This window comes from Sus scrofa, chromosome 14 (genome assembly GCF_054392235.1).
Source record: "Sus scrofa isolate SSC_HxYL_T2T_F1_AM1 chromosome 14, Sscrofa_HxYL_maternal_Yorkshire_Landrace_v2.0, whole genome shotgun sequence".
Lineage (NCBI taxonomy): Eukaryota > Metazoa > Chordata > Mammalia > Artiodactyla > Suidae > Sus > Sus scrofa.
Window position 1 is genome coordinate 71806331 of NC_139396.1, and position 512688 is coordinate 72319018.

At 51.6% G+C, this 512688-nt stretch overlaps 23 protein-coding genes, 5 long non-coding RNA genes and 2 pseudogenes across 146 annotated transcripts; 14 read left to right on the forward strand and 16 right to left on the reverse strand.

Moving 5' to 3' along the window:
* The first annotated feature begins 12854 nt into the window (after positions 1–12854).
* CRKL (CRK like proto-oncogene, adaptor protein) lies at positions 12855–42571 on the forward strand. The gene is made up of 3 exons (XM_003132994.5): positions 12855–13621; positions 24984–25449; positions 39307–42571. Exons 1-3 carry the CDS (start codon positions 13311–13313, stop codon positions 39439–39441), a joined length of 912 nt encoding a protein of 303 aa, XP_003133042.1. The 5' UTR covers positions 12855–13310; the 3' UTR covers positions 39442–42571.
* A 3571-nt stretch (positions 42572–46142) lies between these two features.
* AIFM3 (apoptosis inducing factor mitochondria associated 3) lies at positions 46143–60495 on the forward strand. 23 transcript variants are annotated; one of them, XM_084994004.1, is made up of 22 exons: positions 46516–46612; positions 48273–48334; positions 48775–48939; positions 52738–52948; positions 53118–53227; positions 53441–53550; positions 53647–53691; positions 53937–54033; positions 54109–54221; positions 54462–54548; positions 54923–55014; positions 55093–55223; positions 55310–55425; positions 55514–55585; positions 55666–55729; positions 56272–56348; positions 56438–56570; positions 57998–58138; positions 58346–58421; positions 58902–59006; positions 59644–59664; positions 59837–60025. In XM_084994004.1, exons 3-22 carry the CDS (start codon positions 48909–48911, stop codon positions 59874–59876), a joined length of 1872 nt encoding a protein of 623 aa, XP_084850130.1. In that variant the 5' UTR covers positions 46516–46612; positions 48273–48334; positions 48775–48908; the 3' UTR covers positions 59877–60025. The 23 variants fall into 23 exon arrangements, 22 of the variants coding, with proteins under 22 accessions (XP_084850127.1, XP_084850130.1, XP_084850132.1 ...); XM_084994006.1 differs by having other exon boundaries at positions 56453–56570; positions 57998–58096; XM_084994010.1 differs by lacking the exon at positions 59644–59664 and having other exon boundaries at positions 48792–48939; positions 58902–59001; positions 59837–60483.
* A 531-nt stretch (positions 60496–61026) lies between these two features.
* On the forward strand, positions 61027–74311 carry LZTR1 (leucine zipper like post translational regulator 1). Of its 9 annotated transcripts, none has more exons than XR_014826067.1 (22): positions 61027–61252; positions 61686–61748; positions 62839–62936; positions 63655–63711; positions 65476–65555; positions 65944–66052; positions 66611–66694; positions 67414–67471; positions 67753–67892; positions 68341–68542; positions 68932–69087; positions 69472–69582; positions 69778–69870; positions 69952–70047; positions 70169–70334; positions 70416–70585; positions 70685–70841; positions 71579–71688; positions 71768–71917; positions 72375–72480; positions 72566–72646; positions 72907–74311. XR_014826067.1 is itself a non-coding variant. In XM_084993994.1 (22 exons), the coding sequence occupies exons 4-22, from the start codon at positions 63662–63664 to the stop codon at positions 73021–73023; spliced, it is 2253 nt and encodes a 750-aa protein (XP_084850120.1). In that variant the 5' UTR covers positions 61027–61252; positions 61686–61748; positions 62839–62936; positions 63655–63661; the 3' UTR covers positions 73024–74311. The 9 variants fall into 9 exon arrangements, 4 of the variants coding, with proteins under 4 accessions (XP_084850120.1, XP_084850122.1, XP_003133045.3 ...); XM_084993994.1 differs by having other exon boundaries at positions 71562–71688; XR_014826064.1 differs by lacking the exon at positions 62839–62936.
* Positions 74312–75328: 1017 nt separating this feature from the next.
* THAP7 (THAP domain containing 7) lies at positions 75329–77504 on the reverse strand. Its single transcript, XM_003132998.5, has 5 exons — positions 77474–77504; positions 77222–77301; positions 76745–76900; positions 76184–76324; positions 75329–76009 (listed from the first exon to the last, which is right to left on the reverse strand). Exons 2-5 carry the CDS (start codon positions 77299–77301, stop codon positions 75445–75447), a joined length of 942 nt encoding a protein of 313 aa, XP_003133046.3. The 5' UTR covers positions 77474–77504; the 3' UTR covers positions 75329–75444.
* Positions 77505–77566: 62 nt separating this feature from the next.
* On the forward strand, positions 77567–117472 carry P2RX6 (purinergic receptor P2X 6). 18 transcript variants are annotated; one of them, XM_084994054.1, is made up of 13 exons: positions 79722–79891; positions 102075–102187; positions 102931–103007; positions 108645–108795; positions 110254–110325; positions 112204–112378; positions 112574–112667; positions 112751–112831; positions 112913–113054; positions 113142–113254; positions 115466–115559; positions 115630–115695; positions 115817–117472. In XM_084994054.1, the coding sequence occupies exons 1-13, from the start codon at positions 79867–79869 to the stop codon at positions 116063–116065; spliced, it is 1452 nt and encodes a 483-aa protein (XP_084850180.1). In that variant the 5' UTR covers positions 79722–79866; the 3' UTR covers positions 116066–117472. The 18 variants fall into 18 exon arrangements, with proteins under 18 accessions (XP_084850186.1, XP_020929701.1, XP_020929704.1 ...); XM_084994059.1 differs by lacking the exons at positions 79722–79891; positions 108645–108795 and adding an exon at positions 98328–98446 and having other exon boundaries at positions 102931–103089; positions 112303–112378; positions 115817–115894; positions 115982–117472; XM_084994060.1 differs by lacking the exons at positions 102075–102187; positions 108645–108795 and having other exon boundaries at positions 77567–79891; positions 102931–103089; positions 112303–112378; positions 115817–115894; positions 115982–117472.
* Positions 78028–84202, reverse strand: LOC100510930 (tubulin alpha-3 chain). The gene is made up of 5 exons (XM_003133000.6): positions 84117–84202; positions 82659–82881; positions 81721–81869; positions 80779–81459; positions 78028–78404 (listed from the first exon to the last, which is right to left on the reverse strand). The coding sequence occupies exons 1-5, from the start codon at positions 84117–84119 to the stop codon at positions 78108–78110; spliced, it is 1353 nt and encodes a 450-aa protein (XP_003133048.1). The 5' UTR covers positions 84120–84202; the 3' UTR covers positions 78028–78107.
* On the reverse strand, positions 85589–107049 carry LRRC74B (leucine rich repeat containing 74B). 2 transcript variants are annotated; one of them, XM_013983197.3, is made up of 9 exons: positions 106870–107049; positions 106166–106308; positions 105625–105757; positions 104627–104833; positions 101918–102027; positions 100911–101026; positions 99875–99953; positions 98332–98427; positions 85589–87373 (listed from the first exon to the last, which is right to left on the reverse strand). In XM_013983197.3, exons 1-9 carry the CDS (start codon positions 107000–107002, stop codon positions 87236–87238), a joined length of 1155 nt encoding a protein of 384 aa, XP_013838651.3. In that variant the 5' UTR covers positions 107003–107049; the 3' UTR covers positions 85589–87235. The 2 variants fall into 2 exon arrangements, with proteins under 2 accessions (XP_013838651.3, XP_084850194.1); XM_084994068.1 differs by lacking the exon at positions 85589–87373 and having other exon boundaries at positions 98188–98427.
* Positions 117473–117555: 83 nt separating the features above from the next.
* Positions 117556–145014, forward strand: LOC100155138 (tubulin alpha-3 chain). Of its 4 annotated transcripts, XR_014826094.1 has the most exons (7): positions 130598–130662; positions 136853–137075; positions 137865–138013; positions 138275–138955; positions 140902–141065; positions 141808–141915; positions 143082–145014. XR_014826094.1 is itself a non-coding variant. In XM_084994063.1 (6 exons), exons 2-6 carry the CDS (start codon positions 124866–124868, stop codon positions 141196–141198), a joined length of 1413 nt encoding a protein of 470 aa, XP_084850189.1. In that variant the 5' UTR covers positions 117556–120346; positions 124713–124865; the 3' UTR covers positions 141199–141282. The 4 variants fall into 4 exon arrangements, 3 of the variants coding, with proteins under 3 accessions (XP_084850189.1, XP_013836898.1, XP_020929069.1); XM_084994063.1 differs by lacking the exons at positions 130598–130662; positions 141808–141915; positions 143082–145014 and adding exons at positions 117556–120346; positions 124713–124928 and having other exon boundaries at positions 140902–141282; XM_013981444.3 differs by lacking the exons at positions 141808–141915; positions 143082–145014 and having other exon boundaries at positions 140902–141282.
* On the reverse strand, positions 117811–121327 carry SLC7A4 (solute carrier family 7 member 4). Of its 2 annotated transcripts, none has more exons than XM_084993016.1 (5): positions 121201–121327; positions 119674–120676; positions 118643–119283; positions 118362–118470; positions 117811–118254 (listed from the first exon to the last, which is right to left on the reverse strand). In XM_084993016.1, exons 2-5 carry the CDS (start codon positions 120635–120637, stop codon positions 118061–118063), a joined length of 1908 nt encoding a protein of 635 aa, XP_084849142.1. In that variant the 5' UTR covers positions 120638–120676; positions 121201–121327; the 3' UTR covers positions 117811–118060.
* LOC100153925 (mitotic-spindle organizing protein 2B) lies at positions 142266–148508 on the reverse strand. Of its 3 annotated transcripts, none has more exons than XM_005654102.4 (4): positions 148000–148508; positions 147759–147907; positions 146814–146993; positions 142266–142492 (listed from the first exon to the last, which is right to left on the reverse strand). In XM_005654102.4, exons 1-4 carry the CDS (start codon positions 148161–148163, stop codon positions 142338–142340), a joined length of 648 nt encoding a protein of 215 aa, XP_005654159.1. In that variant the 5' UTR covers positions 148164–148508; the 3' UTR covers positions 142266–142337. The 3 variants fall into 3 exon arrangements, with proteins under 3 accessions (XP_005654159.1, XP_001929635.1, XP_013836907.1); XM_013981453.3 differs by lacking the exon at positions 142266–142492 and adding an exon at positions 143254–143391; XM_001929600.3 differs by lacking the exon at positions 146814–146993.
* Positions 148509–148627: 119 nt separating this feature from the next.
* Positions 148628–172861, forward strand: SMPD4 (sphingomyelin phosphodiesterase 4). Of its 27 annotated transcripts, none has more exons than XR_014826070.1 (21): positions 148628–148703; positions 152342–152425; positions 153737–153823; positions 154683–154828; positions 154961–155036; positions 155542–155650; positions 155740–155792; positions 156227–156378; positions 161710–161872; positions 164576–164647; positions 166992–167123; positions 168777–168922; positions 169328–169418; positions 169693–169793; positions 170125–170288; positions 170460–170665; positions 171145–171378; positions 171502–171633; positions 171707–171835; positions 171925–172324; positions 172626–172861. XR_014826070.1 is itself a non-coding variant. In XM_084994020.1 (20 exons), the coding sequence occupies exons 1-20, from the start codon at positions 148629–148631 to the stop codon at positions 172252–172254; spliced, it is 2682 nt and encodes an 893-aa protein (XP_084850146.1). In that variant the 5' UTR covers position 148628; the 3' UTR covers positions 172255–172861. The 27 variants fall into 27 exon arrangements, 15 of the variants coding, with proteins under 15 accessions (XP_084850146.1, XP_013836884.1, XP_084850147.1 ...); XR_014826071.1 differs by having other exon boundaries at positions 161710–161842; XR_014826080.1 differs by having other exon boundaries at positions 161710–161842; positions 166992–167078; positions 169693–169886.
* LOC106505566 (uncharacterized) lies at positions 163724–170837 on the reverse strand. 2 transcript variants are annotated; one of them, XR_002338718.2, is made up of 7 exons: positions 169668–170837; positions 169291–169473; positions 168392–168545; positions 167721–167796; positions 166612–166782; positions 164206–165734; positions 163724–163774 (listed from the first exon to the last, which is right to left on the reverse strand). It is a non-coding gene; the product is annotated as an uncharacterized LOC106505566 (long non-coding RNA). The 2 variants fall into 2 exon arrangements; XR_014826098.1 differs by lacking the exons at positions 163724–163774; positions 164206–165734; positions 166612–166782 and having other exon boundaries at positions 167335–167796; positions 169668–170580.
* Positions 172862–174042: 1181 nt separating the features above from the next.
* On the reverse strand, positions 174043–181358 carry LOC106505569 (uncharacterized). Of its 3 annotated transcripts, XR_014826099.1 has the most exons (5): positions 180939–181358; positions 176261–176525; positions 174851–174904; positions 174551–174720; positions 174043–174436 (listed from the first exon to the last, which is right to left on the reverse strand). It is a non-coding gene; the product is annotated as an uncharacterized LOC106505569 (long non-coding RNA). The 3 variants fall into 3 exon arrangements; XR_014826101.1 differs by lacking the exons at positions 174043–174436; positions 180939–181358 and adding an exon at positions 179232–179559; XR_014826100.1 differs by lacking the exons at positions 174043–174436; positions 176261–176525.
* On the forward strand, positions 181030–186414 carry CCDC74B (coiled-coil domain containing 74B). 2 transcript variants are annotated; one of them, XM_084994079.1, is made up of 8 exons: positions 181030–181288; positions 182490–182534; positions 183463–183522; positions 184304–184430; positions 185438–185624; positions 185703–185779; positions 185859–185930; positions 186025–186414. In XM_084994079.1, exons 1-8 carry the CDS (start codon positions 181030–181032, stop codon positions 186161–186163), a joined length of 966 nt encoding a protein of 321 aa, XP_084850205.1. In that variant the 3' UTR covers positions 186164–186414. The 2 variants fall into 2 exon arrangements, with proteins under 2 accessions (XP_084850205.1, XP_084850204.1); XM_084994078.1 differs by having other exon boundaries at positions 185438–185779.
* Positions 186415–186975: 561 nt separating this feature from the next.
* On the reverse strand, positions 186976–243237 carry MED15 (mediator complex subunit 15). 12 transcript variants are annotated; one of them, XM_084994047.1, is made up of 18 exons: positions 241615–242613; positions 233803–233985; positions 224506–224593; positions 208292–208343; positions 206946–206975; positions 205426–205638; positions 200668–200882; positions 199508–199834; positions 198279–198398; positions 191260–191396; positions 191041–191168; positions 190795–190929; positions 190649–190712; positions 189651–189717; positions 189013–189173; positions 188758–188924; positions 188369–188467; positions 186976–187873 (listed from the first exon to the last, which is right to left on the reverse strand). In XM_084994047.1, exons 3-18 carry the CDS (start codon positions 224581–224583, stop codon positions 187737–187739), a joined length of 2130 nt encoding a protein of 709 aa, XP_084850173.1. In that variant the 5' UTR covers positions 224584–224593; positions 233803–233985; positions 241615–242613; the 3' UTR covers positions 186976–187736. The 12 variants fall into 12 exon arrangements, 11 of the variants coding, with proteins under 11 accessions (XP_084850173.1, XP_084850172.1, XP_020929071.1 ...); XM_084994046.1 differs by lacking the exon at positions 241615–242613 and adding an exon at positions 234749–234828; XM_021073412.2 differs by lacking the exons at positions 233803–233985; positions 241615–242613 and adding an exon at positions 243102–243237.
* A 3253-nt stretch (positions 243238–246490) lies between these two features.
* Positions 246491–257815, reverse strand: LOC106505550 (uncharacterized). 3 transcript variants are annotated; one of them, XR_014826107.1, is made up of 4 exons: positions 257765–257815; positions 257381–257507; positions 257037–257107; positions 246491–247609 (listed from the first exon to the last, which is right to left on the reverse strand). It is a non-coding gene; the product is annotated as an uncharacterized LOC106505550 (long non-coding RNA). The 3 variants fall into 3 exon arrangements; XR_002338430.2 differs by having other exon boundaries at positions 257625–257815; XR_001300081.3 differs by having other exon boundaries at positions 257617–257815.
* Positions 257816–257922: 107 nt separating this feature from the next.
* On the forward strand, positions 257923–294003 carry KLHL22 (kelch like family member 22). 6 transcript variants are annotated; one of them, XM_021072689.2, is made up of 8 exons: positions 257923–257977; positions 258244–258623; positions 260769–261034; positions 268356–268521; positions 278772–279490; positions 284060–284252; positions 291661–291894; positions 293105–294003. In XM_021072689.2, exons 3-8 carry the CDS (start codon positions 260808–260810, stop codon positions 293468–293470), a joined length of 1905 nt encoding a protein of 634 aa, XP_020928348.2. In that variant the 5' UTR covers positions 257923–257977; positions 258244–258623; positions 260769–260807; the 3' UTR covers positions 293471–294003. The 6 variants fall into 6 exon arrangements, 4 of the variants coding, with proteins under 4 accessions (XP_020928348.2, XP_020928349.2, XP_020928351.2 ...); XM_021072690.2 differs by having other exon boundaries at positions 258244–258576; XM_021072692.2 differs by lacking the exon at positions 258244–258623 and having other exon boundaries at positions 257923–258243.
* Positions 291177–296746, reverse strand: LOC146396678 (uncharacterized). The gene is made up of 3 exons (XR_014826108.1): positions 296437–296746; positions 294413–294604; positions 291177–294255 (listed from the first exon to the last, which is right to left on the reverse strand). It is a non-coding gene; the product is annotated as an uncharacterized LOC146396678 (long non-coding RNA).
* Positions 296747–297027: 281 nt separating this feature from the next.
* Positions 297028–308449, forward strand: SCARF2 (scavenger receptor class F member 2). Of its 2 annotated transcripts, none has more exons than XM_021072793.2 (11): positions 297028–297361; positions 302051–302109; positions 302209–302310; positions 302498–303017; positions 303121–303339; positions 303476–303604; positions 304135–304238; positions 304311–304428; positions 304696–304811; positions 305859–306011; positions 306768–308449. In XM_021072793.2, exons 1-11 carry the CDS (start codon positions 297066–297068, stop codon positions 307679–307681), a joined length of 2730 nt encoding a protein of 909 aa, XP_020928452.2. In that variant the 5' UTR covers positions 297028–297065; the 3' UTR covers positions 307682–308449. The 2 variants fall into 2 exon arrangements, with proteins under 2 accessions (XP_020928452.2, XP_084850214.1); XM_084994088.1 differs by lacking the exon at positions 302498–303017 and adding an exon at positions 299177–299256 and having other exon boundaries at positions 297128–297361.
* A 12016-nt stretch (positions 308450–320465) lies between these two features.
* Positions 320466–327261, forward strand: LOC146396679 (uncharacterized). The gene is made up of 2 exons (XR_014826113.1): positions 320466–321763; positions 322263–327261. It is a non-coding gene; the product is annotated as an uncharacterized LOC146396679 (long non-coding RNA).
* Positions 324524–364472, reverse strand: ZNF74 (zinc finger protein 74). Of its 3 annotated transcripts, XM_084994089.1 has the most exons (7): positions 363029–364472; positions 362649–362720; positions 353069–353187; positions 352664–352749; positions 328225–328351; positions 327781–327876; positions 324524–327280 (listed from the first exon to the last, which is right to left on the reverse strand). In XM_084994089.1, exons 3-7 carry the CDS (start codon positions 353100–353102, stop codon positions 325704–325706), a joined length of 1920 nt encoding a protein of 639 aa, XP_084850215.1. In that variant the 5' UTR covers positions 353103–353187; positions 362649–362720; positions 363029–364472; the 3' UTR covers positions 324524–325703. The 3 variants fall into 3 exon arrangements, with proteins under 3 accessions (XP_084850215.1, XP_020929331.1, XP_084850216.1); XM_021073672.2 differs by having other exon boundaries at positions 362649–364472; XM_084994090.1 differs by lacking the exons at positions 362649–362720; positions 363029–364472 and adding an exon at positions 360577–360686.
* On the forward strand, positions 356461–361073 carry LOC146396680 (protein FAM246A-like). The gene has a single exon (XM_084994093.1). It carries the CDS (start codon positions 360244–360246, stop codon positions 360925–360927), a length of 684 nt encoding a protein of 227 aa, XP_084850219.1. The 5' UTR covers positions 356461–360243; the 3' UTR covers positions 360928–361073.
* On the reverse strand, positions 362117–364416 carry LOC146396681 (carbonic anhydrase 15-like; annotated as a pseudogene).
* A 1023-nt stretch (positions 364473–365495) lies between the features above and the next one.
* On the reverse strand, positions 365496–419813 carry DGCR2 (DiGeorge syndrome critical region gene 2). Of its 4 annotated transcripts, none has more exons than XM_001929599.8 (10): positions 419566–419813; positions 395527–395649; positions 384580–384705; positions 382903–383113; positions 381046–381122; positions 379526–379702; positions 374262–374465; positions 370035–370187; positions 369275–369511; positions 365496–367997 (listed from the first exon to the last, which is right to left on the reverse strand). In XM_001929599.8, exons 1-10 carry the CDS (start codon positions 419642–419644, stop codon positions 367741–367743), a joined length of 1644 nt encoding a protein of 547 aa, XP_001929634.4. In that variant the 5' UTR covers positions 419645–419813; the 3' UTR covers positions 365496–367740. The 4 variants fall into 4 exon arrangements, with proteins under 4 accessions (XP_001929634.4, XP_013836963.1, XP_084850217.1 ...); XM_013981509.3 differs by having other exon boundaries at positions 365496–369130; XM_084994091.1 differs by having other exon boundaries at positions 382903–383120; positions 384578–384705.
* Positions 419814–422121: 2308 nt separating this feature from the next.
* On the forward strand, positions 422122–423216 carry TSSK1 (testis specific serine kinase 1). Its single transcript, NM_001287415.1, has one exon. It carries the CDS (start codon positions 422122–422124, stop codon positions 423214–423216), a length of 1095 nt encoding a protein of 364 aa, NP_001274344.1.
* A 4038-nt stretch (positions 423217–427254) lies between these two features.
* On the forward strand, positions 427255–428331 carry TSSK2 (testis specific serine kinase 2). Its single transcript, NM_001287413.1, is given in 1 exon segment — positions 427255–428331. A coding segment is annotated over 1 exon segment (1077 nt).
* Positions 428332–429363: 1032 nt separating this feature from the next.
* Positions 429364–440195, reverse strand: ESS2 (ess-2 splicing factor homolog). Of its 3 annotated transcripts, none has more exons than XR_014826111.1 (10): positions 440053–440195; positions 438212–438380; positions 438019–438120; positions 435916–436085; positions 435708–435825; positions 435428–435561; positions 434607–434709; positions 431949–433713; positions 430347–431376; positions 429364–429903 (listed from the first exon to the last, which is right to left on the reverse strand). XR_014826111.1 is itself a non-coding variant. In XM_005654113.4 (10 exons), exons 1-10 carry the CDS (start codon positions 440185–440187, stop codon positions 429624–429626), a joined length of 1437 nt encoding a protein of 478 aa, XP_005654170.1. In that variant the 5' UTR covers positions 440188–440195; the 3' UTR covers positions 429364–429623. The 3 variants fall into 3 exon arrangements, 1 of the variants encoding a protein (XP_005654170.1); XR_014826112.1 differs by having other exon boundaries at positions 430347–430462; positions 433604–433713; positions 434114–434709; XM_005654113.4 differs by having other exon boundaries at positions 430347–430462; positions 433604–433713.
* A 360-nt stretch (positions 440196–440555) lies between these two features.
* On the reverse strand, positions 440556–444635 carry GSC2 (goosecoid homeobox 2). Its single transcript, XM_001927426.6, has 3 exons — positions 444176–444635; positions 443822–444075; positions 440556–443337 (listed from the first exon to the last, which is right to left on the reverse strand). Exons 1-3 carry the CDS (start codon positions 444429–444431, stop codon positions 443233–443235), a joined length of 615 nt encoding a protein of 204 aa, XP_001927461.5. The 5' UTR covers positions 444432–444635; the 3' UTR covers positions 440556–443232.
* Positions 444636–458864: 14229 nt separating this feature from the next.
* On the reverse strand, positions 458865–504901 carry SLC25A1 (solute carrier family 25 member 1). Of its 9 annotated transcripts, XM_084992753.1 has the most exons (14): positions 504827–504901; positions 487022–487232; positions 483873–484095; positions 482785–482931; positions 466388–466534; positions 464934–465096; positions 461202–461309; positions 461027–461126; positions 460802–460940; positions 460334–460418; positions 460086–460190; positions 459878–459993; positions 459726–459799; positions 458865–459494 (listed from the first exon to the last, which is right to left on the reverse strand). In XM_084992753.1, exons 9-14 carry the CDS (start codon positions 460907–460909, stop codon positions 459380–459382), a joined length of 603 nt encoding a protein of 200 aa, XP_084848879.1. In that variant the 5' UTR covers positions 460910–460940; positions 461027–461126; positions 461202–461309; positions 464934–465096; positions 466388–466534; positions 482785–482931; positions 483873–484095; positions 487022–487232; positions 504827–504901; the 3' UTR covers positions 458865–459379.
* Positions 466145–467112, forward strand: LOC146396682 (beta-1,4-galactosyltransferase 4 pseudogene; annotated as a pseudogene).
* Positions 504902–512688: the final 7787 nt, after the last annotated feature.

Sequence of the window (512688 nt, forward strand, 5' to 3'; positions counted from 1 at the left end):
ACTGAAGATTGTCCTTACATGAGTGAAAAGATGCTCAGCCTCACTCCTAGTAAGAAATACGCAAAATGAAAATCCTCTGAACATTTTGTTCACCTCTCAGGGTGCCAGAATCTGAAAGCTGGACATAATTTTACCAATATCTGCTTCTCCTCTGCTGAGAATGTGGAAAGGATGCGTTCCTACTCTTTCTTTTAGGCTTGTCACATGACCCATCCTGGTCCATGAAGTGTAAGCAGAATGAACATGCTTCCTCTGGGCTGATGTGTGTAACAGCTAGGACTGTTCCATTAAAGATGCTCTCTACCTCTGCTCCCCAATTCAAGTGCTGAGGAGCAGGTCAAGTACACTGCCTGGTGTAGCCTCAGGACAGTGGTGCTCCCACCTGCCTGAAGTGCTGAGTGATGCACAGAGGAACGTTGCCCTGTCTGTGACTAAGTCGGGAGGAAACCCTGGTGTTAAGCCACTGCTGTACACGCCCAGCATCTGACACACACTGTGGATGAGGGTGTGGGGAAACGGGCATTTTCCTCCCCTACTGCTGAAGTACCAAGTGGTACAAGCTTTATGGAAACAAGTGGACCGTATCTGTGGATGCATGCTTGTCTGTTAATCTGCAGTCCCAGTTCTGGGAATTCACTCTCATGCACTGAATGTTTGTGCTCCCACCCCCCAAAACATGCATATCTTGAAACCAACACCCCAGTGTGATGGTGTTAGGAGGTGGAGCCCTTGGGAGGTGATGAGGTTGTGAGGGTGGAGCCCATGAGTGGATTTAGTGTCTTTTTTTTTTGTTTGTTTTTTTTTTAGGGCCTCACTTGCAGCATATGGAAGTTCCCAGGCTAGGGGTCAAATCAGAGCTGCAGCTACCTGCCTACACCACAGCCACAGCGACTCTGCGTCTTTAACCTACACCACAGCTCACAGCAATGCCAGATCCTTAACCCACTGAGTGAGGCCAGGGATTGAACCCGAAACCTCATGGATATTAGTTGGGTTCCTTACCACTGAGTCACAACGGGACTCCCGGATTTAGTGCTCTTATCAGAGAGTCCCCAAGAGCTCCCTGGCCCCTTCCACCGTGTGAGGACCCAGGAACCAGGAAGGGGCTCTCATCTAACACTGAATCTGCCAGTACCTTGAGCCTGGACTTCTCAGCCTCCAGAACTTGGAGAAATAAATGTGTTTACAAGCCACCCAGTCTATGGTAGTTTGTTATTATGGCCCAAATTAAGACAATTGTATACATGTGAAATTACACCCATACGAAATTACATACTGCTGCATTGTAACAAGAGTTTGGAAATCATTTGAATATCTGTCTAAGGAGACTAGTTAAATAAACTATGGTATGCCTTCACAGTGGAATAACATGCAAATATAAAAACAAATGACAGGAGTTCCCGTCGTGGCGCAGTGGTTAACGAATCCGACTAGGAACCATGAGGTTGCGGGTTTGGTCCCTGCCCTTGCTCAGTGGGTTAAGGATCCGGCGTTGCCGTGAGCTGTGGTGTAGGTTGCAGACGTGGCTCGGATCCCTCGTTGCTGTGGCTCTGGCGTAGGCCGGTGGCTACAGCTCCGATTCAACCCCTAGCCTGGGAACCTCCACATGCCGCGGGAGCGGCCCAAAGAAATAGCAAAAAGACAAAAACAAACAAACAAACAAACAAACAAAACCACAAATGACAGATACGCTCTCTACATACTGATAAGGAAATACTTCCAGGATATAAAATGGGATTTCTTTTAAAAGCCAGAAAAGTGGGAGTTCCCATTGTGGCTCAGTGGGTTACGAAACCGACTAGTATCCATAAGGACGGAGGTTCAATCCCTGGTCTCACTCAGTGGGTTAAGGATCTGGCACTGCCATGAGCTGTGGTATAGGAGGCAGATGCAGCTTGGATCCTGAGTTGCTGTGTCTGTGGTATAGGCAGAAGCTGCAGTTCTAATTCGACCCCTAGCCTGGGAACTTCCATATGCTGCAGGTGCAGCCCTGAAAGAACACACACACACACACACACAAAAGAAACTCTTGTCTGTGGAATTCCCGCTGTGGTGCAGCAGATTAAGGATCTGGCATTGTCACTGCAGTGGCTTGGGTCTCTGCTGTGGCACAGATTCCACCCCTGGCCCCAGGAACTTCCGTATGCCATGGGTGTGGCCAAAAATAAATAAATAAAAATAAATAAAAGTGGTAAAACATAAGGGCCTCCAAGATAGATGGGTTGGGAGCAAAACTTTTCAATGAATATCATTTGTATCATTTTTGCATCTGAACTATATTAATGTGTTACATGTTTTTTTAAATATAGTGCTCAGTTCTCCCCATGTCAATTAGATGATTCTCCTGAGATGAAGCCTAGGTGGTATTTTTTTATGCTGCCCAGGTAATCAAGTGTCCAGCAAGAATTAAGAATTGCTGATGTAAACCAGCTATAATGGAAAAAATAAAAATCATTGTTAAAAAAAAGAATTGCTTGTTTTGTTTTAAATTTTTAGGGTTGCATCCATGGCATATGGAGGTTCCCAGGAAGCTGGGGGTCAAATCGGAGCTTCAGCTGCCAGTCTGCAGCACAGCCACAGCACTGCCAGATCCAAGCCATGTCTGCAACCTACACCACAGCTCACAGCAATGCTGGGTCCTTAACCCACTGAACAGGGCCAGGGATCTAACCTATATCCTCATGGATACTAGCTAGGTTCGTTACTGCTGAACAGCAAAAATGGGAACTTTTTGTTGTTTTTTTTTAACCACCACACCCATGGCAAATGGAAGTTCCTGGGCCAGGGGTTGAGTTGGAGCTGTAGTTGCCAGCCACAGCCACACAACACTGGATCTAAGCCACATCTATGACCTACGCTGCAGCTCACAGCAATACTGGGTCCTTAACCCACTGAGCAAGGCCAGGGATTGAACTTGAGTCTTCATGGACACTATGTTGGGTTCTTTTTTTTTTTTTTTTTTTTTGTCTTTTGTCTTTTTTTTTGTTGTTGTTGTTGTTGTTGCTATTTCTTAGGCCGCTCCCTCGGCATATGGAGGTTCCCAGGCTAGGGGTTGAATCGGAGCTGTAGCCACTGGCCTACGCCAGAGCCACAGCAACACGGGATCCGAGCAGCGTCTGCGACCTACACCACAGCTCACGGCAACGCCCGATCGTTAACCCACTGAGCAAGGGCAGGGATCGAACCTGCAACCTCATGGTTCCTAGTCGGATTCATTAACCACTGCGCCACAACGGGAACTCCTATGTTGGGTTCTTAATCCAATGAGCCACAATGGGAACTCCAAGAATCACTACTTTTTTTGCTTCAGTCTCAGATGAAAAAGAGATTAAAGGAGTAGTTCTGTTTTGTCCGTGTGGGTAATGTTTGACCTGTGCTCCGTGTTCTAAAACCTACCTCTAATGGCTCAAATCACCCTTGTGGGTGGAAAACTGTAGCTGGATGAGAGAGCTCCCATCTGGGTTAAGTGTTGATGGTGCTATGGATGTACCTATGGATCCAGCTGTCTGAGGCTGAATACTGTGAAACAGAGGACTGGCCAGATGTTGAAATGGAGTAAGAAGCAAACCAATACTGAACTTATTTACACAGGTATGTGGCTGTAATCAGAGATCTTTTTCAGGGAAGAGAATGTCTATTAGAAGTTGTGAGGAAGTTCCTGTCATGCCTCAGCAGTTAATGAACTAGTATCCATGAGGATGAGGGTTTGATATCTGGTCTTGCTCAGTGGGTTAAGGATCCAGCATTGCTGTGAGCTGTGGCATAGGTCACAGACGCAGCTCAGGTCCAGCGTTGCTGTGGATGTGGTGTAGGTTGGCAGCTATAGCTCCGATTTGACCCTTAGCCTGGGAACCTCTATATGCTGAGAGTGCGGCTCTAAAAAGACACACACACACTCACCCACACACACACACACACAAAAGAAAAAGAAGAAGAAGAAGTTGTGGGAGTTCACACCATGGCAAAATGGGTTAAAAATCTAATTGCAGTGGCTCAGATCGCTGCAGAGATGCAGGTTTAATCCATGGCCTGATGCAGTGGGTTAAAGGATCCTGAGTTGCTACAGCTGTGGTGTAGGTCACAGCTGTGGTTCAGATTCAGTCCCTGGCCCAGGAACATCCATATGTCACGTGGCCATAAAAAAACAAAGAAAGAAATTGTGGTAGTGACCTTACAAAATCCTGGGTCACGCCGGACACAGGACAAAAGTCATACATTCGATATGGAAAAATTTTGGTCTAAAGATGATAAATCCATGGGCCAAATCCAGCCTACTGACTGTTTTTGTGTGCCTGTGAGCAAAGAATGGTTTCGCATCTTCCCACAGTTGGGGGAAAAAGTCAAAAGAAGGCTATCTCATGCCACATGAAAATGATGTGAAATTCCGGAGTTCCCGTCGTGGCGCAGTGGTTAACGAATCTGACTAGGAGTCATGAGATTGCAGGTTCGATCCCTGCCCTTGCTCAGTGGGTCAAGGTTCCGGCGTTGCTGTGAGCTGTGGTGTAGGTCGCAGATGCGGCTCGGATCCTGCGTTGCTGTGGCTCTGGCGTAGGCTGGCAGCTACAGCTCCGATTCCACCCCTAGCCCGGGAACCTCCATATGCCTCAGGAGTGGCCCAAGAAATGGCAAAAAGACAAAAAAAAAAAAAAGATGTGAAATTCCAATTTCAGGGCCCGTAAGTAAAATATTAGTGGATAAAACTACACTCACACCCACTGGAATAAAGCCACATGTGTGTGGCTGCTTTCCAAGTGCAGTGGCGGAGCTGAGCTGAGTAACCGAGGCCATGCCAGCTGCTCTCACCTGCAGTAAGAGTCACTGTTATCACTGTACCATAGCATTGTGGGCTTTTATTGCCAGTGCACATGCATTGTCAAAAGAAGAAAATCAGACTTTGCATATCACAGTTTTAAAACAAAGTGGAGTGTAGATTATTTTTTTATTGATTTAGATTGCAAAACCTTGGGGTTTTTGGTTTTTTTGCCTTTTTGCAATGCCCACAGCATGCATGAGTTCCTGCGGCAGGGATTGAACCTGAGCCACAGCAGTGACATAAGCCACAGCAGTGAAAATGCCAGATCCTTAATGTGTTGTGCCACTGGGGAACTCCAACATTGGGTTTATGATGCAGTGACACGCTACCTATGCCAAAAAAATAATAATAATTCCTTGCAGAAGTTCCTGTTATGGCTCAGCGGAAACAAACCCAACTAGTATCCATGAGGATTCCTGGCCTCACTCAATAGGTTAAGGATCTGGCATTGCCTTGAGCTGTGGTGTAGGTCAAAGATGCAGCTTGGATCCTACATTACTGTGGCTATGGCGTAGATGACCCCTAGCCTGGGAACTTTCATACACAGCATCCGAGGCCCTAAAAAGACCAAAGAAACAAAACAAAACAAAACAAAACAAAAAATGTATATCACCTTAGACTAAGTAGCTATCACAGTATTCCCAACTCATAGGAAGCCGACAGAAAAAAAAATTAGAGGAGTTCCCGTCGTGGCACAGCAGAAATGAATCTGACTAGTGACCATGAGGTTGCAGGTTCGATCCCTGGCCTCGTTCAGTGGGTTAAGGATCTGACGTTGCTGTGAGCTGTGGTATAGGTCTCAGACTTGGCTCAGATCTGGCGTTGCTGTGGCTGTGGCATAGGCTAGCAGCTACAGCTCCAATTCAACCCCTAGCCTGGGAACCTCCATGTGCTGCGGGTGCGGCCCTAAAAAGACCAAAAAAAAAAAAAAAAAGAAAAAAAAGAAAGAAAAGAAAATTTCAGATGGAATATCTCATCAGAATTTCTTCACAAAAAATTAAAAATGAAAATGAGGTGGATAAGCAATGAAGTCCTGCTGTATAGCAAAAGGAATTATAGCTAATCACTTGTGATGGAATATGATGGACGATAATGTGAAAAAAGGAGTGTGTGTGTGTGTGTGTGTGTGTGTGTACATGGAGTTCCCACTGTGGCACAACGGGAACAGCGGCCTCTTGAGAGTGCTGGGTCGCAGGTTCAATCCCTGACCCGGCACAGCAGAGGGTTAAAAGGATCTGGCATGGCCGCAGCTGTGGCTTATGTTGTGACTGTGGCTCAGATCTGATCCCTGGCCTGGGAACTCTGTAAGCTGCAGGGCAGCCAAAAGTGAAAAACAAAAAAGGATGTTTATATGTATAACTGGGTCGCCTTGCTGTATAGCAGAAATTGTCAGAACACTGTAAATCAAGTATAATGAAAAAAAATTTTTTTAATGAAAATGAGGTGGCCACCAGCATAGGAGTCCAAGTGGCTGATCTGTAGCCACACAGAGAAAGCCACTTCCTGATGCCAAATTAATTAAATTGTCTTTGATTTTAGCTGCCGAAGAAATGTGTCCAGATAAAATAAACTTCTTTAGACTCTTAGTCCTTCAGTGAGAACAGTTGCTCAAAGAGTTGAGGACACTGGGAGTACTAGCAATAGTCAATTAAGAAACAGGACGTATTATTATTATTTTTCGGCTGTGCCTGCCGCATATGGAAGTTCCTGGGTCAGGGACTGAACCCATATCACAGTAGTGACCACACCGGATCCTTAACCCGGTACACCACAAGAGAACTCCAGGTCTGTGAATTGTTGTTAGAAATAGAAGCTGAATAGCCCGACTTGCCCCAGCACATAGCATTTTGATGGCTTAGCAGTGGGAAACATTTCAATTTTTACCATTAGCAAAAGCTAATTTCCAAGGCCATTTGTTATTTAGTAACAGTGATTTAAAATGGTGCTCTGGGGAGTTCCCGTTATGGCTCAGTGGAAACAAATCTGACTAATATCCATGAGGATGCAGGTTCAATCCCTGGCCTTGCTGAGTGGGTTAAGGATCCGGCGTTGCCATGAGCTGTGGTGTAGTTTGCAGATGCGGCTCGGATCTGGTGTTGCTGTGACTGTGGTGTGGCCTGGCAGCTGCAGCTCCAATTTGACCCCTGGCCTGGGAACTTCCATATGCTGCAGGTTTGGCCCTAAAAAGTAAAATTAATTAATTAATTAATTAATCATAAGTAATGTTAAGCTGCTTTGTACACTTCCTGTGCTGTTAAAACAAGAAGTAAGACCTCATTCCCACACAAATTTGCAGCAGATATATTTTCTGAACTCCAACTACAGTTCCAGTAGAATTTTTCAGATCTTGATGCCAAGTGCAATGGAAATTTCCATATTTCAAAACCTATTTAATTGGACAGTTGAGGAGTTTCCACCCAAATCTTCAATTGAAGATGATTAATCTGCCATGTAACAATAGGCAAATCTCTGGAGAAGAATCTGTTAGGATTCTATACATGCCATCCCACAATGAATGTGCTCAAATAAAACCATGCTAGGAATTCCCTGGTTGCTCAGTGGGTTAAGGATCCAGTGTTGTCACTGCTGTGGCTTGGGTTGCTGCTGTGACACGGGTTTGATCCCTGGTCCAGGAACTTCTGCATGCCAGAAGCATGGCTAAGAACAAAATAAAACAAAACCATGCTCCTGAACTGAGAGTGGTATTACCAGTACCATCTGGGTGAGAAACATTTTCAAAAATGAAATATATAAAGTCTTATTACAGCTCAGGATTGACAGTCAATATTTGACGATAGGGACACTAATTTTGAAAGCAAATTAAGCAAAATATTATCCTAAACCAGAGAATTCCATTATTCTTACTACTATACTTGGATTATAAGACAGTTATATTCCATTACTATGATATTTTGACCTTTTTTTTTTTAAGGGCCACACCCGTGGCATATGGAAGTTCCCAGGCTAGGGGTCAAATTGGAGCTGTAGCTGCCAGCCTACACCACAGCTATAGCAACTAGGGATCTCAGCCTCATCTGTGACCTATACTACAGCTCATGGCAATGCTGGATCATTAACCAACAGAGCAATGCCTGGGATCGAACCTGCATCTTCATGGATACTATTTGGGTTCATAACCCACTAAGCCACAGCGGAAAATTTTTTCATTTTCCAAAAAATTATAGGAAAAATGTTTTCTCTTGTTAGATAAGCATTTACATAATATTTCTTTTTCCCTCTTGTCCTGCAAACCCTAAAATATTTACTAACTGGACTTTACAGAAAAATTTGGTGACCTCTGGTCTAAAGGGTTGCACTAAAGTGACTTCTCTGAGATGATGTGAGAGGCAACCAATATCCCCTGAGTGAAGGATCAACAGGCTCAGAATTTCCCTAAAAGAACTCCAGGATGTTCTGAAATCCAAGAGAAACAAGAAAATTTGCCTTTCAGCTCAAGTGACAAGAAAGTGGACACTTTATACAAGAAGTGGCAGAGCAATTAAAACTGCATTGGAGGAGTTCCTGTTGTGGCCCAGTAGGTTACAAACCGGACTAGTATCCAAGGATATGGGTTTGATCCCTGGCCTTGTTCAATGGGTTAAGGATCCAGTGTTGCTATGAGCTATGGTGTAGGCTGGCAGCTGCAGCTTCAATTTGACCCCTAGCCCTGAAAGCAAATAAATAAATAGATAGATAGATAGGTAAATAAATAAATAAATAAATGAAACACTGGAATAAAGTTGGCCAGTGTTTTCTGTACTGGTCAGTAGAGGTTCTGGATACAGCAGCCCCGCCTCACTCAGAGATGTCAGCCTATGAAAGGAGTGATTAGTTAAGTCTATATTTTATTTTTAAATTTTTTATTATTTTTGCTTTTTTAGGGCCACACCTGTGACATATGGAAGTTTCCAGTCTAGGGATTGAATTGGAACTGCAGCTGCCGGCCTAGACCACAGCCATAGCAACAAAGGATCTGAGCTGTGTCTGTGACCTACTTCACAGCTCATGACAACGTCGAATACTTAACCCACTGAGGCCAGGGATCGAACCCCCATCCTAATGGATACTAGTCAGATTTATTACTGCTGAGCCACAACAGGAAATCCAGTAAGCTGATACTTTAAATAGTTTGGCATGAAGAATTATAATAGGGATATGAACATTAAAAAAATCTTTTTTTGGCCATGCCTGCAACATTCAGAAGTTCCCAGGCTGGGAATCAAATCCTCGCTACAGCTGTAACCAGAGTCACAGCAGTGACAACACTGGATCCTTAACCACTATGCCACCAGGGAACTACAAGTTCTTTAGTTAAGTATAAGATGATTCAGGGGTTTCCCCTGTGGCACAGTGAGTTAAGGACTTGGCATTGTCACCTCAGTGGCTTAGGTTGCTTCTGTGGCATAGGTTCAATCCCTGACCCAGGAATTTCCACATGTTCATAGGCGTGGCCAAAAAAAATTGTATTTATTAAAAACAGGAAACAATTATGCACTCTCCGTACCTTTTACAAAATAAGTTTTCAGTTTTCTCTGACTTCTTCCCATCTCTATTCACCTATATTCAAACTATTTATTAAGTATATATTATGCGCTAAGCACTGGGAATATAAAAATGATACTACAAGAGTTCCTATTGTGGCTCAGCAGGTTAGGAACCCGACTAGTATTCATGAGGATGCAGGTTTGATCCCTGGCCTCACAGTGGGTTAAGGATCTGGTGTTGCTCTAAACTGCCATGTAGGCCAGCTCTGATTCAACCCCTAGCCTGGGGATCTCCATGTGCACACAGCTGAGGCCCTAAAAAGAAAAAGAAAAGAAAAAAATAATACTATAGGAGTTCCCTGGTGGCTCAGCTGGTTAAGGACCCAGCATTGTCACTTCTGTGGCAGGGGTTCAATCCCTGGCCCAGGAACTTCCACATGCCATGGGTGCAAACAAACAAACAAACAAACAAACAAAACAACAAAAAAACCCCACATGCTATCACAGCCTCCAAGATGCTCAGATTAGGAAGGGAGATACAGTCATAAACAATTACAATAGAATGTGATAAGAATTTAGGCTGTGACCACAGTGTTTGTATAGTAGTCATAGGGTGTGGTTAGTTTTTGTTCTACTTTTAGAATAAACGTATTTCGGACTCAGCAATAGAGGGGTGACCTCTGAAGCCTTCATGATGATTAGCCTACGAAAGGAAGCTGTAGAGAAGCTGACTGAGATTCTACACTTAGAGGCTGGAGACCAAGTGCTGTAGAAAGAAACAGGAACCTTGGAGTTCCCGTCGTGGCGCAGTGGTTAACAAATCCGACTAGGAACCATGAGGTTGCGGGTTCGATCCCTGCCCTTGCTCAGTGGGTTAAGGATCCGGCGTTGCCGTGAGTTGTGGTGTAAGTTGCAGACGCGGCTCGGATCCCGCGTTGCTGTGGCTCTGGTGTAGGCCGGTGGCTACGGCTCCGATTAGACCCCTAGCCTGGGAATCTCCACATGCCGCGGGAGCAGCCCAAGAAATAGCAACAACAACAACAAAAGACAAAAAGAAAAAAAAAAAAAAAAAAAAAAAGAAAGAAACAGGGAAAATATACTGGAGGAGGAGTTCCCACTGTGGTACAAAAGGATCAACACAGGTTCAATCCCCGGCCTAGCACAGTGGGTTAAAGGATTGCAGCTGCAGGAGTTCCTGTCGTGGCGCAGTGGTTAACGAATCCGACTAGGAACCATGAGGTTGCGGGTTCGGTCCCTGCCCTTGCTCAGTGGGTTAAGGATCTGGCGTTGCCACGAGCTGTGGTGTAGGTTGCAGACGCGACTCGGATCCTGCGTTGCTGTGGCTCTGGCGTAGGCCGGTGGCTACAGCTCCGATTCAACCCCTAGCCTGGGAACCTCCATGTGCCGTGGGAGCGGCCCAAGAAATAGCTAAAAAGACAAAAAATAAAAAAATAAAAAGTAAAAAAAAAAGGATTGCAGCTGCAGTGTAGGTCACTCTGTGGCGCTGTCTGATCCCTAGCCTGAGAATTCCATATGCCATGGGGCTGCCAAAAAAAAAAAAAAAAAAAAAAAAAAAAAGAGAGAGATGTATTTGGAAGAAATTATGTTAGTGTTCCAAAAGCTAAAAACAAACCAAACCAAACAGGAGTCTCTCTAGAAAGAATTTCTTTGGCCACACCCAGGGCTTGCAAAAGTTCCCAGGCCAGGGATTAAACCCAAGCCACCGCAGTGACAACAGGTGCTTAACTTGCTGAGCCACCAGAGAACTCCAGACAGAGATTTTCAGTATAAACACATAGGGCCAGAAGACCAAGGAATGTGATGGCTTCAGTGGACATAAGTGATGATGTCCAAAGGCCAGTTTCCGGCAAAGGAGTGGATGACAATGAGGTAAAATCTGTCAGTGAAAAGTAGCTAGAAAATAAGATGGAGACTTTTCTCCCCACCTTCACCTGCCTATTGAGAGATCCACACACCTTTAGGTTTATGGAGGAAGCCTAGGGAGAGGCTAAGTAATAAAACCAAAAACTTGCATAGGCTCCCTGGTGGCCTAGTGGGTTAAGGATCTGGCATTGTGGTGGAGGTTCAATCTCCTACCCAGGAACTTCTGCATATAGCAGGTGCAGCAAAAAAAAAAAAAAAAAAAAAAAAAAAAAAAAAAAGAATAAGAAAACATGTTATTCTGCTTTCTGCTTAATATGTGCAGGGGACTACTCCAAGCACTTTAATGTGTTATTAGCTCGTTTAACAATATATGAGGCTTGGAGTTCTTGTTGTGGCACAGTGGAAACGAATCCAACTAGTAACCAGTGAGGTTGTGGGTTTGATCCCTGGTCTCTGGCATTGCAGAGAGCTGTGGTGTAGGTAGCAGACATGGCTCGAATCCTGCATTGCTATGGCTGTAGCATAGGCTGGCAACTGTAGCTCCTATTCAACTCCTAGCCTGGGAACCTCCATATGCAGCCCTAAAAAGCAATAACAATAATAATAATAATAAATATGGCATGATGGTACCGACAGTGATCATTCTGAAATCAGAGAAACGATAAATAACTATGTTGTGTACCAGGAACTAATACAGTGTTGTATGTAAATTTCCAGGCAAGGGATTGAATCCCAGCCACAGTTGTGGCTGGATCCTTTAACTCATTGCCCCAGCTGGGGCTGGAACCCGCACCACTGCAGAGATCCAAGCCGCTGCAGTAGGATTCTTTAACCCACTGCGCAACTGCAGGAACTCCATTAATTTTTTTTCTATTTCTTTAATTCTGCACCTATATGTACGTTCAATAAACTTACTGTGACAATCATTTCAGTATGTAAATCAAAACATTATTCTTTGCATCTTAAACTTGTACGTGCTGTGTGCCGATTATAGCTCAATAAAACTGGAAGAAAATAAATATACTAGAAATGGAAATATATATATTTCCATATATATTTATAAATGTTTGACATGGAGCGATTCAGTCCAAGCCGAGCACACAGGAGAGCACCGGGACCTGAAAACCTGCTGAGTCACGAAGGCAGCGGACCAAGGCGCTGCCCGAGTTCACCCGGGAGCGGACACCACCCAGCCCCTACGGCGTGGGATGGGTTCACCCCGGCGCGAACGGCCCCGTGGGCCGGAGCACAGGGCTCTAGGTACAGGTTCGGACACGCCTTCCCCTCCTTCCAGCCCGGGGAATGCTCCCCGCAGCCATTCATTCCACCCGCGAGGTCGGCGCTGCGCTAGCCCCGCGGGGAAGGCGGTGGACCGAACCCCATCCAGGGCATGTGGCAGCAGCCCGAGGGGCGGCGGCTCCGCGACCCCTCCACTCAGCAGAAGCCCGCCCGCTTCGCTTTGTTCCCAGAGCGGGTCTCAGAGACGCCGCTCGTGCGCCGCCCCAGCCGCTTCCCGGCAGCTCCCCAGGCTGTCCAAGAAGAGTGCCCGGCGCGCGGGAACGCGCACGGGCGCCGCGCGCCCCGCCCGTATGCCTGCGCTCCCGATTGGCCGCTCCGCCTGACGTCACGGGGAGGGCCCCGGCGACCGCCGGGGGTTGGCCCTGCGCGTGCGCAGACCGGGAGCGCAGATCGGAGGGGGAGGTGGCCGGCCGCTTCTCCCGCGTCCGCCATTTTGTTGCTGTGGCTCTTGGGAGCGGGCTGGGTGAAGTGGCCCTGGCGGCGCGGCGCTGCGCTCCTGAGGGTCCTGTACTTGGCGTAGCCGCGGGTTAGGTGCGGAGCTTCGGGGGCGGAGGCCGGTGCGCGCCGGGTCAGGAGTGACCGGAGGCTCCCCAGGAGGCCTCCTCTGCCTTCGGCTTCGCCGCCGCGACCCGGGCTGGGCCCGCGCCTCCAAGCCGCTCCGTTGGTGAGGCGGCCGCGGGGCAGGCGGGCGGCGCGGAGGATGCTGCGGGCCCGCGGCCGGGAGGAAGGCCCGCGCTCGGCCCCGTAGGAGCGGGGAGCCAGAGGCCCGGCCGCCGCCGACTCGGGCGGAACGTCCAGCGCAGGCAGAACAGCCGCCCGTCCGCCGCACCATGTCCTCCGCCAGGTTCGACTCCTCAGACCGCTCGGCCTGGTATATGGGGCCCGTGTCTCGCCAGGAGGCGCAGACCCGGCTCCAGGGCCAGCGCCACGGAATGTTTCTGGTCCGCGATTCGTCCACCTGCCCCGGCGACTACGTGCTGTCGGTATCCGAGAACTCGCGGGTGTCCCACTACATCATCAACTCGCTGCCCAACCGCCGCTTCAAGATCGGGGACCAGGAGTTCGACCACCTGCCGGCCCTGCTGGAGTTCTACAAGATCCACTACCTGGACACCACCACCCTCATCGAGCCAGCGCCCAGGTACGCGGGCGGGGCGTGGTGTGGGTGGGCCCAGATCCCCGCCTTCTGAACCGCGTTGTTCTCCATAAGGCATTCCGAGCGGAAGGTAGTGTCAGCGTCTGGGTCGCTGCGGATAAGGGGGTGCATTTGAAATGTATTGAACTGTGGGTGCATCGTTAAAAATGGGCGCTTTTTGCGTCGTCTAAGTTTCATGGTAAAGCAGGATTTTGTTGTTTCTGAAACATTTTTTGGGACACAGACTGAAGATAGACTTGGCGCCACCCGGCCCCCCCACAAGCGCGCGCCCGCGCGCGCACACACACCCACAAGTTGCACACCTTTCAAGGTCTTGTCTCTGAACTCCAGGTGAGGAACTCCTGGACTGCAGCCTTTGGAACACCACACGACAGATGAAAATGATTTACCATTTAGAAACAGTATCTTTAACTGAAATATTAACTGAAATATCAGAACTGTATCCTGGTGTTAATTTGAAATAAGCCTGGCACCTATTTTATAATACGTTAGTTAACAAAGATTTTGAAAGAGGGTGCATTGGCTTCAACGAGGACTTTTTTTTTTTTAATTAACAGCTTTTCCCCAAGTTGGACCATTAATAAACTAGAAATACATTTGGTTAAATCTCCAAGGAGGAATAAGGCTAAAATATTACTAAGGGAAATTTTTGAATGACACTCACCGTAATTATCTCCTAGTTGAATTTCAGTTGTACTTTTTTTTTTTTTTTTTTTTTTTTTTTGCCTCTTCTGTGGCGTATGTAAGTTACCTGGGCCAGGGATTGAACCAGAGCCACAGCAGTAAGCAGAGCAGCTGCAGTGACATTGCCAGACAGTGCCATAAGAGGACTCCCAGGTGTACTTTTTGTATTAGGTTTAATGATTAAGTATCTATTTTAAACTTAACCCAGAGTAACACTGAGCATCAGGTATCCTCTTTTTATATGATTGCTTGCCTTAGTGTTTTGTTAGAAGTTTCTTTTAAGTTATGCCAAATTTGGACTAAAGATATTGCTAGAATTTTAAAAGTAAAAAGTATTTCATTGCCTGGTTTGTTTCTTAAATATTTATTTGACAAGGACAAGGGACTTCCCGATGCAGCACACTGGTCACAGATCTGACTAGTATCCATGAGGATGTGGGTTCATCCTTGCTCAGTGGGTGGGGGATCTGGTGTTACCGTGAACTGTGGTGTAGGTCGAAGACAAGGCTCAGATCCCGCTTTTCTGTGGAATAGGTTGGCAGCTGAAGCTCCAATTCAACCCCTAGCCCAGTATTTTCCATATGCCATGGGTGTGGCCCTAAAAAGCTAGAGAGAAAAAAAAAAAAAAACAAAGCGCTAATAGATTTTTAATGATGAGCTCTTTCTGACTTTATAGACTTGCTGACAAGATATTACTCTGAGCTTTAAACATTAAAAGCTGTTATAATTAATTAATGAGTACACACTGAATGCCTTAAGTGTTGTTTCTGTGGGATGGAGATAGAGAAGAAACAGAGCCTTGATGATATAATGACTGTAAGATTAACTGCTTAACTAAATGGGCTTTAAAAACTGGGAGAAAGTGATTATAAATCAGATACTGTATAACAAAGACCTAGATAGACACCAAGAGTCTCATTGGTGAAACCTCCAGGTCTCCAGTTGACTCTGGAGTCAACTTTTAGCCCAGTGTAATTCCAGGATCAGGGTTGGAGATCATCTTAGAACTCACTGTAAGGAGATTTTTAAATACGTTTAAGTAGGAGTTCCCACTGTGGCACAGTGGGTTAAAAGATCCAGCATTACCGAAGCTATGGCTTAGGTCATAGCTGTGGCTCAGTTTCAGTCCCTGCCCCAGGCACTTCATATGCCTTGAGTGCAGCCATTAAATAAATACGTTTAAGTAAATTACTTTCCTACTTTGTGAAGGTGGATTGTATCATTAATTTTAGTCATTTATTAAGCCCTGCTGTGTGCGAGGCATTGTGCTTGAGGTGACAGACACCATAATACAGCTGCTTTAAAAAGCATGAGTGGGGAGTTCCTGTCATGGCTCAGTGGTTAACCTGACTAATATCCATGAGGATGCAGGTTCGATCTCTGGCCTCACTCAGTGGGTTAAGGATCCAGTGTTGCCATGAGCTGTGGTGTAGGTCGCAGACATGGCTCAGACCTGATGTTGCTGTGGCTCTGGCATAGGCTGGCAGCTGTCCCTCCAATTGGACCCCTAGCCTAGAAACCTCTGTATGCCTCGGATGCATCCCTAAAAGACAAAAGATAAAAAAATTGAAAAAATAAAAAGCATGAGTGGCTGGCTCCACCCCCTTCCAGACCGAGAAAAATGAATGTGCCCCAGTGGCTTCGCACTTCCCACAGAAACAACCCCCAGATCTCGTTGTAACTTTCTGTGTGTGATGCCTGTCCTTACCTGTTCTCATCTTCCTCTGGTGCAGCCCCACTAGGCCACTCACTCCTTCGCTGCAGGCCATCCCTACACACCTGCTGTCACCTTCACTCAGGCTGGGGGCTCATCCCTGAGTGCTTCTCTTTACTCCTCGCCCCCTGAAATCCTCCTTGCAGTTCCAGGACCTTTCCCTGACTCCCTTCCCCCAGCATTGCTTGTTTCTTCTTTGTGCTCTCTGCCCTGGGCATTATGCTGTAATTTAGTTTTTCTTTTCCCTTGTATATCTGAGGGCTATCACAATGCTGGTTGAAATTAGCTCCTGACTGGGTTTACTTTGTTAGACTAAATCTGGATTGCCTTTCCCCAGCCTGAAATTCACAGATTTGCTTAGGTATGTTACCTACCACAGAGAATAGAGGCTGGGCAAGCCTTGATGCCATTTCACGCTCCAAACAGGATAAATTAAGTGGTCTAACTATTTAGGCATCAAAACTGAACTCTTAAGAGCTCCCTGGGGCTCAGCAGGTTAAGGATCTGGCCTTGTCACTGCTGTGATGCAGGTTCAATCCCTGACCCTTGAGTTTCCTCATGCCACAGGATATACATATATACGTATACATATATGTATATAAAGGAAAAGAGAGGAAAAAAAAAAAAACAACTGAGCTCTTGGAGCCAGGGTTTCATGCCACTTATCTAATAGTTCTTTTTTAGGGTTTGTTTTGTTTAGTGAAAGATCCCAACCGTATAACTTCCTCAGAATTTAAGAACTGGGGCTTGTTTTGTTCTAGTTTGTTTTTAATTTAAATGTTCCTTTTAATTAAATTTTATTTATGTATTTATTTTTTGGTCGCCCCGAGGCACATGGAGCTCCTGGGCCAGGGAACAGCTCTGAGCCGGAGCTGCAGCAACATCAGATCCTTAACCCACTGTGCCAGGCTGGGGCTCAAACCTGCATCCCAGTACTGGAGAGACGCTACTGATCCCCTTGTGCCACTGCAAGAACTCCATTAACTTTGAATATTTTATTTTATTTTGTCTTTTTGCCATTTCTTGGTCTGCTCCCACAGCATATGGAGGTTCCCAGGCTAGGGGCCAAATCGGAGCTGTAGCTGCCGGCCACAGCCACAGCCACACCAGATCTGAGCCATGTCTGCGACGTACACCACAGCTCATGGCAATGCCAGATCCTTAACCCATGGAGCGAGGCCAGGGATTGAACCCACAACCTCATGGTCACTAGTCAGACCCATCTCCGCTGTGCCATGGTGGGAACTCCAACTTTGAATGTTTTATTATTTATTTATTTATTTTGAATGTGAAGATGCAAAATAATGAAAATTTTATTTCCTTCCCAAATTAATATATACGTCCATTGAAATTTCTTTTTTTCTTAATGAATTTTATTACATTTATAGGTATACAACAATCATCACAACCAAATTTTATAGCGTTTCCATCCCAAACCCTCTGTGTATCCCCCCCAACTTTGAATATTTTAATTTAAATATTATAAGAAAATTGTATCCCAGTGATAGGTACTGGGAAAGATGGGTGACAAGCATGCTTTCTGCATCATGAACTTTAGCTTTTAGTGGAGGAGACAGAATAGAGAAATAGATAAAATACTTAAAAGATTTGTAAATGCTCTGAAGGAAATAAACCTAGACTGAGAGAGTATAGTAGAAGGGACTTAGCTGAGGTGGTGTGGTCAAGTCAGAGGAAGCATGAAACTGCAATAGGGTAGAGAAGCTAGCTTAGGCTAAGGAGGGGGAGTTTTCAAAGGCAGAGGTCTGGAAGGAGGGTCTGGAGATAGGATGGTAAGTAAGGAAACTGGATTTTGTTGAAAGTGCCAGGGGTGCCATGGAAGGAGTTTGAAGCAAGGGGATTGACTGGGGGCACTTCCACAGTCCAGGTCAAAATGTTGATGACTGATGACCCAGGTTGTTGGTAGTAGAGACCTTACATGAGGCTAAGGTTGGAGATAAGTTGATGATGGGAGGGGGATGGTAGGGAAGAGAAAGGAAGAGATAGATGATTTGGTATATTTGTAGCTCTTTGTCTGCTAGATTTATATTAATTGCCTTTTGAGTTTGTGGTATTCATTCCTATCTTAGATTTTAGGGCTGCACTCCCAGCATGTGGTAATTCCCAGGCCAGGGGTGAATTGGAGCTGTAGCTGCTGGCCTACACCACAGCCACACCAGGTCGAAGCCAAGTTATGTATGTCGGACATACACCATAGCTCATGGTAACGCCGGATCCTTAACCCACTGAGTGAGGCCAGAGATTGAACTCATATCCTTATGGATACTAGTTGGGTTCCTTACCACTGAGCCACAATGGGAACTCCCCATCTTAGATTTTAAATTTAACCCCAAAGATATGTCAGTGGCGTTTGATTTTTGAATGGACTGTAAAGGATTCTCTTCACATGGGTGTAATTTTTATATAAAAAACTGTTTGAGGGAATTCCCTGTGCAGCAGGTTAAGAATCCAATGTTGTACTGCCCAGGTCACTGCTGTGGCTTGGGTTCAGTCCCTGGCCAGGGCACTTCCACATGCTGTGGGTATGGCCAAAAAAAAAAAAAAAAAAAAACCACACATTTTAAAGATTGTATATTACGTTGTAGTTAGTAGTCAGATAAGCATTACTGTTTTTTTGTTTTTGTTTTAATAGAGGCTCTTCCCGGTTTAACAGCAGGATGTTTCAGGTAGCTATATGAGGAGAAAAATCATGAGAAATAAAAATTGGGAAACCAAGGAAAATTAACCCTTGGAGAAAAGCTTGCTTTTTATTCAGCAGACATTACACATTGCTGGTACTGAGGATATGGAACTAAGGTTGAGTCAACAGTCCCTGTCATGCTCTTGAGGTGCTTCCTGGTTACTGAGACTTTTGTAAAGTCCATGCCATCTGATACAGTCGAGTAGCTATGGGAAGACCCTAATGTGAGCACCCAGTCCAGAAGAGTCCCCTCACTCCTGTGAAGCAGGGACCAGAGGTTCCACCAGCAGCATGGCCATGCCTCTTCCCATCACCCCTGTCTAAATATTTAAGGAAACTTGGGTTTGGTCTTTTGTAATTAGGAGTAGGGGAGAAGGATTAACACTAATTTTGATTAGCATAGCATTCAGCACTGTGGATAAATCTTCTGAGTTTCTTCTTCAGCAATTTAAATCCCCTGAGTTCAATTTAGATAGGTGTGGAAGCTGGCCCAGTTGAGAATTGTGTTCCCATGGCATGTAAAGTACTGGTAGCCATTTGACTTGTGACTTTTCTCTTGTTTAAGACTCCAATTCAGAGAATTTTGTATTTAGGAAAGAATTTTCGGAGTTCCTGTCCTGGCTCAGTGGTTAACGAATCCGACTAGGAACCATGAGGTTGCAGGTTTGATCCTTGGCCTTGTTCAGTGGGTTAAGGATCCCGCGTTGCCATGGGCTGTGGTGTAGGTTGCAGACTCGGCTCAGATCCTGAATTGCTGTGGCTCTGGCGTAGGCCGGCAGCTACAGCTCTGATTCGACCCCTAGCCTGGGAACCTCCACATGCCACCGGAGTGGCCCAAGAAATGACAAAAAGACAAAAAAAAATTTTTTTTTCCTCTTGATCTGAACAGTTGGACATGGTTATTTCTAAGGTTCTTTCAGCTAAAATATTGGTTCTTTCTGGTAAGTAAAAGGAGGCAGTGCTTATTAGTGGGAGTTCAGATTATCCTAGAGTCATAACAAGTAAGGTGGGGCCACCAGGCATGTGGCAGCTAGTCTGGAAGGATGGCTAAGAGTGTGAGTTGAGCGATGGTGAGGTAAAGAGACTTGGACAGCAAGCCAGGTGGCACACAAGTTTTCCTTGTCTGCGTAAGCGGGATTTAGGGAATTTACTGAAGCTTTTGTGTTTTCAGAAGAAAGCACAAGGATAGAAACAAGAATGGGGAAAGCTTCCTTGTGTCTTTGGCATTTTAGTTTTAGCAGGAACTTGAATATGTTGAGGTCTACTCCATTCCAAAGCCCAAGACTAGACCCAAGTCATATAATGCGAGTAAACCATGGTCCTAGCCCTTGAGGAGCTCAGTATATTGAACTAGTTAAAACAGAATAGCATAGGAGTTTAAAAGCAGGGATGATAACCAAAGGGTCAGGCAGGGCTTGAAAGAGAAGGTGCTCTTTGAACTGATTCTTGAAGGATGAGAACAAGTTTATGAGTGGTGGCAATGCCTGTTGGGAGAGGCACAGGTGTGCTTGATGTGGGTGATAGGCGGCCCTCTGGCAAAGAAGAAGGATGATAGATGGGTAAAGGGCCACCTTTGCTCTCTGAGTGGGTGCCCTCTACAGGTTTTGTTTTGGTTTTTTGTGATGCCCCATTGCATATGGAGTTCCAGGGCCAGGGACCTACGCTTCATCTATGGCAACACTGGATCCTTTTAACCCACGGAGCTGGGCTGGGGATCAAACCTGCATCCTGGTGCTGCAGAGACACTGCCAATCCTGTTGTGCCACAGCAGAAACTCATACACTTTTTTAAGAAAAGAATTGTAATGGTCGTTTTCACTTGATAGAAACTGCTCTAGGAATTCCTGTCGTGGCTCAGTGGTTAACGAATCTGACTAGGAACCATGAAGTTGTGGGTTCCATCCCTGGCCTTGCTCAGTGGGTTAAGGATCCGGCGTTGCTGTGGCTGTGGCATAGGCCAGTGGCTACAGCTCTGATTAGACCCCTAGCCTGGGAACTTCCATGTGCTGCAGGAGAGGCCCTAGAAAAGGCAAAAAAACCAACAAAACAAAACAACTGCTCTGGTGTGGGGCTGGGTAGGGAGAGTCTAGAGTGTGAGGTTAGTTAAGGTCTGTTACTGGAGAAGCTAGGCTAAGATCAGTGTGCTGGGAATGTTAAGTGGAAAGTGACCACCTTGGAGTTCCCGTCGTGGCGCAGTGGTTAACGAATCCGACTAGGAACCATGAGGAACCATGAGGTTGCGGGTTCGGTCCCTGCCCTTGCTCAGTGGGTTAACGATCCGGCGTTGCCGTGAGCTGTGGTGTAGGTTGCAGATGCGGCTCGGATCCCTCGTTGCTGTGGCTCTGGCATAGGCTGGCAGCTACAGCTCCGATTCGACCCCTAGCCTGGGAAACTCCATATGCCTTGGGAGCGGCCCAAGAAATAGCAAAAAGACAAAAAAAAAAAAAAAAAAGAAAGTGACCACCTTCACTGGGCACTTGCCTGCAGGTCAGGGGAGAGGTGTGGCTTCAGGGACTTTTAAGTGGTGCTTCTGATGGAAAGGTGAGATGAAGGAGATGATTACTTTCAACAGGGAAGTTGGGGGGTGTCAACAATCTGATTGGGTTTGTTATTAAGAGAGTTGAGGTCTAAATATCCAGATTGGGGTCTAAGCCATGCCTCAGATGTAAATGCAAAGCTCTCCACTCCCCATTGTCTCAGAATCATGTATTCATCAAATTACATGTTAGTTCCTGCAGAGATGAGAGCAGGATGATGCCAGGTCAGACATACTTAACCTTTTGATTAGACTCCACTGCCCGAAGAAAACTGGGACAATTCATTTTTTTCTCAGGCATTCTGCAGTTTGTTCCTGGATCGGGGCTTGTGACTAGCACCCTAGCACACACAGCTTCCTAGGCCTCTAGTCTTTACTGATGTAGATAGAACCAGAACATGAAAACCAGTCTTCCGAAAACTCGTTCAGCTTTAAAGGGGGCTAGTCTGGCTTTTTGTGCATCACCCCCTTGCCCATCCTAACCCTGAGCAAACTCACCCCTTCCTGAGTGTTCCTGTCATGACATGATTCACACTTTGCTGTCCTTTGCCTGACAAGCTCTGTCACAACTAAGTTGTTGTCTTTTGAGAGAAGGAATTTGGTTTTAATTCATTGTTTGTTCCCCAAGTTCTTAGTACAAATAAGCCAGTGGATACCTGGGTAAATAGATTTCATTAGTGTTAATCCCCACTGAAGTGGTACTAGTGTTTCATGATCTGTGTTGTAGAGCTAACTGCTTTTAACTTTTAGTTATATAAACAGTAAAATAACCCTTGCCAGAGTCTGAGAAGGAACCTGTTGTGCTCTTAGTACATTATCTGAGATTTGTGTAATGTGACCCAAATTTTTCACAGAATCTTTGCAGCCCTTGGAGTGGGAACATGGGTACACTTTCTAGGGTATGGGGAAGAGGTGCTAACTATGGTGAATGGTTCACACATGGCGTTAATTCTCATATACCCACAAGACTCAGGGATTATCCCCTAGGCTGATCTGCTGAGAGGCTAGGAGAGGACTCTAGAGCCAGACTGCCTGGGTGCAAACTAGAGCCCTGCTTGGCTTCACATCTGGGGAGTGGAAAGCATTTTACCTCCCAGGACAGCTGGGACAAGTCAGTAATTTAACTGATGGAGCCTGGCTGATGTAGGCATAAGTGTCAGCTCTTTTTTTTTTTTTTTTTTTTTTTACCGCTGCTGCTCCCATCTGTACTAGATGTGCTGACATTGGGCATTTTCCTCTTAGTTGTCAGGTGGTTAATAGGTAAGGTCTTTCAGGTTTTAAATCAAGCTCCTCATCACCAAGGTATTCTGACTACTGTGTAGCTAGTCATTTACACTAAAAAGATGTACATTTTGCCAAATTACAAAGACTGCCTTTTGGAGAGGGTAGTATGGCAATATGTCCCAAGGGCAGTGAAAACATTCCTGTTCTTTAATCTGGGAATCTCAGGTTTACAAAAATAAAGTACAGGGGAAACGTGCTCAAAAGAGTGCTTGACAGTGATGATTAAATAATAGGGAGGAAGAAAACCATCCAGAAACACAGGGATGCTGCATTTGAGGCAGGCTCACGCAGTGAAGCAAGAACAGTGACTTGGGGAAACAGAAAAACTGCCCCAGGTACAGGAAGCTAGAAAGTGGCTGGACAAGAGGGAAGGAGAACTGGAGGAACTGTTTTCTCTTTTGTTTTGTATTTTGTTTTGCTGAATGTTTTAACATGGTGACACTTTTTAAAAAGGAAACTTTTTTTTTCTTTAATAAAATGCTTTAAGGTAGGAGATAACGTTAATACGAAGTAACTTTGGAGTTCCCATCCTGGCGCAGCGGAAATGAATCTGACTAGCATCCTTGAGGATGCAGGTTCGATTCCCTGGTCTTGGGTGAGTTAAGGAACCGGCTTGCTGTGAGCTGTGATGTAGGTTGCAGATGTAGCTCGGATCTGGCGTTCCTGTGGCTGTGGTATAGGCTGGCAGCTGCAGCTCCAATTTGACCCCTAGCCAGGGAACCTCCATATGCCATGAGTGCAACCCTAAAAAGACAATAAATATATACATTTTTTTATATAGAGAGAGTAACTTTTTAGGTCATTTACTGTGTGGAGGAAAGAAAGAGAATGGGTATGATCTGATGGAATATAAACCACTGTGGTCGGTGGTTAATCAGGCAAATGACCTACCCCAGCATTCTCTTCCAGGCTGTTCTAGAACTGGGCTCTGATGAGGTTCTGCTGCAGGCATCGCCCCCCAAAGAGGTGAAGCCTAGGGTTGTTACTCTAATGCAGATTTTGTGCTCCAAAGAAGTTTTGGTCGGGGATGCTGATGGCAAAATAGTTTTCTCCAAAACTTCACTATTTGGAGTTCCTGCTGTGACGCAGTGGGTTCAGCAGTGTCTTGAGAGCACTGGGATGCAGGATTGACCCCTGGCCCAGCATCTCCATATGCTGTGGGGCAGCCAAAGCAGGGGAAAAAAAAAAGACTTGGAAGTTCTCGTCTTGGCACAGCAGAAAAGAATCTGACTAGGAACTATGAGGTTGTGAGTTCGATTCCTGGCCTTGCTCAGTGGGCTGAGGATCTGGTGTTGCTGTGAGCTGTGGTGTGGGTGGCAGACACGGCTCATATCTGATGTTGCTGTGGCTGTGGTGTAGGCCAGCAGCTGTAGCTCCGATTGGACCCCTAGCTTGGGAACCTCCATATGCCTTGGGTGCAGGCCCTGAAAAAAAAGGGGGGGGACTTTATGTATTCGTAGCTTTTCAGAATATTTTTTAGGTGTTGGGGTGTTGTTTTTGTAACTGACGCTGGGCATTCGTTCCACATCGGCAAGGGTAACTCACAGTGGGTCTCAGCAAGGATTGTGGTGCTTGGGAAGACCTCTCACCTAAGAGCTTTTCATTGAAAACCTGTTTTCATTTTGAGGCTCAGCTGATGATTCCTGTACAAGACGCAATATGGATTATTATTTTTTTTTGTTTAATTATAATGCAGATATATACTCCCTTTTCTGGTCGTTGTATTTTGAGTGTCACGGAGGCCTTCGTCATCTTCTCTCTGAGTGTTCAGGGAAGTGTGCAGGATGCACACCATAGATTAGGACTAGGAGGAAGAGTGTGGTAGTTGTGACAGGGGCCTACGGAAGGTAGCAGCTGAACTCACTGCAAATTTAAAAGTAAATTCTAAAAAAATAAAAGTAAATTTGGACCAGGTGTTTGTATGTGTATACAGAAGGTTCGTATAAAACAGTGTTATTGTGAGGGTGGAGGGTATACTATGCACCTGATGTGATTTTATTTTAAAATTTAAAAAAAATTTTATTTTTAATTTTTGTCTTTTTAAGGCCACACCCGTGGCATATGGAGGTTCCCAGGCTAGGGGTCCAATTGGAGCTGCAGCCGACAGCCTGCGCCATAGCTCATCACAACACTGGATCCTTAACCCACTGAAGCAAGACCAGGGATTGAACCCTTGTCCTCATGGGTACTAGTCAGGTTCATTAACCACTGAGCCATGACAGGAACTCCCTGATGTGATTTTAAAAGGCATTTTCAGGATACTAATTTCTGCATTACAAACTACAGAAAATCAGAGTGTGGCAGAACCTGGCTAATTTCTGAGGATGTGGAGGGGAATATAGTTCATTACAGAGTTAAATGGTTTGTTAAAAGTCTGACAAGCACTGGCATGGAAGGTTTTTCTCTTAGAGCACTTTTCTTTCTCTCTGAAGGTATCCAAGCCCACCAGTGGGCTCTGTGTCCGCACCCAACCTGCCCACAGCGGAAGAAAATCTGGAATATGTACGGACTCTCTATGATTTTCCTGGGAATGATGCCGAAGACCTGCCCTTTAAAAAGGGTGAGATCTTGGTGATAATAGAGAAGCCAGAAGAACAGTGGTGGAGTGCCCGGAACAAGGAGGGCCGGGTCGGGATGATCCCTGTCCCTTACGTGGAGAAGCTCGTGAGGTCCTCACCACTTGGAAAGCATGGGAATAGGAATTCCAACAGTTACGGAATCCCAGAACCTGCTCACGCGTACGCTCAGCCTCAGACCACAGCTCCTCTGCCTGCCGTTCCCAGTACTCCTGGGGTGACGGTCAACCCTCTGCCATCCACGCAGAATGGACCTGTCTTTGCAAAAGCAATCCAGAAAAGAGTGCCCTGTGCGTATGACAAGACCGCCTTGGCATTAGAGGTAAAATCTACTAAGGGTGGTTTTTGGGTCCTTTGACACTCAGTTTTCGTTTTCATTTTAATTTTGTTTCTGCAAAATCATGACTACTCATTTAAGGTTAAATTCATGGCGATAGGAGAATTGGGTGATTTTTGAGGACCCACTCGGTTCTTCCTCCTTCCCTAGCCCTTGTTTCTTCCAAGTCAGCCACCCTGCTGTTTTCTGCTCCCAGACCCTCAGGTTCAGTCTCAGAGTAGTTGGGTTTTTTTCCAATAAGGAAAAGTAATGATTAAGAAAGACCCATGACCTAAGGGAGGAAATCAACATACAGATTGACACATGGCCATGTGTACATTTCCATATTTTTAACATTCTGATCAGTTAAGGAGAAACATGAATGTCATCAAATTCCTCTTCACTTAGGCAAAGGATTTTTTTTTTTTTTTTTTTTTTTTTTTTTTTTTGCCTTTTCTAGGGCTGTTTCCATGGCATGTGGAGGTTCCCAGGCTAGGTGTCAAATCAGAGCTGTAGCCACCAGCCTACACCACAGCTACAGCAACACCAGATCCAAGCCGCGTCTGCGACGTACACCATAGCTCACAGCAACGCTGGATCCTTAACCCACTGAGCAAGGCCAGGGATCGAACCCGCAACCTCATGGTTCCTAGTCAGATTTGTTAATCACTGTGCCACGACGGGAACTCCGGCAAAGGATAATTTTTAAATGTCTCAGACCTTATTTGAGATTTTGTAAATCACATAGCATGAAATAGAACTTGAACATTTTAATCACCAAATCATGTTCTTCTAACTAACAGGAGTTGCCTTTTACGAAGCGGGGTCAGGGGAGGGTTGGCTCTCGCAGGGCTTAGTATGTCACTGTGGCTTGCCTAAACACAAGTCCTGAAGCCAGTGTTGATGAACTTCCGGGAAAGGGATATTAATTGCAGAAGGTAAAGTTTTGGTAAGACATCTGATAAGCCCCACAGTGACCCTGTATGAGCACAAGCCCCATGGTGGGCCTGGAGACAGAGGATCTGAAAAAAAGAATAGATTTTTTTTTTCTTTTTAGGGCTGAACTGCTGCATATGGAAGTTCCTGGACTAGGGGTTGAAGGTTGAATTGGAGTTGCAGCTACCTGCCAGTGCCATAGCCACAGCAATGTGGAATCTAAGCCACAGCTCACTGCAGTGCCGGATCCGTAACCCACTGAGTGAGACCAGGGATCAAGATACCTGCTTCTTCCTGGATACTCATTGGGTTCATTGCCACTGATCCACAACAGGAACTCCTGAAAAATAGATTTTTAAAATTCATATTTTTAGAGGAATACTCCCATATATTTCTTCTGTTATTTTTGCTGATGTATAAAATACATAAAGCAAGGCGGGCCCTAAATATTATTGTGTTAGAATATGGGATTGGTGTCACAATTCCTAGTTCTTTCATTCATGATAACTTATGAAAATATTTTGTGAACCACACAATGCAATGCAGATATCATTATTACAGGATGACAGTTGTATGCTCTTCCTTAGTAGCACACATAGCCTCTATGCTGGAGAGACTGATGTTTTGTTATCACCTCTCCTCTGTGCTCACCCTGAGGACAGGGCACAGAGAGGTGGGGGCAGCTTGGTCCCAGCAGAAGGGTGACGTGACGGGGCTGCCCTCAGACGAAAAGTTAGCTGTAATTTTCTTTTTTTTCTTTTCTTTTTTGTCTTTTGTCCTTTTAGGGCTGCACCAGTGGCAAATGGAGGTTCCCAGGCTAGGGGTCTAATCAGAGCTATAGCCGCCAGCCTACGCCACAGCCATAGCAGTGCCAGATCTGAGCCATGTCTGCGACGTACACCACAGCTCATGGCAGCGCTGGATCCTTAACCCACTGAGTGAGGCCAGGGATCGAACCTGCAACCTCATGGTTCCTAGTTGGATTCGTTTCCGCTGAGCCACGATGGGAACTCCAATTTTTTGTCACTGGATCCCCAGGGTTTTTTTGGACCAAGAGTTATATCCAAGTGACCTACACCTGCAGGCTTGTTTCAGAGCCTCTGATTACTTCTCCTATTCGTGTTGGCTTGGAGGAAAGAGCGTTGAGGCCTGTGGCAGGAGCCAGGTCTGGGGAGGCCCTTCCCAGTGGAAGGACAGTAAAGGAACCAGGGCAGTCTCCCTTGGCAGATGGAGGCCATCTGGCTTTCTTATCCCCACGCAGACCTGCTCCTGCATGGCTGCCCACCAGAGCACCCCAGAGTAACTTGGGATGCTCTGGGCTCTAAATACCTTCCAGTTTGCTGAGTGGTTTCAGCCTTTGGGGGCATTTCCAAGTCTGTAGTCTCTTCATGGGTGAGTTGGTGTGACTCCCTGACTCTTGGGGTCCAGGCTCCCAGTCCAAATTCCAGACCTGGAGTTCCCATCATGGCTGGGAACCTGACAAATATCCATGAGGACGAACCTGACAAGTATCCATGAGGACACGGGTTCGATTCCTGGCCTTGCTTGGTGGGTTAACCATCTGGCGTTGCTGTGAGCTGTGGTATAGGTCACAGATGTGGCTCAGATCCAGTGTTGGCTGTGGCTGTGGCATAGGCCAGCAGCTATAGCTCCAAATTCCCACCCCTAGCCGGGAACTTCCATATGCTGAGGGTGTGGCCCTAAAAAAAAGAATTCCAAGTCCCATAAAGGAAGTCAAGAAGTAGATGTTTACCTGAGCCAGGGTTTAAAGCCTCACTCCCCTTAGGATGCCTGCCTGTCCACCTGTGTTAGAAACTCACATTGCCTGTTTACTCCTTGACGTGTGTGCACAGGGGGTTGTAGAAGGGATCACTTAGTGCCTGTGGGTAGGTACTAGGTGGGTGCCTTAGGGGGACAGAAGCCTGGTTAATCGAGTCTATTTTGAGATAACCCATATACTTGGCCATTACACAGCTCTTCTAGTCTCGGCCCTAGAAATAGGTCTCCCCACTTGAGCCTCCTCATGACATCAGCCCAGCCATGCAAGCCTCATGAAAGGCCTGCTTTAGGTGATTGGCCAAGAGGGTGTGGGTGGACCCAAGAAATATACCTTTACCAAATTCCACTTAATGATATTTCTGATTTTATGTGTTTAAGTGAGACTTTTGACTATGCCGTAAGTATTTCTGTGAATTATGTTCTAAAACTGGTGCCTGTCTGATCCTATTAAAAACAACTCTCTTGAGACACTTGCAATTAGGTTACCAGGAAAAGTATTAAAATTGAAGAGATAAGTAGGACAAAATGTGCTGATAATCAGTGAGGCTTCATTACTCCCCATGAGACAGTGTTACAGAGACGGGTGGTCCAGGTGAACTTGATTGTCAGAATTAGTTCAGACCTTTTTTCTTTTTGGTCTTTTAGGCCCACACCCGTGACATATGTTAGTTCCTGGGCTAGGGGTCAAATTGGAACTACAGCTGCTGGCCTTCGTCACAACAACATAGGATCCAAGCCACATCTGCCACCTACACTATAGCTCATGGCAAGCCGGATCCTTAACCCACCAAGTGGAGCCAGGGATCAGACCTGCGTCCTCATGGATATTAGTCAAATTCGTTGCCACTGAGCCACAGCAGGAACTCCCAGTTCAGAATCTTCCCCCCCCCCCCCCCGCCAGGAATCTTGGTTTTTGAAAGAACATTCCTGCATTTTTAATTTTTTTTTTTTTTTTTGCATTTTTAATTTTTTTTTTTTGCTTTTCAGGGCCATACCTGAAGCATAGGGAAGTTCCCAGGCTAGGGGTCTAATTGGAGCTACAGCTGCCAGCCCATGCTACAGCCACAGCAATGCCAGATCCGAGCGGAGACTGCAACCAACACCCACAGCTCACAGCAATGCCAGATCCTTAACCCACAGAGCGAGGCCAAGGGTGGAACCCACAACCTCATGGTTCCTAGTCAGACTTGTTTCTGCTGCACCATGGCAGGAATTCCTCAAGAGATATTTTATTATTTTTGTCTTTTTGCCATTTTTAGGGCCGCTCCCATGGCATATGGAGGTTCCCAGGCTAGGGGTCTAATCGGAGCCGTAGCTGCTGGCCTACGCCAGAGCCACAGCAACGCAGGATCCGAGCCTCGTCTGCAACCTACTCTACAGCTCACTTGTCAGTTGGATTTGTTAACCGCTGAGCCACAATGGGAACTCCTCAAGAGATATTTTAAAATCAGTCTTTGGGAGTTCCTGTTGTGGCGTAGTGGAAATGAATCCTACTAGGAACCATGAGGTTGCACGTTTGATCCCTGGCCTTGCTCAGTGGGTTAAGGATCTGGCGTTGCTGTGAGTTGTGGTGTAGGTTGCAGACAAGGCTCATATCCCACGTTGCTGTGGCTGTGGCACAGGCCGGCAGCTATAGCCCCGATTTGACCCCTAGCCTGGGAACCTCCATGTGCTTCAGATGCAGCCCTAAAAAGCAAAAAATGATAAATAAAATTAGTCTTTGATTAGACACTCTGCTCTCTTGCTCACCTTTTTTCCAGAAGTGAATTGATTCTTGGGGTTTGGTTTGAAAGGGAACCCTCAGTGCTTGTGCAAGGTGAATTAGGGCAGGGTGTCCCCTCCCCATTCCTGGCACGCAGCAGAACTCTCCTGTGCCCTGGTGGAGTGGAGCTGGAAGGGCTCCTGGGAAGCAGGTCACATCTTAGGAGAACATTCTCAGGTGGAGGGTTGTGGGGGGTTTCAACCTTCCCAAAGGTAGATTGGCAGAAGAGAATGGTGCAGGAGTGCTGGTGTCATTACCGAACACCATGTGCTCCAGATGTGTCCTTTGACACAGTGGAGATCACAGGCCTGCATTCAGATCCCAGCTGTTTCTGGTGTGATCTTGGGCACATTTCTTAAATTCTCTGAGTCTGAAAGGCAGCCTGGCTCTGCAAGTTGATGTACATCTCTTCATTATTTATCTGTTCGTGTAACCAACCTGTGAGTGGTGCCGTGTAGGGTCCTGCCACCAAGGAGCTCCCCACCTGGTGCAAGATTAGAGGCAGAAACCAGCAGTGTGGTGAGTGATCTGATAACACAGAATCAGCTGGAGTGTGGGTAGGTGCTGATCTGGGAAGGCTACCTGCAGGAGGGGTCACCCTTGAAAGGAGTTTTGAAGGATAAATAAAAAGGGAAGAGCTTGCGTGAACAGGACTGCACTCCATGCCGCTGCAGGCTGGTGGGAGTGCTAGATCTGTTGGGCAGAGGGCAAGAGCATGGGAAGTGAGCCATTACCATGTCACCAAAGGGCTCAGCTGAGGGGATTAACACTTTTCTTTCACCAAGGCTTGCCAGAGATGCCCACAAACTGGCACTCACCTTCTTAAGGACTCTCATCAGGGCTCCTGAGCCCCTCCTTCACCCTCTGTGCTTGACCTTGTGTCACTTGTCCTTAATGGCATATAGTATTAGGAATTCTGTACCTAAGGTAACATTTTTTTCTTCTAGCATATCATATTCTCATTGGGTTGTGAATTAGAGATTACTCTTAAAGGGGTTTTGTTCCTCTTTCTTAATATGTAAATTGGGTGAGAATACCATGAAATCCTGGCCCTAGTGTGGTTCAGACAAGGTCTGTCCTAGCCTTGTCGCTGTGCTGACCTCAGGGTTCTGTATATGGTAATGGCTGTTGTGTAAGAACTGTCAGTGAGGGGCTTCACAGTGTTTTAGTCCTCACAGCTGCCCCATTTTACTCACTTAGAACTTGAGTCTTCTGTAATTTATTGACAGCCTCACAGTTGGCATGTGGCAGAGCTGGGACTCAGCCCACAGTCTGTCTTTCAATAGCTTTATTGAGATATAAATCACATATCATGCAATTTACCCACTTAAAGTGTACAACTCAGTGGTTTTTGGCATGTTATTCATTTTTTAAATTGTGATGAAACATGTATAAGAAATTTTTCAGTGTACAATTCAGTGGCATTAATTGCATTCACGGTGTTGTGCAACCATCACCACTATTTCTAAAACTTTTTCATCACCCCAAATAGAAACTAACCATTAAGTAGGAACTCCCCACTGCCCCTCCTCTGAGGCCCTGGTGACTTCTAGTCTTCTTTTCTACCTGGGTACATTTGCTTGTTCAAGACACCTCATGTAAATGGAACCACACAGCATTTGTCCTTTGGATTGGGCTTAGCATGATCCTTCAAGGTTCATCTTTGTTGTAATGTGTACCTTCGTTCTTTTTATGGCCAAGTAAAATTCTTTTTTATGGATATACCACACTTTGTTTATCCATTCTTTGCGGGAGCAAGGGGGGCGGACTGTGCCTGCAGCATATAAAAATTCCTGGGCCAGGAATCAAACCCAAGCCACAGAAGTGACAATGACAGAGTTCCCATTGTGGCTCAGCAGTAATAAATCCGACTAGTATCCTTGAGAACACAGGTTCAATCCCTGGCCCTGCTCAGTGGGTTAAGGATCTGATGTTCCTGTGGCTATGGTGTAGACTGGCAGCTGTAGCTCTGATTCAACCCCTAGTCTGGGAACTTCCATATGCTGTAAGTATAGCCCTAAAAAGACAAAAAAAAAAAAAAAAAAAAGAAAGAAAGAAAAAGTGGCAATGCCAGATCCTTAACTTGCTGTACCACAAGGGAACTCCTGGAATTGCATTCTTAATTGCTCTTTACTGGAGTAGAGAAACACAGCTGCTATTGTGTGTTGATCTTATACCCGTAACTTCTGTTGTGTTTGATTAGCTCTAATAACTTTCTTCTGGAATCTTCCTATCTATAGGATCATGTCGTCTGCAAATGGAGATGATTTTACTTCTTCCTTTCCATTGCCCATATTCTCTTGCATCACAGGATTCCTTCAACCCCTGACTCATCCTAAAATAAAATCCCTTTATTCTCATAAGAAAAAAAATTTTTTTTTCTGCCTTTTTACCATTTCTTGAGCCGCTCCTGCGGCATATGGAGGTTCCCAGGCTGGGGTCGAATTGGAGCTGTAGCCGCTGGCCTACACCAGAGCCACAGCAACTCGGGATCCGAGCCACATCTGCAACCTACACCACAGCTCATGGTAACGCCAGATCCTTAACCCACTGGAGCAAGGCCAGGGATCGAACCTGAAACCTCATGGTTCCTAGTCAGATTTGTTAACCACTGCACCACGACGGGAACTCACTTTTTTTATTATTATTACTATTTTTAGAAATGTTAATCAGTAAATGGCCCTCTTGAACTAACTTCTGCCTGAAGGACAATGGAAATTTTAAAGAAAAGACAGGTCTTCAGAAATAAAACTAATGAGTAGCACCTAGTCATAAGTCAGGGTGTGTGAGACCACCTGCTTGCAACTCAGAGTGTGTGGACAGGGAGGGGTGATTCAGGTGCAGTGCACCAAGCACACATGAGTGGTGTAAAACGAGACAGAGGGCCTGGGTAGCTCCACGAGCTGGCTGCTCATTCTGTCTGGGTCCTTCCAGGGCCTGGTACTGAATACTTGGCATGTTTTAAATGAGTGAACAAGTGAAAGCCGTAGATGGCAGGGTGAAAACTGCCTGATAGGGTTTTGCTTTGTTTTATATCTTTTTTTTTTTTTCAATTTTTTGCTTTTTAGGGCTGCACCCGCGGCATATGGAGGTTCCCAGGCTATGGGTCTAATCGGAGCTACAGCTGCCAGCCTATGCCACAGCCACAGCAACTCCAGATCCAAACCTGTATGCGACCTACACCACAGCTCGCGGCAACGCCGGATCCTGGACCCACTGAGCAAGGCTGCGTATTAGACCTGAATCCTTATGGATACTAGTCGGATTCGTTTCCACTGCACCACAACGGGAACTCCCTGTTTTATATCTTTCTTTGAGCTATGGACCCCTTTGATAAACTGGTGAAAGCTGTAGAATCTCTCTCCAGAGAAACAGCATACATTAATGCATTTACGTTCAATCCTGCGTATGCTTTCAGGATGTTCTTGAGACCATATGTCACTCATGTTGGGACTTGTGATTCCTCTGAGACTTGTTTTCGCTTCTAATCTTAGTTTACATGCCCTGGGAGAGTGCAGTCTCAGAACAACAGTTTTGAGAGGAGAGACAGCTGCTGTGGCCGCCAGTGCCTGAGCCCTCCCAGGCCTGGGCTGCTCTTTGAATCAGGTGCCAGGAGACACGCAGTAGAGTTTCCAGGGCTGCTGTTCAGTCAGGGCGGGTGGGGCTCCAGGAGGCCATCTCCAGCCTCAGGAAATGTCCCCATCCGTTTAAGTCTTCCTTCTCCTGTCACCCCCATTGCACACAGGAGGCCTGGGCATGCCTGGCCTGAGCATTGAGTGCCCCCTGCTGTAATGGAGCTTCTTGTCACAGTGAGGGTTATCGTAAAGGCCAGTTAGTAGAGAACAGTGTATAAGGGATGTGGTCTCAGGTACTGGTTGGGTCACCTGCATCTTCCAGGGTTTGGGGAGTTCTTGAACCAGGTTAATATCCAGCAACTTTCAGACTGACCTGCCTTCCGGAGTGAGCGCTGCTTTGGGCTCAGACCTTGAGGGGCCCTGTACTAGCCACAGAGAGGAGCAGCACAGTGACTTTGAAGCCATCAGCTGGCTATTGGAAGGGCCCGAGCCCAGGTGCTCTTCAGCACAGCAGGGTAAGGAGCCAGTCTGCACCTGGGCCTGTCACCGTGGGCGGCAGGCAGTGTGCTGGAACCAAGGTGTCCTCTGTGGAAAGGGCCCTGGCTCTGAGGGGTAACGGACTATGTTTCAATGTGTGAGAACTCCTGCAAGGCCCAAGGGAGACATTAGTGGTCAGGTGAGCTGTCAGAAGTTTTCTGAGTGGTACCTGATCACTCTGCTGCTTAGGGTCCCTTGGTCCATGTAGTTGTCCTCACCCCTGTGCTCTGCAGCACTGAACCAGTACTGCTTCTCTGCCACTAACTGCTCTTTGCATCGTTTTTTGATCTCTTTGAACTGATTAGGTAGGTTCATGCAGTGAGTATCCTGTAAAGATCCTCAGAGTCAGGGGTTAATTGGTAGGCATGAGGGTTGAATGTTCTGGCAGTGTCCAGCATTGACCTGCCTTCTGCAACCTCCCTTTGTCTTCCTCAGCTGCCTCCCCCAGTTTCCAGGCCTGTCCCTCACCTCCTTTCTCTCTAATATGACAGCTTTCCCATCCCCTTGACTTAACTGACAGGGTGAAAACCCACTTTAGTATAGTACTTCTCTATGCTGGTTCCAGTTCTTCCTGGAATTCGGCCAGCGTGCGGTGAGCAGCGGGGTGGGGGCATGATTCCAGGGATGGAAGGTGGGTTCTTTTCAGTTATCCCCATTCCAATAACAGCCACCATTGTTTTCCCCCTCATCTTTTTAGGGCCGCACCCGTGGCATATGGAGGTTCCCAGGCTAGGGATTCAGTCAGAGCTGTAGCTGCCAGCCTACACCATAGCCACAGCAACGCGGGATCTGAGCTGTGTCTGCGACTTATATCACAGCTCACGGCAACTCCGGGTCCTCAACCCACTGAGCGAGGCCAGGGATCGAACCTGCATCTTCGTGGATGCTAGTCAGATTCAGGAACTCCAACAGCCACCATTTACATATGGGTGTGCTGGTTAACAATCCCATTCAGTTTAATTATTGCAAGAATTACTTCCTTTAATTATTGCAAGAATCTTTCAAAGTCAAAGGAAACTGAGACTTGGGCAACTTGAGTAGTTTGTCACAGTTATGTAGCCACTAAAAGTGGCAGAACCAGGACTCTTGTCAGCCCTTCCCCACTCCAAAGGTCATAGCATGAATCACCACAGGCCCCACCTTAACACCTGCTTTAAGCAGACAGGCGAGATTGCTCACATCCTGTGGTTGCAGGTCTTGGATCTTAGTTTTAGGTGTGTCCTGTGCACACAGTGGCTGCCGCCTGGAGGCCCTTTCTGCACATTGTGGGCATATGCAATTTGATGGGTGCTTCTGAGGGGGCAGGGGTTGTCCTGTGGTCGTCAAGGTTGCTTGTGTGTCTTCAACTGTGAAAGACGAGCAGAGGCCCAAAGTTTCTTAGGATCAGCTTGGCAATTCTGGGCAATAGCCTGGAGCGTGATTTTTAGCATTATAAGTTGTGAAGTTATGTAATCACATTTCCAGCACTGCATGTCCTTGGGTCTCATGTAGAGTCTGGATCTGGGGATGAGTCTGGCAAATTTGAACAATTGAAAGGAAGCCGGTGGGACTGTGGGCATGGGCAGAGAGGCATGAAGTGAGGGCAGAGATGAGAGGAGTCAGGAGCTGACGGGGCAGAGTCTTGGAGACAGGCTTTTGGATGTTGCTCTTGTGCAGGGAAATGGTGTTAGGGGGTCAGAAACAGTAGTGACCCAATTCTGTGTATATATTTAAAAGTGTTGTCCTCTGCTGTCCTTAGGCCCTCATGCCTGTCACTTCTCTTCTGAGAACCTTGCTGTTCTGCTTGGCCATCTGTCTCCAGCATTTGCAGGATGGCAGCCTTAGGTTTTTTCTCTCCTTTCCTTGATTCTGCAGACTTCCTGGAAAGTAGTTTGCGAGAGACCTGTGACATGGAACACAGCCGGCTCCCTCCTTCAGAGAGTGCTGCTGGGGGTGAGGGGGCAGGAGGAGCAGGAAAGTAGCCTCCTTGGGCCTGTCTGTCAGAGCTTAGGGCACCACAAGGCACCTGCCTTTGCTGTCCACAAACCTGGCAGGTGATTTTACAGAACATCACAAAAAGAAGGTGGGGCAGCAGAGGGAGGGGAAGTCTCCTGCTTCGGGTGCCGTGGAGCATCAGTGGTCAAGGACTGGCCCTGGCCCTTGGCCTGGGCCGGGGAATTCCTTGGTGAAATGGTGGGAGCAGTAGCCAGTGTGGTAGGTAGGGGTCAGGCTGTGGGAGAGGAGGGTGTTGGGAGTTGGGCTGATTGGGCTGCGGAGGCGGGAAGGTGGCCAGGCTGGTTGAGGCTGGGGGCCCAGAGGTGGGGTTGTCAGCAGGAGGTCAGAGCTTGTTCCTGGCCTCCAGGACATGGGAGAGGGCTGCCAAGGACCAGGTTTTTAGGAAGGTGAGACTTTTCTTCTACATTTCTCAACTATCAGCTAAGTCTACCTCAGATTACAAACTTGAGGCAAGATGTACACTCTTTGTGCATTTAAAGTCCAATTGAAGATAGAAAAGGCATAGATAAAAGACCTATACTTTGAGAAATTCCCAAAGTATCTTTTTTAGGTACTGATCTTAGTCCACATGAGTGGGGCAAACCAAAACCTCAGTCTTGGGGAGAAGCCACTGGTCCTGACACCTGCCAACAGCTCCTATCAGCTGCAGACAGCCATAGCTTTGTTTCCTTTTTGTCACAGCTATTCTTTTTAAATATCTTGTCATTGTGGGATCTGCCTCTGAGTGCAGGCCTACCTACATGCTGCTTGGGTGACCACGGACCATCACCCCTTTTACTGAAGGGTCCAGCTGGATTGTCACTAGCTTGTCTGGCCCCTCCCCCTAGTTCATAGAAACTTCCTATAGGCAGGCACCCACACATGCTCTTACTTGTCCTTGCCTTTTCTTGTATGTGTGTATGTATGTCTTTGTTTTTGCTTTTTATGGCCACACCTGGCATATGGAAGTTCCCAGGCTAGGGGTCGAGTCAGCTACAGCTGCCAGCCTACACCACAGCCATAGCAGCAGGGGATCTGAGCTGCATCTGTGACCTACACCATAGCTCATGGCAACGCCAGATCCCCGACCCACTGAACCAAGGCCAGGGATCGAACCCCCATCTTCATGGATTCTAGTTGGATTCATTTCTGATGCGCCACATCAGGAACTCTTTTTTTTTAAAACGGAATTTATACTATACTGTGTTCTAAGTATGGAGCTTCAGGGGATAGAGTTCTTTTTTCCATTGTCATCTTGTCACATACTCCCGAATAGCCCAGTTTCCACAAGGTGAAAGGTTCCATCTGGTGACAGCGCTGCTTTCTGCACAGAAGCAGTGACTTTCTCAGTGGGTTGGGGGTTGGAGGGGCGGTTACAAGACACTTGGTATTTATTGGTTCCATGAGCTAGTAGTGATGAGATGAGCAGGTACAGGGTGGGGAGGAGAGTGGGGAGTTCGAGATAGGACATCAGGGGCAGAGGGTGGCTCGGTGGGGAGCAGGGCAGTCGAGTGGTGCTCGGTGCAGATGGGCCAGGCCACTCTGGCACCGTTCAGGGTGGCAGGGACAACGGTGGCCAGGATGAGTGCTGTCTGGCCTTGTACCCCTGCTCTCTGGCCGACCAGCCCGTGATCTTGGAGAGGGCTCCAGCCTGCCTTACAGGCAACAGGTGTGTTGAGAATTGGGAGTGAAAGCGAGTCTGAAAGGGCCCTGCAGGCAGATTCCTGACTCACAGTATCCACTGACTGGACACCAGGCCCACACTGCAGCTGGAGCGCATTTCCTCTCCATCCTCTTGGGGTATCTCCCCAGCCTGAGCCCTTTCCATGTGCTCAGGTCAGGACGAACTTGCCAATGTACAACTCAGTGGACATTGCTTCTGCTACCGTGTGGAGCCGTACATTCATCTAAGCCATGTGTCTCCTGCCCTCCTCCCCCACAAGGAGCTGTTCACTGGTGCTTTCTTACAAATGGACCACAAGCTGTGTTAGAGTCTAGAGTTCAGTTCTCTGTTGAGCTCTTCCTCACCTTAGATACCTTGTGTTTATTTAAACAAGATGGCTAGATTTTGGCACTTCTTCTTGAGCCCTATATTTGAAATCATTCAAACGAATGCTTCAAAGATAGCCTCCCTCCTCTGGATCCGCCTCGGAAAGCATCCTCCTTTTCCTCAGCGTGCAGTGGCTCAGCAGTCCACCTGGAAAGGCCGGTGTGGCTCCCCCGGGGCCCAGCTTCTCAGTGAAGGCACGTCCACAGGCCCACTGGACCTGGTGGACTTGTCGGGCTGCTCTGGCAGCTCTGGGGTTCTTGGTCACATCAGGCCAGCAGTCAGCTTGCTAGCCCAGTAGCTTTGGCAGGAGATGCGTCTTTCCAAATGAAACCGTGCATGGAACCCCAGTGTATGTAAGATGAGATTTACAGGACTAACTTAGGGAGGCAATTGGGATGGGGACTGTGACAGTGGGCAGAAAGCATTACAAAAAGTGCAGCTGGTAGCTGCAGTCTTGGTCAACCCCAGCAGCTAGCTCCTTTCTGAAGGCTCTTTGTTGCAAGTGGTGAGGGGTATCTTTTACCCTTGACCTTGCACTTTTGGGTGAGCCTTCAGTCAGACACATGAGACAGAGTTTCATTCGAAGGAAAGTGTACGTGAACAGCAGTGAGCAGGGCAGCTTAGGATAATGTGGGAGCACACTTGACTGTGCTTTGGGTTAAAACTTTAATAAAACAATTAAAAAATTCGAGTCCCAGCAGGACATTCGTTGGACCTTTAAAGTACTTCCTTAGATCTCTGGGGTCTCCACAGACAATTTGAAAACCACACTCGTCAGAGTTGCTATGGCCACTTGAGGAGCAGAGACCCCCTGCCTGGTGCCTGTCCTCTAACAGTAGGTGGAATTCCTTCCCCTGGGACTGCCACAGCTGGGTCCACACTGCTGGGTAGGGAGGCAGCAGGCCAGATGTGGTGTTGGTGGCAGCAGTCCCTTCCCATGTAAATTAGGGGGAGATGGGTCTTTTCTTTAGTGCACTTTTTGTGTGCGTTGAACTGTTCTTGGAGAGTCATGGGCTCATTCTGTCCCATTGGAGCTAGTAGCCGGGAGAGCAAAGACCGAGCTCTGCCTCAGAGCGCATCCTGGGCTGAGAAGCACCCTGGGCTTATTGGTAGTTCCTGGTGTCTTCGGTATGGCCTGATTTCAGGTTTAAGCACTGAGAAGAATGAGTGGGTCCTAAGAACAAATGGAACAGTGTGTGTGATTTAGTTTTTGGAGAAAATGCTGACTTTGTCTTTTCTCCCCCTTGCAGGTCGGTGACATTGTCAAAGTCACACGGATGAACATAAACGGCCAGTGGGAAGGTGAGGTGAATGGGCGCAAAGGGCTCTTCCCCTTCACACACGTCAAAATCATCGACCCCCAGAACCCTGATGAGAATGAGTGACGCCACCGCCCCAGCCTGCTGCTTTGTTGTCCTGCTTTCCTTGGAGGTGGGAAAGTGTCCTCGCGGCAGGCCACGCACTGCCATCATCCAGCTTCTGCAGCGGGTAGCCTCACACACATTGGAATGCTCACGGTGGCTGCCCAGCATTTGTATCATAGTCGTGTTGTCAGTAGACGATTCTAGAGTTCTTTGGATCTGAACTGGAAACACTGGTGGAGGCACACAAGTGAGAGAGGGGGGTGAGGACAGGGCTTCCTTCTGGCTAGTGCCCTGCCTGTCCCTGGGGCTGACCACCCGTCCTGCACGAGCTCAAGCCTGTGGCCAGCATTGCCCCCTGTGAGCCATGGCACAGGGCCCAGTCGCCAGCATGGTTTTCCTTGAAGAGCGGAGGAAGTGGACCTTACAGGAGAGAGAATTCTGCCCTAAACTCCCCACATGTGGCTTGGCTTTTCTTTTTTTCCCTTTGCTCTTTGGTTTGGTTTTGGAAGACTTAATTAATCAGACTGTGTGTCCTGAACAGGTTTTTAAGTAGCAGGTTAGATTTTTGTGATGATACAAGGGATGACACGTGCCTGAGCTTCTAAACTGAAGCCGCAGTATGAGGAAGATAACTCTGAAGAGGCGCCTTCATTGTCTCGGTTGCCGGTAGTATCTTGTGCTGCCAGATAGCAAACCAAACAGCAGCCGCAGCACTGCAGGCTGTGTGCACAGCCTCTTGCATGACATTGTCCTCAAAGGCATCAGAGTTGGGGGTGGTTCACCTTGTTTGCCAGTGACAGGAGGACACCTGGCTGGCTTTCTGTCCAGCCTTCCAGCGCATGTACCCCTTTGAAGTATAGGACCCTAATTTCTCTAAAAAGTCATTGAATTTGTTAATGGATCTTACAGTTCCACTCAGTGCCCTGATTGCAGTTCACTCTCCTGCCCAGCGCAGTTCACCAGGCTGACCAAGAAAGATAGTGCTGCTAATGCTGGTCCCAGCCCTCCTGTGTCCAAGATGTTGTCAAGCAAAGAAAATGCAGGCCCTAGACATTAATTGATATATTTGACATCTTATGGTTGAGACATCAGATGCATCAGTACTCACTTGCCAGTCTGATGTTAAGGTTTACCTGTTGGTTAAGGAGACCTTTTCAGACAAGCCAGCTGGTCCAAGTGTGTGGCCGTTCGTGGACTGGAATTCTGGAAACTTGGTGCTGTTGGCTCTGCCTGCCCTTCTGGGCACTGGTCAGGACAGGCCTCAGCCTGGAGTGAACACAGTGGAGCTGGGGTGGGGTAGCCACTGATTGTGGCTATAGCCATGGCCCTGGCTCCCGGGGGCCTCCAGTTTTTAGGTTAGAGCAGTTACTCTGGTGATAGGACCAACAGGGTAAGCGTTTCTCACTCTCTTGAATCAAGTGTTCCATCAGGGAGGTAACCATCATATTGAAGGATCTTGAGAGTGTTCAGATATCACGGTCCATTTTGTGGGCTGTTGCTGATTAGTGAGAACTGTGGCTGCCTCCTGCCTAGAAGGTGCATGTCCATTGTGGCTGCCTTCCATTCTGAGTCCAGCCAGCCCAGCCCCACGACAGGTGGCACATGGGTGGCAGGGTCCCTGTGCTCTGCCTGAAAGTGACCAGGTCTGAATACAGAATGTGGACTGTGTGCCTTGTTCAAAGAGGGCACACACCCTAAGGCCACACACTAGATTTCGCTGAGATGCTGGGCAGCTGTTAGTGACAGTAGTTGGCTCAAGTGTAAGAAGTATATGGCCATATTGGAAGCAAGGTTTCCTTTCAGCCAGAGTCCGAGCCCCCACAGACCTGGGTCTACTCGGTATTTCAGCCGCTGCACATTCTCCAGGGCTGCCAGGAGGTTCGGAGCCTGAGATGAGGCGAGCCCTGGGTTCTGAACTCTTGGCTGTGTGCCAGAAGTAGGACCCTTTCCACTTAGCACCTGAGTAGTTTTTTCATAAAGCAGGGGAATTTTTTTTTTTTTTTTCCCCACACTAAATAGACAAAAATACAGCACCCTGCCTTGGCTTTGGGCCTGGGCCCCTAGGGTCTGGAAGACTGCTTCAGAGGGGACTGGAATCTTCCAGAGCTCTGCCCTCCCTCCTGGTGGGCTTCTTTCCTCTCTAGGATTGTTCATTGTGGCTACTGCTCTGTTCCCCTGTGTGTCAGTGAAGAAAATACAAGGATGTTAAATTAACTCTCTTGGGAAAAGAACAAAACATGGATGAAAGAGTATTGACAGTTTGACTAAAAACTTATCCTGAGAAGGATCTCCAGCACAGGAGTCATCCTTATCACCTCTACCCAGCGTGGTGCCACGTGATGACAGGTAACGGAGAAAAGAAGGCATTGGCTGTCACTTGACAACTTGTCACCCACATGGGACACTTCCTATGCTCTGTCCTGGAGCCCAGGCAGCTGGCACTGTGTTGACTTCTCCCCCAGCTGTGTGCAGGCCAGGCGGATTCGGGCCACCGCCATGGCTCATGTAGTGTTTGCCCAGAGGAACATTTTATTTTTGAAAAGGGATGATGTGTTTTTGTGCCAGGTGTTTATAATTTAATCCTTTAATAATATTATGTTCATTAACCTCTTAAAAATGAGTGAATCCTTGATTGTTTTAACACCTCACCCAAGACACCACTGAGCTCTCCCTCAGCTTCCAGCCTCTGGGACCAGAGGTCTGCGTCCCTGTAACTGCTGTCGGGTCCCTGAGCTGGGCATGCGTTCTAACCAAGTAAAAGGACAGTCTTCTGAGACAGGGCAGTGGTCTCTGCAGGAGGAACAGTGGCCTTGCTTCTCAACGGTCTTCACTGTGTGTTTTAAAACGACAACAACACAAAACTCTCTTGACCTGTAACTTAAAGATCATAAACTTCAGGCAATAATATTTTCTGTGTAAGCTTTTAAAATTATTTTTGGGGATCATAGCTTGTTTTATTTTGTGCTATAAAATTAACAGTATTAAATGACTTATATTCTTAGAATACATGGAGTGTCTTTCTTAACAGATCAGTGCCTTTTTATTTTTGTATTCCATTTTACGTTATTGGTCCCAGCATCAGACCCTTGTTTCCATGGCCTGTTTGTACATTGTCTCAATAAAACTTGCATCAGCCGGTGGTGGCAGCGGCTCTCGTGTTTCAGTGTCTCCTCAGTCCTGCCCAGAGGTGCTTGACCCATGCCGGCGCTCCACAGCTGAGCACCTGGTAGACCTAGGGAGAGGGGAGGGGCCGGCTTAGGGCTGTGTGTGTCCCCCTGTGTGATGTGGAGTCTGGGAGGAGGAGCAGCCTTGTCCCAGTTCAGGGCTCAGGGACACCCATCTGGCTTTCATAAATCCTCCTGTCTGTGGTCCTCCAGCTGCACTGCCGGACCTTCAGGTGTGCAGCTCATCACCCTGCCACCCCATAGCCAGAGCTGCTCCCACACCTGTTTTGTCCTCATGTTTCCACAAAGCGGCACCCACCAGAGTTTGTGTCTCGCCGTGCTGCCAATGCCCACCCAGCACTGGCTTTCAGGACTCTACAGAATTGAGAGGTGGAAATACCAAAGAAACCAGGCCGTAGAGGCACCTTTGAAGAGAGCTTTCAGCTTGGAAAGGGATTTGGTCAGCAACATGGGCTGGGCTTCCTTGGGGGCAGGAAGCCTGGGAAGTGGGGCTACCTCCCTGCTGGACCTGCGGTCCTGACAGCCTCAGGGTGAGCTTGTGGAGGTGAAGGCCTATGTGGCAAGGGCCTGCGGAGATTAGGACAGTGCCTCCATAGACACCTTGTTTATGGCCAAATGATATCCACTGTGGCCAAGGCAGCCAATCGTCAAGGGGTGTGGGTGCTGTTGCCAATGGGTTTTTTTTGTTTTTTAATGGCCGCACCCTTGGCATATGAAAGTTCCCAGGCTAGGGGGTCAAATAGCAGCTGCAGCTGCCAGCCTACATCACAGCTCACTGTTGCTAGTGTTTTGATGATAGAAAATCCTCAGGTCTAAGGAAGGGTTGCAGGGGTAGGGCCACCTTCTTTCTCTTGGGCTGACTCTGGCTCAGTCCTTGCCCCAGGGGCCTCCTGGCCCCCCTGGTCTTTTTTTTTTCCTACAGACAAGTGGTGAAAACCCCTAACCTGCTCCTTCCTTGCCTGTGACGTGCCTCCATGTCAGGCCACCACCTGGAGCCCAGCACTCAGCCCACACTGGACTGGCATATTTTGAGTCCCCAGAAGTGGCTGTCTCACCTCCTGCCTAGATGCCTTTTTTTTTTTTTTTTTTTTTTGTCTTTTCTAGGGCACACCTGCAGCATATGGAGGTTCCCAGGCTAGGGGTCTCATTGGAGCTGTAGCCACTGGCCTATGCCAGAGCCACAGCAACAAGGGATCCGAGCTGCGTCTGTGACCTACACCACAACTCAGGGCAATGCCGGATCCTTAACCCATTGAGCAAGTCCAGGGATCAAACCCGCAACACCATGACGGGAACTCCTAGATACCTTTCTGATGAGCTTCTATGGGTCTGACTGTTCTCAGCTCCTGTCACTCCCCTGACCCTCCCTCCATGGGGACTGGAATCAGAACTGGTCACCCGTGAGCCTGGGAACTGGACAGGACTCAGGGCAAACCAGCAACGAGGGTGGGGGTGGGGAGAGGCTGGGTTGAATAGGTATCGGGAAGCTGGCTTCACAGAGTCAGAGCCCCAGAGAATCCAGAGTGTGCTGGGGACACAGCAGTCAGGCTGTGTAGACCACCTGGGATGCAGGGCAGCTGAGCTACCATAACCAGAGCAACCCAGCAAGTCTGGGATGAGACAGCGAGTAGGGAGGGGTGGGGCTTAGCCCAGGTTTGCCAACCTCAGGACCAATTCCAACCTCTGCCTCTGTAAGAATAAATCACAGGGTGGCTGAGGGCTCAATTCCCACCCATCCTGCCCTCATCCCAGCATTCCTGGGGACTAGCTAGACAAATTGAGGTCTCCCCATCTTGATATCCACAGGGAAAAGACCACTCTGCCCGCAGATGGCGAAGTTCAGAAGGGCCCTGCAGACCTTCAGGCTGGCCTCCAGGGGGTGCCAACCCCAATGTCATACACTGCTGATCTCATTTTCTGACCTAAAAGACTGTCCTGCGTAGGTGGGCTTGGAGACCCTCTACTGTGAGCAGTGGGGAAACAGGGTGGGATATGTAAGAACAGACAGGCTTGCATAGTAGGGGGAGAGCCCTGGATCATCCCCTCACCTTCCTCTCATGCCTTGGCCTTTGGGGTGTCTGGGGCTCCATTTCCCTCTTTGCTACTCCCCCATTGGGTATAGTAGAGATCACCTTGCCAGAATCAGCCTCAGGCTGCCCAAAGCTCAGAGGTACCCTAAGCCTCCCCATGTTGGATTCCCAGGTTCATTCGCACTACCCCTGAGCCTAGGGCCTACCTTCAGTTTCAGCTCTTTGTCTAGAGGATCTCATCATTTCTGCCGCACCAGGGGGCAGCCAGAGTCCGCCCTCAGGGCAGAGGCTGCCACAGAGGGTTCCCCCTTTGTCAGGGCATCTCCCCTGGTCATTGGCCTCTTTACAGACCCCACTCTGACCTGGTCCTCTCAGTGTCATCTCTGGCATCCCAAGCTCGCAGCCCCCACCCCACATCCTGAGTGCCCTTGGTGTCCCCCTGGCTCACCTGTCATGGTGTCTTGGAGGCAGCCTGAGCTAGAGGGCATTGCAGTCACCCCCAGATTCTTGGGGAACCCAGGGAAGAAGGGGTTCACTGACTCACAAAGGTCACAGATTAGGACTGAAACTGCATTGGAGACCCTGCAGCCTTGGCCAGCTGGCCAGCCAGGACCTACATCTCTGCCCTGCCTCTCAGTAGCAGTGTGGCTTTGCAGAGTCTCTAACTTCTCTGAACCTCAGTTTCCACATCTGTGAAATGAAGATGGTACTGAGAACCTTCCTCCTTGGCTGTTGTGAAGATCAGAGGAAGAAGTGCAAGCTAAGCCACAGCCATGGTTATTTATGGGGCACACTGCATTCCTGACTAGGGGGCTGTTGGAGGTGGGTAGGGCTGCAAGGTCAGCACACGTGTGGAGCAGGGACAGGCTCTTTGGAGGCCAAGGCCACCAGGCTCAAGCAACACCATCTGCCCAGTGACAGCAGGACTCCTGTGACCGTGGCAACAATCTTGCTATGGAAACCTAACATGGCCTCAGAGGGATGGATTGAGCAGAGCTGCCTGTCCCTCCAGGCCTCGCCCCACACCCACCTGCAGCGTGTGACCCACGTAGACCCTGTTCCTGCCCCTGGTGTGATTCAGCCTCCCTGAGATTCCCCTTCTGTAAAATGAGGGCAGTTGTACTTGCCCCCTGGGCTGCCACGGAGGCTGGTCAGCCTGGCACAGGGGACTGTTGCTACTGTCCTTGTCGTCCTTACCTAAGGGGAGCAAGGCCCAGAAAGGGGGAGATGGCAAAGCTAACAAAGGAGCAATGATGACAGGACAACAGTTGGTGGCCCCATGTGCTTAGTGCTGGATGAACCACCATGTCCTGGAACACTTGCTTCTTTCATCTCCCACATGGTCACTGAAACCCGGTTTGCTGGAGAGACAAACCCTACCTGAGTTCAGCGCAGAGATCTGGACAGCATAAGGAAACCTGAGGGGCCAGGAGCCAAGCAGCAGGGCTGAGACAGTCTTGGAAGGCTGCTGGAAGAGTTTCTTGGAGGAGGGGACACAACTCCCAATGCACCATTGTAATTTATGAATATAACGTTCTCCTGGTATAATGACAAGTGGGAAAGAGAAAATGTAACCAAATATAAAGTAGAACGTTCTGCGTGTGGACAGAGCAGAGGGGAGGACAGCTGGCCAGGGTGTCTTGGGCCGTCAGGAGCTGTTTGGTTTTTCTTTCTTGGGGAGGTTTCTGCGGGTGATTCAACTTGCCCCACACCGCCCGCAGACGTTCTGAGAATTGGGAAAGAAAGAAAAGGAAAAAGACTGGAGCTCGGCCCAGCATGGCACCCCTTGGGGTCGCGAAGATGCCGGCGACCCAGACCCGTCCGGGCGCCTGCGGCCTTCCCCCGCCCCCGCCCCGCCCAGCGTCCCGCCCGGGCGCCCCATTTGCACCGGTCGCCGGGCCGCAGTGTCGCCGCAGCGCCGGCCCCGCCCCGCCGCGGCCCCAGCGGCTCCGGAGCGGACGCCCGCGCCGAGCGCAGGTGAGCCCGCGGGTCCGCCCGGGCCGGCACCCGCCCCGCCCCGCGCCCCGGGCTGGCCCGTGGGGGACTGGGGGGCGGCCGCCCGGAGGGGAAGGGCGGCCCGGGCGCCCCCTTCCTTCTCCCCTCCCCCGCCGTGCCGCCCGCTCGCCGCGGGGCCCTACTGTGTGCCAGTCGCCTTCCTGGGCTGCCCGGCGGGTCCGGGAACCTGGCCGGAGCGGGAAGATGGCTGGCAAGGGCTTCGGGGAGCAGGGCTACGCGCAAAGGCGGGAGACTTGCCCTGAGCCCCGAGGGGTAGGAGGGAAGGGCCGCAGCCCTCAGGACGCCGGGAGCCACTGAGGGCGGGAGCGGCAGGAAGGAACCCCTCAGGGTGCGCCTGAGAAGGGCCCAGGGATCCCCGGAGAAGAGCAAGTCCGGGGCTGAGAGGGGAGCAGTTTTGCCCCACCGGCACCGCTGGGCCCTGGGACTGGTCCAGGGACAAGACGCCGGCTCCTGGTAGGTAGTTAGCACTGTTATAGCTTTTTGGCTTTGGGTAGTGTGTGGACAAGGGACAGCACTCCAGAAACTTGGGGTACCCTCTCCTGGTGCCCCTGGCCAGGACCTTTGCCTTGAGTAGGGACATCTGGAGGTAGGAGGCTCCATGCCAGCCTGGCACTCAGTAGGCCTGGAGGTTTAGTCCCTCAGTAGGCCCAAGACCCTGGAGGGAAGACACCTGGTCCCCAGGAAAGGGAGGGAGCCGCATGCACAGGCACCTGGTGGCAAATTGAAGTCCCACTTTTTCTGGAATCTGTGGCCCAACAGTGAGGCCTGAGGCCAGGCACGAAGGTGGCAGGCAGGGCAGAGGCAAAGGGACAGCCAGGATCTGGGGAGGGGCACCCTCATGCCAGGGAGGAGCAGGTGGGGCAGGTGGTGGCTCAGTTTTACAGACCTGCCTTGGGGGAAGGAGCATGGGTGCGCCCAGGTGGCCTTCAGTTGACACTGCCTCCTCACCTGTGATGGCCCTCCAGGGCAGGTGACACCAGGGGCCAGGCAATAGACAAGCCTTCTCCAGCCTTTCCTCCCTCTTGGCTCCCTGCTCTCAGACACCCACCCAGGCCCTTGAAGAAATCTGGAGAAGACCAGGTGGGCCTCAGCCTGCCGAGGTCATGTAAACAAGGCAGCTACGCCTTTGTCCTGGGCCTTCCAAAGTCCAGTGTGGAAGCTGCATCTTCCAGAAGGCCCACCCTGTGGCCTTGAGAGGTCCTTGGCTGCGGGGCTTCCTTTGTTGACAGGGTGGCCTCTTCCCCAGCCCCATGGCTTGAGGGAACAAACTAAGATGGGAGGGGTTGGAAGGCCACCTGGATGCCCCTACCTGCTGCTTGACCTTGGCAAGCCCTTGGCCCCTCGGTTTCCTGGGCATGACCTCAACACCAGGGGCATTTGTGAAGAGCAGAGGAGTAGGGTAGAAGCCAGGGCTGTGTGCCAGGCCTCCTTTTCCCCCAAGCCCATCAGGCCCCGGGCTGGCTGCCCACTTCTGTTCACATGGAGCTGGGTTTCCCTGGGGACCAGTGGCAGGGCCCAGCCCCGCCCCCAGCCCCTCCTGGCCACAGCTCACACTGGGAGGAGGGGTGGAGGCTGAGCTGCCTGGTCTCCTGGACCCCTGCCCCCTTGCCCTGCCTTCCAGGGCCGGGCAGCTTGGTCTACCGTGGGGCTGGGAACGAGAAGCAGTGGCTGTCCTTGGAGGAGGTGGGTATCAGGGCTGACAGCCAGGGTGGGGCCAGGGCCAGGGAGAACTAAATGTCACCCCTATGGAGGAGGAACCTACAGGATCCCTAGGATCAAGAAGGCTCTGGTCTGCCAAACTGACCCAGGCTGGACCCCAGGCATGTGGCCTCCCTGGAGAGGGGAGAGTCCTAGAGTGCCTAGACCACAGGCTTTTAGAGGGCAGCAGAGGTGGGCAGATTTCCTGGACCTAAAGGGCAGCTGAGGTTGGAGCAGAGGGGCCCAGGCAAAGGGGGAAGGGAGGGAGGGTGCTGAGCTTAGGGGGCCTGGAAGCGGGGTTTCCTCTGGGACCCGGCTCCCCTACACACCAGGGTCCCAGCTCCTAGGCAGGCCTCTTTCAGAAGTCCCCCACTCTCTTTCTGTGCCTCTGCCCTCAGGCCTCATCAAAGCCCTCCTCCCCATAGATGCTGTCTCCCCGCAGGTCCTCGAAGCAGCTCCGACCTCTCTAAGGGCCTCAGAAGGTCCTGCCCCCTGGGGCACCCTAGGCCTCCCACGGCCCACCACCTCTGCACCTGCCACTACCCACAGGCCACTCGCCATGGGCGGCTGCTTCTCCAAGCCCAAGCCAGGTACCTCCTTTCTTCTTCCTCCTCCCCCTCCTGCCACCGTCCTCCTCTCCCTCCCCCTCTGTCTCCAAAGTAGGTCAGGCTGGGCAGGCAGCAGCTCCCTCCGAATGTTAACACTAAGGGCAGGCGTGGGGTGAGGGGGCAGTCACTGAAGCCCTCTTTCTCTGGGGCTTAGGGTGCTGGTGGTGGAAATAACAGCAAAATCTTTCTCAGAAAGGGGAGACGTGTTCCTCCTGCTGCTGAGTGGGGGCAGAAGATGCTGTCTCCCTCAGGGTGGGGGAGGGTGGCTCTGGGGACACTGTGAGCCCCTGTGTGACCAGAGCATGTATTACCCCTCTGAGCCTTCCTCCCCCTCAAAAGAAGCCTGAGTTCTCAAAATTGCCGTGAGGTGGAGGGGGGGATATGTCCTGGCCCTTTTCACCTCTCCTGCCCACCTGTGTGACCTTGGGCTGCCTCCTTAGCCTCTCTGGACACTCCCCCACCCAGAAAGGAACACCCCACACTGCCGAGCACCAGGGTGCTGGGGAGGGGTAGGTCTGCTCTCCATGGAGACCCTTCTCTACCAGGTTCTCCCTCCAGCCCCCACTTTCCCTCTTCCCTCCTCACAACACCCTGGAGGGCACAGGTGAGCGAGCGTGTCATGGGTGAAGAAAGTGAGGCTGCAAGAGGCCTCCCTAGTGCCCGGTCAGTGCCCTGCCACCCACCCAGGCTCCATTGCCTTGGAACCAATGAGCCTTTTCTCCTTTTCCTGGGTCTGAGGGAGAACTCTGGGGCAAGAGAAGCCCCTTGATGGCCTGCCAGGCGGGGAACCCACCTGCACCTGCCCTCCCCTGACTCCTGTGCTGCGGACATGCAGCCCTTGGACAAAGATGTCCACTGGCTTGACCTCGACTCTCTCCTATCCGATATGGACAGGAGGATGCTGGCTGTCTCCACAGCAGGCTCCTGTAGGACCACTGAGCTGGCAGAAGGCCCTCGGCAGAAGACACCACCTATAGCTTCCTTTAAAAGACCCTATAGGGCTGGCCTGCCTCAGATCCCCAGCACCAGAACCCTGGTACAGGGGCTGGTCACTCATACCATGCCAGGGACAAGGCTAAGAACTTGGGCTCTTGAGCCCAAATCCAGCCTGACTGTTCCTGACACTGGTCTTGGGCAGGTGACATCACCTCTCTGAGCCTTTGTGTTCTCATGTGTGAAATGGGTCTAATAATTGTGCTCCTGTGCAGGCTGTACTGCTTACCGTGGAGCCTGGCACATGGGAGGCACCTGCAGCAGGTTATGATCCCCTAGGGGGTCAGGCTCCCTGTGGGCCGTAGCAGGAGGGTAGGTTTGGGGTGAGATGCGGGGAGTTAAGGCCGTGAGAGTTGAGTGGGGATCAGTAGGGGCCACAGGGACCCCGTGTTCCTCACAAGAAGTATCCCAGGCCCATCCTTCCTGAGCTCAGAACTAGGAGGAAGTGCAGGTCTCTTGGCCACCTGTCACCTGCCCTTTATTAGGTTACAATAAGGGCCACCTAAAGGTTTTCCCTTTTTTTTTTTTTTTTTTTTTGCTTTTTGGGGCCACACCCTTGGCATATGAAAGTTCCCAGGCTAGGGGTTGAATTGGAGTGACAGCTGCCAGCCTATGTCACAGCCACAGCAAGGCGGGGTCTGAGCTGCGTCTGTGACCTACGCCACAGCTCATGGCAATGCCAGATCCCTAACCCACTGAGCGAAGGGAGGGATCAAACCCGCATCCTCATGGATACTAGTAGGATTTGTTCCCGCTGTGCCACAGCAGGAACTCCCCTAAAGGTTTTCCCTCTTTGCCATGGCTGCCAGGAGGCTCAGAGCTATTTATAATGAAGGCACCTGTCAAAAAGGGTTACAGCATCCGCCTTTCCACCAGGGCTCCTGACTTTTTTTTTTTTTTTTTGTCTTTTTAGGGCCGCACCTGTGACATGTGGAGGTTGCCAGGCTAGAGGCCCAAATCAGAGTTGCAGCTTCCGGCCTACGCCAGAGCCACAGCAACACGGGATCCGAGCCGAGTCTGCAACCTACACCACAGCTCACGGCAACACTGGATCCTCAACCCACTGAGTGGGGCCAGGGATCGAACCCATGTCCTCATGGATGCTAGTCAGGTTCATTAACTGCTGAGCCACAATGGGAACTCCCTAGGACTCCTGACTTAATGTCTTCCCGTTAGACTACATCAGTGAGTGCCTTGGGGCCTTCTGGAAAGAGGTAGAGGATGAGAGCAGCCAGGCTTGGCTCTCATCTGGGCCCCTGCCAAGCTGTTCCTGTGAGTGCTCTCCCTACAGCTCACATAGCTGGTGTCAGCTGAGTCCAAAGTGTTTTTCTTTTCAATTCTTCTGAAAATATTCTAACACCGTTACATAAAGTATGGGAAATGAAGGAAAAAACCCATCCCACCCCTAACCTCCCCACCTGATACAACAGCTTCTATGTGCTATGCTCAGGGGCCTTCCTGCCCAGCTGGAATCACAGGGCTACCTTCACCCCTGTCCCCTGCCAGGTCTGAGCTTGGGGCAGGGGGGCTGGGACAGGAGGGTGAGGGGCCAGGCCAGGGTGGGAAATTAGCAAGTATGAGATGAGGACATGCCAGAGCTGGGCAGTCAGAGGAGGTGACTGTTTAGGTAGACAGTTGGGGAAGGGTGGGACAGCAGCCTGGGCCAGGGATGGGCACAGGCTAAGGCCTGAGTTCTTTGTTTCTGGAGGGTCAGATCTGAGGGGGAGGAGCCTGGAGGCTCAGGGGCCTGGGGAGCTGGGAGGGCTCCCGCTGCCCAGGCACTGGCCCACGCTGTGCCAAGGGCCTCAGCTTCCACCCCTCAGCCCGGGAGGCCGGATTATCACTGCTAAAAATTCTGTTTATTGTTCTCTTCTAATTAGAAAAATACCCCAGGCACATTGTAGGGAATTTGGAAAATGCAGAGAAGTACAAAGAAGAAAATGACAATCTCACTAACTCCCCCCGCCCCCACCCCCACCCCAGAGTAGGCCCCACTGGAGGGGGGAATGGGGCTCTATGCCTTCTGCTTTCACCACCCTCGTGGGGATCACCCCTGAGGCCCCTGCCCATGTGCCCATGGACATACTGAGACCCAGCCTTGGCAGACAATGAAGAATTCCCAAACTGGTGAGAGCTGCTTTTTTTTTTCCCGCACCCACAGCATATGGAATTCCCAGGCCTGGAATGGAATCCGAGCCGAAATTGAGACTTATGCCACAACCGCAGCAACACCAGATTCTTAACCCACTGTACCACAGCAGGAACTCCTGAGAGCACCTACTTTAAAAAGTGGAAATTATGTTGCATATGCTTTTTTTTTTTTTTAATTTTGAAAGAATTTCAAATCTATGGAACCCTTGGTTCCCCATTATCTGGATTCACAGGCTGTGAAACTGGCTACATCCAGTGCTGGATGCTCTGTCAGACCCTAAGCCTACCCCTGAGCCTTCAGGGACCAGGCAGTCCTGGATGGGGGCTGGCCCTTGGGGGTCAGTAAGGCTCGGGCATGTCCACGTAGGTGCACGGAGAAGGGGCAGTTTCAGGCTTGAATGAACTTCGTTCCTGCCCCCTCACTAATTTTTGTTAGTGAAAGAAACATGCATAAATAAATTCAAGATGACCCAGTGCCACCACCCCCGCCACCCCTACCCTGCCTCTTGATGGTGGGGTTTCTGGGGGGCTCATGACCTGGAGAGGACCCAAACTCAGAGCCTGAGGGGTAGGTGGGGCTAGGAGCTCACTGCCACCACCATCACCACCCACCCCACCCTACCCCCATGCCCGCAGTGGAGCTCAAGATTGAGGTGGTGCTGCCTGAGAAGGACCGCAAAGAAGAGCTGTCTGCCAGTGGGAAAGGAAGCCCCCGGGCCTACCAGGGCAATGGCACAGCCCGCCACTTCCACGCCGAGGAGCGCCTGCCTGCCCCACACCCCTATCCTGGCGCTCAGGACTTCATGGAGGCTGCCGTCTGCCACGTCAAGGACCTGGAGAATGGCCAGTGGGTGCTGGGTGGGCCTGGGAGAGGGTGGGAGGGCGGCAGGCAGGCCTGGAGGGCCTGGGCTACCACCTTTGTGGCCCCTCCTGGGCTGGGGAATGAGCCTCAGAAGGCTAGGCCCAAGGAAGAATTAGTGCCTGGAGCCCTGACCCTGAGGGTAGCCCCTCCTCAGGATGCGGGAAGTGGAGCTGGGATGGGGAAAAGTGCTGCTGGTGAAGGACAATGGGGAGTTCCATGCTCTGGGACACAAGTGTCCCCACTACGGTGCGCCCCTGGTGAAAGGTAAGCCATCAGGTGTACATGGGGCTGGCTGGGACCTCCTCCAATGGGGCTGTGCCATCACAAGGCATGCTTGGCCCCTGCTCCCTGGCATCTCAGGCCCTTGTCTATTAGTGGGGTCTCCTGAGCTGCGGGGAAGAGCCAGCGGTGCTAGGACACAGGGGTCCTTGGAGAGGGGCTACTGCTGGTGGCCCAGCCTAGCACTGCCCCTCCCAGGAGTGCTATCCCGCGGTCGGGTGCGCTGCCCCTGGCATGGCGCTTGCTTCAACATCAGCACCGGAGACTTAGAAGACTTCCCTGGCCTGGACAGTCTGCACAAGTTCCAGGTGCGGCTGGGTGTGCAGTGGGGTGGGAGTCTGTGGGTGCTGGGCCAGGGACCAGAGCACCCCAAAGCCTGGTCCTGAGCCGTGCAGTCCTTGCAGGTGAAGATTGAGAAGGAGAAGGTGTACGTTCGGGCCAGCAAGCAGGTGAGGGGCTAGCTTGGGACTCAGGTCAAAGGGGGTGACCAGGAAAGCCTCTGGGCCATGGAATAGCATGTGCACAGGCTCTGTGGTAGGAGGGAGCCTGGTGAGGGTGGCTGGGGAGCAGTGTGAGGACTCCTTGTGGGAGAGGAGGCAGCACTGGAGCAGCAGGACTTGGCCCCCTGGGATGGGCATGGGGGGATGGCAGTGACCACAGCTCCCAGCTGCCCCCACTCTCTGGCCACCCCCAGGCCTTGCAGCTACAGCGAAGGACCAAGGTGATGGCCACATGCATCTCTCCAAGTGCTGGCCATAGTGGCAGCACCAACGTGCTCATCGTGGGAGCAGGTTGATGGTAGGGTTGGGAGGGGCAGGGTGGGCTGGGGAAAAGGCAGCTTCTGACCCAAAAATCCCTCCATGCAGGGGCTGCTGGCTTGGTATGTGCGGAGACACTGAGGCAGGAGGGCTTCTCGGACAGGATCGTCCTGTGCACGCTGGACCGGCACCTCCCCTACGACCGGCCCAAGCTCAGCAAGGTTGGGTGGCATGAATGGGGCTGGGCAGGCCCGGACCCATGTCCTTCTGGGCACAGTTAGGTCCATTGGGACCCTTGCTTGCCACCCCTTGGGAGTCTGGTCAGCTGCCCTCATTATTCTTGCCAGGTGCTCCTGTGGTGTCCCTGTGTGACCCTGGCTGTCCCACTCCCTCCAGTCCCTGGTCCTAGGTTGTAAAATGGGATAATGCCCACTTGGTCCCAACTCAGGTGTCTTTTGCAGTCACTGGACACACAGCCTGAGCAGCTGGCCTTGAGGCCCAAGGAGTTCTTCCGAGCGCATGGCATTGAGGTGCTCACAGAGGCCCAGGTGCGGACAAGGCAAGGGAATGGGGCTGGGCCAGGCTTCAGGAACCGGGCAGGGTATGAGGCCCCTGGACGTGCGGGTGTGTTTGCCCTCCTGGCCCTGCCACTCAGGCCCCAGGATGCTCCAGGCCTGGAAGGGTCCTGGGCACACACAGAGCCCCAGTGTGCAGGGATGGGGACTTCTGTCCAGGGTTGGTCCTTGGGAGCTTGACGAGGGGAAAGTGGAGCTTAACGGTGGAGGAGCTGCCAGGTGAAGAAGGTTCAGGCATGTGGCGGAGCTGCTCAGATGCCTGGCCTGCTCTGGGCCTGGTGCAGGGCCTGGAGGAGGGGCTGGGCACAGGTCTAGGCCCCGGCCGCACTCTGCCCGGCGGGTCACAGGTGGTCACCGTGGACGTGAGGAACAAGAAGGCCGTGTTCAAGGACGGCTTCAAGCTGGAGTATAGCAAGCTGCTGCTGGCGCCCGGGAGCAGGTGGGAGGGTCCCCCCAGGGGCTGGGAGTTGGGGGCTCAGGGTGCCAGAAGACCCTTACCTACTCCTGCCCATCTCAGCCCAAAGACCCTGAGCTGCAAAGGCAAAGAGGTGGAGAACGTGTTCACCATCAGGACGCCCGAGGACGCCAACCGCGTGGTGAGGCTGGCCCGGGGCCGCAACGCTGTGGTCGTGGGAGCCGGCTTCCTGGGTGAGCAGCTGGGGATGGTGGGGCCCGGGCCGGGGTGGCACTGGCCCAGGGAGGTGCAGGGTGCCAGCCCACCTCCACCCCCCCAGGGATGGAGGTGGCCGCCTACCTGACAGAGAAGGCGCACTCGGTGTCTGTGGTGGAGCTGGAAGAGACGCCCTTCCGGAGGCTCCTGGGGGAGCGCGTGGGCCGCGCCCTAATGAAAGTGAGCCTGCCCGGGGAAACCACCACTTGGTGCCCAGCCCTGCCCCCTGCCAGGCTCTCACCTGCCCACCCGTCCACCGGCCCCACAGATGTTTGAGAACAACCGGGTCAAATTCTACATGCAGACAGAGGTGTTGGAACTGCGGGCCCAGGAGGGAAAGGTGGGTCCTGCTCCCCACCCTGCCACCTTGTGTCCCCCTCTCTTGTGCCCGGGAGCCACTCAGCCGCCCATTCTCTGCAGCTTAAGGAGGTCGTGCTGAAGAGCAGCAAGGTTGTACGGGCTGATGTCTGCGTGGTGGGCATTGGTGAGTGGGGGCAGGTGGGCCACCTCCCTCGCACACTCAGGAATGACCTTGGACCAGTCCTTTCCTCTCCCCAGGCTGCTTTCACTTCTGTAAATTGGGGACCCAAACTGTTCCCGCTTCGCAGGGTTGCGGGGGATGATGGTATGAGCTGTTCCTGGGCCTGGCATGGAGGACACTCCTGGTGACCACTTCTTGGCCTGCCCTGTGTGGGCTGTAGGACAGACAAATCCCCAGCTGGTCCCCGCTCCACTTGAAATGCCATCTGGGGAGAGACTAAGCTGGGAGGTGGCAGTGGGGCTGGGGAGGCGTGGCATGCTGATACCCCCCAGGGGCTTCATGGAGCACTTCTCAGAGGAGGCGAAGCACGAGGCCTGATGGGAGGCTCTGAGGTCCAAGGGGCAGGGGGAAGGGGACCTGAAGGTACAGGGTGGGCAGTCACTGGGTGGTCAGCGATTGTGGGAGTGAAGAGCGTGGGTGATGGAGAGTAATGAGGCAGGAGGGGGAAGGGAAGGGGGTGGAAACCGTGGCCCCTGTCCTGCCAGGAGCTGTGCCTGCCACGGGCTTCCTGAGGCAGAGTGGCATCGGTCTGGATTCCCGAGGCTTCATCCCCGTCAACAAGGTGGGGCTGGGGGTGGGCAGGTGGGCAAGGTGTTGGTGGCGGGTAGCAGGAGGTCCAAGTCTGGGTGCCCTACCCACCACCAGCCTCAGGCCCTCTCCCCACAGATGATGCAGACCAACGTCCCGGGCGTGTTTGCAGCTGGTGATGCTGTCACCTTCCCCCTGGCCTGGAGGAACAATCGGAAAGTGAACATACCACACTGGCAGATGGCTCATGCCCAGGGTACGGCCAGCCCCAAGGCCAGGTCAGAGTCAGGGGGCTGTCCCAGATGGCCTCCCCCGGCCACCCCTCAGTTGCTGGTCTTGGGTCCTGGTCACTGGGTCGGCCATTCAAGGCTCTGTGGTGACCTGACTGGCCAGACTCATCCATGTGATCAAGGTGGTTCAGAGTCAGCCCACTGGACACCCTGCTCTGCCAGCCTCTCCTTTCCATCTGTCCTCAGAGAAACACTTTTGCACAATCCCTGACAACCTGTGTAGCCCCCAGAGAGAGAGAAAAGACCTTAGTAGGCCAGGGCCAGCTCCCCACTCTGCCTCCACTGGGCCACTTGACTGGCTCTGTGGACCCGGCTGCCCTGTACAGGCCTTGGGAGGTGGTCATATGGGCCTGGAGACCTGGGCTCAGGGTACCTATTGTGCTCACTGAGGAACACCTTTCCCCCTCACCTTGGGCAGTCACTGTGCACACCTGGTCTGGGCCCTTCAGTTGCTGGTGCAGCCAGCTAGGTGCATCAGAGGGAGGGCCACCACTCCTGTACCCACTTTCCTCTGCCTTTACGTCACCCCAGTATCTGTGCCCAAACCCACTCTTGGTATCAATTTTCATTCAGGTCCAAGGAAAGGTCTAAAGTTGGTGCTAGGTTTTAAGGAAACCAAAGCCACTCATTAGCTAAGTATAATTAAGATTTAGCTGGGAAGGGAGTTCCTGTTGTGGCTCAGCAGTAATGACTAGTATCTATGAGGATGCAGTTTTGATCCCTGGCCTAGCTCAGTGGATTAAGGATCCGGTGTTGCTGTGAGCTTTAGGTCACAGAAGGGGCTTGTATCCCACGTTGCTGTGGCTGTGGTGTAGGCTGGCAGCTGCAGCTCTGATTTGACCCCTAGCCTGGGAACTTATGTATGCTGCAGGTGTGGCCCTAAAAAATAAAATAAAATAAAATAAAATAAAAGACAAGGTTTAACTGGGTGGGTCCAGAGGATCAGAACAGACATCCAATTACAGGGGCCTGGCAGGGCATCATCCCAACTGGGATGCTGTTCTGTTCTGGGCCCTGAGGGAGGCAGTCATCTCTGCTTCCCTGAACCCTTGTGCTTTATTCTTCCGCCTCTCTCCTCAACCTGACCTGTTAGTTGTCTGTCACAGGGGACATGGCCCCAGGAAGCCCCCGCCTTCTATTCCCAGCGCAGGCACATCATTCCAGTTCTTCTTCAGAGCAGCAATCTCAGTGGCCACCTTGGGCGGGGGTCCCCTCCTGCGCCCATCATCTGCAACCGGGGGTGGGCAGTGGTTTAAGTAGTGATGTGTCTTTATCTCTTGGGAGGTGAGGAGTATTCTCACCTGTCAGCCCCCACCCCCACCCCCGCGAGAGCGGGGACAGGCAGTGGAGGGGTAAGGGCTGGGGTCGGGGCTCTCACCACTGGGACCCACAGGGCGCGTGGCAGCCCAGAACATGCTGGCACAAGAGGCGGAGATCAGCACGGTGCCCTACCTGTGGACCGCTATGTTTGGCAAGAGCCTGCGCTATGCAGGTAACAAGGGGCCTCCGACACTGGCACTGGCGGGAGACCCAGGTGTGGTGGAGTGCGGAGGCGGGGCTTGGATGTTAGGGCGGGGCGAGGAACACCCAGGGGCGGGGGCGTGACTGCCGCAGGTAGATGCGGTCTTGGCCAGGGCCCTCTAAAAAGACCAAGGGGGCGGAGCCTGAGGGGCCAGGGCTGAGTTAGAAGGGCACTGGGCGAGGACTCCGTGAAGACCTGTTCCCTCTGCCCGGCTTGCAGGGTATGGAGAAGGCTTCGACGACGTCGTCATCCAGGGGGACCTGCATGAGCTGAAGTTCGTGGCTTTTTACACCAAGTGAGAGCAATGGGGTAGAGCAGGGGCAGGAAGCATCAGATATTCAGTCAGGAAGAAGGCTCAGTCCCAGAGAAGCTGTGTTCTAGAGGACAGGGCTTCCCTGCACGGTGGGCCAAGTGGCAAAGGGTGGCAGCCAGGCAGGAGACAGCCAGGAAAGGGGAGGTCGTGGGGCCACAGAAAGTCCAGCTGCCCGGCACTGAGGTGGACACTTCACACTCTTTGATATGAGTGTGACACCCCCATTTTACACCAAGGAAAGTGACATTGGTCCCAGCCCTGAGCCCCACTGGGCAGGAAGGCTGGAGCTTCCGCAGGGTCCTGTGGAGCAGAAGCCGTGCTAGGCCAAGGGGGTGCTGGGTGCCCAGGACATTCCTGCCGCCCTGAGTGAGAGCCTCGCTGGGCCTCAGGTGGACTCAGGTCTCCAAGGACAGGGGCTGCCACTGGGCTGTCCTCAGGCTTGGCTACTACCTCTCCCTGCAGAGGCGACGAAGTGATCTCCGTGGCCAGCATGAACTACGATCCCATCGTGTCTAAGGTGGCTGAGGTGCTGGCCTCTGGCCGCAGCATCCGGAAACGGGAGGTGGAGTGAGTGTGGGCTCTGGGGATCTTGGGGAAAGGGGAAAAAGTCCCCTGAGGTGCTGGCTCAAGCTCCCTCCACAGCCCTCGAGGGTCCTCCCCCTCTCCACTTGGCCACCTCAGTCTCAATCAGTCTCAGGCTCCCAGAACGATGGCCTGGTGTGGGGCAAGGCTTATGGTTTGGGAGTGGGCTGGTTATTTGTGCTCTTGGGGGATAGAAGGGAAAGAGGCCGTGTCCAAGGGCAAAGCCAGTGCTGTGTGGATGGGTCAAGACTCACTGCTTGGGCAGTCACTGGGGCCGGGACACCCCATTGAACATGGCTGAACTCAATTATAGGGCAGCAGGATGTGGCTTGTGTTGCTTCTGGGGCACCCTGCACAGAGGTGGGGGATGGTTGTTCAGGGTCTGTCCAGTGAGCCACTGGACACCAGTCATTACTCTCATCTGGGCATGGTGCCAATGGGAGTCACCCTGTGGACTCCACCCGCCTATAGAGAACCCCCAGGACTGAGGAAGCCCTGGAGGCCATGAGATGGGGTCAGGGGAGGAGGCTCAGGCTGGAAACATGGAGAACCAAGTGGGGACATGGTGAATGACATGATGTCTCCCCAGCCTTCTCTGTCTTTCCCTCTTGCCTTCGCAAAGACTGTTTCTGCTGCACAGCAAGTACGTACATCCCCTCTTCCCTCTGAGCCTTCCCCACCTGCCCAAGTACACACCCCTGCTGGGTGCCAGGGCCTTGCACAGCCCTCTTCTGTCTTCAAGGTCCAGCTGCTCACGGTGCCCCGTGGGGAGCCTGCTCCCTCCTGCTCTCACTCCTCCTCCCTCATTCCTGCAGGACCGGCGACATGTCCTGGCTCACAGGGAAAGGATCCTGAACTTGCATGCAGCGGACTCGGGCAGGCATGCTGGGGTCCCAGGGACAGAGGCCAAGCCAGGGGGGCAAGTGCCAACCTCCAGTTCCCCAGGATCCTCCAGGGCAGAACCTGAGCCCTCCCAGTGTTTGGCTTCAGCTGCCTGGTTCCCCTCCAGAGAGGCCCCAGTGGCCTCCAGGAGAAGCTCACCACCCAAGGCATCCAGTGGCATTGATAGGCCTGCCCTCCTATCCCTCTACTGGGACTGGTTCCCTGTAGGACCCTGTGACATGTTAGACAGTATCTTAACATTAAAACACACACATTTGCAGATCTGTGTGACTTCCACTGTAATTGGGCAAACTCCCCCAAGGGAGAAAGCAGATGATGGGGAGACAGGCATGACCAGAGACCACAGAACACCCAGTGTTTCACCAAGGAATTTTGGCCCAGAGGAGATAGCAACTGATTCTGCCCCATGTCTTGGATCTGGATTTTGAAGAAATGGCACTCCAAGCAGAGGGAAAGCACATGCATAAAGCCCGAGACAGGGAATGCTTCTTCAGAGGACAGTGGGAACTCGCGCTTAGCAGTTGGGGGTGTTTGCCCATTAAGGTTCGAGCAATGAGTCCGGAGACGGACCCAGCCTGAGCTTCCTGAATGCCCATTTCGTAGGTGAAGCAGCTGAAGCTCTGCCAGAGTAGGACCGAGAATCCAGAGCCTCTGTGCACGCAGTCTCCCAGCCAAAAAGAACGCCATGGGGAGATGCGGGGGCCGGGCCAGGGACAGAGCAAGAAGGGGATGGTGGGGCGGCCCGCGGAGGCCACTGCGAGCCCGGAACCCTCCGTCCGGGATCCCGGGCGCGGCGGACGATCGAAACCGAGCCATGCGCACAGGGCATGCTGGGAGCCGCGCCGGGGAAGTGCGGGCCGGGAGGGGTTGTGGCCAGGGCGCCGCGCTCGCTGGAGGGGGAACCGCACGCCCGACCTCCGCGGGAAGCTCTTCCCGGAAGTCTATGCGCTCGCCGCACAATCCGGCCTGCCAAGCCACTGGGTCGGTGAGGCTCTCCCGGAAAAGCGGGCGGCCGGCAGTGCGGCGACGTCGGCCCAAGGCTCGCCGGGAAATGTAGTCTCTCGAAGCAGCCCGGGGCGGTGGCCTCACGTCCAGCGGACCCGGTGGCCCATCGGGCGTGGACCCGGCATGGCTGGGCCCGGTGGCTCGGGGGCCCCGATCGGGGCCGGGGCCCTGGCCGGTGGAGCTCGGTCCAAAGTGGCCCCGAGTGTGGACTTTGACCACAGCTGCTCGGACAGTGTCGAGTACCTGACGCTCAACTTCGGGCCCTTTGAGACAGTGCATCGTTGGCGGCGCCTCCCGCCCTGCGACGAGTTCGTGGGGGCCCGGTAGGCGGGGCGCGGGGGTCCTGGGGGGTGTCTGAGGAGGTCCCAGGCAGGCCCCTGGGCCAGGCTGGGCTGTGGTTTCCTGGGGCGAGACCTGGTGTGTGTTGGGTGAGGTGGGTCCAGGTCCGTGTCCAGGGCAAGGGAGGGGCTCCCGAGGGAGTCTCCGAGTGGGGTGGCCCAGGGCAGAGTATTAGAGTTACATTGTGTCTGTGGGTCTCCAGATGGGGTTCCAGGTGCTCTGCAGTGGGTTGGGAGTGTCAGGAGTCCCCACATGCAGAGTCCTTTAGAATACTGCTGGAATATTGGGGTCTCCATCGATCTTGGCAGTTGAGAGGTGTCATCTGAATTCTTTGGCAGCCCCAGTGCCGAGTCTCATTCTTTGGGTGACCCCTCAGGAGGGTCCTGGCCTCACCACCACCTCCCTCTCTCTTTCCAGGCGCAGCAAACACACAGTGGTGGCCTATAAAGATGCCATCTATGTATTTGGTGGAGACAACGGGTGAGTGAATCTGGATTGGGGAGGGAGAAGCAGGGTAGCTCGCACTGGGCCTCTGCAGCTTCACTGCTGTCTTTCCAGATGTTAGCTAAGCCCTTAGCATCCCAATCCATGCGGTTCCTCAGCACAGCCTCTGTGTGGTAGCACACACCCAGTACACAGATATGTCCCTCTCGCTCTCAGTGAGTGGACATCAGCTTGAAAGAAACACCTTACCTGTAACTTCTCTCTGGGCCACGAGCTCACATGGCAGTTGAGGTTTGGAGGATACAGATTTGTTTATTCCTGCCATTTTCACTTTTGTAAGGGTTTCTCCATGTTGCTGTAAATTCTGGAAATAACTTTCCTGGAAGTATATCTCAGCCCATGAACAGTTCCCAGCAGTAACAAACCCAGTTAGTATCCATGAGGTTGCAGGTTCGATCCCTGGCCTTGTGCAGTGGGTTAAGGATCCGGCATTGCTGGAGTTCCTGTCATGGCTCAGTGGTTAACAAATCTGACTAAGAACCATGAGGTTGCGCGTTCAATCCCTGGCCTACTCAGTGGGCTAAGGATCCAGCGTTGCTGTGAGCTGTGGTGTAGGTCGCAGATGCGGCTCAGATCCCGCGTTGCTGTGGCTGTGGCTGTGGCTGGCGGTTGCAGCTCTGATTAGACTCCCTAGCCTGGGAACCTCTATATGCCAGGGGAGTGGCCCTAGAAAAGGCAAAAAGCCAAAAAAAAGGATCCGGCATTGTTGTGAGCTGTGGTGTAGGTCACAGATGGTGCTCGGATTCCACATTGGTGTGGCTGTGGTGTAGGCCGGCGGCTACAGCTCCGATTCGACCCCTAGCCTGGGAACCTCCATATGCCGCGGGAGCGGCCCAAGAAATAGCAACAACAACAACAAAAAAGACAAAAAAACAAAAAAACAAAACAAAAAAAAGAAACAGGATACAAATTTGTCTCATTCTAATGCAACTTTGTAAAGACTGACTAGGTACAAAGAAAGATGACCTGATACAGCTGGAGGGGATGCAGATCGGAGAGGAAAGGGGGGCTAAATCACAGCCCCACTGCCTGGCTCTGGTCTCACACAGGCCCTTTGACCTTCCAGGCCATTTCTTGGAGGTGAGGTGGCCCGGTGGGTAGGTGTGCTGGGCTCTTGGGTCCACGCCCTGCTTCCCTCTTACTGATAAGGGCTCGGTCTAACAGGTGGGTCTTGTTAAGTGTAATGCTGGCTTGTGGATTGCTCTCTGCTTTATTGTATCTTTAACACAGCTATTCCCTTAGCCTTGCAGTAAAGAGGAGGCAGGGAGCTAGAGAGAAGGGAAGGGGCTCCCTGACATGTGAGCAAGCCTTTGCATTGTGTGGCACTGTTGGCACAGCCTTGGAGAAGGGGCTCTGAGGCATAAGAGTGGGAGTATGGGGGGATTCTGGAGCTGGGGAGAGGCATATGGTACCAGGGATCGTGCGTGGTCCTGACCCTAGGGCAGCTGGTCCCGCCCACATGGCAGCCCAGGGTGCCACACCAGCTGGGGAGCTTCCCCTGGGGTCACCTCTTTGGGCATCAGCGTTGCTTGGCCCTGGCTGAGTCCCTCAAAGAGCTGCCTCCTCTGGAGTTCCCGTTGTGGCACAGTGGTTAACGAATTCAACTAGGAACCATGAGGTTGTGGGTTCGATCCCTGGCCTTGCTCAGTGGGTTAGGGATCCGGCGTTGCCGTGAGCTGTGGTGTAGGTCGCAGATGCGGCTTGGATCCCATGTTGCTGTGGCTGTGGCGTAGGCTGGCGGCTACAGCTCCGATTAGACCCCTAGCCTGGGACCCTCCATATGCCACAGGAGCAGCCCTAGAAAAGGCAAAAAAAAAAAAAAAAAGTTGTCTTCTCCTGCGGGCTGCTGAGTCCATGTCCTGGGTCCCTTGCTGTCTTGTAGGAAGACAATGCTCAATGACCTTCTTCGCTTCGACGTGAAGGACTGCTCCTGGTGCAGGTGGGTACCCCGGCACCCAGCCCTGCTCTTCTCCAGACTTCAGAGCACCGTGCGGGGGTCTGGCTGCCAGCCAAGTCCCCTTGGTGGAAAACAAGAGGAACTTCAAGGAGATGACCGAGGCCCAGCCCATGCATGGGACACCCCGCCCAGAACGCCTGAGTGATTCCTCATCGCTTGGCTCTCTTTTCCAGTCCCCAGCTGAGACTGGTTGTTCTGAATCCTGATACCTAAAGGGATATATCTGACCCAGGAGATTCTGCCTCAGGAGAGCCTTCAGTCACCAGCCCCATCTCCCAGGGGCCACGGGTTGGCAGGTCCTTCCAGGGTGGAGTCTGCAGCTGCAGGGTGCATGCTGCCCAGGGGCTGGCAGTGGCAGCTCCCAGCCTGGTGGGGCCCATCCTCTGCCAGGAGAGCTCGCTTCCCTCCCCAGCTGTGTAGCCTTGGGCAAGATACCTCCCCTCTCTGAACACCACACATTAGTGCCCGCCTGTTCCAGTCCAGCCCCCTCCTGACAGAGGAGGATCCCAGGATTAGGAGATGCCAGGCTTCCTCCTGAGCTGTGCCTTCTACTTGTGCAGGAGCCCCTTGGCCCCAGGTGCTACAGCAGCTCTGGGGCAGCCCTCTGGGGTGGTGTCTCACTGTCCCCCATTGTCAGAGGAGGATGTCTGGGTCCAAGACCCACAGCTGCCGAACCTGGAGGTGGCATGACCACCCCTCTCCCCACCTAATGCCCATCTTCTGCCCAGACACCCAGGTGGCCCTGGGATTGCCGTGGAAGATGATGTGTTGTTTCTCTCATGCTTAATTTTAAAATATGGCCAAGAATTACAGATTAACTTAAAGACTCTCAAGACTTTATAAATCTTTGTTGACAACTGGTTAACTAGGAGTTCCCATTGTGGTACAGCAGAAATGAATCTGACTAGCATCCATGAGGATACGGGTTCAATCCCTGGCCTCGTTCAGTGGGTTGGGGATCCAGTGTTGTCATGAGCTGTGGTATAGGTTGCAGACGTGACTTGGATCCAGCGTAGCTGTGGCTGTGGTGTAGGCTGGCAGCTGTAGCTCCAATTGGACCCCTAGCCTGGGAACTTCCCTAAAATACATTTTTTAAAAAATTGCCTAACTATAAAACTCTGAAAAAGAGCAGGCCTGGGAAAGCAGTAATAAATGGGTGTTTAATTTGATCAATAAAACCTGTGGGTCACCTGTGCTGCAGAATACAGTGCAGCTGTGGGAATTTGGGTGTTGATGAGACCTCGTCGCATTCTACTGTTAGGTTGACAAAGCAGGTTCCAAAATATCTATCACATGATTCCATTAAAATTACTGTGATGCATAAAAATGTGTGGGAAAAGTGTGGGCCAGAGCCTTCAAGATGTGGATGGTGGTTTCTGGCAAAGGGCTTATATGTAAATTTTAGTGCTATTTTTTTTTTCTTATTAGCAATGTTTTAAGTTTCTATAATGAGATAGACATTACCTTCAAAGTACAAAAGAAGGACTTCCAGCTATGGTTCAGTGGGTTAAGAACCTGACTGCAGTGGCTCAGGTCAGGTAGCTGCTGCGGAGGCATGGGTGTGACCTAGCCCGGTGCAGTGGGTTAAAGAATTTTGTGTTTCTGCAGCTGCAGCTCAGATTCGAACCTTGGCTCGGGAACTTCCATATGCCATGGGTGCGGCTATTAAAAAAAAAAAAGGAAAAAGAAGTTTAGGGGTGATGGAGCCTGTCCCGTACTGACACCCACTGCCCCTTGTCCCCCCAGGGCCTTCACCACCGGGACACCCCCTGCCCCCCGCTACCACCACTCGGCCGTGGTCTACGGCAGCAGCATGTTCGTCTTTGGTGAGTGGCCCCCCTCCTGGCCCACACTGCCTTCCCATCAAGACTTGGTCATGTGCTGGTCTTGGCCAGCCTCTTCACACCCCAGCATTTCCCTCGTCCTCTGAACTCCTGTGCTGCATCAGGGCCTTTCCCTAACCATCCTGATCTCCTGAGGGTGGAACTGTCTGCTTCTGTGGCCTGGCTGGTGGCTGCCCCCAGAACACACACCCGGGGCAAGGCTCCAGGGGTTCTGGTCATCTCTCCCCAGAGCCTGAGCAGGGGTGGGCTTCTCAGGGTTGGAGGGGTTCCCAGGGTACATTTTAACTGAGGCCAGATCCTGCCACAATCTCCTGGGTTTTAAGATGAAATTGCTGCCTTTGGGTGTGACAGCCTGTCACTGTCTTTACAGGGGGCTACACTGGGGACATTTATTCCAATTCTAACCTGAAGAATAAAAATGACCTCTTTGAATACAAGTTTGCAACAGGCCAGTGGACGGAGTGGAAGATTGAAGGACGGTGAGAGATTTTGCTGAGACCTTTGGGGCTGTGCAGGTGGGCGCTGGGTCCTGGGGCTGAGGGCCTGGATTGGCCTCTGCAGATGGAGACCCGAGGCCTGGGGCGCATAGCGACCAGAGCTGGCAGTTGGTGTGGACTCCCAACCCCTCTTGTCTTCACCTCCCCAGCTCTTAGATTCCCTCCTCCCAGAGTACAGGGACCTGACCTACTGCTGTTGGGTGCTTCTCTGGCCCTATTTTCCCTGTGCACCCTTGACACTGGGTGGGAGCTGGGAGGGGCTCTGTGCCCTTGGGTATATGACTCCTCTCCCAGCTGCCCTGGCCTCAAGAGCACAGCCTTTGCTGCTGTACTTTATTCCCAGTAGTCCAGCCAGAGTCCCCTCCCTTATCCCCAGGGGCCCATCTGGTGTCCCCAGAGCCCATGTTAGCAGATGTGGACATGGCAGCCCTGGGGCCTGGTGGGACTCATGGGGCTCTGGCCCCAGCCCTGTCCTTATGGGGCCATAAAGCTCTGGTCTACACGGGATGGCCTCACTGCTCACTCCCTTCTCATACCCAGGCTGCCAGTTGCTAGGTCTGCCCATGGTGCCACAGTGTACAGTGACAAGCTGTGGATCTTTGCCGGCTATGACGGCAACGCCAGGTAGGTGGCAGTCCGGAAGTGCACTGAGGCACAGAGTGGAGGGGGCACTTGAGCTGGGGGTTTCTCAGAAGGGTGGATGTGCAGACAAGTTGTGGTGGGGGGGACAGGAAGTTAGGCAGGATGAAGGCCACGGGGTAGGGCTCCCACCGGACCCTCACAGAGACCAGAAGTTCTGGCACTGGAGGTCCCTGGGTGGCTTAGGGGGTGGTGCCTCCTCTCCCCATCTGTAGTTGGCCGAGGATGGGCCACCTCCAAATCCCTGGGTGCCTTCAGAGCCAGGGGTCTGGGTGGTGGCCCCTTGAATGTCTGGGGAGAGAAGACTTCAGCCTGCAGTAAGCAGTGACCCTGAGGGCCCAGGCCCATCCCCATGGAGGCAACAGAGGGCTCCTGCCTGTGTCATAGGCCTTTTCCTCGTTGGAGAAAAATTGGCTGTGCTGCATTTTTCTGATTACAAAAATAGCACAAGCTTGCTCCCCAGAGCTTCAGCAGCCACTCTGCCGCCCTCCACGTTGTAAATGAAGCCACTTATTCCATATGTGCTACCCAGGGGCCTGGGCTGCGGGAATTTGGTGCAGCCCCCAGCCCGTGGCTTCTCCATGGCCCCCTGGTCAGCATCCCCAGTGGTGCTTTGTCCTCTTGGCGCCATCCTCCTGGCTGGGCCCAGGCCCACCCTGCCTGCCAGCCCAGCTGTGGGGTCCTGACCCTCTGTCCTAATGCAGGTTGAATGATATGTGGACCATCGGCCTCCAAGACCGGGAGCTCACGTGCTGGGAGGAGGTGAGGGTGAGGGGCGGGGCTGCTTTGTTCCCACAGTGACTACAGACTCGTGCTAATGTGGTTTGGGGATGAGCCACCCTTCCTTGAACACAGGTGGGTGTGGGGGTGGGGGGTGGCACATGCCATCAGTGTCCTACCAGGTGGTCTCTCCAAGCGCCCCGGCCTCTCTGCTATTCAAAGCTGGGCCGTTTCAGGCAGGGCTGAGTTGATCGGTCCGTGAAGCCTCATTCACAGACATTTATGGAATAAAAGTAGCAGTTGCTGAGCGGCCTCCCCCACAGGTGGCCCAGAGCGGCGAGATCCCACCCTCCTGCTGCAACTTCCCTGCAGCTGTGTGCCGCGACAGGATGTTTGTCTTCTCGGGGCAGAGTGGGGCCAAGATAACCAACAACCTCTTCCAGTTTGAGTTCAAGGACAAGACGTGAGTGCCTTGGTGGCAGCCCTGGCCAGTATCCCACACCAGTGCCTGGAGCTGCCCCCTTGAGCAGGGCTGTCACAGGCCCTTGTGCAGCCTGGGCTGCAGGCCCCCTGGGCCCCTCAGGGGCAGTAGAGCCAGGCATCCAGGGGCCTGGGCAGCCTTGCCTTTGTCCCACTGTGAGGACAGATAGGCCCTGCTTCCAGCATTTGTGTCTCTGGTCAGATGCCAGCCCCTGGCCCTGCTACTGCTGCCTGCCCTGGCTGGGGGTGAGGACAGGACCCACAGTGGGCTGCATGGAGCCAGGCAGAACTGGTGCCAGAGTGAAATGGGGTGAGGGTCACAGGGTAGTTGTGCACGGGCCCACAGTGGGGTCAGACCTGGGTGGAGGCTGTGGGGAGCAGGAGCCCCCACCCCATCCATGGTTCATGTGTGGTGTGGACACCCATCACAGGTGGACCCGCATCCCCACCGAGCACCTGCTCCGGGGCTCCCCGCCACCGCCGCAGCGGCGCTATGGGCACACCATGGTGGCCTTTGACCGCCACCTCTACGTGTTCGGGGGCGCAGCTGACAACACGCTCCCCAATGAGCTGCACTGCTATGACGTGGATTTCCAGACCTGGGAGGTCATCCAGCCCAGCTCAGACAGTGAGGTGGGTGCTGCCAGTCTACAGGTGGGTAGGGCCAGTGTCTAAGCCAGCGGAAGCCAGGCTGGGACTCCCGCCCTGGCCCGACCCCACCTGCATCCTCCTGGCACATGTCCTTCTGGCCCACTCTCCATCTTGCTGCCCACAGCTAACACGCCACTGCCTGGTGTGTGTGTGCCATGCTTGGGAGGTCCTCCTGGGATGCACACCTGGACCACAGCCAGCTCCCATCCCAGCTGTGCTGGGAGTGCCCTCATCCCATGGCTCCTCCCCCACCCTGTCCACACAGCACACGTCCCCACCTTGGGCATGTACAGCACGGGGGACAGCAGTGGTCTTTGGCCACCTGCCTGGCCCTGGTTCAGCGGCCATGCGCCCACGTGCCTCCCCACCAGGTCGGTGGGGCTGAGACGCCAGAGCGAGCATCTGCATCTGAGGAGGCACCTGCCCTGGGCTCTGAGGAGCGGGGTGCCTGCAAGAAGTCCCGGGATGTGTTTGGCCTGGACTTTGGCAGCACCACCGCCAGGCAGCCAACCCTGCCAGCCTCAGAGGTGAGAGCCGGCGCTCCTGTCACTACTCCTTACTCCCTGAAGCTTGTCCTATGATGTGGAGGGCAAGGCTTAGGGGTCACACAGAATGTTGAGGTGAGGCCAGGAGCCCACACCTCACTGGCCGGGTGACATGGGGGCAGCACGTGACATCCAGCACCTGCTGTCCACCCTGGGAGTCCACAGAACCTGTCCTGCCTGCTGGCCCACACAGGCCCTACTTCTCCCACTGTGGCTGTCCCTGGGGTCCGGACCTCTGGCCCCTTCTTCCAGGCCACTGGTACTGACCTTGCTCTCAGCCCGGCCAATGCTAGGCCTCAGATAGCACCCCTGTTGGAGACGCCACCCTGCCCTGTCCCCTCCTGCCTACCTGTCCTATTCCCCCAGCTGCCCAGCGGAAGGCTCTTCCATGCAGCTGCTGTGATCTCGGACGCCATGTACATCTTTGGGGGCACCGTGGACAACAACATCCGCAGTGGGGAGATGTACCGGTTCCAGGTGGGGCCCGACCGGGTGGGGCTTTTCTGGTGGGACTGCTGCCTCTCAAGAGTCTGGCTGCCTGGATGGAGGGCTTGAGGCAGAAGGCAGTTTGAGGAACCTGAGTGCAGGGTGGGGCTCCCAGGATCCAGTGGGGGGCTGAGCTGAGCTGGGGGGAGGGCAGAGCTGGCCAGCAGCGGGGGTCTCTGCCTGCAGTTCTCCTGTTACCCCAAGTGCACGCTGCACGAGGACTACGGGCGGCTGTGGGAGAGCCGCCAGTTCTGCGACGTGGAGTTTGTGCTGGGCGAGGTGGGTGCCATTCTGTGCCTGCTGACAGCCCTGCCCCCAGGGTGAGGGTCCCTCGCCCTTCACCAGGGTATCTTTCTGCAGAAGGAAGAATGCGTGCAGGGCCACGTGGCCATTGTCACAGCGCGTAGCCGCTGGCTCCGCAGGAAAATTGTGCAGGCACGGGAGTGGCTGACCCAGGTAAGGGCTACTGACTCCTCCCTGCCCACCCTTGCTCCCTTCCCTGCCCCCTCCCTGTCCCTTTCCTGCCTGGGCAGCGGCTCCCAGGGGTATCTCTGAGCACCCCTTCCTCTCCCTGCAGAAGCTGGAGGAGGAGGCGGCACTGGTGCCCAGGGAGAGCCCCGCTGGGGCTGCCGGTGGGGCCCGGCCACCGCTGCTGCGCGTGGCCATCCGTGAGGCCGAGGCCCAGCCTTTTGAGGTGCTCATGCAGTTTCTCTACACCGACAAGATCAAGTACCCGCGGAAAGGTTGGCTGCGCTGGGGGTGGTGCAGGAACAGGACTGGGGTGGCCTGGGTGTCACTGAGGCTCAGGGGGCTCTTGGGCGCAGGCCATGTGGAGGATGTGCTGCTCATCATGGACGTGTACAAGCTGGCACTGAGTTTCCAGCTGCGCCGCCTGGAGCAGCTGTGCCGCCAGTACATCGAGGCCTCCGTGGACCTGCAGAACGTGCTGGTTGTGTGTGAGAGCGCCGCCCGGCTACAGCTGGGGCAGCTCAAGGTGCGGGGTTGTGGGGAGCCCACCCTGCCCTGCCCCACCCCACGCAACCATGCTGCCCTGGGCAAGGCCTGACCCCACACCCGGTGCCTGTCTGTCCAGGAGCACTGCCTGAACTTCGTGGTGAAGGAGTCCCACTTCAACCAGGTGATCATGATGAAGGAGTTTGAGCACCTCTCGTCCCCTCTGATCGTGGAGATCGTGCGGCGGAAACAGCAGCCGCCTCCCCGTGCCCCCTCAGACCAGCCTGTGGACATTGGTAGGAAACTCACCCTGTCCCTGTCCCTGTCCCTGGGGCCTGGGGCCCGACCACAGGCAGCCCAGGTTCAGGCATGGTGGTGGGCTGAGTGCTGAGGTGGCAACCCCTGGGCCCACTTGGGAGAGTGGGTGGGTGGGGGGAACATGGGCCCTCTCCAGCGAGTGCTGCCCTGAACACAATGCCAGGTCCAAGGGTCTGCAGTGAGCAACGAGCTGAGGGTCCCATGATTAGTTGCTCAGCTTCTCTTCTAGGTGTGCCCACATCTGGGGCGGCCTGGTGAGGGGTGAGCGCAGCCTCAGATGCTTGGCACCTCCCTATCCTGTCCCCGCCCAGCTCGGGAAGGGGCCTCAGAGACTCCTTCAACCCCTGGCCTGGGCCTGTGCTGCCCCTGGCTACTGGCTCCAGGTGACACAGGGAGAGTGCCCGGGGCGTGCCAAGCTAAGGGCTCCAGTGCAGGGTGAGGGGAGGGCCCCGTGAGCTGAGTCTGGAAGAAGGTTGGACTCTGGGGCGGGGGGTGGCCAGGCCTAGGAGTGTGTTTGGGGCTGAGGAGAATAGGGCCTGGTGGGGCCTCTGCCTGGGGGAGGTTGTTTGGAGGGTCATCATGGGCAGATGTGCAGGAGGAGGTGCCCTGGGGTCCCCAGCCCTGAATCAGGCCACCCTCTGGCTCAGGGATGGCTGGGGGTTGGGGGGTGCCTGCTCAGGGTCCCTCCACACCCCCAGGCACATCTCTGATCCAGGACATGAAAGCATACCTGGAGGGTGCGGGCGCAGAGTTCTGTGACATCACACTCCTGCTGGACGGGCACCCACGGCCAGCCCACAAGGCCATCCTGGCTGCCCGTTCCAGGTGGGTAGGGTGTGGTGGGCAGGTGGGTGGGCTGGCAAGGTGCCAGTGCCTTGCTGAGGGCAGGGCCCATTATCTGCAGCTACTTCGAGGCCATGTTCCGGTCCTTCATGCCTGAGGACGGCCAGGTGAACATCTCCATCGGGGAGATGGTACCCAGCAGGCAGGCCTTCGAGTCTATGCTGCGCTACATCTACTATGGTGAAGTCAACATGCCGCCTGAGGACTCGCTGCATCCTTGCCTTGGAGCTCCCAGGCATTCCTGGCACGGCTCCGTGTCCTGGGTTCTCTGGAGCAATCCTCCATGGGCACAGGGGGGTGTGCACCCGGGAGGGGCAGGTGGGCTCAGAGGAGGGGTCAGTCACGGCTCTGTGTGGAGTGACTCCTGGCCATGTCACTTCTGTGGGGGTCTGAACATGGGGGTGAAGGTGCCCTTTAGGGTTCTGTGAGGCATGCACATGGGTCCTTTTCTCGGAGAGGAACCTCAGTTTTCTCTGGATCTTGATCAGGGCCTTGGAATTGGAGTGTTTCAGAGGCTGTGGAGAGAGCAGGGCAGTGTCCCTGCAGGATGGAGCCCTGGATGTGTGCCCCTGACCCCGTCTGAGCAGGCAGGAGTTGGCGGCTGTGGCTCAGGGAGTCTGTCCTGGGGGAGGGCACCTTTGGCTGGCAGCTCCTTAACCAGCCCCCAGCTACCTGTTTGCAGCACCCTACTACTACGGCTTCTACAACAACCGGCTGCAGGCGTACTGCAAGCAGAACCTGGAAATGAATGTAACGGTGCAGAACGTGCTACAGGTAGACCATCTGGCAGGGACCTCCTGCATTTGCAAGGATGGGGGGTTGAGGGGTGGGCAACGTCTCAGGGAACCTGCCGTTTCAGATCCTAGAGGCAGCGGACAAGACGCAGGCACTTGACATGAAGCGGCATTGCCTCCACATCATCGTGCACCAGTTCACCAAGGTCAGGGCCCTCCCACCTGTGCCGCCCACCCATCTCCAGGACACGCTCCCCTCGGCATGGCTGTGGCCAGGTGGGAGGGAGCCTCATGCCACGGCGGGCCCTGGGGAATCACCAGACAGAACTGCCCATCCAATGGCCATTCCACCCCATCCTCGGAGCCAGCCCGAGCTCTGCATTGGTCAAGCCCCTAGAAGACTCCATAGCCCCCCAGCCCTGGCAAGATTCCACCTCCATCCTCTGGTCTTTGGTTGCCTCCACAGGTCTCCAAGCTGCCCTCGCTGCGCACGTTGAGCCAGCAGCTGCTGCTAGACATCATCGACTCTCTGGCCTCCCACATCTCTGACAAGCAGTGTGCAGAGCTGGGCGCTGACATATGAGGGCCCCACAGTGCAACCCTGCCCTGCCTCACTGTAGACTGTGCTGGCCACGCTCAGGCCTGTGGCAGAGGGGCCAGGTGCCCAGGGCCTCCAAAGGGAGTTGAGGGGACATGGAGGGCACCAAGTGCCCCACTTCACGGCTGAGGACAGAGGTCCCACAGGAAGCAGACAGAGAAGCAGCACCTTGGCTGGCACCCTCTCTTGGTGGGGGGGGGGGAGGCAGAGGTCCTGGGCTGGGCCCAGTGGGGAAGACAAACCTGCCAGGGAGCTGGCTTTGGGCCCTACTGTCGGCAGGTACTTGTGCATCCAGCCACTGGGCCCTGTTGCCAATACCCTTTTAATGTGGGGGCCATACTGCACCCCTGACCCTTGGGGTTGCTGTAAGGCCCTTCCTGCCACCCAGAACTTGTGCCTGGGCAGCACTAATGGCAGGGAGTCTGACTGTAGATGAATTATGGGCCTGAAGGGCCCCAAGGCTAGCCCCCGGCCTGCAAGGTCAGGCACTCTGGACAGGCCGCACAGATAAGGGCTCTGGGGTCCCACCTGCCTGAGTGTGCAGCATGGCTCTAGGCATGCCAGGGTGAAGTCAGAGGAGGTGCCCCCAGGTCCCTGCCTGTCCCTCACTAAGTCTTTATTGTCACAGGCTCGCTTCCATTAAAACCACAGCAGTGCTACTGACACATTACACCTTGCCGCGCAGTCCCCACTGGTGGGCTCTAGGCCTAGGTCCTCCTGGAGCTGCAGCCTGATGGTCTGGGATCAGCCTGCCAGCAGCTCCCCACCCTCACTGAGGTGCTCCAGTCTCCTAGGGGTGGGAGGGATGGGCGGAGCGCAGGCCAGCCTCTGGCCTCTCCCCACCCCCCACCCAAGAGGCCTGGGGCCCACAGCCAGCTCTCCTGGCTCCTCTGCTCCTGAGCTGGGAAACTAAGGATAGGCAGAGTCCTTCCTTGTCCCAATGGAAGGTGAAGTCCACTCCAGTGGAGAAGGTACGATTCTGTCTCCCCTCTGGGAGTAAGAACCCTTCTGTCCTGGCTGCCAGGAAGCCACTTCAGGGAAAATGGTCAGCGCCTTAGTTTCCTGCCTTTGGCTGTGCCTCATCTTATTGGGGCACCTGCCATACCTCAGGCCTTGAGGAGCCCCAGGTGCCAGATGCAGGTGGACATTCTAGGGCAAGGGGAGTTACCTGCAGGCCACCAGCACGCTAGGAGACGCCTCGAGACCTGCCTGTGATCCTGCTCTGCATCTGCCTCTCCCGGGCATGAAGTGAATAAATGAAATTGGACTCTGAGGGCCCCAGGCAGCAAATTTCACATCCCTGCAGGCCCATTTCCAGGACTTAAAAGGATTCAGCTATGCTCTTGGGACCTTTGTGGCTGAGGCCCAGCAGGGAGATGTCATGTGCCAAGTTAAGTCCTCACACTCTGAGCTGATGGTTACAGGAGCCAAGAGGCCTTCCATGGTCCAGTTGGACTGAAGGAAGATGACAGGTTGAGCCAGGACTGGCCCACGTGCATGGCCCTTTGGTCTCCATGCCTCATCCCATATCTTCAGGGACCAGAAAGGTGGTTGTGGGGCCCTCCCTGCTTGCCAGGCACAGCAGCCTGAGATCAGTAATCTTGTCCATTTTGCAGATGAAGCAGGCCTGTGCTGAGTGGGGGCTGAGCAGCAGCTGGGGCACAGACACTCTGCCATGTTTGACTGCCAAGGACATTGGGTCTGGGGATGGAAGTCTGTTGTTTTCTTGAAAACGAAGTAAATCTGGCCTGGATTTTATGACTGTTTCCAAAAAGGCCAGCTGGGTAAATCAAGGCTTAGTGTCAAGTGAAGGTTGCCCAGCATTGCCCCCGACCTCTATGCACACCACCCTGTCCCTCAGAGAATGTTGTAGAACAAGGAGCTGCTTGGGGAGGGGTTGCCAAGAACTGGGCTCTGCTCTCCACAGCCAAGAGCTTGGCCTCCAGGGTCTGAGCCCTCCAGGCTACAGCCAGTCTGGGGGGAAGCAGACCTCAGGGGAGGGAGGGGGCCCCACCCCCAGCAGAGGCAGAGAACAGGGCTTCTTTCTAGAATCCACTTTTTTTTTTTTTTTTAAGGGACATACTGTGTCAAATGGAAGTTCCCAGGGATTGGAGCTGTAGCTGGGGCCTATGCCATAGCCATGGCACCACTAGATCCGAGCTGCATCTGCTATCTTCAGTGCAGCTTGTGGCAACACTGGATCCTTAACCCACTGAGTAAGACCAGGAATCAAACCCACATCCTCACAGATATTAGTCACGTTCTTAACCTACTGAGGCACAATGGGAACTCCTAGAAACCGCTTTATTATGGCATCTGGCAGGTCAGACACAGCTCAAGTCAGGTCCCTCTCTAGGCAGATCCTGAAGGAGGAAGAGGCAGGAACCCTGATGGGCAGCTCCTCACTCAGGCCATGCTGCTGCTTAGCTGCATGGCAAAGTCGTGCACATGCTCCTTCAGAGTCTGGCGGGCATCTGCCTGTGCCCGCTTCTCCCGTGCCCGCTCCTGCTGCAGCTTGGTCAGCCGTAGCCTCAGCCGTTGCTCCCGCCGCTTGCAGGCCTGCAGTTGGCGCTGGGCCTTGTCCAGGGCATCAAGGGCAGCCTCAGCCCGCCGCTTCCAGAGCAGGGCACTGCCCACCTGGTAGCTGTGCTCATTCTGGATGTAGGCTCCAGCAGGAGGAGGGAGGCGCAACATGTAGGCTGAGGGTGACACAGGCCGAGGCTCCAGAGGGGACGGCTGCCGCTCGGGCTCCCGCTCGGGGGAGGGCTGGGTGCTGCAGCCTGCTTCATCAGCCTGGGCACCCAGGGGCCCCAGGAGGTCTGAGAACGGGCTGCTGAGGCCAGGCTCCAGCCTCCCAGTAGGGGAAGCAGACAGAGCAGCAGGTGCGGAGGCCTCTTCCACAGGAAAGCAGGTGACATCAGCAGGTGGAGGTGGAGAAAACGGAGTCGTGGGCCCTCGGCCCTCAGAGCAGCTACAGGGAGACAGAGCAAGGGACAGGCCAGGCTCAGGGCTCAGTGACCTCATTTCACCAGCCCACCTAACCCCCATCCCTGAACCATAGGCTCAGAGCCCTGTCCAGCAAGGCTCCATCCGAAAGCCCAGTCCCTCAGACGTGAAGTGGGACATCCCCCAGCGCAGCGCTTACCGCTTCCTGCATCGCCGAAGCCGGCTGACATCAGGGGGGCCGGGTGGGTAACTGTGCCCCTTGGTCTTGGCTGTTCGGCGCAACTTGGAGAAAGACTCAAATATTGTGGGGACTGCTCCCTCCTTCAGCCTGTGGTACCCACTGTAGGGGAAAGCAGTCTGAAGTAGAGAAGAGGGCCTGCACCCCAGGCTGACCTGCAGGGTGCGGAGCCTGCAGCCCCCCAGCCCCTGAACAGGATCCTGGGCTAGCACTGGGGCAGGTGGGAGGCACACTGCAAACAGCTAGTTTGGGGGATGCCAAGTTAAGAGGTACCCCATCTCCTCCATGAGAGCCTCCTGAGAATTAAGGTGACTGGAAAGGCCCCACCAGAACTGGGCTGACCCCCTGAAAGGAGCGGCTATGTTTGTGCCTTTGCTGGCGTGCCTGGGCTCCAGGAGCACCCTCTGGCACAGTGATACCCGGGGTGTGTGTGTCTCTAACTGCTTCCGTCCGGAGAGGAAATTGAGATTCTGAGCTGGGAAGAACCAGGGCGGCCTGCCCTGGTGTCAGCAGGAGGCTCACCTGATTCCCACCAGTTCAAAGCAGTTCTCCTCGAAGTGTTTGGAGCAGAAGTAGATGTACTCGGATGCTGGGTCCCACAAGCCCTGGCCGCTGGGGTCCAGCCGCTGGCAGTTGGCCAGCCACAAGCCTCGCCTCGGGTTGTCCTTCTTGGGAAGCCTGTAGGGCAACAAGCCTGTCAGAGCTGGGCCGCCGGCGACACACCGGATGGGAAGGGCCGGCCTGACTCATGCTGCCCCCGGACCCTGTGGGCACACAGACTAGGAAGCTGAGGCCTCAAAACGTAAAGCGACTGGCTCTGCACCAGGGTGCCTCTGACAGCAGCTAGTTCCCTCTCCACCGCAGCTCCGCCCACCATCAGCCTCTAACTCAAGCCTCGCCGGACCCGCCGAAGCGCGTGCGCAGTGAAGGCTCCTCAGGTGGGCAGGACAGACTAATGAACACGTGACCCTTTCGGCGCCAGCGCGCACGCGCGCTGACCTGTGGAAGGAGATGCCGCGGTTGCGCGTCTCTCGCGTGTCCCGCGTGCAGCAGCCGGCGGCGGAGCAGTGACGCGGCATCTGGAGAAGAGGCAGGAACTCGGTTGCGGGCTGCTATCTGGGCCCGGACAAGCCTCGCGCCCCTAGCCGCCACCCTGCTCCAGGCGGCCCCGTCCTGGCGCGTCCACACCGGCCCGATCTCGTCAGAGGCCCTTCCCAACCCGCTCTCCCGTCTCCCGTCAGCGGCACTTACGGTCTCGCCATTGCTGCGCCGCCGAAGTCTCGCGAGATGTGGCTCGCGGCGGAAGTCGGTACCATAGAGACCCGGAAGCGCGCGGCGCTCGCTGAGGGGCGGAGCGGGCCCCGGAAGTGGTCGGCCTGCGGGGCGCCGCGCGCAGGACCGAAACGACTCTGACAAGAACGGGCTGGTCGTGCGATGCGGAGCCCTGGCTGGGCGGGCACGCATGCCTCTGATGAGAGGTGCCCCTTGTGGACGGGAGGGAGGCTCTGGGGCAGCTCCTCCAGAGGACGGGGCGAGGAGGGTGAACGCTGTGGTCCCGCGACTGTGACCCGGACCGCTTCCGGTCCCGGAGGAAGGGCGCGAAGGATCCGGAGTGTTTAAACTTAAAACATTTTCCCCGATTTCCCCACTGGCCTTATACTCTTATTCTGGAAGTAATACAGCAACTGAGGTGCCTCATTTTTTCTCTTTGGGAGGAAACATGATTTTTCCCTAGGAATTCGCTCGGAAAAGGCAAGTATCTGGTCGGGGAACTTGGCCGAAGAGCAACACAGGAGCAGACGACACTCAATACAGAAACTTTAATAGGTAAACACATCTGGAACGTTACAGAGCAGGGTGAAGGGGGGCCGCCTCGCCCTCCCGCTCAGTACTCCTCCCCCTCCTCGGCCTCCGCTTCCACCGAGTCCACGCCCACCTCTTCGTAATCTTTCTCCAGAGCCGCCAGGTCCTCCCGGGCCTCCGAGAACTCGCCCTCCTCCATGCCTTCCCCCACGTACCAGTGCACGAAGGCACGCTTGGCGTACATGAGGTCGAACTTGTGGTCCAGGCGGGCCCAGGCCTCGGCGATGGCCGTGGTGTTGCTCAGCATGCACACGGCCCGCTGCACCTTGGCCAGGTCTCCCCCTGGGACCACCGTGGGGGGCTGGTAGTTGATGCCCACCTGCCAGAGAAGGGGAACAGATGGAGACGTTTATACTGTGGCGTGAAAAATGGTACCTTGTTTTTTAAAACAAGGCCCCATGGGAATTGGTACTTTCTTTTTTGGCAGTATCTGACAACATTTAATATTCTTTGACCCAATACTGTCACGTTTTGGATTTACCCACATAAGAGCAAAAGCTACATGTATAGAGATTTTTATGTATTTAGTTTAGGGTACTGTTTGAAATGGCAAAACTGGTAACATGTCCTTCCTGGGGAACAAGTTATCACACATCTCTACAGTAAAACACGGTACCATGATGAAAAGGAATGAAGAACCTGCCCTGGCCTGTAAATATGTCCAAGGTGTATTGTATACTTGGTAGAAAGCAGAGCAAGTTGAATTCTACCTGAGTGTTTATACTTCAAAATACTTACAGAGTAACAACCAAAGCTGGGAGATACCATGCTGGAGGACAAACAACTGGTAGAGTGCGGACAGATGGCTGGCCCTGACCTAAGGAGCAGCTGGCAGCCAGCACCAGCTTGACGCAGCTCTTCTCCAGAGGAACTGGGAGCAGGGGGCATGTACAGGGGGTTCTGATCTGATCAAGGGGTGCCCCCTACCCCCCAGCTCTAAGACCAGGCTGGCCAGCCCTTCCAAACAGGATGGCTGCCACCTTGCTTTTCCCTTTGGCTACCTGTGTGCGATGAGTCAAGTCTGTCACCTACATGAAAAGAGTGTATTTTCTTTGCCTGTGTTGCTGGCCTCTTGCTGTCAAGATCACTACCAAGAAGCATGATGTGAATACGCACAGAGTATCTCTTGAAGGACAAAGCTCTGAAAGGGAAGAGGACTTCAGCTTTTCACCAGCTTTTTGGACCATTTTAATATTTTGCACCATACTTGCCTTTTTATAATGAAATAACTTAAACACAGAAAAGACTCCTTGGAAATAGTATACCCCTGAAAAAATGGTGAAGTCACAGACTAACAAAAAGGACTGGAAGCCATGAGAGTTCAACACAGTCCATCTGGGGCAGAACCATCTTCTAAGATTCAGAAGCTTCTATGGGAGTTTCTGTTGTGGCGCAGCAAAAACAAATCTGACTAGGAATCTTGAAGTTGCGGGTTTGATCCCTGAACTCGCTTCAGTGGGTCAAGGATCCAGCACTGCCATGAGCTGTGGTGTAGGTCACAGACACAGCTCAGATCCCATGTTGCTGTGGCTCTGGCACAGGCCAGCAGCTATAGCTCCGAGTTGACCCCTAGCCTGGAAACCTCCATATGCCATGGGTGTGGCCCTCAAAAGAAAAAAGAAAAAAAAAAGAAAAAAGAAGGAGCTTCTATGGACAAAGCTGTGACCTGTACCTTTCCACAGACCAATCTTCGCCTGGCTCAGGAATTCAGCCAGTGAGGAGGGGAATCGGTACAGGACACTACACCTCACCATGGTGCTGCCCAGCTGAAACCTCTATGGATGTCCTTGCCTTCCAGAGATCATGGTGAGTGGAGGATTTCAACCCCCACGTATAACTCTAAGGTCTGCAAACCTGTTACAAAAGGTTTAATGAACATTTCCAGGTCAGTGAAATTTGTTAGAGATTTTACCCTTTTCTGTGAGTCACTCTGTCAGTCTTCAATCAGTTGTGAACAAGGACTTTTATCAAAAACCAGGGCACAAAGTAAACCACTGCAGGCATGGTGAGAGGCTTTTAGCCTGGTAATCACAATAGATCTAAAGTGGGACCTTCTGTTATTTGACTTCCAAACACAGGTTCATTGTGACGCTAAATACAGCTGAGTTGCCACCTAAAATGACCGTGCTTCTGGGTGTGAGGCAGTGTTCCCAGGCTGGTTTGGAGAAACAGCAGTGAACCATCCTTTGCCCACACAGTATACACTGGTTAAGGAATTTAAAATTGTTTATAGAAAAATAAGTGTCAACTAATATGTAGTGACAACCAGTGACTGAAGTCATGTAAAAATCTAAAAACCATGATTTCTAACCCTCAAAATGATGAGCACAGACCATGACAAGCTTCTTGAGGAAGCAATGGAGAAATGTGGACAGACAGGCCTGCAGCCAGAGGTCTCTGAAAGTTCCCTGTGTTATTCCTTGTCCCCGAGGCTGTCAGATACTAAAAGCTGTCTCAGTCTCTATAATGTCAAGTATTTTAGTCTATTACCCCATGGGTAGTACAGGGTGGTTGTAAGAAGTACGGGTATATACAGTACTTGGGGAAGATTGAAGCACCTAGCAGATTATAAAAATTGTTTCTCCCTGCAGTGTAACTGCCCTGGAACAGGGGGCCATCTGCAAGGGGGCAGCACTCCATCCCAGGGTCTGCCCCCGGGGTTAAAGGTGAACGTTCGCTGCTGCCCAGCCTACCTTGAACCCAGTCGGGCACCAGTCCACAAACTGGATGGTGCGCTTGGTCTTGATGGTGGCGATGGCCGCGTTGACGTCTTTGGGGACCACGTCTCCCCTGTACAGCATGCAGCAGGCCATGTACTTGCCGTGGCGAGGGTCACACTTGACCATCTGGTTGGCCGGCTCGAAGCAGGCGTTGGTGATCTCGGCCACAGACAGCTGCTCGTGGTAGGCCTTCTCGGCCGAGATGACCGGGGCGTAGGTGGCCAGGGGGAAGTGGATGCGGGGGTAGGGGACCAGGTTGGTCTGGAACTCCGTCAGGTCCACGTTGAGGGCCCCGTCGAAGCGCAGGGAGGCTGTGATGGAGGACACGATCTGCCCGATCAGACGATTGAGGTTGGTGTAGGTGGGCCGCTCGATGTCCAGGTTGCGCCGACAGATGTCGTAGATGGCCTCGTTGTCCACCATGAAGGCGCAGTCCGAGTGCTCCAGGGTCGTGTGCGTGGTCAGGATGGAGTTGTAGGGCTCCACCACGGCCGTGGAGACCTGGGGGGCCGGGTAAATGGCGAACTCCAGCTTGGACTTCTTGCCGTAGTCCACCGAGAGCCGCTCCATGAGCAGAGATGCGAAGCCCGAGCCGGTGCCGCCCCCAAAGCTGTGGAAGATGAGGAAGCCCTGCAGCCCCGTGCACAGGTCCGCCTGCGGGAGAGCAGAGGCCGTGGGTCCACACCCGCCCAGGCCACGGCCAGGCGCCCTCCTTGCCCCCGCAAGCTGACTCGGGTTCACGGTGTCCACAGGGAGCACAAGTCACCCTTAGAGGTCAGACGCAGGGACGTGCCCCAGCCACACTGCGAAGGAAGGGCCTGGCGGGCCTCGTGGTGCTGCCAAGAGACGGGGAGGGAAAACATCCCAGGCAGGCCTGCCCTCCCGTCCGGGAAGCCTTGCCAGGGCCCTTCCTACCAGTTTGCGGATCCGATCCAGCACCAGGTCGACAATCTCCTTGCCGATGGTGTAGTGGCCTCTGGCGTAATTGTTGGCTGCGTCTTCCTTCCCGGTGATCAGCTGCTCCGGGTGGAAGAGCTGCCTGTAGGTCCCCGTGCGCACTTCATCTGCAAAGGACATGCGGGCCACGCTCTTGAGGGTGACTGCAGACTCACCAGGACAGACAGGCCAGGCCCGTCCAGTTCTCTCGGGCACGGCCGCTCCTTGGAGCCCGACAGCATCTCCCAGGGAGGCCTCCATGTGATCCGCATGCCTCATCTGCCGTTTACGGCCCCGGGAAGGTAGAGCCTGACTGGACCCCAAAGGAGGGACACGCTCTCCCGCCCACACACAGGCGGTTCTGCACATGCCATGCTCCGTCCAGGGCATCGCTGAAAGGTCCCTGACACACGAGACAAGGCTGTGGCTTCTGCCAGCCGTGGAGATTCTGTCATCCCCCCGGGTGGCCAGGAAAGCTGCTCTCTCTTTGCAGCTCCCCTTGGGAACTACCTTGGGCTTCTACTCTCAGCAACCTAGCCAAGGTGCTCTACTCACCTTTCTAAGTCCGAGACTCAGGCCAAACTCTCCTGCACCAGCCCAGAGCACACAGAGCAGGGGGGGCCTGCACAACCACCTGTAGGCGGGGTGCACATGACCCCCTGACCGCCCGGGGTGGGGTGGTGTCTTGGGCAGCCTGTCTTACAGCTGGCAAAGCAGCTTTTTTCTGTATAGATTTCCCTAAATTAGGAACCTGAGCCCCACATTTCAAGCACTGACCTTTCAGTTGCTCGGCCAACGTGGCCCCGGGCAAGCACACATGCGTCCGTCCTCTCCACAGAGGGACCCAAAGGAGCTTACATGGGCTCTCGAGGCTCTCCCATCCCCCAGCAGAGCCGCCCAGTGGGCCGAGCACCTACCAACCACGGTGGGCTCCAGGTCCACAAACACGGCTCTGGGCACGTGCTTGCCGGCCCCAGTCTCACTGAAGAACGTGTTGAACGAGTCGTCCCCACCGCCGATGGTTTTGTCACTGGGCATCTGACCATCGGGCTGAATTCCATGTTCAAGGCAGTACAGCTCCCAGCAGGCATTGCCGATCTGAACCCCTGCCTGCCCCACGTGGATAGAGATGCACTCGCGCTGGGGACCAGAACATATGTGTGAGGCCCCCGTCTGTGGGGCTGTTGTCACTTCTGGCATGCAGAACATAAGTTAATCCTTTGATGTGCTTCAGAGTGTCTAGGGCTTTCTTAAGCCTTATTTTTCAGGCAGCTTATGTGACCCTGTGAAAACCGCTTGCTCTTAAGCACCCTAGATGACAGTGACTAGAGTTAGCCCCAGAACCTAAGTGTTTGCTACTATGCAATAACTAGGTTATTTTAAAACTTGGAAGCCATCCCAGTCTAAATTTTAGCTTACAGTTCTAAGAACCTGAGGTCCTGTTTTCTATTATATAAACACCAAATCTCAGCATCAGAGGGCCACATAATATATCAATCATCCCACATCAAGACAAAAAGAAGCATTCCATTCCAGAATGACCTCTGGTGAGCAGAACTTGGTCCTCCAGAGGAGGGACCCATCAGCATCCTGGGCAGCCCCCCGCCTTTTTTTGTCTTTTTGCCATTTCTTGGGCCGCTCCTGCGGCATATGGAGGTTCCCAGGCTAGGGGTCGAATCGGAGCTGTAGCCATCGGCCTACACTACAGCCACAGCAACACGGGATCCGAGCCGTGTCTGCAACCTACACCACAGCTCACGGCAACGCCGGATCCTTAACCTACTGAGCAAGGACAGGGACCGAACCAGCAACCTCATGGTTCCTAGTCGGATTCGTTAACCACTGCGCCAGGACGGGAACTCCTGGGCAGCCCTTTTGAAAGCAGGCTGTTTGTTCTGCCTTACTCCAATACAATTCGCCATTCACTTTGCTAGGTCCCATAGCGCTGGAGCAATCTGTGATCGGAGACCATGCCCTGTTCTCTCCATTTACAAACCGCGGCTGGGAGCAACGCGCGGGCAGCAAGGCCTCGGCCAGGGACGCGCCCGGTAGACTGCATTTCCCTTCTGCCTAGTTACTTGAAGCTTAATCAAGATTGAGCCCCATTCTCACAACCTTGGTGTCTGACCAGGTTCCTTGCGCTCCAACCCGCAGCCCTCCGCTTCCCCCCAGCCCTGGGCCAGATGCCAGCTGCCTTGGCCGGCATCCGTTCCGGGGCTGAGTTGGAGTTTCGCCGTTCCTCCATCTCAGCCTCGGCTCCTACCCAGGCGATACAGAGGCCCACAGGCGGCTCCTCGGCCGGCCTTGGAGGCTTTGTCCCAGCCGTGGGGGACGCACCTCTCCGCCCAGCCAGCCGGCCTTCCCCCAGGCCATACCATGGTGAGCTCCGCCGAGGGTCCGACCGCAACCGCCGCTGCCGCAGTCCAACTGCCCCTGCTCCGCGCGCTCACTTGCAAGACTCACAGTCACCGGCCACAATGCCCATTGGCTCGCTGCTTCGCAGGGTGGGCCGGGCCCCAGTATCCCTCTTCTGATTGGTGGATGCGTGACTCGTGGAGTGTGGCTCATCCTGATTGGATGTTAGTTTGGCGGGAAGGCTGCGGGGTCGCGCGGTTGCGAGATCCCGCGCGATCTCAGCTTTCCGGTCAGAGTCTTGGAGGTGTGAGCCACACCATCCCTTTGGTCTCCCGGCGCCCTATGGGCTGCAGGAGCCCTCCCCTCATCCACATGCCGCGCCTGGCCCTTGGCTATTTGCGGTTCCCTGGCCTCCACTTCCCAGAAGTTTGTGCAGGGTCTTCTGGGGACGGCGGGGAGGAGGGTCCTGCCAGTCCAGGGCGGGCCTCCGATGGGGAGGGGACAGCAAGCTCATGGACCAGAATCCTCGGGCCTCCGTCAACCGGAGTTACCTCTTCTGTGCAATATAGTCGTTTTGGCCATTACAGCTTCTCGTAGGAGTTTAGAGGGGACTGTTGTGATTTTAAGTACGATTTATTTTTACGATTGTAAAACTAACAGTGAAAAGAGCAAAATGCAGAAGAAAAGGGAGGAAGTAAACCATAAAGCTGCAACCTAGAGATAAACAGTATTAACATGAGGGGGTATACATTTTTTCCCACACAATTTGGGCCGAACAATCCAATTTTTTTTTTTTTGTCTTTTTTCTTTTTTTGCCATTTCTTGGGCTGCTCCTGCGGCATATGGAGGTTCCCAGGCTAGGGGTCCAATCGGAGCCGTAGCCACCGACCTACGCCAGAGCCAGAGCAACGCAGAATCCGAGCCGCATCTGCGACGTACACCACAGCTCACGGCAGCGCTGGATCCTTAACCCACTGAGCAAAGCCAGGGATCGAACCCGCAACCTCATGGTTCCTAGTCGGATTCGTTAACCACTGCACCACAACGGGAACTCCCCAATTTTTTAAAACAGCTTTCTTGAGCTACAATTCACGTATCATAGAAATCGCCCATTTAAAGGGATGTACAATTCAGTGGATGTTTTGTATATTCTGAGTTGTGCAACCACCACCACAATCAGTTTTAGAACTTTTATCCTTCAAAGAAACTCATACTGTTTATCTGTCAATTCCCAGTCCTTCCCATCTCCCAGCCCTAGGGCAGCCTCTCATACACTTTCTGTCTCCATATTTGCCTACTCCAGACATTTCAGAGGAATGGAGTGGTCTTTTAGGGTTTACTTCTTTCACTTTGCATAACATTTCCAAGGTTCATCCTTGTCCTTGCATGTGTCAGTACTTCATTCCTTTAGCCAACTTTATGAGACACAATTCACAAACCATACAATTCCCCTATTTATTTAAATTTTAAAAAAGTCTTATAATACTTCTCATTTGTTATTTATTTATTTATTTATTTATTTATTTATCTGTGTCTGTGGCATGTGGAAGCTCCAGGTCCAAGGATCAAACCTGGGCCACAGCAGTGACCTGTGCTGCAGCATTGACGTTGCTGGATCCTTAACACCCTGAGCCACCAGGCAACTCCAAAAAATTCCCCTATTTAAAGTATCTAATTCACATACATTTACCAGATTAATGGAGTTGTGCAAACATTACCATAACCATTTTTTTTTTGTCTTTTGTCTTTTTTGTTGTTGTTGTTGCTATTTCTTGGGCCGCTCCCGCGGCATATGGAGGTTCCCAGGCTAGGGGTTGAATCGGAGCTGTAGCCACCGGCCTACGCCAGAGGCACAGCAACGCAGGATCCGAGCCGCGTCTGCAACCTACACCACAGCTCATGGCAACACCGGATCGTTAACCCACTGAGCAAGGGCAGGGACCGAACCCGCAACCTCATGGTTCCTAGTCGGATTCGTTAACCACTGCGCCACGACGGGAACTCCCATTTTTTTTTTTTTTTTTTGGTCTTTTTTAGGTCTGCACCTGCAGCATATGGAGGTTCCCAGGCTAAGGTCAAATCAGAGCTGTAGCTGCCAGCCTACACCACAGCTCATGGCAATGCCAGATCCTTAGCCCCCAGAGTGAGTCCAGGGATCAATCAAACCTTTGTCCTCATGGATACTGGTGAGATTTGTTTCTACTGAGCCCTAATGGGAATGCTACCATAACCAATTTTAGAACATTTGCATCACCCCAGATTTCATCTCTTTTTATTGCCAAATAATATTCCATTGTATGGGTATACTACATTTTATTTACTCATCAGTTGGTGGGTATTTACGTTTTATGGATATTATGACTAATGCCATTATGAACATCTGTGTTCAAGTTTTTGGAGTGGACATGTTTTCATTTCTCTAGAAGTGGAATTTCTGGGTCATATGGTCAGCTCCATATGGTTTAACTTTTTGCGGAACTGCCAGACAAACGATGTGATTTTTTTTTTTTTTTTGGTCTTTTTGCCTTTTCTAGGGCCGCTCCCGCGGCATATGGTGGTTCCCAGGCTAGGGGTCCAATCAGAGCTGTAGATGCCGGCCTACACCACAGCCACAGCAACTCGGGATCTGAGCCGCATCTGCAACCTACACCACAACTCACGGCAACGCCAGATCCTTAACCCACTGAGCAAGGCCAGGGATCGTACCCGTGACTTCATGGTTCCTAGTCGGATTCATTAATCACTGAGCCACGACGGGAACTCCTAGGCAGGCAGTTTTAAGTTCTCAGTGCTTGATAATAAATTGCCTTCTGAAAAGGCTGTGTCAGTTTGCATTATTCATAGTGGTGTTTGGGAATGCCGGTTGCACATCACCTGATATTTTAATCATGTGCCAGATCTTGGGCATCTTGGCCCAATGCCCAGCTCATTGTGTAGTCTATAGTACAAGTTTCTCTTACATGAATGAGTGAGAGCAAAGGAAGGTCCTGAGTAGTACAAATGTTTGAGTCACCATGAAGGCCGCCTCTGTGGGACTTACCACCTGGTTGCCATGGGGACTCCATGCAGACTCAAGTGTTAAAAAGCATCAGGAAGTTGATGTGGCTGATGGGAGAGGTGAGGAAACCACACTCCACAATCATTTAGATGGTCTGAAGATGGGCAGCAGTTCTCTTCTGTACTCCACTCTGTGGGCAGCCGTCTTTATGCAAAGCCTTGGAAGAATCAGCTTCAGTGAACCGGCAAGGTCATCAAACTCTCTGTTCACCTGGATATCCTGAGGAGAAACCCATTACAAGGTGGTATGGTATTGCTTTCTGAGAACTTGGGTGTTTTACATACACAAGATCACAGAAGCTTGTTAGAAGACACACACACACACACACACACACACACACACAAAGGAAGCTCCTTAGGGTGGCTTCTCCCCTGTGCAAGACAATGTGATTACAACCCAAACAGAGATAGGAAAGTGGTCAAAGAGGGGCGTTTAGGGGTCTGCTCTGGTTCTTGGTCTGGAGGTCTGGTTATATACCATTGTGTGCTGTTTGTAAAATCCACCCCTAATCTGTGTGCATCTTTCAGCATACATGTAGTTCCTCAATAAAAAGTGAGAACAAAGGTTTGGCAGGAGAGAAAGAGCATTGAATCTTTCCCTGCCAGAGTTCTTGCCGTTGGGTCTGGAACCTCATCCCACCTTCATGGTGATCCCACTTCACACAAAGGCAAGCCTGAGCCCTTTGGAAGGGCTGCACATGAATGATAAGGATTCTAAAGCATTTCCCTTAAAGCCAAGGATAAAATTTGGCAACCCATGGAGTTTCCTGGTGGCACAGTGGGTTGAGGATCTGGCATTGTCACTGCTGTGGCACTGGTTTTATCCCTGACCCCAGAACTTCTGTATGCCACTGGCATAGCCAAGAAAAAAAATCTGGCTACCAGGAGTTCCTGTCGTGGCACAGTGTTTAACGCATCCGACTAGGAACCATGAGGTTGCAGGTTCCGTCCCTGGCCTTGCTCAGTGGGTTAAGGATCTGGCGTTGCTGTGAGCTGTGGTGTAGGTTGCAGATGCGGCTCAGATCCTGTGTTGATTCAACCCCTAGCCTGGGAACCGCCATTGCCGCGGGAGCGGCGGCCCTAGAAAAGGCAAAAAGACCAAAAAAAAAAAAAAAAAAATCTGGCTACCGATACTAGCCTAATGGTAGCACTAGAGAACAGAAACTTAGAACACGGCACACACACCAGTGTTTATCTCTAATATGGAACCCATAATCCCATGTTGGTGGACTCAGGACTGTGTCCCAGGACTGTCTCATTCCAAATATTATGATATTTCTATTATAATAAAAGTATTTGTTATTTGTAGACTTATTATTTTATTTTGGCTTTTTAGGGCCATAACTGCAGTAAATGGAAGTTCCCAGGCTAGGGATCGAATTGGAGCTACAACTGCCAGCCTATGCCACAGCCACAACAATGCCAAATCCGAGCTACATCTTCAACCTACACCACAGCTCATGGCAATTCCAGATCCTTAACCAACTGAGCAAGGCCAGGGATCGAACCTGTGTCCTCATGGATGCTATTCAGATTCATTTCCACTGAGCCACGACAGGAACTCCTATTTGTAGGCTTAGTAATGATAGCCATTCTGACCGGTGTGAGGTGATACCTCATTGTAGTTTTTTTAAATTTACTTTTTACTTTTTTGCTTCTTTTTTTTTTTTTTTTTGCTTCTTCTTTTTTTTTTTTTGCTATTTCTTTGGGCCGCTCTGGCGGCATATGGAGGTTCCCAGGCTAGGGGTCTAATCGGTGCTGTAGTCTCCAGCCTACGCCAGAGCCACAGCAATGCAGGATCCGAGCCTCGTCTGCAACCTACACCACAGCTCACGGCAACGCCGGATCATTAACCCACTGAACAAGGGCAGGGACCGAACCCGCAACCTCATGGTTCCTAGTCGGATTCGTTAACCTCTGCGTCACGACGGGAACTCCACTTTTTTGCTTTTTAAGGCCACACCCAAGGCATATGGAGATTCCCAGGCTAGGGATCGAATCGGAGCTACAGCTGCCAGCCTACACCACAGCCACAACAACACCAGATCCGAGTCTTGTCTGCGACTTACAGCACAGCTCATGGGGACACTGGATCCTTAACCCAATGAGCGAGGCCGGGTATTGAACCTGTGTCCTCATGGATGCTAATCAGATTCGTTTCCACTGCGCCATGACAGGAACTCTTCATTGTACTTTTGATTTGCTTTTTTCTAATACTTAGTGACGTTGAGCGTTTTTACATGTGTCTATTGGCCATCCACATGTTTTCTTCAAAGAAATGTCTGTTTAGGTCTTCTGCCTATTTTTCCATTGGGTTGGGTTTTTTGCTGTTGTTGAGTTGTATGAGTTGTTTGTATATTTTAGAGATGAAGCCCTTGTCGGTTGCATCTTTTGCAAATATTTTCTCCCTTTTGGTAGGCTGTCTTTTCATTTTGTTTATGGTATCCTTTGCTCTGCAAAAGCTTGTAGTTTTGATTAGGTCCCATTTGTTGATTTTTGATTTCTATTGCATTGGTGGAATTTTGGTCCTAGATTATTGTTTGTAGGGAGTTTTAAAATTACATATTCAATTTCATTTCTAGCAATTGGTCTGTTCAAAAGATCTATTTATTCTTGATTCACAGTTTTTTCCTTTGTTTGTGTGGCATATGGAGGTTCCCAGGCCAGGGGTCCAATTGGAGCTATAGCTGCCGGCCACAGTCACAGCAATGCAGGATCCAAGCCATGTCTGCGACCTACACCACAATTCACAGCAACGCCAGTGGGTGAGGCCGGGGATTGAACCCTCGTCCTCATGGATATCAGTCAGATTTGTTTCTGCTGCACCATAATGGGAACTCCTCTTGATTCAGTTTTGATAGGCTCTATGTTTCTAGAAAGTTTGGCATTTCTTCTAGGTTGTCACATTTTTTGGCATATAATTGTTCATAGTATTCTCTTGTAGTTTTATGTATTTCAGCAGTATCAGTTGAGATTTCTCCTTTTTTCATTTCTTATTTTGTTTATTTGAGTTCTCTCTATCTTTTTCTTGGTGAGTCTGGGTCAGAGGTTTGTGAATTTTTTTGTTTACCTTTTCGAAGAACCAGTTGCTAGGGGTCAAATCGGAGCTGCAGCTGCCAAACCTACACCACAGTTCATGGCAATGCAAGATCCTTAACCCACTGATCGAAGCCAGGGATTGAACCCTCATACTCATGAATACTGGTTAGGTTCGTAACCTACTGAGCCAAAACGGGAACTCCCCTTTTTCCCATTTTTTAGTTGGTAGTTTAGGTTGTTATTTGAGATTTTTCTTGTTTTTCTGAGGAAGGCCTGTATCTTCATGAACTTCCTTCTAAGAACTGCTTTTGTGGCATCCTATAGATCTTGTATGGCTGTGTTTTCATTGTCGTTTTTCTCAAGGTGTTTTTTAATTTCCCTTTTGATATCCTTGTTGACCCATTGGTTTTTTTTTAGTAGCATGTTTAGTCTCCATGTAGTCAGTTTTTTCTCATTTTTTTCCCCTGTGATTGATTTATAGTTTCATGCCATTGTGGTCAGAGAAGATGTTTGAAATAATTTTTTTTTTTTGTCTTTTTGCCTTTTCTAGGGCCGCACCCGTGGTATATGGAGGTTCCCAGGCTAGGGGTCTAATTGGAGCTGTTGCTGCCAGCCTATGCCAAAGCTACAGCAACGCAGGATCCAAGCCACATCTTTGACCTACACCACAGCTCATGGTAACGCCACATCTTTAACCCACTGAGCGAGGCCAGGGATCGAACCCGCATCCTCGTGGTTCCTAGTTGGACCTGTCTCTGCTGCTCCATGATATGGGAACTCCAATTGATCCTTTTATCATTAAGTAGTGTCCTTTATCATTCTTTTTTTTTTTTTTTTTGTCTTTTTACTATTTCTGGGGCCACTCCCACGGCATATGGAGGTTCCCAGGCTAGGGGTCCAATCGGAGCTGTAGCCAGCGGCCTACGCCAGAGCCACAGCAACGCAGGATCCGAGCCGTGTCTACAACCTACACCACAGCTCACGGCAACGCCGAATCGTTAACCCACTGAGCAAGGGCAGGGACCGAACCCGCGACCTCATGGTTCCTAGTCGGATTCGTTAACCACTGCGCCACGACGGGAACTCCCTTTATCATTCTTAATGGCCTTGTTTTAAGTCTGGTTTGTCTGATGTATTTCGACCCCCCCTTTTCCTATCATTTCCTTTCACATGAAATATCTTTTTCCACCCCCTCACTTTCTTTTCTTTCTTTTTTCTTTTTCTTTTTCTTTTGTCTTTTTAGGCCTGCACCCACAGCTAGGGGCTGAGTTGGAGCTGTAGCTGCCAGCCTACACCACAGCCATAGCAATGCCAGATCTGAGCCACATCTGTGACCTACACAACAGCTCATGGTAACACCAGATCCTTAATCCACTAAGCCAGCCCAGGGATCGAACCTACATCCTCATGGATACTTGTCAGGTTCATTACCGCTGAGCCATGACAGGAACTCCCCCTCACTTTCAATTTATGTGTGTCCTTTGCCTTAAAGTGAGTCTCTTGTAGGTAGCACATTGTAGTGTCTTGATTTTTTTAATCCAATCTGCCAATCTATGTCTTTTTTTTTTTTTTGTATTTTCTTTTCTTTTCATTTTCTTTCTTTTTCTTTTCTTTTTTCTTTTTGTCTTTTTAGGGCTGCACTGCAGCATATGGAATTTCCCAGACTAGGGATCGAATTGGAGCTGTAGCTGCTGGCCCACGCCATGTCAGATCCATGCTTCGTCTGCCACCTACACCACAGCTCACAGCAATGCTAGATCCTTAACCTACTGAGCAGGGCCAGAGATTGAATTTGCATCCTCATGGATGCTGGTCAGATTTGTTTCCACTGAGACACAATGGGAACTCATTTTTTTGGTATTTTCTGATGAGTTTCATTAACCATTGCACCAAGTTGGGAACTCCTGTTTGTAGACTTTTTGATGATTGGCCATTCTGGCTGGTATAAGGTGATACCTCATAGCGGTTTTGATTTGCATTTCTATAATAATGAGTGATGTTGAACATCTTTTCACATATTTTTTGGCCATCCATATGTCTTCTTTGGAGAATTGTCTGTTTAGATCTTCTGCCCATTTTTTGATGGGGTTGTTTGTTTTTTTGATATTGAGCGGTAGGAGGTGTTTATAAATTTTGGAGATTAATCCCTTGTCAGTCGATTCATTTGCAAATATTTTCTCCCATTCTGTGGGTTATCTTTTCATTTTGTTTAGGGTTTCCTTTGATGTGCAGAAAATTTTAAGTTTAATTAAGTCCTATTTGTTTATTTTTGCTTTTACTGTCATTACTCTAAGAGGTGGATCTGAGATGTTGCTGTCGTTTATGTCAGAGAATGGCCTATGTTTTTCGCTAAGAGTTTTATAGTGTCTGGTCTTATAGCTAGGTCTTTAATTCATTTGAGTTTATTTTTGTGTATGGTGTTAGGAAGTGTTCTAATTTCATTCTTTTCTTTGTAATTATTAATAAATGTGTATTTATTACCCTTTTAAACCTTGTTTTCCAGTTGATTCCATGTTTCTCCTTGTTCTTTTTCTTTTTTGTGGTTTGATGATTTCCTTTTTACTTTATGCTTGTGTCCTCTTCTTAATCATTTTTGTGAACCTATTGTTCATTTTTGATTTGCGGTTCCCCTGTTTTCAAGTATGTTAACCCCTACCTATATCTGCTCGCTTTAGACTGATAGTCATGGAGGCTCAAACACATTCTAAAAGAGTCTAGATTTTCTTTTTTTTTTTTTTTTTTTTTTTGCTATTTCTTTGGGCCGCTCCCGAGGCATATGGAGGTTCCCAGGCTAGGGGTTGAATCGGAGCTGTAGCCACTGGCCTACGCCAGAGCCACAGCAACGCTGGATCCGAGCCGCGTCTGCAACCTACACCACAGCTCACGGCAACGCAGGATCGTTAACCCACTGAGCAAGGGCAGGGACCGAACCCGCAACCTCATGGTTCCTAGTCGGATACGTTAACCACTGCGCCACGACGGGAACTCCGAGTCTAGATTTTCTTACTCTCCTTCCTCATATTTTATGATTTTGATGTTCTTTTTTTATATCTTTATGTTTATCTTTTTGTTGTTCCTTGTGATTATCATTGCTTTCACAAACAGGATTTTTTTTTCCTTTGATCTATACACTGGTTTATTTAAGTGATTGCTTTCCAACTGTGATTTTTCTCCATTCTGTGTCTCCTTACTTCTTTCCTATTTAGAGGAAACCTTTCAATATTTCTTCTAGAATAAGTTTAGCATTCTGTATTCTTTTAGTTTTTTGTTTGTCTGAGAAATTCTTTACTTCTGCTATACATTTTCTTGTCTTTTTAGGGCCGCACCTGCGGCAAATGGAGGTTCCCGGGCTGGGAGTGGAATTGGAGCTATAGCTTCTGGCTTACACCACAGCCAAAGCAATGCCAGATCCGTGCATTGTCTGCGACCTACCCGACAGCTCATGGCTACTTCTATTTTAAATGATAATCTTGCTGGGTAGAGTATTCTAAGTTGCAAATTTTTCCCTTTTAGAATTTTGAATATATCTTGCCACCCTCTTCTGGACTGTAGTGTTTCTGTAGAGAAATCAGCTGATAGTCTTACAGGGGTTCCCTTGCAATTAAGTCTTTATTTTTTCTCTTGCCACTTTTAGAATCCTCTCCTTATTTAAATTTTGCCATTTTTATTATAATATGTCTTGGTGTAGGTCTCTTTGGGTTCACCTTGTTTGGGGCTCTCTGTGCTTCCAGTATCTGGGTATCTATTTCCTTTTTTAGATTTGGGAAGTTTTCAGCCATAATTTTGTCTTCTTCTTCCTCTTCCTCTTCTTCTTCTTTTTTTTTTTTTTTGTATTTTTAGGGCCACACCTGTGGCATATGAAGGTTCCCAGGCTAGGGGTGGAAATGGAGTTATAGCTGCTAGCCTAGGCCACGGCCACAGCAACACCAGATCCAAGCCACATCTGTGACCTAAATACAGCTCATGGCAATGTCGGGTCCTTAACCTACTGAGCGAGGCCAGGGATCAAACCTGAAACCTCATGGCTCCTAGTCAGATTTGTTTCTGCTGCACCACAATGGGAACTCCCCATAATTTCTTCAAATACATTTTCAATCCTCTTTTCCTTTTTTTCTTTCTTTCCAGCAACTATGGCATATGGAAGTTCCCAGAGTAGAGGTTGAATTAGAGCTGCAGCTGCTAGCCTATGCCACTGCCACAGCCATAGCAATGCCAGATCTGAGTCCACATCCTTTAATCCACTGGGCAAGGCCAGGGATCAAAGCCCACGTCCTCATGGATACTAGTTGGGTTCTTAACCCAATGAGCCACAATGGGAACTCCCTCTTTTCTTTTTTCTTCTCCTTCTGGAATCCCTCTTATGTGTAGATTGGCATGCTTTATATTATCCCATAGATCTCTTATATTGCTTTCATTTTTTTTTTCCATTTGGTTTTCTGTCTGCTGTCCTTATTGAGTGGTTTTCCATTCTTCTATCTGCCAAGTCACTTTTCGATTCCTCTGCATTATTCATTTTGCTGTTCAATGTCTTTAGCTCAGCTTGCTTGCTTGCTTTCTTTCTTTCTTTCTTTCTTTCTTTCTTTCTTTCTTTCTTTCTTTCTTTCTTTCTTTCTTTCTCTTTCTTTCTTTCGTCTCTTTTGTCTTTTTAGGGCCGCACCCACAGCATATGGAGGTCCCCAGGCTAGGGGTCTAATTGGAGCTGTAACTGCCAGCCTATGCCAAGCTGCAGCAATGCCAGATCAGAGACGAGTCTGCGACTTACACTCCAGCTCAATGGCAACGCCTAATCCTTAACCCACTAAGTGAGGCCAGGGATTGAACCCTTAGCCTCATGGTTCCTGGTTGGATTTGTTTCTGCTGCACCATGATGGGAACTCCTTTAGCTCAGCTTTCATCTTTGCAAATGAATTTTCTAATTTTTCTTGGCTCCTACTTACAGTTTCTAGTTCCTATTTAAAGTAATCTGTGTTACTGTTGATAGCTGTTCTTAATTCCTTCAGGATTTTCATTACCTCCTTTTAGAACTTCATGTCTGTTAGACTGCAGATGTATGTTTCATTGTTTGCTCCTTCTTTTAACTGGGAATGGTTCCTGTGCTTCTTCATTTTGCTTATATTTTTCTTACTCTGCAAGTTTAGGGAAGACAATCATCTACTGTAGTTTTTGGAGGGCTATTTATTTGTGGGAGGATCCCTGGGTAGCTTACTGTTTTTTTTCGGCATGAGGGCTGCTTTTTGGTTTGGATGTTTGCTGCCTCTTTCCTCAGTGTGTGCAGGCTATTATCCCCTTGTTAGGGGGTGTGCAGGTGCATGGTCTGCCCATGCTTCCAGGGAGGTTGGGGCAATGGGCCATGCCTGCAGGCTGCTTCTGGTTGTAGGGCCCTCAGCAGTGGCACTGACCCCCAGGGAGGTGGGGGCCCATGGGAGTGGCAGTGGTAGGGCGGTGGGGTATCTGCATTCCCAGGAAGGTGGGGGCAGTGGGAGGCACTAGGTTGTAGGACCCTCTGTGGCAGTGACCCCTGGGGTGACTGGGTCCTCAGATGGTGCCTGGTCATGGGACCCTCAGTGGTGGCAGGCCACACCCACCTCTGGAGTCCATGATGTATGCAGAGGTTTGCACCTGCCCCTATAGTCCATGCAAGAGGCACCCTGCCACCTGAGAGCCTTGTGCTTAGAGAAGGAAATTCCTATGGTGGTCCTGTCCCCACTCCTCTCGCCCTCCCCAACAATGGTGGCTTGCTTCTTCTGCTGGACCAGAACTCTCACACTCCATTGGCTGTGACGCACTGCTCCCTAGCCCCCTCAGGTTGTCTCCACATAGCCAACCCTAGTTCTCTCCCTGGAACTGACCTCAGGAGCCCGAGTCTCAGTGCCCAACACCTGCCCAAGTATCTCAGGCTATGGTGTTCTGGGTGGTGGTACCAATGGTTTGTGCAGCTCTCTCTCTGATTTGCCCTCCTCAGTCTGGCTGCTGTGCTTTTCTCTGAGGTTTTGAGGTTCTTCTGTCCCAGCTGATCTCACCATCAGTTAGGTGGCCTCCCAAGGTATGGATTCCTTTCCTCTTTCACGGCTCCCTCTCAGGAATGCTTGCCCCATCCTGATTCCTTTTTTCTCTTCTCTTTTTCCCTTTTGTTCTATCCAGTTATGTGGAGGTTTTCTTGCCTTTTTTGGAGGTCTGAGGTCTTCTGCCCTTGTTTAGTAGATGTTCTGTGTGAATCATTCTACAAGTATTTTTTTTAAAATGTGTTTGTGGGAGAAGTGGAGCTCCAAATCTTACTCTTCTGTCATTTTGACCCCACCTTCCCCATTGCATTTTTTTTTTTTTTTAGCATGATAGAATCCGGCACTGGAGTTCCTGTTGTGTCTCAGTGATAATGAACCCAACTAGTATCCATGAGGATGTGGGTTTGATCCCTGGCCCTGCTCGGTGGATTAAGTATCCAGTGAGCTTTGGTGTAGGTCACAGATGCAGCTCAGATCCCACGTTGCTGTGGTTGTGGTGTAGACCAGCAGGTGCAGCTTCAATTTGACCCCTAGCTTGGGAACTTCCATATGCCACAGGTGTGGGCCTAAAAAGAAAAACAAAACAAAACAAAACAAAACCCCAGCACTGACAGGAATTCTCAGAGCAGAGGGAACACAGTCAAGGCAAGCTGGTCTCTGGTCTCTGGCTCTGGAGTTGTAGAGACTAGGAGGTAGCTGTCTGACATCAGTTGTCCCAACCTGGGAGGACTGGAGCTGTGAAAACATCTTTAGAAAGGCTCTGATTCAAGCCTGAGTTGAAGTAAATGAGAGGTAGAATAAGCGTGATTTGTGACTAGCCTCTTTATAATTCATATTTGGGGATTCTTGATGTTTAAGTGCCTTAGAAAAAAGTGACTTTTTCCTTTGTTAAAAAGGCAAGAGGGAGTTCCCGTCGTGGCACGGTGGTTAACAAATCTGACTAGGAACCATGAGGTTGCAGGTTCTATCCCTGGCCTTGCTCAGTGGGTTAAGGATCCGGCGTTGCCGTGAGCTGTGGTGTAGGTCACACACGTGGCTCGGATCCTGTGTTACTGTGGCTCTGGTGTAGGCTGGCGGCTACAGCTCCAGCCTGGGAACCTCCATATGCGTGACAGCGGCCCAAGAAATGGCAAAAAGACAAAAAAAAAAAAAAAAAAGGCAAGAAGGAGTTCCTGTCATGGTTCAATGGAAATGAATCTGACTAGTATCCATGAGGACACAGTTTCAATGGGTTAAGGATCCGATGTTGCTGTGAGCTGTGGCGTAGGTCTAAGACATGACTCAGATCTGGCATTGCTGTGGCTGTGGCGTAGGCTGGCAGCCATAGCTCTGATCCGCACCCCTAGCCTGGGAAGCTCCATATACAGCAGGTGCGGCACTAAAAAGACAAAAGAAAAAAAAAAGGCAAGGAGTTCCCACTGTTGTGCAATGGGATTGGTGACATCTCTGCAGCACTAGGACTCAGGTTTGATCCCTGGCCTGGAACAGTGGGTTAAATGATCTGGCATTGCTCTAGGTTGCAACTGCGGCTTGGATCTGATCCTTGGCCAGGGAACCCCATATGACATGGGGTCAAAAAAAAAAAAGAGGCAAAATTGTAGTTCCTTGATGGCTTAACAGGTTAAGGGTCCAGCATTGTCATTACAGTGGCTTTCATCACTGCTGTGGCAGAGGTTCCATCCCTGGCCCAGGAACTTTCACATATCACAGTTGCGGCCAAAAGAAAAAAAAGGCAAAATCGAATGAAAAGGGGTTTTAATCTGGGCAGCCACCCACCACACAATCCTTCCTTCAGTGCGACCCACCTGCAGGGAGCACTGGCCAGGCAGGGAGGGGCTACCTTGCATCTGTAAGCAGCAAGCCCCGTGCTCCCTGAGCCTCCTAATTCCCCTCAGCCAATGAGGAGCCCAGGCAGGGGTCCAAGATGAGACCCCAAGACACCCCACACAGGGTTGGGAGGAGAGTCAGAGGGGCCTCCTGACCCAACCTACTTTCAGCCCCAGGTGGAACTGGGACTTGGCCACACTGCGAGTCTGTGCCCATGTGACTCTAATCCCCACTCTTCCTCTAAAGTGGAGCACGTGGTGCCTCCCAGGACTGCACGGGTATCAGGGTAAGGTTTATGAGAAGCTCTTACAGAGAAATCCAGCAGTTCTGCGGCAGACAATGGGTTGGCCCGGACAGACTTCAGAAGAGCAGAGCAGCCCTCACTTCGCATGGGATTCCTGGATACCTAAGAAACACACGCCCAGGTGAGAAGAGCTAAACCCAGGAGGCGGGGGAACATGAGAAAGGGAAGGAGGTCGGGATCCCTCTTTGTCCCTGTGGCTTGGGTGTCTGCTCTCAGCTCAAAAGGTGCCCCCTGGGACACGCCACCTGGGTGAAGCTGTGGGGCCAGGGAAGGGAAGAGGAGGTTGTCACTGGCTGAGTCCCCACCCTGCCCCCACTTTGTGCTGGGAGCCGAGGATACAGACACAGCAGACACACTCTGCCCTCAGAGTTCACTGAGCAGGAGAGGAAAGTGAAGCAAAATGCAATGTGTGGAGGGCCATGGGACCGTGCGCACCACCCCTCCCTGGGCAGCAGAGGGTGGCAGGGGATAAAACACCCCAGCTGAGCTTTACAGGAGCTGGGCGTTTCAGCTAGAAAGGAGGGGTGAGAGGTTGCAGGGTGTGGTGGGGGGATTGTGAGCAGCTTGGCCCAGAGTAAGGAGCTTCAAGGTGGGAAGAGATGGGGCTGGCAGAGCCCAAAGCCCATGTGCTGGAAATGACAAGCTCAGCCCGGATTCATCAGGCTTAAAATGGGCACATTTCTGATTTAGAAAGAGCAACTGGTGGCAGGTGGGAAGGAAGGGCCAGAAATGGGGAAGGAGCAGGCAGGGGACCCCACCACCACCAGCACCCTGGGGGAGGCGAGATGAATGGGGGAGAAGGTGGAAGGAGAAGGAGGGGCCAGCACTGGGCCCAGCTTCTGACTCATTAGGAAGGAGCCCCCCACCTAGAGGCGACCCTTTGGGAGGGTAATGTGTCAGGTTTGCTCCCAGAATCCAAGGTACCTGTTTCCTCTGGGGGACCATCCAGCAGGTGCCTGAAATGGGAACCCAGAGCAGAAGAGAGATGTCTGGGGTCTTGAGGGCTACAGGAGAGGAGTGAGCCTCAGGCTGGGAGAGGGTGCTGCTGGGGGCTCCTGTGCCAGCAGAGGGCCAGGCTGGGCTGGTGGCACATCCTCTGAACAGGGGCCTTTGTGGGCCTGCTCTACCCTCTCTTCTCTGTCTTCTGCTTTCACGGGTAAGCTGCTCCCTCCCACTGGCAACCTCCCGGAAATAGCACATCTGGTCTGCCCCTGGGTTCCAGCAAGGCCAGAGGAAGAGCAGGGGGAGGGTCAAGGGAAGCCAGGTGGCCCTGACCATCTTCAGCCAAACATGACTCCAGTGGGCTGGGGAGGAGGGGGAGTTGGGAGGGAAGGAATCTGAAAGAGTTCAGGGGTCAGGCCAGAGATGGGTGAGTGGATGACAAGAGAAAACGTGGTCACAGCAGAAAGCCGGAACCCCTTCCCCCATCTGGGCTCTGGAACCCATGTACCCCCTGCCTCTGGGTGAAGAGATGTGGCAGGGAAGCAGCCTGTGTGGACAGGCACAGGCAGGTGTGTGCCAGGGCCTCCCCCATCAGACCAGCACTCACAACAAGAATCCTCAGTGTCCGGTTGACCTGCAGACCCTGGCCCAGGCTCAGAGCTCCCAATGCAGAAATGCGGTTGTTGCTGCAACAGAAAGGCGTGTGCATTGTGCTACCTTGTAAGCAACTGTGCAGAGCCACATTGCCCCAGGGCCCAGCTGGAGCTGCTGGTGCATCCTCCAGGTTGAACCTCTCAGCCCAGCTTCTATGCACACTCCAGAGATCCTGGGCAGGTCACTGTACATAAGGTGGGTAATTACTCTATATTAAAGGAGGCCCAAGTGTTCAGGGAGCTCACCCAGCAAACATGCCTAGAGCATTGTCACTCACCCCCCTCCCCAGTGGAGACCAGCTGCTGCTCCCTGGCCCTCAGAGCTCAGCAGGTGCTGCCACTCATTCTGCTCCAGCCATGAAAGCCTCTGTTCCCTCCCCACCACCTCCCCCGACTCCTGGTGGGCCCAAACTCCAGACCCCAGCACAGCTTTCAGCTCCTTTGTCACCAGAACCAGCCCCACGTCCCTCCAACCTCTCAGACTCCAGCCTAGCATCTCTTGTGGCCTCCTCTGGGCACAGCTTCTCTCATAAGGAGGAAAAGTGGGCAGGATGGAGCAGATGATCTTGCCAATGGCAGGCCGGTGCAGCTCACTCAGGCAACCCCAGCATGAGGCACAGCCTCTGCAACCTATGACCTGTATGGCCTCTGCCTTTCCTTCCCTCTGGGCTTGCAGCCCTGACCCTGGTTAACCTCAGAGGCCTGGAACTTGCCTGGGCCTGGAGGAGCAGCCTACCCATGGCAGGCCCCCAGCAGTCCTGCACTGAACAGAGCAAACCACTCTTTCTGAAAGGGAGGAAAGCTCACGTGGAGCACCCACCCCTGCACTGGATGGATGTGAGTGAGGACAGAGCTGGGCACTCTCAGACAGTGGCTGAAGCCCCACTGTAAGTGTGTGTGGAAGGTTGGGCTCTCAGTGGGAACAGGAGCAAGATGAGTGTGGATCCCTGGGTGGCCATGGCTGGGGCACTGGGCTCCTTGTGCTCTCACCTAAGATTGAGCTCCTCCAACACGTTATTGGTCTTGAGAGCCTCCCCCACTGCAGAGGCTCCAGGATCTCCACAGCCATTGTATGAGATGTCCAGGACCCTCAAGAAGATGCTGGCCTGGGATGCAAAGGAGCAAAAAGCGGGCCCAAGCCTCTGAGCCCAGGAGGCCTGAGGAGCAAAGAGCATGGGCAGAGAGCAGAGGAGGGAGCCCTGGGGCTTGGCCGGTGGTGATGGGCAGAGCTGCAAGACCTGGGACAGCAAGGGGAGGGTGTGGACGTGAATGTGCCTCAGGACTGGCTGTTGGCCATGGGCAGAGACACCATGATCAAGATCTTTCCCCAGGTGGGGACCTCTCCAGGACCAGGACTGAGGCACAGAGCAGACCAGGTGAAGAGCTGTTGGATGAAACCTACCTGGGGGTTGTGCTAGGGAGGAGGGTGGGAGCTCGGGGGTGCCCCAGGGAGACAGAGCCTGACCTGTCTATGGGGCAGGACCCCAGTCAGCCCTGTCAAGAGGGCCAGGCAGCAGCTGAGGTTCCTGGAGGAGGATCCCGCAGAGGCAGCCAGCACAGGGGGCACCACAGGTGCCTGTGCCTGTGCCACCCACTGTCAAGGCCTACAAACCACAAGACCCAAGGGAGCAGGCAGGTGTCTGAGAGTGTGCTGGGGTCCCAGTGTCCAAGGCTGTCATCTCAGGGAAGCATCTGCACATGCCCAGCGGCAAGTATGCATCACTGGACAGCACGCTGTCCTCACCGGCCAAGAGTTTGTGACATCTGGGAAGGTGTGCAACATCAAATGTGGACCCTTCACAGAGTGACATGAGGGGGGCACGGGGAGAGCAAACATCGTTGTCATCAAACAGATCTAGGAATGTTAGTTAGCTACAGAGACATTCTTTATGCTCTGCTGAAAAGATCCAAGGCTCATTTCTGAAGAGCTGTAAAGATGGGCATCTGGCACCTGGGAGATGTGCCCCCAAAGGAGAGGCCATGGACGGGGGCCGTACCTCCAGTCCCCTGGCAAAGGCCACGGCTCCTGAGCCTCGCAGGTGATTCCAGCTCATGTTAAGCTCCGTGAGTCCTGCATTTTCTGCCAGGGCTGGTCCAAGTGTTTCCCCTTCAGAAACACCAAGACAGACTTTCTTACTGTGTTTATTCCTTCAGAAAATGATACCAATGCCCACTGTGGGCCAAGGTCTCTGCTGCGCATGGGGGTCAGAGAGTTGAACCCAAAGTGGCCTGCCCTTCCCTCAAGGAATTCACCTTTAATGGAGAAGGTATAAATATAAATTAATGGGATGCGAGCTATCATAGACCACAAACACTCTGTGAGAACAGAGTGGGGGCTCACCTCGCCTGGGGGGGTCAGGAAAGCGAACAGAATTTTGAAGACTAAGGAAACATTGCATACGTGTGCAGGCACCATGGGGAGCATCCCCAGGAAGAAATCAGTGAAAGGAAATGGGAAGGAGGAGATGCTTTTCAGAAGAGAAATGTTGTGGTGGGGGATGCTTGTGCTATAGTCTGCATAAGAAGTGACAAGGCCAGTCCAGCTGTGGTGGAGAGGGGCAGTGGTACACAAAAGGAAAGCAGGGCTGTGTGGGTAAGAACCCTGAGAGACATTGAAATGTAAAATGACAGAAGTCCACCCACCACCAGGCTCTCCATTCAGCTCCCAGTCCTCAGCCTTCTGCTGCCCCCCTGCTTACCCCCTTCTTCCCCTGGAGAATAGCTCTTCACTCCATCCTTCCGTGCTGGTGTCTCCTACCAGCCCTGGAGTCCTTCCCAGCTCTGAATCTGACCCCTGTCCATGGTGCATGCATCTGCACAGGCTGCTTTGGCAAAGTGCACAGCAGAGCACTGGGCCCCCAGTTCAGGAGAGCGGTGTTAGCACCTTGGAGAGCTCCCCGCAGGGCACTGAGGACTCCCAGCTGCCTCCTGAGCACAGGGCTCCCACCCTCTTATCCAGCACTGGGTCCAACACCCTCAGTTCTCAGACATGTTCATTCCTCTTCCCTAGACACTTCCAGGACTGGGAGAGGAGGTCAGCAGACCCCCACCTCAAAGAGAAGCCCCTTCTTTACTGAACAGCTGGAGGTGAGTGGGTTCTACACCCATGCATCTGCCTCTTGTGATTCCAGTGCTTGGTTCTTCATGACCCATGCAGCCACCCCATAAGGTAAGTGCTACCCTTGCCTTTGGTCAGGTGGGGAGACTGAGACCCAAGTTCCTTCACCCCTAAAGGAGTCAGGCCCACCCACAGATCCCCACTTAGGGAGATAAAATGGCCCACTGAGCCTGCCCTTTTCCAGGCCAAACTTCATCCCTACTGTGCTGCCTTCACAGGGCCTTGCCTTCTAGCTTTTTCCTCCTCCATGCCTCTCTGGGGCTGCCCTCTGACCATGCAGGCCGAGAGGGACGCCTGTACTGAGTTTGTTCAAAGTCTGAAATGATCTTGTCTTTTTTTTTTTTTTTGTCTTTTGTCTTTTTGTTGTTGTTGTTGTTGCTATTTCTTGGGCCGCTCCCGCGGCATATGGAGGTTCCCAGGCTAGGGGTTGAATCGGAGCCGTAGCCACCGGCCTACGCCAGAGCCACAGCAACGCGGGATCCAAGCCGCATCTGCAACCTACACCACAGCTCACGGCAACGCCGGATCCTTAACCCACTGAGCAAGGGCAGGGACCGAACCTGCAACCTCATGGTTCCTAGTCGGATTCGTTAACCACTGCGCCACGACGGGAACTCCTGAAATGATCTTGTCTTTTAATTTCACTGACTTCCCACGACAATCTTCTTCGAAGGCAGACTGACTCTCTGGCAGTTAAGCTCTAGGGCTGATTCTCAGAAGCCAAGGCTGTTGCCACCCCCATTCACTCTAAGCAACCAGAGCAGTGATTCCTGAATTTTTGGGACCAGACGAACCTCCTGGGGCACCTGTTAAAATGTAGGTGAACAGGCATCTCCCCCAAGAGGATTCAGAGGTTCAGCAAGTTCAGGGCTGCAAAATCTATATTCCTAACCTAGGGTCTCAGGTGATTCTTACAATGGATTGGGATGGATGAGGGGCAGGTAGACCTCCATGTTCCTGGCAAAGTAGAGCCTGTGCAAAGGCTCTGGGGCATGAGAAAAAGGGGGTGAGATCACAGCATCCCACTGACATCTTCAACAGCACCTGGAATAAAATCTTCATGGCTTTTGCCATGGTTTGCAGTCCTGTGGCCCCATTGCTTCTCCATCCCACAAACTGGCCCCCCTCTTCTAGCCTGGTCATACTGGAGTCTGTCTGGGAAATAGTTCCTCAGCTTGAAATACTTCTCCCTCTGGTCTTGCCATGGCTGGTTGCTTCCCCCCTGCACATTTCAACTTAAATGTCACCTCCTCACAGGGGGGTTCCCATTCTTTTCCAGAATCATGCCCTGTTTGTTTCTTTTGTGGCACTAATAATTATGGAGAATTATCTGGTTACCGTGTGCTCTCTGAGGTCAGGGACTTTGTTTAGTTCGTCGCTAGATTCCAAGTGGGTGTCCAGCACCCAGCACACATGGTGGTGGGCAGTGAGATGCCTGTGGAATCGATTGAATTCCATGGGTGGGGGCAGGGATCAGCAACCAGAACACAGATGCTCTGAGTAGGCCTGCCTACCTCTGCCCTCCCCTGCCACAGAAAGATGTACATGAGTACCATTATGGTGGCCCTGGCCACTGGCCAGATGTTACCTGCTTGGTCATTCAGCTGGTTATAGCTCAGGTCCAGGGATTTCAGGCCTGTGTTGGCCAGTAGGAGTTCAGCCAGGTACTGGGCCGCTTGTTCCTCCAGACCATTCCCTGCCAGCTGAACCCGCTGAATGGCTGGGTTCATAACCAGGGCGGCACAGACAGCCTGGGCTCCCACTGCTCCCAGCTGGTTCTCCGACAGGTCCACATCTGGGGGCCAACACCACTGCTCAGTGAGCGGGATCCAAAGCCAGGCACCATCCTTCCCCATCCCCCAAACTTTCCAGGCCTGACAGCAGAAGGGGCTTTGCAGTCAGACTGTCCTAGGGTGGCATGATGACTCTGCCCCCCATCAACTGGATCCCCCTAGGCCACAGGCCATTTCCCAGACCCCAAGGCCCCACCTCATATGTCCATGTGCTTCATCAGGGCCTAAAACCACCTACTTTTGTGGTGCTTTGGAGGTTGTCTGTGACATGGATGTAACCACCCCAGTTATGACTCATGCCTGGGAGCCACATAACCCACCCACAGAAGCCCCCACTGCTGCATTCCCATGGCAGTGCATGGAGCTCTTACAGAAGCAGACACTCTGATGAGCATATGTTCCCCACATTCCCAAGGTCAAAGTGGCCTTATTGGGCCCATTTCACAAATTGGAAACTGAGGCTCAGTGAAGGTGAGCTTCCTGCCCAGGGAAATCCTGCTCTTTGGTGACAGAGGCGGGATTTGCATCCAGCCTTGAGAGACTCCCCTCAGCCCTCCCTCATTGCCCACTGCCTGGCCCCTACCCCTCTGTGCTGGACTCTTCCACCTGCATTCAGGACTGGGAGGCTACCATATGTAGGGTTCCTGGCCAGCAGAAAAGGGGACTGAATAGGTCAGCACTGGCTGTGCCACAGAGGGTCTGACTCCACCACACCCTCTCTACCCTGTTATGAGGTCCCCTCCCCCAGCAACACAGCAGGCTCCTGCCCACCTGTCCCACGCTCAGCACCTACCACTGATGCTGCTGTTTTTGCTCAGAGCATCTGCCAGGGCCTCCGCGCCAGCCCCACAGAGTCCATTGTCCCGAAGGTCCAGCCGCTTGATGTAGGGATTGGACATCAGTGAGGAAGCCAGAGCCCGGGCCCCCTGGGACAGAGAGGGGCCTGAGGGGCCTGGCCCTTCCCAGGGCTTAAGGCCCCAGACACAGCTAGCCACACCCTGGCTCTGTCTCTGGGCTCAGACCACTCAATGTCCTCCAGCTGAAAGGCCCATCCCTTCCCACATGCCCGGGAACACCTGCTTCTCCTTCTAGGCTCCACTCAAACCTCAGCTCCTGGAGCCTTCCCTGACTCCCCAGCAGGCTCCCAGCCCTTGTACCAAACTCTGTCACAGCCCTGATCCCTCCTGTCACCCACTGTGGGGGATGGGATGTGCCTGGCACAGAGCAAGGCCACAGAGTGTTCGGGTTGGGCTCAGAAAGGGACCACTCACATGGCTACTGCCCCCCAGGTCCTCGCCCTCCAAACCTGGCCCCTGGGGTCCCTCCAGGGGTACCTGGGGACCCAGACCACGGTGCCGCAGGTTGAGCTCTGGGGCGCTCCCTTGGCGCAGGAAGCAGGAGGCAGGCACGACATTGTGGGCCTGGCAAGACCTCAGGTAGAGGGTATCCTTAACCAGTTCTCCAAGCTTATGGGTGCCTGATGGGAGACAAGGGATGAAGGTGGAACCCTCCTCAGCCTCTGTCACTACCCAGCCTCTGTTTTCCTCTAGAGGCATTTCTTCCTGTGCTAGTAGGGATTCTTGCTCACATATACAAGTGATGACATCGAGGCTCCGAGAAGGCAATTCCTTTCCCCCAAATCACACAGCTGGTAGTAGCTAATCCTGGCTCTACTCTGCTTGCCTCCACCGAAGTGCATGATGTGTCTTCTCTTGCACTGCAGACCGCACATGCTTTATGAACAGTTTATGGGGGAGGAAAACTACAGCAATTTACGTTTTCTACACATCCATGAGTTTAGTTTTTCCTGAGGGTTGAGGAAACCTAGCCCTGATCCCATTTCAGGGTGGGACAGCCCTTTTTACACTCTCTGGTAGGATTTTTGCCTCTGAACCCATCGTTGTGGAAGTGTGTTGTGATGGTAGAACTCCTGATGTGGCCAGGAGTATTGCACAGAGGGCACAAGGCTGGAGCCGCTGCTGGCTGGACGGGGTTTCCCGCCCACTTCGGCCCCAGCCTGATCCCCACCCATAGGCACCTTCTGTCTCCAGGTCAGAGTCCGAATCCACGTCTGAACACTTGGCCTCCAGGACTTCTGCAGGATGCCCAGTGGCCGCCGCCCCTTCCTCCAGCTCTTCCTTCTCCCCAGGACCCTCGCAGGGATCCCTCATGGTTACACCCACTCTGCAGCGGCAGCCGCTGAGAGCAGGAGTGTGCCGCACTGCCGCCCGGGCGCGGCTTATAAATGTCGCTGACCCTCCGCGCACTGACCAATCAATGCGGCGCGTGGCGAACAGGCACCATGGCAGCCAATGGAAACGCCTCCCCGGCGGCAGTCGCCCGGGCAACCCTGAGTTGTTGGTTGCGTTGACCTTGACCCACTCGCAGGCAGGACCGATTGGCGCACGCGCGCCACGGGCTTTTCTCCCCGCCACTCCAGGCGGCTCCAGCATCGCCCTTTTCCCACTCCGGAGCCTGGGGGTGGGGCGGCTCCGCTGCGGCGTCGCTCAGGAGGCCTTGCAGAGCCGGCCACCTGCTCTCTGGAGCTGGAGTCAAACCCCCACTCTGTGGGTCCCAGCTCTCATGCTCTAGCGTCGCGTATGTTGGTCCCTCCACCAAGAACATACCTTCCCCACGCTGCCTGTTGGTCTTAAGAGCTGCAAGTGTCAGCTCAGAGGGCGCTTCTTAAAGCTTTCTTTGTCCTCTCCTCTGCGCTCGGGCTGGTCCCTTGCTGTCCTCTCATAGTACTCATCCCACTTGTCATCACCCCAAGGAGGTGAGGTCAGCGGGCAAAGGACAGCGACTGCTCCTTCCTGCCAGCGAAGGGCCAGGCAGAGGGAGTCTGCTGCTGATGGGAGTCCCAGGGCAGCCGGGGGTTGGGCCTGAGAGGTGAAGGCTGAATCCTGCCCTGAGTGGAAGTGTCCCTTTAATAGCTACTGGCCTGGACCAGCTTGGCGCCTGCTTTACCTCCTGTTCAGCTGTGGCTGCAGCTGCTGTGCTGACTCATGCACCCCAGCTGCCAGCAGGAGCTGGGAGCATGGGCTCGCCGGGGGCCACGGTAGGCTGGGGGCTTCTGGATTACAAAACGGAGAAGTACGTGATGACCCGGAACTGGCGGGTGGGCGCTCTGCAGAGGCTGCTGCAGCTGGGGGTCATGGTCTACGTGGTGGGGTAAGAGAACGGCTCCTGGGCATGTTGGCTGGAGGGACCATGGCTGCTCCTGCTGGGCTGAGGGTTGGGGGCTTGACTCTGAGGCTGGGCTGTGGTAGTGGAGCAGGGTGGGTTGGGACCAAGTAGGATGGGAACAGAAGGAAGGCTGTCTGTCTGTCTAGAGGCAAGTGGAGTACGAGAGAAGGTCAGGTGCTCAGGTACCCACTGGCATCCTTTTCTTGCCTGGTTCCCAGCCCCATGCTGGGCTCAGGCAGAGACCAGGAGCCCCCAGGCTGGGCAGGAGGTGGCCCCAGACATTGTGAAAGATGGAGCACTAAGGCCCTGGTAGAGACACCAGTTCCACCTGGTTGGGGGCATCTTTAAGGAGGGAGCTGGGTTTAGCTGGGGCAAGGGGAGGGTTTTAACTGGTAAAGGAGGAGGTGGTGGGCATCTCCAAGCCCATGGGTGCCTGATGAGAGACATCCACAAGGGCACCGACTCTCCTATGCATGGCTGGGGCTCCTGGCCTGTGTGGGGTGACTGGTGTGGGAGATGGAGAGGAGGTGGGGCCCCAAATGCTGGGCTGGGAGCCTGGGGTGTATGAGGAGGGAAGCCAAGTAGGTGGGAACCTGATCTGCCCTGTGCCCATCATGCCCTCACCAGGTGGGCCCTCCTCGCCAAGAAAGGCTACCAGGAGCAGGATCTGGACCCCCAGATTTCTGTCATCACCAAACTTAAAGGGGTTTCTGTGACCCAGATCAAGGAACTGGGGAACCGACTGTGGGATGTGGCTGATTTCGTGAAGCCACCACAGGTGGGTGGCTTGATGCTGCTTCCAGGTGCCGACACCCCTGACACCACCCTGGCAGTGAGTGGGCCCAAGAGAGGCAGGTGATGCTGAGAAGGGGTTGCTGGCACCGTCATAGGGCTGGGCTCGGGAAGGGCCTTACAGAGAAGTGGGGTCTGCCTGGGGCTTTCAGAATCTGTAAGACCTGTGTTCCGACTGAACGAGGGGATGGGCTGGAAGCCAAGTCTGCATCTGGAAATGAGTGGAGTGTCTAGGAGCTCAAGGCTTGAGCTTGGGGGGTGGTGGGAGGGGAGCAGGGAGGCCAGGGCCTAGAGTGTCTCTAACCTGGACCCCCACAGCCAGGCACTCCTCCTCTTCCCCCTCCACTCTGACTGTCCAAGGCCTTGGTTCCTCCTCTGTCCTGTTGGTGCCCAGATCATACCCTGCTGACCACCTGCCCCAGGCACAGCTGCCTCCTGGGTGCATACCCCCAATGTCCAAAGAGAAATTGTCTCCCTCTCCCAGTGTGGCCTCTTGTCATCCAATGCTGTCTACCAGTGCTAAAGCTGGACCCGTTCCACGTCTTCCTATCCCTCCCGCCTATTCATTTCCTCTCCTAACAGTTTTCTATTTGCTGCTGCCTGCACCATAGCAGGATGGGGCTATGGTCTTTTGGAGGGTCCCTGTACAGCAGCCAAGCTGAGCCCACCAGCCCTTGCCTTCCAACCTTGGAAGGCTCCCTTCCCATGGACATGGCCACCAAGCCCCTCCAGATCCTGACCATGGCCACCCCTGCTGCCTCTGCCCAGCCCTTGGCTCCCCTTCGTGGGTGTGCATCCCCCAAACCCAAACCCACTGAGCTCTCAGGTGCAGCACATGGGCGCCAGCCATCCTGTGCCCAGACAGAGCTCACCTCCTGCTCCCTGGCCCCTGGTCATGCATGCAGTGAGGATTCACCCCTCACTGGCCTGGATCTTTAGTGCCTGGCTCTTAGAAAATTCTGGATGAGCAAATAAGAATGAACATGAGAGGAGTTCCTGGGTGGCTCAGCAGATTAAGAACCCAACATAGTCTCCATGAGGATGCCAGTTCCATCCCTGGTCTCACTCATTGGGTTAAGGACCCTGTGTTGCTGTGGCCGCGGTGTAGGCCGGCAGCTCCAGCTCCAGCTTGACCCTTCCAAGAACTTCCATATGCCACAGGTGCAGCCATAAAAGAAAAAAATTAAGGACCTTCCAAAATTCTCTCCTCCATAAAAGAAATGAAAACAAGAGTAAACATGAGAGGCAGACATGGCATCAGGAATGACCAGAAGTCCAGCCAACCTCCCATCTCTGCCCGCTTTGCCTCACTGCAGGCATTTTCCTGGGGATCAGGGCTGATGATTTGATGGAGCCAGGGTTCCTTCCCTCAGAAACTGCCAGCTTCTGCCTCTCCTGATGGGTGAGGGGAGCAGAGACCAACCTTGAATCACTTGCCTTCTAGGGAGAGAACGTGTTCTTCTTGGTGACCAATTTTCTTGTGACTCCAGAGCAAGTTCAGGGCAGATGCCCAGAGGTAAGGCTGCCCCAGGGCTTCCCAGCAGGTCCCTAGTTCCTCCCCCAACCTTGGGTCACCAGCCATATCCCCCCTCCTCCTTCCCACGTGACTGAGGGTTCATCAGTCATGGATACAGTAAGTGCTGCTGTACCTCAGACACAGGGAGGAAAACTTTTCCTGATCATTTCATTTAGTCTTCACAAATACCCTGTGATCCCATTAAGGAGGAATTACTGTGATCCCATTTAAGATGAGGAGACAGAGGCTCAGCAAGGCAGAGTCACATGCCCAAGGCCTCCCAGAGTGTGAGTGACAGGACTCTGGACCTTTGAGCAGTCTTCTTCCAGAGTCTTCCTCTCTGGTCCCCTATGACGTGTCCAGGGCTCTTCCCATCCTGATCTGAACCTCCGGGCATTCTGTAGGTTGTCAGTATAACACCCAGAACTGGGCACAATGCTCAGGTAGGTTCTAATAGCAAGAGGCGAGCTGGAAGATCACCTCCCCTTTTCTATGCACAGCCTCTATTAATGTGTCCTGAGGCAGCTTCCATTTTGTGGGCAAATAGCACTCTCCTGGGTTCAGAGTTGCTTATGATCTCTGGGTATGTTTCACTATAACATTGGTCAAGCCAGAGTCCCCCACCATATTCTTGTCTATTTCCAAAATAGACCAAAAATTCAGATCCTCCCCCTGATATCACACCTTTTCGCCTTGCTTGGGGATGTCCTGGGGCTCCAGTTGCTGTCACAGAGCCTGATGACTCTTCTTTCCAGTGGATTTTTCCCCATTTTTTATTGTGATAAAATACATGTACCATGAAATTTACCATCTTAACCATTTTTTTTTTTTTTGTCTTTTGCCATTTGTTGGGCCGCTCCTGCGGCATATGGAGGTTCCCAGGCTAGGGGTCTAATCGGAGCTGTTGACACCAGCCTACGCCAGAGCCACAGCAGCGTGGGATCCGAGCCGCGTCTGCGACCTACACCACAGCTCACGGCAACGCCGGAACCTTGACCCACTGAGCAAGGGCAGGGATCGAACCCGCAACCTCATGGTTCCTAGTCGGATTCGTTAACCACTGCGCCACGATGGGAACTCCCATCTTAACCATTTTTAAGTGTACAGTTTCCCAGCCATCAGTTTTGTTTCAACAATTAGGACCTGAGGCATGACCTTGGAAGCCTACCTCCATGGTGACATCTTTATTTAATTGCTAACTGGGCTGGAGAGTAACTGTGTGGTCACCTGTCCCTAAGTCCTGGTCATTGGTCCCACCACAGTTTCTAGGGCAGTCACCATGGCCCTGGTCAGCCCCCTCCTCAACGGAGATGAAGCACATGCACGTGGCAAACACATGCGATGTCCTTTCCTTTCTAAGTACTCAGAAGACATCTATTTATTGTTCTGTCTGTGGCCTGTCCTTAAATTTTGCTGGGACCATGGTTCTGTATTTTCTGGAATCCAAGTGATTCCTCTTTGCTCCATGTCCCCGCTTCTGGCTCTTCCCACGAAATTGCTGGGGCTAGGAAGTAATTCATCAGCTCTGACAGCCTTACTTCCTGAGACCAGCCAGAGCTCCCACCAGCTCCTGTAGGTCCTGGCTGTGTGGTCCCTCCCAGCATACATTCCTTGTGGTGTCACCACCTTCAGAAAACACTGCGGAGCCTCCCCAGGCTACACACCTCCACCCTGCATATGCCAAGGAGTTTTTGAACAGGTGGCCCGGCATGGTGGCAGGTCCTGAGACACCTGCAACAGGGGCCAAGGCTGCAGCTGGAGCCCCAGGGCACAGTTGGGGAAATTTAGATGTTAGATTCATCCTGCCAATGTTTAATTTCTTGACTGTTCGCCCCCTCCAGCCAGGGCTGCTCAGCCCCTTTTATTTGCACCCTCCAGCTTTCCCATGTGACCCTGAACTCAGCGACCCCTGCAGGGCAAGGGCAGGTAGTGAGGCATCTCCCCAGGGCCCTGGCGAATCTGCTCTCTCACCCCCAGCACCCCTCCATCCCGCTGGCTAACTGCTGGGCTGATGAGGACTGTCCTGAAGGGGAGACTGGCACGCACAGCCACGGTAACTGGCCCTGCCTTGCAGCATCACCACTGCAAGGGGGCTCCGGGCCTGGTGGGCTTCTGGGTGGCATGCTTCGCTGGTGCAGGCCTGGTGGTGCCTCTGCATCTTTCCTTTCTGTCAATCCCTCCCCAGTGTGCTCCCCCCACCCCTGCCCAGGGAGATTTGAGGGCCTGGGGTTTGTTTTGTGTTCTCAAGGTATCAAAACGGGCCAGTGTGTGGTGTTCAACGGGACCCACAGGACCTGTGAGATCTGGGGCTGGTGCCCTGTGGAGAGTGGTGCTGTACCCCTGTAAGTCTCTCCCACCCCCAGGAAGGGCCCCAGGACCACAGAATCTGTCCCTCACCCCCAACACCCCCCCCCGCCCCCCACAGGAAGCCCCTGCTGGTCCAGGCCGAGAACTTCACGCTGTTCATCAAAAACACCGTCACCTTCAGCAAGTTTAACTTCTCCAAGTAAGGTGTGGGAGGGTGTTCTGGCTGGCAGAAGAGACTCCTTGTCCCCTGACTGGCCTGACCCTTACCTGCCCCTCTCAGATCCAATGCCTTGGAGACGCAGGACCCCCTCTACTTCAAGCAGTGTCGCTACGACCCACGCTCCAGCCCCTCCTGCCCTGTGTTCCGCATCGGGGACCTCATAGCCACGGCTGGAGGGGTCTTTGAGGATCTGGCACTGCTGGTGGGTCCATGGAGGGGCAGGGTTCTGGGAGGGCTGGGAGAATGTCCTGGGCTGTGAGCCAGTGCAGCAGCGCTATGCTTTGTGCAGGGCGGTGCTGTGGTTGTCTACATCCGATGGGATTGCGACCTGGACACAGCCAGGGGCTCCGAATGCCTGCCCAGCTACTCCTTCCAGCTGCAGGAGCGGAGCTACAACTTCAGGTGCGGCCCCACTGCCCACCTGCCCCTCTGCAGGTCCTCCTTCACCTGTGTTCCTGTGGTGGCCAGGACAGACCACTCCTCCAGAATTCTGGATGCTCGCTGGGTGTGGGAGGGGTCCTGGGGCAGGAGGGGGTGTCCTCAGCTCCAAGACCCCCAGCAAGGCTTGGTCTAGCCCCCCTCCTCAGCCCTTCCCCCTCCACTCTGCACCCCCTGTGACTGTTGGATCCCAGCCCCTCCCCCCCAGCCCTTCCCCCTACCCTAGAGGGGGCTTTCTTTTTTACTTTTCCCATAAGATTTTATCAAAAACTTTCAACATCCTATAGAAAAGTTCAAAGGTTTGTACCATGAATACTTCATCCAGGTTCACCAGACTTTTTGTTTTTACCATTTTGCCACATTGGCTTTCTCTCTCCACTCTAGAGTGAGCTGGATAGATTTAGATAGATTTCATTTTTTTTTTTCTTTTTCTTTTTTTTGTCTTTTTGCCTTTTCTAGGGCGCTCCTGTGGCATATGGAGGTTCCCAGGCTAGGGGTTGAATCGAAGCTGTAGCTGCTGGCCTACGCCAGACCCACAGCAACTCGGGATCCGAGCCACGTCTGTGACCTACACCACAGCTCACGGCAACGCCAGATCCTTAACCCACTGAGCGAGGCCAGGGATCGAACCTGCGTCCTCATGGATCTTAGTCGAGTTCCTTAACTGCTGAGCCATGACAGGAACTCTTTTTTTTTTTTTTTTTAGATTTAGATAGATTTCAAACCGAACCTTTGAAAGTAAGTGGACATCCAGTGCACACTCAGCCTTCTCAAGGCTGTCCTGAGAATGAGGGCCTTTCCCAAGTGACCAATGTCCTGTTGTCACATTCAAGAAATTTAACACTGGCAGAATTAATCTAATATTTAAATTTCCCCAACTGTGCCAATAATAGTACTAAATCTTTTTATGTTTAAATCCAGGATGTACTGAAGGATCTCACAATGCATTTGTTATCATGTTTTCGAGTCTCCCAAGCAGACCTCCTGCCCTGCAGGATCCTATCCTTCTGCCACCTCCTGTAACCTCGTAACATGGTATATGTGTGTACACACACACACACACACACACACACACACACACACTTGCATGTGTGTGCTCACACAGCCACCAGACCTGGAGATGATGCCCTTGACATTGCTTCCTGGACCTCACCTGCCCTTTGCAACTATGTGGGGCTGCACCACCCCACTCTGCTCCCCTCACCTTTGTCTATTTGTTTTTTGGTTTTTTTAGACAGGGTCATCTGTTCCATATTTTAGATTCCACAAATAAGTGATATAATATGGTATTTGTCTTTTTCTTTCTGGCTTACTTCATTTAGTATGAGTCTCTAGTTCCATCCATGCTGCTACAAGTGGCATTAATTTATCTTTTTTTTTTTTTGTCTTTTGTCTTTTTAGGGCTGCACCCTAAGCATATAGAGGTTCCCAGGCTAGGGATCCAATTGGAGCTGAAGTGGCTGGCCTATGCCACAGACAGGCAGCAACATGAGATCCGAGGCATGTCTGTGACCTACACCACAGCTCTTGGCAATGCTGGATCCTTAACCCACTGAGCAAGGCCAGGGATTGAACCTGCATCTTCATGGATGCTAGTCGGGTTTGCTAACCACTGAGCCATGACAGAAACTCCCTTATTTGTCTTTTTTATGGCTGAGTAATATTCCATTGTATTTATGTACCACGTCTTCTTAATCCATTCATCTGTCAATGGACATTCAGGTTACTTCCATGTCTTGGTTATTGTGAATAGTGCTACAATGAACATAGGGGTGCATGTATCTTTTTCAGTGAAAAGTTTTGGCTACATGCCCAGCCCTCACCTTTGTCTAAAATTCCTTCCTGATCCCTAGAAAACCAGTCTGAGAGATTCCCCTGCAGACCGCCTCCCCAGTTCCTAGGGGAGAATGAATTCCCCCCAGACCCTTACAACCCTGGGCCTGCCCCCACTCCCTCTTCCCACTACCCATCCCCTCAGCAGGCAGGGAGCTCCTGAGAGGTGCTTTCCAGCTTGATTTTTCTCTGTAGCCTCAGCAACTGCACAGTGCTGCCACTCAGGACTCGGGTGGGGCTGGGGCTCATGGAGTCAGTGGATGAGTGAGATGGGGGCATGGGAAGGCAAACCCAGCCTGGGATCCAGCAGAACAGGACATCAGACTTTCTCCTGCCCCCTAGGACTGCCACTCACTGGTGGGAGGCCTCAGGCGTGGAGGCCCGGAGTCTGCTCAAGCTCTATGGGATCCGTTTCGACATCCTGGTCACTGGGCGGGTAGGTGGGCAGGGGCAGGTGGGGCTGGGGAGTGACAGTCAGGGCTGCAAGGCTTACCCACATCTCTCAGGCAGGGAAATTCGGGCTCATCCCCACAGCCATCACTCTGGGCACAGGAGCAGCTTGGCTGGGCGTGGTGAGTGGCTTCAGCAAGTGGGACCCAGGCCCACCCCAGGCACAGCCACACCCCAGAGGGGAGGTGGGGAAGTGGAGGGGGCAGGTGGCGGCCCGGCCACAGGTCCACCCTGCTCTCACAGATCACATTCCTCTGTGACCTGCTGCTCTTGTACGTGGATGGACAAGCTCATTTCTACTGGAGGACCAAGTACGAGGAGGTAACTGTGGGTCTGTCCAGCCTTGGGGCTCTGCTCTGCTTGTGGAGGATGTCAGCTAGAGCCCTGACCTGCTGTCTTCACCTGCAGGCAAAGGCTCCAAAGGTGACTGCCAGCCCTGAGCCATCAGAGCCAGCCTCTGCACCCCGGTGCCCAGCTGCCCGGGAGCCTTAGAGGGGCCAGCACCTGTCCCTGCAGCCACAGCTGATAGTTGTAGCTGGTCACTGAGGCTGTGGCTGGGGCCCCACTTACTGGCCCCCACTCACCAGCCCTCTCCTGAGGCCTCTTCTCTGTGGTGGGGGTGAGGGCTGGAAGGGAGGGGCCTCACCTTGGGGACTTCCCAGATGCAGCCCCAGCAGGACCAGGGCGGGGGTGGGAGGAGGATTCCACCATTCAGCTCCCAGGCAGACAGTCTGTCCCCTGACACTGGCCTCAGTGGGTGCTGCCTGGGGAGAGCAGAGCCCTGTAGTGGGACGTGGCTCCAGCTGCGCCTGTCTGGGGAACTCTCTTCCAGCTCTGTCACCAGGGCTCCTAGCAGCATCCCACTCATGCATGACCAGCACAGACCCTCCCACTGTCTAAGGAGCCTCCAGCCCTCCCCTCTTGGTGACACCCCCACTGCAGGAGAACCCCCACCTGCCCAGCCTGGCTCAGCCGCGCTGGTCCAGGGTCTGTGCAGCTGGAGTCTAAGGCAGGACAGAAAGAAGTCTGACTGGAAGGCTGTTTCCACTGCTCTGGTGCTGGGCTGCCCTGAGCCCTCACCCAGTTTGGGGATTGGGTGGGGGCCTTGTGGAATGTGGAGGAGGGCAGTTGGGGCCCCATGCAATGGCACAGCACTTGCTCGGTTTGTGAGCACCATCCCCTCCCTGGTGGCAGCCCTTTGGCCCTGGAGGGTTGGGAGCCAAGGGTGGAGGAGCTGAGTCAGTGGTCCTTGGTCCTTGGGGCCCTTCTGTGTGCTGCCTTGGTGACACCCAGCCCAACCTCCTGGAACCTGTGGGGGTGGGGAGGGTGTACATCTGGAATTCACTGTTGCCCAAGGTCACACATAAGAACCAGCCTGAGGCAACGGCACCTCAGGTGGAGCCCAGTGGCCAGATGGAATGCCCCAAACACATCACAGAGGCTCCCAGCAGACTGGCCTGGCTCTGGAATCCTCACGGGGTCTGAGCCTTGCATGCTGGAGAACTCACCATGCCTGGGGGGCCGCCATCAGCAGGGGGGACAGGCTGCAGGAGTCAGACACTGTCTTGGCCCCAGGCCACTAGCAGGGACTTGGGAATGCCCACTCAGGGGGTGAGGGGATGCTTTCTCATGGGCCCTGGCCTATTGCCAGTGCAGTGACGTGGACCAGCTGGGGAGGGCCAGGGCTGGGGCTCAGGCTGGGCTACCATCTGCAGCCATCTGGCACTTGGAGCCTCAGCAAAGCCTTGGTTCGCCGCTGCCTGTCAATCTCCAGTGCAGTGGCCTTGGAGAAGCAGGCCAGGGTGAGAGAGCCTTTACCAGGATGGGGTCACGTGGACGGGGCACAGAGGAAACTGATGTGTGGCTCCAGAGTTGGGGAGTAAAGCCTTGTCAAAGCCAGCAGCTTCCTGTGTGGTCCTTAAGGGCAGTGATGAGAGCTGGAAATGTCTGTGGTGGGGACAGCACCGCATAGGGTGACCCGTGGGGCAGAACAAGGTGGGCCTGGGGACCCTCAAGGACTGGGTAGGCCAGAAGTTACCTTTAGCAGGCCTAGGCTCTTGCACACGCCTCCCCACATGTGTACCATCTGGAGACTTTACGCAAAGCCCCTGAAGGTGGGACAAAGATGTACCGGGCCTGGCACCTCCCCGCTGCAGAACCCCTGCACCTTGCTGTGCAGTGGGGACAACTGCGTGCTTCCCAGTGCCACAAAGACAATGGATACAATGCAGGCCGCATGGCTGGCTGGGCAGTTATTATTGTATATTCCTGGGGCTGGAGCCTCATCTACCCCCCAACTCCACCCCACCTGCCCAGGCTGCTGGAGTGGGTCATGAACTGGAAGGCACCGGGCAAAGAGTCTACCACACCAGTGCTGGTCACGCCCACTGCAGCCCCAAGGACCCCCTGGTGTGAGCAGACCTGAACCAGAGCTGGCCTGGATAGAAGGCGGGCCTCCCAAGGTGGAGGGCAGGCCCCCAGCAGTCCTCATGGACTGGAGGGCTGCTCCAAGTGGCCAGACTCCTGGGCTGGTGCCTGGCTGGGGGGCTGCACAGCCTGCACTGTCTCCTCCAGTGAGCTGCCGCTGGGGAAGACCACATAGCGTGTGATGGTCAGCCCTGGCAGCTCCCGCTGGTTCTCCTTGCTGTGCCGCATGCCGTACCCGAAATACACTGTGAGTCCTGTGGATGTGGTGCCAGGTGAGCGGCAGGTGACAGCGCTGCTCACCCCCCACCCCCCACCCCAACTCTCCTCCTGTGGCCCGGGGCACCCAGCTGGCCCCACTCACCGATCACCAGCCAGATGAAGAAGCGCAACCAGGTCAGGATGCTCAGCTTCAGCATGAGGCAGATGTTGAGGAAGATGCTCACTGCTGGAATCAGTGGCACCATGGGTATCTGAGAGGCAAGGGCAGGGCGGGGCTGGGCCACAGGGAAGGGCTGCATGCCATGCCCAGGGCCCACTCATGAGGCAGTCAGAGGGGGACATGTGTGTCGCCTCCCCTGCTGTGGGAGCAGAGGAAGTGGGGAGGAGGGGGCTGGTGGGCTGATGGCATTGGCAGGGAGGTACCTGGAAGATGTCCTGCTGGCGTTGCTGCTGGTAGGCCCCCAGGACAATAAGACTGAGCAGAAACATGCCGCCGCTGAGCAGGAGCAGCAGGACAGAGCCCCAGTGAGGGAGCTTCAGGACTGAGTTCCCGATGGTCAGTGTGCAGGCCAGGATGGCGCCCGAGACCACCAGGACCCCGATTGCCCAAGCCACGGCTGTCCCAGGGCAGCACCTATCCAGGCAGCCCAGGTAGGGCCTCAGGGCTGGCCGCAGCTGCCCAGGCTCAGAGGCTGGGCCCTGCTCAGTGCCCACCAGCTCTATGTGGTCTGAGAAGGAGTTGTACTCCTTGGCCGCAGGGACAGAGCTTTCTGGGCTGGTGGAACTGGATGCAGGGGCCTTCTGGAAGCGGAGCACGATGACGCTGATGGCCACGAAAGTGTAGGCCAGCAGGGTGCCAATGGACAGGAACTGGACCAGTGCTTCGAGGTCCAGCAGCAGTGCCACAAAAGCTGTGAGGGCCCCGAACACCATGATGCCCACTACAGGCACCTGTGTCCTGGGGTGCACGTAGGCAAACGCCTGGAAGAAGAGCCCATCTGTAGCCATGGCGTAGATGATGCGTGGCAGGGAAAAGAGGATACCAAGCAGGACCGTGTTCATGGCTGTGGTAGAGGAGGGGGACTGGTCAGCACAGCAGACAGGCCCCAGGGGCCACTGCTGTGGGGCATGAGTTCGTCTGGGTTCTCAGGTGAGCCTAGTGACTATGGGGTGCAGGACTGTCACTCCCCCAACCAGGAATGGGACACCTCAGTTTAGGTCAGAGGCCACTGGGGATCTGGTGAGGGCTGAGTCCCTCTCCAGAAAAGAAACTGGAGGCACAGGCCCAGAAGCAACATTCCACATCCAGTGGGGGGGCAGGGGGAGTAGGTCCCTCCCAGCAGGCCTGGGTGGAGTCTAACGATTAGCATCTTCCTGGGCCCATTATACAACCAGTAAAACTGAGGCCTAAGTGGAGATGTGTTTCCTGGGAGGCCAGGGCAGGGCTCACTTACAGCAGATGGAACCAATCGCCACGATGTAGCCAGCCCAGCCATAGCCCCGCTCGTAAAAGGCGTCGGCAAGTGCCGAGTCAGGGGCCAGGTGGTGCCAGGGCACCATGAGAGTGACCACAGTGGAGACCAGGATGTAGGCACTGGCTGCCAGGCCCAGCGAGACGGTGATGGCCACAGGCACGGCTCGCTTCGGGTTCCGAGCCTCCTCGCTGGAGGCAGCGATGACATCGAAGCCCACAAAGGCATAGAAGCAGGTTGCGGTGCCGGCCAAGATGCCAGAGAAGCCAAAGGGTGCAAAGCCACCCTCCTGCTTGCCCCAGTTTTGCGGGCGGGCCAGGATGAACCCCAGGATGATGGTGAAGAGGATGACGGTCATGTTGATGGCAGATAAGGTGTGGTTGAGCCAGGAGGAGACGCGGGCTCCACAGGAGACAAAGATGGAGACCAAGAGCAGGATGCCAGCAGCCAAGAAGTCTGGATACCCGGCCAGGAAGGGCACCTGCCAGACGCCCACGTGGACCTCGGTGAAGTTGCGGATGCGGTGGTTGAACATGGCATCCAGGTAGCCACTCCAGGCACGGGCCACCGCAGCGCCACCAATGAGATACTCAAGCACCAAGTCCCAGCCGATGAGGAAGGCCCACAGCTCACCCATGGACACATAGGTGAACAGGTAGGCCGAGCCTGTGCGGGGCACGCGGGCCCCAAATTCTGCGTAGCACAGGGCCGCCATCAGGGAAACCACGGCAGCCACACCAAAGGACACGATCACAGCAGGGCCGCTTATCTCCTTGGCCACAGTGCCGGTGAGCACATAGAGGCCTGAGCCCACCATGGCCCCCACTCCCAGCATGGTCAGGTCCAGCGTGGACAGGCAGCGCTGCAGCAACGTCTCCATGGTGGCCTCCTCCAGCGGCTTCCGCCGTTTCAGCTTCTGACAGAAGCGTGCCAGCCTTGAGGCCATTGTGGCAGCTGAGAGGAGCACCAAGCCAGCTGCTAGCACCTACCAGGGCCAGAAGGGAGTGAACCAGCCTTTAGTCCTCCCTCTGACCCCACCCTGGGGGCCTGGGCCCTTAATGCTGGCCTGCCAGAGGGATGGGCTGGGCCAGGGGTGGTCAGGAGATTACAGAGGTTGGGTCTGCCTCCAGGGCAGGTCAGGGAGCCTGGTGGAGTGGAATCCAGGTGTGCTTAGGGGGAGGTTCCAGGGAACATGTCTGGGAACAAGTGCTCTGGGTGGGATCCCAGAGCAAGGTGGAAACACAAGGCTTCCCGGGAGCCAGGCCAGGCCTCCAGAACCCGGAACAGGAGCGGAGCTGCTGCCCTGGGTGTAGCCCAGGCAGCCACCTGGAATCACTCCTCCCGATCACCCCTCCCCCTAACCGCCGGCTGGAGTAACAGCGCGCTGGCCTCCAGTGAGGGCGCTCCGGCCAGGCCCTGGAACCCCAGGCTCAGCGCTGAGCTTCAGCCGGCCCTTGCCCCACGCCACCGCCGCCCCTTAGCACCCCCTGCCCCTCGAGCCTGTTTTACCTCACCTTGTCCCCAGGTACCACCTCTGGGGCCTGAGTCTGTTTCCGCAGGACTCCGACCCACCTGCTGTGGCTGCTGAGCAGCTCTGAGCGCTGAGACCGCCCCGCCTGGCCTGCCGGTGCAGACTGCGCCAGAGCCCGCCCCCGCCCGCGGGGGGCCAGACCCAGCGCAGGCCCCACCTCGCAGTCACAAACACCCAGGCAGCTCACTCCCTCTTAGCTCTAGGTTAACTCTAGGTTCTCAGGATGACCTAGCCCTGGTTTGGTTCACAGATGAGGATGCCCAAGGCTCCAGGGCAGGCTCTGAAGCCAGGGCAGGTTAAAATCCTGGTCTGGGAGGGCAGCCGCTGGGGATCTGGTGCCTCAGAACCCCTCCTTGATCCCCCATCCCCATGCGTGTACTCCATCTAGCTGGGTACCATCCAGGCACCCCCAACTCTAGGGGTGTGGGGGCTGCAGGAGTCAGGCAGGTCTTGCTAAACTGAGTGGCCCTGGGCAACCCTTAACTCCCCTACCCAGTGGGATGGCAGGAAGCCACTTCGCATTGGTGAGGGAGTGCTGGGCTTTCAGGAATGTCCTGTGAATTGGCAGAATGCATGCTGGCTGTTCTGAGCCTCTAGCTACAGACAATGTCCCCAAAGAAGGAAGCAGTCTCTTGGGGACAAGCCACAGCCCTCCAGCTCAGGGCACCCTGAGGGCCCCTCAGACGCCAACACTGGGGAGCACCTGTGTCAGGCTGGGAGGACTTGGGGGACCCCCCTCAGACCCCTGCTGCTGGATATCAGTGAGAGGTATGGTACTGAGCTCCTGCTCTGTGCCAGTCCCCATGCCACAGGCAGCCCATATCTCCTTCCATGACCAGGTCTGTTCATTCCTGGGACTGAGAGGTCTTTGTCCTCTTCCCACTTCTTTGAAAGTGCAAAGGTGGATGTGACAGGGTAGTCCCAGTGGAATGATGACAATCCATCTAAGTGAAGCAAAACCAAAACAGATATCCTCGTCCTCCAGAACTTTGTACATGTTTCCAGGTTGATGTGTGGTTTGTGGATTAGGATTTTATTTTATATTTTATTTTTATTTTTTGCTTTTTTTAGAACCAAACCTGTGGCATATGGAAGTTCCTGGGCTAGGGGTTGAATCAGAGCTGTAGCTGCTGGCCTATGCCACAGCTCACGGCAATGCTGGATTCTTAACCCACTGAGCAAGGCCAGGGATCGAACCCGCATCCTCATAGATATTAGTTGGGTTTGTAACCTGCTGAACCACACTGAGAATGCCCAGATAAGGATTTTTTTTTTTTTCCTTTTTAGGCTCACACCTGTGGCATACGGAAGTTCCCAGGCCAGGGGTCAATTCGGAGCTATAGCTATGGGCCTACGCCACAGCCACAGCAACACGGGATCCAAGTTGGATCTGTGATCTACACCTAGCTCATGGAAATGCTGGATCCCTAACCCACTGAGCAAGACCAGCAATCGAACCCGTGTCCTCACGGATACCAGTCAGATTCGTTACAATAGGAACTCCCTGGATTAGGATTTTAAAGTCACCTGCAGCCTGTCTGGTTTAGTGGGCTCCCCAGCAAGTTGGTGCCACCAGGAACACTCTGCCTTAGCCAGCTCCTTGCACCCTTCTGCTATTTGGCTGATGATGTCTTGAGGAGCTTCTTAGATGGGCTCCCACTTCCTGCAGGAAAGCCATCTCTCCTTACCTTGTTCCATGTGGCCCAGACATAACTAACTGATCCCATGTTCCTTGTTCTGAGATGCCTTCAGAAAATCTAGGGAAATGCATTTCAAACCATGAGGGTTGTGCAATTTTATAGCAGGAGGTCCCAAGAGGCCTGACAGATGACCTCATGAGAGCTGGCGTGCAGTGTTTCTGGGCCCTGACTTTTTTTTTTTTTTTTTTGTCTTTTTATGGCTGCACCCTCGGCATATGGAGATTTCCAGGCTAGGGGTCTAATCAGAGCTACAGCTGCCAGCCACAGGCACAGCCACAGCCATGCCAGATCCGAGCCATGTCTGTGACCTACACCACAGCTCACAGGAACGCCGGATCCCTAACCCACTGAGTGAGGCCAGGGATGGAACCTGAAACCTCATGGTTCCTAGTGGGATTCATTTCCGCTGCACAAAGATGGGAACTCCAAGGGCCCGGACTTTTTAATCTATTCAGAGAAGCACTCTCAACACAGCCATTAATACCCAATGGAAGAGTTCCCTGCTGGCTCAGCAGATTAAGGGTCTACTGTTTTCACTGCTGTAGCTTGGGGCACTGTATGGTAGGTTGGATCCTTGGCCCTAGGAACTTCCACGGGCATGGCTAAAAAACAAATAAAACAAACCAAAAACTCAATGGATATTTGAGGCCAAGCATGATTGATGCATTGAACTGTAAATTCCCAGGGGTAGGGCTGGGCTGAGTGCTGGCTCCCTCCTGCATAAGGAGCACCATGAAGACTCAGTGAAGATAAAAGCACCAAAAAATAAAAGAAGAAGAGGAAACACTTCTGGGAGTTCCTACTGCGGCACAGCAGAAACAAATCCAACTAGTATACATGAGGATTCTGGTTCGATCCCTGGCCTCACTCAGTGGGTTGAGGATCTGGCGTTGCTGAGTTGGGGTGTAGTTCGCAGATGTGGCTCAGATCCCACATTGCTGTGGCTGTGGCGAAGGCCAGCAGCTGCAGCTCTGATTTGACCCCTAGCCTGGGAACTTCCATATGCCATGAGCCCTAAAAAGCAAAAAAAAAAAGAGAGAGAGAGAGAGGAGAGAGAGACCACTTTCCAACGTCATTCTACAAGGTATTACCCTGACAGCAAACCCAACAAAGACATCACAGGAAAAGAAAACTACAGATCAATATCCTTTGTGAATATAGACACAAAATTGATCAACCAAATATTAGCAAATCAAATCCTTCTTTCTTTCATATTTCTTTTCTGTATGTGCAGCAGTTTATCCATTCATCTACTGAAGGACCCTTTAGTTACTTCCAAGTATTAGTGAGTATGAATAAAACATCCATGGCATAATAAAAAAAAAGAGAGAGAGAGAAAAAAGAAATAAGGCCAACACAGCATTTCCTTATACCTTTTTGTATTACAACTATAAATGTAATAAAAGTCATGGAGTAATAAAAATAAATAAATAAATAAATAAATAAATAAAATAAAACATCCATGTGCAGTTTTTTGTGTGGACATAAGTTTTTGGCTCTGTTGGGTAAATACCAAGGAATGTGATTGCTGAATCGTATGGTGAGAGTATGTTTAGTTTTGTAAAAAATCACTAAGCTGTCTTCCAAAGGGGTTGTACTGTTCTGTACTCTCATCAGCACTGAATGAGAGTTCCTGTTGCTCCCTGTCCTCCACCAGCATTTGGTGTTGTCAGCATATTGGACTTCTGCCTTGCTAATAGCTGTGTTGTGGTATCTCACTGTTATTTTTTATTCACAATTCCCTAATAACATACCATGTTCAGCATTTTTTTTTTTTTCTGTCTTTTTAGGGCTGCATTCATGGCGTATGGAGTCAAATCAGAGCTTTAGCTGCTGGCCTTCTCCACAGCAACAGCAATGCAGGATCCTTAACCCACTGAGCGAGGCCAGGGAATCAAACCTGAGTCCTCATGGATGCTAGTCAGATTCATTTCCTCTGAGCCATGATGGGGACGCCTGTTGAGCATCTTTTGATATTCTTATTTGCTATCTGTATATCTTCTTTGGTGAGTTATCTGTTCAGATCTTTTGCCTATTTTTAATTGGGTTGTTGGTTTTCTTACTGTTAAGTCGTAAGGTTTGTTTGTATACTTGGGGGAACAGTTCTTTATCAGATGTGTCTTTTGGAGGTATTTTCTCCAAGTGGCTTGTCTTCTCATTCTCCCGATGGCCAATCAATTTTTGACAAGGGTGCCAAAACAACTCAATGGGGGGAAAATGGTCTTTTCAACAAACTGCTGGAACAACTGGATATCCTCATGCAAATAAATAAGTGAAGTTGGACCCCAACCTCACACCACATACAAAAAATTAACTCAAGATGGATCCAAGACCTACATGTCAGAGCTGAAACTGTAAAAACACTGCTGTGATTTTGTTTAATTAACATTTGTAGAGGAAGCCCTAAGGGGGCTGGATGGATGAGGCTTTGTTCAACAAAAGACCATGAGGAAAATGAAACTGACAAGCTTGTTCCTCACAGGTCCTGGAGGAAGTACTCAGCACACCGTGAGGGCCACACCAAGAGGCTCAGTGCAGGCAGAGCCTGGCAAAGCCTCGGGGACATGGCTTTAATAGGGTCTGTGCATAGAATTTTGGAGGGTGTCTGGGCCGAGTTTGAATTGGTCAATTCAAACAAAAAAGAGCAGGGTTCTGGCAAGCTTTCATGAAGGTCCCCTGGGATGTGGGGAGGAATGCTTATCACAAAGGAAGTTGAAGAACTCATATCAGAAACATACATTTACCTGCGAGTCTGCAGACTCTTATCTTGGGTAATTCAAGACCCCTGAAGCTGCCTGACCATACAAAATGGGTGCAGACACAACAATATTATCAAGTATTTTAGCTAAACTTTCCAAAAACCCTCAAAAAAAATATAGAAGTGGAGTTCTCTTGTGGTGCAGTGGGTTAAGGATCTGGCATGTCACTGTGGGGGCTCTGGTCACTCATGAGGTGTGGGTTTGATCCCTGGCCAGGGAACTTCCACCTGCGGTGGGTGCAGCCAAAAAACAAACAAATAAATAAATAAAAATGTAGGGGTAATTCTTCAAGGCTGTGGACAAGGCAGTGATTTTGTAGGAAGATAGGGTAGGAAAGCCCTGAAGGAAGAGAACCAGACATAACTTTCTCAACAAAACCAGACTAACTGGAACCAAAGGAATGATGTGTTGACTTTTGCTGAACCGCGTGACTTCAATTAACTAGAGCCTGGACTTTGTCAACCCTTTCCCCAATTCTATGCTGAATTCTCCTTGCTCAAGACCCTCTATAAACATGCATGCACCCTTAGCTCTAGTCTTCTTCAGTTTTGCTGTTGAGGAGACACTGATTTGGGAAAGATCCTAGTGTTCTCCTTACCTACTGCAAGTAACAAATCCTTCCTTCTCCTGCTCTTTGACTTGATTTTGTCATTTGGTTAGATACCCACCAAGAAATGAACCCAGTTTATGGGTTTCACAAATATGACAACAGAAGTTGAAGCAACTTAAGAAAAATATGGATGAATTGGACTTCATCAAAATTAAAAACTTTTGGGAGTTCCTGTCGTGGCGCAGTGGTTAACGAATCCGACTAGGAACCATGAGGTTGCGGGTTCGATCCCTGCCCTTGCTCAGTGGGTTAACGATCCGGCGTTGCCGTGAGCTGTGGTGTAGGTTGCAGACGTGGCTCGGATCCTGCTTTGCTGTGGCTCTGGCATAGGCCGGTGGCTACAGCTCCGATTGGACCCCTGGCCTGGGAACCTCCATATGCCGCAGGAGCGGCCCAAAGAAATAGCAAAAAAAAATTAAAACTTTTGGAGTTCCCATCCTGACTAGTATCCAGGATGACGCAGGTTTAGTCCCTGGCCTCGCTTAGTATGTTAAGGATCTGGCATTGCTATGACTGTGGTGTAGGCTGGCAGCTATAGTTCCCATTCGACCCCTAGGCTGGGAACCTCCATATGCTGTGGGTGCAGCCCCTAAAAAGACAAAAAAAAAATTTAAAAAACTTTTGTGCTTCAAAGGATACCATCAAGAAAACGAAAAGAGGGGCGCTCCCGCTGGTCCTCAGTGGGTTAAGAAACCAACATGGTCTCTGTGAGGACGTGGGTTCTATCCCTGGTCATGCTCAGTGGGTTAAGGATCCGACTTGCCACAAGCTGCAGTGTGGGTGGCAGACTCGGCTCATATCTGATGTTGCTGTGGCTGTGGTGTAGGCCAGCAGCTGCAGCTCTGATTCGACCCCTAGCCTGGGAACTTCCATATGCTTCAGGTGGGGACATAAAAAGAGAAAAAAAAATGAAAAGATGAGTTCTTGCTGTGGTGATGTGGGTTAAAAATCCAACTTCAATGTCTCAGGTTGCTGTGGAGGCACGGATTCGAAATACAGACCGGTGGAGAGAGTTAAAGGATACAGCACTGGCTCAGATTCAATTCCTGGCCTGGGGAACTTTCATATGCTGCGGGTGTGGCCATAAAAAAGAAAGAAAAAAAAGATAATAATCCATAGAATGGGAAAAATTTTGCAAATCGTATCTTTGATAAAGGAGATTGTATCGAGAACATATAAAGAACACTCACAATTCAACAACAAAAAGATAAACAGCCCAATTTAAAAATGCACAAAAGATCTGAATAGACATTTCTTCAGAGAAGATATACAAATACCTAATAAGCACATGGAAAGTTTCTTCAAATCATTAGTTGTTAGGGAAATGCAAACAAAACCACAGTGCAATGCATCCCCTTGGATGGCTATAGTTAAAAAGTCAGAAAATAACAAGTGTTTAAGATAATGTGGAGTAATTGGAACCCTCATACACTGCTGGTGGGAATGTAAATTGGTGCAGCTGCTTTAGAAAGCATTGGGCAATTCCTTAAAATGTTAAACATGAAGTTACTGTATGATCCAGCCATTCTGCTCCTAGAAATGAAAAGGTGCAGCCATACAAAACTTTCAAGTAAATTTTTACAGCAGCATTACTCATAATGGGTGGGGGCTGGCAAGTGACTGCTAACATGTACAGAGTTTCTTTCTGGGGTGATTAAAATGTTCTGAAATTAGGCAGCGGGGATGGCTGCACAAGTCTGCAAATATATAAAAAACATGGAACTGTACATTTTAAGCTGGTGAGGTATGTGAATAAAGTTGTTATACAAATAAAAGATAAAGCAACAATTGTTTGCAAGAACTCCAGGGACAGGAAGGGCTGAGTGGTCAGAGGGAGATGAAGCCTAGTAAATAGGAACAGAATAAGAAGTTGGGAGACCACTGTTTCCCCCAAAACTGGCCCCTCTGCATTGCTTGACTCAGGTGAAGGCATTACTGTCCTGACTCTTTGAGTCACAGAGACTACATGCCACACGTGACCAAGATGTCCCTGTGTCCTTCTGCCTCCTGGAGCTCCCCTTTCTGTTAGCATCCAAATGACATTGTTCAAATAGCTCATTTATCAGGTAGCCCAGGCCCTCTGCAGCTTCTGGGAGCTTTTTGTGGGGAAAGGGTTGCGGCAAAAGAAATCTTACATTTCCCCCAAGTCATTGCTATATTTACTCCACTTTTGTCTGTCTCCTGCAGTTTCTGTCCTCTTGTCCACTTACTGGATACCCCTTTCTCCTAATCTGCTATTCTCCTGGGGCCAAATTTAGCTCAAACTCCACCATTCAAAGTCCACCAACATGTTCCCCCATATTACTTCTCCAAAATTATTGCCATTACTCTTTACCATGAACAGGTTTCCCTGCTCTTCGTTCTTATTGTCCCCTGTTCCTGGTATGGCAGTCACATTGATCCCCATCTGCTCCAGCTCATACCAGGGGTGCATTCTCCCCATCTCCTGTCAGCCTCTCTGCCCAAGGCTGGCCCTGCTTCCTGGCACCCATCATGTTGGACTTCCCTGGGAAATGGAGGGCTTCTGGTTTTCCCTAGCTAGCTGCCTGACCCTTCCAACCCCCAGACCACACTCTCAGAAGTCTGCTAGAACAAGGAAGGAGGGTAGATGAAGTTAGTCTCACTGAATCTACGGTGGTGATGCAGGGGTGGGGTGGGGGGGTGTTGCTCAAGCCCAGGGCATTCAATCTGTCACTGTGAACATTACCCTATGACTCTATTGGCCTAGCAGGGGTAGGCAGATATGAACTTTACATCTGCATTGTAAAATGTGTTTGCAGGAGTTCCCACTGTGGCTTAGCTGTAACAAATCTGAGTAGTATCCATGAGGAATCGGGTATGAACCCAGGCCTCGCTCATTGGGTTAAGGCTTCAGCATTGCTGTGAGCTGTGGTGTAGTGGGGCAGCTACAGATCCGATTGGACCCCTAGCCTGGGAACTTCCATATGCTGTAGGCCTGGTTCTAAAAATACAGAAAAAAAACCAAAAATAAATAAATAAATAAATAAAAAGTGTTTGGAGTTCCTGTTGTGATGCAGCAGGATCTGGATGGGCATTTCTCCAGCCCCAGGACACATGTTCCATCCCCAGCTGTCACAGTGGATTAAAAAGTTGCCACAGCTGCTGTTTGGATTTAGTCTCTGGGCTGGGAATTTCCGTATGCCGTAGGTGGTGCCATAAAAATGTATTTATATGAATATATAATTTATTTTTATTTATATTCTCTTTAACTCGTTTTTGGTCCTGCTTAGAAGAGCCAAGAAGGGGCTCATCTCCTCTATGAGGTAAAGAGACTCTTCCATGGACCAGCAGGAGGGATAGGGGATTTTGGGAGGGTGGGAAACCGAGGTTATCGGTCCCCCTTCCAGGAACCTTGTAAAAGTGGCCAAGGTCTGTGAGTAGGCATGTAATTCTCTGGCTTCCTGCAGAGACCACCTTCAGGATCTCCTGTACCATCCTCCCCCTAAATGGCCGAGCCAACCTGCCTCTACTTCTACCCACTCTGGAAAGCCTAGCCCCCTGATCTGGCTGTGGCCAGCTACCCTCTTCACGGACTTTCAAACCTCCTTGTTGTCCCCATGCCCTCCAGCATTGCTGCTTGGAAACCTCGCGATACCTTTTTTTTTTTTGGTCTTTGTTTAGGGCCGCACCCGCGGCATATGGACTTTCCCACAGCAACGCAGGATCTGAGCCGACTCTGCGACCTACACCAAAGCTCAGGGAAACTCCGGATCCTTAACCCACCCAGCGAGTTCAGGGATCCAACCCGTGTCCTCAAGGATACTAGTCGGGTTCCTTAACCACTGACCACCACAGGCCCTCGCGATACTTTTGAGACCTGCGCAGAAGCCCCTCCTGCTGAGGGGGAACTACCCAGCCCCAGCTTCTCAGCACATCCTTCCGGGAGCCACTCATGTGGTCTGCCGTCACGTGCTCTCGCGGGAGTCCGGGATACTGACATTTGCACCAGTAACAGGTTGCTAACTGAATAGCCCTTCCATGCCCTGTCACTTCCCACACCCTGTGCAGCTCCACAGCGAGATGGCCGTTTTACAAATGAATTATGGGGCCTCCCTCTCCTGCCCCGCCCTCCGGCATCTCGGCAGGCATTAGTCCGCAGTTTCCCGCCAACACAGCCACTTCCCGCCCAAAGTGTTGACCAATCAAAAGGGAGTTCACTGGTCAAGGAAATGGCCAATCGTCATTGTGGTCTTGGCTTTCGGCCTGCCCCCAAAGCTGTTGGAGCCAATGGCAGTTGCGCAGTCAGTACCCAATCAGGATGTGGCATATGGTACTGTGGCTCCGCAGTTGGGAGCTCGGCGTCGGAGTGAGAGGAGTTGAGTGTGGTGCGGCCTCATAGTGACCACTATGGTACTGGGCAGTGGGACCTTGGGGGTCGGGCTTGGACCGGCAGAGGGCCCTGGAGGGATGGAGGGGCCCGGGAGTGGGCCCTGGAGGGACGGAGGGATCTGGAGGGGCCTGGGGAACTGGCGGAGAGGCCTGGGCCCAGTTAGCAGGGTAGTGTTCAGAACGTTTGAGTCTGGGGCAGGCACCAGGTTTGCTCCACAGGTGCAGTAAGTAGCCCCTACCTTCACCCCTCCAGACTCTCGCTCACTCTCTCTCTTTTTTTTTTTTTTTTTTTTTTTTTTTGTGGCCACATCTGCGGCATATGGAAGTTCCTGGCCAGGGATCTTAGCAGAGCTGCAGCTGGGCTTACGCCACAGACTCTTTCTTCTTGGGGCAACCCAAGGGTTGCACTCGAGCATTCTCATTTGAACTCACAAGGGCACTTAGAGAAATAACCCTTGAAATAGGAATATTAGCTGATGATCTGTGCTGAAAAGTCTTGCTTTCTCCGTTAAATAAGATTGTGCTTTTTTTTTTTTTTTAGGTTGTTTGGTTTTTTTGAGGTAAAACCATGCAAACAGGAATAGATATACATGCGTCCCCCTTTTGTTGCACCTTGCTTTTTTATTGTGCAAACAGACCAGTTACCTGTGTCCCAGTGAGCAAAGACCTGTGTCCTTGTTTACCACCATGTAGTATTCCACATGTGCTCAGCCTGTTCTGAATTGCTGGACATGAGGATGTTTTACAGTCTTTTACACGTGGAGTTGCAATGAGGAATCTATTCCTGCACCATGTGTTACTGGTTGGTGTATGTGTGTATGGAATGCCAGAAGTGAATGGCTCTGATTTGGTAGATAGTGTCAGATTCCCTTCCATCAGCAACACATACATAAGTTCATTCTAAACGTCCTCAGTTCATAAGTATCTAGTTAGTTGTTGAATTAATTATATTTACACACCATGGAACTCAGCCAACACATCTGTCATTGCACACACCTAAAACCAGTGGTGGAGGGTCGTGTTGTGGCTCAGCAGTAGCCAGCCCAACTAGGATCCAGGAGGATGCAGGTTCCATCCCTGGCCTCGCTCAGTGGGTTAAGGATCTAGCATTGCCCATGAGCTGTGGTGTAGGTCTCAGCCTCGGCTTGGATCCCACACTGCTGTGGCTGTGGTCTAGGCCGGCACCTGTGGCTCCAATTCAACGCCTAGCCTGGGAATTTCCATATGCCGCAGGTGCAGCCCGGAAAAGCAAAAACAACAACAAAAAACCCCACTGGTGCCTGAATCAGCCCTATGTGAACAGAGGCTGGAATGACCCCTGGCAGGGCTTTACCTGACCCAGGTCATGTCTCTTATTCACAGTTAACTGAGGCTGATGTCATCCCAGCCCTGTGTCCTCTTCTGATCACTGTGGTAACTTCCAAACTCTGAAAAGTTAGTAACTATAAAATAACTCACACTAACCCCTGCATTCTCCCTTTGCAAAAAATTGGTTTTGAAGCTTCTCTTATTGGTCATTGCACAGCATGAAATCAAGCTGCTCAAAAAATTGGGGGTGGGGGAGTTTCCATTGTGGTGCAGTGGAAACTAATCCGACTAGTATACATGAAGACTTAGGTTTGATCCCTGGCCTCGCTCAGCTGGTTAAGGGTCTGGCGTTGCTCTGAGCTGTAGTGTAGGTCGCAGAGGCGGCTCAGATCCTGAGTTGCTGTGGTTGTGGTTGTGGCTGTGGCGTAGGCCAGCAGCTGCAACTCTAGTTCCACCTCTAGCCTGGGAACTTCCATGTGCAGCTGGTACCGTCCTAGAAAGCAAAAAAAAAAAAAAAAAAAAAAAAAAACATTTGGTAGAGTTGAATTATTCCATGTATAAAGGAAAGGTATCTTCTACTACCAGATGGGTAAAATGAAGCTTCAGGATTAGAAGAAATTTGTACACAAGAAACTTGTACACTTGCTTATTTTTTTAGGAGCTGTTATTTTAGCAAAGGCTTTGTCTTAAATAAGAAAAATACCATGGTTAGTACTTTTAGAAGAGCTGTTTAGCCATTGTTTGTTGGTATGGCAGGGTCTTCTCAAGTTCACAGGACTTAGTTTAATGAACTAAATTAGGAAATGTCTACTGATGAGTTGGTATGAATATAACAAGTCCAGAAGCTGAGTAGAATTTCTAGACTTCCAGGCCATCACTCTTCAGAGCTAGGAGATTAGCTGGGATGTAATCATGATTATATCATGTGGAAATAATACCCTTGCTTAAAATTATCTATCTCATGATGTTGCCATTTTGATGGCCTATATTATCTTCATTCAGGTTATTGCTCTTTTTTTTTTTTTTCTTTTCTGTTTTGGCAGTCCTGTGGCAGTATATGGGGTTCCTGGGCCAGGAATTAGATCTGAGCCACAGTTACACCTGTGACCTATGCCACATCTGTGGCAACGCCAGATCCTTTAACCTATTGTGCCAGGCCAGGTCTCAGCGCTCCAGAGATGTTACAGATTCTGTTGCGCAACAGTGGAAACTCTGGATTTTGAAATTTTTGAGCAAATCTTTGTGCCTGATTTCGTGAGAGATACTGGTCTGTAGTTTCCTTATAGTAAACATCTTTGGTTTTGGTATCAGGGTAACACTGGCCTCAGGAAATGAGTTGGGAAGTGTTCCCTGTTCTATTTTTCAGAAGAGTTTGTAGGGGAGGAAAAGTTTTCTTCTACTTCTCTAGGTTTTTTTGGTTGGTCTAATAATCAGATTGGCAGAAAACAGAGTAACAAGAACAGAACAAATTTAACTTTGTATATATAGAAGGGGGTTCTTTGTTTGGGGTTTTGTTTTTTTTTTGTTTTTTTTGTTTGTTTGTTTTGGTTTTGTCTTTTTAGGGCCAAAACCGTGGCACATGGAGGTTCCCAGGCTATGGGTTGAACTGGAGCTGGAGCTGCCAGCCTACACCATAGCCACAGCAACACAGGATCCGAGCTGCATCTTCGACCTACATCACAGCTTACAGCGATGCCAGATCCTTAACCCACTGAGCAAGGCCAGGGATTGAACCTGTGTCTTCATGGATGCTAGTCAGATTTGTTTCTGCTGAGCCACAATGGGAACTTCAAACATGGAAGTTCTCTAGGTATAGGACTAAGAAGTGACCAAAGCAGGCTGTTTATATATCTTTTTAGACAAATAATCAGTTATTTATGGGGATTTGACAAAAGAAGAGGGCTTTTGCTTGGGGTAGCAAATTAATGAAAAAGTAACAAAGTTTGTTTATGCAGCTTTCTCAGCCTTAAATTCCCTACCTCCAGGGATCACCATGCCTTCTCTCCTCTCTTCCCCTCCAGCACAGGGAGGATGCCTCCCCACAGGAGCTTTGTTTCCTGCTTTCAGGGGAGCAAAGGAGGGTCAGAGTGTTTTTCTGGTACCAGCTGATTCTCAAATAACTTAATTCAGAGTAATCAATGTGCCACCCTAGTGTATTTTGGGGTGGCTTGCCCTGAGCGCCATCGTTTTATAGGTCATTGACTTTAGACTCTTACCTGTGTGTGTGTGTGTGTGTGTGTGTGTTCCCATCTGAATACTATATTTTAGTTGTATCTCACAAATTTGGTATGTCATGTTTTCATTTTTATTCTACTCAAAATACTTTCTAATTTCCCTTGTTATTAGTTTCCAAATAGCTGGGAATTTTTCAGTGGTCTTTGTGTTAATGATTTGTAATTTAATTTCAACTTTCAGAAAACACATTTTGTGTTATTTGAATTTTTTTCCTTTTTTTTTTTTTTTGGTCTTTTGTGTTTTTAGGGCCGCACCCATGGCCTATGGAAGTTCCCAGACTAGGGGTCCAATCGGAGCTGTAGCTGCCGGCCTACACCACAGCCACAGCCATAGCCACAGCCACAGCAACACCAGATCTGAGCCATGTCTGCAACCTACACCACAGCTCATGGCAACGCTGGATCCTTAACCCACTGAGTGAGGCCAGGAATTGAACCCATGTGCTCATGGATACTAGTCGGGTTTGTTAACCACTGAGCCCTGATTGGAAGTCCGTTATTTGAATTTTTAATTAAAATCTTTATTAGCATGGGTTTGCAGTTAGTTGAATTTTCGAAAATAAATTGTAAAGTTTTATTACAAATAAAAATGAGGTTCTTAAAAACTCAACTTGCCCTGATATGAAACAATTTAAAAACGTTTAAATATGTATTGAGAAGACCCAGGCTTTTTTTTTTTTTTTTTTTTGGTCTTTTGCCTTTATCTAGGTCCGCTCCCAAGGCATATGGTGATTCCCAGGCTAGGGGTCGAATTGGAGCTGTGGCCTCCAGCCTACGCCAGAGCCACAGCAATGCAGGATCCGAGCCACGTCTGCGACCTACACCACAGCTCATGGCAACGCTGGATCCTTAACCCACTGAGCAAGGCCAGGGATTGAACCTGCAACCTCATGGTTCCCAGTCGGATTTGTTAACCACTGAGCCACGACAGGAACTCTGAAAAGACCCAGGCTTTTTAAAAAAACAAGTTGGAGTTCCCATCGTTGTGCAGCGGAAATGAATCCAACTAGGAACCATGAGGCTGCAGTTTTGATCCTTGGCCTTGCTCAGTGGGTTAAGGATCCAGCGTTGCCATGCGCTCTGGTGTAGGTCGCAGACACAGCTTGGATCCAGCCTTGCTGTGCCTCTGATGTGGGCTGGCGTCTACAGCTCCAATTTGACCCCTAGCCTGAGAACCTCCATATGCCTGGGTGCAGCCCTAAAAAGACAAAAAAAAAAAAAAACAAAAAAAACCAAACCAACCAAAAAACAGGTTTTTCATTACTAAAAAAGATATGTCTTTAAGTAAATATAATAAAACCCCATCTTTCATAGGTAATACAGATGGTTCTAGTGATCCAGTCAAGCACTTAAGGTCTTCAGCTTCTACTTTTTGTTCATTTGTTCTTCTTTTTTTTTTTTTTAATGGCCGCACTCTCACAATTTGGAATTTCCCCAGGCCAGGGATTATATCTGTCTTTTGTCTTTTTGTCTTTTGTTGTTGCTATTTCTTGGGCCGCTCCCGCGGCATATGGAGGTTCCCAGGCTAGGGGTTGAATTGGCGCTGTAGCCACCAGCCTACGCCAGAGCCACAGCAACGCGGGATCCAAGCCGCATCTGCAACCTACACCACAGCTCACGGCAACGCCGGATCGTTAACCCACTGAGCAAGGGCAGGGACCGAACCCGCAACCTCATGGTTCCTAGTCGGATTCGTTAACCACTGCGCCACGACGGGAACTCCCAGGGATTATATCTGAACTGCAGCTGTGACAATGCCGATCCTTTAACTCACTGTGCCAGGCCGGAGATCGAACCTGCACCTCCACAACAACCTGAGCCACTGCAGTCATGTTCTTAACCCACTGTGCCACAGTAGGAACTCCAGTATTCCTTCATTTTTGTTGAATGACTAAACTGGATGGTGGTAGAGACGGTTGGCCGGCATTTTCTCTGCCCACCCTGCTCAGTCTCAGGAGTGGAGGAATTTCCAGCTGGTGTATCAGCTGTTTTTGCCTTGGCCATCTTAGGGTTTGGGGTTTTCTTGGCATCTCTATCTGTAATGAAGTTGAGGTAGGTGCTTCCATTAGGTTTCACCTTGATTTCCTTATTTTCATGGTGAAGAGGCCCCAGTGGAATTGAGGTCTATAACCCAATACCAGTTCTGTCTTGCTGGTCTGCCTTATTCTCCACACCCTGGTTGTTGGCCCCTCCATCACCTCTTCTGCTCAGGAGAGGAAACCAATCCAACTAGGAACCATGAGGTTGCAGGTTTGATCCCTGGCCTTGCTCAGTGGGTTAAGGATCTGGCATTGCCGTGAGCTGTGGTGTAGGTCACAGACATGGCTTGGTTCTGGCATTGCTGTGGCTCTGGCGTAGGCTGGCAGCTACAGCTCTGATTAGACCCCTAGGCTGGGATATCCATATGGCACAGGTGTGGCCCTAAAAAGACACACAAAAAAATAAATTACCTATTTTGTTTTATTTTTATTCTTTATAAAAAAAGGTTTTTTTGGCCACACCCGTGGCATGCAGAAGTTTACGGGCCAGGGATGAAACTCCTGCCAAAGCAGTGACAACACTGCATCCTTCACCTGCCGATCCAATAGGGAACTCCAAGATAGTGGGTCTTATTTGCAGTGACAACTGCCATGCAGACAGGGGCCTCACACATATGTTCTGGTCCCCAGCGCGAGTGCATCTCTATCCACGTGGGGCAGGCAGGGGTTCAGATCGGCAATGCCTGCTGGGAGCTGTACTGCCTTGAACATGGAATTCAGCCCGATGGTCAGATGCCCAGTGACAAAACCATCGGCGGTGGGGACGACTCGTTCAACACGTTCTTCAGTGAGACTGGGGCCGGCAAGCACGTGCCCAGAGCTGTGTTTGTGGACCTGGAGCCCACCGTGGTTGGTAGGTGCTCGGCCCACTGGGCGGCTCTGCTGGGGGATGGGAGAGCCTCGAGAGCCCATGTAAGCTCCTTTGGGTCCCTCTGTGGAGAGGACGGACGCATGTGTGCTTGCCCGGGGCCACGTTGGCCGAGCAACTGAAAGGTCAGTGCTTGAAATGTGGGGCTCAGGTTCCTAATTTAGGGAAATCTATACAGAAAAAAGCTGCTTTGCCAGCTGTAAGACAGGCTGCCCAAGACACCACCCCACCCCGGGCGGTCAGGGGGTCATGTGCACCCCGCCTACAGGTGGTTGTGCAGGCCCCCCCTGCTCTGTGTGCTCTGGGCTGGTGCAGGAGAGTTTGGCCTGAGTCTCGGACTTAGAAAGGTGAGTAGAGCACCTTGGCTAGGTTGCTGAGAGTAGAAGCCCAAGGTAGTTCCCAAGGGGAGCTGCAAAGAGAGAGCAGCTTTCCTGGCCACCCGGGGGGATGACAGAATCTCCACGGCTGGCAGAAGCCACAGCCTTGTCTCGTGTGTCAGGGACCTTTCAGCGATGCCCTGGACGGAGCATGGCATGTGCAGAACCGCCTGTGTGTGGGCGGGAGAGCGTGTCCCTCCTTTGGGGTCCAGTCAGGCTCTACCTTCCCGGGGCCGTAAACGGCAGATGAGGCATGCGGATCACATGGAGGCCTCCCTGGGAGATGCTGTCGGGCTCCAAGGAGCGGCCGTGCCCGAGAGAACTGGACGGGCCTGGCCTGTCTGTCCTGGTGAGTCTGCAGTCACCCTCAAGAGCGTGGCCCGCATGTCCTTTGCAGATGAAGTGCGCACGGGGACCTACAGGCAGCTCTTCCACCCGGAGCAGCTGATCACCGGGAAGGAAGACGCAGCCAACAATTACGCCAGAGGCCACTACACCATCGGCAAGGAGATTGTCGACCTGGTGCTGGATCGGATCCGCAAACTGGTAGGAAGGGCCCTGGCAAGGCTTCCCGGACGGGAGGGCAGGCCTGCCTGGGATGTTTTCCCTCCCCGTCTCTTGGCAGCACCACGAGGCCCGCCAGGCCCTTCCTTCGCAGTGTGGCTGGGGCACGTCCCTGCGTCTGACCTCTAAGGGTGACTTGTGCTCCCTGTGGACACCGTGAACCCGAGTCAGCTTGCGGGGGCAAGGAGGGCGCCTGGCCGTGGCCTGGGCGGGTGTGGACCCACGGCCTCTGCTCTCCCGCAGGCGGACCTGTGCACGGGGCTGCAGGGCTTCCTCATCTTCCACAGCTTTGGGGGCGGCACCGGCTCGGGCTTCGCATCTCTGCTCATGGAGCGGCTCTCGGTGGACTACGGCAAGAAGTCCAAGCTGGAGTTCGCCATTTACCCGGCCCCCCAGGTCTCCACGGCCGTGGTGGAGCCCTACAACTCCATCCTGACCACGCACACGACCCTGGAGCACTCGGACTGCGCCTTCATGGTGGACAACGAGGCCATCTACGACATCTGTCGGCGCAACCTGGACATCGAGCGGCCCACCTACACCAACCTCAATCGTCTGATCGGGCAGATCGTGTCCTCCATCACAGCCTCCCTGCGCTTCGACGGGGCCCTCAACGTGGACCTGACGGAGTTCCAGACCAACCTGGTCCCCTACCCCCGCATCCACTTCCCCCTGGCCACCTACGCCCCGGTCATCTCGGCCGAGAAGGCCTACCACGAGCAGCTGTCTGTGGCCGAGATCACCAACGCCTGCTTCGAGCCGGCCAACCAGATGGTCAAGTGTGACCCTCGCCACGGCAAGTACATGGCCTGCTGCATGCTGTACAGGGGAGACGTGGTCCCCAAAGACGTCAACGCGGCCATCGCCACCATCAAGACCAAGCGCACCATCCAGTTTGTGGACTGGTGCCCGACTGGGTTCAAGGTAGGCTGGGCAGCAGCGAACGTTCACCTTTAACCCCGGGGGCAGACCCTGGGATGGAGTGCTGCCCCCTTGCAGATGGCCCCCTGTTCCGAGTCAGCCGGGCTCTGTCAGGGCCCACTAGCCATTGGAACAATTCATTCACTGGTGTCTCTGCAACTCCCTGAGTCATCCCAGGATGTATCTGTGGAGTGTACTGTTTACAGAAATTATCCGGAATAGTGTTTGGGTGGTAGCAGCATTGTGGAAATCTAGGTTGACTGAGATACAACACATCCAGACCTCCTGTTGTGGCACGTAGGAAATAAATCTGACTAGTATCCATGAGGATGTGGGTTTGATCCCTGGCCTCACTAAGTGGGTTAAGGATCCGGTGTTGCCATGAGCTGTGGTGTAGGTTGCAGATGCATCTTGGATCCTGCATGGCTGTGGCTGTGGCGTAGGCTGGCAGCTGTAGCTCCGATTCGACCCCTAACCTCGGAATTTCCATGTGCTGGTGTGGCCCTAAAAAGCCAAAAAAAAAAAAGAAGAAAGAGGAGTTCCAGTCATAGTGAGACAGAAGCAAGTCCGACTAGGAACCATGACGTCATGGGTTTGATCCCTGGCCTCAGTCAGTAGCCTAAGGATCCGTTGTCTTGAGCTGTGGTGTTAGTGGCAGGCTTGGCTCAGATACTGCATTGTTGTGTGGAGCTTCTGAGTTGCAGAACTGTCCTGAATCTCTGTGGCAAAGTAGCAGCCTTGAGGCACTGTGGCCATGTGGCCTGGGTTGGCCGCGGATGCAGCTTGCTGCAGCCTTCCATGGGTGCAGGAAAGAGCCTTGCTCCCATCCTTGATTCCTAAACCCACTCAGCTTTTTCCCTCTGGGACCAGAGCTGTGCTTCCCTGAGCCTCACTATTCTTGTGTCTGCTGGCTCTCACCCTCTCTGTGGTGCTGGGTTCCCAACTCAGACTTTCTACTCCAGGGGTCAGCATAGCTGGCAGACTAGTCACCAACTTTTTTTTTTCTTTTTGGTCTTTTTGCCTTTTCTAGGGCCGCTCCCACGGCATATGGACATTCCCAGGCTCAGGGTCTAATCGGAGCTGTAGCCGCTAGCCTACGCCAGAGCCACAGCAATGCCGGATCCGAGCCACATCTGCAACCACGATTGAGCCACGATGGGAATTCCCCAGTCACCAACTCTTGTGAATGAAGTTTCATGTGACATAGCTGTCCTTGTTCACTGGTACACTGTCACACTGGCACATTGCTCTTGTGCTACAAAGACACAGTTGAGTAGCTGTGACAGGCTCCATGGCCCAGCAGCCAAGAATGTACCATCTTGCCCTTGCAGACAAAGTTTGTTGACCCTGAATATTCTGCCCAAACCTCTGGTTTGTGATCCCTTACCGCTGCTTGGATTGCCTGCCCCTTTGTCCTCGGGCAGGAACCACCTCTGCCCCCACATACAGCATGCATGTGGGCCATGTCCTGTGGTAGTGGTGGCAATGTCTGGGACCTCTGGTAGTGTACCTGTCACTGCTACGCAGTTTGGTGGGAAAGCAGGGGATGTGACCCTGCCTCATGACTCCACAGTTGTGTCCTCTGAACCTGCCTGGTGGGAAAAGGCTTCAGCCACAGATATTAATTCCCATCTTGTCAAAGCCTCTGGAGAAAATAATGCGTGAAGAATCCCAAGCAGTGTCCCTTCTCAGAGAGAAGACAGTCCTTTCACCTGGGCACCTATCACATGTCAGTTCCTGGCACACAGCCCCTTTGCCACCTTGGGGTTGAACCAGGTAGCAGGCTCTAGGGCTCCTTTTCCCTGCTTTCCTTGTCTGGAAACTGGCACTAAGCAGAGTGCAGGGTGCACCCAGCCTCCCCCAGGTTGCCAGCAAGCATCTTTGTGCCTTGTTTCCATGAACTCAGCCATTTCTGTGTTTGATGAAAGCTTTCTTCCCCTCTCCGGCAGGTAGGCATCAACTACCAGCCCCCCACGGTGGTCCCAGGGGGAGACCTGGCCAAGGTGCAGCGGGCCGTGTGCATGCTGAGCAACACCACGGCCATCGCCGAGGCCTGGGCCCGCCTGGACCACAAGTTCGACCTCATGTATGCCAAGCGTGCCTTCGTGCACTGGTACGTGGGGGAAGGCATGGAAGAGGGCGAGTTCTCGGAGGCCAGGGAGGACCTGGCGGCTCTGGAGAAAGATTACGAAGAGGTGGGCGTGGACTCGGTAGAAGCAGAGGCTGAGGAGGGGGAGGAGTACTGAGTGGGAAGGCAAGGTGTGGCCCCCCCTTTCACCCTGCGCTGTAACGTTCCAGATGTGTTTACCTATTAAAGTTTCTGAATTAAACCTCTGTCTCGTGCTCAGCTGGAATGCACTCTGCCCACAGAGGCAGGGAAGATCCCTGCCGGGCTGCATGGACAGCTGTCTAGCTACATAGGTGGTGTTGCTGTGTGGCTGGGCCCATGCTTATGTGAGGAGCTGGTGCTTCTGTGACATGACTGGGGAAGGAGTCAGTGTTTCCAATTCAAGTTTGTGGTTTTTTTGTTTTTTTTTGTTTTTTGTCTTTTGTCTTTTTTTAGGGCTGTACCTGTGGCATATGGAGGTTCCCAGGCTAGGGGTTGAATCAGAGCCTAGTCCAGAGCCACAGCAACGCCAGATCCGAGCCGCATCTGCGACCTACACCACAACTCATGGCAACGCCAGATCCTTAACCCACTGAGTGAGGCCAGGATCGAACCCGCAACCTCATGGTTCCTAGTCGGACTCGTTTCCGCTGCACCATGACAGGAACTCCTCAAGTTTTAAAAATATAAAGTTTGACAAATTCTAGAAAAAGAGTTAGGCTTTTCAATTGAATTTGATGTTTTTCAGACTTCTCTATTGATGGAACATGTGGACTACAGCATAAAAGCTTATTGCTGGAATTTGAAAAAGCTGAGGTTTATGGAAGGGGGGTGTCCACAAAACCTGTAAAACCAGGTAAAATGTGTCAGGTCAGGTCATTTGGAGGGGGGGTTAATGGATTCTCGTGGCATACACATCCCATGGAAGGTGAAAAGCTCTCGGTTACGCCCACTCCATGCTCAAACCCTTGTGGTACTGACAGCCCTGGGAGGCCTCAACACGCTAGGCCTTTGCTTCATCCAGAGACCTGGTAGTACAGACATTTTCTCTCAGGCCCAAAAATGAGGTCCAGGAGGTGGTGGTACAGGTTGAGGTCACTTGGTTCGTTCAGCTGGGGTATAACAAGGACCTGATTCTAAACCTAAATTCTCAATCTTTGTGCCTTAATGTATTCAAAAGGTGACAGAAGATGCCTCTAATGGACCTGCAGTTTTTCAGTAAGTTTATTCCAACGGGAGGAAACAAGAGGCAGGCTGTATACATAGGGAGCCTCCCACTCAGGTGCTCCGTGTGGGGCTCTTCCCTGGCCCGCCCCCCTTGGGCAGCCTGGTGGCACTGGGCTGGCGGGGCATCCTCTGGCTGGATCCTTCCCGGCCGCTGCGTTCTGCCAGCGCTGGGCCACCGCCCAGAGCACTGCTCCCTCTGTTTCTCCCTGAGCAAACAGAGCACAGGTGTTAGCAACAGGGGCAGAGGCCAGCCTCACAGCATGTAATGTCTGGGGCACAGGAGCAGCGGTCATGTCTAGTGTGTCTTTTTTTCCCCCCTCTTTTTAGGGGTGCACCTGTGGCATATGGAAGTTCCCAGGCTAGGGGTCGAATTGGAGGTGCCACAGCAATGCAGGATCTGAGCAGTGTCTGTGACCTACACCACAGCTCATGGCAATGCTGGATCCTTAACCCACTGAGTAAGGCCAGGGATCAAACCCACATCCTCATGGATACTAGTCAGGTTCGTAACCCACTGAGCCACAACGGGAACTCCACATCTGTTATATTCCTAGCCCAGAGGCTAGAGCTGAACATGGCCTGGTAGAGGGCAAGAGGCCCGAGGGCAGCCTGGGCTGGCAGCCGGACTGCAGGAAGCCCTGGGTCTCAACCCCAACTGCCCTCCCAGGCCCTTCCTCCTCCTGGTTGTCCCCATCTGACCCCTTCAGATTGATGACACCAGAAGCAGGTTAGTCAAGCTTTTGGATTTGGATCTGGCATGCCCTTCCTCATCCATTTTCCTCCCTCTCCCCTCAGTACCCTGCAGGTATTCAGTGTTTCACCCGGTCCCGTGATCAGGCTTCTGTGGAGGTTCAGCTGCGGGGGACACTCCCTGAAGCACGTGGCAGTCACATGCAGGTGGAGCAGGGCTGCTCCTGCATCGGAAACTTGCCCTCCTCAGTCTGTCTGGTGTAGACAGCTGGGAAGATCTGCAGCCGTGCCTGGGTGATGGTATCGGTGAGATGGAGAGGATCCAGGGGGACAAATGTGCCTGGGCCACAGACCCTCCCCACTCAGGCCCAGTTCTGACCAGGGCGCGTGTCCTTGCTGGTTCTTGTCATGTAGCCTGCGGTGGGGAATGGCGAGTTCTTAGAGCAAAGACCTGCATTTGAGACTCAAGGCCATGCTCTCTAATTTCAACAACTAGAGAAATGCTGGCCTTTCTCAAGACCCCTTTTGGCACATTATTCCTTGGAGAGCAGGGGGTCAGAACCCCCACAGCCTGGAGCTCCCCAGCCTTGTGATTCAAAGATATGGCAGGAATGGGTTTGCTTCAGAGGCAAGAGGGAGCAGCCAGTAGTGGGAGCTGGGTGAGCCGGGCTGAATCTGCCTGCCAGTGCTTCCTGAATAAGCATGGAGAGAACCACCAGCCACATCTCCTTTGGCACAGGTGCCCCTGCTCTGGTCCCCACCAATGTCACCTGACTGCACAGGACCCACCTCGCCGCAGTCTTCCATCACATGAGTGCCCTCCCTAGGCCACCCCTACTCCCCCAGGCTGGGCAGGGTGAGTCAGGCCCTGCATGCCTAGGGGCCCCTGAGCATAGCTTTTAGGAGCTAGTCACACTGGCCCCAGCTCCTTCCTGACAGGGTTATTAGGGGTCATGTGGCATGGAAGGAAGGTTGAGACTGTGCCAAGGTGACCACAGGCTGGGGTGGTAAGCAGTAGGGATCTGCTCCCAGTGATGCCCTCTTAAGGGTCAAAGACTGACAAAGGTCACTGAATTTTTTTTTTTTTTTCCTTTTTAGGACCACACCACAGCATATGGAAGCTCCCAGGCTAGGGGTCAAATCAGAGCTACAGCTGCTGGCCTGTGCCACAGTACACTGACGCAGGACCCAAGCCATGTCTGTGACCTACACCACAGCTCACAACAACTCCAGATTCTTGAGCCACTGAGCAGGACCAGGGATCGAACCCACATCCTCATGGATACTATCCAGGTTCATTTCCACTGCATCATAACAGGAATTCAAGGTTATTGAATGTTAAAAATAGTCTGGCTTGCTCTTCTACCTCTAAAATCAGCTGTGGCCACTTGGTGTTGGACGACCCCCTAATGAAGCAAAACCGCCAAATGCACCAGCCCATGGCCACCTATGACTCAGGGGCCTCCTGAAGCTGGGGGGCCACCCAGACCCAGTGGGACCTACTCTGCCATTTACCTTTGGAATGGCCCCCTGGCCCCCAACTCATGCCATCTGCAAGCTCTGCCACAGAGCTGAGCAGGAAGAACTATTCAAAGCCCCAGAGCACTCTCTCCTGAGGGGTGGGTGTGCCACCTCCTGGAGCCACAGGCCAGCCAGCTGCCAAGGCCAAATATCACGGAAGGCACATTGTGTGCAGAAGGGCAGGGAGACAGGTGGGTGAGGACTGAGGGAAAGAAAATACCACAGCCCCACTGTCTGCAAGGCCAGCTGGAAGGGTCTGGTGGCCAGGCGGGTGGGTGGATAGCACACAGCAGGAGCTCAATCAGCACTTCTAAAACATGTACACACATAGACTGATGCACAGTGTTGACTGCAAACATGTACTTTAACCCTTCACTTAGCCCAAGCTTCTGGGGAGGTGACCCCAAGTAGATGTGCCCTGTGATCCTGCCAGGCACACAGCCCCAGAAATGGGCTGCAAGCCACTTGTGGCTCCTTAACTTTCTAGGAGCCACATTAAAAAGAAAGAAACAGAAAATTAACTTCAATACTTTAATTTACTCGAAAGACCCCAATACATCATTGCAGCCTGTAATCAGCAAGAAAATTATCCATGAGGTGTCTGTTCCCATCTGGTGCCAATGCCTGCCAGTGCTGGCATGTGGTGTGCACACCATACTCCACCTTCCCCTTTCTGGGGCACTTTTTTTTTTTTTTTTTTTTTTTTTTTTTTTTAGCTGCACACACAACACGTGGAAATTCCTGGGCCAGAGAACCAGGGACCAAACCCAGGTTGCTGCAGTGACCACGCTGGATCCGTAACCCACTAAACTACAAGAGAACTGCAGGTCTTTTTAAAATGTGTGGTTTCCCTCAACTTCAACAAAAAACACATAACTGAAGCTAACTTCACTCAGAGACTGTGTCCTCTCTGAGATAAGCATCACCCCACTGTACTCGGAGCAGAAACAACCTCTCTGTGCTGGACAGCCAGGCCCCTAAGTGGGTTCCAGCCTTTGATCTGGAGCAACCTCACCCTAATTTTGTGGGAGGCCCAAGGCCAACTGGCCTGAACATTCCCATTCCACCCCTCAGCAGCCTAGGCCACCAAGGTGCCCCCCAGTCAATCAGTACTCACTCTGACAAGGTTCCTTACTTTTTCCACCCCAGATCCTGCCATTACCCAGGGGACCAGAGGTCTGTGTGGACAATGACCTGCAGCCCCAGAGAGCTCTAGCTCATGGCTGGCCTCTGCCTCTTCCTGCACAGCCCTTCACCTGCCCTCTATCCCCACTGGGCACCTCCCCAGGGGCTCTGTGTCCTCATACTTGGGTGGGTGGCTGCCCAGACCAGCAGGACCCAAAGCCAGAGCCCTCAAGTAGAAACAACTCTGTGGGGCCCAGCGCCCCATGCCTCTCCTGACCCTGGCCTGGGGCTTTGCCACCTCCAAGCCCTCTGTGGTGCTCCCAGCCCTGCACCCAACACACCTGCTGCCCAAACCCTCCTCCCTCTCCCTCCCACCAGGCCCCAGCTCAGGCCCTGCCCCCACCCTGCTTAGCCCTTGCTGCACTAGCTAAGCCAGTGCTGTCCTCCACAATTGGATGGGCTGCACTGTCCTCTGCCTTTGCCACTGTCTGTCTGGCCATCTCCCTCACTGGACCAAGAGCCAGTCCACCTTGCAGCCCCACTATGCCCTCAGCACTGAGTGGGCCTGGTACCCTGTCACTAAGCCAAGGAGCAGCAATAGAAGTTCTCTGCCCTGGTCTTTCCCTCCCTCTGCAAACTCGCCTTTAGTCCACCTGCCTCTCGGCTCCTCCTCTGCTCCCCTGGCCCAAGCTCCAAGCATACCTGGAACAGCAAGGTGGGTGATATGGGGAGGGGCACCCATGGGATCTCACACCCTCATAGACAGCTGGCTCTGGGCCCCCAGCCTCACCGTGCCTGGAGGGCACCCCCAGCTCAGGAACCAGGGAGAAGAAGGGACCCATGGTCTGACCTCCCAGGCAGCAAGTCCAGGGGGTGACAGTATCTAAGAATGCAGGTGTCCCTCTCACCTCAGGCTTTACTCTCCACAGCGCGAACTGTCCCTTCCCCGACCCTCAGGTGTCCTCCCCTGGGGCCAGGGCACCTCCGCAGAGCACACAAGTCATACCGGTAGTTAGCCTCTGGGAAGAGGGAGGTTGGGCCCATCACTGCTGTCACTAAGCTGCATGGTGGGATGGCCAGCCAGGTCCTGCTCTTGCAGCTCAATGCTGCTCTAGCTTTCTGGGGGCCATGGTAGTTTCCGTGGAAACAGGAGAGAGCACCAACCCCCAGAGATAAACTAATAAACGCAACCTTCAAAAGGAGAGAACAGGCAGCAAGAGAACCGGAGGGAACCGGGGGGCCCTGGAGAGAGAGGCGAGTGCGAGGCAGCTGGGCCGTGGAGCAGAATCGGAGAGGCCGCAGTCTGCCGGGCCGAGGAAAAGGAGGGCCTTGCAGGGGGGGTACAGTTCTTGGCAGAGAGAAAGGAGGCCTCTGGAGGTCGGAGAGAGACACAAAGAGAGCAGACAGTGTACATCAGTGAGGAGGCCTGCACTCCAGCACTCAAGGCCTCTCAGAATGGGGGCACAGTGCCTGGGGCCCTGGCGCTCCCACCCACAGGGCCTGACTGCCCCTCCACCCAATATCAGCCCCTTCTCAGGGTGTTTCTGGCCAAGGTTCTGCTGCCTTTCAGAGGGTTTCTAAAAATTGGGAGCAGAAGTGACAAGCAAGGAGAGTAAGAGCTCCACCACGTCACCCTGGTCACCAGCACTTGCTCATTTCTCAGCCATGACGGTCCAGACTGAGGTCCATCTGCAGCCCCAAGGATGGAAGCTTAGCTGTTGGGACTCCTGGGCAGGACTTGGGCCGGGTAGGGTGCAGACAAGGGGGCGCAGGAAGGTCTCTTCAGTTGAGGCGACAAGTGCCACGAGAACAGGAACCAAAGCCACTTTGTTTCCATGTTCATGGGATGAAGACAGGAATGCAGAGGTGGCAAGACGCCAGTGTACACAAGTCCCAGAGGAGGCCTGGTCTGCTTTGGCCACCCATCCTGCATCTACCTGATCTGGATGTGCATCCTCGAAGGTGGTAGCAAAGTTGAAGCTGGGGACAGGAGCCCAAAGGGCCAGCCCTTGGAGCAGTCCCGGGACAAAAGCAACAGAAAAGCCTGGCTACTCAGGGCTAAGCAAGCCCCGATGTGCCAGGCACTGCCCACCTCCCGCTCCCGCCCTACACCCGCCGCCCAGGCCCAGCTCTGACCTCGGGTCTCAGGCACGCTGGTCGTGGGCAGGGGCACGGCCACGGGGTCTTGGGGCTCGCTCGCCAGCCGCTGCCCAGCGCACATGGACTTCAGCATCTGGAATACGGCGAGGGGCGCCACGTTCAGCTTTAGCAGGTCCACCAGGATCCTAGAGAGAACAGACCCGGCGCGCGGTGAGCCTTCCTCGCCCGGGCCGTCAGTCCCCCGGAACCCCGAAACCCGACTCCGCCGCGCGCTCACTTGAACACTTCGGGGTCCATGGCGCCGCCCGCAGCCTGAGCCAGCTCGAACAGCTCCGTCTCCTCGGCGCTCAGCACCTTCTTCCGCCGCAGCGCCAGCTTCTGTAGGGCCGCTTCCAGCCCTGGTGGCGCCCCCGGCCCGGGCCCCGCGCCTGGCGCCGCCATCTGCTTGCGGCTGGGTCCCCCACCCGGTACAGCCCCGCCGCGCCCCCTACCGGCCCGCCGCGCCCTCCTCTCCCAGCAGCTCCCCTGCCATCCGGCGCTCAGATCCGGGCCCGGGCGGCGCCGGGCGTTGGAAGGAGACCCGCTCTTCGGCGACTGGTCTTCTCTACGCTCTCACGGCGGTGACGGCATCCAGAGTATCTCACGCTGGCATACCGTGGGCGATCAATAAATGCCCGTTGGACCCAGAGTGTACTGTTTCGCGCCGGGTCCGGTAGGAGGCGCGCCTCTAGGCAGTAACGCACAGGCCTTACGTGCACGCGCGCTCTTTTCCTAGGTGGGCGCCCCCTTGCGGTCCCATAAACCCACGGGACTACACTTTGCGCACGCGCCTTTTAAAGAAGCAGCCCAAAGAGAAAGCGGCGCTTTTCCCGTTTGTAAAGGGGAGGTGACGCCACGCGCAGCTTGATGACGACATTTCGGCGCCGGTTCGCCGAATGGCGGCCTCCATCCCTAAAGCGAGCGACCCTGTGGGTCTCTCAGGTGAGTGGCGGGAGTCGCGCGTGGTCTATCCCAATTACCTGGCGGCCACCTAGACCCTCTGCCCGAGCCGTCTCCGTTCCTACGCGAGCCCCGGGCCTCGGGCTGGGCCGGCCGGGAGCCGGGGCCCAGCTGCGCCTTCCCGCGCGCCCCGACCTTGTGGGCGCTCGGTTAACGTTCGCTGAACGAAGTGGAGCGGGGAGAGCCTGCGGCTCAGCGAGCGGTGTGGAGAGAGCAGGGGTGGATCCCGGCTCTATCTTTCCTCCCCGTGTGGACTGGCTTTGCGGAGACTTGGGTTCCTTGTCTGTGACATGAGGGCCCAGATGCTCCCTTGTCATGAGCAGCAGATGGGAGCACGCCTTTCTTCCAGCGCGCGGGCAGAGGGAGGCCCTGGCAAGACTGGCGCTACTGGCGCTGCGGGTCCCAGGAGGAACCCTGAAACCAGGTCGGGATCCTCTCTTGAAGGCAGCGAGGGCGGAGGTGGCGGGGGCGAAGTTCAGGCTTGGTGCACGGCGCAGAGGGACGCAGCAGCGAGAACCGGGGCGGAGAGACGCTCCTCTCTCCCCGAAACACCCTGATTGGGCGCCTAGGACTCATTCCTTCAGCCGCTGCCTCTGCAGACTGTGAGCAAGGAGCTAATTTCACCTTATCATCTCCAAACCTCTGCCCTTTGCAAACAGTTCAGGGTTTTATTCTGCTTTGGTCATTTTGGAATAGTGCACAATGTTCTCTTGACCACTTGGTTCAGGGCTTAAGCATTTTGTCTTCCTTGAAACGGAAACTGATAGCTAGTTTAATTAAGAGTTGAACAGACTCGGTGTTACCGAACTCAGGTTGGGCTGCTCACACTGCTGGAAAGCCAAAAGTGTTGGTAGAAAGGAAAGATTGCCTTAATCAGAAGGCTGGCACCCGGGGAGAAGACCAGCTGGTGTCCCAGGACCAATTCTTTAAGATTCTTGACAGGGGGAGTTCCGTCGTGGCGCAGGGGTTAACGAATCCGACTAGGAACCATGAGGTTGCAGGTTCGGTCCCTGCCCTTGCTCAGTGGGTTAATGATCTGGCGTTGCCGTGAGCTGTGGTGTAGGTTGCAGACGCGGCTCGGATCCCGCGTTGCTGTGGCTCTGGCGTAGGCCAGTGGCTGTGGCTCCGATTCGACCCCTAGCCTGGGAACCTCCATATGCCACGGGAGCGGCCCAAAGAAATAGCAAAAAGACAAAAAAAAAAAAAAAAAAAAAAAAAAAAAAGCTTCTTGACAGTTGTTAAGAGGAAAAAAGGAGTTCCTGTTGTGGCTTAGTGGGTTAAGAACCCAACGTAGTGTCAGTGACGATGCAAATTTGATTCCCGGCCTCACTCAGTGGGTTAAGGATCCAGCATTGCTTCAGGGTGCGGTGTAGGTTGCAAGTTCAACTCAGGTACCCTGTTGCTGTGGGTGTGGTATAGGCCAACGGCCGCAGCTCCAATTCAGCCCCTAGCCTGGCCTTAAAAAGAGAAGAAAAAAAAGGAGAGAAACATATCAATGAATTATCGATGCAGGAGGTGGTTAGGCTCTGCTAATTTTCCATTGCAAGCATACTGACTGAGACTGGCTGACTTCTCATGACCTCTCTTCTGATGTTATTCTGCCTGTGTGGTGTGCCTGCAGAATTGTTAAGGGGAAAGCTGGGGGTAGAGAGCTAGTCATTTTTTAACTACCTATTTCTTCATTCCTACTTCTTTCAGTCTTGGGGGAAACTCCAGTTAGGCAAGGCATTGTGTGCATTCTGTAAAGCATAAGTTAAATGTTGCCTTGTGACTTTATTTCTGTATGGTTTGAGGGGAACAGAAAGGGACAAACAGGAAAGAGACAAAGGAGCTGCTTACAATTCCCCACCATCAGACATCATTCCACTTCTACGAGATCAGGGGTGAAGGTCTGTCTTCTGTAACTTCTTCCTGCTGACGTAGAGTGCCATGCTCTCTGAATGGTGCCATGGGTGTCAGCATGGGTCTGTAGCCTCTCTTTGCAGACAGTTTTAGTTGCCTGCTTATATATACGGGCAGAGCAAGCTACAATTGTTATTATTCTTTTGGCTGTACCTGTGGCATACAGAACTTCCCCAGCCAGGGATGGAAACGTGCGCCATTGCAGCAATAATGCCAGATGCTTAACCCGCTGGGCCACCAGGGAACTCCAGCTACAGTTATTTTGATGCCTACAAAAATGCAGATTATTTTGAGCAATAATGCCAATCCATTCTCTTGAGGCCAGTTCTTGGAATTGTGCTGGCCATAGATGGAGCAGCTTCTGACATGGTTGCAGTCTGGTCATCATGCAGTTAGCTTTTTTTTCCTCTGGTGACAGTTACAGTATCTGTAAAACAACTCTGGCATGTGCATCAGACCCTGAGTCTGTGACTCTCTTGTCCTGATCACTAGCTGCTCAAGCCTTCTCGTTTGTGACTCAGGGAGGCTTGGGAATCTTCAGCTTTTCTACAAACAGCTTTGTACTTGGGAGGGGGGAAGGGTCTCCTCTGCCTCGTGGGGAGTGTTCATGCTGCCAAGTGGAAGACATGCACGTCTCCACTCAGCCTCTCAGCTGCCACCCAGCCTCCATTCATGTACACTGCCAGTTACCACCGAAGTACCCTTCTTCAGAGCATGGACAGAACTGTACCAGGAAGGCTATCAGCAGCCCATCACTGGGACTCACAGGTCCCTTCTCTGCTCTGTCCAGGGCTGGACATTTGCAGTTTCTGACCTGGGGGCCAAGAGAGGTAGGATTCTGGAGAGCTACCTGATTTTCTGATTGCCCATTCACTGTCTCCGTTGTGAAGTTTGCTTTTCCTCTCTCTTCCTTCTCAGACAGCACAGGTCACACAGAGGTGTATCCACCCGTCTCTATGAGAGATTTGTGAGGAGGTCTGTGGCTTTGAATCTGTCTCTGCCAGGTACCAGCTGGCAGAAGGCAAGTGACTCCCCTCCTCTGTGCCTCCATTTCCTCATCTGTGCTGACCTTGTAGGTTGTTGTGAAGATGTTATTTTCTTTCTTTCCTTTTTTTAAATTTATGGCTGTACCTGTGGCTTATGGAAGTTCCCAGGCCAGGGCTTGAATCTGAGCCACAGCTGTGCCAATGCCTTCTCTGTGGTCTCTCAGGAAGAATCTGCTCTCAAGCTTAATCAGGTTGCTGGCAGGACCCAGTTCTTTGCAGCTATAAAGTTGCGATGCCCGTTTCCTTGCTGGCTTTTAGTCAAGGCTGCCCTGTGTCTTATGCTTCTCAGACTTGAGCCTTGAATCATATCTGCAAAATCCCTTCACAGCAGTAGCTCAAAGAGTGTTTGAATAACCAGGGACAGGAATCTTGGAGGACAGACTGTCTTTAGGAATCTGCCTGCCACTAAGGATTAAATGAGCAGCGTACGTATGGCGAGCCCTCAGGCCCAGGCCTGGTACATGGCAAGTGCTGTATAAGCCTTACCAGGGATCCACACCACACATTGGAGCCAGCCACTGTGTGCTGTGTGTGAACAGCACGTCTGTAAAATGTAGGACTTGGCAGTGCATATGGTTCGAGTTGTACAGATGTCCTCCTGCCCGTGTGAAGCAAGGTGTTGTGTCGCTCTGTCACGTGGCAGATGCTGAGATTATCTTTTTCTCTCCACAGTGGTTTTCTAAGACGGCTGCTTTTGAGTCTCCCCGGGTGGCTGCCATGGCGTCCCCTCACATGCAGCAGCCCAGCTTCCTGCTGGTGAGTGTCAGCTGCCCTCTGGAACACCAGCATGATGGCAGGGACTGGAGAGCTCTTGCTGCTGATTTGAGCTCTCCGCAGGTGGTTTTGCGAGGGCACGATGGAAATAACACTGGACTCGGGTTAGAATCCTCAGCTTGAGTCTGCCTTCTGCTGCTGCAGGCCCTTGGGATTTTGCTCAGCCACTGAGCCCTGGTTTTCTCATCTATGAAATGAGTTGATTGAAATGCCGCTTCCTGATCCCGAGGGGTGTGGGGAGGAGCGGGTTAGGGGGATCTATGTCTTCCTGTCTCGTAAATCCCCATGCAAAAGCCAAGTGTCCTGACCGCCTGACCCTTGTTGGTGAAAACACTGCTCTGCTGGGGGCAACCCAGCCTGCCCTTGAGCATTAAACTTGCTGAGAGGGTAAGTGTGAGGCACATACTGTGATGAAAGTTTCCAGCTTCACTTCCCAGAAGACATTGTTTGTAAACATTTTTCCTTGGTGGCCCCTCTAGAGCCAGCGCACCCGTCCCCTCCAACTGAGGTGCCACAGACCCCACCCTTGTTTGGAGGTGGGCAGGGCCTTAGGGGTTCTTGGGCAAAGCCCTCTTGTTTAGAAATCTGGCCTCTCCTCCTGATCTTCATATATTTGCACAGAGGCATCTTTTCTTTGTGTAGTCAGGATACACACATGCTTTCCCTTCGCCCCTGACTTGGGGCGGATTTCCTTATTTCTTGTCCTGAATGTTTTCTGACCTCTGTGTTACCTTCATGATCCATGTCGGCATATGGCCAGAGTGCCTTGTTTCTTAAGGTGATGGTTAAAGGACATCTTGGATCCAAAGGCCGGTGACAACAAAGGACCCCTCTCTGTTGGGCACTTTTACTCTCAATACCAGTGGTGTAAATCCTGTATCGTCTTGGGACACTTCTAATTCATGTGTGCACTTCACATTCATGTGAGCGCTCCATGACCTGTGAGGGGTCCTCCCAGCAGGGGGTTGACCCCACAGCCAAACCCCTGCTTGTGGACTGGGTGGTGCTTGATTTTGCTATGACGTGCGGTTCTCTGAGGTCACGGGGTTGCCTGACAGGGTGCTGGGAGCCAGCCTGGTAAGTACTGGTCTAGAGAGCGCAGATCCTGGCCTTGCCGAGGAGCGTCCTAAAGGCCACAGACATGCGTGACCTGGATTGTGACCTCTGGGCAGACAGGCCAGTGGGCGCCGACTCCCACGCATCACTTGGATTTCTGTTCTGACTGAGCCAGGGTATCAGCAAAAACTGTAAGGCAGATATGCTCACGGGTTTTTGGTTTCTCCTGTCTGCTAGGCTAGCCTGAAAGCTGACTCCATGAATAAGCCCTTTGCACAGCGGTGCCAGGACTTGGTCAAGGTCATTGAGGATTTTCCAGCAAAGGTACAGCTCTCCCGGCGTCTCCTGGGGTGTGTCTCATACACTCCTTAGAAAACATTATCACATTCCTGCTTCCCACCTCTGAGCACTGCCCCAAGAAGCCCTGACCCCATGTTGCGACTCATGTTTGTGACGCATTTAAACATGTGAACACGTAGTTAGAGCAGGCTTTCTCCACCATGGATGCTTCTCTCCTCTGTGGGACACTTGGCATTGTCTGGAGGTATTTTTTAGCTGTCACAGGTCAGGGGTAGGGGGGTTGTGCTGCCAGCACCCATCCCTGTGCACAGCATGGCCCCCACAATGGAGCCGTGTCCAGCCCAGAATGTCAGCAGTGCCAAGGTTGTGGAGTCCTGATGTAAGTATTGAAAATGTCTTTTTACTTCACACCCAGAATTGGCACGTGGTCTGTACAGGTAAGTCCAGGAGGCCGAGCAGATAAGACCAGGGCTTGTGCTGAGAAAGAGCGGACAGTGCCACCTTTTAAATAACACCCTCTTCAGAGCAGATGTTTTCTAGCATTTAAAAAAAAAAAAACAAAAAAACTTTATTATGATGGAGGATAATGTGAGAAAAAGAATAAAATATATATATGTGTGTATGACTGGGTCACTTTGCTGTACAGTAGAAATTGACAAAACACTATAAATCACCTATAATGGAGAAAATTAAAATCATTTTTTAAAAAAAGGAACTTTAATCACAGGCTGGCTTATGTAATGGGCGCGGACATGAAGCAGCCACTTAAACGCAGCAAGGAGACCCACAGCTGCTCCTGTGGGTGCCGCAGGGCCAGCAAGGAGGTGGGGGGTGGTCACGGGCCCTCAGAGAGCTGCCCACAGCCTCACCCATGCTGTTGCAGGAGCTGCACACCATCTTCCCATGGCTGGTAGAGAGCATTTTTGGCAGCTTGGACGGTGTCCTGGCCGGGTGGAACCTCCGCAGTTTGCAGGGCCGAGTGAGCCCCGTGGAGTACAGCGTTGCCATGGAGTTCCTAGATCCTGGGGGGTAGGTTTGTCACTGGAGAGCCCTGGACGGCCCTGCATGACAGCCTTATTTCAGTCACTATTTCTCGAAGTTAAGGAACAAAGGCAAGATGGTTTGTGGTTCATTTGTCTTGTTTTTGTCATTTGTGTTCAGTGGCCCAATGATGAAGCTGGTTTATAAACTTCAAGCTGAAGACTATAAGTTTGATTTTCCTGTCTCCTACCTGCCTGTAAGTGAGCCACTGTGCAGCAGCTCTGATGATGGTGGGTGGGCAGGGGCTCGAGGGGCTGTGATTGGGCTGGAGTGCCACCGTGTCTGTCCAGGACCCAAGAGGCAGCACAGAATGGCGTGCTGATGGTTTGTTTCAAAACTCATTCACACTCTGTCAGTGGGAAGGCCTGGTTGGCTCCTGGTTGAGTGGCAGGGCCTTGGGATGGGTTGCTTGAGTCTCCAGTCCTGCAGGGGCTAATTATGGAATGGCTTGCTCCATGGGGTGAGAAGCCAAGGAGATGGGACCTGTCTGGTGCCTGGCTGGGCTCAGAGACCTGCTGCTGCAGGTCTGTGGGGATGAAGGGACAGATTCTGCGGGAAGCCCTTTTGCTAAAGCGCCTCACAGAGGAAGGCACTGGTCCCATGGGTGGGGTCCATGTGCCGGTCACTCGGCAGCCTTCCCAAGGGCTGTCCCGCATGTGGGGCGCCATGTGAGCTGCCCACTAGCCCCTCCATTTCCTCAGGGTCCTGTGAAGGCATCCATCCAGGAGCGTGTGCTCCCCGACAGTCCTCTGTACCACAACAAGGTCCAGCTCCCTGCTCCCGGGGGCCTTGGTCTGCACCTGGCTCTCAGTATCCTTTGTGAGCCCCATGGGTGGGGGCGCTGGGTGGGTGGGTGGGGGCTGACAGCCCTGCCGTTTGCCCCCTGACCCAGCCCTCAGATCCGTTCGAGTATTACATGTTCTTCTTTGCCTTGAGCCTCATCACTCAGAAGGTACAGAAGGGGCCTCTGGGCGGGGCTTGCTTCCTCTAAGGCCCCTGCAGGGAGGGCTGGGCTTCTGCTTCCCTCTTCCTCTGTGCTTCCCCCTCCCTCCCTGCCTCCTCTCTCCAGTCCCCCTCCTTCCGGCCTTGCCCTTCAGGCCATCCTCACTTAGCAAGGACAATGGGCTGGGGACAGACTGATGTGTGATGTGGGGTGAGCTGGCCCCCTGAGTGGCATTGGGGCAGCTTCCTGCAGGAGGTGCGGCAGGGTAGGGTGCACAGGGCCTGGGGGACTGAGTGGTAGACCTGGCACTACCCTGGGTGTGTGGGCCAGCCTTGGGGACATAGCTCGCCCTTCCGCACACCAGGAGCTAAGCCTTGTGGTAGCTGGGTCAGTGGCCGGGGAGGTGCCCACAGCCACACATTAACAGGAGTTTTGTCCTTCAGCCGCTCCCCGGGGCCCTTCACATCCGCACTTCGGACTGCGCCTACTTCATCCTGGTGGACAGGTACCTGTCGTGGTTCCTGCCCACAGAAGGCAGTGTGCTCCCCCCACTCTCCTCCAGTCCGGGGGGGCCCAGCCCCTCACCAGCTCCCAGGTAAGGCTCCCTGGCTGCCTGGGCCAGTGCCTGGTCAGAGGGCATTGCTCATGGGGAAAATGGTGCCAGTCTTTGTCCAGAGCTCTCTGACTTTTCCTGAGCTTCCCCTGCCCCAGCTGCCCTGGCCAGGCTGGAGGGCAGGGTAAGGAGGATGTCTGAGTGTTGGTTTTCGAGGGCCATCCCTGAATTGGGCGGGTCTTGTGGCCACAGTGACAGCCTGGCTCTGGCTCGGGAACGGGCTGCTTCCCCACAGGCGGCACCCAGGCCCGAGCAGGGTGCGAGGGACTCAAAGCTGAGAGCCATTTGGTGGCGCTGGGCTGATGGTCCTAGAGAGAAGGGTCTTGTGGGCAGCCCACGGAAGGGTTAGCCCATGGCCGACTTAGACTGTAGGGCCCTGTAGGCTCCAGGACCTGCCTTTGCTGAGCAGAGGCCTGGGTCGAGGAGCTGCTTGTGCTGGTCAGAGTAGCAGGGAGCTGTCCTAGGGTGAATTCTGGGCCGACTCTCCCTGGGAGACCCTGTTGCCCCCAAAATGTGCCCCTCTGGCCCAACCTCACTCACCCACCTTCTTCCCTGGGAGTGCTGGCTCTTTGCTGCAGAGGCTAATACTGCCCCACCCCACCCACCCCCGAAAATTGTTAGCCTGAGCCCTGCCATTGCCCCAAACTCATGTGGACAGATGCCCTCAAGGAGAAGGGATTGAGGGGACAGGGCAGGGGGCTGCAGCTGACAGGGAGGACTCTAGGTGGGCCAATTCATTCCTTCTCAGAGGCAGACTTCAGCTGCCAGGTGGTTTTCTGGGCCAATTTGGCTTAACTTGTTTTTGTTTGTTTGTTCTTTGTCTTTTTTAGGGCCAAACCCGCAGCATATGGAGGTTCCCAGGCTAGGGGTCAAAATCAGAGCTATAGCCGCTGGCCTGCATCACAATGCCACCAGATCTGAGCCTCATCTGTGACCTACACCACAGCTCACGGCACTGCCAGATCTTTAACCCACTGAGCAAGGTGAGGGATCAAACCCGCAACCTCATGGTTCCTAGTTGGATTCGCTAACCACTGCGCCACGACGGGAACTCCCCATTTTTTTTTTAATAAATTTTTTTTTGGTTAATGGTTGATTTGCAAAGTTGTATTAGTTCCAGTTGTACCATGAAGTAAATCAGTTGTATGTATACAGATATCTATTCCTTTTCAGATTCTCCTCCCATATAGGTTATTACGCAGTATTGAGTAGGTTACCCTGTGCTATACTATGGGCCCTTATTACTTATCTATTTTACATAACATAGTGTGTATTTGTCAATCCCAACCTCCTAATTTACCCCCCCCACGTTTCTGTTTGATAACCATAAATTTGCTTTCAAAATCATTGAGTCTGTTTCTGTTTTGTAAATTGTTTTGTTTTGTTTTGTTTCTTTAAATGGTTGCACTGTGGGAGTTCCCCTTGTGGCTTAGTGGAAACGAATCTGACTGGTATCCATGAACTGTGGTGTAGGTCACAGATGCAGCTCGGATCTGGTGTTGCTATAGCATTGCTGTGGTGTAGGCTGGTTCCCTGGCCTGGGAACCTCCACATGCCATGAGTACAGCCCTAGAAAGACCAAAAGATGAGGGGCGGGGGGCGTACTGCACTTATGGCACGTGGTGTTCCGGACCAGGGATCAAATCTGAGCGACAGCTGCAGCAACACCACATCCTTTAACCCCAATGAACTGGGCCAGGAATGTAATCCAAGCCACTGCAGTGGGGTTCTTAATCCCCTGTGCCACAGTGGGAATTCCCAGAGTATTTTCTTTCTTTCTTTTTTTTTTCTAACTCAATGAATTTTACTACATTTATAATTGTCCAACCATCATCACAACCCAATTTTATAGCATTTCCATCACAAACCCCTGGCCCATCCTCCCACCTCACCAAACTGTTTCCTTTGCAAACTATAAGTTTTTTCAAAGTCTGTGAGTCAGTATCTCTTCTGCAAAGAAGTTCACTGAGTCCTTTTTTTACATTCCACATACATAAGTGATACCATATGATGTTGGCATCTCACTGTCTAACTTCACTTAGCATGGTAATTTCTAGGTCCATCCATGTTGCTGCAAATGCCATTATTTCTTTCCTTTTAATGGCTGAGTAATATTCCATTGTGTATATGTACCACACCTTCTTTATCCACTCCTTTGTCGATGGATATTTAGGTTGTTTCCATGCCTTGGCTATTGTATATAGTGCTGTAATGAATATTGGAGTACATGTATTTTTTCGAGTCATGGTTTGCTCTGGATAGATGCCCAGGAGTGGGATTGCTGGATCAAATGGTAATTCTGGTTTTTATTTTCTGAGGAATCTCCATACTGTTTTCCACAGTGGTTGCACCAACTTACATTCCCGCCAAGAGCGTAAAAGTGTTCCCTTTTCTCCACACTCTCTCCAGCATTTATTGTTTGTAGACCTTTTTTTTTTTTTTTTTTTTTTTTGTCTTTTGTCTTTTTAGGGCCACACCTGCGGCATATGGAGGTTCCCAGGCTAGGGATCTAATCAGACCTGTTGCTACTGTCCTACTCCAGAGCCACAGCTAGACCAGATCTGAACCACGTCTGCAGCTTACACCTCATGGCAACGCTGGATCCTTAACCCACTGAGCAAGCCCAGGGATTAAACCTACAACCTCACGGTTCCTAGTTGGATTCATTTCCACTGCGCCCCAGCAGGACTCCCTGTTTGTAGACTTTTTGATGATGGCCATTCTGACCAGTGTAAGGTGATACCTCATAGTAGTTTTGGTTTGCATCTCTAATAATCAGTGATGTTGAAAATCTTTTCATGTGTTTTTGACCATCTCTGTGTCTTCTTTGGAGAATTATATGTTTAGATCTTCTGCCAATTTTTTGATGGGGTTGTCTGTTTTTTTGGTATTGAGCTGCAAGAGGTGTTTATAAATTTTGGAAATTAATCCTTTGTCAGTCACCTCATTTGAAAATATTTTCTCCCATTCTGTGGGTTGTCTTTTCATTTTGTTTAGGGTTTCCTTTGCTGTGCAGAAACTTTTAAGTTTAATTAGGTCCCATTTGCTTATTTTCGTTTTTTTATTGTCATTAACTCTAGGAGGTGGATTAGGGAAGATTTATTGCTGTGTTTTATTCTGGAGAGTGTTTGACCTATGTTTTCCTCTAAGAGTTTTATAGTATCTGGTCTTATATTTAGGTCTTTAACCCATTTTTAGGTTTTTTTGTGTGTGTAAGGTGTTAGGAAGTGTTCTAATTTCACTCTTTAACATGTAGCTGTCCACTTTTCCCAGCACCACTTTTTTTTTTTCTTTTTTTCTTTTTTTTTTGCCATTTCTTGGGCTGCTTCCTCGGCATATGGAGGTTCCTAGGCTAGGGGTCGAATCGGAGCTATAGCCGCTGGCCTATACCAGAGCCACAGCAACGCAGGATGCGAGCCACGTCTGCGACCTACACCACAGCTCACAGCAACGCCAGATCCTTAACCCACTAAGTACCTCGTGGATACCAGTCAAATTCATTTCCTCTGTGCCACAGTGGGAACTCTCCAAACAAACTTTAAAATATTTTATTCTAGTTCTGTGAAAAATGTCCTTGGTAACTTGAAAGGGATTGCATTGAATCTATAGATTGCCTTGCGTAGTGTAGCCATTTTGACAGTATTGATTCTTCCAGTCCAATAGCATGGTCTGTCTTTCCATCTGTTTGTGTCATCTTTGATTTCTTTCATTAGCATCTTATAGTTTTCAGAGTACAGGTCTTTTGTCTCTTTAAGTAGATTTATTCCCAAATATTTTATTCTCTTTGAAATGATGGTAAGTGTTATAATCTCTCTTTCTGACCTTTCATTATTAGTATATAGACATGCAGTTGATTTCTGCGTATTAATTTTGTATCCTGTGACTTTGCCAAATTCATTGATGACCTCTAACAGTTTTCTGGTAGCATCTTTAGGATTTTCTAGGTATAGTATCATGTCATCTGCAAACAGTGGTAGTTTTACTTCTTCCTTTACAATTTGGATTCCTTTTTTTTTTTTTTTGCTATTTCTTTGGGCCGCTCCTGCGGCATATGGAGGTTCCCAGGCTAGGGGTCGAATCGGAGCTGTAGCTGCCAGCCTACGCCAGAGCCACAGCAACGCAGGATCCGAGCCACATCTGCAACCTACACCACAGCTCACGGCAACGCCGGATCGTTAACCCACTGAGCAAGGGCAGGGACCGAACCCGCAACCTCATGGTTCCTAGTCGGATTCGTTAACCACTGCGCCACGACGGGAACTCCCAATTTGGATTCCTTTTATTTCTTTTTCTTCTCTGATTGCGGTGGCTAGGACTTCCAAAACTATGTTGAATAGTAGTGGGGAGAGCAGACATCCTCGTCTTGTTCCTGGTCTCAGGAGAAATTCTTTCAGCTTTCCACCATTGAGAATGATGTTAGCTGTGGGTTTGCCATATATAGCCTTTATTATGTCTAGGTAGGTTACTTCTAAGCCCACTTTCTGGAGGATTTTTATCAGAAATGGGTGTTAGACTTGGTCAGAAGCTTTTTCTGTCTCTATTAAGAGGATCATATGGTTTTTATTCTTCAGTTTGTTAATGTAGTGTATCACACTGATTGATTTGCAGATATTGAAGAATCCTTGTATCCCTGGGATAAACCCCTCTTGATCATGATGTACAATCTTATAATATATTGTTGAATTCAGTTTGCTAGTATTTTGTTGAGGATTTTTGCATCTATCTTCATCAGTGATGTTGGCCTATAATTTTCCTTTTTTGTGGTACCTTTGTCTGGTTTTGGTATCATGGCAATAGCCTCATAGAATGAGTTTGGGAGTATTTCTTCTACAGTTTTTTGGAATAGTCCCACAATGTTTTCTGAAAGTACATGCATCTCCATAGCCACAGCTGTTCTGTGTAAATCAGTTGCTGCCAGGCCAGCATCTCCCCAGACCCCACTTGGGTTTCACCAGCTCCCCTACTTGGGTTTGTAACATATCCAGGATCCATGCAAGGCCCCTCCCCACAGGCACTCATCTGCTGCCCTTCAGTCGGGAACGGCCATAGCCCAGGTGTGGGCAGAGTACACCAGACCTGGTCTCTCAGGTGTTTCCCCAGGATCAGGCACAGGTTGGGCAGCATTGTTGTTGGGGGCACCCATGAGCCTTGTTACTGCCAACTTTTGTTCTTCACACATAGCAGCACCGGCTTGGGGGGTCCCAGGTGGCTCCTCAGGTTGCCTCATCCCTGCTGTCTGAGTTTGAGGTCCAGCCTGCCCCTAGTTATGCCCTTGGGAACCCCTGACGGAGACCTGTTGCTGTGTCTCCTCAGGACTCCAGCCATGCCTTTTGCATCCTACGGCCTGCACCACACCAGCCTCCTGAAGCGACATGTCTCCCATCAGACATCCGTGAATGCCGACCCTGCCTCCCACGAGATCTGGAGGTCAGAGACGCTGCTCCAGGTGAGGGCCTCTTCTCTGCTTCTGTTCCAGGTAAACTGCCCAGCGCCTCCCACCCCAAGCTGAGGCCTCAGGACTGCCCCTGGGTCTGGGCAGCTCTCAGTTGCTAGTGTCTTTTCTGCTGTGACGTTTAGAGGAGACGAGGAGGAGTTTGCCCATCTGTATGTCACTGGCCATGTTTCCACCACAGGACCCTGTGTCCATAGAGTTATTTTTCTCACAGTGACACCATCACTGGCCAGCCTTTCAGTTTCCAGGAGCTCCCATAGACTTCTGCCCACCCCACTCTGCCTCTGACCACGCCCCTAGTGCTGGCGAGGCTTCCTGTGTCATTGTCAGATGGTAAACACTGCTGCAGCAGTGGTTTTAGGACACTGAATGGAGGGGCCTCGCCTTGTTGGCAGGCCCTTGTCCCTTCTGTGCCAGGGGCCCCCATGGAGGTGGCAGCCTCTGGTGTGCCTGATGCAGCCCCCAGGCCTGCCTGTCTCTTCTGAGCCCACCTTGGAGAGATTCTGCTGGTTTTGACTGGATTCTGGGGCTGAGTGGGTAACCACAGCATAGCTTGTAGAAAGGCTGGAGTGTGGATAAGACGGGATTCTGATGATTTTTTTTTTTTTTTTTTTTGAACTGTAAAACATACTTAACATAAAACCTAAGTCTTAACCATTTTAAAGCATACGGTTCAGTAGTGTTAAGCATATTTGTATCCTTGTCATGGGCTCCCAGAACTTTTCTGGCACCTAAGACTGAAACTATACTTGTCAAACAGCATCACGCTCTCCTACCAGCCCCTGGCAACCACTGTTCTCCTTTGTTCTCCCAATCTGAATCTAATTCCTCCTCTAGGTGACTCTTAAGTGGAACCACACAGTACTTCTCACTTAGCATAGTGTCTTCAAGGCTTCTCCACATTATAGCAGGTGTGAGAATTTCCTCCCTTTGTAAAGCTGTCCTCCTGTGTGTGTGACCACGTTTTGTTTATCTCTTCATCTGATGGACCCTTGGGTGCCTCCACCCTGGCAATTATGAGTAACCACAGTGAACATGGGGGTGCAGGCATCTCTTTAAGGCCCTGCTTTCCATTTAGAAGTGGGATTGATTGCTGAGCCATAAGTGATACTGTTTAATTTCCTGGGTAACTGCTGTGCTGATGTTCACAGCAGCTGTACCATTTTTCACCCCACCAGCAGCGTACAAGAGTTCCAGTTGTCCACATCCTGGGAACTCTTGTTATGTTCTGGTTCTTTGACTGAAGCCAACACTAATCATTGTGATTGGGACTTCCTCTGCCCCCTGGATGTGGTGTTGAGCAGCGTTTCACATCCTCATTGGCCATGTGTGTATCTTCGCTTTTTTTTTTTTTTTTTTTTTTTTTTTTGCCCTTTTTATTTTTTGTTTTTTTTTTCCCAGCCTCCCTTGCAGCTGAGAAAGTTCCTGGGCCGGGAATTGAATCCCAGCCACAGCTGCAGCAACACCGGATCCTTAACCCACTGCCCAGTGTCACAGCAGGAACTCTTTGCCCTTAATTTTTTTATAGTCTTTTTAGGGTCACACTGGTGGCATATGGAGGTTCCCAGGCCAGGGATCAAATCAGAGCTATAGCCACAGCCACATCAACACCAGATCCAAGCCGTATCTGTGACCTACATCACAGCTCACAGCAACAGCAGATCTTTAACCCACTGAGCAAGGCCAGGGATTGAACCTGCATCCTCATGGATACTAGTCAGATTCATTTTTCCTGAGCCATGACAGGAACTCCCCTTTGCGCCCCCCCCCCCACCTTTTTTTCTGTCTTTCTAAGGCCATACTCACAGCATATGGAGGTTCCCAGGCTAGGGGTCCAATCGGAGCTGTAGCCACTGGCCTACACCACAGCCCAGCAACGCACGTTCTGAGCCATGACTGCGACCTGCAGCACAGCTCACAGCAATGCTGGATCCTTAACCCACTGAGCAAGGCCAGAGATCGAACCCACATCCTCATGGATGTGAGTCAGGTTTGTTAACCACTGAGCCATAATGGGAACTTCCCCTTTGCCCATTTTTGATTTGAGATGTTTTCTTGTACAGTTCTAGGTGTTCTTTATATATTTTGGATGTTAATTACTCATCAGATATGTGATTTGCAAATATTTTCCACCCATTTTGTGGGCTTTTTTTACTATGTATATAGTGTCTTTTGATGCACAAGTCTTTAATTTTCATGAAGTCCAACTTGCTTCCTTTCTCGTTCCTTTCTAAAAGATCAGGCGTTCCCATTATGGCTCAGCTCAACAGGCTAAGGACCCAACATAGTGTCCATGAGGACGTGGGTTTGAGCCCTGGCCTCACTCAGTGGGTTAAGGATCCAGCATTGCTGCAAGCTGCGGTGTAGTCACAGATTCGGCTTGGATGTGGTGTTGCTGTGGCTGCACCTGCAGCTCTGATTCGACCCCTAGTCTGGGGATTTCCTTATGCCACAGGTGCAGCCTTTGAAAAACAAACAAAACGTTGTTACCACGTCCAGTGTCATGAATCATTCATCCGTTTTTAAGAGTTGTATGATTTTAGCACTTGTATTTAGGTCTTTGGTCCATTTTGAGTTGTTTCTTGTTTATGGTGTAGGTAAGTGTGTTCATTTGTGTGTGGTGTCTGGTTTTCCGGGCAGCATTTGCTGAAAAGACTACGCTTCCCTTGCTGAATGGTCCTGATGGCCTTGTCAGAAGTCTTCTGACCAGCGAATGCTCTTTTATAGGTTTTCGTTGAAATGTGGCTTCATCATTATTCTTTGGAGATGTACCAAAAAATGCAGTCCCCTCATGCCAAGGTATGTTGCCACAGCCTTTTCTTCCCACGTCCTGCTTTGGCCCTGGTGGGTCTGGCCAGCCTGCTGCTTGTCCTTGCTGTTGGTTAGCTTCAGGGGCTGGCTGGTGGGAAAGCCTCCTGGCATCTCGCTCCCTCTGATGCTGACTGGCACCTGTGCTGGGCTCTGTGCTGGGCTTGCACCCCGACGGCTGGAGGCCTGCGTTTGAGGGCCATCCCAGGCTACTGGCAAAGCTCCTTCCTGGCAGCTGGGGTCATGGTGCTGGTGCTCTGGGCCCTGGGAGCCACAGATGCCTCTGGGCGTCACATCTGAACCTGTTCCCGCCACCATCACAGCACTTCCAGCTGCCCTAGACCCGCAGGCCCCACCCACATTGGTGGCTTCGGCCCTCGTGGTGATGGGTGGGGTCTGGCACCCTCCTGCATGTGCCTGTCTCCCCTTCCTCACTTCTTTTTCCCTTGCCTGCCAGGTGGCTCACTTGTGCAGAGGTGTAGAGTCCCTGGCACCCTCTGGGTTTCAGCTCACTGGGCAGGGCAGTTCTGTCCCATTAGTGAGAGGCAGGCAATGTATCAGGTTGCTCCTTAGACTTAGCTTTTGCCACTTCCAGACAGAGTCCTTAAGGGTTTGCTTTGGAATGAGAATCTGTGGGTGAAACTGAGACAGTGGCCTGTAACCTTCCCTCTGTGCCACCAGTCCTGCAGCCCTGGCACTCAGCTCTACACAGGGACTGGGCACAGCCCCCACTGCTGTTCCTAAACTGAGAGGCGCCCACACAGGAGGGACTCCCTCCTGCGCACAGCTTGCAGAGGGGGACTCACTGCATGTTCCCGCCATGCTCAGCAGCCGGAGCTGGCCACCTGAGTGGCTTGGTCTCGCAGAGGCCACTTCGGTCTCGAGCAGTAGCTCTGCCAGCCAGAGATTGACTGTCACCTGGAGGGGGCTCTGAGTCGGCCCAGACAGGGCCTTCCCCTCCTCTCCACAGTCGCATCCTCTGGGCCAGGCTGCAGGAAGGCGAGAACTGCCTCAGGTGACTGGAGTGGGAACTGAGAGGGCCCCACCAGGCACCCAGAGACGTTCTGTCCTTTTCCTCCTGTTGAGGCAGAAAAACCAAACCTGAGAAAGCAGGTGTGTGGGAAGCTAGGAAAAGCGGCTACTGCCGTGTCTCCAGGCTGGCCGTGTACCACATAAAAGCCTTTGCTGGCCCTGCATAGCCCTGGGGCCACTCGGTGTAGCCGAGGCTGGGCTGCGTCCAGATGCACCCTTGCTCCAGGGGCCTCGGCTCACTGCACCCTGAGCAGGGCTCCTTGAGGAGCCAGTGGGCAGGAAGCACAGCCACAGCCCTGTGCCCCCTCAGGCCAGGGCTGGGACCCAATGGGGGACTGTGGGCACCCTGATTCCTCACTGAGCAAACAGCTGAGCCAGGAGGAAGGCAAGAAGGGCCACCTCCTGGCCGTGCCCCTTCCTGCCCCAGCCCCGGGCATGTCTCTGGCTATGCCTGTCTCCCACACAAAGCATGGAGCTTGGGCGGGAATGCATGCCAAGTCGGCTCTGGCTGTGCTTGCCCCAGGGCGTGGGGCATGGGGGCAGGTGGAGAGCTGTCTCAGTTGACCTCCCTGGCGTCCCAGCCTCAGGGTTCCAGCCACCTCTGGGTGTGCAGGGCCGGGGGCAGACGCTTGAGGGTTCTGGGGCAGGTGAGAGGCTCTGTATTGAGAGGGGGTTGGTCCTGGTGAGGCTGAAGCTGGTCTTCCCAGAACTAAGGCCAGTGAGCGCTGGCACCACCTTTAACCATTTCCAGGACACCGGGCCTGTGGCCTGAGCCTGGCTCGCCCGGTGCTGCCTTTGGGAAGCAGCTCCCGTGCAGAGAACCTTCCAGGATGGGACACCAACTGTGTCTTCTACACCTACGGTCAAGCACATCTTATCTTGATAAAGTCCTTGGGACCAAGGGAAGCACGGTAGATACATACCGTTCTCTCCTGGACAGAGAGGCCACGTCTGGAGCTGGCTTCTCTAAAGTTTCTTTTCTGAGCCTGCTGACCAGCACTGCAGGCTGCAGACACCTGCTGACCTCAGGAAGCTGGAGGGGCCTCCCAGGTGACCTTGAGAGTCTGTCCTCCCTCCCTCGGCAAGCAGAGGACCTGCAGGTTGCAGAGGAGCTGAGAGGGTGGTCGGCGTCTCACTGGCCTGAGGCTGCTGGGCTGGGTTGTTGGGATTGGCACTGACTCGCTTTCGTTTTTGTTTTGTTTTTTCCTCCTCACTCCTGGGCTCCTCACTTGCTTCTTTCTCTCCCTCTCCCACCCCCCACCCCCACCCCCACCCCGCCGGTTTCTCTGCTGTTGTCTCTCAGCTGGAGGTTCTGCACTACCGGCTCAGTGTCTGCAGCGCCCTCCACAGCCCTGCCCAACCCAGCCTCCAGGCCCTCCACGCCCACCAAGTACTGGCCGCTCTCTCTTGTTCCCTTCACCCCTGCCCCCGTGGTGTAAGCCACGGAGCTCACGTCCGCACAGTGGTAAAGCGGGGGGCCGGCGGGCGTGATGAAGAGCCAGGCCCTGCAGCCTGGGCCCGGGTTCGGGGTATGCAGCCGCATGTCTGGGAATGAGGCAGGGGCCCCTGCTGGCTGTGGGGTCACTGAGCCTGCCTGACCAGGCCCCGTGCCCGCCAGGGTGTCACAAGTTCCGGGGTGTTGTAGGGTCTTCTTCGCTCTGGTTCCTGGGGCCGGGATAGTGTGGCCTTTGACGTACAGGCCTTGGGAACTCATGGAGGACACGCTGGGCCCGGGGCTCATGGGTGGGGCACCAGCCTAGCCCGGGCATAAGGTAGAGGGGCTGGGAGGAGCTGGGGCCTGGCCTTATGCAAGCCCAGCCCCTTGTGGACTCGTGGGTGGTGACCCCACGGCAATTGCACTGTACTTAGGCAGACGTGACCAGCGACAGATTTCAGGTCAGGGAGATGGAGTCTGGGGCCACAGAGGTCATGAAGTTCAATGCTTGCTGGCAGGACCTCTGGGAGGTCTGGGCACAGACGTGTGCCTGGAGCCGAGCTCTGTCCACATCACCCAGGGGTCGGGGGTACATACCACTGAACTTGAATTTGAGCACAGATGAGAAATCATGCTCCATGCCTGCCTGGTTCCTGCGCAGAAGCAGAGCCTCCTTGGGAGGAAAGAGAACATTCCAGAGGGGCTGGCCTGGCGGGCGGAGTGTGGAATTGGGTGCTGCTCCAGCCTGTGTTGGGGAGGGCCTCACCCAGCTGAGAGCGGGGTCCCTGCCTTCACCTCGGCAGTGGGCAGCCAGGCACAGTAAGAGTGTCCTGGGGTAGGGTGAGTGACCAGAGGCTCCTGTGGGCATTTGGCTCAGATGAGGGAGGAGCAGAGGAACAGCAGTTCGATTTGACAGCCATAGAGTGAAGAGTCAGGGGAGCTCCTGTGTGGCTGCCAGCCAGGTGGCAGGGTGCCCAGCCTCCAACATGGAGCATGGGGTAGGGGGTGTGGCTCCCAGAGGGGAGTCACAGGCTGGTGCCCATGATGCCCTGAGTTTTCTCAGTACTATTGAAACACTGCCCCTCATCTTCCCCCAAACACTACAGGCTTGTTGCACAAGGACCTAAAAATAGACACAAGCAGAAGTTACCTCCCACCGTAGTTCCTTCCAGGCATGGCCATAGTGGGGGGTGTTGCCAGGGAGACCCAAGTGGACAGTGCCCTGGGCAGCCAGGGGCTGTTCAGCGCCTGGCTTCCTGTGTGCTCACCCTGGGTGAGGCTGCCAAGAGCCCTTCCCGTGCGTCCCCTGTGCCATCACTGGGCGGCCAACACAAGGCTTCCTGGACTTTATGAATCTATGTGGAGTTTGCAGAATCCAGGGTGTTCTGTCTCAGTGGTTTGGCAGTGGGCGGGGGAATTCACCTGGGAAGAGGAGCGGAGCCAGGAGCGGTCTGCACACCACGGTGGGATGCAGGCCTTGACCCACCCCGATTCTGGTCCCTGTGGACCCAGACGGGCAGCCATGGCTCCCAGAGGTGCCACAAAGGGTTGAGGTTTGCAAGGAAGCACTCACTGTCCCTGGTGCTGCATGCACGGGGCTGGGGGGGGAGGTCCCAGCCAAGGTGCCTGGTGCTAATGTGCCCTCACCCCCAGGAATCCTTCATGCCCAGCGAGGAGCATGTGCTGGCTGTGCGGCTGCTGCTGAAGCACCTGCACGCCTTCTCCAACAGCCTGAGGCCTGAGCAGGCCTCACCCTCCGCCCACTCCCACGCCGCCAGCCCCCTGGAGGAGTTCAAGCGGTGGGTGCCAGTGGTGGGTGGCGGGTGCCTTGACACTCCTGGGTTTGTCGCTTCACCCCACCCTGGCCTCAGAGGTACCTGGGGCCACCCGGTTGTTTCTCAGGCTGGCTAGGGAGAGACCCCATCTTGCTGCCCCTCCGTCCCCAGTGGCTCACCCTCACCCCAACCCCCAGGCAGGTGAAGGGCCAGTGCTGACTCGGACTCTCAGGCTGGCAAAGTGGGTGACACGGGCATGAGCCAGGCTGAGGTACACACAGGAGCTATTCTGGATCAGCCATACATGCTGTGTGTCCTTGGGACATTCCCTAACTTCTCTGAATCTTGGGGCTAAGAACAGGAGGCCTGGCCCCCAGGGGACAGATGGCTACCTGGGCTCCCCTGTGAGGTGACTCCCTCTCCCTGCAGGGCCGCTGTCCCAAGGTTTGTCCAGCAGAAGCTCTACCTCTTCCTGCAGCACTGCTTTGGCCACTGGCCCCTGGATGCGTCATTCAGAGCTGTGAGCATCACCCCATCACCTTGGCCTCTGGATGCCTTGGTGAGGGAGGGAGGTCCTGGGGGCGGACAAGCAAGAGGAGACCTTGATGGCCCCCATGCTGTGCTGCCTCTTTGAAGGTTCTGCCGGTCCTGACCTTGACCCCAGCTGTCCACACAGGGCGGGTTCCCAGCCTCATGGGGCTGGGGGGTGGGGGCAGAGGGGAGAAGCATACCAGGTGATTGGACCCGCCTCCCCCCAGCCCCTGCTCACCAGCCCTTGGGCTTCCATCCTCCAGGTCCTAGAGATGTGGCTGAGCTACCTGCAGCCCTGGAGGTACGCACCTGAGAAGCAGGCCCTGAGCAGTGACAGCCAGGCCCGTGGCGTGTCGGAGAGATGGTGAGGACAGGAGGACAGCCCCCAGGTCCTGCAGCCTCCCTGTGCCACAGCCTCCCCTTCTCACCCTGCTGTGTCTCTTCAGCCTCAGAAACAGTGGGTGCCTTCATCCTGTTCCTTTGCACATCTTGTCACACAGAGTGGCCCACAGCCCTGCATCTCAGTTCCATCCCTCCCCTCCTTGATGGCCCTCCCGCAGCGCCCCCCCCCCTCAGGGTCCCTGTCCTGACTTCTCCTGATAACCCCTGTCCCTCAGCCATTTGTGATGCCTGCACTAGGTGGCGGCCAGGGTGGAGCTGGGACAGCAGGGCCCTGATGCCGGCCCTGTCCACAGGGCACCCTTTGTGCAGGAGAACCTGCTCATCTATACCAAGCTCTTCCTGGGCTTCCTGAGCCGAGCACTGCGCACTGACCTGGTCAGCCCTAAGAACGCACTCATGGTGTTCCGTGTGGCCAAGGTCTTCGCGCAGCCCAACCTGGCGGAGATGATCCAGCGAGGTGAGGCCCTGTCGGTCCCTGGCTCCCTGTCATGTGCTCCACGTAGCAGCTGTGGGGTAGGGCTCTGTTTTCCAAGGCAAGTGGCCTTCCTGCAGACCAGGGGCCCAGAGCTTAGGAGCTGGGTCACGGTCACCCTGGGAGTTGAAGCCAGCCTCAGGCCCTGCCTTCCAGGCGAGCAGCTGTTCCTGGAACCAGAGCTCGTCATCCCTCACCGCCAGCACCGGCTCTTCACGGCACCCACGTTCACTGGCAGCTTCCTGTCGTCGTGGCCACCGGCCGTCACCGACGCCTCCTTCAAGGTGAAGAGCCACGTGTACAGCCTGGAGGGCCAGGACTGCAAGTACACCCCTATGTTCGGGCCCGAGGTCCGGGCACTGGTGAGTGCATTGGGGCCGAGGGGGCACAGGTGTTGCCACACGCGGTTCTCGTCTTCTTCAGGGAAGGCTAATCTCGTCTCATAAAAGTAGAGGTAGCATCTGTTAGAAACTGCATCTCAGTCCTCAAAACTCACTCTGGGGAGTTCCCGTCGTGGCTCAGCAGAAATAGTATCTGTGGGGATGCAGGTTCAGTCCCTGGCCTCAATCAGTGGGTTAAGGATCCAGCATTGACGTGAGCTGTGGTGTAGATTGCAGATGTGGCTCAGATCTGTGGTGTTGCTGTGACTGTGGTGTAGGCCAGTGGCTACAGCTCTGATTTGACCCCTGGAAACAACCTTGTGCAGCAACTGTGGCCCTAAAAAGAACCCCCCGCCAAAACAAACAAAAAACTTACCCTGGGGAAGCTGTAGGTGGCTCTGCCGGGGCTGCCCCAGGACTGTTGGTGGCAGGGTACAGCTGACCTGGCCGCCCACCCGCAGGTCCTGCGCCTGGCCCAGCTCATCACACAGGCCAAGCAGACGGCCAAGTCGCTCTCTGACCAGTACGGGGAGAGCACGGCTGGCCGTCCCTTTCTGTCATGGTTGGGCTTCTACCCCACGGACACCAACGGCTCTTACCCTGGCAATGACCTGGACGAGATGGGGCAGGACAGTGTCCGTAAGACAGATGAGTACCTCGAGAAGGCGCTGGAGTACCTGTGCCAGGTGTTCCGGGTATGCCTGGCCCCCAGCCCTGCCACCTCCCGCTGGGCCTGGGGTGGGGTCCCCTGCTGCCCGAAGCTGTAGGGAGAAAACCTCCCTCCCTGGGCAGCTGACCTAGGCGGTCTCTCCCCACAGCTCAGCGAGGCCCAGCTCGCGCAGCTCACACTTGCCTTGGGGACAGCACAGGATGAGAACGGGAAGAAGCAGCTCCCAGACTGCGTCGTGGGTGAGGACGGACTCATCCTCACGCCCCTGGGCCGGTACCAGGTGAGGCCCACATCCCAGCTGGGCTCTCGGGCGGGGCCCAGGCCCCCCAGGCCTCACCTCCTGCTGCTTCTAGATCATCAATGGACTGCGCCGCTTTGACATTGAGTACCAGGGGGACTCGGAGCTGCAGCCCATCCGGAGCTATGAGATTGCCAGCCTGGTCCGCCTGCTCTTCAGGCTGTCCTCGGCCATCAACCACAGGGTGGGTGAGGTGGGGAGGGAGGAGGGAGGGGGTTGGAAGGCCCCCACCCTCACCCCAAGCGCCCTGAGAGCGGCCTGTCTGTGCTCTAGTTCGCAGGCCAGATGGCAGCCCTGTGCTCAAGGGCTGACTTCCTCGGCAGCTTCTGTCGCTACCACCTCCTGGAGCCCGGGCTATCTGGCAGGCGCCTGCTGAGCCCCGTGGGCCGGGGGCGTGCGGCCAACCGAGCACGGGGCCCCCGCCTCAGCCTGCGCTTCCTGGGCAGCTACCGGACTCTGCTGACCCTGCTGCTGGCTTTCTTCGTGGCCTCCCTGTTCTGCGTGGGGCCCCTGCTCTGTGCCCTGCTCCTCGTGCTGGGCTATGTCCTCTATGCCGTGGCCATGACGCTGCTGACTGAACGGGGCAAACTGCACCAGCTCTGACCATAGGCCAGCCACGCTTCCAGGGGATGCTGAACTGCAGCCTTGGAACCATCTGGAAGAAGCCTGAAAGGCATGGGCCATCCAGGCTGGGCAGGTTGAGGGCAGTGGGCCTCCCCACACAGCCAGAGGCCCTGCAGGGAGAGCCCTTTCTTTTAATGGGTTGTTTAATGGGTGGAGGTTGGGCGTCAGGCGTACCTGGAGGGCCTTTGGCCTCTATCCACAGTCCTTGAAGTGGACAGTGTGACTCCAGGATGGGTGCCCGGCCTCTAGGGGAGGACTCAGGTCCTAAAAGAGAGTCCTGAGAAAATAGGGGAGGGTTCCCCAATGCCTGATTTTAAAAGAAGGGCCAATTCTTCACGTTCTCCCAGCAGTTCCCAACTGGGCCACACACCTGCTTTTGAGAAGAGGCCTCCAGGAGTACAGAGGCTTGGTGGTCAGGGTCCTGCCTGCAGCTCCCCTCCGTCCCCCAGGCCACTGAAGTCAGCAGGGCCACCACCTCCTTGGTCCCGAAGGCCCTCATGCCCCACGGGCTGCCAGCTTGTGGTCTACAGCCAAAGGTGGTCACAAGCATTGTTTGTATCTTCAATAAAATCAAGTACTCAAGGGAGTTCCCGTTGTGGCTCAGTGGGTAACAAATCCAACTAGGAACCATGAGGTTGCAGGTTCGATCCCTGGCCTTACTCAGTGCATTAAGGATCCGGCGTTGCCGTGAGCTGTGGTGTAGGTCACAGACGCGGCTCAGATCTGGCATGGCTGTGGCATAGATCAGCAGCTACAGCTCCGATTGGACCCCTGGCCTGGGAACCTCCATATGCCGTGGGTGTGACCCTTAAAAAAACCAAAAAAAATAAATAAATCAAGAACTCAAAAACAGTAATTTTTTGGTAACATTTAAATGTTCCAAGTTCACGAAGATTATAGGTTCTCTGTCCCAAATGCCCACAGCACTTCACAGCCTTTCATTCTACAGATGACGCACCAGCAAGAACATTTGACCCCAGACTTTTAAAAGCCTTTGCTTTTAACTTCTCAAATTATAAATGTTGAGTTTTGTTGTGTGTGTGTTTCGTTTTTGTTTTTCTTCTTTGGCTGCACCAGCAGCATATGGAAATTACCAGGCCAGCTGTGGCAACTTGGATCCTTAACCCATTGCACCACAGTGGGAACTCTTGGGCTTTGTGTTTTGATGTAAATTCAGAATAATGGCATTGAGGCCTGTGACCAAAAACCAAACCAAACCAAACCTGCAAGCAACCAGGGATCTGAATACACTGGTTCCTGGTCCTGAGTTGTGTCATGCCCAAGCTCTGCCCTGGGGGGCCCACACCCCCAGGGGCTTCAGAGATGGCCGCTAGGCACCCAGCGTCGCTTGCCCAGGGACCCCTTCCCAGTGGGTATAAACAGGGAAAAAGGCCATGATGAGGAAGACAACTCTGGCTGCCTTGACCAGGTGGGTCAGACTCAACATGAAAAGCGGGAACCCTGGGCCATGCCGTGCATTCTTCACTCACTAGCCCCACACAGGCATCTCACCAGGAGCACCCAGCCTTTTAATTAAATTTCATGGACATAGGGGTTTCTACAGGTTCACATAGATTCCTGGCTTTTGTTACCAGATTGTGAGATAACAGTCTGGGGCCAGATAGTGGCACCGTTTCCCATGGTGCCCCTAGCAGCGCCCCTCAGACGCCACCTGCCTGCAAGGGTTGGGTACCCCCACCTCCAGGGCTCCTCTCATCCTCCACACCCCACCCTCCACCCGGTTCTCTGGTGTTCTTTTATCTTCACCTGAAAATGTTAACACCGTCAAAAGCAAAGGGAGTTCCCATCATGGCTCAGCAGTGAAACGAATCCGACTAGGAACCATGAGGTTGCAGGTTTGATCCCAGACCTTGCTCAGCAGCTTAAAGATCCGGTGTTGCCATAAGCTGTGGTGTAGGTCGCAGACACGGCTCAGATCCTGCATTGCTGTGGCTGTGGTGTAGGCTGGCAGCTGTAGCTCCAATTTGAGCCCTAGCCTGGGAACCTCCGTATGTTGCAAGGGCGGACCCCAGAAAAAAGCAAAAACAAAAGGCCCACACATCTGTTAACTGAAAACAGTCACCTACTGTGTGCCACCCTCAGCTGTGCTGGTGACAGGAAGCCTCGTGGTGCAGATTCCAGAAAAAGGACGCAGCAGGCACTAAGGTCAAGGAGTGAACAGGGTCTGACGGTCAGGCCTTGGGGGCTGTGTTACCCAGGGTGCTCGGTGGCTGGCACCAGAGAGTGGGAGCAGAGAGGGCAACAGGGACCTTACCTTCACAAGTTAGTTCAAGTGCTGTGGCTGCAGAGTTGAGAAAAGGCTGGGGACAGAGCAGAGGCAGAATCGTCATCAGGCTGTACGCTGCGATGAGAAGAACGCTTCATTCCAGAGCGAAGCTGCCAACCCAAGGCCAGGGCTGGGGGATTTATGGGATGAAGCTGAGGCTGGAGAGGGCGGGGAAAGGAGACTAGAAATAAGAAACCGCTGAGGCAGCCCGCCCGCCCCAGGGTCTGAGCATGGGTGATCCCATGACTGGTTTGTAATCACAACTGGCACCCAGGTTTCTGCTCTCACCTGTTCCTCTCTGGTCCCCTTCTGTCCTAGCTCCACCTGTTGGATCATATTTGCCTAAATCAATAAGGAATAGTGAAGGTCAGGTGCCCTGAGCCATGGCTTTGTGGTAAATATCATGTCAGCTGTTGTGAGTTATCTCCCAGGGCAGGGTGGCCTTAACAGACTGTAGACATAGACCCCCAGCCTCAGGGATTAACCCTGGCTCCTCTGTTCTGCCCCTTTATAAACCACTAAGTCGGAATCCCCTGCTGCCCTAGCAATCAAGGATTCAGCATTGCCACTGCTGTGGTGCAGGTTTGATCCCTGGCCTGAGAACTTCCACACGCTGTGGACATGGCCAAAAAAATTAAACCTACTAAGTCTGAAACCATGTGGGAGTCGGTCCAACGCTTGCCACTGACTCCTTTGCCTGGCGCCCTGCAAATAACACCCTTACTTTGCCACGAACCCCACTGTTGGGTTTGGCTTTCTGCCCGTGGGCACCCAAGCCTGCCCTGTGCTCAGTTGTCCCAAACACTCCATCAGCTCAGCTTGAACAGAACACAGCTGATGCCAAGTTCCTGAAGGCACAGCTCAGGCAAAAGTGATTGTTTGCTACGTACCCAACACAGGTTTTTAGAGAAACAAAACGAGCGTGGCAGGTGAAGGCAGTTTACAGGCTAGTGGACCGACCTGATGCCCACCCTCGGTTACACCTCAGGATGATGCCTGGCAGCTGCGGGGACAGGGCAGGGGCCTGGGACACATCTGAGAGAAAGGTTGTGGCCCGGCTCCCAGAGGTCAGGCAGGAGTTGGGGGTTCTCCTCACTGCTTCCTCTCCCCTTCCAGGAGCCTCAGGGTAGCTTACGCCAAAGGCCCACCCCCTCAGCTCCCACACACACCGACTTTTACCCATCGGGCCACTACCCCAAAGGCTGCCAAAGGGCCAAACCCTCTCTCGGAACACCTGGCCCCCTGCCTGCTGGAAGGGCCTCCCAGCCCTGAGCCCACACTTGGATGCACTTTCTTTCAAGACCACTTTACCATGTGGAGTTGAGTAACATCCAAGCACCTGTGTCCTGCAGAATGTCCTCAGGAAAGCCCTGCACTTGTACATCTTAAATTTTTTCCAAAGAGACTCACGTTCTGGGCCCCTGATCCCATGGGAGACACCAGCTCCCCTGGCCCGGAACGGACTTCCTCCGCCCTCCCCTTCCAGGGGCTGAGGCCTCTGAAGGGTTTTCAGTGGGTCTCTGAGGGTCTGTGCCCTCTTCCTTCCTCCCAGAGCACCTCCACTCCAAACCCACTCTGTCCCCGCCCCTAGGGAGCCCCACCCTTGCTGCACCCCACATCTCAGGCTGGACTAAGGGCCCCACTCTGTACTCACTTCCCTGTCCACAAATAAATACAAAGAGGCAATTTGTCACTCACATGGTGCTTGGCACTTCAAGATGCTGAATGAATAAAAGCCAGTGATTCTCGGGCATTCCCTTCGTAGCACAGTGGAAACGAATCTGACTAAAACCATGAGGATGTAAGTTCCATCCCTGGCCTTGTTCAGTGGGTCAGGGATCCAGCTTTGCTGTGAGCTGTGGTGCAGTTTGCAGACATGGCTCGGATCCCATGTTGCTATGGTTGTGTCATAGGCCAGTGGCTACAGCTCTGACTCGACCCCTAAGCTGGGAACCTCCATATGCTGTGAAAGAAAAAAAAAAAAAGCCAGTGATTCTCCGATGGGCATGTCTGCTCCTTGAGGACAAAAATTATACTTTCTCTTTCCAGCACTGAGAAAGCACGCAGTAGCTGCCCAATAAAAACTTCGTTAAACAAATAACTTATTATACCTATTATATCCACATCCAGCCCCTCACATCTAAGAAATCAAAATAGGAACTACTTGGATAAATCAATTTTTTTTTGGTCTTTTTGCTATTTCTTGGGCCGCTCCCACGGCATATGGAGGTTCCCAGGCTAGGGGTCGGAGATGTAGCTGCCAGCCTATGCCAGAGCCACAGCAACTCGGGACCCAAGCCACGTCTGTGACCTACACCACACCTCACAGCAACACCGGATCCTTAACCCACTGAGCAAGGGCAGGGATCGAACCCGCAACCTCATCGTTAACCACTGCACCATGACGGGAACTCCTGGATAAATCAATTTGACATGAGAAGAAAAGGGTTGGAATAAGGAAAATGGCTCTTCAGTGGAACACTGAGCAAAAATCACTAGGAAAGATCATGGTCACTTCATTGATGCGACCCATCCAACATTCAGATCACAGACCAAGGTAGAGTGAAAACTTAAATTGTTAGGAGAAAACACAGCAGTAAATCTTTATAATCGTGCAGTACTCAATGGTTTTTTCAGATGTGACACACGAAGGGCAAGTGACAAAAGGAAAATTCTGAGAAATGAAAATATACACAACAATACATGTTTTTCCATTAGATCACTTTCTTTTAAAACCCTTACTTTTCTGCATATTGATTTCCCTGTTCAGTAAATTGGAAATGTAACCAGACTTGCCTTGATGAATTTATTTCAAGGATGAAATGAGATATGAAGTGAGATCAGGGAGTTTGGTCCTGTCTCAGCAGTAACAAACCCGACTAGTATCCATGAGGATGCGGGTTCAATCCCTGGCCTTGCTCAGTAGGTTAAGGATCCGGCGTCACCGTGGTGTAGACTGGCAGCTACAGCTCTGATTTGACCCCTAGCCTGGAAACTTCCACACGCCATAGGTATGGCCCTAAAAAGACCAAAAAAAAAAAAAAAAAGAAAGAAAAAAGAAAAGAAAAGAGGGAGTTCCCGTTGTGGCGCAGTGGTTAACGAATCCGACTAGGAACCATGAGGTTGTGGGTTCGGTCCCTGACCTTGCTCAGTGGGTTAACGATCCGGCGTTGCCGTGAGCTGTGGTGTAGGTTGCAGACGTGGCTCTGGCGTAGGCCGGTGGCTACAGCTCCGATTCAACCCCTAGCCTGGGAAACTCCATATGCCGCGGGAGCGGCCCAAGAAATAGCAACAACAACAACAACAACAAAAAAGACCAAAAAAAAAAAAAAAAAAAAAAAAAAGAAAAGAAAAGAAAGAAAATGAGATCATTCATTCAAAGGAAGTCTAGGCTCTTATACAAAGGAGTGAATACAAAGGAGTGGAAGAGAAGAAAGCTGCCTCCATGTTGCGACCCTCAGATGTGGCCAAAAAGATAGTGATCATTTCCCATTTGATGTTTTAAAATTTAAATGAGCAGGTAATTCCAGCTATAAAAATAGACCCCCCCCCAGGAAGTTCCCTGGTGGCTCAGAGGGTTAAGGATCTGGCATTGTCACTGTTGTGGCTTGGGCTGCAGCTGTGGCGCAGGTTTGATCCCTGGCCCAGGAACTTTCACAAACTTAGGGTGTAGCCAAAAAAAAAAAAAAAAAAAAAAAAGTGCTGCTATGAACATAGGTGTGCTTGTATCTTTTATAGTTTTCTCCAGATATATATGCTCAGGATAGTGCAGGTATCATGGCAACTCTATTTTTAGTTTAAGGAACCTCCATACCGTTCTCTATAGTGGCTGCACAAATTTACATCCCCACTAACAGTGTAGGAGGGTCCCCTTTTCTCCACATCTTCCCCAGAATTTTTTTTTTTTCTTTTTAGGGCCGCACCCATGGCATATGGAGGTTCCCAGGCTAGGGGTCCAATCAGAGCTACAGCTGCCAGTGTACACCTCAGTCACAGCAACTTGGGATCCAAGCCGTGTGGTGACCTATACCACAGCTAATGGCAACGCCGGATCCTAACCCACTGAGTGAGGCCAGGGATCGAACCTGCAACCTCGTGGTTCCTAGTCAGATTTGTTTCCACTGCGCCATGACGGGAACTCCTATTTGTTTTTATTTCCATTGGTATTTTTGACTGTACCTGCAGCATGCAGAAGCTCCCAGGCCAGGGATTGAACCCAGGCCACAGTAGCATCCAAGCCACGGCAGTGACAAGGCTGGATCCTTAACCCACTGAGACACAAGGGACGCCAGAGCAAAGGTATTTTGATTTGTCCTTAGTCTTAGTGAAAATCCCTTATTTCTGAAACACATTCTTTATTCCCAAGCTATGGCCCTTTTGAGGTTTAAGTGGAAAACTAAGGCATTTACAAGCTTCTCTGTCAGTTTCTGAACTTGCTCCTGCCTGGAGTAGGCAGCAACTATCTCAGCCATTTAGGCCTCCAGCTGTTCATCTTGCCCTGGGGTCTTTGGAATCTGACCCACACACACATTTCATAAAGCACGAGGCTTCTACAATTACTGGAACTGGAAATTCTTTTGATTTTTTTTTTTTTTTGCTTTTTAGCACCACACCAGCAGCATATGGAAGATCCCAGGTTAGGGGCTGAACTGGAGCCGAAGCTACCCACCTGCACCACAGCCACAGCTTCGAGGGCTCCGAGCCATGTATGTGACCTACACCACAGCTCATGACAACACTGGATCCCCAACACAATGAGAGAGGCCAGCAGTCAAACCTGCAACCTCATAGTTGGATTTGTTTCTGTTGCACCACAACGGGAACTCCTACCTTTTGATTTTTGAATCAAAATCGTATCACCTAAAACAGTACTATCCTGTAATTGCATCATCTATTGAAAAAGTGAACTATTAAAACACAACCATCAAGGAGTTCCTGTCGTGGCTCATTGGAAATGAATCTGACTAGCATCCATGAGAACGCAGGTTCGATCTCTGGCCTCGCTCAGTGAGTGGGTTAAGGATCCAGCGTTGCTGTAAGCTGTGTTGTAGGTTGCAGATGTGACTGGGATCCCCCGTTACTATGGCTGTGGTGTAGGTCAGAAGCTACAGATCCGACTGGACCCCTAGCCTGGGAACCTCCATATGCCGTGGGTGTGGCCCTAAAAAGACAAAAAAAACCAAAACCAAAAACAAAAAAACCCAAAAAACAAAAACACAACCATTGAACAAAACTAAATATTAAGAGCTACTGTGATTGCAGATGATTCTCCTGGTTTGAAGTCAGAGGATGCCAATTTGCACCAACATGGATGGAACTAGAGACTCTCATACAAAGTGAAGTCAGAAAGAGAAGGACAAATATCATATGATATCACTTATATCTGGAATCTAACATACGGCACAAATGAACATTTCCACAGAAAAGAAAAAACCTATGGACATGGAGAATAATAGCCTTGTAGTTGCTAAGAGGAAGGGGTAGGGAGTGGGAGGACTGGGAATTTGGGGTTAGTAGATGCAAACTCTTACATTTGTGATGGATAAGCAATGACATCCTGCTATAACTACATCTGATCACTTGTGATGGAACATGATGGAGGATAATGTGAAAAAAAGAATGCATATGGATGTATATAGCAGGGTTACTTTGCTGTGCAGTGGAAACTGACAGAACATTGTAAATCAACTGTAAAAAATAAAAATAAAAAAATAAAAATCAGAGAATGCCACAATTCCCTTGTGACAAAGCGAGTTAAGAATCCCACGTCGTGGAGTTCCCGTCGTGGCGCAGTGGTTAACGAATCCGACTAGGAACCATGAGGTTGCGAGTTCGGTCCCTGCCCTTGCTCAGTGGGTTAAGGATCCGGCGTTGCCTTGAGCTGTGGTGTAGATCGCAGACGCGGCTCGGATCCCGCGTTGTTGTGGCTCTGGCGTAGGCCGGTGGCTACAGCTCCGATTCGACCCCTAGCCTGGGAACCTCCATATGCCGCGGGAGCGGCCCAAGAAATAGCAAAAAAAAACCCCAAAAACCAAAAAACAAACAACAACAACAAAAAGAAATCCCACGTTGTCACTGCAGCGGCTCAGATCACTGCTGAGGCGTGGGTTCGATCACTGGCCCGGGGAACTTCCACATGCCCCCAGCCTGGCCAAAAAAGTGTCAGAGAATGCCAATCATTTAAGTCAGGTGTTTGTACCCACTCAGGCCCCGCCCCACGAGCTCCGCTCCCGCCGCACGCCCAGTCTGGGGTACCCAAGCCCCGCCTCTCGTTCGCCCCGCTTCACCTCAACCCCGCCCTCAGATGCCCTTCCCCTCCCCCACCTCAGCCCGGCCCGGGCCCAGGCTCCGCCCCGCCGCGCGCGGGCCCCCCTACCCGAGGGCGCGCCCGTCTCCATGGCGACGCGGCTCCAGGCCCTGGCAGCGGGGCCACCGAGTGGGCCTGCAGCCGCGGCGGAGGCGGCAGCATGAACACTGCGAGATTGGCGGCCGGGCAGCGGTCCCCCAGCTCCGGGATTCCGGGCTCCAGGGGCTCGTCACGCTCGCGTCCACGCCTGCCCGCAGTATCCCCTCATCCCGGGCAGCACGGCGCGCAGCTCGGGCTCAGCGAGGCGCAGAAGCGGGTGCTGGACCTGGAGAAGAGCCTGCAGTTCCTGCAGCAGCAGCACTCGGAGACACTGATCAAGCTCCACGAGGAGATCGAGCACCTGAAGCGGGAGAACAAGGGTGAGTCCGGGCTGTCAGCATCGAGAAAGCTCACGCAGCTGAGGGGCAGCGCAGAGCCTCAGGCTCCACCCAGCCAGGCGGGACTTAGCTCCCCGCCCCTGGCCCGCACCCGAGTAGTCCACCCTACTGGCGGGGGCGGGTCTGGCCACGCCCTCCCCCACGGCAACGCGGCCCGCCTTGTTTTAAAGAGTTTCCAGTGGGTTAAGGATCCGGCGTTGCCCTGAGCTGTGGGTGTGGGTCGCAGACGAGGCTGGGATCCGGCGTTGCTGTGACTGTGGTGTAGGCCGGCAGCTGTAGCTCCGATTCGACCCCTGGCCTGGGAACCTCCGTATGTCGCGGGTAGGGTCCTAAAAAGCAAAAAAAAAAAAAAAAAAGTTTCCCAGAAGTGAAACATACCCCCAAACTACGCGTATACCGCTCAATGAGTTTTCGAGAACTAAGGATTCCCTGACTCCTGGGGCCCACGCGACTCACACCCTTGGGGGCGCCTCACCACATGAGCCAGGAGGCCTTCCGCAATGAGGCCCAGCTGCTCCTCCCGCACCTGCAGGCCTGCCTCCTCAGCATGCCCCTCCCTTCTGCTGCTTTTCCTCTGATTGCCAGGACCACCACCAAATCTCCATTAGATCAGAACTCTCCCCTCCCTGTCTTGAGTCTCACCCCTGTCCCTCTGATGCCCAGGCTGGATGCTGCCAGCCCCTGTCCAGGACATCACTTGATGGCTGCCCACCTGCTCGTCCATTGCCAGGGGCTCCTGGAGGGCGTCCTCATCCTGGCCAGCCCCTGTCCCTCCAGAGCACAGGTGCCACCTGGCAGAGGGTTTCCTGTAGATGTCATGGATGGACAGATGGGCTGGGGGGAGCTCTCACACACAGGCTACAGCTCAGGGAACAGCTAGAGCCATTTCTGACCCTAGGGTGCCAAGACAAAGGTTTGGTCCATGGGGCAGGGTCTCTCAGCTGCTCGGTGGGAAGGAGTGGGCAGGGGATGCCAAGCTTCTTCTCTCAAAGTGGCCGTGGCTTCCAAAATGAGGAGTTCCCTGGTGGCACAGCAGTTTAATGGTCTGGCATTGTCACTGCTGTGGTTCTGGTCACTGCTGTTGCATGGGTTCGATCCCTGCCCCAGGAACTTCTGCATGCCATGGGTGGTGAGGCTAAAAGAAAAGAAGAAAATGACAAGGAGAGCCTGTGCTTGCTTTCAGATCTCCACTACAAGCTAATCATGAATCAGAAGCCTCAGAAGAAAGGTAGGACTGAGGCCCACAGGTGCCTGATGGGAAGTCACTGCCCCCCAGATGGCTTGTGTCCACACGAGCTATCCCAGTGGGGAGGGTCCTAGGCAGACAGACCACCGCTCCCAGCCCTGGTGATGTTGTGCACCCAAGCAAGGCAGGTGCCACTCTTGGAGAGCTCAAAGTCTGAGGTCTGGATGACATCAGGGGCAGTAGGGAGAGCAGCTGGGGGTGGGAGGCAGCCCAGGACTCCTTCCCCTGCTCCGCCCTCACCGCCCTGGTGGGTTCTTGCCCTTGGACTGCTGCTATGGCTGTCCCAGGATTCCTGGGGAACACCAGGCAGTCCAGCCCAGCCCTAGTCCGGTGCCTCTAGTCCCTCCGCCCTGGGGCAGGAAGCTCTGGGCACACTCCTTCTGGGCTCCCCTGTCATCTCTGCAGCCACCACAGGGGCGCATCTTCATCTGCGGCCCACTCACCTTACCTGTCTCCAAGCCTAGCCCAGGGATACCCAGGTCAAGTCTTGGGCTCCCCTTCCCCTTACTTTGGGACAAGGGTAGGTGGTCAGAGTGGTGAGTGGCGCCAGCCTGGAAACCCTGGGCTGGGGTGTGTCCGGAACTCTCTTCCTGGGAGGTACACAGAGGATGGGGTGGAGGTGGCGCTGATAGGGGCATGGAACCAGGCCCATAAGTGGTGCCAGCTCTTAGTACCAGGGGTCCCTGATGGGACATCAGGAGAGGTGTTCCCATTCAGGGGCTGCCACTTTTTCCGTCCCCAGCCCCATGGCCTCTGCTCCTGCCAGCACTAGCTGGGTCTGGGGCTACCTCACCTGAGAGTGGGGTGGGCCTGACCCCTTGTCCATGGAGGATGTGCAGAAGCACTGGGGAAGCTGGGATGGGAGCCTGGCTGCTGCCACCTTGGGCTGACCTCTGTGTGTTCCCCCCAGGCAGCATCTCCAGTTCCAGCTTTCAGTCCAACAAGTCCATCTCGAACACCACAGTGACAGGTAAGTGCACCAGCACCTCTGAGCTCAGGGTCAGGGCAGAGCAGGTGTCCCGGGCCCGAAATGGCAAGTGGATACTGACAAAGGAGGTGAAATCCCACAGTGGCCTGCTGTTGGGCAGAACTCGGGGGAGGGCCCTGCCATGCCCTTTGGACCTGGGGGTGAAGTGGGGACTGAGAGGGACCAAGGGGGGGCCGCAGGTGCCCTGTGAGCTGAAACCTCCAGGAGAGAGCTGGGGCTGGGCGCAGCCTGGCTGCCCAGACACTGCTGTCAATGTGGGGGAGCCCCGAGTGGCTGTCCTTCCTGCTCACTGCACCCCCAGGGCAGGCAGGACGTGGCGGGGCTGGCCCTGCCTGCAGAGCCTGCATTGGGGCATCTCTGTAGGTGAGCGGGGTCTCTGAAGCTGGAGGAAGTAGGACCCAGGCAGTGAGGGGCCTGGTCCTGGGAAAGCAGACCTGTGCAGGCCTTTCCTTCAGCTTCATTTTTCCTGAAATGGGCTTCAGAGCCAGTGAAGGCCGGCCATCCTGCCCTGGCCTTTACCGAGGCCTGCAAGACCACCCAGTAGGAGTGGTCTCTGCTTCTGCCACTCAGGGAGATGGCCTCCAGCACTGTGGCCACCTCAGAACATTCAGCCCATAGGCTTTACTCCCAACCTCTCACCTATGCCTCCAGCGGCCCTTGGAGAGGCTGTCACCACCTCCCCTGACAAGGAGGAAACTGAGGCAAGGCTAGGGCCTTAGCCAACTACCACCCAGTGACCAGTGCTGTCTGGTCTGGCCCACAGCCAGCTCCCCAGGAAAGGCCAGGCTCCAGCCCAGCTCCTCAAAGAAGCAAGACTTGAAAGCTGACGTCCCCCTGAAGTCGGATCTGGAGGAGGAGCTGTCAGCCACAGCCCCTCAGGGACTGGCCAGGTAAGGCTCCTGCATTCCATGGGGCAGGGCTGTGTTCAGCAGGTTCACGCCCTGGCACTGGCCAAAGCCCTACCCTTCTAAACAGGCAGGACCCCGGCGTGAAGCAAGCCCATGCAAGCAGACTGACCCCGGGCTCACCCACCTGGTGGGCACTGCCTTCCCTCCCTGGGGTCCCGCAGGGGCCCTGTGCTGATCTGAGCCTACAAGAGGGGCTGGTCAAAGCCCTGAAACCGTTTTCTCAAAGAACAGAAACTAGGAGTTCCCGTCGTGGCTCAGTGGTTAACCAATCTGACTAAGAACCATGAGGTTGCTGGGTTCGATCCCTGGCCTCGCTCAGTGGGTTAAGGATCCAGCATTGCCGTGAGCTGTGGTGTAGGTCGCAGATGCGGCTTGGAACCCATGTTACTGTGGCTGTGGCGTAGGCTGGCGGCTACAGCTCCGATTCGACCCCTAGCCTGGGAACCTCCATATGCCGCGGGAGCGGCCCTAGAAAAGGCAAAAAGACAAAAACAAACAAAAAAACAACTCAACAAAAAACAGAAACTAGTAAGTATCTCGGCCAAATTAGCTTGTTTTTCACCAAGAGAACCCTGCGAGTGGCCCTGGGCCAGGGAAGGCGCAGGGCGGACCAGAGCAGGACCAATCCCTGCGACTCCCTGGGGAGCAGCACTGAGCCTGGACTCTGCAGGGACCCTGTTGTCCTGGGCAGCGCAACCATCGGCCAGGGTCCTGCTTCTCCGTTGTCCTTAGACCCCCCCCACCCCCAGCCCCCAGACCTGGGGTCGACAGAGGGTAGCCAGGCAGCTCGAACCATGTCTGACTTGTCAGTGTACCCTGAGAGAGGAGAAAGGTTGGCCCAGGTCACAGTGGACCCAGAGACCCCCACTTGGTGCATGGAGCACCCTGATCAGCAGAAGGGAGCCAGGCCTCCAGGGGGCTCTTCCTTACACAGGAAGTGCCCTGAGAAGTGGCAGGCCACCCCCAGGCTGCTGTCACTACTGTTTCAGAGATGAAGAAGTGAAGTCCTATCCCATGGCTGGCTTGGCGGCAGGCAGCCAGCAGAGGGGCAGGCTGGTGCCAGGAGCCCTGGCAGCAATGAGCCTGCCCCCGCACCTGCGCAAGCCCACTACACTCCAGCAGTGCGAGGTGGTCATCCGCCAGCTCTGGAACGCCAACCTCCTGCAGGCCCAAGAGGTGAGGCCGGGCCACGGGGCACCCCGGGACCTCTGCAGCCCTGCCCACCCCCCCCCCCCGCTTCTCCCTGCCTTTCAGCTGCAGCACCTCAAGTCCCTGCTGGAAGGGAGCCAGAGGCCCAAGGCTGCCCCCGAGACTGGGCTGAGTTCTCCTAAGTAAGTGTCCTCACGTGGCCCTTACGGTCACAGGTAGGCCTGCCTGTCTGCAGCTCACAGCTGACTCTTCCTTCACCAGGGACCAGGAGGCCCCACATCCAGGGGCCATGCATCTCCCCAAGGTCCCCACCAAGGGCGTCTCTAAGAAATGGTGAGTACCACTGGCACCTGAGGGCGGGCAGCTTCTGAGCCCAGGGCCCTCAGGGCTGGCGGGGGCACCTCGGTGACACTCCCTCTGCCCATAGCCTGATCCTGAGCCCGGTAGCTGTGGCGGAGCGCGCCGTCCTGCCTGCACTCAGGCAGAGCCTCAAGAGCAACTTGGCCGAGCGGCAGAAGCGGCTGCAGGTGGTGCAGAGCAGGCGGGTGCACCGCCCTGTGCTCTGAGAGCTGGTGCCTGGCCTTGCGGCTGGTTTGCAGCCAGGCCCATGACCACCAACCCTCTAGATCGCACTGCAATGAACTCTAGTATGTTTAATTCAAGCTAACTTCCAGGTAAACCAAACCCATGTCAGATAAAGTACTTGGTGTCAGAGCTGAGAAATTATTTTCTTGCTCAGTATTTTGCTGCCTTGACACACACATGCCATGACCGAGTCTGACCCTAACCTGTGCAAATAAAGCTCATCTTTCCCAGTCCTGAGTCTCAACCCTCACTGGCCACCAGGCTGGCTGCCCTGTGCCGCTTGCTCTGCTCCCTGCAACCAGAGGGGCTTGCCCTGTGGCCATGCTGTTTGTCTAGGGCCTGGCAGTCACTGGAAAAAAGCACAGTCAGTACGCCCTTCCCGGAGTGCAGGGGGCAGCCTTCTAGGCACACGGGCAAGACACTGTCTTATGTCCACTGACAAACACCACTAGTCAGCGGCCCCACTCGGTCTGCCTCCTTCCAGAAAGGGCCAGGGTCAAGGCCAAGGGAGAACAGTTCTCTCCAGGACCCTGGGGCCCCACCCTGTGATGGCCTCAGGCCACCTCCTCAATTGCCAGAACACCAGCCTCACTGTGACCCTTGCCTGGCAGGACAGTCCTCCCAGCTCCATAGGCCATGTCCACAGTGCTGATCGCTGCCTCCTCCCACTCTGGGGCACAGGGAACTGGGGAACGAGCCAGGATGGGGCCTGGCTCAGTCTTGATGGTGCCCCTCACTGGACAGAGGGCCCTTGACTTGCAGAGTGGGGGGACACAGTGACAAATTCATGACAAACACAGGAATAATAAATTTATTATAAGAACCACAGAAGACACAGTAATGCACATACAAAAGGGGGGACCTCTCACTGCCAGAGGGCCGGCTGGTGACACCCTGTCAGGAGTCCGTAAGGCGCTGGGTCCCGAGGACGACGTTCTGACCCAAGCATGGGCCCAAGCGCCTAACCAGTGGGCACGAGGCCAGGAACAGGATCTGCCCTGACACCCCTGCTCCCCAGGCACCCCCACGGTGGAGCAGGTCCCCAGGGCCAGAAGGAGAATGCCATGAGGTATGAGGCCCGGCCAAAGGCAGTGGATTCGCTGCCCACACCCCCAGGCCAGAGAGCTTCCCTGTGGCGTGCCCCACATGCCAGCGGTCCCCAAACTGATTGGAGAATTCTGCGTGTTTTAAGGGTGTCCTACCTTCTGCACGGTCCCCTACAGAAACAGTAAGTTTCCTGGCACATACACGAGAGGCTCAAACAAGACCGTGAGTCCCCACGGCTACTGAGGGAGGACGTGGCCCTGCAGAAGCTGTGGGGACAGCAGGTTGGCTGGGGAGTGTCCTGCTCCTGAGGAAGCAGCTGCCCATCCCGGTCCTACCCAAGTGTGGGAAATATTTGGCAGGTCCCCAAGGCAGAAGATAAAAGCAGGAAAGCTAACCTAAGCCCAGGCTCTCTAAGGAAGCCAGTATCTAGAAATGTCCGACACAGAGCCCAAGAAGGCTCCTGGCCACCCCGTGGTCCCTAGAGGGTGGGCAGAACAGCCAGGGTGGTTAGGCGGCTGAGAGGCAGGCCTGGTGGATGCTCTGGGCCCAGGTGTTGAGCAGGGCTGTGACCGAGTGCTTGTCCGGGAGCTGCAGCAGCCGGGAGGTCATGCATCTGTGCACTGACTGCAGGAAAGGGTTGGCATCTGCAGCAGAGCAGGGCCATGAGTGCGGCTGGCTCGGTCAGGACCCTGCCCTGCCCCCACCCAGCCCCGGGGACTGAAGGTACCATCTCCCACTTCCCCCAACACCAAGGTGGACACCAGCTCTCCTCCCATCCCCCTGCCTGTCCAGAAGTGGAACAGGAATGGTTTCCCAGGGATGGCCTTGGGGTCTGCTCCTTGTCCTCTACATGCCAGCTCTGGGCCTTGGGCTTGGGGACACTTCACCCACGTGGGTTCCTGTGAGGCTAAGCTCCCATCTATGCCTCAGGTCGGCCCCACAGAGGCCCACAGGGGCTGCTGGGGCTACTCACCCCGCACCCACTCAACACGGCTGCCCTGATCCAGAGGACAACAGGAGAGGGGCCAGAGACCCTTATCTCCACCACTGAGGAGCGGGAGGAGGGCTCAGCAGGGCAGGGCACATGGAGGAAAGCCTTGGTGCCCGCCTGCCCCGGGCTGGCCTCTCGGCTAACCCACCGTACTGCCACTGCCGGTCGATCCATAGTGGGCTCTGGGCGGGGTAGTCGGCGGGCACGCTGAGCTCCAGTGGTGGCACGCTGGGGAGGTCCTTGTCATCTGCAACACATGAGGCCGTGCCTGTGACCCAGCCCGCCTCACCTCACAGCCCTGCTCCCAGCAGTGCCCTTCAGGCCCCAGAGGCCCTGGGAAGGCTGGTTGCAGAGTCTCCCCAGACCCTCAGGTGATAGAGCCACAGCTGGATGGGATGGAGTGAGGGGGCCTCCCGGACACAAGGCGGGAGGTGAGTGTGTGCAGGGCCTGACCCAGCCATCAGAGCAGCCCCAGGCTCTGTGTGAGCAGGGGTCCCCGGGCAGCGGCCTGCCCTCTGCGCCAACCCCCACACTCACCCAGCTTGCATATCAGGTGGACAGTGCCATTGTTACTGCAGTGAGAAGGGTCCAAGTTCACCAGGAACTTAGGATCTAGCCGTGCCACTTCGCCCTGGAGCACATTGGGGATGCTCTGCCGTTCATCCTCCTCAAACCTGCGCTTCCGGGCACACACCACCGGGGCCCTAGAGGGGACAGCATGCTGACCACCCTGGCCAGGCCAAGGCCCAGGACCCACCGCCCGCTGTGAGCTGAGCCCCGAGCAGTACACACGTGATGGGTGGCCCGTGGATGGCCGTCATGGCCGGCACAAACGTGCGGTACAGGGAATGGTTGAAGACAGGCGAGCGGATGTTGGCCAGGACAGCGTCCAGGAGCGGCTGGCACAGATACTGCTGCTTGGTTGGTGGCACCGGGGGCGGAGGGGGTGTGGGCTGGGACAGGACAAAGGGGTCAGGAGCCCACTCTCGGAGAGGCTCTCCAAACTCCAAGGCCCTCATCTTCACTCAAAAAAGACTTCATGGCATTATCGCCACAACTGCACCCACTGCAGACCAGGACACAGAGCCAGAGCCGGACACTCTCCCTGCTGCAGCCTCTGCCTTCCCCGAGCACTACCCCAAGGCTAGTCTTGTGCATGGAGCCCTCAACTTTGGGTGGAGAAAGCACCCACAGGGCCACAGCCAGGGCTGACTTCTCCCAGTTCCTGCCCAGTCGCACTGCAGAGCCAGCCTGGAAGGGGACTTCGAGGCAAGGTTTCCAGGCTGAGAGAACGGCCTCCTGTGCACCTCAATATTGGACGCCCATCCCCCACCCCCACCCTAGGTCCCAGCTCATGGTTCCAGGTCCCTGTGAGGTAAGCCTAACCCCTCGCAGAGACACCTGCAGCCAGGCCACAGCACCCCGCTCACCACCGCCATGTCGTTCTTGAGTTTCTCCAGGGCGATCTCACACTTCTGCAGCGTTTTCAGGGGGCACCTATGGGGCAGAGTAGGTGGCTGGCCCTCTGTGCTGGAGGGCAGGGAGCTGGCAGCTCTCATGTTCTCATCCCAACCACTGACTGACTGGCCTCTGGACAGAGCGAGCCCCAGGACCCTGACCACTAGAACCCTGTCCAGGAACCCAGCCAGTCCACCTGCTGTCCCCAGACCCAAAGTCTAAGGCAAGGTGGCCCTGCTCCCAGGAGCTACTGGTCCTGGTTGGAAGAACAAGGCACAGATATGATGGGTCAAGGAAAAGGACAGAGGCTAGGCCCTGCCTCCTGTTCCTATGACCCCAATGAGGGCCTGAAGAGCTGTCCACCTCCAACAGGCCCACTATTCTGCCCGGAGAAGCAGAACAGGGGAGACGTTCCAGAAAGGGAGGCCAGCCTGAGCCAAGGCCTGGGGAGAGGGCAGTGATCTGGGGGCTGGTCCACATGTAGGCTGAGCTCTGGCGCTCAGCAACCCTGCAGCTGGTGGGCAAGGGTAGGGACCTGAGGGCACTTCCACCGCCTTTCGAGTGCTTCTCAACATGCTGGCCCGGTTCACTTTCACAGCAAGCACACTCGAGCTGTAGTTGCCCACTGTGCAGCTGGGGTAACTGAGATGCAGCCACTTGCACAAGGCCACTGGCAAGTCAGCAGCAGGGGTACAGGACAGACTGAGGCCCATCAATGAAGTGGCTCAAGGAGGCATGGCTGGAAGGGCCACAGGGCGGGGAGAGGGCCTGGCAGTGGCCCGGAAGTGCGCAGAGGCTGGGTGTTGCTAAAGGTAAGGACTGGGGTATGGAGCCCTAGGGCCCCTTCTCTAAACTCCATGTCATCACTAAATGCCTGTTCTAGGTTGGGCCAGATGACTACCTGGGGACCCTTCTGTGAGTGGTAGACACAGCACTGCCCTTCTCCCAGGAGCCTGGGAGTAAAGCTCACCGCTTGGAGGGGTCTGTCAGGATGTCCAGAAGGCTCTTCATCTTACTCAGATCCTTTTTCCTGTCTGGGGCAGAAGGGGGAGCTCAGGTACGGGCCTGGGTATCCATGGCCCTGCCCACTGCCCACACCCTCCGCCTGTTGCCCACCTTCGTTCTTGTCGATCTTGTTGATCATGCGGCGCAGCGGCTCAATATACTTGGACAGCTGCTTCAGCTTGTCCAGGTACTGCTGCTCCTCAGCCTGGCTGGAGCCTGCAGGGCTCATGACGGAGCTGGGGTTCACTGTGGGACACGGTCGGTTAGTGCAGCCCCAGCCCACAGAGGGTCGGCTTTCAGCCACCAGTACCTCACCTTGCAGGGCCCCAGGCTCTGCCCATCCCAGGCCCGACTTACCGGGGGTGTTCAGAGGTCCTGGGGAGGGGACGCTGAAGTTCTGCGGGGTGCGTGCCGTCACTGGACTCTGGGAAGGCTGCGGTGAGGGGCTGGGCAGGAAGCTACTGGGGGACGGGGTGGGGCCGGAGCTACAGTAAAGCAGAGGAAGCGTGCCCGTGAGCCAGGGCACTGGCGGGCCGGCAGGGGAGCCAGGCAGGGAAGGGCACTGGCCGGGCCTACCTGACATTGGAGTTGGGCTGCGAGCTGGGCGGGCCGGGCTGCGGGGACGGCTGGGGCGGAGGGGGCATCGACTGGGGGGTCTGCACCTGCTGGCTCGGCGATGGCGAGGACAGCATGGTGAGGCTGCTCTGGCTGACCTGGAAGGGGGAGGGGCTCAGCCTGCTCACCTGCCCTGCCCCCTCGGCCCCAGCTCCCACCCTTGTTCTCTGACCGCCCCCCCACCCCCCAATGGGTGCCCACACACACAGGGACCGGGGGCTGGTGGCTTGACTCCTGGCAGGGGCTTCTGGGCTGGGACAGGATATCTCAGGTCCCTGTGTCCAGAGGGTGGGGGCCCATGGAAGGGAAGGCCAGCGAGGACTCTGCTCTGTCCTCCAAGCCTCCATGAGACCCCAGCTCCGAGGGCACTGAGGAAAAGCCCAGTTACGGGGCAGTGAGGACACCGCATCTTTTTCTGTCTCACCTGGGCCTGCCTGATGGGAGCAGGGCCGCCCCTGAGCTGTCTGGCCAGCACAACTGCCCTGGGGCTCCGTGGTCTGGCAGCTGAGCAGCGCCCTGTGGGACTAGCACCCCTGCTGGGAGGCGAACAGCTGATCCCTTCTCTGCATGGCCAGCTTACTCTACTCCCTGCAGTCCTCGTGAGGGAGCACAACGGGTCCAGAGGTTTCACTCGAACGTTGCAGGGTAGGAAGGGCCAGGTCGACTGGGTGCCAAGCGGCCTCCAGGTGTCTGGGCACTGAGTTGCTGGGGGCAGCACAGCCCATGCACTGGAGAACACGCTCCAGGACGCACCCAGCACCAACAGACTGCCAGGACCAGGAGAGCGAACATGTCATCTCAGTAAAGTCTACGCAGAGGGCAGCAAAGACCCTGGGGCCCCCTTGGGGGGAACCTCACCAAGCCCTGCTCCTCAATGCCCCCTGGGAGTCCCTGCCATCACCTCCTTTTCCTTGATCTGTACCTGCTGCTTTCTGCTCTCTGGCCCTGGGGCTGCCTCGTCCTCCTCCTGCCCATGGGTTGAACCCCTCACCAGGCCGGGCCCTCTGCCCCAGCAAGGCTCTTCAGCCTCTGCTGGAGCAGCCATCCCTCCTAGAAGGTATTTGGCTCTTGTCTGCAGCCTAAAGGGTACTTCTCTGAAAGGCACCTGAACTGGCACGAGGCTGCATCAGCAGGAAGGCGGTTTCACAGCTCACTTCCTGCAAGTGTCCAGGCTGTGCCAGGGCTCAGCCCATGGGAGACAGGGTGCGCTGTGCCCGCACCCTCTGCTTTCTGTCTGTGAAGCCACTGACCACACGTAGCTGCCCCTGGTGCAGTGAAAGGCGGCCTGCCTGGGCCCCAGCTCAGGGCTCCGGCCTCCTCTCTGTTCTAGGGCTCTGCCTCTCTGGCCTCCTGGGCCACAGCTCTCAAGGCTGTTATGGGCAAGCCCCTGGCCCTGAACATCCAATCCAGGTCTCTTGGCATCTGACAACTCTTCTGAAAAACACACAATTCCAGGGGGTGGCAAACACAGGCCCTTTCCAGGTCTCCCAAGGTCTGAGTCCACAGACATACCTGGGACCGGACGCAGCCACCTAGAGGCCATGCCCACAAAGACCTGGCCTCGTGAGACCATGCCTTTCATTACTAACAGCCATCTGGAGGAGAAGCTGCACTGCATCAGAGACTCGGCAGTCTGTCCCACTGCCTGTGACAGTCCCAGGACACGAAAGCTGAGTTCCCAGGGGAGGAATCTTCTGAGGGCCAGCAGGTGCCCCACCTCATTTGTGTATAGGACAGGAAGAAGGAACTCAGAGGGAAGGGACTTGCTCAAGGTCTTGTGCCAGGAAAGGCAGGACGGCCTGGGTTCTGCTTGGAGCAGGACTGGAAGGCAGGCAGATGCATAGAACATGTGACCAGGGGCAGGAGGGGCCATGGGGCAGGGCTGCTGGCAGTAGGGCTGATCTGGGATCTTTGTGCCACAAAGAAACCTCAGGGGAGGCTGGCAGCACTACACGCTCTGGCCTCCAGGAATACCTGTACATTGAAGAACTACCCCGTGTTTCTGGATCCTGTGCACTGACCTGTCCCCAGGAGGCACTCTCCAGAGTAAAGCAGAACGTGGGTCCCGCCAAGGCATAGCCTGCTTACAGCGCTACCAAGGGAGTGTGGGGATGGGGACTCAACGTCACCCTGGACTCCTGTGCTGAGCCCAGCACAGAATCTTGTTTGGTCACGGTTGCTGGGGCCCTGAAGCGTCCCCAGCACAGCACAAAGATGCAGCCAAAGAACACACTCTAGGGCTGGTGGCCAGAGAAGAGGGCGAGACAGACCAGAGAGCCCAGTCTCACAAAAGGTCGATTAAGTAGAGCCAGCTTTCTAACCTGACTGTCCCCTTGGACTCAATTTGTGGCTACAAGAAAAGAACAAAGCCAGTCAGGCGAGGTGGGTGCTGAAGCAGGTCCCCTGAGGGCTGTGTGCAGGGGCTGGGGGCAGACTGCAGCCACTGGACCCATCAAGGTCCGCGGGTGCCAGTGGGTGAGCACTTGAGTGGGACACCTGTTGGTATTACACACTCACAATGTTGGCAATTTTATTGTTTATATAAAAATCAGCTTCATGTGCTGAAGCCAAAGCCATTCCCAACACCCACCAACTGAAGCTGTAAACCCAGCCCAATGGACATGGAGCCAGAGGCAAGAGAAGGACAAACAAGCAGCTGGAGGCTACAAAGCAGAGGCTCCAAAGGGCCAGTGGCAAGGAGCCGGGCACTCAGTGTACAAGGGCCCTGAGCCCCCAGCAGCTTGTGGGAGCTGCGCCTGGGCTATCCCCTCCTACACCCCCTCCCCTGCTCCTGCTCTTCTGGGGAACTCCCACTCAGCTTTTCCACCAGCAGATTCCAAACCCTTTCCTCCCCCCATAACTGACACCCACTAAAGGAAAGTCAACTGCAAAGAAGCAAGCCCTAGCCTGTGACAAATGGTGTCAACAGGGCCTCAGATGTGAGCCATCGGGAGGGCAGGGCTATTGCCTACTGGGGTTTATAGGTGCATTACCCTTGCAACAGACACTGGATTTCAAAGTTGTGGAAAATCTGAGGTTTCTGCAGCAAATCCACTAAAATGGAAAGTCCAGAAAATGAGGGAGCCTCATCTGGGCATTTTACCTTCAAAATCTTAGAACAGTGCCTGGCCCATGAATGCACACAATGAGTATGTATCAAACAAGTGAACACACCATGGAAGAACTCCAGGTTCCATATGGAAATGGGAGAGCCAGGAATTCATACCCCTGAAAGAGCAGTGGGAAAAGGAGTCTTCATCCACCTGGAAAGGGGCCTGTGCACCGGAGAAGCTATACTCCACACAGCAAGCTCAGAACCGCACAGCTGGTGATGGAACTTTATGCCTCCGTGGTCTGAATCTCCACAATGGGCGCCCCGCAGCACAGCAGCTGTGAGCTTCCCCTCAGGTCCCACGGACCCTCGAGGTGTAACTGAACGTAACTTGAGGAGCTGAATCCTTAGTTTTACTTATTTGTAATTAACGTAAAGGTGAAGGGCCACCCGGGGCTGGTGGCTACAGTACTAGACAGTAGAGCCCCAGGAAGCAAAACCATCTGTTTAGCTGCCGTTTCATTTTACCACCAAGACGGCAGCAGCGTAACTCTAAACGCTAAAAATATTAGACACTGAACTCCACCTTCTCCAGGAAAGGAAAATGCTGGAACTAACTATCCAAAGTGTTAAAATGACAATAAACCCAGCTATTTACTCACATACCCTCAAGTGGCAAGCTGGGGGGTGGCCTTGTGTGTGTGGCCAGGCCCTTTGAGAGCCATGATGAAGGCCACTGATAAGCTAGCTCCCGGCCTTGCGAAGGGGCCGACCTGACAGTGCCTATGCCTGTGCTGAGGACTGTCCACCCAGGAGTGGCGTTCGATGGGACGGCAGATGGGAGCCAGGCTTACTTGCATCCCACCTTGGGCCAAGGCCACAGTGATCATCTTTAGGACAGCTGGACAAGACAGGGTGACAGCAACGAAGAAACTCGGGGGGTAGGGTGTACAGTGGGGAGGGGCACACTGTCTGATGGGAGTGAGGCTCCCAGGGATGGGCAGGCTGGCCTCCTTGGCCAAGCCCAAGGCAGGGAGGTCAGTCTGGGCATTGGGAAGTTAGGGGAGCTGCCGGGAACACAGCCTTCAGACCTTTCTACACCTCCACATAGCCCTATCCCAGACAGGCTGCAGGGACAGACCTTAAAGGCCAGGCTGCGGAAGCGTGTCCACAGCTATCGTCACAACAGGAAGAGCCTAACAGGTACTCACAGCACCTTCCCTCTCAGGACTACACACCTGAGCTCAAACCCTGCTCCTCTCCTCTGGGTCCTGGCTTTCTTCTGTAACCAACACTGGGGGAGGTGGGCATGGGAGGCCTGGATGCTGTACCTCCCATGGGGACACAGTTCAGGTCTATCCCTAATGTACACAATGACCCTCTCTTTGCCAACTTCTATTTCCGGAAGCACTGAGGCAGGCACCCTGGGGTCCAAGCCCTAGGCTGGCCCTGGAGTGCAGGGCCTGTGTGTGCTTACAACTGTGGGGATAACCCCAAATGAAAACCACAGCCAGGTTCAGGAAGGATACAGGCTGACCCACCAGAAAACAAAACATCTACCTCCAGAGGCTGAGCTGGTCTGTGAGGCAGGACAGCGCCCACAGCCACGCAGTCCGCGTGGCACAGAGTGCCAGGGGCAGGGCTCCACAGCAGGAGAAAGACTGCAAGGAGACCCCAGCACCACACATGTGCCCCTCACTCACCAGTGCACCCGCAGTCAATGCAAGCTGGGAGGTGACACAGGCAGCAAGTGCCAACATGAACCTGGCAATGGCTCTGGGCAAGGAAGCCACTGTCCTGGGGTCCCTAAACAAGCGTGGCCTGAGGAGCAACCCCCCCATCAGACACTAAGTGTGGGTGTTGGTGGGTGGAGCACCGCACCATCATGGGGCCCCACTGCCCTCACCTGGACAAATGGCCAACCAGTGCCGTTTTATGATTGGGGCGCCCAGCTGCGAGCCAATGGCCACACAACAGGGTCCCTTCTGGAGCAAGAAAGGCATGACTTCTTCCCAGAAGAAGCAAAAGTCATAAAGAATGAAAACTGAAGTCTAATCTCTGCAGACTGGTTTCTGGTCACAGAACTGTGGAGGAAAAGTGTACAAAATCTTTTTTTTTTTTTTTTAATTAAAAAAAAATTTTTCGGAGGACTTCCTGTTGTGGCTCAGTGGTTAACAAATCCGACTAGGAACCATGAGGCAGCAGGTTCGATCCCTGGCCTTGCTCAGTGGGTTAAGGATCTGGTGTTGCCTTGGCTCTGGCGTAGGCTGGCGGCTGCAGCTCCAATTCAACCCCTAGCCTGGGAACTTCCATATGCCATGGGGGTGGCCCTAGAAAAGGCAAAAAGACAAAAAAAAAAAAAAAAAAATTTTTTTTTGGAGCTCTCATTGTGGCAAAATGGGATCGGCAACATATTGGGAGTACTGGGACAGGGATTTGATCCCTGGCCTGGCGTTGCCCAAAGCAGCAGCTTAGTTTGTGGGTGTGGCTCCAATCTGATTCTCTGGCCCGGGAGCTCCATATGCTGTGGGGGGGCCAAGAAAAAAAACCAAAACACATTCTTTTTATGGCCATACTTGTCACATATGAAGGTTCCCAGGCCAGGGGTTGAATCAGAGCTGCAGCTGCCAGCCTACACCACAGCCATAGCAACGCCAGATCCTAACTGCATCCTTGACTTAAGCCTCAGGAGGGTGATGGGGAACCTAGGAAGATGCAGGCAATGGGCCTCCCTGAGCTAGAGGCCTATGAACTAAACAGAAAGATTTGCCTAGCCCATTGGAGGATGTCGACTTTTATAGCCACTCCCTTCCCAAACACCAGGAAATGGGGTGTAAAGGGAGGTTCTGCTTCAGGACAGAAGCTGGAAGGTCAGAGGCCACTTCCTACCAGACCTGAGACACAGCAAGGGCAGCAGCTCCCACAGACTGGCCGGTTACTATGTGCTGCCACTGCTCCGACTCTGACTGCACACCAACTCCTGCTCTTCCCAGGACACCAAGAGCAGGGAGCCCAGGAGGCCTGAGGACAGGCTGGGGGACAGACTGTGGTGGCGGAAAAGAACTCCAGCTACAGGTGTGACATCCACAGTATTTCACACAAGAGTGAGTCCGGGCGAGCTGGTGACGAGGTGGGACAACCACAGACTACTTGTGAGCACCCCAGGCCCCGCACCCCCATGCAGCAAACACGCGGCCTCCGGCTTGCTTGGTCCGTGGCCCTGACCACCAGACAGAGAGAGAGCCTGGCGGACTCAGGGAATGAGCCGGGCGGGAGGCAGTGAGCCACCAGACACGGGAGCACCACAAGGGCGGGTAGCCCACTGGAGTCTTCTCATGTCAACCAGCACCTCTGCTCTGTCTAAAGCCAATACTCTGTCGTGCCTGGCTGTTAGTGCTGCCTCTGCCAGGTGGACACAGGAAGACTCAAGGCCAGGACTGGACACATGCATGGGGGCGAGGGGGCTTATGGGGAAGTCACGAGGCCTGACCTCCAACCCCAGATGCCAAGGAGGTGTGGCCTCTACCAGGCCAAACCAGGAGGTCTCCTCCATCCTATCAACATCCAATTCGCAGGGGTGGGTGTGGCATGCCTCAGGGCCACATGTGTCAACACAGGGCTGAGCCCCAGAACATTGGAGCAAGGGACCGCCAGAGCCAGATGCCACCATCCTTGTGCTCCTCCTAGATTCTAGAGCTACTGTCCCAGCCAGGTGAGAAGAGACCGCCATGCTCTCCTCTCAGAGAAGAGGGAAGATGAGGGGCATCAGCAGGGGGAAGCTGGGCGCTGAGTAGGGCTGGCCACCTCAGGGCTCTGGGGACCAGCCGTGATCCAACCAGGACCCTCGTAGAGCATGTGTCAGCCAGCTCCATGCACGGGAGACATGCCCCTGTCAGTGTCTGCAGAGCCAAGGCCCACAGGCCCTCACCTGGACTCCGGAACCCACTATCTGGGAGGCCTGAGCTGTCGGCACTGCTGTCTGCGGCTGCACCTGGGGCTGCACCTGGGGCTGCACCTGCGGCTGCTGCACCACCATCGGAGCTCGGACCTGAGGGAGGAAGGGAGCACACGATCTGGAGCCACCCAGGGCCAAGGGCAGGGCACCCTCTACTTCTTCAGGACTTGAGTCTGCAAGCTCCTTGAGAGGGCGGGCTGGTGTGACTTCACCGGCTACTGGCCTCCCTTTATGCCGTGGCTCATCAGAAGTGTCCCATGCCAGCCTGGCTCTAAGTTGGCACAGCCTCCGCCACCCTCCCACCCCATCTCCCTCGACTGGTGAGAAGTTTGACTCGACAGGATGTCACCATACAGCCATTACCACCAGCTACCACTGCAAGCAAAGCAATGGCTCCCAAGGCCAAATGCACAGCCCCGCCTACTCAGCCAAGCACGCTGACAGCTTACGAGGGCCTCAGTCAGAGCCCTAACTCCTCGAAGGAAACCAGGGCCAGCTGGCTCCCAGGTGACAGATGTGACCCACCTCAGGACCTCCACCCACCTTCCAGCCCACACCTGTGGGGGGCTCCTATTCACTTGTCACTCAGTTCAGACATGGCCTGTCCCCACTCTTTCCAACGAGTCACAATCAGAAAAGGCCACAAAAACAAAAAAAAAGTGAGCTGAGAAAACACTAAAATGGCCCCTTGACATAGCTACTCCCAACTTGGTGACAAATTTCTGTCTTCCATGTAAACATTGTGGACTGACTCTTATTTTACAAAAATGCGTAAGGCTGAAAATAACAGTATTTTATATGACTGCCCTCACAAAAACATGGCCACAATCTCTGCTCAGAAAAGAACTCCAAGTGGCTAGCAGGTCACCTTGACCCTCCTGGAAGCGGCACGCCTTTCCCCACCATGAGCACACAGGTGCTGCCATCCTCCTAGTCATCCACAATGTCATAGGGCTCATGGCCTCTGCTGCAACCAGCCACGCTGCTTGCAAGATGAGCTGTCATTCCAGCAGTGGGGATACAGCGGCTGGCGGGACACATGTTCCCTTGCTGAGCAGACATGCGGGCCAGTGGGGTCTGGGGCCACCAAGGTCTCAGTGCTTGAAGAGGAGAAGCTGTCTGCAGTCAAGGCACCCAGAAACCACCACAGCACACATGACACCATGAGAAGAGCCTTGGCCACATGAGCCTCGGGTACTCACAAGTTTCAGCTGGGGTTGTGCATACAGCATCTGTCCCGGGAGGGTTGCAGCCTGCGACACCAGAGGCTGTGTCTGTGACTGAGGTGGGAGCTGTGATGGTTGGTTCTGTGCAACTGGTGGCTGCGGCTGCGGTGGCGGCTGGTGGTGCTGTGGGTGATGCAACTGCTGCAGCTGCTGGGGCAGGGCCTGAGAAGGGGGGGGCTGTGGCTGCTGCATGGGTGGCTGCTGCATTGGTGGCTGAGCCTGCAGAGCCTGCTGCTGCTGCTGTTGTTGTTGTTGTTGAAGCTGCAACTGTGCCATTCTCTGAAGTTGCTGCTGCTGCTGCATCTGGAATGAGACAAGCAGCACTTTTCATCTCACTGGCCTCAGGGCTCCGTGCTGGTCTGGCCCCTGGTGAGGCAGAGGGACACTTCCCACAGGACGCTGAGGATGCCAAGTGTGCACCGTGCCCCAGCCCCAGATGCCAGCCCACCCGAGGCCTAAGAGGATTAAGGAAGGGTTGAGGGAAGTGTTTCATGAGCTTGGAAAGGGTCATACATGGGTGCTGCCCAGACAAGCTGAGGCAACGCTTGGCTGAGGGCATATCTCAGAAGCTTCCCTAGTTTGGGAGGTCTGTTTGGACCCTAGAGTGGTTACTGTAAGGCCTTAGGATGAGGAGGAAAGTGGGACTGAAGCCTCATGGCCAGTCCTGGGAGAAGGGCCTCCAACCTGGAGGGGCCACTGGGCAAAGGAGGCAGTGAGCCAAATTCTGGAGCAGGTGGGAAAGCACAGGGCCCTTTGGAGTGTCCCTCCCTCAGCCAGGAGCAGACCTGACCAAAGATGCTGAACACGTCTGGAGACTGACTACAAACCGTGGGCAAGAAAAGGTTGTCTTCCAAGGAGGGCTTCTAATGCCACGCTGCCACCCCTCTGCGGGATGCTGGATGTGGGTGGTGGACATCCAGGGACAGAACGAGAGGCATGCATGTCCTCACAGCAGACATGCCACAGGGTGCATCAGGCCATCCTGCTTGTGCAATGTCCAGCCCACCTGGAGTCCATCCAGATGCCAGGTGCCCAGCTGCCTTCCCCACAAGCTCACAAGCCAGCCTCTGCCCCATCTGTGCCCTGAGGGAGCCCTTGGAGGAGAAACCTGGCTGAGGGCACAGAGCACTGAGTACCTGCTGCTGGTTCTGGTGGTGCAACTTGATCAGGTGCTGCTGCTGCTGCTGCTGCTGCTGCAGTTGCTGCTGCTGCTGCTGCACAGCTACCTGGAACTGTTGCTGCATGGCACTCTGCTGTGCTTGGAGCTGCTGCTGCTGCTGCTGTAGCGCCACTTGCTGCTGGAACTGTTGCTGCTGCTGCTGTAGTGCCGCCTGCTGGAGCTGCAGCTGGGCTGGAGACAGGGCGAGTGTGTGTGTGTGTGTGTGTGTGTGTCTGTCTGTCTGTCTGTCTGTCTGTCTGTCTGTGTGTGTCTGTGTCTGTGTCTACTCTGCCTGCCCCATGCCAGGGATGACAGGCAGGGTAGCCGGAGCGGACTTAGCACCATAAATAACCACCAGGAAAGAATGGACTGGTTGGTCTCTAGGTGGCCCAGAAGCCCAGCCCTGGAACCACTGACCTGCTCCCTGACCTGAGGAAGCGCCAATCTGAACACATCATATCAATGGACTCTCAGGACTGGGGTCTTCTGTGACTGGCTCCTTGCCCTTGGCATCACTTTTGCAAAGCTCCCCCACAGGGTGGCAGGATCAGTAACCCCTTTCTTTCTAGTGTCAAATGATAGTCTGCTATATGGATTTTCTACGTTTTGTGCATCTATCCATCAGCTAGCTAACAGACATTTGGGCTGTTTCCACTTCTGGGTGGTTACGAATAATGCTGATGTAAACAATCACTTGCAAGACTTTCTGTGATGTGGTCTCTTTTCAGGTGACAGAAATGTTTCAGAACTGTGGTGGTGGTTGCTCTGAAAAGCACTGAACGCCCTGCAGTGCAAACTATGGTACATGAACTTCAATACACAGTTTGCAAAGCACTGCAAACTATGAGTCCAAGAAGTTCAATGAAGCTGCTGTCTAGGTTAAAAGAGATGCAGACACAGCATGCTTTGGCCGGCTCCCCCCAGTGGTACCACTTTGTGACATTACAACACAACACAATCAGAACCTGTGCTCATCTGCCTGAGTGTGTAGTTTATGTTCTGTACAATCTCACCCAGTGAGACTGAGCCACCACTGCAAGTCAAGATACCAAACAGTTCCCACACCACAGGGAGCCCTCCGGCTGCCAGCCTCCAGCAGCTACCAAGGCGATCTCTACTTTTACCTCTGCCACTTTCAAGGGGGATGAGGAGGACCATGCAGCATGACCTTGTCCTCCACACAATCCTCTGAGGGCTGTCAGAGTACAGATTGCGGGCATCCATCCCACCCACAGGCTTAGACTAAGTTACTCACTACTTCATTCGACTCTCTCTAAATTTATTACTTCTGTCTGCTTAACTATCAGGGAGAGGAAACTGCCCAACACAGTTTAATTTTCAAGTCTTCTTGCATCTTCTATTGCGGGCATGTTTCCTGCAAAGACTGAACAGCTCTGCATGCTCTCCTTCCACTTATATTCAGTCTCACATCTCCCGTCTCTTAGCAGAAAGCCTACCCCTTCGCATTTACTGTGATTACTTATAGTTTTCAACTTATTTGTATCTGTCTTCCCCTTCTAAGTTTCCCTTCCATCTCCTTTTGTTTCTCAGCTTTACTGAGGTAGAAGTGACAATATTTTTCTCCTTTCCTAAACTGTATTTTGCTGGATGGTTGGGTTGAATTTTTATTTGCTGTTTCTGTTTTATTCTATTTTTTCTGAGATAGTCTTCTGGCCTTTAGTGTCCTACTGTCTCAGGACAGGTTGGAGTGTGGACACCCTACTAACGTGCTGCCCTTCCACTCTGTGCCCTGGGTCCTCTCCTTAATGCCAGTCAGATGACCTGATCTCATACTCCGCATCTCTCACCCCCTGCTTCCCAAGGCCTCTTCTCTGGGCTACAAGCTAGGTAACATCTCCACATGCAGCTTCTAGCTCACAAATTTCTTCTTCAGCTCTAATTCACCCACACTCTCCCCTTTCAGGTCAGGTTCTACTTGGCTACTTTTAAAATCTGCTTGGTCACTCCTGATACAGCATCATGGTGCTCGTTCACTTTAAAGTCCAGGCTTTATTTATTTATTTATTTATTTAATTTTTGCTTTTTAGGGCCACACCTGCGGCATATGAAAGTTCCCAGGCTAGGGGTCAAATTGTAGCTATAGCTGCTGGCCTACACCACAGTCACAGCAACACGGGATCCGAGCTTCGACTGTGACCTACACCACAGCTCACAGCAATGCTGGATCTCTAACCCACTGAGCGAGGCCAGGGATTAAACCCACATTCTCATGGACCCTGGATGGGTTCATTAACCACTGAGCCACAAAGGGAACAGGGAGCCTTTATTTTTTAAGCACCCAAAGGCCAGGTGTCCCTGTGCCGTCTCCACATCTGATTATCTACGCTCCTCCTAGAAGTGTGTCTGCTCCCTTCCTGCTGCCAATTTTATGTGTTCACTACCTGGCCTTAGCCTGCAACTCCCACAGGCCTGAACTGGGAGCACTCTCTTCCAATCTACCCTGGTCTCTGGGGGAGCTGGGAACAAACACCAAGGCCCCCAGTGCAAATCCAGGGTAGAGGGATCACAGGCTTGCCTTCCTCCACCTTCTGCCAGCCTGGCAGTTCACAATGTAGCCTACCTAGCATCTAGTTATCCAGGAGGAGGGAGGGCTCCTCAGCACCCAGCCTTTCAGCCAGCCAGAAATAGGGCTTATTTTCAAAGTTGGTTCTAAAGGCACATGATAAAAAACTCATCAAGGAACAAAAATGCATAGAGTTCAAAGTACTGCACCTCAGCCCAGCCTCTAGTCAGCAGTGTGCATTTCCTGTGGCTCAGCCAGGTCACCTGGAGCAGACACACTTCTAGGAGGAGTGCAGATAATAATCAGATGTGGAGACGCACAGGGACACCTGGCCTTGGGGTGCTTAAAATAAAGGCTCCACAGAGGGCTCTGGACTGCCTATGAGAGGCCTGGCCAAAGCTCTGACCTAGGACCTACACTCTGGGGGCAAGGAACTAAGGTCTGAGGCAGCCTTAATCACACAGTGTTATTTGGAAAAGGTGTCAGGAAGGGGTAGCAAGTGCCCATCGGGCCACCACACCTACTTCAGGTGGGCCAGGTGGCAAGAGGTGACAGGTGGGGAGGGAGTGTCTCTGGCAGAGGCAGCAGCAGGGTATGAAAGCAGAGAACCATGTCAACTTTCCCTAGTGATACACAGGACACCAGGCCCCTCAGAGTTGGAAAACAGGATGTGGACCAAGGTCATACTGGGGGGAATGCAGGCAGCCCACCAAAGCTTCACCCCTGAAGTAACATAGTCTCAGGACTGAGAATGCAAGACACACACCATGGGAGCATTCTGAACTCATACGCCCTGAAACTATTTTTTATTATAAAATCTAAGTTTGTGATAAAATGAAATTCAACCAGTACACCAGGGTGAAATGTAGAAAGGAGCCAGCCAGAGCAGACACTGAGCATCCTTTCCAAAGCCACCTCATGTGTGTGTGTGTGGCAGGTGTGCTGATGAGAGAGGACACAGGAGCTCGAAATGAAGAGCCATGCAATGAGCAAAGAGGCAGATGGCAAGATGTCAATAGGGAGAAGAAATGAAGCTCTGGGAGGAAGGGGTGGTGGGAGCAGGACACAGAGGACTGTGCTCAAGGCTGCGGCTGCCGCCCCCCGTCACAGGTTCCTGAGAAGGATGTGTGACAAAACACATGGAAATACCACAACCTCTACCTGAGTGGTCACAGCAGCTTTACCTGTAACAGCCCAAATCGAAACAACCCAAATGTCCTCTGTGGGTGCCTGGATAAGCAAACCAAGAGGGAACGACACCCCGCAAGGAGCAGGAAAGAATGGCTGACACCACCTGGAGGGTTTCAAGGGCACTATAGGCAGAGTGAAAAATGCCAGTCTCCAAAAGTCAAATATCATATGGGTCCATGGATGGAACATTTGCAAAATGGGACAATCACAGAGGCTGAGAACAGGTCAGCGGTTGCCAGGCTGAGAGCTGAAGGCGGGTGCAATTATCAGGAGGTGCCGTGACTGCCTGCCAGTGAAGATGACGACGCCATTCTACAAGTGACAGACCCTCACAGAAGTATACATGTGCACGTGCAAGGGAAAGCCCAGTCCCTTGTGAGAAGTCTACTGGAGAGAACGGCCTTGTGGTTTTGGTGATTTGGGCTAAAATGTTTCTCTGGGGGACCTGGGGGAGGGGAATGTAGGACTCTGCGCTATTCTGTACCTTTCTGTGACTCAAACCGTTTTTAAAAGTGTTATAAGGAAAAGAGTACTGAACAAATGTCTAGTATCAAAGGTCCACCAAGAGGGTTCTGGAAAGAAAAGGCAGGCCTGCCCAGCCTGAGCAGCAAGTGGAGGAGATGAGGGGGTGCCCTGCAGAGAAGCGCAGAGGGCTGGGTGTGTCCATCAGGAAGCAACCTGGCTGCAGCCACAATGCAAGGGTGGCCCGTGGCCAGGGCAGCTCTAGAAGAGCCAGCTTCCCAAATCAGGTGGTCGGGGGGCTGTGGGTGCCAACAGTACTGCTTCAGGGCCGAGGATACCAAGACAGAACTGGTTCTACCCTGACTATAAGCACAACCCCCTGGATGGCGTCCCCAGCTCCCCCACCTCACAAGCCCTCCCCCACCCCTGGGCAGAGGGCTCCGGTGCCCCAACTCTTCTGGGAGGCCGAGCTTCTCCCTGCTCTTCCCCACCCCGCCCTCAGCACGGACCACAGCGTGTCTGCATAGCGCGGCAGGTTCTGAGACATGTGGTACTCACTCTGTGGGGCTGCTGTGGACACGACGGCCATGCTGTGGGGGGCCATCCCTGAAGTGCCGGGAGGTGGCTGCCCTGAGAGCGGCATCGGCTGCCCCATGGCCCCCAGGCCACTCATACCGCCCAGGGGCTGTCCTGGGCCCCGAGAAGGTATGCCAATTCCAGTCGCTCCTGCAGCAGGCCCGCTGGTCAGGCTCTGCAGCGCATTCATAGGGTCTGTGAAGCACAGGGCACAGCGTCTCAGGGCAGCACCCACCAATGCAGACAAGATGCAATCAAGCACACGTGTCCTCCCACCTCCAGGGTCAACTCCCTCAATGCCCCGAATGGGAAGAGGCCAGGGACCGGACACCTCCTACCCTGAGTCCTCCTGGGCAGGAAGCACACCCCACACCCTCACCAACCTGTGCCAGAGCCCCAGTGGTGAGAAGCAAATGAGCTCCACTGGTTGCCCACTCCTCGCACTGAGACACAGCTGGGATTCCAAAGAAAACAAGGGACAAGGGCCCCCTGCACAGTAAGCAAGAGCCTGGGGCCAGAGTATGGGAGTGCCGTCCTTGCACACCAGCACCCCACCTCTGCTAAGCCTGGGCAGGACCCCACTGAGGAGGAGCTCTCGGGAAAGGCCTCGAGAAAAGGGTGCAGTGTGTGCAAAAGGTCTGCAGAGTGCAAGGGGTGCAGTGGGGCTGGCCGGCGCGGAGAGGACTTAGCTGAGCAAGGCTGCGCCTAGCACCAGAGCCCAGGGCTCTCGCCACAACAGCAAAGAGCCACCTGCTGGCAGATGTGGCCTTGCCAGCACACCACTCCATGGGACTCGGTACCCAAGGGCCCTGTGTTCGAATGCCAAGAACTCAGTCTCTTGGCCAAGCACACTTGATCTTCACTTTCTTCCAGCCCCGGGAGGCCTGCAATCACCACACGTGCCAGGAGACCCCAGGCAGGTACAGCCAGCTCAGTGAGCAAGCCTGGGTGCCTGACGGCAGGACAAACAGCCAGGCTGGCTCCTCGCCTCAAAGGTCGGAGCTTGGTTGGTCACTGGGATCTGCTAAACCCCTTCACTGGCAGCTGGGCTCACTCAGTGAGACCAGGGCTAAATCAACAGGGTTCCCATGTGACAGAACCTTGAAATTACAAAAATGATAATTCTTAACTTACAAAGAAACTTTGTAACTTAAGAAGTGAATTCACAGCTATCCTTTAAGAAATACCACTGCAGAGTATTATGGTGCATATGCCATAACTGTCCTCTCCCCGAGAGCTCAACATGTTAGACGCTATCTCCATAATCGTGTGGGCCTTCATCATTCGGCTGGGGGAGCGGGATGGGGCGGTATGTCTGCCGGGAAGAAGGTGGGTCTCAGGCTGGGAACTGGCAGTTCTCACGGACCCGAGGTCTCCTCTCTGGGAACTTCCTCCTCCAGTTAACAGCTTAACCTCAGGCACACACGTGTCCACAGCCTCACTCCCGCGCCCCGCATCCAAGGTCAGGGAAAAACTTTAATTCGAAAAGGAGAAACTCTTACCACTGCCAGATGCTTGAGATTTCTTGTTATCTATATTAAGAAAAAAAAGTAAATAGTTTTTATATAACCACATATTTCCATGCTAAGTTAGTTCTAAAGGCATTTGCCCAGAGGTCATTTGCTAAAACCGAGCTGACCCTGCCTAGAAACAAGACAAAACAAACATCAGAGCTTCAGCGTGTGTTTGTGTGTGAACATGTCTGTGTCCCACCCCCGGCAGCACTGACACACAAGGAGGCCTGGGGCAAGAGTGCAGAACCGCCCCATGGCTAAGAGCTACCCCAGGAGGAGGCACACTCTGGGGAGGCAGCACCCCCATTTTCTGGGTAAGGAAACGAAATCTGTCCAAGGCTGGCCAGAGGTGGGATCCAACCAGCCTCAGCAGAGGTGGGGAACTGCCACGCCAGTTCCACCCTCTCCCAGTGGTGGGACAGCTGTGGGCATTGCCATGCCAGCGCCGGCTCCCAAATAGGCCAACCAGCCTGATAAGCAGAGCCCTTGCCAGGACAAACGGAGTAATGGCCAGGCTGCTCACTCCCCAGGCTTCTGGTTGCAGCTCCTCCTGTTCCAAACACCATGGGACCTTCCCAAACATGGCAAAAAGCGAAAGCAAGTTAAGTACATCTTGCTGACCATTCTGGTAAGAAATTATGTGCAAGGAACTAATAGCCCCACAGGGGCTCTGGAGTCCCCAACAGCTCCCGTTGTCTGAGAAACTGACAAGAAGATCCAGATGCCTCTAGACCCTGGGCAGCAGTCACCCGAGGGACAGGCTGTACAGAGAGGAGGCTGTCCGCTGCAGTCACACACGTAGGCCACGAGGAGGCACTGTGGGAGAAACCCCAGGGCACCTGCCAGACCGCCTTCCATTAGAGACTGGCCACTCAGGGACATCAGTGTCTGTAGGTGTGGGAGGAACATACAAAAGCCAGGTGGGTCCCTGGCTGCAGCTGCAATGACAGAGCGGCCCTGAAGAGCCTCAGGGCTGCAGAAGGCCCTGAAGAAGCTGGTCCCTGAAGCTGCCGGCCTAACAGGAACACACTTAGGTCCAGCCTCCATCAGTCAGAAAAACCAACAATTAGGGAAGGAAGAGTCTGTTCCAGGGCAGACTCTGCTTATTTAAGAGTTGCCTAGAGATAAAAGCAGCCGTCCTTCAGAAAGGGACATTGAACAGACAGGCAACAAGAGCGTGGTGCAGGCCACTTGGATGCTAACATTTCCACTGGGCCAAGATCAGCATGCTTGAGGCTGAGGCTCTGGGAGGATGGGAAATGTGGAAACAAACCCAGACATCCTGCCTCAGGCACTGCGGCCACAACCACCCGGAGACGTGAAGTGTTACTTACGGATGTCTCGGAAATGGATAATGAGCCTGGCCACCAGGGAAAGGTATTCGTCCTAAAAGTAAAAACAGGAAGCAGTTTAATCCCAGACAAAGAAGTAAGCCTGAGTGGCACCCCTCCCACCCGTGCGAGCCATGAAGGACCTTTCCCGAAGGCAGGGACGGTGCCGTCCTCCCGGCCTCCTGGAAGCCATCTCCCCGGGAGAGGCCCTACACTCAGCTCCTGCAGGCCAACAAAAGGCACAAAGACACAGAAAATCAAGGAGGTACCGAGACACTGGAAGCTGCTTCTCTCCCTGGCCAGTCGGAAAGTGGCTCAGGCACCCTCTTTCCTCAAGGGGGGCCGTGGGACCGGCCCGAGGTCACATAGCGTCTCAGAAGAAGGCCTGCGCGAGCCCCTTTTGTTTTTGCTCTATTTGTACCAAAGCACTTTCGCTTTTAATACTGGCCTGTTGCTTTCTCACTGCTGACGTCGCACTTGCCTGCGAATCTGGACGTGCGCCCTGGCTAAGCTTTTTGAAACTCTGTGTTGATCTGCATTAATGTGCTGCACAGGCCGAGGAGAAGGCACGGCACCTCTCGGTGGAGGCAGGTGAAGGCTGCTGCCCAGGGCCCTCTTGGTTCCAGCTGCCGGGTTTCTGGTACTGCCCAGCGGCACCGGCCTTCCACTGATTGTCCTTTTTGTAACCAAGGACACTCACTCCCGGGTATTCTGGGGAAATCACTACTGTGTGTCCTGGGGTCAATGAAGGGACGTTCATAAATATAACCTTACTTCAGAGAAGTCAGACCATCCTTCTGGCAAGACAGGCAGAAAGAGCAGAGCCTTCACCCTGCCCACTCAGATGACCCCCCTCCTAAATCATTGTGACACTGAGTCTGCTCAAGGACCCACCACACAGCCCAGAACCAGCCATGGCACCTGCAGTGGGACTCCTCAGGGACAACCTGTGAACCCAAGGACAAATGGAACCTATGGGCATGAGAATACCTCTAAGGGAAACCCATGAAGGAGGTCTCAGACAAACCTAACAGTGTGAGCAGCTTCTAACCCTCACAAGCTCTCCTGGATCTCTAACTTCACCCAGCACTGTTTTCTCAGCCAGGGAATCAGCAGAAGAAAACATGGGGGAAAGACCCGGGGAGGCCATGGAGCAGGAACAGAGGGCAGAGCAGTGAGGCTCTGATGCAGCAAAGAGACACGTGGGAGGCAGGTCGGCACTCCCTACTCCTGACAGCCCCCACCAATTTCTGGGAAGAAAGGGGTTCCCCCATACCACCTGACAAGGCTTGTCCTTGAAGGACTACAGGGTGGCAAGTGGGGGTTAATGGAAGCTCAGAAGCGAGATGGCTGAGGATGAGGGGATGAGGACGGGGAGCTTGCCAAGATCTGACGGCTCATTAAGGCCTTGGCCATCTCTGGGGTCAGGGAAATGTTAAAAGAATTTGTCAAGCTTTTTCTATTTCTATAAAAGGTGAAACAAGAGGAAGCAAATTTAAAAAGCAACCAGGTGAGAGTTCCCCTGCGTCACAGAGGGTTAAGGCTCTGGCATTGTCACTGCTGTGGCTTGGGTTGCTGCTATGACACAGGTTTGACCCCTGACCAGAGAACTTTTGTATGCTGTGGGCGTGGCCAAAAGAAATTAAACAAACAAACAAAAAAGGAAATAGATCATTTAAAAGTCCATAAATAACAGTTCTCATTGTGGCGCAATGGAAGTGAATCTGACTAGTATCCATGAGGATGCAGGTTCAATCCCTGGCTTCGCTCAGTGGGTCGGGCTGTGCGCTGTGGTATTGGCTGCAGACATGGCTTGGATCCTGCATTGCTGTGGCTATGGAGTAGGCCATCAGCTGTGGTTCCGATTTGACCCCTAGCCTGGGAACTTCCATGTGCCCCCTAAAAAGCAAAAAGTCTATAAAAAGCATTCAAGAAATAAAAAAAAAAAATGAAAAATGGGGAGTTCCCGTTGTAGATCAGTAGTTAATGAATCCAACTAGGAACCATGAGGTTGTGGGTTCGATCCCTGGCCTTGCTCAGTGGGTTAAGGATCTGGCATTGCCGTGATCTGTGGTGTAGACAGCAGACACGCCTCGGTTCCCATGTTGCTGTGGCTGTGGCATAGGCTGGCGGCTACAGCTCCGATTTGACCCCTAGCCTGGGAACCTCCATATGCCACAGATGCAGCCCTAGAAAAACACAAAAAACAAAAAACAAACAAACAAAAAATGGGCAGAAGACCTGAGCAGACATGTCGCTAAAGAAGACATACAGATGGTCAGCAGGCACACAAAAAAATGCTCATTGTGAATTATTAGAGAAATGCAAATCAAAACTACAATGAGGGACCACTTCACACTGGTCAGAATGGCCATCATTAATAAGTCCACTAATAACAAACGCTGGAGAGGGTGTGGAAAAAAAAGGAACCCTCCTGAACTCTTGGTGGGAATGTAAATTGATACAACCACTATGGAAAACAGTATGGAGGTACCTCAGAAAATTGAATATAGAACTACCATATGATCCAGCAATCCCACTCCTGGGCATATATCTGGACAAAACTTTCATTCAATAAGATACATGGGAGTTCACAGTATGGCGCAGTGGAAATGAATCTGACTAGGAACCATAAGGTTGCGGCCTTGCTCAACCAGCAATGCCACAAGGATCCAGCAATGCCGTGAGCTATGGTGTAGGTTGCAGACATGGCTTGGATATGGCATTGGTGTGACTCTGGCGTAGCCAGCAGCTACAGCTCCAATTAGACCCCTAGCCTGGGAACCTCCATATGCCGTGGGTGCAGCCCTAAAATGACAAAAAGACAAAACAAACAAACAAAAAACCCCCCAAAAGATACATGCACTCCTATATTCACTGAATCATTATTCACAATAGGTAAGACCTAGAAACAACCTTTAAATGTCCATCAACAGGTGGATGGATTAAAAAGATGTGGTATGTATACACAATGGACTACTACTCAGCCATAAACAAGAACAAAGTAATGCCATTTGCAGCAACATGGATGGAACTAGAGATTCTCATACTTAGTGAAGTCAGAAGGAGAAAGACAAATACCATATGATATCACATATATGGAATCTAATATATGGCATATATGAACCTATCTACAGAAAAGAAACAAACTCATGGACATGGAGAACAGACTTGCAGTTGGGCGAGGGGGAGGAATGGAAAGGACTGAGAGTTTGTAATGCAAACTATTACATTTAGAATGGATAAGCAATGAGGTTCCTACTGTATAGCACAACTATATCCAATCACTTGTGATGGAACATGATAGAAGATAATAAGAGAAAAAGAATATATATATTTTTACATATATATACAAAACAGGCTCACTTTGCTGTACAGCAGAAATGGAGAGAACATTGTAAATTAACTACAATAAATTTTTTTTAAAAAGTCCATAAACAATAAATGCAGGAGAGGGTATGGAGAGAAGGGAACCCTCCTATACTGTTGCTAAGAACATACACTGGTACAGCCACTACGAAAAACAGTATGGAGGCTCCTCAAAAAAACTAAAAGTAGAGTTACCATATGATCCAGCAATCCCACTCCTGGCATACATCTGAACAAAACCCTAATTTGAAAAGATACATGCACCCCAATGCTCACAGAAACACTATTTATAATAGCCAAGACAGGGGCTCCCATCGTGGCTCAGTGGTTAAGGAATCCAACTAGGAACCATGACGTTGTGGGTTCGATCCCTGGCCTCGCTCAGTGGTTGAGGATCTAGCATTGCCGTGAGTTGTGGTGTAAGTTCCCACGTTGCTGTGGCTCTGGCGTAGGCTGGCAGCTACAGCTCCGATTAGACACCTAGCCTGGGAACCTCTGTATGCTGCAGGAGTGGCCCTAGAAAAGGCAAGAAGACAAAAACAAACAAACAAAACAAACAAACAAAAAACAATAGCCAAGACATGGAAGCAACCTAAATGTCCATCAACAGATGACTGGATAAAGACGATGTGGTATATTTATACAAGGGAATATTATTCAGCCATAAAAAATGAAACAATGCCATTTACAGCAACATGGATGGACTCAAAAGATTGTCTCCATAAGTGAAATAGTCAGAAAGAGACAAATACCTAAAAAAGAATAAAATAATGCCAGCTGCAATAACATGGATGGAACTAGAGATTCTCATACTAAGTGAAGTCAAGTCAGAAAAAGAAAGACAAATACCATATGATATCATATATATGGAATCTAAACCATGGCACAGATGAACCTATCTACAGAACCGAATCAGACAGACATGGAGAACAGAACTGAGGTTGCTAGGGGTGGGGAGGGGAATGGAATGGACTGGGAGTTTGGGGTTAATAGATGCAAATTATGACATTTAGAGTGGATAAGAAATGAGGTCCTGTATTGCTGTATACAATACAGGAAACCATACCCAAATACTTTTGATGGAACATGATAGAAGATAATATGAGAAAAAGAATGTATATATACATATGACTGGATCACTTTGCTGTACAGCAGAGATTGATAGAACATTGTAAATCAACCATAATTTTTAAAAATTAAAAAAAAAGAACAGACTTGTGGTTGCCAAGGCGGGGGGGGGGATGGGGGAAGGAAGGAGTGGGAGTTTGGGATTAGCGATAGTAAACTATTATATACTGGATGGATAAACAACAAGGTTCTACCGTATAGCACAGAGAACTATATTCAATGTCCTATAATAAACCATAATGGAAAAGAAAACGAAAGATACATACATATGTATAACTCAATCATTTTGCTGTACACCAGAAATGAATACAACATTATAAATCAACTATATTTCAATTAAAAAGAAAAAAACAGCCAGACACTTTCACTCTGACACAAGATACAGTAAAAAGGGATTAGGGCCCAGGAGTGTGTTCCCAAAGCCCTTGACACAGAACCAGGATGGAGTATTCAGAGCCAGGTCAGCAGAAGGCACCATACTGCAGTCCCAGTGCCATGCTCCCCATCGCAATGGAGGCTCTGGGGGTCAGAGCAGTGTGAGAAAGCCTGAGGTGGGGGGGGCAGGTGAGAGCACCACCTGGCAGGGGAAGTCGGCACAGGGTGCAGTCAGCCACACTGCCACCAGGGGGTGTTCTTGTGGGTCAAATAATCTCCAAGTTCTCGAAATTCTTGCAAATGGCCAGTCACCCAGCAAAACTTGAAGGTGGAGAATGCAGGTCTGTGGACCCAACTGTGGCCCTGACCTCCCCACAGGTAGGCTTCTTCACTCCCGTGTTAGGACTTCCCAGCCCCCATCCAAATAGGTTATGGTACCCCTTCTGTTCCAAGGTACCCACCCCTGCACCAGCAACTGCTCCAGGAAAGGGCTGAGGTCACGTCCCTTCCTTATCTTCCCTCGGCATTTATCAGCTCCCCGGCTAGACACCGTAAGTGCGAGTGTCCAGACGCAGGCAGTACCAGCTCACAGGCCGGCACTGATGTGGGGCCAGGCACCTAGGCACAGCTCTGAACACTTTATATATAATTAACAAGCTTCATTCTTCCAACCACCCAGTCAGGCAGGTACTACCAGCTGACTGGTTGGTAGATGAGAAGACAGAAATGTGGAAAAAAGCGTCCTAGAGTTTACAAGCTCTGCCTAACGTGGACATATCTCGCACGAGGGGCAGGGGTGGAGGCTGTCTTCCCTCACAGATGTGGGGGGGGTGGGGCACACATGCTCCCTGTAAAATACAATAGGTCTTATGTTACACACTACACGTGTATAACTTTTGTGTAAGACAGGAATCTGAACACATATATTTGCTTTATATCTGCAAAAAGAAATGCTCACATCACAGTTTTAAACCCTTCGAGGTTGAAGGAACTGGGCTGGAAGTGAGACTCGTCTCTTGTTTATGGTTTTCACACTGGAAGTACATAAATCTTTCACCACACTGAAGATAAAAACGAAATCAAAAGAAAAAAGTAGAATTCCTAAAAATGCCAAATTAACTGAAACATGTAAGTTGACATCAAGTTGGTGTCAGAATCATACAGGGAAAAGATTTTTGATCATTTTAAAAAACAAAAAGTAGGAGTTCCCATCATGGTGCAGTGGTTAACGAATCTGACTAGGAATGAAGAGGTTGCGGGTTCGATCCCTGGCCTTGCTCAGTGGGTTAAGGATCTGGCGTTGCCATGAGCTGTGGTGTAGGTTGAAGACTCGGCTCGGATCCTGCATTGTTGTGGCTGTGGTGTAGGCTGGCAGCTACAGCTTGATTCAACCCCTAACCTCGGAACCTCCATATGCCGTGGGTGCAGCCCCCAAAAGACAAAAGAATAAATAAATAAATAAAATAAGGAGTTCTCCCATGGTGCAGCGAGTTAAGGTTAAGGATCCGGTATTGACACTGCAGCATCTTGGGTCACTGCTGTGGTGTGGGTTCGATCACTGCCCCGGGAACTTCTGCATGCTGCAGGTGCAGTCAAAAAGAAAAAAAAGAAAAAAAAAAAGAAATAAAATGAAAGCAAAACCCAATATGATTAAATCGGAACTAGAAATATCAATGTGAAATTATGGGGTATTGAGGTTGCCGTTATTTTTAAAACTGTTCACGAAAAGGCACAGAAGCCATGAGCAGCCCTGTGCGCACACTGCTTGCTTCAAATACCATTTCACCCTCGAAAAGGAACCAGGGCTCCTTTAAGCAATGGCTGATCCTGGGCCGAGATGCAAGCAAGCTACAACGACAAAGAGGGTGTGAGAAGGGGCCCCAGGAGGGACAGGACTGTGCTTGGGTTCGGCCACTGGGTGAGCACTGAATGAACGGCTGCAATGGACTAAAACTCCATGCTGGATGCAGAGCCCAAGCTCAGGACGTGACTCAGGAAGAAAAGCAGCCTCTCCCTGTCCCCAGGTCCTGTTCCTTGCCCCTGGTACCATGGGCAGCAGTTCCATAAGAAAGGATTCCTGGTGGTCCCAAACAGCTGTGTTCTCAAGCAACCATGTAGCCCTAGTTGACAAAAGCAAATCCTTCTTTGCAGGAAAACTCCCCCTAATTAAGTGTGGAAGGAAAGCCAGGGTTAATGACAATTACCATTCTGCAATGTCCAGTTAATCAGATGACAAGTGGATGGGAAGCTTCTTAAGAGTCAGGCGGGCCTTCTCTAAACACCTGACTAACTGTGGCCTTGTGGGAAAATCGAGACACCCTGAAATGTAACACTACAATACACGTAATATATACAAACATGAGGCACCACCTCAGATATATTCTTGCTAACAAGACCTCCCATACTGTGCTCTTTTGATCTAACACCCAGTTCACAAGAAATAAGGGGCAGGCAAGAGCGAGCCAAGCAACAAGGAATGAAATGCTGCTGCTGGAAACATGAATGGTAAATGCTCTGCCACTCAGGACTCAAAGGAAGGAAGGAACTGGTAGGGAAAGTGCACGTCACCTTAGGGAACACAGATGTCATCAGAAATAGAATGCTGGTAAAAGATGAATGTTAAAGGTGTTTCTGGTGAGGCTCAGAGGAGAGGAACACGTGACTGGAAACTAGAGCAAAGAGAATCCTTGTTATTTAGTGGCAGTAAGTTTAGCTGACTCATTCCCCAGTTGTGTGGAAGGCAGAACCTGTCTGCAATGAACTTGGATGTTTGGCTGAGTAGATTCCACGGTACACATGGAAGGTCTGGCCTGGCTTCTTGCTGCATAAAGTGAAATATGAGAGGAAAGCAAGAAATGGAGGCAAGAACTGTTAAGCATAAAGGAAACCGGACTTGATTTGGAAAATCCCTAAGCTATTCAGATGACCAAAAAACAAAAACAAAAACCACGAAAATCAGGAGATTTACTGTAGGAATGTGCTCTGAAGAGAACGCAGAGGGTTTGGCTGGACAGGTTTCACTAGTGCCAGAAACCAGGCACGTGATTCACAAATCCCCCTAACTGTCTCACAGAAGCCAGGAGGAGGGGTGAAATTATCCAGGACAGACATGGGGAAGCCTCCTGTCTAATGGCATGAACCCTATCACATCCACAAAGCACACAAGGGTTAGAGTGTCATACCAGCAGATACCCTGCCAGCTTGGACTGGATGAGATTTTTAAAAGGTGTCAGATTCCCAAAGTCTACAGACAGGAAACAGACTCATTGCAAACCTGACTATGAGGGGAGAGTCTTGGGACAAGAGGGCAAAGCCATGAACCCAAAGACTGGGGCCTCCAAGCCTGTGGTCATCTGTCTAGCAGCTATAGGAAACTAGTACACTGTCTCCACAGACTGGTCTATTCCGGGCATCTTACACAAATGCATCACACACATGGGCTCCCTTGTGACTATGTCACTACACTGCGAATGTTTCCAAGGTTCACCCATGTTGTACCGCGTATCAGTACTTCCTTCATTTGGCCAAATAGTCCCATCACACAGATACACCATATTTGTCTATCCACTCACCAATTGATAAGCACTTGGGTGCTTGCACTTTATGGCTATTACGAGCGAGGCTATGAATCTGTGCACAAGTTCTGTGCAACTATGGTAACACTGTTTAATTCTTTGAGGAGTCACCGTGCTGTGCTCCACAGTGGATGCTCCACTTTACATTCCTTTCGGCAATGTAGGAGGCTCCAAGTTCTCACCCATACTTCTTATTGCCCATGTTTTTAAAGTTCTACCTCACTGTGGTTTAGAGTTTGGGATTTGCTTTTCCTTAATGACTAATGATGTTGAGCATCCTTTCATGTACTTCTTGATCATTTGTATATCTTCTTTGGAGAAATGTCTACTCAAGTTCCTTGCCCATTTCTAGTTTTGTTGGGTTTTTTTGTTGGCCACACTCCCGGCCTGTGGAAGTTCCTGGGCCAGGGACTGAACCCACGCCACAGCTGTAGTAAAGCTGGATCCTTAACCTGCTGCACTGCACAGAAACTTCCTTTGCCCATTTTTCAATTAGGTTGCTTGGCTGCATCTATTGTTATTGCTGAATTGTAGCTCTGTATATACTCTGGACACCAGCCTCTTAATAGATATGCAAATATTCTGCCCATTCCATAGGTTGTCTTTTCACTCTCTTGATGGTGTCCTTTGATGCACAAGTTTTGTTTTTTTGTTTTTTAGGGCTGTACCTGAGGCACGTGGAAGTTTCCAGGCCAGGAGTTGAATTAGAGCTGCAGCTGTCAGCCCAAGCCACAGCTATTGTTACGAGGGATCCCCAACCCAATGAGCAAGGCCAGGAATTGAACCCGCATCCCCACGGATACTAGTTGGGTTTGTAACCAGCTCAGCCACAACGGGAACTCTGATGCAGAGGTTTTCAATTTTGACGAAGTCAAATTAATCTGTCTTTTCTTTTGTTGCTTATGCTTCTGGTGTCACAAGTTAAGAAATCTTGCCTAATCCAAAGTCACAGATTTATGCCTATATTTTCTTCTGAGAGTTTTATAGTTTTAGCTTTTAGGTCTTTGATCCATTTTGAGCTAATATTTACATATGATATGAGGCTGGGGACCAACCTCGATGTTACCCATGTGGTAATCCAGCTGTCCCAGAACCATTTGTTCTTTTCCAAGACTGTTCTGGCCATTCTGGGTCCCCTGAATTCCCTTAGGATCAGTTTGTCAATTTCTACAAAGCCTATTTCAAAGTTTCCTCATATACTAAAAAAATATATCAAACCCCAGAGCAGGTGCTCCAGAGCTGGTGTTCTCAGCAAACGTGGACCTTTGGTAAGTATTGTGTTGTGATTCCTATGTTTTATAATCTTATTTTCATACATTATAAAATATTTTCAACATATAAAAAGTGAGGGATAAAACAAACTATAGTGGGCTCCTTATCCATTTTAAAATAAAAAAATCAGATCAAAATTAAAAAAGAAAGCAAGCTAACTCCCCATGCCACCACTGATTTTGCCCTACACCTGGGTTTCTTTACAGGGGCACTGAGAAGTCACAGCGCCAGGACAGAGTGTGTGTAAAATACTCTCAGGTCCTCAGCACATACTAGTGGAGACAGCCACTGAAGACCAATCAGAATTTACAAGGCCTCTGAGCAAGCATGCCACCCAAGGGTGGTGCAGGAGCAGAACTTGCTGTTACCCCAAGGCAGAGCAGAGGACAGGAGCACTGCCCTGGACCTGTGGAGGACTGGCTGCATCCAGGCCTTGCCAGCAGATCTCAGCAGTTGTCCAGAAAATGCTAGTCTTTTCATGTGTTTGCATTTTTCAATGTACACAATTGTGCTTTTCTCCTCCAATAACTGTCCTTGATTCAGCAGGGCTAGCAGAAGATATATTCAGATTCAGTTGAAAGCCCAACCCTGGGCTTGCAAGCTCCTTAAGAAAGGCTGAAGGTAGGACAGAATCTTCTTTATCAAATGTGGACAGCATCCTCATCCTTTTTCCAGGCTATGCCTTCTTTATCCCAGCAGGTTGTTTGTTCCCTCAGGCCCTCCTCTGATTAACCTCTAGGTCATTTCCTATTTCTGAGTTTTACCTTGGCCCCCCACTGTGGGGACTCAGTTCTCGTCACTTCTACACTGTAAACCCAACACATGCATTACTTTTGCATAATACTATATATCATGTGCAAAAAAATTGGTGTGTGTTTAACACACAAGCTTAATTTAAAAGACAACCAAGTGGGAGTTCCTGCTGTGGTTCAGTGGAAACGAATCTGACTAGGAACCATGAGGTTGTGGGTTCGATCCCAGGCCTCGCTCAGTGGGTTAAGGATCTAGCGGTGCCATGAGCTCTGGTGTAGGTCGCAGATGTGGCTCAGATCCTGCGTTGCTGTGGCTGTGGTGTAGGCCAGCAGCTGTAGCTCCAACTCGACCCCAGCCTGGGAGCCTCCATATGCCGGGAATGTGGCCCTAAAAAAGTAAAACGAACAAACAAAAAAACCACCCAAGTTGGAGTTCCCTGGTGGCCTAGGAGGTTAAGGATCAGTGTTGTCACCGCTGTAGCTCAGGCCCAGGAAATTCTGCATGCTTTGGCACAGCCAAAAAATAAAAACAATCACGTGATGAGCAAATGTTCAGAAATGCACTGCCATAGCAGGTGCTGACGAAGAGGCCCCAGGCTCCCTGGCTGTGCTCTCACACGGTGGATGCCAAGTCTTCCCGAATCTTCAGAAGGTTGCCTTGAGTGTTCAGAGCTGCTATTACCACAACCACCCAACAATCCCCGGCAGTTATTTTTGCTTCTCTCAGTCTCCTTTAGGAGGGGTGTAGTCCTTCCCGCAGGAATTACGGTGTTAAGGAATGAAAGTGGGTTTTGCGTGTCTTTTGCTTTGCTAGATGGAAGGAAGTAAGAGAAGTAGCTAAGGGCGCAGGCTCAATCCCAGACTACTGAGTGCCCACAATGGCTCACCCTGTCCCAGATGGGGGACCTCCCAGCAAGTCACTGGGCATCTGTGTGTCTGAGCCTCCTATCTGCAAGCGGAAGGGAGTGGGACTGTACCTGCTCCCAGGCCTGCAAGAGTTCAGCACTGCAGAGAGTGCTAGGGCCTGGCCCTGAGATCTGGATCTAGCCAGGGACAGGGCAGATGGGGCTTCCCCTTGGTGAGGACCCCCATACTGCAGGCAGGAGCCCAGCAGGTAATCTGGACTTAGTGAGTTCTCCCAAGCCAGAGTGCTCAAGGTTTCCCTTGACCTGCAGTGTACACGAGCACCCCAGCTTCCTGCAGGGCAGACACCTCTAGACCCACCAGCTTGCCAGGATCCCAAGGGAAAGTCAGCACTTCTCTAGGGCCTCCTCTGCCTCCCAGCCCCTCTGGAGTCTAGAGGCAGAGAAATCCCTCTTTCCTCCCCTTATCCTTGCTGTAGGTCCTGCTTTTAAAGTTCTTGCACAGTCATACTACAGGGGTCTGAGCACGAAGGGCAGGTAACAAGCATGCCCAGGCTGCCACCTGACTGGAGAGTTCCTCCACATCCCACCTGGGGGGATGGGCCTCGCGGCTCCAGGCATGGCGCGAGCAGAGCTAATAAGCTGAATGTCAGACAACAGTGCCCAAGCAGGATATCTGTCTCTCTAAAAGTGACCTAGGAAATGTCCCACATCTCTCCATAAATACCTCTTTTCCAATCAAGGCCTCCTCTGGAAGTTAGGGATTTTTTTTTTCTTTTTAGGGCCACGCCTGCGCATATGGAAGTTCCCTGACTAGGGGTCGAGTCAGAGCCTCATCTGTTACCTACACCAAAGCCACAGCAACACAGGATCCTTAACCCACTGAGCAAGGCCATGGATCAAACCCACTTCCTCACAGACACTTTGTTGGGTTCCTAGCCTGCTGAGTCACAACAGGAACTCTGAAGTTAGGGATTTAGAACAGCGTGACCAAGGTGTGGTACATAGACTGCAGTAAGGCAGAGGCCAGAATGTGAGGGGCTGTTGGGCTTCCAGATGTCCCTTCACATTGGAGGACTTATTCCCCAGCTGCTGGGAGGCTCCCTGTGGTGGCCAGGCTCCATAAAAGTAGCCACACCTGCTGGCTCCCGGCGCACACAGGCCATGGCATGTGAAGGGTGAAGGCAAATGATTCCCCTGCCTGACTATACAATGGTCATGGGACTTGCCAGAACCCAGTGACCAGTGAGGACATCTGGGGTCTGACAGCTTCCACACCCTCCTGCTGGGAAGCAGCCACCCTGCCCTAAGGAAGTCCGGACTATGCTGCTGGAGGCCACGCTGGGAAGATGGGTGTGCCTACCCATGAGTGAACACTTTATGGACCCTCCAGCCCAACACAGCTGCCAGTGTGAGAGGTCACCAGTGAGGCCAGAAGAATGGTCAGCCCAGCAACCTGTCACTCCAATCCCAACCCACAGGATTGGGACAAATACCAACTCATGGCTCTAGGTAACAAACAGTACTAGACCAACAAGCTGCATGTTTCCAAAGTCAAAACAGTTCAATCAGCCCTCTTATCAGTTCTTATTGCATGCCCCGAAATATCTGCAAATTATATACTTAATAAGAGAACTCTATCCAAAATTCATAAAGAGCCCTCACATTGTAACAATAAAAAAACAACTCAATTTTAAAATGGACAAAGGATCTGAATAAACACTTCTCCCAGGTTCCCACTGTAGCACAACAGGATCTGCATTGTCTCTGCAGCACCAGGACGCAGGTTCAATCCCCAACCAGACACAGTGGGTTAAAGGATGTGGTATTGCTGCAGCTGTAAGGTAGGTTACAACTGCAGCTGGGATCAGATCCCTAGCCCAGGAACTCCATGTGCCGCGGGATGGCCAAAAAAAAAAATTTCTCCAAGGAAAATATACAAACGACCAATAAACACAATCAGTCGTCAGTGAATGCAAATCAGAACCACCCTGAGACAGCACTTCACAGTCATTATCATGGCACTAATAAAAAATACAAACAATAACAAGCATTGATAAGGAATGGAGAAACTGGAACCTCATACACTCCTACAGAGAATTTAAAATGGTACAGCTGCAATTCCTGAGAAGCCTGGCCATTCCTCAAAAGGTTAAATACAGAGTTACTCCATGATCCAGCAATTCCTCCCCTAGGCGTAAACCAAAGAGAAATGGAAACACATATCCACAGGAAAGCTTGTCCATATTCAGAGCAGCATTACTGTAATAGCCAAAAAGGGGAAACAGACGGATGGATAGATGAAATGCACTACATCTATACAGTTAAGTGTTATTTGGCAATAAAAAGGAATAAAGTACACGCTATGACATGGTTTAGGGATGAAAATTGAAAATATTATGCTAAGTGAAAGAAGCCAGTCACAAAAACATACATTGTATGGTTGCATCTACATGAAAAGCACCAAAGAAGCAAAATCATAGCAACAGAAAGCAGGTAAGTAGTTACCTAGGGCTGAACGTGGAGGGAAAATGAGGAATGATGGCTAACAGGTACAGAGTTTCTTTTAGAAAATGCTCTAAAATTGATTGTGGTGGAGTTCCCTTGTGCCTCAGTGGTTAAGGATCAGGCGCTCTCGCTGCTGTGGCACAGGTTCAATCCCTGGCTCAGGAACTTCCATGTGCTGTTGGTATAGCTAAAAAGAAAAAAAAAATACGAATTTCCGTTGTGGCACAGCAGAAACGAATCTGATTAGTATCCATGAGGATGCAGGTTCAATCTCTGGCCTCACTCAGTGAGTCAGGGATCCAGCACTGCTGTGAGCTGTGGTGGAGGTTGCAGACTTGGCTCGGATCTGGCATTGCTCTGGCTGCAGCATAGGCTGGCAGCTGTAGCTCAGATTCAACCCTGAGCCTGGGAACTTCCATATGCCACAGGTGTAGCTCTAAAAAGCGGAAAAAAAAAAAAAAAAAGAAAGAAAAAGAAAAAAGAAAGAAAATAAAATAAATACAAAATTAAAACATAAAAAGCTGGAATTCCCAATGTGGCTCAGTGGTAACAAACCCAACTAGTATCCATGAAGATATGGGTTCAATCCTTGGCCCTGCTCAATGGGCTAAGGATCCAGGGTTGCTGTGAGCTATGGCAGACTCGGCTTTGGATCTGGTGTTGCTATGGCTGTGGTGGAGGCCGGCAGCTACAGCTCTGATTCAACCCCTAGCCTGGGAACTTTTATATGCTGTGGGTACAGCCCTAAAAAAATTTAAAAATTAAAAAAAAATTGATTATGGTGATTGGTGCACAACTCTATGAAGATTCTAAAGGCCACTGAACTGTACACTTTAATGGGTGAACTGCACAGGATACGAATATCAATAAAGTTGTTATAAAGTTGTTATAAAAAGAAGATGCTGGGAGTTCCCGTCGTGGCGCAGTGGTTAACGAATCCGACTAGGAACCATGAGGTTGCGTGTTCGGTCCCTGCCCTTGCTCAGTGGGTTAACGATCTGGCGTTGCCGTGAGCTGTGGTGTAGGTTGCAGACGCGGCTCGGATCCCGCGTTGCTGTGGCCCTGGCGTAGGCCGGTGGCTACAGCTCCAATTGGACCCCTAGCCTGGGAACCTCCACATGCCGCGGGAGCGGCCCAAGAAATAGCAAAAAGACAAAATAAATAAATTAAATAAATAAATAAATAAATAAATAAATAAATAAATAAATAAAAACTATTAAAAAAAAAAAAAAAAGATGCTTGTTGTCTATGTCCACCTGGGTACACGGGCTCCTGCAGCTTCTTCCACCCACACGTGCTCACAAACATACTCGAATGCTCTGACTTCTAAGCCCAGACCCCACTCACAGTTTCTGCTTTGGAAGCTGTACTCCGTTAGTAATCTCTCCCTTTTCATTTCTTTCTTCCTTTTTATTTTTAGGGCCACACCCATGGCATATGGAAGTTCCCAGACTAGGGGTCAGATCGGAGCTGTAGCCACTGGCCTACACCACAGCCACAGCAATGGCAGATCTGAGCCGCGTCTGCAACCTACACCACAGCTCACAGTAACGTCGGATCCTTAACCCACTGAGCGAGGCAAGGGACTGAACCCTTGTCCTTATGGGTACAAGTTGGATTCCTTTCCCCTGTGCCACAACCGGAACTTCTCCCCTTTCCGTTTCAAAACAGGCTCATCTCATCTAAACACTCAGATGAGGCTCACATCTCTCCAACTGACCTCTATATGTCTTGACAGTTGGTTTATCTAGACCAGTATCCAACTTCGAGCCATACAAAGCACAGTGGGTCCCAGAGCTTGTGGCCCCACTGGGGCCCAATGCAGCGCAGCCAGGACCTGCAGGGCAGGGGCAGGACCCAGGCCTGCCTTGCACGAGCAGAGTCGCATAACCCCAGATGCTCCACTTGGCTTCTACTAACAGCTCTGCCCCAAGGCTAGTGCACAGATGAAAAGAAGTGGCTGTGTGAAGCCCGAGGTGGCAACATGAGCGCCCACACAGGAAATCCTCCCCAGCCACCGCACTGGCAACGCCCTCTTCCATGGCCTCAGCCTCCACAAGCATCACCTTCACCATTCAACAAAAGAAAAACAGAACCCCTCCTGGGCCTACCTGTCAGGCCCCACGGGGCTTTGGTGAAGACCCCCGGGAGGGCTGAGCCTGAAAGAGTGCCCTGCAGGATTCATAGGAGTTGACAATCGCAGAGGGACCCACATAAGGCCTGCATCCTAGGTGCCCACCCAGTGCCATGTGCCCAGCGCCCTGCCACACCTATACCATGGACATGGGAAGACCCACAAGACTGCTGCGCAGAGCGCCTCAGTGATGCCTATAGTGTGGGACCAGCCACCCTCCCCCCCACCCCCAGGGCCTTACCCGGGTTTTGGCCTTCAGGAACACGTGGCTCTCCATGTCCTTGCTAGATTTACTGTGGGCCACACCAGCCTTCCTCATGGCATCCTCACTGGAACACAAAGGAGAAGAAATGTTGACACCCAGGCTTCCTGGCCAGCAGGCTGGCATAGCAGCTGCCCTGGCCCGCGGGGCCTGGCTGAGGTCCAGGACAAGCTGGAAGGGAGGGGCCCTGGGCACCACCATGAAAGGCAGCTGAGCAGGGGAGAAAGCAGGCAGGGCCAGGAGAAGGAAGGAGCAGGAAAGGTGGTCACCACATACAAAGCAGCCATCCCGGCTCAAGCAGGCAGAGGGGCCAGGCCCAGGGATGGCTCACGGCCAGCTCGTCTAATAGCTGGGCGGCTGGCTTCCATTTCCTGCCCTCTGAGTGGCCTGAGTCCTCAACCCATTCTGGCATTAAGAGCACTGGGACCCTTGCTCCAGACCCCTCCTCTGCAGAACAGAGGGGCCACGCCAGTCCCCTCTCAGTCCTTCCCAAGGCAAAATCTGCTGTGTTGGACACACAGGTCCTCCACGTGGGACCAAGAAGACTAGCCTGACCTCAACAACTTCCAGCTGGTGCAAGAGACAGCTGCACAGCGACAATGCATGCACAGCAAGAGTCAGGGTGTGAACACAGGTTTTCGTCACGTGACACCTTGCTGGGAGCAAGCCAGGCACACAGCTCAATCTGGCTGCCTACAGGCAGTCCTCCAAGCTGCCAGCCGACACTCTGAAGGGGGGCGGGCACGTGGGCCCCACGAGGACTTGCATCCTGACAGCAGCAGATGCCTGGCAAGTCCACAGAGAAGACAGCCATAGGCTTAATCCCAGGAGGACGTCACAGGCCCGAGACACCAGATCCGCTGAGGCTTCTCTGGGTGCTGGGCTCTGTCAAGAGCACGAGCCACATCCCACACCCATCCCCCCAAAAGGGCCCTGCATGTCATCGGCTGGAGAACAAACAGACTCCCTGAACACTGTTTTCAGTTCTGCAAACCATATTTTAAAAAATACTCTTGTTCCTGTCTTTAGTCTGCAGATCATATTCCATAAGATAGAAGATGAGGCCAAAAAGGAAGCAGTTCTGCTGTTACAATCCGCTTTCCAAGGAGAGGGCCTGTCCTTTCCTTTTTGGCCACCTCAGCATTTTGTCAGAGGCTCCCATCCATCCAGCAGGCTTGAACCCATGTGGCACCAGATCCCACAGGCCTGCGTAAGTATGGGCCCCTCCTCCGCACTCAGCCCCTGCTAGCGATGCTCAATGAACAAGGCAGACTAGCAAACATGAGTGGAGGGCAGAGCCCCAAAGGGACAGCTGAGAGGATGGTGGAGCACGGCTGGCCCCGGGGTCAGGGAGGAGGGCGGGCCTTCACGACCACCTGACACAGGGACAGTGCTTTGGCGCCACCAGGGAGGCATCAGCACTGCAAGACCAGCCCTGAGTTGAAGGATGAGGGTTCAGAAACGCAGCTCCCACCATGACCTGGGCTGTGAGGCTGCTCCTTGGAGGCAGAGCTGCCCAGTCAGAGCTCGACAGGTCTCTGGTGCAAACTTGAGACTCCCCAGGGAGGACCTAACCCAGCACCTGACCTGGTCCCATGAGTCCCCCAACCCAGACCCCAGAGAGGAAGCCTGGGAATCCCCTCTTCCCTTCCTGATTCTGGCCTCCACTCCCCACAGCTCCGACCTCACCCATCTCCCACCTCATGTGTGCCATCCCTGCAGTGGCCTCCGTCTCCGGGTCCCAGCCCCACCACCTCCACCAGATCCCCAGGCTCTGAACAGCTCCACGTCCCACCTGCCTCAAGGGCCTCCGTCCAGCTGAGGAGCCCCTTCTTCGCCCACTCTGCTTGCTCTCCCAAGGGGACCAACTCACCAGCCCTGCACTGACCCGGAACCCCCACTCTCTGCCTCACTTCATAGACACCTGCAGTCACTGACCACACCCATGGCACCTCCCGTGGGAATCACTGGCTTCCTGTCTGTCCTATGAACACCTTGAGAACAGATTGTGGTGTCCACCTCTATGGGCAGCAGGCAGGCATCAGTGTCCATTATTTGTAACTCGAGGGGCAGCAACACCACTTACTCTGACAGGACAGTACATGGCAGGCTCAGAGAAACCAGTCTCACACAGGCATGTCCTGGTGGCAGAGGCCAGGGGCCCAGGGAAAAGCAGGGCAAACAGACCTAGCAGGGAGCACAGGAGGGTGGGAGAGCCTAGGCTCCTGATCCCTGGACTGAATGCACAGACAGAGGTTCAAATTCCAACCTGCCACTGGCCAGCTCCAGGTCTTGAGAGGTACTGCCCCCCCCCCGTATTCTCTCTTAAAGATGCTCAGAGAGGCTGAGGTCAGGGTGAAAGTGTGAGGACAGGCCCAGCTCAGCCTTCTCCTCCTCACCTCCGCACTATCTCTAAAGTGGGAAACTCAACTTGTCAATCAGAGTCCCATCCTAGACACACACCCAGCCACCATGTGTCCTCGAGCAGGTTGCCTGGATGCAAGCTCAATGAGCGCTAAGGCCCCCACCTGCCCTAGCCACTCCTCCCCTCGCCAGTGACCCTGCATGAGGCAACACCTTGCAGTGCAGAGGGTGGACGGTGACAGTGCCACCTCATCCTGCGAATTATAGGAGGTAATGTCATCAGGCACACTGGCGCACAGGAGGTGAAGGACCTCAGTCAGAGGACAGTCTCCCTGGCCCTCCCACCCAGGCTTGGTTCTCTCCTGACACCACCCTCCTCAACACGGCCTCCAGGTCCATGCAGGCAGAGTTCTGACGTCCTGAGCACCTTGGGTCTCCTGTCGGTGCCTAAGGCTCTTGGCCTCAGATATATAGGACATCCTGGGCCCACCCAAAGATGTTCATTCTGCTGTCTAGAGGAAACGTCCCCAGATTTGAGAACTGCAACACCCATTAACTAACTGACCCCTTGTGGGCGGATGTTCTGGCCGGCCCTGTCCCCCACCTTGGGAAGCTCCCTGCAGCCCAGATGAAAAGTCTGTTTGCCCACCTGGGACAGGAGCCTACAGCTGGCATGTGGGGCCCTCCACTGTGTCACACCAGTCCCAGAATATAGCAGGAGAACAGTTACACATCCCACGTCAGGAGGGGGAAGGTGGCTCTAAGCACATCACCAAAAGCAGACCTCACAACGGGAAGAGAGCTTGGATGACTGAAAGAAGATTCTGACCACATAGTGATCGGCCCCTGACCAGACACAAGGAAAAGGGATCTGGATCTGCCCAGCCCTGATGTCTGAGAAGGGGTGCTCATGGCCTGGGCAAGCTCCCCACATCTGGGGCACAGCTCAGGACAGAGCACAGCTCAGGCCAGAACAAGAGAGAACTGCCTGCTCCACCAGTCCCAGCTGAGCCCACACATCCCGTGACAAGACCAGCCCAAAGCTTTGTTCCCAGCACCAAGGGGTCCTATGAGCCCAGGAAACAAAGACAGACCAGAAGGAGAGCAAGTCACCACAGTAGCCCTGAGAAGGGGACACAGGTCTCATCACACCTATGGGTTTCATATTCTCAACTCAGAAAGTACCTATATTTCCTTTGGCTTCTTCCCCCAAACACTGCAAGTGCCAAGTTTTTTAAAAATCAGGAATTTATTTGGAGAGAAGGATGATAAGAGATGAGTCAGAATTAAAAAAAAAAAAAAAATACAGGTTCCAGAAGTTCCTGTTGTGGCTCAGCATGTTAAGAAGCTGACTAATATCCACGAGGATGCGGGTTCGATCCCTGGACTTACTCAGTGGGTTAAAGATTCGGAGTTGCTGCAAGCTGCTGTGTAAATCAGATGTGGCTTGGATCTGGCATTGCTGTGGCTGTGGCGGAGGGTGGCAGCTGCAGCTCCATCTGACCCTCTAGCCCAGGAACTTCCATATGCTGTGGGTGCAGCCATTAAGATAAAAAAACAAACAAACAGTTTTCAATGTAAGACCTGGCTTTCTGAGAAGAGAAAACCCATCAGTAGAACAGAGCCATCTGATGGGTGAGGTGCTAGCTTAAGTTGTAATCCAAATAAATACGTTCCCTGCAACAACTCTATTTTAAAAATAAAGTTAAGGGGAGTTCCTGTCTGGCGCAGTGGTTAATGAATCTGACTAGGAACCATGAGGTTGCGGGTTTGATCCCTGGCCCACTCAGTGGGTTAAGGATCCAGCGTTGCCGTGAGCTGTGGTGTAGGTTGCAGACGCGGCTCGGATCTCGCGTTGCCGTGGCTGTGGCATAGGTCGGCAGCAACAGCTGAGATTAGACCCCACCACCTCCACCAGATCCCCAGGCTCTGACCAGCTCCACAGTGGCCCCCTTTAGGAGTAAGCAGCCAACCAAGGGCTCCCACGCAGCTAACACAGCCAACCCACAAGAAACACATCAAGAAGGAGAAAACAGGAGTTCCCGTCGTGGCGCAGTGGTTAACGAATCCGACTAGGAACCATGAGGTTGCGGGTTCGGTCCCTGCCCTTGCTCAGTGGGTTAACAATCCGGCGTTGCCGTGAGCTGTGGTGTAGGTTGCAGACGCGGCTCGGATTCCGTGTTGCTGTGGCTCTGGCGTAGGCCGGTGGCTATAGCTCCGATTCAACCCCTAGCCTGGGAACCTCCATATGCCGCGGGAGCGGCCCAAGAAATAGCAACAACAACAACAACAACAAAAAGACAAGACAAAAAAAAAAAAAAAAAAAAAAGGAGAAAACATCAAGACGCTACCCTTACTATCCAAATGGATAAGTTATCACATCCCTTTAACAAGAACAAGATGCTAAAAAACCAAAAAGTCAGATTATGGGAAAAAAAGGGGGGGGGGTTCTTACAAATTAAAAGCATCTTAGATGCTAGCAGTGAAAGGTCAGAGATAAAACTGAAGAAATCCCCCAGACAGCAGAGCTAGAAGACAGAGACAGACAGCAGGAGATAAAATATAAAGAAAAGGAGAAGAAGGTCAAGGGCCAGCTTTAAAGACTAGAGGAGAGGGAGCCCTGCACATGGAGGGAACAAGAGCCCCAGAAAGGACAGAAGGAATTCACTGCCGGTGGAGAGTTTGGGGAGTGAGGCAAGTCGCCCTAAAGCGCACGGAGAGGAGAAGAACTGGGCCAGCACCATGGCAGCCCCAACACCAGAAAGCAGAGGGATGGGCTTCTCAACCCTTGAGGAAGCATCTCTGACCTAGAAGTCCGTGTGCATCCAAACCCACAGGCCTCCAGAAACTCAACTCCCTCAGCCCCTCCCTGGAAGCAGGTGAATGAGGGTGTGAGCCAAAAAGAAGAAAACCCAGGATATAGGAATCGAGCCCCAACACTGGTGCCCTGCAACTCAGAGGACAAGCCCCTGAGGGGGCTCCACCCAGAAGGCCTCCAGAAGGGAGGTGGGGACAGAGAGCTGGGCGGCTCTGGGGGCTGGAGAACTGTACCAAGAGGCGACTGAGGACACGGGAACACTTGACCACAGGCACACAGAAAACTGGCACATCTTTAAGAAGGCTATTTTTTCCTTGGGGGTAAATGCCATCACAGTCCCCACTGTGCAGGGGAAGCATTCATCACCCATTTACCCTGAAGGGGAAACACTGGCTAACGATGGAGAAGCAGAGATAAGAGCTGGGTTGTCAGAGAATGTCAGTTGATTGTCCACCACAGAAAACTCATGAAGGCCTCAGGGAGCACAGCACATGCTGTGGCTTAGCTCCATGGGCAGCGGTGGAAAAGGGCCGGAGTCCAGGGGAAGACATGGAGAGTAGGGAACCACCAAGGTCTCTTTTAAGTCATATTATTCCTTGACTTTTAAAATTTCTGTGCAAATGCTAGTCTGATAAAAATTAATGACAATATTCACCTACAGAGCATGCCACCAACTATGCCATAAAGAAATACTCAAAGGAGTTTCTGCTGTGGCTCAGTGGGTTAAGAATCTGACTTAGTATCCATGAGGATACAGGTTTGATCCCTGGCCCCACTCAGTAAGTTAAGGATCCAGTGTTGTGGGCACTGCAACAAGTTGTGGTGTAGGTCACAGGTGGGGCTTGGATCTGGCATTGCTGTGGCTCTTGTGTAGGCCAGCAGCTGCAGCTCTGATTCAACCCCTAGTCTGTGAACTTCCATTATGGCACAGGTACAGTGCTATAAAAAGAAAAAAGAAAGGAAAAGGAAAGGAAAGGAAAAGAAAAATACTCAAGGAACTCCAGCACTATGGAGACACAGGAAGCTGCAGCTGCATCAGCAATTTCCCAGGCCAGGGATCGAACCCACACCACAGCAGTGACAACGCTGGATCCTTAACCCGCTGAGCCATCAGGGAACTCTACATCAGCAATTCTGACCGAGGGAGTGTCCTGAAAGTCCTCCCCCGAACCCCACAGTCCCTGTCCTCAATGCACTGAGCAGCCTCCCCAAAGAGACAGGGGCCCGGCACCCAGGTGCTTTCATCTTAGAGGCAGGAAATGATGAGGCACATGTTCAGTTACTGACTATAATGTGAGCAAACTACCTGGCCTGGATGGAGGTAGCCTGCTTGACCTCAGAGGGAGCTGCAGACATATCTGCCAGACTAAATCCTGCCTTGAACCTCTTCCGGCCCTGTTAGCACACTTCTGCATTCCACTTCCTTGACTTTTTTTTTGGTCAACCCACAGTATATGGAGCTCTGGGGCCAGGGATCAGATCTACCCAACCCACTGTGCCGGGCTGGGGATTGAACCTGCATCCCAATGCTCCCAAATGCCACCAATCTCGTTGAGCCACAGGGGGAACTCCTAAGTTCCTTGACCTTTTAAAAGACACGTGCGAGTGGTTTTTGTTTTGTTTTTTTGCTTTTTAGGGCAGCACCTGCATCATATGGAGGTTCCCAGGCTAGAGGTCAAATCGGAGCTACAGACGCCAGCCAAAGCCACACCAGATCCAAGCCATGTCTGCGACCTACACCACAGCTCACAGCAACACCAGATCCTTAACCCACTGAGCAAAGCAGGGATCGAACCCACAACCTCATCGTTCCTAGTCAGATTCGTTTCCACTGCACCACGAAGGGAACTCCACATTTAAGTATTTTTTAACAAGGTAAAAATATGTACTTCAGTGTTTAATCACCTGCCTACATGTAGAAAAGGGTACTATAGTCTTGTAGAAAGAAACTTTTCAATCATACAAACACAAGAGACTCACACTTTCTCTTCACATCGATTTAATTAAGCTCTCCAATTTTCTGCTCTCAATTCCTGATGAACTAGACCCATGAAAGAACTACACCTGAAGACGGCACCACAGTTCCTAAAACGGCCTGTCATTATTTGAACCATGGAAGACTATATGAGCTGCATTCTTTTTTCCAAACTGCTGTTTGACTACAACAGAACCAGGATGCTGGAGAGGCCTGGCGATCCCTGTCCAGGTGCAGGTCTCAGGCTTTAGGCCTAGGACCACCACGGCTCCCCAGGGTCTAGCCCTAAGCACGTTCCACTCACTGCCAGGCAGCCATGTAGTGAGGACAGTCCCTGCTAACCCGGGAACTTACTTCACACAATTCTGTGAGCATCTGGGAGGGAAAGGCCCATCTCTCAGAGACCTGCGCTCCAGTCCTGGCTGTCAAATCATACAGCACCCAGGGTGTGACTGAAAACAGTCTGGGAGGGGCAGAGAGGCATGAACTGCTTATTCTCCAAGTACCTGGGAGACCATACTTCCATTATCCTTATTTTTGTGAAGGTTTGGAAGAGTCCACAGTGGAACTTTCAGTAAGGCAGGAAATAAAAGCAGGCTCACTCCCAAGAGGGCAGCGGGGCCCTCCAGGCCATCAAGGGGAGCAACCATGCACTCTGACTTGGGGCCAGCCCCCTTGGCATGGAGAGCCTGGGGCTCTGGAAAGGGGTAACCAGTAAGTCTCACAAAATCTGCTCCCATAACCAGAGGTCAGTCCAGTCTTTTTCTACCCAGACGGAGCTGGGACTATGTGGAAGAGTCTCCTCAGCCACAGACTTGCTATGTTCAGCCTTGTGTGAGCCAAGGCTGTGGGTACACAAATCCCCACCAGAGTCCGCCCCCCCCCCAGGAGATGGACTTTGGCAGTGAGACAGCCACAGCTCAAACTGAACTCAGAATCGAATTCCACTTTACAGGGTTACGGGGACACTGGCATAGTTAAACCACATATCAACTTGTATGCCCAAAGAAACAGGACTGGAGAAAAGGGCTCAAAAGGTCAGTAACAGCCACTTCTGGGCAGAGAGATCACAAAGAACACCTCCTGCTTTGAAATGCTCTGCAACCTTATGTGGAAGCAAAGGACTGGGCCACCAGTCCTGAACACACTGCCTGAAACAAGAGGTAAGACAGGCTTCCCTGTGCCCACATCCTCTCCTAGGCCTGGCCTTTCTCCCCTCCGCTCTACCCACACTGTCCTGCACAGGGCCCCTGCCCCTTCTGCTACCACCCAGCTGAGAAGCTCCTGTGGCGGACACTTTTCTCCCCAGAAGGCCGACACTCTACACACTCCACATGTCTCTGCCCTGCACCCCCTCTCAGAATCAGCCCAGGATCAGGACAATCTCCCTCCCTCGATTACCCAATTCTGCAGCTTCCTTCCTGACAGCTCTCTCCCTCCTAAATCATGCCTCCCATTAATGCTGTCACAGCACCCAGTGGCTCCCAATGTGGGTGTACATTGAAAATCAGCAAGGGTGCCTGACAGAGATGCCTAACAAGGGCAACTCCCAAAGTGCCTGGTGGGGATGGACTGGTACCACCTGGGAAAACTGCCAGTGCTAAAGTGAGGCCACCCCTGCATCTGCCCGGGGGGCACAGAGACAAGTGCACGTACCCACAGGAGATGGGACCCAAGGCAGCTCTGCCGCCGCCTTCACAGAGCCAACAACTGGAAGTCACCCCAAAATCTGTCAGGTACACAACAGGAAAGTAACCTGGGGCTCGGGGGGTGGACCTGCTGCCCACGAGGATGAACGTCAGACATGACGCTGAACGGAAGGACCCAGACCCAAGGTTGCCCAGCATGGGATTCCAAGGACAGGAAGTTGTGGAACAAACTCTCCAGGGCAGGGAAGTCAAGAGGGTGGGGCAGGGTCTGCATCGGCTGAGGCACAGGGCGCTGGACCTGTTCAGGTGCAGTCTGGGCAGCTGGCGGGCATCTTCGCCTATGAACCTTCATCTGAGTGACATGAACCCCTGGCTACGGCAGGTGGGTTATGCCTCAGTACGAAGAAACCCTACGGGAGTCTAGTGACAGGCTCCATCCCTAGGTTTGGTGCCTGAATTCTGACACGAACCCTGGCAGGGATCCTCACAGCATCGTCATGGGCGCTGATTCAGAACCTCCCTCACATGATTCAAAGCAGACGGATGGCGTGTGAAGGGCCTGCAGTGATCCATCAAGGCCTCCTCCCACTTTACACCAGGGGCTCCAGCCCATGCCTCTCCTCAAACTTCACCTCTGATGAGATGGAAAGAAGCTGGAAAGAGGGAAGAGAACAGGAGGAAACAGTGGGAATAGGGACGAGCCACTTCTCAGCCAACAAGCCTGACTTCCCACACCCTGAAGGCTGTGCAGGAGCGAGGAGGGGGTGCACAGGCCACAGAGAGTGGGAACCCCAGGCAGGGCCTTCTAGTCCAGGGCCCTTGGCCTAGATGCCACTGTCTCCTCTCCCGGACTGGATGCCAAGTGGCTGAGCACAAAGGCTGACCTGTAGCCACGTCACACCTCACCTTGTTCCCTGCCCACCCCACCCACCAGCAGATTCCAGGCAGCACTAAGAAGCCTGCAAGGCCAAGGGCTAGGAGGGAAGGGTATCCAGGTGGGAGCCAGGCTATCCGCCAAGCCTGAGCACCAAGACGTGTGAGAAACGTGGTATACTAGAAAGAAGGTAAGCCCAAGCACTCTGGGCTGTCCCTGCAACTTTGGAACATACAACAAAGTAAGGAGAACTAGGATCTCAAAGAGTCAAGCGTCTTCTCCGAGAACTCACTGCCCCAAGTAGGTAACTCCACCTGGACACTCAATTCATTCCATTAGGAAGCTTTATTAACAAGTCCCACCAGGTTAGAAGAGATTTGTTAGTCAGTGGAGAGAGCATCTCCCCCATGGGAAGGTGGTTTCCAGATGATTAGGGCTGGACTCTCTTTCCAAGACAGCCTGGACTCCCCTCTGTCTTTAAATCACTGCCTCCCCCCCACCCCCGCCAAAAAAAGGCTCAGCACTGCTTTCCACAACCCTACCTGCAATTATCATGCACCCCTCCCCTAATACGAGGATCCGTGTCAGAACACAATGAGATGTGTAGTTGGATGACCAGGTCCTGCACACAACAAATTTATAACACTTTTGGTAAGGCAAAAAAATATGAAACGGTGGGTGCAGAAAGCACAAAAAAAGCGTTCACCTGTTCAGCTCATGGCAGGATGCGTCCAATGAGGAAGCAGGGGCTGCTGTTGGCTGAGCCATCAGAGGTCAGAGGAGGGGAAGAGGCCAAGGCCAGAGCTCCAACAGGGAAGAGAAAGAACAAAAGAGAGAGAGCCAGGCATGACTGCAGCCAGAGGGCCTGACATGGGGCAGGGAACATCTGGCTGGGGCTCTTCTACCAGCAGGGGGGCGGTCAGCTGGAAAGGCAGTCTCAGACTGAAAGTGGAATGCTTCTTAGCAGGAGTGGCAAGGACAGACTCTCCTCACCTCACTTGGCCCATGTGAGGAAGGACTGAGCACATGGTGATTTTTCATCTTGTGGCAGCTACCTGTGACCACAGCTCACCTCCTCCTCACCTGAAGACAGGGCCTACCTCTCCTTAAAAAGATTTCTGATTACAAAAGAAACATATGCTTATTGTTAACAAACTACCACACATACATACATGTACTAAAAATTACAAAGAAATTAAAATCTCTCAGATAACCAGCCAAAGACATCTAACAAAACTCAGCCTGTACCACATGTTCTGCTTGCTAATCTGCTCTTCTCCATGTCACCATGTTAGGCAGCATCTACCACATCACCTTTTTTTTTTTTTTAGCCGCACCCATGGCATACGGAAGTTCCTAGACAATGCTGGATCCTTAACCCACTGAGCCCCCAGGGAACTCCTCCCCGGTCACTCTTAACGGCAGCACCAAACCTACCATTTGCAACTTCCATAAACCTAACCCGGTCCCCAGGCTAGCTCATGCCCCTGCCCTAGTCTTGCCGTGCTGTGGACATGGTGAGCATCCTCAACGCCAGGCCCTGAACACTCCTCACAGCCTGGCAGCCAATGCCCATAGAATCAGACGTTCAAAGGTCGCAGGGATAAACGATATGCCAAAGAGCCTTCCAGAAAAGAGGCCTAGTTCATGTGCCCCAGCAGCAGACTGTGAGGATGCCAATTGGCATCTTTGCACACGTGGTGTTCCAACTTTCTCTGACTCCGAGGTGAGCGCCCACCATCACCAGAGCCTGAATGGGCCACTGCACTCTTGGAGAGGCAGGAATCAACTCTGAGTCACAAAGGCTCGTGGTGTTCCTGCCATGAGGGATTCAGACTAGGGATTGTGTCACATGATCCAGATGCAAAGCAGTGACAGTGTTGGGGGGAGGGGAGGCAAGGGGCAGCCCAGTGTCCTGGCAGGGAGAGTGGGATGGGATCACAGTGTTCAGAGGAACAAACAGTAAGCAGAGAGCAGCTGGGGCAAGAATCATGTTCCTGTGAGGATGTGAGGACCCAGGGGCAGTCCAGCACGGTGGCACTGGCAGGCAGAGCAGACCCTGGAGGAGAGATCCAGGCTCAGGGCTGAGTCCCCAAGTGGTGGGCAGCCCCTCAAACATTCTGGGTACCACGTGACAGGGGGCAAAGCGTAGAGTCCATGAAGCAAGAGTAGAGGACTTGAGGAGTTTTGGTCATGGCTTAGCAATTAATGAACCCAACAAGGATCCATGAGGTTTCAGGTTCGATCCCTGCCTGGCCTTGCTCAGGGGGTTAAGGATCCAGCGTTGCCACGAGCTGTGGTGTAGGTCACAGACATGTCAAATCTGGTGTTGCTATGGCTGTGGTGGAGGCAGGCAGCTGTAGCTCCAATTTGACCCCTAGCCTGGGAACTTCCCAATGCTACAGGTGTGGCCCTAAAAAGCAAAAAAAAAAAAAAAAAAAAAAGAGTAGAGGACTTGAAGCTGAGAGGTACACAGGCGCAGGGTCTTTAAACTACACTAACTGATCCTATGATCCATCTTGAGTTTTTTAAAATCCATCACAGGAGTTCCCGTCGTGGCGCAGTGGTTAACGAATCTGACTAGGAACCATGAGGTTGAGGGTTCGGTCCCTGCCCTTGCTCAGTGGGTTAACGATCTGGCGTTGCTGTGAGCTGTGGTGTAGGTTGCAGACGCGGATCGGTTCCCGCGTTGCTGTGGCTCTGGCGTAGGCTGGCAGCTACAGCTCCGATTAGACCCCTAGCCTGGGAACCTCCATATGCCACGGGAGCGGCCCTAGAAATGGCAAAAAGGCAAAAAAATAAATAAATAAAATCCATCACAATTCCTTTACAAAGCTACCCTCTGGATCTGTAACCAACATTACTGCCCCGAGGAAGCCTTTCAACCGGGGCAGGTACCCCTGCCCTTTGTGACTGCAGCAGAAGATAAGCAAGCAGCACGGTCCTTCCTACCCTGGAATGCCCAGCGTGGGCAGGGCGAGTGCACAGCTGCAACCAACACGCCAATTCCCGCAGCAGGGCCAGCACAGCACGCCCACATTTCAGCTGCTCTTGCTGCTGATGTTGAGAAAGCCCTGGATGACGGAGGGCGTGTGTCTCCCTCAGGTCACTGTCCCTCCTGGCCTAGATGCAGCAGGGGCAGCCTCTAGGGAGCAGACATTCTAGTGGTGGGCTGTACATAAAGATCAGACCAGGAGCGGCCTACAATCAGGCTATGAAGCCAGTACGGGGCTCAGCCACCTTCCCGATGGAGCACAAGGGCCAGCATCACACCAGGAGGCACGGGCTGCAGGGCAGCCTGAGTGGGCTAAGCCAGAGAAGGCTCAGCCAAGACTCTGGCTCCTCCTGGTAGGGAGGACCACAAGCCACTGGCAGGATCCAGATGAGCAAGTTTCAGGACACCCCTGTCCCTCTGAAGGCTTCTCCAGGCCCTTGGAAGTTGCTGTTTGGTTGTCTGTTCTCTTCTGCTTTCCTTTTTGGCTTTGTTTTGTTTGTTTCTGGCTAAGCAGCACTGACTTTCTCCTTCCAGTCTAGGCTGAAATCCCTACATCTCCTAGGTCCCTGACCTGGAGCTCACACGTCCCTTGGAGGCTTTGGCCAAAGAGGTGACTGACCTTTCTGATCCACCTGGCACGCTTCCTTGACCCATCCTGGCACCTGACTAGAACCCTGATGCAGAGATGTCTGCCCCAGGGGCTCCTCCCATGCAGTCTGTTCAGCCCAACAGACTTTTTTTTTTTTGGCTTTTGGGGGCCACAACCATGGCATATGGAGGTTCCCAGGCTAGGGGTCAAATCAGAGCTGTAGCTGCTGGCCTACGCCACAGCCACAGCAACTAGGGATCCGAACCACATCTGTGACCTACACCACAGCTCACGGCAATGCCAGATCCTTAACCCACTGAGCTAGGCCAGGGATTGAACCTGCAACCTCATGGTTACTATTCTGGTTTGTTAACCACTGAGCCATGACGGGAACTCCCCAAACAGACATTTATTTATTCCATGCCTAAATGTGCAATCTGCTGTACTGGCCGGGTGCAGGGGTATACAAGTCTCCAGAATAAGATGGGAAGAAACAATCAAGGCAGTCCTTTGGTGCATTCACTGCTCACCTACTCCACGTCAGGCTCAGTGCTGGTCACTACTCACATCCCTGTTCTCCGGAAGCTGACAGACCCAATGCTAAGCCAACAACCCCAGGAGGCAGGCCTGAAGCCCATAAAGGCCAGCTCCAGGGCTCTAAGGGGTGCTTCTCCTGCAGTCCTGCAGGGCACGCGGATGTTCCACAAAGGGCCCATATGAACCCACCAAGTTTCACAACTACCCTCCCCAAAGGCTCCTATAAGTATCATCAATTCCCCTAACCCCTTGGGCAGTTCCACCTTCACTCCCCAGGGTCTAACTCCTGCAAGTGCTCAGGAAGGGGGCATCAGGGGACGAACCTCTGAGCCCCAAGTCCTCTACCAGGGCGGGAATGGAGGTCTCGTCTTCCCTCCCACCACCCCTGTGAGAGACTAGACTCCTGCCTTCGTGTGGATGAGGGGATGACCAGAAAGGATAAGCATCCAAGGTCACTCAGCTAACAAGTGGAGAAAGTGAGGGTTCTAGAGTTTAACAACAAACAGTGGGTCAGGTAAAGAAGGTGCCTGTTCTTGAGAAGACAGCATATATAACCCCCAAGAAAATACCTAGGCTTGCACTCTTTAGCAAGTGTTTTATAGGCCAGGTGCCATGCTTCACAGGATTGGGGTCTTATAGGAAACTAAAGGTGGTTGAAATGCAACATATCAGTGGGAGTGACCCCACTTTAGGCAGGGTAGGCAGAAAAGGATCCCGATTATCTCATACTTAAGCAGATATCTCAAGGAAGAAAAAGGAGCTAGTCATGAACACAGCAAAGTGAAATCTACCCATTGTTGAATACCTTAAATATTACATAATAAATTTTCTTTAAAAAATTTTTAATGGCTGCGCTCATGGCACATGGAAGTTCCCAGGCCAGGCACTGAATCCAAGCCACATCTGCAACCTATGCCACAACTGTGGCAACGCCAGATTCTTTAACCGACTGCACAAAAGCCAGGTATATCAAATCCGCACCTTGGCAGGGACCTGAGCCACTGCAGTCAGATTCTTCTTTTTTTTTTTTGGTCTTTTTAGGGCCATACCTGTGGCATACGGAAATTCCCAGGCTAGAGGTCAAACCAGAGCTGTAATCGCCAGCCTACACCAGAACCACAGCAATGCGGGATCTGAGCCGAATCTTTGACCTACACCACAGTTCACAGCAACGCCAGATCCTTAACCCACTGAGCAGGGCCACAGATCGAACCTGCATCCTTACGGATACTAGTCAGGTTCACTACCCCTGAGCCACAATGGGAACTCCTGTAGTCGGATTCTTAACCTACTGCACCACAGCGAGAACTCCCAATGATATACCATTTAAACAGAAAGAACAGGAGTTCCCAGTGTGGCACAGTGGAAACAAATCTGACAAGTGTCCATGAGGATGCAGGTTTAATTCCTGGCCTCAATCAGTGGGTCAGGGATCTGGTGTTGCTGTGAGATAGGTCACAGATGAGGCTTGGATCCCATGTTGCTGTGGCTGTGGCCAGCAGCTGTAGTTTAGATTTGATCCCTAGCCTAGGAATTTCCATATGCCTTGGGTGTGGCCCTAAAAAGCAAAATAAATAAATAAATAAAGAGGAGTTCCCGTCGTGGCGCAGTGGTTAACGAATTCGACTAGGAACCATGAGGTTGTGGGTTCGATCCCTGGCCTCGCTCAGTGGGTTAACAATCCAGCGTTGCCCTGAGCTGTGGTGTAGGTTGCAGACGCGGCTCGGATCCCACGTTGCTGTGGCTCTGGCATAGGCCGGCGGCTACAGCTCCAATTCGACCCCTAGCCTGGGAACCTCCATATGCCGTGGGAGCAGCCCAAAAAATGGCAAGAAGACAAAAAAAAAAAAAAAAAAAAAAATAAATAAATAAATAAATAGAGAGAACAAAGAAAGAATGTAGAATGTTCAACAACCTGAAAGACTAGAAAGCCTGGACCAGGGTCAGGGGTGGAAGAAGGGGTGGCTAGGCTGGGCTGTGGTGAGGGGCTGGCAGGATGGGACATCTAGAGTTTTATTCTGAGGCTAAGAAAAGTCACTGAGGAGTTTTCAGCAGGACAGTGGACAGTGAACCTCGTGAACACAATAAATCAAAGGCAACAAGAATCACAACTTTAAAGTGAAACCTGGAGAGAAAAATGCACAAATCTGAGAACTGAGAATACCCAATGATGTTAGGCAGCCTTGGAAACTGCTCATCCCATCAGGAGTAGGCTGAAGGGCTCCCCAAAGTGCCCAATCTCTAATCCTGGAAACCTGGGAACAAGCTACCTCAGAGAAGGGACTTTCCAAATGTAATAATGTGACAGGCTTTTTTTTTTTTTTTTTTTTTTTGGTTTTTGTTTGTTTGTTTGGTTGGTTTTTTTAGGGCCGCACCTGCGGCATATGGAGGTTCCCAGGCTAGAGGTCTAATTGGAGCTACAGCTGCCGGCAACCACAGCCAGAGCAACGCTTAACCCACTGAGCGAGGCCAGGGATTGAACCCTCAGCCTCATGGTTCCTAGTTGGATTTTTTTCTGCTGTGCTATGACGGGAACTCCACGTTTTAAAGCAGGGGTATCATTTTGGATTATCCAAGTGGGTCCAATCTCATTTAAGCAAATTATCTAAGAGAATTATCTCTTCTGGCTGAGGTCAGAGATGTGGCAGATGAACCCACCTGTGCTGCAGGGGACCCCGTAGCAAGTGTGAGAGGGTATGTAGGCAGCCCCTGGGAACAAAGAAAGACTGATCCCGGGTAACAGCCAGTAAGGAATAATTTCACCTCAGTCCTACGACTGCATGGAACTGAATGTGGCCAACAACCTGGTGAGCTTGAAAGCAAATTCTACCCCAGAGCCTCCAGGAAGAAATGTACCCCTGCCAGCATCTTGACTTCAGCCCTGTAAGACCCTAAGCAGAAGACTCAGCTGAGCATACTTAAACCTCTGGTCTGTAGAAATTGTCAGACAATAAATCTATGTTGTTTTAAGCAACACAATTTGTTGGCAGCAGTAGAAAAACTAATACACAAGCAGCAATCTGGCAAAAAAAAGAAAGGAAGGAAGAAAGAAAGAGAAAAAAAAGAAAGAAACCTGCTTCCCTAGAGGCAGAAAAAGGCTGCGTTAAGAAACATTTAGTCATAGAGTCCCTGTTGTGGTTCAATAGCAGTCAGTCCTCTTCAATGGCCCTCTCAGCCCTCTGACATTAGCCTACCAGACCCATTTCCTTTGGTGGCAACTCAGTCCTCCCATCCTTAAATTCCCAGCTTCCCCAAAGAGCAATCTTTGTCCTGGGGGTTGCTCTTACAGGAGCCCTGAAGTGAGCCAATCCTCAAGATTTCATCTGTCGATAATGCCAGTGCATCAAAAAAATCAATATTCACTGATTCCGCAATATCCGTAGAATTGATCTCAGACTATTCCATGGCACTGCCGGGAGCCTAGCTCTCCAATGCCCACTCCTGCATTGTACAATGGGCTTCCCGGCATACTTCCTTCCTTCCACACTGCTGTACCCCACCCTCTCCATTCAGTTAGTCATCAGGGCTGTCTCAGCTCCCTCTCCCCTTTCTCTGAAATCATCTTCCTCTTTTCAGTTTCCACCGCTGTCTAATGCAGGCCTTTATAATCTCTTGCCTCACTAGGTCATTCCACAAACCATGTTATAGAGCGATGTGTCAGAAACGACAGGGCCCCAGACCCCAAGAGCTCAAAGCTCTCATAAAGTCCTAACTGGTACTCTCTCCTCTGTTCTAGATCCACCTCCAGGGACTCGGCGGATCTTCCCAACTCTGGCAGGTCAGTATCTCCAAGCAGGCCCCAAGCCAAATACAGGCTCACCTCCCCAGCACAACACTCTACCACTAACGAGCCAGCACCTGCCCGCCCTCATTCCACGATCGTCTCTCCTCAAACCCCAGAACTCTCAGCCTAGCACGACGTCCTCCACGCAGTGAGCGCTCACACTCCCCTCCCCACTCCTCAGCTTGCAACGATGGCCTTTCATACTCCTACTTGTCTTTCCGGGACTCAGTTTATTTGTCGCCTACTCCCCAAGGCGGCTCCTGGCAAACTGTTCATCCGGTAGGAAAAAGACTGCACCATAACTGCGCCTTCACGGCGCGTCCCCCGAGGGCAGGGGGTTGTCTCAAGCTGATCCCCGGCAACAGAGCACAACAGTCAGGCGAGCCCAGCCGGTGTGGAGGAACTGGAAACCCGCGTGCAGCCTAGGGCGCACGGCAGCCCCTGCAACCAGCGGAGACCAGGGAGGAGCACTAGTCCCAGCTCTCCACTCCCCCTTCCGAGCGAAGGTCGCTTCCTGACAGCCTCTTCCTGCCACCCTCCCGCGAAGTCCATCCCGGGGCGGGGGTGTCACCCGTAGATTCTTGTCCCCACCACCCCTTTCATCCACCTCCTCCTCGCCTGAAGGCGTCTCTGGAGAGGGAATAGCAAAGCGCCCAGGCCTGCAGAAGACGCCACCGCGGCCCCGGCCTCTGCTGTCCGCAGCGTACGCGGCGCAGGGGGAAGGCTGAGTCCCAAGCACACAAACGACGAGTGAGAAAGCGCAGGGCGATGACTCACAAGCTGGGGCTAGGCGACTGGCAGAGTTCGGCGCAGGAACGCTAACTGGCGGCCATGGCGGCCGAGAGCGGCGCGGGCACAGGGAGGGCCGCGCCTGCGTCCCCCGCGGTCCGGCGCCCGGGACCCCTAGGGTCCGGCCGCACCCCCGCTCCCGCCGTGAGGAGGGCTGAGGGGAAGGCCCGGGGGTCAGGCCGCCACTCGGCCCGTACTTACATCTGGCTGACCAGCTTCTGCCGGAAGGCGGCGCTCCGCCAGTCGGCCTCCTGCCCCGAAACGTCCATGCCGATACCACTTTCCCACAGCCCGCTCCCGGTTCGGCAGCCGCCGCCTCAACCGCAGCGCCAGGTCCAAACCCGGAAGCCCTCGGTGGCGTCCCGGCCGCGCCGGAAGCGGAGCGGGAATTGTGGGAAATGAAGTCGCGCGCGGGCCTGTGGGAAATGGAGTGCGCAGGCCTCAGGGAGCCCTACCCCGCCGCTCACCTGGAGGCCCCAGGCTGATGGGAGCTGCACCTGACCACCAGCATCACCCGTGGCCCTACTGTGTGCTGGCCATGCAAGTCAGGGGGATCCACACCCCTTGCGGAAGCCTGGCGCAGCCGCCAGCTATTCAAGAGAACACCGTGGGGAGACTTTATTAGAGATTTATCTGCACCAACTATGTGCCCTGCGATGCCCTCGCCGCCTGGGCCCTGCCTCCTTGGAGGTTGCCTTCCAGCACCGCATCCCAAGAGCGACGAGAGCTCCTCCCACCACTGGGTCTCTCTGTTAAGACTTTTTGTTTTTTGGGTGTGTGTCTTGTGTCTTTTGTCTTTGAGGGCCGAACCCGCGTTATATGGAGGTTCCCAGGCTTGGGGTCTAATCGGAGCTACAGCTGCCAGCCTACACCACAGCCACAGTAATGCCAGATCCTTAACCTACTGAGGGAGGCCAGGGATCAAACCCATAGCCTCATGGTTCCTAGTCGGATTCATTTCTGCTGTGCCATGACTGGAACTCCTCTGTTAGACTTTTGGAATCACATGTCCCAACCAATGACTATATTATACAGGGTTTGGGGTTGTGAGGAACCCAAATCACATTGTTAATTTTTAGACATGCTTTCCTCTTTGTTGCAACAGCTATGTCCATGGAGAACACAGCCAAGTGCTTGAGGATGGCTCACAAACTTGCTGGGTGAAGGAGGCAAGGGAGATAGAGGTCAGCTGGAAGGGAGGAGAGGGGTAGAGCCTGCAGATAAAAATTCTGCCACAAAAGACCAAAAAAAAAAAAAAAAAAAAAATTCTGCCAGATTGAACCTATGGAGCCTTGTCTGTGCCCCTGGGGAAAGAAAGCAGATGACAATAATCCTGGGCCCAAATGGTCCACAAGTGCTAAATAGACAGTCACCAAGGTGGGCCTCACAGAACCGGCACCTACCAAGGCCTAATAAGTGCCAGGTCCAGGAGGGGCTGTATCCACCCAGTGTCCCTGGGCACCAGGCAGGAGTTGGGGGGTGTGGAGTAGGGAAGATTGGAAAAGAAAGGTGTGAACAGTTTCCACAGTTACCCTCAGTTTTCAGGTCTTGCCTTGATAGGAGAGCTGTTCATATCTGCAAACTTTTTTTTTTTTTTTTTGTCTTTTTGCCATTTCTTGGGCTGCTCCTGTGGCATATGGAGGTTCCCAGGCTAGGGGTCGAATCGGAGCTGTAGCTGCCAGCCTACACCAGAGCCACAGCAACAAAAGATCTGAGCTGTGTCTGTGACCTACATCACAGCTCATGGCAATGCTGGATCTTTAACCCACTGAGCAAGGCCAGGAATTGCACCCGCATCCTTATGATTCCTAGTCGGGTTCGTTACTGCTGAGACATAACAGGAATTCCATTTTGTTTTTTTTTAATGGCCAAACTTGCGACATATGGAAGTTCCTAGGCCAGGGATCAAATCAGAGCTGCAGCTGCCAGCCTACGCCACAGACAAAGCAACTCAAGATTCAAGCCACCTCTGCAACTTATAATGTAGCTTGTGGCAACGCAGAAACCTTAACCCATTGAGAGAGAGGCCAGGGATCAAACCCGAATCCTCATGGAGACTACACTGGGTCCTTAACCTGCCCAGCCACCATGGAAATGCCTTGAAAATAACTTTTAAGACTTCTATACCTCGGTGATCAGGTTTGCCCAGGAATCTCTCAGTTTTAGCTACAAAAGTCCACATTTTGGCAACTCCCAGGCTGACCAGAATGTTTCATCATCCTATTTCTATACCTCTTGCATATTTAATAAAATTGAGATCTAATGCACATACCATATGATTCACTCTTTTAAAGTGTACAATTCAGGAGTTCCCATCGTGGCTCAGCAGAAACAAATCTAGCTACTATCCATGAGAACTCAGGTTGGCCTTGCTCAACAGGATAAGGATCTGGTGTTACTGTGAGCTGTGGTGTAGGTCACAGACGTAGCTCGGATTCCACGTTGCTGTGGCTGTGGTGTAGGCCGGCAGCTACAGCTCCAATTCGACCCCTAGCCTGGGAACCTCCATATGCAGCAGGTGTGGCCCTAAAAAAAACAAAAAATAAAATAAAATTAAGTGTACTAAACAGTGTTTTTCGGTATATTCATAAGGTTATACAACATCACCACTGTCATGAACATTTTTAAGTTAACCTGTCAATAGTTCTCTGTGAATCATTAGAAAGGTGTGACCGTGGTGTATCCTATGTTGTATTTGGGCTTCAGATGTGTTTTGTTATTTAAAACCTTGGCCCTGGGAGTTCCCTGGTAGTCCAGTGGTTAGGATTTTGTGCTTTCACCACTTCAGCCCAGGTTTAATACCTGGTATGGGAACTGAGATCCCCCATCAAGCCACTGCATGCTGCCACCAAGTAAATAAATAAAGTGTCCAACATGATGTTTAAAAAAAAAAAATCCTTGGCTCTGCAGATCCCATTCACTGCTTTCTGAAGAACAGTGATCTCATAACTTTCTTGGCAAAGCCAGTGCTCACTGTCAAACTCTCTGGCCCTATTGGAAGAAAAAGAAGGACATCACATCCAACTCAAGTGAGTTTGCTGGTGGAGTCCCAGGACAAGACTCCCCCTTCTTCATTCTGGTTCTAAGAAGGCCAAGAAAGCACAGCACAGTGATTCACAGACAGGCAGAGGCCCTGTTATGATATCATTTTATGTTATGTACTCCAGAAAGAGAGAGACAAATATACATATATATATCACTCATATGTGGAATCTTTAAGAAAGTAATACAAATGAACTTATATACAAAGCAAAAATAATTCCACAGACTTTGAAAACAGACTTACAGGAAGTTCCTGTGTGGCGCAGTGGAAATGAATCCGACTAGTATCCATGAAGATTCGGGTTTGATCCTTGGCTTTGCTCAGTGGGTTGGGGATCCGGCATTGCCGTGACTCTGGCAGAGGCTAGCAGCTCTTGCTCCAGTTCAGCCCCTAGCTTGGGAACTTCCATATGCTGCAGGTGTGGCCCTAAAAAGCAGAAAGAAAACACGGTTAGCAAAGGGGAAAGGTGGGGGGAAGGGATAGATTAGCAATTTGGGATTAACATACACATTACTGTATATAAAGCAGATGATCAACAAAGACCTTCTATGCAGCACAGAGAACTTTATTCAATATTCTGTAATAACTTATGTAGCAATAGAATCTGAAAAAGAGTGGATATATGTTTATGTATAAGTGAATCACTTTGTTATATATACACCAGAAACTAATACAATATTGTAACTCAACTATACTCCAATATAAAAATTAAAAACATAAAATTAAATAAAGTACATAATATAAAATAGTTAACCAGGAGTTCCCTGTGGCCTAGCGAGTTAAGGGTCCAGCGTTGTCCCTGCTGTGGCTTGGGGTCACTGCCATGGCATGGGTTCGATCCCTGGCCCGGGAACTTCCCCATGCTGAGGGCATGACCAAAACAAAAAAAGAGATTTCCTCAGCCCTAGAAATGGGTGCTGGGTTCCAGGAGCTCGTTTTATATAATTTCACACATTATATATATTAAAGAATAAATTTAAAAAATGGTAAAAATCATAGCTTTCATTAACTCTGCTGAGAAAACTGGTAACATCTCAGCATCTTTTTAATGTTCAGGTATATTGAAATGAATATGCAAATGAAGACAAGACCAGCCTCTCTCTGCAGTGGGAGAGGGCAACCAGTTGAATCTCCGCCTGGCAGAATTTGAATGTTTGTGAACAAGAATTATTTTGCATTTTGTTATTACTTCTCATGTTTGGAGCTGTCAACTAGCTCAAGGGCAAGGAAATAGTCTGTCAGCCAGGAAGCACAAAATTCTGAGTGCATACCACATAATTTTCACAGGTTTTTACCTTTCTCCCCAAGAAAGTAGCACTTTGTGTACTCACTAGCAGTTGTCACGCTTTAAACTGCAGAATCCAACCGGGGTGAGGAGACAGGACAAAGGATCCTGTTTCTTCAACAAGAGGAAAAATATAACCCAGACACCTATGCCCAATTAATCTTTAGGAGTTCCCATTGTGGTGCAGCAAAATGAATCCGAGTAGTATCCAGGAGGACAGTTTCAATTCCTGGCCAGGCTCAGTGGGTTGGGGATCCAGAGTTGCCCTGAGCTATAGTGCAGGTTGCAGACATGGCTTGGATCCCAAGTTGCTGTAGCTGTAGTGTAGGCTGGCATCTGTAGCTCCGATTTGACTGCTAGCCATACGCTGCAGGTGTGGCCCTGAAAAGAAAAAAAAAAAGCAATTAAGCTTCAGCAAAGGAGGCAAGAATATAAAATGGGAGAAAGATAGTATCTTCAGGAAATGGTTCAGGGAAAACCAGGCAGCTGCATATAAATCAATGAAACTGGAACACACCCTCACACCATGCACAGAAATAAACTCAAAATGGTAAAGATTTAAACATGACACATCAAAATTCCTAGAAGAGAACGTAGGAAAACCATTCTCTGACATCAACCTTACAAATGTTTCCTTAGGTCAGTCTCCCAAAGTAACAGAAACAAAAATAAACCAAAAGGATCTAATCAAACTTACAAGCTTTTGCACAGCAAAGGAAACAAAAAAAAAAAAAAAAAAAAGGAAGAGACGACCTACAGAATGGGAGAAAATAGTAAATAGTTTTAAATAATGCAACCAACAAGGGCTTAATCTCCAAAGTATACAAACAACTCATACAACTCAACAGCAAAAAACAAACAAACAAACAACCCAATTAAAAATGGGTAGAAGACCTGAGCAGACATGTCTCCAAAAAAGACATACAGATGGCCAACAGGCACATGAAAAAATGCTCAACATCCCTTATTATTAGAGAAACGCAAATCAAAACTACAATGAGGGACCACTTCACACTGGTCAGAATGGCCATCATTAATAAATCTACAAATAACAAATGCCCGAGAGGGTGTGGGAAAAAAAGGAACCCTCCTACACTCTTGGTGGGAATGTAAATTGATACAACCACTATGGAAAACAGTACGGAGGTACCTCAGAAAACTAAATACAGAACTACCATATGGTACAGCAATCCCACTCCTGGACATGTATCCAGACAAAACATTCACTCGAAAAGATACATGCACCCGTATGTTCATTGCAGCACTATTCACAATAGCCAAGACATGGAAACAACCTAAATGTCCATCAACAGATGAATGAATTAAGAAGATGTGGGGAGTTCCCGTCGTGGTGCAGTGGTTAACGAATCCGACTAGGAACCATGAGGTTGCGGGTTCGGTCCCTGCCCTTGCTCAGTGGGTTAAGGATCTGGCGTTGCTGTGAGCTGTGGTGTAGGTTGCAGACGCGGCTCGGATCCCACGTTGCTGTGGCTCTGGCGTAGGCCGGTGGCTACAGCTCCGATTCAACCCTAGCCTGGGAACCTCCATATGCCGCGGAAGCGGCCCAAGAAATAGCAACAACAACAACAACAACAACAACAAAAGACAAAAAGACAAAAAAAAAAAAAGATGTGGAATTCCCGTCACAATGCAGTGGAAACAAATCCGACTAGGAACCATGAGGTTTGATCCCTGGCCTCGCTCAGTAGGTTAAGGATCCAGCATTGCCGTGAGCTGTGGTGTGGGTCGCAGACACAGCTCAGATCTGATGTTGCCGTGACTGTGGTGTAGGCCAGCAGCTGTAGCTCCAACTGAACCTCTAGCCTGGGAATCTCCATATGCTTAGGGTGCAGCCCTAGAAAAGACAATAATAATAATAAAAAAAAAGAACAAAGTAATGCCATTTACAGCAACATGGGCGGAAGTAGAGACTCTCATACTAAGTGAAGTAAGTCAGAAAGAGAAAGACAAATACCAAATGACATCACATATATGGAATCTAAAATCTGGCACAAATGAACCTATCTACAGAAAAGAAACAAACTCATGGACATGAAGAACAAACTTGTGTTTGCCAAGTGGGAGGGGGAGGGAGTGGGATGGAGTGGGAGTTTGGAGTTAGTGATGCAAACTATTGCATTTGGAGTGGATGAGCAATGAGATCCTACAGTATAGCTCAGGGAACTATATCTAGCCACTTGTGATGGAACATGATGGAGGATAATGTGAGAAAAAGGATGTATGGGAGTTCTGGTTGTGGCTCAGCAGAAACAAATCTGACTAGTATCCATGAGGACACAGGTTCAATCCCTGGCCTCCCTCAGTGGGTTAAGGATCCAGGATTGCCATGAGCTGTGTGTAGGTCACAGACACAGCTCATATCTAGCTTTGCTATGGTGTGGCATAGGCCACCAGCTACTGCTCTAATTTGACCCCTGGCCTGGGAACCTCTATATACAGCGGGTTTAGCCCTAAAAAGACAAAAAAATAAGAATATATATATATAGTAGTTGGGTCACTTTGCTGTACAGAAGAAATTGACAGAACATTGTAAATCAACTATAATAATTTTTTTTTCTTTTGCCTTTTTAGGGCCTAACCCACGGCATACGGAGGTTCCCAGGCTAAGGGTCGAATCAGAGCTGCAGGTGCCAGCTTACGCCACAGCCGAAGCAATGCAGGATCTGAGCCGTGTCTGTGATCTACACCACAGTTCACGGCACTGCTGGATCCTTAACCCACTGAGCGAGGCCAGGGATTGGACCTGTGTCCTCATGAATACTAGTCAGATTTGTTTCCACTAAGCCACGACAGGAACTCCTATAATAAATTTCTTTTTTTAAATAAAGAGTTAAAGGAGTTCCCATTGTGGCGCGACAGAAACAAATCTGACTAGGAACCATGAGGTTTCAGGTTTGATCCCTGGCCTTGCTTAGTGGGTTAAGGATCCAGCGTTGCCATGAGCTGTGGTGTAGGAGGTCACAGGGGCAGCTCGGATCCTGCGTGGCTGGGGCTGTGGCTGTAGTGTAGGGCAGCAGCTGTAGCAATGATTGGACTCCTAGCCTGGGAACCTCCATATGCCGTGGGTGCGGCCCTAAAAAAAAGCAAAAAAATAAAGAAAAAGTAAAATAAAGAGTTAAAAATAAATAGAACATAGATGTATCAAAAAAAGAAGAATAAGAAAAATACAGGTGTGGGAGTTCCCTTCGTGGCGCAGTGGTTAACGAATCCGACTAGGAACCATGAGGTTTCAGGTTCGATCCCTGGCCTTGCTCAGTAGGTTAAGGATCCGGCATTGCCGAGAGCTGCGGTGTAGGTCACAGACGCGGCTTGGATCCCCCGTTGCTGTGGCTCTGGCGTAGGCCGGTGGCTACAGCTCCGATTAGACCCCTAGCCTGGGAACCTCCACATGCCGCAGGAAGCGGCCCTAGAAAAGGCAAAAAGACAAAAAACCAAACAAACAAAAAAAAAAAAAAAAAAAGAAAAGAAAAAGAAAAAAAGAAAAATACAGGTGAAAGGGAACCCAAAGATTAAGAGACTTTAGAGGCATGATTGGATCTTGATTCCAATAAATTTCGAAAAGCAGTGAAGAAAGATATATAGAGGATAATTGGGAAATGCGATTACTCAACTATTTGGTGATATTAAGAAACTACTGTTGATTTTGTGCATGTGAGGGCGGAATTGTGCAGGAGAAGGAGGTCAAAGGCAGGATGTTTATAAGGTTTTTAGTGTGGGACTTTCAATGTTGGAGGCTGAGTAGGATTGAGCAGAGCTCCTGACAGAACAATTCTGGAGTATTGGACCTACCAGCTAAGAGGTGGAAGCAGCTCTGAAAAGACAACTGGCTTTGAGAGCACCCAGCTGAGCTTTCTTTTCCTTTTTTTTTTTTTTTTTTTTTCTGCACCCATGGCATGTGGAAGTTCCCAGGCCAGGGATTGAACCCACGCCACAGCCATGACCCGAGCTGCTACAGTGACAACACTGGATCCTTAACCACTGAACCACAAGAGAACTTCCCATCTGACCTTTCTTTGCTGTTCCCTCTGATGGCAGCTAGTTGAGTAGCCTGTTGTCCAGATAAATGGATTCTCTGAAAATTCCGGAAAGAAACAATACAGTTATCTAGAACTTGATTGCCCCAGAATAAAGTCTTTTCCCACAGCTTAATAAGCCTTCCTGATGGAGAGCCGAAGGCCATGGTTGGCTCAGTTCTCAGAGCTCCAGCTGTTCTTTATGTAGATGGTATGTATGATATATATCTTTCCACAGCTTGTCCTTGTCACTTAAAAAGAGTTACTGCTACATTGCACCCCCTAGCAAGGCTGCTGCAAGTCATCCTGCAGTACAGATGTACCTTGCTTTGTTTATGGATATTCACTTTGGTCCTGCCTCCTCACCTAGAAATGGACATGTGGGCTTGCAGAAAGCCACTGTGGATTTATTTAAATGTTAATAGCTACTACCAGCTTTTCTAGCTATCAGTTATCGAATGCTGCTGCATAACAAATTACTCCACCGCCAAGTGGCTTAAAACAACAATAACAGGCATTCATTATCTTCCAACCTTTCTGTGGGTCAGAAATTCAGGAGAGGCTGGGCCAAATTCTCACTCAGTCTCTCTTGAGGTTCCAGGCAGATGTTAGACTACAGTTCTCTTGAAAGCACCTGACTTAATAAAGAACTTAATGAAGTTCAGGGTTTTTTGTTTTGGTCTTTTTTTGGAGCCAAACCCGCAGCATATGGAAGTTCCCAGGCTAGGAGTCAAATTAGAGCTGAAGCCCCCAGCCTACACCACAGTCACAGCTATGCTACATCGGAGCTGCATCTGCAATCTACACCACAGCTTGCGGCAATGCAAGATCCTTAACCCATTGAGCGAGGGCAGGGATGGAACTTGCATTCTCGTGGATACTGGTTGGGATCTTAACCTGCTGAGCCACAATGGGAATTCCCAAAGCTCAGGCCTCAGTACAGAGAGAATTCAGTGAGGGACAAAGTGGGAGGTAGGAAGAGAATTTACTTGTAGAGGACACTTGTAATGAGTGCAGTTGGCCAGCAAAGAGAGCTCTGCCCTGGAGAACTAAGTGGGCTACGTTTCTATAATCAGAGGAAAAGTGGGAAGGGGGAGAAGACCATGTTCTGCCTCCTCCTTTGTAAAGATGTTGCAGGAAAGTGGAGTGAGAGAGGATGGTCACAGCCCAGGAATCAGGTGAGTTCCTGGGATGAGCTGCCAAGTGAGGGTCCTTGGTTTCCTGCAAGAAGGAATTCAAGAACGAGCCACAGTAAGGTGAGAGCAAGTTTATTTAGAGAGATTCACATTCCATAGACAGAAGGTGGTCTGTCTCAGAAGTTGAGAGCAGCCCCGAAATATGGGGTGGTTAGTTTTTCCGGGCTGGGTAATTTCACAGGCTAATGAGTGGGAAGATTGTTCCAACTATTTTGGGCAAGGGGTGGGGGTTTCCTGGAATTGGGCCACTGCCCTCTTTTTGACCTTTTATGGTTGGCCTGGAACTGTCTTGGCACTTGTGGGTGTGTCATTTAGCAGCTAGTCTATTATAGTGGGGTAGAGTGATGCTCAAGGGCTGCTAGAAGGCGGATCTTCTGCAATCTTGGACCTAAGTGTCTCTGACCAGTTTTTTTATTTAAGTTTGTTTTTTTGTTTTTTTTTTTTGTCTTTTTAGGACCACACCCGTGGCATATGGAGGTTCCCAGGCTAGGAGATGAGTTGGAGCTGCAGCTGCTGGCCTAGACTACAGCCACAGCAAAGCCAGATGTGAGCTACATGTGCAGGCTACACCACAGCTCACTGCAACACCAGACCCTTAACCCACTGAGTGAAGCCAGGGATCAAACTGCAACCACATGTTTCCTAGTTGGATTTGTTTCCAATGCACCACGATGGGAACTCCAAGTTGGGTTTTTTTAACCACCCACACCTGGGGCCTGTGGAAGTTCCTAGACCAGGGTTCGAATCAGAGCCTATGTCACAGCCGGAGCAACACTGGATACTTAATCAACTGAGCTGCAATAGGAACTCCATTTCTGGCCAGTTTTTTCTTTCTTTCTTTCTTTTTTTTTTTTTTTTTTTGGATGCCCCATGTCATATGGAGCCCTCCCACCCCCACCCCGGATCAGATCTGAGCTGCAGCTGAGGCAACGTGGGACCCTTAATCCACTGTGCCCTGCTGGAGATCAAACCTGCGTCCCGGCATTCCCAAGGTGCTGCTGATCCCATTTCACCATATTTCACCACAGTGGGAGCTCCCTGACCAGGCTTTATCCTGTACCCTGCCCCCTTCCCTCCTGTCTAACTCCAAGGCCTGACTGGGGCTGGAGGATCTGCTTTCAAGGCACCTGGCTCCTGGATGGCAATTTTTTTTTTTTTTTTTCCGTTTTAGGTCCGCACCCATACCACATGGAAGGTCCAACTGGAGCTACAGCTGTTGGCCTATGCCACAGCCACAGCATTGCTGGATCCGAGCCACGTCTGCAACTTACACCACAGCTCATGGCAACGCTGGATCCCCAACCTACTGAGCAAGCCAGGGATCGAGCCTGAATCCTCATGGATACTAGTCGGATTTGTTTCCATTGTGTCACAACGGGAACTCCAAGTTGGTTGATTTTAACTGAGGTCTCAGTTCCATGCAGGCCTTTTATGGCTGCTTGAGACATGTTAGCTCACTTCCTGCAGACAGAGGGAGGCAGAAGCTGCAGTGCCTTGATTTTATTTTATTTTTTATTTTGGGTGGCATGCATGCTATAATGGAAGTTCAAAGCCCAGAGATCAAATCTTTTTTTTTTTTTTTTCTTTTTCAGCCACCCCCAACGGCTTATGTAAGTCCCTGGACCAGGGATCAGATCCAAGCTGCAGCTACGACCTATGCCACATCTGCAGCAATTCTGGATCCTTATCCCACTGTGTCACAGGAGAACTCCTACAATGCCTTTTATGATCTCATCCTTTTATTTGTCTCTTTCTGTCCCTTAGAAGCCAGTCACTAGTTCAGCCCAATTTCAAGGGGAAGAAGATTGGGCTTAACGTTTCTTGTTTTTTCTTTTTTCCTTTTTGGCCATGCCCACAGCATGCGGGAGTTCCCAGGCCAGGGACTGAACTTTTACCCTCAGTGGTAACCAGAACCACGGCAGTGACAATGCTGGATCCTTAACCAGGGAACTCCTGGACTTTACCCTTTGAAGGGAGGAGAGTCAAAGATTTTGCAGGCATGTGTTTAAACCACTACAAGCTCCAAATTGGCTGTTGCAGCTTATAGTCCCATCAGCGATGTACAGATACTCCCCTCACCAACTGATGCTTGATCTCAGCTTATTTTACATTTTGCCATGTTGATGGTGACGAAGACTCTTTCTTTAACCAAATTCAGTTGGCTCCTCTGAGCCTTCTTCTCAGCTAGGCCTCTACTATGGCACCTGTTCTGTTTCTGACTGCCTAGTCCAGTCTAGGCAAAGAATTCTGCCAAATCAGATCAGGGAGAATTCCCCCACCCTTGATAGCGGATCAGGTTCCTCACCCTCTACCTTGGATAATCCCACTAGGCTAGTTGAGCAAGAACCCCCCCAGCCTTGTAGTCTCATTTTAGTAATTTTACATCCAATGGCCCCTTCAGTCAGCTCTTAGCTTTAAATCCTCAGCTGTCTTCACTGCAGAGTTAAGCCTGAGTGCCCCCCTACTGTAATAGTTTTCCTGAATAGTCTTTCTTACTGTTTTAACAAGTGTCAGAATAATATTTTCTTTAACAGTGTGTGAAAATGTGGTGGGACGTTTGTATTTCCTGGTTATTAATGCAATTGAACTCTATTTCCTATGTTTACACACACTGGAACTTCCTCTTCTGTGAGTTTCCAGTAAAGATCTACAGTTTGTCTGCTTGGTTGACTTTCTAGTTATTGATTTTTTAAAGTTCTTTGTATATTCTGGATAATTATTTTTTGTCAGTTACGTCACAAGTACATTCACTGATACATGTGATCATTTGCATTTTTAAACTTTCACTCACTTTTTTTTTCCTTTTTTCCTTCATGACCACATCCATAGCACATGAAAGTTCCTGGGCGAGGGGTTGAATCTGAGCTGCAATCTATGCTGCAGCTGCAGCAATGCTGGATCCTCCAACCCATTGGGCTGGGCTAGGGATTGAATCTGCACCTCTGCAGCCACCTGAGCTGCTGCAGTTGTACTCCTAACCCACTGTGTCACAGCAGGAACTCCTAATTTTCACTGATATTGATGATTCTTTCAGGTATGAAGTTATGTGTTTGTCCTTTGTTTTCTTTGTTTGTTTTTTTGTTATTTTTGGTCTTTTGTCTTTTCTATGGCCACACCCACAGCATATGGAGGTTCCAAGGCCAGGGGTCTAATCCGAGCGGTAGCCACTGGCCTATGCCAGAGCCACATCAAGGTAGGATCTGAGCTGTGTGTGTGACCTACACCACAGCTCATGGAAACGCTGAGCGAGGCCAGGGGTCGAACCTGCGTCCTCATGGATGCTAGTCAGATTCGTTTCCACTGAGCCATGATGGGAACTCTGAAATTTACTTGTTTTGAAAAAAAAATCCAAATGCTGGCATTGCCCAGAAAAACTTAATAAGTTTATTTACAATCGTTATAAAGTTGAACTTCTGAAACTTGTTCACTGAAACATTTTGACTTGCATTGATGCTTTATGGCCCCACATTTATATTAAAAAAATCACACACAAATGAAGATGGAAAAACTGCCAACACCTGATTTCTGTCCCCTGTTTTTCCACTTGCAATCATATACTTAGGTACCTTTTGACCTCATGGAAAAAAAATATCTAATGTTCAGAACTACCAATAACAGGAAGAAGAGAATTTTTTTTTTTTTGTTAAAGAATGAAATGTTTCCGAGTTCCCCTCATGGCACAGTGGTTAACGAATCTGACTAGGAACCATGAGGTTGCGTGTTCAATCCTTGGCCTTGCTCAGTGGGTTAAGGATTTGGTGTTGCCATGAGCTGTGGTGTAGGTTGCAGATGTGGCTGGGATCCCGTGTTGCTGTGGCTCTGGTGTAGGCTGGCGGCTACAGCTCGGATTAGACCCCTAGCCTGGGAACCTCCATATGCCGCAGGAGTGGCCCTAGAAAAGGTGGAAAGACAAAAAAAAAAAAAAAAAAAAAAGAATGAAATATTTCCCATTCTAGTGGATACTTAAGCATGTTCTCCATGTATGCGGTGTGCTAACTGGATGTCTTTTGACATAATTGTTACACGTTTGGCATGGATAGCGCATAGGTTGGTGTCTTCAAAAAGGCCAACCAGATAGGTCTCACTTGCCTCCAGCAAAGCAGCAATAGGTGCACTCTGGACGCACAGATCTGTTCTGAAGTCCTGAGCAATTTCCCACACCAGACACTGGAAGGGAAGCTTATGAATAAGAAGTTCAGTGGACTTCTTTTTTTTTTTTTGCTTTTTTTAGGGCTGCACCCGTGGCATATGGAGGTTCCCAGGCTAGGGGTCCAAATAGAGCTACAACTGCCCACCTACACCACAGCCACAGCAACACCAGATCCAAGCCATGTGACCTACACCACAGCTCACAGCAACAGCAGATCCTTAAACCTTCAGTGGATTTCTGATAACGTCTAATTTCACAGAGTTCCACGGGTACCAGGCCCGTAATGATGAAGTTTCTTCACCCCTCCAGTAGAGGGCACACTCTTGCGGGCGGCTTTTGTAGCCCGTTGCTTCTTCAGTGCTTTACCACCGGTGGATTTGCAAAGGTCTGCTTTGTATAAGCTGTGGTATAGAGACCTCCTTACTTACCCCCCTTCTCCTTCGGCTGGAGCTCAACGAGCTAGAGATGGCGCTAGTGAACGATGGCGGCTCAGCAGTGGCTGTGAACACAATTGAGTTTTTTGTTTTTTGGGGTTTTTTTTTTGGTTAGATCTGCCCTCCATGTTCTTGCTGACACTGCCCCCATCCTGGAATGCTTTTCCTGCTCCTCCAAAGTTCTCATCTGTTACACAGCTCGGGGATCACCACCTCCAGAAAGCCCTCCTGGAAGGCCTCTCCCACTGGGAACCTTTGCTCTTGGAGGCTGTTCCAGTCTCCCAATCCTGTCTAAAGCCTCAGGCAGCTGTCTGCGCTCAGTGCTTCTTTTCACTTACTTTCTCTCTCTCCCACGTTCGCCCACCGTTCTTTTTAACCTCCAGCCATCCCCAGCCACATCCTCCGTCACAGCACCCCATCCTCCGGACGCGGCCATCACACATGAGCCTTGTAGAATGGAGTCTCCTGCGGGTGAGGAGGAGAAAAATGAACGCAAGCTCTTCTCAGACTGCCGGGCCCCTGCTGTAGGCTGGGGAACGGATTTACTCCCCAATCTTGGTAAACAAGAAAACACCTGTTCACCCTGGCCATGTTTATGTCATTGCTGGCATCCAGCAGGGGGCGGGCAACTCAGAGGACCTCGAGGGAGGGACCGAGGTGAGGAAGGAGGAAAGGTTTAAGGGGCGTGATCCTCGCCAGAACGCCTTCCTTCACGTCCTCACTCTTCTCTCTGCTGCCTGTGCAGGCGCCCCTCGGCGCCGGGGTCTGGAACCAGGCGGAGACTCGGCTTCAGGGGGATCCCGCCTCCGCCCCGGCCCCGCCCCCGCCCCGCGTCCGCCTGGCGCCTGCGCGGCGAGACCACGTAAGGCACCGAAGCCCCGCCCCGCGCCCCGCCCCGCCCCCGCGAGTGCGGCCTCAGCTTGCAGCTGCGCCAGGTGAGCGACCAGCGCCGGTCAGCGCGGGTTCCCTTGCGGGGCCTGGGGGCGGTTCGCAGCGTGGGACGGGCGCGCGGGGCCGGGACAAGGGCTTGAGCTGCGCGGGGCACGTGCCGGGAGCAGACCGGGCCGGGGGGCGGGAGGAGGCCTGAGGCGAACCCGCGGCCTGACGTGGCTGAGGCGGCGGGCGGGACCCCCGGGCGCGGCGGGCCGGAGCTTCGGGGACGCCGGCGTCCTGGTCCCTACCAGGGCTGTCACTCTGGCAGGTCAGCGCGCGCGCTTCCCGCGGCGACGTCGGCGCTGTGTGGGCGGCCCTGCAGCAGGCGGAGGGTCGAGCGGCCGTCCGTCCACCCGGTTCGACCTTGGACCCCGGCCCACCTGCATCGGCCCCTCAGCCGGCCCAGGCTCGGACCCTGCGCGCCGCCGGGACGGACCCGGACGGACCCGGAGGCCGGGCTGTCAGTGCGACGCCTGGGCCTGGAGCTCCCGGTCTCTGGCCCCGCCGCGGGCCCAGCGCTTTCGCCCGGGCGCCTCCCCGCCCCGCTCTGATGCTCCAGAGCCATCCCAGCCCGCCCCTGACCCTGGCCACCCCCTGGGAGGTGGGACCCCTTTCCCTTTGTTGGAGACCTTGCTTCGTGCTGCCAAGGTTTGAGCTTTGTGGGGGGCCAGACGCTGTTTGGGGGCCCTGAAGAGGAATGACAGTGTCTGTTCAGTAAATGGTGTTGAGTTGAACATTCTTCGAAAATACTTCAGACTCTGTCATTCATGAGTTCATGAAATTCATTTTATGTCCTTCGGTTTGTACCTACTTGGGATATAAACCCTTTTCCTGCTCTTTCTAAAACCCTGAAGAGCTCTGAATGCAGGGCCTTGCTTGTGATGACTAGGGAAATGTAATGGGATGAAGAAGGAACTTAGTCCAGGGAAGGACTTGGTGATAGAGAACCCTTGTAAAATAAATAGGTCTAGGGTGCCAGAGAGTGAGCTTGCAAGAACGTTTTATATTTCAAAAAAAACAGAAATGGGAAGGAAATCACAAAGTATGTGCAGCATTCCACTTAATTTTTTATTTTTTGAAATTTGACAGTTAGGGAAGTTACACTGTGAAATGCTGTTTTTCATCTAAGTACAATTTTTTTTAAAGAATGCTATTGGGTGTGCTAGACACTGGTTGAAATTGGGTTCTCATACTTTGCTGGTGGAAGGAAAAAAACTGGTATACGTCAGCAGGAGGCATTTTGGCTATATCTATTGAAATGTGAACTATACATTCCAAATAGAACTGCCCAGCAGTTTTTTACCTAGGAACTGGTCCTCAGGTAATGCTACATGTATGGCAAATCTAAATGACTTTCAGTGCAAAACTGTTGGCACTAGCAAACAATTGGAGCTAACTCAAGTGTCTCTTTGAAAAGAATTGGTTAAATGTGGGTTATCCATACAGTAGACTGTGGGAGGGATATGAGGTTATTGCAAAAGATAATAAGAGGGGGGAAATTTAGTTTTATAGATATGCTTGCAGATGCACAGGTGCCACCTGGAAGGGCTGTAGGAAAGTAGAATAATTTCCTCTGGGAGAGAATCTTGTTAGGGGCATTAAGTGAGAGGGAAATTTAAGTTTTGTTACATTAAAATCTTTTTGTTTTATGGTAGAATCTAGTTTTCATTTTTTTCTTTTAAGGATCTGGTAGGAAATTGAAGAGGAAACACCTTTGGGGAAGGGGAAAGCAGAGGAACGTGAGGTGGGGAAGGCAGTTGTTTACAGGTGTGGCAAGTGGTCTGGAGAGACCCCACAGCTTGATGCAGGACTGGCTGCCCCCTGATCTGGAGCAACCAGCTGTCCACAGTCACTTTTTTTTTTTTCCTTTTTTGGCCGACCTGTGGCATATGGAGTTTTCAGGCCAGGCATCAGATCCAAGCAATGGCGGTGACCTAAGCCAAAGCTGTGGCAACGCTGGATCCTAAACCCACTGTGCTGGGCCAGGGAGGGAACCTGCATCCTGGTGCTGTGGTGATGCTGCGTGTGGATTCTGTTGTGCCACAGTGGGAATTCCCACAGTCACTTCTGGTTGTTTTGGAGTGTTTGCCCAAAATGTGTTTGTAGTATATTTTCCTAATGGAGTTTGAGGATCCTGTTCAAATTGGCTTAACATACTGACTCAATTATGAGAAGGTAAGCTTGAATTTAAAAGATGATGCAGACATCTCAGGTCCACCACAGCTAGTCAGAGTTAGAGTGTTTGACTCTCATAATATCCATAAAGGAAGTCAGGGCCTGGAACCTTCCCCTGAACCACCCCCCAGGCCTGTTGTTTTTATGCATCCCTTTCTGTGTGGGGTCCTAGTGTTCTTTCCCAACAGGCAGGAGTAAGAGCCCTTGAGAACCTGGTCTGTGCTGGTGCTTTCTGCTCATCCTTCAGGAATTTTAGAATGCCCCAAGGGGGCTGGGTGCTTGTGTTTCCCCTTTTTCAGGAAAGTGACTGTGGACCTTACCCTCAGGTCTCGGGTTCCTTGTGGAACCTTGAGGCTGGGGCTGGGGTTCCCACCTGGGTTGGTCTATCTTCAGAATCCTTCTCTTCACAGCAATGCCGAAGGAGATAAAATGGGAAGGAGAACCTTGACGATGGAGGGACACAGGTCATGAAGAAGATCCCAAGTTTGGGCAGCGAGGGGAAGGGAGAGGGAAATAAAGGCTGAGACCATGGGCAAAGTGCTAGTGAGCAGGTAGCCAGCCCTGCTCACCTGGTGCTGCTGCCTCCCAGGCTCATCCCTCTCCCCTCTGTCTTGCCAGCTGACAGCCACAGTGCTGAGGTCTGGAGCGGTGGTCAGGATGGCGGAGGAACAGGAGTTCGCCCAGCTCTGCAAGTTGCCCACACAGCCCTCCCACCCTCACTGTGTCAGCAACACCTACCGGAGTGCACAGCACTCTCAGGCCCTTCTCCGGGGCCTGCTGGCTCTCCGGGACAGCGGCATCCTTTTCGATGTCGTCCTGGTGGTGGAGGGGAGGCACATCGAGGCCCATCGTATCCTGCTGGCTGCCTCCTGCGATTACTTCCGGTGAGTCCGATCACTTACCCTTAAGTCCTCACCTAAGATAGCTGGGGATGCCGGCTCTGCTGGCTGGACGTGTTGGCAGGCTTGCAACGGCCTTCTTCCGCTGCTTGCTGTGCAGACGATGGTTTCCGGTTTGTTTATCTTTCAGCTGCCCCATCTTTGGGGCATGTTCTCTTGCTTTTTATTTCTTTTAATGATAGTACTCTTGGAGTTCCCTTTGTGGCTCGGTGGTTAACGAATCCGACTAGGAACCATGAGGTTGTGGGTTCGATCCCTGGCCTTGCTCAGTAGGTTAAGGATCAGGCGTTGCCGTGAACTGTGGTGTAGGTTGCAGACGCGGCTCGCATCCTGCATTGCTGTGGCTCTGGTGTAGGCTGGTGGCTACAGCTCTGATTGACCCCTAGCCTGGGAATCTCCATATGCTGCGGGAGCAGCCCAAGAAATGGCAAAAAAAAAAAAAAAAAAAAAAAGAGAGAGAGAGAGAGATAGGAGAGAGATAGTACTCTTTGCTTTAGTTGCATTATTGCGTTTTCTAAATGGAATTTTCTGGTGTATGTATAGTATGCTAGTGTGAAACAGCTTTTCTTTCTACTTTGCTCTGGCTTCCTATTATTTCATTAAAAATATTTTCATTCTGGGAGTTCCCATTGTGGCTCAGTGGTTAATGAATCCAACTAGGAACCATGAGGTTGCGGGTTCGATCCCTGGCCTTGCTCAGTGGGTTAAGGATCCAGCGTTGCTCTGAGCTGTGGTATAGGTTGCAGACTTGGCTAGATCCTGCATTGCCGATTAGACCCCTAGCCGGGGAACCTCCATATGCCAGGGGTGCAGCCCTAGAAAATGCAAAAAGACCAAAAAAAAAAGAAAAAAGAAAAAATTTTCATTCTGTATAGAACTGGGATCTATATCTAGTCACTTGTGATGTAACATGATAATGTGAGAAAAAAGAATGTATACATGTTTTGTGTGACTGGGTTACTTTGCTGTACAGTAGAAAATTGACAGAACACTGTAAACCACCTCTAATGGAAAAAATAAAAATCATTATAAAATTAAAAAAAATATTTTCAAACCTTTGGAAACATTGAAAGGAACAGTATTATACCTGGACACCAGTTGTTACTATTTTGCTGCATTTATTTTCTCTGCTTTTGCAACACACACCTTTTTTTAAGATGTTATAATGCTTCATGCCATAGTTGGCTCAGTGTTCTTATAAAGCTGGCAGGGAGCCCAAGAGGCCAAGGCACCTCTCAGGACCTCTGTGGGGGCTGAGCCAGGTGGTCAGTACCATATGCACATTGTCCACACAGACCCCATACACACCCGTACCCAGCTCTCCACCTCCTGCTCACACCTTCTCATCCCTCAGGCCTTGGCCTCTGACCCTCCCTGTGGGTTCTGTGGTCCCTGGGGTTTCTCAGGGCCTTCTGCTGACCCCAGCCCGGCACTGACAACGTTGGCCAGAACCAGTGCTACCACCCGCGCTTCACTTGGTGAGATAGATGGAGCCCACCACCGGCAGGGGCAGACAGGACTCGAAGCCTGAGACCTTCCTTTCCAGCTCCCACCCTATTCGGTCATTTTGTCTTCAAGTCTCGGTTGTAGTTCTCCTTTTTTTCTTTTCTTTTTACAGCATATGGAAGTTCCCCAGGCTGGGAGTCAAATCGGAGCTGCAGCTACCAGCCTACACCACAGCCACAGTAACATGGGATCCGAGCCACACCTGTGATCTACGTCACAGCTCACGGCAACACCGGATAACCCACTGAGCGGGAGCTGGGGATTCGAACCCTCATCCTCATGGATACTAGCCATGATGGGAACGCCCTCAAAATATTTCTTTATGGTTTAAGTCCTTTCTATTCTCCAGAAGGCATTCGTGGAGCCTGTGAGTCAGTGGTCAGTGGTGCCTTGGGGTAGATGTGTCCACGGACAGCAGTGTCCCTTTAGTTCATAGGGGTTCAGCCCTTACAAGCTTTGAGATAACAGACAGGGCAGTGGGAAGGACAGGGTTGTTGGGAATCACCTGTGGGAAGGCCTCAGGGCACAGAGGCCCAGCACTGGGGTCCTCCCAGCAGCCTCCTGGACATACCCTCAAAGCCCTTCAGGTGGAGCTCCTCTCCTCATGGGCTGACCTGTCACTGTCACATTCCGCTCCCTCAAAAACCCCCTTTCACTCACAGTCAAAACCTTCTGGCTTTACACATCCTCCAGAAGTGGTTCTTAGTGCTTTGACAGCCATCTCCAGGCAGGCCCCTCCTGGGAGGTGCCCCCTCTCAGGCACAGTCACTGATAGGCTGACACCCCCTCCTGCTGGGACCAGGGAGAACCCAGACTCACTTCTGATACACACAAATGTAATAGATGGTTCCCAAGCTTTTGCAGGTTTATTTGTCATTATTCACTTCCATTACTGACTTAGGTTGAAATGATGAAAGGGCCTTTTTTCCCAGCAAGACCAGTGAGGATGTCTGGTGTGGGCCAGGGCCAAGAGAAGGGCTTTGGAGGGCCCTCAGGGGAAGTCCAGTGGGGTGTTGTAGGGTGCTGAGTGACGTAGTGAGGTGGGGGAGAGGGTGGCTGACAGCCTTCCTTTTCTTCTCTGGGGTATCCAGCCAGGTGTCCAGCCAAGACGGAAAGCTGAAGCTCTTTACGAAGAACTGAAATCCTCTGTGAGGCTGGGGCACACAGAGCCGCAGAGGAGTAAACCCCAGCCCGGCTGGGCCTTTTTCTTGAAGGACGGCTGGCCCCGTGTTGGGGACCTTTCTTGCACTGCAGAGCACTCTTTAGCCCTAGGCGGCCTGGCATGTCGCCATCCACAGACATGTTTAGGCAGACTTGTGAAACACCAGAGTCTGTTGCCACAGCTGTAACGCATTTTGAGTAGGAAAGCAATTGAAATCCCCACTTTACCTGCCCTCACACCTCACCCCCATGGTAACTGTCTTTACAAGTTCCTTGTCATCCTCGCTGTTTCTTTTTGCAAGTCCTAGTTCATAATTCTCACACCCCCAAAGCTCTCATTCTTCAAAGTTGTTTTGTTTTGCTTTGCTCTACTGTGTTACTAAAACTTCCCGAGTGTCTTCCGGAGGCTTCCCAGGGCTGTTTGTTTGTGGCCAGCGGTCCAGTCTGCCCAGCCGCTGGTTCTTGAGGAGGGAGAAGTTGGGCTCTACTACATCACTGGTTTTTTAAAAACAGAAGTTTGGCACAAATTATTTAAACATGAAACCTGCCCTGGACTGATAGGAGGCTGCATTTGTTTTTATCCTGCCTAGGGTGGCTCTTCGTACATTTGCTTTGGAAATACTGGGGTATTTGGATTTGAGGTACTGACCCTGATGGGGTGAGGGTGACAGCACAGGTGGCACAGATGCAGTGTCTCTCCAGTTGAAACCTTCTGAATTCTGTTTTTTTGTTTGTTTGGTTTTTGTCTTTTTTTTTTTTTTTTTTTTTTTAGAGCTGCACCCGTGGCATATGGAGGTTCCCAGGCTCGGGATCTAATCGGAGCTGTAGCTGCCGGCCTATACCACAGCCACAGCAATGCCGGATCCTTAACCCACTGAGCGAGGCCAGGGATCGAACCCAGCAACCTCATGGTTCTTAGTCGGATTCGTTTCTGCTGTGCCATGACGGAAACTCCTGAAACCTTCTGAATTCTGAAACACACCTGACCTCAAGGGTTTGGCGGAGGGATTGGAGGCTAGAACAGGCTGACACAGGAAATGTTCTCCCCACCTCACATCAGAGGCAGCCCACTGGCACCTTGTGACATCTGGTTGTCACACCCTGGCAGTAGTGGTGGCCCTTGTTCTCTTTGGAGTCTGTGCTGTCTGTGCCCTCCACATATTTGCTAAGTACCCTGCTGCTGGATACTTGGTGAACATCCTTTTTTTTTTCTCATTTTGAAAAACAAAATTTACCATCTTAACCATTTTTAAGTGTACAGCTTGTTAGTGTTATTTATAGTCACCTTATTGAGCATTCAATTTCCAGAACTTTTTCACCTTTTAAAACTGAAACTGGGAGTTCCCGTCATGGTGCAGTAGAAAGGAATCCGACTAGAAACTATGAGGTTGTGGGTTCGATCCCTGGCCTCGCTTAGTGGGTTAAGGATCCGGCGTTGTTGTGAGCTGTGGTGTAGGTCACAGACACAGCTTGGATCTGGCATTGCTGTGCCTGTGGTGTAGTCCGGCAGCAACAGCTCTGATTAGACCCCTAGCCTGGGAACCTCCATATGCCGCAGGTGCATCCCTAAAAAGTAAAAAGACAAAAAAAAAAAAAAAAAAACCTGAAGCTGTAGCACCAAACAACTCTTCAGTCCCTGGCACCGCCATTCTGCTTCTGTCTCTATGAAATTTGACTGCTTTGGGGACCTGAGATAAATCGAATTGCACACTATTTGTCCTTTGGGGACTGACTTTTCTCAGCACAATGCCCTCGGGGCTTGTCCATGCTATAGCCTGGATCAGAATTTCCTTCCTTTTTAAGGCTGAATGGTGTTCCATTGTTTGTATGCAACTGCATTCGTTTCTCCAGTCCACTCGATGGACACTGGTTGTCCCTGTAACGCTGGTATGAACAGGGGTGTACAGATATCTCCTCGGGACCCTGCTCTCAGTTCTGAGTATATCCTTAGAAGTGGAATTGCTGGGTCATGTGGGAATTCTGTTTTTAATTTTTTCGAAAACCTCTGTACTGTTTTCCACAGCAGCTGCACCAGTTATACATTCCCGCCAGCACTGCACAAAGGTTCCAATTTCTCCACATTCCCGCCAGTATTTGATGTTTTCTGGTTTTTTTGATAGTATCCATTCTACTAGGTATGAGATATGAGTAGTTTAAAAAATTTTTTCCCACTTATGTTTTTATTTTGACATGATTTCAGAGTTACTGAAAAGTGGTAAGAACAAAATAAAGAATTAAACATCCATTTTTTTGAGGGGGAGAAAACAATAAGAAAAGTAAAAAAGGAATGGATATTTGTTTTATTTTTTCCAGCCTTGCTTTCCCCTCCCTAACTCTTAAAGGTGTCAGTCCTACAGAAAAGATGAAAGGTGGGTCCAGGGAACACCTGTGCCCTGTGCCTAGACTCATCAGTTATTTACACTTTGCTGTGTGTGTTCACTCCGGAGTACCTTATAAATATGATAGTTTATCTGGAAGTCATTCAGTGCACCTTCAAGAATAAGGATCTTCTCCAGAATACCCATCATACCACGACCAATCTAAGAAAATTTATAGTCAGTCCATAATTTCATCAGATACTGAGTTTGTGTTCGAATTTTCTTAATTGTCCCTAAACCTCCTCACTCTCCTCTTGACTCAGGATCCAGTCAAGGTCTTCACAGTGTGGACCCTTTCCTAAGATGAGTTGATCCAGGTGCCTGCAACCTGCTCGGGGTGGGTTGGGGTGGGGTGGTCAGGGCCCTGGCGTTGCTGTGCCCACTGCTGCCATTGTGGGCATGTAGCACCTGGCATGCAACAGCACCGTCCTATGGAGTCTGGCAGAGCCAGCCAGGCCTTGGGAAGGCTCCCCAAGGGACTATTGTGGAGCAGAGTGTGCGCACTGGGCTGAGGGGAGGTGGCTCTGCCAGGCCCCGAAGAGACCCAGGGCTAGCTGGATGGCAGGAAAGCCCACTATGCCCGTGATAGGTGCCCACTCTGCACCTCAGTCTGGGCGTTTAACGTGGTCTCAAAGTGCCAAGAGAGTTTGTTGCACGAACTGGTTCTAAAGTCCAGACGTTCAGAAGTTCCCGCCGTGGCACAGTGGAAACAAATCTGACTAGGAACCATGAGGTTTCAGGTTCGATCCCTGGCCTCGCTCAGTGGGTTGAGGATCTGGCATTGCCGTGAGCTGTGGTTTAGGTCGCAGATGCGGCTTGGATCCCGCGTTGCTGTGGCTCTGGCGTAGGCCGGCAGCTACAGCGCCGATTGGACCCCTAGCCTGAGAACCTCCATTTGCCGCAGGTGTGGCCTTAAAAGGACAAGAGACCAAAAAAAAAAAAAAAAATAATGATAATGATAATAAAGTCCAGACGTTCAAAGCAAGCAATGGCCAAGAAATTATTGAAAACCCAGGTAATGAAAGGAGACTGGCCTTGCCCTTTGTGGGTACGTACTGTGAAGCCGCAGTCTGTAAACAGCTCCCGGGAGGGAAAGGACGGGCATCCTGGGGACTGACACAAACCGTCCAGAACTTTGTGATAAACACACGTCACAGGTGGAAAGGCAGCAACAGATTCACCACCTAGAGAACATAAAGTTGGACCCTTGCTTCACACCTAGCACCAAAATAAATTTCAAGCAGATCTACAATTTAATTTGTTTTGTTCGGGCCCGGGGCACACGGTTGTTCCAGGGCCAGGGATTGAACCTAAGCCATAGCAGTGACAATGCCAAGTCCTTAACCAGTAGGCCACCAGGGAACTCCCTGGATCCACAATTTTGAATGTGAAAGATGAACCCACAAACTAGAGAAAACGTGGAGGAATATTTCTAAAGAAATCTCAGAAGGAGAAAGCCTCTCGGGGTTTTACACAGAACCCATAGGCAAGAAAGAAAATGGTAAGGGAGTTCCCTTTGTAGCTTACTGGGTTAAGAACCTGACTAATATCCATGAGGATGTGGGTTCAATCCCTGGCCTTGCTCAGTGGGTTAAGGATCTGGTATTGCTGTGAGATGTGTAGGTCACAGACACGGCTCAGATCCAGTGTTGCTATCTATGGCTGTGGTATAGGCTGGCAACTGCAGCCCTGATTCAACCCCTAGCCTGGGAACTTCCATATGCCACAGGTGTAGCGACAGACAAACGTCTGCATGGCAATAGCATCCTAAAATCAAAGGATTCAGGGTTAAAAAAAAGAAATTCAACTTAGTCCAAAAAGTACAAGTTTCTTTAAAATGGCAAGACAGAGTCTAACAGAAAACTGGTAGAGCATCTGGACTGTTTAGAAGAGAACATAGAAATGATCCTTGAACCTCTTATACCTCAATTCCGGTCCAGACCCTACTTTGCCCAGTCCCTTCTTCCTCCTTTCCTGGTCCCAGGACCTGGGTGCCCACCCCTCTGGTTCCTCATCATGGGTCCCTTCTTCTGTCGCTGTCCACCTGCTCTCCTCCTGAGCTGGGCCCCGTCAGGCTTGCATGTGGCTTCTGGGCATGGGAAATGGAGATTTCTAGAATGGTTTCATGCTTGGTCAGGAGCTTGTGGGCACCTCCTGTGGCATGACAGCCTGAGCCAGCGTCTGGTCGTGCTCAGGTGCCTCTCTGCAGGCCTGCCTGGCGTCCCAACCTGTGTAACCCCATCTGCTGTCTTCCCTCACAGAGGCATGTTTGCTGGGGGGCTGAAGGAGATGGAGCAGGAGGAGGTCCTGATCCACGGCGTGTCCTACAATGCCATGTGCCAAATCCTGCACTTCATATACACATCCGAGCTGGAGCTCAGCCTGAGCAATGTCCAGGAGACTCTGGTCGCCGCCTGCCAGCTTCAGGTGAGGCTCGCCTGCTCTGAGCCAGGCAGGTTTCCTAGTTCCCCCAGGGTGGATGCGGAGCTGCCCTGTCCACCCCTGCGCTGCTGGTCCCTTCCCCGAGGCCAAGCATGTGATGTCCCGTGTGTGCTCGTGCCCTCCGATTGGCCCTGTCCGGCTCTTTGAAACTACTGTCCTTTTCATCACCAACCTGTGAGTGCTTGTTTTCTACAGAATTAAGTTTTCTGAGGCTTTGACTGCGTGACCAAGATTTAAGCAGATAGGGTGACCCCTGGGCAGTCAACGCAGGGCAGGCCCTGCGGGCCTATGCCCTTAGGAGTCCTCATCTGGTGGGGAGACAGCTCTGCCCTCATGTCTTCCAAGTGGAATGAAGTGCCACACCCAGTTTCTCATCCCAACCTTTCCTCATGTCAGAGCACCTCTAGGGCCATCAGATAAGGCCTGTATCGAAGGAAAAGCAGCCTGTTAGGGGTGTCTAGAGGCCCCACCTTGTGGCAGGTGGGCAGGTAGGGCTGAGCCTGGATGGCCTTCGGGGCAGAAGAGCCTCCCCGGCTTCTAACCCAAGAGCCTATCTGTCCCCAGGCCTGCCCAGTGTTGCCGCTGTGGGAACCACTTAACTCCAGTGGTCAGCACCCTGGGGACCCTCCCTCTCTCTCCCCCGGCCCATGTCCCACGGCCATTCTGCCAGCTGTCTGGGCACAGCCTCCCTGTCTCCTGAGCTTCCCAGTTTGGTCCTCTGGTCCAGGTGTGCCAGGTCGTCCTTGTAAATGTCACCTGTAAATGTGACTGTTCTCTCTTTCCCTCCTGGTCTGTCTATCCCTTCCTCCCTCCCAGCTGCTTTCTGCCCTCCCCTGTGTCCATCACACACATTGACACCAAACCGTCTTCCCACACCTGCTTTCCCTTTCCCACCCTGGGCTCCGGGACCACATCTCCTCTCATAGCTCATGGCAGAGGTGTGGTCGGTGCTCCTGGGGGGCAGCATGGGAGGATAGCTCTCACTTCACCTCCAGCAGCCTGGCTTCGTTTTGCTTTGTTTTTCACATACTGGGCTTCTATGCGATGGTTTGTTTGGGGTTTTTGTTTGTTTGTTTGTTTTGGGGTTTTTTTGCTTTTTAGAGCTGTACCCACAGCATATGGAGGTTCCTAGGCTAGGGGTTGAATTGGAGCTGTAGCTGCCCACCTGTGCCACAGCCACAGCCACGCCAGATCTGAGCCATGTCTGTAACCAACATCGCAGCTCACGGCAACGCCAGATCCTTAAACCACTGAGCGAGGCCAGGGATTGAACCTGCATTCTCATGGTTACTGATCAGGTTCGTTACCACTGAGCCATGATAGGAACTCCACAGTGTTGTTTTTAAAGCACGTTTTACTTGGTGTAACCATTCTAAGTACACAGGCTCCCTGGGTCATATTTGTATAGCCAGTGACTGTTGGTGGCTTGTCCCCCACCTGCTGTGCCCTTCGTGGTGTCCCCAGGGCTGTGGATCTGAATCTCAGCCAGACTGTACCCACTGGGTCACCCCAAGCAAATGAGTTCCCTTCTTTGGGCCTCCGTTGGGGCTCTATCTCCTGGGGCTCCTGCGTGTGGGCTGGGTGATTCCTCAGTGAGACCCACCAGCAGCGAGTCCGCCACTCCGGCAACAGAGGCAGGAAGCAGAGGGCAGGCGGCCCCACTTCTCAGGAGCTGCTTCTTAGACCCACTCACAGCCATTGGCTCTCGCCTTCTACTCATAGCCTGGTGTTCAGCGCCCTGGCCTGTGGGAGGTTAGAGGCAGTGTTTTAGGCAGAAGGGGCTAAGAAGAAGCACCTGCTGAGAGAGGAAGTGGATGGTCACATGAATACTTGCAGGACCTAACAAGGGAGCACAATTGGGACTTTCCTGGTGGGGCAGACGCATGCCTGGCAGTTGGCAGGTTTCCATTTAGCCCTCAGGAAGCAGCACATGTCCTAAATCAGAAAGAAAAAAAATTTTTTGGTTTTGGTCTGGTTTTTTTTGTTGTTGTTTTAATTTTTCATTTTTTGTTTTGACCGTGATGTGCAGCGGCTTGATGCAGCATCTCTGTTCGCAGACCAGGTATTGAACCCAGGCCATAGTGGTGAAAGCACTGAGTCTTAACCACTAGACCACTAGGGAACCCCCCACACCAAAAAAAAATTATGGCCACATGCACAGCATATGGAGTTCCTAGACCAGGGATCAGATCCCAGCTGCATTTGTGATCTATGCCGCAGCTGCAGCAATTCTGGGTCAGGCTGGGGATTGAACGTGTGCCTGGCTCTACAGAGATGCTGCTGATCCCGTGTCACCACAGTGAGAACTCCAAAAGATTTTTTTTTTCATTTATAATGATTTTTATTTTTTCCATTATAGCTGGTTTATAGTGTTCTGTCAATTTTCTACTGACAAGGTAACCCAGTCACACATAACATGTATACATTCTTTTTTCTCACATTATCATGCTACATCGCAAGTGACCAGACATAGTTCCCAGTGCTCTACAGCAGGATCCCATTGCTTATCCATTCCAAAGGCAATAGTTTGCATCTGTTAACCCCAAATTCCCAATCCATCCCTCCCCCTCCCCCTCGGCAACCACAGGTTTGTTCTCCATGCCCATGATTTTCTTTTCTGTGGAAAGGTTCATTTGTGCCATATGTTAGATTCCAGATAAGTGATATCATATGTTATTTGTCTTTCTCTTACTGACTTACTTCACTTAGTATGAGAGTCTCAAGTTCCATTCATGTTCCTGCAAATGGCATTATTTTGTTCTTTTTATGGCTGAGTAGTATTCCATTCTGTATATATACCATATCTTCTTAATCCAGTCATTTGTCAATGGACATTTAGGTTGTTTGCATGTCTTGGCTGTTGTGAATAGTGCCACAGTGAACACAGGGGTGCATGTGGCTTTTTCAAGGAAAGTTTTTTCAGGGTATATGCCCAAGAGTGGAATTGCTGGGTCATATGGTACTTCTATATATAGTTTTCTGAGGTACCTCCATAATGTTTTCCATAGTGGTTGTACCAATTTACATTCCCACCAACAGTGCAGGAGGGTTCCCTTTTCTCCACACTGTCTCCAGCCTTTCTTATTTCTGGATTTATTACTGATGGCCATTCTGCCTGGTGTGAGGTGGTACCTCATGGTAGCTTTGATTTGCATTTCTCTAATAATAAGGGATGTTGAGCATTTTTTCATGTGCTTGTTGGCCATCTGTATGTCTTCTTTGGAAAAATGTCTATTCAGGTCCTTTGCCCATTTTTCAATTGGGTTGTTGGCTTTTTTGCTGTTGAGTTGTATAAGTTGCTTGTATAGTTTAGATATTAAGCCCTTGCCGGTTGCATCGTTTGAAACTATTTTCTTCCATCCTGTAAGTTGTCTTTTTGTTTTCTTTTTGGTTTCCTTTGCTGTTCAGAAGCTTGTCAGTTTGATTAGGTCCCATTGGTTTATTGTTGTTTTTATTTCTGTTGCTTTGGGAAACTGACCTGAGAAAACATTTGTAAGGTTGATATCAGAGAATGTTCTGCCTGTGTTTTCTTCTAGAAGTTTGATGGTGTCTTGTCTTATGTTTAAGTCTTCAGAGTTTATTTTTGTGCGTGGTGTGAGGGTATGTTCCAGTTTCATTGACTTACATGCAGCTGTCCAGTTTTCCCAGCACTACTTGCTGAAAAGACTGTCTTTTTCACATTTTATATTCTTGCCTCCTTTGTCAAAGATTAATTGACTGTAGGTGTCTGGGTTTATTTCTGGGCTCTCTATTCTGTTCCATTGGTCTGTCTGTCTGTTTTGGTACCAGTACCACACTGTGGTGTTTTTTGTTTTTGTATTTTGTTTGTTTGTTTGGTCTTTTTAGGGCTGCACTCATAACATATGGAGGTTTCCAGGCTAGGGGTTAAATTGGAGCTGTAGCCGCCGGCCTACACCAGAGCAACACAGGATCCGATCCTCGTCTGTGACCTACGCCATAGCTCACAGCAACACCAGATCCTTAACCCACTGAGCGAGGCCAAGGCTCGAACCCGTGTCCTCATGGATGCTAGTCGGGTTTGTTAACTGCTGAGCCACAATGGGAATTCCAGTACCACACTGTCTTGATTACTGTGGCTCTGTAATATTGCCTGAAGTCTTGGGAGGGTTATGCCTCCTACTTGGCTTTCGTTCCTCAGGATTGCTTTGGCAATTCTGGGTCTTTTGTGGTTCCATATAAATTTTTGGATTGTTTGTTCTCGTTCTGTGAAAAATGTCATAGGTAATTTGATAGGGATTGCATTGAATCTGTAGATTGCTTTGGGTAGTATGACCATTTTTACAATATTAATTTTTCCAACCCAGGAGCATGAAATATCTTTCCATTTCTTTGAATCCTCTTTAATTTCCTTGATCAATGTTTTATAGTTCTCAGTGTGTAAGTCTTTCAGCTCCTTGGTCAGGTGTATTCCCAGGTATTTGATTTTTTGAGGTGCAATTTTAAAAGGTATTATATTTTTGTATTCCTTTTATAATATTTCATTGTTAGTATATACAAATGCGACAGATTTCTGAATGTTACTCTTATATCTTGCTACTTTGCTGAATTTGCTGATTGGTTCAAGTAGTTTTTGGGTTGAGTCCTTAGGGTTTTCTATATATAGTATCATGTCATCTGCATGTAGTGACAATTTTACCTCTTCTCTTCCAATTTGGATACCTTTTATTTCTTTTGTTTGTCTGATTGCTGTGGCTAGGACTTCCAATACTACGTTGAATAAAAGTGGTGAGAGTGGGCATCCATGTCTTGTTCCAGATTTTAGCAGGAAGGCTTTCTGCTTTGTTCCGTTGAGTATTATATTTGCTGTGGGTTTGTCATAAATGGCTTTTATTATGTTAAGGTATGTTTCCTCTATACCCACATTAGTAAGAGTTTTGATCATGAATGGATGTTGGACTTTGTCAAATGCTTTTTCTGAATCTATTGAGATGATCATGTGGTTTTTGACTTTTCTTTTGTTAATGTGGTCTATGACGTTGATTGATTTGTGTATGTTGAACCATGCTTGTGAACCTGGGATGAATCCCACTTGGTCATGGTGTATGGTCTTTTTTATATGTTGTTGGATTCGGCTGGCTAAAATTTTGTTGAGGATTTTCACGTCTATATTCATCAAAGATATTGGCCTATAGATTTCTTTTTGGTGGTATCTTTGTCTGGTTTTGGTATTAGGGTGATGGTGGTGTCATAGAATGTCTTTGGGAGTGTTTCTTCTTCTTCAACCTGTTGGAAAAATTTGAGGATGGGTATAAGTTCCTCTTTATATGTTTGGTAGAATTCACCTGTGAAGCCATCTGGTCCTGGACTTTTATTTGTAGGGAGTGTTTTTATGACGTATTCAATTTCATTTCTAGTGATCAGTCTGTTCAGTTGATCTGTTTGTTTATTTTTTTCCTTTTTGTCTTTTTTGTCTTTTCTAGGGCCGCACCCCTGGCATATGGAGGTTCCCAGGCTAGGGGTCTAAAATGAGCTGTAGCCTCTGGCCTATGCCACAGCCACAGCAACAGGTAGGTAGCCGCATCTGCGACCTACACCACAGCTCACGGCATCGCCGGATCCTTAACCCACTGAGCAAGGCCAAGGATCGAACTTGATACTTCATGGTTCCTAGTTGGATTCGTTAACCACTGAGCCTTGACGGTAACTCCTGATCTGTTTCTTCTTGATTCAGTTTTGACAAGCTGTAAGTCTCTAGAAAGTTGTCCATTTCTTCTAGGTTGTCAAGTTTGTTGGCATACAATTGTTCATAGTATTCTCTTAGGGTTTTTTTATGTTTCTGCAGTATCCGTTGGGATTTCTCCTGTTTCATTTCTTATTTTGTTTATTTGGGTGTTTTCTCTCCTCTTCTTGGTGAGTCTGGCCAGAGGTTTGTCAATTTTGTTTACCTTTTCAAAGAACCAGCTCCTGGTTTTATTGATTTTTTTCTAATGTTTTTTTTTTTGTGTGTGTGTTTTTGTGTGTTTTTTTTTTTTTTGCTTTTTAGGGCTGCACCTGCAGTATATGGAGTTTCCCAGGCTAGGGGTCTAATTGGAGTTACAGCTGCTGGCCTATACCACAGCCACAGCAATGCCAGATCCGAGCTGCATCTGTGACCTACACCACAGCTCACACCAATGCTGGATCCTCAACCAACTGAGCAAAACCAGGGATCGAACCCACAACCTCATGTTTCCTAGTTGGATTCAATTCTGATGTGCCACTGTGGGAACTCCAATTTTTTCTATTGTTTTTTGAATCTCTAGTTTATTGATTTCCTCTCTGACCTTTATGATTTCCTTCCTTCTGCTGACTTATAGGTTTTTTGTTTGTTCTTTTTCTAATTCATTTAGGTGTTGGGTTAAGTTCTCGATTTGAGATTTTTCTTCTTTTTTGAGGAAGGCCTGTATTGCTATGAATTTCCCTCTGAGCACTGCTTTTGCAGTATCCCATAGATTTGGAGTGGTTGTGTCTTCATTATCATTTGTCTCAAGGTATTGTTTAATTTCCTTCTTGATTTCCTCATTGACCCCTTGGTTTTTTAGTAGCATGTTGTTTAGTCTCCATGTAGTTAGTTTTTTCTCATTTCTTTTCCTGTGGTTGATTTCTAGTTTCATGCCATTGTAGTCAGAGTAGATACTTGAAATAATTTCTATACTCTTAAATTCATTGAGGTCCCTTATATTGCTTTCATGTTTTTTCATTTGGTTTTCTGTCTGCAGTCCTAATTGGGTGATTTCCATTATTCTATCTTCAAGTCACTAATTCATTCCTCTGTATTATTCATTCTGCTCTTTAGTGCCTCTAGCTCAGTTTGTGTCTCTGCACATGAATTTTCTAACTTTTTTATGTTCCTCCGTATATTTTCCAGTTCCTTTCTAGAGGGATCTGCAGGAGTTCCCGTCGTGGCGCAGTGGTTAACGAATCCGACTAGGAACCATGAGGTTGCGGGTTCGGTCCCTGCCCTTGCTCAGTGGGTTAACAATCCGGCGTTGCCGTGAGCTGTGGTGTAGGTTGCAGACGTGGCTCGGATCCCGCGTTGCTGTGGCTGTGGCATAGGCCAGTGGCAACAGCTCCGATTGGACCCCTAGCCTGGGAACCTCCATATGCCGTGGGAGTGGCCCAAAGAAATAGCAAAAAGACAAAAAAAAAAAAAAAAAAAAAAAAAGGGATCTGCATTACTGTTCATATCCACTCTTAATTCCTTGATATTCAGCCTTAATTCCTTGAGTATTTTATTTTATTTTCCTTTTTTTCCTTGTCTTTTTGTTTTTTCTATGGCCGTACCTGCGGCACATGGAGATTCTCAGGCTAGGGGTCCAGTCAGAGCTGTAGCTGCCAGCCCATGCCAGAGCCACAGCAACGTGGGATCTGAGCTGCGTCTTCGACCCACACCACAGCTCTCAGCAATGCCAGATCCTTAATCCACTGAGCAAGGCCAGGGATCGAACATGCAACCTCATGGTTCCTAGTTGGATTTGTTAACCACTGAGCCACGATGTGAACTCCTCCTTCAGTATTTTCACTACCTCCCTTTTGAACTCAGTGTCAATCAGCCTGCAGAGGTCTCTTTCATTGTTTGCTGCTTCATGTGAATTCTCCTCTTCTTTTAGCTGGGAATGGTTTCTGAGCTTCCTCATCTTGCTTATGTTCTTCTTTTTCTATGAGTTTAGGGAACCAAACTGTAGTCTTGGAGGGCTACTTCTATGCAAGAGCACCGCTTTGTGGTTTGTAGGGGGGTTACTATTTATTTTGGTGTGGGAGTTTGAATATTAGCTGTCTCTTTCTTTGGTGTGAGCAGGCTGTTATCCCCAGGGTGCTGAGTGTGTTTTCAGGGAGAAGGAGGCAATGGGTAGGGCTGGTAGTATCTGGTTGCTGGGCTCTTGACAGCAGCAAGGACCTGCAGGAAGTTGGCACAGGCTACTCCTAGTTGCAGGGCCCTGGGAAGTGGGAATAAGCCTTAGGCAGATTTACAAGGTGCCCAGAGCATTTGGCAGTGGCAGCAGCAGGGCGTGTGAGTTCCCAGGGGAGTGAGAGCAACAACAGGTAGTGTTCAATTGCACTGCCCTCCTCTGAGGTGATTGGAGGCACAGGTGGTGCCTGTTCAGGGACCCTTAGTGGTAGCAGGACATGCCCACCTCTGGAGGCAGTAATAACTTCAGTGGTTTGCCCCTGCCACCTGCAGATCATGCAGGAAGCACCCTGTCTCACTTAGCCCACATAGGAGGTGCTGCACAGGCTGCTCCTAGTTTTAGGATCCTGGGAAGTGACAGAGGTCACACGTGTGGGCACTGTCCAGAGCCTTCGACAGTGGCAACAGCAGGGTGGGTGTGCTCCCAGGGTTGTGAGAGCACCAACAGGTGGTGTTCGATCACAGTGCCCTCCTTTGTGGTGCCCTTGAGATGATTGGGGCCACAAGTGGTGCTTGTTCTCCGACCGCTAGTGGTGGCAGGCCACACCCACCTCTGGAGTCAGAGATAACGGCAGTGGTTTGCCCCCGCCCCCTGCAGACCATGCAAGAAGCACCGCTTTCTGCTTAGCCCACACAAGAGGTGCTGCACCAGCTGCTCCTAGTTGTAGGGTCTTGTGAAGGGATAGTGATCAAGCATCTGGATGCTACCCAGAGCATTTGGCAGTGGCAGCTGCAGGGCTGGTGTGTTCCCAGGCGAGTGAGAGCAACAACATGTGGTGCTTGGTTGCAGTGTCTTTTTTTTTTTTTTTGCCAACCCTTGAGGCAACTGGGGCCACAGGTAGAGCCCACTCACAGGCCCCCAGTGGTGGCAGGCCATGCCTCCCTCTGGCCTCTAAGAGGACCACCGCAGTCTGTCTCTATCACCTGTAGCTCACACAAGAGGCACCATGTCACACTTAGCCACCCCGCTGCCCTTAGTCCACCCAAGAGGTGCCTAGCCACCCCTAGCCTGCACAGCAGCCCCCAGTCTCCCATAGCCTGAGCAAGTGGCTTCTCACCACCCGTAGCCTGCACCAGAGGGGCCCCACCCTCAGAGTTCGGGCGCAGGGAGATTCCTATGTGGTCCGCCCCTCCTCCTCTCGCCCTCCCTAGCAATGGCACCATGCTTCTCCTGTGGGCCCAAACCTCCTGGGTTCCCTCTGCCATGGCGTTCCACTCCTCAGCCTGTGGCACACTGTTCGCCCATCTGTGGCACACTGCTCCTTAGACCCTCAGGCTGTCCCCACACAGCCAACTCTAGTCCTCTCCCTGGAACTGACCTTCGGAGCATTAAGTCTTAGCGGCCAGCCCCCTCACAAGCATCTCAGACTGTGGTATCCAGGGCCGTGGTGCAGATGATCAAAGCAGCTCTCACTCTACCTTACCCTCCTCAGTCCAGCTGCTGTGCTTTTCTCATGACTTTGAGGTCCCTCCGTCTAGGCTGATCTTTCCATCAGTTATGTGGCTTCCCAGGGTGTGGGCTCCTTTTCTCCTTCACGGCTCTCTCCAGGAATGCTAGTCCTGTCCTGATTCCTTTTCTCTCTCTTTTTTTCTTTTGTTCTACTCAGTTATGTCAGGGGTTTCTTGCCCTTTTTGGAGCTTTAAGTTCTTCTCCCAGCATTCAGTAGATGTTCTGTGTGAGTCGTTTTGCGTGTAGATGTGTTTTTTTGATGTGTTTGTGGGAGAAGGTGAGCGCGATGTCTTACTCCTCTGCCATCTTGATCCGCTCTCTCAAACTCCAAAAGATTTTAAATGTTTATTAATAAGCTTCAGATTCCAGCAGAATTACTCTGTGTAAGATTAATTTCTCAGTGGTGCTGGATAAGGGAGAGATTCCCATTTTGAGATGTTCTAAAATCCTGTTTTGCAGCAGAACTCAGCAGTCCCTGGGGCAGTTTTCCTTCCTTCTTTGGTTACTTAGTCCTGGGACATCCTCACCCCACAGCCTGGTGGCCGTTGTCCTGCTTCCTGCTTCCTGCTTTTCTGGAGATCCCATGCTTTTGATCTGAGAGGCAGCTGACTTATATGAGGGGCTAGCCTCTGCCAGGTAGATCCTCTCCATATCATCCCTGTCCTCTAGGTGAGGGATCAGGTTAACTGACCACTTCCGAGCCAAGATATGAGCCCTGCCAGATGGTGAGCCCTAGGCATCCCCATGTGTCGAGGGGCAGCCGGCCAGCCTCTGGGTCGGGAAAGGTTGGGCAGAGGAGTGGAGCCCGCGGAGGCCAGCTATGAGCCATACACCCGCCTTGCCTTGCCTGACCTGACAGGTTTGTTCTGTTCACAGATCCCAGAAATTATCCACTTCTGCTGTGATTTCCTCACACCCTGGGTGGATGAGGACAACATCCTCGACGTCTACCGGCTGGCCGAGCTCTTCGACCTGAGCCGCCTGACCGAGCAGCTGGACGCCTACATCCTTAAGAACTTTGTGGCCTTCTCCCGGACTGACAAGTACCGCCAGCTGCCACTGGAGAAGGTCTATGCCCTGCTGAGCAGCAACCGCCTGGAAGTGTCCTGCGAGACCGAGGTGTACGAGGGCGCCCTGCTCTACCACTACTCCCTGGAGCAGGTGCAGGCCGACCGGCTCCCACTGCATGAGCCCCCCAAACTCTTGGAGACCGTGCGATTCCCCCTCATGGAGGCCGAGGTCCTACAGCGGCTGCATGACAAGTTGGACCCCAGCCCACTGAGGGACACAGTGGCCGACGCCCTCATGTACCACCGGAACGAGAGCCTGCAGCCCAGCCTGCAAGGCCCTCGGACCGAGCTGCGGTCGGACTTCCAGTGTGTTGTGGGCTTCGGGGGCATCCACTCCACGCCATCCACTGTACTCAGCGACCAGGCCAAGTACCTGAACCCATTGCTGGGAGAGTGGAAGCACTTCACTGCCTCCCTGGCCCCCCGCATGTCCAACCAGGGCATTGCTGTGCTCAACAACTTCGTGTACCTAATTGGAGGCGACAACAACGTACAGGGCTTCCGCGCCGAGTCCCGGTGCTGGAGGTAGGGGCCTTGGCTGGGCAGTGCTGTCACGTGGGGGTTGTGAGCCCAGTGGCTGCCAGGCATGGCGCCACGGGCCAGCACAGTCAGCCTCTCGAGTTGGCCTGTGGCTGTTCCATGGAGTCTGGGATGATTGGGAGAAGGTGGTGGCAGTGAGTTGGAGAGGGGCCTGTGATGCTGCCTTGTGCTCTTGTCTTCCTCCTCAGGAGCCCACTCGCCCACAGCACACACACACCCGCCCCTCCATCTTGTCGGTGAGAAGCTGGCTTGCGACTGCACCGGGCTGATGGGGGCCTCAGCGGGAAGGGCCGTTGGCCTGGGAGGGATGGGCCTGGCCACCTTGCCCTCCCTCTGCCTCACGCCTCTCATCCCTGCCTTCCCCTGCGTGTCTGCTCTGTTCTGCTATCCTGACCATAGGTTCCTGATGCAGAATGGCATCCAGCCCGGGGCAAGAAAGGCGCACAGGCGCCGAACCTCAGGCCAGATCCCCCTCTGCCCTTGGCCCTGTCGTCAGCCACATGCTGGGCGTGAGGTCTTCAGAGGAGGCAGTGGTTTCAGTCAGTCCTCATGGAGGCAGTGATCTCACAAGCCCACTTGTGTGGCCTGAGCTGGAGAAGCAGTGCAAGTCCTAACAACCTCAACTACCACTAGGTCCCCACATCCCTCCACCCTTCTGTGATCTGGTGTCTTAGGATCTGGGGCCCGTGGGAACTTCCTGCCCCACAAGGTGGAAGATGGCACTGCAGAAGGAGAAATTGCCACAGGCTTCTGGCAGCTGTGCAGGTGCCAGCCACGATCATTTCCTGCTCTGTCTTGGGGGGCAGGTCTGGCCTGGCCCTGCCCCTCCGATGGTAGCTTGGGGACCACAGGCTTCCTCTGCTCTCCCAGCCCCAGGAAGTGGTCACCTTATCGGACTGGTGAGACCCAGAGCCTGGCAGTACTTGAGGTCAAAGGGGAGGACTGGCCCAGGTAGACCAGGGTGGGCGGGGTGGCTGGGGGAGCCGCACCTTCACTTTCTCCCAGACCTGGTGCTGTCCAGTGGGTATGGCAGCCCCAGGTTCAGGCCTCCCTCTGGCCAGGCCTCCAGAGCCTGTCCTGTCATGTGCCGTTGATGCCCGTCTCCCTTAAGACTGATGTGTTTCCCTGTGGTGAACGTGTGCTGCAAGAAGCAAGCGAACCCTGGGAAGTGCTGGTGTCGTCCTCTGTGATTGAAAGCCATAGCCTCAAACTCCAGGCAGAGGTGGGGTCACTGTGGCAGGTGGGGTTGGTGGGACCTGCTGGGTAGGGGGTGCAGAGCGGCTGGTGAGGTGGTGGGGAGTCCCCAAGTCTCATCTCTGCAGAGCGAGTTCCATTAACTTCCTGGCGGACCCTTAACACTGCCTGGTGGATCTTAGTTTGAGTTAAGAGTTTGGTTCTCTGCCCTTTACCCTCTCATAGTTCACCACCCTCAGAATCTATAGGCTGTCAGGTATAAGATGATGAGATTTTGCAGTAAATCAGCATTTGCATTTTGAGAAGTTCAGTACTTGCTAGGTTGTGTCTTAAAGCATTGTCAAAGCTCTCTTGGAACATGTTGTTCCTGCCCTGAGCTCTCATGTTTCTCTTTCCTTCCCTTGATCGAATCTGTGTGGTCCACGTGGCTTTGCCACGTTTCCCCAGCAGCAGCTCTATGGGCTGCTGGACTCTGCACACCCCTGATGCCATGTGCCCCAACCCTGCTTAGGATGAGAACTTCTTTCTGTCCTGAGGCATTTTCATGACTACAATTTTTTTTAAGTAATTTATTTTTTGGCCATCCCACATATTTGACACATGGTGTTCCTGGGCCAGGGATCAGATCTGAGCCACAGTTGAGACCAACACTAGATCCTTAACCCACTGTACTGGGCCGGGATCAAACCTGTGTCCTGACGCTGCAGAGACACTGATGATCCCTCTGTGCCACAGTAAGAACTCCAACTGTGAATGTTTTAGAGTATATTTCAGAAAATGTTTTTAACTATAATGGACTACATCACTAATCATGGGAAGGCCAAAGTCATGGAAACTCACAGGAGTGATAACCAAGTTCCTAAGGACCTCAAACATTCTTGTGCCAATTCTAGATTTTTCTTCCGAGTCTGCAATAGGCTGGTCCAGTGTCTACGTGAAAGTGACTAAAGGTTTTAAATCTTTATATGCAGTAATTAAGATTATCTTTATTAGAAGATATTACTTGAGGCCTTATTCTGACGAAGTGGACATTTAAACCAACAAGGAGGAAAATGTGAGATGCAGAGCACAGTGGGGAGATAAAGAATGAGCAGAACTGTGGTTATGTCTAAATTATTGGTGTGTGGCATCTTGTGTTTGTGCTTATGTGTTTGTTTTGCCCTAAATCTCTCTCTCTTTTTTGTTTTTGTCTTTTTGCCTTTTCTAGGACTGTACCCTCGGCATATGGAGGTTCCCAGACTAAGGTCCAATCAGAGATGTAGCTGCCGGCCTACACCAGAGCCACAGCAACACGGGATCCCAGCCGCATCTGCAACCTACACCACAGCTCAGAGCAACGCTGGATCCTTAACCCACTGAGCGAGGCCAGGGACCGAACCCGCAACTTCATGGTTCCTAGTCAGATTCGTTAACCACTGAGCCACGATGGGAACTCCAGCCCTAAATCTCAAACTACAAATCCATGTGAGCTCAGCCCAGGCAGCTGTGAGGCCAGAAGCCAGAGGAATGTCCGGAGGGTCTCTCATTGGTGGCAGTGGGCCAGAAGAGATGTGGCCCAGCTGGACCTCTGCCTTCTTGGCCTCCTTGGCTCCACTCTGTCCCCATCTTGTCCCTCCACAGCACCTGCCCTTAAGCAGAGCACTTGCTACTCTGCTCCTTTTAGCCCGTTTCCCAGCCTACTTGAACAGGGGGCTCTTGCCTCGGGTCTCCACTGTGCTCGTCCACAGTGGGGGCCAGTGGTGTTCGTAGAGTGAAGGAAGGATTTCACTGCCAGTGACCTTACTCCTCCTTCAAGTCCTTGAGCAGATGGCATGATCCACTCTGAGCCAGGAGCACCATGGAGGTCTGGGAATAGACAGGAGCATCAGTCCTCCAAAGACTTTATCATGTGCTTCGTCCCTCCTGCAGCACTCAGGCTCGGGTCTGTGTGGCCCACACACGTCCTTTCTGTCCTGTGGGCCTGTTTTCCTGGGCTCCTGCTGGCAGGGGGGCTGCAGTGGGAAGAAGCGGCTGCTGTGTGTCTACCTTGCATTTGGGGCAAAGGCTGAAATAAGGAGCGTCTGGCATAGGGCAGGGAACAGTCCTCTTTGGAAGGTCTTACTGCAGAAAAATAAAACACCAGAAAAAGGCTGTAATTGTGCGGGGGCCATTGTGCAAGGGGGTTCCCATGGCAGGCGCTCAGGAGCTGGTGCCTGGGTGCAAGCCCAGGGAAGGGCCTGCACAGTCGGGGAAGAGGGCTTGGGGCTCAGGCTCACAGGTCCTGGCTCAAGGCTCTGTGGTCTTCTGTGTCCACTCACTCAGTGCTCCTGCCTTGGGGACAGGGAGGGGGAAGGGGCAGCCTGGGGCGGGGGCTGGGCCTGGGCTTTGAAGGGCCACAGCCACAGGGCTCAGGCCTGAGGATTTGGGGCTCAGCTGGTGAGCACGGGGTCAGATAGAGGGAGTGCAGGGTTCCACGTAAGACAGGTGGGCAGCTAGCTGGAGGGGGTGAGAGCCGTCGACAGCGTGAGGAGAGAGCACAGGGCAGTCACCGGGCACTGGACACAACTGGGCTGAGAAGGTGAAGCCCTTGGAAGCAGGAGAGTGGGGCTGGGGCAGCTCCTACAGGGGCGTGGAAGGGAGCTGCTGCCTGGGGGTTGGACTTTTTTATGAAAGTTGATGGGGAAAGTAGAAGGCGGGGCTGTGACTTGGGGGCAGCTGTGTCCCCTTGAAAGGGGCATGGAGGTGGCCTGATGTCAGGAGAGCAACCTTCAGCAGCAGCGCTAGGCTCAGCAGCAGGGGCTCCCCCCGCCCCTTGTCCTGCTCTCTAGGCGGCCCTCAGCCCAGCAGTGCTGCTCCGGCCACTTTCCTAGAGTCCCCAGGGCCCCTCATTTGAGGTGCCCACAGCCAGTGAGGTAGTGTCCACTCCTCCAGCTGGGGAAGCCAAACCCTGCACACAGGGGATGCACAGAACTTGACAAAGGGGGCTGAGATGGGAGCCTGGTGGGCCCGCCTGAGGGAGTGCTGGCTGGAGGGCTGGAGGCTCTTGCGCCCGTCCAGTTGAGGCCACAGTTGGGGACCTCATGATTGAGAGTGGGGCCCTGGGGACCTTGAGGTGGGACAGGTGGGGTGGAGGTGGCTGTAGGAACAGCTGTTGGGCAGCTTGGGCCACCCGCAGTCTAACACTGGAAGAGCCTGGCTCTTGGCAGAAATCCAGGAGACTCCTGGCCCCACCCTCCAGGCTGTATGCTGGGGACACACTTGTACTCGTCATCGCCATGGTGGGTGGCGTGGCTGTTGGGGGTGTGTGCTGCTGTTGGGGCAGCTAATGGGTCTGCTGGCCGACTCAAGTGGTCAGTGACGCCTGTCCTGTGTCCCCACAAGGTATGACCCGAGGCACAACCGCTGGTTCCAGATCCAGTCCCTGCAGCAGGAGCACGCTGACCTCTGCGTGTGTGTCGTGGGGAAGTACATCTACGCAGTGGCTGGCCGCGACTACCATAATGACCTGAGTGCTGTGGAGCGCTACGACCCCGCCACCAACTCCTGGGCCTATGTGGCCCCACTCAAGAGGGAGGTAAGGAAGCCCCTCCAAGAGGGTTCTCCTTCCCGTTCCTTCCCAGGCTATGCAGAGTGAGCGGGAGGCCTGGCCAGCAAACCCAGCCCAGGTATCAGGGTCCACACCCCTACAGACTCTGCTTTTAGGTTAGGGTGTGGAACCCCTGAGGTTGAGCTAGCCACCGAGGAGAGACCTCTTCCCCAGAATTCCGCCCTCACAGTGGTCTTGTACCTTGGCTCCAGTCAGCTCCTTTAACTCTGCAGCCAAGTGTAGACTGAAGATTTCCCCTGTCTATCCCTCAGCTCTGCTGGGGCACATCCACTGATGTTAAACTGGAGGGATGCTGAGAGGCAGGGCCCTGTGGCATCAGACCTACTCTACAGGCCCAGAGCTAGAAACACTTTAAAAGTTGTATTTTTTTTTTTCAATCATGTGTATCCTACACTGTAGCTTGGTTTGTTCCAGCTTGAGGAGGAAAACTGTTTATTGTGCAAAGACAATGCTTTCACCCTGTGCACTCGGCTGGGACCCTGGACCCAAACCCTACACAAGACCCCAGGCCAAGAGAGGTCCTTGCCAGTCTCCTGCATGCATCTTGGGTCCCAGCCTTTATGTGTAGGCTTTGTGCGCATAAGGGCTGGCATTGTCTCTTGCAGCACCTGCTCTGCCACACTGGCCCTGGGCCTTGGCAGGAACTCCTGACCCCCTGATCGTCCTCCCACCCCCTGAACCCTCCATCTTTCACCCATCCCCAGGCCCATGGCCTCAGATATGAGGGCTATTCCTGACGGGTCCAGCTCCTCTCCACAGCCCACCAGCACCCCAGAGAGGCCAGGGAGCCCCATGGTGGCTCCTCCCAGGAAGGGAGAGTGGCCTGCCTCTGGGGAGGAAGGCCCTCTGAGGGTACTTTCTCCCTGTTCAGAGGAAGGGGGTCAATTTTTTTTTTGGGAAATCCCAGGGGTCCTTGAGACCTGATGGACTTGGAGGACCTGGAGCTCTGTCCTGGAGGAAGTGGTCATGTGGGAGAGGGGCTCCAGGGGCTCCCTGTCTGGGCAGTGGGGAGGCTGCACTTCTCAGTGTGGCCACAGAGGGGCAGCCTTGGCCTTCAGCCAGCTTCTCCCTTGTGTCCCAGTTCCCTTCTTCCTTTTTTCATCCATTTGTTCCTTTAGTAGCTATTTAGTAAGCACCTACTGCATATCAAGTCCTGGGGATCCAGTGGTGATAGAAAGTGACCAGCGTTCCCCCTGGGGTTTGCAGCCTCACAGGAGAGGCCATTGTTAACCCCTAAACAGATGAGTGAAGTGAGCGCTGGTGGAGGAATTTGAAGGCCAAGCTGAGCGCTGCTTGGGGAGGGGCTCTGGCAGGTCAGACCTCAATGGGCTGGTCGGGGAGGGTCCGTCTGAGGAGCTTCTGGTGAGACTTGGTCCACCGGAGATGGGCGGGCGGCTGCTGGGAGAGGCAGGAAGGACCTTCTGGGCTGGGCGGGCCTTCATCTTTTCTTGGAGAGGGGGAAGGGGCATGTCTGGGGGTGGTCCAGGCAGAGGCAGTGGTGGCTGTGCTGTGGGGAAGGAGGATGTGGTTTGGAGGTACACGGATCAGACATGACTATGGGCCAGATGTTAGGAATGAGAGATGCTACCAACACGAGCACCACGGTGCATGGCTGGGCCATTCCCCTAGAGGACAGGGGGGTTTGGGAGTGAACAAGAAAAGGAAGGGCTCCATGTGGAGCAGATAGGTATGAGATGCTGTGGACATCCCCTTGGGAGGCAGGCTCTGGGAGTCAGTTCAGGCCGGGCTGGCCGGACAGCTGGCTGCAGCCGGCTCAGAAGCAGGCCCACAGGCCTGGGAAATAGATGTGCAGCTGCTCCAGGAGGCCTTCAGAGTGTCTGCAGGGATGGTGGCTGGGCGGGCTCACATGGCTAGCTGAGAACCCACACTCCTACCTGTCTCGGGGACCCACCCTGGCGGTACCATTAGGAACTGGTTAGGAACTGATGTGCCCCCAGGGAACGAAAGCTCCCTGCCCCAGCAGCAGCAGAGTTCTCTGGTCTCTGGCTCTCCTCTGGAAGCCCAGGGCCAAGCATTGCCTTCTTGTGTTTCTAGAGGAGAGGCGGAGGCCTCTGCAGGAGCCCTTTTCTGCTCACTTAAAAGTCTCCCCAGGGAACTTGTACCTCCAGGGAGGTGGATAGATATGTTCTTCCTAGTTCTTCCTGCTCAGTACAACCTAGAACTCTGGACAGACTTCAGGTGCAGAAATGTTGGGAGAAGACAGCTAGGGGTCTGGGGACCTGAGGAACAACACCGTTCGATAATACATCTCCTGAGTTTCCTTTTTGCCTTGTGTGTCTCAGCCTCAGATCCAAAGAGGCCAACAGCCAGAAACAAACTTCAACAAGTGTATGAAAGTTGAAATCATACGGTGTGTTCTCTGACCAAAATGGACTCCAGCTATAAACCACCAGCAGGAGTTCCCTTGTGGCACAGCAGGTTAAGGACCTGTCATTGTCACTTGCGTTGCTACTGTGGTGTGGGTTCAGTCCCTGGCCTGGGAACTTCTGCCTGCCCAGGTTTCGGCCAAAAAAAAAAAAAAAAAATGAAACCACCAGCAAAAAGTTAGCAAGAAAATCTCTATAAACAGTTGGAAACTGAGCAACTCATTTCTATTATAACCCTTGGGTCAAAGGGGATAATAAAAATACTTTGATCAGAATGAAAATGAAAAAATAACTCATTAGATTTTGTGGCACCCCAGCTAAAAGGACATTTGTAGTACTATAAGTATACGTTAGGAAAGGGTGAAAAAAAATCTCAAGGCGTTCCTGTCATGGCTCAGTAGTTAACGAAGTAGGTGTGCCTATGAATCTGACTAGCATCCATGAGGATGCAGGTTCAATCCCTTGCCTTGCTCAGTGGGTTAAGGATCCGGTGTTGCCATGAGCTGTGGTGTAGGTCAGAAATGCAGCTCGGATCCTGTGTTACTGTGAATTGGAGCAGCTACAGCTCCAATTCAACCCCTAGCCTGGAAACCTCCATATGCCTCAGGTATGGCCCTAAAAAGCAAAAAACAAACAAACAAAAAAAACAAGTCAGTAATCTAAGCTCCTATTTAAAGAACCTAGAAAAAGAAAAGAGCAAAATAAACTCTATGCAAGCAGAAGAAATAATAAATACCAGAACAGAAATCAATAAAGTTAAAAGCAGAAAAACAATAGAGAAAAGTTCAGCTGGTTTCAGAAGATCAATGAAATTGGCAAATGTCTAGGAAGCTTGATGAAGAAGGAAAAGTAGACAAAATTCCAAGAATGAGGGAGTTCCCTGGTGGTGCAGTGGGTTAAGGATCTGGCATTGTCACTGCTATAGTGTGGGTTTGATCCCTGGCCTAGGATTGTCCACATGCTGCAGGTGCAGCTAAAAAATAAATGCTGGATGGAGTTCCCGTTGTGTCACAGTGGTTAACGAATCTGACTAGGAATCATGAGGTTACCGGTTCGATCCCTGGCCTTCCTCACTCAGTGGGTTAAGGATCTGGCTGTGAGCTGTGGTGTAGGTTGCAGGCGTGGCTCGGATCCTGAGTTGCTGTGGCTCTGGTGTTTGCTGGTGGCTACAGCTCTAATTAGACCCCTAGCCTGGGAACCTCCATATGCTGCGGGAGCGGCCCAAGAAATGGCAAAAAGACCAAAAAAAAAAAAAAATGCTGGAGGGAGTGTGGAGAAAAGGGAACTCTCATACACTGTTGGTGGGAATATAAATCGATGCAGTCATTATGGAGAACAGTATGGAGGTTCCTTAAAAAACTAACAACAGGGAGTTCCCGTCATGGCGCAGTGGTTAACGAATCCGACTAGGAACCATGAGGTTGCGGGTTCGGTCCCTGCCCTTGCTCAGTGGGTTAAGGATCCGGCGTTGCCGTGAGCTGTGGTGTAGGTTGCAGACACGGCTCGGATCCCGCGTTGCTGTGGCTCTGGCGTAGGCCGGTGGCTACAGCTCCGATTCAACCCCTAGCCTGGGAACCTCCATATGCCGCGGGAGCGGCCCAAGAAATAGCAACAACAACAACAACAAAAGACAAAAAGACAAAAAAAAACAAAAAAAAACAAAAAAAAACAAAAAAAAACCACAACAGAATTGCCATATGATCCAGCAATCCCATTCCTGGGCATGCATCTTGAAAAGACAAAACCTCTAATTCAAAAAGATACACGCACCTCAGTGTTAATTGCAGCACTATTTACAATAGCCAAGACCAAGACAGGGAAGCAACCTAAGTGTCCATCCACAGAGTAATGGATAAAATAAATGTGTACATATATACAATGGAATATGACTCAGCTTTAAAAAAAATGAAATTATGCCTTTTGCAGCAACATGGATGGAGATTAGAGATTACTGTTCTAAGTGCAGTAAGTCAAATACCATATGATATCGCTTATATGTGGAATCTAATGAAAAATGATACAAATGAACTTATTTACAAAACAGAAACAGACTCACAGACATAAACAGACTTCTGGTTATCAAATGGGTAAAGGAGGAATGGATAAAGTAGGACCTCGGGATTAATAGATACACACCTCTGGGAGTTCCCTTTGTGGCTCAGTGGTTAATGAACCCGACTAGGATCCATGAGGTTGTGGGTTCGATCCCTGGCCTTGCTCAGTGGGTTAAGGATCTGGCACTGCTGTGAGCTGTGGTGTAGGTCACAGATGAAGCTCAGATCCTGTGTTGCTGTGGCTGTGGCATAGGCAGGCAGCTCCAATTTGACCCCTAGCTTGAGAACCTACATAAGCTGTGAGCGCGGCCGTTTAAAAAAACATAAAGAAACATAACCATGTTTATGGATTGGAAGACTCAAGGATGCTGGTTTTTCCCAAATTGATATATAGTGTTTAAGTCAATTCCTATGAAAATCCCAGTAAGAGTTTTCAGAGATGTAGGTGAAATTTTTGAATTTATATGGAAAGGCAGAGGGTCTGGAACACCTCAGATAGCTATGAAGAACAATAAAGCAGAGTTCCCTGGTTGTCTGGTGGTTGATAGGTGGCGCTTTCACTGAAGTAGCACAGGTTCATCCCTGATCTAGGAACTGAGATCCCACATCAAGTAGATGCTGGCCATAGCCAAAGAAAGGAGTAAAGCAGGGAGACTCCGTGCACCTGGCTTTAGACTCCTGTAGACATGCTAATTAAGGCTGTGGTATCAGTGGAGTAGACACAGAGGTCAAAGGCACTGAACAGAGAACTGGAGAGTCCCACACGAACATGCCAGCTGGGTTCTGACAGAGATGCAGCAGCAGGTGAATGGAGGAAGGGTTACCTTTCAGCAAACAGTACTGGAGCTACTGGATGTCCTCAGGCAAGAGAAGGGATGTTAAGGGAGTTCCCATTGTGGCTCAGCAGTAACGAACCCGGCTAGCATCCATGAGGACACAGGTTCGATCCTTGGTCTTGCTCAGTGGGCTAAGGATCTGGTGTTGCTGTGGCAGTGGTGTAGGCTGGCAGCTGTAGCTTCGATTGAACCCCTAGCCTGGGAACCTCCATATGCCTCGGATGCTGCCCTAAAAAGCAAAAAAAAAGAAAGATGTCAACCCAAGTCCCACACCTTGTACAAAAATTAACTCAGAGTAGCGTATGGACTTCTGTAAAATGTGAAACTACGTGGCATTGAGGAAAATATAGAAGAAAATATTTGCCATCCAGGGTGAGACAGTGAGTACTTAGACTTCACTCACAGCCCCCGCCCCTGGAGCACAAGCCTGAAGAGAGAATGATAATTGGACTTCTTCAAAGTTGCAAGTTTTTGTTCTGCAAAATACCATTAAGAGGATGAAGGGAGCTGCAGTGTGGGAGAAATATTTACAAAGCAGTACCTGACAAAGGGCTAGGATCTAATATGTATTGAGAACTCTCAAGGCGAGCCGTTTCTGTGGGATGGACACGGCCAAGACACTGACAGCAACAGCAGCGCCCCGGCCACTAGGGGGTGCAGGTTCAAGAGCTGCTGGGAGAAAACCACGGCGGGAACTGCTGAAGTGAAAAAAACGTGCCTGGACTGAATGCTGGCAGGGCCACCAAGAACCTGGGTGGCCCATAGGGTGCTGGTGGCGTGTGAGTGGTATGGCCACGCTGGGAGAGTTTGGAGCACCTTTAGAAGTAAATTTCCAACTGCCATGTGCCATCGTGGGCATTTACTCCAGAGAAACAAAAACTCAGCACAGATATTAGAGCAGATTTATTTTAACAGACAGAAACCGGAAACCAATTGGATGTCCTTCCGTGGGTGAGGGGCTCATCCAGTTGGCAGGTACACATGTGACAGGCAGGAAACTCGGGCACCATGCCTGTGCGGATGAGCAGGTCACAGAGGCTATGATCCAGGACTCCACCCACCTAACCCTCTGGAAAGGATGGCATGGGGGAGAGGTGGCATTGCAGGGACTGAGGGAGGGAAGTGGGTATGGCTGCAACCGAGAGCTCCTTGTGGAGACGGAACACTGTGTCTTAAGTGTCAGGGTCAGCATCCTGTGATGTGCCGAGTGAGGTGCTGCAAGGCTGTGGTGTGCTGAGGTCCACTGGGTCCTGGGTCCTCTGACCCAGGAGCATCAGGGTGAAGGATGCGGAGCCAGAGGGTCCATGTAATTTCTTACATGTACTCAGGATGGAAACTTTGAGAAAAGCACCTCCCCAGATCCCCACCATTGATGGGTGTCCTGCCCACAGCTCTGTCCCCTTCCTCCCACCCTGTCTACCTCACCAGCCCCTGGCCGTGTCTCCCACAGGGCATGCCCTGTGGGGCCCTCTCCCCGCAGGGCACACACCCAGCAGGAGGGCCTTGAGGGTCCTGAGAGAGGAGGCTAGGGGGCTGGCTGGGCAGCAAGGATGTGTCCCCTGGGTGCTTTGGGCAGGGGTATATTCCCCCCACACCCATCACTCAAGATTGTTCTTTTTTTTTTTTTTTTGGCTCTGCTTGTAGCATGTGGAAGTCCCCGGGCCAGCGAGGGAACCTGAGCCACAGCAGTAACAAGGGAACTCTAGATTTTTTTCAAGATTTTTCTTAGAGTTTGCATCTCACTTTTGTGCTCTTCATGTGCTATTGTTTGTTTGTTTTGCAAAAAAGCAGATTTCAAAAGCGGGGTCTGAAGGCTGGAGGATTGGGTGGCGCTGGGAGTGTGGAGGGCTGGGGTGACCAAGGGTCTCTGAGGATAGTGCTTTGGTGCCCTGTGGGTTCCCCCGTGCAGGGGACAGATTCTCTTCCTCCCTTGTAGAAGCTCAGCATGACCTTTAGGTCCTGGAATCACCCCCATGGGGAAGGGCCCTGCTGGGTGATGGCTGCCTGGGGGCGGAGCTGCAAGGTGAGGGGCCACTGTGGGGTGATGCTGGGCAGGCCCCACCGTTGACCCCACCACCCTCTCCCCTCGGCTGCACAGGTGTATGCGCATGCAGGCGCCACACTTCAGGGGAAGATGTATATCACCTGCGGCCGCCGCGGGGAGGACTACCTGAAGGAGACCCACTGCTATGACCCAGGCAGCGACACCTGGCGCCCTCTGGCTGATGGGCCTGTGCGGCGCGCCTGGCACGGCATGGCCACCCTCCTGGACAAGCTGTATGTGGTCGGGGGCAGCAACAATGACGCTGGCTATAGGCGGGACGTGCACCAGGTAAGTGATGTTCCTTTCCCTTCCAGTTGTGGCTGGCGAGGAAGGAATTGTCAGGTGGGGCTTCTTCCTTTTAGTAGACTGTTTTGTGGTGCAGCCTTGGGTTCACTGCAGAGTTGAGAACCACTCACTGAGAACTCAGCCCCACCAAGTTGGGAGCGCCCGGATGGGGCCTCCAGTGTGGAGAACCACTGGCTTCTAAGTGTCTGGTTTTCTGTTACTGCTGTGACAGATCACCGCAGGTGAGCAACTGGAACAACAGTTCCACGTCTATGGGTCTCACCTGGTGAAAAGCCAGGGGCCACCAGGGTCTTCCCTTTGTGAAGACCTGGGAGAGTCTGTGTCCTGCTCACTTGGTGTCAGCAGAATTCAGTGTCTTGTGGTTGCAGAACTCAGGTCCCAATTGCTTGCTGGCTGTTGGCTGAAGCTCTTCTCAGCATCTAGAAGCCTCCAGGTCCCATCCTAGGCCCCACCTCTTTCATGCCAGCAGCCCAGCTTGTCCCCTTCTGTTCCCGTCAGACCTTCCCTTCTGTTCTCAAGGTCTGTGTGATGAGGTGGGTCCATCCTGAAAGTCAGGAAAACCTCGATGTTCAGGTCCTAGTACGCCTGCAGAGTCCCTTTGACCACATGAAGCACCAAGGGCTCCTTTGTTGACATTCCCACTGCTGCAGGTGCAGAACCACAGGCCATGACTGTGGAGTCCGAAGGTAGCGTCTGTATGGCACTTGCTAACTGCACAGTGCTGTCCTGGCTGGTCAGGCAAATGCACAGTAGGACGGCTTCACTGTACCTTCTTGGGCTTTGTGCCTTTTCTTCCCCCAGCTGCTAGTTTGTTCCTGACGTTTCATTTTGCATTTCTTGGATTATAGAAGATTGATCGTTTTGCCATGTATTTGTTTACTGTGTGGGGTAACGTTGAAGAGAATTTTGGTGCCATCCTTAGCCGGCACCCATTTTCTTACTTTATCCGCAACACTCTCCAGCCCGGGTGTTGGGTCTGAGTCTTCAGCCCTGGGGGTGGAGGGGAGTGAGCTGGCACCCCAAGGGGAAATACTGGCAGACAAACTGGGAAGCACCCCCCATGCCTGGGGTGGGGAAGTCGGGGCTTGGCTTTGGCCTGGCCGGAGCCCTTCTTGCGGGGAGTTGCCCTCAGCTTCACAAGCATCCAGGGCTGGCCCCCAGGTGCCCAGCATTACTCCGGCTTGCCTTGCAGGTGGCCTGCTACAGCTGCACGACCGGGCAGTGGTCGTCGGTCTGCCCACTCCCAGCGGGGCATGGGGAGCCTGGCATCGCTGTGCTGGACAACAGGATCTACGTGCTGGGCGGCCGCTCGCACAACCGGGGCAGCCGCACGGGCTATGTGCACATCTACGATGTGGAGAAGGACTGCTGGGAGGAGGGGCCCCAGCTGGACAACTCCATCTCAGGGCTGGCGGCCTGCGTGCTCACCCTGCCACGTTCCCTGCTCCTCGAGCCGCCCCGAGGGACCCCTGACCGCAGCCAGGCTGACCCTGACTTTGCCTCCGAGGTGATGAGTGTGTCTGACTGGGAAGAGTTCGACAACTCCAGCGAGGACTAGGGGCCTAGCTGTCGGGGGTTGGCAGCGGACCCGGGGCTGCGGCTCCCTCACCCTGCCTTACCCAGCTTTTGTACCTGCCCTGGCAGGTGGGCGGTGTTCTCTCAGCTCTGCAGGTCTGGCTGTGGATCACCCTGAGGTGGTGGGAAGTCTTCGAGATGGGAGATCCGCAGCCTTTGAGGGAGTCCCCAGGCCCTCCCCTCCTTCAGCTGGGACAGGATGTATCCACCGGCCATCCTGGCCTCCCTGCTCCCTGCTTCTGGTCCCTTCTGGTTTGAGAAGGTGCCTCTCTCCCAAGGGACCTGGGGGCTGACATCCAGCGAGGGGCCGAGGCACATCTTGCCCCTTCCATGGGCAGGGAGGGGCGGGAGAGCCTATCACTTGTGTAGCTGCTGAGGGCCCGAGGGTCTGTGCTCCCAGGGGCCCAGGGGAGCAAAGATGGGGCACTGGCCTGAGGCCAGTTCTAGTGATGAAAAGATGAACTGGGCTTTTCTGACTCCATGTTGTCAATAAATGAAATAAATCATCTTCCACAAGGTCTGCATTGTTTTCCTTTGGCCCTGGCCTCGCTTCCTTTTGTAGCCTGTCCAGGGCTGCAGCCCAGATTGGAGCCACTGGGAGGTGGTGGGAGTCTGAGAGTCCACCCCCAGGCTAGAAGGGTGTCACCACAGCACCTGCCCCAGTCTGATGACAAGTGGTTGTCTTCCTGCTTGAGCATCTTCCCTGATGAGGCCTCAACTTCTCTCTGGCCCCAGGTGGCCATCTCAGTCCCAAGGGAAGCCTGGCACCTGGGGGTACAGGGAAGACACTGCATCATGAGAACCCTGCCCAGGCCTGGGCCTGCCCCGCTCCCCGGTCTAAGGAGGCGGGGAGGGGGAACAGCATTCCTACAATTCCTACAGGTGGGATCCCATGCTTCCACCCTCTCCCACCAAGTCCTCCTACCTTGCAGGCCCCCAGGCCCAAGATGGAGTGCAGGGATGAAGCCCCAGGGCTCTCCTCTCTGGGAGGCTCCATCTTCTCTGCCCTGCTTTGCCCAGTGCCTGCTCCTGGTGCCTGGTCCTGGAAGGGGGCAGAGGGGCAGTGTGCGCCCCTCGGGAGGAGGAAGGAAGGGCACACAGGCACCACTCTGGACTCCTGTAGTGTAGGGTTGAGGCGGTCATCAGGTGATTGCTGCCTTTGGGTCCAGGTACCCTATTCCCTAATCCCACGGGACTTCATGCACTTATACTTCAAGTGCAACCCAGGGTTGACCCTGGTGGTCCTTCCAATGGGACAGGATGGCCACTTCTCGAGTGTCATTCTCCTGCTTCCAAGGGTGAGATGCAAGGATGCGAGCCTGGAGTAGGGACCCAGCACTTCCTGTCTCTGCCACCACCCTGCAGGCCAGGGTAGCAGTTCCTGAGGTCCCCAGAGGTTCCTGGGGAGGAGGAGGACCAAATAAGTCTACCCCCTCCATCCCCAGTGTGTCTGAGCTTGCTGGTGCCATCTCCCCCAAGTCACAGCTTTGCAAGAGACCCCTGGTCTGCAGGGGAGGAGGGGAGGGTCTGTGAGGCCCTACAGAGAGAGCATGGGGTAGGGTAGACATGAGCCCAGAAGGGGCCGAGTAGCACCTGGCCCTGCCTCTGTCCAGCCTAGCATTTACCCACCACAAGCAGCTCCTGCCCTGGGACTGGGCAGTAGGCTCACCGGCATGGCAGGCTCTCAGGCCCTGGCACTCAACCGTCCCTCATGGCTCAGCCCTCTGCAAAGTCCTCCTCCTGGAAGCCATCCTGGCTAGAACTGGTTAACCCAGGCTCCTGGCTCCCACAGTTTGCCTGCGTGCTGGTCAGTTGTGTGGGTGCCCATGAAACCACAGCCTCCTCATCCTGGTGTTCACCTGGCACCAGGCCAGGGATGTGGACTTGGGCCTGCCCCTCAACACCTGAACTTGCCAGCAAGTGGGGGTCAGCTGTGATGGGGCAGGTGCAGGGGGCTCTGGGTCTGAGATGAGGCTAGAGACAGTATTGTCCTGTGGGCGGTGGGAGCAGCCAGACATAGGTGGCTCACAGATGGGGCTGGGTAGAGATGCAGCATCAGGAAGTCCTGGTGGTGCCCCTCCAAAAAGCTGGGAATTTGGGGTGGGAGGCAGCTGGTGGGAGGAGATGATGGGGTTTGTGCATGAACCGGCCAGCTGAGGCGAGTGCTTCTCAAGCAGGCAGCTGGGTGGACAGTGCAGCCACATGGACCTCTGCTGGCTTCTGTTGTGGCAGCCAATGGGGGTTCTGTGGGAGGGGCCCCTACATAGGGAAGGGCACTGCTGAGATCAAGGCCATGCCCAGACGGAACTGCCCAGAAGTGCTTGGTCTGTTTACTTGTCCCACGGAAGTGTTTGCATTCGTGACCACATGGGTGCAGCTTCCCCGGCCACCTTCCCCAACTTCTGCCTCCCTCCTGGACCAGCATGGCTCAGAGAGGGGACCTAATGGTGGAAGGCCCCTACCCTGCTCCTCCCCAGCCCACCTTCTTCCAGCCTGGTGGTGCCCACAGCCTTGGACCTTTTAGTGGCCCTTATTCCACCCTCCCAAATGGGCTATCCAGGTACCTGAGGCAGGACACCACCGTCCCCTCAGGGGTCTGCATGCAGCCTGCTCCCTGGGAGAAGGCAGGTGCCCCTCCTTGCCCAGGCCCTTCTGCCAACTCTCAAGTCCCCAGAAGCCCAGCTCATCACTGCTAGGACCCAGCTGCTAGCTTTCTGTTCCATCCCCTGGCTTACCTGCCGTCCCTGCTTCCCCTCTGCTTCCTGGCCTGGGGTTCCTTCTCCTCCCTGTCCCCTTCTCTGCTGCCCCTGCTCTGCTCTGTGCTGCCGCGCACCCTCCTGATGTAGTAGCGCCCATGCTTCCAGCCCTGACTCCACCTTCTGGACTTTTCCTTTGGTGACCTCCTGAAACCGACGGAATCCCTGTCAGGTCCCCAGCCCTTCTCCACACCTTGACAAGAGCTGTAGGGTCTCAGTCCCAGGGCGGTCCTGCCACTTCCATTAGTCTCCCTGACCTGCCTTCACCTCCACTTTCTCTCGTCGGAGCCCACGGGGGTGCCATTCTCTCCAGTCCATCCCTATGCTCCCCAACCTCCTACTCAGGCCTCTGGTCCAGACCGAGTCTACCCATAGGCCTCGAGCATCCGGCCCGCCGTAGCTTGCAGGCTTTGATTGCACTGATGGCACAGCCGGGTACTAGGCAGGCCTCTGGGGGGTGCGGGTGGGCAGAGGCCGGCTTGCAGCCTTGACCTGGCCGTTCTGAGGCGCTGCTGGCGGGGGCGCCGAGGGAGCTTCGGTGCGTCGCGCCTCGTCCCCACCTCCTTCCCGTCCCTGGCCTGGCCTCGCAGGGAGCGCGCAGGGGCCGCTTCTGGGGTGGGTGTCTGGGGAGGGGAGGGACACGAGCGGCGGTCGGGGATTCCCCGGGCGGGCCCCTTCCAAGTTTGCCCCCAAGTTTGCGCGCGGCCGCGTGGGGGCGGGGGCCGTGCGGAGGGGCGGCGGCGCGGCCAGAGGGTGGGGTCTGGCGCGCGGGGCGGGCGCTGCCGCCTGGCCGGCCGCGGCTGGCCCGGGATCAGGGAGCCGATGTGGAATTTCCTGCCCGGCCCGGCGCCCCTCCTGCCGCCCCCCGCCCGGCCGCGCACTCCGCTTCCGGCCGCTCTCGCTTGCGGCCGCACCCGCGCCCGCCCCGCGCCTGCCCCGCGCCGCATGGAGGGCGCAGGGCCCCGGGGGGCCGGGCCGGCGCGGCGCCGGGGAGCCGGGGGGCCGCCGCCGCGGTTGCTGCCGCCGCCACCGCTGCTACTGTTGCTCTGGCTGTTGCCCGGCCCCGCGGCGCCCCAGGAGCTGAGCCCGCGCGGCCGCAACGTGTGCCGCGCGCCCGGGTAGGAGCCGGCCGGGCTGGGGAAGGGAGCCGAAGGGGACGCCCAGGACCGGGGGGAGGGGGCGCCCGGGACCTCTCTGCGCCAAACGCGCGGGCCTCTCTGGCGGGCCTCGCCGACACCGGCTCCGCTCCAGGCCGAGCTAGGGCGCCGGGCCACGACGGTGCGTCCGAGGATACACCGGACGAGGAGACAGCGAAGGGAAAGCGGAGGACTGTGGGCGCTCGGAGGGCTGACACAGGGTGTCCGAGATTTTAGACCCAGAAAAAGGGACCCTTGGGCCGGGCAGTGAAGGCCATAAGTCAGGAAGGGCATTTCAAGCCCATGGCATGGCATGGCATGCTCAGGAGCCCAGGCACACGAGTGTGGCTAGAGCCAGGATGAAGGGACGGTGAGGGTCCAGGGGAGATGGAGCGGCGCTCCTGAAAGAAGGGAGCCGAGGAGGACTTAAGGCAGGCGAGACTCGGAAGGACAGAACAGTCTTAGGAGGAGCGGGCTCGGGTGGGAGGAAGGTAGTAACGGAGGTGGGCATCGAGAAGGCTGCGCTCAGAGTGGACCAGAAGCAGGGATCGAAAAGACAATGCCCTGCGCCGGCGCCGGCATCGGGAGGATGTGGACCTCCCGGGTAGGAATACCAGGTGTGGGAGGGGCGGCGCCGAGGTGGGGCGCCCCAAGGAGCTGACTGGGGAAGCGTGTGGAACAGGAGGGGACAGGCCTTGCCCGAGGGCGGCAGGCCCAGGACTCTGCGCAGAGGGCGAAGAGCACAGGCCAAGACCCAGGAGTGGACGCAGGGGTCGGAGGACCTGGTGGGCCCCTTTAAGAGGCCATTTCGAGGTCAAGGGCATCTCCACGCGGGGGCAAGAAGCCTGTGTGTGGGGGTGCCTTGACCTGTGCCGGGGGCGCCGGGTGGACAGGAAGCTGGAGGGGCAGCCACCGGCTCCTAGCGGGTGCAGTAGGGACGCCCTGGGCCGCAGAGCCCAGGGGGCCGCGTCCGGGGGCAGGGCGGTCGCCGCAGACAAGGGGCTGTGAGGGGCCGCGCGGGGTTTCCAAGCTCAGATCCCGAGGCGCGCAGACCCCTCCCCGCTGCGAGCTCCGCCTCCGGGCGGGGGCCGGCCTGGCCCGCCATCTGCTTCACATCGACGCCGCCGCCGCCTCCCGGGCCTCCCGGGCCTCCCCGGCCCCAGGAATGCAGTGGCGGAGGCGGGCGGGGCTGCCTGGAGAGGGGGAGGGCACGATCGCCAGCGGCCCTGTCCTACCGCCTAGGCCCCTCCTTCCCTGTGGGGGTCCATGCTGGGGGATCCGATGGCAGCCTGGAGCGGTCGGGAGCCTGCTCCCACTCCCCCTCTCCGGAGACCTCCCCACGAGGCGGTCTGTTCCCGTAGCCTGGAGTCTGGGCTGGGTTTCAGATGCTGGTGTCACCTTTCCCCATCTGAGTAGCCTTGGGCAAATGGCTTAACCTCTCTGAGCCTGTCTCCACCTCTGTCAACTGAGGTTGGTGGTGGTACCCACCTCATGCGGGAGAGGGTGGATGGCTGATTGTGACCCTGGGTGGAGCTGGTTAATGGTCATCTCTTTCATTACCTTCCCAAGGCTGGGCCTTGTAAGGCTCACACTCGAGGTTCCCTTCGCCCCTGTGGCAGGAGGACCAGGGAGGGAAGCCTGCTCTCAGTCAGTAAGATCCCACCACATTACTATGTGCAGGACCGTGGCTGGTGAGGGGTACAGCTGTCTGTGTGGAGGAGACTTTACAGCAAGTCATCTGACATGGAGCAAGGAAGGGCTGGGGAGATTTGCAGCTGGGTGTGCTGTTTCCTTTAGGGTGACTGCGGGAGACCCAAGGAGAGGTGATGAATGAGAGAGGCCCGTGGGAGAGAAGGCAGAGCCCTGTAGTGTCCATGGTGAGGCTCTGAGTGCAGAGGGCCTGGGGGCTGGGCAGAGCTGGGCCGGAAGGTGGAACAGAGGCCAGGGTGAGGGTGGGTGGGTGGGTGGCAGGATGTCTGCCGCCTGGTGAGGACTAGGGCTTTTTGTCTGAGGGCCCCTGAGAACCCCTGGGGGTTTTGCACAGAGAAGGGTGGGACCTGACCTGGGTTGACTGCCAGGTGGCAGATGGACTGGGAACAGGAGGGCAGAAGGTGGGATCATTGAGGTGGAGGGGGGTGGCTCTCACCAGTCTAGAGCAGGGCTGGGTGGGGCTGGGGAGAAGTGGCCGGTCCCATCCCAGATCCAGTTTGGAAGGTGGAGCCGGCCGTGTTTCTGGATGGATCTGCTCTGTGAGAGAGCCTGGAAGGATGGGCCTTGCCCTGAGATGGGAAGACTCAGGGTGGGAGAAGGCTGGTGGGGAGGAGGGGCCCCCTCCAGTTCTTCCCAAGGGACCTAGAGTGGACTGTTGTGGGGGGGGTGTGTGTGCAGAAACCAGAGAAGGGATGTCCAGAGGCACAGACACAGAGTCCCAGGGGCTGTGGTGACAGAGGAGCCTCCTGGCTGGACTGGGGAGAAAACGGACAGCCACAGCCGTGGGCACAGTGAGCAGGCAGGGATCTTGGGGAGATTTGCTCCGGTGGCTTGGGTGGGATCAAGATCACTCACGGTTAAATCACCACAGCTTCATTTGCAGTAACTGTGATCTATGGAGGGATGTCTGCTGCACAGTCTGCTTACTGAGGGGCCTGGGCCTGGCTGTGGATTGGCTCCCCAGGTCTCGCCCAAGTATAGGAACTGTCCCAGCACCTGGCCACCTTTCTCTTCATCTCAGTTTCATAAGATCTGGGAGAAGGGGCTCACCAGCCTGGCCTTGTCTGCCAGCTGTCCCAGAAGGAAAGGTCCCACAGACTCGTCCTTCTATTCTTGGTGAACCCACATGGGCTCTGTCCTGCCGGGGTGGGTGGTGGGAAAATTAGGCCTGTTGAATGGAGCCTGGGTGCTGGCCATGCCAGGGGACCAGGTGAGCTCCAGGGCTTTCCAGGCGCCTCTTCAGCCTTGGCAGTGCTCTTAGCTTATGCCAAATGCTGGGCACAGTTTGGCTCTCTTAATCCTCCTGCCAAACCTATGGGTCCTATTCTGCAGATAAAGAGGCAGGGGCTCAGAGAAGTTAAACTCTGTGCCTAAGGTCACACAGCAAGTGGCAGACCCAGGCATTAAATCTAGCTTAGTGTGGCCCAGGCCGGCCAGGATAGAAGGTTGTCAGTGCTCTCAGGCCATCCCAGCTGGCCCTCTGGTGAGACTGCCCACAGGAGGGATGGCCAGAGGTCTCCATCAAGAGACACGGGTTCAGTCAGGCAGAAGAGGCAGGAGGGTGATGGGGCCTTGGACCTGGGTCTCCCTAAAGATGGACACCTCGGAGCCCCAGGGCAGGCTAGGGGTGTGGAGGTAATGGGGGCCAGGAAAACAAGGACTGCTCCGTGTTCCCATCTCTGGTTTCATTTTAATTGTGGAAAATCAGCTGGCCCACTCCCTGAAGTTCAGAATCTTAACGGGTCCTTTTCTCCAGGTCCTATATCTTTGGCCGGAAGGAGAAAAGTCCTTTCCAGGAGAGGGGGCTCCCCTGGGGCCCTGGGGCCCCATCCAGGGTGTGGCAGGAAGGTTGGGAGGGCATCTTCTACATGATATGGGGCAGCTGCAGTCTTCCTCAGGACGTCCCATCCCAGTAGGGACCGCAGGCCTCCTCCCACCTCCACATCCCGGTTCTGTAGAGTCGCATGCTTTGAAGAACCTTCTCCCCGGTGGCTGTGTGCTTGTGGCTGAAGTTCTAGGTCTGCTGGGACCCTGCACACCCGCAGCCTTAATGAATGTCTGTTCCTTCTCAGCCTCCTTTGTGCTGCAGCCTGGGCACAACCCCCCTCCACCCTCTTGGCCCTCGCCAGTGGCCCTGGCTTCACTTGGGCAGGGCAGGCAAATCTTGGTCCCCACACATCCTGTCAGCCTGGGGCATGGGAGGCTGCACCACCCAATATGGGACAGTTATCAAGTTTTTGCCTCCTACTGAGGTAACATCGTATATCTTGTAAAGCCGAATAAAATTCGACAAGGTTCTATAACAGTATAAATAGACGTTCTAATATTGCCTTCCTCCGGCCCTAGTCTCACCCTGGACTCCCTGGGTGTGCCCTGCCCTTCCCAAGGGGACACTCCTCCGTGTCCAAACCCACCTCGTTCACAGGCTGCCCATCCGCCTTGGTGCTTGGTTCCAACCAGGAATCCAGATGTGTCCACCCACACAGCCAGTCCTGGCGATGTCCAGGTCATGTCATATCTGGATCCCTGACACTATGTGGCCAGGCCCCCACCCCCAGGGATGGCCTAGATCTCCGGCATGAGCAAGTCCTGGAGGCTTAGGGTCCTTTGCCCCACCCCCACCTCACTGCTGCCCCTCCTGGGACACTTGGGGTCTTTTCTCAGGCCTAGTGGATGGGGTAGGAAGGTACAGAGGTGTTGGAGGGATCAGGAGTGGCAGGACCCCATGTAGACAGAGGGAACTGGGAAGTTCTTGGAGGTAATCTGCCCTCTGCGGCCTCCTGGTGTCGGCTTTCCAGGAATTTGTGGCTTATTGACTTCCAGTCTCCCGAAGCCACAACAGTGCCAGACACACAGCAGGGCCTTGATAACCACCTCCCTAGGGCCAGGTGGAGGTTGCTGGGGGTCTAGCGAGTACTAGGATTGGGGCTTGGGGCTCAGACGCCCTCTCTTTGCCTGCAGCTCCCAGGAGCTCACTTGCTGCATCGGCTGGAGGCAGCAAGGGGACGAGTGTGGGATCGGTGAGTGGGGCTCACCTGGGCAAGGGGTTGCGGGGCAGGATGAGGAGGGGATAGCGTGAGGGCAGGACTCGCCGCAGCTCAGGCCTCTCTCGTTCGCAGCGGTGTGCGAAGGCAACTCCACGTGCTCGGAGAACGAGGTGTGCGTGCGGCCGGGCGAGTGCCGCTGCCGCCATGGCTACTTCGGGGCCAACTGCGACACCAGTGAGCATGGATCCAGGCTAGAGCTGGGCATTGGGGCGGGATCCCATGGATGGGCGGTGCCTTGGGGTGGGCGGGGTCTCATCCGGGAGTAGGATCCGGCTGGGAGGCGGGGCGCCGGCAGGTTCAGGCTGGGTCCCCTCCCCCTCGCGAGTCCCTGGGTCTCCCACCCTCTCTGCTCGCCCTGCAGAGTGCCCGCGCCAGTTCTGGGGTCCCGACTGCAAGGAGCTGTGTGTTTGCCACCCGCACGGGCAGTGCGAGGACGTGACGGGACAGTGTACGTGTCACGCGCGGCGCTGGGGCGCACGCTGCGAGCATGCGTGCCAGTGCCAGCACGGCGCGTGCCATCCGCGGAGCGGCGCGTGTCGCTGCGAGCCTGGCTGGTGGGGCGCACAGTGCGCCAGCGCGTGCTACTGCAGTGCCACGTCGCGCTGCGACCCACAGACGGGCGCGTGCCTGTGCCACTCAGGCTGGTGGGGCCGCAGCTGCAACAATCAGTGCGCCTGCAACTCGTCGCCGTGCGAGCAACAAAGCGGCCGCTGCCAGTGCCGCGAGCGCACGTTCGGCGCGCGCTGCGAGCGCTATTGCCAGTGCTTCCGTGGCCGCTGCCACCCGGTGGACGGCACGTGCTCGTGTGAGCCCGGCTACCGGGGCAAGTACTGCCGCGAGCCGTGCCCTGCTGGCTTCTACGGCCTGGGCTGCCGCCGCCGGTAAGCGCGGGGCCCAGCCGGTGAGGGGGAAGAGGACGGCCAGGCGGCCGACGGGATTGGGGTGAGGCAACCAGGTCCCCGACCTCTCTCGCCCCTTCTCCAGATGCGGTCAGTGTAAGGGCCAGCAGCCATGCACGGTGGCGGAGGGCCGCTGCCTGACTTGCGAGCCCGGCTGGAACGGCACCAAATGCGACCAGCCGTGCTCCACTGGCTTCTACGGCGAAGGCTGCGGCCATCGCTGCCCGCCGTGTCGCGATGGACACTCCTGCAACCACGTCACTGGCAAGTGCACGCGCTGCAACGCGGGCTGGATCGGTGACCGGTGAGCAACTCGTATGCATATCGGCTCCAGCCACGCAGCCCCCAGCCGGCCTTTCCCAATTGCCCTCCGCGGAGAGCTCTGTGGGGTTTGGGTTCCTTTGCCCTGTTTCCGCTGACGCCCCCTCCCCGCTTCCAAGGTGTGAGACCAAGTGCAGCAATGGCACTTACGGCGAGGACTGCGCGTTCGTGTGCGCCGACTGTGGCAGCGGCCACTGCGACTTCCAGTCGGGACGTTGTCTGTGCAGCCCGGGCGTCCACGGGCCCCAGTGAGTGCCTGGGGACCCAAGGGATTTGAGGGGACTGTATTTGACTCGGGGCTCCAGCCAGACCCCAGGTGCTGCTGCATTGGCTGACTGGGAGAGACCTAGGCTTGGCTGCTCAGCCTTGGCCCCCATACTTCAGCTCTTTGGGAAAGTTTCCTGCCCTGGGCTGGAGCTGGTGCTCCAGCGGGATCTGGTAACCAGGTCAGCCTGTGGTCAGTGGGCTCCTGAGGACTGCAGGGCCGATGTGACCTCTAGCTGATGTGGAATGAGTAGGGACCTCCACGTACAGCCAAGGGTCTAGTCTGGTAGCCCCTCTTTCCCCAACACAAGAGTAAGACCCAGAAAAATGCACATATTCGTTTCCAAAACATTGAGTGCCCAGGGTGTACTGAAGGTGGGGGTGAACTGCAGTCTCTAGAGACTGGAGCCAGAGAGAGAACCCCAGGCCGGGGCTTGTTTGCTGGGGGCGAGGGCTGGAGGCGTCACCGAGGGCTGCACAGCATTCCCATACCCTTGATCTCGCACCCCCGCAGCTGTAACCTGACGTGCCCACCGGGACTCCACGGCGTGGACTGCGCCCAGGCCTGCAGCTGCCACGAGGACTCTTGCGACCCGGTCACCGGTGCCTGCCGCCTCGGTGAGTGGGAAGGGGCGACTCGGCGGGGTCGCGGGGGCTGCTGGCACCGCGCTGACCCTGTGCCTCCAACAGAGACCAACCAGCGCAAGGGCGTGATGGGTGCAGGAGCGCTGCTCGCCCTGCTCCTCGGCCTGCTGCTTTCGCTGCTCGGCTGCTGCTGCGCCTGCCGCGGCAAGGACCCGGCGCGCGGGTAAGGCTTCGCGGTCCCGCCCTCTCCCGGTTCCCGAGGCGTGGGGTCTGCTGCGCAGTGCGCGGTTCCCCGGCCCTGCCCCCGGGTGGCCCCGCCCTTCGTTAGCTCAGGCCCCGCCCTCCCTGAAGTTAGGCTCCCCGCCAGGCTCCTCTGGCCGTAGGTCCCGCCCCTCTGCTCAGGCCCCGCCCCGAGGTGCGGCTCCGCGGGCTCGCCCCGCCCCCTGGCCCGGCAGGCCACGCCCCTTGGCTCAGGACACCGCCCCCGCAGGGAGCTCACGTTTGGGAGAAAGAAGGCGCCGCAGCGCCTGTGCGGGCGCTTCAGCCGCATCAGCATGAAGTTGCCCCGGATCCCGCTCCGCAGGCAGAAGCTGCCCAAAGTCGTAGGTAAGGATGACGGCGGGGAGGCTTTTGGGAAATGGGTGTGACAGGGTTCGGATGGGAAATGCGAGGATTTTTATGTCGACTTGGGGGACCTGAAAGAACGAGGGAATGGGGATGTCAGGGAACCTATGGAGGAAGAAGGAGTCCTAGGTGTGCAGGCAGGTGTGGGCCCTGTCTCGGTGAGTGTGAGCAGTTGCGTCGGGGGTGGGGGTTGTCTGTGTGGGCGGCCCCTCAGTCTCTGGGAGGGAGTACACTGTTAGTCCTAGTGGGGGCTGAGGGTGGACCGGGTACCTGTGCATGGGAATGCCTGCCGCAAGAAGACCTGCCCCTGCCCGGACTGTGGCTGTACACTGGGTCTCTCCTGGAAGAAAGGAAGGCTGGTCCCTCAGCCCCCACCCTACCTCAGGATGGGGCATGGACGGTGCTTCTCTGTGCCTTTCTGTACTCACACACCACACGAGGTGGGCTCTCTCTGCATCTTTCCCACTTGTTTCCAAAGCTGAGGGGGGTGGGGAAATGAAGATGGAGACAGCTGAGGAAACTTCTGGGTCCATTGGGCAGAGCAGAATCTGTGTTCACAGCTGTAGGGGCTGGACTCCACCTCCTGTTTGTGAGAGGGGGACAGCCAGCCAGCCTCTGGGTTTCCCCATTGTGGGTCTACATCTGTGGAGGTCATGCCTGGGGTGCAGCTTGCTCAAATGGGTCGAGCCAAAGGATGGCCTCACCACTGCATAAAAAATGATGCAAGGCAGGGATTTAAGCATGCTTGGAGGCCCTGCAACCTCTCCTAGCTAGGCGTTGTTTTCCTTTCCAACCTTGGTCAGCTCCCTGGCCGCACATACCAGCTTACACTTTTGAGTACCCTGTTCCCTCTCTTTCTCTTTATCGGGTTCACCTCTGCCCATTCTCCTGTGTTGACCTGGTGTCACTCTGCCTGCTGAATAGCCTGTCTCATCCACCATCTTAGGGTAGGGCTGGTTTAGGTCACTCCATCATTCGGAGCAGAAGGGCTGCTGGGCCCCTGGCAGCTGTGCCTCCCTCCTTCCCCAGTGGCCCATCACGACCTGGATAACACACTCAACTGCAGCTTCCTGGAGCCACCCTCCGGGCTGGAGCAGCCCTCGCCATCATGGTCCTCCCGGGCCTCCTTTTCCTCCTTTGACACCATGGATGAAGGCCCTGTGTACTGCGTTCCCCACGAGGGTGAGTATCCCTCTGCTTGGGCCTTGCTCCTGCCCAGGGAAAGGCTCCAGCTGAACTATCTCTGTGCTCCAAGGGCCAGGCAGCATTGGGAGGAAGAGCTGGTGACACTGTTCTTGGGGAGTGGACTCGTGGCTGAGGCTGCAGAACAGACCTCTGTGCTGCCCAGCACCAGACTGTGGCAGGGTCTGGGGAAGAAGCCAACAGCCCAGGTTCACTTCTTGGGAGACTGGGCAGAGAGAAGGTTCTGGGCCCAGGGAGGAAGTGGCAGAGGAGACAGGAAATGGGGGTCTTCAGGATGTGGGGGAGCACTTGCACCTAAAGACTTGGCTCACAGATCTCAGGACAGAGCCTTCCTGGCTGGGCTTCTGGCCTCACTCCTCCCCTGACCATCCTGGGGGAGCTTGGGCAGGTGACTCCCTTGGAGCCTTAGAAAGCCTTTATCTTAAAGAAGGATACTGGATGGAAGGTCAAATCTGGTGATGGTGGCCTCCCAGGCCAGGGATGTGCTGGGGCAGGGGTGAGAGGCCAAGCAGAGATTGGGATTCCAGCCCAGGAATCATGCCCCTCCACCCCAGCCCTAGGCTTTGGGGCTCTGAGCTAAGTTGTGGTTAGTGCAGTGAATGTGCCAGGTCTGTCTGGATGCCAGGGCGACTGGGTGCCAGCTGGGGCGGGGAGGAGGAAGCAAGGGTTTGCTCCTGGAGGCGGGAGGGTCCAGCTCTTTCCAGAGGCGGTGACCGCCTGTTCTTCCCTTGTCAGAGGCGGCAACGGAGAGCCAGGACGCAGAGGCCCCCACCGCCCCTGCCTCCGCTGAGACGCTGGCGCAGTCCCCTGCGCCGGTGGCCACGCCGGCGCCCGCGGAGGAGGCGACGCCCCTCCCTGCGTCCTCCGACAGTGAGCGGTCGGCGTCAAGCGGGGACGGGCCGGGAGGGGCGCTGTATGCGCGCGTGGCCCGGCGCGAGGCCCGGCCGGCCCGGGTCCGGGGCGAGGCCCGAGGCTTGTCGCTTTCGCCATCGCCCGAGCGCAGGAAGCCGCCGCCACCCGACCCCGCCACCAAGCCCAAGGTGTCCTGGATCCATGGCAAGCACGGCGCCGCCGCCGCGGCCCGTGCGCCCTCGCCGCTCCCCGCGGGCCCCGAGGCCGCGCCCAGCCCCAGCAAGAGAAAACGGACGCCCAGCGACACATCAGCGCGGCCAGAGGAGCCCGGCAGCCCCAGGGCCCGCGACCCGACGCCGCGGCACCCGGGGCTGGCTGAGGAGGGGCCGGCCCTCGCCTCGCCCTCGCCGCCCCGGGCTCGGGCACGGGGCCGCGGCCCCGGCCTCCCAGAGCCAACGGACGCTGGCGGTCCCCCGCGCAGCGCGCCCGAGGCCGCCTCCATGCTGGCCGCCGAGCTACGTGATAAGACTCGCAGCCTAGGCCGCGCCGAGGGGGCCTTAGGCACGCAGGTCCCCCGAGAGAAGCCCGCGCCGCCGCAAAAGGCCAAGCGCTCGGTGCCTCCTGCCTCGCCGGCGCGCGCGCCCCCTGCTCCTGAGGCCCCAGGGCCGGAGAAGGCGGCGGCTGGCGCTCCTGGAACCGATACCCCTCGAAAGAAGACCCCCATCCAGAAGCCGCCGCGCAAGAAGAGCCGGGAGGTGGTGGGCGAGCCAGGCCGGGCAGGCGCACCCACCCTGTAGTAGGGCTGCCCGGCCGTGCCTGCAGCTTCCCTGGCTTAGCAGCGCTGCTTGACACCCCGCATCCCGCGCCGCCCAGCGTCTCCCGCCGGGGCTCAGCCCGGAGCGCCTGGCGGGAGCCTGCGTTCTCACTGGCGCAGGCTCAGGGGCCCTCCCGAATGGGGCCCTGTGTTCGGGCAGGAAGCCCATTCCAGTGGCCAAGGCCTGACAGACGCTTCGCTGGCCCCTCCCTTCCCATGGCCTAGCTGCGGAGGGCTCGCACCAGCCCGGGTCTCAAAGGCTAAGGACCTGAGGGTTCTGCCTAGAGAACAGCTCTTACTGGCCCAGAGTGCCTTGGCTGAGGCCAGAAGCACTTCCGCCCTGGCTGCCTCTTACTGGCCAGGGCCTGGCGCCTCTGGCTGGAGGCTTCCTTCCACCACCCTAGCCAGAGGCTGCTTCCACAGCTGAGCTCCAGGGCATCTGGTTGACCAGAGCCTGGGGAGGAGGGCTGGTCTCTGCTCCTCATGGGGTTTGGCTGTCCCCCCCTTCCCCCAACATGCTCTCCCAGCCCCAGCCTCCCCAGCCCTGACCCCTCAGCTGTCGAGCTGGTTTTGATGGCCTCCCACCACCCCACACGCCTGGGAATCCTAGGGGCGACTCCAGTGGCCTGAGGAGACATATTTATAGGCCCCCGGCAGGGCTGCTCCCACCCCATCCGGGTGCCCCAGGATGGGCTTCTCCCGGCCGGGGCTTGGCCAAAGCTTACTTAATAAAGTGCCTTTCCCCACTGTGCTCTGACTGCTTCCTGTCTGTTGGGTTTCGGATAGGATGTCCCCCAAAAGAAATTGTATGTTACTTCTTTGAGCCTGAACTCACACCCCCACAACTCCATGACTGAAGTGGAGCTTGGAAGCCCAGTTTTGGATCTCCCAGTACCACATTGGAAGTGGGTCACAACCATCTGCCTATCCTTCACTTGTTTATCAATTTTCTTGGGCGCCCGCCCTGGGCTGCCCCATCCTGGACTGGCAGCCTGGGACTGGCAGGGTGGGCAGGAACAGATAGGGTGGTGCCCTGGGCTGCGTGGGACCGCTTCTGACCTGTGCTTCCACCGCTGGCCATTGCTGTTCCACTTGGGGCCCCAAGTTGTTTGGTGTGGCTGGGGCAGGTCAGAGGCTGAGGTCAGGGGGCAGCAAGCCACGGGCACAGCCTCTAGCCAGGCCGCGTCTGGCACTGCACAGAGCCCCGCTGTCCGTCTCAATGGGCTCCCTGTCCTCGGCCGGAAACTCTCCCCCCTAGTCCACCCGCCCTTGGGAGTGGGGGCACAGTTCTGGCCTGGATCCCTGGCTGGCCTCCCAGCCAGCCCCCGCTGCCCCGCCTCAGCCTGGCCTTCTTTCTGTGGCCATTTGTCCCAGTGTCTTTGCTGCTTCTGGCCCTCAGGCAGGCCTTGCAAGTGGCCTCCCTGAGCTACAAAGTCTTACCTTTCTACGGTGCTTCTGGGCCCTTCCCCTCCCTGCCTCTGCCCAGTGGGCCTCTTCCTCCTCTTTTGGGGCCGAGATTCTCTGATCATCTCCCCACCCCCACCCCCATCCCACAGTCCCCCGCATGACAGCACTCTGACTGGTGCTGGCAGCTCAAGGAGCTCACCTGGCACCTCTCTTGCCCTCTGGCTGGATGCCACAGGGAGCTCAACGTTGGTGACCCATATGGGGCTGAGCCTCCAGAGCCGAGACGGCCTCACGCCACGGGCAGGACATCTGGTGCTGCTTCTGAGGCTGGAGTCCCTGCACCTGGCCTGGTCAGGCAGCATGTGGAATGCAGGCTCCCTGTCCCCAGGGCATGCACTTCCCTTGAGCCAGCCGGGCACCCTCCCAGCCATGGCCCTGTGCCCGGTCAGCCTCTGATCCCTTTCGGCACCAGGCCATGTTGGCTTCTGCGGCTGAGCACACAGACTTCAAGTTGGCCAGAAGGGGAAGATGACCAGCTGGGCCCAGCCAGGGTCGGTCAGTGACCGAGGATGGTGGAGAGCAGGGCAGTGGTTCGGGCCCCAGAGCACCCCCACTAATATGCACTACCCTGCCGCTCCCTGCCCCTCACCCCCAGCCTTGGCTCTCTGTCTCCCCCTGGCGACCAGAGCAGTCACATCGTTGGCCAGGGCTTTCCTGGGGCCCCTCCTCTCTCTGCACTGGGAGCTTCCAGGCCTCCCAGACCCTGACCTTCAGGACCCTGCCTGGGTAGGTGCCTCACAGAGCAGGGGTACCACCAGCATTTCCGCCCTAGAGTCGTGGCCTAGAGGCCAGGTAGGACCCAGGCTAAGAAGCCCCCAGGAAGATCCGGGTGCTTCGTCAGGAGAAGCTGCCGGACCCCTCCCCACCCCCTTGGGCCTGCGGCAGTGCCAGCTCCAGGGAAGGCGCCACAAAAGGGAACCGCGGCTGCTGGAACCTCCGTTGCCATGGGGACGGGACCACAGGACCCACATCTGGTAGCGATTGAGAAGGAAAAATGATGAGTCGTGGAAAAGGCAAATATTTTTTGTAACACAGCGCACAAAGGAGCAGGAGGCATGTGCTGCTGGAGAAGGCCTGGGCCACTGGGTCTCAGGCTGGGACAGAGTACGCCCCCCAGAGGCAGGATACACGCACACACATGCACACACATGCACAGAAACACACACACACCAAAACATACCCACACCCACAACCAGACCCAGAGAAAGACAGAAACTCACTGCCGGTACACAGCCCTCCAGATGGAAATGGACAGGCCCTCCAACACAAGCACACCAAAATGCTGAGACAGAAGCCCTGCCACACTGCATGCACGCCTCAGGAGGAGCAGTGAGACACTTGGAAAGATGCACATGCTATGACAAACACACATGAACAGCTGCCACCCAAGCACAGGGAAACACACTCGTCCTGTGAGATACAACCATAGCAAAAAAGACAGCAACATATACAATCTCACCAGGCACGGGGACACTGAGACTGACACAACTCTGCAACACAAAACACACACCCCAACCTACAGAAGCCTCAAGAGACACAGTCCCCACCACACACTCACACTCCGCTGGGCCCACAGCAGCACCAAGAGGCACTCACTCAGCAGCCACATTCACTCTTCCGGTGTGCCCATCGAGACACTCATGCCACAGGATGCACAAAAATATGGGACATACATGTGTCCCCCTGATCCACGGGAACATGGAGACACTACCTTAGAAAAAAACACACATCATTTGACACAGAAACAGAGAGGTGGACAAACCAAGGCACACACATCCCATAGCAAACACACTTGGGGCAGAGCCTCAACAGCCATGCGCGGCCCATGGCCTGGGTGAAGGCCGAGGGACCCTCCCCTACAACACGTACATGCCACATGCTCGTGCACACCTCGCACTATGAGCATAGATGCCAGGCCTGCCCGCACCCTGGGGACACTTGGGCCACCAAGGCAGGCAAACGGGGGGAAACACGTACAATCCATGGGCATGTGCCACTGAGACAGGATGGCGATACTGATTTATCTGAGTCCTGAAAAGCAGTGATGTTGAGGTTGCACCCTCTGTGCCCAGAGCAGCCCACACGGACAGGCTTCGTTGCCAGCACACATGCCAGAGTGCCAAACCCCCTGCGTTCTTCCTTGCGACTCTCACCCAGAACTAAACCATTCTGATTGTGGCGTTTCCACCTTGGCCCCCAGCTCATCCCAGGTAGTTCCCTCCTGCCTCCATCTGGCCCTGGAGTCCCTAGGACCTGGGCTCCAGTCTCTTGCCCGTCAGGAGCATGGTAAGAATTTGAGTTTGATACTTTTTGAGGATTTGATTTCTGGAGCCAGATTTTTTTGTTTGTATGGGGTCTTGTGTCTGTTAGTCTTTTTGTTTGTCTGTGTTGAGCTTAAATCAATTAAGAGTACCTGCTGGGAGTTCTCTTGTGTCTCAGCAGGTTAGGACCCTGACATAGTGTCCGTGAGAATGCGGGTTCGATCCCTGGCCTAGCTTAGTGGGTTAAGGATCCAGTGTTGCTGTGAGCTGTGGTGTAGATCACAGATGTAGCTTGGAACTTCCATATGCCGCTGATGTGCCCCTAAAAAGGCCAAAAAAAAAAAAAAAAAGAAGAAGAAGAAGAAGAAGGAAAAAGTTGTTGGTCAGAGGGAGGTGTCAAGGGTTTCACTGGGTGTGTAAGGACTGTGGGCTGCATACTGGACTTGGAGGCAGCCCTTGGTCCAAGAGCCATGGAAACATGTCTGTGGTTGTGTAGTGACATCCAGGAGCTGCTGTGGGATTGTGTCACCCCAGAGGAAGCTGCTGTATACATCCCAATGAAAGACATTTCAGTGCTTTCCCCCCTTCAAATTATGTTTGTAATGTTCCCTGATTTGGAGTTCCCATCATGGCGCAGTGGTTAACGAATCTGACTAAGAACTATGAGATTGCAGGTTCAATCCCTGGCCTTGCTCAGTGGGTTGAGGATCCCGCGTTGCTGTGAGCTGTGGTGCAGGTTGCAGATGCGGCTTGGATCCCATGTTGCGGTGGCTCTGGCATAGGTTGGTGGCTACAGCTCCGATTAGACCCCTAGCCTGGGAATCTCCATATGCCGAGGGAGTGGCCCTAGAAAAGGCAAAAAGACAAAAAAAAAAAAATGTTCCCTGATTCTTTAAAGTATTAACAAAAAGGCTGATATACCTCAGAGCTCAGCTGATGAGACTTGTAATCACAGATCTTGTAGGCGGTTAGGATGGCAGCATGATGCTGAATCAGGTGTTCAGCTCTTTGACATTCCAAGACCAAAGCCAAAGCTAAATAGCATAATATGATTTAACAGAAAAACAAGGCATGATCTTCAGTCCTTCAGTTTTCATTACACCAGAACAGACTAAAATTCATATATGTATTTTGTCTTTTTAGGTCTGCCCTTGCAGCATATGGAAGTTCCCAGGCTAGAGGTCAAATCGGAGCTGCAGCTGCCGGCCTACACCACATCCACAGCAATGCAGGTTCCTTAACCCACTGAGCAAGGCCAGGGATCAAACCTGAGACCTCCTAGATACAAGTCAGATTCATTTCCACTGAGCCACGATGGGAGCTCCTAAAAATCATATTGTCTTGGCCATTTTTTTTTCAGAGTGTTTTCCTTTCCACCTCGATTTTATTTTTTGTTTTTAGGGCTGCACCCAAGGCATATGGAAGTTCCCAGACTAGGGGGTTGAATCGGAGCTATAGCTGCCGGCCTATGCCACAGCCACAGCCACCGGTTCACAGAAGCAGAAGGTACAGAGATTTCCACATATGCTCTGCCCCGCCTCTCCCACTATCAACACCCCCCACCCACAGCGACATTTGTTATAACTGATGAACCTCCGCTGACACCTCACCACCACCTTGAGCCCTCGGTTCACATTGAGGGTCACTCCTGTTGTTGCACACGCTATGCGTTTGGACAACTGTAGAATGAGGTGTGTCCATCACCACAGGGTCAGTGACCCAGAGCAGTCCTGTGGCTCTAAAATCCTTCTGGGCTCCACCTACTCACCTACCCCCAACCACTCATCCTTTCACTGTCTCCAGTTTCCCTTTTCCAGAGGCCACATAGTTGGAATTACACATTGTGTGGCCTTTTCAGACCGGCTTCTTTCAATTAGCAACATGCATTGAGGTTATCTCCAGGCTTTTCATGGCTCGATGTCTCGTTTCTTTGCAGCGCCCAGTACTACGCTGCATGGACTCCGTTTATTCATAGGTTGCTTCCAGTCACTTTGTGCTCAAGGTCTGACATGCATTTTGAGAAGCGAGATGTTGGTGGGAGGGACAGAGCAGGGAGCGTTCCGAGCAGCTCTGCTATCCTCCGTTTGCGGCCCAGCCGGTGAATTGGGAGCCCCGGCCAGACCGCCCTCCAGGCCGGGAAGTTCTCCTACGAGGTGGGGCGCGGAGGTGGCGCCATCTAGCGGGCGGCGGGCAGCGGCGGCGGCAGCACCTGACCGCGCGGAGAGGAGCCAGCAGGGGCTGCGCTGCCCGGATGCAGGTGCCAGGCCAGGTTGTCCCCAAAGTAGGCGCGGCCAGGGGAGGGGGCCAGAGGGCTAAGCCGTAGCAGTGACGGACGTGGGTGTTATATCACCCGAGATACCCTGTGGGCCTCATCCGCGGACACTGGTCTGGACCTCAGGTGAGACACATTCGTGCTCCCTACTCCCACAGGGGAGTGTGCTGCCCCTGGGCAGTAAGTACTGACTTGTACACTTAAAAACAGGTAAAACTAAAATGTTATGTTATTTGTATTTTATCACAATTTAAATAAATATATTAAGGAGTTCCTGCTGTAGACAAGGGGATAGGCCTTGTCTCTGCAGTGCCTGGATGTGGGTTGATCCCCGCTCTGCACAGTGGGTTAAAGGATCCATTGATGCTGCAGCTGTGAGGTAGGTCACAACCTGCTTGGATTTGATCCCTGGCTTGGGAACTCCATATGTCAGGGGGTGGCCAAAAAAGAAAAATAATATTATTGTATATATAATTATAGCATATTATATATAGTATATATATTGCATACACAGTGTATTTTATAGTGTGTGTGTGTGTATATATATATATACACACACACACACACTCAAAAAAAGAAACAAAAGTGAACATGAGTGGAGTCTGAGGGAGCTGCTGGATTAAGATCTGTATAGAGTACATTAGCCAAATTGTAACAACAGAATTCCAGCCAGGGGAGGATGGAGGGCCTGCAGGGGCCACTTCAGTGGTGTTAACCATAAGGCGCCATTTGTCCTTCCTGGGTTGAAAAACAGGCCAAAGACGGGAATTCCCCTCGGTGGTTAACAAATCTGACTAGCATCCATGAGGATGTAGGTTCGATCCCTGGCCTTGCTCAGTGGGTTGAAGATCTGGTGTTGCCACAAGCTGTGGTGTTGTTCGAACCCTGCGTTGCTGTGGCTGTGGTATAGACCGGCAGTTGTAGCTCCAAATCAACTCCTAGCCTGGGAACCTCCATATGCCATGGGTGCAGCCCTAAAAAAAAAAAAAAAAAAATTTAAGGAATTCCCATCATGGCACAGCAGAAACAAATCCGACTAGGAACCATGAGGTTGCTGGTTCGATCCCTGGACTTGCTCAGTGGGTTAAGGACCTGGCGTTGCTGTGAACTGTGGTGTAGTTTGCAGATGTGGCTCTGATCTGGTGTTGCTGTGGTTGTGACCTAGGCCAGCAGCGAGATCTGAGCCGCGTCCGCAACCTACACCACAGCTCACGGCAAACGCCGGATCATTAACCCACTGAGCAAGGGCAGGGACCGAACCCGCAACCTCATGGTTCCTAGTCGGATTCGTTAACCACTGCGCCACGACGGGAACTCCCATACAACCCCTTCTGCAGCATGCCCTGGGGTTTGCTAAATTCAGCACCCAGCCCTGATTCTTCAAAGTCTTAATAAACTAGGCCTATAAAGTTAGTTCATTAATGTAATAAAAATCAGTCTTGGCCAAACTGGCATCTCACCTGGCAGTGAAATACCAGCTCTGTCTCCCTTCAAGCCAGAAGGAAAACCTGAAACCTGCAGGTAGGTAGTCAGTCAAATAGCCGCCACCTGCTATCACTGGTCAAGCTCGGCGAAGACTTGCACATCCTCCAGGCGCCCGGAGCCTAAACAATGAGATATTTGCTGAGCTCCCTTCCCTTCAGCTGTGTCTACTTGGGGCGGAGCTGATTAAGACAGAGGGAACCACTGATCCTCCAACTGGGCCTGCGCGAACGTGGCCCCTGACCTGCTCCAATCGCCTTGCCCACGCTTCCCACGCTCCTGTCTTCATCCCATAAATCCCCCAGCCCCTCACCTTCCGAGAGGCGGCTCGGAGGTTTGCTGTCTTCACTTTGTTGTTAACCTGGGTGTTTTCATTTGCTTCGTGTCAGGCAAGATGAACCTGGTTAGGTAAGTAACGTAGCAGGCTGGCTGGGAGGTAAGTCCAAGCCCACCCTTTGCCTGTGGCTCACCTGAGGCCCTGTGTGGGCACTGAGAGCCTGTGGGGTCTGGCAGCGGCCCCGTCTGCTTGTTACAGGACCTTCCCTGGATTTCCTCAGGTGCTGAGACCTTCCTCATCTAGTTTGGTTTTGCAGCAAAGAGATAGCTTGAGGGGTTTGGAAGACATCTTTTGGGTAAGTAACCTCATTACAGAATCACACCTTTGCCCAGAAGCCCCAGTGGCTGGAGGTCTGCTTGGCCGGATGCTGGTAGACAACACAAAATGTTTGTGACTGCTAAGATGCCCATGTCTGGGTCAGAGGCCAGGGCTCTGCATTTTGGTCTTGTCACTGTCCTTCTGTGTCTGATGGTCTTCAATGGTTTTTTTGTTTGTTTGTTTTGTTTTTGTTTTTTGTCTTTTTGCCATTTCTTAGGCCGCTCCCATGGCATATGGAGATTCCAAGGCTAGGGGTGGAATTGGAGCTGTAGCCACTGGCCTGCGCCAGAGCCACAGCAACACAGGATCCGAGCCGCGCCTGCAACCTACACCACAGCTCACAGCAACGCAGGATCCTCAACCCACTGAGCAAAGCCAGGGATTGAACCCACAACCTCATGGTTCTTTGTTGGATTCGTTAACCACTGTGCCACGATGGGAACTCCTGGTCTTTGTTGTTAAGATCTGGCTGCTAGAAATTAAGGACCCAGAGGGAGGTGTTTTTTGTTTGTTTGTTTTTTGTTTGTTTTTTTTTTCCCATTTTGGGCCACACCTGTGGCATATGGAAATTCCCAGGCTAGAGGTTGAATCTGAGCTGCAGCTGTTGGTATACACCACGACTCAAGCAAGGCCGGATCCCTAACCCACTGAGCAAGGCCAGGGATCAAACCTGCATCCTCATGGATGCTAGTCAGTTTCATTACCACTGAGCTCCTTCAAAATGGGAAGTGTTAATTCAACACTCCCTTGCAGCTTTGTAGGCTGCATTTTCCAAAATTAAGTGATTTTTCAGTTATGGATCCATGAGAAAAAAATTGTTTTGGTTTTTTCTTTACAGAGCCACACCTGCAGCATATCAAAATTCCTTTGCAACACTGAATCCAGGTCACATTTGCAAACTATGCTGCAGCTCATGGCAACACCAGATCCTTAACCCACTGAGTGAGGCCAGGGATCGAATCTGCATCCTCACAGAGACAACGTCAGGTCCTCAACCACCTGAACCTCAAGGGGAACTCCATTTTTGGTGTTTTTGTTTGTTTGTTTTTGTTTTTTTGCTGTTTGTGATGTTACTATCTAGGGCTCTTGGTTTTTATCAATCAATGGAAATTGATAAGCCAGAAAGGAAAACTTCAGACAAGGCTTTATTGGCTACCTGTTGACTCATTTGAATCTTCCTCGACCCTGTAGGTTGTAGGTTGTATGCTGCTCTTTCTTTTCTTTCTTTTTTTTTTTTCTGCTTTTTAGGGCCACACCTGGGGCATATGGAGGTTCCCAGACTAGGGGTAGAATCAGAGCTATAGCTGCCAGCCATGGCCACCGCCACGCCAGATCTGAGCCGAGTCTGTGACCTACACCACAGCTCACAGCAACACCGGATCCTCAACCCACTGAACCAGGCCAGAGATCGAACTTATGTCCTCATGGATGCTAGTCAGATTCGTTAACAGCTGAGCCATGACGGGAACTCCATATGCTGCTCTTTCGTTCCCAGCCTGTGAGCAACAGCCTCCTGCTGCCCCCCGCCCTCCAAAGTCAAGAAACAAGAAGGGTCTTGGTCTCCCTTTCTCATAGCTGAAACTATGCCACAGCTACGGCAACGCCAGATCCTTTAACCTACTCCATGAGGCCAGGTATCAAACATGGACCTCCACAGTGAGCTGAGCCACTGCTGTGGTGTTCTTAACCCACTGCGCCACAGCGGGAACTCCACATTCTTCAACTTTGGGTTTTATTGGAAGAAAAATATGCCAACTTTAGAGAGATGACTGAATAGAACAGAATCTCCTTTCGTTGATCTCTGCAACCCATGATGTGACCTGGGCAGATATTCAAAATTCATTCAATACCCTCCTTGCCTCAGAAGAACATCGAATGGGGCTTGGCTGGTGCCAGGGAAAGAGGCAGGTTGGCTTCAGGCAGAAGCCCTGGTGACCCAGCTGCAGCAAGCCAAGCTGTGCCAGCAGTGGAGCCTAGTTGGGATGTGGGTGCTGGGGATGGGCCAAAATCCCACCATTCTTGGGATTGTGTTCTTGCAGAGTTGTGAGAGGGGCCAAGACAAAGAAGCCTCAATAATGCCAGGGGAGCTTCTTTGTGGTGCAGTAGGTTAAGGGTCCAGTGTTGTCGCTGCAGTGGCTCAGGTTGCTGCTGTGGCACAGGTTCAATTCCTGGCCCAGGAACTCTGCATGCCACAGGCTTGGCTGAAAACAAGAGTAAAATTAAAGGAGGATACATGAAACTTTAGACTGAAGTCTTGGGAGGATAACCATCTAAAAGGGCAGTTTCATCCTTGCTGGCTTGGCTTATGCAGTGTCCCTCATGACCCCTTCTGCGGGGAAGCTGAAAGGATGCAAATTCTCTGAGCAGGCAAGGGAATCCTTAGATCTTAAGCTGCTTCTCAGGAGGAAGCGGTGAGCCAGAAAGGAACGTGGATGGGATTGCTGCAGAGGTGACTGCAGTTGAAGCACCTTGCCAGATTCCCAGGGTGACTGTTCTTTTCCTTTGTCTCTAACTTCCCAGGCTTGAAAAGACAATTTGGTGATTAGGATTTCTCAAACTTTGGCAAAAGTAGGCAATCTCTGGAGTTGTTGGATGTGTCATCCCAAACCTGTATTTGATCATGCTTACCCCTGGATTGTGCCTGTCACTAATTTTTCTTTTTTCTTTTTAGGGCTGCATCTGCAGCATATGGAGGGCCTCAGGCTAGGGGTCGAATCTGAGCTGTAGCTGCTAGCCTACAGCACAGCCATGGCAGTGCCGGTTCCTTAACCCACTGAACGTGGCCAGGGATTGAACCTGTGTCCTCATGGATGCTAGTCAGATTCGTTTCTGCTGAGCGATGACAGGAACTCTTAATTTTTCAACCCATCTCTAATTTCCCTGAGTTCAGATGTAATATGTCAGATTAGGCTAACTACCTGTTTTTCCTTGACTTAGATGAAATTTGGTGTCCTCCGATAAAAATACATAACCCTGGTGCCGGAGTTCCCGTCGTGGCGCAATGGTTAACGAATCCGACTAGGAACCATGAGGTTGTGGGTTCGGTCCCTGCCCTTGCTCAGTGGGTTAACGATCCGGCGTTGCCGTGAGCTGTGGTGTAGGTTGCAGACGTGGCTCGGATCCCTCGTTGCTGTGGCTCTGGTGTAGGCCGGTGGCTACAGCTCTGATTCAACCCCTAGCCTGGGAACCTCCATATGCTGCAGGAGCAGCCCAAGAAATAGCAAAAAGACAAAAAAACAAAAAAAAAACAAAAAAAAAACAAAACCCTGGTGTCTACCCCTGTTAGTGTCCTACTTGGCCAAAATACTGCAGATGGTACTTATTTTCCCAGCTTAGTCCCTTCCATGTTTAATACCTCAATGTTTCAGCCAAATGGATAATCCAGACACTCCAGCATGTAAAAAGGTAAGATGCGGATCCCTGCCTGATATGTCCTAAATAAAACCCCTATAAAAGCCTAAATTTTTAACAATACATCTGGCATTCTGTGTGCCTCCTCAGGGTACACCTTTTTTTGTTTGTTTGTTGTTTTTTGTTTTTTTTTGGCTGAGCTCATGGAATGCGGAAGTTTTGGGGCCAGAAATTAAACCTGTGCCACAGCCATAAACAGAGCTACAATGCCAGATCCTTAATCTGCTGAGCCATGAGGTAACTCCTGTCTGCAGTTGTGATGACTAGTTTTGGGCCTTTGAATGCCTTGACATCTGGGCTGGGGGTGGTATGTTTATTGGGATCAAAATGGTTATGTGAAGCCAGACAAGAGCATATTCTCAATTTGAGTACTAATAGTTCTATCGCTCAAGACCTTGTCAGGTCTACACCTCTCATCAGCAGGAAGTGGCCATTGTCTGCCTCAAGACTGAGGAATGATCAAAAGATTGGGGGCAGGGTCGATAAGCTGTGGGTAATTGATCAGGTCCACCACTTTGCTGCCACTGATCATTGTAGGACCTGAGTGTCTTCCTGAACATTGAGGTGTTTGCCATGTCATCTTCCAGAGCTTGGAGTCAGCTGTATCTAGTCTGAGTTGAGCTGGATGGGACCCCTGGCCCTCCAAGTGGGCCTGCGAGAGCATCTGCTCTGACTTTTCAAACATGCAGAAGCCTGTAGCCTAGTTATGCCTGAGCAGAAGGACGGTCAGCCTTTTTGTAAGCTCCCTGTGTCTCAGACTACCCTGCTGCTAGACGACTCATCCCGTAAGTCCCTGGGCCCCTTGCCTTTGGGGAGGCAGGTCTGAGGCTAGTTCTTCTCACTTGGCCACAAATCTGGGTGCTATGGCATTTTGGTTTGCTGTTCATTGGGCAAAACAAACCAGGTTCAGTAACAGACTCAGATGCTGTACTGGTGAGGATTACAGCTGTGGCGAAGGACAACTGAATTTCAGCTGTTATTTATTTATTTATTTATTTTGGTCTTTTTGCTATTTCTTGGGCCGCTCCCGAGGCATATGGAGGTTCCCAGGCTAGGGGTCTAATTGGAGCTGTAGCCGCCGGCCTAAGCCAGAGCCACAGCAACGAGGGATCCGAGCCGCGTCTGCGACCTACACCACAGCTCACAGCAACGCCCTGAGCAAGGGTAGGGACCCACTGAGCAAGGGTAGGGACCGAACCCGCAACCTCATGGTTCCTAGTCGGATTCGTTTAACCACTGCGCCACAACGGGAACTCCCCCTCAGCTGTTATTCTTACATAACAAGAACTCAGAAAGTTGAATGTCAGTGGCTGAAACAGATGCTCAGATTTCACCCAAAGCTTGGGATCCTTTTATTTTCCCTTTCACTATGCGTGGGGTTTGTGCTTGATTGTCTCAGGGCTGCAAAATCGCTGCTGCACTTCCAGGTGTTGCATCCAAGTTCCAGGAAGGAAAGGGGAGGAGGAAGGAGCGTCCTCTCTTATCAGGAAAGCAAAGACTTGGCTAAAATCTGTAGCAGATGTTGTTGGTGAGAACTGGGCCATCTGGCCACCACAGCTGCAGCAGTCTTAGAGGCCAAAGTGTTGAGGTGGACGCATATTAGTTCCCTACCCCAAACAGTCTTACAGGTGACCACTGTGCTGGCCAATGTGGGTTTTTAGAAAGAAAAGTCTATCTATACGAAAAGGATAAGCAAGCTTTTTATTTCCAAGTAATGACTTCACCTAGAAAACAAGATAAACCAACAGAGTGTTGGAGACCTTCTAGAACAACTCAGCAAAGCTGCTTGGTATAAAATAAATATACAAAAGGCTATCCATAGTCAATAGCTGTCCCAAGTATCTTATCACAGAGCTGATTTATAAACTGCGCAAAATTAGAATGAACTTAAATATATGAACACAAATGAAAAAACCTTTTTTGTTTTTGTTTTTGTCAGGGCCGCGGCATATGGAGTTTCCCAGGCTAGGGGTCTAATCGGAGCTATAGCCACTGGCCTAGGCCACAGCAATGCCAGATCCGAGCCACATCTGCGACCTAGACCACAGCGCATGGCAACGCTAGATCCTTAACCCACTGAGAGAGGCCAGGGATCCAACCTGCAAACTCATCGTTCCTAGTCAGATTCGTTTCCTCTGTACCATGATGGGAACTCCAAAACTAAACTTTTTTGATGGTTAGAGGCAGATTTGAATGAATAGTCACCCACATTCTTTGATGTGAAGACTTAACAGAACTGTTAATTGTTCAAACACTGGCCAACTTTTTAATTTTTATTTTATTTTTTGGCTGCAGCATGCAGTGGCTTGATGTGGTATCTCAGTTCCCAGAGCAGGGATGAACCCAGGCTGCAGTGGTGAAAATGAGACCCTGACCATTAGACCACAGGGAACCCCACCAGCCAATTCTAATCAAAATCTAAATGAGATATGCAGGGGCATCAAGAGGCTGAGTTCCAAGAAAATGATTCCTGGGTCACCTGGAAGAATAATTAAAAAATTTTTAGGAGTTCCCGTCGTGGCGCAGTGGTTAACGAATCCGACAAGGAACCATGAGGTTGCAGGTTCGATCCCTGGCCTTGCTCAGTGGTTGGGGATCTGGCATTGCCGTGAGCTGTGGTGTAGGTTGCAGACTCAGCTTGGATCCCACGTTGCTGTGGCTCTGGTGTAGGCCAGTGGCTACAGCTCCGATTAGACCCCTAGCCTGGGAACCTCCACATGCCACAGGAGCAGCCCTAGAAAAGGCAAAAAGACCAAAAAAATAAAAAATAAAAAAAAAAAATTTTGGAGGGGTCTTTTGTCTTTTTAGGGCCACACCCGCGGCACATGGAGGTTCCCAGGCTAGGGGTCTAATCGGAGCTGTAGCTGCTGGCCTACACCACAACTCACAGCAACGCCAGATCCTTAACCCACTGAGCAAGGCCAGGGATCGAACCTGCAACCTTATGGTTCCTAGACTGATTCATTTCCACTGTGCCACGACAGGAACTCCTAAAATAATTGTTTTAATGTCCCAGTCTTACCACCTATTAAAATGAATTATGAAGCAGCAATAATGTAACAGTGAGGAATGCAGTTGAAGAATAATGCAGGGATCCTGGATTTTTACATCTCAAATGGCTAAGATTTAAGAGTTAAATGTATAATATAACCAAAATGGGGCTTTCTAAGAGCCAAGGAATAATATAGAGGAAAAAACTGAATAGATCTGATCACAAAGAATTCAAAATCTTCTGTACATTAAAAATGCAGTAACGTTGGCACATTATAAATCAACTATGCTTTAATAACAAAAAAAACCTACAAAAAACGCAGTAACAAAGATAGGAAGCATACCTGCCAAAGCAATATGTTGTACATGTTTGATATGTCTGTGTGTATTGTATACACATATATGTGTGTATATATCGATGTGTGTATATTTTACATATGTATTATGTGTATGTATTGATATGTGTGTATATACTGGTATGAATATGTGTACTACATGTGTGTATATTATATGTTTATATTACTGCACATATATATGTAAAACAAAAGGATGGTAGAATGGTAGGTAAAAAATAGGTCTAGGTAATTCATATGAAGAGAAAAACGGCCAAAAGCATGAACAAGGAACATTCTTTTTTTTGGCTGCACCAAGTAGAAGTTCCTGGGCCAGGTACTGAACCTGCATCACAGCAGCAACTCAAGCCAGATCCTTAACCCATTGGGCGAGGCCAGGGATAGAACCCGCATCCTCCTGGGGGTTTGTTAACCTAGTGGGGTTCGTTAACCATTGAGCTGCGAAAGGAACTCCTAAAGTAACATCTTAACCTATCAAAATGGCAGAGAGAAAAAGTGACTGATGATGCCAAACACTGGCAATGGTGCAGAGAATTGGACTCTCCAGGGCCATGTGCATCATGTGGGTCCAAGTGGTAACAGCTTTCAGTTTTCACACCTGTTTATGTCCCAGAAGTACTGATGGTACAGGTAATGGTGATGGTCAACAAGGAACAGGTAAGTCGTGGTACAACTATAAGAGCACTAATGTGTCATCAATAATGTTTTGAAAAATATTTTTGTAATGTGGAAAAAAGCTCATCATAAAACGTTAAATGGAAAAGGATAAAAATAAAGTGCAGAGTAGGGATCCAGTTTTGTTTTAAAAGAAAAAGCATGCAAAGAAAAAAACAAATGCATTTTCGGGTGAACTGATGAACTGATTCTTGGGTGAACCTGTGAACTGATTCTGAGGGTCATTTTTATTCTTACACATCTGATTTTTTCCCCAAATTTCTTCAATATACACATATTAGGTGTATAATAGAAAAATTTACATGTACATAAAAGAATATTAAAGACTCCAATGAGAAGACAGCCAAAGGGTATTTCAAATAGATTTCTTTTTTTTGGCCAAACCGGAGGCATGCGGAAGTTCCCAGGCCAAGGATCGAATCTCTGCCACAGCAGTTAATAACACTAGATCCTTAACCTGCTGAGCCACCAGGGAACTCCTCAAATCGTTTTCAGGAAGAAAGACTGATAAAAACATGTTCCATATTCAACCTCAACAGTTAGGAAAAGGTGCCAAGTAGTAAGGTGCTAATCTCAGCTGAGGGTGTTCACAGCTCCACCAGGCAAATAGCAGGCATGGTGTCTGGGGACCCCAAGATATTTTCATTTGGATTTCTTTTAAAATAAAAATGACTGTGATAATGAATCAAACCTAGACTATATCTGTATTTTGCCAATGCAGCTGTCAAACAGAACTTTCTCTACTTGTCACAGAGGAAGGCCCATGACTGGTCCCAGGAATGCCAGAGGAGTGATGGGGGCAGATGCTCACTGCCATGGCGCCCAGAGGAAAGCCCATCTGGACCTGGCGTTGAGCAGTGCTGGCCTCCAGGAGCTGGACGTGCCTGAACACTACCGCTGACTCTTCATACTGAGACGGTATTATTTCATCACACAACCCAAAACATGCCAGGATGATGCCTTAAGCTGTTGGTTTCCTTTATCTCAAAATTCTTCCAGAAATCTACTCTAAGACAGTGCTAAAGAAACATAATGCAAAAAGATACTAGAGGAAGGATGATTTATGATAGAGGAAACTTGGAAATGATTTCGGCATCCAATAAAAGAACAGCTAATAAAACACCATACCCCCCACCAAAGGCAGTGTGGCTGCTTGGGAAAAAATCCTGCTATGCAGCTAAGTGGGGAAAAAAAGATTAAAATGACAGAATGTCTATACCGTATTTAACATAGAAATGCAATATGAAAAAGCAGAAGGTGATGGATCAAAGTGCAAAATGCAGTTTTATTAAGAATTGGTATTTCCCCCCACATTCTATATTTTATGAAATGTTATTTTGCCTCCATACTTTGAAAAGTATACTAAAAACCATTTCATAAACTATAGCACTCTGCAAATGTCAAGTATCATCTCTGAGAAAGCTGCTTGTTCCTGCTTAGAACCAAGTAGAAGTGACATGAAGCCCAGGTGGATACCCTCTTTCTAGCTCTGTGGGGAGCACTGTCTCCTTGAGGGGCCCCTCCCAGCTGGGCTGGCAGGCTGGGCTCCGACGTGCACAGAGCAGCCCTGCAGGTGACCTCCCCAGTCTCTGGCATGCTTCCAGACACCTGTCCCCTGACACTGCACCTGGGGCATATGCCTGTGGGCTCCTGGCTTCCCACCATGGACGAGGCAGCCAGGTATGAAGTTGACAGGTCAGGATCTGGCTACATGGACGCTGGGTTGGGTTCTGTAATGGCTGCACTGTCACTAAACATGACTCTACAGCAGGGCTATTGGAGTGAGGCAAGTCCAGGAAACTTGCTTTTTCCCAAACCCCCACCATCTGAGCTTATTCTCCCCTCCTAGAATATAATGTTCATATGGAAGTAATACTGTGCTGCACAATGCTTTTTTGTTTGTTTTTAAAAAATCATTCTAAACCTAACAGTTTACAGAGTGAATTCCAGATGGAAATCATTACCAGGAGTCTTCTTTTGTTTGTCGTTTTAGGGCCGCACCCACGGTACATGAAGTTCCCAGTCTAGGGGTCGCATCAGAATTGCAGCTGCTGGCCATGCCACAGCATTGCAGGATCCGAGCCATGTCTGTGACCTACACCACAGCTCACGGCAATGCTGGCTCCTTAACCCACTAAGCAAGGCCAGGGATCAAACCTGCATCCTCATGGATTAGTTGGGCTTTTAACCCGCTGAGCCACAACAGAAAGACCCGGGAGTCTTTTCAAGGACATAACCGACACATTCATCTGCAGCAAAGATCTAATCCCTGTTCAGTGAGTTCCAAACACGTCCAGGAAACCGGATGATGGGACATCCTCAAAGGCTTCAACTCTCCTTTCCAGAAGGTCATGGCCTCTAACAGGTGTTTCTGGGGTTTGGCACTGTGCCTTCTGGGGAAGGAGCAGGAGTGCCACCATGAGGACAATCTCTCCACATTAATTTCCAGGGTTGCCACCCAGCGGAAAACTCCTGCCAGCTGAGGGTGGGACCACGCACAGGAGTTTGGCTACATCCAGGGCACCGATGGGGCCCATGCTGCTCATGTCTGGGCCCCCTGTACCCAGCAGGCTGCTGGGCATATAGTAGGTGTTCAGCAAGTGCTTGTCGAACTGGATGGCAAAGGGCTTCTCCCCACAGTGGAGCCGCCGGTGCTCTGCCAGGGGGCCACTCCAGCGAAACGCCTCGCCACACTCGTCACATTTAAAGGGCTTCTCCGCAGAGTGGATCTTCTGGTGTTTGATGAGACAATGATTCTGGCTAAAGGCCTTGCCGCATTGGTCACACTTGTAGGGTCTCTCACCCGTATGGACACGCTGATGCACGATGAGGGACGAGTGGCAGCTGAAGGCCTTCCAGCACCGGCTGCAGTCGAAGGGCTTCTCGCCAGTGTGCACACGCTGGTGCACAATCAGGTAGGAGTGGGAGCTGAAGGCCTTGCCGCACTCATTGCAGCGGAAGGGCTTCTCTCCACTGTGCACACGCTGGTGCACGACCAGGTATGAGTGGCAGCTGAAGGCCTTGCCGCACTGGCTGCATTTGAAGGGCTTCTCGCCCGTGTGGGTGCGCTGATGCAGTGTCAGGCGGGAGCGGTTGTTGAAGGCCTTCTGGCAGTCACTGCATTTGAAGGGCTTGTCCCCATTGTGGATCTTCTCGTGCACCGTCAGAGACGAGTGGCAGGTGAAGGCCTTGCCGCAGGCGCTGCAGGTGTAGGGCTTCTCGCCTGTGTGGATCCTGTGGTGCCGTGTTAGGTGCGTCCTCTGGTTGAAGGCCTTACCGCACTCGCCACACTTATAGGGCTTCTCGCCCGTGTGGACACGCAGGTGCATGTTGAGCAGTGAGCTGCAGCTGAAAGCCTTCTCGCAGGCGCCGCACTTGTAGGGCCGCTCACCCGTGTGCACGCGCTGGTGCACATTCAGGGATGAGTGGCAGCTAAAGGCCTTGCCACAGGCGCCGCAGAAGAAGGGCTTCTCACCGGTATGGACCCGCTGATGCTCCAGGAGGTTGGTGCTCCAGGGGAAGGCCTTGCCGCACTCGCCACACTTATAGGCCTTTTCCCGCGCATGCCAGCGCCGGTGCAGCGCCAGGGCCGCGCTCTGGTGGAAGGCCTTCCCGCACTCACCGCATGTAAACAGGCCAGACCCACACGAACGCCTCCCCACATGGTGCCGGCTCCCAGCCCCACTGGACCTCAAGCTGTCCACCAGATGGTCTGGAGAGCTGCCTCCTGCAGGAATGCCTGGCTGGGTGAGAAGGGTGCATCTCAGGTGAGAATCCTTCTCAGACACTGCATGTCCCCGCCAGTGCTTGTCCATGGACACGTTCCAGGTGCTGGCAGCCTTGTCTTGTGACAGAGCAGTTACTGGGCCCCCCCAGGTGCCCCTGCCATCCAGACCATGGTTGTGGAGCCCTGATCTCGCCAGCCTCTTCTCAATTGGCTCCCATGATGGCTCTTCTTTGTGAACGCCTGGCTGCTGAGACCAGGGTTCCTCTGTCTCAGGCCTGGGCCCCTGCTCTGTAGGGAACAGAGGTGCAATTCATGAGTTCAGGCAGAGGTGCTGCGCTGAGATTCGGGTCTGAGATCAGACCTGCAGCATAAGCAGCAAAGGACAGAGTACGGAGGCCAGAGGGGAGAGAGCTCGGCTGAGTGGAAGGGAAGCATGCCCTGGGTGAGGCTGGGGGGCCAGCAGGGCAGGCAAGGAAGAAACAGGAGTTAGGAGGATCGGAGAAGCCAAGGGGGTTCCAAGAGGAGCAGCTCATGGGTCTGGAGCCTATAGCTGGCAGCCCAGCGCTACCCCCCCACCCTGTAGACTACTGTACATGCAGATGTGACCTCCAGAAGGCAGCATTTTATCCACCACTGTATTCCCAGTAGTTTCAGGCACACAGTTGGTGTTCAAGGAAGAAAGGAGGGGAGGCAGAAGGGGCACTGAACAGGCACAGATGGAGCTGGGCAAGGGACTGTGGGAGGAAAGCTGGCTACACGGGGTGGTAGGAAGGAGGTGTCCTGCTCACCTGAACGAGCCCCTGCAGGGACGTCTCTGGGCACCTGCCATGGTTCCTCACCTCGTTCCAGGTGGGAGATCACATCCGGCTTGCAGACTGGAGGCCCTACTCACAGGGAGGAAGTGGTACGACTCTGAGTGCTGCTCACTCCAGACCCGGCCAACAGGATAGATGGCCTGAGCAGCACCAGCGGCTCAGAGAGGTGTGTGCACTCTGATGGCCCCACAGGTACCCACATCCCCTTCCAGGGCAGGCTGGGATCTCAGGGCTGGGCCCACTCCCTACTACACCCCCATCTTTCCAGGTAAGGGTGCCAGTGATGCCACAAGGGCCCAGACCACAGGTGCAGGTTCTGCCGGCCCAGCACCACAGCTAGCACTGAAAAGACTTGGGAATATCTACGGCCTAGCGGCTGCCCACACTGCAACCTCTGTACTGGGGGTGCCGTCTTACCTAGGGAGAGAAGGTTCTGGTAGTTCTCCAGCATCACATCACGGTACAGGGCCCTCTGAGGGGAGTCCAGCTGACCCCACTCCTCCTGGGTGAAGTCTACAGCCACATCTTTGAAAGTCACTGATTCCTGGAATGACACACAGGTTTTCTCTCAGCAGGACAGGAGTGATTCTGCTTGTGTTCATGGCCGCATGTTGACTGAGGACACCGACTGGAGACCCTCTTTTGAGCGTGGAAGGCTGTGCTGTAGACACGACTCCATCCTTGAGCCCTGACATGCACGCCATGACTCGGCCAGGAATCACCATACGCCCAGCCTGGGAAGGACCAGCTAACTGGGCAGCCTACACATGAGGCCTCAGCAGGGCATGGGCTGTGGTCATAAGATCTGGGTAAGAAACTTACAGAAGGATCAAGAATGTCCAACTTACAGAATCTGAAATATAATACAAGGAGTACTGAAGTCTCACCACTGCAGAGGGCCCCAACCCTGGACATGAAACCAGCCTTCTCTAAGGATCCTGTACTCATCTGAGTCCTGTGCTTGGACATCCACAGCCACTTCATGTCCCTTTTGCCTGCCCCCACCCAATTCTTCCCGCTGGACCTGGGAGACCCTTGGCCTTCCTGAGCCATGACTTGGCCCACTCAACCTTCACCCACCCCACCTTCCCCGAACTCTGGTCACTGGTTTCAGAGTAACTCCCCAACTCAGTCACTCTAGTTCCAAGTGTCTTGAATGCCCCAAATAACTCCCGTGTGACTACTGCTCTGGAACTCTGGGCTCTTCTGCCGGCTGTGGTGCATCACCCTCACCACCTGCCCCAGAAGCCTCAGAGCTGCTGCCACTGTGGTCTCCTTGCTTTGGACACCCCTCCCCACCAGCTAATAAGCTCTGGTCAGGGCGCCAACCTCAGGTGGCAAGGGGGTGAGCTGTGCTGCTGAGCTGTTCTCTGGACACCAGCGTCACAGGAGCCTGTCTCAGGTAGCAGACAGGGTGTTAACAGACATGAGAAACAAGAAACCCAGGGAGGGAGGCTCTGGTTCCCTTTGCTGTGCAAAAATTTTTAAGTTTAATTAAGTCCCATTTGTTTATTTTTTGTTTTTACTGCCATTGTTCTAGGAGGTGGATCTGAGAAGATATTGCTGAGGTTCATGTCAGAAAGTGTTTGGCCTATGTCTTCCTCTTAAGGAGTTTTATAGTATCTGGTCCTATATTTAGGTCTTTAATACATTTTTTTTTTTTGTCTTTTTGTCTTTTTTGTTGTTGTTGTTGTTGCTATTTCTTGGGCCGCTCCCGCGGCATATGGAGGTTCCCAGGCTAGGGGTCCAATCGGAGCTGTAGCCACCGGCCTACGCCAGAGCCACAGCAACGAGGGATCCGAGCCGCGTCTGCAACCTACACCACAGCTCACGGCAACGCCGGATCATTAACCCACTGAGCAAGGGCAGGGATCGAACCCGCAACCTCATGGTTCCTAGTCGGATTCATTAACCACTGCGCCACGACGGGAACTCCAGGTCTTTAATACATTTTGAGTTTATTTTTGTGTATGGTGTTGGAAAGTATTCTGATTTCATTCTTTTACATGCAGCTGTCTAGTTTTCCCAGCACCATTTATTGAAGGGACTATCTTTTCTCCACTGTAATTCTTGCCTCCTTTGTCACAGATTAGTTGACCATAAGTCTATGGGTTTAATTCTGGGCTTTCTACCCTGTTCCACTGATCTCTATTTCTGTTTTTGTGCCAGTACCATAGTGTTTTGATAATTGCAGCTTTGTAATATAGTCTGAAGTCAGAGAACCTGATTTCTCCAACTCCATTTTTTTCCCCTCAGGATTTCTTTGGCTATTCTGGGTCTTTTGCGCTTCCAAAAAAGACTTTAAAATATTTTGTTCTAGTTATGTGAAAAATGCCATTGGTAATCTGATATGGATTGCACTGAATCTGTAGATTGCTTTGGGTAGCAGAGCCATTTTGACAATATTGATTCTTCCGATCCAAGAGCATGGCATATCTTTTCATCTTTTTTTGTCATCTTTGATTTCTTTCATCAGCGTCTTATAGTTTTCAGAGTTACAGGTCTTTGGCCTCTTTAGGTAGGTTTATTACTAGGTATTTTATTTGACGTGATCATAAATGGGATTGTTCCCCTAATTTCTCTTTCTGATCTTTCATTGTTAGTATATAGAAATGCAGTTGATTTCTGTGTATTAATTTTGTACCCTGGCAACTTTACCAAATTCACTGATGAACTCTAACAGTTTTCTAGTAGCATTACTAGGATTTTCTAGGTATAGTATCATGTCATCTGCAAACAGTGATAGTTTAACTTCTTCCTTTCCAATTTAGATTCCTTTTATTTCTTTTTCTTTTCTGACTGCAGTGGCTAGGACTTCCAAAACTGTTGAATAGAAGTGGAGAGAGCAGACATCCTTGTCTCTCTCAGTCCTGATCTTAGTGGGAATTCTTTGAGCTTTTCACCACTGACAATGTTGCTAGCTATGGATTTGTCATATATGGTCTTTATTACATTCAGGTAGTTTTTCTCTATGCCCACTTTCTGGAGGGTTTTTATCAGAAATGGATGTTGGATTTTGTCAAAAGTCTTTTCTGCATCTATTGAGGGGATCATATGGTTTTTATTCTTCAGTTTGTTAGCGTGGTGTATCACATTGATTTTTGTGGATACTGAAAAATTCTTGCATCCCTGGGATAAATCCAACTTGATCATGGTGTATGATCCTTTTAATGTATTGCTGACTTTGGTTTGTTAGTATTTTGTTGAAGATTTTTGTGTCTTACATTCATCAGTGTAATTTTCTTTTTTTATGGTATCTTTGATTTTGGTGTCAGGGTGATGATACCAAATGAGTTTGAGTATTCCTTCCTCTGCAGTATTTTGGAATAATTTCAGAAGGATACATGTTAACTCTCCTCAAATTTTTGATAGGATTCACCTGTGAAGCCATCTGGTCCTGGACTTTTATTTGTTGGAAGGATGTATGTATGTACGTATTTTGCTTTTTAGGGCCACACCTGTGGTATATGGAAGTTTCCAGGCTAGGGGTTGAGTTGGAGCTGCAGCTGCCAACCTACACCACAGCCACAGTAATGCCAGGTCTGAGCCACGTCTGTGACCTATACCACAGCCTACAGCAGTGCTGGATCTTTTTTTGTTTTGTTTTTGGTCTTTTTTGTCTTTTTAGGGTCACACCTGTGGCATATGGAGGTTCCCAGGCTAGGGGTCTAATTGGAGCTATAGCTGCCAGCCTACGCCACAGCAATGCCAGGTCTGAGCCACATCTGTGACCTACATACACCACAGCTCATGGCAATGCCAGATCCTTAATCCACTGAGGGAGGCTAGGGATTGAACCGACAACCTCATGGTTCCTAGTTGGATTCGTTTCCGCTGTGCCATGATGGGAACTCCAACGCTTTTACCCACTGAGCAGGGCCAGAGATCAAACCCGCATCCTCATAGATACTAGTTGGGTTCGTTTCTGCTGAGCCACAATGGGAACTCTTGTTTGTTGGAAGTTTTTATTATTTTTAATTTTTATTTATTATTTATTTATTGTCTTTTTGTCTTTTCTAGAGCCGCTTCCTGTGGCATATGGAGGTTCCCAGGCTAGGGGTCCAATCGGAGCTGTAGCCACCGGCCTACGCCAGAGCCACAGCAACACGGGATCCGAGCCGAGTCTGCAACCTACACCACAGCTCACGGCAACACCGGATCGTTAACCCACTGAGCAAGGGCAGGGATCGAACCCACAACCTCATGGTTCCTGGTCGGATTTGTTAACGACTGCACCACAACGGGAACTCCCCTATTTTTAATTTTTTTTTTTTTTTTGCTTCCTAGGGCCACCCCCAAAGCATACAAAGGTTCCCAGGCTAGGGGTGGAATCAGAGCTGCAGCCACCAGCCTACACCACAGCTCATGGCAATGCTGGATCCTTAACCCACTGAGCAAGGACTGGGATTGAACCTGCATCCTCATGGATGCTAGTCAGATTCATTAACTGCTAAGCCACAATGGTAACTCTTGTTGGAAGTTTTTAAATCACAGTTTCAATTTCAGTACTTGTGTTTGGTCCATTCATCTTGATTTAGTCTTGGAAGATTGTACTTTTCTGAGAATTTGTCCATTTCTTCTGGGTTGTCCATTTTATTGGCTTATAGTTGCTTATAGTAGTCTCTTATGACCCTTTGTATTTCTGTGTTGTCTGTTTTAACTTTTTTATTTTCAGTTTTATTGATTTGAATCCTGTTTCTTTTTTGATGAGTCTGGCTAAGGGTTTAAGAATTTGGTTGGTTTTTCAAAAAACCAGCTTTTAGTTTCATTGATCTTTTCTACTATTTCCTTGGTTTCTTTCTTTCCTTTTTTTCCCCCTGTCTTTTTAGGGCCGCACCCACAGCACGTGGAGGTTCCCAGGCTAGGAGCTGAGTTGGAGCTGTAGCTGCTGGCCTTTGTCACAGCCACAGCAATGCAAGATCCAAGCCACGTCTGCGACCTACACCACAGCTCATGGCAATGCTGGATCCTTAACCCACAGGGCAAGGCCAGGGATCAAACCTGCGTCCTCAAGGATGCTAGTCAGATTCGTTTCTGCTGAGCCATGATGGGAACTCCCCCTTGGTTTCTATTTAATTTATTTATGCTCTGATTTTTATGATTTCTTTCCTTTTGCTTACCTTGGGTTTTGTCTGCTCTTCTTTCTCTAGTTGCTGGGTTCCTTTCTTCTTTCATACCTCCCTCTCAGGAGTGCTAGTCCCATCCTGACTCCTTTTTCTTTTCTTTTTTTTTTTCCTTTTGTTCACCCAGTTATGTGGAGGGTTTCTTGACATTTTTGGAGGTTTAAGATCTGCCAGTGTTCAGCAGATGTTCTGCACTAATCGTTCTACATGCAGGGTTTTTTTTTTTTTTTAATGTGTTTGTTGGAGAAGGTGAGCACCTTGTCTTACTTCTCTGCCATCTTGCTTTTGCCTCTGTTACTATTATTTTAAAGGTTTCAAAAATTTGTCTTTTTTTTTTTTTTTTTTTTTTTTTTCAGGGCTGCACCTGAGGCATATGGAGATTCCCAGGCTAGGGGCTGAATTGGAGCCATAGCTGCCGGCCTACACCACAGCCACAGCAATGCCAGATCTGAGCTGCATCCATGACCTATACCACAGTTTGTGGCAATGCTGGATCCCTTAACCCAGGGATAGAACCCACATCCTCATGGATACCAATCGGGTTCTTAACCCGCTGAGCCAAGGTGGGAACTCCAAGGTTGCAAAATTTTAAAAACAAAATGCAAATTACACCAAAAACAGTATTTCTTTCTACTTAGCAGAGTAGAACTAATTAAGACCTGGTAATCCGATAAGGAGGAGGAATTTCCGGCAGGAGTGGGAAACTGTTTGGGGTCTTTACACCTCAGAAGAGAAACTAAGGTCCTGTGTCTATGTGAGCAAATGCAAGGCTGGTACTGCAGCCCTAGACCCACTGAAAATCAACCAACCAGCCACAGTGTTGAAACAGTTGAACAAGATAAGGTCAGATGTGCAGGCAGCCCACGGGAAACAATGCAGCTCTCAAAAGACCCCCTCCAAAGAAAAAAAAAAAAAAAAAAAAGGAGTTCCCATCAAGGCTCAGTGGTGAATGAACCCAACTAGCATCCATGAAGACACGGGTTTGATCCCTGGCCTCACTCAGTGGGTTAAGGATCTGGCATTGCCGTAGGTCGCAGATGTGGCTCAGATGCCTAGTTGCTGTGGCGCAGGCCAGCAGCTACAGCTCCAAGTGGACCCCTCGCCTGGGAATCTCCATATGCCACGGGTACAGCCCTAAAAGACAAAAAGACAAACAAACAATGCAGCTATCCCAACTCAAAGGGATATACTGCACATTATGCTAAGTGGAGGAAGCAAAGCCACATATCTGACCCTGTTTATGCAAAGTGCCCAGTATTAGTAAATATGGAGACACAATAGATGGGTGGTAGATGGGTGGCTGCTGAGGGCTGGAGGGGAGACAATGCGGAGTTGCTGCTAAGGGGACAGTGCTGCTTCTTGGGGTGATGGAAATGTTCAAAACTGATTTCCTCAGTGAGCAAACTGGTTGTTTGGTAGCATATTGTTGAGCCACTTTGTGGGTTTTTTGCAGGGATTTTTTGGTACTTGATGTCTTTTTTTTTTTTCTTTGTCTTTTTGCCATTTCTCGGGCCACTCCCGCGGCATATGGAGATTCCCATGCTAGAGGTCGAATCGGAGCTATAGCTGCTGGCCTATGCCAGAGCCACAGCAACGTAGGATCTGAGCCGAGTCTGCAGCCTACACCACAGTTCACAGCAACGCCTGATCCTTAACCCACTGAGCAAGGTCAGGGATCGAACCGGCAACCTCATGGTTCCTAGCTATTCGTTAACCACTGCGCCACCACAGGAACTCTGGTACTTGATTTCTAATCTCATAGCACTGTGCTTGGAAAAGATGCTTAATGTGATTTCAGTTTTCTTATTTACCAAGGCATGCCTTATGGCCCAGCATGTGATCTATCCTGGAAAATGTTCCATGTGCACTTAAAAAAATGTAAATTCTTCTACTTTTGGATGAAATGCTCTGTATGTATCACTTAAGTCCCCGTGGTCTAATGTGACATTTAAGGCCTGTGTTTCCTTACTGATTTTCTGTCTAGATAGTCTGTCCATTGATGTTAGTGGGGTAGTAAAGTCCTCTACTATTACTGTTACTGTCATTTTCTCCTTTTATGTTTCTTAACACTTACCTTATATATTGAGGTATTCTTATCTGGGTGCATACATATTTACAATTGTTGTATGATTTTCTTGGATTGATCCCTTAATTACTACATAGTGAACTTTGTCCCTTACAACATTTTTTTTTTTTTTTTGGTTTGTTTCTTTCTAGGGCCATACCCATGGCATATGGAAGTGGCTAGGCTAGGGGTCAAGTTGGAGCTGCAGCTGCCATCCTACACCACATCCATAGCAATGCGGAATCTGAACCACATATGTGATCTATGCTGCAGCTTGTGGCAATGCTGGATCCTTAACTCACTGAGAGAGGCCACAGATCATACCTGCATCCCCATGGATACTAGTCAGGTTCTTAACCTGCCAAGCCACAATGGGAATACTCATAACATTCTTTATAGTCTATTTTGTCAGATACAGGGATTGCTGCTCCAGTTTCCTTTTGATTTCCATGTTTATGGAATATTTTTTTTCCATTTCCTCACTTTCAGTTTGTATGTGTTTCTAGTAGACAGCAAGAATATAGGTAGAGTTTTTTTTTTTTTTTTTTTTAATGGCTACCCCTGAGGCATATGGAAGTTCTTTGGACAGGGACTGAAAATGAGTCACAGCTGTGATCTATGCTGCAGATGCAGCAATACAGCATCTTTAACCCCCTGCGTGGGGCTGAAGATAGAACTGGTGCCTCCTCAGCAACCTGAGTTGCTGCAGTCCAATTCCTAACCCACTGCACCACAGCAGGAACTCCTACAGGTCCAATTGAGTTTTTTTAATATATTTTTTTAAGTTTATTGAAGTATATTTGATTTACAAGTTTGTAATAATTTCTGCTCAACAACAAAGTGATTCAGTTATACCTGCACACATATCCATTCTCTTTCAGATTACTTTACCACAAACATTATCACAGAATAATGGGTAGAGTTCCCTGACCTATAGGGCTCCGTTGGTCAGTCATTCCAAATATCTCGGTCCCAAACTCCCAGTCAATCCCTCCCTCCACACCTGTCCCCATCGGTAACCATAAATTTTTCAAAGTCTGTAAGTCTGTTTCTTTTCTGCAAATAAGTTTATTTGTATCCTTTTTTTGATTCCACACATAAGTGATAATTATGTTTGCCTTTCACTGTCTAACTTCACTTGGACAAAGATAATTTGTAGGTTGATCCATATTGCTGCAAATGGAATTATTTCATTCTTTTTGTGGTTGACTAATATTCCATTGTATACATGTACTTCAATTTCATCTATTCCTTTATCAATGGACATTTAGGTTGCTTCCATATCTTGGCTACTGCAAACAGTGCCACAATGAACAATGGGGTGTACATGCACCTTTTTGAACTATGGTTTTCTCTGAATAGATGCCCAGAATTGGGATCAATGGATCATACGGTAGTTCTTTTAATTTTTCTGAGAAACCTCCATACTCTTTTCCACAGTGGTTGCACCAATTTACATTCCCACCAACAGTGTAAGTGGGTTCCCTTTTCTCTGCACTCCCTCTAGTATTTATTGTTTATAGACTTTCTTTTGTCTTTTTTTTTTTTTTTTTTAATGGCTGCACATGGGATATGGAAGTTCCTAAGCTAGGGGTTGAATCGGAGCTACAGCTGTCAGCCTATGCCTGAGCCACAGCAACATGGGATCTTAGCTGTACATGTAACCTACACCACAGCTCAGGGGAAAAGGCAATGCCAGATCCTTACCTCACTGAGAGCCTAGGTATCAAACCCCTGTCCTCATGGATACTAGTCAGGTTCATTACCACTGAGCCACAATGGGAACTCCTCCTCTACAGGCTTTTTGATGATGGACATTCTGCCTGGTATAAGGTAGTACCTCACAGTAGTTTTGATTTGCAGTTCTCTAATAGTGATGTTGAACATCTTTTCATGTGTTTTCTGGCCATCTGTATGTTGTCTTTGGAGAAATGTCTGTTTAGATCTTCTGCCCATTTATTGATGGGAGTTGTTTGTTTTTGTGACAATGAGCTGCAGAGGGTATTTGCATATTTTAGAGATTAATTCCTTGCCAGTTGCTTCATTTGAAAATATTTTCTCTCATTTTGTGGGTTGTATTTACATTTTGTTTATGATCGCCTTTGCTGTGTAAAAACTTTTATGTTTAATTAGGTTTTAATTTTTTTATTTTCATTACTCTAGGAGGAGGATCTGAGAAGATATTGCTGTGATTTATGTCAGGGAGTATTCTGCTTATGTTTTCCTCTAAGAGTTTTATAGTATCCAGTCTTTAGGTCTTTAAATCATTTTGAGTTTATTATTATGTATGGTGTTAGAAAGTGTTTTTGTTTTTTTGTTTTGTTTTGTTTTTAGGGCCATACATATGGCACATGGAGGTTCCTAGACTAGGGATCAAATCAGAGCTGTAACTGCTGGCTTATGCCACAGCCACAGCCAACAAAGAATCTGAGCTACATCTGTGACCTACACCACAGCTCAAGGCAATGCCAGATCCTTAACACACTGAGCAAGGCCAGGGATTAAACCCACATCCTCACGGATACTAGTTGGGTTCATTAACCACTGAACCATGAAGGGAACTCCTAGAGTTTTTTGCATGTAGCTTTCTTTTTTTTTTTTTGTCTTTTGTCTTTTTTTTTTGCTGCTGTTGTTGTTGTTGCTATTTCTTGGGCCGCTCCCGCGGCATATGGAGGTTCCCAGGCTAGGGGTTGAATCGGAGCTGTAGCCACCGGCCTACGCCAGAGCCACAGCAACGTGGGATCCAAGCCGCGTCTGCAACCTACACCACAGCTCACGGCAACGCCGGATCGTTAACCCACTGAGCAAGGGCAGGGACCGAACCCGCAACCTCATGGTTCCTAGTCGGATTCGTTAACCACTGCGCCACGACGGGAACTCCTGCATGTAGCTTTCTAATTTTCACAGCACCACTTAAAAAATCTTATGGCCCCACCTGTGGTATATGGAAGTTCCCAGTTCTATGGGTTAAATCGGAGGTGCAGCTGCCAGCCTACACCACAGCCACAGCAACATCAGATCCAGTCCACATCTGCAACCTATACTGCAGCTTGCAGCAATGCTGGATCCTTAACCCACTGAGTGGATCCAGTGTGCAAACCCACATCCTCATGGAGTTCCTGCTGAGCCACAACAGGAACTCCGCAGCACCACTTATTGAAGAGACTGTCTTTTCTCCATTATATATTCCTGCCTCCTTTGTTGTAGATGAGTTGACTATAGATGTATGAGTTTATATCTGGGCTTCATATCCTGTTCCATTGATCTATATTTGCGTTTGTGCCAGTACCACAGTGTTTTGATGACTGTAGCTTTGTAGTGTAGTCTGAAGTCAGGGAGCCTGATTCCTCTAGCTCCATTTCTTTCTCAAGATAGCTTTGGCTATTTGGAGTCTTTGCTGTTTCCCCACAAGTTTTAAAATATTTTGTTCTAGTTCTATGAAAAATGCCATTGGTAATTTGAGAGGGATTGCACTGAATCTGTAGATTGCCTTGGGTGGTATAGTCATTTTGACAATATTGACTCTTCCAATCTGAGAGCATGGAATATGTTTCCATCGTTTGTGTTATCTTTGATTTCTTTCATCAGTTTCTTATACTTTTATAGTATAGGTCTTTTGTCTCTTTAGGTAGGTAGGTTTGATGCAATGGTAAATGTGATTCAATAATTTCTGATCTTTCATTGTTAGTATATAGAAATGCAGTTGATTTCTGTGTATTAATATTGTATCCTTCAACTTCACCAAATTCACTGATGAGCTCTAACAGTTTTCTGGCAGTGCCACTGGGATTTTTTTTTTTTTTTTTGGGCAGTATGTGCAGCATATGGAAGCTCCCAGGCTAGGGGTCGAATTGGAGCTGCAGTTGCTGACCTATGCCACGGCCACAGTAATTCAAGATCCCAGCTGTGTACAGGACTTACACTACAGCTCATGGCAATGCTGGATTCATAACCCCCTGAGCGAGGCCAGGGCTCAAACCCACATCCTCACATGTTCTACTGAGGTTCATTACCACTGAGCCACAATAGGAACTCCAGGATTTTCTTTTTTTTTTTTTTTTTGTCTTTTTGCTATTTCTTTGGGCCACACCCTCGGCATATGGAGGTTCCCAGGCTAGGGGTCTAATCCGAGCTGCAGCCACTGGCCTACGCCAGAGCCACAGCAACGTGGGATCCGAGCTGCATCTGCAACCTACACCACAGCTCACGGCAACGCCGGATCGTTAACCCACTGAGCAAGGGCAGGGACCGAACCCGCAACCTCATGGTTCCTAGTCGGATTCGTTAACCACTGCGCCATGACGGGAACTCCCAGGATTTTCTATCTATAGTATCATGGCATCTGCAAAAAGTCCATAGTTTTACTTCTTACTTTCCAATTCAGATCCTTTTCATTTCTTTTTCTTTGACTGCTGTGGCTGGGACTTCCAAAACTATGTTGAATAAAAGTAGCAAAGGGGACATCCTTGTCTTGTCTCTGAATTCTTTCTCAGCTTTTCACCATCAACATTAAGAATGATGTTAGCTGTGGGTTTGTCTTATATGGCCTTTATTATGTTGAAGTAGATTCCCTCTTTGCCCACTATGTGGAGGGTTTTTTAATCAGAAATGGGTATTGAATTTTGTTAAAAGCTTTTTCTGCATGTATTGAAGATTAAAAACCATATATGATCATCTCAATTTGTTGATGTGGTATATCATAACGATTGATATACAGATACTGAAAAATCATTGCATCCCTAGGATAAATCCCACTTTTCCAAGGTGTATGATCCTTTTAATGAACTGTTGGATTCAGTTTGCTAGTATGTTGTTGGGGATTTTAGCGTCTATGCTCATGAGTGATAGTGGCCTGTAATTTTCTTTTTGTGTGTGATATCTTTGTCTAGATTAGGTATCAGGGTGATGGTGGCCTCATAGAATGAGTCTGGAGTGCTGCTTCCTCTGCAGTTTTTGGGTAGAGTTTCAGGATAGGTGTTAACTCTTATCTAAATGTTTGATAGAATTCACCTGTGAAGCCATCTGGTCCTGTTCTTTTGTTTGTTGGAAGTTTTAAAATCACAGTTTCAATTTCAGTACTTGTGATTGGTCCATTCATCTTCTCTATTTCTTCCTGGCTTAGTCTTGGAAGATTGTACTTTTCTAAGAATTTGTCCATTTCTTTTAGGTTGTCCATATCATTGGTATCAGTTGCTGGTAGTAGTGTCTTATGATCCTTTGTATTTCTGTGACGTCTGCTGTAAGTTTTTTTTTTCTTTTTTGTCTTTTTAGGGCTGCACCCATGGCATATGGAGGTTCCCATGTTAGGGGTCCAATTGGAGCTCTAGCCATGGTCCTACACAAGAGCCACAGCAACACTGGTTCTGAGCCTTATCTGCAACCTACACCACAGCTCACAGCAACACCGGATCCTTAACCCACAGAGTGAGGCCAGGGATCAAACCCACATCCTCATGGACGCTAGTCAGGTTTGTTAACCGCTGAGCCACAACGAGAACTCCGTAACTTCTTTTTCATTTCTAATTTTATTGAGTCCTTTCTCTTTTTTTTCTTGATGAATCTACGGGTTTATCAATTTTGTGGCTCTTTTCAAAGAACCAGCTTTCAGTTTCACTGATCTTCTCTATTGTTTTCTTCATTTCTATTTCATTTATTTCTGCTGTGATCTCTGATTTCTTTCCTTCTGCTAACTTTGTGTTTTGTTTTTCTCTAGTTGTTTTACATGTAAAGTTAGGTTGTTTGGGTTATTTCTTGTTTCCTGAGATAGGCTTGTACTACTTCATAGTTCCCTCTTAGAACTGCTTTTGTTGAATCCCACAGTTTTTGGATGATTGAGTCTTCATTATCATCTGTATTTTTTAATTTCCCCTTTGAGTTCTTTGGTGATCCACTGGTTGTATAGTAGCATGTTGTTTAGTCTCCATGTATTTTTTTATCTTTCTGGCAGTTTTTTCTTGTTGTTGATTTCTAGTCTAATAGCATTGCAGTTGGGAAAAGACGGCTGATATGATTTCAATTTTCTTAAATTACCAAGGCTTGATGTGAATGGCTCAGAATGTGATCTACCCTAGAGCATGTTCTGTGTGTACTTAAGAAGAATGTTCTGCTTTTGGACAGAATATGGTGGAAACACAGAAGACCCAGAATAACCAAAGCAATCCTGAGAAAAATGGAGCTGGAGAACTTAGGCACCCTGACTTTAGTCTATACTACAAAGCTACAATCATCAAAACACTGTTTCTGGTACAAAAACAGAAATATGGGTTAGTGGTACAGGATAGGAAGAGTTGAATTCATGGACTTTGAAAAACTTATGGTTACCAAAAGAGACAGGTTTTGCCAGGGGCAGGGGGGAAGAGCCAGGGGTTTGGGATTGAAATGTTTAAAATTAGATTGTGATGATGGTTGTACAACTATAAATATAACAAAGTTCACTGAATCAAAAAAAATTTTTGGTTTGCATTTACCATGAGGTTTTGATATAGCAGTCTATGTATACACATGATTGTTTTAAGTTGCTGATCTCTTAACTTCAAATGAATTAAAAAATATCCAGAGACAAATGAAAACATGATGAACCAAAAACTTTGTGACACAGCAAAAGCAGTTCTAAGAGGGAAGTTTATAGTGACACAAGCTTATGTTAGGAAACAAGAATCTCAAAAAGGAAAGTAGAAGGAAGGAAATAAAAATACAGCAAAAATAAATGAAAGTAGAGACTAAGAAAACAATAGGAAAGATGAAACTAAAAGCTGATTCTTTGAGAAGTTCTTGCTGTGGCTCAGTGGGTTACAAAGCTGACTAGTATCCATGGAGTTCCTGTGGTGGCGCAGTGGTTAACGAATCCGACTAGGAACCATGAGGTTGCGGGTTCGGTCCCTGCCCTTGCTCAGTGGGTTAACGATCTGGCGTTGCCGTGAGCTGTGGTGTAGGTTGCAGATGCGGCTCGGATCCTGCGTTGCTGTGGCCCTGGCGTAGGCCGGCAGCTACAGCTCCGATTGGACCCCTAGCCTGGGAACCTCCATATGCCGTGGGAGCGGCCCAAGAAATAGCAAAAAGACCAAAAAAAAAAAAAAAAAGAAAAAGCTGACTAGTATCCATGATGATAAGGATTTGATCCCTGGCTTTGCTCAGTAGGTTAGGGATCTGGCATTGTTGCAAGCTGTGGTGTAGGTCATAGATGTGGCTCAGATCTGGCATTGCTGTGGCTATGGCCAGCAGCTGCAGCTCTAACTTGACCCCTTGGATGGAAACGTCCATATGCCACAGGTGTGGCCCTAAAAAGGAAAATAAAATGTTTTTTTAAAAAAAAAAGCTAGTCCTTTGAAAAAGATAAAATTTAGCCAGACTCGTAAAAAAAAAGGGGGGGGGGCAAAATCAATAAAATAAGAAATGAATTAGATATGAAAAAGTTACACCCAGCACCACAGAAATACAAAGAATCATAAGTGACTACTACAAGCAGTTATATGCCAATAAAATGGACAGCCTAAAAGAAATGCATAAGTTCCTCGAAAGGTACAACCTTCCGTGACCGAACCAAGAAGATACAGAAAATATGAACAAACCAATTAGAAGTACTTAAGTTGAATATGTGATTTAAAACTTGCAACAGGAGTTCCCGTCGTGGCGCAGTGGTTAACGAATCCGACTAGGAACCATGAGGTTGCGGGTTCGGTCCCTGCCCTTGCTCAGTGGGTTAACGATCTGGCGTTGCCGTGAGCTGTGGTGTAGGTTGCAGATGCGGCTCGGATCTCGCGTTGCTGTGGCTCTGGCGTAGGCTGGTGGCTACAGCTCCGATTCAACCCCTGGCCTGGGAACCTCCATATGCCGCGGGAGCGTCCCAAGAAATAGCAACAACAACAACAAAAGACAAAAAGACCAAAAAAAAAAAAAAAAAAAAAAAAAAAAACTTGCAACAAACAAAAGTCCAGAACCAGACTGATTCACAGGCAATTTCTACCAAACATTTATAGAAGAGTTAACACCTATCCTTCTTAAACTATTCCAAGAAATTGCAGAGGAAAGAACATTTTTGAATTCATTCTATGAGGCCACAAGCACCCTGAAACCAAAACCGAAAATATCACACACAAAAAAGAAAATTACAGGCCAGTATCACTGAAGAACATAGATGTAAAAACCCTCAACAAAATACTAGCAAATCAAATCCACCAATACATTAAAAGAATCATATATCATGATCATGTGGGATTTATCCCGGAGATGCAAAGATTTTTCAGTATGTGCATATCAATCAGTGTGATACACCACATTAACAAACAGAATAAAAACCATATGATTCTCTCAATAAATGCAGAAAAAGGTTTTGACAAAATTTAATGTCCATTTGTGATCAAAAAATTCTCCAGAAAGTGGGCACAGAGGGACCACACCTCAAAGTAATAAATGCTGTATATGACAAACCCACAGTCAATATTATACTCAATGGCAAAAACCTGAAACCATTTCTTCTAAGCTCAATAACAAGACAAGGATGTCTACTCTTGCCACTTTTATGCAACATTGTTCTGGAAATCCTAGCCACAGGATCAGAGAAGAAAAGAAATAAAAGGAATCCAAATTGGAAAAGAATTAGTAAAATGGTCACTGTTTGCTGATGACATGACACTACAAAGAGAAAATCCTAAAGACACTACCAGAAAACTACTAGCACTTATCACTGAATTAGGTAAAGCCCCAGGGCACAAAATTAATACACAATCTCACATTTTTATACACTAACAACAAAAGATCAGAAAGAGAAATTAAGGAAATTCTCATTCAACATCACAGTAAAAGGAATAAAAATACCTTGGAATAAACCTACCTAAGGATGCAAAAGACATGCTGAAAACTATAAGATGTTGATGAAAGAAACGGAAGATGAGGGAGTTCCCTGGTGGCCAAGCAGTTAAGGATTTGGCATTGTCGTCACTGTGGCTCAGGTCTGATCCCTGCACCACATCCCAGGCCATGCCCCCACCCCCCAAAAGAGAGAAATTGAAAATGATACAAACAGATGTAAAGATATACCATGCTTTTGGATTGGAAGAATCAGTATTGTCAAAATGTTACCCAAGGCAATCTATCTATGCAATCTACAGATTCAATGCAACCCAATGACATTTTTACAGAACTAGAAAAAAAAATTTTTTTTAATTTGCATGGAAACACAAAAGATTCCAAATAACAAAAGAAATACTGAGGAAAAAAAAAATGGATCTGGAAGAATTAGGCTCCCTGACTTCAGACTATACCTCAAAGCTACAGTCATCTAAACACTATGGTAATGGCACAAAACCAAAAATATGGATCAATGAACAGGCAAGAAAGCCCAGAAATAAACCAATGCTCCTACTATGGTTATTTATTCTACTACAAAGAAGGCAATAATATACAATGGAGAAAAGTCAGTCTCTTCAATAAACTGTACTGGGAAAACTGGAAAGCTACATGTCAAAGAATGTAATTAGAAGCTTCTCTAACACCAGACATAAAAATAAACTCAAAATGGATTAAAGACCTAACTGTAAGACTGGATACCATAAAACTCATAGAAGAAAGCATAGGCAGAATGTTCTCTGACATAAATCACAGCAATCTTTTTGGACCCACCACCCAGAGCAATGAATATAAAAACAAAAATAAATGAGACCTAATTAAACTTAAAAGCTTCTGCACAGCAAAGGAAACCATAAACAAAACAAAAGACAGCCCTCAAGGGAGTTCCAATTGTGGCTCCTCAGTAAGAAACTCGACTAGTATCCATGAGGATGCAGGTTCAATCCCTGGCCCTGCTCAGTGGGTTAAGGATCTGGCATTGACGTGAGCTGTGGTGTAGGTTGCCAACACAGCTTGGATTTGGCATTGCTGTGGTGTAGGTGTAGGCCAGCAGCTGCAGCTCTGATTTGAACTCTAGCCTGGGAACTTTCATATGCAGAAGGTGTGGGCCTGGGAAAAAAAAAAAAGTCTACAAACAATGCTGGCGAGGGTGTGGAGAAAAGGGAACCCTCCTGCACTGTTGGTGGGAATTTAAGTTGGTATCGCTTCTATGGAAAATAATATGAAGGTTTCTTAAAAAAACTAAAAATCGGGGAGTTCCTGTCGTGGCACAGCAGAAACAAATCTGACTAGGAACCATGAGGTTGCAGGTTCGATCCCTGGCCTTGCTCAGTGGGTTAAGGATCCAGCCTTGCCATGAGCTGTGGTGTACGTCACGACATGGCTTGGATCTGGTGTGGCTGTGATGTAGGCCAGCAGCTGTAGACCCCTAGCCTGGGAACTTCCATATGCTGCAGGTGCGGCCCTTAAAAAAAAAAGAAAAAGAAAAAAAACCTAAAAATCGAACTACCATATGATCCAACAATCCTACTCCTTGGCATACATCTGGAGAACACCATAATTCAAAAAGACACATTTTTTTTGCACCCCAATGTTCACTGCAGCATTATTTACAATACTGAGATATGGAAGCAACCTAAATTTCAATAGATGAATGGATAAAGAAGATGTAATACATACATACAATGGAATATTACTCAGCCATAAATAAGAACTAAATAATGCCATTTGCAGCAACATGGATGGACTCAGAGATTATTCTTCTAAGTAAGTCAAAGAAAGACAAATATCATATGCTATCATTTATATGTGGAATCTAAAAAAAGATACAAATGACCTTATTTACAAAAAGAAACAGACTCGCAACTTTTGAAAACAAATTTATGTTTCCTAAAGGGGAAAGGATAGATTAGGAGTTTGGAATTAACATATATATCAACAAGGCCCTACTTTATAGCACAATGAACTATACCTTAATATTTTATAATAACTTATAAGGGGGAGTTCCCGTTGTGGCGCAGTGGTTAACGAATCCAACTAGGAACCATGAGGTTGTGGGTTCGATACCTGGCCTTGCTCAGTGGGTTAAGGATCTGGTGTTGCCGTGAGCTGTGGTGTAGGTTGCAGACTCGGCTTGGATCCCGCGTTGCTGTGGCTCTGGTGTAGGCTGGTGGCTACAGCTCCTATTAGACCCTTAGCCTGGGAACCTCCATATGCCGCAGGAATGGCCCAAGAAATGGCAAAAAAGACCAAAAAAAAAAACAAACCTTATAAGGGAAAAGAATCTGAAAAAGAAATATATGTGAAAAAAAGAAATACATGTATGTGTATGTATAACTGAATCACTTTGCTGTATACCTGAAACACAACAATTAAAATCAACTAACTTCAATAAAAAATTCAAAATTGTGTGATGATTGTATTACTTTGTGAATATAAGAAAACACAATGAAGTGAACCCTTGAAAAGGGTTTTTTTTTTTTTTTTTTTTGCTTTTTAGGGCTGCACCCATGGCCTTATGGTTCCTAGTTGGATTCGTTTTCACTGCGCCACAACGGGAACTCCAAACGGGAGATTTTTTTTTTTTTTCTTTTGTTGTTGTTGTTGCTATTTCTTGGGCCGCTCCCGCGGCATATGGAGGTTCCCAGGCTAGGGATTGAATCGGAGCTGTAGCCACCGGCCTACGCCAGAGCCACAGCAACACGGGATCCGAGACACGTCTGCAACCTACACCACAGCTCACAGCAACGCAGGATCCTCAACCCACTGAGCAAAGCCATCCCTCCCAACCTCTTAGATTCTACTCTAAGTGGTTTTAAGCTTCTGACCTTCTCTTCAAATCCAAAATGGAAAAATCACTTAAAGTAGTTCACCTATTTAAGTGGATTTTCATAATCAAGTTTTAACAAAATGAGAGACACATGTTAAAAAAAAGAGAAGTATGGAGAACAATCATTAAAACTAACAGTGGAGTTCTCTTGTGGCGCAGTGGGTTAAGAATCCGGTGTTGTCGCTGCAATTGCTCGAGTTGCTGCTATGATGCGGGTTCAATTCCTGGCCCAGGAATTTTCACATGGCATGTGTGCAGCAAAAAAAAAAAAAAAAAAAAACCTCCCACAGGACTGGGAATAGTCTGTGCTCCAACCAGTCAAAGTGGAACATCCTCCTCCTACCATATAGGACACTTATAATAAAATCCCCAGAAGGGTAGGGCCTCAGCAGTGGAGCAACAGTAGCCTGAGATTAAAGGTTTCTTTGGATCCACCTTAACAAAACCTAAAAGTAAGCCTTATATGGAATCTGATAACTAAGTAATTTCACTGCATCCCAGAACAAATCCCAGAAATATTTAAGGAATTAAACCCAACACTCAACAAAGTAAAATTCACTCTGTTCAGCATCCATTCAAGTAAGTAAAAGGAAGAAAAAGTTAATAAAATCAGAAGAATTAAGAGTATCATAAAACTATTTGTTTACCTGAAAAGAAAGTGCTAAGGGACAAACAGAATTTTAAAAAGATGTAAGACATAGAAAACAAATAGCATAATGGCATATATATATCCAGCCATATCAATAATTCTATTACATGTGAATGGTCTAAATATTCCAGTAAAATTAGGATTGTCAACTGAATGTAAAAGTCAAAGTTTGGTCAATAAGACCCAACTATATGCCAGCTAGAGAAATCCAATTTAAATACAAAGACTAAGAGTTCCTGCCATGGCTCGGCAGAAATGCATCTGACTACTACCCATGAAGATGCAGGTTCAATCCCTGGCCTCGCTCAGTGGGTTAAGGGTCCGGCATTGCTGTGAGATGTGGTGTAGGTCGCAGACACAGCTCGGATCTGGCATTGCTGTGGCATTGGTCAGCAGCTACAGCTCCAATTCAACCCCTAGCCTGGGACCCTCCATATAATGCTTTGGTCTTAAAAAGACCAAAAAAATAATAAGTAAATAAATAAATACAAAGACTAAGAGAGATTAAAAGTGAAAGGATGGAAAAAGATATACTCTGCAAACACTAATCGGATGAGATGGGGCATGTTCAGGGTGGTATGGCTGTACACTACAAACACTAATCAAAAGAAAGTTGAGGCATCAACAAGGACCTACTTACTGTATAGCACAGGGAACTATATTCAATATTCTATAATTACCTAAATGGGGAGAAAATCTGAAAAAGAATGTTTATGGGTATATGTATAACTGAATCACTTTGCTGTACACCTGAAACTAAAACAACATTGTAAATCAGCTATACTCCAATATAAAATAAAAATTAAATTGAAAAAAGTTGTGGTAGTTGTATTAACATTAGACAAAAATTTCAGAACAAGGGATATCATCAGAGATGAAGAGAGATATTACATAATAATCATGACATGATTATGTAGTGATCATTACTACACTATCTATTCATTAAGACTTCACAAGAATCATAAACACAGAAGCACCCCCACACAGAGCTTCAAAATACACAAAGCAAAAACTGACAGAACTAAAAAAAGAAATAGGGAGTTCCATTGTCCTGCAGTAGAAATGAATCAGACTAGTATCCATGAGGATGAGGGTTCAACCCCTGGCCTTGCTCAGTGGGATGGGGATCTGGCATTGCCATGAGCTGTGGTGTAGGTTGCAGACGTGGTTTGGATCCCATGTTGCTGTCACTGTGGTGTAGGCTGGCAGCTGTAGCTCCGATTCAACTCCTAGCTGGGGAACTTCCATGTGCTGCGGGTACAGGCCCAAAAAGAAAAAAAGAAACAGACAAATCCACAATTATACTTGATGATTTCAACAATAATCTCTAATAATTGATAGAATACATAAGCAGAAAATCTGTCAGAGAAGAACTGGAGTTCCCATCGTGATGCAGGGGAAATGAATCTGACTAGGAACCATGAGGTTTTGGGTTCAATCCCTGGCCTTGCTCAATGGGTTAAGAATCTGGCATTGCTGTGAGCTGTGGTATAGGCAGCAGACACAGCTCGGATCTGGCGTGGTTGTGGCTGTGGCATAGGCTGGCATCTGTAGGTCTGATATGACCCCTAGCCTGGGAACTTCCATATGCTGTGGGTGCAGCCCTAAAAAAAGGAGAAAAAAAAAAAAAAGATACAGAAGAATGGAATAACACTATGATTCAATTTTGACTTGGCATTTATAGAACACTCTAGCCAACAAAAGCATACACATTCTTTTCAAACGCACACAGAACACTTACCAAGATAAACCACATGCTGAGAAATAAAATGAGTCTTAGTATATTTCCAAGAATTCAAATTATATAAAATTCCTTCTCTGATTGCAACAGAATTAAATTAGAAATATTAATAGTTAGCTGGAAAATCCTCTGCATATTTAAAATTTAACAACATACTCCTAAATAATACATAGTTGGGGAAATTAGGAAATCAGAAACTTTTAAAATGAAAAAAGGGAAAATACAGCATAGCAAAACATGTGGGATGTAGCTAAAGCAGGATCTAAAGGGAAATTTATAGCCTTGAATGCTATATGAGAAAAGAAGAAAGGTGTCAAATCAATACCTAAGTTTTAAGCTTAAGAAACCAAAGTGAAGGAAGGAAATAATAAGAATGAGAAATCAATGAAAAAGAGAACAGAAAAGCAATAGAGAAAATCAATGAAACCAAAAGACAGTTCTTTGCAAAGATCAATAAAATCAATAATTAAACATATATTTACTATATGACTTAGCAATTCACTCTTAGGTATTTATTCAAGAGAAATTAAAACACAAATCTATTTTGTACTCAAACATTTATAACAGGTTTATTTGTAACAGCTAAACCGTGGAAACAACTTAAATGTCCATCAGTTGGTGAATGGATAAACAAATTGTAGAGTATGTTTACAATGGTGTTTATGTGCTGAACTGTGTCCCCTCCAAATTCTATGCTGAAGCCTTCACCTCCAATACCTCAGAATGTGACTATTTGAAGATAGGACCTTTAGAGAGATAATTAAGGCAAACGAGGTCATTAGAATGGGCTCTAAAATCACAGGACTAGTATCCTTATAAGAAGAGGAAATTTGGACACAGAAATGTAGAGAGGGGAGAGCACGCAAGGATACAGAGAAGTGCCATCTACAAACCAAGGAGGGGCTCACAAGAAACCAATCCTACTGATACTTTGATCTTAAGACTTCCAGTCTCCAGAATTGTGAGACAATAAATTTCTGTTGTTTGAGCCACCTAGTCTGTGGCACTTTGCTAGGGCAACCCTAGCAAACCCAACAAATGGAATATCACTCAGCAATAGAAAGGAACAGGAAGAAGATTCAAATAAAGATGTGAACTCAAAAGCATTATGCTAGGTGAAATAAGTCAGAAACAAAAGGCTACATATCATGTTATTCCACATGAAGTTCTTAAAAAGGCAAATTTATATTGGTTGTCAAGGGGCATGTGGAGAAGACGGATGGCGATGGGTCTTAAGAGAACTTTTTAGGCGATGGAGAAGTCCTATATCGTGATAATGGTGCGGTTTACACAACTGCATACACTTGCCAAACTCACCAAATCCTACATATAAAACTGGAGAACTTTACTATGTATAAATTATACCTAGATAAGCCTGATCCAAAACACCCACCAAATTTCAGGAAGATGAGAAGGGTAAGGATATATGCTGAGAGCACGCCCATAACTGAGGCATGCAGGAATGAAGATAATGGTAATGGCACTGGCAGAAAGGAGAAAATGGGTAGAAACAAACGTCAAGAGACATCAGAATGTAGTGCTGGCAAGATAGAGCTGTCAGAGGCTACAGCTTCAGTGTGGGGTGTCAACAGGCAAGAGCAGAAAAGGATCTAAGCCTGACACAGGCCTTTCTGGGAGGTTATTCCCAACCCCCTGGGAGAAGTCAATGTCTGGTGTATCTTCATTCTGCAGGAGAGAAAGCAAAAGGGGGTGAGTGTGGGCATCAAAGGCAGATGTGGAAATGAAACTCGTACAGGAGTCAGTACAGCCCACAAGGGCTGTATCAGGAGAGCAGAAGCTTTGACCATAGTGTGAAGACTGCAGGGAGAAGAGAGTACTCTGGAGAGGACCAGTTACTCAAAGGACCTGATATTTTAGGAACAACATCTCTGAACAAGAGAATATTTCCTGAGGTTGTCACTCTCACACATACCACTTTTTCTGGAATCATCTGAAGTTAAGTTGTAGATATCAGGATGTTGCCTGCTACCCCTAAATTCTTCAGTGTATATCTCCTAAGTGAATGAATATATATAATAGTTGTTGTTGGTTTTGTGGTTTGCTTTTTAGGGCCACATCTGCAACATATGGAAGTTCCCAGGCTAGGGATAGAACCAGAGATATAGCTGCAGGCCTATACCACAGCCACACCAATGTGGGATCCAAGTGGCATCTGTGACCTACACCACAGCTCACAGCAATGCTGAATCCTTATTTTTATTTTATTTTATTTTTTTGTCTTCTCTAGGGCTGCACCCACAGCATATGGAGGTTCCCAGGCTAGGGGTCTAACCAGAGCTATAGCTGCTGGCCTATGCCAAAGCCACAGCAATGCATGATCCAAGGCATGTCTGCGACCTTCATCACAGCTCACGGCAACACTGGATCTTTAACCCACTGAACAAGGCCAGGAATCGAACTCTCATCCTTGTGGATACTAGTTGGATTCGTTTCCACTAAGCCACCTCAGGAACTCTAGGATATTCCCTTACACAACCACAACGCCATCATCACAACCACAAAATTAAATATTAATACAATATGATCTAAGGCACAATACATTTTCAAATTTTCTCAGTTTTCCCAAACACCTTTGACAGATTTTTTAGATCTGTGATCCATCAAGGATCATGTATCACATGTGCTTGTCTTGTCTCTCAAGCATTTTATAGAACTATATAGCATGTTCTAATATTGCAGAAGCCGGGCACACTTCACCATGAGTTTCACAGTCATTTCTACCTTTCAACTGGGAGGTTAACGGAATTGTCAAACCCTAAAAAAGTCAAAAGACCCTCAACCCTCCAGACCTTTCACCACCGCACACTGTCTTTATCAACTGTACCTTTCAAAACACTATGATGGATGGAGGTGGTTTAGGAGGTGGAACAAAATGAGAAGAAAAACCCAGTCTGTGAAAGGAGGGATTTGCACCTATCTCTGCAGTCAATTCCCTGCTAAGCCTCCAGATAAGCTGAAACTTAAGTTTCCTTTCCTTTTCTTTTTTTTGGCAGTAGTACACATGCAATGGCTTAAAGCTTAATGTGGGATCTCCGTTCCTAAACCAGGGATTGAACCCTGGCTGCAGCAGTGAAAGCAGAGACCTAACCAGGAAACTCCCCCAGGTTTTTCTTTTAAGGCCTCAAGTCGGCTGCTGGGTACAGAGGAAAAGCACACAGGGAAATACACTCTACCCTGACTCTGACCCTAGCACAACAACCCGGTCCTTCAGCGGTTCCACATTCTCCTACCTAATTCCACCCCCAGAAAACTCCCCCAAACAAGGACCAATTGCCACAAACATCCCCTGGGCCGGCAAGTGAAGATGAGTGAGGTGATCTCATGAGAACCACTCAGAGCTCCCAGCACAGTGCTGGACAATGAACCCTCTCCTGGGCTGAATCAGGCTGGAAGGGATATTCATCTCGAGGGCACATCCAAGCGTCCCCCATACTCTCTTCCCACGCCAAGAGCTTCCTGAAGACTGGAGAGAAGGCTCCACGGTGGGGTGGGAGGTCCTTGAACGACTGAAGATCTCGGGCGGAAGAAAGATGCCAAATTTCTTCATAAAGAACATGTTCAAAGGAAGAAAAGAGCCACTCACCTCGGACTTGGCATCCAAGATACCCTGACCCAATTTATCTTCCGGCATCTCTTTGAGGAGAAGAGCAGGATCCTGAAAGGACGGAGCTGGAAAGGAGAAATGAGTCAGCGGGGCTCGGCTGAGCTACAGCCCCAGCAGCCCTGGCCCCGGGAGAATCAAGGGAGGTCAGGAACCACTCCGCAAATGAGAGCATCCGAACTACAGCACAGCCTGGTGCGGCATCTGGGTTAATTCTGCCACTCAGTGTCTCAGACATTCCAGTCACGGAGGAGAAACACCGCCGCTCCTTCCTCCTCCTCCGCGGGGATGCCCCAGTGAAGAGGCAGGAGTCGCGACCCCGTAGCGCGTCTAGGAACCCAGCCCGCCCCCTGAGCGCAAACCTGCAGGCCCACCGACACAACCTACCTGTCTCCCGGGGCTCCGGGGCCGGGGTCTCCATGGCGCCCTCTCTCGGCGGCCGCCGCTGGCGGGGGCTGGAGGGAGGGACAGGCCCGCTCCCAGGCTCAGGGCACCTCGCCGCAGCCCTGCAGGTTCAGCCCGCGACCCAAGGTCGGGGTCAGGCAGGCTCCGCAGGCGCCCCGGACCCGGGGCTACGATCGCGCCCCATCACCTGAGTGCCCCACGGCCTGTCACCCGCGCACCCGGCCCGCGCGGGCCGGCCAGGTCTCGGGCTCGGCCGCCCGGAGCCGGGAGTCTCGGGGGCGGCACACAGGCTCGGGGCGAACGGACAGAAAGACCCACAGACGACAGGCTACACGCGCGGCCGAGCCGACCCGCCTCCCACAAAAAGACAGCGGCCGCCACAAAGGAGCGCCTGGCCGCCGCCGCGGGGACGGGCGCCTGCGCGGACTCGGCGCGCACTGCAACTCCCGGGAGCCTTTGCGCTACGCAGGGGCGGACTCTATTTCCTAGAGGGCGCCGGGGCCGGAGCCGCTCTGACGTCAGACGTGGACGAGCGTATACCACAGCCTTCTGGGAAGTGTAGTTAAGGGGTCAAAATCTCTGCCCTTTGGCCCCGCCCCCTACCAATATTGCTGCAGAAGGCGCTTACATCTCGGCCCATGGGGTGTGTGGTGTGGTGTTTGTGTGACTGTCATGCGTGTGGTGTGCTTATGTGTGATGTGTGTGTGTGTGTGTGTGTGTGTGTGTGTGTGTGTGTGTGGTGTGTACTGCATCTGTTTATGTGATTCTTTTATGGTGGGTATGTATGGTGTGTGCATGTGATGCGTGTGTGGTATATTATATGTGTGTGGTGTGATGTATGGGTGGTGTGTGTGTGTGTGGAGGGGATGTGTGTCTATGTATGTAATGTGTGTGTGGTGTGTATACTGTGTGTCTGAGTGTGATTCTTGTGTGGTGGATATGTGTGGTGTGTTTGTGTGGTGTTTATATGTGTGTGGTTGGCATGGTGTCAGTGTGTGGTAAGTATCTCTGTTATATGTAGTGTGTGTGTACGTGATGTGTGTGTGGTGTGTTTCATGTGTGGTATGCGGGGGGGGTTATATGTGGTATGTGTCCCAGTGTTTATATATGTGTGTCTGTGTATGTAGTGTATGTTCTTTGTGTCTGTGAGTGTGATTCTTGTGTGGTGGGTATGTGTGTGGCGGGGATGTTCCTGTGTGGGTGTGCTGGACTGCTGCATGTGGGTCTAATTGCGGGGTTTGGGGAGGGTAGTACCCAGGATTATGGATCATGCTGGTCAGTTTCTCAAGGTGACATCCATTTTTAATGACTCAGGCACCCCACCCTGGACACCAGAGGTAGTTGGTGGGCCCTCAAAGAATTTCCCACAGATTTTGCCCCTGCTGCCCCTTCTGCAACTGAGCACCTGGGGAGGAGGTGGTAGAGTCCCAGCCTACTCTCAGACCAGGTGGACTTGGCCCCATCCACCCCCAGGGGCTGTGGAAAGAGGTTGGGTGTAGGTGTGGACCCCTCCTTCACACAGTGCTCTAACACTGCCACCCTCCCTCCTGGCTTGGAGCCCAGATTCCACTTGGCTGTAAGCTGTGCTCAGGCAATGGTTAGCATTTTTTGGCAATAAATTATTTTTAAGGCATGTACATTTTTTAGATATAATGAATGCTATTGTACACTTAATATACTATAGTGTGAAAACAAATAACATTTATATGCATTGAGAAACCAAAAATCTGTGTGACTATTGTGGTATTAACTTTACTGCAACGGTCTGGAACCAAACCAGCAATATCTCCAAGGTATGCTTCTAGAGTTACCATATGATCCAACAATTCCACTTTTTTTCTTGGGCCACTCCCGCAGCATATGGAGGTTCCCAGGCTAGGGGTCGAATCGGAGCTGTAGCCACCGACCTACACCAAAGCCACAGCAACGCAGGATCTGAGCCGCATCTGTGACCTACACCAGAGCTCACGGCAAGGCTGGATTCTTTTTTTTTTTTCTTTTTTTTTTTTTTTTTTGTTGTTGTTGTTGTTGCTATTTCTTGGGCCGCTCCCGCGGCATATGGAGGTTCCCAGGCTAGGGGTTGAATCGGAGCTGTAGCCACTGGCCTACGCCAGAGCCACAGCAACGCCGGATCCGAGCCGCATCTGCAACCTACACCACAGCTCACGGCAACGCCGGATTCTTAACCCACTGAGCAAGGGCAGGGATCGAACCCGCAACCTCATGGTTCCTAGTCGGATTCGTTAACCGCTGAGCCACGACAGAAACTCCTCCGCTTCTTAATATACATATCTATATACATACCTAAGATAAATAAAAACATACAATATTAGAGTTCCACTGTGGTGCAATGAGATGTGTGTGGCGGGGATGAAGCACTGTCTCTTCAGTTCCAGGACATAGGTTCCATCCTTGGCCCGGCATGGTATGTTAAAAGATCACAGGTTGCAACTGTGGCTCAGATCTGATCCCTGGCCTGAGAACACCATATGCCATGGGACAGCCAAAAATGAAAAACAAAAACAAAAACAACCATATGTCCTTACTAAAACTCGTGCACAAATATTTATAGCACTGTTATTCATAATAACCAAAAAGTGAAAACTCCCCGAAGGACCATCAAATGATGAATGGGTAAGTAAAATGTGGAATATCTACACAATGGAATAGTATTCCATAAAGTATTGATACATGCTGTCATAGATGGATCTGTTCTGGGGTGGTCAGGAGGATGTGGGCAGAACGGCATGGCCAGCTCTGTAGGTGCTGCTGAGAGATCAGAGATGAGGTCAGGGAGGGAGTTCACTCCTGTCGTGGTTCAGCAGTAATGAAGAATCCATTGATCGATCATGAGGATCCATGAGAATTTGGGTTCGATTCCTGGCCTTGCTCCTTGGGTTGAGGATCCGGCATGGCCAAGAGCTTAGTGTAGGTCACAGACATGGCTCTGATCCAGTATTGCTGTGGTTGTGGCATAGGCCAGCAGCTGTAGCTCCAATTCAACCCCTAGACTGGGAGACTGGGAACTTCCATATACTGCTGTGGCCCTAAAAAAAAAAAAAAAAAAAAAAAAGATGAGGACAGAGAGGTTGATCTTTAGCTCCAGGAGGTGGAGGGGCTCCTGATGGGGCAGACTGCAGCCCCCTTCACCAGGAATGAGGTGAAGGTCCACCCCATGGGTCAGTTGTTGTGAAGATGGGCTTGATGTGGGGACCCCAGCTCAGCTGCCAAGAGAAGAGGGGCCCTGAGGACCCCTGCATGGGCAGCGTGTCCTTCCAAGACGGCCCTCCCCACTCCACCCCATCTGTGGGTGGGAGGATAAGGCACAGAGTGGTTCAGGTCTCTCCTGCCCAAGGTTGGATAGCTGCAGGGGAGCCCGGACATGTGGCACTGAGAACCCTCAGGGCACATACAGCAGCTGGGGCAGGCTGGGAGGCTAGGGTCCCTGGCCCAAATTGGTCAGAGCCACTCCAGACCAGACATTCCAGGGCTGCTGACACCAGGACCAGGCAAACAAGGCCATTACCAGGTAATGAGCTCATTGCTGAGGTCAGGCAAGGTCATTACTGGGTAATGAGTTGCCCCTTGCAAAGCCACCTCCTCAGGGGGAGTTCCCAGGGAACACCTGGCTAGGCAGAGCCACCAGAAGTCCAGGGCACAGCTCCAGGACATGGTGAGCAGTAGGGGTCACGGGCAAGGTGCGTCTGAGTCCAGCCCCCGAGGAGGCCCCATTCCCACAACGGGACCAGAGAGAGTCACTTCCCCTCGCTGACCCTGCCTTTAAAGGAGGGACCACCTGCATTTCAGGGTCAGTGGCAAGACCTCCCAGACTTGAGGGACCAGCCCCTCAGGCCTCCCCTGGCTTCTGTGGCCTCACCATCTCCTAGCCAGCAAAGACCTGTCCTGGGCTCTGAGGGGAGTTGGGGTGGGGATGGGGATGCAGGCAAAGCCACAGGGACCACCAGTGATCTGTGAGGCAGGACAAACCAGTCTAGAGCTGTGCTCTGAGCAGTGGCCTGAGCCAGACCCTCTGACTCAGACCACCAAGGCCCCCCCATGTGGCCTGCACTCCGGGGGTGGAAAGGCACCATAGCTTTCCCTTCCCTAGAGCCCAGGGCCTCTGTTCAGGCCCCGGGCAAGCCAGCCTCGCTTGCCCACCGTCCCAAGGCCCAGCCAGTCTTGCCAGATGGAGAGAACAGCACACCCTCAAGAAGCCCGGGCCCCCTCCAGGACTAGCTCCAAGACTGACCCCCCACCTCCCCTCCCCCACCTCCAGAGGTCCTGTTCCCCTGGGGCCCCTGTCTTGTGTGCCCCCCTCACACTGTCTCAGAGCCCCCCGACTTCAGAAACTGCCACCTGCCTCGCCCCTATCCGCCTTTGCCGAGAACCAGGTGGGCCTGCACCTGATGCGCATTTGGCTGCAGAAGATAAAGACCTCCATGCTCTCAGGCACCCGTCTCCTTGAGGCAGAACCAGGGACCTGCGTTTCCAGATGCTCTCCCTAGGGCTGTGAGGCCACAGTCACATGGCTGCTTGCCTCCGCCTCTGAGCCACCAGAGCCCCTCAACATGCAAAGCCCTGCCCTCTAAACTGCCCTTGGGCTCTGGGAAAGAAAACATCCCACTTCGGTTTCCACCAGGGTTTAGTGGCAACAGGGTGTAAGGGTGACAACAGAGAAGTCAGCCCAGAGTGTTCTCGCCTCCCTGGGTTAATGAGCAGCAAATCGCCCACCTGGCCTGGTGGGAAAGCTGGCTTGAAGGCACAGAGCCAGGCTGGGGACAGCCCAGGACTGTGACTTCCCACAGACACAGGTGGCCTGGCCCCTGGCACACAGAAGGGAATGGAGGGGTGGGGGAGGAGCTGGGCTCAGTCAGCCCCTCCGTGCGGGGGCCCCCTAGCAGGCTGGGCTGTGCGGAGTTTCCAGGAGGAACAAGAAAGCAGACCTGTGTGTGGCCCCCAACCGGTAACTCTGTCCCTGCTTGTTACTCAAAGGGACAACAGCCATCTGGCTCCGACCAGCCAGCCTTGGTGAGGGTGCCAATCCAGCCCCACCCCTCCACTGACAAAGCTCCAGCCAGGGTCACCATGACCCACTGGCTTCCTGATCCTCACTGAACTTGACCTCTGGAGCTCAGGGTCATGCTAACCACCCCTGCCTGTTTGCCCCAACAAACACCTCTGCAATTCTCCAGGAACCACAGGTCGCCAGGCAGCCCCTCCTCCCTGTCTTCTCCATGACCCTCTACCACAGGCTGGGACCCACCTATGCAGGCCTGCAGGCACCTGTGCTCCCCCCTGCAAAGGCTGGCTCCTGTCACACCCCCTCCATCAGCCTCTGTGTGCCCACCCTCCCCCCTCCCAGCTGTCACATCGACAGTGGCAATTCTGGGGCCTCTCACCCTCTTGCCCTCCCTGCCGTCCACTGGTGGGGATCTTAGGGCCTCCCGAGTCTCACAGGTGAGGTTCTGAGAAGGCAAAGCCCTGGTCACACGGCCAGGCTGCACAGGCCTGGGGACAGAACCCAGGGCTCTTGTGTCAGCAGTATTTTAATTACTGAGGGGAGGGTGGGGGTATGGTTAACGAGGCTCTAGGGAACAGCAGAGCCACATGCTGAAGTCCCAAGGGGCCGGGTGACTCAGCAGGAATGGGGGGGGTCTAAGAGGTTGACAGAGCACCAAATTCTCACCTCCCCCTGTGCCTTCCTAAGAGACAGGCTGCAATGAGTGGATGAGTTAATGGCCAAATGCACAGGGGGACCCAGGCTTCTTTACCATAGCCCAGGGCCAGGGCTGCCCAGGAACAGGGTGACAGCACCCTCATCTCACACATATGGGCATCGAGCTGCACTGAAACTAGGCCCTGGGGGCCCTGGGGACACAGGTTCCAGTGGCTGCCTTGCCATCTTCCCTCCCAGCCCAGCCTGGATCCGTGCCAGTCCCTCCCTCCCCAGTTTGCTGGGAAGGCCCCAGGGCACCCAGAGTCCTAACTAGCCCCTAGGGTGCCATGAGCACAACATGCTGGGTGAGGGGGACATGGCCCTGGGCCCTGTGATGGTCCTGGGCATTAGTACCTATGGAAGGCGCCAGGGCGAGGAAGAATGGGGTGCAGTGGTGAGGGGCTCCACAGAAGGTAAAAAGCTGGGAGGGGCAGAGAAGCCAGCAGGGATGGCTGTGATGGCCTAGAATACCAGGCCAAGGGGGTGCACAGCCGGCCAGGAAGGAGGCCCCAACCAGGACCCTCAGCTCAAGACTCATTCACCCAAGGACTCTACCCAACATCCAGCCTGCTTAGCACCACTGGGCCTGTGCTTGGGACCCTACTGTGGAGGGAGTAGGGCAGAGAACAGGGCCATGAGTCATGGCTGTGGGGGAAGGGGAGCCCCCCCTCAAGTTCCCCGGTGGAGGGGTGAAGTGGTCAAGGGAGGCTGCCCTGAAGAAGTCTGATGAGAGTGAGCAGCCTGATGAGGGGAGAGAAAGGGGCATGTTGCAGGCAGAAAAAAACAGCCTATGCAAAGGCTTAGGAGCTACAGAGGGTTGCTGAGTTAGATGAGGAAGAGGACCGGGCCAGGGCACAGGGAGAGATGGGCTGGGCCACAGCAGAGAGCCACAAAGACCCCTGGAGAACCTAGATGTGGGGCAGAAGTGCCTGTTGTGTGGGCTGTAGGGGAGCAGCGTGGGGAAGACAGTGGCTGGACTCTGGGATGGTAGGAGTTGGCCCTAGCTAGTGAGGAGGGCTGCGGCCCGTGACCACACCTGCCTTCCCCAGACTGTGATCGTGACAGTGGCTTTGAGCAGAAGATGTGAGCTGCATTCCCCACGTGGGTTTGGGTGCCTGGGCTTAGGCAACTGTAGCTCCACGACCCCATCACTTCTGCCCAGGAGCCTGTCCAAGCTCCTTGTTAGGACCCACTGACAGTCCAGTAGGAGGGCAAACCTGCAGCATTATTCCCCTGATTCCCTGGCGCCCCATTCATCTGGGTCTCAGCCCTACACGGGTTCCCCGGGCCCCAGGCCAGATTCCCAGAGGCCTCGGTCGTTCCCACAGCTGTCCCCGGAGTCCTCTCCACTGAGAGTCGCCCAGGCCCCAGCGGTCGCTAGGTTGCGGGGCCGGGACTCCAGGCCGGCCAGGCCGTGGAGGCAGTGGCGGCGGCGGCTCCAATGGCGGCAGAACCCCGGCGCCCTTGGGCCCAGACGCGGAGCGCTTATGGTGCCAGCGAGGCGCTGCGGCGCGCGGCGGGCCGCCAGCGGGACCCCAGGCCACAGCCCAACGGGCTGGGCCCCGATGAAGCCCGCGCCCCGGGCCGCATGGCTCGCCTGCGGGGCCAGCTCCGGGCTGAGGCAGCGGAGCGGGCCAATGCACCCCGATTACTGCGGCTGGTGGAGCGCGCCGGGGCCGCGGCGGGGGCAGCAGGAACCAGGGAGCCGGAGGAATCGCGCGGCCGCGGCTCCGTTTGCTCTGTGTGCGGGGAGCCGCGCGGCGGGGCCACGTACCCAGCCGGCGTCCTGGAGGTGAGCGAGCGGCGATTGCAGGAGGGCCTGGCGGCTGTGCGCGCAGAGCTAGGCGAAGGGCTGGAGGCGCTGCGCGCTGAGCTGCGGGCAGAACTGGATGCCCTGCGCGCGCTGCTGCCGCCTCCGCCGCCTGCCCGCCGTGAGACTCGCGTTCCCCGCGGCCCAGCCCTTCTTCGGGCGCTGGGCACCGTGAACGCCCTGGCCACCGGCGCGAGGCCGAACGATGACGCCTCGGACAGTACGGCCGACGGCGGTGCGAGCCGGGCCCCGGCCCGCAAGAACCTCAAGAAAACCCCAGTGACGCCTGGAGCCCCGCAGGACAGCGGGGATTAAGCGGGGCCGCGCGGAGGGGATCCAGACCAGGGTTTGGGGCGCCGCCGCTAGCCAAGGGGCCTTCCTACCTAGCATGGCTCAGAGCAAGAAGGGTCCTCCGACGCCGCTTGCTAGTGCTCTGGTATCGGAAGTGGGTGGGAATTGTGGCTGAGTCCCCGCAGCGGCAATCACCGTGGGAGCCGGAGTCCGGGCTGGAGAAGGGGTGAGCCCCTTTTGGGGCTAGAGCCGGGAAAAGTTCGGCCAGGAGTATGTTGGCCGTTGAGAGCCAGAGTGCAATGGGGAGAACCCAGGGTTGGCCAGAGGAACCCCCCTACCTCAGGAGAGGGGGTTGCAAGCATACTTTAACGGTCTCAGGAAGGAGGCCAAGCCTTCACGCACTGTGTGTGGGCAGACAGTGTGGTGTGACCCACACACCAGGCAACCGAAACTGGGGACACAAGGTGGGCTGCTGGGACACTATCACCTGGACCCAGGCTCATGCAGGACAGCATCACTTGGATGTTCAAGCACATTCTACTGTGGGCCCTGGACAGCAGCCTGAGTCCAGCCAGCTCCTTCCCTCTATTGGACAGTGTTGCCTGGACACATCACATCTGGTCAGTGCCCTCTGGACTCTCAACTTCACTTATTCCTCATATGGCCTCACCACAGGCTAACCTTAACCCAGGGTCTCTCCAGTGTCAACCTACATCAGACTCCAAAGCCCACCTCCCTGGGCCTGGTCTCACCTGTACAGACAGCCCCTCACTCACTGTCCCTATCACCAGGATACCACCGCAGATTGAGGCCTGCAGTGCAGAGCCTGGAACAGAGGCTTCTCAGCTCCTGGGCTTGGGGAAATGGCAGCTGGAGGCGTCATTAAACCCAGTGTGGAATGGGCATGTGACCATGTACCACAGGAAATAAAATGTGAAATCTTAGGATTTAGCAGGTGGCCTTTCACCTTCCATCTCACCAGGCAATGCAGACCTGATGTGTAAGATAGGAGTGGGGTGCCTTCTCCCTCTCGGAAGGATCTGGGGTTCTGGATGGGGGTCTGGGACTACTGGCTGTGGTGGGGTAGGGGAGGGTCGCTCGGAGGTCTCCAGTGGTATGAACCTGCAGCCCCCCTCCTAACCTTGTGACATCAGCAGTGGTCCCAGGCCTCCCAGCCCGGCCATATAAGGCCAAGGTCACTGTGTGTCGTTTATTGCAGAAAGGGGATCGCGTCTGCATCCCAGGGGCCCTGCCAGAGCGACAGGCTGAGCCCCAAGCCCAGCAAAGCCCTGTGCCCAACAGCTGGGGTGAGGCCTATCGCTCTGACCAAAGCTCTGGGATACTGAGACCTTTTCATCTGCGCAGAGGCTGCTGTGGCTGGAAGTTCTGCAGGAACGGCGCAGGGTGCAGGGGGGCGAGGCGGTCAGAAACTAGGCCACCTGAGGGTGTGAGGGAAGGCGGTCGGGAGGGCCAGACGGCCCGGGGAGGGCGGGGCCACACCTGCGAAACCCCGATGGGGACCGCCTCCTAGAACAGTCCAGAGCACCGAGAGCTCTCAGCCGGTCGTGGTCAGTGACCCCGCGTCGTGGTAGAAGCGGGAAAGGCTCCGGGCGCCTGGCAGCAGCGATGCCAGCGGGAAGGTGGATGCTCACTTCATAGAGGTCCGTGGACCGGGCCAGGTGGCAGGTTGGAACCCCCCTCTCCGCACCCAGACGCCCTGACTTCGACCCCGCCGCGCTCCTCACCGTGAGCAGACACATTCTTCAGATCCAAGACAGCGAAGTTGGCGTTGTCAGAGTCCTGCTCCTGGGGAGGGGCTCCAAATGAAAGAGGCGGGGTGAGGAGCTCAAAAGGGGGGAACCCTGAGGGGGGTCTAGGGGAGACTAAGTGGGAGGAGGGTAGGTTCCCAGTGAGGGAAGCTGGCTTGGAGGGGTCACCTCCTGACTCGGCAGAGCCACAACTTCTCACTGTGGGCATCCTCCCCACAGAACCCATTAATTCTATAAACCCTGTAGAGGCCCTAATTGCTCACCCAAGACTACGAAGGCCCTGTGCCCCCTCCACAGACCCCCAAGGACCTCCTCCTTGAAAGCAAGCAGTCACAGAGCAGCTTCCCCTCCCTCACCGCCAAGAGCACAGCCAGCACTGCCAGGCCATCAGGGTGACCTTGGGGCTCCGCTATGCTGATATCAGGTGTCAATGTGGACCATGTGCATCTGGGGAGACAGAGACCATGGGAGACACCCAGCTGCCCCCAGTACATTCCTGCCACCCTTCCCATGCCCAGGCCCACCTCCACGGGATGGTGCTGCCCGTCCAGGCTGTGCTCCAAGCCCACCCAGCCAGTGAAGTTCAGCTTCAGTGCACGGTAGGTAGGCAGTGGCAGTCCAGTGCCCCACATCTCCAGGTGGCTTTGCAAGCCAGTGTCCACAAGGAGGGGGAGGGAGTATATGACACACTCTCTTTCTCCCACCTGGCTGCCCTAGTGCCATGAGAGCACAAGGTATGAGGAAAAGCTCCCCTCAGCCCTATCTGCTCCCTGGCTGAGCCTTGATGGACACTTGGTGTCCAGGCCCCTCTGCTGGTTGGCCAGGTGGGGCTCCACAGACTGCAAAGGACACCCACCTCCCTGCACGGAGGGGAGAAGGTGGTCTCCTGTGGCTGCAGTCCTGATCCACCTCAGATAAGTGATTGTGGGGGGTTGCGGTGACTCTTAGGGCACCCTAGTGCCATGGGGAGTTCTGACTTCTGAGTATGTCCTGACTTCCAGTCCTCGGGTACAATGGCTGATTGCTACTGGTGGAAGGGGTCCTGACCCCAGGGTGCTAACTTGTATGACCATCATTCTCCAGGGTCCACGGGCCCGGAGGTGCTGAGTTATATAGCCTTGAGAGATGAAGGGCCCGAGGGTGGGGTCCCGCTGGACCAGGTGAAGGTTGGTATCGATGGAGGACTGGGCTGCTTACAGATGGGCCGGCCACACCAGCAGGCCTACAGCTCCTTCCTGATGCGAGCAGCAGCTTGTTATGCACACACAGCAGGACTGGAGACCACAGCAGCCAAAGACCCGGACACACACACAAGGGAACAGTCAATACACATGCTGCTGGCTGCCCAGAGAGTCGCTTCTGTCTAGGACTATAAAGAAGGCCCATGGAGACCCCAGAAGTGCAGACCGCTTCTGACTGCAGGACACAGACCAATGCCACACAGCCTCACAACACTGTCCTCAGCACACTCTGGGTCCTGGGAGTCACAGCACAGGCTTCTGCTGACGGTGGGAGGTGACTGGGCTGACGCTGGCCATTTGGGGCCTGAACGCCATCCCAGCTGGGATCCAAGGGCTTAGGCTAGGGGAGGCCAGGTGGACCCTGCCCTCCTGGTGCCCCAATTCCACGATCTCCTCCCCCAAAGATCCCCAGGGGCAGAGCCTAAAGCAGAGAAGATGGAGCAGTGGGGGAGGCAGCAGAGAGGCAAAGTCCCTTGCTCACCCTTGAAGTCAGCATGCACCATCAGGGGAATGGCGAGGAAGATGAGTGCCAAGGATGGGGACTCTCTGCATGATGCGGCTGTAGTAGCAGAGAACGGAGAGATGAAGGTGGCCAATTTATTGGCGGGATGGGCTAAGAATGTGGCTGAGTCCTGGGGGCTTGAGGCCCAGGGAAGTGTCAGAGGGGCGGCACCTCCAATGGGGAAATAGCTAAAGCTCACGAGGCACTCTCTCTGATCCCAAGACTGGTGGCCACCAGCAACGCCAGCTCCACAAGAACTGCATGCTTTCACAGACCTCCCTCCCCCAATTAATCCTGGGTGGAGAGATGTTATCATCATGGCCACTGGCACACAAGGAAACAGAGGGTGAGGACCAGGAGTGACATGTCAAGGCCACCAGCAAGGACGAAGTTAGAGGGAGAGGGCAGCTTGGATCCCAGTGCCCTTGACTTGAGAGGCTGGGGTGGGGAGAATGTCCCAAGACCACAGCTTCCTTCTACACACTCACCCCCCCAGACCAAAGGGTCACCCCCCCTGTCCAGGTGGGACCCTGGCTTCTGCAGCAGCTCTGCTGGCACTGGTGTCCAGCAGACCCCAGGCTGTGGCCCAAGCCTGTCACTTTCTTGGAGAGCAGGGTTTCGATGTCCCCACCTCCCCAGTGGCCACAAGAGAAGGCAAGGCAAAGAAGACACTGTTTTCTGGCCCCCTACCCAAGACCAGGGGCTGGACTCCCCCAGGCGCTGTCCTCAATAATTGGAGAGCACAGTGCCTGGCAGGGGTACAGGAACCCAAGCCAACCCAAGCCCCCATGGGCCTTATCTGTGCCTTTGCTAACCCTGACCCCTCACCTGGCTAGGAAGCTGGATTAGGAAAGCCGCATGAGGACCTGCCATAGGTCGAGTCCCCTGGGCGCCCTCTTGTCCCATTAGGAACTGGGAAAGTGTTGAAAGGACCACTGTCAGAGAAATGTCAGGGGTCTTAGAGCCCCACGCCTGTCCTTGGCTTCCACAGGCAGCCCATCTCTGCACCTGTGCCTTGGCCCCAACTTGGCTGGAGCCTCCTATCCCAGCTTGGGTCACACCAAGGACAGACCACGCTTCTTCCAGAACACAAATTTATTTGGCATTTGGATGTAATGGTTCTCACAGCATCTTAAGAATTAGTGCCAACCCAACCAAAAATAAACCCAAACTAAAAACCCTTAGTGAAAGGAAAACAAACAGGCATTAAGACAATGTAGAGTAGTGACACCACCTCCACCAGGCAGGTCAGGTATGGCCTGTCCCTCTAGGGCCCAGTGTGTCTGCCTATCACAGGAGCACAAGACTCAAGCAAGGCTGGTCTTGGGATTCACCTGAGCACACAGGCCTCATGACTGACCCCAGCTCTCCCCTGCTTCCCTACCCTACCCTCCAGTGGAGCTCAGCCCCTCGGACACCAGCTCCTGGAGACAAAGTGGTCAGGAGGCAGGGCCTAGAGAAGCGTGGCATGGGGGCCTTCAGCCTGGCCCAAGGACACAGGGCTGAGCTACCCTGGACAAAACCCCAGTCTGTCCAGAAGCAGAGCCACTCCTGCTCAGTACCTCCCACACACATCTGCCAGTCCTTCGGTCCCCAAAAGAACTCCCCAGTCCCACACATGTCACACCAGCCACCCTGCCCTGTACACATGGATCTGAGGCTTGGGTCAGAGACATGGGGGCTAGGAGGGACCCTAAGCTGTTGGGACCAGGCTCCTATGCAGCTCCATGGGGGTGCCTAACCCAAAGCAGGTGTGCTCAGGACCCTCCCAACACCAAGGCTGTGACCACTGCCTGGGACCTGGCTGTGCTGTGCCCACAACATGGCAAAGGCAGGACACGCTTTCTGCTTCATCCTCGGTAGCCAGTGTGGGCACACAAGACCAGAAGGCAATTCTCAAGTCCCAGCCCTCTGCAGGGGGTTTGTGCAGGGCCCGCCTCCAGCACTCGCTCCTGTGGGCTAAGCCCAGGTGTGCGGGCAACCTGAAGATCTCATTCTGTCCAGAGAAGAACACAATGGTTTTCAACCAGATTGTGAGAACATGCCCGGAAATGGCCTGTGCCAGTAAGACCTGTCACCACCGAGCACCCACTTCATCACCCCCCTCGCTGCTGCCCAACATGCTGTGGCTGGCCCTGGAAAGGGGGCCCCGTGGCTAAGTCGCTATGTACTGCCACCACCTGCAAACACTTGGACACATATGCACACACACAGACACGCACAAAAAGAAGATCCAGACATTCAACGTAGAAAAGATATGGATGTGCTAAAAATCGCACAGAACCCGCTTCATCTCCAAACCTCAGAAATGCTAAAGCCCCATGTAAAGAGACAAGACCACTGCCCAGAAGCAGGTAAAGAGGGTCCTTGGTCAAAGGCCCCCCCCCCCACAACCTGGGAAGGGCACCCAGCACCCCGCTCCAGTGGTGGCGGCAGTGGGCAGGAAGTGAATTCTCAGGAGATGGGTAGACTGAAACCTTAATTTCAGCCACCCCTTCCCCCAAAAAAACAACCCTTATGGCACAAATAGGTGGGATGGGGGCAGGTCAGGCCCGGGGGCAAGTTCAGCAGGAGCAAGGACTCCAGAGGGTGGCAGAGAGGAGCCAGGCCCAGTGGAGGATCCAGGTCAGGGCACTCATGCACGGCTAAAGGCCTCAGCCCGGTTCCAGAGCTGCCTCCTGGGGGAACCATGCACAGAGATGCTGGGGAGAAATCCTTGGGTGGGGCCAGGGCCTCCTGGCACAGAATGGGCTTCACAGAGCCCAGCTGGAAAGACAGTGTAGGGTCCAACCACCTTCCACGCTCCCCTGCAGCTGGACCTGGGGGCTGTCCCCCAAGCAGCCACTGTAGCAACCTCCAAGGCTGTCTGGCCCAAAGCAGGCCTGCTGCCCAGCCCACACTGAGAGTCCTCAGACACCTGCCAGGGCACCCTTCTGAAAAGAGGCTGGCAAGGCGCACACAGAGGGTGTTTGGTGGTGAGCATGCCCACCAGAGTTGGGGTGGCCCAGTCCCACCCAAACCCACAGCACTGCCTTTGTTCCCTGCTCCTGACACGTGTTGTCTCGTGAACTTCGTCATTTTTCTGCTACTTAAAAAGAAAAAGACAGTGACCCAAAGCTACGTGTGTTTTTGAAGCCCTCATGGAGCCTTGGGGCAGGTGCTGGCTCCCTGGGCCAGCACAGGGTTTCAGCAGGGGCATGCCAGCAGGGGTGCAGCTGGGCAGTTGGGTCCAGGCTCGCTCAGGAGCCCCACAAGTCCCCCATGGGGATCAGTGTTTTTCTCAACAGCAAACAAGTGCTCCCCGCTTGCCGGGGCCATGGGCCATCTACACCACCGTATTGAGGGAACTTCGGCTGTGGCGGCCACCCACTGGCAGTGCCTCTGTGGTTGGGCTGCTCCCACTCTGGGTGGGGTCAGGGGGCACAAGGAGGATGCTGCTGCTGTCAGCTGAGTCCTCCAGGTCTGCCAGAGAGGCCCCGGGGGGAGGCAGAGGCTGCTCCAGGCACCGGGGTGCTGCACCCTCCTCACCTCCATCCCCTGTGGTCGGTGGAGTGGCCTCTGCCAGCTCGAAGGTGTCATCATCTGCAGGAAAAAAGGGGGTGAGCAAGGGTGGGGCCTAGCAGCAGGGTGCTGGACACATCTGTGGACCATTCCTCCTGCTAACACCAGGCATGGGGCAAGCAAGTCCAACCCAGAGGCACCAAGCTTGCCTCGCAACTGTGCCATGAGGTGGGCTGCGTGGGGCAGGCGCAAGATGGCTGTGAGCAAACCATGATGTACGTGTGTGTGTGTGTGTGTGTGTGTGAGAGAGAGAGAGAGAGAGAGAGAGAGAGAGAGAGAGAGAGAGAGAGAGAGAGAGAGATTTTGACAGAATAAGCAAATCAAAGGAAGGGGAGGGGGAAACCCTCTGAGACTCAGTGGGGTCCAGGCAGGGCTCACTGACTTTGGGAGGTTACTTGGCTGAGGCTGGGCAGGCAGAACAGTGTGGCCAAAGCCGTGGACCAGGAGCTGCAGCTGGAACGTGTGGGCAAGTGCAGAAGATGGGGCCAGAGCAGGCAGCCCTGAAACTGTGCGGGAGTCTGCAGAATGCCCTGGTCTGAGGGAGACTTGCGGCAGTCCCTCCTTATCACCACAGATGCCCTCTGGAAGTCGGGGAACCAGTGCTGCTCCCCTAGCTTGTCTCCCATGGACCCAGCAGTCCCGCTGTTCTGCTCTGGCAGGAAGCTTCTCTACCCTGGCCCCTACCTGGCAGATGGTGATAATCTGTGTCCCAAGGGCCAAGGTCAAATCCAAGTCTTTCCTGCCAGAGCAGGCCACACAAGAATGGGACTAACTGACCAAATACAAAGACCAAGAACACAGCTATGCTGGCCTGTGTGTGTGTATGTAAGAGAGATGAAGAGGGGACAGGGCCAGGCCAGGCCGTGGGTGCAGCACCTGACATTCCTCCTGGGTGGGCCTGTGAGGAACGACTTTCCACAGCACCAGACAGACATCAGACTCAAGCGACCGCTTTATCCCACTGGTCAGGAGGGCACGTGGTGGGGATGTCTGCTCAGCTCACCACACATGCACACATGCCCAACAGCCCACCCGGCTTCCCGAGATCCAGGGTTCTCATGCTGCTCACAGGAGTTCTTGGGTGGGGGTGGGGAACAGGGCAGGGTGACCACTGCCAGCCAGCGGTCATCTTCAAGTGCAACCCTGGGAAGAGCCTGCAAACCACAGTCAATGGTTCCATCTTTAAGAGAAAAGCAAGCAAAAGCAGAATGGGAAGAAGCTGGGTGGGGGGTGGGGGGCATGGGGTGGTGGAGGCGTTGGGGTGGCCTAGGACTGCTTATCCCTCTCCCTGTAGTTACCTGCAGGGTCATAGAACACGCTGTCCGGGTTGATGGAGGCCTCGTAGGGTGGTGGCGGATCATCAGGCTGGTCGATATCTGGGTACTTGTATGCAGTATAGGGAGGAGGAGGGTCGTGGAAGTGGAAAGTCCCACCTTCTCCATCGTCAGAAAGGTGCAGTGGCGTGAGGCCCGTGCCGAACCCATCTGGGCCATAATCAAAGCCAGGGATCCTGCGGCCGAGGTTGAAGTGGTGCACTGGGCAGAGAGAGAAACGGCACAGAGCCACTCACTCCCTGGGCTAGACCTGCTGTGCCCAGACCCAGGGCTCCACACACTCCTACAGTCACATGCCTGTGCCTGGATGCCACTGGCCATCCACTCTGAGCTCACCCACTGAGACCCATGACGCCCACTGCCACCACAGCCTGCACCTGCCCACCGAACACTGGCCCTTGGCATGCTGGCTCTCTGAGCCAGGCCTTGGCAAGCTGCCTGCCCTGCATCTCAGTCTCCAAGAGACACAGGAAGGGCCCAGCTGCCATGTGACACCCCAGGGCCCTGTGAGGCACCAGGGTGGAGCGCAGCCCCTTGCTTCTGAGCCCCTGTTCCCTCCCCGAAGGGACTAGGGTAACTGGTTTGCTTGCTGATAGAGCTTCTCAAAAGCTCTTCGGGGCACAGTCCACCATAGAAGACTTGGGGGCAGAGGGGGCAGAGGCTGGGCCACATCCCCAAGCTGCCTCTCCCTGGCAGGGCGCAGATGCCCTGGCTGGGCACTCACAGTTGGCTCCAATCAGGGATTCAATGCGCTCGCGGCGCCTCTGGCGCAGCCGATGGACCATGAAGAGTAGTAGCGACAGGATGAGAAAGGAAGACACACAGCTCACGACCAGACGCATCCCGCTGGCCATGGAGTCCAGCAGGCTGCTGCCATCTGTGGGAGAGGATGCTGTTCTCAGGAGGGCTTGGCCCCAGCCTCAGTGCCCACCCAAAGCCCCATGCCACCCAACCTGTCCCTGAGCCTGGAAGCCCCCAGACCAGACATCGAGCTCCTCCCTGACTTCTTGTCACAACCCTACAGAGAGGAGTGTCCCTGTGCAGGGTACTAAGGTTGGACCAGGGCTCCAGTCCCATGGGGACCCCGAGCTCTCTACCCCACCCCCAGCACCAAGGAGACTTCGCATCCAGAGCGCCAAAGGTGATCAGGAACGGTGAGGGCGGAGCCTACCCTGGACTCCAGAGACTGTTTTTATAGCCCACCCTCCCCTGGGCTGTCGGCAGCCATACTATTTCTTGACCTCCTCACACCCGACTCTGGCCGCCATCTCTGTAAGGGGGAGGCCTGAGGGCACCAAGCCCTGCAGGGCTTGATGCTGGCACGCAGGGTCTCTCAGGATGGAGAGGAGGGACACCAGGGAGGTCATCCTCACACTGGACCCTCTCCCCCAACTCCCCTCTACTCCAGGGCACAGTTCACCCACCCCACCCCAGCCAAGGCCTTCTCTGGGCCAGCTCTGTGGTGGGCGCCGCCAACCCCACCCTGCCAGCCTAGCATCCCCAAGTCCTAAGCTTGAGGAGGCCGCAGCTGGAGAGCACTCTGCTCTGGGCCCTGCGCCCCTGACTACACATTTTACAGGTCTCACTGGGGGGTGACTTTGCACCCCAGAGACACTGGCAATGTGGGGTGACACATTTGGTTGTCCCCAATCATGAAGGCGGTGAAGGCATTTCTGGCATCTGGTGGGTAGAGGCCAGAGACGCAGCTCAAATTCACTGGCCACCAGATAGCTCGGCTCAGGGTCTGGCCTGCCCTGCACGGCACACACCAGCCAAGTTACAGAATCTGAACTAGGTATGGTGCTATACCGAGGCCAGGGTGCTGCATGGGGTGGACCCCAACCTCCAGCCCTGAGGAGATGCATCATGGCCAATGCAGGTGCCACATGAGGAGCTGGGCCCCAGGGCACTCCCGCAGCCCTGCTGTGGCTAATTCCAGGCTAATGTAGATGCCCAAGCTCACAATCTGTCCTCCTTCTACAGGGCCAGGAAGCCTTCCTCAAAGCTGCATTATTGCTAACAACAATGGGGAAGAAAACACGTGCAGATGACATATCCTCTAATCATTTAGCTGACTCCCCCCCAAAAAAGATTAAAGGACTTAATTTTATTTAATTTTATTTTAACTTTATTATCATTATTATTGTTATTTTCTCTTTTTAGGGCTACACCTGTGGCATGTGGAAGTTCCCAGGCTAGGGGTCGAATCGGAGCTACAGCTACAGTTGCTGGCCTATGCCATAGCCATAGCAATGCAGGATCCAAGCCTCATCTGTGACCTGCACCACAGCTCATGGCAATGCCAGATCCCCAACCCACTGGGAGAAGCTAGGGATTGAACCCGCATCTTCATGGATACCAGGCTAGTCAGATTCGTTTCCACTGAACCACAACGGGAACTCCTTAGAGGACTTAATTTTTTTTTGTCTTTTGTCTTTTTTTAGAGCCACACCCACGGCATATGGAAGTTCCCAGGCTAGGGGTCCAAATGGAGCTAGAGCCGCTGGCCTAAGCCACAGCCACAGCAATGCCAGATCCGAACCGTGTCTGCAACCTACACCACAGCTCATGGCAATGTTGGATCCTCAGCTCACTGAGCAAGGGCAGGGATCAAACCCACATCCTCATGGATTCTAGTTGGGTTCGTTAACCATTGAGTCATGATGGGAACTCCTGTTTGTTTTAACTTTATACTTTTTGAAAACAGGTTTGGCTATTCAATTCCTTTGTCTTTTCACATAAATTTTAGAATCAGCTTATCAATATCTTTTTTAAAAGTCTGCTGGAATTTTGGTTGGGATTGCATAGAATCTATAGATAATTTGGAGAGAATGAACCACCTAATGATATTGATTCTTCTGATTCATGAACATAGTATATCACTCCTTTTATTTATACCTTTGATTACTTTCACCAATGTCTTACGATCTGTAGCATACGGATGGTATGCATATTTTGTAAGATTTATATCTAAGTACTTCATGTTTTTTGCTGCTATTGTAAATGGTACTTTCCTTAAAAATTTCAATTTCCAAATGTTCACAGGTAGTATATATAAATAAATATAAACTTATTATTATTATTATTTATTTATTTATTTTGGTCTTTTTGCCATTTCTTGGGCCGCTCCCGCGGCATATGGAGGTTCCCAGGCTAGGGGTCTAATTGGAGCTGTAGCCACCAGCCTACACCAGAGCCACAGCAACACGGGATCCAAGCTGTGTCTGCGACCTACACCACAGCTCATGGCAACACTGGATCCTTAACCCACTGAGCAAGGGCAGGGATCGAACCCGCAACCTCATGGTTCCTAGTTGGATTCGTTAACCACTGTGTCACGACGGGAACTCCCTGTCTTTTTGTCTTTTGTAGGGCCTCACTCATGACATATGGAGGTTCCCAGGCTAGGGGTCTAATCAAAGCTGTAGCTGCCGGCCTATGCCAGAGCCACAGCAACGCAGGATCCGAGCCAAGTCTGCGACCTACACCACAGCTCATGGCAACACCAATCCTTAACCTGTTGAGCGAGGCCAAGGATTGAACCCACAACCTCATGGTTCCCAGTCAGATTTGTTAACTACTGAGCCATGACGGGAACTCCTAAACATATTAATTCTAGAAACATTCCTGCAGATCCTCTGGGATTTCCTACCCAATCACTTCATCTACTAAGAGACATGATGTCATTTCTTCTGGTCTGGATGCCTTTTCTGGCACTGTCCTCAGGCTCCCATATAGCCCTCAAAAGGGTGGTGAGAGCAGATGCCTCTGTATGTTGAGGGAAATACTTCCCAGTGACTCTGCCCTTGGTGCAGGGTGGGCAGTTACCAGGAGGGGATGCTTGGCCTAGGAGGCAGTGAGAAGGCTGCAGAAACAAGGCTGCAGTGTGTGGCAGGGTTAGGCCCTGACAAGGCTGCTCTGGCTGCACAGGTGAGAGACCTGTGGCAGCTCTGGTTCTGTCCACACACCCTGAAAGCCCTGGTCCACTGAGAAGTCCTCAGATCTGGGCGGGCTCCACGGGCCATGCATGCCCACAGATGCAGCATCTTTGTCCATGTCTGGTCTTTCTTGAAGAGCCTAGACAGGCGAGACAGGCAGGAGCATTCTCAATGCCTGAGAAATGGAGCCAAGGATCCAGGGGAAGAGAAAGCCAGCATCTGACTCCCAGGGAAGGAGAGTGGGCTGAAAGCTGCAGTGAGGTGGCTGGGGTGCAGAAAACCAGCAGGCACCCAGTCTGCTTGTGAAGCTACAGGATGCGCCATGTAGTGGTGGGTACCGTCCACCGTGGGCTGGGGAGGCCTGAATGTGCTTGGGCTCTATGTCCCCTTGGGGCACTTGCCTGAAGGCCCACTCCTGCCAGCCTGTGCCGCTGTCTGCCCTCCCCCAGTGGCCTTGGGGCACAGGGATGGCTCTGGAATGTGGCCCTCACAAGCGGCCCCAGCTTCTTCCAAAGGCCCCGCCCAGGTCGCTCAGCTGTCGGGTCCACAAGCCCAGGGTTTCGACATACCCCACCCATGTCACTCTCACACTGAAATTCACGCTTCTAATTTACTTTCTCCTGAGAATGCAGACTGGCAGTGAGGTGCAATGAAGAACAATGAGCTGTGGGAGTCATTGCACTAAAGGCCACGGAGCAGGAAATAGAAGGAGGGGGACATCCAGAGACCCCCTCCCATGCCTGGCAGCCACCGCGACCCACCGCCCACTGGAGAGAAGCTTCATGTCAAATCTGCAGGTAATACTTAACCTCTTCTCACAGACACTAACAGTGAAGACTGACGATGGTAGCAATAGAACTATCATTGCCCAGGTCACTGTTCTCAGAACCAGGAGGAGTGCTAACAAGGACTAAGGGGAAAGCCAGCTCTGAGAGTGAAAAGGAGAGGGGACAAGTGTTGGCCCTCAGTCCCTGCTACTGTGTCACCACTCAGGGCCAAGCTGGCCACCTCACCTGGGTCCAGGCACATGAATTTGCAGCACTCCTTGGGGTCCTTGCGGTACTGCTGGCAGCCCTGGGGACGCTCGCACAGCGCAGCCACACACATCTCGGGTTCCCCTCGGTGGCAGGTGCAGCTCAGGCAAGGGTCATCTCCTTTGGGGGTAAAGTAGAACCCTTCATCCACCACGTTGTCCTTGATGTCGACACACGTCTGACCTGCAACAGGCACACCACCCATCACTGGCTGGAGAAGCTGACTCTCCCCACCTGGGCCTGGGCAAGCATGACAACAGAGGAGTGAGCAAGATGGTCACAGGAGGGGCTGAGAGGCCCCAGCAGTCAGGACAGCACACGCCTGGTCAGCACACCTGGCCAGGAGTAGACAGCAGGGACAGAGAAGAGCCAGGAAGAAGTGCTTGCTTTCATGTGCCAAGCGTGTTGTGTGTGAGACGTCCTCAATTTAAGATGCTGGTGCACGAGCACTGGCTATTTTAACATCAGAATGTATTTCAAGTGAGGGTGCCAAAAGGCTGCTGGTTTCACTCAGGAAGAAAGTCCACCGGACCCAAGACACAGGATGAACTGGCACTGAGCCAATGGGCCAGAGGAGGGATGGCTGGGGTGAGACAAGGGGGCAGGAGACATGACACATACCATGCCACGAGGGGTGAGGCAAGTGGGTCTCCTCAAGGACACAAGAAGGAGGACATTCTGGTCTCTCAGTGGGGTGAGGGCATCTTGGAAAACTCTTTAGAGACCCCACTCCTCAGCCTGTGACACACTCACCCAGAGTCAAATGTTTTTAACTTGGAGTTCCCACTGTGGCACAATGGGATTAGTGGTGTCTCTGGAGCACTAAGACGCAGGTTCAATCCCTGGCCTGGCACAGTGAGTTAAGGGATCTGGCATTACTGGAGCTGCAGCTTGGATCTGATCCCTGGCCCAGAAACTTGATATGCCACGGGATGGCCAAAAAAGAAAAGAAAACAAACAAACAAAAAAAAAAAGATGTGTTTAACTCATGTGATCAGGAACTGTGCAGGGCAAGGAACTTACATAAAGCTCTTACTGTTCAATCAGAGGGAGAAAGCATGAAGAAAATGCACAGAGCTTTTGGAGACATGGGAAAACCATCTTGAGTTTCAAGGGCCAAAACCTCCATGTTCATCACAAAGCAAAACCTACACATCCTGGAAGCTCAAGAGACTCCAAGTAGGACAAACACAAAGAGCATAACTCATCAGACTCGGCACAGGGAGAATGCTGGAAGGCAGGGCAGAAATCTCAAAAATTGCAAGAAAAAGTGACATGTTACTCACTGGGAACCCTGGTAAGATTTTGCAATGAGAGGCCAGAAGGATAATGTGTTCCAAGTGCTTGAAGGAAAACCTTTCAACCAAGAATCCTCCTGCCAGCAAAGCTGTCTTTCCAAAAATGAAGACTTTCCCAGGGAAACAAAATGGAGAGAACTTGTGCTTCAAACTCACATGACAGGACACACCAAAGTCAGCTGAGCCTAAAAGCAAGTGACCCTCAAAAAGTACTGTGAATCCACATAAGAACAAAAAGCAGCAGAAACGGCAATTATATAATTGTAAAAGACAGTATCAATGTGTATTTTCCCTCCTTTACCCTCTCAATTTACTTAAAAGGCAATTGTATAAAATTATTTACCATGTAGCACTGGGCCTGTAATATAAGAAAATGTAATGTACCTACAACATATTTACTAACCACAGCAAAGGAAGTGGCAGAAGCTAAGCTGTCCTGGGTAAAGGGAAAGACTGCAGATCAGAATGCAATTATAACACTGTATTGTTGGGTTTTTAATACCAAGAGGTCTAATGTGCGATAATAATGCTATAAAAAGAGGGAGAGAGAGGAGTTCCCGTTGTGGCTCAGTGGTTAACGAATCTGACTAGGAACCATGAGGTTGCAGGTTCGATCCCTGGCCCCACTCAGTGGGTTAAGGATCCGGTGTTGCCGTTAGCTGTGGTGTAGGTCGCAGATTCAGCTCGGATCCTGTGTTGCTGTGGTTCTGGCACAGGCTGGTGGCTACAGCTCTGATTAGACCCCTAGCCTGGGAACCTCCATGTGCCACGGGAGCGGCCCTCAAAAGGCAAAAAGAAAAAAGAAAAAAAAAAAAGAGAGAGAGAGAGAATAGACTTATGCAGAAGTATATGATATTGTGATTTAGAAGAAATACATATTTGGGAGTTCCTGTTGTGGCGCAGTGGAAATAAATCCGACTAGGAACCATAAGGTTGCAGGTTCGATCCCTGGCCTCGCTCAGTGGATTAACTATGCGGAGTTGCTGTGAGCTGTGGTGTAGGTTGCAGACACAGCTGGGATCTGGCATTCCTGTGGCTGTGGCATAGGCCGGCAGCTACAGCTCCGATTCAACCCCAGCCTGGGAACCTCCACATGCTGTGGGTGTGCCCAAAAAAGCAAAAATAGAAATATGTATTTGGTCATTCAGATGACCAAAATGCATTTCTCATATATACTTGGTCCACAGATTCTGGCTCAGAGCTCCCCAGATGCTTGGAATTTCCTAAGTGTAGAAAGTGACAAAGATGTCTTTGTTATGTTATATGATGACGTGACTTTTGGAAACTGGTTGCCAAGAGAATCAACTATGTGATCAGAGGGTTGGAACCTTTAGTTCCTGTTCCCCGATTTCTGGGGGAGGCGGGGCTGGAGGTCGAATCAGTCGCCATGGTCAACAGTTTGGTCAATCATGCCTATGTAACGAGGCATCCATAAAAACCCAAAAGGATAGCTTTCTGACTCTTTTTGGAGAGCTTCCGTAGCAATGACAATGCTGAGTCCTTAACCACTAGGCCACCAGGGAACTCCAAAGCTGAGTTACTCATACATGGCTGTTAGGAATATAAAATAGTACAGATCTTGAAAAAGTTTGCTAGTTTCATAAAAAGCTAATGAGAACTTACATTTACACAAAAACCTGTGCACAAGAGTTTCCTTATGGTGCAGTGGGTTAAGAATCTGGCATTATCACTGCAGCAGGTTACTGCTGTGGTGTGTGTTCAATCCCTGGCCCAGGAACACTCATATGCCACAGGTACAGCCAAAAAAAAATAAATCAAACAAAACCTGAAAAGCTGTTGCTGGACCCAAACCCCAGCTGCAGTGGGAGAAGCACCTGGAATAGCCACACACTGGGAGACCCAAGAGCATAGACTCTGAAGAGTAGCCCAAAGGGAAAATCTAAAGCGGAGGGTGGAGTGGATGTTGAGCCCCTAGCAAATCAGCTGCACCCCAGACATAAGATACCTGCAGGATTCAAAGCCTGGGCTGTAGGGAAATAACCACAGCCAAGCCCAACTCCTGCCTAGACTGGCTTCCCCACTGCACTGAAGGTCCAAAGAAGAAAGACCGGCCTCATTCCAAGCATCAAACAGCTGAACTCCGTCTCTACTGCCCGTCACAACCTGTCCAACTTTCAACAAAATATTAGGAGGCATACAAAAGCCAGAAGAAAATACCAAATTCCTGTGACAAAACGATCAACAAGATCAGACTCAGATGACACAGAAAAAGGAACTAACACATAGAGAGTTTAAAATAACTATGATTAATACATTAAAATCTCTCATGAAAAAGATGACAACATACAAGATGGAAAATTCAGCAGAGATAGAAACCATGAGAGGATTCCTATTGTGGCTCAGCAGTAATGAACCCAACTAATACCCATAAGGGTGAGCATTTGATCCCCAGCCTCACTCAGTGGGTTAAGGATTCAGTGTGGTTGTGACTGTGGCATAGGCCGGCAGCTGCAGCTCCTATTCAACCCCTAGCCTGGGAACTTCCATATGTGTGGGTACGGCCCTAGGAAAAAAAAACCTAAATAAAATATCAGCAAGCCATAGACTGCTGTACACACACACACACACACACACACACACACACACACACACACACACACACACACACACACACACACACACAAAAGCCATAAGGGAATTCTCACTGTGGCAGTGAATTAAGAATCCAACTACTGTGGCTTGGGTTGCTGTGGAGGCATGGGTTCAACCCTCAGCCCAGCACAGTGGGTTGAAGAGCCAGTATTGCCACAGCTGCAGCAGAGGTTGCAGCTATGGCTCAGATTTGATCCCCAGCCTAGGAACTTCCATATGCCATGGGTCTGGCCATAAAAGAAATTAAAAAAATAAAAAACAAAAACCATGAGAATGGTTTAATGAGAAAATCTATTAATGCAAAAGAGTAAATTATAAAAATCGTGTAATATAAACAAAATAGCAAAAAATATAAAATAGTAAAGAAGAAACACATACTCCCAATAAATGCAGGAAAAGCATTTAGTAAGAATCAACACTTTCTTTTCCCTTTTTTGGCCACCTCTGAGGCATATGGAAATTCCCGGGTCAGGGATCGAATCCTTGTGGGAGCTATGACCTACACCACAGCTTCAGCAATGCAGCCAGCTGGGTATCGAACCAGAGCCTCCACAGAGACAAGCTGGATTGCTAACCCACTATGCCACATCACAAACTCCAAAAATCAATATATTTTTGTAATGTAAAAATTCCTAGCAAACCAGGACTAGAAGGGTATTTCCTGAGCATTGTAAAGGTATCTGGTTCTATAAACCCTTTAGAAACTTTTCCATCTAATGCTGAAACCCACATGCCATCCCTTTGGGGCTGGGAAGATAAGGGGGCTCACTTCTACCACTCCTAACCAACGTGACACCAGAGACCTCAACAAGAAAAGAAACGCCAGGGGAAAAGGTAAAGAAGTAAACATAAAAAGTCAGAGATTTCAAAGAAAACACAAAAATGTCTAAAATCTACTCTTTAGTAGAGATTCCACCAAGTAAGAGAATAAGAACATTTAGAAAACTGATCCAGGAAAACGCCAAGAACAAGTAACAGGATGGTTGGGCAGAGGAAGGAGCCAGCAACAGCTGGGAGGATTTTCCACTGAGCTGCTGTGAAGATGGTGCCAACACAGGAACTACGAAGAGCCATGTCCCATACAGCAAGGAGGTCATGACCCAGAACAGCTCAGCAGGGGAGGAAGCCCCCAGGCTGGGGGAGCAGCCCAGAAAGGGCAGATGAAGAAGCAGAGGGAGAAGCCCTGGAGGTCTGTGGAGAGCAGGGGGAGGTGATGGAGGGACTGTGTCTCCTCCCAATAGGGAGGCAGGTGGGGCAAGAGAGGGCAGTCACCAGCCCTGGTCCTGGCCTTGGGCGGTCACATTCGGCCAGGTGGTCACCCTTGGGGCTTACTTCGTTTACACAGGAACGAAGACTTGTCCTGGCAGCTCTCAGCACGCCAGCTGTGCAGGTCGCGGTGGCGGAGTGTGGGGAAGTGGAAGCGCTGGAGCTGCGCACAGAGCACGACGTTGTTGTCGGACGCAGCTGCAGCCAGGCCGGGGTCCGGGGGTAGCAGTACCTCTGGGGACCCTGTGGGGAGGACGGGAGTCACAGCACAGCCTCAGCGCAACCTCTCCAGGACCAGGCCCATCAAGCAAATGGCTGGCAGGTGGGTCCTGTGCCTGTGAGCCAGGGAACAAGCACACTGACACCTCAATGCAATGGTCAGGAGACACGAAGGTGGTGTTCATGTCCAGCAAGGCCAGCGGAGCCCAACAGGAAAGAGACGCCTCTCCTCCTCCACAGGGACACAGCCAGGGACAAGCCATGATCTCAGTTCAACCACAGAGTCAGGAAGACAACTGTGTCCAGGAGAGTCCACAACGTCCTCAGGGCTGGCACATTCTATTGCATGAAGGAGGCACCCCAACAGCCAGGATTAGGGCAGATGGCAAAGAACTGGAATCCTCTCCACCAGGCACACTGACTCTGGGCCAGGAAACCCAAAGGCTGTTTCTGTGTCACTGCCCCATATGGAACCTGAATAAGTGCTCACACACTCTGGGAAGGAAACATGGAAACATGGGAGCTTTAGCGGGGTGCTCAGAGCACTGGAGAATGGGCTGACATCCTAAGCAGGAGGGGCTGGTGGGGTGGCTCTTTCTCAATGCTGATCCTGTCTGTGCTTCCACTCCTCTGTGGGGAGACTTAGCCCATCACCTGCCACAAGGTCACCTGGGCTAGGGGCTCTGCCCTAGCCTGACACTCCTTCATCTCCACAGGGGGCGACAGCAAGCTGCTGGAGTTATGAGCTCACCACCCTCATTTGTCCTCAGACACTTAATTAAGGACTGGGATGTGTTGGGGGAAAGAACATGCCCCAAGCTCAAGCTAGAGGCCCAAGGAGCAGCCCCAAAGGAGAGGCCTGAGGAGGGGCAGGGCGGGGAGTCTGGTTGTGCCACAAGTGGTGAACTATTTTAATTCCACCTGTGAGCTGGCTCCCACCTGTTTCAGACTCTGACTCTGACCTTTCCACTCCTAGGAAGTTTGTCCCTCCCTCTCTGGCCCATATCCATGTCTGCTGCACACCTGCTCATTTTTATGCTCCAATTAAAGTCCTGAACTTTGAGAGGAAGGTGGACAGTGTAAAAATGGCCAAGTGAGAAGCCAGCACCGGTTCTGGAGGAGGCCAACCCCACATGGGCCTGGGGGAGGGGCCTCACCGCGCTCAGCCAGCAGGCCTACCATCACAGCCTCCCCAAGGCCTGGGGCCCAATCCTCCCCATGGCTCCACTTTAGGCACCGCTACGGGCCAGGCACTGGTAGGAAAAGGCCGGAGGGGAGATCCCAGCAATGGTCACCTTCTCAGGATGCCTCCCCTACCTTCCCCACGGGGTTCAAGCTAAACAGCTCAAGAGACCAGGAAATCTTACCTTTGAATGCCACCTCCCAATGACCTTCCAAGGAGCTGTTCCGGCCAGTGAAGACATACTGGTAGCCAACCCACAACCTGCAGGAAGGCAGAATTGCAGGAGACCTCAGACTGACAGCTGGAAGCAGCCACCTTGACCTTAAAAATACTAAGCTTCCAAGGCATTAACAACTTTTTAAAGTTTTGATACTTAATTTTATTTATTTATATTTATTTTTATATTTTTGCTTTTTAGGGCCACACCTGTGGCATATGGAGGTTGCCAGGCTAAGGGTCTAATTGGAGTTATAGCTGCCAGCCTACGCCACAGCCACAGCAATGCCAGATCCGAGGCATGTCTGCGACCTATACCACAACCCATGGCAACGCCGAATCTTTAACCCACTGAGTGAGGCCAGGGATTGAACCCGCAACCTCATGGTTCCTAGTCAGATTTGTTTCCGCTGCACCACGATGGGAACTCCTGATACTTAATTTTAACAAGATGCACTAAAATTCTAAACAATAAATTCACTGGTCAGAAAAAGTTTTTTCCTTGGGTAACTCTTGCCAAGACTGTTCTTGTTGGGAGTTCCCATCGTGGCTCAGTGGTTAACGAATCCGACTAGGAACCATGAGGTTGTAGGTTCAATCCCTGGCCTTGCTCAGTGGGTTAAGGATCTGGCGTTGCCGTGAGCTGTGGTGTAGGTTGCAGACGTGGCTCAGATCCCACGTTACTGTGGCTCTAGCATAGGCTGGTGGCTACAGCTCCGATTTGACCCCTAGCATGGGAACCTCCACATGCCACAGGAGCGGCCCAAGAAATGGCAAAAAGACCAAAAAAAAAAAAAAAAAAAAGGCTGTTTTTGTTAGCTGAACCAATAAAACTTTCCCATTTTAAGCAAAACCAACCTAGTTCTTGGTGGACACAGAGCCCTGCGAAAACACTAAAACAAGCATAGCGTGCTGGAAGTAGTAAGTTTTATGGCACGTGAATCACCTCAGAAAAAGACAACTCTCTGTGAGCTCACTGCCTCCCTCGGGGGCTTCTGCTCAGAGCCTCCCTGCCCTGGGCACACTCCTCACAGCAGTGAGGGGCAGGCAGTGCACTCAGCCTGGGCCTAGAGATGCCCACTGGCGGGTCCTCTGCTACTGAGGGCGCCACGCTGCCCTATCCTGAGGTCACGTCTTCTCCCTTCTCCGAGGACTCAACCACCCAGGGAGCCGGGAGTTATTCTTCTCCCTTTCTCTCATGACTTGCCAACGTCAAGGCCTCCACCTGCCATGATCACTGCACGCCTATGGCAACCATTGTGAGGAGGGAACACTGGCAGCCCAGTGACCATGGGATCCACTCTCCACCTTGGCAGTGTTAAAGGGGCAGGGTGATGTGATCTTCAGAGGCCCTCAGCACACATCTTCATTCAAAACAAAGCCCCAAAATGGGCAGTCTGTAAGTTTCCCTGTTTTCTCTTCAATGCTGTAGACCCCAGGGTCTAGAGAGGGTCTCTGGAGCCAGATGGCTAGACGCCCTAGACAGAATGTGCCCTGGTCATCACAATGGACCCCTGCGGTTTCCAGGGGACTAAGCAGATAGGCCCGTGGAAGGCAATGGCTCCAGGTCTGGCAAAGCCCATTTTCTCAGGGGGACCCCCCGCCCACCGCCACCGCATGGACTATGAGCCATGCCCACCAAGACCCACACGCCCTACAGCTGCAGCAGAACCCACAGAGGGGCCCAGCGAAAGGCCTGGCTCAAGGTGACACAGGTGGTGGCCCATCCCTGCCCCTCTAAGAGCCACCCACCCCATCTCAACACCCATCTCCATCTGCTTCTGGGAGTGGACAGCTGAGGCCCCGGGCACCACCCTAGACTCACTTGTGCTGGTCCTGCCAGGCAAAGCTCCGCTCCGGCTGATCCCATTCCTGGGCCAGTACAAAGCGCAGCTCCTGGTCAGTGGAGAAGATGGCGAGGGACCCATTCACACGCTGGCAGGTCTGTGCGGCGTCCCAGTAGTTCTCCCCGCTCAGGTAGACTCGGTAGCAGCTGGCTGTGCCCTCATAGTGGTGCCACCCTGTCGGGCACTTCCCTAGGAAACATGAAGGACGGAGGGGAGTTGCCCCCAAGTTAGGATCCTCACTCCAAATGCACCTGTACACACGGCATCTAAGCAGCTCAGACACAGGAGGGGAAACTGAGGCTGAGGGGGGAGCTCTGCTTCTAGGACCTAAGTCTCCCAGTTCGATAAAGGCCGCCTCAGGCTGGCAGTTCACTGGGTAAAGTGGGTAATGAGCAGCAGAGGCCTCCATGCCAGCTCACTGTGGAGCCTGGCAGGCCTGAGCAGTTCCACATATGTCCTCACACCCAGACATGTCTCTTCAGAAGGGAGTTTCAGCTGTAGTTTTTCTGCCTTTCTTATTATTCTCCTTTATTATTGTTTTTTGGTAGCACTTGCGGCATGCAGAAGCTCCCAGGCCAGGGATCGAACCTGCACCACAGCAGCCACCTGAGCCATAGCACTGACATAGCACTGGGTCCTTAACCTGTTGGGCCCCCAGGGAACTCCTGCTGGTTCCTTTAAAATCTGATGTTGTAGAGAGCTCATCAAATAACTAGTTATTAAAAACATTCCAGGGAGTTCCCGTCATGGCGCAGTGGTTAACAAACCCGACTAGGAACCATGAGGTTGCGGGTTCGGTCCCTGCCCTTGCTCAGTGGGTTAACGATCCGGCATTGCCGTGAGCTGTGGTGTAGGTTGCAGACACGGCTCGGATCCAGTGTTGCTGTGGCTCTGGCGTAGGCTGGTGGCTACAGCTCCGATTCGACCCCTAGCCTGGGAACCTCCATATGCCGCAAGAGCGGCCCAAGAAAATGGCAAAAAGACAAAAAAAAAAAAACCAAAAAACCCAAAAAACACATTCCCTTTAATGAATTCCCCTGGTGGCTCAGTGGGTTAAGGATCTGGCATTGTCACTGCTGTGGCTTGGGTTCTAACGCTGGCCCAGGAATTTCCACATGCCGCAGGCATGGACAAAAAAACAAAACCCCACATTTACTTCTTTTTCAGCCACACTTGTGGCATATGGAAGTTTCCAGGCCAGGTACTGAATCTAAGCTGCAGCGTCGACGCAGCTGTGGCAATGCCAGATCCTTAACCTATTGTGCTGGGCGGGGGATCAAATCCATGCCACCAAAGAGACAAGGCCGGATCCTTAACCCACTGTACTGTGCCATAGTGGGAACTCCAAAACACCCACATTAAAAAAAAAAAAAAAATAGAGGCAGAGCCTGCTTCTCCATCTATAAAAGAGTGGGTACCATCCAGCCCCAAAAGGCAACCATCTAATGAAAAAAAGCAGCCTGGTTCCAGAGCCTGGGTTCAGGTCACAGCTTCTTTCTCAGGGGCTGGGTAGCCTTGGGCAGGTCACTGTGCAGCCTCACACATCAAAGGAGGTCCTGAAGTCATACTGCTGGCACAGCCATGTGGCACAGAAGAGTGAAGGGCCATGTGAGGGGTGAGCCCTGAATCACAAACAGGGCAGGTCTGCAACTTACTGCTGAAGCGGACAGGCTGCGCCACGTTCATGGTGTGGAAGTGTGTGGGGTCGCCGCCTCGAGCCCGCCCCTGCCTTGGATCCACAGCCTCCTTCCCATGGTAAGGACGAGACTCCCCGATCACTTCTGAAAGCAGAAAAAAAAGTAGCTATAAACTGCTCATCAACACTAAGGAGCCAAGGCGAACCACGGTGCAGTCAGAGGGCTGGGTGCTAGGAGGGAGCAGCACAGATTCCATGTATTCAGGTTTTCTTTGGAACTCTTTAAAGTGTGCTGTTCATGTCAAATGGGTCACATGTGCTTCTGACTGCAATTATACCTGGATAGTCTACATTTTTTATTACGACAACATATATGAGGCCTTTATTATGAGGCTTCCCTGTGGCATCTTATTGGGCTGCTGCAGGCACAGCAGAGTCAGCTATTTCTGCTGAACATCCTCTAGCAGCTCAGGCCCCAGGGGTTCTCTGCAGAGTCAGTCTGTTCCACCCCCCACACCTTACCCCCGCTACCCAGGAGGCTCCCAGTGAGCTGTGTGTGGCCCTCTCTGCCTGTTGGTCCCCCTCACAGCCTGAGGACAGGGCCCCTGGCCCCTGGCACAGGCCCTGCTGTGCAGTAGGCCTGCAGCACTGTTGAACTATAAATAGGAAGCTCAGGGCAAGAAAGAATGCCAGCCAGCTTTATGTGCCTTAGTCTAAGAGTAATTCACAGGTCTAAGAGGAGACCTGGAGAAGTGAGATTTATTCAAGATGCGAGCAAGAAAGAGCCAGGTGCTACACTTCGCCCATGACTTTCTCGCTTGGCCTGCAGAGGGGCTCACGGGTGCAAGGTGGACAACACCCAGTACAAGGTCAGATGACAAACTTCATTTTGCAGGGCTGCAAAATACAGACATTTGCACAGATATCAAAGCAGTTCAGCCTGGCTCAGCAACCTCAGGGAGGCCAGGACCGGAAATGGGTTACTGGGCATGGCCTGGGGCGTGACAATGACAGGGGTGTGGCTTGGATGGAGCAATGGCAAGGTCGGTGGGCGTGGCAGAAAGGGTGGCAGCGTGCTTGTGCAAACCCTCCCTGACCCTGCTGCTGGCAACCTGCCCACATGACAGACTTCTCCAGTGTTTGATCTAGCGCCATGGACTCTGATGCTGTTTGTATTTAATAAAACAAAATTCTATTTTTGCACTATAGAGTAACAAATATTCAATGTAAAATATTTGAGAAATATACAAGTTTGAAAAGACAAAACAGATAAACTGTTACTACAGTAGAGGCTGCCACCCTTCCAATCTCTTTTCTACACAAATCCTTAAAACTTTTGGGATGACATCAAACACTGCATTTTATGACTTGCTTGATTTGCTGTCAGCTTACAACTATAAACAGCTTTCATATTCTTAAACGAGTGACACTTTCAATGGCATTTCTTTAATTACCACAATTCTATGGTTCAATGTTTGGGCTGCCTGCACTTCCTCATTTCTGCAGAAGCAGTGGCTTTGTGTCCTCCTGAGATGCAAGAAGCTTTGCTCCTCCCCCTCCAGCTACTCAGAACTTCCCAAACTCCTTCCCAGGTAGATGATGGGATCGAGGCCACTAGCTTGCCAATCACTCTACCACATAAAATGTGCTCTCAGTGCCTGGGATAGGCTTACACCAGGCAAAGACCCACAGGAGAAATATCTTCAAGGCCAGTGGCTCGAGTTGCCCTCTTCAAACCCCAGTCTGCGGGGGGGGAAGGGGCTTCAGCTCTATGGGACTGGGAGCCCTCCTCTGCTCTGCTCCCAGGAGGGGATCCCCTTGGGCGATGGGCTGAGGGATGGGGGTCAGGGATGAGGAGGGAGGGGAATAGAGGAATTCCCACAGAGGGACAGCTTGGGCAAAGCCAAAGCCAGGCATATCTGGGACAATCTTGACGACAAGCCTATTTCACTGCCTCTGAATCTCGAAGCTCCCTTCTGTCTGTTCAAACCAGCAAAACCTGTGGTTCCACTTTGGGTCTTGGCCTCTTCCCCAGACCAAGGATAGCACTTAGCACCCAGGAGAAGACAGGCCAAACTGCTGAGAGACAGGAATCTAGGGCAGAGGGAGAGAAAAGGGACAGTTTTGTAGGGGGCACTCAACACCAGGTGGCTAGGATGCTGCCTGTGGTGAAGCCATCTGCAGGCTAGGGAGGGGGTGGTGCAACAGGTGAAATTTAACGAAGTAACCAGAAAGCCTAGTGGCAGTAGACTTTCCTACTATGTCTTTTCATATCCACCCCCTCATCACTCATTATTGAGTGGCTGTTACATGCTGCCACGGAAACCCACCAACTGACACAGGCCTTTGCCAGCAAGAAGAGGAAGAAGAGCTCAGCCAGGGGAAGGTGTGATGACAGACAAGGGCCCCCTGAGTGTCCTGTGGGCCAAAAGTAAGAATTAAGGGTGGCTGGAGGGAGGCAAGGTTTACTGGATCAGCAGCCTTAGAGCCCTCTTTTAGGACCTCTGACAATAACTTCCCTCACAGACAGTACTGCGGTCAGCTGGTCAACAGGTGCAGTCTCAGGAGGCAGACACCCCAGGGCAGCCTCCCCTCCCACTCCCTCCCTCCACCTCGGTGGAGGTCAGCAGATGACCTTGACCCCTGAGGGGGGCGCCCTCCTCCTCTTCCACCCACAACTGGCCTTGGACTCAACTCACTCCCTGTAACCCGAGCCAAGCCCAAGCCAGTGCATCTTCAGATGTCCTCACCAGACAAGAGAATAGCTCTAAGGAGCCATGAAGCTGGGAGCTGACAGGTCATCTGACACAGGGAGGCAGGCCTGGCAGTGACAGCCCCACTCTAGAGCAAAAATGCCCCCCAACCCCAACCTAGCCACCAGGACCCGTCTCCCCAGGTGGTGTGGTCTCGTATGTCCTCCAGGCTTCAGGGCAAAGGCTTCTCGCTGGGAGCACAAGTGTGCCAGGCTCTGCTTCCCCAGCACAGGCATCCCAGGGAGGATTCCAACCCTGTCAATCCCAGTAGCCAGCTCGCTGCTTCCCAGGAGCATTTGGCCAAAAGCGAAGATTATTGGCAAATAATGGACATGTGATGGACATTCTGCATTTCTAGCCACTTCAAACCTGTTTAAATATGGAGTGAGGGTCTAGATGAGCTAGTAACGCCTCCACATGAAGGAGGGGCAGGGGCTGTTGAGACACACGCCACGTGCCTACTTCACACCAAACAGGTTTGGAACTGTGGTCAAAACTGAATGTCTCAGAGTTCCTGCTATGGCGCAATGGATTGGCGGCATCTCTGCAGCACCAGGACACAGGTATGGTCCTTGGCCAGCACAGTGGGTTAAAGGATCCGGTATTGCCACAGCTTCAGTATAGGTCGCAACTGTGGCTCGGATCCCTGGCTTGGGAGCTCCATATGCCACAGGGCAGCCAAAAAATAAAAATAAAAAATAAAAATCGAATGTCTGTAAGTTAACCAATATTTGATTACCAAAGCAGGACTTCTAAAACCAGAGAGCCATGAAATAGAAAGTTCCTAATGGTATTTCCATTATGCAGAGCATGTTCTTTACCAGTGAGGACCAGTCACCTCGTTCAGGGGGGAACCTCACTGGGTAAAAGTTGCTGGTTTGGTTGAGCCCTAGGGACTGCCACCTTTGTCTCTATCCCCTCAGGGACATACCAGCATAAGCACACTGTCTCCACTTCATACCCATGTGGACAATACAAGTAACTGCAAAAACCCAGCCCCATAAATTCCAAGTTCAAAATCTGCCCCCCTCCTGCTGTTCCTAGGGCCCTGAATGGCTCAGTGCACAGTCCACAGAATGGACGATTTACTGCCTGCTTATGTGTGGCATGAGCAGGCTGACCTGAGTGGGGCTCCTCACCCAAGGTGTCTTAATTCTTAGATGTGTATATCACAGGATGAAACAAAACCCTCCTCCCTTGCCCAGCCCTCTGCTCCTAATCCCATTCCCACAGAAAATTCTCTACTTTTTTCTTACTTCTTTTTCAGGTAGGTTTTTTTTTTTGGGGGGGGGGTCTTTTTAGGGCCACACCGAGGCATATGGAAGTTCCCAGGCTAGGGGCCCAATTGGAGCTGCAGCCACCAGCCTACACCACAGCAATAGAGGATCCCAACTGCGCCTGTGACCTATATCTTACCTGCAAGAATGTCCAGAATTCTACAAGCTCAACCAGAAAACAACATCTAGGAGTTTCTGCTGTGGCTCAGCGGTAAGAACCCGACTAGGATCCACGAGGATGCAGGTTCGATCTGTGGCCTTGCTCAGTGGGTTAAGGATCCGGCATTGCTGTGAACTGTGGTGTAGGTCGCAGACGTGGCTCGGATCTGGTATTGCCGTGGCTGTGGTATAGGCCAGAGGCTATAGCTCTGATTCGACCCCTAGCCCGGGAACCTCCATATATTGCAAATGTGGCCCTAAAAAGACAAAAACAAAAAACAACCTGAGTAAGGCTGAAACTAGCATTTTGTGTTTTTGGTTTTTGCCATTTTATTTTTATTTATTTATTTGTGGGGGGGCAGTCATCTTTCTTGCTGTCCCTTTTCCTCCATGGTGCCTATATAGATTGCTGCCTGACTGAAGCACACTTTTTTTTTTCTTTTTTCCTCAATGGCCACAGCTGCAGCATATGTAAGTTCCCTGGCCAGGGACTGAATATGAGCCACAGCTGTGGCAACATCTGATCCTTTGACCCACTGCGTGCTGGAAATCCAACCTGTGCCTTTGTAGCAACCTGGGCTGCTGCAGTTGGATTCTTAACCAACTCCGCTACAGAGGGAACTCCGGTTTTTATCTTTGGAGCATATGGAAAGTCCCAGGCTAGAGGTCAAATCAGAGCTGTAGCTGCCGGCCTATGTCACAGCCACAGCAACACCAGATCCGAGCTGTGCCTGTGACCTACACCACAGCTCACGACAATGCCAGATCCTTAACCCACGGAGTGAGGCCAGGGATCAAACCTGCCATCTCAATGTTACTAGTCAGATTCGTTTCTGCTGTGCCACAACAGGAACCCCCTGAAGCTTATTTTTTGCACCTCCACATCTGCCCCTCCCAGGCTCATCCTTCTGTCCCCCACACTGGGAAAAACCAGAAACCCAGCTCTTGAGTAACACCTTTTAGCCTTTTTTCCTCTGAGTCTACCACACTTGGAAGTATCTGAAAATGAGATAGTGCTTGGTGTGGTTTATCTTCCTGTGCTGGGTGTACCTTTTGGCAACTTACCTTCGTCACCTACACTCTGGTCTAAGAGTTGTCCAGTTGCTACAAGAACCTAACACTCACCTGCTCTCGCTGGGTCTGCTGTGGAACACATGGGGGTTGTTTCCAAGACATATGCCAGCATGAACAGCACCGCAAGTGTTTCTCTAGAGCCCCCCGCCCCCGCAAGGTGGAAATCCTGAGTCACAGAACATGAGAATGTTTGCAAGTTAACTCCTGTTCCCTAAAGTGGGTGTACCAACACACCCCCCTGAGCAGCAACACACAAGCCTCCCAAGCTGTCCACATGTTCTCCAAAACCTGGATTTATCGGGCATCTCAAGTGTCTGCAATCCAAGTTATCTGTAAAGTGCGAGCTCCCCTGTAGTTTCTGAAGATTATCTCTTTATATGTTTAACTACATCTGTGTTCATTTTCTGTGACATGCCTGATCACATCTTTTATCAATTTGCGGGAGTTCTTTACATGTGCTGGATCAGAATTCCTTATGGGCTGAAGAACTGCAAATATCTGCCCACTCTGTGGGTTCTCTGTTCACTTTCACTTTTTTTTCTTTCTTTTTTTAAGGGTTGCACCCTAGGCACATGGAAGTTCCCACGCTAGAGGTTGAGTTGGAGCTACAGCTGCTGGCCTATACCATAGCCACAGCAACTCAGGATCTGAGACACGCCTGCCACCTATACCACAACTCATGGCAATGCCAGATCTTTAACCCACTGAGCAAAGCCAGGGACTAAACCTGTGTCCTCACGGATACTAGTTGGGTTCTCTGCTGATACACCGTAACAAGAACTCCCTCTGTTCACATTCTTTATCAGGGCTTTTTTTTTTTGGCTACACCCATGGCATGCAAAATTCTTGGGCCACAGATCAAACCCAAGCCTCGGCAGTGACAATGCTGGATCCTAACTCGTTAGGCCACTAGGGAACTCCTACTGGGGCTTTTTGATAAAGTGAAGATCTTAATTTTAATCTGGTAAAACTGATCATTTTTACATTAGAGTTAACATATTCTGCGACTTAAAAACAGTAACAACAACAAAAAAAAACGGAGTTCCCATTGTGGCTTAGTGGGTTAAGGACCCAGTGTTATCTCTGAGAAGATACAGGTTCAATCCTTGGCCTGGCTCAATGGGTTAAGTATCTGGCATTGCCTCAGCTGTGGCATGGGCTGGCAGCTGCAGCTCCAATTTGACCCATAGCCTGGGAACTTCCATATGCCGTGGGTGCAGCTGTAAAGAGAAAAACAAAAAGCAAAAAAAATACAACTACCTTCCTAACCTTCCAAAGTCATAATGTCATAAAGGGCCCCTATATTGTCTTCCTGGAGTTTTTCCTGAATTAACTTGAAGCTGATTTTTTTTTTTTTTTTTAGGGCTACACCTGTGGCATATGGAGGTTTCCACGATAGGGGCCAAATCGGAGCTACAGCTGCCAGCCTATACCACAGCCATAGCAACGAGGAATCCAAGGTGTGTCAGTGACCTACACCACAGCTCACGGCAATGCCAGATCCTTAACCCACTGAGTGAGGCCAGGGATTGAACCCACCATCTCATGATTACTAGTCAGATTCATTTCCACGGCGCCATTTGTATCAGAGATGGTTTACTCTGGAGAACAGGGCCACACGAGGTATTTCAAACACAAAGAGGTTTAAAATAGGGAAGAGGTGCTTTCAAAAAACTGATGAGGGAGAGCGTGCAAAAGAGAGGAGTGGGCCACCTCTAACCATCACCATCACTCTCTAGCTATAGCTCTGGCTAGCTATAGCCAGTCTTGCCATCCATATGTTAGTAAAGTGCAAGAAACTGCTGCCAGTCTCAGCCACTCAGCCTGTGAAGCTGGCCAGCAGGGAGACATGAAACCCTTGCAAACATGCACTCTGGTGCAAGCCCACACACCCACACCACGGCCAGAGAGAGTGCTACCTTCCTTTCAGCTTCCAAATGTCACAGGAGGAGTTCCCATCATGGCTCAGTGGTTAACGAATCCGACAAGGAACCATGAGGTTGCGGGTTCGGTCCCTGGCCTTGCTCAGTGGGTTAAGGATCTGGTGTTGCTGTGAGCTGTGGTATAGGTTGCACACATGGCTCAGATGCTGCATTGCTGTGGCTGTGGTGTAGGCCAGCAACTACAGCTCTGATTAGACCCCTAGCCTGGGAACCTCCATATGCCACCAGTGTGGCCCTATAAAGACAAAAAAAAAAAAAAAAAGCCAAATGTCACAGGAATGGATCTCAGGGGTTAGCCGGTGGGAGATCAGGGTACTGAGACTCCAGCCTTCCAGCCCCTGAATGTGGGGAATGTCCTGAAGGCCTAGACTGCACTGGGGACACCATCTACTTTTTTTTTTTTTTTTTTAACTGAAGCATAGCTGATTTACAATGTTGTGTTAATTTCTGCTCTACAGCAAAATGACTCAGTTATACACGTATCTATTCTTTTTCATATTCCTTTCCATTATGGTTTACTGCAGGCTACTGAATATGGTTCCCTGTGCTATATAGTAGGATCTTGATGTTTATCCATCCTATATAGGTCAGCTTACAAATGCTAACCTCAATCGCCCACTCCATCCCTCTCCTAACCCCTGCCTTGGCAAACACAAGTCTGTATCTCTGAGTGTGTTTTTGCTTTGTAGATATGTTCATTTCTGCCATATTTTAGATTCCACATGTAAGTGTTATCATATGGTATCTTATCTTTCTCTGACTTACTTTGCTTAGTATGATGATTATCTAGGTCATTTTCCTTCAAATAGCATCAAGGTCATATTGCTCCAAATAGCATCATTTCATTCTTTTAAATGGCTGAGTAATATTCCATTGTATATATGTACCACATTTTTTGGGGGGGGGGCAGGGTTTGCACCCACGACATGCAGAAGTTCCTGGGCCAGGGATCAAACCCACACTATAGCAGCAATCTGAGCCACAGCTTTGACAACACCAGGCCCTTAAGCAGCTGAGCCACCAGGGAACTCCCATACCACTTCTCCTTAATCCATTCATCTGTTGATGGACATTTAGGTTATTTCCATGTCCTGGCTATTGTGAATAGTGCTGCTATGAACACAAGGATACAAGAATTTTTTTGAATTATAGTTTTGTTTGGGTAATGCCCAGGAATGGAATTGCAAGATCATGTGGCAACCATATTTTCAGCTTTTTGAGGAACGTTTATACTGTTTTCCATAGTGGCTGCACCAATTTACACTCCCAGAAACAGTATATGAGAGTTCCCTTTTCTCCCCACCCTCTCCAGCATTCACTATTTGTAGACTTTTCAATGATGGCCATTCTGCCCCAAGTGAGCACACCATTTGCTTTCTGTCTTCCAAATACACTTCTGCAATTACTGATCTGCTGCTACCTTTTCTTTTCTTTTTAGGGCTGCACTCATGGCATATAGAAATTCCCAGGCTTGGAGCTGAATCAGAGCTGCAGCTGCCAGCCTATGCCATAGCCACAGCAATGCCAGATCCAAGCCATTTCTGCAACCTACAGCGCAGCTCATGGCAATGCTGTATCCCTAACCCACTGAGCAAGGCCAGGGATCGAATCCACATCCTCATGGATACTAACTAGTCAGGTTTGTTAACACTGAGCCACAACAGGAACTTCTGCTGCTACGTCTTTTCCCATTTTATTGGTCCTTGTGGTTTTATATCTTTTAGACTCTTTTGTTGTAATTTTAGCAGGCTTTTAGCAGGACAATGAAATAGTCTCTTGTGGTCACTCCAGAAGTCTTGTAGTCCAAGTTCAAAAGCAGCCACACTGAGCACAACTAGGACTTCCCATGAGTTTACTTAAACTTGCCCACATAAGGAAGGTCACAGCTGACCCCTTGCCTGCATCCCCTCCTGTACACAAAGATTTTCCCTCTCATTCTCCTTTTTGTTGTTGTTGTGGTTGAGAAGAGGGCACATTAAGGAGGACATGACCTAATAAAGCCATAGTTTTTAAAGGTTTTTCTTTTAAAATAAACTACAGGAGTTCTCTCATGGCTCGGGGGTTGAGGATCCAGTGCTGTCACTAGTGTGCCTTTGGTTCTCGCTGTGGCACAGGTGCAGTCCCTGGCCTGGGAACTTCCGCACGCCGTAGTCACAGCCAAAAAATAAAATAAAATAAAAATTGTAAAGCGTACATCTTACTAAAACATAATAAAAAAACTAAAACATAATTAAAAACAAAAAAATGTGACATAATTTCAGGAGTTATTAATCCAGGGAAATAAGAACAGGTATTATATTAATCTGTTTATGTTTTGATAAATTTCTTAGAATTCCAACTTTAAAAACAATCAGAAATCAATGTGGACCCTGTGCAGCACTACACACGCAGGGTGGGTGCAGAACCACAATTAGGGGAACAGGAAGGCACCAGGCCTAGCCTCCGCACCCCTCCCAGGCATGCACAGGACACCCGCACTGGCCGCCCTGGCCAGTCTGTGCACAGCCCTGTCCCGCCACAAGCGGGGCTCCCGTATAACAGACTTTGTTCTCTTCCTGGGGAGAAAACCCTACAGCCTGGCAACTACAAGCCACACAGTGCTGACGTCTGCAAGGTCACCCTCTGGAATGACCAGGTGGGCTCCCAGACTGGTCACCACCACTCCGACTGTCACCAGAAGGGCAAACACCTCAACCAGAGACAGGCACAACATGCGAAGGCCAGAATAGGTCAAGGATGATCAGGGATTCACCTCCCAACAGCCACCTTCACAGGCAGACAGTGCCCCACCTCCCACTTATTCCGAACGCCTGAAAGGACTGTCCTGAGCTCAAATGTCACCTTCCATGTGATGCCCTCTGATCCTCTGGTGGGAGTTAGTGGATTTTCCTCAACCCAGAGGACTCGCAACCCTCCTCTCATTTACTGCATGTTGAAAAGGACCCCTGTCCTCAGCTGGGTCTCCTGCCCTCAGCGAGCTCACACTGTGGAAGGGCGTTAAGCATGGGCCAGGCAACGTCTAGGAGCTGTCAGACAAGGATAGAGCAGGTGCTGGCAGAAGCCAACCTACAGCCAGAGGCCCAGAGACACAGGCATCATAGTCCCATCTGAGCAAAGCCTGGAGGATGGGCAGGGTCTGTCTATGTGGAAGCAGAACCACGGGGTGGAGGAAAAGAGAAAGGCGGGAACCAAGCACAAGGCTAGGAAATCCCTATGGTAGGCGCAGGCACGGCCAACTAACCCACTGAGGGGAAACATCATTAAATCTCGTGCCATGGCCAAAGCTGGCCAAACAGTCAGAGCTGACTCTCAGCTGGAGTGACACTCCTTCCAAAGGGACTGGACCAGATCACCAGGGTCTTCAACAGGTCAATGTGTCATATGGCTGCCACACACATGCCCGCAAACCCTGACCCGAGCTAGGAACTGTGCCTGCTCCCAGATGTGTCACCCTCATTGGGGACGCTGGGGCAGAAACCAGGTGAAGGAACCATGCTCAGACTTCCTGTGGCGTGTGCACTGCCCCCAGGAACCTGCGCGCCGCCAGGAGGAGGCCCCAGAGTGGGTCCCAGGGCCCAAGCAAGCAGGATGCCAGCACCCACAGCCCCGCGGCTTGCCGGGCTGGGACCTGACAGTGTTGGGCACCTATTTTCTAAAGACGGGGTGGGAGTGGATGGCTGCACGTGGACGCAACACAGATGACAGGTGGACACCACCCCTCATGGGAGGCACAGCCACAGCACCCACCTGCAACACTCACCTGGGCAGTCGGCTTCGTCGCTCTCATCCTCACAGGTCACCCAGCCGTCACACTGCCAGGGGAGGGGGATGCACTGGATGGCACCACTGCGACAGGCAAACTGCCCGGGATTGCACCGCAGCTCTGTGGACCGAAGCGCAAGAGACAGGTAAGGAGGTAAGAACATGGTGGCACAGACCCATGCTGGTAGGGCGTCTGCCCCCTACCTGTTCCCTGCAACCCTGGGCCCATGGTGCCACACAGCCAGCAGCTGGCATCTGTGCTGCCAGCACTCATTGGGGCACCCCACATAACACACACCATGGGCTCCATGAACAGAGGTGCTATGGCTGGTGCGGGTGACCACCTGCCATCACCAAGGGCCCTGACGCTTCCTGGATGCCCCACATGCAAGTGCCAACAGTCAACATGTTCAGGAGAGGGCAGGGCCAGCCCGAGCTGGGTGGGAGGAAGGGCAGGGGGAGCTGGGAACTCACTGTCCCCTCTTTTCCATCCGCTACCACACATGGTCAGTCGACATCCAATCTTGGAGAGAGCCTGAGGAAAATATACAGCACTGATGACACAGCCAAGACTTACAGGCTTCCAGCAAAGATGAAGTGAGAGGGACAAATTTAACTGCCCACTTGAAACAAGTGGGAAAAAGACAAGATACAAGACAATACCAGTGCTCCAGACAACACAGGACAGTGATTCCGAGTGTCAGGAAACAAAGGGGTGAGCCTTGCTGTTGGCGAGGAGCAGGGAACAGGGACTCTGGAGGGCTGGCCCACACTGGCAGGTGAGCAGAGGCAGCTAAAAGCTGGAACTAGAGAAGAGAGAGGTGCACACAAGCAAGGCTGCAGGGTCCACACAGTGGGGCCGCTTGGGGTGCTGAGCAGAGTATTGGGCAGTCCTGTCAGGAAGCCCCCAGGCCAGGGAGAAACCACCCTCACGGATTAGTAACAGAAGCTCAGCCAGGGCCACAGAAGTGCCAGTTTTCAGGAGCCAGACTGGAAAAACCCAGAGCTTTAATTTAAGGAAAAATGGCTATAACTACTAATAAACAAATTCACAATCAGTTTCAATCCCTTCTCTTATAACTGATGGAACAAGCAGAGAGAAAATCAGCAAAGACACAATCTGAACAGCACTATCCACCAGCTGGACTCAACCAACATTCACAAGAATCTCTGCCTGGCAACAGTAGACACATACTTTTCACACTCATACACAACATTTACCATAAAAGATAATATATGGGCCACAAAACAAATCTCAATACAGTTATAATGATTCAAAGCTTACAGTGTGTTGTTTGATCATGATGGGATTAAATTAAAAATCAACAGCAGAAAGACATCTGGGAAATCCTCCAACTACATGGAAACAACTGACACACTTCTAAATAGCCTATGGGTCAAAGAAGAAATGAAAGGGGAAATTAGAAAGCATTTACAATTCTCAACAAAATTTCAGCCAACCAAATCCAACAACATATAAAAAAGATCATACACCACAATCAAGTGGGATTCATCCCAGGTTCACAAGGATGGTTCAACATATGCAAATCAATCAACATCATACACATTAACAAAAGAAAAGTCAAAAACCACATGATCATCTCAATAGATGAAGAAAAAGAATTTGACAAAGTCCAATATCCATTCATGATAAAAAACTCTTACCAAAGTGGGTATGGAGGGAACACACCTTAACATAATAAAGGTCATTTATGACAAACCCACAGCAAATAAAATACTCAATGAAGAAAAGCTGGAAGGCCCTCCCACTAAAATCTGGAACAAGACAAGGATAACCACTTTCATTCAACGTACTGGAAGTCCTAGCCACAGCAACCAAACAAACAAAAGAAATAAAAGGTATGCAAACTAGAAGAGAAGAGGTAAAGTTGTCACTGTATGCAGATGACATGATACTATATATAGAAAACCCTAAGGATTCCACACAAAAACTACTCAGACTGATCAACAAATTCAGCAAAGTGGCAGGATACAAGATTAACACTCAGAAATCGGTTGCACTCCTGTATACTAACAATGAAATATTAGAAAAGGAATACAAAAATACAATACCTTTTGAAATTGCACCCCCAAAAATCAAACACCTAGGAATAAACCTGACCAAGGAGGTGAAAGACTTATATGCTGAGAACTATAAAATATTAATGAAGAAAATTAAAGAGGATTCAAAGAAATGGAAAGATATTCCATGCTCTTGGGCTGGAAGAATTAGTACCATAAAAAAACAGCCATACTACCCAGAGCAATCTACAGATTCATTGCAATCCCTATCAAATTACCCATAATATTTTTCACAGAACTGGAACAAACAATCCAAAAATTTATATGGAACCACAAAAGACCCAGAATTGCCAAAGCAATCCTGAGGAACGAAAGCCAAGCAGGAGGCATAACTCTCCCAGACTTCAGGCAATATTAGAGAGCTATGGTAATCAATACAGATGTGAGGAGTTCCCATTGTGGTACACTGGAAATGAATCTGACTAGGACTCACTCAGTGGGTTAAGGTTCTGGTGCTGCTATGAAGTGTGGTGTAGGTCGAAGACGCAGCTTGGACCCTGTGCTGCTGCGGCTGTGGTGTAGGCCGGCAGCTATAGCTCCAATTCAACCCCCAGCCTGGGAACCTCCATATGCCTCAGGCGCAGCAAAAAAAAAAAAAAAAAAAGAGTGTGGTACTGGTACCAAAACAGATAAACCCAAACACACTCTCACATCATGCACAAAAATAAACTCTAAATGGCTTAAAGACTTAAATATGAAACGAGACATCATCAAACTCCTAGAAAAGAACATAGGCAAAATATTCTCTGACATAAACCATACAAAAGTTTTCTTAGGCCAGATTCCCGAGGAAACAGAAATAAAAGCAAAAGTAAACCAACGGGACCCAGTCAAACTGACAAGGTTTTGCACAGCAAAGGAAAACATTAAAAAAAAAAAAAAAAAAAAGAAAAGAAAAGAAAGAAAACCTATGGTATGGGAGAAAATAGTTTCAAATGATGCAACAGACAAGGGCTTAATCTTTAAAATATACAAACAACTTATATAACTCAACAGCAAAAAAAAAAACAAGAACCCAACTGAAAAATGGGCAAAAGACCTGAACAGACATTTCTCCAAAGAAGACATACAGATGGGCAACAAGCACATGAAAAAAATGCTCAACATCACTAATTATTAGAGAAATAAAAATCAAAACTACAATGAGGGACCACTTCATACCAGTCAGAATGGCCGATCAAATAACAAATGCTGGAGAGGGTGTGGAGAAAAGGGAACCCTCCTGCACTGTTGGTGGGAATGTAAATTGATACAACCACTATGGAAAACAGTATGAAGATACCTCAGAAAACTAAATATAGAACTACCATATGATCCAGCAAGCCCACTCCTGGGTATACATCTGGAAAAAAAAACTTCAGTGAAAAAGATACATGTTCATTGCACCACAATCACAGTAGCCAAGACATGGAAACAACCTAAATGTCCACCATAGACGAAAGGATTAAGAAGATGTGGTACGTATATACAATGGAATACTATTTAGCCATAAAAAAGAACAAAATAATAATGCCATTTGTAGCAATGTAGATGGAACCAGAGCTTCCTATACTAAGTGAAGTAAGTCAGAAAGAGAAAGGCAAATACCATATGATATTACTCATATACGGAATCTAATATATGGCACAAATGAACCTGTCTATAGAAAAGAGGCAAACTCATGGACAGGGAGAACAGACTTGTGATTGCCAAGGTAGAGGAAGAGTGGAAAGGACTGGGAATTTGGGGTTGGTAGGTGCAAACTACAGCATTTGGAGTGGATAAGCAATGAGATCCTGCTGTACATCACAGGGAACTAAATCTAGTCACTTGTGGGAACATGAAGGAGGATAATGTGAGAAAAAGAATGTATATGGATGTGCAGCCGGGTCACTTTGCTGTACAGGAGAAACTGACACAACACTGTAAATGAACTATAATAAAAATTTTTTAATGATACCATATGATATTTGTCTTTCTCTGACTTACTTCACTCAGAATGATAATCTCTAGGTCCACCCATGTTGCTGCAAAAGGCATTATTTCATTCTTTTCTATGGCTGAGTAATATTCCACTGCATATATGTACCACTACTTCTCTATCCATTACTCTGTCGACTGACACTTAGGTTGCTTCTATGTCTTGGCTACTGTAAATAATGCTGGGGTACATGTATCTTAGAAGGCATTTTAATTTTTTTTTTTTTGTCTTGTCTTTTGAGGGCCGCACCCATGGCATATGGAGGTTCCCAGCCGAGGGGTCTAAAAGGAGCTACAGCTGCCGACCTATGCCACAGCCACAGCAACACCAGACCTGAGACACATCTGTGACCTACACCACAGCTCACAGCAACACCGGATTCTTAATCCACTGAGGGAGGCCAGGGAACGAACCTGCTACCTCATGATTCCTAGTTGGATTCGTTTCCCCTGAGCCACGATGGGAATTCCAAAAGCGTTTTAATTTAATGAAAATCTGTGGACTATAACTAATGCAGTTCTCACAGGCAAATGTATTATATTAAACTTCTTATATCAGCAAAGAGGGAAGTCTCAAACTGATGACCTCAGCTTCTACTTTAAGAAATCAGAAGAGCAAAGGAACCCAAAGAAATCAGCAAAAAAATAAAAAAGATCAGAGTGAAAATTAATGACACAAATATAGAGAAAATAATGAACACAAAAGCTAAGGGCTTTTGTTTGTTTGTTTTTTAGGCCAAACCCGAGGCATGTGGAAGTTCCCAGGCTAGGGGTCCAATCGGAGCTGTAGCTGCTGGCCTAAGTCACAGCCATAGCCATGTCAGATTCAAGCCGTGACTCCAACCTACACCAAGGTTCACGCAATGCCGGATCTTTAACCAACTAAGTGAGGCCAGGGATCAAACCAGAACCCTCATGGTTACTAGTTGGATTTTCTTCCACTGAGCCATGACAGGAACTCCTAACTAAGGGTTTTTTGAGATCAATAACATTAATAAACCTCTAGCAAGACTAGTAAGGACAAAAAATTAAGAACACAGAACGCCACTATCAGAAAAGGGGTGTCATCACTATAGATCCCAGTGATAGAAAAAGAATGTTAAGGGGGAGTAAGAATAATAAGAAAATATGGAGTTCACATCGTGGCTCAGTGGAAACAAATCTGACTAGCATCCATGTGGACTCAGGTTCAATGCCTGGCCTTGCTTGGTGGGTTAAGGATTTGGCCATGAGCTGTGGTGAAGGTCGCAGACAGGGCTTGGATCCTGGGTTGCTGTGGCTGTGGTGAGGCCAGCAGCTACAGCTCTGATTCAACCCCTAGCCTGGAACTTCCATATGCTTTGGGTACAGCCCTAAAAAAGACAAAAAAAAAAAAAAAAGAAGGAAATAATATGAATACCTTTATATCAATATGTTTGACAACTCAGATGAAATAGACAGATTCCTTGAAATGCACAAACTACCAAAACTCACTCAAGAAGGAAATCAATAATCTGAAGAGCCCTATAGCTATAAAAGAAATTGAATTTACAGTTAAAAATCCTCAAAGAAAACTCCAGGCCCATCACTGGAAAATTCTACCAAATATTTAAAGAAGAAATAATACCAATTCTATACAAACTCCTCCAGAAATTCAAATATTTAAAAATCGCCATAGCAACAGCATCAAAATATTAGGAAATGCCCAGGGATATATCTACTGACAGATGTACAAGTCTTATACACAGAAAATTACAGAATACTACTGTGAAGAGAAATTCCTTAGAGACCTAAATTGACAGAAAATATGAAGTGTTCATTGATCAGTAGACTCAATATTGTTAAGATAACAATTCTACCCAAATTCATCTACTGACACAATGTGAGACCCCAATCAGTATTTCAGCAGGCCTTTTTGTGCAGACTGACACTGGCTCTAAAATTCATATGGCAATTTAAAGAACCTGGAACACCCAAGACAACTGTGAGAGGAAGAACAAGACAATCCCTGACTGAGGAGCACAATCCAGAAACAGCACCTCACATGCAGGCACGGGCTCCTGACAAGGGGCAAAGGCAGTTCCCAGGAGGAAGACATGTCCTTTCAATTAATGGTACTGGGACAAGTGGACAACCATTAAAGAAAAAAGAAGAAAAACTTTTATCTATTCCTTCCACAAAAAAGTAACCCAGAATAAATCACAGACCTAAATGTAAAAGCCAAAACTATAAAACTTCTAGAAGAAAACAAAGGAGAAAATCTTTGTGATCTTGGACTAGGCAAAGATTTCTTAGATACCTATACCAGAAATATAATCAATAGAAGAAAAAGTTGATAAACTGGACTTCTTCAAAATAGAGAATTTTCTTTCTTTCTTTCTTTTTTTTTTTTTTTTTTTTTTTTTTTTGTCTTTTTGCCTTTTCTAGGCTGCTCCTGTGCCATAAGGAGGTTCCCAGGCTAGGGGTCTAATCAGAGCTGTGGCCACCGACCTACGCCAGAGCCACAGCAACGCCAGATCTGAGCCGCGTCTGCAACCTACACCACAGCTCACGGCAACGCCGGATTGTTAACCCACTGAGCAAGGGCAGGGACCAAACCCGCAACCTCATGGTTCTTTGTTGGATTCGTTAACCACTGAGCCACTTCGGGAACTCCAAAATAGAGAGTTTTCTTTTCAAAAGAGACTGTTAAGAGAATGAAAAGACAAGTCACATACTGGGAAAAATCAACTGTAAATCACACATCTGATAAAGTACTTGTGTCCAGAATATACAAGGAACTCTCAAACTTCAAAATAAAAAAACATCCAATTTTTTGGGGTTTTTTTTTTTTTTTCCGTTTTTTGGCCGCCCTGCAGCATACAGAGTTCCTGGGCCAGGGATCAGATCCAAACCACAGTTGCAACCTAAGCCACATGTATGGCAACATAGGATCCTTAACCCTCTTTGCTGGGCTGGGGATCAAACGTATACTCCCAAGATGCTGCTGTTGTGCCACAGTGGGAACTCCAACCCATTCAATTTTTAAAATAAACAAATGATTTTAAAGAAAAACCAGGAGTTCCCGTCGTGGCTCAGTGGTTAACGAATCCGACTAGGAACCATGAGGTTGCGGGTTCGGTCCCTGCCCTTGCTCAGTGGGTTAACAATCTGGCGTTGCCGTGAGCTGTGGTGTAGGTTGCAGACGCGGCTCAGATTCTGCATTGCTGTGGCTCTGGCGTAGGCCAGTGGCTACAGCTGATTCGACCCCTAGCCTGGGAACCTCCATATGCCGTGGGAGTGGCCCAAAGAAATAGCAAAAAGACAAAAAATAAAGAAAGAAAGAAAGAAAAATCAAAAAAGTTATACAAATGCAAATAAGGACATAAAAAGATACTCATATCATTATTCACTGCCAAAATGCAAATTAAAATCCTAATGAGATACCACTGATATACTTACTAGAATGGCTAAAATTAAAAGGAATGATGATACCAAGAGTCAGCAGGTATGTGCAGCAACTGAACCCCTACAGTGCTAGTGGGGAGGTAAAAATGGTACAACTATAATGGAAAACAATTTGAGTTTTTAGAATGTTGAATATATGCCTACTAGATGACCCAGTCATTTTACTCCTAGGGACTGACACAAGAGAAATGAAAGTACATGTCCATACAGAGACTTGTTCAGAGTGATTTTACTTGCAGTTGCAAAAAGCTGGAAACAAGTGAACGGATAAAGCGCAGTAGAGCCGTAAGTGGAACACTGCTCAGGGTGAAAAGGAACAAACACTGACAGGCAGCAACAGCTAAAGCAGGTAGCCAGCTGCAAGCTGCCATTTGCCAAAGCCTGTTCTGAAGTTAAGCATAGGGGTAAACCTACCCCCCACTCTACACCAGCATCCAGCACAGGGGCACCACTGAATGGCTGTAGGTCTGTACTACTCTACCCTTTACGCCGCTGACAAAGTGTCTTCAGTTCTCTGACATCTCCGGGAAGATCCTCTCACTTCCTGACTCACCTGCCCCATGCAGGGGCTGTTCAGCAAGTCACCCAACCTGTGAGTCATAGGTTATTCAGAACACACTTTCTGGGCAGCCAGGGGGTCCACAAGGCAAGGAGAGCCAGGATGCAGCAGAGCCTGCCTCCAGTGGCAGGTGGGGAAGCAAACACCACCAGGTGCTTGGTGTGTCAGCTGCAGATTCCCCAGGTCTCATTGGCATCACCCTCCTGGAAACTGACATTTCCGTTCCCTTCTTCTTCAATATCCCCCAGGATACTTTGAAGAGCATCCAGCACAACTTCCATGACATACAAAAGTTGCTCAAGAATAGTCATCCTCTTCCCACTAATGGCTCTGCCAAGGTCCTGTCCCAGTGTCTCTATGATTGCTGTCTGTGGGCTGGCTCTCCACAGCAAACAGATTGCCCATGCTATCAGAAATGACCCACGCCCTCACCATGGTAAGTGTAAGGCCACAACACCAAAACACGAACTTCTTCACACTAATTCTCAAGTCTTTTCATTTCAAACCTTTTTATACTCTTAAAAATCCTGAAGACACCAAACATCTTTGTTTATGTGGGTTATATCTATCAACATTTACTTGTTAGAAATTAAAGCTGGAGGGGTTCCTGTTGTGGCTCAGCAGTAATGAAACCGACTAGTATCCATGAGGAAGTGGGTTCGATCCCTGGGCCTGCTCAGTGGGTTAAGGATCCAGCACTGCTGTGAGCAGTGGTGTAGGTAGCAGACGCAGCTCGAATCCCAAGTTGCTGTGGCGTAAGCTGGCAGCTGCAGCTCTGATTCAACCCCTAGCCTGGGAACTTCCACGTGCCGCCTTAAAAAGACAATAAAGCAAGCAAGCAAGCAAGCAAACAAACAAGCAAGCAAGCAAGCTGGAGCTCCCACTGTGACGCAACAGGATTGGCAGCGCTGGGACATGGGTTCAATCCTTGGCCCAGCACAACCCAGAAAGAAAATTAAGAAAATAACTCCTTATGGAATCACAGAAGACCCAGAATTGCCAAAGCAATCCTGAGGAACAAAAACCAAGCAGGAGGCATAACTCTCCCAGACTTCAGGCAATATTACAAAGCCATAGTAACCAAGACGGTGTGGTACTGGTACCAAAACAGACAGACAGACCAATGGAAGAGAACAGAGGCTCGGATCCCATGTTGCTGTGGCTCTGGTATAGGACGGCGGCTACAGCTCCAATTTGACCCCTAGCCTGGAAACCTCTATATGCCATGAATGCAGCCCTAAAAAGACCAAAAACAAAAACAAAACAAAAAAACACCACAGTGTGGTATTGGTACCAAAACAGACAGACCGACCAGTGGAACAGAATAGAGAGCCCAGAAATAAACCCAGACACCTACAGTCAATTAATCTTCAACAAAGGAGGCAAGAATATAAAATGCAAAAAAGTCTTTTCAGCAAATAGTGCTGGAAAAACTGGACAGCTGCATGTAAGTCAATGAGACTGGAACACACCCTCACACCATGCACAAAAATAAACTCTAAATGGCTTAAAGACTTAAATGTAAGACAACACACCATCAAACTCCTAGAAGAGAACACAGGCAAAACATTCTCTGACATCAACCTTACAAATGTTTTCCCAGGTCAGTCTCCCAAAGCAACAGAATAAGAGCAAAAATAAACCAATGGGACCCAATCAAACCGACAAGGTTTTGCACAGCAAAGGAAATCATAAAAAAAAAAAAAAAAGACAACCTATGGAATGGGAGAAAATAGTTTCAAATGATGCAACAGACAAGACCTTAATCTCTAAAATATACAAACAACTTATACAACTCAACAGCAAAAAAACCAACAACCCAACTGAAAAACAGGCAAAAGAACTGAATAGACATTTCTCCAAAGAAGATACACAGATGGCCAACAAGCACATGAAAAAATGCTTGACATCACTGATTACTAGAGAAATGCAAATCAAAACTACCATGAGGCACCACCTCACACCAGGCAGAATGGCCATCAGTAATAAATCCAGAAATAACAAATGCTGGAGACAGTGTGGAGAAAAGGGAACCCTCCTGCACTGTTGGTGGGAATGTAAATTGGTACAACCACTATGGAAAACAATATGGATGTACCTCAGAAAACTATATATAGAAGTACCATATGACCCAGCAATTCCACTCTTGGGCATATATCCAGACAAAACTTTCCTTGAAAAAGACACACACACCTGTATATTCACTGCAGAACTATTCACAATAGCCAAGACATGGAAACAACCCAAATGTCCATGGATAGATGAATGGATTAAGAAGGTGTGGTATATATACACAATGGAATACTCAGCCATAAAAAGGAACAAAATAACACCATTTGCAGCAACATGGACGGAACTAGAGACTCTCATACTAAGTGAAGTAAGTCAGTAAGAGAAAGACAAATAACATATGATATCACTTATCTGGAATCTAATATATGGCACAAATGAACCTTTCCACAGGAAAGAAAATCATGGACATGGAGAACAGACTTGTGGTTGCCAAGGGGGAGGGGGATGGAGTGGGACAGACAGGGAATTTGGGGTTAATAGATGCAAACTACAGCCTTTGGAATGGATAAACAATGAGATCCTGCTGTATAGCACTGGGAACTATGTCTAGTCACTTGTGATGGAGCATGATAATGTGAGAAAAAAGAATGTATACATGTACATGTAACTGGGTCACCTTGCTGAACAGTGGACAATTGACAGAACACTATAAACCAGCTATAATGGAAAAAATAAAAATCATTATAAATGAAAAAAAAAAAGAAAGAAAGAAAACAACTCCTATAGTTTTCTTTTGGCACTGTGGATTAAGAATCTGGTGTTGCCACTGCAGTTGCTTGGGTTGCTACTGTGGCGTGGATTTGATCCCTGGCCTAGAAACCTCCTCATGACATGGGCATGACCCAAAAAAAGAAGAAAAAAAAGAAAGAAAACAATTTCATTTACAACGGCATCATAAAAAATAAATACTCAGGAATAAACTTAACCAAAGAGGTGAAAGACTAGTACACTAGTAACCTACAGAAGTTTCTATTGTGATACAGTGGAAACAAACCCGACTAGTATCCATGAGGATGTGGGTTTGATCCCTGGCCTCACTCAGTGGGTTCAGGATCTGGCATTGCCATGAGCTGTGGTGTATGTCGCAGACGTAGTTCAGATCTGGTGTTGCTGTGGCTGTGGTGTCGCTGGCAGCTGTAGCTCTGATTTGATCCCTGGCCTGGCAACTTTCATATGCCACGGGTGTGGCCCTAAACAGACAAAAAAAAAAAAAAAAAAGAAAGAAAGAAAGAAAAGAAACTACAAAGACTGCTAAAACTAAAGACACAAATAAACAGAAGGAGATCCCATATTCATGCACTGGAAGACTTAAGATGTCAATACTACTCCATCTACAAATCCAATGCAATCCCTATTAAAATTCTAACAATACTTTTTTTGCCAAAATAGAAAACTTCATCCCAAAATTAATATAGAAACTCAAAGGACCCTGAATAACCAAAACCATCTTAAGAAAGAAACACAAAGGAGCTCCCTGGTGGCTCAGTAGTTTAAGGATCCAGTGTTGTCACAGCTATGGCTCAGGTCACTGCTGTGGCATGGGTTCAATCCCTGGCCCAGGAACTTTCGGGTGCTGGGGGCATGGCAAAAAAAGAAAAAGGAACACAAAACTGGAGGCCTCACACTTTCTGATTTCAAAACATATTAAATTACAAAGCTAGAGTAAACAGAACAGTGATTGGCATAAACTGGCATAAACTCAGAACATATAAGCCAATGGAACAGAAGAGAAAGTTGTTAAATCCTCATGTTGGGGTTCCCGTCATGGCGCAGCAGAAACAAATCTAACTAGGAACCATGAGGTTGCGGGCTCAATCCCTGGCCTTGCTCAATGGGTTAAGGATCCAGCATTGCTGTGAGCTGTGGTGTAGACCGGCAGCAACAGCTCTGATTAGACCCCTAGCCTGGGAACCTCCATATGCCGTGGATGCGGCCCTAAAAAGACAAAAGACCAAAAAAAAAAAAAAAAGAAGAAAGAAAGAAAAGAAATCCGCATGTATATGGTCACATGTCCTCTAACAGAGTGCCAAGCCTATGCACTGGGAAAAGGATAGTCTCTTCAGCAAAAAGTGCTGGGAAAAGTGGACATCTATTTGCAAAAGAATGCAGCTGGAATCTTACCCTAAACTATATAGAAAAATTAGCTCAAAATGATTAAAGCTTCAAAGGTAAGACCTGAAACTAAAACTCCTAGAAGAAAACATAGGAGAAAGGTCTCATGACATTGGATTTAGCAAAAGTTTCTTGGATATGACACAAAAAGCACAGGTAACAAAGGCAGAAGCAGACAAAGGGGACTACATCAAACTTAAAGAAACAACAAAGTAAACAGGCAACCTACGAATAGGGGAAAATATCTGCACATCTTGTACTAGATCAGGGCTAGTAACAGAATATATAGAGAACTCCTAAAACTCAAAAACCTAAAAACAAACAGCCCATGGGAGTTCCCGTCATGGCGCAGTGGTTGACGAGCCTGACGAGGAACCATGAGGTTGCGGGTTCAATCCCTGGCCTTGCTCAGTGGGTTAAGGATCTGGTGTTGCTGTGAGCTGTGGGGTGGGTCGCAGACCCGCCTCGGATCCCACATTGCTATGGCTCTGGCATAGGCCGGTGGCTACAGCTCCAATTAGACCCCTAGCCTGGGAATAGTGAGCTATGCCGTGGGAGTGGCTCAAGAAAAGGCAAAAAAAAAAAAAAAAAAAAAGACAAAAAATAAAAATAAAAAAAGAAAAACAAACAGCCCAATTCAAAAACAGGCAAAAGACTTGAATATACATCTCTGCCAAGAAGATACACAGGACCAGGCCAGCAGGGGATGAAGTGACTCCTGACCAGCCACCTATGAGCTGACAAGGGCACTGAAGGGCACTGATAAGGACACCACAGCAGGCAGGGAACAGGTGAGATGGGGTGTCAGCACTGTGGCACTGGTGACCAAGCTTATGGAAGGAAGACAAAGTACAGTGGGTGAGGAGGGCCACCTGGAAATGAAAGAGGAGGAGGGTGAGTAGAGCAGAGGGCAATCACAGGGTGGTGAGGTCTCTGGGAGCAGCCACTGAAGGAGGTACCTGGCCAACTCAGTCAGGTCCAAAGAGCCAGTGCTGGAGCCAGAAGCGGTGAGCACTGGGCAGGTGCCTCCTTCTGGATAGGCAGGCTCCAGGTGGTGCATCTCCACCTAACTCCCCACAGCCACACAGCTCTTTGATCTCATTTTGGAATTGTGGTGCAGGAGGCAGAGCATCTGAAACAGGCCTTCAGTTTTGGCTTCTGCTTCTTCTATTTAAAAGCCAAGTGATGCCACCAGGCAAGCAATTATCCTTTCGAGGCCTCAGCATCCCACACCTGCCTCACTGTCTTCCCATCCTCAAACGGGGCTGTCATAAAGTCTGTGCACAACCACACCTAAGTTCCCAGGCCAAGCTTGGCCCAGCTTCAGACAGCCTCCCCCACAGCACCATGTCCCTAGAGACTCAGCATGGCAATGCGCCAGGGGAAGGACAGGAAATACAAACAATGACGGATGGTGGGGCTGGGAGCTTAGTAAACAAACTCAAGCCCAAATGACCCCTGGACAGCTAACCCTCCATTCTTTTCTTAAAGAGAAAACAAATAAAAAAGAGCAATTTGCCAAAATGGCAATTGATGACAAAACTAGGACAACCAGGTCTCAGGATAAAAAAATAATTCAACTTAAAATACTGAATTATTTCTACAAAATAACTTTTTAAATAAACTTTTCAATGTGGGATAATTTTAAGTCTACAGAAAAACTCCTGCATGCCCTCCATCCTGTTCCCTTGCTATATTAAACTCCAGGCACATTTGTCACAACTAGGAAACCAACACCCTAATTTCTATTCATTGAATTATCAACTATGGGAATCCCACCATTTGTTCCACTAACGTTCTTTTCCCATTTCAGGGTCCAGTCCAGGACACCACACTGCAGTTAGCGTTACGAAATAATTTCCTCTGGGAGTTCCTATCACAGCTCAGCAGAAATGAATCTGACTAGCATCCATGAAGACGGAGGTTTGATCCCCGGCCTCACTCAGTGGGTTAAGGATCCAGTGTTGTTGTGAGCTGTGGCATAGGCCAGCAGCTACAGCTCCAATTTGACCCCCAGCCTGGGAATCTCCATGTGCCAAGGGTGCGGCCCTAAAAATACAAACAACGACGACAATAAAAAACACACAAAGTAATTTCTTCCTTCCTCCCTCCCTTTCTTTTTTTGGCCGCCCTATGGCATATGGAGTTCTCAGGCCAAGGATCAGATCTGACCCACAGTTGCAACTCACACCACAGCTGCATCAATGCCAGATCCTTAACTCACTGCGCTGGGCCAAGGATCAAACCCATGTCCCAGTGCTCCAGAAATGCCACCGACTCCACCATGCCACAGTGGGCTCACCAACAAAGTAATTTCTAATACACTCCATCAGAAGATTTTAATAACAAAATAAAAAATATTAACAGCACTTATTAATACTAAAATCTAAAGAATGTGATATAAATTTTACTTGGCCTTTCTAATAATGCTGAGTGAGCATTTACTCAACATACATAATTCTCTTCATACCACAGAAGCAAAACTGAAAAAAACATTTAAAGCAAGTAGCAGTATATACTAGTGAGAGATGACATGTTAAAACTATAAATACCTGCTACTACTAAAATGATATTTTAGTTTACCCAAGAAAATACTACAGCCCACTGGACAACAAGGTGTTTCCTTACCACTTAGTGTGATGAAATAGAAGCCTGGTATAATAATGAGTATAGCAAATATCTTTCTCAATATTATTTAGTTAATAAAGGTGGTTTCAGATCAACACAGGTTTTTGTTTATTTGGTTTTGGCTGCAAGGAGAAGTGGCTCGATATGGGATCTCAGTTCCCCAACCAGGGGTTGAACCTGGGCCATAGCAGTGACAAGTGCCAAGTCCTAACCACTAGACCACCAGGGAACTCCCAAACCAACACAGATTTGAACCTGTTTAACAGACGCAAAGAAGAGAATTAATCCCAATAGCTTTTGGACTCAGTACTGAGTAAATACCATCAATCTAAAACAAAAAAAAGAGCTACAGGAGTTCCTGTCATGGCATAGCGGGAAAGATCTGACTAGGAACCACGAGGTTGAGGGTTCAATCCCTGGCCTTGTTCAGTGGATTAAGGATCTGGCATTGCCGTGCACTGTGGTGTAGGTCATAGACGCAGCTCGGATCTGGCATTGCTATGGGCTGTGGCATAGGCCAGCAGCTATAGCTCTGATTCGACCCCTAGCCTGGGAACCTCCACATGCCACCGGTGCAGTCCTAAAAAGCCAAAAAAAAAAAAAAAGCTACAAAAAAGAAAGGAAAAAAAAAACCAAAACAAAACTCTAACTCAGTCAGTCTGCTGTTGGTAGTGGAAAGGGGTAGAGCACCTCTGCAACTACCCTGTGTGCACCACAGGAATAAGCAAGTTGTAAACCTAGTGATGCTGCTGGAAGCCAGAGTTCTACTGTAGAACAAGGCAGAAATACAAAATGAGGAAGGCAAGCAAGATCCCTCGATGTTGGGTTGCAACTAAAGACACAGCTTGGGAGTTCCTGTCATGGCACAGCGGAAACAAATCCGACAAGGAACCATGAGGTTGAGGGTTTGATCTCTGCCCTTGCTCAGTGGGTTAAGGATCCGTGAGCTGTGGTGTAGGCTGCAGATGCGGCCCGGATCTGGTGTGGCTGTGGCCAGCAGCTGCAGCTCTGATTAGACCCCTAGGCTGGGAACCTCCATGTGCCGTTGGTGCAGCCCTAGAAAGCAAAATAAATAAATAAAGACACAGTTTGAACTTACACAAAGAGACATGGGCAGACATACCCACACCACAGAGAGGACACACGCCACAGCTGGATGGAAAGATCCAGCAGCAGCAACGTCCCTGCAGCAATGAACACCAGTTCTAAAATCCTAGTTTCTCCAAGAATACCACCTCCCACTAAAAGGAACCAATGCTCCATGGAAAAATGCAGGTGCAGGGGTCGGAAAGATACAGGATGAGCCTGGGAACATGGATACAGAGCCAGCCTGAAGGGTTTCCCACTGCCCAAATCAACTATAACATCAAATGAATGAAGACAATAACATGTTATCATGCACTGAATAAAAAGAAGAACCCATGAATCCATACAGATATTAAAAAGTAAAAAGGAAGAGCAAGAAATAAAAGAAAGAATGGTTAAGAGAAAATCATTTAGCAGCCATCATAGCAGTAAATGATCAGGCAAGAATCATCAACAGGAGTTCCCTCGGGGCTCAACAGGTTAAGGAATTGGCAGTTGTCACTGCAGCAGCCTGGATCACTGCTGTTGTGCGGGTTTGACCCCTAACCTGGGAACTTCCACTTGCTACAGGCACAGCCAAAACAAAACAAAACAAAACACTCATCAATAGATAAACTACTGAGTGAGGCTGTCTATCTCCTTACCAAGCACCTGCCCATCACGAAGGAGAGGCAAGCCACCTTTCCAGTAAAGAAATGCAGCCCAAGCCCCTCACCACATGGCCATTCCTGGGACAAGCTGCAGTTGTGCCTGGGACACCTGCACTGCAGAGGACTCCATTTCCTAGGGGCCACTCTGGCCAAGATGCAGTGACTAACTCTCATTGCAAGGAAGTTGATAAACCCCCAAAGGAGAAATATTCTATAAAATGTCTGGCCTGTGCTCTTTAAATAGTCCATGTCATGAAAGACAAAGGAAGCTAGGGGGTTGTCCCAAATTTTAGGAGATTAAATGCACATGACAATTAAACACAACACATGATCCCAAGCTAGATCCTGGATTGGGGGGAAAAGCATGGTAAATGGGTCACACCTGGCAAAACAGGGACATGGCTCACAGCACCACGCCCGTGTTAACCATCCTAATGTGGTACCTGCACCATGCTTCCGGGAGAAGGGTTTGTCCTCAGTAAATACGAGTGAGGAACTTAGAAACAAAGAGCCACAATGTCTGTGTGCAAATACACTTCACCTCTGCACATGTGTGTGCACACAATTAGTGTGCAAATATGTGGTAAGTCAGATGTTCACAATCAGTGAATTTACATGAACTACAAACAGGTGGAGTTCTCACAACTCTTCTAGAAGTATGAAATGCCTCCAAAATTACTGAAAAAAGAATGAAGTAACTCCCTGCCTCTCTGTGAAGGCAATGTTGGAATGAAACTTGTTGTTTCTTTTTGGAATGAAGACTTCCTCATACCAGTAAAAAATGCAGGTCATTGGATCTTCAGGATTTGGTTTCGTTTTTGTCCTTAATGCATCTCCCAACTAAATAATTTTGTTCATGTTAAAATTCCTCTAAATGGCCACTCTGGTTCTGAATTATCTATGGTGAAACTATGCCATCTAGGTAAATATGCACAAAAATTTGAGTTATAGCATAAATACATGTAAAAACAGGCACTGAACTGGGCTCCTGCAGATGGTTTTAGATTAAGACAAGCTCACGAGAGAACTAGCCATACCACCTCCGACAGAGTAGCTCTTAGAGAGTTCAGACTGCAGCTTCTGGCAGAGGAAAAATTTTGCTAAGAGGTCTCCTAAAACCAGGGACAAGACTGAGGAAAGTTCTCATAAAGCCTTATTTAAAAAATTTAAAGGAGTTCCAACTGTGGCGCAGTGGAAACAAATCCCCAACTAGTAACCGTAAGGTTGCAGGTTTGATCCCTGGACTCGCTCAGTGGGTTAAGGATCTGGCATTGCTGCTGTGAGCTGTGGTGTAAGCTGCAGACAAGGCTCGGATCTGGTGTTGCTGTGGCTGTGGCATAGGCCAGCAGCTGAAACTCTGATTACACCCCTAGCCTGGGAACTTCCATATGCTGAGGGTGTGGCCCTAAAAAGAAAAAAATTAAAAAATAAAATAAATAAAAGAATGAAGTAAAGCTGCATGTACTAACCTATACAAAGACCCCCAAAATACCAAGTGAAAAAGTAAAAAAAACTGTATAAAGTCTAATTCCATTTATGTAAAATAATCTATATATGAAATTTAAATGTGGAAAAAGACCCCAATGTCCTATTTCCAGACTGTCCTGGGCTTTGTCACAGCTCACACACCAGCCTGTCCCCACTTCCTCACCCGGCTGGGGTAGAAGAGAGAATATGAAGAGCAGCTCCCCTCCGGTGGGGGGGGGGGGCCCACAGACCACCAGAGGGTTGCTGCAAAGGCCGCCTCAACCCTTCCAGCCCTCCCGTTCCAACTTGTATGATCACAAAGTCCTGAAGGTAAACTAACCGACCCAGGGACCCTAGGAAGTCATAAATGACACTCAAAAGACTTCTACATCAGGAGACCCAGTGGCAAGTGCCTGGGGGGTCTTGGAACCTTTCATCTCTCACTGAGCCCTCTGGCACACCCTCACGGTGGCTCCTGCCCCCAATCCAGTGCACCAGGGAGCCAGGCAACCCTCTCTACCGCACTGAACACCCAAGGAGGTCCCCAGAGAAGAAGGCTTCCAGCAGGGTGGGAGCTCAGGGTGGAAATGGAGGACTTGTGGCCCAGCATCCACAGAGGGCTCTGTCCTCAGCCCCATCCTGTCCGACATGGAGCTGTCGACAGCTGAGGACAGACAGACAACAAGCTGATCAGACTGACAGAGGGCTGCCAGGGACCAGGAAGCCAGACTGCAGAAAGAGACCAGAAGGGGGCAGGACCACAAAGGACGACGACCAGCTCTGATGACCAAGGCCACACCAGGTAGAGAGGAGGGAGAGGAGGCCGGGGGGCAAGTGTGTGCAGCCCCCAAACCAGCTCTCAAGTAAGGCCCCTGCAGTGCAACAGCCTCTGAAGGGCAGGCCATGTCCCACAGGCAAAGGGCACCATCCAGCAGAGAGGCCGTCTGCCCCCGCCCCGCCTCAGCCCTGACCCGCAGCTAGTGACTTCAGTGAGGAAACCCTCACCTGCTCTCACCAGCAGGAGTGAGCTCCCCCGAGTGAGGCACAGGCCAGCCAGCTCTGCAGCACCTCTTCCCCGAAATGGCCCTCCAGGGAGCCATAGGCCCTGGCCCTCGACCCCCCACCCAAACCAGGGGCAGCTGCGAGGCCCGCTGGCTAAGGGAGCTGCTGCTCTTTATGTCAAAGTATAAATAGCCTTTTGTGCATTTGTTCAATAACTGATTCCCGAGTACCCACTCTGTGCCAGACCAGGCCCAGGAGACCGAGCTCGAATGTAACAAGGAGCAAACCCTGTCAAAGCGAACAATCCTGGCCCTGTCCAAAGTGCTCTGTCTGGGGGGCTCTGGGCAAGCCACCCCCACCACCATCAGCAGCTGGCTCACTGAGCAATGCTCAAAGCTACTGTACCCATACCCTCTGCATGGGGGCCTCTACTGAGAAAAATGTCCTCGTGCGCTGGCACATTCGCTTTCAGTGGGCCTGCACCCCTGGACTTGTGGGTAACATAAACAGCCTGCACATCAGACCTTTTTACAATCTGACATCATCCTCATATCTCCTCAAAGTACACACATTCTGCTATTACATCCATGTTACAGATGAGGAAACCCAGGCACCAAGGAGTCACAGAGTGGGCAGGACTTGACCCGAGACAGTGTCACATCAGCTCTGTGCTCTCAGATGACCACACTGGACTCGCCTTGACCCAACTGAAGACTCTGGGAAGCAACACTAGATCTTGGCTCTGCTCCCTCCAGATCGATGCCCCAAGGGCTCAAAACACTCTGGAACCCCAACCACGGCCCACCAGCCATTCCCCCTCCCCTGGACTTGTCCTACCAAGGCCAACCACATCCACACTGATGAAACACACAGTAAGCTTGGAGTGGCAGGACAAGATGCAACTGACTCACTCAACATCCCAAGTCATGCCATAAACCAAGATACAGTTGTCATGTAATAACCCAGCCTGTGCATCATTCCATTTAGCAAGCAAACTGATGGTCCAAAATCGGGCTCTCAATCACCAACCTGCTCCAAGGACTGGAAGGGAAGGGGCTGCCTCCAAACACAAAACAGGGATGCAGAGGAAGCGGGCAGCAGGAAAAGGCATTTAGTCGGTCCCCTGCTGTCCTCCGGTCTTAAATGACACGGCTGACACACTCCACTCAGAGTCAGGGCTCTACTAACTGTCGCCCTGTGCCAAGTGCCGAGGGAGGCAGAGGACAGCACTGGCTGAGGTTACTCTGCCTGTGCAGGAGGGAGGCCCGGTCAGCACAGGGGCTGCGGGGAGCCAGGCAGGGGCAGGACCAGAGAGAAGCAGCAGAAGAGCACATGCACCTGCCACAGTGCAGCAGCACTCCTTTCTTCTCAAAGAAGGGCCAATGACCCTAACACACAGCCCTGATGTGCCCGAAGGAGGCAAGTGGTGGACAGAGACTGCTCCTCATCTGCTCGCAGCGGTGGCCAGTGTCCAAGGGGAAAGGGCCACAATATCTGCCACTTACCCTCAAACAGTTCAGAAAGCAATTACGTGTGCACCGTGCACACATACATGCATGCGTGTAGAGCAGTAAATAAGGCAGATGAAGCAAAATGCTAAGAGGGAGGTCTGGGCAGAGAATGTGCAGTTCTTAATAATTTTATTCCTGCAACTTGTCTGCAAGTTTGAAATCATTCCCAAACGAAAGACTTCTTTATTTTAAAAGGACAATTAATTAGCTAGTGAGGCAGGAAACCATATTACATTACTTTCCAACTAAAAAGAATGAAAGTGTTCGGCCCAAGTTGGGGGTGAGGGCATTGGTGCAGGAGCTCCAAAGTGGGGAAGCACCTGGCCAGCCCAGGCAGGCTCAACCTTCCAGTCTATGAACTTTGGCCACATCTGCTTGTCAAACATCCGCCCACATGCTGCTCCAAAGGCAAGGTGCTCTGGCCATGGCTGGCTCACTAAGGATTTGTCAGTTTGGCACAGGCTGCAGGTCCCTCTGGTCCTTGCTGGCGCAGGGTTCAGAACCCTGAAACAGGAGCCAGCTCACCAGGACTTGAATCCCTGCTATACTGCTCCCCAGCTGCATGACCTTATGCAAGTCACTGGCCTCTCCTGGCCACTACCCCAGCAGCACAGAAAGACAGCATCCCCTGTGAGGCCGCCTAGCCAAAAACAAGCTCTTACAGGGCCCAGCCTCAGCTGAGACAGTTCTCCCCTGGGGAAGGCAATTGTATGGTGGAGTCATGCTGGATGGAGCTGTGGCTAAAACCAGGGTGGGATCTCCTTTCATAATCAAAAACAACCAAAACAGTTTTAGAAAAAGCACCTGCTGCTGCACCCCCTGCGCAGAGGAAGAAAGGTCAATGACATGGCTTCACAGCCAGTGGCTCCCAAATGCCCCTCCATGCTTATCCTCCCTCACCAGAGATCCCCACCCTTTCTATCCCAGTGTATACAACACACCATGGTTGGCCATCATGGTTAATTTCAGCAGGAATCTGAGGGGAGGGCTGGTTCCATCCCTCAGATCATAGTATTCCGGTGGAGAAAGGTTCTGCACTCTCCCTTGGAGAACCACTGGGTTGAGCAGGGGAAGAGAGGTGGCCTGGGGCTCCACGACTGATTAAGGACAGCCAGGGCAGGACACACCAAGGCAGTGAAGAGAGCTCCAGCCAAGGGCACATGATGGTAGGCAGGCCAGACTCCCCCAGCACTGAAATTTCACCACAGCCTGTCATGAGCTTCTAGTTCACTTCCCATCTGTAAGACAGCTAACAACAGTATCTACCTCAAAAGGCAGCCTCAACACACCAAGACCAAACATGCATTAAAAAGAATCAAGCTTTCCTGTCACCCAAGCCCGCATCAGAAAGCAGCTGAGAGTGGCTGAGGCCTCGTCCTAAAGTGCTCCACTTGGCAAAAATCCTCCTGGAAAGCAGTTTCACCTGGGACCCTCCTCGCACCCAAGGTGGGCCTCAGCCAGGATTCAGAGAAAAAGCATAGAAACTAAGACCAGAAAAGCCCCTTCCCAGGCACCAGACAGCAGATCCCAGGCTGGCTGGAAGGACAAAGCACAAACAGGCACACAAGGGAAACACCTGCCAACCAAAATCAGGGAGATGCAGTGCAACTCAAGAAGCCACCTGGGGCTGCTGCAAAGTTCTAATCTGGAGAATCATAGAGCGAAAAGGATAAGTTGTTTGTTTCCTGCCCCAACTCAGACCTGATTGTGAGGTCTCTAGAAACCCGTCCCTGCAAAGCAGGGGCGAAGAGCTGGCCACCTCTGGCGCTGCCTCACCACCTTGGGATGGATTTACACCTAGTCTCTGCTTCCACACCTGAAGGGAATCCCCACAGGGACAGTATTTCTCTTCATTTGAGCATCCCTAGTGACGGGCATGCCAAGACACTTTCTGAATTGCTGTTAGCCAGTTGACAGCATATGCAGACAGATGGCAAAGGAAAAGGAGCTGGGGACATCGGTCATATCCATCGCCCAGGCAGGAGATGCTGGACCTGGAACCAGAGACTCCCCAAGGACGTCAAGTATGACGTGTGGCTTCACATCTCAGAGTCCAGTGACATAACGTGAGAAATCAGGACCCAGGGTCAAACGGGACGACTATCACCTCTCTGCAGGTGTACCTGTGTTTCCAAAAGAACTTAACCACGAAACTCCACAAATCTAGTGGTTCTGGTTCCCAAGAACCTAGACAGTACCCCTCCACAGGAAGCCTCTTCCTTTCCCACAACCAGTCCCCCTACCCAGAGAACATCCCTGACCGTGAACAACCAGATCTGCTCTGGGGGCCCAGAGACATAACTGGAGACTCCAGGTTGAGTGTGGGCAGAGACATTGAGCAGTACAGTGTGCCCAGAATTCGACCCTGGTGGGGACCTGCACAATGCTGTGCTCCCTGCCTGCGAGGACACACCTGGGTCCTATGGCACTCACACAAGACAGCCCTTGGCACTGCATGGACCCCCTCCTCCATTAAGAAAAAGCCTTTTTTTTTTTGTCTTTTCTTGAGCCACTCCTATGGCATATGGAGGTTCCCAGGCTAGGGGTTGAATCGGAGCTGTAGCCACTGGCCTACGCCAGAGCCACAGCAACTCGGGATGCAAGCTGCGTCTGCCACCCACACCACAGCTCACGGCAACGCCGGATCTTTAACCCACTGAGCAAGGGCAGGGATTGAACCCTCAACCTCATGGTTCCTAGTCGGATTCGTTAACCACTGCGCCACAACGTGAACTCCCTTTTTTTTTCTTTCTCTCTTCTTGTCTGTCATTTTTGGCCGCTCCACGGCATATGGAACTTCTGGACCAGGGATCAGATAGGAGCCACAGTACGACCCAAGCCGCAGCTTCAGCTACGCTGGATCTACCCACTGTGCAGGGCCGGGGATAGAGCCCGTGTCCCAAAGGCTCCCAAGACGCCGTCGATACCGTTGCGCCACAGCGGGAGCACCAAGAATCATGCTTTTCAACTGCATTGGTACAAAGTTGAATGAATTTATATGTACATATTACATTTACTTTTATCTAAAAGTTCAGGGCTTCTTCCTACTGATTTTCAAAGAAAACACTTTGGCAGGCCACTTAAAGCACCCGGTCTCTTGTTCCTGACGGATAAATCGGCCCTGTCTTTGGGGAATTGATTTTCTCGTTGAAGGAGATGGTCCGTCAGACACAGGTAGACTTGTCCGGGATCTTCCGGCTGCGGCAACCCCGACTCCCCACCACAGGCTTCCTCAGAAAACACACGCTCCCGGGGCCCTCCGAAAGCCTCTGGGGACCACAGACCAGGAGCACTCCCAGGGCCCAGCTCGGGGGCTCACAGGCCGAGCGACCGTGCAGACCAGATGCCCCGAGCCGCCCCCGCGACCCCCGGCCAGACCCCCACTGCTCTCGCTCCGGTCAAGCGCGGACGCGGGTCCACAGGCTCCCCAAGGTCCCGGCGCCGGCCCCGCGGGGTTCAGCCCCGCCCCCACCGCCGCTCACCTGGCCGCAGCGGTTCGGTGACCGTGAGCACCAGAAGGAAAAGCAGCAGGAAGGCGCCGCTGTCTGCCTTGGGCACCATTTATCCTCCGTTCATCGTCCCCGGGGCGGCCGCGCGACCCCACGGGGAGGCCGGGCCGGGCCGGGCCGGACGAGGACGCGGCGGGAAAAAGCTCCGGGAGGGGCGGAGGGACGCGCGCTCTCGGCCACAGCCTCGGGCTCCGACTCCAGCTCCGCGCAAGATGGCGGCTGTCCTGCTCGGTCCGCGCCGCCCCGCCCCCGCCCGCGACGCGGCGCTGGCCAATGAGCTCCGAGAAGGGCGTGGCCCGTGCCCTCCCAAGCGCAGTGTCCGAAAGGGGCGTGGCCCGAGGGCGGACCGGGGTTACGAAGTGTCAAGGGTACCATTGGCTGAGCAGAGAGGTTGTGTTTGGGGCGGAGCCTCAGCGGCGCGGCCTCCAAAGGGCCCGGATCCTAGGACGGGGGACAGGGGTGGTGGGGCCTAGATGACCGACACGGAAAGGGCGGGACGTTCATGGGCCGGCGCGGCCCGGGGGCGTGGCCTGAAGGGAGTGGGGCAGTGCGCAGGGGGAGCTAGTGGGACACCGAGGGTCTTCACACCTCTGGCACCAGATGGCCCAGGTCTCGTCAGCGGTCACAGAGTGCACCCCAAAGTGGTCTTTTTAAAGCGGAACCGCTGTGGAGTGGAATCTGGACTATCTATGAAGAGGTTCTGAAGGCGGTTCCACCGTGTAGGGAACATGCATGTGTGTGGCTTCCCCCGCACGCACAACTGAAATGTTTCAGAGGAGGAAGTAGCCTCAGGGAGGGTCACCAAGGAGAGGTGACAGGGAAGCCCAGATCCTAGTGACTGTGAGCAAAGCCGGCCTCTGGAGGAAGGGCCCTGCCTACACAAGGGGGGAGGCAGGGACGCTGGCACAACTGCTGCCACAGCAGGCCTGTGTGCATGGAGGGAAGCCAGTGGGGACAATACTCCAAGTGCTGGCCATGCACCTGTCATCGTGGGAGGGGACACAGCAGATGGGGTGTTCTCAGAGATAGGAAGGACCACCAGCCACGCACACAAGGCCTGGCCCAGGGTGTCGGGGCTGGGGAAGAGGGTGAGGATGGGAGCAAAGGCCAGATAGGGCCAAGGTTGGTAGGCACCCACCTGGCCCACCTCCAACCCCCCAGCTCACTCCAAGGAGCAGTTACCCTGAGCCCTTTCAGGGCATGCTCATCCTGAATGTCCCGGGATTCCAGCCAGGGACACTTAGAATCATCTGAGAGAAGTACCCACTCCCTGCAGATGCGTTTGACCAACATCAACCCCAAGACCAGACCAGACCTGCCTGCTCCTGTCTCCTCAGGGCATGGCCCAGAGAAGATGCTGGACAAAGGGGGCCCACAGCAGAGAGGCCCCACTACTGGTAGAAATGGCAGTCCCTGCCTAACACTGTCCTGTAGGCATGTCCTCAGGGAGCATTCCCCCAGCAGCTGCTGTACTGGATCCAGGCCCAGCCTTCTGCCCCCAGCCCCACACCTGCCCTGGGAGCCCAGCCAGGGCTACAGCTGGGAAGACCACCAGAAGGGAAGTCACAGTCAAGAGTAGAAAGCCCTACCAGCTGTCACCTCCAACCCCTGCAGAGCCACTGTCAGAGACCAGCAAAGTTTTGGATGAGAGCCATACAGGGAAGTGAAAAGTCCACCTAAACCATGCAGGGGGAGGGCAGAGCACCAGCTTCCTAAGCTGCAGTGACCACTGGGCCAGGAGTCCTTGCCCCTCCTGACCACCCCACCCGCCTTCTTGGTCTGCTGTGTGCCCAGCAGACTGCCTGCATGGACACTATCAAAGGCTTCTAGGTCAGGGACATCTCCCCAGCCCCTTCCCCATGGGCTCCTGAAGCCTCCACCTGAGATCACTGCTTCTCTCAAGGTGGCCCTCTCTGCCCTCTTCCTCCCAGGTCCTAGTGACCATCTGCCCTTCTTCCAGTTCTGCTACTACAACAGGGTTCCCTACCCTCTGCTCCATATCTGTAGCCCACCTCAGAGATCCCTAACTTGAGAGCGACTCCCATTTCCTACTGAGCCTCAGACTGATGGGACCATGTACATGCCCTGCATTTCCAGGGATGCCTCAGCTTGCAGAAATCAGCCCACCGATCCATCAGTAGCCCTGGCTCCACTTTGGAGGCTTAGGCAGAACTATGCGCTCCTCTGAGTCCCCTCCTACCTTGGGTCCCAGCAGAGCATGAGGTCACGCTCTGCTGGCCTTCGGTCTGCTGCAGCCCACTGGCCGGCCTCCTAGGGTTCCAAGTCTAAGTGGCTCAGACCAGAGCCTCATTCCCCAGGGCACTCCTCCTTTATGACTTCACCCGCTTAAGTCACCTGGGAGACAATGCCAAAGGTTCCACTCTGGAGTCTTGGCCTCTAGGAGGCAGGGACGGCAGGCCCGACAAGCCCAGAGGACTCTCTGTCCACAGTGTAAATGAGGACGCCACTGGCCCATGTCCTGCAGGGATGTAGAGGGCAGCCTCAGAGGCACTGGGTGCTCCCAGCACCATGGATGACGCTGCCGTCCTCAAGCGACGAGGTTACATCATGGGAATAAATTTGGGAGAGGGCTCTTATGCCAAAGTCAAATCCGCTTACTCTGAGCGCCTCAAGTTCAACGTGGCGGTCAAGATCATCGACCGCAAGAAAGCCCCCACGGACTTCCTAGAGAAATTCCTTCCCCGGGAAATTGAGATTCTGGCCATGCTAAACCATCGCTCCATTGTCAAGACCTATGAGATCTTTGAAACATCAGACGGCAAGGTCTACATCGTCATGGAGCTTGGGGTCCAGGGCGACCTCCTTGAGTTCATCAAGACCCGGGGGGCCCTGCAGGAAGATGATGCTCGCAAGAAGTTCCACCAGCTCTCTTCAGCCATCAAGTATTGCCATGACATGGACATTGTCCACCGAGACCTCAAGTGCGAGAACCTCCTCCTTGACAAGGACTTCAACATCAAGCTGTCTGACTTCGGCTTCTCCAAGCGCTGCCTGCGGGATGACAGTGGCCGACTGACGCTGAGCAAGACCTTCTGCGGGTCAGCAGCCTATGCAGCCCCCGAGGTGCTACAGGGCATCCCCTACCAGCCCAAGGTGTACGACATCTGGAGCCTGGGCGTGATTCTCTACATCATGGTCTGCGGCTCCATGCCCTACGATGACTCCAACATCAAGAAGATGCTGCGCATCCAGAAGGAGCACCGTGTCAACTTCCCACGCTCCAAGCACCTGACAGGCGAGTGCAAGGATCTCATCTACCGCATGCTGCAGCCTGACGTCAACCGGCGGCTGCACATCGATGAGGTCCTCAGCCACTGCTGGGTGCAGCCCAAGGCACGGGGCCTGTCCTCTGCAGCCATCAACAAGGAGGGTGAGAGCTCCCAGGGCTCTGAGCTACCGTGGCCCCCTGAGCCCAGCTCTGACAAGAAGTCTGCCACCAAGCTGGAGCCCCGGGAAGAGGCCCGGCCTGACACAAACCCCGAGGAGGAGGTGCTGCAGATGCAGGTGTCCAGGCAGTCAGAGGCCACGGGTCTGGCCAGCGAGCAGCCCAGTAAGGAGACTGAGGAAGGGGCCCCATTGCAGCCCTCAGAGACACACACTTAGCCAGCCTCTGATGGCCCAGGGGGCCGGCAGGGAACAAGGCAGAGCTTGCGGCTTCCAGCCTGAGCTCCAGAGAAGCAAAGGGATGCCCCAGAGAAGGAAGACAGTCCCAGATGAGCTGCTATTTTCGTCAGTTTCTTCCCCCTCCCTTTGAACTTGGTAACCCACATGGTAAAGAAGCAATAAATCACTATATTAGTGCAGCCCCCTAGGTGGATGTCTTTGCTCTGCTGGCCTTAGTCATCCAAGAAAAGGACTCTGCACTCCCTCTGTTCCCTACTCTTGGACTGCACTGCACTTCACCTCCCTGTGTGTCCAGCCCTGCCTGTGACTTCAGGCCCTGGACCAGAACCAACTGAGGAAGACACTGCTTCAAGAGGGCAGGGTGGCCCATGAGTACCTCATGGTATCTCAGGGCTGGAGAGGGGTGAGGGGGCTGTGGCAGAGGAGGGGTGGGAGACGAGGCCCTCCTGCTAGGGTCCAGCCACCATAACCTCACAGGGCTGCTGGTGGGGAGGGGCTGGCCTCCCTTGGTCTATGTCTCCAGGGCCTCTGCCACCTCCAACCAGCACCTGATGGTGCCCCGAGTCATCCCGCCTGGTGGGCATTCCCCTGCCCAGGAGCAGTGGTGTGGGTTGGAGGGGGGGCTCTGCTGCATGTCCCATGGTCACTGTGTGCCCTGACCATATCCTGACCCCCTCTGGTCCCAGTCTGCCCCCAGGCGACCTCCCTGCCAGAGTAGATGAGTGGACATTGGCTGAGGGAGAGGACAGGTGCCCCCGCATGCATGGCTGGCCCCAGTGCCCTCATATCCACGGAGGAAGTGGGCCTGCATGAGCATCACTGCCTGCCAGGCACCAGGGCTGCCCATCGCTTCTCACAGTTCTTAGCCAGCTGTGTGAGGCAGCCACTTCCTCCCCCTGTCCTGCGCTTACTCTGGACGACCTCATGTGGATCTTCGGGTTCAACATACCCTGAGAGCACAGACCTTCACGCTGACCTCTCCTCCTGCCTGGGTTGGCGTCTGGGGAGAGGGGAGCCCCAGTGAGTGCCCAAACCTGGCCCCCTGGCAGCACCTCCCCACATCAGCCTGCCTCTTTCTTGACCATCTCCCACAGCCACCTCTGTGCCCTGGATTCTCATGGCTCTGTGCTCCCGTGTCCTGACTCAGCCACGACGTAGGCCTCCTTCCCCATCAGAGCCCCTCCTGTATTGCCCGTAGGAAGGGCCCCCATGCCTGGCCCTGAGGTCCTCCCAGCTCTGGCTTTCCAGTCCCTCTGCCCCACACACATGGGCCATAACCATGCTTGCAGACATGTCCCTGCAGACCAGGCCCATCTCTCCAGGTCCAGCCGAGGGGCCATCGCCTCCACACACAAAGCTGTCTGAGTGCCCCTGACAGCAGCCGGCAGGCTGCAGGTGCCCAGGTCCCAGGGTAGAACTGGCCAAGTGGTCTTGGAGGCCCCAGGGGCCCAGTGCTGCAGCTTACCTGGTGATGGAGTGGAATTCTAGATCACATGGGGCCGGCAGGGATGGGGACGTCCTGGGGAGGCTTTTGAGCCTCCTCGCCAGTCATCAATGTGGTCATCAGGATGGCGAGCAAGGCAAGAGGTCCTGGGAGTGACTCTTTGCAGCCCAGCCTGGAGGCAAGGCTGGGCAGGAGGAACCACAGGAAGGAGCACCTACTGTATGCTTTACAGGCAGGGAGATGGCTCTGAGAGGGTGGGTGACTGCCTGAAATCGCATGGTGCAGAGCAGAGGCCCAGGTGCCTGAGGCCTACTCCTCCCCAGGTGGCCTCCAATGTCAGGCCACCATGTGAGCAGCTCCACTGCCCTTGGCCCTGGATCAGACTCCTTCCGGGACCCCCCTGAGGCTTTAGGATCAAGACCCTCAATGTGGCCTCAATGGCCCTCTCCTCCCCACACTCACCATACTGTTCTGTCACACGCATTTAAATCATCATTCTCCTCTGTCCTCCTCTGTGTGGGTTGACCTCAGGCCTCAGCCTTCCCAGCACCCCCAGTTCTGCCCAAGCTCTCTGTCCTCAGAGCTCTGTGTCTCTCTGTACCAGCACAGTCATTGGGTGTTCACACTGTGGGTGACACTGAACCTCCCTCTCCTCTAGGCTCCAGAAAGGCAAGTCCCTGTCCATTAGTCACCCCCTGCTTGGAGTCAACCCTCCAATGCCATGGACGGGGTGGAAAATGGAGGCTCACACTCCAAGGGGGGCCATCCCAGGGTCTGCAGGCCTTGAATCCACAGCTGGGAGCACCCTGAGCCCCTTCCAGTCTACCCCCACCCCAGGCGCAACAGCAGTACCTGCCCCTGCGTTCTCATCCCGGACAGAGCTGGCTGCTCCATGCCAGGCAGCTCTGCTGGCAACTGCCCCCTCCACGTCCCCTAAGATCCAAAGAGGCCATGCCATCCTGGGCAGAGGCAGGGTGCATATGGGGCAGAATCCACAACTAAGGGGGAAGTGTGGGCGAGGAAAGGGGTGGCGTCCACCAGGAGGGCAGTCATCATCCAGACAGAGCACCTGGGGCAGGAAAAGTGCTGCACTCCTGGGTCATGGCCTGCAGGCCTTGCAGCTGCCTCCTCTGAGATGCAGAGCAGTGAAGTTCTGGCCATTCTGCCTCCAGAAGAAAGGCAGGCACTGGGCCGGTCCCTCCTATGGGCCTCTGGACCTGGCCGCCCTGCCACCAAACTTCTTCACGGACCTCTGTCAAGAGCCCCAGGCACTCAGGCTGCATATTGTGTCTCCCAGCAACCTGGTGAGCCCTGCCGATCCTCTCCATTTGGGCTCCGGGGTTACCCCCCAACACCAAGCACACAAACTGCACTCGGAAGACAAATGGACAGCAGGGCCAAGGTACCTGAGGAGATGCTCCAGGAGGCCACGTTTCCCAAACCAGAAACAAGAGGGTTTTCACGTGGTTTCCAAAGGCAAAAGATGTCTAAGGGATGCAAAATGATGTGTCCTGGGTTCCAACAGCTCACAAAGGTCCCCAGCGACATAATCCAGGACCCTCCTCACCCAAGTGCGTTCTCTTCACAGTCGCTGCTCTGGGTACTGCCAACCCCAGGACCCCCAGGACTCCCAGGACCACAGTTCCAAGGATCCCCAGAGGCCCCGCCCACTCCCAGGCCAGGGGTCCAGACCCCTCTGCTGCCTGCCCCTGCCTGGTCTCCTTGGCCTGAGTCATAGGCACTGGCCTTGGATCCTTGGATCCAAGGTGATTTGGGTCCTGGTTGTTCAGGGAAAAGCCCCCTCCCTCTCCTCCTCCCTCTGGACTCTGAGGTTTAGCCATTCTCAGAACAGCCTAGCTCTCCCAGGCCCTTCCCTGCCCAGCCCTCGTCACCTCTCCAGGCCCCATCCCTCAGAACCTGCATTCTCCAGGAGGTCCCTTGGGGCACTCCCACCCTCCTCACCCTGCTCACCACCCAGCTCTCCACCCTGAACAGCAGCTACACTTGGCTCCAGACAGTTCTGGAACCCCAGCCCAGCCAGACCAGGGCTGCCCTCCCAGGCACAGCCAAGTCCCTGGGACACAAGACCAAGAAGAGGTGTTCATCACACCTCAGAGAAGCTGCAGGAAATTGGCCCTCATGGGACAAGGACCATTGCAGGGTCAGCGTCACAACCAAAAGAGGGAAATGGGCATGGAGCCAGCATGCTGGCTGGGCCTGGGCAGCTCCTGGGGCCTGAGTGGAGACAGGGCAGCACAGCGTGGAAGAGCAGGGAGGGTCTCTGATGTCCTGTGTGCTGGGCTCCTTCCAGCCGGTGGGAAGCGGCGCTCCTGCCAGGCCAGCCTGTCTTCCAGAGCTCCTAGGACTGGCCCCCACCCAGTCCCCACTCCGGGCAGCCTGGCTTTATGACTTCACAGGCTGAAGTCACGCGGGGACAATGCTGGGCGTTCTACACCTCCAACTGCAGGCCCAGCCCGACCAGACGGCTTCCTACAGCGCAAACAAGGACAATGCCCGCTGGCCCACGTGGGGAGGGGATGTAGAAGGCAGCGGCACCGGCCGCTCCTGGCACCATGGATGATGCCGCGGTCCTAAGGAAGAAGGGTTACATCGTAGGCATCAACCTGGGCAAGGGCTCATACGCCAAAGTCAAATCTGCCTACTCTGAGCGCCTCAAGTTCAATGTGGCGGTCAAGATCATCGACCGCAAGAAGACACCCACTGACTTTGTGGAGAGATTCCTTCCCCGGGAGATGGACATCCTGGCAACCGTCAACCACCGATCCATCATCAAAACCTATGAGATCTTTGAGACCTCCGATGGGCGCATCTACATCGTCATGGAGCTCGGCGTCCAGGGCGACCTCCTTGAGTTCATTAAATGCCGGGGAGCCCTGCATGAGGATGTGGCTCGGAAGATGTTCCGGCAGCTCTCCTCAGCCGTCAAGTACTGCCATGACCTGGATGTCGTCCACCGAGACCTCAAGTGCGAGAACCTCCTCCTTGACAAGGACTTCAACATCAAGCTGTCTGACTTCGGCTTCTCCAAGCGCTGCCTGCGGGATGGCACCGGGCGCATCATCCTCAGCAAGACCTTCTGCGGGTCAGCAGCCTATGCAGCCCCCGAGGTGCTACAGGGCATCCCCTACCAGCCCAAGGTGTATGACATCTGGAGCCTGGGCGTGATTCTCTACATCATGGTCTGCGGCTCCATGCCCTACGATGACTCCGACATCAAGAAGATGCTGCGCATCCAGAAGGAGCACCGTGTGGACTTCCCTCGCTCAAAGAACCTGACGGGCGAGTGCAAGGACCTCATCTACCGCATCCTGCAGCCTGACGTCAACCGGCGGCTGCACATTGACGAGATCCTCAGCCATTCGTGGCTGCAGCCCCCCAAGCCCAAAGCCATGTCTTCTGCCTCCTTCAAGAGGGAGGGCGAGGGCAAGTACCGGGCCGAGTGCAAATTGGACACCCGGCCAGGCTCGCGGCCCGAGCACCGGCCTGACCACAAGCTAGGGGCCAAGACCCAGCACCGGCTGCTGCTGGTGCCTGAGAATGAGGACAAGATGGAGGACAGGCTGGCCGAGACCTCCAGGGTGAAGGACCATCATGTCTCCGGAGCCGAGGTGGGGAAGGCAAGCACCTAGCGGTGCGGAGGGCCCCAGGGGGGGCAGGGTGCACAGTGAGCGCCCCATAAGCTAAGTAGGAGGTAGGAGCTGAAGAAGGCACAGGTGCGAGAACAAGTAAAATCCGTCAATTAAACCGCTATTTTGATTACGTTCTATTAGCTTTCTTCTACTTAGTAGCAAAGACCTTAAACCCTGACCACCAAATAAACCACAGAGTGTATACTGCAGAGCCCCCAGGAGTCTTTTTCTCTAGGACTCAGCAGCCACCCTGCCTGCGGCATCGGGGGCTACAGCTCGGGGGCCCATTCCTCCTGGACAAGAAGAGATCACAGCCAGCCCACCCGCCAGGCCCCCGTGGGTCTCCCTGACCCGCCCCACCCTGCGCCTCCCCACGCAGACCCCATTCCCTCCCTCACACGGCCCTCCCTCAACAGGGATGGGATGGGAGACCTGGAAGCTGAGACTATTTGGCAGCAGCTTCCCCATCCCCCACCTGGGAACACTCCCCACATGCCAGCCACAAGCTCTAAGTCATCAGCATCTGGCCTCCAGTGACCTTGCTTTTACAGCATCCCCCTCTGCCTCCCCACTTCCTAGGGCCTAGCCATCATCCCTATGTGGGTAAAGAACCAGAAGTGGCCCTTTCCTGACCCTGGGCAGTCGAAGCCCCAAGCCCTCAGTGGGATACATGGCACTTGCAGGGCCAACTGGTGCCTGAGATCCTGAGCGGGAGCGCGAGGAAGGCACAAGGGTGGCTGGGGTCACAGCCCAAGGGTGGAGGCAGCCCTGCTCACCGGAAATGCTTTTTTTTGTTTGTTTGTTTGGGCTACACCACAGTATATATGGAGGTTCCCAGGCTAGGGATCAAATAGGAGCTACAGCTGCCAGCCTATGCTACAGCACAGCAACTTGGGATCCAAGCCACATCTGGGACCTACACCACAGTTCACAGCAACACCAGATCCTTAACCCACTAAGTGAGGTCAGGGATCAAACCGGTGTCCTCATGGATACCAGTCGGATTCATTTCTGCTGAGCCACGACGTGAACTCCTGGAAATGCTCTTTAATTACGGTTAAATAGAAAGGAGGGGGAGTCCAATAAAAAACTGTACCAGCAAAGCCCTGGGATGCACCCCAGGGCCGCAGGGGCAGATCCTGTGCCAGCCTGGCACCTTTCTTCTGTGGCTCCTGGGACGCTCACTACTTTGGACACGACCCTGGGTCCCTAGGAAGCTGGAGTCCTCCGCTGGGTAGAGAGCTCCCCTGGAGGCTCCACGAAGCTTCCCGTGGCCCAGCCTAGCCCAGGCCCTAGAAGAAGTCCGAGGCTTTGCGCCGGGCAGGGAGCTGCAGCAAATTGTCCGTGATGCAGGCTGGGTCCTGGCTGAGGGGGGTGCGTGTGGCAGAGCCGGGAGCCGGTGTGCTTGTGGGGGTCTGAGGCCCACCAGCTGGGGTCTTGAGGTGGGCCGAGCGGGCCGGGGATGGTGTATAACTGGCTCGCAGGGCCCGGTCCGTGTACTTGCTAGCTGTCCTGCTCACAAGGCGCTGCAGCGCCGGGGACATGGCTGGGCTCAGGCCTTTGGGGGTAAGGCTGCAGTGGAAGGGGTGTGCAAGAGGCAGGATTAGGCCCAATCATGCACACCAGCAGCAGGCCCTCCCTCAGCCCCAAAGGAAGGCCCCCAGGAAGTGTGTGGTCATTCTAGGCGGAGGACACTGGATGGCCTAGCACAGGACAGTGAGGCCAAACCTGAGATCAAGGGGTGTAGTTGCCCCTAGCCGTGGGGCTGAAGTGACGACACCAACTCCACAGGGTAGATGGAAGCTCAGAGGAGATGGGCCTAAAGGTTATCCCTGAGAGATGAGTGAGAGAGGCTCGAAAAAAAGTAGAGCCCCCCCAACCCCAGCTCTGGACCAGGACTGCCACAAGGCCCCCGCCAGACCCAGGTTCTGAGCACATGTCCACACCAGGGGGGGGCGCGGGCAAGCAGGGCAGAGAGACACCCCCACCCCCACCGCGGCCAGGCCACCCCTCACCTGGCCAGGTTCTCCGTCACTCTTCGCAAAGCCTCCTGCTTCTTGGCCCGGTTCTTGGCGGCAGCCTCGTTGGCCATCTTTAGCCCCAGCCGCTCCCTGCGGCCGGGCTCCAAGATCTAAAAGGCAGCAGGTGTGTGGGTGGCCTGACTAGAGGTGCCAACCTTTTCCTGTGGCCCCTGGATCCCAACAACCCCCAATCACTTCCTTGAAAGCCCCCTAGAGCCCACCCTCCTGCCTGGCCTGGGCTTTTCATGAAGCTGGCATGGCCCAACCAGGAACTTCTGATCACCGTTCAGAAAAGGGGTCTCATTTCAGTTGGCTTCCCTCTGAACACAGGGATGAATTGACCTCCCGGATTTCTCTACAGAGCTTCAGGACGTATGTTCAGGGACTAGCTTTCTGCCAGGGCATCTATCTTGGTGTTTTGTTCCTTTTCTCACTTACAGGAACTCTACCTACATTGACTATGTTAACATACACCATTCAGATTTCTTTCACTTGTTTGCTTTTTTTGTTTTTTAGGGCCACACCAGCAACATATGGAGGTTCCCAGGCTAAGAATCAAATCAGAGCTGTAGCCACCGGCCTATGCCACAGTAACAGCAATGCAGGATCCGAGCTGCATCTGTGACCCATACCACATCTCACAGCAACGCCAGATACTTAACCCACTGATCAAGGCCAGGGATGGAACCACATCTTCATGAGTGTTAGTTGGGTTCATTAACTGCTAGGCCACAACGGGAACTCCTTCACTTGTTTGCTTTTAATCTTATTTTTGATGTTTTCTGCTTCACCTGAGGTTGTCACCTTCACATGGCATAACCCAACATTGCCGCCTTTGTGATTTTTTTTTCTTCTTTTTATGGCCACACTCGCAGCACATGGAAGTTCCAGGGCAAGGAATTGAATCTGAGCCATAGCTGCAATGTACACCACGGCTGCAAGCAACACTGGATCTTATTATTATTATTATTTTTTGTCTTTTGTCCTTTTAGGGCCACACCTGTGGCATGTGGAGGTTCCCAGGCTAGGGGTCTAATCGGAGCTGTAGCCACCGGCCTATGCCAGAGCCACAGCAACATGTGATCTGAGCCGCGTCTGCGACCTACACCACAGCTCACAGCAACGCCAGATCCTTAACCCACTGAGAGGGGCCAGGGATCGAACCCGCAACCTCATGGTTCCCAGTCGGATTTGTTTCCACTGCACCACAACGGGAACTCCGACACTGAATCTTTTTAACCCACTGCGCTGGGCTGGGGATCGAATCTGCACCTCTGCAGTGACCTGGGATGCTGCAGTCCGATGTGCCACAGCAGAGATTCTGCTTTGTGATTTCTTACTTCGTTAGATTTAGAAAGTCCTTTCTGGAGTTCCCGTCGTGGCGCCAGTGGTTAACGAATCCGACTAGGAACCATGAGGTTGCGGGTTCAGTCCCTGCCCTTGCTCAGTGGGTTAACGATCCGGCATTGCCGTGAGCTGTGGTGTAGGTTGCAGACGCGGCTCGGATTCCGTGTTGCTGTGGCTGTGGGGTAGGCCAGTGGCTACAGCTCCGATTCAACCCCTAGCCTGGGAACCTCCATATGCCACGGGAGCGGCCCAAGAAATAGCAACAACAACAACAATAACAACAACAACAAAAAAGACAAAAAAAAAAAAAAAAAAGACCTTTAGAAAGTCCTTTCTGCCTTTAATATCAGAATAAATATTAACGGGTGTGTCATTCTGAAGTTTTGCACTCATTATTTTAATGCTTTACTTTTCTGCCACCTTACTGGAATCATCCTGCTACACGTGTTAAGGACCTGGTTCACCCTATTTCCAAATACCCAGCACAAACAACACGAGGCACCATCTCTCTCCTGCCCCCAATTCTGCCTAGGACTGAGGACCAGCAGCTCACTCCTGACATGCTGGCCATATACACCCCTCCTGCAAGTATTTCTTGGTTGTCACTATGCCCCAGACTGAGAACCAAGGCACCAAGGCCCTATGAATGTGACCTAGACAAGCGTCTCTCCTGTGCTGGAGGAGGGCACCCTCCTCTCAGCTGCCCTGCTATGTGCCCTCCTGTAAGTCCGGCCTACAAGCCTGTGCTCTCCTCCCAAGCTGAGTCACTCCTACTGATTAAACCCTTCTGTTGCTACAATGATTGATTCTTTCTCCTTTACACTTGAAGTTGATTACTGCCAGTGTTTAAAGAAACCTATGGAGGAGTTCCTGTCATGGCAAAGCAGAAACAAATCTAACTAGGAACCCTGAGGTTGCAGGTTCGATCCCTGGCCTCACTCACTGTGAGCTGTGATGTAGGTTGCAGACGAGGCTTGGATCTGGCGTTGCTGTGGCTGTGGCGTAGGCTGGCAGCTACAGCTCCCATTGGATCCCTAGCCTGAGAATTTCCATATGCCACGGGTGCCGCCCTAAAAAGTCCAAAAAAAAAAAAAAAAAAAGGTAAAGGGACCTGTGAACCCCCCCTCCCCAGACCTACATTAACCCCAGCCTGCTGCCCAACTTTTGGGGGTTTCAAATCAGATAATATTACTTGCGGTACCACCAATCCCTGCCACCAGTGATGCCCCCATACGGAGGTTGGCCGAGCAACACACAGGACCGCCACAAAGGGCGGAGTGTGCAGGCCTATGTCCAAATCCCCCCAAGCCATATCCATCGCTATTTCGCCACAAACTGAGCAAACCAGGGGCCTTCCTAACACCACTCTGGGGCCCCACCTGCCCACCCACTCCCTGGGCCACCCCATCCCTATGAACAACCTGCACCCAGCCTTCTGCCCGCCTGGCTCACAAAGGGCCTCCCTCACAGGCTTCAGGCCCCATGAACCGCACTCTGACCACTCCTCCAACACCGGGCTGGGCCATGCAATCTGGTTCTCCTGTAACCAGAGGCCTCTCCATCAGGACCCTGCCCTCCTGAGGACACAGTGTGTCACATGGGACACAGGGGCTCCAGGACCCTTCCTGGCCCTCAGGCCTGTGGTGTAGTTGAGCTTCTGGCCTACCTGAGACTAGCCCTCATCTCTGCACCGCCCTGTGCTCCAGGTCCACAGGCTCAGGCACCACAGCAGCTTTCTGACTGGATGCCTGGCCCACTCCCACGTACCCCCGTGCCAGACCCACCCGCCCACACTCTGGCACCTGCGCAGGTCTGTAGCCCCCTTCCCTCTTCACTAGACCATGGGAGCTCAGAAGGCCTCATGTCCACTTGGGCCCACCTGTACTACCCCTACCACCACCCACCTTGAAGGCTGGCCCAGGTGTCCTGTCCACGTAGGGGCTTTCGGATCCTTCCACTCTCAGGGGTGTGTTCTCTACCTCCCCCCAGGTCATCAGCGGGGACTCGTTCACACCTGCAGAGGAAGAACCCACAGTCACCTTAGGTCAGGGACCGGGGGCGGGGGGGGGGGGGGGAATCAGGCACCAAGGCTAGCAGCTGGCCCTCCATCTTTCCCAGGACACGCAACCTGGCACCTCTGCCCTGAGAGGGAAACACCATGGCCACTGTGCACGCCAGACCCTGCAACCAGGGACTTAGCCTGGGGGTAGTGGGTGGGGGCAGCTCCCCAGAGAGGTGCAGACTCCACCACAATGGAGGAGATGCTTAGGAGCTTCCAAGCTTCCAAACCACCCAGGAGCTGGGCAAACCATGGTGCCCTCGTAGGCCCTGGCCACAAAGGCCAGCATGGGCCCAGGAGGCCACCCTGAGTTGCATGCACCCTCTCAACTCCCTATATTTAGGTTAACGAGCACCTTGTGCCCACTGACGTGGAGCCCAGAACTGGGAGATGTCATCCGGGACTGACGGTGGCACGAGGCGGGCAGCCTGAGTGAGGGAAGCCACGCAGCCCAGCAGGACCCCTCAGGCCCTGGTGCACCCAGCCTCCTGGAGACAGAGTCTGGCTTCCACACACACGTTCTACAAGAGAAGATGCCTGCCCAGCGCCCCTGTGCTCACCATGCTGCCTTAGCATGCTCACCACACCAGTCTGTCCTGCCAAGGTGAGGGCCAGGCAGAGGCCACCCAGCTAGACCAACAGGCCCCATCTGTCTCAGGCCTAAGAGTCCAGCTCACCTGCAGCCCCGTTCAGCCCTGGTGTTGCAGGGGTGGGACACTAGGCCCAAGTCACATTCAGTGAAAGCCAGATCCAGGAGAGCAGCAGGAGTGGCTGGGGCCAACGGGGCAGCCCACCTCCCCCTAGGCCATCCCAGCAGCAGGCCAGCTGGCCAGGGGCAGGCTTCTCACCAGGGGCAGGAGAAGGGGTGGCAACAAATCCAAACCCGCCCACTCGGGGGGACTCCTGGGGGATCAGCTCCTTGCCGTCCGGACCCACCTTGCCCTGTTTATGCTGGAACAAGAGGAGAAGTGGAGTCAGGCCCGCCCGCCCATCTGCCCATGGGCACCTCCCCTCCTGGGGGCAGACCCAGGGGAAGGAGGGAGAACCCCTCAGAGCAGTATTCATGTAAGGGAAGCGCCCCTTCCATGGAAACCAGGGCAGTGGGGCCTCGGCCACACCCCCACCACGTGCAGGGGATCCCCCCACACCCACACTATGTCCAGAGTCCCCACGGGAACTATGCTAATGCAGGACACCTGCGCTCTGACCTCCTCCCTGCTAGGCAACTGTGAGAGCCTCCAAAACAGTCTTCCCAACCCCTCCTGCCCCCTTCAACCCACCAGAGGCATTACCACACAAGGGCTGAAATCTCTGCTGCCCACCCCACCAAGCCCTTCCCCCACAGGCCTCGTCTCCCCAAGCCCTGCCCTGGGTGGGGGTGGGGGTGGGGGTGGGGGTCTGGTCAGACCAGGTGGCTCCGGCTGCCTCCCTCCTCCCACATCTTTGCCCCCAAAGGGAGCCAGCACAGAGCTGACCCACAAAATGTCTGAGCAAGACTGTGCCAACCAAGAGTCCCCAGGGATCCGAGAAAAGCTTCAGGAGCCCCCCCCACCCACAGGGACTCAATCACCCCAGTCCTGCCAAGCTCTGCTGAGCCCGAGGTCGGTCCCAACTTAGGAGGGCAGCTGAGAACAGAGGGGCGAGGCTTGGAGCCCCAGAGTCCCCCCACCTGGGCATTGAGGGCAGCAGCCTGCTGCAGCTGGGACCGGCTCAGTGCCTGGCTGAAGGGGTCCTTGAGGAAGCGCGTGTTCTTGTGCACCACCTGCCGGGGCTTCTTAAACAACTGCTCTTCGTCAGGGACGCCTGGCAGATGGGCAGAAATGGGTATCAGGGTGGGCTGCCCCTGGCCACGCCATGGGAGGAGCACAGCCTGGCCGAGGCTGGGGGGCCACTGCTCAAACAGGCCAGGACACTTGGAAGCCCCACCCCGACCCCCGCCGGCTGCTCACCCTCTGGGTAGTACATGAGGGAGTTCTTGGCCTTGTACTTCCAGGTCTCCACGCCGGCCTGGCTGCTCTCGATGGCTTGGTGCTCAGCTGATGGAAGCTCCAGGTTATCTTTCTGCCTCTGAGTCATGGGGAGTGAGGGTCAGAGAGGCCCCTGGGCCCTGGGCCCCCCAACCCCAAAAGAGGGTGCCTCCGCCATGCGCCAGGGCACCTTCTCGAACTCCTCCTCAGCCTGGTACAGCCAGGCGTGGCGGGCGCGGCTCTTCTCCTTGGCCACCTCCATGACCTCCTGGAAGGAGGCGTTGTCCTCACTTGTGTACCGGCTCAAGAAGACATCCAGGCTGGGCAGGGCCGCCTCCTCCTCCTCCTTCACAGACTCTCCTGCATGGGGCATGGGCGTGGGACGAGGAGCCATGAATGGCACAAGTAGCACCCTGGGTTCCAGTGACAATCAGGGTTGGAGGCCTCCCCCATCTGTGGGTCTGTCTGTGAGCCCGCACTGCCAGATGACCCCTGGGGGCAAAGTTACCACCCCAGCTGCCAGGCAGCCCCAGGGGCCACCTCATCTACTGGCTGCCAATGCAGCAGGTGCTCTGACTCAGACCAGGGAGGGGCAAGGGGGTGGATTGCAGAGCAACATGATCACGGCAGGTCTTTCCCACCAGCATGGTACCAGTCATGTAGGCCCTGCCTCCAAAGCTCTGGGCTGTCCCTCTGTCCCTGGTGTGTCCTCATCCTGATTTCCTCCCTCCTGGTACTTGGGTTACAGTTCGATGGGTGACTGTCACCTAAGCCTGTGACTTGCTGGTAGACCTGATGGCGGGGACCTCATAATATCTTGCATGCATGCTGCGGGTTGGGGGGTTGCCTCGCAGGCACCAGGCCACAGGAGAGCCTCTTCACCACACTACCACCTGCTAGGCCAAGTGCAGAACACTGCGCCTAAAAGGTCAAGAGTGGAGTGAGAAAGATGGGGATGCAGACCTCGTTCCGATAGCTCTGGGACCTACAAAAGTTACTGCCTTCCTAAGCCTCGCTGTGTTCACCTATCACTGTGAACAAGATGATACCTACACTCGGGTTAGCTAAAGAATTCCTGTGTTGACTGACAAACAAGGGGGTGATGGCACATGCCATGGTGTAACGCAGAGCCAAGCTCTGAGGACACTCAGGATGTGCTGTGTGAGCAGCAGAAGGCTGGGTTCAGAGGCGGAAAATGCCATGCCTGTGAGAGTACACGGGGCATGGAAGCCAGGAGAGCTCTCATGGACGAGAACCTAGTGAATAGCACAATGCATGGTCACTGCTGACAGACTGGGAGGAGGCCCGAGGGTTCACAGAATGCTCCTTCCATGAGAGGCTCCCTCCTAAAGTGGGGATGAACCTTAACACCCCAGTAAGCACGCCGAAGAGATGTGGGAGGCCCACCACATGCACACGCCATCCAATGCAGAGCGTGCGGGCAGAAGCAAAAGAACTGCTCTTGTGGAGGAAGGGACAGTAAACAAACAGAAAGGCTTTTTAGAGGGCCATGCCCTGCATTGAGAAAACAGCCAGGCGGCAGAGAGCAGAGCATAGGAGTAAGGTGACTCGCCGCTGGGAGGTCAGGAAAGGGCTCCCCGACAGGCGACATCTGAGCAGAAACCTGAAGGAGGAAAAGCAAGCACTACAGTCTACAGTCATCCAGGGGTAGAAGCCAGCTCAGGAGAAGCAAGTGCAGAGGGCTGAGAATCTTAAGGGGCCAGTGAAGGAAGGAGCCCTCCAAGGCCCATAAGCCCACCAACAGGGCTGACACAGTGAGAAGGCCACCAAGAGGGAACTCAAGGTTCCCATTCGTGGTGGGGAGTGGAGGTGGGGCAGAGGCTCAGAGGATTCCCTACTTTTGGAGCGGGACCCAGATCTTCTGCTTCCTAGACCGTAGCTCCCAAACCCTATGGGTGCCACTAAGGCAAAGAGACCCTCAAGGACAAGGTGTGGTCTGCCTGTGGACACCACTGGGCCCCCAAGGTGAAGGCCCCAAGCAAAAAGAACACACATGGAGTTCCCATCGTGGCGCAGTGGTTAACGAATCCAACTAGGAACCATGAGGTTGCAGGTTCGATCCCTGCCCTTGCTCAGTGGGTTAACAATCCAGCATTGCCATGAGCTGTGGTGTGGGTCGCAGACGCAGCTTGGATTGCACGTTGCTGTGGCTCTGGTGTAGGCTGGCAGCTACAGCTCCGATTGGACCGCTAGCCTGGGAACCTCCATATGCCGAGGGAGCGGCCCAAGAAATAGCAAAAAGACAAAAAAAAAAAAAAGAACACACACTCACCAGTGCCATCCTCCAGGCCGCGGCCCCGGCCCCGGGCCTTACTGCCTACCACTCCACTGCCTGTGTGCACCTCAGGGGTTTCAAACGTGGCTGGAGTCACATCTGGGGAAAGTCGGGGTGGGAATAAAGAAAGGGGCCCTGAGGCAACAGTTCAGTGGGAGTCCCCTCCCCGCCCCCAAGGGAGTCCTCTTACAGGGCGGTGGAGGCTCTCTAGACATCTTGCCCAGGGCAGAGCCAAACTTGATGGCGATCTGGCGCATGCGCTCCAAGTCTCCATTCTCCTCTGCCTCCAAGTACTCCTTCTGCGCCTGCAGCTTCTCCACGTCAGGGAAGAAATCCCTCTGGATGACCGTCTGGAGGCCCTGAAGGAGTGATCAGAACACAAGTCAGAGGTTCCATCTGCCTTTCAGCCCTTAAAGTGCATACTGAGGCTCCCAAGTTCTGTCCAGCCCAATGATCCCCAAAGCTTGGGGACACTTTTAAAGCTTTCTCTCTCCCTCACTAACCTATCATTCTTGTTTATTTATTTGTTTGCTTTTTAGTGCCGCACCTGAGGCACACAGAAGTTCCCAGGCTAGGGGTCGAATCGGAGCTACAGCTGCTGGCCTATGCCTCAGGCACAGCAACACAGGATCCAAGCCAAGTCTGCAACCTACACCACAACTCACAGCAACACCAGACCCTCGACCCCCTGAGCAAGACCAGGGCTCAAATCTACATCATCATGGATACTAGTGGGATTCGTTTCTGCTTCACGACAAGGGAAACTCTCTAACCCATCATTCTTGCTCTCCTTTCTTTTTTTTTTTTTTTTTTTTTTTTTTTTTTTTTGTCTTTTTGCTATTTCTTGGGCCGCTCCCAAGGCATATGGAGGTTCCCAGGCTAGGGGTCGAATCGGAGCTGTAGCTGCCAGCCTACGCCAGAGCCACAGCAATTCAGGACCCGAGCCACGTCTGCAACCTACATCACAGCTCAAGGCAACGCCGGATCGTTAACCCACTGAGCAAGGGCAGGGATCGAACCCGCAACCTCATGATTCCTAGTCGGATTCGTTAACCACTGCGCCACGACGGGAACTCCTTCGCTCTCCTTTCTTAACTCCACCTCCACATCAGCCTGATCAATGTGCGTGTTGCCACCTTCATTCCACCAAAACCACTACTTCCTTTTTTGTTTGTTTGTTTTGTTTTTTAGGGCTGAACCCATGGGCATGTGGAGGTTCCCAGCCGGGGGTCCAATGGGAGCTGTAGCTGCTGGCCTGCACCACAGCAACACAGGATCTGAGCCTCATCTGCAACCTACACCACAGCTCACAGCAACACCAGATCCTTAAACCACTAAGCAAGGCCGGGGATAGAACCTGCATGAGGATGCTAGTCAGATTTGTTAACTTCTGAGCCAGGTCGGGAACTCCCACACCCTCTATTCTGATCTGAACCCTTTACCAGGATGACTTCAGCCAGTCACCCCACCACCAGCACTGGTTGAGATTCCCACCTCTGCAGCTCCAGACAGACTTGATCCTGAGCTATAAGTCCGTGCATCCAGGTGTTCCCTAAAGCCACCTGCCTCCGCATTGCAGAGGACTCCCCTACACTTAACTGACTTCCTCCAAACCCTGTGCCAGCTTCTCCTGCGTTGTTTTCGGCAGGATCAAGGCCTACTTCAAAGGTGGGAGGCCCACCGACGCAGCGATGCCACGATGCCACCGTTTCTAGAACCCTCAGCCTTAGCACTTGTTATTATCGCCCTCCAGGAAGTTCTGTCACCATCCTCCTAAATTCCTAATGACCGTTTAATAAAAACTTGTTTCTCTGACGCCCACCCGCAACCTCGTACAGACACACTCAACCCCCACTGCCCCCTGACAGCAGGGACACCTCGCTCTACACGCTGTTTGTTTGGCTCTCAGACCGTCCACGCTCGACAGCAGAGGCTCGGACTGCTCCACCGCCGCGAGGAGACGAGAGTGTCGCGGGACAGGGGGAACGCGGGACGGGCCCAGACGTCACTGTCGTCCGCGCCGAGTCCTACCTCGATGTACTCCTCCTCGTCCAGCACCCGCTGCCTGCTTGTTGCAGGCCCGGCCTCCCCGGCTGCGCGCTTCCTCCGAGGCCGGGACGCGGCAGGAAGCATCAGGGTCCGGGCCGGCGGCCCAGGCGTCTCCATCACTATCCCAGCACCGCCCCGGCGGCGCAGAGGCGACACCGGCGGAGGTGGGGCGCGCCAGCTGCGCAGGCGCCTGAAACTGCTGACCAATCGGAGAGCCGCGTGTTTCCGAAGACCGGCCGGCGCTCCTTACTGACGTCACCGGGACCCTTTGGGTTCGTATTCCTCGCCCCGCCCCGCTCTGTTCATGCCTTGTGGGTCGTGGGTGCCAGGGGGCGCTGCGGTGGTGAGACTAAAGGGCGTGTCGTTTCCGCTAATTGTGAAAAATTCCAGCGCCGAATATTTGGAAGCCTTGGAATTCCAATTTCTCGCAAATAAGCACTACATATACTTCTATTTTTTTAACAAAGACACACTCTTCAGAAAACTTCGTTATATACGCGTTTCAAAGTTTTTATTCAATCTTTATGCGAGAAATGTCTAGTCCCTAAATGCTACAGTTGGCTTCCAAGAAGACAGCTAATTCTTATCGAAGTGGACCAGAAAATTGCCTGAGCATTTTCCCGAACCATCATTTCTTCCAAAAGGAGGTTGTGAATTACACCAAACAAGTTCTGCCCCAGAATGATTCAGTATAGGCAGTTATTCTGTCATGGAATAGTGTCTCCATGGTATTGGTTCCTGCCCTCATAAAGCTGGAGTCAAATGCAGACGACAGACACTAGTCAGATCATCCCACAAACAGGCATAAAATGGCACGGTCAAGTGCAAGAGAGCAGAATCCTACCTGGGGGGCAGTCAGGGGAAGTTTCCAGGGAAGGGAGTGGTTGCAGGCATTGACCAGGTGGAGGGGGAGAGCTTGTTTGAAGGCCAGAGGGAGAAGACCTTTGCATACACAGAGTGCAAGGAACAGTGGGGTAGGAGCTGATGCCAGAGGGGCAGGGCCAGGCTGCAGGTAAGTCAAGAGTCATGGGTCAAGGCAACCTTGTTTTGTCTTTGTTCTGGGAGCAGTGGAAGCCCTTGGAGTGCTGTAGGCAGGAGGGGGACAGGTTCGGACTTGTACCCTGGCTTTTACGGAGAATGAATCACAGAGGAATCAGAGTGATGCAGGCAGACAAGCTGGAGGAGGCTGCAGTGGTCAAGGTGAGAGATGACAGTGGTTTTCACCAGGTTGGAGCCTGGAAAGAAGATGGATTCTGGGATTGTTTTTGGAGAAAATCAACCTGGAACCTGGAAAGAAGATGGATTCTGGGATTGTTTTTGGAGAAAATCAACCTGCTGTTGGCCTGGGTTTGGTGGGTGAGGGAGAGGAGGGGTCAAGGTGCTTGCCAACTCTCTGTTTTATGCACCTGGGATGCACAGAGGAAGAGGCTGCTATGGACAAGGGGACTTAGAGGTGCTGTGGGCTTCCAGGTGGAGTCAAGGGACAGCTAGACATAACTCTTTAGCACAGGAGAGAGGCCTGGGCTGGGATGTAAACGTGAGACAGAGATAGGAACCGAGCCTGAGAGTGGAGGTGATAAACTGAGGTGAGAAGAGAGTGCCTGGGCTCAGCCAGGGACACTTATGTTACGGCAGCTGTAGGGGGAGCCTGCCCAAGGCAGCTGAAGAGGAATGAAAAAGCTGGAGGGCAGCACAGCCAATGGTCCTTTGAAAGTGGAGACTTGATCACGGGTGTCCCACACCATGACAAAGAGCCACTCAGACAACAAGGGCAGAGGTTCTGGGGCCAGGAGGCTAAGGATGTCCCAGCCTGTGGGGAAGCCCTGAGGGCAAGTTGGGCAATCTCCAAGGATAAGGCCAGGATTTGAAGAGAAGGCTCTGTGGCAGCCAGAAGAGCATCCTGGGGGGGTTAGTGAGGGCTGCTGTGCTGAGGCCACCCGACAGTGTCAGAGCAGCCCTGGCCTGGCAAGGGGCACATGCATGGTGCTGCCTGACCTGACACCTCCCACCTCCGAGAACCCTGGGAGCTGCAGCCTTGGCTTCAGCACCTTTTCTGGAGAGATCCAGACACCAGACATTGCCCCTGCCCTCCAGGACCTGTGAGGAAGCAGAACTAAGTCCTCAGGCCAGATGAGGGGTGTCAGGCCTTGTGCCCACTGTACAGGCCAACTTGGGGATCAATTGAAGCCTTGTTTTCACACTGTCCTTCTCCCTGGAGCCAGGATGATGGAGGCTATAGCAGGTGTTTTCAAGGCAGTTTGCAGATCCCCCTCAATTGAACATCTTCTTGCCCCACAGGATGGCAGAAATTGACCGCATGAGGGAGGCAGACACTTCTGCACAGAAGCCCCTCAGAGTGGGGAAGCCAATGACCCCCACCCAAGAAGCAGCTCCCAGAGGCCAGGGCAGGCCCCCAGGGTGCTGGCAACGATCCATGCAGCAATGTGCTCTGCTGGGGGCACTCCACACAGGGGCGGAGAACTCACTGGGCTCTGACAAACTGGCCCCCCTCCCTGGGAAGGAGAGAGGAGGCCAGATACCACTGGGTGTAGAGTGAGGTCATGGAAGACTGCAGTGTCTGCACCGCTTTTTCTGTATTTGCAGTTCACAGGATCGATGGGTGGGAAAGGGGCTTCAAGAAATTCCCTTAATCTACAGGTAAGGACCCTCTGGCCCTGTGTAGCAGCCCCAGGATGCAGACACCACCCTCTACGCCTTGGGAGGGCTGCAGGTGGGTCAAGGTGGAGAGGACTGAGGTCGGCACCGGCAGGAGGGGAGGAGGAGTCCCAGCGCCTGGTGGCCAAGGGGTGGCTGTGGTCCTGGGGCGGTTTAGTACCTCCTGGGTGTGTGCGTGGGGGATTGAGGAAGTTGACCTTCCCTGTGTCCCGCACTCCATCCCCGAATCTCCCCAGCCCTGCGGCCGCTGGCCATTGGAAAACAGGGCGCACAGAGCAGGGGGCATGGGGCGCTCTCCCGCCTGGCTCAAGTGGCCGGGGACACACGCAGAGGGAGATGCTGCATCGAGCTCCAGGACGCAGACAGCTGTGCAGACTCCACGAAAGAGGCTGGTGTCCTCTCCCACCTCCTGTTATGGCAGATCTCTCTTCTCCCAGCGCTGACGCCAGAGGACGCCGCCGAGCCCAGGAGTGACCCCCATGGCCGTCAGCAGCTCTCCTTAGGGGGTTTCTTGGCTCCTGGCAGGAGCCTACCAGGCGCTGACGCGCGTTTCTGGTGTCGCCACTTGGCCCGGCGGTTCTTGAACCAGACCTGAGGAGAAGGAGAGGCGCTCAGGCACGCCCAGCCTGGGGATCTGCGTCCCACGCAGCTTCCAAAGTGGACCCGCCAGGGCCTCGGGATGCAGGTGTGTGCGGACGAAGACTGCGGAGCCAGGACCGCTCAGCGGCTGCGCCCTGCTCTCTCACCTGCTGCAGATGCCGGTAGCAACTTGGGCATCGGGGCTGTAGCAGCTTCCCCACTCGGACCAGCATACTTGCCCTCCCCTTCCCACCCCCTGCTGCTGCGCGCTCTCCCGAGCTTCCCAAATTCCGAAACATGCATGCTCTCCTCGATAGTCATGGGTGGTGCCGGGGAGGGGAGTTTAAAACTAAGGAAAAGAAACCAGCCTTATCTCCGCTCCGGCTCCTGCCCTTCCGCAAGAGCCAGTTCCTGCCCGCCTCTCGTCCCGGACCCGCCTGGCGCTCCCTCGCTCCCGGGGCCTCCGCACTTCGGGCCCCGAGTCGCGGACACACACCTCTACACGCTCCTCGCGCAGGCGGATGCGGCCGGCCAGCCGCTCCCGCGTGCCCACGTCGGGGTACTGGTTCTGCACGAAGAGCGCCTCCAGCGCCTGCAGCTGCTCCTCGCTGAAGATGGTGCGGTGGCGCCTCGTGCGTCGCTGCGGCCCGGGGCTGCCAGCGCCCGGCAGCGCCCCAGAGCCTTCGGTAGACGAGGCCAAGGGCAAGGGCGCCGTGGGTCCTAGCCTCACCGGCCAAGGCAGCCGCGCGCCTGCGGGGCGAGGGCGCGTTGAGGCGCGGGGCAGGCGCCGGGCTCCAATCCCACCGCGCCGCGCTGGGTACCCCCGGGCCCGCGCCCTCCGCCCACTCACCCAGCCCCGAGGCCGGCTCCGGGGCCCGTTGGGGCGCGGCGCGGGGGCCGCAGCAGCAGCAGCAGGCACAGGGAGCTGCCTCAGGCGTCCCGGGCGCCCCGGGCTCCGCGGGGCTTTGGCGGCCGGCGGCCAGCGGCGGAGGGGCGGCCCGGGCCGGAGGGCTCCGCTCGGGGAGGCCGGAGAGGATATGCTCAATGGAGAAGGGGCAGAGCCTCCCGGAGCCCCTGCGGCCCGACGCGCCCCCGGCCGCCGTCATGCCGCCTGTTGGCCACCGCCGCCGCCGCCGCGGGAATATATCCGTCGGGGGGGCGCGCGGTAATCCCCGGGCCGGGCGCCGGGTCCACGCGGGCTAATCCCGCCTCACCGCCAGCAGCGCGCTAATCCCCGGCGGCCGCGGCGGAGGCGGGAGGGGCTGCGGGGGCCCTGCGCCCCGCATCCGTGCCCCTGACCCGTGGGGCTGGCGGAGCGCGGGGCTGCCTCCAATGCCCACCCTCCTGCGGTCTAGCCCTGAGGCTAGGGCGGCGCCTAGAGGACGCCGGGAGCGCTGCAGCCCTAGGGCGCGGCTGACCCACCGGCCCAGCCCGTGTCCCCTGTCCCATAGCCACCGCGGCCAGGGCTGACTCCTCGTCCCCTTCGGGGCCTTACCTGGGCGGCGAACAAGTCTGGAGAAACCTGACAAACTGCACAGTCTCCTGGTCCTCAAACTTCTGAGCTCCAGCCTCAGGTGGGGCCCAATACCATCCGCAACGCCGTGCTCGCACCACACTTTGGCCCCAATCTCCGCCCCCACCCCCACCAATTAAGAGCCCCGGCCTCATCCTCAGGCAGGAAACCCGCGCGGGCGTCAGACATCCCCGCGCAAAACCCGCAACCCCATTGCTCCGGGGCCCTTTTCTTGGATCAGGGAATCTTCCCAACTCCATCCAAGGCCCCACTTATGTGCTCTGAAGCCACTTCTCCTTTCCTTTCCTGTATGTCCCAGCATCCCCTCAAAACCTTTAACACCCCTGCCCACCCTCAGTGTAGTCACACTTCTCAGGAGCTGTCCTGTCGTCCACACCCCCACTGCTCAGCAGGGGCCAGTCTGGCTCCGTCCACCATCTCTCCAGGGCATTCTGCCCAACAATGCTGGTGACCTACACTTTGCCAAATTCTAGGAAGACTGTTTTTTTCTTTTCTTTTCTTTTTCTTTCCTTCTTTCTTTTTTTGTTTTTTTGCTTTTTAGTGCTGCACCGGAGGCATACAGAGGTTCCCAGGCTGGGAACCCAATCAGAGCTACAGTGCCACAGCAATGCAGGATCCAAGCCTCGCCTTCGACCAACACCACAGCTCACAGCAATGCTGGATCTGTAACTGAGTGAGGCCAGGGATCAAACCACAACCTCATGGTTTCCAGTTGGATTTGTTTCACTGCTCCAGTACGGGAACTCCTAGGAAGACTGTTTCATCCTCAACTAAGCAGCTTTGTACAGCCAGCCAGGGCTTGTGTGTAAGGCCTTCTCTGGACCTCTGAAAGGTTACTCTGGCTCACAGGACATAACAGCAGGCAGCCTGGTTTGCACTCCAGCTGTCATTTCCTAGCTGTGGGATAGGTTCCTTCCCTCCCTTGTGCTGGGGTTTCCCAGTCTATACACTGGTATAATAATGGCGACATAACTCTCAGATGCTCTGTGGGTGAAAGGTTAGAACCCCTCTGGTCAGGGGTCTCCATGAATGCCCTTGGGGGACAACATATGCTTTTCTTCCACTTCACATCCCCTTCCTGAGGGGCTCTTGCTGACTCCACTCTGGTGTCGGTGAGGACACTTTGGACTTCAAGCGACAGAACCTGCTGACTCAGTTGTCAAAGAGGCCTGACATATGGTGCCCAGGGCTTGATCTGGAAGCTCAGTGAAGGAGCCATTTCCTCTTTGAATGGCCCACCTCATGGTCAAAAGATGGCTGCCACTGCCCCAGACCTCCCGTCTCTTCCCTCTCACAGCCAACTTCCTCACAGAATTGCATGCTTGCTGTTAGGTCAGAGAAGTGGCCGGGGGTTGACTACTCACTTAGAGATGGGGACAACAGGGTCAGTGGTCACGAAGGCTGGGCCCTGGCTGTTCCTTTATCCCTCCCCTTTCTCACCCTTGGTGACCTCCTACAATCTTGAAGCTTCAGGTACCATCTCTGTGACAAGGACTCCCTAGTTGTTACCTCCAGGCTGACTGATTTCTCTGTTCCAGGCTGGCATCTCCCTAAGCACTGGCTCCCTGTCTCCATTTCAGTCACCAAAGTACATCTCCCAGTCACCATGCCCAGAACAGACTCAAGACCTTCTAAAAATCCATTCCTTAGCCTGGTATTCTCAACCTTGGTAAAAGGGTCCCCTGTCACTTACCCACTTTGATAGATGCACCATCTCTTCACCTGTCTGCCTCTACATACAACCCATCTCTCCTCCCATCCACCTTGGTAAGTGACCCACCATGATGTGTTTCAACAGGTCAGCAAATCCCTTGACACACCGCCTTTCAAGAGGTGAAATTTGAAATTTCATGAATTTTCAGGCCATGAATGTGGGCTGGCATAGTGACTTAATTCTAACCACTAGGAGGCAGCAGAAGTGGCACTGTGATTTCTGAGGCCAGGTCCTACAGTGAGGTGACACTGCTTCCCTCTCTCATCTTGGGATCATGTATACATGCATCCATCTATCAGTCCATCTTTTTTTTTTTTTTTTTTTTTGGTCTTTTTGACTTTTTAGGGCCACACCTGCAGCATATGGAGGGTCCCAGGCTAGGGATCTAATCAAAGCTGTAGCCACTGGCCTACACCACAGGCACAGCAACGCCAGATCCAAGCTGTGTCTGCGACCTACACCACAGCTCACAGCCACACTGGATCCTTGACCCACTGAGCGAGGCCAGGGATCAAACCCACAACCTCATGGTTCCTAGTTGGGTTCGTTTCCGCTGCACCACCATGGGAACTACTATCAGTCCATCTTATTTTGAGGCATTCCAAAATGAGTTACAGACATCAGTGCACCTCATAACTATATTCTTCAGCGTGTTTTTTTTTTTTTGTTTGTTTGTTTGTTTTGTCTTTTTGCCTTTTCTAGAGCCGCTCCCTCGGCATATGGAGGTTCCCAGGCTAGGGGTCTAATAGGAGCTGTAGCCGCCGGCCTACGCCAGAGCCACAGCAACTCGGGATCCAAGCCGAGTCTGCGACCTACACCACAGCTCACGGCAATGCTGGATCTTTAATCCAATGAGCAAGGCCAGGGACCGAACCTGCAACCTCATGGTTCCTAGTCAGATTCGTTAACCACTGGGCCATAACGGGAACTCCTTCGGCGTGTATATTGTTAACTTGAGTTCAATATTTGCTTAAGGTTTTCAGGTAAAATTTACATGCAGAGAATTATACAAATCTGTGTTTATCATTCCATGAATTTTGACAAGTGTAAACACTGTGCATTCCACACCACCAAGATACAGAATTTTTCCATCACCCCTTCCAGCACCGTGGAATTTCCCTCATGATCCTTTTCAGATAATCACCATGTCCACAAGAGGAAACCACTGCTCCATTTTTCAACAAAGATTAGTTTTGCCTACTCTGGAATTTCATAGAAATGAACCCCTACAGTACAACATGCCCTCTTTTATCTTTTTTTTTTTTGGCCTTCTCTAGGGCGGCTCCCACGGCATATGGAGGCTCCCAGGATAGGGATTGAATCCGAGCTGTAGCCGCTGGCCTATGCCACGGCCACAGAAACCCCAGATCTGAGCTGCGTCTGTGACCTACACCACAGCTCACGGCAATGCCGGATCCTTAACCCACTGAGCGAGGCCAAGGATGGAACCCACAACCTCATGATTCCTAGTCAGATTCGTTAACCACTGCACCACGACAGGAACTCCCAACATGCTCTTTTATATAAGGTGTTTTTGTTGCTGTTGTTCAGTATAAATTTTTCTTCCTGTGGTATATGGAGGTTCCCAGGCTAAGGGTCTAATCAGAGCTGTAGCCACTGGCCACAGCCACAGCCACAGCCACAGCCACAGCCACACCAGATCCGAGCTGCATCTGTGACTTAAAGCACAGCTCACGTCAATGCTGGATCATTTACCCACTGAGCGAGGCCAGGGATTGAACCCGAAACCTCATGGTTCCTAGTCGGATTGGTTTCCGCTGCACCACAACGGGAATTCCCAATATAATATTTTAAAGATTCATTCAGAGAGTTTCCTTGTGGCTCAGTGGGTTAAAGATCTAACTTTGTCACTGCTATGGGTCTGGTACTCCTTTGGTGTGGGTCTGGGGAATTCCCACATGCCATTGATGGGGCCAAAAAAGAAAATATTTAAAATTTAATGATAGAAAAAGTACAACATATCAAAACTTGCAATATGTAACAAAAGTAGTAGGGAAGAATTTATAGCTTTAAACATTAATTTTAGAAAAGTAGATATAAAATCAATGACATGAGGGAGTTCCTTGGTGACTCAGCAGGTAAAGGATCCAGCATTGTCACTGCTGGGGCTTGGGTTTGATCCCTGGCCCAGGAACTTCCTCATGCTACAGGCATAGTCAAAAAGGTAAAAAACTGATGACCTAAGATTGCATATTAAGATGCATGTATAAGAAGATTAAAAAAATTAAGTAGATGGTGTTCCTGTTGTGGCTCTGCAGGTTAAGAATCTGACTAGTGGAGTTCCCATTGTGGTGCAGTGGTTAATGAATCCGACTAGGAACCATGAGGTTGCGGGTTTGATCCCTGGTCTTGCTCAGTGGGTTAACGATCCGGTGTTGCCGTGAGCTGTGTTGTAGGTTGCAGATGCAGCTCAGATCCCGCGTTGCTATGGCTCTGGCACAGGCTGGTGGCTCCAGCTCCCATTAGACCCCTAGCCTGGGAACCTCCATATGCCGTGGGACCGACCCTAGAAAAGGCAAAAAGACCAAAAAAAAAAAAAAAAGAAAAAAAAAAAGAAAGAAAAAAAAAAAAAAAAGAGAATCTGACTAGTACCTGTGAGGATGTAGGTTCCATCCCTGGCCTTGCTCGGTGGGTTAAGGGTCCGGTGTTGCCACAAGCTGCAGTGTAGGTCATGGATGTGGCCTGGATCTGTCCTTGCTGTGACTGTGGCATAGGGCAATGGCTATGGCTTTGATTCGACCCCTAGCCTGGGAACATCCATATGCTGCAGGGGTGGCTGTAAAAAGAAAAAAAAAAAGTAGAAAGGAGGCAATAACAAAGATGAGAGCAGTAGTCAATAATATATAAAACAAACAAGAAATAAAATTAGCAAAGTCCTTTTGAGAAGACAACAAAATGGATAAACTAGACTCAACCAGAAAATATGAACACAAATTGTCAATATCAGGAATGAAAGAGGGGATAATACCACAGATTCTACAGATGGTAAAAATATAAGAAAATATTGTAAACAATTTTATTAATAACCAAAATTAATGTACAGTTAATACTCTACTTTATGGTAAAACATCGGAAAATTTCTCCCTAAGGTCAGGAGTAAGGGTTGTCCACACTCACCACATCTATGCAACATTGTCTTGGAAGTCCTAGCCCATGCCATAAAGGGAAAAAATACAGAAAAGGTATAAAGATCCAAAAGGAAACGTAATACTGTCTCTGTTTGCAGATGACAATAACACTTATGGCAGGAATGTAAAAAGGAACAACCACTTTGGAAAACAGTAGTTTTAGGCAGTTTCCTAAGAAGTTATACACACCTATATGATCCAGCCATTTCACTCCTGGGGATATTTACCCAAGGGAAGTGAAAATGCAAGGACATGTATCTTAGGAGTTCCCATCTTGGTGCAGTGGAAACGAATCTGACTAGGAACCATGAGGTTGCGGGTTTGATCCCTGGCCTTGCTTGGTGGGTTAAGGATCTGGCATTGCCGTGAGCTATGGTGTAGGTCGCAGATGCGGCTTGGATCGGGTGTTGCTGTGGCTGTGGCTATGGCATAAGCTGGCAGCAACAGTTCTCATTAGACCCCTAGCCTGTGAACCTCCATATGCCACAGGTGTGGCCCTCAAAAGACAAAAGACAAAAAAAAAAATTTGTAGTTTAATGTTAATAGGAGTTTTATTTGTAGTAGCCTCCCATGAGAAAAACCAAAATGTCAATCAAGAGATGAATTGATAAATGAATTAAACAGAATACAATTAAATACTACTCAGAAAAAAACCTGTTGCTATAAGCACAACAGACAACTCATAATTATTATTCTTAGTGAAATGAACACTAGAAACTTTTGGGGGTGATGGATATGTTCTTTATTTTAATTGTGGTGATAGTTCCATGGAGGTATACATATGGCAAAACTCAGTAAACTATATACTTTAAATAGATGTGGTTTATAGTAGTTAAATGTGCCTTAATAAAATTGTAAAAAGAAAATGTTATTTGCTGATTCCAACATGTGGATCATTCCAGGGCTGGTCTACATTGACCAACTATCCACTTACACATGGGTCATGCTGTTTCTGTGTCTAGTAATTTTTGGTTGTATCCTAGATATTATATGATATGTCATAGAGAACTTTGTTTCTGTTATATTCATCTGAAGAGTGCTGATACCTTGTTTTAGCAGGCATTTAACTGGGCTGAAAGCAAACTGCAAAATTTGTCAACCCCTGTAATGTAAGGTGACTGAAATCTGTTCCATTATTTTAGCCTCAGATGGGCTACTTGGAATCTTCTCTGTACATGCATACATAGTTCTGGTGTTACCCAGAGAAATGGGCTGAATTTATATGCAGAATTTGGGGTTCTTCCACTACATTTCTTTCTGAGGGTTCCCTCTTACTTTCCAGCTTCTATGATCTTTCTGAAATCAGACTCAAGCTGATTGCTTCTTGAAAGCAGTAATAACTTCCAGGTTCTTTCTAAGTTCTAGCCACCTCTTATTGAGGATTTCCTTCAGGTAAAAAAACTCCAAAAGGTGGAAATGTCATGTTTCCTTCTCTCCTGCATTGACTCCTTCTTGTTTCTGCTTGTTCACTGTCCAGATTTAAGAAATATATTGTTATCCACTGGAGGACTAGTCCAAGGCAAATACTCTACCTTTATGAAAAGTATAATCTGCTCACTCATTTTAATTTTTGTCTTTTTAGGGTCACACCTGTGTAATATGGAGATTCCCGGGCTGGGAGGTCTAATCGGAGCTGTAGCCACCGGCCTATGCCGCAGGCACAGCAATTTCAGATCCAAGCTGCTTCTGCGACCTACACCACAGCTCACAGCAATGCCAGGTCCTTAACCCACTGAGCGAGACCAGGGATCGAATTCCTAGTCGGATTCGTTTCTGCTGCATCATGATGGGAACTCCTGCTCACTCATTTTAAACACCTTTTGAGGCTTATCTAAATTGCTAGACATTTTTTTTTTTTTTTGGCTGCACCCTCAGTATGTGGAAGCTTCCAGGTCAGGAATTGAACTGGATCCACACCTGCCAGCACCTCCTTGCCAGTCCTGCAGCTCTCTTACCCCCATCCCTGCCCTCCCATGGGGCTCAGCACCTCAGCTGGTTCATGCCAAGATGATCCTTGTTTGCAGTGTGGTGGCCAGCAGGGGAGGGAGCTAGACTCAGAGGCAAACACTGTCTTAGGAGGCACTGCTTCAGTTGAGGTCTCTGCAGAGTTCTCCTGCAAGGTGGACCACCACCTTCCACCATGGAGGACGTAAGGCCACTTCTTCAGGCCCAGAGGGTCCAGAGAGTCTGGGGTCAAAGTGCTCAAGATATCCCACGGTATGAGTCAGGGTCCCACTGCTTTGCCATCAGGGTTCTGAGTGCACGTCTGCCTCCGTGTCTCCTCTTCTTATAAGGTCATCCATTAAACTGGACTAAGCACCCATGCTACTCCAGTATGACCTCATCTTAATTATATCTGTAAAGACCAATCCTATTTCCCAGTAAGTTCACGTTCATGTACCCAGGTTGAGGACTTCAACATCTCTTTTTGGGGGGACATGACAGCAGTACAGAGTGACTAATCAGCCTGGCTTGCCCATGAGTCTTGCCTCTCAGGAGACTGCCCAATAACAGGGTGACATGGTTGGTCACCCTGGGAGCAGGTCAGGGCCAGGTGAGGGGTGAAGAGTGCTAAGCGAGGAGGCATCTGGGGTAGAGGCCAGCATCTGTGTAACCTTCTGTTGAAGCTGGGGCAGACTCAGACTGCTTCAAATTTGAACTACCTGGAGGCAGAATAGGGACCAGCCTTTGGTTCCTCATGTGGTCACCCCTGTGTGCTGCATGGTGGCTCTGTCACCTGGGGCAAAGCTCCAAGGTGGAGACTGACACTCAGAGAAGCAGGAGGTGAGCTGACCACCCAAGGGGTCTGGACAGAGCCCCAGCAGCCCCCATGATGCACAATGCCATCCATTGATCGGTAACCCCTCCACTTGTCCACCTTGGTAAGTGGCCTGCCTTTCCACCTCGCCGCCTGGGTGAGCCACACTTAGACTTCTGTTCACCTTGGTAAATGCACATCTATCCACCCAAGTAAGTGGTTGGTTCACCCACCCATACCTCTGTGACACCCACCTGCCCCAGAGCTGCCTGAGTCTCAAGTGCTAGACATTCCCCTCGGTCCCACCCCCAAACCTCATCAGTTCTACCACACCACCATTCAGTGCCAGGGCAGATGGGGGCCTCCACAAAGGCCGTCCAACCCTCTCCTACCACTGTTCTCACCTGACCCACTCCCCAAAGTGAGCCTGTCACCTTGCCGCAGTGCTCCTTGTGCACAGAGATCCAATCAGGACACACCCTCCACCCCCAAGCTCATGATAACAGGATCAGCTGCCTCCTCTTCCTGCTCCCCCAGCTCCTGGACTCTGACACCTCTGCCCATCTGCCCATCCCGCCTCTGCCTCCTCCCTCCAGCTGCCCAGGCTCCAGATCAGCTCTGTCAATGCACCCAGCTTGCAGCCAGCGCAGTGCTCTCAGCCCCATCCTGGGGTTCACTGTGGACTCTGCAGAGAGGCCTTCCCTGCTCACCCCAGCTGCCCTCCACCAGAGGTCTCAGGCCGGCCCGGAGGCACATACCCTCCACAACCCATCACTCCTGGCTGCCTTCACCTGTTTCCTGGACTGAAGAGCAGACTCAACCACTTCCAGGACTGGTCAAAGCTGGTCAGTGTCAGAGAAGAGGGGCAGATGGCAGCCAGGACCTCCAGGGGGTGGGAGGGGCTGGGGGAGCACCTGGGAGCCCAGGGAAGGGATCTGTGGGTGGGCTGAGACTACTGGCTTTCATCTATCAGAGGCTGGAGCACAAGGCAGGTCCAGCCACGTCCAGGGCGGGTATGGAGTTAGGTTCCAGCAAAGGCCTATGTGAGGCTAGAGGGGAAGTGGGGCAGAACTCAGGGTTGGGCAGAGCTCAGGGCTGGGGAAGACAGCCTCGGATGGAGGTGGGAGGGGCCATCCGCACACTCTCCTTTCCCGCTCCCTCCCTGGCCTAGCAGGCGAGGCCATCAGGATCCCCCTGATTGCTTTCTTTCAAGCCGGTGCCTTTCTCCGAAGCAAAGGCCCGCTAATGCCTCCTTTATCACGGAATTAGGGGATTTAGGGCCGATGGCACAAAGAGGCCCTCGATAGCAGCCCTAATCAAGCGCCAATCGGCCGATCTCAAGCGGGTCTGGGAAGAAAGCAAGAGCGAGGATTAGCGCGGTGGGTCTGCGATAGCATCGCGCAGCCGCAGGCTGAGGCCGCCAGGGAGGGCCGGCCGTGCTGCGGAGAAAGGCCGGCTTAGCCGCTAGGCGCCGGGGATTCTGAAGCCATTAGCGGGGATTAGCACCAGGGTTAATCTGCTTTGGCCGCTCAATTGTCAGCCAGGCGCTGGAGCAGTTGACCCCTCCTCGGAACCTCTGCAGTTCCAGCCGTGGGCTAGTCTCCATCTCTGCAGTGCTCACTGGACCAGGCCTAGTCCCAACAACCAGAGGGAGGGATGAATTCCTGGGTCCAACAGGCCAAGAGGCCAGGTGTGAGTGGCTCCCAGGTCTTGGCTCCAGCCTCCACCTCTGGAAGCCTCCACTAGCAATAAGGGAAGATATCCTCTGCCCACCCTTTGGGACCCCTTCTTTCCTTTAGGCCAGCTCCTCCCCATCCTGTCCCTTTCCCCATGCCACGTCTGGCCCTGTTCACTCCTAGTGGCCTTGGGTGTTGGCCTCCCCACTGAGCTGGGGTTCCAAAGCAAGGTACACTCTCCTCTCCATTATTTGTGGCCAGGAAGCAGGTCGCAGACCAGGGGGATGCTGACTGAGGCCAGCAAAGAGCCACTGCCTGCACACTCTGTCTTTCCCTTGGGGCCCCATCCCAGAGTATGGACCAGTGACCCAGCTGAGGTGACTCTACCTGCCAACCCTGCTCAATAGGTGTGCCAGGATGGGGACTGTGCAGACCTGGGCCCTCCATACATCCCAGACAGGTCTGGTCTCTGTCTGGATTTTTCTTTCTTTTTTTAATAATATATATATTTTTAATTTTCAAGGAAACACTGTATGTATGTATGTATGTATGTATTTGTCTTTTTAGGGCAACAGCCACGGCATATGGAGGTTCCCAGGCCAGGGGTTGAATTGGAGCTGTAGCCACCAGCCTACGCCACAGCAACACGGGATCCAAGCCGCATCTGCGACCTACACCACAGCTTACGGATCCTTAACTCACTGAGCGAGGCCAGGGGATCAAAACCGCAACCTCATGGTTCCTAGTCGGGGTTCGTTGACCACTGAGCAACGATGGGAACTCCTGGATTTTTCCACCTCAGAATTGAGGCCGGTTGAGAAAGAAGGTCCTGGCAGGAGGCCCATTGTCCAGGTAACTCGGCCTGTGTTTATGACTGCCTTCTGCAGAGACCTACCCCAGGCCCGACTCTGAATCCTGGGTTAATGACAGGCTCCAGAAGTGAGGGGACATAGAGGGGTGTGCCCTGGCCTCCTCTTCTACAGGGCTGTGGCATGGGCAACCGTGCCTTACATGGATTGGAGCTGGCCAGGCAAGCAGGACAGGGCAGGGTGAGCAGCGGAGAGACTGGAGGACCTCCTGACCACATCTCCCTTCCCACAGGTGAGACTAGGGACTCTGGAGCAGAATGCTGCACAGGGAGGAAGACAGAGGGGTGAGCCACAGATCCAGGCTCTGCCTTTTGGAAGTTTGGGTCTGAAGACACAGGAAGAGGGCCGTTCGGGAAAAGGGGAACAGGCCCCCTCCCTGCACATAGGTCAGGTACGTCTTGAAGGACAGTGCGGATTACCGAGCAAAGGTCGAGGGTGAGGAAGTGCTGGTGAGAGGGAACAGCAGTGTGCAGCGGTCGGGGACGAAGAAGAGGGCAGGCCGCCGCGGCAGGCGTCCAGCTCGGGGAAACTGAGGAATTTCACGGTGGGGGTGGGGAGGCCGGAGGATGTCCCCTCAGGCTGCTTCAGGAGAGCTCTTGACGTCCAGCGTGAGCAGCCTGCCGACCCGGGGGGCGGGCGACGGAGGCTGCGCCGGCCGAACACCGAAGGTTGAGGGTACTGGCAAGGTCGGTCTCAGACCTAATGAGAGGGCCGAACGCATGCGCGGGTTCGCGTCGAAGTGGGCGCGCCGTGACGCCACCAGCGCACGCCGCCGGGCTTCCGGGAGCGTGCGGCCCCGCCCCCGCTGGCCTCAGCTCCCACCCGAGTCCCAGGTTCCCAGCCCGTGGGTCCGAGTCTTCCCTCATGAACGGGCCCAGGAAACATGCTGTGTGTCTCCGGACCTCCGAGGCTGGAAACTGAGCTGTCCTGGCAGTCTGAGGCTTTTAGCCGTCGGCCTGCGGGCTCAACCTTCCTCCGCGGCAGGGCCTTGGTAAAAGTTGCGGCAGTGTCTATCTCCCCCACTACAGCGCTGAAGGCGGCGGCGGGGGGGCGGGGGGCGTGGGCTCTGGGGTGTGGTCAGCCTGGAGGGTCTGCAGGGGTTGACTGGCCGGCTGGCCCTCAGCTTGAGGGGTGGGCCATTGCAGGCTGCTGAGCAGAGGCGCTGTGATGGCCCATAAGTGGAGGTCACCTCAGATGACACTCCTCTGTTTGAGTGGGGCCTCCGGGCGAGGCTGGGCCAAAGGAAGGGTGAGTGGGAGGTGGGTGTGGCCGGCTGGCCCGCCAAAGAGACAAAAGTGACAGGCGTTGGGCATCAAGGCCTGGCACAATCTGAGCAGAGAGGAGTTGTTACCGTCGTGGCGCAGCCAAAACGACTCTGACTAGGAACCATGTGGTTGTGGGTTCGATCCCTGGCCTCGCTCAGTGGTTTAAAGGATCCGATATTGAGCTGTGGTGTAGGGTGCAGTCGCGGTTCGGATCTGGCGTGGCTGTGGCGTAGGCGGGCAGCAACAGCTCCGACTAGACCCCTAGGATCCTCCATATGCAGCCGGTGCTGGCCCTCAAAGGACCAAAAAAACCTCTGAGCAGAGGGGAGGTTCTCAGGGGTATTTGCCAGGTGGGTGTGGGAGGAGGGGAGCTACAAGGCTACAGGCATCACCCAGTTGCTTGGCCTGTGCCACGTTTTGTCCACAATCTACTGTCTGCATCTCCTCTGGTCCCTGTTCCCAGACTTTGAGGAGGCAAGTGTTCCCCAGACCCCCTGATTCTGTGCCTTTACAAATATCTGGTCCAGGGAATCTGAGAACATGTAGAAAGTAGAGGGTCAGCCAGGAAAACACTCTGGCATTCTCAGCTCAGATTGTTTGTTGTGTAGGCTGAGGGTACAGCTGGAAAGACAGAATTCTTTTTGTTGGCTAAAAGGAGACAGACCCATTTGCTAGGAGTGGCTTAATGTGTGTAATTAGCTGATTGCCATGTATCACCCACATAAGGACATGGAGAAACCCAGGGGATTTCTGTACGGTAGTGGGTGAGCAGGGCTCACCCATGGGAATGAGGACCTCTGCTCTGCTTCCTGTTGGAAGATCTCCCCACATCATTCTGCCACTGCCCCCAGGGCTGCAAGGACAAGGGTCCACCAACCTGCAGCCATCAATATCTTGGTTAAATGCAGCTGTGCTCATCACAAGCAAGCTCCTTCCTGGGCATAGGAGACCTGGCCCCTGCAGCAGCCCCTTCCCTCCAAGAACTGAAGCGCCCCCGCCCCGCCCCCACCTATTCAGGCTGCTGTGAACAGGCAGGGGGGTGGGGCAGGTGGTGCCTCTGTGCTGACAGTCCCAGGGTACGCAGATCCATCTCAATAAGCTTTTCTGGCTGGGCTTCTGCTGTCCACGTGGTGCTGTGTGGTACAAGGAAGGGGCTCTGGGAGCTACTCGGGCTCCCTACCCCTCCTGAGTATAGGTCCCCATGCCCTGCTTTCAACTCAGTGCAGCCCTGCCCCCTCCTCTTCATGAAGGGGGCTGGGGACAGGACTCCCGTGTTGGTGTGCAGTCTGTGAGCAGATGCAGATCCTGGAAGTCAGTGTTCCAGGGCATGAGTCCCCTCAGGACCTAGCTCCTGGGCTCTGCCTGCTGTAAGAACTACCTGGAACTCTGGGGTTTTTTGTCTCCCATGAGAGCTCACTGTGTGAAGCGTCACGTCCTTTTAAGTGCCTCATATCACTCTATACTCATGGCCTACTGGGGCCGCTTCTTATGTCAATGCTTTATCCTCCAATTAGGAAACTGAGTTAGGTGGCTTGCCTTGCCTGTGAGCAGGCAAGTTTTACCACTGGGCCCTTTCTCCTCCATGTCCTGTGAACATTGAGGATGTATGGCCTAGTCCTTCAAAACCATATTCTCTTGCACCCCTTAAACCACAATTGACTCTCAGATCTGCCCCAGACTCCAGGGATCCAGGTGCTGTGTGAGGCAATCTCCCCAAAAAAGGAACAGCTCCAGAGATGAGCCCTGCTTGCTTGAGTAGCCTGCTGGCAAGTTATTTCCCATGCGAGCCAAGCCCTTTGTGTGACTTTTAACGAGGAGTCACTTGGACAAGAAGGTCCTTCTGCCCCACAGAGCACGAGGTCATCCCTCCTGCTCACACCTCCTCCACTTGGCTCATGGGTGGTGGCTCCTAGCCAGATTGGGCCACATGAAGCCTCCAGCTCAGGGATCTTTGGCCCTCATGCTGGGCTTGGCCTCTACCTGCACCTGGCTCCCAGGGTAGGGGCTCCAGCAAGAGGGACGCCTTCCTCTGAGGTTCAGAGCTGTGGGGTGAGGGCCGTAGGTGCCCTGGTCTGGCAGTTCCACACCTCCTGTCCCAGCCCAGGTGAAGGTGTAAAACAGGGTCTCCTGCTCAGTCTTGGGGACCAGAAGAGCACTGCTCACCCCAAAGCACTGCCCCGCAAGCAGACAGATTCAGAGAGAAACCAGGAGGGAGTGAGATGGGCTGGGCCAAAGGCTGCAGGACAGACAGGAGCCCACCAGCATGTCTCTAGGTCCAAATGTCAGCGCAGGGGAGCACTCTACTCTGCTTGCTCAGTGCTGCCTGCCAGGCCACCCCAAGGACATACCTTGCAGCTGACCCTGCAGGAGCTGGTCCATAGGCCACAGGCAAGGCCTGGATGCTACGCAGATATCCCTGGGCTTGATGCCAGGCCTCCCAGTGGGCTTACACTGTGACATAACTGGCTTGCCCACCAGCCTGCCTGCTGCCCAGCTTACCTGGTCCCCTGGCAGTACACTCAGGGGAAGAGTGGGCCTACCCCCGACAGACGGGCCCACGCAGGGACAGGAGGCTGCAACAGGATCCGGTTTATTCTGCCTTGGAAGGGTGGTCCTGAGAGAGGCAGGGGCCACCCTGTCCCGGGCGGAAAGAGGGCCCGAGGGCCAGTTAAGGCCAGTGGCGGGAGAAGCGGGGGGCATGGAGCCCCTGGAATGCAGTGAGGCCAGGCTGAAGCCCGGAGGCAGCTGTGGTAGGCCAGGGTGGGTGGAAGGCACCGGGCTGGGACCAGGCCACACAGGCACCCCAGGAAGTGGGGCACAGGGTCACAGGACAGGAAACATGAAACAGGCATACGAGTAAGCACGTGGACAAGTGGGCACAGATTAACAGGCCAGAGGGACACCCGGTCTCAGCTGGACACATCGTAGTATCTTACAGACCACATGAGACACATGGCACTACGGGACATGTGGAACTGACGACCACAGGGGTCAGCCCTGGGCCACGGAGTGCAAGGGATGGGGAGGGGCCTTTTGGCACGACTGCATTGGAATTGTGATAAGGGGGCGCTGGGGGCAGCCCCCACGGCTCAGTCTGTCTTCCACACTTTGTTGAGCAGCTTCACCACCTCATCATAAATGATGAACACAATGGCCACATCCAGGCAGACCCGACCCAGGCGGGGGATGGTGCCCTTGTAGAATCTGGAGAAGTAGGAAATGAAAAGGCTGATGAAGACAGTGTCTCTGCAAAGTGGGGGTGGATCCCTAGGTAGGAGGAGCAAGAGCAGAGGCCTATGGTGGGACTCACTAAGGGATAGGCCTAGGGTAGGGTGGGCTGAGGCCCTGGCAGAAGGCAGAGAGGGCCTGGGGCAAAGATGGGCAGCCCCTCCCATCCCCCACTCACGCCTTGAGCCCCTCCCATCCCCCACTCACGCCTTGAGCCCCTCATTCCTCAGGATCTGCAGGCCGCAGTCCCAGGTATTGCGGTATTTATGTGCCTCCAGGCCCTGCAAGACACCAGAAACAATTAGGCTCAGCAACCAGCCCCTTTCCTGGCCCCGCCCCCTTCCGGGCCATGCCCACACCTGCATCCGGGTCTTGATCACATCCAGAGGAGTGTTCCCGAAGACACTAGCTGCTCCCGCAATTGCTCCAAACACACCAGTGATCAGCGGGTTCATGGGCTTGTTGGGGTTGTCCCCTGGATAGGGGAGAGGGTTGTGGTGAGAAGGGGACAGGAGAGTAAGGGGAGAGTACGAGGCCTGGAGGTGGGGTTCGGGGGTACAGACGCACCTCGGTACCAGTTGCGCAAGGCGGTCATAACGAAGAAGCGGATGGCCTGGTTGGATCCCTGCTTCAGCACAGTGGCTGTGAGGCCCTGGTACGTCCCCTTCAGCCCTGGGGTGGGCAAGCACCAGGGTCACACTGACGCTTTCTGGCCCCAGCCCCAGGAGTGCCCAGGCAGGAAGCGGAAGTGTGGGCCCTTTCCAGCCTGGCCCAGGTCCCTGACCCCACCTGAGGAGGAAAGCCCAGAGGCTCACCTTGTTCCCGCACAATTTCTCTGACCCCGTGGAAGAATCCTCTGTATTTGGGGTTGGAAGAGGTCTGGTCATGGATGAACTTCACCTGAGAAAAAAGACAGCAAAAGCGCTGGCTCCTAAGGCAGGACCATAAGGGCATGCCTGGCCATTGTGACACCTGGCTGGTCCCTGGAGCAAGAGGCAACCTTACCAACGTTTTTGCTGGTATTTCCTACAACTCAAGCAGCAAACACGTGTTACCTTCTGTTTTATAAGTTTTTAAAACCTCATTATACCATTGCCTCTAGAATCAAGTCCAGGCCACAGGAAGCTATTCCTATGGGCTTCGTTGCGCAGGCTCTGCAGGCAGAACCCCTTGCCCAACTCCTGCGGGACCTACCCACCTTCATGGTCTCCTCGTGGCACAAGACCACCACCCCCGCCACCCCAGCACGCTCTGAACGCCTGTCACTTCCCAGGCCTGCCCACCTTGATAGTCTCCATGGGGCACACAACCACCACGGCCTCGGCCACACCGGCTCCCAGGCCGCACAGTAGCCCGCGCGTGCTGTCCAGCCGTCCCTGGGCGTCCCGCATGTGGTTGCTGAGAAACTCGAACGTCCCGAACCTAGAGCGAGAGGCAAAGGCATGAGATGGGCCACCCCGGAGCCGGGGCTCCCTCCTGTGGCCCCCGGGTCGCCAAGTCCGCCTCACCTGACAGCCGCCTTGGGGATGGAGCCGTAGAGCAGGGAGCTGAGGCCGCGGTACAGGCCCAGGACGCCATGGCTGCGGACTGTCTGCCGCACGCAGTCCCCTGGGGGAGGGGGCGGTCAGCGACCCCGCCTGCCGGCCGCCGGCCTGCCCGCCCCCGCCGGCCTCCCCGACTCACCGATGCCCCGGTAGCGCGGCGGGTGCGAGCGCTCGTCCAGCTGCAGCTGCGTCTTCACGTACTCGGTGGGGAAGGTGATGCAGATTTCGATGCCGCCCGCCAGGCCGCCTGCAGGGACGCACGGGGACCAAGCTGAGACCCCTCCCCCTCCCCACCGGCGCACCCTGCCCCCGCCCGGACTTTGCCCGCCGCCGGGGAGCAGGGCCCACGCCCCTACCGCGGTCCTGGCCGGGTGCACCGGGGACACGCGCCGGGGGCCGGACCCCCCCCGGAAGCACGGCAAAACCCGTGTCCGGGGCCACCCGGAAGCGCGGCGGGGTCGGGGTGGGGGTCGGGGGTCTGCGTGCGCGTGCCCCCACCTGCCAGGATCGCCTTCCCCGGGTGTGTGAGCTTGGCTTTCCCGGGCGCGGGCGCGGCGGCCGCAAGAGCGCGGGGGTCGGCCATGGCGGACGGGGCAGGGGGCCCGGCGGCGGCCTCGGGTCCGAGCTGCCGTGCTCGGTCGCAACCGCGGCGGCGGCGCCGGTTATGGGTCGGGGCTGGGCGACCGCGTCGCTCCCAAGCTCCGCCCCGCGTGGTCCGAGCCGGGCCCCGCCCCCGACCCGCCCCGAGCCCGCGGGAAACTGAGGCCGGGCAGGCCCGGTGGCCCAGCCAATGGCCGCGTGGGGACCGACCAGGCACCGCCCTCTCCTCCCCACAGCCCCTCCCCCGGTACTTGTGGGGACTCCCCCTCCCCTCCAGGAGGGTGGTGCCACTCCTCCGGGCCACCCCTCACCCCATTCGCCGCGCGGTCGCAGCGCCGCTGGAATCCGTGCTCACGGACTCCCGGGCTCCCAGCGGCGCACACGATGGGGAGAAGACCCCCGACGCGCCCTGCTCACCCGGGGTGCCCTACCCGGAGGAGCTTTCCCTGCTCTTCTGTCCCCTCTAGGCCCACACCAGCACCAGCAGGGGAGCTCTGCCTTGGTAAACCGACTTTAAAATGCAGGTTACACGTTGTCCAGCCAGTCCTCGAAGTGACCCGCAGAGGCAGCTCCGTCAGCGCAGAGTGGCAGGGCACCCCCACTCCTAATGCGCCCGGGAGTCCTTGCCAGAAATGAAGGCTCCAGCCACAGGGCCCGGAGGTCAGAGTCCGCCTCCTGCGTGGCGGCCTCAGCCGGTTTTCTCGGGCAGTTAGGGGTCACCGCGGGCGGCCCCAGGCTGCTGTGGCTCAAAGGCTGCCATCACTGGGCCCCAGCAAGATAAATAACATCCAGGCGTCCTGCTCTCATTGGATTCTCTGTGCTTCTGAGATGACACCCTCCTTGGGGAGGATGGGGACCCTGTAGAGGGTACTGCACCCAGTGCCCTACCCTCCAAAGCCGCTCATGAGAGGTGGCAGCATACCCACAGGGTATGCCAGCAGGTCCCGGCCTGCAGCAGTGCCTGCTGTCAGCCTTTGGCCTACGGAGGGAGAGCAGGACTCCTGCTGCCCCCGAGTGGCCAGGGGCCCCAGGAGCAGGGTGTCAGACCAGTCCTGAGTGCACAGAGGCTGAGGCAGGCACCAGAGAGAAGGTGCCTGGAGGCAAGGGCAGTGGGAGTTGTGGGGCCTTTGGAGAGGGCTGACCCGCTGAATCATGCCACAGAGGAGGACACAGGTAGTGGGAGGTGTGAACCCAGCTACAGCCTGCAAGCACACAGCCTCTAGCAGAGTTACTATTGAGGCTGGCACAGGTCACCCACAGTGAACCAGGCAGAGATGGAGTGGGGCTCCCTGGTGAATTCCATTGCTATTCCAGACCAGTGCCTTCCAGCGGGTACTTGACTGCCAGGTGCACTGGAGCAGTGGCCAGACTACAGGCCACCAGTGCAGCCGAATCCTCTGGACACAAGGACACCACCAAGACACCTCAGTGCTCCTTGCATTCAGCCAGTCTGGGCTGCCCACCCCTCCTAAGGAGACCAGTCACCTGACACCTGCCCCCCACCCCACATGACAGCCATCTGGAGATGAGCTGCCCCCTGCCCTTCCTCCAGGCTTCCCTGGGGTTGCCCATGCAGTACCCACAGGCCAGTGAAGATACATGGTGGGGGAGGGAACAGTGAGGTGACGCCATGAGTGGCAGGTTGGACACATTGTGGTCTGGGGATAACAGCGGCCTGAGGCCTAGTGACAGCCTGTGCCCCTGATGCCCACGCCTACCCGAGAGCCCTTCTTGATCCTGGATGCTGACCCTCCCTCAAATGTCCCCACGTTCAGGGCCCTCAATCTCTCCAGGGCTCTCTGCTTAGCCCTGCCTTCTCAATTAGCTCCTCTACGGCCCCTCTTGAAACTCCACCATTGCTCTGGCCTCCACACCTGTCCCACCTCTGGAACATCCCCTGCAAACATTGTCTGCTGCCTGATTGTTAGTCTCACTGAATGTGAACCCAACTGGGCTGTTTTTGTGGTGCTTTTTTTTTTCGCTTTTTTAGGGCCGCACCCAGGACATATGGAAGTTCCCAGGCTAGGGGTGGAATCGGAGCTACAGCTGCTGGCCTACACCACAGCCACAGCAATGTAGGATCCAAGCAGTGTCTGTGGCCTACACCACAGCTCACAGCAACAATGGATCCCAGACCCACTGAGCAAGGCCAGGGATGGAACCTTCATCCTCATGGATACTAGTTGGATTCATTTCCACTGTGCCATGACAGGAACTCCTCTGAATTGTTTTTTTTTTTTTTTTCCCCACTGATATGTTACCAGGAATAATGCCCAGCACACAGTAGGTGCTTAGATACTTGCTGAACAAGTGAGTGTTCTACTTGCTGGCCTCTGGACTGCTTCGTTACCTCTCAATTGCTTTACCATTCACTTCTCAAACTTCTGTGCAACAGGAAAGCATGTGGCCCTGGACCTCGGTGACAGCCACCATCACAGGCTCACAGGCCCCTGATCCCTGGGAGTCACAGAGCACTTTGAGCAGAGTCCCATCTCCAGTCTGCCCTGACCGACCCCACAGTTGTGACCACAGATCCATGGAGACCCAGGCCCTGCACACACCAGCATCCACCTGTCAACGACCCGACAGAAAAGCATACCCACAGCACCAGGAGAGAGACCCCATCCTTCCAAAGGTCTCTCCTGGACTCTTGCCTCTGTCCCTAAGACCTGGTGGGTGTGGTTGTGTCTCTGTCATCACTGGTCCCCTGTTCTCAGCAAGTCACCCAAGGTTGTATGTACCATGGCACATGCCAGTCAGGCTGACTTTATAGAGGGGTTGCCTGTCAGAGGAGGGGCTTTCCTGCAGAGATGTCCTCAGGGAGCCCCCCTTTGCTTGCAGCATTTAGGTGCTGTCTCTGCAGCCAGCAGAGGTCAGCTGGGGCCAGACTTGGGCCCTGGCATCAGCTTCTCCAGCTGGTTGGCCTGGATGATGACGTGGCCAGGGAGGAAGGGCCTGACAGCCGGCAACTGTGGAAAGACCAGCAAACGGGACTCCTGCAGCTGGATTCTGAACAAGGGACACTTGGCTGCATGAGGCTGGGGAAACAATGACAGGCTGGCCCACGTCAGAGACGGGGGTCAGGAGGGCTTACGCATTCCTGCCAGGTCTGCTCAGGGGCAGGACGTCAGGTCTGGGGCATGAAGAAGGTTTGATGAGCTCGGGGACAGCCGCGACAAGGACACACTGACCTGAGGGTTGTCCACATGGGCAGTGCCACTTGAATGTCATCTTAACTGTGCTTCTCCAGGCACGGAGTGTGTGCACTTACAGTTATGGTGCTGGAAGCAAGGAGCCCCTTGTTCTTGAGCAGAGATGCTTCTCCAGGAGACCAGGGCTGACCAGGAGGACCACCTTCAAGCACAGCCGGCTTCTACAACTGCCCCTGCCTCCCTGCCTGCCACACACGGCTCATGTCTTCATGGAGCTAGAGGCTGAAAACAGAGAGACATGATCAACACCCGGAGGTAACGGCATTACCCTGAGATGCGATCTTTGCCTGAGTTTTCTGTGTGATGTGTCTCAGCACACACGCACACACACACACTCCACACACAAGGACATGTGTCTGTTTCGGACACTGGAAATACCCCCTCCTGAGCACTGCCTGTTCATTCTGAACAGCAGGGTAGGTCAAGTCATGATACACAAACTAAGGCCTTGATATCTAGTGGACACTCAATTTTAATCATTTGCCAAACAATTCTTTGCAGAGTCGTTGGAGCTAAATCATTTGTGCATCTTCACAAACTCAACTCACAGATGATCCTGATGTGGTCACAGGCTTTGACAGCCTGTCCTGCCAACTCATCACAGAAAACCAAGATTGCCAGTGGACCCTGACTGTGCTAACCAAGTGATTCAGTTTTAGAAAATACCTTGCTAGGATGTTACTTATCATACTGAGAAATCCATGCTATTAAGACAACTTCCAGGAGCCAATTAACCAACATGGGAGCCCTGGGCCTTGCTTCTACCATAAACACTAGCTTACAAGGTTATATGAGCCACCCCAGAGAACTAGGCAGTGTGAAGGTGCGGGGTGGAGGTAGGGAGGAAAGGTGAGGCCCACAGTGCCCCCAGAGCCCCTCTTCTTGCTCTGTCCACATCCGAGGTGGACCAGAGTGGAAGCCAGGTGGGCATGAAACAGAGTCCCCCTAAAACCCAGTTCCTCTGTTGAGTCTGTGATTGACCTCTCCACCTCAAACGCTGTTCCCTTTTCTTCCTTTAAGATTGAGAAGGGCTGGTGCGGGAGCCACCTCCAGGGTGGTGGGGTGGTCCCGGCTGCCGCTGCCTGCTTCCTCCCCTTGCTCAGGCTGGTGCTCGTTGTGGCAGTATTGGGAAGACTGTTGAAGCAGAACTATCAAAGCAGGCATTGCACTGTCATTTGTCATAAAGTTTGCAACCAGATTGGAAAAGTTGAATTTGAAGCTTCCTGCCTGTAGTGAGGCTGAAAGACACCTATTGCTCACAAAATAAGACATGAGTTTCAATGTGACTTTCTACCTTTCCTACAGATTCCGATTACTGCTGCTTTCTACCTTATGCCTCACAGTGGTTGGGTGGGCCAACTACTTTGTGGGTGCCATTGAAGACATTCCTAAAGCAAAGGAGCTCATGGATGATTTCAATAAGGGTATAGTTTGGGGGAAGAAAGGAACTGTAACAGATGAAGCATCTGTGAAAAAAGCAGACGTTGACAACTGCCCTTCTGTGTCTCCATACCTCAAAGGCCAAAACAAGCTCATTTTCAAACCAGATCTCACTCTGGAAGAAGTACGGGCAGGAAACCCCAAGGTGCACAGAGGCCAGTATCACTCAGAGGAATTCAGGGCTTTGCAATGGGTGGCCATCCTGATTCTTCATTGGCACCTGAAAGAGAAGCACCTGCTATACCTACTGGAAGACCTCCCCCCTTCCTGCAGAGGCAGCAGCTGGACTACGGCATCTATATCATCCCCCAGGCTGGAACTAAAAAATTTAATCGTGCCAAACTCCTGAGCGTGGGCTATCTAGAAGCGCTTAAGGAGGAAAACTGGGACTGTTTATATTCCACGACATGGACCTGGTACCTGAGGACGAATGGAACATTTACAAGTGTGAGGATCAGCCCAGGCCTCTGGTGATTGGCAGGAACAGCCCTGGGTACAGGTTACGGTACAGTGGATGCTTTGGGGGTGTTACTTCCCTAAGCTGAGAGCAATTTTTCAAGGGTTGAGCTTCATAGAATGAAAATAATCTGGCTACTACTTGAAGTGGGTATATACAGTATGATCTTTCACAAGATAGACCAAGGCAACGAGGTGAATATAGAATGGATGAAACCCTTATATCAGGTGTCACGTGTCTGGAGAAAAGATGGGTTGACCAATTGTGATTACAAATTACTCTCTGTGGATTACAATCCTTTATGTGTCAATATCACAGTGGATTTCTGGTCTAGTCGGTGACTCTGGATCTTTTGGTGATGTTTGAAGGAGCTGAATATTTGATTGCAATAATTTTGACCTAGAGACTTCCCCTTGTAGCACACATTAAGAACTTGTTGCCGCCAATCATTGAGCTGCATTCTCCTATCTTGGTATTTTCTTAGCAGAGATCCTGGTGATACAGAATGTAAAACAATTGTGACAAGACAGCTTTCTTAGTTGTTTTGATCATGAAGCTTAGATGATATTGTAATGTATGGAGTTCATGTCGTGGCTCAGTGGTTAACGAACGTCACTGGCATCCATGAGGACACGGGTTCAATCCCTGGCCTCACTCAGTGGGTTAAGGATCCTGTGTTGCCATGGCTGTGGTATAGGCTGGTGGCTACAGCTCCCATTAGATCCCTAGCCTGGGAACCTCCATATACCGCAGGTGTAGCCCTAAAAAGACAAAATATATATATTTGTAGATACCTGAAGAACTAAGTGTCGAAGAACTACTCAAAAGATAGCATGAAGGCTTCATACATATTTTCTGGTACAAAAAAAGGCCATGGGAAGTAAGACTGCTCAATGTCCCACAGAAACAGAATTGTTCTCATCCAAGGGAGACAGGGATAAAGATGTATTTCTGTTACTTATGTATCCTGCATGGCCATCTGTGAAGAGGTGGGTCCCTGGTGAGAAGGCAGCCAAGGAAGAGGGGACAAAGGTGAAGAATCAAGATACAGTGACCTTGGCACTGAAGAGGGGGCAGAAGGACCGTGTCAGATGGTGAGCTGCCATGGTTGTGCTGCTGCTGTGGCTGTCACTCTGCAGTGGTGTCACCTGCCCAGATGTATCTTTTGGTAACAACCCAGCAGAGAACACGTTACCTACTCGTTTTCAGAGCATTTTTTGTAAAATGATTTTGTACGTGTAGGATATGAAATAGCTGTTTACAAATTACATATTAACTAATAATACATACAAAGTACCTCTGTAACAAAATAGGAAAAAGAAAAAAACGAAAAAAAAAAAAAAAAAGATCCTGAGTAGCTCCTGTCCTCTGGGGAACTGTAACTACTTTCCCAGCTCAGAACCAACCACACAAGCTGGTCTCCCCATTGTCCCTGGAACCCGCTGCCATCCAGCTGCTGCTGAGCCTCAAGCAGGCCATCCTGCCATCCCGCAGCCCTGCCTCTCAGAGTTCTCAGAATCACTGACTTAAGAGAATGTGCTGGTGAGGATGGGGGGACAGCCACATATACCAGGACACACTGCAACTGCTGGACGTGTTCAAACAAAGATCTGGACACAAGGTTCATTGCCGCTGTGTTCATAATCACCCACCTGAAAACCGCCCAAAGCCCAAGTGAATGGGTGGTAAACAGATTGGCAGTTACACAGCGGGCATCACTCGGCAACAGAAAAGAACCGACTGCTGGACAAAATGTGGGTGAACCTCAAAGGCATTGAGCTGAGTGAAAGCAGTGACATCAAAGGTTGTGTGCACATGATGTTCTGGAAAAGGCAAAGAGCCTGATGGGAGCAGGTGAGCTGCCGGGGTGCAGGCGTGGGGGTGTAATGTGAAGGCTGCCTTCACAGGGGGTTCCACAGGGCAGTGGGACAGTTCTACATCCTGACTGGTGGTCACTCGACTAGAGGTGTGCTAAAATCCCGGTACTGTATCCCCGCGAAGGTCAGCTTTACTGGATAGTAACTAAAAAGAAGAAAAGGGAGTTCCTGAAGTTCCCGTCCTGGCGCAGTGGTTAATGAATCTGACTAGGAACCATGAGGTTGCAGGTTCGATCCCTGGCCTTGCTCAGTGGGTTAAAGATCCGGCATTGCCAAGAGCTGTGGTGTAGGTCGCAGACATGGCTCGGATCTGGCGTTGCTGTGACTCTGGCGTAGGCCAGTGGCTACAGCTCTGATTTGACCCCTAACCTGGGCTCCTCCATATGCCGAGGGAGCGGCCCTAGAAAAGGCAAAAAGACCAAAAAAGAAAAAAAAAAAAAAAGAAAAGAAAGGTAGAAAAGGGAGTTCCTGCTGTGGCGCAACGGGATTGGTGGCATCTCAGGAGCACTGGGATGTAGGTTCAATCCCCGGCCCAGCACAGTTGGTTAAAGGGCTGCAGCATAGGTCGTAATTATGGTTTGGATCTGATCCCTGGCCTGGGAACTCCATATGCTGTGAGGCGGCCAAAAAAGAAAGAAGAAAAAGTATTAAGAACTCGGGCCCTAAGGTTCACCCCTGCTGTCATTCCTTTCCATGCCCATCACGGATGGGTTTCAGGGTCGCTCTCAGAAACTGTGCTGCTTTGAGCTGAGAACCAGGGGTGGGAGCTGCACATGTTGCTCCCAGTGAGGCAGCAGCCCCAGCAGAGCATGGAAGAGGCCATGTGGTGGACGTGCTGTTTGGTCAGGGCAGCTGGTTCCCCGCTGCTCTTCGGGAGGGAAGGGTTGGGGCTCAGGCTGTGCTGTGACTTCCTGACAAGGCTAATGCCTCATCTGTACATACTGTCTCTTCTTTTTCAGATTCTTTTTCATTATAGCTTATTACAAGACATTGGATATAGTTTCTTGTGCTATACAGTAAATCCATGTTGTTTGTTATATGAATACTTTTATTTTTATTTATTTATTTTTTCTTTTTTGGCCGCATATGGAATTCCCTGGCCAGGGATCAGATCCAAGCCACAGTTTCAACCTATGCCGCAGCTATGGCATGGCCCACACTGTGGTGATGCCAGATCCTTTAACCCACTATTCCTGGTTGAGGATCAAACCACCGTCCTGGTGCTGTAGAGATACCACTGATCTTGTTGCACCACAGCAGAACTCCTATTTTTATCTTTAAGGACAACACTAAATTCTTAACTGCTAGGTCCCCAGGGAACTCCAATAATGGTTTTACCTTAAAGTCTATTTTGTGTGGTAATATTATAGACCATGTAATTAATATACATATATGACTACACATACATTCATATAAAATATCAATTCAATACCAGCACTTTTAGGGTTGGCATTTGCCTAACGTTTTGTTCATTTTTTTGTCCCCAACTTCTTGTTAACCTTAGGTTAATATCCTCTGAGCTGGCCTCATCCATTACCCTTTAGCTTCCATGGAGGCAGTTGAGAAGTCTGCTGTCAATCTTTTTTTTTTTTTTTTTGTCTTTTTGCTATTTCTTGGGCCGCTCCCGCGGCATATGGAGGTTCCCAGGCTAGGGGTTGAATCGGAGCTGTAGCCACCGGCCTACGCCAGAGCCACAGCAACGTGGGATCCGAGCCGCGTCTGCGACCTACACCACAGCTCATGGCAACGCCGGATCGTTAACCCACTGAGCAAGGGCAGGGGGCCGAACCTACAACCTCATGGTTCCTAGTCGGATTCGTTAACCACTGCGCCACGATGGGAACTCCTGTCAATCTAATTAATATTCTTTTTAGTTAATTTATGTTCTTTCTTTCTTTCTTTTTAGGGCCACACTCGCAGCATATGGAGGTTCCCAGGCTAAGGGTCCAATTGGAGCTACAGCTGCTGGCCTATACCACAGCCACAGTAACACGGGATCTGAGCTGTGTCTGTGACCTGTACCACAGCTCACAGCAATGCTGGATCCTTAACCCACTGAGTGAGGCCAGGGATCGAACCTGCAACCTCGTGTTTCCTAGTCAGATTAGTTTCTGCTGCACCACGACAGGAACTCCAATTTATGTTTCTTCTTACTGCTAAAAATTTTTTGATGTTCTACATTTTTCTTATAATGCATGCAAAAATATCTTAAAAACTTAATCTTCCTTGAGGATTTGCTGGGCTTCCTGAACTTCAGAACTAGAACCCTGCCAGTTCTGTTAAAATCCCCATCGTTCTCCCTTCAAACAGTGACTCCAGGTCTCTGATTCCATCTCCTTTCAAGCCTTCACATTTGCCACCTGTCTAGGCTGTGTTTTTGCAATTTCTTCACATCTAGCTTCCAACTCATCAATCCTCTAATGCTGCTAACCCCATGTGGGCTATACTTCAATTTCAATTATAGATTTATTTTATATTTATCAGAGTTACTTGGGGAGCTTCTGGGTGGTGAAAACGTGGGGATTTGAGGAACATGGAACCTGGAAAGGGCGTGGAAGCCCCACCCTTTCCTGTACCTCACTCTGTGCATCTGTTCTATCTGGCTGTTCCTGAGTTATGTCCTTTTCTAATAAACCAGTGGTCTGAGGCTTGAGAAACAAGCTCACATCAAAGCAAGGAGGAAAATTTTACAGAAAAAAGGTCTTTAGGAAAACTTCCTGCATCCTTCTCAAGCACAGAAGTCAAGCCTTATCTAAGATGTTTGAACTCTTAAAGTACCATTTTGTTTTTCTTGGAAAACAGTCTTTTTTTTTTTTTTTTTTGTCTTTTTGCCTTTTTCTAGAGCTGCACCTGTGGCATATGGGAGTTCCCAGGCTAGGGGTTGAATTGGAGCTGTAGCCCCCGGCCTACGCCATAGCCACAGCAATGCGGGATCCGAGCTGAGTCTGCGACCCACACCACAGCTCATGGCAATGCTGGATCCTTAACCCATTGAGCAAGGTCAGGGATAGAACCCGCAGCCTCATGGTTCTTGGTTGGATTCGTTAACCACTGAGCCACGTCGGGAACTCCATTTTTTTATTTTTAAATTAAGTTAAATTTATTTTTATTTTTATTTTTTTGCTTTACAGGGCTGCAGCTATGTTCCTAGAAGTTCCCAGCCTAGGGGTCATATTGGGGCTGCAGCTGCCGGCCTACGCCACAGCCACAGCAATGCCAGATCCAAGCAGTGTCTAAGACCTACACCACAGCTCATGGCAATACCAGATCCTTAACCCACTGAGCAAGGCCAGGGATGGCACCTGTGTCCTCATGTATTCTAGTCAGGCTTGTTACTGCTGAGCCACAATGGGAACTTTCGGGTAACAGTCTTTATACAAATGCAAGTATATATTAAGTGGTTTATAAAGGAAAAACAAAAAGTTGCTCATTATTTTTAAAAGCCTACTTGATCTTTTTTTGTCACTGTCTATCCTGTGCCTGATAATCCTGGTCCCCTGGTCTCTCTGGGCATCTGGCTCTTACTAACGGTGCCTTGTTTCCTTACATGTTTTATTGATGCTTTTACAACAAACTCATTATTTCTTGGTATGTTATCTGTCAGAATTCTTTGGAGCTTTGCTAGACGGTAGGTTCTCCTTGGATTTGTGTTTATTTCTGCCCAGATTGAAGGGCACTGCCTGACGGCAATTGTTTTAAGATTAAATTCCTCACTTAAGGATTTTTAATACATGAATTTGTGCTAAAATGCATCCAAAAGTCAGCTTGTCAGGGCCAGTTTTGTCCTCATAATCTAGCACCATGGCTCCAAAGAGCTCTTTTTGTGTTGTTTCCCTGGAGTTTCAGCAGAGGGCTGGGCAAGGCTGGCACTATCTGCCCCATCCTTGCTTTGCTGGCCCTCAGTGCTGTCTCCAGGCCTCTGCATCCTGCAGGGTGCGAGAGCCACGCCCAGTTCAATGGGGTGAGGCAAAAGTCAATTATGTCCCTCCTTCCTCTCTGGGTTTCTTTGTTTTTTGCCATGCCTACAGCATGTAGAAATTCCCAGGCCAGGGATCAAACTGCCCCACAGCAGCGACCTGAGCTGCTACAGTGACAATGCTGGATTCTTAACTTGCTGTGCCACAAGGGAACTCCTGAAATAACATTCCTTTCTCAGTCCCGTAAGGGGTCCAATGAACCACCACTCACCTTGTATGTGCAGACATCTTTGGTGGACTTTATGCAGATGCCATTTCCCTTAAAGATAATGACTGGTGCAGAACAGAATAGTCAGACAACAGTGTGGGGAGATACTGGGCCTCACCTAGGAAGTTCTTAGCTTAAATACTTGCTTATGATCTTACTGATGTCACTAGCTGTATCATATATTCTGCCTATTTTACAAGATTACTGTTTCTTTCATTACTAAGTGTGTGACTGAGCCTCTGATAAAAATAATGATGACTAGGTGACCTGAAACAATTGACTGACCAAAGACATAGTTCTATAAGATCAGTGATTGTAAGAGTGTAACTCTGGATGTGGGAGGAAGCCACAAGAGGGACCGTTTCCTGGACCATAATAGACCAGTAGACAGGTGGCCCAGGGGCTTTGGGCTACTGTTAACAGGGCCTAGTCCAGTAACAGCACATTGCCTGGCCTATCGACAAAATCTTCACCGGACCTGGGAATGAGCATTCCTAGAGCCTTGGGACAAAATGGTCACTAAATGCCTCCCAAACCTTAGTCAAAATTAAGAGCAAAAGGGAGTGGCTTGTAACATAAAGACTGTTGCCCACAACCCAGTTCTACAAAAGGGAAGTCACCAACCACTGCAGTCACTGACTCACAGTCCACCCTCCAAGGAATTAGGACCAAGATCAGGATAAGATACTCTGGGAAAAGGGACAGAACTGCCCTCAGAGAGATATTATTAAGAGAAATATTTTATGAACCTGGACTCTTGCCTCTACCCACTTAGAAAAGCACTAGGGAGTTCCTGTCATGGCTCAGAGGTAACAAACCAACTAGTAACCATGAGGATGTGGGTTTGATCCCTGGCCTCAGTCAGTAGGTTAAGGAGCTGGCATTGCTGTGGCTGTGGCTGTGTTACAGATGTGGCTCAGATCTGGCGTTGCTGTGGCTGTGGCTGTGGCCTGCAGCTGTAGCTCTGATTTGACCCCTAGCCTGGGAATTTCCATATGCCAAGGACGTGGCTCTAAAAAGCACACACACACATAAAAAGAACTGGATTGGACTCTTGGACACAGAGGTGGTGTCCACAGAGAAGTGGAGAATTGTTTGAAGTAGAAAAACCAAACACCTTTGGTGTCAGAAGTGGTGTGAGAGTAAGAAGAGTTTTAGCTTGGATTTTTTTATTTGTTCGTTTTTATTTTGTTAGCAAAGCATAAACAAGCCGCACTGTGATTTATAGTCTCTTATTTATTTGTTTATTTTTCAGTTTTGGCCACCCTGTGGCATATATAGTCTTTCATTTTAAAATATTTTCTCAAACATGATAATTTCCTTTTTAAATGGGTATGACTCCCAAAGGTATTTTTAACTTTATTGAGATAAAATTCATATACCATAACATCATTTCTTTAGAGCATGCCATTCAACTTTCTAGTTTTTCACAAGATTGTGCAACTATGACTACAATGTAATTTTCAACATTTTCATCACTTGAGAGAAACCTCACTGGCTGTCAATCTCCACCCCTAGTCTAAGCAGCTACTTATCTGTTTTCTGTCACTGTAGGTAACTATTCCGAATACCTCGTACAAATGAAATCATACATCTTTCACTTAGCTCAGTATTCCAAGGTTAGTTATGGTATAGCAAACACTATTATGTCATTTCTCTTTACCATCAAATTAATATTCCATTGTGGAGTTCCCTTCGTGGCTCAGTGGTTAACGAATCCGACTAGGACCCATGAGGTTGTGGGTTCGATCCCTGGCCTTGCTCAGTGGGTTAACGATCCGGCATTGCCATGAACTGTGGTGTAGGTCGCAGACGCTGCGTGGATCCCGTGTTGCTGTGGCTGTGGCGTAGGCTGGCGGCTACAGCTCCAATTCGATCCCTAGCCTGGGAACCTCCATATGCTGAGGGAGCGGCCCTAGAAAAGGCAAAAAAAAAAAAAAAAAAAAAAAAAGACGAAAAAAATATTCCATTGTATACATATACACATTATATAGGAATTTATCAGTTAATGGAAATTTGGATGGTTTCCACTTTGGGGCTAGAATAAATAGCGCTGCTGGAATTCCTGTCATGGCGCAGTGGTTAATGAATCCAACTAGGAACCACGAAGTTGCAGGTTTGATCCCTGGCCTTGCTCAATGGGTTAAGGATCTGGTGTTGCCGTGAGCTGTGGTGTAGGTTGCAGACGTGGCTCGGATCCCATGTTGCTGTGGCTCTGGCGTAGGCCGGTGGCTACAGCTCCTATTAGACCCCTAGCCTTGGAGCCTCCATATGCTGTGAGAGCAGCCCAAGAAATGGCAAAAAGACAAAAATAAATAAATAAATAAATAGCACTGCTATGGATATCATGTATAAGTTTTGGTAATAATTTTGATCTTAAAGTCTATTTTATCTGATTTTTTTTCTTTTTTTTTTTGCTTTTTAGGGCTGCACCCATGGCATATGGAGGTCCCCAGGCTAGGGGTCCAATTGGAGCTGTAGCTGCCGGCCTACACCACAGCCACAGCAACACAAGATCTGAGCTCCCTCTGTGACCTACATCACAGCTTACAGCAATGCCAGATCCTTAACCCACTGAGTGAAGCCAGGGATCGAACCCGCATCCTCATGGATCCTAGACAGGTTCAAGGATCCTGAGCCATGAAGGGAACTCCCGATAATCTTTTTTTTTTTTTTTTTTTTCTTTCCTTTTTACTGCCGCACCTGCAGCATATGGAAGTTGCTAGGCTAGCAGTCAAATCAAAGCTGCAGCTGCCAGCCTACATCACAGCCATGGCCATGCAACATCCAAGCTGCATCTGCCACATCCTTAACCCATTGAGTGAGGCCAGGGATCAAACTGGCATCCTCATGGATACTAGTCGGGTTCTTTACCACTGAGCCACAATGGGAACCCTCTCCTTTAGTTTTTAAGATATGGTTTCCATTAGTTATTTAAACCTATTTATTTATTTATTTTGCTTTCAGGGCTGCATCCATGGCATACAGAAGTTCCCAGGACTAGGGGTCCTATTGTAGCTACAGCTGCCAGCCTACACTACAGTTATAGCAACACAGGGTCCGAGCCATGTCTGCGACCTACACTGCAGCTCATGGCAATGCCAGATCCCTAACCCACTGAGTGAGGCCAAGCATTGAGCCAGCATCTTCATGGTTACTAGTCGGATTTGTTTGTGCTGTGCCACAATGGGAACTCCTGAATGTATTTAAAATAGCTGATTTAAAGCCTTTTAAAGAGTAATTGTAGTGTCTGGGCATCCTCAGAACGGTCTCCATTAACTGCTTTTTTTTTTTTTTTCTTAAGTATGGTCGATACTTTGCTTCTTACATGTACCGTAAGAATATATATGGGAAGATATACCTATACCATGCTCTTAGATTGGAAGCATCAAAAAGGTCAAAATGAGAATACTACCTAAGGCAAGCTTCAATGCAATCCCTAGCAAATTACAAAACTATAAACAAACATTTAAAATTCTACAATGTGACAACTCTGGAAAGCAGATACTTCCTGCCTTACTTGGGTTTGTTGTTGCTGTGTGTTCATTTAGCAGATTTCTTGAACTAATTCTGTAAAGTCTTTATTCTCTGTCACATATGGTCAGTAAACTCTCTACTCAGTTGGCTTAGTGGCCAGTTAATGAGCTGGAAGAGATTCCTTAAATGCTCTGAATCTCAGCCTTTGCTGAGAGGCTCTGTGTGTGTGTGTTGAAACATGTCTTCAGTGCTCTGGAAGTCAGTTTACACTTCTGCCTTGGCCTTCAGCCTCCACTCGTTGCTTGTGCAGAGCCTCAAGATCAGCCAGAGGTGAGAGCTTAGGATTTTGCCAATTCTTTCTTGGACACATGCACAGCCTTGTACATACACAAGGCCTTCTGGCTTACCAAAAATATGCCAAAGCTTTTGAAAGCCCTCCTATGAACCTCTCATTTCATAACTTTTCTTTTAAAATTTTTTTTTGTCTGCTTCTTATTTGCCTCAACTGCTATCATCCCTTCAGGCAGCTATGATGTTAAACAGTTGCTGCTGCTGATTTATCACAAATTCCCAGGGGATAAGCCTGTTTGCACTGAACAAATCTAATCAAGTCAAATAAAGACAAGACCTGTGAACAGCGATTTCCAAGGAGCTTCTGGACAAATAATGACATTTATTTAGGAAAGGTGCTTTTGGGGGAGCTCTAAAACATTTTACCTCCTTCAGAGGCTGTTAGACTGCTAGATTTCACCCATTTGTAGAGCTACTGGTTTTCAAGGGAATCACAAAGCTGGAGGGAGGGGTATAGGAAAAGGGCAACTAAAAATGCTACCAAGCTTGCTGTTCTGAGATAACAGCAAATTTTCTCAAATAAAAGTTCTTTGGATTTTTGCAAGCCTGTGGTGAGTTTTTAGAGTTCTGAAAAAGTTTATTTTGACAATTTTTGCCAGTGGTCTTATTGCTTTCATGGAGGAACAGATTTTCAGAGACCCTTATTCCATCGATCTCACTGATGTTCTCTTTTGCACAGATGTATGTTTTTACGTCTCTTGGTATATAACTAGAAGTGGAATCCCTAGGTCACATGGTAACTTGATATTTCACCTTTTGAAGAATTGCCAAATTTCTCCTTCATAGCTGTGCTATTTTACGTCCCTGCCAGGGATGTATCAGGGTTCCAGTTTCTCTGTATCCTTGGCAACATTTGTTATTGTCTTTTTGATTATGGCTCTCTTAGTGGGCATGAAGTGGTAGCTCATTGTGGTTTTTTTTTTTTTTTTTTTTTTTGTCTTTTTGCTATTTCTTGGGCTGCTCCCGTGGCATATGGAGGTTCCCAGGCTAGGGGTTGAATCGGAGCTGTAGCCACCGGCCTACGCCAGAGCCACCGCAACGCGGGATCCGAGCCGCGTCTGCAATCTACACCACAGCTCACGGCAACACCGGATCGTTAACCCACTGAGCAAGGGCAGGGACCGAACCTGCAACCTCATGGTTCCTAGTCGGATTCGTTAACCACCACGCCACGACGGGAACTCCTCATTGTGGTTTTAATCTGTACTTCCACAATGACTAACAATGTTGAATATTCTTTCTTGTGCTTATTGGCCATTTGTATATCTTCTTAGAGTACTGTTTGTTCAAACCATTTACCCATTTATAAATTGGATTGAAGAGTTTTTGTGTTTTTTTTTTTTTTTTTTTTTTTGGTCTTTTTGCCTTTTCTAGGGCCGCTCCCGCGGCATATGGAGGTTCCCAGGCTAGGGGTCACATCGGAGCTGTAGCCCCTGGCCTACGCCACAGCCACAGCAACATGGCATCCAAGTCAAGTCTGCGACCCACACCACAGCTCATGGCAACACTGGATCCTTAACCCACTGAGCAAGGCCAGGGATCGAACCCACAACCTCATGGTTCCTAGTTGGATTTTTTTCCGTTGCGCCACAGTGGGAACTCCCAATGATGGATTCTTTAACCCACTATACTGGGCCAGGGATTGAACCTACACCTCTGCAGTGACCTGAGCCGCTGCAGTCAGATTCTTAACCTACTGCACCACAGTGGGAACTCCTTGTTGCTTATGCTTTTGATTGATGTTACAGCTAAGAAGGCTTTGTTTATTAACTCAAAGTCACTAAGATTTATCCCTTTGTTTTCTTCCAAGAATTTTATATTTTCAGCTCTTGGGATGGTCCATTTTTATTTAATATATTAGTATTAGAGCTAGGTGTCCAAATTCATGCTTTTTTTTATATGGATATCCAGTGTCCCCAGATTATTTATTGAACAGATTATTCTTTTCTTCATTGAGTTGTCTTGGCATCCCTGTCAAAATTCAATCTACCATAAATTAGGGGTGTATTTCTGAACTTTCAATCTATTGATACCATATGGTCTTGATTACTGTAGGTTTGTAGGAAACTTTGAAACTGGAAGTATAAATACTCCTACTTTGTTCTGCTTTGCCAAGATTGTTTTGGCTATTCTGGGTTCCTTGCTAGTTCATATGAATTTTATTTTATTTTATTTTTTAATTAATTTTTTATTGTTATTTCCTCAATACAATTTTTTTCTACTATACAGCACGGTAACCCAGTTACACACATTCATGTACATATGAATTTTACTTTATTTAAAAAATTTTATTTATTTATTTATTTATTTATTTTGTCTTTTTAGGGCCACACCACGGCATATGGAGGTTCCCAGGCTAGGAGTCCAATCAGAGCTGTTGCTGCCAGCCTATACCAGAGCTCACAGCAATGCTGGATCCTTAACCTACTGAGCAAGGCCAGGGATCGAACCTGCAACCTCATGGTTCCTAGTCAGATTCATTTCTGCTGCACCATGATGGGAACTCCCTACATATGAGTTTTAGAATTAGTTTTTCAATTTATGCAAAGAAGCTAGCTGGTATTCTGATATGGTTATACTGGATATGGAGATCAATTTAGGGACTATTACCATCAAAATATTAAGTATTCTGATCCATAAACCTAGGATGGCTTTGCCATTTCTTTAGATATTCTTTAATATATTTTAACAACGTTTTGTAGTTTTTAGAGTGTAAGTTTTACGGTTCTTTTCATTAAAGTATTTTATTCTTTTTATTCTTTTTTTCTGTCTTTTTTTTTTTTTTTTTTTTTTGCCATTTCTTAGGCCTCTCCCATGGCATATGGAGAGTCCCAGGCTAGGGGTCAAATCGGAGCTGTGGCCACCAGCTTACACCAGAGCCAAAGCAATGCGGGATCCAAGCCGCATCTGCGACCTACACCACAGCTCACGGCAACACCAGATCCTTAACCCACTGAGCAAGGCCAGGGATCGAACCCTCAACCTCATGGTTCCTAGTCAGATTCGTTAACCACTGAGACACGACAGGAACTCCAAGTATTTTATTCTTTTTGATGCTACTCTGAATGAAGTGGTTTTTTTTTGTTTGTTTTTGCTTTTTAGGGCCACACCCTCGGCATATGGAGGTTCCCAGGCTAGGGGTCCAATCGGAGCTACAACTGCTGGCCCATGCCAGAGCCACAGCAACGCCAGGTCCAAGCCGTGTCTGTAAAATACATCACAGTTCTCGGCAACACTGCATCCTTAACCCACTGAACGAGGTCAGGGATTGAACCCTCAACCTCATGGTTTCTAGTCAGATTCGTTTCTGCTGTGCCATGACAGGAACTCTGATAAATTGTGTGTTTTTCATGGATGCCCTTTATTAGGTTGAGAACATTCCCTTCTATTCCTAGTTCGCTGACCATATTTATCCAAAGGTGTTGGATTTTGTCCTATGCTTTTTCTGTCTATTGATATGATTTATGTCACTTATTCTATTAACATTTCATGTGATATTAATTGATTTTCAGATATGAATCCAACCTGGCATTCCTGGGATAATTCCCACTTGGTCATAGTGTATAATCCTTCATATATGTCACTGGATTCAGTTTGCTATTATAATGTTGGAGATTTTGTCATCTATACTCGCAGGGCATAGTGGCCTTTAGGGGCTCTGTCTGGTTTTGGTATTTGGGTATCACTGGCCTTATAGAATGAATTGAGAAGTATTCTTTCCTATTATGTTTTGGAAAAGTCTGTGAAAAATTGGTATTGATTGTGCTTTGATGTTTGGTGGAATTAACCAGTAAAGCCATCTGGGTCAGAATTTTCCTTTGGTTAGATTTTTCTTTCTTTCTTTCTTTCTTTTTTTTTTTTTTTTTTTGTTTTTTTTTGTCTTTTTGCTATTTCTTGGGCCGCTCCAGCGGCATATGGAGATTCCCAGGCTAGGGGTCTAATTGGAGCTGTAGTCACTGGCCTACACCAGAGCCACAGCAACACGGGATCCAAGCCGCATCTGCAACCTACACCACAGCTCATGGCAACGCCGGATCGTTAACCCACTGAGCAAGGGCAGGGACCGAACCCACAACCTTATGGTTCCTAGTCGGATTTGTTAACCACTGCGCCACGACGGGAACTCCTAGATTTTTCATTACTAATTCAATATCTTAATTTGTAGCAGACCTATTCAGACTTTGTATTTCTTCTTGAGCCACTTTTATTAATCTGTGTCTTTCCCGGAATTAGTCCTTTCATCTATGTTATCTATTTTATTGGTCTGTAAAGTTTGTAGCATTTCCTACAAAGAACTTCCTACAAAGTTCTTTTTATTTCTGCATGGTTTGTCTTACCTGTTTTTGTAAAAAAAAGTTGTACTGGCATCCAACCATATTCATTCATTACACAGTATCTGCGGCTGTGTGTACTACAACTCCAGAGTTGAGCAGAAGCAACAGAGACCATCTGGTCCACAAAACCAAAAACATTTCTCTGGGCCTTTATAGAAAGCAATTTGCTGACCTCTGGTTTAGAAAGTGTGAGATAACAGTTAAGTACTCCAGTAAAACATAAGCAAAAGACTTTCAAGAAAAGATATAGGGGCACATAATAAGTGTGGAATGAATTAGCTACACTCTGCTTTATGAGTCACAGCTCAAAGCTCCATTCCTGCCTAACCCCTCACACATCTTCACAGATTGGAAGGGAATACATGGATTTCCAGTCCAGACTCAGAACAAAGATCCACCTGCATAGAATAAACAGGAAGTTCGAAAGCAAAAAGCTTTCTGGGCACCCAGAGGGAGAGAGAGAAGTGCTAATGCAGTGAGTTACCACCCTTCTTGGATGAGGGCCCTGTAACCTTATGCACCTTTTTCTAAACACAACATAAAGGCCAAACAGGTGCAGCTTTCCCAGCAAGCAGGCTGTGAGGGAAACTCCCACCTTCCCACTTGGCCTCACAAAGGAAGTGGGAAGCAATTCTCTCTTTTCGCGTTTGGAACACCTTGAAAATTTACCATTATGGTACCTGTCACACAGATCCTACTGTATTTGTACCTCTCTCACAATTCACCTCAGCACCCTAAAGCTCTGCGTAAGGTACACTCCTCACCCCCCATATCACCAACACTCCCCTGTCCTATGTCTGTGAAGTGTCTGTGCCCTCAGCCACAATGAAAGCCAGCAGCATCTGGGTCCTTTCAGAGTGAAGCAAAAACAAACAGTGATTCCAGCCAATAGATGACAGAGCAGAGAAAGCATCCTGGTATAAAATGACTCCTTTCACATTAGCCATGGCAATTAGACCCAAACAAGCTGATGTGGGTGATGCCACTATGTCACGTCACATGTGGAAGCAACGGGACTATGTGTTACCCCAGATCTGCTGTGAAGTTTCCTACAAATGCGTCATCACTCCAGCTCAACCTCAGCCCCAACAACCAGAAATAACTTCGGCTAAAGGACCTCACACTATGACTCTAACAAGTCCCTTAAGTGACATCCAAGAACTGTCAAGTGTCATCCAAGAACTCCCCCGCCACTCCCCACCCCGGGAAGAACTCACCTGGGCACCACAGAAAAGGAAGGGTTAGACCAGAGGTCTCCCCACTTCTGCCCTGTTCAAATGCCGTCAGCTGGTCCAACGCCAAGTTCTCTCTGGTCCACCTCTGCCACCGGAAGTCTTGCCCACCACCTGCGCCCTTCACCGCCAATGCCTCTGCCTCCAGGAAGCCACAGAGGGCTCATCACTCCTGGGTTCGTGGAGCGGAAGGGCTCCCCAAACAGAGAGAAGTACTCCTCCCACCTCTGTCACCATGCTGCACCTTCTCTGACATGTGTCTGCTCTAGGATATACCAGGCTTTACCCCCTCCCCTGTACCTACCCCTGCCTTCACGGTGGCCTGTATTCCACATGGTAGACAGTCTTCTGACACCCTGCACACGGCCCACAGCCTTGTCTTCTAGCCCTTCTGACATCGCCCACACTGCCCCAGGCTGCCCTCTAGCTGCCTCTTCCCCACCCGAAGGTGGTGGCCCCACTGCAGAAAGAGCAGTGCCCTCCCATTTCCATGCCTTTCACGGCCTCCTCCAGAGGGGGCCTCTGCAGCCTCCCTCCATCCTGGGCCCCCCACTCACAGTCTTTTGACGGCTCCACACTCCTCTGACATCTGGCCGCTGCCTAAGGGCTGGAGTCCTAAAGTCACACCTTTTCCACTTGGCTGGGGAGGACCCATCAGGGGCCAAGATGGGCTAATAAAGATCCAAGGCTCATGTATCCAAGGCCTGGATTGGGAATGAGCAAAGAAACAGGACTCACAGTTGCTGCTTTGTTACAAAAGGATATGGGTTAGGAATATTCCACTAAAGCCCTTGAAACAGAGACCTCAACCTGCGTCATATAAACCTACAGCTTCCATGTGGCTCTACAAACATTCCTCAACAATTTGCTTCTCAAAACTGTGCCAGAAACAGTTTATGGACTGACCATCAGTAACCTGATGGGACATAATAGTTGATGAGCCAGAGTCGATTTTTTTTTTCTTTTTAGGACCACGCCTGCAGCATATGGAAGTTCCCAGGCTAGGGGTTGAATTGGAGTTGCAGCTGCCAACCTATGCTACAGCCACAGCCACAGCAACATGGGATCCTCATCAGTGACCTACACCAGAGCTCATGGAAAAACCAGATTGTTAACTCACTGAGCAAGGCCAGGGATGGAACCTGCATCTTCATGGATACTAGCCCAGCTCATTACCATTGAGCCACAATGGGACCTCGCAGAGTTGAATTTTTTTTTTTTTTTTTGGCTTTTTAGGGCTGCACTCATGGCATATGGAGGTTTCCAGGCTAGCTATAATTGGAGTTGGTGCTGCCAGTCTACACCACAGCCACAGCAATACCAGATCCAAGCCCTGAGTCTGTGACCTACAGGACAGCTCACGGCAATGCTGGATCCATAACCCACTGAGCAAGGCCAGGGATTGAACCTACAATCTCATGGTTCCTAGTTGGATTGTTTCTGCTGAGCTACGACAGAAACTCCCCTGAGTTGAATTTAAATACCTATATGATGCAAAGTTTGGATTTCTTTCCCTCCTGGGCCCATTTCTTCTGCCTCACACCTATACTGACTTAAATTCTGCCTTGGTGCTTCATCAGACCAGGCCCTAGGTGCTGCCACCCCTTATCTGGTCTGAGATGCAAGAGGGACAGCCCCTGGTTACCTATGTGCCTAGCTGTGGTCGTCGGCTCCCCACGAGACTGGTGTGTCCAAAGGCCCCTTCACGGGCTGGGAGTCAGCTCCATGCTCCTGGGCAGGCTGGCCTCGGTCATCAGGGCAACAGTGTTCACAGAGACCCATGTCCTAAAAAATCCCCTCTTCTGCGAGTGTCTGAGATTTCACTTTACTCTTCGTCTCAATTTTAGGGATCTGAAATGTCTTCTCAGCTAGTATTTGATACGATGGAGATTAGAGAAAGATACATTAAAAATCAGAAAGACAAATTCTACATTCTTAATTCTGAATCCTTCTATGACTACTTTAAGTTGTACTACTTACAGGTAATCTGATTAAGAGGGAAAAAAACTCTGAGTAGTAATTAACCACATGTTAATGTCTAAATATTGATAAAAGTCTGTAGGCACCAGCTCCTTTTTCAGAAGAGTGTAGAGTATTTAAATATTTATATTAATATCAGAAAATATATTTAACTGAATGCAATAAAAAGCACAAAAACATCCATTTTGGGGTTGTAACTAAGGCAGGGCTTAAAGGGAAATACATAGTTTTAAATGTCAAGATCAGAAAAGAAGAAAGAGCTCAAATCACTCAACAAAGTTTCCACTTTAAGAAACTAGAAAAAGAAGAGCAAACTAAACCCAAAACAACAAATTAAGAGCAGAGCAAAAATCAACGATGGATAATAGAAAACTGATATGGAAAAAATCCTGGAAACAAAAGCAGGCTTTCTGAAACAATCAAGAAGATTGACAAACCTTAGTTAGAGTGATCAAGAACAAAAAAGACAGAATGGCCAAAATCAGAGATGAAAGCGAAGACATCACTGATGAAATTTAAAGAGTTCTAAGTGAACACTGTGAACACTTTTATGTCAACACTTAGAAGCTCTGGATGACTTGGACAATGCCCAAGAAAGATCAATTACCAAAGTGGACAACAAGAAACAGACAATCCAAACAGATTTATAGCAAGTAAAGAAGTTGACTTCATAGTTTAAAATCTAGATGGCCCTAAAAATTCATGGGAAAAAAAAAAGAAAGAAATTTAACAAAAACTCAAAAATAAATTTAACAAAGATTTGTGAATTAAAAGTATAAAATAGCATTGAAAAGAAGTGGAAACACATTCTATGTTGAATACATAGAAGACTTGATAGAGCCAAGATGACAACTCTTGTCAAACTGAAAAATTCAACTCAGTCTCTATCAAAATACCAGTAGGCTCTTTATAACAGCTGACAAATTGATCCTCAAGTTTATGTAGAAATTCAGAGGACCTACTTTTGAAGAGTTTCAAAAACTTAAAAGTACAAAATTGGAATGCCAACACTATCTGATTTCAGTTATCGGCATAAGGCTGGGCACAAAGATCAAAGGAAAAGAATTAAAAGAAAAACAGGAGTTCCTGTTGTGGCGCAGTGGTTAACGAATCCGACTAGGAATCATGAGGTTTCGGGTTCGATCCCTGGCCTCGCTCAGTAGGTTAAGGATCTGGCGTTGCTGTGAGCTGTGGTGTAGGTTGCCGATGCAGCTCAGATCCCGAGTTGCTGTGGCTGTGGAGTAGGCTGGCAGCTGTAGCTCCGATTTGACCCCTAGCCTGAGAACCTCCATATGCCATGGGTGTGGCCCTAAAGAGACAAAAAGACAAAAAAATAAATAAATAAAAAGAAACCTTTACATTTTTGTCAACCGATTTTCACCAAAGGAGCCGAGACAATTCAGTGTGGAAGGACAGTCATTTCAACAAACTGTGCGGGGACAATAGAACATCTACATACACTGCCCTCCCCCCCCAAAAAAGAGAAAGGAAAAAATTTTACCTCACACCATACACAAAATGGACCAGAGACCTAAACGTAGGAGTTAAAACTATAAAACCACAAGAAAGAAATATAGAAACACCATGACCTTGGGCTGGGCTAAGTGCCCTTAGATAGAACTCCAAAAGCATGATCCATTAAAAGAAAAAAAATTGCTAAGATGGACTTTATTAAAACTAAAACCTTTTGCCCCTTCAAAGGAAACCATTAGGAAAACAAAAAGATAAGCTACAAATTGGGAGAAAATATATTTAACTCACATAGCTGATAAATGATTGTTATCCAGAATATGTAAAGAACTCTTAAAATTCAGTAAGACAAAGAGTTCTCTTGTGGCCCAGCAGGTTAAGATCTGGCATTGTCACTGCTATGGCTCAGGTCCTTGCTGTGGTACAGGTTTGATCCTTGGCCTGGGAACTTCCATATACCACGAATGTGGCCAAAAAATTGTTCAATAAGACAAATAAGTCAATTAAGAAATGGGCAATGGGGAGTTCCCGTCATGGCACAGTAGAAACGAATCTGACTAGGAACTCTGAGGTTGCAGGTTTGATTCCTGGCCTTGCTCAGTGGGTTAAGGTTCCTGTGTTGCTGTGAGATATGGTGTAGGTCACAGACGTGGCTCGGATCTGGCGTTTCTGTGGCTGTGGCGTGGGCCGGCCCCTGTAGCTCTGATTCGACCCCTAGCCTGGGAACTTCCATATGCCACGGGTGCAGCCCCAAAAAAGCAAAAAAAAAAGAGATGGGCAATGGAGTTCCCATTGTGGTGCAGCGGAAACAAATCTGACTAGTATCCATGAGGATGTGGGTTTGAGTCTTGGCCTTAAAGAACCAGAGTTGCTGTGACCTGTGGTATAGGCTGCAGATGCGGCTTGGATCCCACATTGCTGTGGCTGTGGTGTAGGCTGGCAGCTGCAGCTCTGATTGGACCTCTAGTCTGGGAATTTCCATATACCACGGGTGTGGCCCTGAAAGAAAGAAAGAAATGGGAAAAGTTTAAAATAGACACTTCTCCAAAAAGATATATGAATGGCTAATAACCACATGAAAAGAAAAGATATCCAACATCATTAGGCATTAGAAAAAAGCAATTAAAACCATGTTGAGGTACCAGCTCACAACCACTGGGATTGCTACAGTAACAAGACAACAAACATCTAATATGGATGTGAATATAGACCCTCACACATCTCTGGTGGGAATGTAAAATGGTGCAGCAAAACGTAAAACTGTGCAGCCACTTTGGAAAACAACTTGATAGCTTCTTAAAAAGTTAAACAAATTTACCCAACAATTCCACCCCAGGTACGTACCCAAGTAGAGGCCCCATGGCACATGGAGTTCCCAAGCCCAGGGATCAGACACAAGTTGAAGTTGTGACCCACTTTCAACCCATTGTGCCGGGCGGGGGCTTGAACCTGCGTCCTGGTGCTGCAGAGATACTGCCAATCCCATGCCACAGCAGGAACTCTGAAACTGCAATTCTCAATAGCTGCAAACTGTAGCCAATCCAATGTCCATCACCTGGTGAGTGAAGAAACAAAATGTGGTCCACGTGCATAAAATACACTATTATTCAACAGAAAAGAGCTAAGAACTGATACCGCTGAGACATAGACAAAACCCGCACATGCCCACCTAGTGAAGGGAGCCAGATGCAAAAGACTGTATTACAGAGTCCCATTTATCTCGAATGTCTAGAAATGCAAATCTACAGAGGCAGGAGGCAAATTAGTGCTGCCTGGCTGGGGTGGGGTGAGGATGAAGGGATGAAGGTGATGCTGGAAAGATGTTATGGGAATCCGGGTTCTTGTTCATGAAGTTGAAGAATGAACTCCTCAAACATACAGGCAGCAAGCAAGCAAAGTCTTTACTACAGGAAAGCAAATAGCTCCCAGGGCTGCTGGGAGTCGGGAGAAGAGCCTCTCCCATTGTCCTATAGGGGTTTTTATCCCGTAAAGGTAGGGGGGACCAACGTGGGGTCCAGAAAGATGCATTTTTCTCCCATTGGCCTTGCCGAGTGACCTATATCAGTCCTTGTCCAATAGGGGTTTTAGGGGTGGAAATGTCCCATAAGTTTTATGATGTCTTTGTCCTTCTCTTTCCTTAGACTAAGTCACCATTCCTCTCACTCCTTTTTTTATCAGTAGAGGAGTGGGTTAGAGATTAAGGTCCATGTGGGGGTAGGCACATTTCCTATAGTAAACAAGGCCTTAGAGAAGGTACACTTCCTACAGTAAACAAAGCCCATGGGGAAGGCACAGTTCCTATAATAAAACAAAGCCTGTGGGGAATTACTCCCTGGAGCCCTTAAGCCACAAATGTCAATCAACAGCCATATCAAAGAATGCATCAAAGCCCATGCTCCTACACTGACTACCTGAGTTAGTATTCTGCCTCAAGGGGACCCTGGGGGAAGCTGAAATGTTCTAAAATCAGAGCACAGTGTGGGTCCACAACTCGACAAACTTACTAAAAATCACTGACCTGTGCACTCACAATGTGTGAGATGTATGGCCTGTGAATTATATCTGCATGAAGTGGTCAAAGACAAAAGACTTGATAAATGCAACTCTGAGACTGGGCTACCTTCCAGTTTCCAACAGCCGGGAGGGTCAGAGGAAACCTCCTCCAGCTTCAAAACTGGTCCTTGTCCTGAGGCTTGTTTTACATGAGGTACAGAGTATTTAGCTTCACAAAAAGAAACAACAAAACAAGGAGCAAACTCCTTTGGGAATCAACCTCAGATCACAGCAAGCTGTCGAGGTGTCACCACCAGGGGGTGCACTGCACTGCCTGTCCGCACCCCCAGTCTGGTAACGATAAGGTTGGAGTAGGGTGGGGTGAGGGGGCAGCCTATACTTGGTTTACCTCCAAGAGCGAGGGCAAGAGGTAGCACCTGTGAAGAGAGAAGACTTGAACACTCAAAGGGCCACGTGTGGTGTAATAAAAGCAGAATCATGCTGGCTGATCCAGGGCACAGAGTGTGTAATGGGCATGTGGGCTTCTGTGTTTATAAGTCTTTGAAAATATTTGAGAATTAACATATGTCTTTTCTAGCAAAGGAAGCCTTGGTTACTTTATTTAGTTCCTGCTTTGCCTGAGACATCCTCCTCCACCCCTCTGCCTTTCCCTCCCCTCTCAGTGACAGTTTGTTTCAAATTAGCCAACTGAGAAGAATGTGTGCCTTGGGAAACAGAAATGTGCACCTGACCATTGGGAAAGGGACAGAGGTAGAGCCTTAGGGATAAATAGTGGGTTCTTTTTTGCACAGGCTCGCTCGCTTGCCTGCTCGCCTCGTACGGGGAGCATTTGTGCCCCTCTGCAGGAGTAATGAGCCTTGTTGAGATCTCCCCGGGTTCCTGTGTCTTACTTTCTGATACTGGGGTCGCTTTTCCCCAACCAATAGAAAACCACTGGTAGTTGGAGCATTAATGTTCCACTAACGAGTGAGCAGCAGGGAACCACTTCGCCCCACTTCATGCGCTTTCAGTCAAGGGTAAAAATGTAGGTCCACAAATCCACCAGCAGACAGTGTGAAGAGGGGGTGAGCAAGTCTGCCAGGACGGGGGTGGGCCGGGGGTGGGGGAGGTAAGTGGCTGCAGAGGCAGAGTTTTTCCAAAGAGCTCAGTCAGAAGCCGGGAGCCTTCCGACCCAGTGGGCAATCACACTGCCACTTGGGAGGAGCTCAGGCGTGTGAAACAATGAAGGTGCTATTCACTTAGCTCTGTAATTCAATTGCTGTGCAAATACTTGTTCTTAAAGACAATTTTGCTCATGTTGGTGTGGGGTCTTTAAAAGACACTGTGTAGCCTCCCTTGGCCAAGCATGTGCTGCAAGGGCCCAAGATCACCCTTATGGCCACCAGGTTGCAGCAAAACAGGATAGAGCCTTAGCATCACAGCACATTAACTGGGCAGCCTCACACTTTCTCCTGCAAAACAAAGCAGCACGGCGCCTGGTTCAGTGGTCACTGGAGCAGGAAGGAAGGGGACTGGACCCCTGGTGGACAGAACCCATCTAAGAGCCTCACTGTACCCTGAGGACCACAAAGCAGCCAGATGGCAAGGTTGTTCCAGAATTCTACCCAAGCACAGATGAAAGCTCCTGTGCCTCCCTGGAAACACCACACAGCCCCTCTGGGCAAAAAGGGGGAACTCTGTCTCTTCGCCAATCACAGCTTCACCCTCTCCTGCCGGCCCTGGTGGGGAGGGTTTTGGAGCTAAAAGTACCCCCTTTCTGAGAGTCTGCAACCAACTTCTGCTTCCTCAGCCCTTCCCCCATATCACCCACCCAGCCCAGATCCCATCACAGGTTCTTCTGGACACGCTCACCCAGAATTCTACCCTGTTTCCCAGGGTGTGCATGTCCCCTCAATGCAAGAGTAACCAGCCCTCTTCACTTGCCCTCAGCTGTGTTCCTGGTGGTCTGTGCCTGAGGGGATGGACACATAGGTGCTGTGTTTCCCTTAAGCCCCCACCCCCATCTCCAGGAGAGCTGCACTGTAAAAGGGCTGGGGAAGGAGTTCCACTGTGGCGCAACTGGATCAGTGAGGTCTCTGCAGTACCAGGGCACAGATTTGATCCCTGGCCCCAGCACAGTGGGTTAAAGGATCTGGCGTTGCAGCATAGGTTGCAACTGTGGCTCAGATCTGATCCAGAATTTCACATGTGGTGGGGTGGCCAAAAAAGATTAACAAAAAAAGGAAGGGAGAAAATGGAAATGTTTAATAAAAGGGGGGCTGTTGGGGAAGACCACCATGCTGGTCGTTGCTGAGGCCCAGATTACCCCAAACAGCAAACGGCATGCCAGATGGGGTCTCTCAAAAGTACAGCAAAAAGAGAACATGCAGAAAAGCCAAAAAGACTGTTAAGAATTCAGGAAGTTTGGGAGTTCCCGTTGTGGCTTAGTGGAAACAAACTTGACTAGTATCCAGGAGGAAGCGGGTTTGACCCTGTCAATGGGTTAAGGATCCAGTGTGCCTTGAGAAGTGATGTAGGTTGCCTTGAGAAGTGCTGAGGTGCAGGCCAGCAGCTGCTGCTCCAGTTCGACCACTAGCCTGGGAACCTCCATATGCCTCAGGTGCAGCAAAAAAAATGACGTTTAATAACTTCTTCAATTGCCATTAAGACAGTTTACAGGGAGTTCCCGTTGTGGCTCAGAGGCAACGAACCTGACTAGTATTCATGAGGATGCCGGTTTGATCCCTGGCCTCACTCAGTGGCTTAAGGATCCAGCGATGCTGTGAGCTACAGTGTAGGTTGCAATGCAGCTCTGATCTTGTGTTGCTATGGCTGTGGTGTAGGCTGGCTATTGTAGCTCCAATTCGACCCCTAGCCTAGGAACTCCCATAAGCCTCAGGTACAGCCCCCCCCCCCCAAAAAAAGATCATTTTGAATATAAATATTCAGCTACTTTTTTCAGTGGAAAGGTCTTAACTTCCAGATGCCCATATATCTCCTGAAATCACAAAGTAGACCCTGTTTCCATAACAAAACAGAAGCACAGGCAAAGCCAATTTTTTTTTTTTTTTTTAGGGTGGAACCCAGGACATATGGAGGTTCCTAGGCAAGGGGTTGAATCAGAGCTATAGCGGCCAGCCTATGCCACAGCCACAGCAACTTGGGATCTGAGCCACATCCATGACCTACACCACAGCTCACGGCAAAGCCAGATACTTAGCCCACTGAGCAAGGCCAGGGATCAAACCTGGATTCTCACGGATACTAGTCAGTTTCATCTCCAATGCACCACAACAGGAACTCCCAAAGTTAATATTTGGCACTCAAATTTTAGATCCAGAAGGAGCTTTAACTTTTCAAGGTAAGTGATAACGCATTTCACATAAAACACTAGCACCCTGGAACACTTGCCAGGAAGAATCATGGCAAGAAGATTCTATGTCCTCAAAGTAACTGGGTTTTAAGCTCCTGAGACCCCAAGTCCAGGGAAGTGACTATTAAACCACAGTGGCACTGCCATGGATGTTTTACAATAGAAGAAGGAGCAAGAGTCACACGCTGGGCTGCCTGGATCTCCTACCCCCTGTCAAGCCCCCTCTGAGGTCATGGGCACCATGTGGCCCCCTCGAAGACTCACAAGGCACATGGTGGCCTCCCAGACAGAGCACCCGTAGGGACAGGGCTCTTATTGAACAGGATGTGCAAAATACAGCTTCTGCTAAAACTTTTGGAACGAAGTTTAAACTATTTTTTTTTGTCTTTTTGTCTTTCTAGGGCCGCACCCGAGGCATATGGAGGTTCCCAGGCTAGGGGTCTAATCGGAGCTGTAGCCACTGGCCTATACCGCAGCCACAGCAACTCAGGATCCAAGCCGAGTCTGTGACCTACACCACAGCTCACCGCAACGCCGGACGCTTAACCCACTGAGTGAGGCCAGAGATTGAACCCGCAATCTCATGGTTCCTAGTCGGATTCGTTTCCTCTCCACCACGATGGGATGACACTTGACTATGAGTTTCTGACACCTGTTCAATATTTAAGGTAACAGCAGGTGAGGTAAAATTCCTTTCTGAAAACCCCATCAGGCATACCTTCCAGGGCCATCACCATGGGGGCTGGAGGCATGATAGATTGTCTGCAGACAGCACCTCAGACAGATGCCCTCACGTCACTCATGGCAGCACTCACGACCTGCCAGGCTGGTCTGGGGCACACAGACACCTGTCAGGGCCCACGGTCAGAGTGCTGGAGCCAGTGTTGGTTGGATTAATTCTAGGTTTTGGAGTTGAACAGAAAAGAAGTGTTTGATTAACGTAAGCCTTTCCTCTCTGAAATAGATCCCATTTAAGTCAGATCAGAGATCAGCTAAGGGAATTTGGGGCAAATGCTAAGGTGTGGTCTGAGCCTTCCACAGCAGCAACAGCGGGAGGGACAGTGCCAGAACAGGGAGGGTGCGGACGGCGCTATGATAGGGCCTGTTGGGAAGGCCTGGGTTAGGCCCCGGGGAGTTTCTCTGGGGAGACCCCATGGAGAGCTTTCTGTTGAAGGCCAGAAAGGTGGGCAGGGCAAGAGTGAGGGTAAAATTTCCTTTTGCTCTAGTCCTGTCAAGGTCTGACCAGGATGTGATGGATGGTCGATCTGTTGGAACTGCAGGGGATGAGGTGCAGTGAGTTGCTCGGAGTGTGAGGGAAACATGTAGTTCAGGACACCAAAGATCTGGGAAGGTCAGGTGGGGCGGTGAGGAGCAGCTCCCACTGGGGAGCACAGGCAGAGTCCTCACAGGGAGGCCTGTGGGGAGCATCACAGAGGCTGGTTCCTCCAAAGGAACAGTAACAAAGAACTATCGGGGAGCTCTTGCCTTTTTTTTTTTTATTTTTTGTTTTTTTGTTTTGCAAGCAAGCAAAGTCTTTATTAAAGTAAAGCAAATAGCTCCCAGGGATGCTGGGAGTGGAGAGAAGAGTTCCCGTGCTCTATTGTCCTACAGGGGTTTTTATCCCTTAAAGATGGGGGCAGGTACCAACTTGGGGTCCATAAAGATGTGGTTTTCTCCCATTGGCCTTGCTCTGTTACCTGTATCAGTCCTTATTAAATAGGGGTTTTAGGGCTGGAAATGTCCCATAAGTCTCATGGTGGAGCTTTTGCTTTTTAGGGGAGGGGGCTGAGCCCAGGGGCATGTATTAGTTCTCGGGCCAGGAATGGAGCCTGTGCTGTAGCAGTGACCAGAAACACAGCAGTGACAATGCTGAATCCTTAACCCACTGAGCCACCGGGGAACTCCCTCTAGTAATTATTGAACTGGTTCTCCCTCATTATGGACAAGAGCTCCTCCCCGTCTCTCCCTGGCACTCTGGATGCTGCAGCTGCCCAGCAGAATGGCTATGGGACAACAGGTCACCTCACCCCCACATCCCGCTGGGCCAGGAGGCAAGTCTGCCTTGCATAGTTCATACCCAGGCAGCCTGAGGCCTCCTGGTCAGGCAGCCGCCTCAAAGCCCAATGCTCACGAGACTGGGCACTGAAGCACAGGCTGAGCCACCTGCAGTTCACAGGAAGGACGAACTGCCTTCTCAGTGACCCACCAAAACCAACGAAATGCCTTCTCAAAAACATACGCAGCAGGAGTTCCTGTCGTGGTGCAGTAGAAACAAATCTGTCTAGGAACCATGGGGTTGAGGGTTCAATCCCTGGCCTTGCTCAGTGGGTTAAGGATCCGGCGTTGCTGTGAGCTGTGGTGTAGGTCGCAGATGTGGCTCGGATCCCGTGTTGCTGTGGCTCTGGTGTAGGCTGGCAGCTGCAGTTCTGATTGGACCCCTAGCCTGGGAACCTCCATATGCTGCGGGTGTGGCCCTAAAAAGACAAAAAAACGAAAATAAAGCAAAATAAAAACATCCTCCTGGGAGTTCCCATCGTGGCTCAGTGGGTTTGGAACCCAACTAGTATCCATGAGGCTTCAGGCTTGATCCCTGACCTTGCTCAGTGGGTTAAGGATCCTATGCTGCCACTAGCTGTGGTGCAGGTCACAGATGTGGCTAGGGTCTGGTTTTGCTATGGCTGTGGTGTAGGCCTGCACCTACAGCTTTGATTTGACCCCTAGCCTGGGAACTTCCATATGCCACAGGAGTGGCCCTAAAAATAAAGAAAATAAAAAATATAGATGTCCTTCTGGAGAAGATTAAAGGCAGGGCGAAGGCTGGTTGAGGCAGAAAGGAAGCTTCAGGGAAGAGGGCAATGCCCCCACTTCTCAGTGGGCACTGAAGCTCCACTGTTCTACTCAGTTCCACTGAAGAGCTCATCTTGGTTCTGAGCAGTCAGGATTCTCACATTTTCCCAGGTTTAGAGGAGGCCACAGCTGACCATCAGTCACCTCTGGGGGAAGGGGCTGCCTCCCTGCTCACAGCTTGCATGTCTATGCTGTCGGAACACACATGCCGCTCTTGTACTTCTGTGTAACTTGTGAGAAGACACACAAAAAAGAACATTCTTTCTAATGGATCCAGCTACTACTAATGAACAAATTGAGCCTTTTGGTCAAGAATAAGGAGGGACTGGAAAGTCAGTATTTAAGGGGGACAGAGTGTCAGTTTGCGAAGATGAAAGTTCTGGAGAGAGGGTGACGATATTCGCACAACATGGGGATGTATTTGATGCCACTGGATGTGCACCTAAAAATGGTTAAAATGGTAAATTTTATGTTATGTGTATTTTACCACAATAAAAAATTAAGGGACAATTTATTTATTTATTTAATTTTTTAGGGCTGTACCCATGGCATATGGAAGGTCCCAGGCTAGGGGTCAAATCAGAGCTATAGCTGCCGGCCTACAGCACAGTCACAGCCATGCGGAATTCAAGCCATGTCTTCACCCTACACCACAGCTCATGGCAATGCTGGATCCATGATCTACTGAGAGAGGCCGGGGGTCGAATACTCATTCTCATGAATACTAGTCTGATTTGTTTCCTCTGAGCTTCATTAAGGGACAATTTAAAAGTGAATTATATACTGTGGCTGCTAAGAAGCTAAAAACTAAAATCAATCACATGTCCCAGGAAAATACATCCATCCACAGGGCATTTGAACACACTGAGTTTTTTTATTTTTTTTAAGATAGTTGCTTTTTGTTTCCCTTATTACAGCTGCATCTGCAGCATATGGAATTTCCCAGGCCGGGGGGGGGGGTGTCAAATCGGAGTTGCAACTGCCAGCCTGTGCCATGGTCATAGCAACACCGGATCCGAGCCACATCTGCAGCAAGGCTGGATCCTTAACCCACTAAATGAGGTCAGGGATTGAACCTATATCCTCATGGGTACTAGTCGGGATCTCAAGCCACTGAGCCACGATGGAAACTCCCCGTCCTCACTCTTTTATTGTGAAATATTAAAAGCAGAGAGCAGCAGGCATAACTCTTCCAGACTTCAGACAAAATTACAAAGCTACAGTAATCAAGACAGTGTGGTACTGGTACAAAAATAGACATATGGATCAACAGAACAGACAGAGAGCCCAGAAATAAACCCAGACACCTATGGTCAATTTAATCTTTGACAAAAGAGGCAAGAATATAAAATGGGAAAAAGACAGTCTCTTTAACAAGTGGTGCTGGGAAAACTGAACAGCTTCATGGAAATCAATAAACACAAAATAAACTCAAAATGGTTTAAAGACTTAAATATAAGACAAGATACCATAAAACTCCTAGACGAGAACATAGGCAAAACATTCTCTGATATAAACTGAACAAATGTTTTCTAAGATCAGTCTCCCAAAGCAAAGAAATAAAAACAAAAATAAACAAATGGGACCTAATCAAACTTCCATGGTTTTGCATAAAAAAGGAAACTGAAAAACAAAACAAAACAAAACACAAAAAACCCCTGAAAAGAAAACCTAAAGAATGGGAGAAAATAGTTGCAAATGATGTAACCGACAAGGGCTTTATCTCCAAAAATATACAAACAACTCATACAGCTCAAAAACAAACAAAAACAACTCAATTAAAAATGGGCAGAATACCAGAGTGCCCATGTGGCGCAGTGGTTAACGAATCCAACTAGGAACCATGAGGTTGCAGGTTCAATCCCCGGCCGTGCTCAGTGGGTTAAGGATCCAGCGTTGCCGTGAGCTGTGGTGTAGGTCACAGACGTGGCTCGGATCCCGCATTGCTGTGGTTCTGGTGTAGACTGGTAGCTACAGCTCCAATTAACCCCTAGCCTGGGAACCTCCATATGCCGCGGGAGCAGCCCAAGAAATGGCAAAAAGACAAAAAGACAAAAAAAAAAAAAAAAAGGCAGAATACCAAAATAGAGATTTCTCCAAAGAAAACATATGGATGGCCAACAGGCACACGAAAAAATGCTCAACATCCCTAGTTATTAGAAAAATGCAAATCATAACTGCATTGAGGTACCACCTCCTACTGGTCAGAATGGTCATCATTAATACATCTACAAAGAACCAATGCTGGAGAGGGTGTGGAGAAAAGGGAATCCTCCTGTACTGTTGGTGGGAATGTAAATTGGTTCAGCCAGTATGGAAAACAGTATTGAGGTTCCTCAGAAAACTAAATATAGAACTACCATATGATCGAGCAGTCCCACTCCTGGGCATACATCTAGACAAAACTACAATTCAAAAAGATTCATGCACCTCTATGCCCACTGCAGCACTATTCACAATAGCTTAGACATGGAAACAACCTAAATGTCCATCAATAGATGAATGGATTAAGAGGATGAGGTACATGTACACAATGGAATACTACTCAGCCATAAAAAGAAAGAAATAATGCCATTTGCAGCAATATGAATGCAACTGGAGATTCTCAAATTAAGTGAAGTAAGTCAAAAAGAGAAAGACAAATACCATACGATATCACTTATATGTGGAATCCAAAACTAGCACAAATGAACCTATCTGCAAAACAGAAACAGTCTCATGGACATGGAGAACAGACTTGTGGATGCCAAAGGGGAGGGGGAGGAAGTAGGCTGCATACGGAATTTGGGATTATTAGATGCAACCTATTACATTTAGAATGGATAAGCAATGAGATCCTGCTGTATAGCACAGGGAATTATATCCCGTCTTTTTGGACAGAACATGATGGAAAATAATATGAGAAAAAGAATGTATACATGGATGACTGGGGGCAGCAGAAATTGACACAACATTGTAAATCTACTCTAATAAAAAAAAAAAGAGTTAAAAGCAGACAGTAGAGCCTGGCAAGCACCCCCACTCTTACACTTACAGGAAGAGAACCAGTATTTCACAAGCCACATGGCACTATCAATTTTAATAAACATCCGGTGACCCAGGAATTTAATCAGACTACCACATCCTACAATGGCACATATATTCTAGTCGAAAACAGACCATGACGAGGCTGTTCTCCACAGCTTGACCAACCGAAATGCTTTGCAACTAATAAAAATGGTGAATCAGGTATATAAGTGGCCACTACATGGTAGGCTTAAAAATATAACACAGGGAGTTTCAATTGTGGCTTAGCGGTAACAAACCTGACTAGTATCCATGAAGATACGGGCTCGATACCCGGCCTTGCTCAGTGGGTTAAGGATCTGGCGTTGCTGTGGCTATAGTGCAGGCTGGCAGCTGCAGCTCCAATTCCCTAGCCTGGGAACCTCCATATGCTACAGGTGCGGCCCTAAAAGTTTCAAAAAAAAAAAAAAAAAGACGCAAGAGTCTGCAGGACCCCTGTGGGTTTGTCTGAATTTATTTCAGGTTTCTTGAGTATGCAGGTTCACTGATGGACAGTCTGTGTCCACAGTGCTTTCTGTGCACTGTGCTTCTCCCCCAGCACTTCCTGCACTTGGCTGGCCTTGTTCAACCCACTTTCCAGTGCCAGCAGGCTTACTCCAACGTTTGGTGCAAGTCCTGGGCACTGCCATAAATCTCCCTGTTCACATTCCCAGGAGCTGGCACAGGTACTAGAAAGAGTGTGGGATAGAGTTCTAGAGGCAGAATTGCGTGAAACCAGGGGATATGTCAACAGAACAGCCCCTGTTAGTGCAGCTACTGTCTCCACAGTAAGAGGTGGTTCTCTGAGGTGGTCTTCATGTCTGCGTCTGTCCTGCAGAGACCCAAGTGTAGACTCTGCTCTTACACGCCTGTGTGTTCTGGGTAGCCCTTACACTCAGACCTTTTCCATATGTTCTTCTGATACTTCATGCTTCCTTTTCCATGTTCCAGTTTCTGATCCACCAGAATTTATTTTGGTAAGAGTTTCCAGCCTCTGCTTTTTCCTGAATGGGTCCAGTTTTTCACAGTTTCATTTAATAATCTCTCAAATGCCATCATCATCTCACACTAAATTCCCAAGTGTATTTGTGTCTATCACGTATCTTTTTTTTCTTTCTGGCTGTCCACTAGATCTGCTCAAGTTCCAGGGCTAGGGATCAAACCCGTGTCACGATTTTGGACTGTGCCATGGCTGAGGCAGTGCTGGATCCTTAACCTGCTGTGCCACACTGGAACTTCCTGGGTTTTCTAAACTGTCACTTTATTCTTAGTTTGGATTATATGACGATCTTCTGATTTCAACTCTAAACACCATCAAGAATTTGTACCCAATCTCTTGAGCAGAGTACATTCTTTTTTTTTTTATTTATTAATTTTTTTTATTTGTATTTTTGCCTTTTCTAGGGCTGCTCCCAGGGCATATGGAGGTTCTCAGGCTAGAGGGGTCTAATTGGAGCTATAGCTGCTGGCTTACACCAGAGCCACAGCAACATGGGATCCGAGCCTTGTCTGCGACCTACACCACAGCTCACAGCAATGCCAGATCCTTAACCCACTGAGCAAGGCCAGGGATCAAACCTGCAACCTCATGGTTCCTAGTCGGATTCGCTAACCAGTGAGCCACGACGGGAACTCCCAGAGTAGGTTCTTAAAAATTAGTGGCTGAGTCCAGTTTCTCATGTAAGAGCTTATATACATATTTATGGCATTTGGAAAAGGTAAAACTGCCTCACAAACATAGGACAGTGTTTTAACAGAGGAGAACAGTGGATCCCAAAATAAGTCAGGGACCATCAGAACCAGACAAAATGAAGACGGTGGTCTCAGCCAGGTGGTATTTTGCAGCCTCTGCAAACAGGTAGGGAAACTGACTGCACGATGATACTACTGGGCTGGGGCCAGGGGTGCTGAGCACAGGGCAATCCCACAGAAATAACTCTATGTCTAAAGTATCAAATCTCGCTGAGGTTTACTCCACACACTAAAACAGTGTCCCAGAGAAGTGGTTTTCCTTTAGTCAATGGGAATAACCAAGGAGTCCTGATCCTAGAAGAATTATTCTCATGGGTAACCTAGCTACACATTTAAAACAGCCCATGTAAGAGGTGATACAAGTAGACAACATGCAATGGGTCCTTTTCAGATCCCTAGACCTGCAATGAAGCCAACCCAAATTCCAGGCTGACAGTGAGGATGACAAAACAGACGATTCATCTGACTATCCTGCTATACTTAAAGCCGAGGGACAGCGGTCCAACTGGAGGTGGGGAGACTGGTCTGACCAGGGAGGGACAGCAGTCTGGCTGGGGGCTACAGCTGTGCCAACACAGGGTTGGTGGAAACTCCAGCTGCTGTTGTCAAAAAGCCAGACACTCCACTGTGTCCAGCACCCCACTCGGTCAGGCCTCCTCTGTGTCCCTCTCCTTCCCTGCTCATCCATTCCCCAGCCCTGGGGCCCAGCATATGGATGTTAAGTAACTAATTAGTAGAGAAGTTACTTGTTTTAGGCAGCCCAGAAAACATGCAGTTTAAGAAAATATATTTCTCCTGCTGTACAGCACAGGGAGCTATCTCCAATCACTTGTGATAGAACATGATAGAAGATAATATGAGAAAATAAGCGTACATATATGTATGACTGGGTCACTGTGCTGTAGAGCAAAAAATGACAGAACACTGTAAATCAACTATAATATAAATTAAAAAAAAAATAAAATATATCTTGGAGTTCGTGGCGCAGCGGAAACGAATCCGACTAGGAACCATGAGGTTGTGGGTTTGATCCCTGGCCTCGCTCACTGGGTTAAGGATCTGGCGTTGCCATGAGCTGTGGTGTAGGTTGCAGATGTGGTTCGGATCCCGTGTTACTGTGGCTGTGGCGTAGGCTGGCAGCTGTAGCTCTGACTAGACCCCTGGCCTGGGAACCTTCATATGCTGCGGGTGCGGCCCTAAAAAGCAAAATAAATAAATAAATAAAAATATATATAATTTATAATATATTTATTATATATATATTATATATATATAATATTTCAAACTGACCAGCAAGCTTTTTCCTAGGGTTAAGAGGGGCCCTATAATTGATGGCCTATGAAGGGTGGTGATATTAAGGTCTTTTCTGAACTTAGCTAAAATCCTAAGACTAGGTTGGTACAGGATAGTTTAAAAACCATTTTAATAGCACTTTACTGAACCTCTCTCGAATTACAGCACTTCAGGTTTTCTCTATTTTCAAACCAATGCATAAGGCCTTATATTTATCCTGGGTAAATGTCAACTACTCGGATTCTAGCCTGTCAAGATCTGTTTGGATTCTAATTCTGTCCCTGAACTTTGCTGCCCCAGCTCCACGCCCCCTTCCTCAGCCAGCTGAGAGCAGTGACAATCCCTCCTGGCGCAAAGGGACCAGAGGGACCAGCAGGCCTGCAGAAGAAGAAGCAGTAGAAGAAGGGGTGGAACAGTCTGAGGCTGCAGATCCTCAGCAGAAATGCAAAAAAAAGTCATGAGGGGCAGGGGAGGCAAAGAAGCATTTCCAGGGCACGGTAAAGGGGACCAACTACTGTCCTGAGGGTGGGGCTGGTAAGCAATTCTGTCCAACACATGCTGAATGCAGTCTCCCTGTGTCCTTTCCATCTGGGTGGTTGGTACCCGGTGCATATGTCCTGTGAGGACACGCTCCAGCCAGATGCTGCTGAGGCCCTGGGGAAAGGTGACTCAGGTCCATGCGGGGCCTGACGACTCTATGAACCCAATCCACGTAGCCTGGGGCTTTTGAACAATCAAATATGTTCTGTGGTGATGCTTTGTTTTTCCAGAGACCTTCACCTCAAATCCCTCCAACACTCCACCTGCCACACACCTTCTCCATAAATAACAAGTCGGGGGGCGGCCAGCCAGTGCAGCCAGGGCTCAGCCTGCAAGGTGCACTCCGTGAGCTCACACAGCACCTCACAGAAAGCTTTGCATAGATGCAGCACCATAACCGAGGACACAGGGAGCCACTGCCTGTCCTAGAGTTTCAACCCTCACCAAGCCAGGAACACGGGGACAAGCCACAGGGATGCTAAGGCTGTCCGTTCAAGCGCCACCCTCTCCTCAGACTCCTGCCCGCTCTCCTCCCTGTGCCAGGAGCTCAGAATGTGGCCTCCTTCTTTACTTGTGAACAAGACTAACCTCTGGACGACGCCTCTCAGCTTCAAGTGGGGCTGTCTGGGAAGCAGCCTCGGTCAGAGCCCAAATTCCCATGATGGGGGGTTGCAGGGGGGTTGAGAAGCACCAGGAAGACCTGGGACCCGCTGCTCCAGAAACTCTCGAATGGCCTGACGGTTTTGTGTCTAATGTGGGCGTCACCTCAGGGACATGCCCACATTCAAAGCCCTGAGGGCACAGCCTGCTGGCTTGCCGTGGCTGCTGTGCGCTCTCTGTGAGGGAGAGGACCTGTGGTTCTGGGCAGAAATCCTGTCCACCCCCGCCCAGCTGCCCGGATCCTCAAATCACCCGTCCTTAGTTCCTGGGCCTTTTTCCACACTCAGACAGCACAGACAGCAGCAAACCTTCAAACTCAGATATCTGACTTTTATTTAAGTTCAAATCATCCTTCTAGTCCAGGAAATGTTTCTCATATCAGTCCTCCTCCTGGATCAGTAAAGTGGGTAAGTTGCTGCCACGTGAAGGTGCCGAGGAGGGAGCCTTACTAGACGCATAGGTGCGAAAGTGTGGCCCCTGTGCTCTGGCTTCCTGAAGGGCTGACAGCAGAATAAATGTTCCTGCACACGGAATTCTGTTTTCCACAGACCTCTCTAAAAAAACTGCTTTTCCACTGGGGAAAATCTGGCCTGACAAACAGAAGCAAATGAATATCCTTACAATCAGATCACTTGCAAAATGTCTAGAATTATTTTTCTGTGCATGGCATGAAACCAAGAAAAGCCAAGTTTGAAGGACCGGAACTGGTATTTTCTCAGTCAACAGCTTAGGTCTCCCCCTCCCCATAGGCATAGCTGGAGAACCCACTTCCACACTCTTAAAGAACTTCTGGTTTGGGGGAGAAGTCAGGTGGACCCAGAGCCAGAAAGTGAGACAGCGCTGATGCCCTAGTAACGGGACTGGTGGAAAATTGGCCCCACGTATGCGCCCTTGGGGCCTGGAAAAGTCCACAAAACTGGACAATCTACATTATAACTGATCAGTCACTGATTATACCAGCATGTTATTACAAAATCAGTTTCATTCCTTCCAAGATATGAGGGCCTGTTCTGGACCAGGTGGTAGGAATACAACTGCAAACAGGAGCAGGTCCTGAGCTCACAGGCCAGGAGGGCAAATGACAAGGATGACATGCTGGGACGAGGGCTGTACTGAGGGAAGCCCCAGGCCATGGAGCTAGGCCCCAGAAGGCTGAGCAGCACTTGGCTGGTAGCAAGAGGGGTGGGGAGGACCCATTTTGCAGAGGCAGGAGCACATGCAGGAGTGCATGGGCAAGGGTGTCGGGTGGGAGAAGGTTCTGCAAGACAAGGAAAGCAGCAGTGAGGGGAGGGTCTCAGAGTTCTGAAGAGGAGAAACACCGGAGACTGTGAAGGACCAAAGGCAGCAGAGGAAAGGTCCTGAGGAGGCAGCCAAATGCGGTGTCATGTGTGCTGACAAGTCCTGGAAGGTGTCTGTGATGCTGGAGGTTTGAGTTTATGCTTTACCAGGGGTTGATAACTACAACCTGTTTCTAATGGCCCAACTAAAAACGAGTTTGACATTTTTGAAAAAGTTTTTAAAAAGGAAAGACTATGTGATAAGAGACAGCCTGTGTCCTCAAATCCTAACCTTTACGAAAGTTTGCGTGATGTGCACTATTCACAACAGCCAAGATGGAAGCAACCAAAATGTCTATCAACAGAGGAAAGGATAAAAAATATGTTGTGTATATACACAATAGAATATTCCTCAGTCATAAAAAGAATCTAAAAAATGATACAAATGACTTACTTATAAAATAGAAATAGACTCACAGACATAGAAAACAAACTTATGATTATCAAAGGGGAATGGGTAGGGGAGGGGAGGGATAAATCAGGAATTTGGTATTAACAGATACAACTACTATATACAAAACAGATAAACAACAAGGTCCTACTCAACAGCATAGGGAACGATATTCAACACCCTGTGAATATGTACAACTGAATCACTCTGCTGTACACCCCAAACCAACACAACATTGTAAATCAACTACACTTCAATAACAACAACAAAAGTCTGCAGGTGATACTGGCAAAAACAGACACAGGGAACAATGGGGCCAAATCCAGCCTGCAGGCTGTTGAGGAAGGAAGGGACGTGATGGAGGGGTACCCTGACTCTTTCTGGCTGTGAGGCAGGGCTTCAGGAGGATGGTGAAGAGGAAGAGATACCAGCACGATTACCCAAATAGGGAGAAGCACCAAGAGCGGATGGGGGAAAACACAAGGAAGATAAGTTGCTACTGAGCAAGGCTGTGTTACAGGGAGATGTAGGTTCTGGAACACAGATGAAAGAAAGATCCCCTTTCTGAGGTGACCAGGCAGCTGCTGACACGTTTGTAAGGCTGTAGCATGGCGATGACAAAGGTCCAGGTATGGCTTCGTTTTCACCATCACGAGCTGGCAGCCGGGGAAGTGGCAGGATCAGAGACTTAAGAAACAGGGGGAGGTTTTGAGATGTCGCAGCGAGGGAGAGTGTTAAGACTAGAGAAACAAGAAGTGCGGGGCAGCTCCTCCACCCACGGGGGCCCGGACACCACAGGCCATAAGTATTTTCCAGATAACAGACTGTATCCCTTCAAGACATTATGAACTTCGATGGGAAATAAAAATGCCGTTCGCTCCCCTGACTTTTAAAGAAGCACAAGTTATGGAGTCAGAGACGTGGCCCATCTCGGAGGCGCAAACATGTTAGGAGTCAGAGGCAGAACATCTGAAACCTCATTCAAAAAGCTAAAATTGGGGTGTCACTGTGCCAAAAGTGCCTTTTAAAACATGGCGCTGACGTCCCTGGTGGGGCGCAGGGACGGGACGGGTGTCCCTGGGGGTCGAGAGCCAGGAAGGCCCCGCGAAGCTCCCCGCTCACTCCCGCCGGACGGCGGACGCCGGGAGAACACCGCGGGCAGGTGCGGAGCGTGAAGCTCGGCGGGACACACGGGCCGCGTGGCTCCAGTCGTCCAAGCGCTGAGAGGTTGCGAGGTCTGGGCAGAGTTTCACCCAGCTCACCATCCAGGTCCGAGCCCCAGGGGCTGTTCAGCCCGCGAGCCTCCAGGCGGCCCCGCCTCCCCATCGCTCTGGGCGCGGGTCAGTAGCTCCCACCAGCTCCCCCGGAGGCTGATAGGACCGAACGCGCGACCCTCCCGCGCTGAGCCTGGGCCTCACCTGGAAGGTCCCGGCGGCGGGCGGAGTGACCGGAGACTGACGGGTGGACACCGCAGACAGACCACAGAGAGCGCCAGGCCGCGGGCGCGCATGCGCACAATATACTGCACGCGCCGCTCCCTCCGCTGGCCGCGGGGTCGGTGAAAAGTAGTGCGGTGTGGCTGCAGGTCGTCCCAGTCCTCAAGCAGGAGCGCGTCGCACTACCCTGCCTGTTCCCACAGCAGGTGCGCGGGCAGGTGAAGGGGCCCCGGGCTGACCCCACCCCCGCCAGTGTCCAGGGCAGGTGCGCGGGCAGGTGACGGGGTCTCGGGCTGACGTCCACACCCTGTCCCGGCTGCCAGGGTCCAGGGCTGGTGAGGCTAACCGGAGACTAGGCGTGGGTTGCACTCAACAAGTTCCCTGAGTGACCCGGTTTGCTCTCGGCCGCCCTTGCCCAAGAGTGTGCAGAGAGAAGGCAGTGGGGGAAATTCTGGACACTTGGGTTCAGGGAGACTTTTTAAAATCCAGGCACCGGCTAAAAACAGTGCTAAAGGCGTCTTGTAAGTGTGAGTGACGTGTTTATGTGCAAGGCGCTCCTTTAGGAAACATCTTTCTAGAGAGTACTGGGTCCGAACATGAGTGCTGAGAGCTGCGAGGTCGCCAAGCAGCAGGTGATCAGCGGAAGGCGTGAAGGTCCCCAGGATTGCCTGTGGTCCAGCACTGGAGTGCCCACCTGTCTTGACATATGACGGTGAACATTTATTCACATACTTCTAGCTATCTGTACATCTTCTTTGGTGAGGTGTCTCTGTATACAGAGCTTTTGTCTAATTTTTTATGGTTGCTTGTTTTCCTATTGTTAAATTCTGAGAGATCTTTAAAGAGTTTGTATATATCGCATCCAAGTTATTTATCAAATGAGTAATTTGCAAATACTTTTTTTTTTTTTTTGGTATTTTTGTCTTTTTAGGGCTGCATCTCGGCATATGGAGGTTCCCGGGCTAGGGGTCGAATTGGAGCTGCAGCTGGCAGCCTATATCACAGCCACAGCAACACGGGATCCGAGCCGCATCCCACAGCTCACAGCAGCGCCAATCCTTAACCCACTTAGCAAGGCCAGGGATCGAACCCGCAACCTCATTGTTCCTAGTTGGATTCGTTAACCACTGCGCCATGACAGGAACTCCTTGCAAATACTTTTGAGTCTTGTTTTTTCATTCTGACAAAGTTCTCTTAGAGTAGCATTTAAAAAGTCTAGATCCTTTTTGTTTTTTGCATGTGGATGTCCAGTGCTTCCAGCAGCATTTGTTAAAAAGACTATTTTCTTCATGAATTACCTTTGTCAGATTATTGAAAAAAATTACACATGGGTCTACGTAATGCTCAATCATCCTCCTGGGCATTTATCTAAAAAAAAAATTTATGTTTATACAAAACTTCAATAGAAGATTTAACTGTAATAGCCAAAAAATGGAAACAGCCCTGATTGATATTCTTCAACAGGTAAATGGTTAAATAAATGATGTAGCAAAACCATGAAATACGGAGTTCCTAACATGGCTCAGCAGGTTAAGAAGCCAACATAGTATCTTGTGAGGATACTGGTTTGATCCCTGGCCTTGCCTAGTGGGTAAAGGATCTGGTCTTGCCACAAGCTGTGGCATAGGTTGCAGATGTGGCTCAGATGCCGAGTTGCTGTGGCTGTGGTGTAGGCTGGCAGCTACAGCTCTGATTTGACCCCTAGCTTGGGAACTTCCATATGCAAAAGCTGTGGCCAAAAAAGGAAAAAAAAAAAACCACACCCAGCACAACAAACAAACAGAAACCAAAAAACCAAGAAATAGTATTCAGTAATAGAAAGGAACAAAGTATACATGAGACAATTTGAATTCATCTCTAATTATCCTGAGGGAAAAAAGCCAATACCAATAGATTACATACTGTATGATTCCTTTTTTTCTTCATTTTTGGTCACACCCATGGCATATGGAAGTTCTTGGCCCAGGGATCCAATCTGAGCTGGAGCTGTGACCTGTACCACAGCTGCAGCAACAATGGATCTTTAACCCACTGGACCAGGCTGGGGATCAAACTGGTGCCTTCACAGAGACAAGCTGGATCATGAACCCACAGCTGGAACTCCCTGTATGATTTCTTTTATTTTACATTCTTGGAATGAAAGATTGCAGACATAGAGAACAGATTAGTGATTGCTCTGGGTTAAGGAGATGATGGGTGAAAGGGAAGTGGTTTGGCTCAGAGAGGGCAGCACGGCTCCACTTAACAACAGAATATATGTATTTAAGTGTATATGGAACATTTCTGGAATAAGCCATAAAACAAACCCTAGTAAATCCAAAGGATAGAAATAATACAAAGTATGTTTTCTGACTACAGTGGAATAAAGTTCCATCAATAACAAAAATAAAATTGGGAAACTCATAGATACGTGGAAATTAACACACTCAGGTGATGAATGAGTCAAAGAAGAAATCAAAAGGAAAGTAGAAAATAACATGAGATGAATGAAAATGAGAACATAACACACCAAATCTACAGGCTGTTCCTAAAGCAGTGCTTATAAGGAAATTTTATAGCTTTAATCACATAATGTTCTGTCTTAAGACACAGGAAAAACAGGAATGAACTAAACCTAAAGCAAGCAGAAGAAAACAAGTCATATAAAGATTAGAGCATAAATCTATGAAACAGAGAATAGGAAAAAATAAAGAAAATAAAGGAAACCAAAAGCTGGTTTTTTGGTGTTTTTTTTGTTTTTTGTTTTTGGTCTTTTTAGGGCCATACCCATGGCATATGGAGGTTCCCAGCTTAGGGGTTAAATTCCTACACCACAGCCACAGCAACCCCAGATCCTGGATGCATCTGCAACCTATACCACAGCTCACGGCAATGCCGGATCCTTAACCCACTGAGTGAGGCCAGTGATCAAACCTTCATCCTCTTGGATTTTAGTCAGGTTTGTTTCTGCTGAGCCACGACGGGAACTCCAAGAGCTGGTTCTTTTTGAAGATCAACAAAATTGTTGAACTTTTAGCTATACTGACCAAGAACACAAGAGAGAAAACTCAGATTAGTAGAGTCAGAAATGAAGGAGGGGATATTACTAATTTTATAGAAAAAAGGATTATAAAGGAATACTATGGACAATTGTATGCAAATTAATTAGATAACTTGAAATGAACAAAGCTCTAGAACGACAAACTGTTGAAACTAAGTAGAAACAGACAATCTGAATAGACCTATAAGGATAAAAAGATTGATAGTAATAAAACAACCACCCACAAAACCAGCACAGGCCTATTTGGCTTTATTGATAAATTCTGCCATACAATTAAAAAAATATATTACCAATTCTATACAAATTCTTCAAAGAAAAGAGGAGGGAATACTTCCCAACTCATTCATTCATTTTGGAACATTCTGACACCAAAGCCAGAAAAGACCTCACAAATAAATTGTAAAACAATCTAACTTTTAAATATGGACACAAAAATCTTGAAAAACACAGGATACATAAATTATACACCATGAAAAAGTGGAATTTATCTTAGGGATACAAAGATGGTTCATTGTACAAAAATATATTAATTAGCATTATAAGGGAACTTCTTCAACCTGATGAAATGTTATCTATTAAAAACCCACAATTAGTATAATACTTAATGGTGAGAGACTGGATGCTTTCCCAAGGTCAGCGACAAAACAAAAATGTCCATTCTTGCTGCTTCTATTCAATGTTGTATTAGAGGGTCTGGCCAGAGCAATCAGGCAAGAAAAGGAAATAAAAGGAATCTAGATAGGCTCTCTATTCACAGATGACATGATCTTATATATAGAAAATCCTAAGGATCCCAGTAAAAATTATTAAAACTAATAAGTTTAGCAAGGTTGTAGAACACAAGAGTAATATACAGAAATCAACTGAATTTCTATACACTCATAGAGAACAATCTGAAAGAGAAATATAAAAACACTTCCCTTTATGTAATTATTTATTTATTTAGTCTTTTTAGGGCCGCACCTGAGGCATATGGAGGTTCCCAGGCTAGGGGTCAAATCGGAGCTGTAGCTGCCAGCCTACGACATAGTCATAGCCATACCAGATCCAAGAGGAGTCTGCAACCTACATAAAAGCTCATGGCAATGCCAGATCCTTAGCCCTCTGAGTGAGGCCAGGGATCGAACCCGAGTCCTCATGGATACTAGTTGGGTTTGTAACCCACTGAGCCACAACAGGAACTCCACTTCCATTTATAATAGCATTAAAAAATATACTACTTGAGAAAAAATTTTTTATAAAAGAACTGTTAGGGAGTTCCCGTCGTGGCGCAGTGGTTAATGAATCCCACTAGGAACCATGAGGTTTCAGGTTCAGTCCCTGCCCTTGCTCAGTGGGTTAACGATCTGGCGTTGCCGTGAGCTGTGGTGTAGGTCGCAGATGCGGCTCAGATCCCGAGTTGCTGAGGCTCTGGTGTAGGCTGGTGGCTACAGCTCCGATTCAACCCCTAGCCTGGGAACCTCCATATGCCACGGGGGCGGCCCAAAGAAATAGCAAAAAGACAAAAAATTAAAAAAATAAAAAAATAAATAAAAGAACTGTTAAATTTATATACCAGAAACTATAAAACATTAGTGAAAGAAATTAAACATCTAAATAAATGGGAATTTTCTTGTGTTCATCAATTGAAAGATGATATATATATATTTTTTCTTTTGGGGCCTGTGGCATATGGAGTTCCTGGACCAGGGCTCAGATCTGAGCTGAAGTTGGGATCTCTCCAGTGCTGCATCCTTTAACCCATTCTGCTGGGCCAGGAATGGAACCTGTGTCCTGCCACCGATCTTGTGCCACAGCAGGAACTCCTGGAAGATGATATTCTAAGATGGCATTATTCCCCAAATTCATCTTTGGTAATGGTTTCTTAGATGAGACCAGAGAAGCACAAGCAACAGAAGAAAAAAACTGTTAAGTTGGACTTCATCAAAACTGAAAACCTTTAAACTTCAAATACACTGTCAAGAAAGTAAATATCCAACTCCACGAAAATAAAACAAAGAAAAAAGAAAGTAAATGTATACAATGGGAGGAAATATTTGTAAATCACATTTCTGATAGGGAATTTATATCTAGAATGTATAAAAACTCTTACAACTCAATAATAAAGACAACCCAATTTAAAGAATCTTTTTTTTTTTTTTTGCTTTTTAGGGCCACATTCGTAGCATATTGAGGTTCCCAGACTAGGGGTCAAATCAGAGCTACAGCTGCCGGCCTAGGCCACAGCCACAGCAATGCCAGATCCAAGCTGCGTCTGCGACCTACACCACAGCTCATGGCAATGCCGGATCCTTAACCCACTGAGGGAGGCCAGGGATTGAACCCAAAACCTCATGGTTCCTAGTCAGATTCATTTCCACTGCGCCACGACGGGAACTCTTGACAAAGGATCTGAATAGCCATTTCTCCAAATAAGACATTCAAATGGCCAATAAGGACATTATAAAATGATCAACATATTTCGTCACCAGGTATATGCAAATTAAAACCACGAGGTGACTTTTCATACTCACTCATATGACTATAATAAAAAAAAATACAGCTAAGAATTGTCCCTGAGAATGTGGAGAAATCAGAACCCACATACACTGCTGGTATGAATGTAAAATGGTGCAGTCATTGGGAAGACAGCATGGCAGTTCCTCAGACAATTCCAGAGTCACCATTTGACCTACTAATTCCCTTCTACATATATATCCATGAAAGAAAACATGTCCACACAAAAACGTGTACAAGGATGTTTTTAAGTGTTATGCACACTCACTAAAATGTGGAAACAAACCCATATATTTATCAATGAATGACTGAAGAAAAACCTGGTATATCTTTAACTTATAAGAATTTTTTCTTGGTAAAGCTGTTATTTTTCTAAAAAGGAAAATAATGAGATATCCTTGTGATGAAAATGTTCTGTTTCTTTAAAAACAAAACAGAAACAAAACTTAAGAGTGGAATACCTGGGTTCTATGATGTGTGTGTGTTTAACTTTACAAGGAACTGTCAAACTATCTAAGTGACTATACTATTTTGCCTTACTGTTAGCAATGCATGAAAGTCTCGGTTGCTCCAAATCCTCAATATTCAGGATTTTATATATATTCTTAAATTTAAGACATTCTAATAGGTATGTGTTGTTATATTATTGTGGTTTGACAACACATGACAACACTGGCTCTAAGACACACCTGCAACCAACACCACAGCTTGGGGCAACACTGGATCCTTAACATACTGAGCAAGGCCAAGCGTCAAACCCATACTCTCACAGACACTATGTCGGGTTCATTACTGCTGAGCCAAAACAGGAACTCCTCTGGGCCAATTTAGATTGATCAGATTATTCTCATCTTGCATCGTGTTCCTGCTTCTTTGTTTGTTTTTTGTCTTTTTGCCATTTCTTGGGCCGCTCCCTCGGCACATGGAGGTTCCCAGGCTAGGGGTTGAATCAGAGCTGTAGCCGCCAGCCTACACCAGAGCCACAGCAACAGGGGATCCGAGTGTTCCTGCTTCTTTGTGTGCCTGGTAATCTTTGCATAGATGTCAGACATTGTGAACCATATCTTGCTGGATGTTGCATATTTCTGTATTCTTATAAGTCCTCTATGGCTTTGCGATGTAATTGATTACTTAGAAATATTTTGATACTTTTGGATCTATTTTATTTTTTGTTAGATGGATCTGGAGCAGGGCTCCAACTATTCTCCAAAACTCTGGCAAGACTTCCTGAGTACTGTATCCAAGCTTGTGAGTTGTGTGTTTTTCTAGTCCAATTGGTAGCAATATAGCCACTATACCTTGCCCTGGGTGAAAACTAAATTTTCATCCTCATCATTTTGGATGAATCTTTACCTGGCCTTGGCCATTTCCTCACAGCATATGCACTGATGAGGATACAGTGAAGGCACACCCTCTGTTGAGCTACTCTTTATATCCTGTTCTGTAAACTCTAGCTGCCTTGTTCCTCCTGGGCTCTTGCCTTCATTTCTTCAACTCAGGTAATCTGCTGGGCTCTACCTCAGCCTCCTCTCCTTTTGCTGCAGCCTGGAACCTCTCTCCAGCTAGTAAGCTGGGATAGTCATAGGGCTCCTCTTGTTTGTTTTCCATCTCCCAGGGACTACTGTCCTTTATTTTCTGATATCTAGCATCTTGAGACCGTTGTTTCATGTATTTAAACTGGTTCCTTTGGTTGTTTCAGGCAAAACGGTCAGCTTAGTCCCTGTTCCTCCATCTTAGCTGGAAGTAGAAGCTCCCAACCAGTCTGCTTCTTGTCTCCTCTCTTGTCCAAATTGCAGTGTATAAAAACACCGATTGTCAAAGTTTTCTTTAAGGGTACATGTGATCCTAGTTAGTTCTAGGATCTATGTGATCCTAGTTAGTTCTCACAACCACACACCTTTTCCTTTTTTTTTTTTTTTTTTTTTTTTCAGGGCCACACCCACGGCATATGGACCTTCCCAGGCTAGGGGTGAAATTGGAGCTGTAGCTGGAGGCCTACAGCACAGCCACAGCACTGTGGGATCTGAGCCGCATCTGTGACCTACACCACAATTTACAGCAATGCCTGAACCTTGACTCACTGAGCAAGGCCAGGGATCAAACCTGTGTCCTCATGGATAGTGGTCAGATTTGTTTCCTCTGAGTGATGACGGGAACTCCCACACTTACCTTTTCTTAACTTCATCTCCACTTGACAGCTGAAAGTGAGGCCCAGATGTTTTTCAGTTTGGATCCCAGACAGATATGTCACTTCCAAAGCCATGTGCGTCCTAGGGTTCTCAAGGCCTGCATAGCACCTCTGGCTCCT

Excerpts from the sequence above, each read along its gene's own strand:
- CRKL (XM_003132994.5), top strand. The coding sequence starts at position 13,311 with ATGTCCTCCGCCAGGTTCGACTCCTCAGACCGCTCGGCCTGGTATATG. Across the intron at positions 13,622-24,983 it reads CTCATCGAGCCAGCGCCCAG|GTATCCAAGCCCACCAGTGG; the intron begins GTACGCGGGCGG and ends TTCTCTCTGAAG. Across the intron at positions 25,450-39,306 it reads AGACCGCCTTGGCATTAGAG|GTCGGTGACATTGTCAAAGT; the intron begins GTAAAATCTACT and ends TCCCCCTTGCAG.
- AIFM3 (XM_084994001.1), top strand. The coding sequence starts at position 46,158 with ATGAATATAACGTTCTCCTGGTATAATGACAAGTGGGAAAGAGAAAAT. Across the intron at positions 53,692-53,936 it reads ACGTTCGGGCCAGCAAGCAG|GCCTTGCAGCTACAGCGAAG; the intron begins GTGAGGGGCTAG and ends GGCCACCCCCAG. Across the intron at positions 58,422-58,901 it reads TTCGTGGCTTTTTACACCAA|AGGCGACGAAGTGATCTCCG; the intron begins GTGAGAGCAATG and ends CTCTCCCTGCAG.
- LZTR1 (XM_003132997.5), top strand. The coding sequence starts at position 61,053 with ATGGCTGGGCCCGGTGGCTCGGGGGCCCCGATCGGGGCCGGGGCCCTG. Across the intron at positions 63,712-65,475 it reads AAGGACTGCTCCTGGTGCAG|GGCCTTCACCACCGGGACAC; the intron begins GTGGGTACCCCG and ends TTGTCCCCCCAG. Across the intron at positions 67,472-67,752 it reads AGCTCACGTGCTGGGAGGAG|GTGGCCCAGAGCGGCGAGAT; the intron begins GTGAGGGTGAGG and ends CCTCCCCCACAG.
- THAP7 (XM_003132998.5), bottom strand. The coding sequence starts at position 77,301 with ATGCCGCGTCACTGCTCCGCCGCCGGCTGCTGCACGCGGGACACGCGA. Across the intron at positions 76,901-77,221 it reads CGCGGCATCTCCTTCCACAG|GCTTCCCAAGAAGGACAACC; the intron begins GTCAGCGCGCGT and ends GTTGCCCTACAG. Across the intron at positions 76,325-76,744 it reads TTTGAACTGGTGGGAATCAG|TGGGTACCACAGGCTGAAGG; the intron begins GTGAGCCTCCTG and ends TTTCCCCTACAG.
- P2RX6 (XM_084994054.1), top strand. The coding sequence starts at position 79,867 with ATGTCCTTGCCTTCCAGAGATCATG. Across the intron at positions 112,668-112,750 it reads GAGAGTGGTGCTGTACCCCT|GAAGCCCCTGCTGGTCCAGG; the intron begins GTAAGTCTCTCC and ends CGCCCCCCACAG. Across the intron at positions 115,560-115,629 it reads ACATCCTGGTCACTGGGCGG|GCAGGGAAATTCGGGCTCAT; the intron begins GTAGGTGGGCAG and ends CACATCTCTCAG.
- LOC100510930 (XM_003133000.6), bottom strand. Across the intron at positions 81,460-81,720 it reads TGGATCGGATCCGCAAACTG|GCGGACCTGTGCACGGGGCT; the intron begins GTAGGAAGGGCC and ends GCTCTCCCGCAG. Across the intron at positions 78,405-80,778 it reads GGTGCCCGACTGGGTTCAAG|GTGGGCATCAACTACCAGCC; the intron begins GTAGGCTGGGCA and ends CTTCTCTGGCAG.
- LRRC74B (XM_084994068.1), bottom strand. The coding sequence starts at position 107,002 with ATGAGGGATCCCTGCGAGGGTCCTGGGGAGAAGGAAGAGCTGGAGGAA. Across the intron at positions 106,309-106,869 it reads CTCTGACCTGGAGACAGAAG|GCACCCATAAGCTTGGAGAA; the intron begins GTGCCTATGGGT and ends GTCTCCCATCAG. Across the intron at positions 105,758-106,165 it reads ACCGTGGTCTGGGTCCCCAG|GGGGCCCGGGCTCTGGCTTC; the intron begins GTACCCCTGGAG and ends TCTCTGTCCCAG.
- SLC7A4 (XM_084993016.1), bottom strand. The coding sequence starts at position 120,637 with ATGGCCTCAAGGCTGGCACGCTTCTGTCAGAAGCTGAAACGGCGGAAG. Across the intron at positions 119,284-119,673 it reads GGCGATTGGTTCCATCTGCT|CCATGAACACGGTCCTGCTT; the intron begins GTAAGTGAGCCC and ends CCTCTACCACAG. Across the intron at positions 118,255-118,361 it reads CTTCATCTGGCTGGTGATCG|GACTCACAGTGTATTTCGGG; the intron begins GTGAGTGGGGCC and ends CCACATCCACAG.
- LOC100155138 (XM_084994063.1), top strand. The coding sequence starts at position 124,866 with ATGATGGGGACGCCTGTTGAGCATCTTTTGATATTCTTATTTGCTATC. Across the intron at positions 124,929-136,852 it reads CTATCTGTATATCTTCTTTG|CGCGAGTGCATCTCTATCCA; the intron begins GTGAGTTATCTG and ends TCTGGTCCCCAG. Across the intron at positions 138,014-138,274 it reads TGGATCGGATCCGCAAACTG|GCGGACCTGTGCACGGGGCT; the intron begins GTAGGAAGGGCC and ends GCTCTCCCGCAG.
- LOC100153925 (XM_005654102.4), bottom strand. The coding sequence starts at position 148,163 with ATGGCGGCGCCAGGCGCGGGGCCCGGGCCGGGGGCGCCACCAGGGCTG. Across the intron at positions 147,908-147,999 it reads ATGGACCCCGAAGTGTTCAA|GATCCTGGTGGACCTGCTAA; the intron begins GTGAGCGCGCGG and ends TGTTCTCTCTAG. Across the intron at positions 146,994-147,758 it reads CAGCGTGCCTGAGACCCGAG|AGGCCTCCTTTCTCTCTGCC; the intron begins GTCAGAGCTGGG and ends TCCGACCTCCAG.
- SMPD4 (XM_084994020.1), top strand. The coding sequence starts at position 148,629 with ATGACGACATTTCGGCGCCGGTTCGCCGAATGGCGGCCTCCATCCCTA. Across the intron at positions 155,037-155,541 it reads TTCCTGTCTCCTACCTGCCT|GGTCCTGTGAAGGCATCCAT; the intron begins GTAAGTGAGCCA and ends CCATTTCCTCAG. Across the intron at positions 164,648-166,991 it reads TGCAGTCCCCTCATGCCAAG|CTGGAGGTTCTGCACTACCG; the intron begins GTATGTTGCCAC and ends GTTGTCTCTCAG.
- CCDC74B (XM_084994078.1), top strand. The coding sequence starts at position 181,030 with ATGAACACTGCGAGATTGGCGGCCGGGCAGCGGTCCCCCAGCTCCGGG. Across the intron at positions 181,289-182,489 it reads CCTGAAGCGGGAGAACAAGG|ATCTCCACTACAAGCTAATC; the intron begins GTGAGTCCGGGC and ends GCTTGCTTTCAG. Across the intron at positions 184,431-185,437 it reads GCCCCTCAGGGACTGGCCAG|AGATGAAGAAGTGAAGTCCT; the intron begins GTAAGGCTCCTG and ends CTACTGTTTCAG.
- MED15 (XM_021073412.2), bottom strand. The coding sequence starts at position 243,169 with ATGGACGTTTCGGGGCAGGAGGCCGACTGGCGGAGCGCCGCCTTCCGG. Across the intron at positions 206,976-208,291 it reads TATCCATTTCCGAGACATCC|ATAACAAGAAATCTCAAGCA; the intron begins GTAAGTAACACT and ends TTCTTAATATAG. Across the intron at positions 200,883-205,425 it reads GTCCACAGCAGCCCCACAGA|CCCAGCTGCAGCTCCAGCAG; the intron begins GTGAGTACCACA and ends CCCTGTCTCCAG.
- KLHL22 (XM_021072690.2), top strand. The coding sequence starts at position 258,526 with ATGCTCCAGAGCCATCCCAGCCCGCCCCTGACCCTGGCCACCCCCTGG. Across the intron at positions 261,035-268,355 it reads GCCTCCTGCGATTACTTCCG|AGGCATGTTTGCTGGGGGGC; the intron begins GTGAGTCCGATC and ends CTTCCCTCACAG. Across the intron at positions 284,253-291,660 it reads TGGCCCCACTCAAGAGGGAG|GTGTATGCGCATGCAGGCGC; the intron begins GTAAGGAAGCCC and ends TCGGCTGCACAG.
- SCARF2 (XM_021072793.2), top strand. The coding sequence starts at position 297,066 with ATGTGGAATTTCCTGCCCGGCCCGGCGCCCCTCCTGCCGCCCCCCGCC. Across the intron at positions 303,018-303,120 it reads GGCCTGGGCTGCCGCCGCCG|ATGCGGTCAGTGTAAGGGCC; the intron begins GTAAGCGCGGGG and ends CCCCTTCTCCAG. Across the intron at positions 303,605-304,134 it reads CCGGGCGTCCACGGGCCCCA|CTGTAACCTGACGTGCCCAC; the intron begins GTGAGTGCCTGG and ends GCACCCCCGCAG.
- ZNF74 (XM_084994089.1), bottom strand. The coding sequence starts at position 353,102 with ATGGAGACCCCGGCCCCGGAGCCCCGGGAGACAG. Across the intron at positions 328,352-352,663 it reads TCTTGGATGCCAAGTCCGAG|GAATCAGTGACTTTCAAAGA; the intron begins GTGAGTGGCTCT and ends GTGTCATTCCAG. Across the intron at positions 327,877-328,224 it reads CCAGAACCTTCTCTCCCTAG|GGCCTCCAGTCTGCAAGCCG; the intron begins GTAAGACGGCAC and ends CCCTGTGAGTAG.
- LOC146396680 (XM_084994093.1), top strand. The coding sequence starts at position 360,244 with ATGGCGGCAGAACCCCGGCGCCCTTGGGCCCAGACGCGGAGCGCTTAT.
- DGCR2 (XM_084994091.1), bottom strand. The coding sequence starts at position 419,644 with ATGGTGCCCAAGGCAGACAGCGGCGCCTTCCTGCTGCTTTTCCTTCTG. Across the intron at positions 384,706-395,526 it reads CGACGAAGCCGACTGCCCAG|AAGTGATCGGGGAGTCTCGT; the intron begins GTGAGTGTTGCA and ends TTCTGCTTTCAG. Across the intron at positions 369,512-370,034 it reads ATCCCTGATTGGAGCCAACT|TGCACCACTTCAACCTCGGC; the intron begins GTGAGTGCCCAG and ends CTCTCTGCCCAG.
- TSSK1 (NM_001287415.1), top strand. The coding sequence starts at position 422,122 with ATGGATGACGCTGCCGTCCTCAAGCGACGAGGTTACATCATGGGAATA.
- ESS2 (XM_005654113.4), bottom strand. The coding sequence starts at position 440,187 with ATGGAGACGCCTGGGCCGCCGGCCCGGACCCTGATGCTTCCTGCCGCG. Across the intron at positions 438,381-440,052 it reads ACGAGGAGGAGTACATCGAG|GGCCTCCAGACGGTCATCCA; the intron begins GTAGGACTCGGC and ends TCACTCCTTCAG. Across the intron at positions 435,826-435,915 it reads CTGAGGAGGAGTTCGAGAAG|AGGCAGAAAGATAACCTGGA; the intron begins GTGCCCTGGCGC and ends CCCATGACTCAG.
- GSC2 (XM_001927426.6), bottom strand. The coding sequence starts at position 444,431 with ATGACGGCGGCCGGGGGCGCGTCGGGCCGCAGGGGCTCCGGGAGGCTC. Across the intron at positions 444,076-444,175 it reads GGAGCCGGCCTCGGGGCTGG|GCGCGCGGCTGCCTTGGCCG; the intron begins GTGAGTGGGCGG and ends CTCGCCCCGCAG. Across the intron at positions 443,338-443,821 it reads TGCGCGAGGAGCGTGTAGAG|GTCTGGTTCAAGAACCGCCG; the intron begins GTGTGTGTCCGC and ends CCTTCTCCTCAG.
- SLC25A1 (XM_084992759.1), bottom strand. The coding sequence starts at position 460,909 with ATGCGGGACGCCCAGGGACGGCTGGACAGCACGCGCGGGCTACTGTGC. Across the intron at positions 460,191-460,333 it reads AGAAATTGTGCGGGAACAAG|GGCTGAAGGGGACGTACCAG; the intron begins GTGAGCCTCTGG and ends TGCCCACCCCAG. Across the intron at positions 459,495-459,725 it reads AGGAATGAGGGGCTCAAGGC|ATTCTACAAGGGCACCATCC; the intron begins GTGAGTGGGGGA and ends CTACTTCTCCAG.